Here is a 576,716-nt window from a genome sequence, read left to right on the forward strand (position 1 = left end):
GTACAAGGGTTCCTTTTTGCCACATCCTCACCAGCATTAATCTCTTGTTCTTTTGATAACAGATATCCTAACAGGTATTAGTTGATATCCAACTGTTGTTTTGATTTGCATTTCCCTGATGATTAGTGATGTTGAGCACTTTTCATGTACTCGGTGGTTATTTGTATGTATTATTGAAAAAATGTATATTCAGGTCATTTGCTCATTTTTTAATTGGGTTGTTTGGTTTTTTGCTATGTAGTTGTATGAATTCCTTGGATATTTCGGGTGTTAACCTCTTATCAGATATGTGCTTTGAAAATATTTTCTCCCATTCAATAGGTCACCTTTTCATTTTGCTGATGGTTTCCTTTGCTGTACAGGAGTGTTTAAGTTTGATGTAGTCCAACTTGTTTATTTTTGCTTTTAGTGTCAACTCCAAAAAATTATTGCCGAGACCAATGTCAAGAAGCTTATTCCATATGTTTTCTTCTAAGAGTTTTATGGTTTCTGGTGTTACATTCAAGTCTTTAATCCATTTTGAGTTGATTTTTGTGTGTGGTGTAAGATAGGGGTCTAATTTAATTCTTTTGCATGTGGCTATCCAGTTTTCCCAACACCATTTGTTGAAAAGATTATCCTTTCCCCATGGTTGTATACTTGGTGCCTTTGTGGTAAATTAATTGATTATATACATGTGGCTTTATTTCTGGGCTCTCTATTCTGTTCCATTGATCTATGTGCCTGTTTTTAATGCCAATACCATACTGTTTTGATTACTATAGCTTTGTAATATAGTTTGAAAACAGGAACTGTTTGTCTTGCTCAAGATTGCTTTAAATATTCAGGATCTTTTGTGGTTCCATACCAATTTTAGGAATTTTTTTTCTATTTCCATGAAAAATGTCATTGGAATTTTGATAGAGATTGCATTGAATCTGTATGTAGATCATTTTAGGTCATATGGCAATTTCAACAATATTAATTCTTCCCATCCATGAACATGCCTCTACAGAGAATGCTTGTTCTTCCACTTAACAACTGCTTCTTTGTTTGCTATGGTTCTGTGGGACTCACAAATGCAAACCCTATTGGCTCTCAGGGCTAGGTGATTTGGGGGCATATCTCTTGGGTGGCAACCTTAAAAGTTGAGGCACTAGATGTGTGACCTAGACCCTCAGCTCCTCAGGGAGAGGCTGAGAATTAGGGGTCCGCTCCTGATTGTTGTGCCAGGTGGGGTTTATGGTGAAAATGTGTCTTAGCCTTTCCTACTCCTGTGTAGGAGTAACTATTTGTAACTATTTTTCTTGAAACCTTGCGACAAAAGCCCTTCTAGACATAAATCAAGGAGGAAGCTAAAAAAGACAGCAACTGGGTTTCCCTGGTGGCGCAGGGGTTGAGAATCTGCCTGCTAATGCAGGGGACACGGGTTCGAGCCCTGGTCTGGGAGGATCCCACATGGCGCAGAGCAACTAGGCCCGTGAGCCACAACTACTGAGCCTGCGCGTCTGGAACCTGTGCTCCGCAACAAGAGAGGCCGCCATAGTGAGAGGCCTGCACACCGCAATGAAGAGTGGTCCCCGCTTGCCACAACTAGAGAAAGCCCTCGCACAGAAACAAAGATGCAACACAGCAAAAATAAAATAAATTAATTAATAAACTCCTACGCCCAACATAAAAAAATTAAAAAAAAAGACTGCAACTGACATTCATGAGCTCCACTACCCAGGCTTATGTTTGATCAAAACAGCCTTATTGCTCTCATCAATTGACTTTATATTATTAAATATTTTAATGTGAATCTGCAAAACAAATTTATACTAGGAGAAAACTGCTTTTGTCTGTGTGTAAATTGGGGTTTCAATATACAAAGTACATTATATTCACATATTGTTGTCAAAAAATTTGAAAAACACTGGCCTAGGTCAATAACCATGACAAAAAACAGGTTCAAAATAAATTTAAAATTCCCTTCTTATCTAAGTAAGACCAGTTTAGCCTCAACAAAATTCACAGTCATGTAGTATGGTTAAAAAACAAAATTTGAGAATTTATAGGTTGAAGAGTAGTCTTGCAAATGTTGTTACTTCTACCTTTAAGTAAGAAGATAATATAAGAATTACAAGAGTCCTTGTGAAATAATTTGATTTCAAGAACTTGATTTTAATAACCATGGATGTACAGAAAGAACTTATCTTGTTCATGTACGGGTTACCTGTGATAATCAAGTCATAAATAATAGTCTTAGTTATATTCAGTAGCCCTTAATGTTCCTGCAAATTTGGTAGAACATATTTTACCAGTTTTAAATATATGGCACTTACCTATAAATGAGAAAATGTTGACATATGGTATTAATAAACTGGGCTCTATAAATTCTAATAAAGGAAATAACTTTCTCAGGTTATTTCACAACTGTCATTCATTCATTCAATGAATATTATTGCAGCATATTAATTTAAAAAACACTCCTACTGTCATGAAATTTACAGTCTAGCACAGGTAGACAGACAATATTAATGTAATAAATAAGTAAATTACATAATATTTTAGAGGGTGCATAGTACTATGGAAAAATTAAAATTAGAGCAGGTAAAGGGAGATTGGGAGTGCAGGCAACATAAGATTGCTTGCAATTTTAAACAAGACAGTCAGAGTAGACTTCACTGAGAATGTGTTATCTGAGCAAACACTTGAAAGAGATAAGGTAGGTGTCACATACGTATGTGGGGAATGAGTGTTCAAGACGAAGGGAACAACTAGTGCAAAGGCTCTTGAGACAGGAGCACCCCTGATGTGTGGGAGGAATATTAAGACAGTCAGTGTGTCTGAAACAGGGTGACCAAAGAGACAGAGACTAGAAGGAGAGGAAGTCAGACAGGTAATGACAGCAGATAATATAGCATCCCACTGGCCATTGAAAGGATTTCAAGTTTCACCCTGAGTGAAATGGAAAGGCAATGTAGGGTTTTGAGCAGAAAATATAGCAAACTTAATATTATTCCTTCACAATAAATATTATATAATAGTATATGTAATAGCAAATTATGAGGTTCTATATGAATAAAATGCCTTATAAAATTCTTCCTCTAAAATCTTAAATTCTGGGGAGCTTTTATTCTAGACACTATTATAAAACCTATTGAGTAGTCACTGTGTTCTAGGTGATGTTCATTAATTAATTCAACAAATATTTATTACGTGCCTACTGTGTGTCAGGTGCTACTCAGGCCCAAAGATAGGCATCATAGACATAAACACAAAAGCGTATAAGCGCATAGGGGTGGGGAGGGGGAAGGATGCTCCAGAAAAGCATCATGGTTTAAATTCTAGTTTCACCATTTACTAGCTGTGTGACCTTCGCTAAGTTCCTTAACCATTTTCAGATCCAGTTTTCTCATATGTAAAAGAGAGTAATAAAAATATTTCTTACACTATAGGGTTTTGTCAACATTATTCTGGTTGTTATACGGAAAGCAGCTATTAGGGAGAGTTGTTAGGAGATATTGCAGTTGTTTAAGGGAGAGTCCAGGGTAGTGGTAGAAATGGTGAGAAATCATCAAATTCAGGACATATTTTGGAATTAAAACCAACATGACTTGATTGATGGATTTGATGTGGCATGTAAGGGAAAGCAATGAATCAAGGATAATTGCTATGTTTTGACCAAAGCTACTGAGTAAATGATGGGTCCATTTCATTGGGTTGTTGAGACTGGAGATTTGGGAGAAGGAACTGAGTTCTATTTTGGATATGTTATATCTCAGTTACCTGTTAGGCATCCAAGAAGATTTCAAGTAGGCATTTGGATATACAAATTTAAACTCAAAGGAGAAGCCAAGGCTGAAGATTTAAATATGGGATATGCCAGATGGTAATTATACCATGAGATAAAATTAATTGCTTAGATAGAGAAAAAGAAGAAGACCAAGGACTGAGCTCTGCGTTACACCAATAATCCAAGCTCAGATTTAAGGGGGGAGTCAGCAGAGGAAAGAGAAGTGGTCGGTGAAGTAGGAGGAAAACTAGAAGAGTGTGATGTCCCATAAAAAACATTAAGGATAAAGAAATGAACAGTTATCTCAAATCCCCCTGAAATTTTGAGGAAAATGAGGCCCGAGATTTGACCATTAGTTTTGAAAAGATGGGGTCATTGTTGATTAGTAGTACTTCCAGTGGAGTCATGTGGCTATCAGCCTGACTGAAGAGAGAACTGGAGCGGGAGTTAAGAAGTAAATGTGGAATAATAAGTAAAGACAACTCTTTTTTCCTGAATTTTGCTATAAAGGGGAGCCAAGAAATGACGCTGTAGCTAGAAGTCTTGGGCCAAGTGAGGCTTTTTAAAGATAGTGGTGATATTTATATTCTGATGTGAATGATCCAAAAGAAAGGCAAAAACGAATGGTGCAGGAGAAAGGATCTAAATGAAGGAGAAAATCCTTGAATAGGCCAGATGTTATGGGATCCAGCACACAAGTTGAAGAATAGTCTTTAGACAGGAGCTAGGATAGTTCAGCCACTGAATAAGAGAATGCAAAGTTTAAGAATAGGTGAAGACAAGATGGTAATTTTGGGGTTGGAAAGATGAGGTAGTTGTCTTCTGATTGCTTCTATATCCTGAGTGAAGTAAGAATCACGGCCACAGCTTAGAATGATGGGGAAGAGGGAAGTATTTGTTCTGATTTCCTGATATTTTTTTCTTCTTGGAATCTTTGGCCACTTCATATGCATGTGGCCTGAGCAATCATACAGGACCCTGCATCCAGAAGGAATCCACACTTGGTTTAATGCTCTGCTGCTGCAGTCTTGAAATTCTTAATACTTTTTTAACAAGGAGCCCCATATGTATTTTGATTTTTCACTGAGCTGCAGAAATTAAATAGCTATCCTTGCTGGGAGCTTTTGAATCTTTGTCACCAGGGTTCTAGAAGTTCATGAAGTATCATGGTATGAGTTTTTTTCAGCCACTGAACTGGATCATAATTTGGCCTTTTCAAAACAGTAATTACAGTTGACTCTTCAAGAACACAGGGGTCAGTGATGCTGACCTTTGGCAAAAATCTGTGTATAACTTTACAGTCGTTTCTTTTTATGCGTGGTTCCTCATCTGCACATGGACATCAACCAACCATGGATCGTGTAGTATTGTACCATCACTACTGAAAAAAAACATATGTAAGTGGACCTGCACAGTTCTAACCTGTATTCTTCGAGGGTCAGTTATAATGTCCTTCAGGTCTAAGGAACTTCCTTGCATTGCTTCAGTGACAATTTCCTCTTTTCCTTTTTCCCTTTATGCAAATCTTATGGTTTGAATATTGAACCCCTTGTACAAATGCTCTAGTTTTCTCATCATTTCCCTCCCATGTTGTATGTCCTTGTAGTTTTGTTCTACTTTATGGGCTACTTCCTCAACTTTGTTTTCCAATCCAAATTCTGGTTTTCTTTTTCCTTCTATCATATTATAAATTTATTTCTAGTTTTTCAGTTCATGTTTTGATAGTCTCTTGTTTCACAGTCTCTGTGTTATCTTTTCTAACCATAGACTTTTGCTTTGTTTTGTTTTCTTCTGCTACTAGTATTTTCTGTATCCTCTGATTGTGTTTGTTTGTTTTCTCATCTCCCATGTAAGAGACTCCTCTCAAATGTCTAGTGAATTTTGGTTTTCCATATATATTTTAATATTAGACAATAAATATTATTTGGAGATTTTGTAGTCTTTGTGGAAAGTATTGACTCTGCGCTTTGCTTCAGGGTGATCGTATAATCCAGACATTTTGTTGTCCTTTACTCTTGGGTCTGTTTGCTTCTTCAGAGAGAAATTTTCCTAATTTCCTGCTTAGATATAGAAGTTTGGCAGCCAGTCTTCTGGCCATCAGTGGAGAAAAGGGAGTTGGGATCTCACTACTTAAAATGCTGACTTTCATTTATGTTCCCTATTTTCAATATGGCATCTCATCCTTGCTTCTATCTGAGTTCAGAGATTTTCTGGTTCAGCAACTTTATTGACTAAATTTTCAGTAATTTAGTATAAGGGAAGGTTTGTCACCTGGATGCATGTTTTGATAGAGATAAATGTGTGTGCTCAATATTCTACATGTAACCAGAATCTCCAAAATAATCTTTTTGAAACTTAAATCATATTATATTGTTAGCCAGCTTACACCACCCAAAGGCTTCTTGTGACACTGTGACTTATCATACTCCACAAGGATCAGCCCCAGACTAATCCTCCCAAGGCATCTCCTACCACTCTCCCCTCACATGCTCCACTCCAGCCATACAGTCTCCTTGCTAGTCTTCAAAATGGCCAAGCATGTTCCCACCTCCAGCTCATTCCCACCTCCCACCTCCTTTAGATTTGCTCATTTCTCTTCTTTCAGATATTCACAAGGCTTGCTCCATCACAGGACATTTCTATTATTCAAGTCTCCTTCTGAGAAATAGACCCTCCTGGACCACTGTCTCAGTTTGGTTTCTCCCAAAACAGATTCTGAGACCAAGACCGGATGCACAGAGTTTATTTGGAAGGTGATCCCTGAAGGCAGAGTGAGGAAATCAGAAAGTAGACAGGGAAGAGAGAAAAACCAGTGAAGGACGTGTTGATGGGTAGGTTACTACTGTGGGCACTTAGGGCTCAGTCCCACTGGAGCCCCCTTGAGGGCCTGAGTGGAGCACACTTCAGAATTGTCACCAGCTCTAACCCTCATTAAATGATGATTGTCTCAGGGGACGTTAACCTCTAGTCTGTCCCCATGTACTCCCACAGCATGTACTTGAGGGTGCAGCACATATTAGGTTCCCAATAAACACTGACTGAATGAATAAATGGGATGTGTATAATTTTATGGAGAACCTGGATAGAATAAGAATAGAAAAGAGATCTAAAAAGATTTTTAAAGCATATTAATAATTTTTAAAACAAGATACAAACTAGTGTTAGAGTGTGCTTCTGTTTGTTTTTCTTTAGAAAAGATAATACGTATACTATTATTTAGGGCACTAAACTTCTATAACAGAAAGACCTCAAAATACAGCGGCTCAACTAAACTACAAACTTAATTCCTCTAAAGTAACATCCAGATATAAGCAGTCTGGGACTGATAAGGTAGCCATACTTGACATGATACCACCCACCTCTGGACTCAAAGCAATTGCTCTACTCTCCATCCTCCAACTAGTGGAAAACGGGGAAAGAGCTGGGGGGAAATAGGCTCATCCCTTTGAAAGATGTACCTAGAAAAGGCACACTTTATCTTTTACTAACATCCCGCTGACATATAGTCACATGGACAAACCTAGTCCCAAGGAAGGATGGAAATGCAGTCATTAGCTAGGTGTTCCCAGCTAAACTTGAGAGTCTATTATTACAGGAAGAAAGGAGAATGGGTACTGATGTACAATTGGCAGTTTCTCACAAAGAAAAATATATTTACATGTGAACAGAATGTTTCTGGAAGAATAATAATTTCTGGGATGGTGAAATGGAATCCCAGAAGCTAGGTTAGAGACAAGCTTACTTGTTTGGTAAACAATTTTACGTGATTTGGAATAATTACCATATATGTATATTTCTGTAGCAGCATGAAAACTTTATTCTCACTATACTCAGATGTGTGATAAAAATATAGCTTTTTTGTTTTCTGTAGGTATCATGAGTTCTTTGCCCAATGAGTGGTAGGAAAAGGGATACATTTTTAATTTTTGAATTACAGTATCTGTATTAGTTAGACCAGGCTGCCATAACAAAATACCATAGACGAGGAGGCTTAAAGAACATAAATCTGTTTCCTCACAGTTCTGGAGGCTGCAAGTCCTAGATCAGAGTTCCAACATGATCAGGGGCTTGTGAGAGCTCTTTGTGGCTTGCCGGTGGTCATCTCCCTGTGTTCTCACATGGCAGAGAGAGGGAGGCACTAAGTGTACTAATGTCATTATGAGGATCCCTCCTTCATAAGCTCATCTAAACCAAATTACCTCCCGGATGTCCCATCTGCAAATATAAGCACATTGACGGTTAGGGCTTCAACAAATGAATTTTAGTGGGGGTGACAATTCAGTCCATAGCAGTGTTTTTATTTCTCCTACTTTAAATAATCCGCTTCAGAACTCAGTCTGTTTTGTTTTGTTTAAATGGCTAGTCTTTCAAGTTGCCCTCACCCCAGCATTTTCCCTAAATGGCATCAAGCTGTATGAATGAAGAGGTTCATGTGCCCTTGTGGCATTGAGGAAAGTGGGAGGTCTGCACATGTACTGTAGACGTGCACTGCCCCTGAGGTGTGGTTGGTAAGAACACATCTCTGGACCCCTTGCTGTCTGTTCCTGAGTCTACAGCTATGGAGAGGGAGGATGAGGATTGTGCAGCATACCACATTTTGGCCCATCCACACTGTTCCACCCATTTACTCTGTTAGGGCTGCCCCATGTGGAGCAGGGCCTCCCTGCAGACCAGTGGACACCCAGCTGACCAGAGGAATGGAGCAAAAACCCCTCTGCTCTCAACACCCACTCACCAAAACAAATGTCCCTATGCCCTCAAATGATCTAACACATCTCCCCTCCAGGATTTCAGCCTGGAGAGGGGAGGTCAGGACGAATGTATCTCGTGGCTCTCTTGATATCTACTTCTCACAATCTCCTGGGGACTGAAAGGCAGATTCAGGCTTTCCTCTTTCTTCAAATCCCTCTTCCACTCTAGAATAGTAAGCCTCATGGTATAGCCATCATCATTAGAGGCAGTATCATTTCAAAGCTGGGAAGAACCTCTATGATCAGAGTCCGTCAGATCTGGTTCTTGATATTCATGGGGACTAAGAACTCTTTTTTCTTTCTCAGCCAAACCTAGATTTCAAACCATTCTAAGAATTCTTCCTGGCAGAAAAAAGTTGTACCACTCTATTTTGTTTTTACATGTTATTTAAAATGTGCAAAATTACATAACAGTAAAGAAAATAATAAAATGTATGCATCACCCAGGTTCAGAAATTATCAATATTTTTGGTGTTGTTTAATCTGTAACTCACCTTTTTCTAATGAATTATTTTAAAACAAATTTTACATATCATATCATATCATTATTTTCTTTCCCTGTACATTCTTTCCATAAGTCCAAATTCCACCAACCCCCTAAAAACAGTAGTTAGGTGTTTTAGGCTAACTAGGAAAAAATGTTTGCACATGGAAATACACAAGAAAAAACTTTCCTGGCAAATTCGAGAATTGCCAAATTAAAAGACACACAGTTTATATTGTTAAGTGCTTTACATTAAAAATATGTTTCATTTCATTTTTAATAGTAAGCCCTATTTTATAATTATCTTCTCACTTTGGTTTAATAACTTTCACTTAAAAGGCTTTCATGTTTAAAACTTAATTCTTTCAGTGACCAATTTATAACTGACTCACAGTTAAAGCATTTGAAAATTTAACTTTTCCTTTTGGATTTTCTCACTTGAAAGTATAACGCATGTTATGACATTAAGTAAAGTCAGAATGGAAATTATATGTGTACTGTGAGTATAATTATTTTCTTTTAAGTAGATATATGGGGGGAGAGAGTGTAAACTAGAAAGCAAAGGAGTGATGTGATTACATTTCTAGAACTGAACCAGAATTTTTCTCCCATTGAAGTATCCTGATATTCTATAATGTAGTTATAGCCCTTCTATAGAAAAATTATATATTCTAAGGATTTTCTTTATATAAATTCCTAATCTCTTGTTTTTCATTTTATCTGTTGTCTCATCAATTTACAAATTATTTCCAATGTTTACCCAGTTACACTGTGTATACCAAGAGCTCCAGATGGCTTCTTACAACAAAGTTAAAGCAATCTTGTTTCTATTAAACACACTCCATGAAAATTTTCAAAAGATAAATGATGCAAATGCATTTTGACAGGGCGACCAAACACTAGAATACTTAATTAAATCTCTCATTTGCTCTTTGGGGTATGTGGGAAGGCTCTGCAAGATTATTTAAACGGTGACAAAATTCTGTTGAATATACAAAGGGGATTGAACAGGGAGTTAGGGAGCCTGAGTTCTAATCTCTGGTCTGCTTTAAACTGCTCTGCAATTTGATGGTTTTCTAACCTATCTGATCCTCAGTCATCATCTGTAAAACCTGAAGATTACCAGCCTCTCTCACATCACAGTGCTGGTAGGCAGACAAAGTTAGAGTACATTAATGTTACTTTAACTTAATTGGTTGTGAATCACAATCCAAAGGCAGCTGAAATTATAATTGTGGCAAGTGCCTGACTAGCAGCAGTATTAAACAGGCCTAATTTAATTCTACAAGCTTAATGCAAATCAGAGTTTGAGAGGAAAAAAAAGTTTAGCAAGAAAGCAATAAAAAGAAGAAAATAAGTTGGAAAATACCACAGAGTACTCAAAAGAAAGGCGTGGAATTTTCAGAAACATTATCTTTAATTAACCAAAAAGTTCTACATTAATTACTATTAGTAAATTATGTTTCCCCAGATGTCTGGTCCTTTACTAAATGGTTGCCCCTAATGGTGGTTTCAATTGGTGTGCTCTGCTATCTTCTTCCAGCAATACATGCACACGTAGCCTTTTGGTTCATGGATAACAGTCCTGTTTGCAAACCCCTTTGGCCTATTTCAGGTGCTCAGATCAAGTTTGTGGAACAGAATTGAATTAATTACACAGGTCTTTGACTGCTACTTAGCACATAGGCTTGTGCAAAGAAAGCTACCCAGTTTCAATAGGGGCCAGGAGTCCAACAGAATTACTGCTGCTTCTTGCAGAGTTATTTAAGTGCCTAATGCATTTTAAATGATCCATAAGTTATAAGGCAAGAAATTTACAAGTAATGTATTCATATAAAAGAAAAAATAACACTGTAAAAATTTTTTTCTTTGACTTCTAGGAATCAAAAATCTCTCGAGGTGAGTATAACTCATGCACTTATGATATAAAAATATCTTATTTCCCTAATTCTTAGATACCTTAGAAAGAACTTAAAGGTAAAGATATTACACATCTAAAAAGAGTATTTTTGCATTGCCTTTGTACACCATTAAGCAACTTGAATTATTTTGTCAGCCAGCTAATATTTTAACCACCCGTGGCTTTCCTGGTGTTTATCCAAATATTTGTTTTTTCACGTAATGTTCACTCCATGGCCATGGTAGCTTTTAAACATTAAGTTCTTCTACCTTTGGACTTCAGGGCATTAATAGATGATAGGCATTTCTGCTGTGTTTTCTATGAGGGGAAAATTATTCCACAGTGGTTGGTATGTAAAATTATAATAAAAAACTAGCATTTACTGAGCCCTTATCATGTGCCAAGAACTGACTTTTACAAGTATTATTTCACTTAACCCTCACAGCAAAGAAAGGAAATTGAGGCTCAGAGGAGTTAGGTAAATTACCCAAGGCCATAGACCCAGTTAGTAAGTTAGCCAGAATTCAAATGCAGATCTGACTTAAGCACCTTGCTGTTAGTTCAAGAGCAGTTCACTAAATCTTGCAGCAAATGCAGTTTTAAGAATATAATATATACTAAGAAAGACTTGAATAGTATAGCCTTTCTAATTCTTCTATATATAATCATTATTTTACCTGTCCCTAGAGCTATAACAAAAGAAGGAAGAGGAAGAGGCGGAGGAGAGAAAAGCGGGGAGGGCTGGAGGGGGGGAATAATTTTTTATTTTTCTCCACTGGAAAATAAAAGTTAAATTCCAAAAATGGATGATTTGGATCATATTAGTTGGTTCTTAAACGATTAGCTCTCAACTCCAAATCCATTCTTCTTTTCTGTATTTTGTAAAGCTGGGACTGAGACTCTGAAAATTGCATTTCTCTCTTGTCAGCTAATTCCTGCCAAAGGGAGCATTAGAAGGAAATTAGAAAGCAGAAGGAGGTCTAATATATGTAATGTGGATAAGAGCAGAAGTTGCTGGAATATGAAAGATGCAACAGATAAATTCATTAAACACAAAACATGGTTCTTTAACAATATTAACAAAATGTCCAAATCTCTGACATAATTGATCAAGAAAAAAGAGAGAGAAAGTGAATGTCAAATCTTTATGTAGCATACCTTAAACTAACATAATATTGTACGTCAACTATATTTCAATTAAAGAGAGAGACAGAGAAAGCAAAAAAAATATGAATTTAAAAAAGAACACATAACCAAAGTTAAAACAGAGATTAAAATAATAATAATGGAGATTTCTGACTCTGGGCATGACAGGCCAGGTGATTTAGCTCTTAATCAACAAAAACTCTAATGTCAGTGGAAAATGGACAAAGAGAAAATATGAGATCATCAGAACATATGATAGAAAACTTCAAACATACACAGAATAGAAGAATAGTATGGGACCTAGACTTCTGAGCAGTGGGTAGCGCTACAGCTTCTCATATTTCTGAAGCAGCACAATAATGTTACTTCTGGGAATATATAAAGAAAGTGGGAACTGGAACGAATTGCTGTTGTCAGGATAAAAGGCCACTGCCATAGCAAAGCTGCCATGAACAGCCAGCTAACAAGAAGGAGCAAGCAAAATTATAAAATATCAAAAATATATCATTCACAGTGATAGTGAAAGCATGTGACATTTGTGTACAATAGTGTACAAACTTTCTGAATACAATATGGCAATATGAATCAAGAAACATAAAAATATTCACACCGGGGGCTTCCCTGGTGGCGCAGTGGTTGAGAGTCCGCCTGCCGATGCAGGGGACACGGGTTCATGCCCCGGTCCGGGAAGATCCCACATGCCGCGGAGCGGCTGGGCCCGTGAGCCATGGCCGCTGAGCCTGCGCATCCGGAGCCTGTGCTCCGCAACGGGAGAGGCCGCAACAGTGAGAGGCCCGCGTACCGCAAAAAAAAAAAAAAAAAAAAAAAAAATTCACACCATTTGACGTGGTAATCCATACTTTGCAGTTTATCTAAAGACAGGATTCAGAGATGTGCCCCAAATTTTATGTTCATGGTGGTTCAAAACAGTATTAAAACTTAACTACATGAACATACATGTCCTATGCAGATAGGGTCCTCCTTTTCACCAGAGTTACAAGAATACTTGCATAAGTAAATTACACTTACATAGAATGTCTTTAGCCCAGCTTTTAATTAAGAAATCCAAAAACACTAAAATTCCCTGCTCCCTCCCAAAATCAGTCAAATAAAATGGTATCACAATGGTCATTCCAAATGCAAGATGATAAAAATAGTTCCAGAGATTGGTCCAGCAATTTGTATTTCACAAAATATCCATTTTAAGCAGCCTAATAAAGTATAATTAAGAATTAGAAGGTGATAACTGGTCAGAATAGCCATCGTAAAAAAGTCCACAAACAATAAATGCTAGAGAGGATGTGGAGAAAAGGGAACCCTCCTACACTGTTGGTGGGAATGTAAATTGGTACAGCCACTATGGAGAACAGTATGGAGGTTCCTTAAGAAAATAAAAATAGAATTACCATATGATCCAGCAGTCCCACTCCTGGGTATATATCTGGAAAAGGCGAAAACTCTAAATCAAAAATATACATGCACCCCAATGTTCACTGCAGCACTGCTTACAAAAGCCAAGACATGGAAGCAACCTAAATACCCATCAACAAATGAATGGATCAGGAAGATGTGGTATATGTACACAATGGAACATTACTCACCCATAAAAAAGAATGAAATAATGCCATTTGCAACAACATGGATGGACCTAGAGATTATCATTCTAAGTGAAGTAAGTCAGACAGAGAAAGACAAATATCATATGATATCACTTATATGTGGTATCTAAAATATGATACAAATGGACTTATTTACAAAACAGAAACAGACTCACAGTCACAGAGAACAAACTTAGAGTTACCAAAGAGGAAAGGGGGGGTATAAATTAGGAGTTTGGGATACATACATACCACTCTACATACAACAGATGAACAACAAGGTTCTATTGTATGGCACAGGGTACTATATTCAATATCTTGTAATAACCTATAATGAAAAAGAATATATATATATATATATATATACACACACATATATATGTGTGTGTGTAACTGAATCACTTTGCTGTATACCAGAAACTAACACAACATTGTAAATTAACTATACTTCAATTAAAAAACTAAAAATTTAAATGAATAAATAAAAACAATGGGAAATATTCAAGTAGTTGCTCCTAGTAAACAGGATCATGACTTAATATTGTTCTGCTTTATATTTTTCTGTACTTAATAATAATCTATCACATTTTCTTTTTTATTGTACTAAAATGCACATAACATAAAATTTACCATCTTAACCATTAAAAAAAGTAATTAGGAAGGTGAAATTGGAAAAGCAGCAAGAAAACTCAGTTACATAATCAACCATAGATCTTAGACTAAAGATCTAAGAATTAAATAAATACAGGGAAAAAAGAGAAACTAAATAATTAAACTTGACCAAGGAGTCTGCCTAAATCACCTCCTCCAGGAAGCCTTCCCAGACAACTTGTAATTTGAGGTAGTGACCTTGTGAGTTCCCATTGCCCTTGTGCTTTCCCCTAATTCATCATGCTTACAGTGCTCATAAGGTGATGGTTTATTTATTTCTCTTAACCCCCATCCAATGGTGTGACCCTGAGATTGAACACTGTCTTTATTTCTGTGCTACCAATACCTGCCCAAAGAAGAATCTGATAAATGTTGACTGAATGAACTGGGGATAGAAAAAGTAGGGAGAGAGGATATTTTTTCATGAAAAGAGGACTGATTTACAGAAATGATAACAAAGTTTAGGGATAAATTCATATTTCTTTTAATAAAAAATATGAATTGCTAGGTTTCTCGCTTTATGAACAAGTTAAGGCCTGTGCTGAGATTCTTCCACTTGCTTCTCCAGATCCACACTATGCCCTTCTCCACCCTCATCTGTGTCACACGAGACTGATGTGCGTGAACTGCAGCAGCTGAATTGCTTGTCCTCTACATTCCAGGGGATTCTGTCAATAGAAAGCCCTGGTGGCAGATTGGGGTTGGTAAGAGAATGAGGTGAGGATATTAATTTCCCAGGCTCCTTGCCTGCTGGTCACCATGAATGGGCTGTATCTCTCTGTAGAAGGCTTTAGCCCTGGTCAGGCAGTCCTCTCCCTATTGCTGCCCTCTCTCATTCCTGGTATCTGCTCCCTTTTCTTGCTTCTTGAAGCCTAGGAGAAGTACCATCCCCCCATTTTGCTAAACCAGGGATAGTTTGCTTTTCTAAACTCTCCCCACACCTTTGTAAGCAGTCCTATTCTCAATTGCCTACTTTGAGGTGTCTGCTGATTCTTGCCAGGACCATGACTATTCAAAGGCCTTAGTTCACAATTCTCCACAAGATCTCAAAAAAGGGACAAACTTTATGGTGGACATTAAGATCGTCTAATGGAAAGGTGGAGCAGGAATCATCCATGAAGATGAAAGGACAAAGAATGTTCTAGGTAGAATGCCATCATACACAAAATCACAGAGACAGAGTAGGATGCATTTCAGGAACTTCATATATTTCAGTAATGAAGAAAGGGTGAAGACTGGAGACAAAGTGGGATTTTATCATGAGGACCACAGGGATTCATTATTTCTACATAGCAGTGTCATTATCTAATGTTTGTTTTAGGCTTGTGTATGGAGCAGCAGTGAAAAGATGATTGTTATAAAGATTAAATAATAGTAAAGGTAACTAATCAGTGTACTATAAAGCACTGTCCAGACACTAGTTATTTTTCTCAGGTGGTTGCTATACTACGTTCTGCCTTCTGCCAAACTGTACCAGCGTATTGTCTCAATCTCATCTATGGCTCTGTGCCCCATTAGCTGTTCAGTCTGTCAGGCAGTCACCCAATGGCATTCAGACCTACCACAATCTCCTGAAGCTGTGTATCCTTTATCTGACGTGTTGCTCTACAACACTCACTGGGATGAGAGTGCCACCTCGTGTTGCATCGCTGACTGTTCAAAATCCCCAACAGGCTTTCTTTTCACTTGAACTACTTGTGGATGAGGCTACTGAAGCTTCCTCCCAGGAGTAATTTGGAAAAGAAAATTGCTAACAAATAGTTTCCCAAAAATAACAGAAAAAGAGCCCAAGACCTTTTCAATACAGTAATAGTGTTAATGCCTGAGTTTAGTAGATTGGTCCCTACATGCTGGAAAATGCTTAACCTATGTCCTTTGAACTCTTGCTATATTTGTTTTTTAAAGATTTATGGGTTTTTTAAAAAATTATGTTTTAAAATACAGCTGAAATTATAATCTGAGAGCTGACATAGGTTAAGTAGAAACCTACCCTGCTCTCTCTCACAGAGGCCCATACTCAATAATAAGTTCTGAGAAGGGATTCCAAGAGGTTGTTTGAAAGTACATTCCTTGATGTCTGCAAAAGAGGCTACAAGCCTTTGCAGGCAGACCAACTATTTAAACTATTTTAAAAGAATTATTAGAGAAAAAAATTTTCTTAAATTCCTGGAGAATGACCATGCCTAGATTCTTTTTGCCTCCTCCTCCCCACAGTTCTCCACAGGCACTTTTGCTTTACTTTTCTCCTCTTCTGGAGAAATGAGCCCCCATTTTTTTCTCATGTTTGTTGAAAAATGAGCTCCCAACATCTGGGAGCTTATTGCTATTTTCTTAATCAAAGTATAAGTCAATATACTGTCATTGTACACACATGATAAACATGTAATGCAAATTGACATTCTGTCCAAGAAAATAAAGCCTATCTTTACTGAGCATTTTCTATATATTAACTCATTTAGTCCTCACAAAAATCTACTAATGTAAGTATTATTGTTCCCATCTTAAGATTGAAAACTGAAGCTCAGAGAGGATTATACAAGTTTCCACATCGGGAAGTGGTACAATCATTTCAAATCCAGGTCTCTCTGATTCTAAACTCCTATGCCCATAATCATTATGCTTTATTGCCTCTAACCATAAAACTCCATAATTATAAGGATATACTAGTGCTGACTACCTCTTAAGTACAACCCAAGATAAACAAATTGTGTGTAATGTCAAAACTAATATAAATTTGGAAGTAAGATGATCATTCCAAACTTACCACAGGACTTCCCTGGTGACGCAGTGATTAAGAATCCGCCTGCCAATGCAGAGGACACAGGTTTGAGCCCTGGTCCGGGAAGATCCCACATGCCACGGAGTAACTAAGCCCGTGAGCCACAACTCTGAAGCCCGTGCACCTAGAGCCCGTGCTCTGCAACAAGAGAAGCCACTGCAATGAGAAGCCCACGCAGTACAACGAAGAGCGGCCCCCGCTAGCCAAAACTAGAGAAAGCCCGTGCACAGCAAAGAAGACTCAACACAGCCAAAATTAAATTAATTAATTAATTAAAAAAAAAAACTTACCACAAAGTTTCAGGACTATGTGGTACTGGCATAAAGGTAAACACATAAATTAATGTAATAGAACTGAGAGTCCAGAAATGAAGCCACACAGCCATGATCAACAGATTTTAGGCAAGGGTGCCAAGACCACTAATAGGGAAAGAACAATATTATAAACAAATAGTGCTGGGACAAATGAATAGCTGTATACAAAACAATGAGGTTGGACCCTTACCTCACACTGAACACAAAAACTAACTCAAAATATATCAAACACCTAAATGTGAGAGCAAAAACTTTTAAACTTTTAGAAGAAAATAGGCATAATTGTTTTTGTGCTTTTTTAAAAAAAAACATCTTTATTAGAGTATAATTGCTTTACAATGGTGTGTTAGTTTCTGCTTTATAACAAAGTGAATCAGTTATACATATACATATGTCCCCATATCTCTTCCCTCTTGCGTCTCCATCCCTCCCACCCTCCCTATCCCACCGCTCTAGATGGTCACAAAGCACGGAGCTGATCTCTCTGTGCTATGCGGCTGCTTCCCACTAGCTATCTATTTTACGTTTGGTAGTGTATATATGTCCAAAAAAATAGGCAAAATCTTCATGACCTTGGATTAGGCCATGGTTTCTTCAATACGACACTAAAAGCATAAGCGACAAAAGAAAAAATAGATAAATTGGACTTTATCAAATTAAAAACATTTGTGCTCCAATGGACACCCTTAAGAAAGTAAAAAGTCAACCCACAGAATGAGATAAAATTTTGTAAATCGTATATCTGAGTTGTACTAAAATATAAAAGGAACTATTACAACTTAATAGTAAGAAGATAAATAACCCAATTCTAAAAGAAGCAAAGGATCCAAATAGATGGTTCTCCAAAAAAGATATACAAATGGTCAATAAGCATATGAAAAGCTACTCAATATCATTAGCCAATTGAATTCAGTTATTAGTTCTAATAGTTTTTTGGTGGAGACTTTAAGGTTTTCTACGTATAGTATCATGTCATCTTAATTTTTCAAATTCTTGATTGCAGCACTGGCAGTATCTACTTTGATGACCCAGTTCTGCAATATGGATTTGGGTGTAGTTCCTGGAAATTCAGATAAAATCTCTTTTTCAGCACTAGCAATGTATCTCTAAGTAAGCCATTAATATCCTATAGGATAATTCCCTTTTTACATAGTGTGTATTCTGTTGCCTCAAACTGAACCCTGACTAATATACTACCTAATTTACCTTCAAAATCAAACCGGACAAGGACAATACAAGAATGGAAAATTGTATTAGGATGCCATTTATAAGTATAGATGCAAAATCCTAAATAGAAAATTAACAAATCAAATTCAGCACTGAAGAGCTAGAGCTAGAGGTTACCAAGTAGGGTTTATTCCAGGAATTCCAGAATGGTTCAAGCTCAGAAAACCAATTGGTGTGATTTACCACATTAATAGATTAAAAGAATAACATGACTATTTCCATTGAGGAAAAACTGCATTGAAAAAGTCAATATGCATTCATGATTTTTTTTAAAATAGCAAACAAACAATAGAAGAAAATGGGCTTAACTGAAGGTCATTTAATAAAAACCTTCCATAAGCATCATACTTCATGAGCAAAAAACTAGAAATATTCTTTTTAGGGTCACAATACACAGATGCCCACTAAAGCCCCTGCTTTTCAATAATGTACCAGAGCTCTCAGATAATGAAATCAGGAAAGAAAAATAAATAAGAATTATAAAAATTGTGAAGACAGGATTTCATCAATATTCTTCTTTACTCTCATTGTGCAGCAACAAGCCTATTACCCTTCAAAAATAGAATAAATCATCTCTGCAACATCCAACCACCTTTTTTCCTTCTTTGTCAAGGGGAATGAATTGTGGCCAGTTAACTCTTTCCACCTTCAGTTCAATTAAACTTTACTTTTCCCCCTGGTATAACCATTTATTTTAGATATTAAGACCTCTAAACCATTAAAAATTAGTGTTCTGAAGACAGGATGCAAAAAATGTATAAGTAGGGCATTAGGTATCTTTTTGTGAACCATCACTTATAGTCATTGATTCTCAGAGCCATGCATTCTGGCTCTGAGAAAAACTGTACCACGTATTTTTTGCTGGTGTCAAGCATACAATACATTATGCAAAACAACATTCTAACCTCTCAAGATATTGCATTCCCACCTAGCACCATAAGTTAGGCTTCAGTAGCAATTTCTAACAACCTATAAGGCAGGTGGTAAGGAATAAACTGTAAACTATAAATCAATTCCTTGGAGGCAATGCTGTGTGGGATAAAATGACAGTAAATAAGATAGTCAGAAACTCCACGCAATCAGGGTGCTACCAAAATCATGGCAGAGAGAAATACAATCTATATCCTTTCTAGCTAACTGCTCTCCACCTACTCTACTCATTTATGGTACTATTGCAGGAAGACCGTAAGTGGAGGGCTCTCGGGATTCCTACCTCCTGGTATTCATGCTGTTATATAATCCTCTCCTCTTGAGTGTGGGCAGAGTCTGTGACTTGGCTCTAGCCAGTAGATTATGGCAAAGGTAATGGAATGGCACTCCTGTGACTACATTATATTATATGGCAAAAGATATCATTTTCATGATTACATCATGTTATAAAAATCTCTATCTTAACACACTGGAGCAATGGACTCTCCTTGCAGGTAGGACTGGCTACATAATTTGTGGGGTCCAGTGCAAAAGCAAAATGTGAGACCCCTTGTTTAAAACTTATGAAGGATTTCAAAACAGCTACAGAAGAGCATTAAACCAAGTGTGGGCCTTCTAAGCACAGGACCTTACGTGACAGCATAGAACACATGCCCCAAAAAGCCAGTTTTGTTTGTGGATTTGATGAAGTAAGTGGCCATGTTCATGAAGACTACATGCCAAGGAAATGTGGATAGCCTCCAGACAATAACCAGCAAAAAGCCACGGCCTTCAGTCATACAGCCAACAACCTGAATAAGCTTAGAATTGGATTCTTCCCCAGTCAAGCCTCCAAATAAAAATGTAGTCTGGCCAACACCTTGATTGCTGCCTTGTGAGACGCTGAGTAAAGGACTCAGCTAAGCCATGTGTAAAATTCTGACCTATGGAAACTGTGAAATAATAACTATGTTGTTAGAAGCCGCTAATTTTGTGATAATTTTTATGTGGCAATAAAAAACTAATGGATTTATCACATAAAACGTTGAGAATAAGTGCTGCTGTTGGCAAGTTAGGCATTCAGCAATGGTAACCAAATCAGCCTTCAGAAGTAAACATTGATGTTGCTACACCCATGCATAGCCTCTTTTCCTGAAGGATTGGGTCCATTAGAAGAGGTCTATCCATGTATTTTTCTTCTCAAACCTCCTTGTCTCTAAGATTCCTATCTTCCTCCTTCCAGGTCCATTAGCCAATGATGTTGAATGAGTATAGATTCATTACCCAAGCCACACCTTCCATGAAGTCTGGAGATTTACCTGAAATACTCAACATTCCACCCATTAGGAGGAATTCCTTCTTACGTTCCTTTAGTGTCAACTTTGAGTGGAGTTGTAAGGCAGTAGCAGTTTACTTCCACTTGGTGCCAGAAAATCATGTAGACTAATCTGTTAACCAGGGTCAAATATTTAGGTATTAAGAAACTCCCCACAAGAACTTAAATGAGATTGAGGGGAAAATGACAGTGTGGCAGATAGCTGGCTCAGAATGTGGGTTATCCGCTTGTGCAACTTACTTGTGTCTTGGATATTCTCAGGCTTGGTTCCTTTTATATCACTTCCATTTGATGATAGAACACTTCTGGACATGACCAACTGTTGGGTTACTTTGATTTGATAACACATGGTTCATAATGGGAAGCTCTGATCAAGTAGTCACTTTGTCTTATGATCAAGGATTTACTATTTACCTTTATGGTAATCATGCCCATTTGCCTCTATTGATTAAGTGCTTCCAATTAACTTTTGGTAACCTAGAAACTTTTCATCCTCACTGAAATGGAGGGTGTATATAAGATGCTGGCATTCTCCTGTCTAATGTATTTTTCTCAAGGATTTGGTAAAGAAATTGCCTTCTGGACCCACTTTAGGAATACAGTTAAGAGTGAGGAGAGTAAGATTCATGTAACAAATTAATCCAACACGTCTACCTCCCAAATCTTTAATTCTTTTTTCTTTTGTTCTTTATGGTATGTCAATTTATTTTAATATGAACTATAGTCTAGATTTAAGTCAACTAAAACAGAAAACATTTAAAACCACTTCCAGACGTTTAAGCTAGTGAATTAGAAATCAAATTTCTGAATAGGGTACCCTTATAGGTAAATTGTTAAATCTTAAATTATATTCTTCCTTTTTATTGGTCTAGCATGCTCAGATTCCATTATCATATGTATTGGTCAGATTTCTTTTAGCTAATTTTCAGTCTATGCCCTAAGTTAAAAATTTGAGAATGTCATTTCTTTTTTTTTAAACTCTTTAGCATATTTAGAAACAACACTCCCTGCCCACTCCTGGTGCTCATCTATAACAGTCAGCATTTTTAGTTGGAAACTAAAAATAACCAAGTTCAACTGATTTAAGCAAAATAGGAAACTATTAAAAGGATTTGCGGTAGCTCATAGAATCATTAGGAAGCCTAGACAATTAGAGACAGGGCTTTGCACCAAAAACAGTGCCAAAAATCACACCATACAACTGGTTTAATGAGAACCCCACTGTGATTTCACCGAACAACAGTTGTTGAAGCCTACATAGTAAACAGAGCTATCTTTGTATACTAAATGCCACCCAATAGCATGGGTGCCACTATTGCTATAAAATTTAATCTTGTGCAATGACCTACACAGTGATCCAGAGTTCCTCTCACCTGATTCATTAACTCCCAATTCCAAGTACCCGGGCAAGATCATGTGCAAGGGAAGCTGAGATAGAAAGTATTTGACATTTTTAGTGTTTATAGTGGAAAGTAGGTTCTGCCTCCCACCATATTAACAAAATAGGAAGTTCCCAAAGCATAGGAGGGTATGAGTACCAAATGTCAACTATGATTGAAATTACACATATTATATGTACTCTGTGATCCACAAATTCTGCCTCTAGAACTCCTAAAGAAATTCTCACGCACATACAAGACAGGAACAAGGATGTTTTCTGAAGCATTGTATGTAATAACAAAAGAGTGTGTGGGGGGACACAAATGCCATTGGTAGAGGATTAGATAAATAGGTTGTGATATGTTAAAATACTACGTCATTTTTTAAAAAATTCAGGTATTGTAAAACTACCGTGTCAGATACAATACTAAGCACTATGGACGGAGACTGGGGTGGGATGGGGAGAGGTTTACAAATATGAATTTCAAAAGACTGCTTATGAGATGTTGCCAATGAAGTGGAAGTATAGACACATCAGTATATCACTGGTACATATGTAATGTATCAAAAGGATCAAATGGATCATGCTGTGATGATGCAGTTAGAAGAATCTGTCTGCATTAGTAGGAGAGGCATCACAGAGGAAGAAGATACATATATAAGTTAGGCCTTAAAATATGTACAAGAGTATATGATGTAAAGGAGGAGAGTTCCATTCCAGGCAGTACAAATTTTACTTGCAAAGTCACTAAAGTTTGTTTTTCTGAAAAGTGCTTTTAAAGTACTTGACATTGTTCAGGAGATCTAAATAGACATTTCTCCAAAGAAGACATACAGGTGGCCAACAAGCACATGAAAAGATGCTAAATATTGCTAATTATTAGAGAAATGCAAATCAAAGCTACAATGAGGTATCACTTCACACCATTCAGAATGGCCATCATCAAAAAGTCTATTATTTAAATAAATGCTGGAGAGGATGTGGAGAAAAGAGAACCCTCCTACACTGTTGGTAGGAATGTAAATTGGTATGAGCCATTATGGAAAACAGTATGGAGCTTCCTTTAAAAACTAAAAATAGAGCTAACATATGATCTAACAATCCCACTCCTAGGCATGTATCCAGACAAAACTCAATCCTAAAAGATACATGCACCCCAATGTTCATAGCAGCACTATTTACAGTAGCCAAGACATGGAAGCAACCTAAATGCCCATCAACAGATGAATGGATAAAGGTGATGTGGTATTTATATATATATAATGGAATATTACTCACCCATAAAAAAGAATGAAGTAATGCCATTTGCAGCAACATGGATGGACCTAGAGATAATCATATTAAGGGAAGTAAGTCAGACAAAGAGAAATATCATACGATATCACTTATATGTGGAATCTAAAAAAATGATACAAATGAACTTATTTACAGAATAGGAACAGACTCACAGACATAGAAAGCAATCTTCTGGTTACCAAAGTGGAAGGGGGGGGGGTGTATATCTTAGGAGTATGGGATTAGCAGATGCAAACTAATATATATAAAATAAATAGACAACAAGGTCCTACTGTCAAGCACAGGAAATTATATTCAATATCTTGTAATAAACTATAAGGGAAAGGATCTGAAAAAGAATAAAGATATATATAACCCCTCCCAGCTACTCACCAGCTTCACCCAGCTACTCTCCCACCTTGCCCAGCTACCCGCCTACATCACCAAGCAGCTACTCACCAGCTTCCCGAAGCTACTTGCCCACCAGCCCTAACTATTCTCCAACCAGTCCTAATTACACCCAGATGTCACCCAGCTATAGCCCAACATCCCCCAGTTACTCACCTACTAGTCCCAACTACACACTGAGGAGCCCCAACTACAGCCCAACCGCTCCAAGCTACTCTCCGACTTCACCCAGCTTCTCCCCAACCTCGCCAAGCTACTCCCCTTTGAGCCCACGATACACATTACAGTCTCCCATTTATACCCCAAGTTCGCCCAGCTACAGCCCCAGCCCTCCCAGCTACAGCCCGACCTCTGGCAAAGTACACCCCAACCAGTCCTTCCTACAGCCACAGCTCACCAGAGTACACCTGACCTCTCCCAAGTACTCTCCTACAAGCCCGAAATATTCGTCCACCTCCCCCAAGTACTCTCCTACCAGTCCCAGCTACTCGCCCACCACCCCAAAATACTCACCAACATCTCCTGCTTACCAGCCTCTCTGGTCTATACCCCAACCTCCCCCAAGTATTCGCCCACCTACTCACCCACCTCCCCCAAGTACTCACCCACCAGCCCCACCTACTCTCCTGCTTCCCCCAAACGCTCGACCTACTTGCCCACCTCCCCTAGCTACTCGCCCACCAGCCCCCCTATAGCCTCACTAGCCCAGCCATCAGCCCAGATGACAATGATGAGGAGAACTGAGGGTGAGCAGTGGGCAGTGGCACCTGGCAAGGTGAAGGGCGGCTTCAGGGTGCTCTGCATTCCTCCCCTTCCCCACGGGGTGCAGGCCCCAGTCCGGCTCCTTTGTACATAGCTACTTGTGACAGAGTTTCCTGTTGAAGTTCTGGTCCCATTTCTGCCAGGGCTTTTTTCTTGTTCTCCACTTGTGCTGTCTCAGAACCCAGTCACCCGCTGTGGTGTTCTCCTACCTGCCCCACCTACACCAGACCTGTCCCCAAATCCAGGATCCTTCTTGCATGTGGCTTGATTCGGGGTAAAGGGTATTTTAACTTCTTAGGGGTAGTTCCTACTGTGGGTTGTTACATCTGATCCTCCTGAAGAGCAAAGCAAAAGCTACTCTTTTTATGATTTTATTTTTTGAAGTTTAAGTAAAGTTTACTAATTTTGACCAAAAAACCCCACACAAACACTACACATAACACTCCAATTTTTGTCCACTTAAATCTCTGCTATTTTATATTACACCATTGAAAATGTTTCCTACAAGTAAAGCAATTATAATTTGGCCAATCAAAGATAAATAATTCATTCATAGAAAACCAATCAATAATAAAATTGATACCAAAAAATTAAACAACCTATAAAAAATGGATAAAGTCCTAGAAATATACAGTGTACCAAAACTGAGACATGAAGAAATGGAAAATCTGAACAGACCAATTACTAGTAAGGAAATTGAATCAGTAATCAAAAGCCTCCCAACAAAGAAAAGTTCAGGACAAAATGGCTTCACTGGTGAATTCTACCAAACATTTAAAGGAGAACTAATAGACTTCCCTGGTGGCACAGTGGTTAAGAATCTGCCTGCCAATGCAGGGGACATGGGTTCGATCCCTGGCCCGGGAAGATCCCACATGCCGCGGAACAACTAATTCCGTGTGCCACAACTACTGAGCCTGCGCTCTAGAGCCCATGAGCCACAACTACTGAAGCCTGCACGCCTAGAGCCTGAGCTCTGCAACAAGAGAAGCCACCGCAATGAGAAGCCCACACACCACAACAAAGAGTAGCCCCCCCCTTGCCGAAATTAAAGAAAGCCCACACGCAGCAATGAAGACCCAATGCAGCAAAAAATTAATAAATAAATTTATTTTTTTAAAAAAAGAAGAACTGGGCTTCCCTGGTGGGGCAGTGTTTGAGAGTCCGCCTGCCGATGCAGGGGACACGGGTTCGTGCCCCAGTCTGGGAAGATCCCACATGCCATGGAACGGCTGGGCCCATGAGCCATGGCTGCTGAGCCTGTGTGTCCGGAGCCTGTGCTCCGCAACGGGAGAGGCCACAACAGTGAGAGGCCCGCATACTGCAAAAAAAAAAAGAAGAAGAACTAATACCAATTCTTCTCAAACTCTTTCAAAAATAGAAAGTGAGGGGACACTTCCAAACTCATTTTATAAGGCCAGCATCACCCTGATATCAAAACCAGACAAGGATATTACAAGAAAAGAAAATTGACCAATATCACTGATGAATATAGATGCAAAAATCCTCAACAAAATATTAGCAAATTTAATTCAATAGAACAGTTAAAGGATCATACACCATGATCAAATGGCATTTTTTCCTGGGATTCAAGGATGGTTCAACATACACAAATCAATCAGTGTAATACATCACATTAATAAAATGAAGAATGAAAATCATAATGATCATCTCAATAGACGCTGAAAAAGTATTTGACAAAATTCAACATCCCTTTATGATAAAAACTCTCAACAAAGTAGCTATAGAGGGAAGGTACCTCAAAATAATAAAGGCCATATATGACAAGCCACAGTTAACATCATATTCAACAGTTTAAAGCTGAAAGCTTTTCCTCTAAGATCAGGAAAAAGACAAGGATTCTCACTCTCACTACTCTTATTCAGCCTGGTACTGGGAGTCCTAGCCATAGCAGTTAGGCACAAAAAAGAAATAAAAGGGAACCAGGGAAAAAATAAAATTGTCTCTATTTGCAAATGACATGATAGTATATATAGAAAAGAATATATATATATATATATACATATATAAAGAACAAAGCTGAAGACATCATGCATCCTGCTTTCAAACTATATTACAAAACTAGAGTAATCCAAACAGTATGGTATTGGCATAAAAACAGACACATGGATCAGTGGAACAGAATAGAGAGCTCAGAAGTAAACCCATGCATATATGGTCATTTAATTTATGACAAAGAGAGCCAAGAATATACAAGGGGGAAAGGCTAATCTCATCAATAAATGTTGGGAAAACTGGACAGACTAATGCCAAAAAAAAAAAAGAACCTATATTTCTATCTTACACCATTCACAAAAATTAACTCAAAATGAATTAAAGATTTGAATTTAAAACCTGAAACCATAAAATTCCTAGACAAAAACATTTGGGGTAATTTCCTTGACAATGGCCTTGGTAATAATTTTTTAGATTTGACATCAAAAGGAAAGACAATGATAGCAAAAATAAACAAGTGGGATACATCAAACTAAAAAACTTCTGCACAGCAAAAGAAAACATCAACAATATAAAAAGACATCCTATGGAATGGGAGAAAATATTTGCAAATCACACATCTGATAAAGCGTTAATGTCCAAAATATATATAAAGTCACACAACTTAATAGCTTAAAACCAAACAATCCAATTTAAAAACAAGCAGAGGAACTGAGTAGATATTTTTCCAAAGAAGACATATAAATGGCCAACAGGAACATGAAAAGGTACTCAACATCACTAATTATCATAAAAGTACAAATCAAAGCCACAATGAAGTACCACCTCACACCTGTTAGAATGGTTATCATCAAAGAAATCAAGAGATGGACAGTATTGGTGATGATATGGAGAAAAGAGAACATTTGTACACTGTTTGGGGGAATGTAAATTGGTGTAGCCACTATGGAAAACAGTAGAGAAGCTCCATAAAAGATGAAAAATAGAACTACCATATGATCCAACAATCCCACTTTTGGGTGTATATGGGAAAGAAATGAAAACAGAATATTGAAGTGATGGCTGTACTCCCATGTTCATTGTAGCATTACTCACAATAGCCAAAATATGGAAACAACCTAAGTGTCCATCAACAAATAAATGGATAAAGAAAATGTAATATATATAGAATATATGCATTGTTTATATATATAGATATATATAGATATACACACACAATGGAATACTATTCAGCCATGAGAAAGGAAATCTCTCCACTTGTGATAAAATAGATAGAACTTAAAAGCCTTATACTAAGTGAAATAAGCTAGACAAAGACAGACAAATAACTGCATGGCATCACTCATGTGGATCATGTGGAATCTTTTTTTTTAAAAAAGTCAAATTCATAGAAACAGAAAGTAGAAAAGTGGTTGCCAGGAGCTGGGGAGTGGGGTAAGTGAGGAGAGGTTGGTAAAAAGGTACAGAATTTCAGCTATAAGATGAGTAAAGCCTGAGGATCTAATGTAAAACATGGTGACTATATAGTTGATAACACTGGATTGTATAAATGAAATTTGCTAAGGGAGTATAACTGAAATATTCCAAAAAAAAAAATTAAAAATAAATCTGTGTGGTGAGGGCTAGATTAATTAACTAAAAGGGGGGAAATCCTTTCACAATGTATATGTATATCAATTCATCACAATATACAATTTAGATATCTTACAATTTTGTCAATTATACTTCAATAAAGCGAATTTTTAAAATGGTAATAAAGTTGAGTTACTTTTCCACCTTAAGCAATAAAAACTTTTGAAAATGTTGCCATCTAGTGGTGTCAAACAAAAAAATAATTAATAACTAGTAAATCGTTCAACCACGTTTCCTAGGAAAACTTTCCTTAGCAGTTTTCAAATAAGCAAATGCTACTCTTGTGCCTCTGCTTTAAGAAGTACTCTGGACTTAGGCTATTGGACTTTAAAATTTGGCTTCATCATTTACCAGCTGAATGGTAAATGCCACAGGCAAGATGCTTAATTTCTCTGTAAAATGCACATAATAGTAGAACCTACCTCCCAGAATTAAGAAAAATTAATAAGAAAATCCATATAAACTTGTTTAGCACCGTGTTTGGCTCATAGTATGCACCCAGTAAGTAGTCATTATTATATTACTTGATGGGGAAAGAGTCACAAACTATTTGGGTTGTCAGTGAGAATGAAGTTTGAGTGATACAGCACTTAAAACTATGGCACTTTATATTGTCAAATCTGTTTAGAGTATTATACTTCTTTCTTGAAGCAGTAGAAACATTGGTATATGGTTGCTATCTAGATGGCAGGTGTTAATGACTGGTATTCTCTAATTTTAAAAGGTCCCTGGGGCTTCCCTGGTGGCTCAGTGGTTAAGAATCTGCCTGCCAGTGCAGGGGACAAGGGTTCGAGCCCTGGTCTGGAAAGATCCCACATGCCACGGAGCAGCTAAGCCTGTGAACCACAACTACTGAGCCCACGTGCCACAACTACTGAAGACCGCGCGCATAGAGCCCATGCTCCACAACAAGAGAAGCCACTGCAGTGAGAAGCCTGTGCACTGCAATGAACAGTAGCCCCTGCTCGTCACAACTAGAGAAAGCCCGCGCAGCAACGAAGACCCAACGCAGCCAAAAATAAATAAATTAAATAAATAAATTAAAAAAAAAAGATAAAAAGGTCCCTGAATCTGACCATAATTGTGACTTACTGTCAAAATATTTATAAAGTATAATTTATCCCTGATTTGGTCTGTTGGCTATTTTTTTTAAAAATGTAAATCTTTCTAGGAGAGCACAAATGGAAGTGGAAGAAAGGCAGCTTCACTAGTTGGTTAAAAAAATCGAGGCTCGGGCTTCCCTGGTGGCGCAGTGGTTGAGAGTCTGCCTGCCGATGCAGGGGACACGGGTTCGTGCACCGGTCCGGGAAGATCCCACATGCCGCGTAGTGGCTGGGCCCGTGAGCCATGGCCGCTGAGCCGGCGCGTCCGGAGCCTGTGCTCCACAATGGAAGAGGCCACAACAGTGAGAGGCCCGCGTACCGCAAAAAAAAAAAAAAAAAATCGAGGCTCATATAAGATGCAATCATCTCTAAAACTGCCTGTCATGAAGGTAAGGCTGATGGAACTGGTCCTCTCTTTATTATATCCTTTGAGCTATAGTATTGCAATGACTTATTTTATTCTTCAAGACAGTCTTTACAGCTTATTTTAACTTTATTTCACCTCTCCAGTAATGCATAGTGTGATTTTTAAAATATATTGGACTAAAATGTCCCCTGAGATCTCCAAGGATATGATGACAAAATAGTTAGATCACACCACAATTGAGAATTTTACAGGTATGCAACCAACAATATTCATAGTATTAGTTAGTGGACTGGAGTCAATCTGAGAAGTAAAAATCATGCCACAAGACTCTGTCATGAACACTTCTTTCTCAATATTTTTATCAAAAACCTGATGAATAAAGCATGCTTTGTTTAAGTTGCAGAAAACTCTGGGTGGATAGATGTGGCAGGCAGCCTCTAAGGTGACCCCAATTATTCCTGCCTCCTGGTAGTCACACCTTTGTGGGATCCCCTGCCCTTGTGTGCAAACTGGTCCTAATAACTCACTTCTAATGAATATAATACAGCAAAAGTGATGGGAGTTGCTTCTGAAATTAGGTTACGAAGAGATTATGGCCTCCATTTTGCACGCTTTTTTCTTGCTCTCTCTTGCTAACTCGCTGTGATAGAATCCAGCTGCCCTATGGAGAGGCCTCCCTGACAAGGAACTGAGAGAGACCTCTGGCCAACAGCCCTGGAGGAACTGAATTCTGCCAAAAACCACACGAGTGAGCTCAGAAACAGATCTTCTCTTAGTTGAGGTTTCACATGTGACTGCACCCCAGACACCTTCATTACAGCCTGTTAAGGGACTTCTAGTCAGAGGTAACCAGATAAGCCATGCCCTGGATTCTAGACCCACAGAAACTCTGAGATAATATTGCTTTGTATTTTAAGACATTAAATTGTGGGAATAATTTGTTATACAGCAATAGATAACCAATTCACTTGATCAGGGGTCAGCAAACTACAGCCTGTAGGCCAAATCTGGTCTGACGCCTGCCATTGTATGGCCCTTGGGCTAAGAATGGTCTTTACATTTAGAAGAGTTTGGTTTTTTGTTTGTTTGTTAATGAAATAAAAAAATGATATGTAACAAAGACCCATGGCCCACAAAGCCTAAAATATTCACTAGGTTTTTCAGAAAAAGCTTGCCAACAGTAAATAATATGATCCATAGCAGAATCAAGATTCAAACTGATTACCTTAACTCACTAAAATAAAGAAGTGAAGGTAATGAGATAAAATTTAGCAGTCATTAATAAAAAGTTCTGCCCTTAAATTCAAAAACTCAATCTCAGAAATATAGGATTGTGATCATGTGAATAGAATTAGAATATTTTAGTGGATCCCAGTCTCACAAAAAGCAAAAATATGGTGTGGATACTTTAATATAATCCAAGATTGCATTAACATAAATATAAATCTAGTTCACAGAGAAATATAACCTCAAGACTACTCAACACATGTGGTGTATTTTAACATGGATCATTTTAAAACTGATTAGAGACAGTGGAGAAGGCATTTGTATTTATTTTGGTGGAAAAGCCTTTTAAATTTACTTTCTTAAATAATTGCAAGATTTTTTTTTAATCAACATGATAGGTGGAACTACTAGTATCCAAATTTATGTATTTTATCTGTATTAATCTCTCTCCATATTTTTTTTTTACTTGAATCTTCCTTTGATGCCTATTTGTAGTCTATGTTGAATAACATGTTTATAATTTTCATGGGTGTCTTTCCCTTCCTCTTACATACCTGTGTTTGACTATGGAGGTGGAAGATGTTTGGTGTATTTAAGAGTATTATGTCCTATATATCTTTTATAACCTCTTAAAATTGGTCTATCACTGTCTATCTATGTTTTCATATCCTGTATACATCTGTGCCCACAAATGTATCCCAGAGCTTTGAGATAAGAGTCACTGCAGAATAAAATGCATCTAGAAACAAACAAAAAGCAGATCACTCATTTAAAACTAACTCTAAATTCACATTTATACTCATCATGAATGAGAAACATAGAGACAAACCAAATATGTTTCAACTTACTTGAATTCAGTTTTGAAGACTGACTGGAGATATGACGTACCCAGAGACACAATTAACTCCACTCATTCCGTTTTTACAGTAAAATCTACTCTCTCCTGGTTTTTCTGTCAGTGTAGTTTATTTAAACATCATTCCTTTGTTGTTTCCTGTTATTCCTGAGAAATTTCTCTGAACTGATAGGGAGTCACTGACTCAGATCCAATGGCTCCTTCAGCTTCCATACCAGCCAGTGGTAGGACAATCAAGGAGGACTGGGGATAAGAGCCTTTGACGCTGAACCCTGGAAAGCAGAATGTGGAGGCACTAAGAGAGTTCCTCTTTATTTTTTATTTTATTTTATTTTATTTTTAGCTGCTTTGGGTCTTTGTTGCTGCAAGCAGTCTTTTCTCTAGTTGCGGTGAGCGGGGGCTACTCTCTGTTGTGGTGTGCGGGCTTCTCATTGCGGTGGCTTCTCTTGTTGCGGAGCAGGGCTCTAGCCTCGTGGGCTTCAGTAGTTGTGGCTTGTGGGCTCTAGAGCACAGACTCAGTAGTTGTGGTGCACGGGCTTAGTTGCTCTGCGGCATGTGGGATCTTCCCGGACCAGGGCTCGAACCAGTGTCCCCTGCATTGGCGGGTGGATTCTTAACCACTGAGCTACCAGGGAAGCCTGAGGGTTCCTCTTGAGAAGAGTATTTCTCCCTCAGAATGAGTGAAAAGTGACTGCCATTTTCATATTCTAGAGGGAGGTGCAGACTTTCACTAAGCTGACTCAATGATGAAAAGACAGAGATTAAAAGAAAGAAAACACAGAAGAGAGAATTGTAGTGATAACACTTCTGCTTGTACTGAATCACTATTTGAATAAAATTTTACTTAAGTACTTAAGGTTAAAATTTAAATCTCAAACATATATTTGGGTAATGCTCATATTTGACTCTATTTTGTTCTACAAGTCCATAACTGGTAGCCTTCCACAATAAACTTCACTTAATATTTAAGTCATAGATCATGATAATCTATAAAAACTTTTCACTGTTAAGGAGGTAGATGGAAATCATTGTGTTAAGCCTCTTAATAATGAGTGTCTCCATAAAAAATTTATTTCTTATAAATTTTAACTTGACTATGAGAAACTAGGAGATGCAAAAAAATTTATTTTAAGTTGTTTCAATAACTTGGGAAAAAGAAAGGGAAAATCAAGAATGAAGTAAACCAGCAAAATAACTTGCTTGTTAAAAAGGAAATTACAAGCATATATAACCAGACTTTCTATTTGTATATTAGTTACCAAGTAATTTACCAGAGATTATTCAAAGTCTTTAGTATGGTTTAGAAGGTGACTTTCAATGCGCAATATGCTTTCACTTGTCTGAGGATTAGAAAGTCACACGTCCAGAAAAGACTCTTTTTGGTATGCGATATATAGTTATGTGGCTATTGCATCTTTATTTTGTTTTTTGTTTCTTTTAATACTTATTTATTTGGCTGCTCCAGGCCTTAGTTGCAGCACGTGGGATCTTCATGGCCCCATGCGGGATCTTTAGTTGCAGCATATGAGCTCTTAGTTGTGGCATGTGGGATCTAGTGGGAGTGTGGAGTCTTAATCCCTGGACCACCAGGGAAGTCCCTGCACCTTTATTTTGAATTACAATTTTCTCTGTTACCGTGTATTGGCCTTAACAGATTCATAGGTCAATTAGAAATGAAAATGACTCTAAAATTAGTATTGTTTAATATACATTTTATCATTTAATTATTATTAAATATGCTATTATTTGTATTACTAATATCATTATTATTATATTTTATATTTATATAATGCAGAAAATTTTCTCCTGATTTTTATTAAGTAAACAAAATGGCAGTAGAAAAAAATGTATATTATTGGCATGTCCCTCTAACACAGTCACTGTTTCTTTTTCCTTGTTCCCTTATTATTGTGCCCATATTCATCTATATTTTAAATTGTTGCTTTTGTGATAGACAAAATGTTACGCTTTAACTTTTTATTTAAAATTATAGCAAAACAGCTTTTCTCCCTGCTGCATGGATTCATAATGATCTTCTTAATGTGGTGATGCTCAAAGATTTCATAAAATGAAATACGGTGTCACTTGTGGAACTCCAGGTGATTAGTCATGTCCACAAGGTGCCACTTACCTTGGTAAATTCTTCACTATCCCCTCATTTTACAGACTGGGACACCCAATTTGTTCCCTGTCCCAGAATTGATTGAGTACGGGGCCTCATTCATTCTAACAAACATTAAAGAGACTGACATATGCTGAAGCTAGAATAGCCATTTATTAATTTACAATGAGAAGTAAAGAAGTAAAGATGCAAGCCTACCTTCCTGTGTTTGCTTTGACCTGCCTGTCACATTCTATCCGTCTAGGCAAACTCCATGAGATGTCTAATGATAGGGAGGTAGCCTGATTAGAATGGACTACAGACAGAAAAAGAATCCCTGAGTAATTTGAATGCCTGTCCCCATAACTGCTTTAAGTACTTCTAAGCAAGATAATAATGTCCTAATCAGTGCTGAATGGGCATGCTCCTGTTTTGCCTTCAAGACCTCTCCTTTTTTGTTGTTGTTTCCATTGCTGAACAACCTTATCCTCAGTTGGCACATTCTTTCATTAAATGTGCCAGTAAGTTCATTCAGGTTACAATTATATACTTTGGACTTGAAAGCCATTCTCCTTCTTCTGCCCTGATCTATTATGCTTTGATTTTACTGCCTACCTCTTGCAAACAAATTATTTTTCTTAAATATTAGTTATTGAGAAACACCTATTGTTCCCATATACCCCCAAATATCCCTTATAAATGGCAACATAGTATTCCATTGAGTTCCTGCACCATAATTCATTTAAGCAATTCTCTATCAATGGCCATTTTGTATTTTTCCCTTCCCCACCCTATGAAATCATAATGCACATCCCTTTTTCTTCTTTGGTATTGTTCACAAGAATAAATTCCTATGAGAATTAGAGAATCAAAGGGAGAATACATTGCATACCTTTTTACATTTATTGCCTAATAACTTCACAAAATGGTTTGAGCAATTTATACTGATACCAGCAAAATATAACAATTTCAAAATAATCTCACCATTTTTATTTCTCTGAAATTAAACATAGGAATAAAATTATAATATGTTGCTATTTCAAATCGCATTTTAATTACTACTGAAACTGGTCATTTTTCATGTCTCATTATTAATCTTTTCTTGTTAACTGAGTCAAATTATACTTTTTGTTCTTTTTTTGAGAAGTTGGTATTTAGCTTATCACTTTGTATAAACAGTTTATATGACATATTGTTTCTGTCAATATAGAGCCTAATATTTTCCCAATTATTATTTTAATTTAAGATGTCCAGATATGCTTTTCTGTGTTTTATAAATCTCTTCAAATTGTGTTCAGCCCATTTAATGTATTTTGATATTTATTTTTTTGATAAAATCTTCCTCATTCACTTCCCTATTGTTTCAAAATACCTCATTTGTCATATGTTAAAATAAATGATTACATATAGCTAGTTTTGCTTTTCAACATTGCTTACAAGATTTATCAACTATCTTTAATAATGAATAAATCCCAGGAGCCTCACATTTCACCCTGCACTACATAGAGTTGCCCATGAAAGAAACAGCTCAATCGCAAATCAATGCCAAAAATCAAAACTTCTTCCTTTGTGAATTTTGATTGAGGCTCATATTAAAAACTCCTGTCTGTTTTCTTTATTCATTATGTTTTAATATTTATGACTTGTCTCTCACAATTGAAGTAGCATGGGCCTCAATTTCAGTTGTTCCAAAGAATTACTGCCTATCTTTTCGAAGTGCTCTCCACAAGACCTCTAAAGTGATTTACTTAGATTGGGTCTTCCTGGGTTTCTTTTTCTGACTACATATCATATCATAATATATTATTATATCACATTATAGTATATATTACATTACGTTTCCAGTCACTTAAATTCTTTTGCATTTTGATTTGCAACTCAGTAGTCTAAGTGTGTCCTAATAGTTACACATATTGAAATAAGTTAAAGATAATATTCTTCAAAGTCTGGTAAATTCTCTCTGTTACTTACATCAGCTATCAAACTCTACAGATAGAAAAATGAAGGGAAGGAGGGAAGAAGAGAGGGAGCAAGAGAGAATGAGAATAGAATTTACAGTTGTAGTCATATAATTTTTTACAGCATATAAATGGAAACATTCCTTTATTCTTTGTAAATGACTGCAGTTTTCACTTCCAAGATGCAAGGCTCTCTACCATTCTTGATAATAAATACTATGCTATGTTCTGATCACACTTAGACATTCTGTGATGTAAGGTATGACTATATATTTTCTAAGCTTTGTATTCCCAAATTCTAAAAACAGGAATGTACAGATTTAGATATATACTGCCAAAGGCAACAAAGAGAGCCTTTCAACTATGCAAAGACAAGTCCTCTCCTGTTAGTCTAGTCATGTCTGTTTCACTAAAACTCTAATGTGTATCTCTAGATTGTCACAATGTACATCAGTAACATAGTACATGTATGGGGAAACAAAATAAAAATTTAGAACAGAAGACCCTGGATTAACAACTTTGAAATAATCAAGGCATTTTGGAGGGAGAATAACTAAAATTATAAGAAGGAAATATTGTTACAATTTCTCACTCTGTAATATGAGTAAAAATGAGGGGTGGGGTAATGGGGATGGGGTGGAGAAAAAGTGGAATGTTATGATACTTACACTATTCCTGGGTAAGCCCCATGACTATGTTTAAATGATCACTGGTATTCATCCAATGTAGTCAGATCACTTTGGAGGACAATGATATTTAAGTCTTTACCACCCTCAACAAACATACTTGAGGGTGGAATTTCACACTTAGAGATTAACAGCAAAGTTTTCTAGTTAAGACACTTGGTCCAATAGTTGGCTTTGTTTGCAACAAAAAGTATTATTTACCATGTGAACATGGAACGAACAGAAAGTATTAAAAGTTATAGATTGTCACAGTTGATTTTAATATTTGGGGTTTAACATGAACCCTAAAATCCTAATTGGAAAAAAAACTTTTTTTTAAAAAAAGGAATCTGTCAAAAAATATACATATATATGTATATAATATGAGCTTTGGTAAAGACATATAACTTAATTCTCAAAAAAATATGGTTTTCCCCTAAACATCCTATAGAAAGTAACTGATTTTTCAAAAATCTATTCATGTTTTTAAAATATAAAATCCTAATAGTCATGCCATAAAATTATCTGAAAAAGATACTTTCTGCTTCTTTAAATATATATGACCTTCGGTTAAAGAAAACAGAAAATTCAGCCTTTAGATCTTATGCACTATTGAATTTTTTCATTAATGCTTCATCATACCCCTTTCTACTTGTTCTAATTTCAAGTTGAAGGTTGAGGTAGAAGGCAGAGAGTAGAAGTTGCATAAACTGTTGCCAACTGAATCTCCTTTTTAAAGTGATTTCAACAGTAAGTCCTTATTCCCAACCACCTAAGATCTAAACTATATCTCAGGGTCCTAGAGCTTCCATAATCTGGACCTAACTTTCCTGCTTTATTCCCAATAATCCTGAGTATTCTTCTTCTTTTCTGGTTGGGCCTATTAAACTCATTCATTCAATAAATATTTGTTTAGTGTTTACCATGTAGTAGACACCAAACCACAATGTAGTGGTGGCACAGGCTCCAGAACCAGACAGATCAAGTTAAAACACAGGTTAAAATACCACTTACTGTGAGGTTTCTTACGGTGTGAGGTTCCTTAACCTCCATTTGCCTCTATTTCCTTATCTGTCAAAAAGGGGTAATATAGTATCATAATTTTATTGTAAAGATTAAAGGAAATAATACATATCAGGTGCACAGAACAGTTCCTGACACATAGTAAGCCCTCAAAAAACATTATTTGTTATTAGGTAGTGTATAGTGTTTAAGGAAAACAAAAATTAAAACAAAATTTTCTAAGTGTTATTCCCGGGGAAGTACAGGGTGTTGAGGGGGGGGCAAAAAAGGCAGCTGCATTGACAGGAAAGGTTTCCCAGGGAAGTGACATTGAAGTTGAGTCCTGCAATATAAGGTGGAGTCAGCTTGGTAATAGAAGAAAGCAGTAGTCTAAGCAAGAAGAACTATATGTGAAAAGGCCCAGGAATGCATTAACATGGTACTTTGGTGAAACTAAATGAAATTCAGTAGAGCTGAGGAATGAGAGATGAGGTCAGAGAAATGAGGGAGGATCCAGGTCACAGATTCTTTGAGTTTCAATTCCATACCAAGAGTAATAAAAGGAATTTGGGGATTTTAAGAAGAAAGGCAATATGACCCTATTTGTGCATCAAAATAGGTAGCAGCAGAGTGGAGAATAAATTGGAGAGGAAAAGGAGAACAGGATAGTCTCTTGTGTCTTACTGTCATGACATGCTCTATCGTCTTTCATAGACCATATGAACACCATAGTCTTTGGAAAGCCTTTCTTCACTTCTTGAACTCTCACTGATCATTTTCTTCCTTCTAAACTCCAGTAGCACTTTTTTTTTACTGTGACAATGCACCTTTAATCCATAACCTAACTACAAGGCTATTATCTGAGGGGAGGAAGGCAAAGGGGAGGATTAGTCATCTGTCTTTTCAAGCACAGCTCCAAGAAAGACTCACAAGCTCTTCAGGTCTTGCAGCTTGGATTCCTAGAAAGCAGATTCTGAGATTGAGTTTAGTGTACAGTGAGTACTCGTGGGACTAAGGAGTACTTCCACACCTGTGGAAGGGAGAAGAGGAAGCAGGAGAGGGGAGAGGGAAAAGCGAGTAAAGCTCCACCCAACCCCGTTGGAAGCTTTGGAGCTAGAATGGTCTTTCAGATGGCAAGGCCTTTATACTCAATCCACTATTGGATATAGGACTTCCCATGTGGGTCTCTGGAACTAAGGCAATCTCTGAAGGTGCTGAAACATGATGGTTATCTGTAGATAGCCCCTTCAGTAGCTGAGGCATCAGGCCTTCATTGAAGGGATACAGGTGGTGTATCACAATGTCACCACACTGGGATAAGATAGCCTGGACTGCTTATCCAAGAAACTTGACCAAAAATCTTCACCAGACTTCCATACATAGTTACCTAATTATACCTCCTTGTAGCTATGCCCTCCTTCCCAGAAGAAGGATGAGTTTTCACTGTAGACAGACAAGTGGAGAGGAAGACTGTGGAAGAGAAGAAAAAGACAAAGAAGAAGCTAGAACATTAGGGGGAACATGCCCAGGCATATATGTTAGCTAGGTATATGCTGTTAGAGGGCTATTATCATCAACTAACTAGAGACACACAATGCTGTGAATTCCTGGAGCACTTAGACACTGAACTTCACTTGAGTGTAGCATTCCCACAGGTCATAGAACAGTTTTACCTGATGCTCTCATTCTTGAGGATATATATAAATATAAAATATTTGGCCTATTAAATGGTGCGCTTGAAACAGGGAGCAGATAATAACTGTGAATTTACAGTTGACTGCATGATCTATTTTGCATCTGTGGCTCAAATCCAAAAGAGTAAAGGGAATGTACTTCGCTCTTAGAAGATTTCTGCCCTTTAGAATTCCATAGATGAAATCTCTATGGCAATCTCTCAACCCTCTTTATTCTTTTCCTGGGGCCCTGGTACTCTTTAAAGAGAATAATGAGAAACCCCAATTCTGCCAGGATCTATTGCAACTCCAAAGCTGCGCCGGTATGAGGCTGTCCACCCCCAAGGCTTTAGACCAACTCAGAAGGAGCATGAAATCTAATCCAAATTCAAGGGAGCATTATTAGGGAAATGGTCTTTTGTATACACTTGGAGGAATTTAAGTATTTGGTGATACTCTTTAGCCATTAGAATACTCTGGTGTTTTATTTTGTTTTGATTCTCCATGATCTAGATATGTCAAAAAATATGACCTTATATGATTGCCTGGGTTTTGTGGCCCTAGGACCACTATACCATCTTCACCTCTGAGGAAACGCCAGTAAATGTATCTCTGAGACCTTTGGGTTTGAATGTCTATGTTGGATTGTGTGAATTTAGCTAATGCTGAAAACTACATTACTCAAAATTCTTTTCTCTCTGTGTTACTAGGTTAGAGTTGACCAAAAGAGGAACTGCATGCGATTTAAAAGGCAAAAGTGAAGCAGAGGCCATCGCTGTCAGAAAGTCATTGTTGTCAGACATGGTAACAACAGACAGAATATTAGCAAGTCCCACTTTATCCTCCCCTGTATTTGGTTCATCCTCACAGCTGCTGGCCCTGCTGGCCAACAGTGACCCCAGGCTCTCCACCAGGTATTTGACTGTGGACCCACAGAGGCAGTAGGTACATGAAAGCAATAACTTCCCAAAGGCAGCAATTTCCATAGATCCCACCTCAAGTTTCCCCTTTGCTGCTGCACTTTGGCAGCCTGAAGTACTTGGCTTCTTGCTTTTCCCTGCAAACTTCAACTTGTCTACCAGACAGATATTTAGAAGGTTCTGACTGGTGATGATTTCTCTGGGTCTCTGACTCCCCTCTTCCGAAATTTCATTTCCACAGCTCCTTTCACTTTTAATAAATCCCTTATTCCCCCAAATTTATAGCGATTCTATTATCCTGAAAGAACCCGAATGATACCCTTTCTAGCCATGTAAGTTGGAGGAAAGAGAGATGTCAGTGATGTACAAATGGTAATTACCTTTCAAGAGTGGAAGATCCTCTTCAGCTCAGTCTCAATCACACCCTACCATCCGTCTCCTCCTCTCATCATAAAGAGAGGCCTCCGTCATCTCCATGGAGGAATCCCTGCCTTAAGGGTACCTCAGGCTGAGATGAACTCTGCCTGTTCTTAACTTTCTAGAGAAAGTTATTTGTGACAATAATTAATTACTCAACATATGAAACTGATTCCCTCACTGTAAACACTGTCTTTAAGGTGTGAATACACTTATTGAGAGGGCATAAAATTGCTCCATAACCTGATGTTCTTAACAAAGAACAGCACAAATGAAAAGAGAGCTAAGCATATGTCAGGTGCTGTGTGTGATATTCTTCTGGGAAGTCAAACTTTATATCATGTATATATCAGGTACATATAATGCCAAAGAAATCTATGAATTTATTGATGGACAAGGTTAATCATGTCTGAGACTCTTTGCTCAAAGGTCGACATGGCCCTAGAACCACAGCTAGAAGAGAAAGACTTTATCAGAGGGCAGCAAGAGGCAGACATTTGGGCCAAACAGCATCCGAGGGATCTCCGGAATGACTGGAAGCAGCCTTGAAGAATCAAGGTGTTGTTTTTACAAAAGTGAATCAAAGACAAATGTTGACCTGGCTAGATGCTGGGGTCCATTCAAGACCACAAACATGACCCATAAGTATATATGGTAATCCTCTTTTCTGACAAAATGTTCTGATGAGTACCACTGCTTATAAGATTTGCATCTAGAATCAAAGCAGGCTCAAAATACCCTAGGAAAAATTACACCTGATCCTTAGAGCTCATTAAAAAACTGTTACCATGGTTCATCATAACCCTTCCCCTTCATATAGATTTTGTATAATTCTTAGTGCTTCCACCAAGATGGGGCACAAAGTATCCTTTACATTAATCACATTCTTCTTCAGAGCCTGTGGCCTTGCTAATTAAGGAGGTGTTCCAAATCCATAAACTATCTGACAATTTAGAGTGATACCATGTATTGCAATTATCGTGTTTCTAGAGTGCAACGTCTGAATTCATCCCTCTCCTACTCATTATCCACAAATGAAGATGAAAAAGAATGATCCACCAGATACAGAAAGAAAGAAAATTTCCATGGCTACATATCAAATAAGCAATATGACTAGGTCACTCATCTCATAACAGAGAAGTTGGCCTTTGACAGTTTTTATATCCTTTCTTCAACAAATATGGGTTTCATGCCCACTGCTTCCCTTTAGGCCTAGCATCACCATAACCTTTGCTGCAAGTCAATTCCTGGAAGAAATCCAAAATACCCAAATGAGTTATGGACATCTCCTGACACAAGAGAGATGGTTTTAATACCCACCATTACCCAGTCACTACAGCATGTGAATCTTCAGTTTCTACAGCCAGCATTGTCCAGACCTAACATGTGGGTTGGCAATTGCTATGTTTATGACAACCCTGGTCAAATCCTCTGGTCCACTTCCCACTGCCCACCTGCCTCAAAGAAATTCACCATGCCTTGCATTACAAGACAAATTGTATGGTCATCCATCCTCTATTTCACCATCATAACCATAACACTTTTCACCTCCTTTCTTCAGATCAGTCCTCACCTTTTACTCCAATTCCAAACTTTAGTAAAGAGCCCAATACAATAACAGGACTTATCCAGAAAACTCCTCTGTATCCTTAGAAGCTTCTCTTGAGCTCTCACTTTATTCTCTTTCTTTAATTGAAATTTGTCCCCTGAAGATACCCCTTCCTCTAAGACCCTCTCTAGTACATGTTTGTTGGCAGGTATAAGAGAGAGTTCTTGTTTAATGGCTTCTATTTTCTTCGTAAAATAGGAGATGAGATCATCAAATAGATGATCTTCTAAAAGATCAAGGAACAATTGGAGGGGTCAGAGATTGGACCAATTCATCAGCAAGTCCTATTGGCTCTGACTTCAAAATCTATCTTAAATCCAACTCCTTCCAGTTACCTCCACCAGTAACATGGCAGCCTAAGCCAGTATTGTATCTTGCTGAACCTACCAAATCAGCATTCTGACCAGTCTTCCTATATCTTTTTGGTCTCCTCCACATAAGCAAGTAGGATGATCTTTTCAAAACACAAATCATCGCATTCTCTGGCTTAATACACTTCAATGGCAACCCATCTTTCTTTGGTTAAAGACAAATTCTTACCATAGCCCTCCTTTACTTCCTTGGATGTTACCTGCTTCTTAGACTCATCTGGCAAAATGTTTTTCATAGCTTTCTGACACAATGGTAACAATAGCCTTCTTTCAACTACTTTCAACTACTTGAAGCCACACTACTTTTACCACAGGGACTAAGATTGGATGTACTTCATCCTTCCTTTACCTGGTTAATTCCTCTTTTCCCTTAAGATCTCAGATCAGCCATAATTTCTCAGGGAAGCACTTTTATACTCTCTTATAGTGTTATGTACTTCATCCTCATAGCACTAAACATAGTTATAGCTTTCCATTAATTATAGTCATATTATTATATTTATATTTGTTTAAATGGGATAGTTGTATTATTATGTTATATCTAGCATTAATTTCCATTATTTAATTTTTGGGTTAGTGTATGATGTCTTTCTCCCACTTAGCTTGTAAGCTTAATAACAATAGGGACCATGTCTGTTTTTGTTCACTATTGTATCCTCAAGCTCTAGCCTGCTGCCTAATACATATATGGTAGGTGCTCAATGAGTATCTTTTAAATAAATGAAAGCTTAAATTGACAGTCTTGAACACTAAGGGAGGCAATACAAAGAGAAGACTCTGTGGCTCTTCTCATAACAGATGTGTGCCACCTATTACTCCTGTTACTACTTTCTAACCTACACAAGAACAAGCTTCCTGACCCATAAAATGGGGGTCTTCCACTTCCAGGTTTTCCACCCCTGCATCCCAAATTCATTTTCACTAATCCCTGTGCACATGTCCCTAGAACTTCACTCAGAACCCAATTCCTTTGCAACTTATCCCAACTGCCAGAGATAAGGAGCCAAAATACACAGTAGGGAATGATCTGGACTTTGCCATTATTATAGCTAGTCCTGGTACTTTGTTTGGTATATAGTAGAGGAAAACACAAATGAACAACCACTGATGTGAATCCCTCATGTAAGGTCCAGTGATTTGGGTTGAGGCATTACTCCATGATCAAAAATGGGGGGTATGGTCCCTACAGAAATGGGGACTGAATCCTTACAGAAAAATTAAAGTGAAGCAGTTTGAAGTGGGAATGATTATTAGAACACTCTTTTGAGAGCAGGCCAAGAATCAAAAAGAAGAAACCAAACACCAAAGTCTAGTTCAAAGGACAGGAGCAGAACTATAAATTGGGAATGGAGCCACAGTTAAAGGCCAGATGGACTATGGAATGAATGATTGCACATCAGGAACCTGGGAGGTGTCTACACAATAATTATAGTGAAAAGATCAGAGCAGGCAAATGCCCGGGGCCATAAGGCACAGAGATGGAATAGAACCTCCTACTAAAGAAAACTGACTCCTTCAAAGGCAATCCTTGGAAAGTCTTCCCTTCCTTGAAAGGCTAAGCCTGGGTGTTTGTGTAGTAGTCAGAAGGAAAGTCACCTCGTAATCAGTTTCCTTTAATTCAGGCCCCCTCACATATTCAGCATGTGACCCACACCCAATAACAATTAAGCTTCAGAAATAGGTATACTTCTCTGGTAACTAACAGGGAGCTTCAAGTAATCCAGCCGTTCTCACACTGAGAGTGACAAATCCATTAACCTCATTGCCATGTTACTCCTTTCTCCCACTGTTTTCTTGTGTTGACAAAATCATGACCTCTGATTTGTCTTCTGGCTTTTAGCTAAACATTCATTCCTTGCATCTGACAACAGATTCAGTTTCAGTAACTTTTCTCCAGGTTTTTGACTTAGACAATGCTTTATACTTATTTTTTATCTCTTATTTCTTCTAGCTACTCCAGATAATTAATTAACCTACTTGATACTGTCTCTGGAGTCCTTTATCTGGCTTAAAATTTAATGGCTGATGTCTCTATCCAACCTGTCCTAAACCTTCCCACTCTCAGAGTAGCAAGAACAAGATTTATAGAATATACAACTTAATGTGCATTTAGTTATTATCTTATAAATAATTGTGCAATTCCTTGCTGTTTCCTATATATAGGCCATATCTCACTAAATAAATTTCTTGAGGAATAGGATTAATTTTATACTACCTCTCTAGTGCTTAATATGCTGAGCAACTAATCAATATACTGAGGTTGCAAATAAAAACTAAGTGTCCATCATCGGATGAATGGATAAAGAAGATGTGGCACATATATACAATGGAATATTACTCAGCCATAAAAAGAAATGAAATTGAGCTATTTGTAATGAGGTGGATGGACCTGGAGTCTGTTATACAGGGTGAAGTAAGTCAGAAAGAGAAAGACAAATACCGTATGCTAACACATATATACGGAATTGAAGAAAAAAAAATGTCATGAAGAACCTAGGGGTAAGACAGGAATAAAGACACAGACGTACTAGAGAATGGACTTGAGGATATGGGGAGGGGGAAGGGTAAGCTGTGACAAAGTGAGAGAGTGGCATGGACATATATACACTATCAAACGTAAAATAGATAGCTAGTGGGAAGCAGCCACATAGCACAGGGAGATCAGCTTGGTGCTTTGTGACCACCTAGAGGGGTGGGATAGGGAGGGTGGGAGGGAGGGAGACGCAAGAGGGAAGAGATATGGGAACATATGTATATGTATAACTGATTCACTTTGTTATAGAGCAGAAACTGACACACCATTGTAAACCAATTATACTCCAATAAAGATATAAAAAAAGAAATTAAGATTTCAAAAAAAAACCAAAAACAAATTGTAGATGAGGTACAATGGGTATGGCAATGTTTAGCCTCATTCAAAGAAGCCATCCTGAGAAGTTAAATGTTACCAGATCCCATTTAACATTTCTACAAACAAACTTGATAAAGTACTAATAGTCTTAATAAGTAAGATAGTTTTAAAATAATGTGCTCATTTGTTTTTAAAGAATGTGTGTTATGTTTGGGAGTGGTCAAGATGGTGGAGTAGGAAGACCCTGAGCTCACCTCCTCCTATGGGCACACCAAAATTACAACTAATTACAGAGAAACTATCAATAAGAATGACCTAAAGTTTAGCACACACACACAAAAATGATTTTTCGCAATAAAAATGTAAAGAAGGAACCACAATGAGACAGGTAGGAGGGGTAGAGATACTATATAGTCAAGACCCACATTCCTGGGTAGGTGAGCCACAAATGGGAGGATAATAACAGTTGCAGAGTTTCTCCCCAAGGAGTGAGGGGACTGAGCCCCACATTGGGATCCTCAGAAGGGGGTCCTAGACCAAGAACATGAGTCACCATAACATCTGGTTTTGAAGGCCAGCAGGGCTTTCATACAGGAGAGCCAGAGGGCTGTAGGAAACAGACTCTGCTTTTAAAGGGCTCATACAAATTCTCACATGCTCTGAGACCTAGCGTAGAGACAGTAATTTGAAAGTATCCTGAGTTAGATCCACTTGCTGATCTTGGAGAGCCTCCCAGAGAGGCAACAGGAAACTGGGACTACACCTGGGGACACAGACACGGGTGACATCCATTTGGGGATGCTCATTCTACCATGAGGACTGGTGCTAGCAAGTGACATTTTTGAGTCTTCCCTCTAGGCTATTAGTGACAGGTGCTTACCCACTTACCAGTGGGCTGGCAAGAGTCATGGGACAGCCAGGTATGCCATGGGTTTGCCCACCAGTAGCTGGCAGCCTCCACATGAGGCAGGCCTGGCAACCAACAGAGCCAAGGACCAGCCTTGCCTACCAGCCTGCCCACAATAGGCAGCCTCACCACAACAGAAGGACCCACTCAACTCACATAGGAGGCACCCCTACAGCATATAGCTCTGGTGACAAGAAGGGAGTATGTTGTTGGGCCCCATAAGATGTCTCCTATATAAGGCCACTTCCACAAGATTGGGAAATGTAACTGACTTACATAATATACACAAATAAACACAGAGAATTAGGCTAAATGAGGTGACAAAGGAATATGTAACAAATGAAAGAAAAAGATAAAACCACAGAGGAAGAACTAAGTGAAGTGGAGATAATCTACCCAATAAACAATTCAAGGTAATGATAATAAAGACACTCATCAAACTTGGGAGAAGAATGGATGAACACAGTGAGAAGTTTAACAAAGAGTTAGAAAATGTAAAGAAGAACCAAACAGAACTGAAGAGTACAATAACTGAAATTAAAAATATGCTAGAAGGAATCACAGTAGATTAGATGATACAAAGGAACAAATCAGTGAACTGGATGATGGAACAGTGAAAATCACCCAAGCTGAAGAGAAAAAAGAAAATAATAATTTAAAAAAATGAAGGCAGTTTAAGAGACCTCTTGAGAACATCAAGTGTACTAACATTCACATTATAGAGTTCCCAGACAGAGAAGAGAGAGAGAAAGGGGCAGAGAACATATTTGAAGAGATAATACCTGAAAAATTCCCTTACCTGCAAAACGAAACAGACATTCAGGTACAGGAAGCAAATAAGATCAGAGAGCCCCAAATAAGATCAACTCAAAGAGGTCCACACCAAGACACATTGTAATTAAAATAGCAAAAATTAAAGAGAGAATCCCAAAAGCATCAAAGGCAAAGCAACTAGTAATGTACAAGGGAATTCCCATAAGATTGTCACCTGACTTTTCAGCAGAAATTTTGCAGTCCAAAAGGGAGTTGCACGATATATTTAAAGTAATAAAAGGAAAAACTACAACCAAGAATACTCTACCCAGCAAGGCTATCATTCAGATTTGAAGGAGAGATAAAGAGTTTTACAGACAGAAAAAGCTAAAAGAGTCCAGCACTACCAAACTAGCTTTACAAGAAAAGTTAAAAGTACTTCTCTAAGTGGAAAAGATCATAACTAGAAATATAAAAATTATGAAATAAAAAATATCATTAGTAAAGGCAAATATGCAGTAAAGGTAGTGGATCAACCATGTACAAATCTAGTAGGAAGGTTAAAGACAAAAGTAGTAAAATCATCTGTATCCACAGTAAGTAGTTAAGGTATTAAAAAAATAAAAATATGTAAAATATGACGTCAAAAACATTAAACATGTGGGGGGCAAAAAAATTCAGGGTTGTTAGAATGTGTTTGAACTTAAGTGATCATCAACTTAAGTTTGATCATCATCATCATCAAAATAATCACGTATATATATAGACCAACCTCATAGTAACTACAAACCAAAACTCTGTAACAGATTCACACACACAAAAGAGAAAGAAATTCAAACACAGCACTAAAGATAGTCATCAAATAACGAGGCAAGACACCAAAAGAAGACAGGAGCAGAAAAGAACTACAAACACAACCCCAAAACAATTAACAAGATGATAACAAGTTCATACCTATCTATAATTATTATAAATGTAAATGGACTAAATGCTCCAGTCAAAAGACATAGAGTGGCTGAATGGATTAAAAAACCAAACAAACAAAAAACAAGACCCACATATATGCTGCTTTCAAGTCTAAACACACACACAGGCTAAAACTGAGGGGAAACAAAAGGAAAGGAAAGCTTGAGTAGCAATACTTACATCAGATGAAACTGACTTTAAAACAAAGAGTGTAAGTGTAACACGAGACAAAGAAAAACATTACATAATGATAAAGAGATCTATCCAACAAGAAGATATAACAATTATGAATGTAAATGAACCCCACATAGGAGCACCTAAATACATACAGCAAATATTAACAAATATAAAGGGAAAAATTGAGAGTAATCTAATAATAGTAGGGGACTTTACTACTCCACTTACCTCAATGGACAGACCATCCAGACAGAAAATCAATAAGGAAACACTGGCCTTAAATGACCCATTAGATCAGATGGACTTCACAGATATATACAGAACATTCTATCCAAAATCAGTGAGACAGACATTCTTTCCAAGTGCACAGGGCATATTCACCAGGATAGATCACATCCTAGACCACAAAACAAGTCTCAGTAAATTTAAGGAGACTGAAATAATATGAAACAACTCTTCTGACCACAAAGATATGAGACTAGAAATCACTACAAGAAAATGCAAAAACAAAAAAACAAAAAAAAATGTGGAGGCTAAACAATACATTGCTAAACAACAAATAGGTCACTAAATAAATCAAAGAAGAGATTAAGTAATACCTGGAGACAAATGAAAATGAAAATACAACAATCCAAAATCTATGGAATGCAACAAAAGCAGTTCTAAGAGAGAAGTTTATAGTGACACAAGCCTACTTTGGGAAATAAGAAAAATCTCAAACACACAACCTAAGCTTACACTTAAAGAAACCAGTAAAAAAACAAACAAAAAAAATAGAAAAGGCGAAAAAACTAAGAGTTGGTTCTTTAAAAAAATACAAACATTGATAAACCTTTACCGAGACTGATCAAGAAAAAGAGAGGACCCAAATGAATAAAATCAGAATTTAAAAGAAGTTACCACAGCCTGCCATGTCCTGCCCACTGCCTGCTGCAAACAGTGGAGTGTTGCTCTATGGCAGGAGAGGGAGATGCCATGTCCTGAGACCTGCAAGAGTCCTTAGGATGGACTGATTGCCAAGTGAGGGTTCTTGGCTTCGTGATGCAGGAAAGAATCCAAGAGCTGGCCAAAGAAAAGTGAAGGTACCATTTTAAGCACTAAGATGTCATTTGATCTTCCTAAAATCAACTTTGAGATCTCCTTTTGTGAAATGTCAGTTCAAGTCATTTGACCCATTTTTTCCATCTCACCACATGTGGAAAAGCAGAGCTCTGGAGACTCCCTCTTGTGAGAGCACCAGAATCACAACTAACTGCTGAACAATCAATGACAGGAAGACACTGGAATTCACCAAAAAACATACCACACATCCAAAGACAAAGGAGAAGCCACAATGAGATGGTAGGAGGAGTCAATCACAATAAAATCAAATCCCATAACCGCTGGGTGGCTAACTCACAAACTGGAGAACAATTATACCAAAGAAGTCCACCCACTGGAGTGAAGGTTCTGAGTCCCACTTCAGGCTTCCCAACCTGGGGGTCTGGCAACAGGAGGAGGAATTCCGAGAGAATAAGACTTTGAAGGCTAGTGGGATTTGATTGCAGGACTTCAACAGGACTGGGGGAAACAGAGACTCCACTCTTGGAGGGCACACACAAAGTAGTGTGTTTATCAGGACTCAGGGGGAAGGAGCAGTGACCCCATAGGAGACTGAACCAGACCTACCAACTAGTGTTGGAGGGTCTCCTGCAGAGGTGGGGGGTGGCTGTGGCTCACTGCAGGGACAAGGACACTGGCAGCAGAAGCTCTGGGAAGTATCCTTGCCATGAGCCCTCCCAGAGTTTGCCATTAGCTCCACCAAAGAGCCTGTAGCCTCCAGTGCTGAGTCACATCAGGCCAAACAACCAACAGGGAGGGAACTCAGCCCCACCTATCAGCAGACAAGCAGATTAAAGTTTAACTGAGCTCTACCCACCAGAGCAACTTCCAGCTCTACCCACCACCAGTCCCTCCAATCAGGAAGCTTGCACAAGCCTCTTAGATAGCCTCATCCAGCAGAGGGCAGACAGCAGAATCAAGAAGAACTACAGTACTGCAGCCTGTGGAATGAAAACCACATTCACAGAAAGACAGACAAAATAAAAAGGCAGAGGACTATGTACCAGATGAAGGAACAAGATAAAACCCCAGAAAAACAACTAAATCAAGTGGAGATACGCAACTTTCCAGAAAAAGAATTCAGAATAATGACAGTGAAGATGATCCAGGACCTCGGAAAAACAATGGAGGCAAAGATCAAGAAGATGCAAGAAATGTTTAAGAAAAACCAAGAAGAATTAAAGAACAAACACCTCAAAGAATTAAAGAACAAACAGAGATGAACAATACAATAAGTGAAATGAAAAATACACTAGAAGGAATCAATAGGATAACTGAGGCACTCCATAAGTGACCTGGAGCACAGAATGGTGGAATTCACTGCTGTGGCACAGAATAAAGAAAAAAGAATGAAAAGAAATGACGACAGCCTAAGAGACCTCTGGGATAACATTAAATGCACCAACATTTGCATTATAGGTGTCCCAGAAGGAGAAGACAGAGAGAGAAATGACCCGAGAAAATATTTGAAGAGATTATAGTTGAAAACTTCCCTAACATGGGAAAGGAAATAGCCACCCAACTCCAGGAATCACAGAGAGTCCCAGGCAGAATAAACCCAAGGAGAAACACGCCAAGACACATAGTAATCAAACTGACAAAAATTAAAGACAAAGAAAAATTATTAAAAGCAGCAAAGGAAAAATGACAAATAACATACAAGGGAACTCCCATATGGTTAACAGCTGATTTCTCAGCAGAAACTTTACAAGCCAGATGGAAGTGGCACAGTATATTTAAAGTGATGAAAGGGAAAAAATTACAGCCAAGATTACTCTACCCAGCAAGGGTCTCATTCAGATTTGACGGAGAAATCAAAACTTTAAAGATAAGCAAAAGCTAAGAGAATTCATTCAGCACAACCAAACCAGCTGTGCAACAAATGCTAAAGTAACTTCTCTAAGCAGGAAACACAAGAGAAGAAAAGGATCTACAAAAACAAACCCAAAACAATAGAGAAAATGGTAATAGGAACATACATATTGATAATTACCTTAAATGTGAATAGATTAAATACTCCAACCAAAAGATACAGGATTGCTGAATGCATACAGAAACAAGACCCATATATATGCTATCTACAAGAAACCCTCTTCAGACCTAGGGACACATACAGACTGAAAGTGAGGGGATAGAAAAAGATATTCCATGCAAATGGAAATCAAAAGAAAGCTCGAGTAGCAATACTCATATCAGATAAAATAGATTTTAAAATAAAGAATGTTACAAGAGACAAGGAAGGACACTACATAATGATCAAAGGATCAATCCAAGAAGAGGATATAACAATTATAAATATATATGCATCCAACATATGAGCACCTCAATACATAAGGCACATGCTAACAGGTATAAAAGAGGAAATCAACAGTAACACAGTAATAATGGGGGACTTTAACACCTCACTTACACCAATGGACAGATCATCCAGACAGTAATTTAATAAGGAAACACAAGCTTTAAATGACACAAGAGACCAGATAGATTTAATTGATATTCATAGGACATTCCATCTGAAAACACCAGATTACACTTAATTCTCAAGTGCACACGGAACATTCTCCAGGATAGATCACATCTTGGGTCACAGATCAAGCCTCAGTAAATTTAAGAAAACTGAAATCATACCAAGCATCTTTTATGACCACAATGCTATGAGATTAGAAATAATTCACAGGGAAAAAATGTAAAAAACACAAACACATGGAGGCTAAACAATACATTACTAAATTACCAAAAGATCACTGAAGGAAATAAAAAAATACCTAGAGACAAATGACAATGGAAACATGACGATCCAAAACTACGGGATGCAGCAAAAGGAGTTCTAAAAGGGAAGTTTATAGCAATACAATCCTACCTTAAGAAGCAAGAAAAATCTCAAATAAACAATCTAACCGTACACCTAAAGGAACTAGAGAAAGAAAAATAAACAAAACACAAAGTTAGTAGAATGAAAGAAATCATAAAGATCAGAGCACAAGTAAATGAAATAGAAACAAACAATAGCAAAGATCAATAAAACTAAAAGCTGGTTCTTTGAGAAAATAAACAAAACTGATAAACCTTTAGCCAGACTCATGAAGAAAAAGAGGGAGCGGACTCAAATCAATAAAATTAGAAATGAAAATGGAGAAGTCACAATGGACACCGCAGAAATACAAAGCACCATAAGAGACTACTACAACTCTATGCCAATAAAATGAACAACCTGGAAGAAATGGACAAATTCTTAGAAAGGTATAACCTTCCAAGACTGAACCAGGAAGAAATAGAAAATATGAAGAGACAAATCACAAGCAATGAACTTGAAACTGTGATTAAAAATCTTCTAACAAACAAGAGTCCAGGACTAGATGGCTTCACAGGTGAATTCTAACAAACATTTAGAGAAGAGCTAACACCCATCATCCTCAAACTCTTCCAAAAAATTTAAGAGGAAGGAACACTCCCAAACTCATTTTATAAGAACATCATCACCCTTATACCAAAACCAGACAAAGATACTACAAAAAGAGAAGATTACAGACCAATATCCCTGATGAATATAGATGCAAAAATCCTCAACAAAATACTAGCAAACAGAATCCAACAACACATTAAAAGGATCATACACCATGATCAAGTGAGATTTATCCCAGGGATGCAAGTATTCTTCAGTATAAACAAATCAATCAATGTGATACACCATATTAATAAATTGAAGAATAAAAACCATAAGATCATCTCAATAGATGCAGGAAAAGCTTTTGACAAAATTCAACACCCATTTATGATAAAAACTCTACAGAAAGTGGGCATAGAGGGAACCTACCTTAACATAATAAATACCCACAGCAAACATCATTCTCAATGGCGAAAAACTGAAAGCATTTCCTCTAAGATCAGGAACAAGACAAGGATGTCTACTCTCACCACTATTATTCAACATAGTTTTGGAAGTCCTAGCCATGGCAATCAGAGAAGAAAAAGAAATAAAAGGAATACAAATTGGAAAAGAAGAAGTAAAACTGTCACTATTAGGAGATGACATGGTACTATACATAGATAATCCTAAAGATGCCACCAGAAAACTACTAGAGCTAATCAATGAATTTGGTAAAGTTGCAGGATACAGAATTAATGCACAGAAATCTCTTGCATTCCTATACACTAACAATGAAAGACCAGAAACAGAAATTAAGAAAACAATCCCATTCAGCATTGCAACAAAAAGAATAATATACCTAGGAATAAACCTGCCTAAGGAAGTAAAAGAACTGTACTCTGAAAACTATAAGACACCAATGAAAGAAATCAAAGATGACACAAACAGATGGAGAGATATACCATGTTCTTGGATTGGAAGAATAAATATTGTGAGAATGACTATGCTCCCCAAAGCAATCTACAGATTCAATGCAATCCCTATCAAATTACCAGTGGCATTTTTTACAGAACTAGAACAAAAAAATCTTAAAATTTCTATGGTGACACAAAAGACCCCAAACAGCCAAAGCAATGTTCAGGGGAAAAAATGGAGCTGGAAGAATAAGCCTCCCCAACATCAGACTATACTACAAAGCTACAGTAATCAAGACAATATGCTACAGGCACAAAAACAGAAATATAGATCAATGGAATAGGATAGAAAGCCCAGAGATAAACCCACACACCTATGGTCAACTAAACTATGACAAAGGAAGCAAGGATATACAATGGAGAAAAGACAGTCTCTTCAATAAGTGGTACTGGGAAAACTGGACAACTACATGTAAAAGAATGAAATTAGAACACTCTCTAACAGCATACTCAAAAATAAACTCAAAATGGATTAAAGACCTAAATGTAAGACCGGACACTATAAAACTCTTAGATGAAAACATAGGAAGAGCACTCTTTGACATAAATCACAGCAAGATCTTTTTTGACCCACCTCCTAGAGTAATGGAAATAAAAACAAAAATAAACAAATGGGACCTAATGAAACTTAAAAGCTTTTGCACAGCAAAGGAAACTATACAAAGATGAAAAGACAGCCCTCAGAATGGGATAAAATATGTGCAAACAAATCAACAAAGGATTAATCTGCAAAATATATAAACAGCTCATGCAGCTCAATATTAATAAAAAAAACCCAATCAAAAAAATGGGCAGAAGACCTAAACAGACATTTCTCCAAAGACATACAGATGGCCAAAAGGCACATGAATAGCTGCTCAACATCACTAATTATTAGAGAAATGCAAATCAAAACTATAATGAGGTATCACCTCACACCGGGTAGAATGGGCATCATCAGAAAATCTACAAACAAGTGCTGGAGAGGGTGTGGAGAAAAGGGAAACCTCTTGCACTGTTGGCAGGAATGTAAATTGATACAGCCACTATGGAGAACAGTATGGATGTTCCTTAAAAAACTAAAAATAGAATTATCATATGACCCAGCAATCCCACTACTGGGCCCACACCCAGAGAAAACCGTAATTCAAAAAGACACATGCACCCCAATGTTCATTGCATCACTCTTTACAATTGCCAGGTCATGGAAGCAACCTAAATGCCCACTGACAGATGAATGGATAAAGAAGATATGGTACATATATACAAAGGAATATTACTCAGCCATAAAAAGGAACGAAAGTGGGTCATTTGTAGAGACGTAGATGGACCTAGAGACTGTCATACAGAGTGAAGTAAGTGGAAAGAGAAAAACAAATATTGTATATTAACACATATATGTGGAATGTAGAAAAATGGTACAAATGAACCGGTTTGCAAGGCAGAAATAGAGACACAAATGTAGAGAACAAACATATGGACACCAAAGGGGGAGAGAGGGGGGCAGGGGGCAGTGGTGGTGGTGGTGGGATGAATTGGGAGATTGGGATTGACATATATACACTAATATGTATAAAATAGATAACTTATAAGAACATGCTGTGTAAAAAAGATAAAATAAATTAAAAAAAAATAAAAGAAGTTACAGCACAGAAATACAAAGGCTCATAATAGATTACTATGAACAACTACAAGCCATTAAAATGGATAACCTAGAGAAAAATGGATGAATTCCTAGCAAAATAAAATCTCCCAAGACTGAATCAGAAAGAAATACAAGATACAAACAAATTACCAGTAATGATATTGAATCAGTAATCAAAAAACTGCCAACAAACATAAGTCCAGAATGAGATGGCTCTACAGGTGAGTTTTACCAATTTTTTAAAAAATAAATTTATCTATTTTATTTATTTATTTATGGCTGCATTGGGTCTTTGTTGCTGTGCGCAGCCGTTCTCTAGTTGTGTCGAGCAGGGGTTACTCTTCATTGCAGTGCATGGGCTTCTTTTTGTGGTGGCTTTTTTTTGGTGGAGCACAGGCTTTAAGGTGCGTGGGCTTCAGTAGTTGTGGCGTGTGGGCTCAGTAGTTGTGGCTCATGGGCTTTAGAGCACAGGCTCAGTAGTTGTGGCGCACGGGCTTAGTTGCTCCACAGCATGTGGGATCTTCCTGGACCAGGGTTCGAACCCATGTCCCCTGCATTGGGAGGCGAATTCTTAACCACTGTTACACCAGGGCAGTCCGAGTTCTACCCAATATTTACAAAAGATTTCACACATATTTTTCCAAACTATTCCAAAAAAATTGAAGAGAAAGGAACACTTCCAAACTTATTCTATAAAGCCAGCATCACCCTGATACCAAAACCAAAGTCACCACAAAAAATAAAATTACAGCCCAATGACACTGATGAACATAGATTCAAAAATCCTAAACAAAATATTAGCAAATTGAATTCAACCATACATTGAAAGTATTACACACAATGATCAATATCCAAAAATCAGTCAATGTGATAAAGCACATTAACAAATTGAGGAATAAAAATCATATGATCACCTCAATAAATGTAGGAAAAGCTTTTGACAAAATTCAATGTCCGTTTATGATAAAAACTCTCATAAAAGTTGGTATAGAGGGAATATAATATAATAAAGGCCATATTTGACAAATCTACGGCCAACATCATACTCAGTGGTGAAAAAGAAAGAGTTTCCTCTAAGATCAGGCACAAGACAAGGATGCCTACTCTTGCCATTTTCATTCAACATAGTATTGGAAGTCCTAGCCACAGCAATTGGACAAGAAAAAACAAACAAACAAACAAAAGGAATCCAAATTGGAAAGGAAGAATTTAGACTGTCACTGTTTGCAGGTGACATGATACTGTATATAGAAAATCCTAAACCAACTCCAAAAAACTATTAGAACTAATAAATGAATTCAGTAAAGTTACAGGATACAAAATTTACATATTCAAAAATCTGTTGCCTTTCTGTACACTAACAATGAACAGTCAGAAAGAGAAACTAAGAAAAGAATCACATTTACTATTGCATCAAAAAGAATAAAATATCTTGGGATAAACTTAACAAAGGAGTCAGAAGACCTATATTCTGAAAATTGTAAGATACTAATGAAAGAAATTATAGACAACACAAACAAATGGAAAGATATACCATGAACATGGATTGGAAGAATTAATATTGTCAAAATGACCATAATACTCAAGGCAATCTACAGATTCAGTGCAATCTCTACCAAAATGCTAATGACGTTTTTCACAGAACTAGAACAAGTAATTCTAAAATTTGTACAGAACCACAAAAGACCTCCAGATAGACAAAACAATCTTGAGAAAGAACAAAGCTGGAAGTAATCATGCACCCTGATTTCAAACCATACAACAGAGCCACAGTAATCAAAACAGTATGATACTGGCACAAAAACAGACACATAGATGAATAGAGAGGCCAGAAATAAACCCACAGTTATATGGGTGATTAATCTATGACAAAGGAAGCAAGAATATGCAATGGGGAACAGACAGCCTCTTCAGTAAGTGGTGTTGGGAAAACTGCAGAGCTACATGCAAAAGAATCAAACTGGACTACTTTCTTACATCATATAGAAAAATAAATTCAAAACAAATTAAAGTCTTAAATTTAAGACCGGAAACCATAAAACTCCTAAAGAAAAACATAGGCATTACATACTCTGACATGAATTTTAGGGATACATTTTTTTTTGGATTTGTTTCCTCAGGCAAGGGACACAAAACAAATGGTACTACATCAAACTAAAACACTTTTGCACAGCAAAGGAAAATATCAACAAAATGAAAAGGTCACCTACTGAATGAGACAAGATATTTGCAAACAGTGCTATCTAGTAAGGAGTTAATATCCAAGATATAAAAGAACTCATTCAACTCAACATCAAAAAAACAAACAATTTGATTAAAAAATAAGCAGAGGACCTGACAGTCATTTTTCCAAAGAAGACAAACAGTTGGCCAACAGACATGTGAAAAAATGCTCAACACCGCTAATCATTAGGGAAATGCATATCAAACCACAATATCACCTCACACCTGCCAGAATGGGTATTATCAAAAAGACAACAAATTACAAGTGTTGGCATGGATGTTGAAAAAAGGGAACCCTTGTACGCTGTTGGTGGGAATGTAAATTGGTACATTCACTATGGAAAACAGTATATAGTTCCCTCAAAAAATTAAAAATAGAACTAACATACAATACAGCAATTCCCCTTCTGGGTATTTTTTTGAAGAAAACAAAAATACTAATTCAAAAAGATATATGCATCCCTATGCTCATTGCATTATTTTCAATAGCCAAGATATGGAAGCAATCTAAGTGCCCACTGATAGATGAATGGATAAAGAAGATGTGGTATCTATATACAATGGAATATTACTCAGACATTAAAAAATGAATTATGCCATTTGCAACAAGATGGATGGACCTGGAGGGTATTTTGCTTAGTGGAATAAGTCAGTCAAATAAAGGCAAATATGGTATGTTATCGCTTATATGTGGAATCTAAAAAACAAAATAAATGGACCAATAACCAAAAAGAAACAGAGTCATAGATACAGAGGACAAACAGAGGGGCTGAGGGGATGAGTGAAATAAGTGAGGGAGATTGAATGGTACAAACTTCCACTTATAAAATAAATGAGTGATGGGGCTGAAATGGGCAGTGTGGGGAATATAGTCAATTATAATACAATATTTTTGTATGGTGACAGATGGTAACTAGGCTTATCATGGTGATCATGTTGTAATGTATAGAAATACTGAATCACTATGTGTGCATCAGGAGCTAACACAGTGTTGTGGGTCAATTATACCTCACAAAGAAAACAAACAAACAAGCTCAGAAGAAGTGATTAGATTTATAGTTACTAGTGGCAGAGGGGGAGGGGTAATTGAATGAAGATGGTCAAAGTTACAAGCTCCCAGTTATAAGACAGACAAGTACCAGGGATGCAATGTCAACATGATTAATAAAATTAACACTGCTGTATGTGATATATGAAAAGTTGTCAAGAGAGTAAATCCTAAGAATTCTTATCACAAGGAAAATTTTTTTCTTTATCTTTTATTTTGTATCTATGTGAGATAATGGATGTTCACTAGACTTAACTGTGGTAATCATTTCATGATGTATGCAAGTCAAATCATTGTGCTGAACACCTTAAATGTATATAGTGTTGTATGTTAATTATATTTCAATAAAACTGGAAGAAATAAAGAACATGTGTTATATCCAATCATAGAAACTTACAATTAGAAACACTCTCAGAAGTAATTTAACATACACCTTGATGAATGACAGAGTATCTCCTTGATATTAATCTTGATCTCTAAGCCTATGGGGACAACAATAAAAACATAACTAACTGATAGAAGCCAAGAACAGTTTCCCTGAAAAAAATGACATTCAAAGCAAATTTTGAACTACACATATGAATTAGCTAGGTGAAAAAGGGGTGCACAAAATATAAGGTAAAGCCTGGGGGAGGAGAGACAGAAGTAGCTGCTGAGTTTCCACAACAGAAAGAAGGCTTGTGTGGTTGAAACAGAAAGAGTAAGGAGATGGCACAAGATGAGCTAGAAGCAGCCAGATTTTGAAGACCTTGCCAAGGATTATGGACTTTATCCTATTAACAGAGAGAAGTTATTGACAGATTTTGTGAGGAACATAATATGAAAGCTTTCTGCTTTTTAAAAAAGTCACTTTGGACTTTTGCTCCTTGGCAAGACAAGTAACCAGTATTAGATTTACCCTTCTGCCTGAAGTAAGCATAGAAATTGCATTGTAATAACATGGATGAACCTGGAGGGCATTATGCTAAGTGAAATAAGCCAGACACAGAAAGACAAATATTGCATGATCTCACTTATAGAAGGAATCTAAAAAAATGTTGAACTCATAGTAATAAAGAGTAGAATGGTAGTTAGCAGGTGTTGGGGGAAAAGGGAAGATGTTGGTCAAAGGATACAAACTTTTAGTTATAAGACAAATAAGTTCTGGAGACCTAATGTTCAGCATGGTGACTAGAGTTAATGTATTACATACTTGAAATTTGCTAATAGAGCAGTTCTTTTTTTTTAACATCTTTATTGGAGTATAATTGCTTTACAACAGTGTGTTAGTTTCTGCTTTATAACAAAGTGAATCAGTTATACATATACATATGTTCTCATATCTCTTCCCTCTTGCATCTCCCTCCCTCCCACCCTCCCTATCCCACCCATCTAGGTGGTCACAGATTAGCAAAGCTAATCTCCCTGTGCTATGCGGCTGCTTCCCACTAGCTATCTATTTTACATTTGGTAGTGTATATATGTCCATGCCACTCTCTCACTTTGTCACAGCTTACCCTACCCCCTCCACAAATCCTCAAGTCCATTCTCTAGTAGCTCTGTGTCTTCATTCCCTAGGGTCTTCATGACCTTTTTTTTTTCTTAGATTCCATAATATGTGTTAGCATACGGTATTTGTTTTTCTCCTTCTGACTTACTTCACTCTGTATGACAGACTCTAGGTCCATCCACCTCACTACAAATAACTCAATTTCGTTTCTTCTCACGGCTAATATTCCACTGTATATATGTGCTACAACTTCTTTACCCATTCATCTGTTGATGGACACTTAGGTTGCTTCCATGTCCTGGCTATTGTAAATAGAGCTGCAATTAACATATTGGTACATGACTCTTTTTGAATTATGGTTTGCTCAGGGTATATGCCCAGTAGTGGGATTGCTGGGTCATATGGTAGTTCTACTTGTAGTTTTTTAAGGAAGCTCCATACTGTTCTCCATAGTGGCTGTAACAATTTACATTCCCACCAACAGTGCAAGAGTGTTCCCTTTTCTACACACTCTCTCCAGCATTTATTGTTTCTAGATTTTTTGATGATGGCCATTATGACCGGTGTGAGATGATATCTCATTGCAGTTTTGATTTGCATTTCTCTAATGATTAATGATGTTGAGAATTCTTTCATGCATTTGTTGGCAATCTGTATATCTTCTTTGGCAAAATGTCTATTTAGGTCTTCTGCCCATTTTTGGATTTGGTTGTTTGTTTTTTTGTTATTGAGCTGTATGAGCTGCTTGTAAATTTTGGAGATTAATCCTTTGTCAGTTGCTTCATTTGCAAGTATTTTCTTCCATTCTGAGGGTTGTCTTTTGGTTTTGTTTATGGTTTCCTTTGCTGTGCAAAAGCTTTGAAGTTTCATTAGGTCCCATTTGTTTATTTTTGTTTTTATTTCCATTACTCTAGGAGGTGGATCAAAAAGGATCTTGCTGTGATTTATGTCATAGAGTGTTCTGCCTATGTTTTCCTCTAAGAGTTTGATAGTTTCTGGCTTTACATTTGGGTCTTTAATCCATTTTGAGCTTATTTTTGTGTATGGTGTTAGGGAGTGTTCTAATCTCATACTTTTACATGTACCTGTCCAGTTTTCCCAGCACCATTTATTGAAGAGGCTGTCTTTTCTCCACTGTATATTCTTGCCTCCTTTATCAAACATAAGGTGACCATATGTGCATGGGTTTATCTCTGGGCTTTCTATCCTGTTCCATTGATCTATATTTCTGTTTTTGTGCCAGTACCATACTGTCTTAATTACTGTAGCTTTGTAGTATAGTCTGAAGTCAGGGAGCCTGATTCCTCCAGCTCCATATTTTGTTCTCAAGATTACTTTGGCTATTTGGGGTCTTTTTGTGTTTCCATACAAATTGTGAGATTATTTGTTCTAGTTCTGTGAAAAATATCAGTGGTAATTTGATAGGGATTGCATTGAACCTGTAGATTGCTTTGGGTAGTAGAGTCATTTTCACAATGTTGATTCTTCCAATCCAAGAACATGGTATATCTCTCCATCTATTTGTATCATCTTTAATATCTTTCATCAGTGTCTTATCATTTTCTGCATACAGGTCTTTTGTCTCCTTAGGTAGGTTTATTCCTAGATATTTTATTCTTATTGTTGCAATGGTAAATGGGAGTGTTTTCTTTTTTTTGTTTGTTTTTGCGGTACGTGGGCCTCTCACTGTTGTGGCCTCTCCCATTGCGGAGCACAGGCTCCGGACGCGCAGGCTCAGCGGCCATGGCTCACGGGCCCAGCCGCTACGCAGCATGTGGGATCCTCCCTGACCAGGGCACAAACCCATGTCCTCTGCATCGGCAGGCGGACTCTCAACCACTGCACCACCAGGGAAGCCTGGGAGTGTTTTCTTAATTTCACTTTCAGATTTTTCATCATTAGTGTATAGGAATGCCAGAGATTTCTGTGCATTAATTTTGTATCCTGCTACTTTACCACATTCATTGATTAGCTCTAGTAGTTTTCTGGTAGCATCTTTAGGATTCTCTATATAGAGTATCATGTCATCTGGAAACAGTGGCAGCTTTACTTCTTCTATTCCAATTTGGATTCCTTTTATCTTTTCCGACCCAATGCTATGAGACTAGATATCAATTACAGGAAAAGATCTGTAAAAAAGTACAAACACAGGGAAGCTAAACAGTACACTACTTAATAACCAAGTGATCACTGAAGAAATCAAAGAGGAAATCAAAAAATACCTGGAAACAACTGACAATGGAGACACGGTGACCCAAAACCTATGGGATGCAGCAAAAGCAGTTCTAAGAGGGAAGTTTATAGCAATACAATCCTACCTTAAGAAACAGGAAACATCTCAAATAAACAACCTAACTTTGCATCTAAAGCAATTAGAGAAAGAAGAGCAAAAAAACCCCCCAAAGTTAGCAGAAGGAAAGAAATCATAAAGATCAGATCAGAAATAAATGAAAAAGAAATGAAGGAAACAATAGCAAAGATCAATAAAACTAAAAGCTGGTTCTTTGAGAAGATAAACAAAATTGATAAACCATTAGCCAGACTCATCAAGACAAAAAGGGAGAAGATTCAAATCAATAGAATTAGAAATGAAAAAGGAGAAGTAACAACTGACACTGCAGAAATACAATGGATCATGAGAGATTACTACAAGCAACTCTATGCCAATAAAATGGACAACCTGGGAAGAAATGGACAAATTCTTAGAAAGGCACAACCTGCTGATACTGAACCAGGAAGAAATAGAAAATATGAACAGACCAATCATAAGCACTGAAATTGAAACGGTGATTAAAAATCTTCCAACAAACAAAAGTCCAGGACCAGATGGCTTCACAGGCAAATTCAATCACACATTTAGAGAAGAGCTAACACCTATCCTTCTCAAACTCTTCCAAAACATAGCAGAGGGAGGAACACTCCCAAACTCATTCTACGAGGCCACCATCACCCTGATACCAAAACCAGACAAAGATGTCACAAAGAAGAAAACTACAGGCCAATATCACTGATAAACATAGATTAAAAAATCCTCAACAAAATACTAGCAAACAGAATCCAACAGCACATTAAAAGGATCATACACCATGATCAAGTGGGGTTTATTCCAGGAATGCAAGGATTCTTCAATATACACAAATCAATCAACGTGATATACCATATTAACAAACTGAAGGAGAAAAACCATAGGATCATCTCAATAGATGCAGAGAAAGCTTTCAACAAAATTCAACACCCATTTATGATAAAAACCCTGCAGAAAGTAGGCATAGGGGGAACTTTTCTCAACATAATAAAGGCCATATATGACAAACCCACAGCCAACATCGTCCTCAATGGTGAAAAACTGAAACCATTTCCACTAAGATCAGGAACAAGACAAGGTTGCCCACTCTCACCACTATTATTCAACATAGTTTTGGAAGGCTTAGCCACAGCAATCAGAGAAGAAAAAGAAATAGAGTAGTTCTTAAGTGTTCTCAGCACACACAAAAAAAGATAACTGTGTGAGTTAATTGATATGTTAATTAGCTTGATTGTGGTAATCATCTTTCAATGTAAATGTTTATAAAAACATTGTACATCTTAAGGATATTAAATTTTTGTTAATCATACTTCAGTAAAGCTGAAGAAAAGAAAAAAAAAGAATTTTCTTATTTAAATGCCTTTAATAGATAATTGACTCCTTAAAAAAACATATTGTGAGGTTTATTTGTTTATTTATTTATTTACTTAGTTTTGGCCACACCGTATGATATGCGGGATCTTTGTTCCCCGACCAAGGATTGAACCCATGTCCTGTACAGTGGAAGTGTGGAGTCTTAACCAGTGGACTGCTAGGGAAGTCCCTGTGAGGTTTATAAAATATGTAGAAGTAAAATGTAAGGCAAAAATTGTAAAAAGTCCAGAAAGGGAAAATACATTTATACTTCTATTACACCTATTATCTATTACTTTTATTAAAGATTTTTACACTATACATTAAAGAATATAATAACATTTGAAGGTACAATGTGTTAAGTTAAAGACGTATAATATAAACCCTATATCAACAACTAAAACTCTGTATCTCTTTATTGTGAATAATAAAGAGTCACAGCTAATAAGCTGACAAAGGATATAAAATGAAATAAAAATTGTATAATTGCTCTAAAAAAGTAGAAAAATAGGAAAATGGGAAGAAAGAGCAGATGGGACTAACAGAAAACAAATGCCCAGACCATATATTTAAATTCAAACATTCCAATGATCACATTAAATGTAAATGGTCTAAATAGTCTCATTTAAAAACTGGAGATTGTAAGGTTGGGCAAAAAGCAAGATTCAGTTATGTTAACATATAGGTTTAAAAAAAAAAGGATGAAAAAACCACACCATGCTAAGACTAATCAAAAGAAAGCTGGGATGGTTATATAAATATCAAACAAAATAGATTTCAGAGCAAATATTACCAGAGTTGAAGAAGGACATAAAATGAACAAATTCCTTGAAATACATGAAGTACCAAAGCTCATTCAAGAGGAAACAGATAGGGGGCTTCCCTGGTGGCGCAGTGGTTAGGGATCTGCCTGCCAATGCAGGGGACACAGGTTCGAGCTCTGGTCTGGGAAGATCCCACACGCCGCGGAGCAACTAAGCAACTACTGAGCCTGTGCTCTAGAGCCTGAGAGCCACAACTACTGAGCCTGCATGCCACAACTGCTGAAGCCTGTGCGCCTAGAGCCTGTACTCCACAACAAGAGAAGCCACTACAATGAGAAGCCTGTGCACCACAACGAAGAGTAGCCTGCTTGCCTCAACTAGAGAAAGCCCACATGCAGCAATGAAGACCCAATGCAGCCAAAAATAAATAAACAAAAATAAATTTTAAAAAAAGAAACATATAATCTAAATAACTCTATAGCTATTAAAGACATTGAATTTTTAGTTAAAAACCTCCCCACAAAGAAAACTCTAGGGTCATATGGCTTCACTGGCAAATTCTACCAAATATTTAAACAAGAAATAATACCAATTCTACGAAACTCTTCCAGAAAATTGATGAGGGAATACTTCCCAAATCATTCTGTGAGGACCACATTACTCAATACCAAAACCATAAAATTACATTATAAGAAAAGAAAACTACAGACCAATATATCTCATGCTTATACGTGCAAAGCTTCTTAACAAAATGTTATCAAATAAAATACAATAATATACAAACGGATAATACATCATAAATGGGGTTTATCCCAGGAATGTAAAATTGTTTTAATATTCAAAAACCAACCTATGTAATTCTGGGTAATAACTGACTAAGAAAGAAAAACTACATAATCATTTCAATAAATACAGAAAAAAACATTTGAGAAATACAAAATACATGCCTGGTAAAAACTCTCGTAAAACCAGACACAGAAGGGAACTTCCTTAAACTCATGGACAAAATATATGAGAAACCTACAGTTAACATTATACTTATAGTGAAAGACTGAATACTTTCTTTTTAAAATCAGGAACAGGGAAAGGATGTTTATCTTACCACTTTTAATCAACATTGTACTGCTGGTTCTAGCCAGTGAATTAGGAAAGAAAAAGAATTTTAAAACATCTAGACTGGAAAAGAAGTATAACTCCCTTTATTCACAGACAACATGATTTCTGTGAAGTAAATCCTATGATGTGTACAAATAAGTTACTAGAATTAATAAGGAAGTTTAGCAATGTTTCAGGATATCAGATTCATATACAAAAATCAATTATATTTCTATATAGAGCAGAGCATCATTTCATGCACTTATTTGCCACTCATGTATCTTACTTAGTGAATTGTTTATTCAATTATTTCACCCATTATTAGAAGGTAAACATATACCTACAATATGACCCAGCCATTTCCGCGTCCTATGAAAATATTCCTGGTCATGCCCTAATCTCAGGAAACTGTACATGGCAATACGTAACCTTACATGGCAAATGGGACTTGACAGGTGTGATTAAGTTAAGGCTCTTGAGATGGAGAGACAATCCTGCCTTATCCAGGTGAGCCCAATGTAATCTAAGGGTTATTTCTTATTTTATTTATTTATTTTTTGCAGTACAGGCCTCTCACTGTTGTGGCCTCTTCTGTTGCGGAGCACAGGCTCCGGACGCGCAGGCTCAGTGGCCATGGCTCACGGGCCCAGCCGCTCCGCGGCATGTGGGATCTTCCCGGACCGGGGCACAAACCCGTGTCCCCTACATCGGCAGGCGGACTCTCAACCACTGCGCCACCAGGGAAGCCCAATCTAAGGGTTCTTAAATGATGAAAGAGGAAGGCAGAACAGTCCCAGAAGATGTGATGATGGAAACAGAAGTTGGAGGAATGCACTGTAAGGTGGAGGAAGAGGCCACATGCCAAAGAATGTAGGCAAACTCTAGAAGCTAGAAAAGGCAAATAAACAGAATTTCTCCTAGAGCATGCAAAAAGAATGCAATCCTGACAACACCTTCACATTTTAGCCCAGAGAAATCCATTTCAGATTTCTGACCCCCAGAACTATAAGATGATAAATTTGTGTTGTTTTAAGCCACTATGTTTGTGGTAATTTAATACAACAGCAGTAAGAAACAAATACCCTTGACTTATGAGGAGATTCTTTCGTGGAGCTTCTATTTTTACTTGAATAAATTTATATTCTGTAGAAGAACAGAATGAAATTGAGAATTTACCTATTATTGTGCAACATCTATATTTGATATTACATTCAAAGAATCATGAATAGAGATCATTTATTTGATGGGATTTGTCTTAAAAAGGATACAATGAGTGGAAGCAGGAAAGACAGTATCTGAAAACATTTGGGCTGAAATATTTACACATATAATAAAACAAAATCCAACTCGAGAATATAGTCCATTTGGCATAATTTGCTCTGAGTTTATCAGATACTTACATTAACCTATATAAAGAGCATATAAAATACTGAGAGCATCCCAAATAAAAATAGTGAGGTGAACAGAAGAGTCAAATAAAAATACTGAGGTCAACAGAAGAGTCAACTGAGAGCACCAATAATTTAAAATTCATTAACTGTAAAATACAATGTTGAAGAAGTTTAGAGATATTTTTATTAAAAATTACAAACATAATGCCATGTTAAAATACATTCTTCACTAGGGCTGGGTGCCAGGGGAAATCGGCAGATGTTGGTTTAAGGATACAAACTTCCAGTTATAAGATGAATAATTTATTTGAATCTAAGGTACAGTATGGTGACTATAATTAACAATAGTGTGTTCTATACTTGAAAGTTGCTAAAGAGAGTAGATTTTAAATGCTATCACCACAAAAGGGAAGGTAATTATGTGAGATGACAGAAGTGTTAACTAACTTTATTGTGGCAATCATTTCACAGTATAAATGTGCATCAAATCATTCCATTGTACACCTTAAATTCACAAAATATTATATGTCAATTATATCTCAGTGAATCTGGAAAAAAATACATTTTTCAGAAGTGAAAAAATACATGGTATGAGACAGATATAGTTGAGAAACTGATTAAAATACATAAATATTATAGAATAATTATTGGTTGTTATTATTATTATTTTTTTTTGCAGTACGCGGGCCTCTCACTGTTGTGGCCTCTCCCGTTGTGGAGCACAGGCTCTGGACGCGCAGGCTCAGTGGCCATGGCTCACGGGCCCAGCCGCTCTGCGGCATGTGGGATCTTCCCAGACCGGGGCACGAACCCGTGTCCCCTGCATCGGCAAGCGGATGGTTTTTATTTTTAATGCACTAATAATCAGTATTAAGCAGTTCTTAATTTTCTCTAGTGTATCCAGATTTATTTTTGAAAATAGTTTTCAAACAGACTATTTTATAGGCCCACCAATATAACAAAATCAATTTGTTGTTTAATACATATTTTTAAATATTATGTAAGTTTGTTTAATGCTCTATTTCAATTTTTTTAAAAGATTTTTTTGATGTGGACAATTTAAAAATCTTTATTGAATTTGTTACAATATTGCTTCTGTTTTATGTTTTGGTTTTTTGGTCGTGAGGCATGCGGGATCTCATCTCCCCAACCACGGATTGAATCGGCACCCCCTGCATTGGAAGGTGAAGTCTTAACCACTGGACCACCAGGGAAGTCCCTCCATTTCAATTATTAAAAGGGTCTCAGTCTGGACAACATAAATTTGTTGTCGTTAGGTCTAAGAGTGACTTGTGCCATTCCACTGCCACCACTCTGTTCTCAGACCAATGTGTTCTGTTATTAGAACGAGTATCTGAATCCTTTAAGACAGTACTTCCCAACTTGCTTCTTACATCATAACTGAGTTCTTCAATAGACCATCCCACCACTCTACAAAGTCATTGCTTTATAGTTCAGTAATCATATGGATTTATAAACCATTTAAAACCAGTGACCACATGGTTGTTAATGGTTGTTATTCTTTAGTTCATCTACATTAAAATTAGTTCTTTGGACAGATGTAATGTTGTATGAGATTCTCTAATGCTGAATAAGCCATTCCATCATTTTATAAACAGCATTGCTACAGGAAGTATGGCAGGCAAGAAAAACAAATATAGCTGCACAATAGTGATACATTCTATGAAGACAAATTGATTCCACCTATGTATAGACAAAGTCTAATATAATCAACCTGCCACCAGGTGGCTGACTGGTCTCCCTGGTGTATGGTGTTGTTTCAAGTGCTCAGCATTGGCTTTCTGCTGCTGGAAGATTAGGCTCTCAACTATAGCAGTAGATAGATCAGCCCTCTGGAATGTTTTTCTGAGATCATAAATGACTTCTATCCCTGTCATCATACTTCGTTCAGGGAACCATTGACCAAGCAATGACTAGCTGGAGAAAGAGGCTAACTAGTAGCCACATAAGAGGTCACATTGGCTACCTGATTAATGATAAGCCTCCCCTGCAGAGGTGACCTCTTTTGCTGCTGCTGCTGCTACTGTTGTTAGCATTTACATGAGATATAAATATGCTCACACTCTGCTAACATTACAGGAGGTCCATCTACGTATCACTTCCCCAAATGTACTTATCCCTTAATCCTTCGGTCTCATTTTTCCCATGTCCCTGTATGTCCAGCCAGACCACTAACCACTACCCATAAATAGACAAAGTACACTGCTTTTCCAGATTGAAAACGACACACACTGATTAAAGTTCTTCCCCCTTGGAGTTACCTTTGAGTGAGATTGTAATGCTATAGCAATCTGCTTCTGGCAGGGGCCAGCTCATTTTCCAGAACCATCTGCAAGCCAGGATTGAATTTTTTCTTCCTGAGTCAACTAGTCATAGAGAATTCCCTATGTGGTCACAAGTGTGGGTTGATAGAATGCTGGCAATGTAGACAGAGTAGGCATCTGGTAATGAGAGGCACCTACTTGGTCATGTCATTTACCAGTGGCTTCAGTGACTCCAATCTTCTATATGTCACTTCCAGTTGATGTTAAAGTGATTCTGGTTATATACAGCTTTATGGTTTGGGTTTGTTAGGTTAGATAAAACCCAGTTGGTGATGGTCATCCCAGACTTCACGGCCTTAAATTCTCATGGTAAGGTGTTCAGTCTCTACTAAGGCTCACAAGACAAGCCCAGGAATATTCCAAAAGGAGAACAGTTGATTATATGGCACTGATTCAAAGCCCTAGTAGGCTACACCATGATTCTTCTCCTGGTTCCAAACAGCATCTTGATCTGTTATAGACTCTAAATCTGTTATAGAACCTTAATCTACAGCCTAGACCAGCTAGAAAGTTCTCTTGCTTTGAGGATATTTCAAAGTTGGTAACTCATTAAATAGATTGGAGTAGCACATCCAAATGTAGTATACTCTACTTATAAAACTCAAAGAGGCTCATCAAGTGCTTTCTTAGTTATATGGGGAAAAGGTGCACCACTCTTCCTATTGTGCTGGAGGGAATATACTGAGATGCTGAGACCACCTGACCCTCAGAAATTTCAGTGAGGTCACAGTTACCTGTATTTTCACTGGAGTTTACCTCCCACTCCCTGAAATCTAGTCACCCATTACTATGAGTATATCATCAAAGTAGTTGGCCAGTGTGTTGTTATGTAGGATTATGAGATGGTGAGATAGTAAAGGTCTGTGCAGGCTAGAATGTAACCCAGAGCTAGAGAGCTGAAACAGATCAATGAAAGTATATTTGTGCTCCTTCAAGGTAAAAACAAACACTCTTTTGGAGTCCTCTTCTTACTGAGATAGAAGGAAAAAAACAATTGCCAGATTAATAGTTATATTATAACTGATAGAGGCTATGTTGATTTGCTTTATTAAAGAGAGCATGTCTGGGGCTTCCCTGGTGGCGCAGTGGTCGAGAGTCCGCCTGCCGATTCAGGGGACGCAGGTATGTGCCCCGGTCCGGGAAGATCCCACATGCCGTGGAGTGCCTGGGCCCGTGAGCCATGGCCGCTGAGCCTGCGTGTCCAGAGCCTGTGCTCTGCAACGGGAGAGGCCACAACACTGAGAGGCCTGCGTACCGCAAAAAAAAACAAAAAACAAAAAACAAAACAAAACAAAGAGAGCATGTCTGGAACAGCAGCTGTAACTAGAGTCACTACCCGATTATATTTACAGTAATCCACTGCTATTCTCCAAGACTCATCTGTTCTACATAGGCAAAAGAGGACACATAAACGTGAATAGAAAGAAATCATTGCCACTACATCTTTCAAGTCTTTTATGGTAGCACTAATCATGCAATTTTCCCAGGAATGCAGCTTTACCTTACTTCCATAAGCAACAATTCTAATTGGTGGATCACAGTGGCACTCCAAGTCCTGGGGATTCGAGTATGCTAAGAGTCAGTGTCCAGTAATTCCTGAGTATTCCCTTTTCTCAATGAATAGCTTCCAAGTATTGATCAGCTATTGCTACATAACAAAATTTCCCCAAAGTCAGTGGTTAACAACAGTTATTTGTTCTTGTTCACATTGGTGGGTCAGCTTCCCTAGACTGGATTAGATAGGTTGAAGAAGCATACACAAATGCCATTATGTTATCCTTAAAAACCCAAAGAGGCCCCCTGGGTGTTGCTCTTCATTTTTACTGGTAGCTCTGTTCATCTCAGCTGGGCTTATTCACATATTTTAAGTTTAGCTGAGGTGCAAGTTTGCTGGTGTGGGTCTGTTCCACTATCTCTTTTTCCTTGAATATGTGAACTAGCTAGGATGTGTTCTCATGACAGCGATAGAGAGGCAAGAAGTCAAGCAGACATGTACAAATGACACAACGTTACTTCCATCTATATGACCTGGCTAAAACAAATCATATTGCTGGGCCCAAAGTGAGGAAGCAGGAAAATACACTCTGGCTATGGTAAGGACATAGCAAGGATGTGGCTAGAGATAGGGTTAAAGAAATGGGGCCAAGCATCAGTAAATATCCATGGGTCCCTTATAGAAAGTAAGGAGAAACATTTGCAGCATGTACCTGTGATGCATTTATCTTCTTCATGTGACCATTTCTTGGGGTCCTTAGGGACTGTAAAATGACTCAGGTTTGGAGATTAGGTAAGAAGCTTCAATTTTCAGTATGTTTTAAGTTATATCCAGGCCACCATTTTGCACAATTCAAGGGTGCACAATTCTCACTGTAGTAGGTCTTGTACTCCAGGAGATACCATCTATATAAACTACAATGTAAATGTTGCTAAGAGCTACATGCAATGTGGTAACCCTGACTATTCTTGTAAGCTGCCTACCTAAGTCCTAAGGAGCTTCATGGTCAATTTGCCATTACCAAAGGCCTTTCATTCTGAATTCCACTGTAGTCTTACAGTTACGGCAATCACACCTACCTTGCCTCTGTCGCTTAAATGCAATAAATTGGTCTGTACTACTATAGGATTACACCATTTCTATTAAAATCAGAGCCTTTTTCAATAGTATTTGTATCCCCCCCCCACTTTATCCCCAGACTTTAGATGATGGAAACTAGAGTGTTGAGCTTTTCAAGACTACTGACACTTCTGTCACTACCTTCTCAATATCTTGATGAAGGGAGTATCCTCTGGGCTCTTCTGGGAGACAATGGAAAGTAGGAGAAAGAGTGAACATGATAAATCACTCAAGTTTTCCTTTCTCCTTAAATCTTTCTATTCCTTACTCTACATTTTGCTAAGGAACTCCTGATATCTCAAATCCACTTAACATTGTCCACCAGCAAAAATACATTTCAGTCACTCAAGCAAACAAATGATTATAATCACTCCAAAGTGACTACATCTAAAATAGTTATAACCACATGGAATTGAGAATCCTATATCAATAAGTTTGACTCTATCTAAACTTGTATTCTTTTTTCATCTTTATATGTATTTCCAGTTTTCTGGAGCATATCAAAAGCTTGCCACTGTTACATATAGACCTCTTAATGGATTATGACTCTAGTTATAGATCTGGTCTGGATCCAAGAAGTGGTAGAGATATGGCATGTGGTAGCTCCCTCAAGTGGGGTTGCTACAGAGATTTCAGGCATGGAGAGGACAGTCTTAACATAAAGGGAAAAGGGCCTGCTGGTAAGGAATACATGGTGAGGTTTGATGTTTTATGAACCTCAGGGTTATCTGAGTTCACCCAAATGTTCTTAGGGTCTCACTGTATCCCAAATAGTCCCTGATTTTTATATATAAGCCCCAGAAATACTGTAAATTCAACCTTCATTTTAATCCTGCAATTTGGAAGATGAGACTCTACATCTTATTTTCAGATACGATTGCTCTGGACCTAAAGATGCAAGTTTCTTTTAGGGCAATTATAGAAGCTCCCTAAAACTCTAATCATGCCTGGAGCCTGGAATTTAAAATCCTGGATTTGTCACGGTCTTCATTTAAGCTTTGTTTGGTATAGTTAAAAGCAGACAATCCACTCCACAAACCTGTATTCCTCATTCTCATTATATTCACATGGTTTGCCAAAGTCTTGACATCAGTAGGCACTACATTCCAGGCAATCACAAGTGAGCATCTAAGCAACAGATTTCCTGAGTCCCACCTACTGACGCCAAAAGGATTCTTGCTTGTTTAAAACCCACTCAGGTCAGATAACCGATCACATGTTCACATTTTCTTGAGGATGTTGTCTATAGCCACTCTGGTACTACTCTATTGGTCAGAGTTAAGTTGAAGAGAGTAGAATATACTGTGCTTTAAGCAGAAAGGGATATATTATAGGACATTAAATAGCTTATAGAATTATTTTGATGGACAGATGAAATGGATTTTAGGTGAGCTTCCAGAATTACAACCTAAAGCCACACCTCAGAATAAGGCCATCAGAGGAGCTACTGGTCCTCCCAAAACCAGAAAGGTGCCTGTCAATTTGAAGTCACCTATATTATTAACTTATATTATTTTCCTTCTCTCTGAAGAACTTTTTAAAACAATTCTTACAAGGCAGGTCTACTGGCCACAAATTCCCTCAATTTTTGTCTAAGAAAGTGTTTCTCCTTCACTTGAATGATAATTTTGTGGGGTACAGAATTCTAGGTTGGTGTTTTTTTCCTCTCAATGCTTTAAATATTTAACTTCACTCTCCTTTTGCTTGCATGGTTTCTGAGGAGAAGTTAAATGCAATTCTTATCTTTGCTCCTCTATGGGTAAGCTATTTTTTCACTCTGGCTTCTTTCAAGATTTTTTCTTTAACTCTGATTTTCTTAAGTTTGAATATGATATGCCTAAGTGTAATTTTTTTGTTTTGTTTCTGGTTTTGTGTATGTGTATGTGTATGTGTATGTGTGTGTGTACGTTTTGTTTTGGCATTTATCTGCTTAGTGTTCTCTGAATGTTTTGGATCTGTAGTTTGGTGTCTGACATTAATTTGGGGGAAGTCCTCAGTCATTATTGCTTCAAATATTGTTTGTGTTGCCTGTTTTCTTTTCCTTCTGGTATTCCCATTATATTCATATTACACTTTTGTAGTTCTCCCACAGTTCTTGGATAGTCTGGGGTGGTTTTTTTTTTTCAGTTTTTTTTTTCTTTGCTTTTCAGTTTTGGAAGTTTCTATTGTTATATCCTCAGGTTCAGAGATTCTCTCCTCAGCTGTGTCCAGTCTCCTACTGAGTCCAACAAAGACATTCTTTATTTCTGTTAGAGTTTCTGATCTCTTCTATTTCTTTTTGATTCTTTCTTAGAATTTTCATCTCTCTGCTTACATTATCCATCTGTTCTCATGTGTTGTCTACTTTGCCCAAGAAAGCCTTTAGCACATTCATCATAGATTTTTATTTTTATTTATTTATTTTTAATTAATTTTTATTGGAATATAGTTGCTTTACAAAGTTGTGTTAGTTTCTACTGTACAGCAAAATGAATCAGCTACACAAATACATATATCCCCTCTTTTTTGGATTTTCTTTCCATTTAGGTCACCACAGTACATTAAGTTCCCTGTGCTACACAGTATGTTCTTATTAGTTGTGTATTTTATATGTAGTATCAATAGTGTATATGTGTCAATCCCAATCTCCCAATTCCTCCCACCCCACCGTTTCCACCTTGGTATCCATACATTTGTTCTCTATGTCTGTGTCTGTATTTCTGCTTTGCAAATAAGATCATCTATACCATTTTTCTAGATTCCACATATATGTGTTAATATACAATATTTGTTTTTCTCTGACTGACTTCACTCTGTATGACACTCTGTAGGTCCATCCACATCTCTACAAATGACCCAATTTCGTTCCTTTTTATGGCTGAGTAATATTCCATTGTATATATGTGCCACATCTTCTTTATCCATTCATCTGCTGATGGACATCTACGCTGCTTCTGTGTCCTGGCTATTGTAAATAGTGCTGCAATGAACATTGGGGTGCATGTGTCTTTTTGAATTATGGTTTTCTCAGGGTATATGCCCAGTAGTGGGATTGCTGGGTGATATGGTAGTTCTATTTTTAGTTTTTGAAGGAAACTCCATACTGTTTTCCATAGTGGCTGTATCAATTTCTTCATAGATTTTTAAAATTCCTGGTCTGATAATTTCAACATTCCTGCAAGGACTCTAGTTCTGATAACTCTTCAGTCTCTTCAAACTATGTTTTTTGCCTTTTAGTATGCCTTGTAATTTTTCATTGAAAGGTGGACATGATGTACCAGGTAAAAGGAATTTTACTTCCTCAGGAAAGCTCTGCCCTCCCAAACAAAACACAAGTCCCTAGGTCAGGTTTCCCTTGTAGCAGTTATTTTATTTGTATATCTCTCACACCACACTAGACTATATTTTTCAAGGTATAAGGGCCCATGTTTGTGTTGCTCACCATTTTCTTGCCTAACATAGTGCATGGTGCATAGTGGGCAGGCAACAAATACTTGGTGAATGAATGAAAATCCATTCTAATTTTGCATAAATTGTCCATTTTCAACTCAAATTCAAAAAAAAACATACACAGAAACAATAGCAACAACAAAATAAAAACAGGTTAGGGACAAAAATGAGGGAATAATACTGGGCATAAGAGAAAAAAATTTGTGGAAACTATGAGGAATTGGAAGACAGCATTATCTTGTGTAAAGGCATTCAAAATTCAAATAACTTTGTAATGCTGTGAGGACAAAATAAAGTATGTCCATATACCAGTTTTGATTATAGGCTGTCAGTTTGCAGTGCTTGCCTTAAATAAATTGATATATCCATTATATATTCGCTATTGGTTATAGGCTGCCAGTTTGCAATGCTTAAGTTGATATATCCATTATATATTCAATACAAATGACATTTAATGCCCTGAAAATATGCTCACATATATTAAGTAAAACAAAAACAAAAGCATGCTAAACAAGCAGCAGCAGCATTCTCGTTTTATTTAAAAATACACCTAGGGCTTCCCTGGTGGTGCAGTGGTTGAGAATCTGCCTGCTAATGCAGGGGACACGGGTTCAAGCCCTGGTCTGGGAGGATCCCACATGCCGCGGAGCATCTGGGCCCGTGAGCCACAACTACCGAGCCTGCGTGTCTGGAGCCTGTGCTCCTCAACAGGAGAGGCCGCGATAGTGAGAGGCCCGCGCACTGTGATGAAGAGTGGCCCCCGCTTGCCACAGCTAGAGAAAGCCCTCATGCAGAAACGAAGACCCAACACAGCAAAAATAAATAAATTAATAAACTCCTACCCCCAACATCTAAAAAAAAAAAAAATACACCTAAAAAACACTGAAAATAGTTGGACTAAAATGTCATCAGTGGCTATCTCTAGCTGACGGAATTATATGTTCCTGTGTGTGTGCTTTTCTATATTTTGTTAATGCTCTACAATGAATATGTATTGTTTTTGTATCCAGAATTAAATTGTTTTTACAAGGTAGAGAATTAACTTGGGTGGCAATGTAGAGGATAAAATGGAGTAGAGTAGGATCAGAGGCAGAGAGATTAATAGACTTTTGCAATAGAATGGATGAAAGATGGTAGAAGCCAAATTAAGGCAGTGGTTGTGAGGCAAAGAAAGTAATTAGGTAGTGAGAACATAGAACATAGAACGAATGAATAGGATTTGATAATCTTGGATCCATTTAGGTTGGAGATAAAGGCTAAGGAAACATTAGTTTAAACACTGTAATTCCATTAGTAACCCTGGATCTATATGGGTTGGGGTGGAGATAAGGGATATGAATTCATTAGTCTTATATACGGTAAATGAAATTGTGAACTTAAATGAGATTCCTTAGGGACAGTATATAAAATAGAAATAGGGCAATGGCCAGAATCATGGGGAACTCTTAATATTTAAGAACCAGATAGAGGAAGAAAGGCCTATAAAGAATAAGCAGGATTGATTAAAAAGGTAAAGCAACTAGGTTATCATGGAAACTAAAGGAAGGAAGGAAGGAAGGTTCAAGTAGGAATTGGTCAATGATGCTAGCAGAGAAAGCACCGTGCTTGCTTCTGAAGTTTGCATCCTGTGAAAGGACCTCAATTAGTTCTGGGTCTTCCTCTACACTTGGGGAGATTGAGTGACTTATAAAATTAGTAAATTTGTGAAGAATGTCTGATTTAGCTTTGTCTTCCAACCTCAAAGAACAAGGTTGTCCAGAGACCAAATTCCCATTTGATCCTCCATGCTGTCCCTGTCAAGTGTTGTTGCTAGGAATTGGAGGTATAAATCTGCCTAATTCTGGGGAGCAGTTGGCAGGCCGATTTGGTTTTCCCACTACACAACATCAATCAACTTAACTTTATCTGTAATAAAGTGATATTTTGGCCCCCATTTCTATCCTTTGCTTTATTTCCCAAATTGTTCAGAACCTAGGCAAGAAGAGGGGGATTAGTTTACTGGGACCCACTTGGAAACTGCAAAAATTGATGCCAAATTCCACACCAGGTAATTTGTGGAATTACCTGGGAGAGGCTAATGACTTTGGCAATTAGGAAGTAATCATAAATCACTATCTTCTTAATAAAGTCAAACAATTTTTCCAAGGAAGGCAATTGAGGAAACGTCTCCATGGAGATTTTGGTGGGACAATGTTAACTACTGCCCCAATCCTTGTTTTGTAAGATTCTCTAAGAATGGGACTATGCCACCCAGGGGACTATATTAGTCAGGGATATTTTAGTTGCACATGTATAAAACGTACCTTGAAATAGCTTAAATGAGAGCAGCAGGTGTGGGAGGGAAAAAAGACAGAACTTAGTGGCCACTTAATTAATGGACAATGGGTTAGTCTATGATCCTGGATTTCAAATGCTATCTGGACTCTAGTCTCTATTGCTTATAATACCTTGGTGTGTTTTTTCTACAGGCATACCTTGCTTTGTTACATTTCACTTTACTGCATTTTGCAGATACTGCATTTTTTAAATAAAAGGTTTGTAGCAACTCTGCACTGAGCATACCTATTGGCACCACTTTTCCAATAGCATTTGCTCCCTTTGTATCTCTGTGTCACATTTTGTAATTCTCACATTTCAAACTTTTTCATTATTACTATATATGATTTGGTTATCTGTGAAACTACTTTGACGTTACTACTATGACTTGCTGAAGACTCAGATGATGGTAGCATTTTTTAGCAGTATTTTTATTTAAGGTATAATGCTTAAACATGCTTAAGACATAATGCTTTAATATGTTTAACACATGATGCTATTGCATACTTAATAGACTAGAGTATGGTGTAAAAATAACTTTTGTAAACACGGGGAAATCAACAAATTTGTGACTCACTTTATCGATATTTGCTTTCTTGTGGTAGTCTGGAACCGAACCTGCAATACCTCCAAGGAACACCTGTATATGGTAAGGTAGGTTTGCTCCCTGTTGTGCCAAAGATGGTAAGTGGCAGCTCTAGCCTCAGTAAAATTGTCATACATTACTCTGGAGATTGGCTTGGATATCTTGTCATAAAGATATCTTTATGACAGGGGAAGTCATATAACTGACAGCTTTATTACATAAAGTATAGGAATCTCCTGAAAAGATGGACATACAAAAGTGTTGTTCACTACATTCTACCCTTGGCTACCCGGCACCTATACTTGTGCTTTCTTCAGTACACAGAATTTTAAAAATGCCCTAGTCTAAGACAATATAATTATAACATGGACAACTCAAATACTCTCTTCTCCAACAGGAGACATGCCAAACTCTCATCCAATTTTTCCATCTTGCTCTTGGAAACCAAGAGTTCTAGGTGATATGCATTTCTTAAACCAGGTTTGAATGTAGCACATCATGGTACAGCATGATAAAGATAATTTTATTAGATATTGGTATACACTTAAGGAAAGTAAGGGCACTCTAATTAGCTAGTAGATGAGGTTCTTGGTTAGTTAATACGTCCTTTTTTTTTTTTTCTTGGCTGTGTTGGGTCTTTGTTGCTGCGTGCAGGCTTTCTCTAGTTGAGGTGAGTGGGGGCTACTCTTTATTGCGGTGCACAGGCTTCTCATTGTGGTGGCTTCTCTTGTTGCAGAGCAGGGGCTCTAGGTGCACAGGCTTCAGTAGTTGCAGCGTGTGGGCTCAGTAGTTGTGGCTTGTGGGCTCTAGAGCACAAGCTCAGTAGTTGTGGCGCACGGGCTTAGTTGCTCCGCGGCATGTGGGATCTTCCCGGACCAGGGCTTGAACCCGTGCCCCATGCGTTGGCAGGCGGATTCTTAACTACTGCGTCACCAGGGAAGTCCAATTAATATGTCTTGAGTTTGTGCTGTGGAAGGTGCTCCCTGATCCCTTGCCCATAATAAGAGGGTACTGGAATTAAGCAATCATAGGCCTTTGTTTGCAAGACTTGGTATTTTTTGTCTATTTTTTGTCTATTACAATCTTTTTGTCTATTTTTTGTCTCTTACAATCTTAGTTGGTTGCTGGTCACCTTGCTTTTTGGTAACTCTGGTTTAGAAACCAAAAACAGAGATGGTGTGTTAATGTTTTCTGTCCCTTAGCAATGTGTTACAGTTTGGAATGCAATGTCTATCCTCCAGTCAACTAAATTAACTATGTATTTCTAATTTGGCCTTTGCATCCAAAATCATAAGCTGAGCAATGAGTTTAGGGATAATGCAGCTAGGATTTATCTCTGTCCACTTGCCTCCAAGTTGCATCTCAGGGAATGGTTCCTCACAATGGGACTAATTTGTCAAACTTTGTCACATAGGATATACACAGCAAGAGCTGCATGAGGTGATCAAGAATCAGGCTTTTTTCAGGGTTCCAATTATATCTTTTACTGAGTTTTCAACTCCTTAGCTGTGTTTGCACTAACTTTAGCTCAGGACAGAGAATATGGGTTTTCCAGACCTGTACATTGCAGGTTTAGTTGATTCTCAGTCACATGAATTACTGAGTACATGCAGAAAGGGAGTGCCTTAGAAATATACAGTTGTTCCTCGGTACTCAAAGGTGACTGGTTCCAGGACCTGCCACAGATAGCAAAATCTATGGATGCTTGGGTCCAGTAGTCAACCCTCCAGATCTGTGAATTCTGCATTTGCAGATTTAATCATGTATGTGGAGTCCCCCAATACTGAGGGCCACTGTATTTATTTTTAAAAATTCGCACAGTTTAAGGGTTAACTGTATTCTTTCTTCTGCATTCATATAGGCAGCTTGAACTGAAATGTATCCCTTTCTTGTAGGACCTTGCTAATGGACACACTGCAAAATCCTGACATTTTTCTACCAATTCCCCTAAAACGTTAACCTTGATATAGATATTGTCTAAGATCTAAAATTTAACAATTTGCTTGCTTGCTACAACATAGTAAATATTAACGAACCTCCTAAGCCAAGGAATCGTTATCACTGTGCATGCCACCAAGACTTACCAGTTTTACATTTCAGGGTGTGTCATTTGTTGACACTGGTATTATTTTATATACTAGTCAGGAATAAAAACCCAAACCTTGCCATTTTGAGATTTCTTACTCTTTTCCAGTTTAACAGTCCGTTTGAATTTCACATCAATTTTGGATGCAAGTTCAGGGAATTAAAAGTTTAACATATTATTAGGCTTTTCTCTCTCTCTAAGGTTTTATCTGGTTGCTGGAGGTAAGTCCTTCACTACCATGGCATTGCTGGAGGGGCATCTGGCCTGCTTGCTGTCTAAATTTGTTGCTGTAAGGTCTATTGTTGATACAATTTGCAATCTATTCTCTCAAAATGTGATTGTTTTTCCTCTGCCCTTACTTTAGAATTTATGGGAGTTAGTGTCTTTTCAATAGGATCCTCTATCCAACCCATGGATTCATACCACAGCCTGTGCCATGAGTTTCAATCACCCTGTACTGCAGCAAGCCTGTGTAAAGCAATTGCGCTCTTACTGTGAATCAAATTTACATACCTCTTAAGGAATTCTGTATCTCCTTTTCAGTTCAGTGTAGTCAAGGAACATGCAGGAGTGGGAGTGGTTATCAATGCTGCCTGGCCATCTGCTTAAACATATTATGTTGCCATTTCTACTTGATTGTAGTTGCCTGTGTTGGGCAAAGTTCCAGGTGGGAAACAGGGCCCAAGCCACAAGCTCCCTGTTTTTGAATTCCGAAGTCTTCCTGGCAGTGTCTATCCCTTACCCCTTAGGGTTTCAACTCTGAGGAGAGAGCCAAGAATTATGTCTCAATTCATAAGCACTTTTTTCCTCTTGCAATACCATCAAGACTGCCTCTATTGTCTTGTAATGATTTCTTTCTCAGACATGTTTGTGCCACATGGTGACCAAAGGCCACAGATAATTTAAGCTTTTGCTTAACTTCAGCCAGAGTGAGGTGCCTCTTTCTCAATAATGCTAGCCAAAATGGTGAGGTTGTCTCTGATTAGCTCCTTTTGTTAACCTGCCCATTCCTAAACCAATCCCTATGACTGAGGAATTATGGTACTTTGGTTGGCTTGATTCATGGGCCCACTCCTGTGGTATGGGAGTTAAGACCAGGAAATGGATGGTTGCACCTGGAGAAACAAGGGTAGATCTATATTAGTTAGGACAAACTCTCAAATATCAGTGGGTCACACAAAAGAATGCATAAGAGGGGCTTCCCCGGTGGCGCAGTGGTTGAGAATCTGCCTGCCAATGCAGGGGACACGGGTTCGAGCCCTGGTCTGGGAAGATCCCACATGCTGTGGAGCAACTAGGCCCATGAGCCACAATTACTGAGCTTGCGTGTCTGGAGCCTGTGCTCCGCAACAAGAGAGGCCACGATAGTGAGAGGCCTATGCACTGCGATGAAGAGTGGCCCCCACTTGCCGCAACTAGAGAAAGCCCTTGCACAGAAACGAAGACCAAACACAGCCATAAAAAAATTAATTAATTAAAAAAAAAGAATGCAAAAGAACTCTAACACAAGTTAATAGGCAGGCAGCTATCCTCCAAGTGAAGATTCAGGAAACCAGAGTCCTTCCACCTTGTGGCTTCATCATCTTCAACACATGGCTTCCAATACAAATGTCATAAGTTGCTGGGGAATGGGAGATGGAGAACTTTGCATGTGATATCTTTTATGGACCAGAGATGCAATAGGACCTCATCACTTATACTCACATTCCACTGGTTAGAATCTAATTGGCACATCTAACTGGGAAGCCTAATTGCAAAGGAGGCTGGGAAATGTAATCTAACTCTGTGCCCAGAAGAATCTAGTGTCTGCAAGTGTCCACTATTCTGATCACTAAATATCCATTTTACCTCTCTTCCCAAACAAAGAACACATCCTACTCCAATAAAGACAACCTAGAAGTTCTATCCAGTTACTAGGTTGGGCTTAAAGTCTAGTTTTTAGGTAATGTGCAGTCCTCTTCATTAGGTCCAGATACAACCTATGAATTAAAAAACACAAGTTATCTCTAATATCACCCCAAATTCCAGGAAACATATTGTACAGTGGTAGATCAGAAACAGGTAACTACAATATGCTCTCATTAGGAAAAGAGAAAACTGTGAGACACTAGGCAATATAGATACATAACAATGATGAAATACTGAGCAGGCATTTTGTGGTCCATCTGCTGTGAGAGTGGAGGAAATTTTGATGATATCGCAATTTAGTTTTGGAGAGGAATTTGTCCTCTGTCTTCTGTATGGCCCAATAATGGCCTCTGAAATGTTTTCTGCCCATTATTACTCACGGCCACGTCCTATGTGAGTATTGGGGAGTTGTAAAGCATTTATGCTCTATTTTCTACTTATTCAAGTTTGGGATGGAACAGCTGCCTCAAGGTTTTAACACTTGAACAATATTTGAATCAAGTTCATATTTTGATCAGTAATAAAATTCCTTCAAAAATTTAGTCCTATGATCTATTTGCCTCCAGTAACTACACCCAAAGTTCTTACATAATTCTCTAACCCAATTTATTCCTTTGCTTCCTTGCCCCCGTGTCAGTTTCTCAAGAACTTCATCCCAGCCTCCTTGAGGCCATCGAAAATAACAGCCTTGGATGGAAAGGCCAAAGCCTTGATCTGATTTTTGTTCCGGCACTAAATCTTGGGAGGACTGTACTCAAGGCGTCTTCTAGTTTCATTTTTTTACTGTTCCAGGTCAAGAATTCCAAATATTCCTATGCACTTTCATTTCTGCAACTGTTTCCTGAGCTTATCTCTTTAGCAAAGTCTTGCTAAAAGTAAAATGCTAAAATGCAAAATACAGTATTACTTATACTCTTTTGAACTATTTCCTCTTATTATTGAGATTGTACTGAGCTACAGTCTCAATAGGTAGGTAATAGTTTTACCCCCCATTTTGCCACTGTGAAACATGGGTCTCCTTCCAGCCTCTGATACCAGTTTCTCCAACATCCGCTGCATCATCAGTAAGCCAATACAGCATATTTTATAGCATAAAAATATGGGGTACTGTCTAAGCAGTACCCCACTTCCAGCACCAATTTCTAGGTTAGTCATGGTCATTCTGGCTCCTGTAACATATGAATTCTCAAATCTCAATTTTCTCTCCTACAAGAAGTCCAAAAAGCAGTGTTTCTAATTTGGAGGTGTCTGTCTTCCAAGTAGTAATTTAGCCATTCATGCTCCTTCTCTCTTCTGGCTCTGGCATCTTCAAAATACAGTTTTTAAGATCACCATACTCACTAGCTTCAAGTTGATGGACAAAGAGTGAAGATGGAAGGACTTCATTAAGCCTGGAAATGAGCATGTCACTTCCTTTTACATTTCACTGGCTAAAAGTCATTCACATGACCACAAATAACTAAAGGGAAGTTGGGATATTTAGTCTAGCTGTTTGCCCAGGAAGAAGAAATAAGTTCCATGAATGACTAATCAAGTCTCTGTTACAAGGTTCTAAAAGGAAAAAAAATGCTACGTAAAAAGAACAGAAAGTCACTCCAGGGGCTTTGTCCATTTTAATAGGTGTGACCTTATTCTAATCGTTCCAACAAAATAATCATTTCCCTATTATATAAAAGAGTAAGAATTCATTTTGTTGTAAATAATGGGATTACTTCAGAGTATTTGTGATAGTGTGATAGGTACATAAGTCAGACTGCAGAGGGTTAATAAGTGAAATTCAGATAACAAAAAGAGACATTGAATGTAGAATACTCTTTAAAGCTTGGTTGTGAAGGAAAGGAAACACAGTGGAACCACAAATGTAGAGGATTGAAGACAGAAAAGATAATAGAAGAGAACTCAGGGATTGGAACTAGAGTACAGACGGATAATTCATCTTATATAAGAGCTGGGAGTGTCTCATTCCTCTGATATTGGAGGAAAGGAAAGATCCAGAAGTACCTAAGTTTCTAGCATTTGGAAAATTGAAGGAGTTTGTGACTAATAGCATCGATCTTCTTGTGAAGTTTGAAGTAAAGTCACATAATGAAATGTGGTTGGGATTTAAAGACGGCAGAAGTATTCTGGTGGGAAGGGAGAAAAAGGTGCTGAAGAATATATAAGTAGGAGGTTAAGACCTAAATCTGTAGTGTTAAGATACATAATGTAATGTACTGTTCTGCACAGAACTTAGCAACCGCTGTAGGAGAGGAACAGGCAGATGATTAGCACTTCGTGTGTATATTTACTATAACACGTATTACACTGTAAAGCCCCAGGAAGCAGAGACTTAGATTTTATAAACTATGCACACAGTAGGCACATGATGAATTTTTGCTTGAATGAATTGATTCAATCATTGCCAATTCTGCCATAGTACTCTGTAGAGTACTGGCAACTGCCCACATTTCATATGGTATGCCAATGCTAAAAAGAAAAAAAAAAAAGGCTAAAAAAATTCAGGCATACTCAGCTAAACTTAGCAGTCTTAAAACGGCAACTACGTCAGCTGAGACATACTTTTTATCTTGTGCCAGTACATCTTTCTTTGATGTTTCCTTCATTTTCCGTATGCTACTGTGTTACTGAACCTGAAAGGGAGAATTCTAAGTTCAATAAGCTACGTTATTATTCCAAAAGTCCTGAAAGTTCTCACAACCCCCTTCACAATATTCCTTTCAAGAGATTCACAGACAAGGATGACTACTTATGATGCTTACTTCACAGATAAAAAGCTGAGTAGGTGAGTGGTGGAAGGACAAAATCGGGGTCATTCACTGAATCGTCAGCAGAGTCTGGCACAGATTCTGCTTCCTTCTCCTGTCTTCTCCCCTTGGAAACTTCAGAGTTGTAGTGATCTCAGACTTCACTTAGTCGAACTCCTTTAGGTTACACAGGTGTAAACTCAGGTTCAGGAAGTCTGACCCAAGACTTAGTCAAAGTGGGCTCTTTCCTTTACACGACGCCATCTCTCAAGATCCAGAGCCCTAACTCACCATTTGGCGGTAGAAAAAAATGGCCAGAAACGAAACTACGTACAAGAGTCCAGAACCAGGCTCCACCTCCCGGATCAGGCAGTCCGGGCCTCCAGCTAACAAAGCGTCTGGTCCGTGCTTCGGTATGGGTTCCCCACCCGGCCCAGGCTGCTCCTCTCCAGCCTGCCCGCCCGCCCCCAGCACCGCAGCACTGCCCGCCCGCGGGGGCCCAAGACCCGACCCTCGAAATCTCACTTTCGTGTTTCGGCCACCCGCGCGCCACCGCTCAGGCGACGGCTGATGGCGTCATCCGTACTTCCGCCTGCGGCTGCGTTCTAGTCATCAGCGAGGAAGGAAGAAGGGAGGTCTGAAGGGCTGTGTGCGGGGGAAATAGCGAGGAAAGAGAAGAAATCCGGGTGTAGCGGGCGCTACGGCAGTAACCGCGGCCCTCCTCTGTCCCCGGCGTCCCCCCATCGGAAGTCGCCCTAGGCACACTTCCCCCGACTCTGGGTAGTCTCACCTCCGCTTGATCTCCCGACACCGCGGTCTCCCTCTTCTCCTCTAACCACCCCCTCCTAGCTCCCTCACGCTCCCTCCCTCTCCCTCCCTCCCATCGTCAGGCTCCCCGCCCTTAGTATCGCGAGACGAGGTGAGAGCTGGCGGAGCGGCGGCGGCGGCGGCAGCAGTAGAGGTGACCGAGGCGGTGGCGGCGGAGGCGGCACCGAGCGCTGTGTTGGTCCCGGTGCGGCCGAAATCGCGGTAGAGCGTAGCCCCCACGCCCCTCCCCCGTCCGCGCCCTCCCTCTTTCCCCGGAGATGGAGAAGGCTACGGTTCCGGTGGCGGCGGCGGCGGCGGCAGCTGAGGGAGAAGGGAGCCCCCCGGCGGTGGCGGCTGTGGCGGGCCCCCCCGCGGCTGCACCGGCGGCGGAGGTAGGCAGCGGCGTTGGCGGCGGCGGCGGCAGCGGGGCTTGCTCGGCCTCGTCTCCTCGTGGGATGGTGCGAGTCTGCGACCTGCTCCTGAAGAAGAAGCCGCTGCCGCAGCAACACCACAAGGCCAAGCGTAACCGGACTTGCCGACCCCCCAGCAGCAGCGAAAGCAGCAGCGACAGCGACAACAGCGGCGGCGGTGGAGGCGGTGGCGGAGGCGGCGGAGGCGGCGGCGGCACCAGCAGCAACAACAGCGAGGAAGAAGAGGACGACGACGACGAGGAAGAGGAGGTTTCTGAGGCAAGGGCCTGGTTTCAAGGGAAGGAGGGAGGAAGGGAGCGTAAAGGGTAGGGGCCAAAGGTGGGAGGGGACTTGCGGTGGGACAGATTTCTGTGGGCTTGATCTGTCTTAGGGGCCAGGCTTTCCACTGCCCCCTTTCTTTCCCCGGCCGAATTTGTGAGGTGTGGACATGTGGGGGAGGGTAGCTGACACGTGGGGGTGGGAGGACCACGGAGTGCACAGAGTTGGTGAACAGCACGTTACCCTGGCATGGTTCACTCGGTTTAGGATGGAGGGAATCGCTTAGATTCCCTCTTTGCCCAGCCAGCGGGGTCGGCCTTGGGCCAGTAGGGCCGTGTTACTCCTGGGGCGGGGGCGGGACCAAAGCTGGAGGGGTAAGATAATAGGTAGATGAGTCTCCTGAGGAACGACTAGGAGGTTGGTAAATTTCTCCCACTTGTGAGGTGGAGGGGAGCAGTTTTGGGGGGAGGCAAGGTTGTAATGGACTCAGAGCTAGGTATTTGTGTACGTGAGAGACACGTGAGAAGCTGTACTTTTCCATACTGTTCTGCTGCAGGTTTTTTTTTTTTTTTCATAACTATTGTGGCTGCTGAAGTAACCTTCACTTCCTCAATCTCTCAAGGATTTTGGATGAACTGATCTTATGTCCATATACATTTATATGTAACTCAGTGGATGAAAAATATGTTTGATCCTTACATGTACATACTCTTACATTTTCAAATGCTTCCTTGGTGAGGAAGAATTAAGCTAGGCCCTGTTGCTTTCCACATAACGTCAGGCAGCTGAAGAGTCTGCTTTGGAGCCAGGCTTGGTTGTGGTGAGTTGGAATAGGAAGGCCTCTTGGTTTGTCCTAGTGATCTGGTTTCATAATAACTGTTTATAATTTTTCCTGGGTCCACAGACAGGCGGCGTTGCAGGACCTCATTCTTCAAAGAAGACCATTTAACCAAAACTCAGTAAAACATACCAACCATACTGAGAACAAGCGAAGAAGAGTTAGCCTTACTAGTTAGCAGCTCTTTTGTAACTCTTTTGTCCACTCCCTGAAATGGAAGCTTGAAAATCTTGATCTGAAGAAAGAAGTTGTAACTTAAGGCAGCAGAAGGAAAGCAGCTTTAAAGGCTGATTATAAATTAACTTATAAGAGAGAACAACTGAATTATCTAGAAGTACCACTTGCCATTTATTCTTTTCCACAAGCACAGCTAATTTTGGTAAAAGGCTGGTTTTTCGAAAATTGCATTATTGGAACTTGGGTTCCCTAATTTCAAATAGGGAAATACCTTTTAAAGAATTTGAGACTTGTCTGTTAGTAGAAGACCAGATTCTCTTTGACCTCAGGCTGGATGAAGTTATATCGGTAGAGATGTAATAAATAGTTCGTGCGTGTATACCAAAAAGATGGACACTCCCTGCTATTTCATTTAGCCTACTGAATTCTAAGGGTATGTTTGTAGTGATAGATTTTGTATTGACCTAGTTGGGTGTTTCAGGATAGTGTGTTGCTCAGCCTGCATATGAAACAGTGAAGAGAAGGATGTGACAGGATCCTTATTTCCAGTAAAATCTATTATATGGTAGTTAGAATCATTCAATTGTATTATTTTTACAGAGATGATAAACATTTTAGAGATAATCTCATCTAACCCGTTTATTTTAAAAATGAGACTTTTTTTTTTTTTTTAAGGAAACTGGTTGTGGTGGTAACAGCAAAAGTGGAAATCAAAGTTTTCTAATGATTCAGACCAGTATACTTTTCATGACAATTTATTCCCTGTATCTCCCTCCTGACCTTTTTCAAAAACTAGGCGGTCAACTGCAAGGTAACACAATCATGCAGCTATGGGCAAAATACCAATATTTTATTAAGATTTTAAATTATCAGATAAAGTATCAAGCTCTGGTTTGGAACTTAATATGAAGTTGAGTGCAGTACTTACTGAAATATGATTCTCTAAACTTCACATACCTAGATAGTTCTGTCCATTTGAATTGAGCCAAATAAGCAAAACTTTTAGTAATTCATAAATCATGTAGAATAGGCTTAAGTTTGTAGGTGTGTTAGTTTTGTGAGTTGGGTTTGTTTTCCTTGGAAGATAGGAATGGTATATGTTGACTGATCAACTAGGGGAGTGTTTTCTTTGTTTTTAATATGCTTTATTCTGTCTTCTGTACAGTGGTGTAAACAGTGGGTTTGTCATTTGTTATGGAGCTGAGTCAGGAGAAATAAGTGGAAGAAAGCACAACCATTTGTATAAATCTATACAGGTACATGATGAGGGATAAGCAGACAGGAGGACAGTATGTCTCTGCACCTGCCTCCATCCTTGACCAGAATAGAGAAATAAATAAACGTAATTGTCACTGTACACTATAAGCTAAATGGATGAGTTGTGCAGTGTTTTTCATTTCATTACCATTTTATTGACATGTTAGCAGAAGTTTAACTTTCTAGAGCTAGGAAATCTTGTGGCTAATACTTAATTGTACTTACTTCCTTTCTGTTATTGGCTACACAATGAAAAATATGGATAACGTCTTTGAGATTATTCTTCCAATAAAAAAATCATTGAAAGGTTAAGAAGGAGTAAGAAAGGTTATAGTTTTGGGATATTTAACCTACAAAAGTGGAGGATAATTTAACAAGAATATATATGTTTACTTCGATGAAACGCTAGCTGGATATTTTGTATATCTGCTGAAAGAGGGAACACTGGAAGGAAAGGAGATTCAATTTAAATAAAAGCTTTATTTGAATGTTCAAGAACAAGAATCTAATTTTTACTAAACGTTAGCATAGGTTATTGAGAATTGGATTTTCTCTTCAGTATTTCAGAATAAGGATAATCATGTTTTAGATAATTTGTGTAACTTCAGATATTCCTTTACCCACCTCCCCAATCTGATGCAAAACCTTAGATCAAAAACTGAAAATTGCAGTAATTTTCTCAGCTTTCAATGGGTGACTAACCAATATGGAAAATAGAAATGTATTTCCTAACATAAAAGTTGTGATGCACATCTTTTCCGATTAGTGGATTTCCGATTAGATGGAGCTTGGATTCATATCTTTGGTCCATCACACACTACGTTTGTGATCTTGGGCAAGTTACATAACCTCTCTCCAGTTTCCTTATATGTTAATGGTGATAATAGTAGATTCTATCTTATAGCATTGTTTTGAGAATTAAATGAGTTAATACAGTTTTCATGTATTCCCATTTTCACCCTTACACTGTGGTGTTGTCGTATTTGTTTCATTATTCATAAATGTTTGGAGTTTCTACTATATGGTAGGAGTTTTACTGTACTGAGTAAGCAACGGTGAGCAAAACTATTTTAAGACATTGATTTAAAAATATACCAATGATTAAATATAAGTTTGAGGAAGTATGAGAGTGAAAGCAAATGGTTAAATGTATATCCTGAATAAAGCATATGAGAAGTATACAGATGTTCGGAGGGGATATTCATACTCATTTTAAAGGCAAAGATACTGGGTTAGAAGGGTTTTAGGTAACTTCATTAGGGTCACGTAGCTGATAAGTGGCAGAGCGAACTTAACCTGTGTTTGTTTGATTCAAAGCAAAGCCTGCCTATTCATTCACTCATTCACATACTCTGGTATGCCATATGATGTTGAGTACGACATCAGTGATGTTGGCATTTCAGATGAATTAAAACAAATTCAGATGGCATAGGGGAAGATACTTTTTGGCAGTAGGACAACCACTGAAGACAAATTAGCTACCCTGAGCTTTGCTTTTCTTGTTCTGAAAAGCTCATTTAAAAAAAAGAAATACAGAGAAGTACAGATAAATATATTCATATTTCCACCATTTAGAATTAACAGTTGCTAACAAAATGAAACTTTATAGTGAAAACCACCTTGTCTAGAGGCAATCTTTTTGCTTCTCCCTGCCTTTCAAGACTTAGGCTTTTTAAGGTTATCTTAGAAAAAAAAAAAAATTTCCTTTTAAATAGAAGATGTTAACTTAGGGTCTGGATAGGCTGTGAATACCCTGGAGTTAAACTCAAGATTTTGTTGAAGGTGCTTATAAGTTGTTGTTGTTGTTGTTTTTCTTCTTTTCTTCCCTTAACCTGTAGTATGTGTGTAAAACTTTCATTAGATACCATACTCAGAAGTATATGACCACCTCCTCCCTCCTTCCTACCTTGTTATTTTGAAACATTCTCACTGTGTGGTTGTGGGAAATCAGGCGAGCATTTATATGGATTGTTTAGAATTGGGAAACTTGCTTCTAAGGTAATGTGGTAATGAAGAAGGCATATTTATGTTGTGAAGTAGGGGGTCGCAGATTTATCTGTTCTTTCTGGTAAATTAGCCCTATGCCTACTCTCTCTTCTCTTAAATTCTCATATTTTGCCTTTTAATCGATGAAGCATTTTCATCTAGTCTGCTATGTTCTGTCAGATCCAAAGACAGAAAACTTGTCTTACATATCTCTCTGTCTCCTACTGCACCGTACCATGTGTGTTATTAATAAGTCATAGCGTCTTACCTTTGCTAGGATTTGGTGAAGTCAGATCTCTGAAGTAAAAATAGTTTATAAATGTATCTTATTTAGTTACTTTGGACATATTTGGTACCTCAAGTCTTTTTTATTTTTTTAAATATTTCTCCTTTTTTCAAAATATTTATGTATTTATTTATTTGGTTGCATTGGGTCTTAGTTGTGGCAGGCGGGCCCCTTAGTTGTGGCTTGCGGGCTCCTTAATTGCGGCTCGCTGGCTCCTTAGTTGCAGCACGCAGGCTCCTTAGTTGTAGCATGCGAACTCTTAGTTGCAGTGTGCATGTGGGATCTAGTTCCCTGACCAGGGATCGAACCCCGGGCCCCCTGCACTGGGAGCGCAGAGTCTTATCCACTTGCGCCACCAGGGAAGTCCCTGGACCTCAAGTCTTAAGGTAACAGAACTTGGTTGCAGCTATTTATGGTGGACCCCTGTCAGATGCTTTTATGGGATTCTAATTACTCAGTTTAGTCTAGTCATTAACCTCACCAACCTAATTGGAGTTAGTATTGTGAAAGTTGAATAATCATCAAAGCAGTACATTTTGACTCCCAGAAATTCACTAGACTATTTGCTAGACTGCTTCTACTAGCATCCAAATTAGACCATCAGTTGACTAGGAGGTTGATTTTTAGGCCCTTGAGAGTATTTGCACTTATGACAGTATATTCTGCATTTTTTAAGGATAATTTAGTGGCTTAGGAAATGTGGATATAATGAGCTTCCTTATAATTTTTCCGTACTTGACCATAGACAAAAAGGAATTTTTACTTCCTAATGGTATGTGAATTAGTGCCTGCTGATACCACTTATATTTTTGTTAGGACCGATAGGGGGCACCAACATCCATGGTAACCTATTCCAAATCTGACTAACTTCCTTCAGCTTTCACCTTTTGAAAAAAAAAAGTCATTAGGGAATAGAAGGTGATGGGTAAATATGAATACTCCTTCGAGTGCTTGGAACCTTACCTTTCTGGTAGAGTTATGCCTATCCATTTGCCACCCAGAAGCAAAATACCATTCCTGACTTAACGGTGTTTTTACTTCTTAACTTTTTTTTTCTTTTGTCTTTAGAAACTATTCTTATTCAATCATGAGGGGAAGTGGAATTGTAGAGCATTATAGGTATCATTTTATCATGATTTGTAATTTAGCATTTTAATTATTGAAAAGGGACATGCTGGAAATTTTATCTTCCCCAAGAATGCTATGAAAAAATCAATATAGACTTAATTATTGAAAGCATAACTTAGGTTGACTTCTGTCATCCTACGAAACTCATAAACATTACCTGATCTTTTTAGAGTTGATTTTTTACGTTTACTTCAGGGTGAAACTAGAGATAAAAGAGGGTCAGGTGGAAAAACATGTAAATATCACAGTACTTTAGGAATTCCTTTTGGAGCCAATATTATTAGTGTTCTTATAGATAATTTTGATATATAATAAAATCTCTCAAAGTATGCAGATAGATCATATTGAATTGTACTGATGGGAATGGACAACAAGATTATTGAGAATAGATTGAAAATTTTAAATAGGTTTATATGAGTCATGGGTAAAAAAATGTGCTTTTTTGATTAAATGGTCTGAAACAAAGCATGCTTTTTCAGTAAAAGTTCAACATAACGTTAAACAAGATTAAATAAGGTATAAGAGATAACCAGAGTCATAATTCTAATTTTAAATAATGCTAAGATACATCTGCAAAAAATAGATTATATATATTTCTGCCTGCTGTACCGTGAAAATGATTACTAAAACTAAGGAAGTTCTAGAGAGAGAGTTTAAAGATGATTGGAGGGTGAGGGATGGAATCCATGATCAAGGAGGACTGCTGATTATCCTTAATTATATTCTCATTGCTCTTATTATTTAATGTTCAAATTAACCAGTTACTCAAACTGAGTCACAACATGTATTAGTGTTATTTCAATTTTGAAAATAAGTAAACTCATTTCTCATTTCTTGAGATTATTTGAAAGTATAGGCTAGACATGGCAAATTTATGAAACTAGTTTATAGCTGTGCATCTCCAGTAGGGTGTATTCCCCTCCCGAGCTATCATTTGGTCTCATTTAATCTTTAATTTTTTAATCCTCCCTGCCCCCCAGTAAAAAGAAAGGAACAGAAAAGAAAAAAAGAAAAGTGGAGAAATAAAAGACCTATCCTAAAATTAATTCTTGGCTTGGTCTTTCCTCGTGGAGTATTTTTTAATTAAAGAACATTTGAATGAAAAATATTTCAGAGAGATCTGTGAAAAAATTGGTTTCATCAGTTTTGAATTTGGAATAAAAAAACATTAACATGAAGTTCTGTTTTCCTTTTCTTCTTTCCTATTGCCCTAAATCTGAAACCTGAGAAGAAAAGGAAGTCTTCCTGTTTGTGTTACACCAAATCTGTTTTCAGTTTAGTCTTTAACCCCATTATTGTCTTTTCCCTTCTCTGTGCCACATTTCCCTCTTGTTTTTTATATGAAGTTAATAACAAAAATAGTCCTGTTGCAAAGCCTCTAGTGTAGTTCTTACTAGTGTGAGATTTGGTATAGGAGTTGATTCTTTTACTTGCCAAACATTTATTGTGTATCTACTATGTGTGGCTGTTTTTACTATATAATAATCTCAAACATTTCCTTCTCAGGGAATATGAAAAAGTTAGCTATATTTAAAATCATAGCTCTATATAGTTAGTAAAACTTTTAAACTTGCACACGTGAAAACTTAACACAGTGATGGAATTCTGTTTTTTACGATTTTTAGAAGATAAGTATCACTATTAGTATATTTTTCTAACTAAGTTTATTTAAGAGGCATTATTGAGACGTAGCATAATCACTTCGGAATTTTGAGGATTTTGAAGAAATTGAGACATTATTCCCAGCTTCATAAAATTTAAATCTTGTTGAGACAAAATTAATAATAATTTAAAACTGTGAGGATGATTTTAATCCTGTATGATTACTTTACTTGGGAGTCTAACAGTTTTCAGTGTATCTGTGTGCCTTTAGAATTGGTCTCATTATAGGGATTGTTCTGTTTTTGCATACCGATAGTGTAGACTTTACATCTTTTATGAGTGTCTCTTGGAATACTCACTAATTTGGGGTATTTTTTTTTATTTAAAAATTTTTTTTAAGATGAGGCCTGTTATGTGATACTTTTTTAGAGTGTCCTTGATTACTAAGTTACACCAAATAAACATTCATTCTAATTTTACCCTGAAGATTTTGTAGTAAGAAAAGAGGTAGCTATACTAGTATACTTATGGTTGCTGCAGGTAGAGATGGGTTAAAATATGAAAAATTGAGTTACAGGGCAATATCAAGTGCAATGTTAAATATCTTTTAAATTAGATCTTAAATACAGTGTTTCTATAATTAAACATTATTAATTAATTAAGCATACGTATTTGTAGAAACTTACACATATTTGTAGAAAATTTGACAAAATCAAAAAATATCTAAGGAATACAAAAATCACCTAATCTTTTTTCCAGAATTAATCATTATTATTTGAAATCAACTTTGCATTCTTTTTTTCCTCAGATAATGATTACATATTTATTTAACTATAAAAACTAGTGATGCTTGTTTTGTAAAAAAAAAAAAAAAGTCTTCTAATACATGAAGGTTTTATCCAACTCTTAGAGTAAATGCTGCTAACAGCTTGGTGTATATCAAATGGTCTAGTTTCTTTGTTGGTGAGAGTGAGTTGAATGAGAGAGATGGTGTGGGTGTGGGTATGTGTGTGTGTGGGGGGGTGTCTGAGAGAGTATGTTAGGATTTGGCTCATTCTCATTTACTTATGAATGTTTCACAGTATGATGTTCATAATTTATTTGATCTTTTATGTTGGTAGACAGATTGTTTTCAGGACATTGCTATCACATACACATTGCTGAAGTGAACATCCTTTTACAGTTATTTTTGAGTACAAAAGTATTTCTTTGGAATGGATTCCTGGAAATGGAATTTAAGGGCCAGAGGTTATTCACGTGTTAATTTGATAAATGCTCCCAAGTTTTACTTCCATCAGCAGTGTGTAAGAATGCCACTGGATTTGATCATCTTAGTTTTTAAAATCTGTTAAACAAAAAATAGTGTTTTGTTTTTGTTTTCCTTATTACTGTTGACATTGAGCAAATTTTCCTGTTTATTTTTTATTTGGATTTCTTTTGAAAATTTCCTGTTTTATCTATTATTACAGTTGTTACTTATTCTATTAGAGTTTTTTTTTTCTTAGTGATTTTTGATGCTGTTTATATTTATGGGTATTAATCTTTCACGGTGTTGTTGCAACATATTCTCTGTTTACATTATTTTCACAATGTAGAAAATTTTTTATTTTTTTGTAGTAAGATGAATTATTCTTTTATGACTCCTTCTTTACCCCAGTATTTAAACAAAATTTCTTAGATATTTTCTTTTGATACTTTTATACTTTTTTTCCCAAAGATACATGGATATCTTTTTGGATATAGTATTTAATTGTTTATCCATTTCTTATTTACTCTTTTCATCAGCATTTGACCTTGCTGACCAATCCTTGCCTCTTAAAAAGTGCTATTCTCTTTGCTAATGTAATACCACCCTCTCCTGTTTTTACATTACTAGCTGCTTTTTTTGGTCTTCTTGCTTCCTCCCACCCCCTTCACTGTACATCCTTTGGTTATTTAGTACATCATTGCTCATTCCTGGGCCCTTTTTGGTCTTTTATCTGCTTACTTCTTAGGTGATTTTATCTAGTTTTGTGTCTTTATATATGCATCTGGTAATAACTCTCAAGTTTATATCTCCAATATAAACCTTTCTTCTTGAGTACCGGGCTAAAACTTCTGGCCACCCAACAGTTGTACAAACCTTTCTTCCAACACATAGTCTTCTTTCTTCCTCAAGAGAATCAATCCAAAGTCCCATCTGGATACTACATATAGCTCACAATGTAGGATATCTACATAATGCTTGTCCTCTTAATTCAGTCCAGTAATCTGTAAAATAATAAAAAACGTATCTATCCTTCCTTTGCCCAACCCATTGTACAGTGGTGAATAGGAATAAGATAATCATAATGACAGCTTCTTTGGAGAAGGAAGGAGTAAGTAGACAGCAGTCATTGGTCCATAGTAACAATGAAATCCTTCTGGACAGGAGAAGACTGCCCTGGCAACTATGTAAAATCCTTGGTTAAACTCTGATTTTGCTCTCTGGGAGGAATGCCCTTTTGAATATTGTGTGTGTCCTTGGCTTTGTTCTTTGGTGATTATTCCTTGTTATCTTCCTTTGCCACATCTGAAGTAGTAGGCATTTGAGATTGCAAAACTTTTATAGCACTGTACTAGTTGGCATACATTTAGGGGCTGCAGGGTTACTTAAAGTTCAGTTATAGAGTTTTATAGGCCAGTAATGTGGTTTGATGGTAAATCTGTCTCAAACATTTAATAGATTTCTGTTCTGTTTTCTTTAAGTCAGTACCATGTGATATTAACTACAGCAGGTCTCTTTTTGTCATATTTTTTTTGAAATCAACTCATTCTCTTACTTCTCTCTCTACTAGGCCTTTTCCTTTCTCCCTGTGTTACCTGGCTACCTTGAGGGCATCTGAAATAATAGGCTTGGGTGACATATCAGTCAGGATTTAACCAGAGAGGCAGAACAAGTAGGAGGTTTATATATGCTAGATAGATAGATAGTTATATATTAAGAAATTTATTACAAGGAATTGGCTTATACAATTCTGGGGGCTGGCTAACAAATCTAAAATTTGTAAGGTAAGCAGTTGAAAAGGTAAGAGCTCAGGCAGGCTGGAACACATGTGCATATGCTGAAGCTGTTCTCCATCGGCAATTAGAAAAGGAAGATCCGGTGAAGGGATAGCAGCTATAGACTCAGCTGGTATTTGGAGTCACATTTGTCAGGAAGAATCCAGTCTCTTTTAAGAGCTCAGCTGACTAGGTCCAGCTCACTAAGGATGATCACCCTAGCTTATTAGGGACTTTAATTATATCTGCAAATCCCGCCCCCCACCTCTAACAGCAGCACCTAGATTAGTGTCTGAATAACTGAGAGAAAGTATTTACCAAATGGCTGTTGCCCTTCTTTCCTCTTAGTTTACCCTAACCAACTTGACGCATCAAAAATCATCATAGGTGGGAAAGAAACACCCTGTACCTGATCTTTGCTACTGTCTGACAAAGAATCTTTGAGGTCAGAAAGTTAACTCCTTGTGTTTGGAATGCAGAAACAACTGCCTTTCCCAAACCTGAGAGACCCCAAATTAGACTGTTATAGAGTAGGGTTTGCTACTGAGAGATCTTCTCTCAGTGGCACTATTTTTGTGTCTATCTCTGCTTACAAACTGCCTTATTCACAGTTGAGTTGATCTTTCTAGTTATTCTTTAAACAGCTAACACATCAATATTTTGAGTTTTTCTAATTGCTTTTCTTGGAGCTCCATACCTGGTAGTCTTGTGGTGTGCCCTACTCGTTATTGCAGGCAAGAGTTTTACAAGATGCTTTGCTACTGCATAAGACTTGCTGGCTTCGCAGCCTGATATGCTTCCTTGCTACCTGTCTTCTAAGCCTTATCAGAATTTTTAGGAATTTATTATTGCAGCATTCCACTACTAACTTACTGTATTAGTTACGGTATAGGATGGGTTATTTGAACAAACAGACTCCAAAATACATGAAGTTCAAACAGGGTAGATTATGTGATAATCTGGGAGTAGTCCTTCACGTCATTCGTAGATCTAAGTTTCTACTGTTTTGTTACACCATCCCTTAACCTGTGCTGTCTAATATGGTAGTAACTAGCCATATATGGCTACTGAGCACTTGAAATGTGGGTCTGGATTTTTAATTTTATTTAATTTTAAATTAATGTAATTTAAATAATCATATGTGGCTAGTGGCTACCATATTGGAGAATGAAGATATAGAATGTTTCCATCATCACAGAAAGTTTTATTGAATAGCTGTGCCTTAGAGTGTTGACTTCATCTACAAGTTCTAATCTGGTTTACCAGCATTATGTCCATGTTTCACCCTACTGTGGGCTGAATTGTGTTTCCTCACAATTCATGCTGAAGCCCTAACCCCCAGTATCTCAGGATGTGACAGGTTAAATCAGGTCATGTAGGGTGTGCTCTAATCCAGTCTGACAGGCATCCTTATAAGAAGAAGAAATTTGGACATAAAAAGAGACACCAGGGATGTGTACACAGAGAAAAAAGGCCATGTGAGGACACAGCGAGAAGACGGCTATCTGTAAACCAAGGAGAGAGGCCTTAGAAGAAACCACACCTGCTGACACCTTGATCTTGGATTTCTAGCCTCAGTAACTGTGTGAAAATAAATTGCTGTTGTTTAAGCCACCCGGTCTATGTATTTTGCAAGGCAGCCCTTGCAAACTAATACACAGCCCATGAGAAATAAGAAATAGAAAAGTGAGCACAGATAGCTTCCTTTTAAGGAGTTGACCAAGAAATTGCAAACATTACTTCCTGTTATATCCTGTTGGCCAGAACTTAGTTATATGTCCATACCTAGGACCTAGCTCTTGCTCTATGGCCATTATACCCAGATACAACTTGTGGGAGAAGTGTTTTACTAAAAGAAAAAGGGGAGTGTGGATATTGGGGGATAATTAAAGACTTACACCAATATAATTCTAGGATTACATTGTCCTTATGGCTAGCAATATAAGAAAAAAAGTCACTTCTGGCTCCTGAAATATTCTTTTTGACCTAGTTTGGGTCATGTGTCCATTCCTGAACCAGCAACTTCTACTACGGAAGAAGATTTCTTTGTTCAGGCCTACATCATGTCTTTCCACTCCATCTTGGAGGTGGACTAGGAGAGGTCATTCCCACCTGAGCCATCTCTCTCCATCTTTGCTGCCATCACCCTAGTGCTGGCTATTATCTTACTTAGACTTTATAGCAGCCTCCTAATTTGATCTCCTAGCTTTCTCTTCTGGTCTCACCATACTCCATTTATTATTCATGCAACAACTAAGCTAATCTTTCTGAAATGTAAATCGTTATTTGACTTCTCATCTCTCTTAGAATAAAGCCCAAACTTCTAACTTGGCCTTAGGATGTTATATTGACTCCAATAAATGATTGTCTTTTGTCTCTTTTTCAGTATTTATATCTGTCATTTGTTTTTCTTCTCTTATTGCATCAGATTTGAACAGGCCCAAAATGTTGAATAAAAGTGGTAATATAGGCTATCCTTGTCTTTCCCTTGTTTTAATGGGAGTGCTGTTGGGTCACTATTAAGTATAATCCTTTATCAATTTAGTATATCTCTTTCTTTTACCCTACTAAATATTAGCAGAAATGTATACTGAATTTTATCAAATGCTTTTTTGGCATCTATTGAAAAGATCGTTTCTTCCTCTCCCTCCAATCTCTTCATATAATGAATTGCGATAATAAATTTCCTAATTACCTGTGTTTGAGATACTTATTATGATGTAGTTTTCTTTTAACATACTGTTGGGTTTGATTTCATTAAGCTTTTGATTTATATTTTCTATGGAGATTATTCATTTCATATTAGATTTTCAAATTTATTGGGAGAAACTATAGATAATTTCCTTCTTACATCAGTCTTATAAAATTTGTGCTTTATAGATTTAATTTATATGCATCCTTTTTCCTTTCAATCTTATATGTTGTATTTTTAACTGTTTTTGCCATTGAGTTGTTAGAAGTTCGATCAGGTGCTTTATTTGATCTCTTTATAGTCAAGTAATTTTTTAAGTGGCTTAAGTAATTTAGTGTGTACTTCTTAATTGTATATAATTTAAACAATTTAATAACAATACAACAAAAATTTTATTGTTTTAAGCACTTAAGTGTACAGTTCAGTAATGTTAAGTGTATTCACATTGTTGTGTAACAGATCTTCAGAACTTTTTCATCTGGTAAAACTGAAATTCTCTACTCATTAGACAGCAACTTTCCATTCTCCTTTCCGCCAACTCCTGGCAGCCAACATTCTACTTTCTGTTTCTATGAATTTGACTACTTTAGATACTTCATATAAGTAGAATCATATAGTACTTGTCTTTTTGTGACTGGCTTATTTCACTTAACATGACGTCCTGAGATTCATACATGTTGTATCATGTAACAGGATTTCCTTCCCTTCTAAGACTGAATATCCCATTGTATGTATATATACCACATTTTGTTTTATCCATATATCCATCGACGGACATTTGGGTTGCTTCCACCTCTTGGCTTATTGTGCCTGTTAATTTTTACACTCAATTCTTGTAATTCGAATTTATACTGGCTTTGGAGGAAGACATGAACTTAGTCTTATGTTTCCAAATAGTTAATCAGTTGATTTAGCTACTTCATCATCTATCCTTTCCCACTGTTTGAAGTACTACCTTTATTTCATATATTTAGACAATAGAACAATAGACTGGGTTATATCTGCTCAGTGTGTATATCTTTATATGTATTGTATTTGTATAACGTTAAGGCCCACGTACTAAAATTAGTTGTTTGTACTAAGCAATTTCCTGTGCTTTTTGATAAGTAGCTAACATCTGTAGGGTTTTATGGTTAACAAAGTAATGTTCCATATTTTTCATCTTACTTAGTGGTCTTTTGAAAAAAATATATATATATATATATTTTTTACTGCCTGTTAAGCCTGTAAGCAGGGTTGGCTTCCTTCTTTCCTTTCTTCCCTCCCTCTCTTCCAGATTTCTACTAAAGAAGTAAAGGTGCCTTCAGCACCAGCGTCTGTACCATGTTCTTATTGATTTGTGATGTCATTAGCCTTAACTAGGCTGCCTTTGGACTTGAACACCTCCATAACACTATTAGGGCAGGATCTACAAACTATGAATGTGTTTTAGTTCTCTTGCATTATCATTCCAGTGTTCTTTAGTTTTGTTTCAATATTTTAAAAATATATTTCAAATAAACCAGGAATAATTTAATACTTATGCAGTTGCTATTCAGGAAATGCCAAAATAGCAGAGCTGCTATATGACCTGAGATAGATGTTTTAATCCTATTGAAGAGATGATACATCTTTTAAACTGAACCTATGCTAAAGTATGTAGCAAAGTTACTAAACTATGACTGAGGTTTATTTAATGTTGGTGGAGTCTTAAAGGGAGATTGCATTATCTTTTTTTTGTTATTAAATCATGTAGTAAATGTAAATGTAAATTGTGTACTTGCGTAAACAAATTTTTGTTTTGCATAAATGGGGTCATTATAAAAATATTACGAAAATTTCTTTTTAAAATTAATGGTCTTATCATAGACTCTTCCCATATAAATACACTTATCGTTTATCTTATTCTTCTTAATGGCTGTGGAGTGTTCCCTTGTCAGGTATCATGACTTCCCTGGTTTTATTGAGTGTTTTGGCTGTGTCCAGTGTTCTACTACAAACAATACTGCAGTGGACTCTTTTTGATATGTATCTCTGTGTATGTGTGTCTGTATTTTGGTAGGATGTATTCCAGTGGTGAAAGTGCTAGACCAAGGGTACATGGGTCTCTTCCTGTAACTCCCATTTTGTTATGTGTATGAGCACTGTATTTTTAAAACTACAGTGATTTTGTAGTGGTTTAGTATGTTTTAGGATGTGCTATGTCAGATGTCAGCTTTCAAGCCCCATTAATATCTATTCTCTGTGGATGTCACTCTGTTAGCTGCTTTACCCATTAAGAGCCAGATAAAATATCACCTCTTCCCTGAAAGTATTCATAACACTTAGAACATTGGGTAATTATAACATCAATAACTAATATTTTAATAACTAGTATTTTAATGAGTGCTTACTATATACCAGGCACAGTTCTAATTGCTTTATGTATAGTATCTCATTTAACCCTCACAACTCTTAAGAGGTAGATAATAATATTATCCACACTTTGTAGTTGAAAAAAAATCAGGGAAAAGAATAACTTGCTCAAGGTCACAATAAATGATGGAAATAAGATATAAACATGGGCAGTCTCACATCAAAGTCTGCTTTTTTTAACTTCTATAGTTCACTGCCTCCCTACTACTCTTTCATGGTCTCCCTAGTAATTGCTCAAGAGATGTTTTGTATAAATTGTAGAACTCATTAGCTTATTTCATGTTGCATTTTGGTCATCTTTACAGATCTGTGTGAATGACATCTTTTTCTAGTTTATGACTTACCCCTGGGTCATTATACGTAAGCAGTAATAGTCCTGGTATGTTTAAGAGTCGGTTAGAACACCAGGTTATAAAACTGCACCCTACACCCTTCAAAAAAAAGACTTTATAGGAGTGTAGTTAATGTTGCTCTGTTCTGTTACATCTTGTTGTTTCCCTAACTCCATCTTGGGAAAAATTCATGTGATTGATCTTGAGATGGATTTCATAGATTGTGAGTGAATCGTATACTATTCTTCCCCTTTTCTGGAACATCAAGTGAAAATAGATACCTTGTAGGTGACCTCTTTTATAGTAAGTTCTTAAAATGTGAAATGAGAAGAATGCTTAGACCCTACTACATCTCTCAATTCATGCTGTCAAGTAAGTGTGATGTGCAAGCTAAATCTCTCAGAGCCTCACCTAAGAGGGACATCATAATACCTTCTTTTGCTGGGGGTCAGATGAGCTAAGTGTGTGAAAACATTTGTGAACTATAACAGTCTCCGTAAATATTAGTTTTTAAAACTGAAGTTTGAGGAAGAATAGAGAGTGTTGTAAAAATGGGGTTACTGACTAGTAATATGTTTGGTTGTTTTTAAAAAATACAATTTAAAATCTGTAAGTTAGAAAAATCTGACTCTTTTATTTTCTTTCCTGACTCCATTTAATTTATTTTATTGAATTCATAGACTGCCAATAAAACTCTTCAGCTGTAATTGTGCATGTGGGTTAATTTATATTAGGTGGAGCCAGTGTTAGCATAGGAAGTGGGATTCTGTAATGAAGCTTTCACAAATAATAGTTGTGTGGGTTAAATGATGTTTTAGGATTATATCCTGGATTCATTAGACCTTTAGTATTTAAATAGAATATATTCTTAAATTCCCCCCAGAATTTAAAGTTTCTTACTACTTAATTATACTGTTAATAAAGAGGGACAGATAAGAGTAATGGGAAAGTCAACATCCTTTTCTTACTCTTTTATCTCCTTTTCTGGGAATGATGAGGCAAGCTGTATTCGGTGACTTCTCTGCTGTAGGCTTAGCAGGTGATTCAGTGGTTCTAGATAAAATGGCCAGGTATCAAAGCAAAGATCTGACCATGCGGTTTTCTTAAGTCTCAGAACTTTTTTTTTTTTAAATAAATTTATTTATTTTAGGCTGCATTGGGTCTTCGTTGCTGCGCACGGGTTTTCTCTAGTTGTGGCGAGTGGGGGCTACTCTTCGTTGTGGTGCGCGGGCTTCTCATTGCGGTGGCTTCTCGTTGTGGAGCATGGGCTCTAGGCGCATGGGCTTCAGTATTTGTGGCACGTGGGCTCAGTAGTTGTGGTTCGCAGGCCCTAGAGCGCAGGCTCAGTAATTGTGGTGCGCTGGCTTAGTTGCTCCATGGCATGTGGGATCTTCCCGGACCAGGGCTTGAACCCGTGTCCCCTGCATTGGCAGGCGGATTCTTAATCACTGTGCCACCAGGGAAGCCTCTTAAGTCTCAGAACTTTGAAAACATATCCCTAACTTACTTTGTGGATTGTTCTTTCATTTGTACCTTTCCTTCCTTTTTTTTTCTTACTCTACCCAGTATTACCACCTCTCAGTCCAAGATCCACTCCACTATTCGACCCAGTTTGCTGGCTCCAACCCAAACTCTGGTACTGGGTTATCTTAGCCAGAGCCGTGTTCTGGAATATATTTTAAGTTGTTAATGTGTTTTAGGTATGTGGGAGGTGTTTTGATAATGTAGAAGTTCTTGCCTACTTTAGCCTTATCACCAGATCCTCTTATCTTGTATGCCAAGACATAAAAAACATGGGCTTGGTATTGCAGCTTTTTGTCTCCATGTGTGAGCAACTTCGTTTTGTTTCCCATGGAGCCCAGAAGAATAGCAAGGGGAGCCATTCATTGGCTTAGACAACCTTGAATGTTAAGATTCATAAATCTTAATCAAATACTAAGGGCTTCTGACCTTACTACTAGAAGCAGAAGTTTCCCTGAAAATCTTAATTGAAGGGTCAGATTCCAGTTTCATTAAACCCCAGGCATGTGAATACTTGGCAATTTCTGTGCCTGACATAAAATTACATTCCATTATGAAATAACCCATTGCCTTTGTATTTGTTTTCCAATATTTCTCCTGGAAAAAAAACATTATATGGAAAAAGTTTAAAATCAAGTTGGGAAACTTTTGCATCCTGCTTTAATACTTTGTGACTTTGGGAAAATTACTGTTTAACCTCATTTTCTTCATCCATGTTGGGACTAATAATTTTTTCTAACAGAGTTTTTCTAAAGAATGGAGATAATCTCTATATCTAGTACACTGTCTTATATGTTGGAGGTATTCATTACTTAGTTTTTTTTGTATTTAATTGTTAAATGTAATTCTTGAATGAAGTTGTCATTGTTCTTTTCCAGTCAGGAGCAGTTTTCTTTACCTTTTTTAGGTCATGGATTTTAGTTAGATTCTGATGAAAACTGTGGACCCCTTCTCCCTCATATGTACTTAAATATATACATACAGCATTTTGCAAATTTCAGGAGGCTAGAACTTTTGAGGCATAGGTCTATGAACCGTGAATTATTTACCTTAGGTGACGAGTACTGGATTTCATCTTTCATCCACTGAGGAGTTCAATGACCTTCTGTGCTTTTTATCACCTCTAAAATTAAAAAGTAAACAACCCCTTCCATACCTCTCCTCAAATAATCATATCAAAGCTAAAGAATTTTTCTTCCAGAAGTTGACACTATATAACCTTTCAGAGAGTTTTCTTTGGATATATAATAGATTAGAACATATTAAATCACTACCAGTCTTTCCTCCTTTGTTCTTTTTGAAACCATTGGAATCTTGACTCAGAAAAAACTAGTTAAGAGATAATTGGTTTCTATATATGCTTTTCTTTCCCTAGAGGTATGAAGGATGTCTTAGGAAATGATAGGATGCACTTAATAAAGTTTATAGCTATTTCCTCATTCTGTGTTTAACACCAAACTATAAAGCTTTAATTTTATTTCTTCTGGCTTATTTTACAATTTTTGTCTTAACTTTTCTTTTAAATATGGTGCATTGAGTACATTCCTTTAACTTTCTTTCTTCCCAACATCCCACTTATATGGTTTAAAGATTGAACTAAACCGCAGTTTTGAAAAGCAAGGGACAGATGTTATTACACTGGTCAAACTACCTTAAAGAGGAGTAAAAGGACTTCATTAGCTCTGTAGCTTTATATGTGCTCGGATGTGTGTGGGGAAGGAGGGAAGATCCATCTTTAGGCACGGATAAGTCCATATTTGAATAATATCATCAGTACTGGTTTTCTTTCAACATTTTAGTCTCTCTTTTCTTCTGTATTAGTTTTATTTTCAGCCAGGCAAAGATGGCTGCCAGAGGAGAGGGGGGATGGGATATTATTCAAGCCAGACCTGGGTCACGTGGCCACCCCAGTGGTAGCTGGGAAGACTCACCTCCACCCAAATCACATGTAATATTTTCCCCACGGACAAGAGGGATAATATTACTAGAAAAAGGGACCGGGGAGAATGTGTGTTGAACAGTAAAATTACAGTTGACAGTCCACTACAGGTACCATCAGAGGACAAGAAATTATGAAGAAGATAGGAAGTTCATGGGATTGGATTGACAGCAAAATCTCAAAGGAAACTGGAACTCAAGATACCAGAGGTAAGCTCAGGATTTCCTAGGGGAGCCTCAGAAAGACTCCAAGCTTGGAGTCAACAAGTACAGAGAACAGTAGTGGGCAATTGCGTAATAATCAAGAATCTTTTAAAGAATTATTTTCCAAAGTGCTGCATTAGTTGGACCTCCTTCCTGCCCTTTCTCCAGTCTTAACAGCCCTGGTGGCAGTCATGCCTGCCCTCAGGCCAGAAGTCTAAGAACTGTTCTCTTTTAAGAAAGTAGATTAGCAATTCAGTAGGACATCAGAGGTGTTGGAACCTGAGAGAGAAGCAGAGGCACTGAAGCATGCCTCTTCAGAGAAGAGCAGTTTTGGCGGATCCCAGCAAGTTTAACTTACTGTCTAGGTACCTTTCTGGGATACCTGCTTAAATAGTACTACCCTCCCATTTAAGGGAGACACCATTTGGGAAAACAAATTCGAACAACCTCAGAGAGAGCCAAAAATAATCTTTTTCATGCCAATATAAACAGACAGACAGTTGAGGAGAATAAAGATGGAAGAGGATTAAGATGAAAGAAAGAACAGCTGACCTCAGATAAAATTCAGAAGAAAACTTCAAAGAAAACAAAGTGTAATATGTATTTTACTAAGATTCAGGAACATGTTGCAATGATTAATCAGTTTCATTGAAAAAGTAGCAGAGAACCAGGACAGATTTTGAAAATTATGAAGATAAATTTTAATGGATGGGTTAAATAACAATTTAGCATGAATCAAGACTGAGTTGTTGATTTGGAGCCAAAGAGGAGGAACTCTGTGTATGTGAAGCCAAAAAAAAAAAAACAAAGAAAAAAAATCTGGAAAAATTGAGAGAAAAAGAGTACGGAAAATACATCACAAAGTTTTCATATCTGTAAATATGAGTTCTAGAAGTAAAGAACAGGAAGGTGGAAAGGAGAAAAATATTGAAAGAAATAATTGAAGAAATATCATGAGCCAGAGAAAGATAATGAATTTCAGATTAAAGGAACCCATCTAGTACCACACAGGATGAATGGAAAAAGACCTATATCTAGACACATGTGGTAAAATTTCAGAACTCTAAGGATAAAAAGAAAATCCTCAGTTACTGCCAGAGACAGGGAATAAAAAATGGAAAATCAGGGCTTCCCTGGTGGCGCAGTGGTTGAGAGTCCACCTGCCAGTGCAGGGGACACGGGTTCATGCCCCGGTCCAGGAGGATCCCACATGCCGCGGAGCAGCTGGGCCCGTGAGCCATGGCCGCTGAGCCTGCGCGTCCGGAGCCCGTGCTCTGCAATGGGAGAAGCCACAGCAGTGAGAGGCCCGCGTACCGCAAAAAAAAAAAAAAAAGGAAAGTCAAGTAACTGAGTTCTTAGCAGCCGTGCTGAATGCTTGAAGATAGTGAAGCAGTATTTTCATCATTTGGGGGAAAATATTGAACTTAAATTTTTTATAGTTAACCGCATTATTTATCATATGAGGACAAGTATATTTTTATATTTAGAAAAACTATGTACTTTATATGAAAATATTTGAGACACTATAATACAGTGGAAAATATAATCCAAGATAGAGGATATGGTGGTAGGGCAGTGTCGGGGGGAGGAAACTGGTAGCTACAGTGGCAGTCTTGGGCCTTCAAAAAGAGCCAAAGAGAGGGCTTCCCTGGTGGCGCAGTGGTTGAGAGTCCACCTGCCGATGCAGGGGACACGGGTTCGTGCCCCGGTCCGGGAAGATCCCACATGCCGTGGAGCGGCTGGGCCTGTGAGTCACGGCTGCTGAGCCTGCGCGTCCAGAGCCTATGCTCCGCAACGGGAGAGGCCACAACAGTGAGAGGCTCACATATCGCAAAAAAAAAAAAAAAAAAAAGAACCAAAGAGAGCTAGAAGAAAATTCAAGTGCTGCCACTCTTAGAAAACATGGACAATTCTATTTCAACCAGTAATGTCTAAATGATATAAAATTACATTCTCTTCAGTGATTAGTATTTACTTAGTCACATTATAAATGCAGTTAATTAATTTTTAGTTTTTAGAATCAACCTAGAAAATATATAAGATAGACTTGATTATAGTTATGGAATAGTTAAGGAGTATAGTTATAAACCTTTATAATATAAAAATAATATAACCTATAAAATTGCGAGATAGAGGGCAACAAAGGAAGGGTTAGTGCTCATTTCTTCAATGGACAGTCAATACATAGCACATAAAAATTGGTAAATCAATAAACAGAAGTAAAATGGTGTTAAAGTTAAGCTTGTAACCGCACTAGAAGTCAGTTAACAGCGTTAACAGTGTATTGCCATTTTGTTTCAGGCCAGTAACAAAAAGACTTACTGTTCATCTTGTGCTTTTGTGGCCTTTGAATTTTTTAAAAATCGCACTTTCATGCATCATATTTATAATATTAAAAAGATTGTAGATGTGTTTCATTTATCTACTTAAATAATAATACTTTTATTTATAAAGTGCCATTCCAGGACCACATGGTTTTTAGAAATTCTGTGAGGTAGGTAGAAATGGAGGACATATGGATATTAATTCCAGGAAATTGGAAAGTTGCATAGAATACAAATATGAATACTTTTATGTAAGATGCATAATTATTTCTTGACTGGCTTACACTCTTTATTTTGTATGTCAATTCCGGAGTCCTTTCCATGGTTCTTTTTTTTTTTTTTTTTAAATTTTATTTATTTATGGCTGTGTTGGGTCTTCGTTTCTGTGCGAGGGCTTTCTCTAGCTGCGGTAGGTGGGGGCCACTCTTCATCACGGTGCGCGGGCCTCTCACTATCACGGTCTCTCTTGTTGTGGAGCACGGGCTCCAGACGCGCAGGCTCAGTAATTGTGGCTCACGGGCCCAGTTGCTCCGTGGCATGTGGGATCTTCCCAGATCAGGGCTCGAACCCGTGTCCCCTGCGTTGGCAGGCAGATTCTCAACCACTGCGTCACCAGGGAAGCCCTTCCATGATTCTTTAAAAAAATAAGTTTGTTAAAAATTTGGATGTATGGGAAAATTCTGAGTCCTTCTTCCCACCAGGTGCCTTTAAATAAGATGACATTTTCTCTGACATACTGAAGACTGGGATTAGAAGCCTGGTTTTTCCATAAGAAGAAAGTCATGTGATCAAGGAGAGCTACAGCTACTGGCGGCAGGGTATATCTTCTGGAAAAACTGGAAGAAAAGATGGGAATAGAGATGGCCTTTTTTATCTTTCTAAAGATAGAGCTTATCTTATGTCCCTAGCTGGACAATATTTGTTGAATGAAAGAATTTATTTTGATGCCACTTCAACTTAAAGATAGGTTGGCATCCTGTTTCTACTGTACATAGGTAAAATGTTTTTTGAAAGCCTAATTTTAGGAGTGTTGCATCAGAAACATCTTTTGGGAAGCACATTTCTAATTGTATGTTTTTCATATTTGATTTTAAAAATCATGAACTATTATGATGTTATATACATTTAAGTACTGAAAGTGTAAACTGCCAAGACCCTAAGACCTAAGTACACTATAATGATTCTACTTAAATTATACAGTTTTCTAGGCAAACTGGAGTGCTTAAAAAGAAATCAAATTATGCAAATATATACCCTTAAAATAACTTATGAGAAATACTTTAAAAACTAAGCATTTTACTGGAAATTGTGGAATTTGTGTTAGAGAGAGATGGTTTACCTGAGCGTACAAAAATGAATATTAAAGTATAAAATTATATTTGGCAATTCAGTTATGCTTTTAAACATTTTGTAAGCTATTGGTTTTTCAGTGGCTACCCTTTAAAGAATATTAACTGCCTTCACTGAGAGACATTGGCATATGTGTTCTTGAAGAGGATGGGAATTGTCAAGTAATTGTAAATATAGTTGATTCTGTTAAGAAATTGATGAAAGAGCTATTGAAAGATATGAATGTGGGTTAAATTTGGTTTCATAAAACATAGTAGTGATTTCATAAAACATGCTAGTGTTTATCTGTTACACACATAAAAGTTGTTATATATTAACTTCTGTTTTCTTAGCTGGTGTTAGTTTTTATTAGATTTGGTAGTAAAACTGAGTATCTGAAATTTGTGGGGGAAGTTGAAAGTAATGGTAGTAACATTGCTTCTAACATAGCTGTGTTGTGAGATATCTTCATGATGACCAAAGAGTCACAGTTACATTGACTGAAATCAGTATTTCTTTATATATATATATATATATATATATATATATAATATATGGGGTTTGTGTTGGGCTCTCTGGTCAGGATCAGATTAGTGGAAAAGGGACCCCATTTTGCAATTTTTGGCCTAGTTTTTTGAGGATATAGACAATTTAATGTAATACATTTCCTAGGAGATGGAATTATGAGTCTGAAAGAGTACTTGCAATAATTGCTTGCAGGCAAACCATTCCAGATTTGTTATGAATAGACTAGGCTAGAAACAGCAGAGTGGTAATTGGCATCATGAGAAACCAGACTGATTGGCGCTTGCTGCCAGCAACTCTAGGCCATCAAGCAACCAGAGAAGAAGTTGAGATTGCAAGGTTCCTTGGGTAGGTTTTGCATCCTGATTATTTTCCATGCCTTTGATACTGTCTTAAGTGACCTGGAGCTGTTTCTTGTGTCCCCTAGAGCAGGGGTCCCCAATTCCCGGGCTGTTAAGAATGCAGGCCGCACAGCAGGAGGTCAGTGGCGATGAAGCAGAGCTTCATCTGCCACTTCCCTTCACTCCCCATGGCTGGCATTACTGCCTGAACCATCCCCCCGCTCACCGCCAGGTCCTCGGAAAAATAGTCTTCCACGAAACCAGTCCCTGGTTCCAAAAAGATTGGGGACCGCTGCCCTAGAGTAGGACAGTCGTCCTTCCAGAAGGGTGGTAGAAATTGGTTAACTCAAAAAAATTGGCTTTGGACTTGTCTCTTGTTGTAATTTGCATTTTTACCCCCAGGCTCTCTACTCTCCCCACCACTGTGCTTGTGGGGTTGGGGTAGGGTGGTAGGCTGTGTGTGTGTGTGTGTGTGTGTGTGTGTGTGTGTGTGTGTGTTTGTGTGTGTGTGTGTGTGTGTGTGGTATATTTATTTTTGTTGGTAGATACTTGTTGCTTTGGAACAGAAGAAATTGAGAGCACTGTACTATCACTAGATTTAGCCTATTTGAAACAAAACCAAAAAATGTTGAAGTAAGTTATTCCTATTATATATGTACTTGTTTATTTTTATTTGAAATGTTGTACAGACAAATTTGGGAGGTGAATGTTCTCCAAAAACAATAAAAATCTTGTCAATTTTGTATACATAGAACCTATTGTGAAATACTAGGAAAAGAATGAATTCATGGTGTGACCTAGCATCGGTAGAGACAACAAGTGCAAGTGTCCAGCAGGCACAACTGTAATTGCAGATGTGAAAGGAGGGAAAGCTGTTTTGTTTCTTACTTTGCTTAGTCTGTTACTTATATTTGGACAAGACTGTGGTTGTATTTAATTCTATACATGGGACACATCTGGATGAAATATTTGTTATAATAATACTTTCTGTACTGTTCTGAATGGAGTTTTGAGTTTTATTTATTAGTTAGATTAAAGAAAAATGGAAAGGGACTATATATCAGAGAAGATGAAAAAATCATTGAAGATTTTGATTTTAGACTGTTGAAAATCAGGATCAAGTTTTTCTAGATTATAGACTCTTGAAGGTGCAGTAACTATTTGTCATTCTATATCCATTGTGTAGTATAAAGCCTGTCACCTAGTAAGCACTCAGTAAATATTTGTATAAATGAATGATCAAATAGTAATGATCTTTCAAAAGAAAGTTTACTAGGGCCTTTTTATAGCATTAGGCTTGAGAAAAATTTTATTTAAGCAATAAATATCCTTCCTCACATTTAGAATATACTAATGGATGGCCTTTTCATGATTTATATATTAGATTATAATTTTATATATCCTTACTTAATCCTTTGTTACCTAAGCCTTTTAGGTGTTCCTCACACATCTAGAAGCCTGTCCAACTATTAACATTTATTTTGGAGGTTCTGGTGAAGTTTTAATCATTCTTATTTTTAAACATTATCATCAAAATTTGACCTGGGGGCTTCCCTGGTGGCGCAGTGGTTGAGAGTCCGCCTGCCAATGCAGGGGACGCAGGTTCGTGCCCTGGTCCGGGAAGATCCCACATGCCGTGGAGCGGCTGGGCCCGTGAGCCATGGCCTCTGGGCCTGCGCGTCCAGAGCCTGTGCTCCGCGATGGGAGAGGCCACAACAGTGAGAGGCCCGCTACCGCAAAAAGAAAAAAAAAAAATTTGACCTGGGATACATGTCAAGAAACTGTGATAGAAGCTGTTTAGTGCTCTTTCTGTTAATAAAAACCTATCTTCTTCATCTTAGTTTGCGTTCGATTTTTTTTCCAAGAATGATGGAAGGATTACTTTAGAAATTTATGCTTTAGAAATGAATAGTTTGAAATAAATGTGGAAGGCAAACAAATGAATACCCAACAGTATTTTATTAATTTAGTAAGAACATACCCAAAGAATTCTGGATCTTTATGATACTGAATTCTGGCAGAAACTTCACAACTTAGTTAAAGAGTCCATTAAACCTGGGTGGAATTTGTATTTAACCGAAGTAGATTTTTTAAAAGTGTCATTTGATTCACCATTCTTCTCTGTTCTCCAAGTACGTACATATAGACAGAATCTGCATTGTGGCTCCTTATTTTGTTTTTTGGGTTTTTTTTGTGGTAAATAAATTCTTAATCTGTCAGGGAATTCATGTATTTTTTTTGTTAAGGGAACAGAAGTTAGATGAGAGGAGATGTAATTTTCATTTGCATTTCCTTGAAAAGTGGAAATGATGAGGGAGTAAGGATAAATCTAGAATCATGTTTTAAAACATGCTTATTTCTGATCTGGGTTTCTCTTAATAGACTTTGTATCATTAATACTTACTATTTGTAGGGAAGCAGGCAGTCTCATTCACTGTCAGAGTGTAAATTCAACCTTAGAGGGCAATTTGGTAACATAAAGTTTTAAATACATGTACCCATCAAGGAATTTACAGTACAGTTATATTCAGATATGTGCAGAGTATGTGTGCCCCTTTTTTGGGCATGTTCATTGCAGTATTGTGAAATGTTGAAGCAACACAAATGCCCATCAAAAGGGAACTGATTAAATAAATTATAGTACAGTTTTTTAGTGAAAATTTGAGCAACTATCACAATCAAGAGAGAGATACATATACTAATCTGAAACAGTTATGGAGTATTACATTTTTAAAATGGAGATGAAGAAAAGTATGTACAATATGCTTCCATTTGTATAAAAAATAATCTACACTAAGATAAGCTTTATATATGTAGGTTATTTCTGGAAGAATACACTAGTTGTGCTTTTAGGAGTTGGTGAGAGATAGGTTTACTTTTCCCTATGTTCTCTTTTATATAGCAATGTTTTCCATGTACATGTATTACTTTGCAGATAAAAACCATAGTTTTTTTAAAAAAAGAAAGTAATCTGTGGTGGTAATGAAAAGAATATTACTGTGCTACATCAGACATATATCGAGGGCTTCCCTAGTGGCGCAGTGGTTAAGAATCCGCCTGCCAATGCAGGGGACACGGGTTCGAGCCCTGGTCCGGGAAGGTCCCACATGCCACGGAGCAACTAAGCCCGTGCACCGCAACTACTGAGTCTGCACTCTAGAGCCCGTGAGCCACAACTACTGAAGCCCACGTGCCTAGAGCCCGTGCCCATGCACCTCAACGAAGACCCAACGCAGCCAAAACTAAAAAAAATAAATAAGTTAAAAAAAAAAGACATATATCGAGAACCCCCAGTCATATTGTGGCATGATTTGGTTTAGGAGAAATATAAGGTAAATTTATGGTGATAGAGTTATTTTAATAATGTATATAGGGTATCAGAAATTTGACCATATTTTGTTATCCTTTTAAGTTAAATTCTGTTTAACTCTTTAATGTATGTATGTCACTTATGCTTGGTCCAGGCTATTGTACACTTCTGCTGAAATATAACTTACGGAGTAGAAAAGAGAAAAATAGAGATGTTATAAAGTAATGACTACATTTCACACATTTTGAGAGGTGAAGTTGGTTCAGATTTTGTTTTTCTAGTAGTTTGTTTTTATGTAGGCGGGTGAAATAATTATATTTATGCTGCAACCAATTATTTGTCCTTGTTTTGTTTGAAAATGTGGATTTTGATAAGTCTCGCCCTTCCCTAAATAGAAAAAAATATTTGATGGGAGCAGAACTTCTTTACAAGGAATATTTGATTGAAAAATAAACGTTTTATGTGGAGGAACAAACATCAACAAAATGTTAAACCGTACAAAATAGGGTTGCTTGCTTGTCAACATATTTCTGTGTGTGTGTGTGTGTGTGTGTGTGTGTGTGTGTTTGGTTTCTTTGCTCCTCGTTCAAAGAAATCAGTGCTGGTCCTAAATAAAATTGTAACTTTCAGAAGATTCCTTTATGCAGTCTTGGTATTTATTAAGCTTCTTCTGTCCTTTTCCCCCACTTTTTATGGGAGGCTTTTCTCTTCACTTTGGACGTTTGAATCTTCTTATTGTAGTAAGTATTTTCCTTTATGATTTAAGTCACTTACATCTGTTAGTTTGTATTTGTTTGCATAACTGTAAGTAGGTTAACAATCATTTATGCTTTAATGCTTTTGCCATAGGTGAAAATTAAAGATTTTCAAATCCATTTTAGGCAAATGGGAAAACAGGTTTTTTTGCTTACAAATTGAGGTTGAACTAGAAGGAAAGTGGCTTACTGTTAGGATGTAGGGTCTTATAGCAGATGTATATGAATCTCCTTTCACACACCCTTTTGCCCAAAGTATCCTATGCTGTGGCATAGGTCCTCATATTAAGAAAAGAACCAGAAAATAAAATTAAGAATAAATAATTACTTTGCTGTATAACAGAGAATTACAGGGACTTCCCTAGTGGCACAGTGGTTAAGAATCCGCCTGCCAGTGCAGGATACGGGTTCAATCCCTGGTCTGTGAAGATCCCACATGTTGTGGAGCAGCGAAGCCCGTGCACCACAACTACTGAGCCTGTGCTCTAGAGCCCGCGAGCCACAACTACTGAGTCTGCGTGCCACAACTACTGAAGCCCGTGAGCCTAGAGCCCGTGCTCCTCCACAAGAGAAGCCACGGCAATGAGAAGCCCACCCACCACAATGAAGAGTAGCCCCCATCACTGCAACTAGAGAAAGCCCGCGCTCAACAATGAAAACCCAACGCAGCCAAAAATAAATAAATTTATTAAAAAAAAAAGAATTACAGAAATTCTCAAATATAGATTCTGTTTATATTCAACATTTCTAATATCTTATTTCAGTGACCTAAAGATAATAGTCACAGAACACATGTTCTTGTCATCAGAAATAATTCCTAGTGGTAGCAATAATTTAAAAGGGATTAGGATACAAATCTGGATATCAGATGATTCCTTTATTCATGCATTTGTTATTTAATCAACAAATACTTAAGTCCTTGCTCTATGCCAGAGACTGTGCTGGCCCTGGGTATACCTTGGCAAACAGAGCATTGCCTGCTTTCATCAAGTTTGTGACCCGTAAGGGAGAGACATGATAAATGATATATAAATATCTGTAATTCTGTAAGAAAGCCATAATCACGTCTTTATTACTAAAAACTTAACAGTATATGTCAGAAAACATAAGGGAAGCACCGTATAATCCTAGAACAGGAGGGAAGGAGACAGTGAATGGTTTGATTGACTTGAATCTTAGGGGGCCTGATTTCTTGTCAAAGTTGGAAAGCCTGTTCTTGGCTTATGGGAAATAAGAATGTATGAACATATGAGTTCCTTGAATTCAAATCTACCATTACTTGCTTCTGTTGGAAGAAGGTTTGAGAAACAGAAACTTCGTTGATGACTTCTCCTAATCTAAGGATGAAGCAGTTTATTTGAAGTATGGAACGGATTGAGCTGGAAGGAGGAAAATAGTAAGATCAGTTTTCTGGTTCTTCATAAGCTGTGTCTTAACAATGGACATTATTTTGTTTGAGAACCTCCAAATACCAGACACACTTATACATAAATGAAAGCGCTGTATATGGTCTGAGGGAAAACATTTTTAATATCATTTGTTTTCCATTAATTTCACACATCCTTTGAAGTCAGACCCTTCTGGGTTTGAATCTCAACTCTGCTATATAACTATGTACTGTCTGCGACTTGATTTTCTCATCCGTAAAATGAGGGTCATATCATCTGGAGGAAGTATAGTAGATGGTTCAGAGGACAGACTCTGGAGTCAAGTACCTGGGTCCATATCTTAGCTTCTTAACTTAATTAGCTTAGTTGCGAGTAAGTTGGGGAAGTTGCTTAACTTCTGTGTACCTCAGTTTCCAGAATGGAGATAATAGTAGCTACCTTTCTTTTAGGATTATTGTGAGATTTAATGAGTTAATATATACAAGGCACTTAAAGTGGTGTATCACATATAGTAAGCACAAGGTAATTATTAATGTTATTATTTTGAATTATTATCACCTAGGGTATTGTGAGGGTTAAATAACATGTTTATTTGAAAAACAATGACTTGTATATTGCCTGACACAGTGAGGATGTCTCCTAAATATCAGAAACTGAGTAGTAGATACTTTATCTCATTTAATCTTCTTATAAACCTGTTTAGAAGAAATTTTATCTGTTTTGTTGACTGTACCCAGGACAGTTTCTGATATACAATAGAAAATCCATTGTTGAGTGAATGTTATCCCTTTTTACAGATAAATAAACTAAGGCCCAAGAGAATTACAAAATCTTTCTACTAAAACATGGCATCACTTTGAGGAGACATTACTGGAAAGGCCATTCATATCATCATTGAGATTTGACCATATGTGAATGGTCTTTCCTGTCGTTTTCCTTTCCTTTAAAAAATTCACTTTCTCTAGTTAGGTTAGGAAAATTTAGACTAGAAGAACTGTTCACCTTAGAGTTATAATTAGATTGGTTAACCTAATTGAGGGATCACTTCAAGTTCAGTTTGTATGGCACTCTCACAAGTACAGGGTTATTTTGTTAATACTGCAGAGCACAAAACATTGTTCCTCTCCCATTGCATTTTGTATATTATATATTATATAAGGAAGAAATTTGACAAAGTAAAAAGTTTTACTAAAGTGAGGGTCAATTACAGTGATAAATATAAAATTAGCTCTACTGTTACTCAGCTGCTTTATTTGCTATTAAATGATCCAGAAACAGTGTTTCTGAATTTCATTCATCTGAAATATTTTAGTCTCTTGTAGTATTTATGATAAGGTGGGGGGGAGGCCATTTCTTTGGTTAGTAAATAAGGTTAAAGACATTCCTAGAAAATGCATATAACCGTGATGTGTTATGGCTTGCTTCAGTGATTGTAAATCTGTTGAATGTTAATCTCATTTCTCTTAGATATTTCCAAACAGATTAGTTTATAGAAAACCAGTTTACCATTAAAAAACTACATTAAATTATTACTTTTGGCACCCTCAAGTCAGCACCTGTAATATATGTGTTACATAATACATATGGCTGATGTAACAAATTCCTGATTTGGTATTACCTTGCCTCCTTCTTTGCGTATTTAATACAGCCATTAATCTTACTACAAGGCTTTACTAAGGATAAATTGCTACATAACCCACTTCAACCTCTTTTGTTCAACCAGGAAGCCAGACGTGTTTAAATAGGTTTTAAAAAAATGTTATTATTTCTTTTTTGAAATTTTAGAGTTTTAAAATTTGAAATGGTAAAATAAGAGACTTTATTTTGCCTGTTGAAATTACTTGACAGAAGTTTGCTTTGGAATAGAGCTTCTGTATCTTTAAAAAATACACAGTGAGTCACCCCCTGCTCTTTTGGTAGATGCCTGGCTAGTGAACAGCTAAGCTGCTTTAGGCATGTAATAGAACATTCCATTTCCTGTTCCCTTGCTGACACAGAGGAGTGTTCCTGCTGGCAATGATCTAATCATAGTGCAGTAAGAAACATGGCAGTTTGATAAAACATGGTGGAGACAGCGGCTGAAATGGAAGCATATGTTCTAGAAGACATTCTTGAGGTAGGGCTAGGTTTGTAAATGAAATGAAAGTTGAAATCTGAACAAAGAAATCTTATCTGCCGGAATTATTTTACAGATGAATAGATTAGAGGAGAGAGCAAAGAGAGGCAGAGCATAAAAGCAAGATACGGTCAGACCTTATTCTGTGTGAGAATGTGCCAATCTAATTCACATGATTACTAAAACCTTATTTTGTTTAAACCTAGTGTTTTGTAAATTGTAGATATATGTTTGATAGGGGAAAAAAGAAAAAGAAAGGAAGGGCCTCGGACTTAATAAAAAGCCTTGTGCTGGTGGTGACCTTTAGATTAACTCATTAGAAGGTGGGGTCTGCAAAGCAGCTTTGAGTAGGTTTAGTATCATATGTCTTAGAATTCATTTACATATCTAAGCCCAAAACTCTGCTTGCAGTTAACTATTAAAAACAGCTGGTTATTTTAGCTTCTAGGGTAAAATTAAGCATATATATTAATTTAATTGCTTAATTTAGCTGGTACATTCTGCTTCTAGGTTTTTCATGTGACTTTATTATAAAATAAATTATTAAATTAAAAATTAAAAGACTGTAAAATTTAACTAATGCTTGAGAGCTCACAAAAATCTACATTTTGAGTCATGAGAATTTTAAATTATATTTTCTTTTTTTTCCTGTTTGTGTCAGTGTTATAGAACCTATTTGCATATAAATCAGTTCAAGAAAATACATGTCAAAGTGAAACTATAATTGGTTTTGGCCTTGGATGTAATATACCATCAAATATTTGTATTTATAGATATTTAAATCCCATTTTCTTATTTGGGGGTTGTAGGGTTCTCCCTCATTTAAAAAAAACTGGCTAATTTTCATGATGGTGAGTGGTATTCCTAATACTTAGACTGTTAAGATAATTCGTTAAATATTTTACTATCTTCAGGAAGAGAATTTGTTAGGGGGAGAGGGCTTGGGAGAATAAGCTGCAAAGGGAAGCTAGGCGGGGTTAACAAGAGAAAAAAGCCTATGCGCATTATAAAGTGCTGCATGATCAATGAGCATTTTCTGGAGTCCCTCAGTGTATGCTTGGAGCTGACATTGCAGCAAGTCTCATGGTTGTTCTGCAGAATGAAAACTGATTCCATTGTATTATCTAGCTCCTTGCAGACACCTGCCAACATGCTCTTTACCCCTCTCCTAAGAGCTATTGTCTGAGTTGAATTCTCTGGTTAATTTCCATTCTTTTCATTTCTTTTTCTTTTTTATATTTTGATAGAATTAGTGAGTCTCCTTAGAAGTGGTATGGTGTATCTTATAAATAGTGATATATACTTTCATCAAGGCACTTCAATAATTAGCAGTGGTCACATGACTATTCGTGGTTCAGATTAAACAAGTCTAATTATAAAGTTCTAGTGGGACATATTTATTTGCTTTTTAAAAATTTTGCTTTGGATTTTAAAAGAAGCATACCGTATAGATTTCAGTAAATTTATATGACATTTTCTTTGGTCATTTAAAATTTCAGCATATGACAGATTTTAGAAGTCTTATTTATTTTCTGGGGAAAACCCACTTGGGCATAGTTTTATGCCTTAAGTATAGGTTTTTTCTAATACTATCTTAAAAATTGGCTTTTCATTATTCCCACTAAACACAGAAGTGTTTAATGTCATGTTAAGATTTTATGTTGCCTAATTTGTTCATAGTCACTAGTTAGTTACAGAGGTTATTTTACCTCTGTAATTTTTATTGTTTGTCCTAGTTTTCACTGTCTCTTAATTTGGTTCCTATACACCTGTTGCATTAAACCATACTAAGTGAGTTTTCTCTTTATTTAATATTATTTTATTTAACTATTTGTCAGTTACTGGCAGACTAGAAGTGAAAATTTTCCAACTAGTAATAAAATATTATTTTCCAAAATTAAAAGTGCTCATAATGACCTAATGCTAAAAATAAAAGTTTAAAAAGAATAGACTTGCTAACCCTGAAGCTAAATATACCATATTCTAAAGTACCTCATATTGCAAGTGGATAGATATATTTTATACAGTGAACTTTCTAGAAAAAATTTTTTAATGGGTTAGTTCCTTATGTAAATATCTAATAATGAAGTTCATCTATATGTCACATTGACAATTTTATTATTGTATCTAATATTGAGCCAAACAAACTTCTAATATGTGAAGTTTGTCACCATAATTTTCATCTTTATGACTGTTTATTGAGCATCTGGAATTTTATATAGATTTTTGATTATTTACATTAAACATTGAATTCCTGCTATTTTTTTCTTCTTTGAATGTAACTTGGTCTTTTGAATCATACATTTTTAAAAGGTGCTTTTATTTAAGTCTTAATAAAGGAAAACAAAATCAATATCAGTGAATTACTGCAGATTAATTCTCATAATGCTATGGTTTACCTTTTAAATTGTGATTGTTTATTATATATACCCCTGTGTATTTAACCTCAATTTTTAGATGATCATCAAAATCTTGAGTAAAATACTGTAAGTTTCTAAAACTTATAGTAAAACTGGAAAAGCTTGATTTCAACTTATATCATTGCTTCTCAGCTCTCCAAGGTAATGGATCTAATAGAATAACTTGGTTGTTTTAATTATGCAAATAATCCAGTCAGTAATTTTCTTCTCCAAACCAAAGTAGTCAAAGTGTTTCTGTTCCTTTTGCCCACCTTAACTAATACTCAGGAAAATAGCCAAATACAGATGATGGAAAAGGGCTGGGAGCCTACGTAAATATCTCTTTTTTTGTATTGCTTATGTTATTTTTGCTGATTATAATTTTAGAATTTTGATGTTCTTCCTCTAAGTCATATATAACAATGAATCTTAATACTCAGAAAGATCAGTAAGAAGAAAAAGTCCTCCAAACTTTTTTTGGAAGGGTATATTCCAAATTTGTGTGACCAAGTGCTGTGTATATAAACCTTAAGTTTATACATAAGCTTTTTAAATATGAAAACATAAAACATATGAAAGTTCATTTCAGAAACTTGATTACTATATATTCTGGTTTCATTGTTTCTATTTGAACCATGTTTAGTAGTTTTTCTATAAGAATTGCTTTAGAAATGAGAAATTTTCACAAATCTTTTAATTTTAATCAAATTCAAAATACTTTCTTCAGGTTATAGCATTTGATGTATTTTTCCTTTAAAAAAGTAGCAAGTTTTTGAAAATAAAAATATTTACAGGGCTTCCCTGGTGGCGCAGTGGTTGAGAGTCCGCCTGCCTATGCAGGGGATATGGGTTCGTGCCCCGGTCCGGGAGGATCCCACATGCCGTGGAGCAGCTGGGCCCATGAGCCATGGCCGCTGAGCCTGCGCGTCCGGAGCACAGCACAGGCTCCGCAACGGGAGAGGCCACAGCAGTGAGAGGCCCGTGTACCGCAAAAAAAAAAAAATATTTACAGTGTTAAGTATAATAACTCTCATGCCCAATCTTGTTCCTTTGTCAGCTAGAGCCAGTTTCTAGCTTCATCTGTACTTGATTTGACAGGTTGTAATGTGTAATCTAAAAGCCTTAAATCTCTGTCGTTGTTCCTTAGAGATTCAGTGGTTGAGGATTTGGCTGAACTGTTTAGGGTGTAACTAAATTAAGGGGCAGATTTAAACATATTAAGTAGGTTTATTATGGAACCATTTCTTTCTCTGTATTTATCTTGACATCAGAGGGTTTTTAATAAAATAAGCTTGAAAGAGTCACAGGGACACTATTGTTTCCTTTTGATTTGTCACCATTATGGACTAGAGGTAAATAGTGTATTTTCGTCTAAACAGGGGAAGTCCATTTGCTATTTATCATAAAAATTATTTTTAGTAATATAAAATCTCTGTGAAGTAGACTCTTTTGACAGTTACTTCCTATATTTCTTTTTAGTTTATAAAATAGATTGGCTTATGTAATGCACATCATTTATATATTTTATCAGTAAGTCTTCCATGGATTTCTAAAGTTCTGTATCTATATAGTTAGTATAATACTGGTGACATTTTTCACTAGGAAAAGTTGGAGTTACTCTTAGGACATAAATATAATTTGATCTGGAGACAGAAAAGTTTAGCTAAATATGTAAATTATTTGAATTAATGTAAGTAACATTTTCCATTCATTAAGAGGCTTTGGAAAGATTAGACATTTGGGGCAGATTGAATCTTATAATTTCGCTCCAGTATTGAGCATCTTTAACATGCTAGGCACTTGAAATTCAATGAGCTGATTTGTCCAGCTAACTTTGCTTCATAAAAGTAAAAATTCGGAAGATAGAATGTCTGTCATTGGTATTTAAACATTCTTGGATTCAGGATGTGTATAGATTTGTATTCGAATACTAGTATTTTACTTCATTTGTTCATCTGAATAGTTTGAAACCCATGTTTTTAGCATTCTGAATTTTTTAGTATGCAAATATCTTTCTTTAAGCACCTTTACGTTATCTTTTTTTGTGCTTATCTAATTGTTATGCATATTTATGAATGTCAGGCTATCTAGAAAGTCCCCTAGATCCCATTTTCATCTTTTTATCTGTAAAGATTTTTCTATTACCAATTCAGTCAGTATGTTGCTATACATAATGTGTATGTATATATGTGTATGTTCATGCAACACACTCACATATATGCTTACATATACTCTGTATACACACATCCATGTTCATGCTACATTATGCTTTATGAATACTCTTATGTATATATGTGTATTTTCATGCAACACACTCAGATATATGCTTACATATACTCTGCATACACACATTCATGTCCCTGCTATATTATGCTTTATGAATACTCTTATTTGAAAGTCGAGTCTATCTTGAACAGAGGGGCAGAAGTTGCAACATTGCTTTCACACACCAACTTTGGGAGAATGCATATAGGAGTAGTAGAAGATGACTAAGAGATACACTTATGTTAGTTAATAATCCCTCTAAAGAAGACTGATATTTTAGTGGAGTATAAAGGCTTCAAACAGTTTGCGAAAAGGTAGTATAACTAGAGGTATGTGAATTAATCTGTTATTACTCTCACATGAGAGTAAAGGCAGGGTCATCCAAATGCCACTGGTCCCACATTAATCCAACATAGTCCAGTGGTTAATGTGGAGGATGCTGTGCAGCATGCATTAGGAAAAGTCTACATCATGTATTACCTGCATATACATGTAGCAGCATTGGCACTTTTCCTGGTTCTGAATTGTTAGGGGCCCTGTTCTGACCCTTGACTGAAGAACTCAGTCTGATGTGAAATGACTTGATCACTACAAACTTGCTGAGTATCAAAGTCCTGCTTAATCATTGGTTCGGTTTTAATATATAGCTTCCAGATTTGCCAAGATAAACGTCTTTCAGGAGGTGTTTGTAAATGTATGTGAGATAACTTTTGGTTTAATGAGTGGTTAGATTAATATTGGCCATTAATATTGGTCCTGGATGGAATCACGCTTCTAACTAACTGGCTATATGTCAATAGATAGGTATATGTTGTACATAGGATGCCCACATAATTTTATGGTGGCAATAGAAATTGACCACATTAGTTACAATTTGTTGAAAATTTAAGTTATTATACAGAGGGATTGTGTCATTACATGTTAACATAATTTTATATTAAAAAAACTGTTATCCAAAAGAAAAACAACTGAGAAGAATGGCCTTATTTTACATTTTTACAAATATCTTTTAAGTCTGGCTTAATAGAAGATAAGTGGACTCATATATCTGCTTTTATATTCAGTCTGTCGCAATACATTATTTTGGAGGAAGTCTAAGAAGAAAATGTCACGTTTATATGAGGGTTAAAAAGGGGGAAGAATATTTTAATAACCCTTTTGATGATTGTGGATATTCTTCTTTGATACCACTCCTAAAACTACTCAAATGGGGGTTTCCTGGAGGTCAGTTGCAGTGTGTAATCTGAAACATTATCAATGAATTTTCTGAACTCTGTTCAATTAAAACCCACTGTTTTTTTGTGTGTTTTGAATAGATCTCTTGGTGCATGATTTTGTAGCACCATACATTGGCAATTGGAAAATACTGATTTACTGACTTCCAAATATTGCTGCATTTTATTCTACAGTAATAACATTTGCTAATATCACCACTGTTGTCCTTAGAAAAGTAAAAAAGTGGGAAGCTGTCACATTCGATGACAGATACGTTTTCCAAAATTGTAATGTATACTTGAAAGCTTGATTTTATCACTGATGACAAAGAAAGTGAGTTGTTTTCCTGAAATGATATTGGTGTTCGTGAAAAAAACTATTGGTTTAGCTCACATTTATATGTGTTTTCTTGAGACAACTACAGTACCTTGGTATGCAGCAGAAATGTTTCCCATTTTGTTACACAGAATATTAAAAAGTAATATACTCAAGGTTGAAAATTTAAAAATTAGTACTTTTTACTGCTTCATAATGGAAACTCACCTTTTTTTTTTTTCTTTCATTTAATTATTGACAGAAGAATATGATGATTCATGATATGGCCATGATTTGTGTAAAGGAAACAGCAGTTTTACCCACCATTACTTTTGTTTCATCAGTACAAGTGTCAACACAGTGAAACAGGCAAATAACATTTTAGTACTGTATTATAAAAATAGTTTTAACTTCAGAGACCCTCTGAAAGAGTCTTGAGGATCCCCATGGATCCTGTGGACCATACCTGAATAACCGCTGGTTTAGAATATTGCCCAACTTTACAGTCAGTAATGGCATAAAACTAAGATTTAGATTTAAGTCTATTTGATTAAGATGTTTTCTTTTACCATTTTATCAAATTTCTTAATTTATCACATAGTCCCAACTTCTCTAATCACTTTGTCACTCTTTCTAGGTTTCTTTTTCCTTCAACTACAATGTAGCAGATTTAAGACATGGGAAACATTTTGTGGAAAAAAATTTAAATACTGCTTTACAATTATAAGCCCTAGATTAGTCATTCAGAATTTATGAGAAAGGATTTTGAGGATTCCCAAGTGAAATAGTGAGTGAAAGAAGCTAGACATAAGTAGAAAGTGGTTTTGCTTGAGGAATAACTTTCTGTAAGTAACACTTTTGATTTTGGTAAGGATAATTAAAAACTTGAATGGGTTATAAATTTCATCAAATGTATGTTACAGTTCTAAATGATTAGGAAAGGACTTTATAAATTATAACTATTTGAATATTCCTATCTTAGCTAGTAGAAACAAGTATATGAAGTATTTGTCAAATTTGAATATTTTTCTTTTTGAAGGTTTTAGGCTTCTTTCTATATTCTGTCACAGGGGCCAGCTGGTTTTCATGCAGTCACAGAAGTTCTTTCTTTGAGACTAGTTCTATTTTATATTGTCTATGAAAATGAAAAATGAGATTAAGATAATATATATCTTGGTTATCCAAAGACTAAGCTGTTTCAAATTCCTTTGCATAGTAGCAAATTAAGTCATTTAAAATCTACTTCATACTTTCCTCTTGTATTTATATGTACTGTGTTTTTGCCGCAATTTAATTTTGAAATTGACACTGAAATCATGTGGTCCCATAGGAAAAGATGGTCAGTTACATCTGCACATCTCTGTCTTTACACTTCTTAAGTGCTGCAACTCTTCTCCCAAACTCCAAATTCCAAGGGACTGTTGAGAGGAGGAGCAATGTTGAGCCAGTGTTAAACTGCTTGTTGGTGTTTTCTGCTCTCTGAATTCCTTCTTTAGTCTCAGACCTTTTATCATTTAGCCGCTTTCTCTGAGTTTTGATACCTGCTGCCCACTTTATTTTGATTTCTTATTCCTGCTACAGATGGTCTAGATTCTGCTCTTCTACTTGATGTTTGAATATTGTGACCAGCCTAACTCCTTGATTACAGACCTTCTCATTTGTTGACCTTCTCCTTTGTCTAACTAGTGTTTATCCTTAACTGGTTTTAACCTTGAATTTGTCCTGTTGCCATTTCCCTAGTCTTTGTCACATATTCTACATTTGTAATTTATGCACTGTCATCATAAAAAGATCAACATGTATTTGTATGAACCGTTTAAGCAAGTTTGAGAAATACAGTTTCTGAATTCTTATGTTCCATAGGAAATACTGGTTAAGATTTTCCAAAAACTTGTGCTGTGTTTAAGTGTTCACAGACATTGGAAAGTTTTCCTTTTTATTATTTTGTCACATTTGTACAATATTTGTTATCTTCCCAAAATATCTTTCTCAGTTTCTTTTTCCTGATTTTCTTGCTTTTATCTATGAAATAAAGTAAATGGTGATAATAGTAGATGGAAAATTGCTTTCTTCTATGAAACTTTATTTATTTAAAAAACCAAAATATTAAGATTAAGCCCTATAAATGTCATTTGAAAAAAATCTTGTCAGGTGGATCATCATTCTGTAAATATTTTACGAATTACAAAGAATATATCTTTTATAAAGTGTGATAGGTAAGTGAGAATGCTGAATTATATTGACATTGATTTTTAAGTATTTCTAGAGTATATTTAATAGGCTTCCTTTTTCATTGTCTTGAGCTTATAGTGTTATTATATGATTTTCTGTGAATAGTTTTATTCTTGGTGTCTTCCGTGACTTAGCATTGTATCTTGAACACAGTAAATGCTTGTTTCTTTCTTTCTTTTTTTTTTTAAGAAGATGTTGGGGGTAGGAGTTTATTAATTAATTAATTTGTTTTTGCTGTGTTGGGTCTTCGTTTCTGTGCCAGGGCTTTCTCTAGTTGTGGCAAGCGGGGGCCACTCTTCATCTGGGTGCGCGGGCCTCTCACTGTCGTGGCCTCTCTTGTTGCGGAGCACAGGTGCCAGACGCGCAGGCTCAGTAGTTGTGGCTCACGGGCCCAGTTGCTCCGCGGCATGTGGGATCCTCCCAGACCAGGGCTCGAACCCGTGTCCCCTGCATTAGCAGGCAGATTCTCAACCACTGTACCACCAGGGAAGCCCTGTCATTTTAATTTGAGTTATACAATGGAGGAATTACCCTCCTATCTTTTTCTCTTGGGAAGTTCTTTGAACTCTTAGCTTTGGTTAGGTATATACATGGAATGAGGAAGAAGAACTAAAAGTTAATCACATTACTCAAATCAACCCAGGTGATCAGTAGGTTGGAGTTCTAAGACTTAGAGTCTTCGTATATTACTTGAAATGATTTTTTTTTATTCTCGCGCTTCTTAATTTCTAAAGTTAAATTGTACCATATAGTTTCTCTAACATCCCTTCTAGATATAAAAGTCTTAACTAGAACTTTTAAGACAGTGGCTTCAGTAACGTCTAAACAAAAAGTTTGAGATGATGGTGTGTATCTCTCATGTATCTCTCATGTAACTATCTTTTATTTGACATTCTTATACCCACCCAACTTTATCTTTACCATACTTATATGAATTATTTGCCTTTACATTGTATTCTAATATTCTGTTAGTACTTACATTGTTTACCTGCTACCCTCTTCAACATCTATTAATTATTCAAAGTCCTACTCCTTCCCTAGGGTTTTCTCTCTCTAGCTTTCCTTTCAAGTTGATTGTCTACTACCCTTTTCTGCTCTTAAAAAGTAATGCGAAACTTTGTACATTTAAAATATTTTAATGTCTCTGTAATGTCCTTGGTAAATGTTAAATTCTTTAATATGGATACCTTGGCTCTTTTTAAATTGAAAAAATTACTTCTGTATTTATGTAAAAGATATTTCATCCCACAAAAGAATTTGAAGTAGCTTATAAAAGTATATATTATAAAAAATAAAAATACAAAAGGCAGAAATAGTAAATGAAGACCAGAGGTAAAAGTAGTAAACAGAAAAGCATATACAATATATAATTACTAGACTTAGATTGAATTTACTAGCAACCAGAGCCAAATTAGAAACTTGATGAGTTTTGAGGTTTATGTTATTCATAAACTGCACAACCATACTACATGATCTGGATAACTGATAGATTTCGTGCAATTTAGGTCTCAAAAAATTTTTTCTTTGGGCCCCTGTATTGGAGGAACTGCTTGTTGTAATAAATAACTTCATCATTCCAAAAGTAAACAAGCTTTATATTGTTTCTACAGAATGTAAGCGAAGGGTTTTCTGTTAGAATTCAGTTAGGTTAAAAAAAAAATAGTACTGTAGCCTGGGTACTCAGTTTTCTGGTGGTCTGGTTTGTTTCAAGGATAAAATTTAGAACATCCGGAGCAGAGGTTGCAAACTCATGGTTTCTTGGCTATATCAGATTTAGAAATGTATTTTGTATAGCTCACATAATGTTGGCCCACATGATGGCCATTTATTTACATTTTCTTTAATTATCTCATAACTTTTGTGTAGTTTTCACTGTTCAGGCCTTGCAGATGTTCTGTTAAATTTGTCCCTGTAGGGGAGGAAAAACTTCTCTACCCTCTTAGATTCAGTGACTGAGACCTGCAAATTAAACTGATAGCAGATTAGCAGGAGAGAAGATTTATTACACATGCACATGGGGGGGCCTCATAGAAAAGAAGTGAAAACCCAAAGAAGCAGTTAGGCTTGGGAGCTTATATGCCATTTTAACAAAGGGTGATAAATTGTGTCCTGACTAGCCAAAGGAAAAAGAATTTGAGCTTCTAGGGTGGTAAATTGTAGGAAGGTAACTATATGGGAAAACTAATTGGTAGATAAGGATTATTTATTGAAGTTTCTTATGCAGACTTAAGTTGGAGCCATCACCAGTGAAGAGTCATCTCCAGTGATTGAGTCTTTCTCCTCTTCCTGGTTTGGGAGAGGGCAGGAGGGTATGCTTCGCAAAGGGGACATTTGTGTTCTTTTAGGCAGAAAAGGGTAGGGCATAGAGTTCCTTCTGCATCTGTCTCTCAGTTGCCTTCAGTCAAAATAATCCTTATGCCAAAGTGGTATATTTTGGGGTGGCATATTCTAATGTCCTTTATTCCCTAAGTGTTTTATGTTTTGTTAAATTATTGTGAATGATAATTCTTTATATTTTATTTGGCAGTTGCTTATATATAGAAATGCAATGGACATTTGTATATTGACCTTGTATCCTACTGGCTTGCTAAATTCACTAGTTCTACCAGGATTGTTTGATGGTAGGATTTTCTACATACATGGTCACCACTGCAGATTAAGTCAGTTTTTTCTCCCCTATTTTTATGCCTTTAATTTTTTATTTCTTCCTTTATTGCCCTAGGTAGGACCTCCAATAAAATGCTGAATAGAATTGGTGATCTGTGGACAACACTGCCTTGTTCCTGATGTTAGGGAGAAAAGTTTAGTTTTTCCTAATTAAGTATGATGTTATCTATACTCATTTTTTGATTCTCTTATCTGGTTGAGACGTTCCCTTCTATCCCTAGTTTGCTGGGAATTTTTATCAAAAATAATATATATATATTTTTTTAGTTGAAGCATTTCAGTTTATTTCACTGAATAAGGTATTTTACATTTATTGATAACTCTCTACTTTGTTCCAAGTTACTTATGTGGCTTACAAAAATACATATGAAATAAAAGAATCAGTGGAGACAAAAAAAGAGCATGTTAAAATGTAACTATAATACAGTTGACCCTTGAACAACACAGGCTTGAACTGGGCAGGTCCACTTATACATAGATTTTTTTTTCAATAAATCCATACTAAAGTATTGATACTACATGATCTGCAGGCAGTTGAACAGTTGGTTCTCAGATGCAGAACTATGGATACAGAGGGCCTACTGTAAGGCTTCTCACTTTCAGCTGCATGGGAGTCAGCGCCGCTAACCGCCACCCCCCCCCCGCCCCACCGTGTTGTTGTTCAAGGGTCAACTGTACTCAAAACATGTACTGTGAGCACCTCTAAGGTGGGTTAGTGAGAGCTGAACTTGGCGCCTAGGTTCAAAAGATATTGAATTGTCGGGTGTTCTGTCTGTTTCTATTAAGATGATCCTATGATTTTCCTCTTTTATTATTCTGTTATTGTGTGAATTATATTAATTGACTCTTGGATTTTAAGCCAACTTTGTATTCTTGGGATAAACTTCATTTGGTCATGATGTATGACCCCTTTTGGATATGGCTGGCTTTGGTTTACTAGTATGTTATTAAAGATTATTGTTCTTCACAAGGCATAGTGGTCTTTCATTTTCTTAAAAAACCTTTGACCATTTTTGTATTAGAGAAATGTTAGCCTCATAAAGTGATTGGAAGTATATCTTTCTCTTCTATTTTCTGAAAGCTTGTTTGAATTGACCAGTGAAGCCATCTATACCTAGTGTTTTATTTGTGGGAAAATTTTTAATGAAAAGTTCAGTTTCTTTGATAGAAATATAGCTGTTTAGCTTTTCATTGTCAGTTTTGATAGTTCTAAGTATTGTAAGGAGTTTGTCTATTTCAATCTAAGTTGTTGAATTAATTGACATAGAGTTGTTCATAACAGTCTTGTACTCTTTAAATGATGGTAAGATCTGTAATAATCTTCCCTCTTTCAATCCTAATATTGATAATTTGCATTTTTAATGTTTCTTCTTTTCTACTGTGAGTATCAAAAGCTATAAATTTCCTTTTCATACACTGGTTATACCACACATTTTTATGTGTTGTGTTTTCATTATTACTTAGTTCTAAATGTTTTATAATTTTCCTTGTGATTTCCTCTTTGACTCATTCTTTTCTCAGCTGGGGTTTCATGGGAGAATTACACTTTAATGCTTAAGACATCTCTTTTCTCCTGTGCCTGTATAATGATACTGTTTATATAACATACTTGGGAGAATTGAGAAAATAGTCATTCAAGTCATTTTTGGTCATCTGTGGTTCAGATGAGGAACTATTTTTGAGAACGGTTCTGTGGATTATGTAAAAGTGTTTTATTTCTAAAATGTTGGGGTGTTGTAGGTTTCCAGTTATGTGTGGTCAGAGAATATACTGTACTCTGATTTCAGTTCTTTTAAATGTATTGAAACTTGTTTTATGGTCCAAAATATGGTTCATTTTGGTAAATATTCCATGCATACCTAAAAAGAATATATTCTCTGCAGTTGTTGGGGTGAGTGTACCATAAATGTCAATTAGATTATGTTAATTAATAATGTTCAAGTCTTTTATATCCTGACTGATTTTCTGTCTACTTGTCTACCAACTACTAAGACATGAGTTTTGAAATTTTCAACTATAATTATGGAGAGTCTCGTGTTTTCTTTCTGATCTGTCAGTTTTTGCTCCATTATATTTTGGAGGTCGGTTATGAGGTACATAAACATTTAGGATTATTATGTCTTCTTGCTAAATTGATCCTTTTATGTGATTAAATGTTCCTCTTTATCTTTGTTAGTGTCCCTTGTTTTGTCTAGATTCTACTTTGTTAGTATATCTTTCTCCATTCTTTTAACCTCTCTCTGTCTTTATATTTAAAGTGTGTTTCTTATAGACAGCATATAGTTATCTCTTGCCTTTTTATCCAGACTGTCAATTTCGCCTTTTAGTCAGTGTATTTGGTCCATTTTCACTAAATGTAATTATCAATATTTTATGTTTGAGTCTACCATCTTGCTAATTGTTTTCTACTTGTCCCATTTGTTATTGCCCCTTTTTCCATTGTTAATGTATTTTATTAGATTGAGTATTTTTAGTATTCCACTTTATTACCTCTGTTGCCTTAATACCTCTTTTTGTTATTTTTAGGTGGTTGTTTTAGGGTTTGCAGTGTACGTATTTTAACCCATAGCTGCCTTCACATAATAATATACCACTTAACACATAATGTTAGGAACATTATACCAGTTTATTTTATTTCTCTCCTGTGTCTCTTGTGGAATTATTGCCATATATTTTATTTCTACATATGTTGTGAATCTCCAGAATAGATTATTATTATTTAAAGATTTTTTTTTAATGAGGAAAAGATACCCATTTTTGTATCACTCTGGTGTTCTTCATTACTTTGCACGAATTCAGTTTTATTGGGTATCTACTTGAATAATTTACATCCACTTGAATAATTTTCCTTAATGTTTCTTATGGTGCAGTTCTGCTGGCAACAAACTTTCTAAGGTTTTGTCTGTAAATATCTATTTCCCCTTAGGTTTGAAGGATATTTTCACTGCATGTAGCGTTGTAGGTGTTGTAAGATTTTTTCCTTTATTATTGATTTTCAGTGGGTTTATTGTTACATGCCTTGGTGCAGTTTGCTTTGTGTTTATCCTGCTTGAAATTTGTTGAGTTTATCCTGCTTGAAATTTGTTGAGCTTATTGAATTTGTGAGTTTATATTTTTCTCATTTCAAGAATTTCTCAGCAATATTTCTTTAAGTATTTTTTTTTTCTGTCCTCTTCCTCCCTCTTCCTCGGAATTACACACTGTTACATCCTGCTAAAGGTAGCATTGCCTCTGTACATTTTTTCAGTCTTTTTCTCTTTGAGCTTTAGTTTGGATAGTTTCTATTGCTCTGTGTCAGGTTCATTGGTCCTTTATTCTGCAGTGTGATTCAGTTAATTTTCAGTAACAAATACTGTGTTTTTCAGCTATGGAAATTCTGTGTGATCTTTCAATTTTATATTTTTTATTTCTGTCCTCAATATGTTCACATTTTTCTTTGTGTCTTTGAGAATATTTTAAAGAGCTTAAGAGTCTTGTTCGCTAATTCTATGCCTGTCATTTTAAGGTCTGTTTCTGTTTATCCGTTTTTTTTCCCCCAGTTATAGGACATACTTTCTTGCTTCTTTGCAAGTCTAGTAATTTTTATTTGGTGTTGGACAGTGCGATATAACATTGTCAAATGTCTAAATATTATTGTCCTTTAAAAAGTATTGAATTTAATTTTGGCTAGCAGGTTACTTGCAAATAAGCTTCATTCTTTTGAGGCTTGTTTTGAAGCATTCTTATCTAGTATTCTATACTCTAAAGTTAGAGAAGCCCTACTCATTCGTATGTGTGACCTTTCTGGATTCTCTACCGAGTACCCCAAGTGTTCAGTGAAATCCCTCTCCTCTGTCTGGTTGAATCTTTTGTATCCCAGCTCTGTGGGAGCCCCTGTGGTTGTTAGATTATAGTTCCGTAGTGGTTCTGTTCCCGGTTCTTCTCTCCAGTTTTCTGCCTTACAAATTTTAGCTTTCTCAGCTTCTCCAACCTCTGGTCTTTGTCTCCTAAACTAAATAGGACTTAAGTTCTCTGCTTTGTTTTCCTCAAATACTGCTGGATATAGCGGAAAGATGGAGAAGTAGTGTTCACTTCTTTCTTTTCAGTTATCATACCCCTCTTTGCCTGTTGTCCATTGTCTTAAAAGAGATGGGAAGCTTAGTCAAGTGCCAGTTATTTTGTTGTAACTGTAAACCATATAGTCACTATATTTAAACTTCTGGGTTGTGGAGAGAATTATACTAAAATAGACTAAGTTATGGCAAATTTGCAATGAAATATCTTTCATGGCTAATAGAGTGCCACATCTTATAGTCTTTCTAGCCCTCATCTGTTTAGTTGTAAAGTCATTTCATATTTTATACATGCAATATTTACTCAGTGTCGAGCAGTTCCATTGCAGATACTTGTGAAACAATTGACTGCCAATGTTAACAGTTGATAGAGTACTGTGTTTATATACCAGCATCTAATATGCTTATGTTTCATAGTACATTTTAAGGAGGCCTAAACATACTTAGTGAAAAATTCTAAAAATTGCTCTCAGCTGCATTTTGAAGCAATTAAAATAAACTGTTTCAGGTTATTACTAATGGCAAACACTCTATTGTCAGGTCTTTAGGAATGAGGTGGAAAACTTTATTAATTATAAAATCGTATAGAAAACTTGGAAATTGTAAAATGGTTCAAAGAAAGTTAAAATGAACAATGTTATATTTTGGTATGTTTCCTTTCAGTCCATTCTTTATGCAAATACAGATATATGCACCTTTTTAACAAATTGGGACCATGTTATTTAAAAATATTATATGTCTTGATTATTTTTTTCCCCTCACACCTTATTTATATTTTGCTGTGTCCTTAAATATTTGCTGAAAGTATCAAATAAATATGTCAAATTGACTTTTATTTCTTCTTTTGCTATTATAAATAATACTGCAATGAGTATTTTCCTGTGTTTTCCTTTAGATTTAGGAAAACTTATTGTACATTTCTAGATCAAGGGGTATGGATTCTGAAACTTTTTTGTTAGTTACATTAATACGTATTTAGTGTAAAGATTTTGAAGCATAAAGGAAAAACATAAATATTTGAATATTTGTATCTGTCTTTTTGCTCACATCTGGTTTATTTTTACTAGACTTTAGAATTTTATGTCCTTTTAATATATATACCTTGAGCTTTATTCTATTTTATTACTTTTTCTTGAAAATAATTCTTTTGGTGATTGCATAATATTCTAGCCTGAGAATATAACTTACTGTGCATTTATATTGTTGGATATCTGGGTTAGTTTTAGTTTTTCTACGGGAAATACATTTTTTAAATGTCCTTTGGCCATTTTGCTAAGGAAATGTGGCTTTATTTTTTGAGAGAATCTTTATGTATTGATGTGAATCTTTGTCAAATGTGATGAATTTTTTCTGAGTTATTTACATTATTTTGGTATGGTTTTTCTTTTTTTGGCGATACGTGGGCCTCTCACTGTTGTGGCCTCTCCCATTGTGGAGCACAGGCTCTGGACGTGCAGGCTCAGCGGCTATGGCTCACAGGCCTAGCTGCTCCACAGCACGTGGGATCTTCCCAGACCGGGGCACGAACCCGTGTCCCCTGCATCGGCAGGGGGACTCTCAACCACTGCACCACCAGGGAAGCCTTCTTTTTATTTTTTTGCAAAACTTTTATATAAGTGTATCTTTTTCTTTGAATAATTTCTCTTATTTTATATTTAAAAACATCTTTCCTCTTCTGGAGATCAGATAATATTCGTCTATATGGTTTTTAATCCAGTCTTAGTAGAATTTATTTTATATTGTGATACATGATGTGATGAGATAAGAATCTTAACTTTTTACCCTAGCACCATTTAAACAGATGAGTAGTGAGGTCATTTTATATTCCAAGATACCTGTTCTTTACAGAATCAATTTCTTTTTTACTAGGATTGACTAAATCCTATGAGTAATCCTTGAGTAAAAACAGCTTGACATTCAACAAACCTGTAGTTAAACTTGAACACTAGTTCCCCAAAGGTATACATTTGGCATTACAGTTGTATTCCTGATACAGTCCAACCTCTGATGGAAAGGAGAGTGATCATGGTGTTGGTTGAGGTGGGGGCATCTGAAAGGTAGAGGTGAATGCCTGATTACAAGACTACTGTGATCCAGTTCTATTCATCAGTGCCTAGCATAGTGCTGAGTACATTAGAGGTATTTTGATGTGTTTGTTTAATAACTGAGCTTCACCCTTAACACACCTCCCAGGGCACCAACCCTGCTTTCCTGAGAGTGCAACAGGGAAGAGCAAAATCTGACTCTGTGTTAGATCTGTTTCTTTTACTTTAACCCTTGCTTTTCATTGCTTTCGTTATTATAATCATACATAATGGCCTGCCTCAGAGAACCCTGTCCCTCTGCCTGAATGTTAAACTAAAGTGCCTTTGTTCAGCTCACAGGGAGACAGTCTGACCCTGCCCACCTGTGAATGGAGAGAAAGCATGAGAAAGAAAGGTTCTGATGTCTTTTATGTGATTTATAAAATGTTTGGCTGTTTTTGAATGTAAACAAAAGCTAATGGCAGTTAGAACAACTAAATGCCTTTCAATTAAGGGAAGTTATTTTTGTCTTCATATAGTAAACTACTTTCATGATGGAGTTACTAATCTTTATCTTTTAAGCAGTGGTTTAACCCTGGTCTTGCATTTGTATTACCTAGAGAGCTTTTCAAAATTTTTATGCCCAAGCCAATACCCCCGAATGATTAAATCAGAATATCTGAGGATGTGGCCCAGACATTAGTACTTTATCTGTTAATTCTAGTGTACAGCTAAAGTTGAGAACCACTGCTCTAAGAGTGTGGATAAAGAAAATATGAAGTGATATGCCCCCAAACTCTCCAAATGTCTTAGTCAATTCAGGCTGCTATAAGAAAGTACCATAGACTGAGTGGTTTGTAAACAGCAGAAATTTACATCTCATAGTTCTGGAGGCTGGAAGTCTGAGATCTCAGGGTACCAGTGTGGTGTCAGGTTCTAGTGAGGACCCTCTTCCAGGTTGCAGACAGCCGATTTCTTGTACTCATGTGGTGGAGAGCAAAAAGAGGAAGCAAGTTCTCTTATGACTCTTATAAGGGCACTAATCTCATTCATGAGGGCTCCATTCTCATGACATATAATCCTGATTACTTCCCAAAGGCCTCACCTCTTAATACCATTACATTGTGAGGTAGATTTCAACATATGATTTTGTAGGGACACAAGCATTTTAGTCCATAGCATCGAGGAAGTAAAGTTGCTTCTTTATTAAATGCTGAATGGAAGCAGACCTTTGAATTGGCTGGCACTTTCTAAAAAAATTCAGGTGGGGAGATTCTGTAGTCTATTATGATAGACTTTTTCAATATTTAAATAATCTGGACAAATATGTTCCTCCTGTCTTTATTTTATTTTATAATATAAGCCTATCTTGTTCTGTAATCAATGCAGACAAGAGACAAAAGCTCTTCTGTGTTCTTTTTTAGGATTCTGAAATTCATGATGGGTTAAAAATATAAGTAAATCTTTGTTAGCACAAGAACATTTTTAGTGTTTAATGTTTTTCTAGCTTCAAAAAAGGATATATACTAACTGTATGAGTTTTCATTACAATAATACTCCTCTAGGTGAAAAAGATATACTTCATGGATATACTCTGTTGTCAGAAATTTTTTTAAGGCAATGAAAAAATATGAAAAGCATAGAGACATATTTCAGGGTCTCAAAATAAAGGACTTGTCAAAGTTAAATATATTTAATGATATAATAGTCATTCAACAAATATTTATTGACTGCCTCCTAGGTGTACTGCTCTTGGCTATAGCAGTGAAAAAGACAGATGAAGGTCCTACTTTCTTGGGACTTATATATATAAAGACTGGCAGTATATAATTTAACTAGAAAATAAATAATACAATTTAATATTATCATTAATACTATTAAAAAATGAAGTCAAGGTGATGGGCGTAGACCATGACAGAGAGGAGGAGGGTTCATAGGCTCCAAAAGTACTGCTCTAAGGAATGACAAATTTAAATAGAAACCTGAATGTTCAGAAGAAACTAGGCATTTGAAAATCTCAGTGAATTCCAGGCAGAGGGAACTGTAATTGTAAATTTCTGGGGGTATGCCTCTACAGTTAATGGGGTTTTTTTTGTTGTTTTGTTTGTTTGTTTGTTTGTTTTGCTGTACGCGGGCCTCTCACTGTTGTGGCCTCTCCCGTTGCGGAGCACAGGCTCCGGACGCGAAGGCTCAGCGGCCATGGCTCACGGGCCTAGCCGCTCCGCGGCATCTTCCCGGACCGGTGCACAAACCCGTGTCCCCTGCATCGGCAGGCGGACTCTCAACCACTGCGCCACCAGGGAAGCCCTACAGTTAATGTTTTGAAGGGGATTAGAAGAGGTAAAATTAATGAGGATATTTATATAAGGTAATGGAAAATTGAGAAAGTGTTTTCTTCAGGTAAATAGATGACTTCTTGCTGAAAAGTGCCTGGGAGCCTATTTCTTTGTCCTGCTGGAGTTTCCCCCCGCCCCTTTTCTTTTCCTCCCACTTTTCTTGTCTCCCTCTCCTTCTGCCCCCCCACCCCTTCCTGCCCTATGAACATGCATGGGCACCTGCAGAGGGAGGCTACATTTTTTAGCGGCCTACGGGGAAGGGCCCGGGGCAAGTGTGGAAATAATTTCTATAGCTGTGGTATAATTGCTGATGTCCTGTTGCCATAATTTGAGGCAAATGGAGCCATGAATAGAAGGAGATGTGTTGAGAAGAGAATGGGGAATTTTAGCTACTTTCTCTTGGATTTGCTCACAGAAGAGTTTGTTAAGATTTTTGATAGCATACTCTTCAAATTCTTACATATCTTTTTATGTAAGTTTTAGGTCACCTTCCTTAGCTAGTATATTTTACCTTCACAGTTTTAAAACTTTGTAATTTGTTTTGTTCCTGACTCATCTCATTTATTATGTAATTCATTGGAGAATGTATTGGGGTATCATTTTGGGAAAGGATGGCTTTGATTTTGTTGGGAGATATGTGGTGGGGGCCGGATGTCCAGTGAAAGGAATTTTATAATTTTGGTTTAATCTCCTTTGTGATTTGGGGTGAAGCTGTAGTATGCTAAAGTAAATTATCTTAATTTTTTTTCTTTCTCTGATATTAGACTATTTATACTAAGGAATTACGTCTGAAGTTATTAATTATAAATCATGTGCCTTTCAACATTCAAATTGTCTTTTTTCTTTTACAAAAATATGGATTTGGGATGAGATTTTGCATATGCATATATTTCAAAGCCATTTTGCCAGCATATCTTATAGACAACTTAGACACATTTCTTAGGAAGTCTTGAGCTTTTGAGTGTCAAGTAGACATATTCTTAAATAATCTAACTTTTTATCAAATGGAACACAGTGCCCATAACTATTCAGTTAATTTGTTGGGTGTGCATTTGCAGTGCAACAAATGGGATTTTCATTTGCAAAGAGAAACTAAAGTAAATGATGTGTTTGGGTAATTTAAGAAGTTCGGTGTATAGACTTAAATATTTTATTGCTAATTAAATAATAACATATTACTTTATTATCATGACTATGTAATGGATCAAAGTCAGTGATATTTTAGTAAAACTGTTCTGCTCCATTGAATGTTTATTTAAAGCAAATGAATGCTCACGTACAATTATTAAATAGATGCAGTGACCATGTTTCAGTTTGCTTGGGACAATTGTAGTCTATATTTGTTTTCCTGGGGTAATTTCAAAAATGTGTTGATTTAGATCATACATATGGATATCTAAGGTGAATGATGGCAGTAATATAAGGCTGAGGGTACTTTGGTTCATACATGGTTTTTCCAATATTTTTAGGTTTTGTACCACTGGATAATAGAAGCTGAATGTAAAGTATACTAACACCCTTGAATACCCCAAGTCAAAGAGTAAATAATATATTTAATGTGATTCTCATTCACCTGAATTTCTTTGTTTTGGCTTAGTTTGGCTAAATGTTCTTTCTTGAAAGTGCTGTAACAGGGTTCTCTTTTCTTTTAAAAGTTAAGACATATTTCTTTATTTGTGGTGTTCTGATTAGAGTTGCTTAAGTTTTGAGTGGAATGTCCCTAGTCCTATTTTTTCCTAAGTCATATTATTTTTAATGTGCTATTTTGCAGAATGTGAGGTTCGTCAGGATGCATTTATTGTGTTATAGCACAATTGTCTATGCCATAAACATTGCATAAACCTTGATTTCCATAATGTAAACGGTATTTACTATATGACTATAAGAATATAAGACCAGTGGTATTTGCATAATAACTGCTTTTCCATCTTCTACCACAAGAACCCTTCTTACTGTGGGTAGGATATATTAGCAACAGAAGAGCTAACAACTATTTCAGAGCTGCTCAGTTTAGAGTGTTTGTTGGGGAGTTGGAGGCTAAAAGGGTGCTATTCAGAATGCATCCTGAGTTCTTGATAACCAGCAGAGAAATAGAACATTTTAGTTAGAGAACGCTTACAAAGCTTTTTCTGAAAATTGAATGTATTAGTTTCTTTCAGACATTTTAAATGTAGTAAATAAAATATGCTATGTCTGTGACATTTGATGTGTGAAGTGCTATGGTAGAAATAGATTAGTAAAGACAGATCCTATCAACCAGGAGTTACGGATTTCATTATTAAGACTCACATCCAAATTAATTAGCTAAGAAAATCTAGTGAGTTGAATTGGCCGTGAAGATTCTTTTAATAATGTAAACGATAATTAATTTTTAATCTTTGTAATTTAAGATATTTAAATTTCGTATTTGTGTTAACTCACTGCAAAATAGTCCTATTCTAAGGATGGAAACAAAACTTTTGTGGAAACACTACGTGACGCAAACTGCATGCCTGCTACTTCTTGTCTGCCAGCAGACAACAAAATCAGTGAACTTAAAAAATAAGATTTCACTGAGGAAACCAAGATAGGACAAAGTTTGAGTTTTTTTTCCTAGGCATGTATTTTCATGATTGTGATTTTATGTATGTCTAGTAAAATTATTCCAGAGTAAGAGTTACTTAATTACAGCTTGAAAAGAGCAGTATAATTTCCAGAGGCCATTTGAGTAATTTTGTGAACCTTTTATCAGGTCATGCCAAAAAATCCTCACAAACTTAGTTAGGGAGAGCTCTTAGTACATTTCAGTCCTTTGAAATGGTTCTTGAGGTCAGTGCTAAGCAAGGAATTTAGTTACTTGAAACAGCTACATAAGTATAAACTTTAGGATATAGAGGATCTACTTAAATGTCTACTTACTTTATGAAGTAATTTTGAAAAATATTGATTCTTGTCCACACTAACATTTTATGAAATAATTTTATTCATTATTCTTCACATATACCTTGACATACATGTCTTTAACACAATGTTTTGGGTCATTAGCACAGCTTGCCAAAATACATCTTTCTTTCAGTTTAAGATTAGTGAGATAAAGTACTTTCACAGTTGTCTATAATGACTGAATCTAAAGCCACAAACACCTATTCTTATAGCTTAAGACAGTTGGGGTTTTCATTTTTCCTCTATGTAGCTATCTATTCTTGATTGCTACAGTGAAATCATTTACTGAGTAGTTTAAAATGTGCTCTTTGAAAGGTTTCTTTATAATAACATCCATCCAGCATTTAGGATTGAAGACTGGGAATAAAGTTTTAACCTTGTTATATTTCTTTGCCTTAAAAAATTATCATGTGAATTTTGTATATATTTATATCTTAGTCTTGCACTGTTTTGGACTAATGTGTCTTTCCCAAACAAGGAAGCATGACAAGGTGATTGACCGTTTTTTGAAGCATTTTTTGGTGTGGGTGGAGGAGGGTAAGCATTGCTTTACCCTTTATTTGGTTGTATAGTCTATTTGGCTTCTATATATAAATTCAGATTTTTAGGACTCATTTCTATGCAAAATACAATTAATTTTAAAATTAAAAGGTATCTTTTTGTAAGTTCATTGAGATTGATAATACAGATGTTCTAAAGCCTCACCTATGAAAGGGTTACCATTTTTTCTAGTTTCAGGATTTTAAAATTTAGTGAAAATCACAAGCGAGCAGAAGTAGTGGCTTTATTCTTATTACATGGCATAAAAAATGTACCTCCTTTTAAATACTACCTCGACTCAAATAAAGTAAAATTAATGGATAAAGGAAAGTATTATAATAGGTAGCAGTGATCTGTTCCAGTTTTTACTGAAATTTATCAAATATGGTACAGAAATACTTATGAATTTAAGTGAGCAAGTATCTAGTGTCCTAATGTTGCTGCTGCTCACCATTGTTTGTTATGCCAAGAATATTCTTTTTTTTAGATCTTACCCAAATATTGGAAATTATTCATTTAGCAATTATTTTATTGAGTACCTATTTGTGTTCTTAGAGCTTTGGTTACATAAGTCACTGAAATATAATAATTTTTCCTACCTTGGGACATTGTAAAGACTTCGGCATTGCTTTAAGTGAACTGGGAGCCATTGGCCAGTTTTTAACAAAAAAGTCATAAATCTGATTTACATTTTAAAAGGAATTGGAATACTTAGAAATCTGACTTTTAATTATTTGTGCTTGATTAAGTTTTAGGTTTTATATATATATTATTTAAATTATATATATAAAACCTAAAACATATATAATTTAGATAGGGTTCAGTCATTTATTTGGATGATAGTCTGTCCCCTCCTCTGTTGCTGTCCATTGTAGAGTATTATCTCTGAGCAGTGGAGGCAGTGAGACAGTGAAGATAGTAAAGGCAAGGCTCTGTACGTTCCTCTGAGAAAAAATACAGGAGGAAGAAGAGCTTTCTTTTCTTGGAGATGGGGAATACAGAAAGATGTCAATTTAAGATATGTTTAATTGAGGTGCCTGTAGCACATCCAGATCAGTGGAAACTGATATTTGAAATTATCAGTTAAAACGTGTTTGTAGGGCTTCCCTGGTGGCACAGTGGTTGAGAGTCCGCCTGCCAATGCAGGGGATGCGGGTTCGTGCCCCGGTCCAGGAACCCGGTCCGGGAAGATCCCACATGCTGTGGAGCGGCTGGGCCCGTGAGCCATGGCCGCTGAGTCTGCGCGTCTGGAGCCTGTGCTCCGCGGCGGGAGAGGCCACGGCAGTGAGAGGCCCGCGTACCGCAAAAAAAAAAAAAAAAAAAAAAACAACGTGTTTATAGATGACGTTACCTTGTTAACTTACCTAACTTAAACATAACTTAAACAAACAAAAAGACTCAAGATGAAACAAAGGGGACATATTAGTATTTAAATGAGTTAGTCAAGGAAGAGAAGCTCAGAAGGGCGTGATTAGAAAATACTTGAGATGGTGGGCATATTTATTTGTGAATTGGTCGGGAAAGAAATGATCCAGAAGGGAACAGATAGACTGAACGAAAGAGGAAAGGTTTAGGATCCTAGAATGCAGTTAAATACAGATTTAATAGATAATAGCAAAATGATAGAATTATAGAGGCTAGATATTAAAATGTAAAACTTCAGAGTTAGAAAAAGGTGTAAGTGTTCAATGTATAGCCATGAGAATAGGTTATCATTGATTAGGTGATGTTTAAGATCCTTTCCACCTTCAAAAATTTAGGATTCTTAGAATGGAGCATTCTTTTTTTGTTGTTGTTAAATATAAAAGAAATATTGATACTAGAAATCTTTCTTTTTAATTGACTTTTAACCTTCTCATATTTGATGCTTATTGAATAGTAAAATTTTATCATTTTTATCATTTTTAAGCATACAGCTTTGGTACAGTATGACTTTCTGTCAATTATCATTCCATTAACTTTATTTAAAATTCCTATAAAACTTCAAACTTATTTTGACTTTGATTAAAAGTTTCTGTGTTCTCTGACTAATGGAATTAAACTAAAAATAAAAAATGGAAAGATCTCTGGAAAACCCCCAAATATCTAGAAATTAAATAACATACCTTAAAAATAATACATAGGTCAAAGAGGAAGCCACATGGAAAATTAGAAAATATTTTGAATTGAATGAAATAAATCAGAATTTGTGGTATGCAGCTAAAGCAATGCTTAGAGGGAAATTTATAACATTAAATGCTTATATTAAAAAAGAGTAAAGTCAGTGACCTCAAGCTCTTCATTAAGAAATTGAAGGACTTCCCTGGTGGTGCAGTGGTTAAGAATCCACCTGCCAATGCAGGGGACATGGGTTCGAGCCCTGGTCTGGGAAGATCCCACATGCCATGGAGCAACTAAGCCCATGAGCCACAACTACTGAGCCCGTATGCCATAACTACTGAAACCCACGCGCTTAGAGCCCATGCTCTGAAACAAGAGAAGCCATCACAATGGGAAGCCCGCACACCACAGCAAAGAACAGCCCCCACTCGACGCAACTAGAGAAAGTACACATGCAGCAATGAAGACCCAATGCAACCAGAAGTAAATAAATAATTAATTTAAAATAAATTTAAAGAAAAGAAACTGGAAAAAGAAGAGCAAATTAAACCAAAGTAGGCAGAATGCAAGCAATAATAAACATAACAGTAGAATATAAATTAACAAAAATAAATAAATAAACATAATAGTAGAAATTAATGAAATTGAAAATAAAACTGAAAGTTGGAAGTAGGTTCTCTGAAAGAATCATTAAAAATGATTGAGAGAAAGAGAGAGAGAAAAGACAAGCTATCCCATCCGTATACATTAAAAGGTTAATAAGGGAGTATTATGAATTACTTTGCCAGCTAATTTAACTTAGATGAAATGAACAATTCTGTGAAAAACACAAAATATCAAATTTCACTCAAGATAAATAAATAACCAGAATAATACTATATCTAACAGAGAAATAGTATTTCTAATTAAAAACCCTCCAGCAAAGAAAACTCCACATCTGAATGGCTTCAACTGTGAATTATATGAAACATTAAAGGAAGACATAGTTCAAATTCTGCAGAAACTTTTCCAGAAAATAGATGATGAGGAGTCACTTCCCAACTCATAAGACCTGCATTATTACCCTAATACCAAAACTCAAGCAAAGATATTATAAGAAAAGAAAATTATAGACCAATATGCAATGAACCTTAGATGTAAAATCCTAACAAAATATTAGCAAACAGAATCTAGCAATATATAAACAAGATTATATATCATGAACAAATGGTGTATATTCTAGGAATGCAAAGTTGATTTAACATTTGCTAATCAGTCAGTGTAATTCACTACATTTATATACTCAAGAAAAATTATTTTAAAATCTCACTATATATACAGAAAGAATTTGGCAAAATTCAACATGCATTGTTGAAAAAATTTTCAGCAAAAATTTCCAGCAAAATTTTCAGAGAATTCTTGTGTTTGCTGAGAATTTTTTTAACTTCATAAAGGGTATTTATGAAAAACCTGGAACTAATGTCATACTTAACGGTGAGAATGAATGCTTTTCCCCTAAGGTTGAGAACAAGGCAGAGTTGCCCATTCTCATCATTCCTACTCAACATAATGCTAGAGATCCTAGTCAGGTAAGTTTAAAAAAACTTTTATTCAGCAATAAAAAGGAATGAACTGCTAACGCATGCTGTAGGGTAGATGAATCTTAAAGCCATTGTGCATTTGTGAAAGAAGCTGCACTCAAAACTCTGGATGATTCCATTTCATTCTGTAAAAGAGAAAATGAAAGTAACAGAAAACATGATCGCTAGGGGCAGAGGGTAATGGTAAGAGATTGCCTATAAAGGAGCAAGAGAAATTTTTGAATATAAGAAATATTGTCTATCTTGTTTATGGTGGCAATTATGTAACTAGTTGTCAAAATTCACAGATTTATACAACTAAACATGGGTGAATATATTCGAAATTATACTTCAATAAACCTGACTTTCAAAAAAATTTAATTGGGTGCAGAAGGGAAAAAAATCAAGGGAAAGAATATAATATTCTCCTGATTTTTCTTCTCTTGGGAAACCAAGCAGTTGCTTTAACTGAATCTTACAATGACTGACTTTGATGCCAAGACTTTTTTCATTCATTTAAAAATAATTGGGTTGCATGTGCGTTTCAGACTGAATTACATATACCAGCAAGTTAATCCTATATACCTCAAAATAATACAAATTATTATGGTAGTTCTTTTGGAATTTTTGTTAGAAATATGGAAATAAGTTATTCTTGATATTTTTCTTTGAAGATCTAAAGGTTGTTTATAAATTATTTGCGAAGATTACATAATAGGAAACTACGTGGTCTTTTTTATTGTTGTTGTTTTTAAAGGTAAGCAATATAGAAGGGTACAGACAAGTAAAACTGTAAAATTCTCTCATTGATTTCACCCTTTGATTACACTGTTAATCGCTTGGGTTTATATATCTTGAAATGTTTTGTTTGTGTTCTTGTACACATACATTTTGTTTTTAAAATCAACTTAAGCAGACGCATATCACGCCTGCTTTACTGAGGCATTTTTCACCTGATGTAATGTTGATATCTTTCTACATCAGTATTCATGTATTTATTCCGGAAATATTTTTATGTTTACGACTCTGTTCTAGTTGCAAAGGACAGAGCAAGGAACAAAATATGGTCCTTGCCTAAGTGAATTTATATTCAAGTAAGAAGAAGATGATAAACAAGTTGGGGTGAAAATGTCACTATATTGTTAAGTTTCATAAAGATAAATAATGAAGTGTAAAGAGATGAAAAGTGAAGGGACAGAATGAGCAGGATACGTACCTTAGTCGTGGTGTAGGCTTTTATATGTAGACCTACTTTATTCTTTAGATGGTTATTTATTATTTCATAGTATAATTTATTTAACTTATTCTGTTGATGGGCATATGGATTACTTAGATTTTTTTCTGTTATAATCAATACTTTAATGAACATCCTTGTACATATTTTTTTGCTTACATGTACAAGTATTTCTGTACACTAAATTCTTAGAAGGAAAACTGCATTTTAAAATGTCTATTATAGATTCTGCCAAATTATTCTCCAAAATAGGCATTATCTGTCAATGGATAAAGAATAATACCACATTTTAATTTGTATTTACCTGATTCCCAGTGAAGTTGAGCATATTTATTGGTCATTTGTTATGTCTTGTGTAAATTGCCTACTCATATCATTTTGCCCATTGCGGGATTTGCCTTTTTCTTACTGACATTTTAGGATTTCTTTATAATTCTGTTTATAATATACTCATCATATTTTATAACATTTTCTCCTAACCTGTCAATTGTCTTACTTTATGGAATCTTTGGATTTTTCATTTTTATACTGTCAAAGTCTATCAGTCTTTTCCTTCCTAGCTTCTAGGTTTTGTGTCTTTCCAGAAAAGCCTTCTTATAGTAATTTAGTCTCTTATATTTTCTTCCACTACTTCTTTAGTTTTATTTATGTTTCTAGTAGATTTTAATTCATCTGGAATTCTTAGAATATATATTCTGTGGTTGGGACCTAACTAATTTTTTCAGTTTTGTAACCATTCTCCCAAAATAATTTATTGAACGATATGTCTTTTTTTCCACTGACTTGATATACAATCTCTATCATATTTTAAAAGTCCAAAATATATTTGTTCTGGATTTAATACTCCATTGTTTTGATGATTGTCATTTTATATTTGACATCTGGTAGGGCACCCCTCCCCATTGTCTTTTTCAAAAAAATTTTGGCAATTTCTGTGTATTTTCTCTTCCAGATGAACTTTAGAATCAACATGTCAAGTTCCATTAAAAATCCCTTTGGGATTTTGATTGGAAGTGCATTGAATTTACAGATTAATTTGGGGAGAATTGACATCTTTACACTATTGAATCTTCCCATCCAGGAACATGGTATGCCTCTCCATTTCTTCAGGTGTTCTTTTATGTCCTTTAGTAAAGTTTTATCGTTTTTTTTCATGTAGGTCTTACATTTTTCTTGTTAGGTTTACTCCTGGGTATTTTGTAGTTTTTGTTGTTATTGTGAATTACATCTTTTCTTCCATTTTGCACTTTATTTTTCAATTGGTTATTGCTACTATATAGGAAATCTGTTGATTTTTGTACGTTGATCTTACCATTTACTTAATTTTCAATTGATTCTCTTGAAATTTCTAGAAGGATTATTATGTTTTCTGCAAATGATGGCATTTTGTTGTTTCCTTTTTTCAGTATTTACTTCACTATTTTGTTTTTTTGTTCGTTTTGTTTTGTTTTCTGGTCTTATTGCATTGGTTAGGTTTCCAGATCTTTTCCCTACTAGTTCTGATTTGGGCATCTTTTCTGATTTAAATGGAATGCTTCTAATATTTAAACTTCTACATTTATATATGCCTTAGATTTCTGATAGAATACATTGTCAAGAACAAAAGTGTCCTTCTTGGCTTACCAGGTATTTCCATGGTAATAGGTATTGTGTTTTATCATGTGTTTTTGTTGAGATGATACATTATTCTTTTCACCTCTAACATTTTAATGTAGTGAATTACATTAATACATTGACCTAATATTGGTAATGGTGTTTCTCATTTTTAGTATTTATTCAGCAAGTATTTGGATACTTGCAATATCGGATATTGCATTGTGCCAGGAACTTTGCCACAAACTTGGTGATAGCACTAAGTCTGAATGGTTCGTCTCCTTTTTATATGGAGAAGAGAGATAATAAGCAAGTACCCAAGGACAAGATAATTTTAGACTGTGGTAGTACTGTGGAGGAAATAAAGAGAATGGTATGGTAGAGAGATGAGGAGAGTACCTCCTTTGATATTATCATCTGAGAAGGTAAAATATAAACTGAGACCTGAAGAATGATGAAAGCATTGGGAAAAGCATTCCAGGTAGGGGAAGATCACACATTAATTGTATTTCTTAATGTCTTCTTGATCCCCTTTCATATATGTGTGTGCTATACTTTTTACACAACTGCTGAATTTTCTAATGGTGTTTTATTTAAGTTTTTGTTTTGTTTAGTTTTTTTTTTTTTCTGTTTAGGTTTGCTAATGGGGTTATTTATGCTTATGAGCTAGGGAGTTTCACCATCTGATTTCTGGACTTCGTAAATAAGATAATAATGTTCTGTTCCTTCTGAAAGGACTACCCTTAAGATTTCTTCTATGGATATATTCTATTACATTTCTACCTTTCCTTGAGGTAATTTTGATGATTTCTTTTCTTAGAAAACCATCCATTTTGTTTAGACTTTCACATTTATTGATGTATAGTTGTGCTCAGCTTTCTCCTTATATTTTTTTCTTTCTCTGATTTTCTGTAATCAGACTTGTCAAAGGCTTGTTTCTTTCTTGTTAGACTTACCCAAGAAGCAATTTTTGGGTTTATTAATTACTTTTGTATCTCTCTGAATTACTTCATTTCTATATTTATCACTATAAATTATATTGATATATTTTGATTTGTATTTTATTTTTGAAGCTTTTTATGTATTTTAAACCTTTCTTGTGCTCTTCTGAATACATTTATGCTCTAAATTTTTCTTTAAGGATTGCTATGACCAAATTCCATTGGAAATAATATGCTCACAATTTTAATTTTCTTTTCCTCCGTATTCTGAGAGTTCATGAGTAGGCTTTTTTTCTTTTCTTTTTAAATTTTCAAGTACAGTGTTATTTTTTTATTGATAATATTTAGTTTCTTTTAGCTTAATGGACCAAGAATGTAATTAATTAAAAAAATGTATTAAAAATCTGTTGAGATTTTTCCTTTGCTTAAGATATGATCAGGTCTATTTTACTATGAAATATAAGTGTAGTTCATTAATTCTGTTTCTGAATTGTCCATATCTTTGCATAATCTACTTGATTTCCTCATTTTCTGAGAAAGATGTGTGGAAAGTTTCCCACTAAGTTGTGTGAATTTTCAAGTTGCTTACATTTCCAGTATTTTTACTTTATATGTTTCTGTTATATTGTTAGGATACATAGAAGTTGAGCTGTCACACACTCCTGGTGTATTGTATCTATTATCATTATGAAATGTTTTTTTCTATATAATGCTTTTTGCCTTAAATTCTTCTTTGACTGATATTAATAATGGCACCTTTGACTGGGATTGCTTTTTCACACCTCTGTTTTCAACTTTTATGACAAAAAAATTTAGATCTCTCTCGTAATAGCGTATAGTTGAGTTTTTTCCTTTTTTTTTTTTTAAATCCTAATCTACGTGTCAGTTTTAAAATAAGAGGAATTTTCCCATTCACTTTTATATTAACTTGGTCTTTTGGTCTTTGTTCTTTTTCCTAACATTGAAGATTATGGCGAAGATGTATTTTCTTATTATCCCACACCCCACCCCCTTGTCTTTAACTGAATTGGAGTTTTTAAAATTCTATTTGCCTCCCAGTTTGAAAAATATGTTTTCTTCCTGTTCTTCAGCAGGCATTGGATTGCATTAAACGCTGTTTGTAACTAGTTGCTCCCTTTCCCTTAACATAGGCTTTTGACATTATTTCATTCAAACTTGACTTTACTGTTTTTTAAATAATTTGAAATTTTAGTAATATATTTGTTTTAATATGCTTTTACTTTTTTAACTTTAAGGAATTATTTATTAACAACTACCTGAAATGTTAATGAAAGATTATATTCTACTAATTTCTTTTCTAACTCCTTAGTCTTATGATTCCAAGGCTGTCCTTTTCTTGGATTCATTTTTGTTGTTAAGGCATACATTCTCTAAATTCAGAAATGTTTGTGGCTTTTAAATTTTCAGAGTGCTTACATCTCTAAAAAATTACCTTGTTCTACAGTTTAGACTTTTTAGAAATAATTGTGCTTCATTTCTTTTCGTTGCAAATTGTCTTCTAGCATCTAGTTTTGTATTTGGAAAGTCTAATATCAATCTGAGTTTTAATTCTCTTATTAACAACACCCCCCTGGAATCTTTCTAGACTTTATATCCTTGGAATTCTCAAATTTTACCAGGTCATGACTCTGTGTGTAGGTGTGTAATCTGTATGTGTGTGTATATCTGCATGTGCATTTTAATGCCATCCTACAGGAAATTGTTTTATTTTGAGGCTCTTTTTATGATAATTGATGAATAATGATAAATAGCAGAAGTAGGCTAAATTTATAATTACATTACATTGTATTATTGATATCGAACTTAAGGAAACCCTTGAAATAATCTATAACTAATTCTGTTAGCAAAAAATCTACTTAAAAACTCTAGATTTGAGAATTCCATACAATTTTTACTTATTTTAAACATTAATAATTTGTTCACTTTATAAAGTTTATAATTAATGTCAAAAATTTCATATTGATGATTTAATACTGAGTTGTTGCAGGCAGGTAAGTACTTTGAAGCGTAAGAAAAGACGTCATGTCTTGTATTAGCTCTGTGAGAACACTGCTGTGTTTTGCAGTATATCACTGATGCTTAGCACATTCCTAGATCTTAACTAAAATGTATTAGATGGATAGATGAGTATGAATGAAAGAATATAGGTATAAATCAGTGTTTTCTTAATGAATAGACTTCTGAAAGCTAAATTTATTTTAGTCAGGTTCACTTTAGTTTTATTTGCTTTAATCGCAGGATACCAATACCATAATGTCAGACTATTAATTGATACTCTTTTTACAAGGACTTTAAGTGGGCTTTTATTTTATTTTCTTATTTTATTTTAATGTATACATAAATCAGTGTTCAGGGACTCTAGTAGTACAGAAAAATTATACCCCAAATGTATTAATTTTGGAATAATTTACTCTTTATTAAGAGTTATAGTATTTTAGCTGAATTTTACCCTATTTAAGACTATAGAGTGGGGTGAATTGGGAGACTGGGATTCACATATATACACTAATATGTATAAAATAGATAACTAATGAGAACCTGCTGTATAACACAGGGAACTCTACTTCGCTTTGCTGTGCAGTAGAAACTAATACAACATTGTAAAACAACTATACCCACCCCCACAAAAAAAGACTATAAAAAATACAGAGCAAAGAAATTTTTATTAGATTTTAGGACCATGTACAGAAGAAAATAATTATGATGTACAGAAGAAAATAATTATGATGACTATGATGATGACTGTTTCTTATAATAAATATGTGTTTGTATTCAAAGAACTTGGAAGAACACATACCATATTTTTCTGGGCTTGTTTGAGAGACATAGTGTAAACTATTAAGAATTTATTCAATCAGTGTTATAAAATTATCATAGATTCAAATTAATCTCTTTTTTAATATTTACCTTTCTATATACAGCCTTTTAATATTATTATCATCTTGAAGTTCAGATTACCAGCTTGACATTCAATGATAAATGGAGGGTGGTTTCCAGAACAACAAAAGCAGTAATAAATTGGTGGATAGTGATGAGATGGGAGGATGGGGAGTGTTAAAGGTCAAGAAATCCAAATTCTGTAGTTGCTAGCATTCTCGTTTTTTAAAGTATGTTTACTCTGGAAGACTGACCCTTTTTCCTATCCCCACCTTGCATAATCTTTCATTTGATATATTGATCAAATGATGGATAATTCCTAATTGGTTTCTTTGTCTCTGTTGTCCTGTCTATCCAAAACCATCTTTCACGTGGCCTCTATCTTTCTAGAACGCTGAGTATTTATTTTAATGCTTAAACCCTTCAGTAAGCTACCATATAAATTCTGAACTTCTCAGCATGATACTGAAAGACCCCGTCTTACTCAAGCATTATTCTTTTTACTATTTTCATTCAGAATTGTCTTTTCCTTCTTCTGTACAATCACTGTATTAGTATCTATTTTGTACTGTTTTCCAATCTTGTTTGATATAGTTAGCTATTTGTACATAGAGTTGCCTTTCTATATTTATATTTGTGGAAGGCATTGATTATTAAAAAAATCATTTTGGATTACCATTCTCCTGTGGCTGTCCTGCTTTGCACATAGTATGTAATTGGCAGTGAACATTTGTTAAATTGAATAGAGTTTGTATATATGATGTCTAGTTAATCAGAATATACTGTATCCTTATTCTTTGGAGTGAATACCAGTTTATTATACTACCAAATGGACTGCTCTTCTCTTATATAGCAGTGATAATACATTTGTTCTGAAGAGGAGTTAATTTGAAATGTTATGCTAATTTTCACAGTTGGTCCAAATGACGCTACATTTCCACATTTTCATGTGACTTTGTGTTTTGAGTATACACGGATTGGGAATGCCATTAATAGCATAAACAAATTCATTCAGCTCTGACCATTGTTAAAAGACCTTGCTTTTTATTGTTAAGCATTTGTGTTAAGTTTATTTTGGGGAGAAAGTAAAAAATACTTTTTTGGGGGGGCTTCCCTGGTGGCTCAGTGGTTGAGAGTCCGCCTGCCGATGCAGGGAACACGGGTTTGTGCCCCAGTCCGGGAAGATCCCACATGCCGCAGAGCGGCTAGGACCCTGAGCCATGGCCGCTGAGCCTGCGTGTCCGGAGCCTGTGCTCCGCAACGGGAGAGGCCACGACAGTGAGAGGCCCGCGTACCACAAAAAAAAAAACTTTTTTTGAATTTTATTTTTTTTTTATATACAGCAGGTTCTTATTAGTTATCTGTTTTTTTGGTTTTTTTTGTTTGTTTGTTTGTTTGTTTTTTTGGTGGTACGCGGGCCTCTCACAGTTGTGGCCTCTCCCGTTGCGGAGCACAGGCTCCGGACGCGAAGGCTCAGCGGCCATGGCTCACGGGCCCAGCCGCTCCGCGGCATGTGGGATCCTCCCAGACTGGGGCACGAACCCGTGTCCCCTGCATCGGCAGGCGGACTCTCAACCACTGCGCCACCAGGGAAGCCCCTAGTTATCTGTTTTATACATATTAGTGTATACATGTCAATCCCAATCTCTCAATTCATCCCACCACCACCCCATCCCTACTTTCCCCCCTTGGTGTCCATACGCTTGTTCTCTACATCTGTGTCTCTATTTCTGCCCTGCAAACTGGTTAAAAAATACTTTGTTAATTGAATAGTATTACCATTAAATAATTTTTTTAAACAAAAGCAACCTCTGCAGTAAAACATCACCTTTAATCTTTAAAAACTAAAAGGATTTAATATACACAAAAGTATAGAGACTAGTAAAATAAAGCCTCTATAAATCTCTTTTTCAGATCACCAGTATCAAGAATTCACCACACCACTTTGTTATAAATTCCTGACAATATTTCTGTATACTACAATATGCATCTCTAAAAGATAAGGGCATTTTCTTACCTAACCAGAGTAATTCCTTTATACTATTTAATGCACAGTTCATATTCAGATTTCTTCATTTTCCTTGAAAATTTCAAATAAGGTCTATATTATTTTGATGGTTATGTCTCTGGAATTTCTTTAATTTAGAACAGTTCTTCCCTTTTACTGTCTCTGTCTTTCTCTCTCTTTTAAAACATGTTCTAGATTTTAGTTTAGTCTGTGTGCTTCTGTTTAACTCAGTGGTTCCCAGTTTCCCACCCCCAGGGTTTTGTTTTTTTTTTTCCTCCAGGCGGACATTTGGCAATGTCTGGAGGTGTTTTTAGTATCACAACCTGTGATAAGGTTGCTACTGGCATCTAGTGGGTAGAGGCCAGGGATGCTGCTGAACATCCTGAAGTGTATATATAGGACAGCTCCCAACAACGAAGAATTATCTGGCTCAAAATGTCAATGGTGCCAAGATTGAGGAGCCCTGATTTAAATTTTTCCTGATATTTGCCTTAATAATTTTTATAAACTGGAAGTTATTTCAGGGAGGCAAGAGTACTTCGTAGGAGGTACTGTGTATTTTATGTTGCATAAATCAGGGGCATATAATGTTTAGTTGTCTCACTTTTAGTAATTAAACATTGGGTTCAGGTATTAACAGCTTTATCCTTTAAATATAGAATTTAAAGTCAGCTTTTCTAATGCAGAGTCAAACAACAGCCTCTTTTTCTGGTGGAAAGAATATTGAACTTGTTAATTGGATAACTGATCTCTTGGTGTTAGATATTTAGAAACTTGCTATTTATATACGGATCCTGTGCTTTGTTTTTTCATCTGTAGCAATGAATTGAACGTGGTGATTTCTAAGACCCTTGCATTTTGATGGTTCTTTGTATTAGACCAGAATTTGATGCACAAACATCATTTCATAAAATATCCAGCTAATCAAAACAGCACGTCCAAAATAGTTTAGATATAACTTAAATTGTCATGCTTTGAATATTGATAACTTTGACATTATTTCCCTTAAGGATGAATAAACTTAATAAGGACATCCCTTTCCTTCTGTCTCTCCCCTCTTCAGGAAAGTTATTTATACATTTCATTTAAGGAAAATGTTTCAGAATATTTATGTGAATTTCTTATTCAGACCATTTTTAATGTTCCGGAACTTGGCCATTATTCAAAATGAATTTTTTTCTATAGAAATAATATGATAAAAATGAGTTAGGTTTCAATGGGAAAATGCATTTTAGTTTTCAATCTGAATTTCCTCAACTAAGGACATGTTAAAGAGGTATATGCCCATAACTTAGTTGACATTTGAATAAAGAATTACTTATTTTTGTATTCTTATAAGACTGCATCTCCTTATATCAGTCTCTCTACTTGTTCTGTAATGTAGCACAAGAACTTTTCCAGGTGGGAAAAGAGGAATTGGTGTTAAAGGAGGAAGTCCTCTTCTGCTACCTCTTCAGAACTCCTATGGCTCTTTCTTTTCTCCTTTCTTCATCTTACGCACTTTCTACCTTGTATTATTGTTATTGTATAATTTTACTCTCACATTAAAGAAACAAGCTCCTAGGTAGTAGGCTTAATTTTACACATCTCATAGTAGTAAACATCAGTATCTCTTGTACAAAGACTGTTTGTAATAAAAGTTTAATAAATCAGTGAAGATAGCATTTTTCCCTACCTGCTACCTAATATTTGATTTTTCTATATCTATAAAATATACCTTTAAATTTATTTTTTGTAACTACCTCTCCCTTCTCCAAATACACTGCAACATTTTAGAATCTGAAAGGGAAGGGTCCCCAAATCATCTTTTATTTATTCAAGAGTTATTTGAGTCCTGACAATGTGATAAGCATAGTTCTAGTTGCTGTATATATATCAGTGCCTATTTCCATGGAGTTTAGAAAGACAGTAAATATATATAATAAGTCATGTGAAAAATTCATGAAAAAATTACGCAGAATAAGCATCTAGAGATGGCTGAGAGACTTGCTTAGGTCTCACAGGTAGCAGATGAAGCAGAAATGGTACCTAGGTCTTTAGATCCTAACAGTATCCTTGAAATTAGTTTATTCTTCATTAATCTTAAACTGGGGGGGGGGAGAGAATATAATAGACATCCATTCCTATTCTTTTCTTTCATCCTAATGTCTTTTTAAAAATCTATATATAGTATTTCATAGTCACTTGAATCTACTGATTTTTAACTTATCAAGTTTTTCACATATCAAGAATAGTGGGCTTTAAAAATCAATATGAAAACTTTTATGGATGGGAATTCCCTGGCGGTCCAGTGGTTAGGACTGCGGGCTTTCACTGCTGAGGGAACGGGTTGGATCTCTGATCAGGGATCTAAGATACCACAAGTTGTGCTGTGCGGCCAAAAGAAAAGAACTTTTATGGAGACGTTTCAAATCAATAAGAAAACATATTTCTTCTGCACTTAGTATCCCTCATGAAAAGATTGAGATGCATTTTTCTTAGTAAATTTTCACCAAACTTAGTTAAGATACAATGTGGCATAAGGGGACCTTGTGTCAGCAGATCACTTTTGATTGAAATTTAATGCCTTCTGTGATCTAACTTGTAGCTTTCTGACTTTTCCTATAGTAAACCCTGTATTCTAGCATATAGAAATTTTATGCTTGTCTACCAGTGCTACATTCCTTCTTCTCCTTTTTTCTTATACCAATTAGTTATTTTGGTCAAAATCCTTTCATATTCTTTCTGCATGCATTGTCTCCTTCAAACAGTCTTAGTACCCTTGATCTGTACTTTTGGTTTGGCACTTTGCACTGCTCTTTGAATCTTTTGTTTTCTAAAACCTTAATCTGAAACATTATTTAATTTTTCACCTGTTCATTTTAACCTGTGTTCATTTTTCCATGATTATTTCCTCTCTCTTTTTTTTTTTTTTGTCTTCTCCCATTGGATTGAAAAATTGTAGATATTTTAACAGAGAAAATTTCATTGGGATGCAACTTTTTCTCTAGAAAGACTCATCGTCTGGACCATGGTTAAAGATAGGAGGACATAGTTTTTACCATGTTATAATATTGAATCACATGTGTCTTGACCAAACCATGCTGAAAAGTCCCCTTCCTAATGTATAACACTTAGGCTTTCACTACTGCCTTTAAAAATAAAGTTTAAAAAACATTATTGTTTTTTTCTTAACTCCCTCCTATCATATAGATTTTTAAGGTTAATATATAGCAAAATTCTTGAAAATTTTCAAATATTTACGGAGATTATTTTCAGAGTATTCGGTGTCTATTTATATTTGAAATATTAGAAATCTGAAATGTTATTTCATATTAAACTGCATTAGCTTAATGGAAATTTAGAAAGAAGCATATTATTTCCCCCTAAATTTAACATTCAGTATTAAATATGTATTGATATAGGATTTATGCCTGGTTGCTAGACAGGTGACTTTTAAAGATGGAACAATAGAGTTCTGATGTTATGTTGGTTAAGAATTTATTTCTGAAGTTTTTAAATCTTATTTCTGACAGCTAGATACTAGGCATGAGGGTAATTGTATTCTAGGTTATTAATAACTTTTATATCTATTTTAGTTATTACAGTGTTAGAAGTACTTTAGACTTGTGAAATAAATTTCACCTGATCATGTTAGTGATATTTTATATAATAATTATCAACTTTTTATCAGCAAACTGTAAAGAATTATATCTTTATACCTATTTGTAAGTAGCACTATGACAAGGGATGTCAAAACAAAACTTTTCCCCATGTCTTAAGAGTTGCTATTTCCTAATTCTTTACATTTCTTTTAATTGAATCTGGTATGTGTTACTGTATCAGTGGTTCTCAGTGTATGGTCTGCAGCCCTCTCAAGTTCCCAGAAATCATTTCAGGATGTTCAAGAGGTCAAAAATGTTTTCATCACAATACTAATATGTTACTTGCCTTTTTACTGGGTTGATATTTGCACTGATGATACAAAAGCAATGGTAGGTAAAACTGCTGGCCTCTTAAGGCCATGGCACAAAATTGTGCTAGTATCATTGTAGTTATCACTGCCATATATATTCACAGTTAAAAAAATAAAATGAAAAGCCAGTTTTACCTGAAGAATAATCTTGATAGAGCAATAAATATTAAGTTTTTGAAATTTCCACTTTTGAATACATGTTCTTTTAATGTTATTGTGTGACAAAATGGGAGGAACACATAAAGCACTTATGCATATGAAAGTATGGTGGTGTTTGAGGGAAAAGCACTTGGGCTTTTTTGAGATGTGAGGTGAATAGTCCACTTTTTTTTTTTTCATGAAATGTCTTTTTTTGCTGGAAAAATATAAAAGACAGACACACTATGCCTGTCAAACTTGGGCATTTGGCAAATGTTCTCAGAAATGATCTAAGTGAGCCTTTAAGGGAAACAATCAACAGTATTTGTCACCAATGATAAAATTAAGCTTTCAAGCACAAACTAGAATTTTGGAAATTTTATCTGCCTGGGCTTGACAGCGTTCCAGTACTTAAAAAGTTTTGCAATGAAACCAGTAGTGATATTAATGTTTTGATTTTTTGGTATTGTAGTTTGATTTCAAATACAGTAAATATTAATAAATATAACCCTTATATGAAGTCCTTGGGAGCAGCACTACTTTATAGGTGTATAAAGGTGTCCTGAGAACAAAAGATTTAAGAACAGCTAATTTAGGTCCTCTACCAAAGTCAAAGGTTTCATGTCTAAGTATTAACCTCATAACCTCTCCCATACACTACCCTTCCCCCATGAAATTAGAATAGAAAAGAATACATATGATTTCAGTAAGAAAAGAAAATAGACTACATATGATATGAATAATATATTCTTAAATTATTCTATAAATGTAATTTTCTCCTTTAAACTGTGGGCTTATCTATCCCATTGAAATTATTCAGGATTGCATTGTATTTATCATTGATTTTGATGTTAAAATATTTTTCTCTTCTCTTCCTTTTTCTTCTGTTTATTTCTCTTCCCACTTTCCTTTTCTCCTTTCATTCCTCCCTTTCTTCTTTTTTTGGTATTTGTTTTCTAGGTGGAGTCTTTCATTTTGGATCAGGATGATTTGGAAAATCCAATGCTGGAAACGGCTTCCAAGTTACTCTTGTCAGGTACTGCTGATGGTGCAGACCTCAGGACAGTAGACCCAGAAACACAAGCTAGACTGGAAGCTTTACTAGAAGCTGCAGGTAAGTTTGCAAACTCTACATATATAATAAGCCTAATTTTCCAAAGTTCTACATAACTCTTAAAAAAACTCCGGTTATTATAAATGTCTGATGTTGGATATTTAGTATAAGACTATTAATAAAGGTTAATGGATTACTTTCTAGAGCATAACATGCAACATTTCATACAAGCATAGTTTCATTACCAGAATAAAATTGACAGGTTGTTGTAAACCTTATAAACAGAGACTTCTTTTTTTATTTTTTTTGGCTTCATTGGGTCTTCGTTGCTGCGCGTGGGCTCTCTCTAGTTGCGGCGAGCAGGGCTACTGTGTTGCGGTGTGCGGGCTTCTCATTGCGGTGGCTTATCTTGTTGCGGAACACGGGCTCTAGGCGCGCGGGCTTCAGTAGTTGTGGCACATGGGCTCAGTAGTTGTGGCTGATGGACTCTAGAGCACAGGCTCAGTAGTTGTGGTGCACAGGCTTAGTTGCTCCGTGGCATGTGGGATCTTCCTGGACCAGGGCTCAAACCCGTGTCCCCTGCATTGGCAGGCGGATTCTTAACCACTGCGCCACCAGGGAAGTCCAAACAGAGACTTCTTATACAGTTAGTTTTCATTAGTCCTGAATTCCATCTTTGAAAATTCACCTACTTTATAAAACGTATTTATACCCCCAAATTATAGTGCTTTCTCAGTCTTTCATAGAAATGCACAGAATGGTGAAAATTTTGAGTTGTTCTGAGTGCATGTTTTCCGCCGAGGTGATGCTCTCTGCCTTCTTGTTTCAGCTCTCATACTGTAAACAAGTGTCCTTTCCATGGTCTACTTAGTGTCACATTTTCCACATTTTTGTGCCTTTTGTTGGTGATTTCAAATGGCCCCCAACTATAATGCTTAAGTGCTATCTAGTGTTCCTAAATGAGAGAAGGCTGTGATGTGCCTTTTGTAGAATATACGTGTATTATTAGATAAGCCTTTTCAGCATGAGTTATAGTGCTGTTGGCTGTGAGTTCAATGTTAATAAATCAAGTATAATATATTAAATAAGATTGTATTTAAATAAAAACACACATAAAACAAGCTTATGTATTGACTGGTTAATGCAAATGCGGTGGCCAGAGACTTCAGGCACCTAGCCCTGTATTTCCCCTTGGAGCAGTGGTTCAGTATTCATTAGTTCGGTGTTCCCAGTGACTTTACAGAACATAACTACCATGAATAATAAGAATTGACTGTGTATAATTCCCTCCACTTTTTTGTCACAGATTGTCTTTTAAAACCTTGTAAAGTGAATCATCATTATATTTTTGTAAAGTGGATCATCATTATATTGTCTTCATAAGAAGTGTTTTAATTAGAGTTTATATACATAACCAAGAGTAAACATCATAATATATAATATGCCTTAAATATAAGGGAATAGTAACTCTAAATCTCTATGATCATTTAAAATAACCATATTTTCTTAACTTTCCTAAAGTGGACATAAATATATGGTGAACATTAATTGTTCATGGCTTGAACACCCTGAACCAATGCTAGATTTTGTACATTCAATGCATATAAACTGATTTCATTATAGCATAAAACTGACCTATTGCTGTTTGATAATGCTTTCAATAAATATCTCATAACACAGCATCTAAATATTTGAAGGACTCATGGTTAAGTTTGATTTCTATCCTGGGTAAAATTCTAGAATGGATTATTAAGGGAATCTTGACCAAATACAGATGAAAACATAGTAGGGGCACATGCAAGGTTCTTTCCTTGAGTATGGAAAACTGTACAGGGTAGCAGTGATATAATTTAGCATTTGCCTGAAATTTGATGTTGCTTTAGGAGTTTACCTGAGAGAAATGAGGATTGTGAAATTATTTGAAAACATGTCATAAGAGGAACAGGGAATGTTTCTCCTGAAGATGAGAAGACTCAAGTTGAATATAAGGGATATTTGTTTTCTATGGTTCGAAGGGGCAGAACCAGGCTTAAAGATGCTACATGAAGGTAGATTTCAGCTGAAAGGAGCTACTTTTGGAGGTAGAGTTCCTTTTTATAGGATGCTAATAGTTGCTTCATTTTTCTCATTTCTGTGTTTATTCCCTTTTTTTTTTTCCATTTTCTTTATAATAGCTAACAATCAATCAAGATGTCAGCTAAGCTGAGTTCTCATCTGTAGGCTGTAGAAGAAAATCCATTTCCAAGTTTATTATTGTTGGCAGCAGAATTTAATTCCTTGGAATTGTGGGACTGAGATCCTGATATTCATACAGACTGTCAGCTGAAACTGCTCTCACCTCTTTGAGGTCGCCCACATTCCCCCCGCCTTCACATCAGCATGGCATTGTGGAATCTTTGTGCTTTGAATCTCTGATTTCCTTTTCTCCAACCAGCCAAAGAAATCTCTTTGGTCTTCCTGGGGTCATGTGATAAGGTCAGGCCCACCCAGATAACCTTCTTATCTTCAGGTCAACTATGCTATATAGCATAACCTAATCATGGGGATAAAATCTATCAAATTCACAGTCCCAAAGATTATATAGAGTGTGTACACCAGAGCTGGGTAATCTTGGGAACCTTTTAGAATTCCTAGTATACCAGTGATTGGACAGAAGCCTCTCCATTTCTTTGAGAACCCCCAAATGTCAATATCTTTAAGTCTTTTCTCTGTGGCTGTTTAATTTCTTGAGAGACACATCTGCCTGTTTCTGTCTAGTGAATTATAAATGCTGGCTGCCAGCATTTTGGGAGCTGAGAGTAGAAAAGGGGCTAAGGATCTCACTGTTTATCATGCATATGTTCACTTAATCCTCATTTTCAATTTAGTGTTATCTCTTCCTCGTCTATACCCAATATCTTCTAGCCCAGGGTCTTTCTGGTTTAGTCTCTAGAGAATAATTATCTGGCTGTGCAGTTTGGGATGGAGTCTTAAATGTCTGACTGCTCCTCACAGGTGTTCAGCCAGTCTCTCTGTTTTCCAACCCAAGCCTCACCCCTGAACCTGGAACCTATATATAACTCCTGAGTCCTATTGGGTTGATCACTTTGTTTCTCACTGATTTCTATGTTTCTGCTTACTCTGTTCTGCTAAGTCAGTTAATCTCCTCTTTACTATGTCTTCATGAATATTAGCTTTGATTTACAAATTTCTTCTAGTTTTATCAAAGATGGAGTTCCTGTTGTATTTTAGTTCTCCTTTGAGTAAGTTCTGAGAAGAAAAAAGGGGGAAATAATTGTCTTAAAATCATCTTGAAATCAAAAATCTAGATAATCATTTAATACACCTTTTCTCTGAAATTATGTGGTTCTGTTCAATTGATTAAATGTCATAACTTGGAAAGAATAATTTGGTCATCGTGTATCTTTTCTGTTATTTGATCTTCACTGATTAATATCTGATAATTGAATAAGACCAGTAAAAAAAATCACCATAATCCAGAGTAGCTAGATAAATTAATTTCCAATCACTGTTTATTTATTTGAAAGGTTACTATGTATTTCTTAGGTTACTTCCTAGTTATTTTTACTAAAATAGTTATTTTTACTTATGAAGATATGAGAAGTTCATAAAAATTTAATATGGAATATTTTATTTTAAATGTTATTTTTTTAAAAAACAGGGATTACTTTCTTCTGATCTGGACATATCCTCTAGTTTAGTTCTTTTTTGTCACTGACAAATAGTTGTTACATAGCCAATCTGAGTTGGCTAAAATATTGGAGCTAATTCTCTCATGTGAGAATGCATCTGTGATATTGGTCTCAATAATGTTAGGATACTTAACTAACCACCGATATCTTATTGAATAAATACTACTATAGCATGTTCAGACTACAGTTGGCTTTTAATATTAGTGACACAAATTATGCAGCAGGTATCAGTCTTGCCAGATTAAGACTGTTTTTATCCTTTGTATGTCTTGATTGTAGCAGACACTATATTTGACTGCTCTGAACATTTGTTATATCTAAATATCTAAAATCAGAAATGCTTTTTGCAATATTTATTCCATAAGATGTAATATTTCATATCTTGGATTTTTCAGAAGGAAAAGCAAATGCGTATAAAGTTTTTTTAAAATAAACTTCAAACACAAACTTATATTATTGAGCCCTTCCACTATTAAAAGAAATCTGTACAGATATGTTTATTATCATTTGGGAGATCTTTTTGGTCTTTGTCTTAGTTTGTTTTAAAACCTTTTTAAAATAGTGTTTCTTAAACATTAATTGCGTTTGAATCGCTTGGGGATCTTTTTTTAAAATGCAGGTTATTGATCAGTAAATTTTAGGGTCTCAGATTCTGCATTTCTAACAAGCTCCCAAGTGACAGTAATGCTTGTATCAGTAGTTCATGAACCACATGTTGAGTAGCGAGGTTCTGTAATATCCATTATAACATTAGTTGTTTTATCTTCAAGTTAGAGCAAAGGTTCTTAATCCTGGCTGTGCATCAGAATCTCCTTAGAGCCTTTAAAGTATGTAGATCCCTAGGCCTTCCTTTTACTTACTGAATTATATCTTTAGATATAGGAGAGTTCAGCATCTGTACTTTTGAAAGGCTCTACTGATGGGCAGCCTGGATTAAGCAGCACTGAGTTTAGAATGTTAGAGATCAGCTTGCTTTATAGTGATATGTAGAGTAGCAACAAGTTGTGTTTCATGTACATGTAACACATGGTAATGGTAACTAACCATTTCTGCTTTTGAAATTTAAAAAAAATTTGTCTATTCTGAATATTTTTTAGATATGGTGTTTTTAGACATGATTTTGGGTATATGTAATAAATTGTAGTCGTAATTTGAAGCAAATAGGTACTCATAGGTTATCTTTTATATAGCCTATAATGTCTTATATGGCCATTTTTTGGTCACAAGTGGTAGTAGCCCAACTAAACATTCTTAAATGAAAATGGGCATTTACCAAAGGTATAGGTATGGTGCTGGCTTCCGGCACTACTAGTGTCAATGAGTCAAATATAACTTTATCAGAACTGTCTCCTTCCTATTTCTCTGCTCTCCTCTCCTCTATGTTGACTTACTTTGGGCAGTCTTTTTCTCTTTGTGGTGATAAAAGTGACCAAATAGCTCACGACTCACGATTTAGCAACCTTTGAGCATAGGTTCTTCGTGCAAACGTATGGCAGAAGTCTGAGTGAGGACACCCGATTGTCCCAGCGTAGACCAACGACCCATTTCTAGAACCAGAGAGTCACAGAGTTGAGCATTTATGGACCACATGGAAGGAATAAGACTAATAGAAAATTGGAGAACAGTGATTTCCCAGAAGATTCTGGCCAGGCAATATATCTGTCCAGTGTATCATTTGGAGTTTAACATAAATAGAGTTAAGTAACTTGAATTTTGCTTTGTTTCTCCTTTTGGGTATATCTGAATTGGTGTGAAAATAATATAATAGGAATAGGCAAATTATCTACGGCTGATGGTAAAGCCTTTGCAGATCCTGAAGTGCTTCGGAGGTTGACATCATCTGTTAGTTGTGCGTTGGATGAAGCTGCTGCTGCACTTACCCGTATGAGAGCTGAAAGCACAGCAAATGCAGGGCAGTCGGACAAGTAAGTGTATTTCCACTGTGATCAGTATAAAAACATTTTCTTAAAAATAATTAAAATAGCTAACATTTACTGAGCATGTATTTTGTGCCTGGCAGTATGCTAACCACTTTACCTGTGATATCTTATTTATACTCACAAAAAGCCTTAGGCATGGATTTTGTTTTTATTCCCATTTTACTCATGAAAAGCAGAAAAGAAGTAACTTAAGATTGAATAGGTAACAAGTAGCAGAGGTAGGACGTCAGTGTCTGTCTGACTACAAGGCTGACTTCTTAGCCAATATGTTATAAAAGACCTTTTGCTTATTTAGATTTTGTTTTCTTTTAATGTTTTGGTGACAAAGAAGTAAATGATTTCTAATTAGTCATGCCATTTTCTACTTCATGTGCATAGTTCTGACCATTTTAAAGGGCAGGGTTTTTATTTGTTTATTTGTTTTATGAATGTTCAAAAATGTCAGAGATCTAGTTTCCATAACTTGAATGTAAGTGAGTTCCAGGGATGTTATTTTTATTTGTCCTATAATTCCTTTTATATAACATTTCACGTTTAGTAAGAACTCAGTAAGTATTTTCTGACTTGGCCTTTAAAGTTTTTCTGATGATGTTATGCAATAAAAAACAATCACACCATCTTGTATATAAAACAGTTATGGGTAGTATAATGAAAAATACAATGCCAAAGAAGCAGCTGGAAAAGAACCATTAATACATGTTACTACTGTCTTCACCCTTCAGAGGCTTCTTTTTTTCCTTTAACTGAAAAGAAGCCATTAAGCCATTTTATTTACAGTTGACTCAAACAACACAGGTCTGAACTGCACAGGTCCACTTACACACAGGGTTTTTTTCTTCCTCTTCTTCTTTCTTTCTTTTTTTTTTTTCTTTTGGCCACGCCACGTGGCTTGTGGATCTCAGTTTCCCGACCAGGGATTAAACCCAGGCCACAGCAGTGAAAGCCAAATCCTAACCACTAGACTACCAGGGAGCTCCCAGCACAGGTTTCTTTCAGTAGTGAATACTACATTGCTGCACAGTCTGTGGTTGGTTGAATCCATGGATGCAGAAACATGGATATAGAGATATGGAGGAACTGCATTTATGGAGGGCAGACTGATTAATTATTTGCAGATTTTCAGCTGAGTGGAGTGTGGTTACCCCTAACCCCTGTGACGTTCAAGGGTAAACTGTATTTTAGCAGTTACCTTTAAATAGTTGAAAAAAATGAGAATACTCTTTTATATATGAGTTTAGAGAATAAAAAATAGCATTCAAGAATTGTCTTATATAATAGTGTTTTTATGCAACATCTTTTAGTATTAACAAGAATGTGAATTTGCTGTTTCTCTTAACTCTGTTTGTCTTCATTCATCTAAGTTTTCTGTTTTTATTAATTTATTTTACCATCCTTCTCATAGATTGACTCTCCTTCTTTAGTTAACTTCCAGTTCTATTCCTTAGTTAACGTTCAGTTTTACTAGCCTATGATATTATTGATATTCTCCAGATATTTTTTAATGTGCCTTCTGGGACTGGCAAGACACCTTGAAGAGTATATTAAAGCTAGTTCAGCAGGAAATAGGATAGAAAAATAAAGAGTCATAGATTCTTTGGCACTGACACTACTAAAAGTGATCAGCAAAACACTAGGCCATGTTTGTGACAGTCATGTTTGTTCAGCAAAGCTTGAGAAACAGTGGAGCGTGGTGGGTGTTTTGTGACAGTACAGTTAACAAGTAGACAAAATATATAGTATGGCATACAATGATACGATTATGGGCAGAAGAAATTGAATGTGGAAGTGCTAAGGCAGTGTTTGGGGTTAGGGATCATGTTGCATTTTTAATACGGTAGTCAGGGAAACCCTCATTTAAAAGGTGGCTTTTTAGCAAAGACCTGAAATAGATAAGGCAGTGAGCTGCACCTGGGAGAAGCTTTTTTGTCAGAGGGATAGCAGATACATAAATCTTGGAGTTACAGCTTAATTAGCATTTTTGATGAAAAACGGGAAAGCCAATTTGGCTAAAGCGGAAAGAGTAAGTGAGAATAGTAGGTGTTGAAACCAGAGAAGTAAAAGGAGGAGTTTGAGATCCTACCACTGGACAGGTCTTATAAGGATTCTGACTTTTACTGTGGGTAAGATTAAAGGCCAGTGGAGGATTCTGAGCAGAGGAGTGACAGGTCTACTTCCTTTTAAGCAAGATCTCTCTGGCTCCTTCACTGAAAAGAGCCTGAAGGAGAGCAAGGGTAGAAGCAGGGAGACTGCTTAGGAGACTTCACCATAATCTTGGCTAAGGATGATGTTCTTAAAACTGGGTGGTAGTGATAATATAGGTATGGAAAACAGGTTATCCATGGATGATGGCTTTAGTACCTGAAGTGACAGGGCCATGTTTTAAGAGGAGGTTGTAAGAATTGAGGTATATTTGAAATAAAGAGAATATTAATGAAGAGACTCGGAATTAGTGTTTTTCTAAGAATGGATTTTAGCCGCAAGTGAAGGAATCTTTAGAAATGTCCATAGTTGAAATTCTTTTGGAAGATTTACAGGGCAAATGCTTTACTCTAAGTATAATTTTCTGTTGTTCCACCACTTTTTCCACTCTCCTTTTGCTTGAATTAAGCCTTTGCCTTACCTGGATATTTTTCATACTTCCCTAAAACATGATGGCATAAGTAAATACTTCAAAAACAGAATCTCCTTCTCAGTTATTCATAGATTAGTCAAAATTACATGCTCACAACTTTCCTATCTGATTTCCCTTTACTTGATTGAAGAACTTAGGCATTTATAATTAGTAAAAGTTTTACCCATTTCATTAAACCTTATAAAATTTTTCTAGTGACTAAACAAACAGAAGTGTAATTATAACTTGTATTTCCTTCATGTGATTTTTCTATACAATTTTATGTTTTAAAATTTTGGATTTTTTCCCTACTTATAGTAAATTAGACTTTTTCAGTTACATGACTGAAAACATTTTGTAATGGGGATAATTTTAATTCAGTGACTTTTATATGTAGGTTTTAAAAACTCAGTGAACTGAATCATTTAATTTTCTTTTTGTTATGAGTCATATTGAAATAATCACTCTTTTTAGCACTACTGTCCAGATTAATTTGAAAAAATCAACACTTATGCTGGGCAATTTTTTATATTCTTATATCCTGATATTACAATATTCTTCCCCCAATAGCCGCAGTTTGGCAGAAGCCTGTTCAGAAGGAGATGTAAATGCTGTGCGAAAGTTACTCATTGAAGGGCGAAGTGTAAATGAACACACTGAGGAAGGGGAGAGCCTCCTTTGTTTAGCTTGTTCTGCTGGATATTATGAGCTTGCACAGGTTTGTATTATCAAAATAAAGCTCACAGTTTTTTGATTGTTTTGTTTTAATTTGGCCTGTGTATTAAGGGAATAATAAAATAAAATCAACCATCAGGCTCATTTCAAGAAATAGTTTTGTTAGATACATTTTTTTTGTTTATTGGCTCTTTTGTTTATTGGCTCTCTAACATGACTAGGTAGGTGTTAACATAAATATATGTTCAAAAACTTTTGATGAAAATATCATTTTCTAATATCCTTTAAACTTTTTCTTTCATAAGGTTTTGTTGGCAATGCATGCCAATGTGGAAGATAGGGGGATCAAAGGTGACATTACACCTTTAATGGCTGCTGCTAATGGAGGACATGTCAAAATTGTGAAGTTGCTGCTAGCTCATAAAGCTGATGTCAATGCACAGTCTTCAACAGGTTATGCATACTTCTTTTTCAGTTTTTAAATATTAACACCCTCTGATAGTAATTAATTCACATGAAAGTGATCATTAGTGATGCTTTCACAATTATCAGTGCTGCACATTTGTATATATCTGTGCATTAGGCTTAAAGTACATAGACTGTATCTTGAATGAAATTTCTCCTGTTTTGTGTATGAGTGCTATTAACTGGCCTTGGTTCTTTTATATTAAACACTGGCCCAGTTAAAAGGACCATCCTCTTGGAAGTGGAGAGGATGGTCTCCACCTCTCAAACCCAAGTTTCCTATTTATCAGGGGAAAATGGAAGGGAAGATAGGGAGAATAAGAAGGATACGCAACAGAAGGCAGGTCTGTCATTGCCTAGTGTTAATAAATTGCGGCCTATAGAAAAAGAAAGTATTATGAAAACATTATGTTACACAAGAGACAATGTTAATCTAAATCAGTTTTTTTTTTCTTTCAAATTTGGGCATAGATGGATTTGTGTAAAAGCTCTAAAATATATGAAAATATATTTTGTGCATTTCCTTCATGCAAGATTTTTAAATTTATTAAATATTTTAAATAATTTTAAAGATCTGCATGTTCTGGTTTGTGGGGGTTTTAGGAATTCTTATTTTACCCAGAAGTTAACTTTTTTTCCCATGTAACATGGGAGATTTTTATCATTAAGAGGGAATGTTTTTGAAATTATTTTAACTTTGGCCACCAGTTAACTGATGTGTAAAGTTGTGGTGAAAACAGTACGTGATTAAAAGGAACGGTATGAGGTATATCTATATATGATGAATAATTATAATCCAAAGAAAAAATAAAGCTTGGGAACCATTTCTCTGATTAAAGTTAGAATCAGTGTAACTTTTTCCTCATGTGGGAAGTTAGTTTCAGAATTGCTCAGTTCTTTTATAACTCTACAGTTGTGATAAGTGTATCTGATTTTCCACATGTGTTTGACCCTGATTTTTAAATGGAAAGAATAGGGATTTGATTTCAGTAAGATAAAATGTAATGAAGAAACGAATTATATATATAAGTGTAATAGCTAAATTTATTAAGATTATAGTCTCTCATTTCAGTTTTGTCTTTGATACTAAATAAACCTCTGTTTTATTTTGGTATTTTATGTTAATGTCTTTGTTTTTCTTCATTCAAATAGGCAATACAGCACTTACATATGCTTGTGCTGGAGGTTATGTAGATGTTGTAAAGGTGCTCTTGGAATCCGGTGCTAGTATTGAGGACCATAATGAAAATGGTCATACTCCTCTTATGGAAGCTGGAAGTGCTGGACATGTGGAAGTAGCCAGATTGCTGCTAGAAAATGGGGCTGGCATTAATACGCATTCCAATGAATTTAAAGAGAGTGCCCTTACGTTAGCTTGTTACAAAGGTACAGTAAAGAACTTTTTTTTTTAAACAAAGTTTTTAAATTCATGAAATGACAGTTACTTCATATAGAATGGTTAGTCACTTAAAATAAAAAATAAAATATGGTAATAGTATATAGTACGTTATAAATAAGTGTTTAAAGTGTTTTAGAGTTTAAAAGTTTAATATCTAAAGTTTATATATTAAACTTTTAAAATATACACTCAATATTATAAATATTGTCAGTGAAAAATGACTGTTGATCCAGTTGTTTTATTAGAAACAGTTATTTAATATGCACTGCACTTTTTAATGATTTTGCTTGTCAGAGTATTTTGCCTGGTTTACACAAAAGAATCCTATTGAATCCAGAAGGGTTTAGCCTGTAAATTTAAAGTAAATGCAATAAAAGCTAGAATGAGGGGCTTCCCTGGCAGTCCAGTGGTTAAGACTCCACGCTTCCACTGCAGGCGGCGTGGGTTAGATCCCTGGTAGGGGAACTAAGATCCCACGTGCCGTGCGATATGGCCAGTAAATAAATAAATAAATAGAAGCTAGAATGATTTATTAACAAGAAGGTGCTTAAGCTATTCCTCATGATACCAAGAAGAAAGGAAAAGAATTGAAGAGAAAGGAGGATATATGAAAAGGAAAATAAAAAGTGGTGTGGAGGGAGTTTGTATTCAAAAGAACAATTTTAGAGTATCATTAACAAGTTTAATAAAGTTAGAAGGAAGAGCTGGTTGAAATTGAGAATACCTACCAATATATAGCTGTACAAAGGGGGTACATAGTGTTCTAAATGATGTCAATCAACCTGAAAATATTGATAATAGAGTAAAATATCTTCTTTGGGGGGGGGGCAAGATAATTGTCTGGAAAGATACTTGGTCCTCAGCTAGTTAATCTAGATTCTAAAAAGACAGCCACAGAGCCAGACATTTTTCAGAATCAACCTTTTTGACAGATAAATTGCTATAAACTAAGAAACATTGTTTTTTTTTTAAAGAAGATGTTGCGGGTAGGAGTTTATTAATTTATTTTATTTATTTTTGCTGTGTTGGGTCTTCGTTTCTGTGCCAGGGCTTTCTCTAGTTATGGTAAGTGGGGGCCACTCTTCATCGCGGTGCGCGGGCCTCTCACTATCGCAGCCTCTCTTGTTGCAGAGCACAGGCTCCAGATGCTCAGGCTCAGTAGTTGTGGCTCACGGGCCCAGTTGCTCCGCCGCATGTGGGATCCTCCCAGTCCAGGGCTCAAAACCGTGTCCCCTGCATTAGCAGGCAGATTCTCAACCACTGCGCCACCAGGGAAGCCCTAAACTAAGAAACTTTTTAAAAAGAAAATTTCATGAAATTTTATACCTGCGTAGCCCATTCACTTCAATGTTTTCTACCATCTGCAGCTGTGTCATGATTGTATCATAAAATAAGTGATACATTTTTGACCCAGAGGCATCAAGAAAAAGCTCTTGCAAGGCAAGGTATAAAAGTTAAGGAGGAAAAAAAAAGAGTTAAGGAGGCACTCACTCTCGATGGCTGAATCTTCACATACACTAGCTTGTGAGTGAATGTCTCCTTAAATTTTGCACCCAGGGCTTTGATTCCTTCACCCTTGTGTTGGACCTCCTGTTGTTTTGTTTCATTCTATCAGTACTTCAGAGTGGCCAGGGTTTTGTGAGGTCTTTTGGAATAACTTCACTTAAAAAACATGGCTAAAATACTCCTTAGACACATAAGTGACTAAAATTTAAGTTAAATGTAAAAATGTGCTCTAAAGGACTTTTGATTTTTTCGTGTTACAGATAATTCAGATTAAGGGTACTTAGGAAGCACAGCTGAGGTCTCTTACTTCTCCAATTCTGTTCAGTAGTTACGCAGAGGTTGATCTTCATTGGGAGGGGAGAAATTAAGCCTTGGGGCAGCCTCTCCAGGGCAGGCTGATTGGGTGGCTCTGTCTTACCTGTCCATCAAATACTTTTGAAACCGGAACTAGCTCCATTTTACTACTGAGACCCAGCTGGCCAATGAGCTTTGAGATGGGGCTATATATAACTACTCTTCCCTCTCTCCTATGCTTGTAGCCCCACCCTGCTGAGGTTGGGGCTTGCAGGCTTTCCTTAGAGAAACTGGATATAGAACTGAGCTGGTGGAGAACATTTCTACTACTTCCAAGGATCCATGGACACTCTTACTTTCCCCTATTTCTGGTGAGGTCTCTTAGGATACAGATTGACAAGGAGGAGATGGGGAAGGGATAGAATTCAGGCTGAGACTAAACATTGATGTGGATCTTTGGGAAGGGAGAATGACAGAGAGGAAGGAGAGATAGTTTGTTAGCAAAAACAAGGTATGGCAGGTGCTACACTTATTCACCAGAGTTAATTTTAACTGTTCATGATTCTGCCATCCACTCCTTCCTCCATTTCCAGTTGACTGAAAATTGACTGCAGCTCATTTCCAGATGAAGTTGGAAAAAAATTAGTCACTTTTCTACTGTTTCTTACATAGTATCTGAAGTCCTTTTTAAAATATAATTTGTTCATTGTAACTACTCACAAGGTAATCTTTATCTGAACTGCAGCATATGGTTTATTTGAAACTACATAAATATATGTGTGTGTATATATATGTGTGTGTATATATATGTATGTGTATGTATATGTTTATATCTAAATAAATGAATAAATATAAATGGTGTTGTTTCAAGAATATTTTTATATATATGGTTTCCAACTTACAAGCAGTTTGTTCCTAAAATGTCTGTGAGTTAGTTATGGAAGCTTAAAGCTCATTTCCTCATAGAAATAACTTCAATGATGAATATCATCCCAGGCTACTAGTTCACAAAAGCTAATTTAGTCTATAGTATAAATAAAGTAACATGGCATGCCTGGGCCCTAAAAAGGTTGTAGAGGGGATATTCTGGGTGTTGCATTTTAGGGCCACCTTTGCTCACCTACAGCAAGGATTTTAGTAATAGCAGTTTCTAGGGTAACAGGGTAAGGAGTAGAACAGCACAGATCACTTATATAATTTGTGTTGGGCAGTTGAGGGTGGCTTGTAGCTGACTTTAGTATTATGGTAATAAATGTATTGCTGTAAGTTAAATACAACTTTTCAAAATATTGTTAATTTTATTTTTGGGGAATAATAAAATATTTTTAAGTAATCTTATAAACTTTTGGTTTAGGACATCTAGAGATGGTGCGATTTCTTTTGGAAGCAGGCGCAGATCAAGAGCATAAAACAGATGAAATGCACACTGCTTTAATGGAGGCTTGCATGGTAAGATTGGTGAAATACATACATGAAATATATTTATATATTAGGTAGAGACAGAGTCAGTGTATAGTGAGTGCCGTTTCCTTGGGTTCAAAGATTCTGTTTATCATGACTTGTGGATCAGAACCTCAGCTATCTGAGTTATAAGAGCCAGTCGTGCAGTATTAACTTCTATCAGAGGTGCTTTCTGAAGCTTTGTAGCACTACCTTCATTTTCTTAGTCTCCCATAGTTATACTCGTTTTATGTAATTGGCACAAAAAGTGACTTTTTAAAAGTTGATCAAGGATATTAAAGATGAGAACATAATCCACAGAGTATGCACATAATACTAAGTAAAACATGTTCATCAAACCCGTAATTTAAAATTTATGAAAAATTTGAAATTAGAATATTATCTGCATTACATAATTCTCCCTCTGTCATTCTCCTTTCCCAAAGATCCCTTTCCAGAGATTTTCCCTTCCCAAAGATCCTCTATCATGGTCTTTTCTCAGCCCTGAATTCCTTTTTTTAAGAACTTTTTTTTTAATTTGTACTTGAGAATGCGTAATAATAATACTCTTAAACTTTTGTATCTCAGTCTATGACTTGTGGCACAGAAATGAATCAGAATAACATTATAGGCAGATTTATGAGAAAAACACACCAAAGATAAAACAGACCCCAAATTTTAAGTTTCGTGTCAACTTCCCTTCAGAGAATGATTATTGAAAGGATGTTAACTTTTAATTACTAATTTAAAAAAAATTAGGTAGCCATTTAAGACTTGAGTTATTTTTTGTTTTTCTTATTGCCATACCAGTGTTTGCTTTAGTAAATTATTCTTTTGATTAAACAAATTTTCTGGGAGGGTTTTGAGTTCCCCATCTGTTAAAATAATATCCTTCTCTAGGGTTGTTGTGAGGATTAAATGACATAATGTGTGTAAGGAACTTAAAACATCCTTGCCACCCCCATTAGAGAAACAAACTATATGTAGATTAAAAAATTAAAGTGGAATATTCTGTAGACCTACTCTACATGCAATATAAGTAAGTGTTATAAGTAGATGAAAGATACTAGTAGGGGCCATACGTTTTGGAGACTTGCTAAGAGACTGAGGTTTTAAACTGGACTTTAAAGGAAATGTAGGAGTTGACTACTTATGGAAGGAGAAAATTCTGAGCTAAAGGAACAGCAAAGTAACCACAGTGATAAGATATTAAAGTTGTGTAATATGGCAAGTACCAAGGCAAAAATGGGCATGACATGTTCAAAAAAAGATGTAATGTCTGTGAGGTAATACAGAAGGAAAAATGTATCAAAGGAAGAAAGAATGGAAAAGTGAGCCTTGGGGTTGCCAATATTAGGAAAACTGAGAAAGGGAGACTGGTAAAGAAGACAGAAGATATTAAGAGAGAACTTCTTTTTCTTAATTTTCACTGGCATTTGATTGTTGAACAACAAAGGAATTACCATGTACATATTGTGTTCACTTTTCCCATCATGCTCAATTCCCCCACTCCTCTAAAAAGTATTGGATTTTTCTTTCTCTACCTAGCCAAAACTTTGCTTATCCTTAAAGTTTCTATGAAAATCCTACTTTCCCTTTCTAAACTTTATACTTTTAGCATTTAAGCTTATACTATGCAGTGTTGATGTTATCTCACAGTAATCTCTTATGTGCTTACTGTTTTTTTTTTCTGATGGTTAATAAGCTTTTTGATTGAAGATATTTTTCTAAATATTTTATATCCTCAATTGCTATTTACTACTAGAGTAAACTGAAGATATGTCTTAATTAATGCTTGCTTACTCACCTGTTAAATGTAGATTTATTCTTATTTGAATTGAGATCAGTAAACTTCATTGTATAGCAATTGAGAAGTATTTTTAAAGATTTTTTAATGGTGCTGATTCAGTTTTTTTAATTGCATTGTAATCAGGATGGCCACGTTGAAGTAGCTAGGTTACTTCTTGACAGTGGTGCCCAAGTGAACATGCCTGCTGATTCATTTGAATCACCATTGACTTTGGCTGCATGTGGTGGGCACGTGGAACTTGCGGCTTTACTTATTGAAAGAGGAGCTAGCCTGGAAGAGGTCAATGATGAAGGTTATACACCATTGATGGAAGCTGCTCGTGAAGGACATGAAGAAATGGTGGCGTTACTTTTAGGCCAAGGTAACCAATACCAATCAAGACACTAACGCATAAATGTGTAAAATGTAAGATGATGATTTTATAAAATTGAATTTATTTCATTTTTCTAGTAGATTTGTAATGAGGTGCTATCACAAAAACTAAAGATGAAGTATTTTCTTTGAAAACAGCTCTCATACTGTACTAAATAAAATCAAATGGACTTCTTTACTATTTAAGAGCTTTCAGAGCCATTTTGTGCTGTGTGAATAAAAAGAGAGAAGTGGGGGTGGGATAGGGTTGTAGGTTATGTAGGGGCATGTATGAGATTCAGCATTTCTGCAGCTAATATATTGAGAGAATGCCTCTTAGGGCAGAATACCTATTAATAAATATTTGATGTTTCTAGTGTTTCATAAAGTACACTATGGGAAATCTTGCCATAAGGACTAACTTGATGAGAATGCAACAATGCATGTATAAGAAGCTGTCAAGGAGCTCAGTACACTGTGGGCTTCTCTTTTGGGGAAGGTGAAACAGTTACTTGACTGTATTAAGATACCTTAACTTTAGAAGTAATCTCTCATCTCTATCCATATTGGTAGCCTGGTTTTATATCTCTTTTAGTAGTAAAGGTTTTGTTTGTACAAATTTAGCAGGAATGGCACATTTTTAAAAAACCTTTTACTGAAAGGTAATATTGACTAGAATTTTAAAAGCATAGTTTTTGGAGTAGACTTTTTAGTTTGAATCGTAAATCCACTGCTTGCCGATTTTGTAACTTTAGGCAAGTTTCTAACCTTCTGTGCCTCAATTTTGTTGTCTGTAGCGTTGTTGTGAGAATTTATAGATGTGTTTAAAGCTTTTAGAACACTGTTTGTCATACAGTGTCTGTTAAGTGTTAACTGTGGTGATGGTGGTTGTAGTGATGATGATAATGTTGCTGTGACCTTAGGCAAGTTAGTTAATCTCAATTTCCTTAGCTGTAAAAATGGAGCTAACAATAATATGTAAAATGCTTTAAATATTACCTGACAAATAACAGCATATGAAATATTATCTATTATTATTTTCATCAACATCTTTATCATCATTATTTTGAACCTTTATAACTAGGGGATGTGGTTTATTTTCTAAGGCCTTAAATCACATGACTTGTACCTTCTAGCTAAATAAATCTTATTCCAGCAGTGTACGTCAAATATGGACTAGTGGATGTGGTTTTGATAGTTTTCTTTATTTTTAACTGCCTCCTAGAATAGGGGAGAGGTACTTCATCATTTAGTAAATTAATATAAATGTTCATTTTTGAAGTATAGTTTACTAGGAAATAATCATGTTTTGCTTATCTCTGGAATAAGTTAATGACTTTCTTTAAATAATTAGAATCTTTATTTTAGGAGCAAATATCAATGCACAGACAGAAGAAACTCAAGAAACTGCCTTGACTTTGGCTTGCTGTGGAGGCTTTCTGGAAGTGGCAGACTTTCTAATTAAGGCAGGAGCTGATATAGAACTAGGGTGTTCTACCCCTTTAATGGAAGCTGCTCAAGAGGGTCATTTGGAGTTAGTTAAATACTTATTAGCTGCAGGTAGGCATTTTTGCATTTGGGAGTTTTTTTACGTGATTTATTTAAGTAAAAATATTGCAATGCAAATAGCTTTTTTTTGATGTATGATGCACTGAATGTGTATAGAAAAATAATGTGATAAATTTTTTAGTGTATTTTGAATAAATAATTTACCTTATTGCTGTTTGAAATATCTGCAGTTTTAATTTTAAGCAGTAATCTATTTCTAATTTTTTTTCTTTTTTGCTTTTAAAGATGCTGACAGTATTCTCTATTTCTAGAAATGGATAAGGCTGTTTTGTCTAATTTGAGGAGATATGGCTTATCTAGAAGAAATTTCAGTATCCACATTTGTGTCTTATGATTCTTTTATTAAGGCTGTGTATCTAACACTACTGCAGGAGCTAATGTTCATGCAACAACAGCAACAGGGGATACAGCACTAACATACGCCTGTGAAAATGGTCATACCGATGTAGCCGATGTCTTACTTCAGGCAGGAGCAGATCTGGTAAGCTATGTCACTTTCTAAATCTTAATATTTAAAGCTAAGACGAGAAATTAATTGAAAGGAGATTATAGACAAAAAGTATTTCTTTACTTCTGATTTTATGTTGGCCTTTTTGCCATTCTTTATCTCATTTAGTCATATTTTTTTCCTATGCTGTTTGGTGTCCATTCTTATTTTCCTTGTTAGCAGGACTATCCAGTCTACTACTCCTTTTCCCCTACAAAAAAGGGAAACTTTTGTGTTTGATATGTTAATAATCATAATAATTAATACAGATCTTCTCTTAAGTACTTAGCTATTTTTAGAAGCTTTTCTGATCTGTCATAAAAAGGCAAATATGGCTTAGAGGCATTTCACTGTAGTTTAGGAAATAAATTGTACCTATACCATTCAAAGCATTATTAAGTAATGGAGTTAAAAAGATAAGTATTCAGTAAATAATATTTTCCCTCAAATAACTTTTTATTTAGTGAGAAGGATGAAATACTGAGGTCATTTTTTAAAATATTTATTTATTTATTTTGGGCCGCATTGGGTCTTCGTTGCTGCACACAGGCTTTCTCTAGTTGCAGCGAGCGGGGGTTACTCTTCGTTGTGGTGCGCGGTCTTCTCATTGCAATGGCTTCTCTTTTTGCTGAGCACAGGCTCTAGGTGCGTGGGCTTCAGTAGTTGTGGCACTCAGGCTCAGTAGTTGTGGCGCACGGGCTTAGTTGCTCCATGGCATGTGGGGTCTTCCTGGACCAGGGCTCGAACCCGTGTCCCCTGCATTGGCAAGCAGATTCTTAACCACTGCGCCACCAGGGAAGTCCCTACTGAGGTCATTTTAAGGTAGATTACAAAGAGATGTCATAGGGAAAGGACAGACAGTAAAAAAGCTCAGAAGAGGTGAAGACGTCATCTGAGATGTTATGTTTGGGGCTGGGTAAGGTTTAGAAAGGTAGATACTGCGCTGTTGTTACAAAAGGAGATACTCCAGTTGGAAGAAATAGTATGAGTACAGCCTGAGAGGTAGGGAAGAAAAAAGCAATTGTGTGTGGGGAAAATAGTCATTCTTCCAGTTTAGCCTGTGAGGGAGTAAGAAAGGTAGGTTTTAGTTAAAACATAAGCACCCGTGTGTTCATGGGGCTGAGATTAATAAGCAAATGTGTTTTCCTGTAGAAGTTCATAGTTTATGACAGAAACTCACATGCAGGCAGAAACAGGCTCCTCAATTAACTGATTTCTTAACTTAAACTTTACTTAACTTCTCTTTCCTCGTTTATGAAAGGAGAGGGTTAAATTAGATTACTATTGTGGCCTCCTTCAGCTCTGTCTGTGTTGGTGCAACTCTTGGAGAACTTATGACGCACATTATATTCTAGCTAGTCATGCGTATATTCTTCTTATTAGGTTTTGAGCTTCTTCAGCTTAGGAACTAAATTTCCAGTGTTTACTTCAGTGACTGTGAAACATACAGCAATGTAATCTTGCTTAGTTAATTGCAATGAAAACAACTTAGTGTATGACTTAAGAGAAGAATCATCAGATGTAAGTGTAAAAAATATTGGCATGTAAAATGCTTTATAAAAGGTGTTTTTTTCTCAAACCTTTATACTGTTAAGATCTGAAAAATTTTCCTATGCTGATATTCTGAATTGCAAAAATGCAGCTGGTTCTCCATCCTTTTGAAGCCCAGAAATCTCTAGTAATATCTTATAATTGATGGTATTAAATATCACTAGCCTTGTTATTTTTATGTAAGGTAAAATAGAGATAACGGGAAGTCTGTAAAGACAGAGAGTGATATACTTAGAGAAATTCATACACGTAGGATACAAACTCATGAAAAGAAAATCACTTGTAGTGGATTAGGATAATGTTGATAATGTTGATTGTTTGGAGAGGGCTGTGCTAGAGTGGCATTCATTGTTCAAGTTCCACAGTCCTTTTTGTAGAGAGAAGGAAAAATTACCCAGATGGATTTAGATGAGGGTGTAACAATCACATGAATATAACCCCAGTTCTTAATTTATCTATATTTCCATAGAACATGTTTCTAATTTGAGATTGTTTAAATTAAAGAATGTATTCCTAGATTTACTTCAAAGCATGTTATTTAATATATTTAGATTCTGAAATTACTTCAGTTCTCTTCCTTTTGATTTTCATGAAAGGGAATAATTGTTCATTAGAAATTAAATATCAAGTAAGTCTGTGGTTTTTAAACAGGAGCATGAATCTGAAGGTGGAAGAACTCCTTTAATGAAAGCTGCAAGAGCTGGTCATGTTTGTACCGTTCAGTTCCTAATTAGTAAAGGTAGGTTTGTGTAAGGCAGTAATTTTTTTCCACAGGTATCTATCCCCTGCCCTTGGGTATTAAGAGATTTACAGGTAAAGAACATTTTGGAGGTGTCACGTGGTGGAGGGATGCTACTGAGATTTTTGTGAGTGGGTAGTTGATAAACATCCTGCAACACATAGAACCATTCCAAACTGTGAAGAGTTCTGATACCGAATACCACCCTTGTTAAAAAACATTTCAATACAGAAAAATTTCTCTATGTAAAAAACTTTGAGGGTTTAGATACCTTGAAGTCTTTTCTGTTTATGTAATAATATATCTCGAAACCTGGATTTTTATGTTGTTTCTGCCACTGATTAATTTGAAGGCAGGTCACTTTTCTTCTTTATATTTCCTTGGGCCTAAGTTTCCTTCTTTGTAAAATATAGAGAAGTGGTCATAAATATAGCACCCCCCCAAAAAATCAAAATTGAAATGGAACAAATATGCCAAAAATGCATTTTCATTCATGGTCATTTATTCTACTTTGAATACCAAAATCCTTAATAACAAAGGTAACCTAAATTTTGAAATCGTTTGTAGGTAAAGAAAATAAATCAGAAATAACTTACTGGTCAAAGTATTTTAGGCAATTTGAACACTTCCTTGTGTTATATGTTTATAAATAAGACATAGTATTCTCAAGAATGAAATTATTTTCAGTTATTATCTCCTCTCTTCTTTAATTTTAATGAATCTGATTCCAGTTTCTTCCTGGTATTTTATTTCCATTTCCCACATGCATAGCACAGTGCTCCAAATCAGGGATGAATTCATATTAAGGGGAAAATATCCCTGTTTTCATTCTCAGATATTTCCCAATGAAAAAAGATTATACTACTGTTACTTACTATTTTTTGTTAATTCCTTCCATATTTGGCCCATAGAGGGCAGTGTGGTTTATTTTTTATTGGTTTTTAGTCATCTTTCCCACTGAAGATATTAAAATATAGATAAAATTTTATATTTTACTTTCTTAAAACAGTGATTATATTAGGAATAATATATACTTTTATCATCTTTTAATGGTTCATACTGAAACATTTATGGATGAAATTATATCATGTTTGTCTGGGATTTGTTTTAGAATAATTCAAGATGGGAGAGGAGAGTGGATGTGGGTATATGTGAAATGAGATGGCCATGTTTATAATCATTGAAGCTGGGTAATGGGTATGTGGGGCTTCATTATACTGTTCTCTCTACTCTTCGATTTTGAAGTTTACCATAATTTAAGAAACAACACTCTATTAACATGATTTATCATGCCTTTTCTGTTTTAGGAGCAAATGTGAATAGAACCACAGCTAACAATGACCATACTGTACTGTCCCTGGCTTGTGCAGGGGGTCATCTGGCAGTGGTGGAACTACTTTTGGCTCATGGGGCAGATCCTACTCACCGTTTAAAAGTATGTAACTCAAATGTTTCAGGAAGCATTGTGAATTAATTTTCACTCTTGAGTATAACAAATTATTATCTATAAGTTCCACTTGTATTGGCATTCTAAATGTGTTCATTTTCTTCTGTTTTTGGAGAAAAGTGTTCTTTACTAAACCTAAAACTTTAATGTGTCTGGGGCCTGTTGGCTATATCTTCCTTAATGTTTCTGTAAATTAACTTTAAAAAAAATTTTTTTCCCCTTCCATATTCACTCTTTTAGGATGGCTCGACTATGTTGATAGAAGCAGCAAAAGGTGGTCATACAAGCGTTGTTTGCTACCTTTTGGACTATCCTAATAACTTGCTTTCAGCCCCTCCACCAGATGTCACTCAGTTAACGCCCCCATCCCACGATTTAAATAGGGTAAGCTTCTAAACTAAAGCATTTTATGTTATATCATCTTTTTCCCTTTTTCGGTCATAGTTCAAGATTAAACTAGATTGTTTTTTGTTATAATATGTAGTTCTTTTTATAGATAACATACTTGATATGGTTAATGAACCTCTAATGTAATATTCAGATTCTAGATTGATATGATTTTGCTTTGCTTTCTTACTGTGGCCAGAATAATCTTTTGATTTCAAAGTTCATTAAAAAAATGTCATGGAGGGAATTCCCTGGTGTCCAGTGGTTGGGACTCAGCGCTTTCACTGCTGGGTCCCGGGTTCAATCCTTGGTCGGGGAACTAAGATCCAATCCCGCAAGCTGTGCAGCATGGCCGGAAAAAAAAAAGTCATGGAAAATAATTTGATCCCAACACATTTTAAGTAAATATGTCGCCTGAGATTGTCATATTAAAAAATATTTCGAATGGATCTTTGTAACTTATTCTTCATTTAAAGCAAATTATGTAATGGAAAGTGTAGGAAAAGCGGATATATAATCAGTTTCATTTGTCTTAGGCTCCTCGTGTACCAGTTCAAGCACTGCCCATGGTTGTCCCACCTCAGGAGCCTGACAAACCACCTGCCAATGTTGCCACTACTCTTCCCATCAGGAATAAAGGTCAGTTATACTTCTAAAGACTTAACAAGTTGTCCAAGTAAAAATGATAAGATTGCAAAAAAAAACCAAAAACTGGCCATTTAAAATTATTATTCCACAAAAAATGAATTTTACTAGGTCGGCATAATTGAAGATTTTTTTTTTAACAATGAAAAAAGCATGTTATTGGGAGAGAACATAGTTAAGAACACTAATTTGTGCTGGAATCAGAAGTATTAGCAGTAGAAATTCAGATGCTCATCTTTGATGCAATTCTGATTATCCATGATTTCCTCTAATAACTAGTCATTTCTATTCATGTTAAAATGTTAGGCTGCATATAATTGGGTGACATTTTTGTAAATTACTAAAATTTCTGTAGTGATATGAGGCATAAGATTAATAAGCTAGATCAAAATTAAATTTTATTTTAGAATAACTGGTTTTAATATAGATTTTATATCTGTAATACCTTTTCTCAACCAAGAATTCAAAGTTACTTCAGATATGGTTATTTGTTGCTCTAGAACTCTGAGGTCCATATTTGGTTTGTGGAAGTTACATCATGCATGTTCATAAGTTATGTCCCAAAAGATTACAGCTACCAGTTTTAATCAGTTTTTCCTTTTAGAAAGTTTTACCTGAGGAACCAATGTGGTTTTAATTTTTTGGTTTTTGGCTACCTATATTATTTTACCAACAAGAATACTAAGTATTTCCACCAGTTCTTTTCAATCACCACTACCAATCTAGAGCCTTGGCACCTTTTTCAGTTGGTATAGCAAGCAAATGATTGCTATACCGATAGCCAGATATGTTTTATTCACCTGGCTGTCAGAAGATACAGTGGATGTCATAGTTCAGCATCTTTTCTTCCAGGGAAACTGAATCCCATTTCTCTACTGGCCAGGTAGCTTTGTGAATATGTGAATTTCTATCTTACCTTTATCAGTCTTGAAGATGGTAGGCCCCAACAAAGACATATATTTTAGTTGGATTTTAATTTCCTGGTACTTCTCAGTGGTTTCAGTACTCTTTGTGTGTATGTGTGTGTGTTTAAAAGGCACAGACTATTAAATGTAGAAAAACCTTGACTTAGAGGTTTAAGTTTTCCCTACATCTTAATAATTTAGCATTATTTTTCTGTTCTTATGATAAGTTTTTACATCTTTATGACCAGATGAGGTATCTATCTACACATAGCCTTAGATTTTACTTTAATTGTACCACTTAGATATCACAAACCTGCATCCCTCTATTGTCTAATTTTAACCATGTGATATTTTTAAAATTCTGAAATTAATTTCCCAAAGATTACTCTATGCACATAAAATACATACATTTTATATTTATGATAAAGAAGGTGGATTTGTTTTTAACTCCTTAACAGTGCATTTTCACCTTCTATGGATATATTAACTTGGTGCATAACTGTTGGCACTAAACCTCCCAACAGTAACTCTGTAATGAGGATGCCATTCATGTGCACTTCTGAGGGGGTTTCTTTTTCACACAGCTGCTTCTAAACAAAAGTCCAGCAGCCATTTGCCAGCAAACAGCCAGGATGTACAGGGTTACATCACCAATCAGTCTCCAGAGAGCATTGTAGAAGAGGCTCAGGGAAAGTTAACAGAACTGGAACAGAGGATAAAAGAAGCCATAGAAAAGAATGCACAGCTGCAGTCCTTGGAACTGGCTCATGCTGACCAACTTACCAAGGAGAAGATCGAGGAGCTGAACAAAACAAGGGAGGAACAAATTCAGAAGAAACAAAAGATTTTGGAGGAACTACAGAAAGTAGAACGAGAATTACAACTGAAAACTCAGCAGCAGCTAAAAAAGCAGTATCTAGAGGTTAAAGCTCAAAGAATTCAACTTCAGCAGCAGCAGCAACAGTCTTGCCAACATCTGGGACTGCTAACTCCTGTTGGGGTTGGAGAACAGCTTTCCGAGGGAGACTATGCACGGTTACAGCAAGTGGATCCCGTTTTGCTTAAAGATGAACCCCAGCAAACTGCTGCTCAGATGGGTTTTGCACCAGTCCAGCCTCTGGCCATGCCTCAAGCTTTGCCTCTGGCGGCAGGTCCCTTGCCTCCAGGGTCCATCGCAAATCTTACAGAACTGCAAGGAGTGATAGTTGGACAGCCAGTACTGGGCCAAGCACAGTTGGCAGGGCTGGGGCAAGGAATTCTGACAGAAACACAACAAGGGTTAATGGTAGCCAGCCCTGCTCAGACCCTCAATGACACGCTGGATGACATCATGGCAGGTGGGTTATATTGTTATGAGCAGGTATCAAATATGATTTGCTTAAGGCGAGTAAGAGTGTGCCAGAATTTTTTGCCGTTACCCAACTTGAGAACTATTTCTGGACTCTTGAACCATGTATATCTTTAGAAATATTAGTTCAATCTCAGACGTTCTCAGATGGATACAGGTCAAATTAAAGATTAGCTTATTCAATGCAAGTGGCTGAAACTTTCTGACTTAGGTGGGTAGGCTGGGAATCTAGGTTTTTCGGTAGTCAGGTTGATGTTTGATTTTTTTGTTTGTTTTTGGTTTTGTTTTTTCTCTTTAAGTTCAGAATACTGATAAAATTTTGGCTTTTTTGCTTCTGTATTCACACCAATAAACTGGGAAATTGATAGAAGTTGAAGTGCAAAACTAGTAGGATATATCAGAAAGCTTATTAGTGAACAGAAATACTTTATATCCTAACGGATCAGACTTCAAACCTGATGGATATTAAAAAAAAAAAAAAGTAAATACTTTTACAACAATAATAAAGTACCAAACCAAATAAGGTTTGATTATACTGTATGTCAGTGATTTATCCCCTGTGAATGTTCATGTGTAGTTTCTTTCTAATGGTATTATGAGCAGGTGTGTCCCTTGATAGTATCATAAATGATATATCTTTAAATGGGTAGGCAGAGAAATTTTTTTCCATTTTAATTAGATTCATTGGCAAAAAGAAATATTTTAGGGGTTGTTTTAATGGTTCTAGTTTGGGGTACTTAGTTTTTGTGAGTTCTGTAACAAAGTAGTAGAATGAGATTTTACAGGATTATAAGCCATAAGAATACTGTACTGAAAAGAATAATTTTCTTCACTTAAAAAAAAAGTAAAGAAAAAAAACAGAAAAAGAAGGAACAGGGGAAAACAAAGGGAGTAAATAGGTGAATTTTGATAATTTTCATCTGCTCTCTTCCCCCCTTTTAATTCTTTGGTCTATACTTAAAGGATGATTGAATTTTTTCTAATTTTGAAACTATGTTTAAGTAGCATTATATATTATGATGAGATTATACATAATTTAACTTTAATCTTTTAAAAGAATAAAAGAAAATGAAATTGTATAGTGTTGAGATATTTAGCTAACATTCAGAAACTAAGAAACCAGCTAATGAGACAGATTTTGTATTTAGAAATTGCTCTAAAGTTTCCTAGTCTTCTTTTAGTATCACGTCAACAATAGTATGTGGAATGAAAGTCTCTGCTAATCTTAGAGGGTACAGTAACTACATCGGAAAAAATGCTATTAATTGTTAGTAAGAACTACAAAGCTTCTTATATTAAGAAGTATACATTTTTCCTATAGATTTGAAAGTTACTACTAATCACCATTAGTGGGTTATAATAATTGGGAATGTAATTTTAAAAACAGTATATATCTTAAAAAAAAAACAAAAAAAAAAAAACAGTATATATCTTATGAAAATTGAAGCACAGTAGCTCCAAATGCCAAATTTGATATTACTTTCATGGCCATTAATCTAGATCATAATGGTGTTCTTTATAATATGTCAATTCAACTACCAAAGAATGTGTAGAATTAAGTGTTATTTATTCAATTAAATGAAGAATGGACATTCCATACCAATGAATATTAAAAATTTTTTGATATGCTATCAGAATTTACCTGATGTTCTTGGGCATAGTTCAGTAATGATTTGCCAGTTGTATAATTTTTATGCTGATCAGAATTATCGGAGGTTTGTAAAGTAGTTTTTCTGTTGATTTGTTTACCAAACGAAAACAATTAAATTCTCCCTATGTGTTCCAGGTGTTTTCATATAAAATTATTTTTTAAAGCTTATAACTTCTTAAGAAATATGACAGATACTTGTCATATTATAAAAATACTTTACCTGTTTATTCTCATTTATATGGGGAGAGGAGAGATGGCCAGAAGAAAGAACAGGATTAAAAACATCCAGCTATCTCCCTGCAACCCATTCCTGCATCATGCATGTGCACGTGCACAAACATACACATATACACTCACTTCCACAGCCTTTAAACTTCTTCTATGGTAGTAATTGTTATTTCAGTTGACTAATGACCATTTCCATTTCTTTCTTTGGGTTTTTTAATATCTTACAACTTCATTAGGCTCAGTCTTCCTTCTCTCCTTCAGCATAATGTCTGTTCTTTATTCCTTAGTCCCCATTTATTAGACTGCTTTTATAAGATTCAGTCTCTTTTTCTCTAGTACTTGGCTGGTCAGAATCTTCTATCTTCCTTGGTTTCTGTACTAGCCAAAGCAAAATCAGTTCCCTATTTAACCAGTCTTAACAACTTGCCTTTGCTGTGCTGTCAAGTTCCCTCTTTCCTTACCTGACGTTAAAACTTCTTTGAGCATCTGGTTTTCCCTCTCTGACCCTAAAATGAAGTTCCACATGTAAAGATCTGGTCTGTACCGTGGTTCCTTCAGGTACCTACATATTTACAATTGTTACTTTTAATTGTAGAGAATGGATGAGTGACAGGCAGCTGTTTAGTTTTAGTAAACCAATACCATAGGTACCCCAAGGGAATTAAATGAGGGAATTGATTTTTCCTATCTCCTTTTAGAAGAGGTGATAAGAACAACCAGTTTGACCAAAAATAAGAAAACTAATATGTTCTTTAAAAGAACTTATTCAAATTGAAATGTAAATTATAATTTAGTCATTTAACAATAAACTTAGATTTTTTTGTTCAGTATCATGAAATAAAATTCAGTTTTTTGGACAGATTGGTGTTCATTCTGTTTAAGCTAATTTTGTGTTTAGCATTTTCATTTGTGAAAATCAGTCTAATCAGAGGAGAATATGGAACCCATTTTAAGAGCCATAGATTTTATATGGTCTTGAAATTTATATCTAGAATGTGTACATTTGAATTGTCTTGATCTTTTTCTTAACATACAAAACTGTCAACGTGGAGTAACAATATGAAGGTCATTAGATGATTAACATGTTAGTGTTGAATACATGCCCTTTTCTATTGATCTGGATCCCTAAGGATTCAAATAGTGTGTTTTGTTTTGTTTTGTTTCCTCCTTTGTTCTTCCTTTGGCTTTTAAGTGGACTTAAAAATGTATAATTTTAGAATGTGTGTTGCTATAATGTATAGTGTATGTTTGTGCCTGAACTAAGGATTTCATGTAAAATAGATTTCTTAATTGACAATTGTGTTTATAATTGTTATGATAAGGTCTATTTCAGTTTTGTTCTTGGTAGGAGCATAACCTCTTTTGCCTGGTTTCAGATACAGTTGTGAATCATGATTGTTTTCTGTCTGATGTAGTTGATAACTACATTGGTAATATACATCCACACTACTGTTGATCATTCAAAGATTAATGCCCAGACTCTCGTGCTATAGCATTTTTAATAAGGGGGAAAAAGGATTGATGTTCACATGGCAACTCCAGAAGTGAGTTGATGAGGGAATAAAGTACCCTCAACTGCTACCACCTTTGGAATTCTCCCATCTCAAGTACTGACCTAATTAGCCCCTTCTTAATTTGCTTATTTTGATGAAAATAATATCATGGCAAAATTATACTTAGAAGAACTAACAGTAATCTATATTTGAAGGCTGATTGCATGCATACATTTTTTCTACCCTAATATTTTAATTTTGTCCTCCTAAGTCAGTGTGATTGCTAGATTGATTGGTGAGCATTTTACGCCCTTCAGAATAATTCTGTATGTGAGAAACTATTTCTGTGTGAGGATCAAATTTTTATATATATATATGCTGTCATACTGAGGGCCACCCCCTGTCTGCAGTTAATAAAAGAATAGGAAGTATTTTAAATATTCAATAGCGAATGTCCCCAAACAGTGATATTACTTTCATTAGTTCTAGAAAATAAGGTGTGAAATTGGCAGGTAAAAGACACATTTTCTCCTTCTTAACTTGACTATTTTAACTTTTATTCCTTTTCTGATTAAGAAGATATAATGGATAACCATTTGCATATATATTTAATTTTAATTCATAAAAATAGTTTTGTTTTCAGGGTTATTTTGAATTAAGGTTTTGTGATTACATACCATAAGAGGGGAATTTGTTTTTCATATGGTTTATTGTTTAGCAAATGGGTTACTCAATATATATTTAAATTTTGGTCTGTTGTCCAGTGTCAGAAATAACCAGGAAAATGAATGATTAGTGCTATGGCAGTCTACCTGTAGATATTTTGTTTTTAAAGATATTTAAATATTTTCTGACAACTATTTCTTGCTGTTACCTAACAATGTTTCATCCTCATTAAGTACAGTTATTTTGTTCAACAGCAGTCAGTGGAAGAGCATCTGCAATGTCAAACACTCCTACCCACAGTATCGCTGCTTCCATTTCCCAACCTCAGACTCCAACTCCAAGTCCTATCATCTCTCCTTCAGCCATGCTTCCTATCTACCCTGCCATTGATATTGATGCACAGGTAAGCTCCAAACTCAGGAGTGATAGTTTTTAGCTGGAATTATATCATCATTAGAAACATTAATCAGTTATTTAAATCATCTTAGACTGCTTTGTCTCTGGGCAAAGACCTGAGCCACAGTTATAAATTAGAATCCACATTTAAAGAAATAAAATACCGAATACAGATTATTACTGATAATTATTGTGAAGATCTGGTTTCTGATGTCATCAAGTAATCTTTAAAAACGGATGTAAAAAGAAAGAACTTATTTAAGATTATGTATTTTCTTCTAAACTTAAATTAGAAGATGTGTTTTAAAATTCATATTGGATTCCATTTATATAGCATATATACTCAGTTACATTTATATTGTCTTTGAAAATTCTGATCTTGCTGACTGAAATATGTAGTAAGTGTATGTGTCTGTTTCTATAACACTGTTAAGTTTAAAAAACAAGTTTTTTAAAAGAATTAGTTTACCATGAAATGTCAAGAGCAAAGTGAGGTTGGAAAAGAGAAGGTAGCTTGTGTCCTGAAGAAATGCCAAGCAGCCTAGCTTAGAAGACTGCTGAATGAGGTAAGGGTATGTGGCTTTCTTCAGGACTGAGAAATGTTTGAAGTTTATTTAGTTTTGTGTTTTGATTAATGCCTGATGGAGAGACTAGTGTGAGGGTGGTGGTGTACATTATAAAACTTGCAGTTTTATAAATGATCACTTCTTTATAAGCATCAATTTTAGGGAGGGGGAATGGGGGAGAGGGAGAGAGAGAGAGAGAGAGAGAGAGAGAATGTGTGTGTGTGTGTGTGTGTGTGTGTGTGTGTGTGTGTTTGTATTATTGCATCCTTAAGGGCCTGTACTATTAAGCTATTGAAATAAAGCCTCCTTTTCATTAGGATGTTTCTTGGTAATACTATGAAAAAGGAATTTCATTTCTGTTCTTACTTGCTTCCCTTATTTTATATGAGCTAACTTTTTTTTGAGCACCTAAAATAGTTAGGGGCTTTTTTTAAGGAATAACTTCATTCAATCTTCAGATTACACATATAAGGTAGCTACTCTTAAACACCCATTTTCCTGATGAAGAAACCTAGACTAAGAGAGAGATTAAGCATTTGGCTTACAATCACTTCATTTAACTAAGAAATGGTGGGGCTGGAGTCAAACTTAGGTTGGTTTGACTTCAAAGGCACCCTTCCAAATACCATACTATAGGGCTTCATTTTTAGTCTCATAAAAAAAAGTAGACATTCATTTGGTGAACCACAATGGTTTACATTTCATATTGATAGCATTATAGAATTGGATTGAACTTATTATTGAATTTGCATTATTTTCCTCTAATCTGTTTTGCTCTGAGTCTGTTAATGTTTTAACCAGAAGTATATTTTCTAATTTTGTGAGATCAAAAATTGATCCATAAGCAAAAGTAAAAATTCACCAAAATATAAAGGGTTTCTTCTTTTTTTTTTTTAATGCTTTAAAATAAAACAGCCACAGGGACTTCCCTTGTGGTCCAGTGGTTAAGACTGCACTTCCACTGCAGCGGGGCAGGTTCGATCTCTGGTTGGGGAACTAAGATCCCGCATGCTGCACGGTGCAGCCAAAATTAAATCAATTAATCAATCAGCTACAGAAAAGGTTCCATCAAGGATGATCATGATTTTATTGAATTTGAGATTATAGTGATAATGAAATTTTACCTGACTATACCACTCAACCAACCATAAATTAATTTCTGAGAAGTTACATATAAATACTTTTAAAAAGTTAATTTGAACAAACGATGTACATTTTAAATGTAGTAGACATACTTATGTAAAAAGATTTGACTATGGCTCCTTAAAAATCTGCTTCTTTATGTGGTCTTTACATTGAGGCTTTTCAGTTGGGTTAGCCTAATATGAGTTACAATACTTTTCATGGAGTTTACCATAACTGCTTAGTTAGAAATTTCCTGTTTTGGAACACATAATACAAAATAATTATTTGGAAATAATTGTTCACCATTTTTTCTTTAACCTTCAGTGTTAGTTTTTTTAACTTACTAGTTTTTATGATACCAAGAAGGTACTTAAAGTGATAAATACAAAGATTCTTTTATGATTAATCCACCTGAAGTTTTTTGTAGATTCTCAATACAAATTCCATGAGATTTTACGTAATGGATATTTTGGTTTATGTGTGGCAATGCTGTGCCATTACAGACAGGTGATATGATGAAAAAGTTAATACTAAGATTCTTCCTCTATTTTGAAAGATTAAAATTCCTCTAATAATTGGATCTTCCATTTGTTTATTTAACAAAACTTAACATGTACATTTTTTTTTTTTTTTGCGGTACGCGGGCCTCTCGCTGTTGTGGCCTCTCCCGTTGCGGAGCGCAGGCTCCGGACATGCAGGCTCAGTGGCCATGGCTCACGGGCCCAGCTGCTCCGCGGCATGTGGGATCTTCCGAGACCGCGGCACAAACCCGTGTCCCCTGCATCAGCAGGCGGACCCTCAACTACTGTGCCACCAGGGAAGCCCAACATGTACATTCTTACTCTTTACAGATACTTACTTCTTTAACTTAATCTCTGTAACAATTCCATGAAGTAGGTACTGTTGCTATTACCATTTTACAGGTAAGGAAAGAGGCCTTGCCTAACAGCCAGTTTTTTAGTGGAGCCAGCTTTCAAACAAACAAAAATAAGACTCTGGGTCTAAAATCTAGAAAATGGGTCTGCCTAGATAGCAAAGGGTCATGTGTGTTTAATCTTTACATCTGTTTAGCATATTTCCTTGGCCATACGGCAAATTTACCACAAATCTTAAGGAAGAACAAAAGAGGTGTGGTTTTTTTAATGCCTCAGTATATAAGTCTCTTTTTTTAAATGCTAATGATTTTTGAAAAATGGTCCTTTAGTTGATCATTATAGTAAGGAACTAATATTTTAAACAAGGATTAACTGGAATCATGTGTGTAATTTCTGGCCCTTAAAGAATGCTGACGATAAGAGTTTGCATTCTTTATAACATTCCTCAAATCTTACGTTCTATAACTAGAAATCACCCTTGGTTTGTGTGCCACAGGCTCTCCACCTCTCATGTAATTGTTTTATTGAATTAATTTTGGATACTATCAAAACTTTTAAGATTAATACTACACACTGTGCTGTTACCAGAATTTATTTTAGGAAACGTCAATAAATGATAGTTTGAAGTAATTATTTGGGACTGTTTTACTATACATTCTGATAACATAGCTCTAATCTCTTTTTATTTTGCTTGAGTGGTATAATAAAACTTATACCTGGGTACTCTAGATATGGAAATTAGGAATCACATATAGATTTTTAAGAACTGTGGTTTTATATGAAACAATAAATCTGGTTGAAGGTTAGAGCTGAATCCCCTGAATTAATTAAATATTTTCTGTATTTTATAGTGTGAACTTTTTATTAACTCTGCTAGCCGAAAGTGAGAAAGAATTAGTTGTTCTCTTCATAGGTTCTAAAACCTGTGTTCTGGCATGAACTGAACTTGTGTTCCAGTTCTGAACTGCTTGACATTTTATTCTCAGATTTCTAAAGGCTTTCCTTAAACTTGGAATAACTTATTTTGGCACATCTCAAAAATGAGAAAAGTAAATACCTCCTCATGTAATTTTGCCTTTTTTTCCTGTTTTTAATAATTAACATGTATCCATTATCTTTTAAAGAGGTAGATGTTAAATTTAACCTACATATCAAGACTGAAATTTTAGAGTATGTAAAATTGTGTTTTACCTTTAATGGTATAAATGTCATTGGTATTTCTCTTTTCTTCTGTTTTTGCAACATGGAAAACAGTTTCACCACGATTTAATGAGAAATTAAGGAGCCCAGGAAAAAACTCATTTAACTCATAATAGTAATATGAAATACTCTGCCATTAAAGCATTCTACTTTAAAATGCATGCATTCGACTTGTTTATATGAAGTGTTTTAAATAGGTTATTTACTGTCTTACTGATTTTTCTCATTTATTGAATGCCCTAAAGTGTCATCCTTTTTAATCTTATACATGACCCCTAACGTGGTTAGAGAATGAGATATTTGGGACTATGGAGGTCTAAAAAATATTCAGCCCTTTAAATCCTAATAGTTTTCAAAGTAATTTATTTAATTACTTTAAATGAAATGAATAGATATACTTTTTTATAGTTCAGATATTTTTTTTCACTTATATTCTAGCTCATTAAAAGCTGCCTTTTCCTTTAATATTTCATTTGTCTTATGATTCTTGCTTTTTTTTTATCTTGTAAAATTGAATAGTCATGCTGGTAATTTACAGAATATTTTTTACATTGAATATAATTTTATCATTTTTTATAAGCCTGAATCATCATAACATGTTATGATACAGAATGGTATATTTTATGATATTGTGAGCTAAATGGAAATTTTCTTTAGACTATAAACCTGGAAAGCTCTTAACAAAGCTCTGGGCATCTTTTTCCTTTCCAGGTTTCTCTTAGATATATGACCAAGAATGTGACTTGGTAACCAGTATAATAACATAACTTTAGTGTTACTTTGCCTTCTAGAAAGTCTTCACCTACATTTCATTTCCTTGATTAGAAATATTCAAAACACCTGTTTTCTTTAATTCAAAACTACCTGTATCTTATCAGTAGTTAATTTTAACCCAAACTCCTACTTCAGTTAAATTTTTTCTTGATATATTGCAAGTCAGGATATTTCTTACCATTTTGGGAATGTGTAGTATATATTTGGGGGAGCGGTGAAAGTCCCACTTCAGAATCTTTAAATTCTTTCATTATTGTCTTAAAAAGATTGTTGTAAAATACTAATTGCTTTAATTTCACCTTAATGCAGAAATATAGTGAAGTTACCTACTTTTAAGTTGCCCAGGGAATTTGACTAACCTCTCCCTCTTCTTCAGCTTTAAATATCTTTTCCTTCAACTCTCACATTGTTCATATTTCTCTCTTAGTTTAAACCTAAATTTGCCCTGTACAGTAACCTGTAAACTCCTAATGAGCAGAGACTGTATTTACTTATCTTTGTCAGCGCTAGAGTATCTAGCAGAGTACTTTGAATATAAAAGGTGCTTAATAAATGTCAATTGAATTGATGTTTTATAATGTGGAAAAAAACCCAAATTTTACTGATCCTCTAAAATTTTCCATGCTTACCTTTTCCAAATTTTGTTTGTCTCTTCATTCTCTATTACGATTGGCACCAGTTTCCTAAATTACTCTTTAACCCCTAGAAGACTTCTAGAAACCTCATAAACTTTATCATAAAGTTGACTCTTTGTAATAAAGATTACTCTTCTACTGATTGTCTATACTAACATAGAGAACACATAATACAGATAGACTTAGCATTCTGTTCACCTCAGTCAGCTGTGCCTTAGGGCTGCTCTCTGATGTAAGAGGGTAAGCAGCATTTTGTTATCGATGATCTTCTTGGGTTTTTTTACAACAGTCTTTACCCATTGTTAGCATGTGTGACCATCGGAAGGTTATTTCTCTGACCTTTGTCTCCTTTTCTCTGAAATCAGATTCCTTCCTTATAAACCTGAAATAAATATAATATTATATAACACAGTAAATATATATTTCATTTATGTAATCCTTTGTTTTATTAGTGATAGCTTTTATTCTATGACCCTTACAGCTACTGTCATTCATTCAACTTAACTATCTTTTATTGTTTCCTAGGCAAGACATCACTAATAGGTAGAGAATGCAAACATAAATAAGACATGTTTATTACCTTCCAGGAATTTATAGTCCCCTGAGGGTGATAGACACATAAGTAACATTAACATAAGGAAGATTGGGGATAAATGCTGTAATAGAGGTGAACATGTAAAAGCAGGAAGATGGCTTAGACAGAGCTATACAATAAAAAAATAATGCAAGACTCATAATTTTATGTTTTCTGGTAGCCACATACTATGATAGAGTGTGACCACTGGTTAAATCTATTATTGGTCACTATCACTGGCATAAGTCAGAAGTAAACTGTATATAAACAGTGTCATGTCTCAATTATAATTGTGTTTGTCTTTCAAAATGCATTGTATATTATATTTTTTTGTTCCTTTAAATTTTTAGGGGCTTTGTTCCTCGAATGCAGTTAAGTTACTTGGAAATAATTTTTTCATTTCAAGACTTGTTTTTCAGCTTTGTTAGATGGGTCCAGAGTAGCTAATTTGGCCTAATGGCTGAGGATTTTTCTTGATATTCTGTGTGTTTTGAGGGTCTTTCTGCTCTGGCTGTGGGAACCAAACTCTTCCCAGTTCTGTGTAAGCTCTAGGTGTTGTTCAGTCCCTTCTGGTAGTCTTTCCCTGGCCTCCAGTAATTTTTCTTATGCACGTGTGTTGATCAGAGCTCAGATGAAGACTCAAGGGGAGCCCTCTGCAGATCTCTGGAGTACTCTCTGTATGTAGTGCCTTCCTCTCCAGTAGTCTACCCCATGAATTCTAGCCACCTTCACTTCTCCAAACTCTCTTTTCAACGCAGGGAGAATGCCAGGCTCTGTTTGGGTACCCTCTTCCTGCACTTTAGCCTGGAAACTCTCCAGGCTATACAATAAGTTAATCATTTCTGTCCTCAGTGATCACTGTCATGTGTTGCCTGTCTAACTAACATCATTTCAAATAGTTTGTCTTTTTTTGTCGTTTGGGATGGGAAGATAAATCTTATCTATGCTACTCCATTTATGGGTAGAAGGGAAAGTGAGTCCACAGTAGTATTTCTTAAAACATGTAGTTGAAAATAGCATATGGTTGAAAATCATATGTTTTTTTTCTTCTTGCTTGCTTTAAGAATTGCCCATAAAGTTCAAGTATTATTTGTAGTGTAAAAAAATCACAAGTTGACCATTTGTGGGGAAAGAAAAGAGGTTACTATCCAAATGTTTGATATAGTAGAATGGTATATATGTGTGCGTATGTGTGTGTGTGTGTGTGTGTGTGTGTGTGTGTGTATTTGGTATATGTACATATTATGTAATTGATGTTAACATTTTTAATTGTCTAATGAGCTAATCAACAATTTTTTACAGACTGAGAGTAATCATGACACGGCACTAACGCTTGCCTGTGCTGGTGGTCATGAGGAACTGGTACAGACATTGCTAGAGAGAGGAGCTAGTATTGAGCACAGAGACAAGAAAGGTAAGGCCTACTTTTGTTAACTTTTCTTCTGAATTATTTGTGTTCTGTGACGAAATACTACTTGTAGCCCTATTTTGATGGACAACAGCACTGTTTCTTTGCTTAGCTAAGAAGATCTTTATTTTACTTCAGGTTTTACTCCGCTCATCTTGGCTGCTACAGCTGGTCATGTTGGTGTTGTGGAAATATTGCTGGACAATGGTGCAGACATTGAAGCCCAGTCAGAAAGAACCAAGGACACACCGCTATCTTTGGCTTGTTCTGGGGGAAGACAGGAGGTATTGTCCCCAAGTGTAATTTTTTTTTTCTCTCTGTTTAACAGATGTGCACTTTAATTTATATGACTTTGTGGTAGCAGTGGACAGACATTAAGATTTATCACAGTAACTGAGACTATAATCTTTTAGCAAAAGGATAAGAATTAGTGTTATAAACTGTCTTGCCAGAAAAATCATACATTGTTTATTATCCTACTCATCTAAAAGTACGAACTGCCATAGGAATCCCTCTGTATTGCATTCAGGCTAAGAGAATGATTAAGACATCCCAAATCAAATCAGCAAGCTCCTGATAAGTGGGGCCTATATTCACTCATCTTTTCCTGTCCCAGAGTACTTAGTGTGAAAGGTACTTAAGCTCAGCCTCTGTTTGCTCCATTGTGTGTCTTCTTCAGACATTTAATAATCAGTTGGATAACCTCATTCTTCTGGCATTTAATAATTAGTTGGATAACCTCATTTTAAATCACTTTTTTAAATCCAATTCTATTCACCAGTCGTGCTGTCTCTATGGATTGGTAACTTCTCAATTAGGGAGTTGTTGAATCTTATATTTAGGAAGCACTCTAGGTCGTTCCAGGTGAGTTTCCTACCCTCAGCTTAAAAATATTTTTCTTTTTTATTTCACCATTCTAATTATTTTCTGTATTCCACAGTGGAGGTGATTCTATCAGTCAGAAATGTAAATGTTCTGTTTTTGATATATAATGAAAGTAAAATTTTGACTTAACTGAAATTTTCAATCACTGTGTGGTTTGAAATCATACTTGTCTCATAACATTTTTCAATATTGAATCAAAAAGAAATCAGTTGATTTTCTTCCTTTCAAAGCAATGTTAAAGCCTATATAGCCTACTGTAATCTTTATGTATTCTTACTAAAATGTAACAGATGAAGTAATAATAATTATAGAAGTCTTTTAGGGTAATAATTTTGCCTATAACACTCTTGCTTTTATTTGGTGTCATTAGAACAGTAAAGTATTTTGAAGTAATTAATAAAATATTAGAAAGTCATTTTACTATAAAATCACAAAATAATTCTTTTATATTGAATGTTTATTACTTTTGGGGAATAGACCATTCCCTCTGAGAGATAACTAGGGTCAGTTATCTTTGCATAAAGGAATTAAGAAAACTTTAGAAATTTGATTAGGGTTTTCTACTTAATTGCTTAAGGGACTCTTTGTAAAATAAAATAGCCTAATGCCAGTTTGGGGGCTTGTTTTTATGATGTTGTTACATAAGCCAGTTAGTCTTACTGCCTCTAAAAGCAAAAATGTGATAGAAAGTCATCTAAAATTAGTCATAGCTTCAGAGAAAGATAAGAATCATATCGCTTATACATGGAATCTTAAAAAAAAATACAAATGAACTTATATACAAAACAGAAATAGACCCACAGACACAGAAAACAAATTTATGGTTACCAAAGGAGAAAGGAGTGGGGGAGGGATAAATTAGGAGTTTGGGATTAACATATACACACTGCTGCGTATGGAATAGATGACCAACAAGGACCTACTGTATAGCACAGGGAACTATACTCAATATTTTATAGTAACCTCTAAGGAAAAAGAATCTGGAAAAAAAAGTATGTATATGTATGTATAATTGAATCACTTTGCTGTACACCTGAAACTAACACAACTTTGTAAATCAATTACACTTCAATAAAAACAATTTTTTTAATGAAATTTAAAAAAGAAAATGCTTATGAATGTGAACTTAAAAAAACCCAAAAGACAAAAAAAAAATAAAATTGGTCATAGCTTTATTCAAACGAGTAAAGTTTTAGCTGGTACTAAGGCAAAGCACTGTTCATTAACATTAATTTATTTCCCAGTTAGATATATTATTGACAGTAAGAGCAAGGATAAGTGCTATGAGCTTGAGCAATCCTTAACTTCCTTATGCCTCATTTGTAAAATGAAGATGAGGTGCTAGTACCTGTGTCAAAGAGTTGTTTTGTGCATTAAATGGCATAATAGACAAAAGATCTATGAATGGCACTTAAATAAATGCTAAATATTCTCAGCAATCAGGGAATGCAAATTAAGACCCCAGTGAGATACCACCAGCCACATCCACTAGAATGGCTAAAATTATAAAGATTGACAATACCAAATTTTGCTGAGGATGTGCAGTAACCAGAACTCCTTGTTGATGAGAGTGTAAATAGTACAACCACTTTAGGAACAGGTTTGGCAATTTCTTAACTAAACATGCACCCAGAAATTCTGCTGCTAGGTGGAGCCCATGAGCAATGAAAATATATTTCCACAAGAAATGTTCATAGCAACTTTATTCAGAATTGCCCAAAACTAGAAACAGTAGAGATGTTTATCAGTAGAAGGGATAAAGCAGCACATTCACATAATGGAATGCTACGCAATACACACAGTTGCCTTTCAAACACTCTGTGATTCATTTATATGAAGATCTATGGTAAATGAAACTAATCTTTGGGTAGGATTGACTGAGAAAGAACATGAGTAAATAACAGATTTAAATTAGGTTTATGCGTTTCTCGATACTCAGTGAATATACACTTAAGTTTTGTGCATTTATTGAAAGTTACAAATTTCACCTAAAAAAAACATAAAAAGCCTAAAAGCAAATAAGAGTTTAGTTCATGGTACACATGCTGATGTGTTTAAGGGAAATTGCAGGTGTCTACAATTTACTTAGAAATGAAATGCATCAAAAAATGATGGACAGACGAATAAATGTGATAAAGTAGGTAGAGGAGAATGTTAATGGTAGAATCTAGGTGATGATTGTATGTAAATTTTTTTCAACTTTTCTGTGTGCTTAAAAATTTTTATGGTAAAATGTTGGGGGAAGATAAGTGTTAGCTTTATTCCAAAAATGTTTTTAACATTTAGTTTTTGATTTTAAGTTTAAAAAATATTTTAAGAACATTTACATGTATAAATGAAAAAATCTTACTCTATTTTACCACTGTGTGGTGGAATAATACAGAAATACTAATTTCCAAAACAGCATTGCACAAGAACACATGAGGTCAAGATCTTTCAATGAAAACACTGTGCCATTTCAACAGATTCCAAAATGGATTTTACTTGAGAAACGATTCCTTTATTGGCCTCTAAGACCTTTTGCTTTCATTTGAGACTGATTTTGTGCAAAGGATGAATGACTTTCCCCTTCTTTTGTTATACAGTAAAGCAGAAAAAAAGAGAAATCAGAAATATACACCTTGCAAGTTGTCTCACCATAAGAAGAAAACACATGTTTTCCTTTTCTTTTTCCAGGTGGTGGAGCTATTGTTAGCTCGAGGGGCAAATAAAGAGCACAGGAATGTTTCTGATTACACACCTCTAAGCCTGGCTGCTTCTGGTGGCTATGTGAACATTATCAAAATATTACTAAATGCAGGAGCTGAGATTAATTCTAGGCAAGTTTTATTCTGTCTCTCCAAGTCCCTTAAGAGTGTTATGTTAAAGATATTTGTAGCACACTTTTTAATGCCATATTTAGGAAATGCCTTCATTACAAATTTAGAATTTAAGTATTTAAAATTGTTGACATAGAACTTGAAAAAATTATCACTTTATTTCTTATGATAAACGTAAACACATCTGTCTTATGTTTTTATTAGCAAGCAAGTATATACTTTAGAATGGAAAGTTCATTTTAATAATGACTTAATAATTTATCACTTTCAGCCCAAGTCATTATGTTGAATGAGATACAGAAAGTATTCTAGTTCTGGGTAGTAAAAGATTTGTAGTGTAGTCTTGGTAATATCTCAAAGATTTAGTAGGGCTGAGAAGAATGATTATTTTAAATAATTCTGCAGAATAAAGAATCTTAAATCCTAAGATAGAATTCCGTATTATCATCTAGTTTTTCTGGGACATTTAAAAAATATATTGGGCTTCCCTGGTGGCGCAGTGGTTGAGAGTCCGTCTACCGATGCAGGGGACACGGGTTTGTGCCCCGGTACGGGAGGATCCCACATGCCGTGGAGCGGCTGGGCCCGTGAGCCATGGCCGCTGAGCCTGTGCATCCGGAGCCTGTGCTCCGCAACGGGAGAGGCCGCAAGAGTGAGAGGCCCGTGTACCGCAAAAAAAAAAAAAAAAAATTTTTTTTAATAAATAAAAATAAAAAATATATTTTTCCCTTTGTTCTCCCCATACTTCCACCCCCAGAACTGGTAGCAAATTGGGCATTTCTCCTCTGATGTTAGCAGCTATGAATGGGCACACAGCTGCCGTTAAGCTCCTGTTAGACATGGGCTCTGACATAAATGCTCAAATAGAAACCAATCGGAACACTGCCCTTACCTTAGCCTGCTTCCAAGGAAGAACTGAAGTGGTTAGTCTTCTGCTTGATAGAAAAGCAAATGTGGAACACAGAGCTAAGGTAAGAAAAAGTCTGAGATTTACCCATGGGTTTATTGCTTTGACATTTAAGGTGTACATTAGCAATATGCTAATTATACTTCTAGTACTTTGTAGTAACATTTATCTCTTACATATATATTTAAACAGAAATCATTCTGTATGACTCAGTTAAGCATTAACTCTTGAAATACCTCAGCAATAGATTTTTATAGGTAATAATGACATTGGGGTTATCAGCTGAAAACTATGTAGTATTATGAAAGAGAAGAGACGGAGCATTTATTAAGTGCCAGTTATATGCCAAGTACATGTGTCTTAAAATTTTTACCAACAAATGGACATTAGGTAGAATCATCTGCTTTCAGTAGACCTCACTGTAACTGAGAGAGGTTAGCAGTGTCAGTGCTGAAATTTAGTCGTGAATTTTGTAACAGCTGTACCGTATTGCTCCCCCAGATCGTTGTTCTTTAACATTTTAGTACTTTCTGGTCTCTTACTTGTTGTTTTTTATTTTTCACCAAACCTAGACTGGCCTCACACCGCTAATGGAAGCTGCCTCTGGTGGATATGCAGAGGTGGGCCGAGTTCTTTTGGATAAAGGTGCTGATGTTAATGCTCCTCCAGTGCCCTCCTCGAGAGATACAGCTTTAACCATAGCAGCAGATAAAGGGCATTATAAATTCTGTGAGCTTCTCATTGGCAGGTATGATGCTACCATACCCTTCATATATGAACATGGTATTACTAGTGATTACTATTCTCTGTGCAAATTGAACTATTAAAAAATCAAATGTGATTACTTCTATAAACTGCAGTGTATTTTTTAATGTTTTAAACCTATCTCTATTATTTTCCACCCATCCAGAGCTATGCTGCATTGTTTAATATATTTCAGTGCAATCTAGAAATACTTCTTTTCTTCCTTTTTTGTCTGTGTATACACTTTTAAAGTACTATAATAAGCTATTTGAACATCCAGCTATTGTCATCCATATTCACATCTCCCACACAGTTTTGCAAAGATATAACCTTAAGTCTTGTAAGTCTGGCAATAATCTAAGGCTTCATTGTTGATTTTCTTGTTCTGTAATTAGGGCTTTTAAGAGACAGTTATGGAACTGTTCAAGATATGAGATAGAGTCCAGGATATTTTTTGTTTTCAGTCACTTAGGAGTTACTTGCCAGTCTTTCAAAGTTGCTTGTCTGCTAAATTAGATTTCCTACTTTAACAGTCTGAAAGACTTTTGCATGGTGTCCTAACAGTAGTAATTAGTAGTAGCTACTATCAACTAGTTATTTACCATGAGTCTTATCTACCATGATGCCCACTGAGTGCTAAACCTTCATGTTATTTTAAGATTCATTCTTTTATGAAGCCACATAATATAAATACATGAATACAAATAATCTGAAAGATATAATCACCTCATAGGATACTGTTTGTGCTCTAGGATACTGTTTAATATATTATGATATTAACAGGATGTATCGTTATTCTTCACTAAAGAAAATTTTACATTTTCTCAGGATTTTAAGCTCAGAATTATGCACAGAGTCATTATTTTTAAAATAAGAAAAGCAATTATTGATATATCATTAGTTTTGATTCAATGGCTTTTAATTTGATGACTGGAAATTCTTTGTAATGTAATTCTGATAGAGAAATATATTTTAGTCCTATATATTTTAAACAGTTTTTTCCTTTACAAAATATTTTCACAAAATTCATAGTTGATTTTTATTATTATCTGTGTCATTTCATTTAAAAGTGATATTTGTGTCATTCATTTAGGGGTGCTCATATTGATGTACGTAACAAGAAGGGGAACACTCCATTGTGGCTGGCAGCAAATGGTGGACACCTTGATGTGGTTCAGTTACTGGTGCAAGCAGGTGCAGATGTGGATGCAGCTGATAACCGCAAGATAACTCCTCTTATGGCAGCATTTAGAAAGGTAGAAGTCTTTCATCCTCAGTCACTTGGATATTTTTCACTTAGGCTAGGAAGTGCATAATTTAATTATCACTAAAGACTCTCATTTTACGATCTAACAGTAGTGATGAAAGCAGTAAAATAATAAGCAAATAATCACTCTGATGGCAACACTGAAAGGTAGATACAGGTATGCCAGAAAAGTCATTAATAGTATCCATATTGGATGTCAAAGCTAAGTAAACTTTTAAAAAGTTGTTCGAATAGTATTTTCAAAATCTAGTTGCAATCTTAATCTTTCACAAAATATAAATCCAACTAAGAGTAATTAATTACTTGTTTATGAATGAGTGTTTTCTTGTATTAGCACAGCAGAGAAAAGTTTAGCTTAAATTGATTTCATTTTTAATTATTCACTTTAATTTCTAGGAAAAAAGGAAAAATGAAAATTCAGCTGCCAGTATTTGAAACCTTCAGAAGTAGAAATAAATTCTGTGAAATTGAAACTTTCTGTAATGCATAGCACAGAACTGTGTATAAGTAATTTGATTTAATGTTTTGGTTGATCTCTTAAATGCAGGTCTGATTTGTTATTGGGGAAGCCAGACTACTATTCCAGGGATTATAATTTTGAGTTTTGTCATTCTGTAGGTATAATTTTGAGTTTTGTCATTCACGTAGGTAAAATCTCTTATAGACTCCAAATTATTTTGTTGTATTGAAAATTTTTAATATATAAATTGTAAAAAAATCATCTTTTCCTTTTTTTCTTATTATTCTCTCTGACTCTTGTTCTTTATACCACCTCCTCCCTGGGTGTTCTAGACTACCTTCCCACTGACTCTCTGAATTTTTTTTTCCTTGCTAATCAAACTTATTCTCAGTGGCTACCTACCTCTTCTCCAAGCAAGCTAGCATATCAAGTTTATCATCCAAACCATTTCACTATGTTAAGTATCCTCTTCAAGTACCTCTTCATGTCTCCCCAGTCTCTGTAATCCTTTGAAATCCAATCTTAGTTTGTTATTCAAAGCCCAATCTAGTGCTTTTAGAGCTCATCTCTCATTGAGTCCCTAATGTGGAGTCTTCTCCTTGCTTGGTCTTTTGTCATTGTCTCTCATAGCACCTTTGTTCTCATCTTGGGAATGCCCATGTCCTTCCTCATTCTTCCAAAATTACTCATTCTTTGGGTACAGTGTAAATCTCCCCTTCTATAGAAACTCTTCCCATTCCATTTGAGTTCACATTGAGATATCTGATCTCTTAAAGGTTGTAGAAATTCTACAATTCATTATTATCTTTATCATTTATTTTGACAAATATATATTGTTATTACCTTAACATCTAACATGCATATATCTCATCTTTCCAAATAGACTTAGCTCCTTAAGAAAGGCACTTATCTTTTATACTCTTTGTATTCATTCCATTATTTTTCTTAGTACCTACCATGTACAACTGTAATTGTAGGGATATTACATTGTACAGATTCCAACTGTTGCTTTTTGTACAAAATATAATAATCAGGGATCCACACACAAAGTCAGGTAACTGTATGAATTGTCCCATATAAATAGTTTAAATACTGTAGAAGTGTTGGTGAGATATCAAGGAAAGGTGCAAATGGCATTTAAGCTATTCATTAAAAGATAGGGATAGTTCAAAAGGATGCAGATGAGAAGGAAGAAATAAATGCAATAGAGGAAATGTACTAAATATAAACAGATGTTTATTCATCCGTTTATATGTGTTGTGTCAGTAATAGTGTGGATTAGAGAAAGTAGAGAGCCTCTTGAAGGCTGGTCTAAAGATTTTGAACTTAGTGAACTGTGTTACAGTGAATAATATAATCATCGCTCAAGCTTTAGGAAAGTGTATGTTATTTCTTTTGCACTACCTAGTATAGTGCTATGCGTTCAGTTTTTATCTCAAAGAAAGAACAAAATTGTTATTTCTACTCTTTTAATGCTTAAAATTGAAACACGATACTCAGGTCTAATGAATTAGCTAGAAAAAAAAAGATGAGGTTTTTCTTTTCTTTCACACATATCCTGCATTTCTTCATACTGACTTTATTGTTTTTTTAAATTCAGAATGGTTTAGAATTTTAGGTCAGGTTATTCTGTATTTTTTTTTTTGGAGGGTAGGATGAAAATGAACAATGTAGATTTATCTAACTTATTAGAACCGAAGCCTGTCTCTTTTTCATTTAAAGTGCGAATAATACCCAATTTAAGTCTTTATTTTGTGACACTAATGTTAATGGAATCTTAGTTAAGATAGACTAGATTTACTGAATCCTGATAGAGTCTGTTTTCAGTCTGACACTGATATCTGTTTTTTAGGGTCATGTGAAGGTGGTGCGCTACTTAGTCAAAGAAGTCAATCAGTTTCCATCAGATTCTGAATGTATGAGATACATAGCAACGATCACTGATAAGGTAATATACTGATTAAATTCATCCCCATTATATGAGCTTGGGATCCCATTTGGCTTTTCATATATATGTATATCCCACACTAAGATAAAAAAAGTCTTAGTTTGAACAATAATGTGTGGTACATAGCACTTTTCGTTTATCTAGGATTTGGGAATGAAGTATGATATTTAAGAATCTCTTCAGATGATTTACTTACCTCATGAAGTAATAAAACATTTTCTGTTTTAGAATTACTTTATCTTTTTAAATAGTACTTAAGCTAATTTAATTTTAATGTAAATACTAAACAATCTAAAGCAAATTATTGTTACTATTCATTAGTGCTGTAATCTATTCAGACAGATATCTCTTCTGAGAGGAACAAGTCAGTGGATTTTTTTATGCCTAAACAAAAATTAACACAGTACTTTTAATTATGGTCAAGAAAACTCTTAACATGTTCAACATAATATAAAAGTTGGAGTAATTGTCAGTTTAAGAATGAATTTGCTAGGATTTTTGCAGGGAAAGTAAGGAAAATAAAATAAATCCCTTTAGAATTCTAATTGAAATCAAAATATTTGAATAAAATCCTAAGAAATGCCTCTGAAAATCTAAAAATGCCTTTCATTTTCTCAGCAGTTATCACATGATAGTGAACAGCTTTTTCCCGTAAGTTTTACTTAACATAGCTAATCCACTGTCTTGCCTGCCTCTAGATTCATTTATGACAATTAATGTTCCTAGATACCCCTTATGGAAGGGGGGCAGAGATTAAAAATAAAGCTTTTGTCTTAACAGGGAAATATCCCTTTCCTGTCAAAAAGTGTGTGTTCTAAGAATGAAATCACTGAGATGTCTATAAATACGTGCTTTTTATGAATGATTCCAGCACAAGAAGTTATAGCAACAAAGCTTAAATATTTGAGAACAGTTCTTGCCAAATAAGTATTTTAAATTGTTTTAAACCCATTTTTTTTTGTTGACGTTGACCTTTTCCTTTAGCCCATTAACCAACTGACAGATTATTGCAGCTCTATTTACAGTATGATTTCTTATATTTAAATAACAGGAGTAAATAATTTTAGTACTAGTCAAATGGATATTATTTTGAAGAACAATAGAGGCTCTTTGCTACTGTATTTTTAAAAATATACCATTTAAATTATGTTTTTATTTGCATTCTTTTTTTGCCTTACTACTGATCTTTATTGCTTATGTTCATTCAAGTACCTTAATTAATATTTTCGTGTTTTCAGGAATCTCTCTAAATGTTAATTTTTTGAGTCTGGAAACATCTTAATTTTTCATTTTAGGAGATGCTGAAGAAGTGCCACCTTTGTATGGAGTCAATAGTACAAGCCAAAGATAGACAGGCTGCTGAAGCAAACAAAAATGCCAGCATTTTATTAGAGGAGTTAGACTTGGAAAAGGTAATGGTAACCTTTACATATGAAAAATACCTACTTTTTTCCTTTCAGCTTCTCTTCCTCCTAATTTGTAATCTGTGTTTTTTTGTTTTGGTTTGGTTTTGCTTTAAATTGTGTACATGATTTTTCTCTCCAAGTTTGGCTCAAATAGTGGAGAGGATTATGAGTATTTTAAACATCATTATATCGTTAAAATAGTTTTCTTTATAATCGAATTAACAAAATGTTATTGTAGGAATTGCATTGATCTGCAAGTCAGGGAACCTAGCCTCTAATGCTCAATTATTTCAACTAATGTTCTGTTAATCCCCATCCAACTCTGTACTTCATTGATCCTAGACCTTGTAATTTGTTGCCAGTGGATTTATCAGAAGTACCAAATACACTAGGAAGGCATACACTACCAAGCCATGACCAACTAGTGAAATATGACCAGTTGATGGAATGTTTAATGCGTACCTTTTTCTTTTATTTTATTTTTATAAAATTGTACGATTTAAATGCATGAAATTTATTGTATATCTATTATTTTTTTAACACCTTTATTAGAGTAGAATTGTTTTACAATAGTGTGTTAGTTTCTGCTTTATAACAAAGTGAATCAGCTATACATATACATATATCCCCATATCTCCTCCCTCTTGTATCTCCCTCCCACCCTCCCTATCCCACCCCTCTAGGTGGTCACAAAGCAACGGAGCTGATCTCCCTGTGCTATGCGGCTGCTTCCCACTAGCTATCTATTTTACATTTGTTAGTATATATAAGTCCATGCCACTCTCTCACTTCGTCCCAGCTTACCTTTCCCCCTCCCTGTGTCCTCAAGTCCATTCTCTACGTCTGTGTCTTTATTCCTCTTTATTCCTTTCCTGCCCTTTAATGCGTACCTTTTTAAATGGATGATTTCTCTTGTATTTTTCTCTTTCAGGCACACTACAGTATCATTCCCATTTATTCCCATGGGGAGTAAAACACTCCAAACAATGTACAGTTTGGGCAGTCCCATAGCTGCTTCTTTACTCTCTGTTCCTATCAATAACTGTACTCTATAATGTAATAGTAGGAAAAGAATTGGTTGGTATTGAATATTATGGAATATATATTCTGCCATATTTCATCTTTTTAAAAAAGGTTAAAAATGCTATGAAATTTAACATATACTTTTTAGATTTATAAAGGATATGCAGTGATAGTGGGGGCTGGGGCAACCCCCCCCATGCAGTTGAAAAGCAATGTAACTTTACACTTGGGCCCTCCATATCTGCAGTTTCAAGTCCATGGATTTCAACCAACCACAGATTATGTAGTACTGTAGTACTTATTCATTTTAAAGAATCCACATAAAGTGGGCCTGCACAGTGTTGTTCACAGGTCAATTGTATATATAACATTTTTCATTTGAGTCAGGTCCATTCTTTTTAATTAGACTTACTGACTTTGTTAAGCTATATATTTCATCTCACATAAAGAAAGTATGAATTATTTTAAACATTTTGTTCTAAAGTCAATGTGAAAATATAGTATTCTGAAAAATATATTTAAAATCAGAGGTTCTTCTTCTTTTTTTTTCTTTTTTTTTTTTTTGCGGTACGCAGGCCTTTCACTGTTGTGGCCTCTCCCGTTGCGGAGCACAGGCTCCGGACACGCAGGCTCAGCGACCATGGCTCACGGGCCCAGCCGCTCCGCGGCATGTGGGATCTTCCCAGACCGGGGCACGAACCAGTGTCCCCTGCATCGGCAGGCGGACTCTCAACCACTGCGCCACCAGGGAAGCCCCAGAGGTTCTTCATTTTAAAAACTTTCTAGTTTAGATTCTGATCAAATGAAAATTAGCTTTTTTGGCCACTTTGAAGTTTTAATTGAACACATTGAGAACAGATATGGTTATAATTATTGTAACTATACTTTACCTATTTTTAATATTCAGTTTCATCAAATATTTATTTAATGTTCACTAAATACCAGGCAATATAATAGGGCCAAGTTGTATGACAGAATATGTATTATTTGAGTCTTCTCTGTAAGAAATATTATTACCCTCATATTACAGATGGAGAAACTGAATCTATGGGAAGTTAAGTAACTTGCCGAAGCTAGGCTAAGATTTAAATCCACTTTTTTTTATTCTAAATTCCCTGCTTTCCTCTCCTCCCTTAATTGAAGTCAACCTACATTTTAGTGCTTTCTTCTTATAATATTATCCTGTTTTTGCATTACTCTCTCATTTTTAGATGTTAGAATCGCTAATTTATTTCATAATATTGTTTCTTTTTGCATTTTTATAAATCTTAGAAGACATCCTTTCTATAGCTGAGACATAGATATCTGTTTTTAAACAAAATCTTTAATTGTTTCATACCTTTGTTGTTTATACGTTACATGAAATACATTTAGAGATTTACTGCATACCTGTGGATCAAAGTCAAGAAGCAGCTTTTAGGAATGTCCTATTGTGCATGTCTATTCTCAGTCAACTTCAATGATTTATTTTCTTTTTTCTTTATTACAATAATGTGTTCAGTTTAAACTGTGAACTATGCAAAGATAACTAACAGAAAAGCATACGCCATCATTGTAAGGTAACTGAAGTTCAAAACCTGGTATGGTAATTAACTAAAAGTCCTCACTTCTGACCTTTAAAACCTTTTAAGACCTTACATGTTCTGCCCACTCACACCACTTCTTACTCCTGTCTGATCTTATTTCACTACTTTCTCTTGGTCACTTTGCTCTATCCATAATGACCATCCTTTTTGCTCTTGCTATGCCTTCTGCCTTGAATGTCACTTCACTTGCCTCATATTTTAGTCTCCCTTTCACATTCTTCCTACTCTTCTTCCCTTCTTTATTTTCATGTTCTAATATTCTAAATACTGTATTTTACTTAGTTATCTTGTTTGTCTCTCTCTACTAGTAGATTGTATGAACTACAAAATGGTGCCTGGCATGTTAGTAAACATTTGTTGAACAAATAAATATCCATGTATATGAAAACTGTACTTTTTAAAAATTAGAATCATGTGAACATATTACTCTAATACTTGCTTTTCAACTCTCTCAATAAGTGAAGAATATTGTCAGCTGATAGTGATTTATAACTGCATAATATACTCCATAGTAGGTTTGTTTCCAGTTTTGTCACTACAAATAATGTTGCAATAAACATCATTATACATGTTTCTTTATATTTTGGTGCTTTTATTTTTATGGAGTAAGTTTCTTCACTTAGGTCAGTGTATTTTAAATTTGATACTTTCAGAATATTTTCCTACCACCATCAGCAATACATAAGTGTTTTTTCCTTGAATTCTTGCCAGTCTTTCTTAACCTAGATGTTCATGCTTTCACAGCCTCAGATTTAAAGCAATTCAAAAGGAATTTCTTTCAATGTCATTGCATATTTTCCAGTTTTATTTATTTTTTTTTTTCCGGTACGTGGGCCTCTCACTGTTGTGGCCTCTCCCATTGCGGAGCACAGGCTCAGCAGCCATGGCTCACAGGCCCAGCTGCTCTGCGGCATGTGGGATCCTCCTGGACCGGGGCACGAACCCGTGTCCCCTGCATCAGCAGGCGGACTCTCAACCACTGCGCCACCAGGGAAGCCCTATTTTCCAGTATTAATTCTTAATCAAAAATTAATTAGTTGCAAATTCTTCTGCATGGACTGATACTTTATAAACAGTTTTGAATGGGGATGGTACATAGATAGAATTCTAGACTGTGGACGAGACTGTTCTTTCCTGAACTCCAGCCCCTTTCTATTTCTATTTGAAAAATTATCAGATTGAGATGTGTTAGGGTTTGGTTCACTATTTTTTATGTATGATTTACATCTGGAAAAATACACCATTTTGCCTTTTGAGGCTCAGTACATTCTGGCTCCACCATTTCTGATTTAGAAATATCATTGGAGTCGTCTTGTCTGGTTTAACTTGGATGTTCTGCATGGGTAACTTGTGTAAAAATGCTCCTTTGATCAACCTTTCTAATTTGAAAATGTTGGTTAATAGGTTTGTAAAAATTGCTGCTGAGAATACTGCTCATTATATTTACCAGATTCCCTTATCCTTATGCAGCAAACACTATATGGAAGAGTCCATGCTCTAGAGCAGTTCATCTGGTCTAACTGTGGAATACTCTGGCAGTTAATTTCTTGTTCTCTTAGGACATTAACAACTAGGTTATGTTTTGGGCTGTTAGAATCCATAGTGGGTATTATTGGTCTGCATTTTTAATGTTTTACCCCTCTACTTTATCACTTATTGTTTTTTCTCTTTGTAAACTTTCATAATCTTTTAGGGAGCTATGTACGGTATATTTTTAAAATATTCCTAATAGATGTGTTCAGTTGGGTTTTTTGCCACCACTGAAGCTATTAATATGCCCACCTCACAATCTCAGTTTCATACCTTTCATTCTCTGATTATCACCTCTTGTCTTTTCAGCTTTACTCCCTCTAGAATTCTACCTCCAGCAAGCCTAAAAACATTCTGTCTACCAATAAATTGTAGGATCCATTTATCATACCACCCTTCACTGGCCTTACTCTTTTCTTTCTCCCTTTTCTTTACTGAAGCCTAGTAACTAAAGGTGTCTAAGGAAAAAAAGCATTCAACCTTGATGACTAATTTTACTTTAAATGTGTGAAAGTGAACCCTTTAATGCTGCCCAGTAGTCATACTATATATTTCCCTAGTTTAATTTACTCTCCCACTCTTCTAGACCATTAGTTCTTTCTCCTTTATCCTGTGACTTCTGCTACATTCTCTTCTTCAACCTCTGATGACCTTGCATGCTACTTCAGTAAGAAAACTGAAGCACCAGAAGAAAACTGCCAGAGACTTCCCCTACCCCATCTCCCCAACCCACCAAGCCCTGTACCCATATATTTCCTACCAATTACTAGATAAACTTGTAAGCAATCCCTCCGTTTGTGAACTACATCATATTTTCTGTCTGCCATCCCTTACTCAAAAACATTGTTGTGGGGCTTCCCTGGTGGCACAGTGGTTGAGAGTCCGCCTGCCGATGCGGGGGACACAGGTTCGTGCCCCGGTCCGGGAAGATCCCACATGCTGCGGAGCGGCTGCGCCTGTGAGCCATGGCCGCTGAGCCTGCGCGTCCGGAGCCTGTGCTCCGCAACGGGAGAGGCCGCAGCGATGAGAGGCCTGCGTACCGGCAGTTTTCTTTTCTTCTATATCATTTCCCCCCCTCTCATGGATCATCCTCATCATCATATAAGCTTCTTTGTCCAATCTTAAAAAAAACTTTTGATTTTTCCAACACGCACCTCCCCGCCCCCCCATTTTCAGCTACAAGCCCATTTCTGCTCCCATTTGCAGCAAAACTTGTCTATTTTGGGTATTCCAATTCTTTTTTGTCTTGAATCTACTCCTACCAGGCTCTCACTCCTACAGCTCCACCAAAACTACGCCTTTACGGTCTTTGGGGACTCTCACTAGCTAATTCCAGTGATTACTTCTCTATCCTTATCTTACTAAGCCTAATAACACCTGACATACTCTATTTATTTGGCCTTCATTACACTACACACTCTTGGTTTTTCTCTTATCTTTCTGAATGTTCCTTCTGTATCTCTAGTTCCTCCTCTTCTCTCCTCTTAGTTGGCAAGTCATTTAGCTTATTACATGATCTTCTTTATCCACTGGTCATCTCATCCTGCTTCTTACCTTTAAATATATACTAGCTGATCCCAAATTTATATCTTTAGCCCAAACCTCTTCCCTACATTCCAGTCTCATATCTAGCTAGCTACTCAACATGTCATTTTGGATACTTAATTAGACATCTCATACTTACGTTCAAATGTGAACTCCTGATCTTTGCCCACTCCAAACCCACAACTCTGTCTTGTAATTGCTCAGGCTAAAGATATCAATATCATGCTTGATTTCTCTCTGTCCTCCATTGTGTTGGAAAATCTAGTTACCTTTGCCTTAGGACTATATCAAGGATCCTAGTCACTGTTTATCACTTCTCACCCTGATTCAAGTCATTAATATCATCTTTTACCTGTATTTCCACAGTAGTCATTTAACTGATCTCCCTGATTCCATCATTGCTCTCCAGTCTGTTCTCTATTTAACACTTACAGTGATCCTCTATATCAGTTAAATCAAATCACTCTTTTGCTCAAAACCCTACAGTGCCATTTCCCTCAGAGTAAAAGATAAAAAGTCTTTAAAATGCCCCGTGGGACCTTAGATGATGAAGTCTCCTGATATGTTCTCTGAAAGTCATTTTCTATTATTCTCAACCAGACTGACCTACTTAAACATTCCAGGCCTACTTGAACATACAGCTTACATACTGACTGTTCTTTTTGCCTGCTGTACTTCAAATCTTTTAAATGTTTACTTAAACTTCACCTTCATGTTCCCCTATATGTCCCCATATACACACTTCTCTTCCTCTGCTCCAGTATTCCTGTTTTACATTGTACTTAACACCTTTTTAAAAAACTGTATAATGTATTATGTTTGCTATCTGTGTGCCTCCCCCAGCAACTAAATGTAAGCTTCATGAGGGCAGGGATATTTTGTCTTCTGCTTAGTCCTAAGAGACTAGAACCATGCTTAGTACAGTTATCAAAAAAATTTTGCTGGATCCTGCCCTTCCCTTCCCCTGTACTCCTTGATCTCTTTTTCTGTTATTGATACCACTACTGAATTCAGAAATAATTGAAATCTTGATGTAGTTTTCAGATTCTCAATTATCTTTGCTCCGCATTCTCTATATCCATCAAATAAGTTAGTGTAGTAAATTAACTTAATCCAGTATCTGGCACATATTAACCCCCTAAATATTAATGGTATCAGTATCATCATCATGACCTTTAATTGAGCTTTGGCAGTCTCTTTATGTCTTCTGTTCCATCCTCTCCTAAATTATCACTTCTCACCTGAAGTATTGCAGTAGGCTTCTTAACAGTCTGTCTATAAATAAATACCTTTGCCTCTGTCATCTTTTGCCTTCAGTTTAATCCTTCTTTATTCCAGTGTAACTTTTCCAGTTCCCATAGTTTCTGATACACAGATATGATTGCCTTTACTCCCTACTCGAAATCCTTCAGTCTTCGTTGTCTGCATGGGAAATTTAAAACATTTGGCTCTTCCTGTCTTCTCTAGGCTCATCACTCACTATGGTTTTCTACTCCTCACATATCTCATTCACATAACTGTATCCAAATATGCACATGGGGGACTTCCCTGGCGGTCCAGTGGTTAAGACTCCGCACTTCCAATGCAGGGGGTGTGGGTTCTATCTCTGGTCAGGGAGCTAAGATCCCACGTGGCTCGAGGTGCGGCCAAAAAAAGAAAAAAACAGATTTGCACATGGTATTTCTTTAGTCTGGACTGCCTTTCCCTGAATCCTTAAATTCTCATCTTAAAAAGCTTAACTCTCAAACATCAATTTGTTTCCTGAATCTATAATTAGAAATCACCAGTTAGGGAATTCCCTGGCAGTCCAGTGATTAGGACTCAGTGTTTTCGCTACTGCTGGGGCCTGGGTTGGGGAACTAAGATCCTGCAGACAAAAGAAAAAATCAGTTGGACCTAGTGCCCTTTCTTTCCTTTTCCACAATGAGGTTATTTATTCTGCAATTTGACTCTTTTCTTCAAAACCTCTACCCTCCCCCACAAATGCTCACAAACATGTAGCAGCTCCCCGGTAAGTGAAATGAGGTCTAGGGCATGTACCTTGTGAGAAAATATAGAATGTAGGCTGAATTTCTAACCCTGTTTACCTGCACCTCCAGACTTACTCGAGTCTCATGGTTTAAATACTCTGTTTTCATCTTTTCTCCTTCGGATCTTGTATCATTTATTACCACCTCTCCCATACTTTAGTGCCTGCTGTTTCATTAACTCCTACCCTCTTTCTACAACTTCATGAAGTTAACTATCCTAATGAAACCATACCACAAATTTAGTATTTTGTTTCCTTATCTAAATATTTTAAGGGAATAATCTGTGTCTTGTTGACTCTACTTTTCTTTTTTCCTTTTTTTTTTTTTTTTTTACTTGTAATTCTCCATCCAGGACCATTTGCTGCTTACTTCTCCACTAATTCAGTGAACTAACTATGGCAGAGGTCACCAATGGCATCTTATTGCCAAATCCAGAATAAGATTAGACATCTCATACTTGTGTCCTTACTGATACTTTGTGATACTTACCAGTGTTGATTTGCTTTCCTTTATGAAACTCTTCTCCCATTGAAGCTGCTTTCTCCTGATTGTCTTCTTCTGCCTGATATATGCCTTTCTAAAAGTCTCATTTGATCTTCCTTTTTTTTTTTTTTTTTTTTTTTTTTTTTTTGCGGTACGCGGGCCTCTCACTGTTGTGGCCTCTCCTGTTGCGGAGCACAGGCTCTGGACACGCAGGCTCAGCGGCCATGGCTCACGGGCCCAGCCGCTCCGCGGCATGTGGGATCCTCCCAGACCAGGACACGAACCCGTGTCCCCTGCATCAGCAGGTGGACTCTAAACCACTGCGCCACCAGGGAAGCCCTAGTTTTTCTATTTTTAAAAGTTCTTCCCCCCTCTTGAATACCAATCACAATTATTTCTTACCACTGGACACATTTTAAAAATCAAGCAAAATTAATAATTCATCTGGCCGAGCCAAAAGTCTTAAACCTCACTTGTTATTTTTATCCCCCCAAATCTATTTCCTGGCTTTTTTTCCATACAGATGTGATATAGATGAAATATCAGTTTTATTATTCCTGATTCTAAATTGGAGAGGCTTAGTATCTATCTGTAGCCACAGGTGCTTTGAAAATGTTTCTTTGGCACACCCTTCACCCCCCTTTCTACTCCTTCTCTTCCCTTTACACTTAGCTATTTATTTCTTGAAAGTCAGCAAAACAGATCAACCCCAGGCCTCCCTCACTGGAGCTCAGGCAGAGATGTAGAAAGTATACGGATCCTGAGGACAGGAGCTTAGCTACATTAAAGCAAGGCTGAATGAGCTGAGTCATACACGCTCAGTTCCTTCTTTCAAACTCACCAATCAGGTAGTACTCCTTCCTTGTAGTGAACTAGGGTGTGAAGGTCACCAATTACTGTTTTCTTCTCAGTCCTTTGGAAAGGTCAAAAGCTGCTCCCTTACTGGTCTTCAGAGGAAACTTGGGTACTTCTGGAAGACCAGCAAAAATTTCTAGGGGGTAGGTACTATGCAGACAGTTTTTATATCTCCAGTTTCCATTTGTGTTCTTTCCTAAAATCCATCTGCTTGAGAAAGTATCTGGTGTTCTATAGATTCTCCTTAATTATTTACCTTTTCGGAAACAAAAGTCATATCTCTTACCCAAGAGAATGTAATTATGGTGCATTGCCCCAGGGTGTGAAAACTTTCAAGGTGGGCAAAACCTTTTAGGCACCCAACAAGGATTATTTCAAAAGGGAGGAGGAGTGTCTAGCAAAAGCTAGAGACTTAAAAAGTCAGACTTTTTCTCAAGAAAAGTAAGTCTGATTTGGCTTATAAGTTTGTCTTTAAGCGCTGCTTTCAGTAGTTAGGATATTGTGACATTTTCCATAAACTAAGTATCATTGTTTTGACACATATTTAAAATATACATAAAATATATAGAAAGCTAGATTATATCAAGGAATATGTACTTTGAAAATGTCATTTAGAGAACATGCAAACAAAAGAGTTTGTAGATGATTTTACCATTTTATGAGCCAAAGAGGAAAATTTAATAGTTAAAATAGCTTATTAAGAGATGTTATTTGACTTTAAAACTTATTCCTAGTTTTTTTGACTGTGAAAGTAATATGTATCCAGTTTAACAAATAGAAACAATGTACAGTTATATAAAGTAAAATTGAAAGTCACCATCTTTCTGCTACTTCTTGTCCAAGCCCATGCTCTAGAGGTAATCACTAGTAAACCTTTGATTTGTATCCTGGATAGATTCACATAAAGCACCGCCCCCCCACCCCCACCACCAAATGAGATCATTGGTTTGCAATTTGCCTTTTTTTTCCTAGCAAATGTAAATTGTGAGCATTTTCCCAGGTATACATTTATAACTTTTAATGGCTGCCTAGTATTCTGTGAATGTATACTCTTGTTAACTTCTCCCCACCCCATGGATTTACCTAGCTTCCATTTACTAGTATTGTAATCAACTTTGCAATGGAAAGTATTGAGCCTATATTTTTCCACTAGAGTAGTCATTTTATAGAATATATTCTTAGGATAAGCACTTTGTAATTTTCATAGGAGGCTTTCAAATTACCTTTCTAAAAATGTTAATGTTTATACTGACAGCAGTGTAGGGAAGAATTCATTTTCCCAAACTTTTGCTAGCTGATATCTTTTTTAATTTTCCCAAATTAATGAACAAAACATGGTAGCTTGTTATTTTAATTTATATTTCCATAGTGATTATGAAGTTATGTATATCTTTATCATTCATCCATTTTGAAATTAGGTTGTCTTTATCATTAATTTGATCTTGACATTTAAAAATATTATTTTCTCTTTACAGTGATTTGAGTATGATCTTGATCAAACAATGAATTGAACTAAGATGACTTTGAATTGTATGGTATCCCAGTACCCCTAATGATAAAATGACATTATGTGACAACTTTTTTCCAAGGTAAATTCCAGTGTTATAATTCTGTTTTATTGATTCTTTAACAGTTAAGGGAAGAAAGCCGGAGGCTGGCTTTGGCTGCAAAAAGAGAAAAGAGAAAGGAGAAGAGAAGAAAGAAAAAAGAAGAACAAAGAAGAAAACTAGAAGAGATTGAAGCCAAAAATAAAGAAAACTTTGAACTCCAAGCTGCTCAAGAAAAAGAAAAGCATAAAGTTGAAGGTATTTTCTCTAAACCATCTAATTTGTTTCATGTAATACATTCTACTCAAAATTATATTTCCTTAAATATCAGTAACTTAAGGTGAAAAAAGATCTCTACGTTATTAAGGCCTAAAGTGTTCATATGCTATTTTCATTTTTTGACTTCTTCCCAGCTTTTTATTATAAAGAATTTCAAACCTACACACAAGTTGAAAGAATAATGAAACAAACACCTGAAATACCCTTCACCTAATTTAAAAATAAACATTTTACTATATTTGCTTTATCTTTTTCTCTAAATATACATACATAGTTTTTTCCTAAGCAGTCTGAAAGTAAATTGCAGACATCTGACATTGCACCTATAAAACATCAGCACACATCCAAGGAATGACATTTGCTTACATAATTGCAATACCATTTATAATACCTTAAAAATTTAACAGTAATTCCATAATTTCATCTACAGCCAAGACCATATTCAGATTTTTCTTAAATGAGGGAATTATTTTTAACTACATTCTAAATAAAAAATTATTTGAGATGAGGATATTGTTAGAAAGAACCATTGTCATTAAACCACCAAATATTTATGCTGTGTGTGTGTGTTAATTTCCCCCTCCTCCAGCCTTTTATTTTGAAAAATTTCAAACTACAGAAAAGTTTAAGGATTAGTATAATGAACGCCTGTAAGTCACCTAGATTCATATAACATTTTGGCACATTTGTTTATCTTTTTTCCTCTCTCTTTTTTTGAATAGTCTTATATATGTTGTACACATCATACGAAATTACCCCTAAATACTTGAGCAGTGTTTCCCAGAAAAAGAACATTATTTTACATAACCACAATAACATTATTACACTTAAGAAATTTAATAATTATGTAATAATATGTAATATATGGTACATATTCATATTTCCCAAAGTGTCCCTGAAATATTTTTTATAACTGCCTACTGTGCGTTGTTTAGAACTTAGGGACAGAGAGAATAGATCAATCATATTTATCTCATTACCAGTGAATGCTGGAATGACTGATAACTTTATATCTAATAGTAGTAGTAAAGTAAATTCAGCATTTATTTTTGTCCAGTGCTTAAACCTAAATATATGCCAAGAACGCTAGAACTTGCTAATTCAGTATTGCTACTTCTACAGATGAGCCTGAAGTCTTGACAGAGCCTCCAAGTGCCACAACCACTACTACCATAGGTATATCTGCAACCTGGACCACTTTGGCAGGTTCCCATGGTAAAAGAAACAATACCATAACTACAACCAGTTCAAAGAGGAAAAACAGGAAAAATAAAATTACTCCAGAAAATGTTCAAATTATATTTGATGATCCACTACCAATCTCATACAGTCAGCCAGAGAAGGTGAATGGAGAGTCCAAGAGCAGCAGTACCAGCGAGAGTGGAGACAGTGATAACATGAGAATTTCCAGTTGCAGTGATGAAAGCAGTAACAGCAACAGCAGCCGAAAGAGTGACAATCATTCACCTGCTATGGTCACCACCACTGTGACCAGCAAGAAGCAGCCATCAGTTCTGGTTACATTTCCAAAGGAGGAGAGAAAATCTGTTTCTGGCAAGGCTTCAATAAAGTTAGTTTCAATTTTCATTTTCATGATTTATAGTATCATTATGAAATACTTTGTTGCTGAATTGTTTAGTAAAGCAGGCAGATGAACAACTGACAAAATAAGGGTTTGTCTTTGTTCTAAAGAAGGCAAGATCTCATTTGAATTAAAGAATTACTGTGGGGCTTCCCTGGTGGCGCAGTGGTTGAGAGTCTGCCTGCCGATGCAGGGGACATGGGTTCATGCCCTGGTCCAGGAAGATCCCACATGCCGCAGAGCGGCTGGGCCTGTGAGCCATGGCCACTGAGCCTGCGCGTCCGGAGCCTGTGCTCCGCAGTGGGAGAGGCCACAACAGTGAGAGGCCCGTGTACCGCAAAAAAAAAAAAAGAATTACTGTGTAATTTCTTCATTTTGGTTGTTAAACTTAACCCATGAAAAGTATTAATTATGGTTTCTCAGGGATTATTATTGTATTTCAGTTCTGCTAAATTTGACCTCTAGATAATATCTTCTTAAAATTGGCCCTTCATATTATGCTAAGTATTGAAAAGTGAAAAATAAGTTTCTCATTTATTCATCATAGTATTCTTAAAATAAAGAATAAAATCATGTAGTAGATTGCCTTTATCATTAAAAATTCTACATCTCTTCTATATTTAATGTGTTTTTCCTCCCTGTTAAAGATTGTCAGAGACTATCAGTGAAGTGACCAGTAATTCTCTTTCCACTTGCACAAAATCTGGTCCATCTCCCCTTTCCTCTCCAAATGGGAAATTAACAGTAGCAAGCCCTAAGCGTGGACAAAAGAGGGAAGAAGGATGGAAAGAAGTTGTAAGAAGGTGACTGATTATTTCTTTGATTGTTTTTCTCATTTTTATATGTGCTCTATTTCACAATGAAGCATAGTTTACCTTACAGTTAAATTCCCCTAACTCTTCCAGAGGTTGCAAACAAACTGGTGGCCCAAGGCTGCATCTGGCCAACAGAGACGACCTGTACTATATTTTAGATGGAAAAAAAAAGTGTATGTTAACACTTTTAAAATTGAGAAATTTTACATAAAAAGTTAGATCATTGTGGTGTCTGCTTGACCCCCATAGGTATTGGTATTTGGTAGTGAGCTAATTTATTCAAGGTGATAGATTGTCTTGTTCAGCTTTGTAACCTCAGCCCAATATGTAGTGTCTACTACATACTTGTAAATATTTGGAGAATGAATTAAGTATTGGTTTTAAACTATTCTTCAAATCATAGGATACCTTTATTTCAGGGGTTTTAGGACTAAAATGTTTTGCTTGGAATTTTAAAAAAGTATGTATTAAAAAGTAAAACAACATCCCAGAAACTAAAAGGTGGTAAATACCACAGACCTAGAAAGGATGTGATCCATTATAAATCTTTGATAACCTATTTTAAGGAACTCTCCAGAAATTCCATCAAAAAAATTAAACTCTTGATTGTTTTAAAACAAAATCTGTAGTGAACCAAGCTTATTACTGTTAATCTCAAGATGTACTGTACATTTTTTATCTTATTTTGGGCCAACACTTCCTCTCAACCCCCATCTCTATCTTTATCTCTTTCTCTGTCTCACACACATTCTTTTGAACTAACTGAAATCACAACATCAGAATACTTTCTGTACAAAAATAAGAGAATTCAGTTTTCCTGCATGTATTTTATATTGTAGTATGCAAGCAAATTCTTAACTAACTTAAAATAATGATCACTGACTGATTATTATGTTCTTTAGGGAAAAAGGAATTATTAAGTAACTTAGTTATGTATACAAAAGGGCAGGGATCATACCTTACCATTTAAAAAAATAACGTATAATTTCATATTTAATCTATTCTAAATAAATAATTTACTTATTCATTGAAGCACAGTTGGCTCCTTCTTTTTATTGAGAGTTATACTGTTTTTCTTTTAGAAGTATTCTTTAATTTAGACTTGTCAGAAATTTATATCTACCTTTCCTGAATCTGAATGTTTAAAATTGTAATGTAATTTTGTAGGTGTTAGGTGGGTTTTGCTTTTTTGGAATTCCAGCAGGCTTTTCTCTTTCCTCACACAACTAAACGTCCCTTAGCAAGTTTCCATATTTGTGGATAATCATGTTAATGACTCTAGAAGAATGCAGGGCAACAATGAATTTTTAGTATCATCCTTTCAGTTATATATTAGGGAATAAAAACAAGAATATGAGTCAAACACCCAAAGGTACCCACAAGAAGCCTTTCTTGACTCCTTGGGGTAGATTAGATGCCCCAACCAATGTGTCTTTATGATACCCTATTAGAGCACTTACAACATCGTGTTGTAGTTTTCTTACTTGGTTTCTACATAGTATATGTAGGCAGGAACCCCTGTCTTTTATTTGCCATTAGTATTTGCATTAACACAGCGTATATCTACATGTATGTGCGTCACAGATATTAATGAAGGACGAAAGTCAGAAAAGCAAACAGTTTTTGGTAATGAGATGAGAAGCTGTGGTAAAGCTCACTCTCTCTCTCTTTCTCTTTTCTTTACAGGAACATATTTTAGCAATAATTCTTATTTGAATTGTAACCACTGATAATTATGATTTATCTTAATTTATTTTTGCAACTGTTAAACAGGTCAAAGAAAGTATCTGTTCCATCAACTGTGATATCCAGAGTGATTGGAAGAGGAGGCTGTAACATTAATGCTATTCGGGAGTTCACTGGTGCACACATAGATATTGATAAGCAGAAAGACAAGACAGGAGACCGGATAATAACTATAAGGCAAAATTTTGTCTCTTACGGTTTTTTTCTTTTGTATTTTATTGCACTAGAGCTTAATTATCAATATATATAAGCATTTGAGTTTTCAATGGAACTTTGTATTTAACAGCATACTTTTTTAAATGGGAATTTGATTCGTGTTTAAGATAACCTTTACAGTTTTTTTTTTCTTATTTATATGCTCTTATGAAGTATTTCAAAGGGCTTTAAAGGAATTTTTCTTTTGTGTGTGTATGACAAAGGTTTGAATAATCTTTTCCTTATATAAACTTTTAATATGACATTCTTAAAAGCTTTTTAAGAAGGAATGGGTTTCTAACACATTCTAATCTGTAGTTTTCCATCTTTCTCTTAAATTAGCATTTGAGATTTGTTATTCTGAGATTGTATCCTTAGAATATGAGCTCAGTAATAGGTTTAAATCTGAAGTGGATATTTGTTTTAAATTGAATACTTGAACATGTCTGTGCCTGAATACACTTAGAGTAAAGATGATATTCTAAGAAATCATAAATTTGGTTGTGAGAGACAGGTGCCCTTCCCAGTAATAGAAGGACAGATAGTTTTTTAGCCTGCCTCAAGAGGAAGGAAGCAATTACCCAGCTCTGTTTTGCACTTATCCCCTTCTCCTATCTTGTTTATCCCTCCCCTGGGATAGGTGTAGTCACAACTTGCCTTATCCAGAGAAGAGGGGAAGTAGATACCCTTTATAAGTATTTTTCCCCTTAGGGTCTCCATAAGGCTTTCCTTTCAATCAAATATTTTCCTGAACATCCAAGACTGGGGTTTGACCTTATGGCCATCGTTGTAATTATCAGGATTCTTCTCTCATTTTGAGACATCTGTCCAAAAGAGTTATAATAATCACTCTACTAATAGAGAAACCACTAATAAATATAAATGGGGTCATCTTAGCTACCAGGATTTAAAATAAAATACTATTTTCTTACTCAGTGGTATTATTTTTCTTGCTTATTTGTACTGCTTTTAATATTGATCAGCTGTTTAACTTCATGGTAACAATATGGATTACGTAGGATTTTAAGTGCAGTGCTTTTCCTGTCTAGAATGTATTTCACAGTAGGAAGATGATTGTTTAGTCTGAGGAAACAATAGTGAAATTAAATTTTTGGGAAAAGAAGTCATTTACTTTTCCTTTGAAAAATATCGTGGTGTGTCAGGACAGTTTATTGCTTTGTTTGCATAATACCTCAAAAATAGAAAATTGCTTCTTAACTTTTATCTGTTCTCTGTATGTGTGTACATACACATACACACATGAATTAATTTAGGCTTTACATATTAAAAAGGGGAAATTGGACCTAATTTTTTTTTTTTTGTCAACTTATAGGGGTGGCACTGAATCAACAAGACAAGCAACTCAGTTGATCAATGCTCTGATCAAGGATCCAGACAAAGAAATTGATGAACTTATTCCAAAGAATCGTTTGAAAAGCTCCTCAGCAAATTCCAAAATTGGGTCGTCAGCACCTACCACCACTGCTGCTAACAGTTCCTTAATGGGAATTAAAATGACGACTGTAGCTCTGTCATCAACATCTCAAACTGCCACAGCACTCACTGTGCCTGCAATTTCTTCTGCATCTACTCACAAAACCATTAAGAACGCAGTGAATAATGTGAGGCCTGGTTTTCCAGTTTCTCTTCCATTAGCATATCCTCCTCCACAGTTTGCACATGCTTTGCTTGCTGCTCAGACTTTCCAGCAGATCCGTCCACCAAGGTTGCCCATGACGCACTTTGGAGGTACTTTTCCACCAGCTCAATCCACTTGGGGTCCTTTTCCTGTCAGGCCTTTGAGCCCTGCCAGAGCTACTAACTCGCCTAAGCCTCACATGGTGCCTCGCCATAGCAATCAGAATAGCAGTGGTTCTCAGGTGAATTCAGCAGGTTCTTTAACTTCAAGTCCAACAACTACAACCAGTTCATCAGCTTCAACGGTGCCTGGTACATCTACAAATGGCAGTCCAAGTTCACCTTCTGTTAGAAGGCAGCTTTTCGTCACAGTTGTGAAGACATCCAATGCCACCACAACAACAGTCACAACCACAGCAAGTAACAACAGCACTGCACCCACAAATGCCACATATCCTATGCCTACTGCCAAAGAACACTACCCAGTATCATCCCCATCTTCCCCATCACCACCAGCCCAGCCAGGAGGGGTTTCTAGAAACAGCCCTTTGGATTGTGGAACAGCATCTCCAAATAAAGGGGCATCTTCCTCTGAACAGGAAGCAGGTAGTCCACCAGTAGTAGAAACAACAAACAGTAGACCTCCAAACAGCAGCAGTTCTTCTGGGAGTTCATCAGTTCATTCTACTCAGCAGCAACCTCCGGGATCTGTTTCTCAGGAGCCAAGACCACCTCTTCAGCAGTCTCAGGTTCCTCCCCCGGAAGTTAGAATGACTGTTCCTCCTTTAGTAACAACAAGTTCTGCTCCAGTGGCGGTGCCTTCTACTGCCCCAGTGACTTACCCTATGCCTCAGACACAAATGGGATGCTCCCAGCCTCCGCCTAAAATGGAACCCCCTGCTATTAGACCACCCTCTCATGGCACAGCTGCCCCTCACAAGAATCCAGCTCCTGTGCAAAATTCATCTGTTGCAGTCCTCAGTGTCAATCACATTAAAAGACCTCACAGTGTTCCCTCTTCTGTCCAGCTACCTTCGACCTTAAGTACACAAAGTGCTTGTCAAAATTCAATACATCCAGCAAATAAGCCTATTGCTCCCAATTTCAGTGCCCCCTTACCATTTGGGCCCTTTAGCACATTGTTTGAAAATAGCCCTACTTCTGCTCATGCCTTCTGGGGAGGATCTGTTGTTTCATCTCAGTCAACACCAGAATCTATGCTATCAGGAAAATCCTCATATTTGCCAAATTCAGATCCTTTACATCAGTCTGATACTTCCAAAGCTCCAGGTTTTAGACCACCATTACAGAGACCTGCTCCAAGTCCCTCAGGTAAGTTTGTATTTTCTGACATTCTGCAGCTGCTCATTTATACAAATGATGTTGAAACTCTTGGTTATTTTCTAATACTTTTACTCTGTGGCTGGGTCAGATAGACAGACAGTAGTACTAATTCAAATGCTATTGTATTGACTGTGTCTAGAATGGCATTATTATTTTTTAAATCTTTTTAGAAGCTGTAATGGATTTTTATCTTAAATTTACTATAAATAAATTTATTCATCAGGTATATTTTTCTCTCTCAAAGTAAAGAAAAGGGGACTTCCCTGGTAGTCCAGTGGTTAAGACTCTACACTCCCAATGCAGGGGGCCCGGGTTCCATCCCTGGTCAGGGAAATAAATCCCACATGCCACAGCTAAGACCAGGAACAGCCAAATAAATAAATAAAAATATTTTAAAAATAAATAAATTTTAAAAGTCTCTTTTTTTGTTTTTTTTTTTGCGGTACGCGGGTCTCTCACTGTTGTGGCCTCTCCCGTTGCGGAGCACAGGCTCCGGACGCACAGGCTTAGCGGCCGTGGCTCACGGGCCCAGCCGCTCCATGGCATGTGGGATCTTCCCAGACCGGGGCACGAACCCGTATCCCCTGCATCAGCAGGCGGACTCTCAACCACTGCGCCACCAGGGAAGCCCCTCATTTTAATTTAATAAGATAATGCCATCAAAAGTTTGCTTTTAGTTCAAATAAAAAATTATTACCAAAGATTTTTAAATTTTGATTTCACTTCCGACTGTCTTTTTTGTTTTAAAAATAATGAGAAAAATACAGAGATACATAGTTCAAAAGGGTAGGCACTAACTATATGTGCTATTTAAATTTAATAAAATTAAAAATTCATCTCAGTCAAACTGCCCATTTTTAAAATTTTTTCCCAGTTTTGTTGAGATGTAATTGATGTACATCACTGTATATGAGTTTAAGGTGTAGAGCATAATGGTTTGACTTACATACATTGTGAGATAATTGCGGCAGTAAATTTAGTTAGCATTCATCATCTCCTATAGATACAATTTTTTAAAAAAAAGAAAAAAGAAAAAATATTTTTCCTTGTGATGAGAGCTCTTAGGATTTAGTCTCTCTTAACAGCTTTCCTATGTATCATACAACAGTGTTAACTACCGTTACTATGTTGCACATTACATCTCTAATACTTACTTATCTTGTAACTGGAAGTTTGTACCTTTTGACCACCTTCCTCCAATTCCCCCCCACCCCACCTCCACCTCTAGTAACCACAAATCTGATCTCTTTTTCTATGAGTTTGTTTGTTTGAGATTCCACATATAAGTGAGATCATACAGTTTTTGTCTTTCTCCGTCTGACTTATTTTACTTAGCATTATGCCCTCATGGCCCATCCATTTTGTCAGAAATGGCAGGATTTCCTCGTGTTTTTTTCTGTTTTTTTTATGACTAAATAATATCCCATTGTGTGTGTGTATGTGTGTGGTATGTATACATATATACATATATGTATACATACCACAGCTTCTTTATCCATTCATCCATGGATGGTTTTTTCCATGTCTTAGCTATCGTATATAATGCTGTTACGAACATGGAAGTGTAGGTATCTTTTTGAGTTAGTGTTTGTGTTTCTTTTGGATATAGTTCCAGAAGTGGAATTGCTGGATCATGTGGTAGTTCTATTTTTAGTTTTCTGAGGATCCCCCTTATTGTTTTCCATTGTGGCTGTAGGCTGGTCATATTTCAAGTGCTTCCTTGTTAAGCACATAATGGCTGGTAGCTGCAATATTGGAGAGCCCAGATACTGAACACATCTGTTAACATAAAAAGTTCTGTTAGACAGTGCTGATACCTAAAGAGGATCTAAAAATCTGGTTTTGAGTGACTGCTTTTTCTTTTTTAACTTTTTACTTTGAAATATTTTTAGAGTTATAGAAGACGTCTATAATTAACCCCAATTTCCCCTAAGTAAGCATTCTTACACCATATATTTATTAAAACTAAGAAATTAATATTGGTACAGTACAATTAACTGGACTACAGACTTTATTCAGATTCCACAGTTTTTCCAATAATGTTCTTTTTCTGTTGCAGTGTCCAGGATACCAAGTTGCGTTTTGAGCTTTGTGGTTTTGTTGTTTTTTTTGTTTTTTTTTTTTTGCGGTACGCGGGCCTCTCACTGTTGTGGCCTCTCCCGTTGCGGAGCACAGGCTCCGGACATGCAGGCTCAGCGGCCATGGCTCACGGGCCCAGCCGCTCCGCAGCATGTGGGATCTTCCCGGACTGGGGCACGAACCCGTGTCCCCTGCATCGGCAGACGGACTCTCACACTGCGCCACCAGGGAAGCCCAAGCTTTGTGTTTTAATATGAATATTTCAAATAATTAAAAATAATTTCATTGAGTTATTTGTAGTGAGGTGGATGGACCTAGAGTCTGTCCTACAGAGTGAAGAAATTAGAAAGAGAAAAACAAATACTGTATGCTAAAAACAAATACTGTATGCACGTATATATAGAATTGGGAAAAAAATGTGGTTCTGTAGAACCTAGGGGCAGGACAGGAATAAAGACGTAGATGTAGAGAATGGACTTGAGGACATGGGGAGGGGGGAAGGGTAAGCTAGGACTAAGTGAGAGAGTGGCATGGACATATATACACTACCAAATGTAAAATAGATAGCTAGTGGGAAGCAGCTGCATAGCACAGGGAGATCAGCTCGGTGCTTTGTGACCACCTAGAGGGGTGGAATAGGGAGGGTGGGAGGGAGATGCCAGAGGAAAGAGATATGGGGAAATATGTATATGTATAGCTGATTCACTTGTTATAAAGCAGAAACTAACACACCATTGTAAAGCAGTTATACTCCGATAAAGATGTTAAAAAAATGTCTACCATTAAAGCAATAATAAAATAAAAATAAAGATAATTTCATGCTAGAGATAGACAAACTATGGTCCATGTGCCAAGTATGGCACCTGATTTTACATTTGTGGGGTTTTTTAATTGAGTTATAACAATTATGTAAGATTTAAAAATTTTTCTTTTAATTTTTAAAAAGAATAATATGTGACACAAAAAATAGTACATTCGGAACTTCCCTGGTTGTCTCGTGGTTAAGAATCCACCTTCCAGTGCAGGGAATGTGGGTTCAGTCCCTGGTCGGGGAACTAAGATCCCACATGCCACGGGGCAACTAAGTCCTGGTGCTGCAGTTAGAGAGCCCACGCACTCTGGAGCCCGTGCGCCACAACTACAGAGAAGCCCACGTGCCGCAACTAAGACTCGATGCAGCCAAAAATAAATAAATAAATAAATTTTAAAAAATAAAATAGTGCATTCGAATTTCAGTGTTCATAAATAAAAGTTTTATTGAAATACATCTATGCCCATTCATTTACATATTGTGTTATGGCTGCTTCCATGCTCTGCTGACAGCCTAAAAATATTTATTATTTAGCCCTTTACAGAAAGGTTGCCAACTTGTTATGTGTTATTGAAGAGATGACATTCTGGGACTAAAAATTTCTAAATAGAATGGGAACTGATTGTTATTTTTACCTATTTCTATAACACATAAATATAATGTAAAGAACATGGTCAGTAAATATTTCCTTGCTGGGGGTTGATTGAAATATTTTCATGTACTTTCAAAAACACTTCTCTTAATACTAAATAGAATCAATATAATTTGGTTGTAAAAGCTTCATATGCTAATTAGTACATTGGAAATGCTTTTACTTTTTTCATTTTTTTATTTTTAAAAAAGTTTTATTGGAGTGTGGTTGATTTACAGTGTTATGTTAGTTTCAGGTTACAGCAAAGTGAATCCGTTATACGTATATCCACTCTTTTTTGGATTCTTTTCCCATATAGGCCATAACAGAGCATTGAATAGAGTTCCCTGTGCTATACAGTAGGTTCTTATTAGTTATCTATTTTTTGTCTAATAGTGTGTATATGTCAATCCCAATCTCCCAATTTGTCCCTCCCTGCCCCTTACCCCCTGGTAACTGTAAGTTTGTTCTCTACATCTGTAACTCTATTTCTGTTTCATAGATAAGTTCATTTGTACTCTTTTTTTAGATTCCACATATAAGCAGTATATGATATTTGTCTTTCTCTGTCTGACTTCACTCAGTATGACAATTTCTAGGTTCATTGATGTTGTTGCAAATGGCATTATTTCGTTCTTTTTTATGGCTGAGTAATATTCCATTGTATATATGTACCACATCTTCTTTGCCCATTCCTCCATTGATGGACATTTAGGTTGCTTCCATATCCTGGCTATTGTAAACAGTGCTGCAGTGAACATTGGGCTGCACGTATCTTTTCAAATTACGGTTTTCTCTGGATATATGCCCAGGAGTGGGATTGCTGAATCATATGGTAGCTCTGCTTTTAGTTTTTTAAGGAACCTCCATACTGTTCTCCGTAGTGGCTGTACCAATTTACATTCCCACCAACAACGTAGGCCGGTTCCATTTTCTCCACACCCTCTCCAGCATTTATTGTTCGTAGATTTTTTGATGATGACCATTCTGAATGGTATGAGGTGATACCACATTGTAGTTTTGACTTACATTTCTCTAATAATTAGTGATGTTGAGCATTTTTTCATGTGATTTTAGCCATCTGTATGTCTTCTTTGAAGAAATGTCTATTTAGATCTTCTGCCCATTTTTCAATTGGGTTGTTTGTTTTTTTTGATATTGAGCTGCATGAGCTGTTTGTATATTTTGGGGATTAATTGGAAATGCTTTTATATTTCAGTTTTGTAGAGTTGGAATTTAGTGAAAATACTTCACTTTTCAAAAAATGTGAAATCTAGGTAATGTGTTAAGAAAGACTAAAATTAAGATTTAGAGGAAAAAAAATAAATTCTTGTTTTGTGGAAAAGTATAGAAAAAAGCCATGCTCCATCGGGAGGTAAGGTTTTGGGGTGTACAGTTGATTAGAGCCAAAATTAGCAATGAAGTTTAACTTAAGAGTCTATCAGAGGGAAGTATTAGATTCAGGTCAACATAGGCATGTTTGCCTTTACAGCTATACCACTATTTCTACACCCTAGAAATTAACATTAATTCAGTAATAGCACCCAATATGTAGTACCATCATCCCAAATATACCCTTTATGCCTGTATGTTTCTTTTTTTTCTCCTTTTGATCCAACCAATCAAGATTCACACATTGCTTTTGGCTATTATGTCTCTTTGATCTCCCACAGTCTAAAACATCTCACCACCTTCTTTTGTTCTTCTTGACATTGAATCCTTTGAAGAGTCCAGTTGTACTGAAGAATGTCCTGCATTTCAGATTCACCTGTTTTCTCAATCTGTGGTTACATTCTGGTTAAACATTTCTAGCAGAAACATCAGATAGGTAATGTTTGAATCTCACACTGCATTGTATCAGGAGGCACTCAGTGACAGATTGTCCTTCTCTTATCTATGGAAAGCATGGCCACTTAGTTAAGATGCTGATTGTCAGATCTCTCTATTATAAAAGTATAGCTACAGGGGCTTCCCTGGTGGCACAGTGGTTGAGAGTCCACCTGCTGATGCAGGGGACACGGGTTTGTGCCCCGGCCCGGGAAGATCCCACATGCCGTGGAGCGGCTGGGCCCGTGAGCCATGGCCACTGAGCCTGCACGTCCGGAGCCTGTGCTCCGCAACGGGAGAGGCCACAACAGTGAGAGGCCTGTGTACCACAAAAAAAAAAAAAAAAAAAAGTATAGCTACAATCTCTTTTTTTCTCCTATAGTTTTTTTTTTGGTTTGTTTTTAGTTTTGTGGGTTTTTTTCGGTTTTGTTTTTGTTTTTTTATTTTAGTAGCACTCTTAAGTTCACAGCAAAATTGAGAGAAAAGTACAGGGGTTTTCCATATACCCCCTGCCTTCACACAGGCATAGCCTCCTTTATTACTACATCCCACTTCAGAATGGTATTTTTGTTACAGTTGATGAACCTACAGTCACACAACCTTATCAAAGTCTGTAGTTTACATGAGGGTTCATTCTTGGTGCTGTATATTCTGTGGGTTTGAACAAAAGTCTAGTATAGTCACCATTATACTATCATCCAGAGTATTTTCAGTGCCTTAAAAATCCTTTGTGGTTTGCCTACTCATCCCTCCCTTCCCCATACGTTTTTAAAGGTAAAATTTTATACAACTCCTTGGCCACTAAACCTATTTAAATTCTAGTGTTAATATTAAATCTATATGTATTCTATAATAAGTAATAAAATGTCAGAATTAAAATTAAATGTAAAATGTTTTCCTTGGTAATTTCTTTTTCATAGCTATCTTTAGGAAATAAAGGGGGAAATAATGAGTGGAATAATGAGTGGAATGAGTGGAAGAAGTAAGCAAGGAGAAATTTTTTTAATAATCTAAAATATTTTTGGATATATTAGGGACCTCTTGGAATTTTAGGTTTTTCTAATTATATCTCCTAGGGGTAACTATTATAAATTATGATTATCTTCTACATTATAGGTATTGTCAATATGGACTCACCATATGGTTCTGTAACACCTTCTTCTACACATTTGGGAAACTTTGCCTCAAACCTTTCAGGAGGTCAAATGTATGGACCTGGGGCACCCCTTGGAGGAGCACCCACAGCTGCTAACTTTAACAGACAACATTTTTCCCCACTTAGTTTGTTGACTCCATGTTCATCAGCATCAAATGGTGAGTAATATACACTGTAGTTCCAGAGGAAGAGTTTGTCTGTATGTTCCCTTAAAAAACAAAAGGTTTTGGGCTTCCCTGATGGCACAGTGGTTGAGAGTCCGCCTGCTAATGCAGGGGACATGGGTTCGTGCCCCGGTCCGGGAAGATCCCACATGCCGTGGAGCGGCTGGTGCCGTGAGCCGTGGCTGCTGAGCCTGCGCGTCCGGAGCCTGTGCTCCGCAACGGGAGAGGCCACAACAGTGAGAGGCCCGCATACCACAAAAAAATCCCCAAAAAAACAAAAGGTTTTAAGTTTTTCAAAGTTTGGAGTCTTTAAGTTTTAAATCTCTTAATAATTTAATTTCTATAAAAATGTAATTTGTGTTCATGGCAATCTGAAATCAGGAGGAATTTAAATAGAATTTCCAGGTTTTTAAAGTATTAGAATCAACTTCGGCTCTATCAAACCTAGCATATTGAAGTTAATTTCTAAGAATTAGAAATTTTGAGAATAAAAAATCTTGCTGTATCATCTATTGATATACATTTACTTTCAGGTTTGAGAATATAGCTCCCAAGAAGAAAGATTTGTAGCCTTAAAAGTAGTATAAATATAATGTTCTTTTGGTCTACCTTTAAATCTCATCTATTACATAAATAATACAACTGATTTCACATTACCAGATATGTGATTTTAACTGTAGTCAGCCTTTGAAGCAGTGATCAGATTTTTCAGACCAAGGAAGATCATTCATCATTAGGGAATTCAACTCACATTAAGAGAATTCCATAGTGAGGCTATTATTTGTGGTTATTTATTTATTTAGCAAGGATAAAGACATCAAATTGCTTTCACCTTGAGGAAATTTTAATAAGAATCCATTTTTTTTTAAACTACCAAATTTCTTCTAACAGTGTTAGAGCCCAGTTAATAGAGACTGGTTAACTGAATGAAAGAGTAAAAAAATATTAGTATTTGAGAGATGCATATCAAAGTACATTACCAGTGAAAGCATGAAGTAAGGTGTAGCATATAGTGAATTTACATATTTATAGTTTTTCTTGTGTTTGTCAAATAACAAGGACTGTCACTTGGAATATTAATTATCCTTGTACAGGTGTCCCTAAGTGAAAAGAAGTGGTTTAAGAAAGAATTCAAAGTGACTGTGATAAAAACATGCCAGAAACAAAGTGAGAAGTATGAAAATAAAGTACGAATGTAAGAAGAAAAAAAGTTTACAGCAGTTGTCATTGAGGATACTTTACCCATCTTTGAAGATAAAGTGAATATACTATAACATAGCTACTTAGCCTGGCTTATCTAAACTAAGCTATTAACAGAACACTGAAACTAAATATAACTCTAAGGAATAACTGATTATGACATTTAAGTCTTAACTCTGGCTTATAAGGAAAGGTTATAGCCTCAGTTATTTAAAGCTGTATTCAATGCAACATAAATTTCTGTGTACTAGAGGAATATGGATAACTGTTTTATTTATTTAATTATAAGGAAGATTGATAGGTATATATTGAATGGAAGGTAATTCACTCTGTATTAAAAATTGGCCTGGGCCTTCCTGGTGGCACAGTGATTAAGAATCCGCCTGCCAATGCAGGGGACACGGGTTCGAGCTCTGGTCCGGGAAGATCCCACATGCTGCGGAGCAACTAAGCCCGTGCACCACAACTACTGAGCCTGTGCTCTAGAGCCCGTGAGCCACAACTACTGAAGTCCACGTGCGTAGAGCCCATGCTCTGCAACAAGAGAAGCCAACGCAATGAGAAGCCTGCACACTGCAACCAAGAGTAGCCTTGCTTGCCGCAGCTAGAGAAATAGAGAAAGCCTGCACACAGCAATGAAGACCCAACACAGCCAAAAATAAATAAATAAATAAATTTATTTATTTATTTAAAAAGTTGGCCAGAAAAAGGGGGGGAATTCCCTGGCAGTCCAGTGGCTAGGACTCCGAGCTTCCATTGCCAGGGGCACGGGTTCGATTCCTGGTCAGGGAACTGAGATCCCGCAAGCCGCGCCATGTGGTGCAGCAAAAAACAGAAAAAAATGGTACTTTATTCTAATTCAGGGTTCTCTCCCTTTAGGGAGGTGAATTTGAAGAGATTTTAGGGCAAGTTACAACAATTAAGGAAAAAAAGAAAAAGAAAAGTAAAATATTGAGGATTACCAATGAACTGTTTGTAGTATAGCTAATAACCATATGTTAAATGATAATAACAATAACAACAGTTAATTTACTGAGGTTTAGATACTTTTCAAGGTAATTTTCCCCCCAGATTGCCTTTGTCAGCAAAATCCTAATATAGACAGTTAGGTGAGCTTAGGCAAGTCATTTCAGTGAACCTCAATTTTCTGATCTGTTAATATCCACCACACTGGATTAGTTTAAGGAGTAAATGGGATAATCTACTATTACTATTGGTCTACTATTATCTACTATTACTGCTATTATCTACTGTTATCTACTATTACTGTTGGTCTTTTTTCTTTTTGATGATAATGAACAGTAAGTGTTAGTCCTGTTTTCTAATAGTTTTAGAAATGTACTAATGGAATGGTAACAGAAGAGCAAACATATTTATAAGTAGCCAGTGATTAAAAAGTCTGAAACATAATTTTTGAATGATTTTACCTGCTTAGTTTTTTCTTTGACTCCTCTTAAAATTACTTTTTATTCCTAAGTATAGAACAGATCTGAATCAGTGTCTTCTGAGTATGTTGAGCTGAAACTAAACCGTTATAGGAATAAAAACATCTTCCTTAAAATATCTACATATGGGTGATTCATATTCACCTATTTTTATATAAAAATAAGGATACTCTTTGATTTTCATGTTCATAAAGAAATAGGAATTGGGAGAAAAGGTGTTAAAATTGTAACATCATTGCTATTGAAATGTGTTACCTGAAATTTTTTGGTACTTAATCTTTAAAATAGAGTGGATTCTCAGAAGCAGAGAATGTTTTAATATAAAATAAAACATACTTACTGATACTAATGTTTATTACTTTAGGAAATACATTAGAGATTTTTTTTCCCCTTTTGAACCATGAACCACTCAAGGTAAACATGTTGCATTTGATTATATCTCTAGGGTCTTTAAAGAGTAGCACAAAGAACCCGTGTATATCCCCCCACCCCCACTCACTAACTGTTAACATGTTGCCACATTCCTCCCTTTCCCCACCATGTATCCCTGTGTGTATGAGTGAGTGAGTGTGTGTCTGTGTACATGTGTGTGTGTAGAGTATGTGTAGGGATTGTAGGGTTTTTTTCCTGAATCATTTTAGAGTTAGTTGCACATATCAAGCTGATTCCCCTAAATACTCCAAATTATAATATTTTGGAAGAACAAGAACATTCTCTTCCACAACTACAATGCAGTTGTCAATTTCAGCAAATTTTACATTGATACATTATTATTATCTAATGTATAGTCCATAGTCACATTTCATCACTTGTCCCAATAATGCCTTTATTACTTCCTCTCATTCAAGATTCAGATCAGTATCACAGATTGCATTTAATTTCCATGTCTTTTTAGTCTCAGAAAATCTGGAACTGTTTCCTTAGCCTTTCTGTATCTTTCAAAGAAAGCTTTTTTTTTTTTTTCAGATTATAGGTCAGTTGTTTGGTAAAATGCCTCAGTTTGTTTTTCTGATATTTCTTCATGATTAAGTTTAAGTTATATATTTTTGACACGAATATTAGTATTAGTCAACATTGCACCCTTCTCACTGACATTAGAAGGTATAAAATGTCAGTTTGTGCTATTATTGGTGCTATTAACTTTGATCTCTTGGTTTCACAGATTTCTACACTGTCAAATTGTCATTTTTCCCTTTGTAATTTATAATTAATATGTGGGGAGTTGCTTTGAGACAATTCTTATTCCTCATCAGACTTTCAAGCAGAATATAAGGGAAGGGGGGTGGAGAAGTAGCACTTATCTCAGTAGAAATAATAGTTTTATTTTTGTAACCATGATAATATTTATAAATTTAAAACAAAACCAACCTTGATAAAGGGAAAAACACTAAAATTGAATGTAAATAGAAACAAGTAAACCTATCTGTATTTTAGATTATTAACATAAACCTACTAAAAGAAAAAGAAACAATCCAAAAAACTCTTAAAGACAGTAGTATTTTGTATACCCTTCAGTCTAAAGACAAATAAACTTCAGACAAATCTGCAGTTCTACTTAGGACATTTGTTTTTTTATAATATTATGGATAAACAATTTTAAAACTATATGGGGTATATTGTAAGGTTGAGCAAATGAATAAGTAAAAATATTGATGACGATGTGATCCAGGATTCTCACTGTAAGAAGAGAGAAATATAGAGTAGAGTAAGGCAAGGAAAAACGCCATGGAATTGGATTGGAATTAGAGGATCAATATGAACTCATGATTTTATTTTTTCTTTTATTATTATTTTTAAAAATAAATTTATTTATTTTTGGCTGCGATGGGTCTTGCTGTGAGCGGGCTTTCTCTAGTTGCAGCAAGTACGGGCTACTTTTCGTTGAGGTGCACGGGCTTCTCATTGTAGTGGCTTCTCATATTGCGGAGCATGGGCTCTAGAGCGCAGGCTCAGTAGTTGTGGCACACGGGCTTAGTAGCTCTGCGGCATGTGGGATCTCCCCGGACCAGGGCTTGAACCCGTGTCCCCTGCTTTGGCAGGCGGATTCTTAACCACTGTGCCACCAGGGAAGTCCATGAACTCATAATTTTAAAATGATGTTATGTGTTGCATTGAATCATATAAAATTGCCATTTCGCCACCCCCACCCCCCCCCTGCTGAAAGGGCCTAGAAGCAATGAATTTTCAGTAGCACTAAGCGTATTCAGTGTCCAGATCTGTCTGTTAAATATTTTAGTTTACTAAAAGAAACTAGGTCTTCTTGGGGAAATAGCTGATTGGAGAGCTGGGGCAGGGAAAGTATAAGGGGAGCCTGCAAAAATCTTAAGAGTGTCAGAAAGTAATTCAGTGCTCAGACGATTGGGACATGTCAAAAGGACACAGGAGGCGGCTTGAAAGGGGCTCCCACTAGCCAAATTCAGGACAATTTGACCATCAAAATGAATAATGTCAGCTCATTGAATAAAACAAAAACCCATGTTTACATAATGATTGTAAATAAAATTTTAAAATGCAGAAGAGGGAATGTTGCTCCTTACAGTATAATGACAACTTATAAATGTAGAGGAATTATAATTTGAGTCATCATTTTGCAACTGTTAGAATGATTGATTCAGACAAAACTCTCAGACTTTTTTACCTTTAATACTGAGCTTTTAACTAGTTTGCATTTTCCTTACCTAATGTAAATCTTAATACTTTTTAATGACCATTTAGTTTGTTTCATCTGACTTCTAACTCTTCTTTAGGTAATCTGTTCACATGAGTGTAATTTCATGTTTTTGTTTATTTCTGGTAGTCTTTTAAAATTTTGTTTTTAGTATTTATATTTTTCTTAAAAATTGCCATTCTGGGTGCTGTTGTAGAACTAACCACAGAAGCATGACTTATTTTTCACAATATATGTATCTGCTTTATGTACTTGAACAGGTTTTATCACCACTTCTCCATACATTCCACTTTTCTTTTCCCTCCCCCTCTTTAGGACATCAGGACATGGTATTAGGACTCTGGCAAATTAAGTTGGGATGTGGGGGACATGGGTCCCTTCCTTCAAAAAAAAAAAAAAGAAAGAAAGCAAAGAACCTTCCTTGAGGCCCCCAAACAGCAGATTGGTGATGCCGGAGACCCTTCTGCATACAGTCTGGGCAGAGATCACTTCAGCCCTTATTCCACTCAAACTGCTAAGGTCTATCCTACCAACATTCAACCAGTCCATGCATTGAGTACTGATCACTGGCTCTGGTCTGTGAGTTTCAGGCCTTGGCAAATTTAGTCAGTGGGCCATTTTGACATTCAGTCTTACAAAGCTGTTGTCGGATCAAAAAGCAGCAAAAAAGCATTAACAGTTTTTTAAGGAAAAAACTAATTTTACATCGTGACCTAGTACACATGTACCTGTGTGTGATTGAAATATATTTACAAAACAATACTTATCCTTACAATATATGTTGCATGCTGGTATTTTCTATTCTGTTTTCTTTAACCTTTAAAACAATTTTTTACGTTAGTCATGACCAACCACATTCATCTCATGATCTACTATAGTTTAATCAACACTGAACTGAAGCATGAAAGTACAGTGTAATTTTCCTGCAGGAGCACTTTTTCCATTTGTAAGTCACATTGCTCTTTCAATTTGAATTCAGGACCCTGTTGTCATTTCAGAACTGAGGTGGATTTACTGAAGCTTCAGTTTCAGGATAATCTTATTTGCAGGGGGCCCTGCCAAGGTCCTGTACCTGATTTTGTATTTGTAGTTTCGCATTCTTTTTCTAAAACAGATTCCCAAGATTATATAGGATCCCACAAAACCTCTAAAACCTTTTTTTTCTCTAATATATGTTAGCATATTTAATAACATGACTCTGATTTAGATTTTGCTTCTTTTTTTCTAATTAAAGAAATTATAATAATTAGAGATGAGAAGAGAAATTATAATTATGCTCTTTTCTAGCAAGGAATATAGACCGACCCAAGCAATCTCAAGGAAAATGGTATTTACTTTAAGGCTGTGCAGGGCGATCTTCAGAACTGTCCAGGATTTAGTACAGCAACTCTCTATCTCTTTCTGTAGTGGATTTATGATCTCTCACTCATGGTCTGTTTCTTATCTTGCTTACTCTCTTTACACCTAGGCTTCTTCGTAATCTCATCTTATATACGGTCCTCAAAGATTCAATTCATAGTTAATTAAGCCAGTTTTTCTCCGTTTACCAATTGCACCTTTCTGATTGAGAAATATGGTTGGCTCAGCTCATATGTTCAAGTAAGGTCGTAAGTCATAGATTACCAGCTAGCCTGAAGTAGATCATTGTTCAGTCAGATGCCTGCTGTTAGTCCAGTTAAGCCATCAGGAAAGAAGCAAAAAACAGTCATCTGACAAACTTAAAAAAAATAAAATAAAAAAACAACGAACTATGGCTAGTGAGGTGGCAGAATCTGTGAAAAGGGCAAATTTTTATTTTTTCAGGCTTTCTCTAGTTGTGGTGAGCAGGGGCTACTCTTTGTTGCGGTGCGTGGGCTTCTCATTGCGGTGGCTTCTCTTGTTGTGGACTACGGGTTCTAGGCGTGCAGGCTTCAGTAGTTGTGGCATGCGGGCTCAGTAGTTGTGACTTGCAGGCTCTAGAGCGCAGGCTCAATAGTTGTGGCACATGGGCTTAGGTGCTCCGCGGCATGTGGGACCTTCCCGGACCAGGGAACGAACCAGTGTCCCCTGTATTGTCAGGTGGATTCTTATGTACTGTGCCACCAGGGAAGTCCCAGGGCAAATTTCTTAAATGAGGTGGGTTAGCAGGCAAGCCTCGTTATTCTGCTCATTTAAGCAGAATATGGAGGGTTTCTTGGGACCTCCCTAGTGGCACAGTGATTAAGAATCCACCTGTCAATGCAGGGCACACAGGTTCGATCCCTGGTCTGGGAAGATCCCACATGCCACAGAGCAACTAATCCTGTGCACCACAAATACTGAGCCTCTGCTCTAGAGCCCACGAGCCACAACTAGTGAGCCCGCATGCCACAACCACTGAAGCCTGCGTGCCTGGAGCCTGTGCTCCACAGCAAGAGAAGCCACCGCAATGAGAAGCCCGGGCACCGCAACAAAGAGTAGCCCTTGCCGCAACTAGAAAAAGCCCGCTTGCAGCAATGAAGATGCAAGCAGCCAAAAATAAAAAAATAAATAAACAGAATATGGAGGGTTTCTGTTATTTTGCTTTGCTTTTGTTTTTTGAAGGATACAGTAAAAGAGTGAAAAACTAGCTCTAACGTAGAAGTTAGGGCAGGCTCCCAGAGATGAGTCTGAGGAAAGGTAGGATTCATTCGTTCTCCTTCCATCAGTCCTTCCTGCTTGCCTTCCATCTCTGCTTCCTTCCTCCCTGTCACCTTTGCCTGTGTCTTCGTGTTAGTTTTCTGGGTTGATTTTTCTCAGGTATATAATTGTGCCCTTTCAATATGTAGTTTAGAAAACAAAAAATAGAACTTTGTGTATCATATTTACAACTGCTTGTGTTCCTTGCAGTTCGATTTAGTCTTTTCTGGAATATTCTTTCATTTCTAATCCTTTCCTGAGTTTTGTCATCTTGTTTCTAGTTTTACTAATTCTGAATTATGCTGTTCTTTCAAATCTTTTATTTCTTTAAGCTCACTTTGGAATTTTAGATTATAGTCTCTTTCTGATGTGCCTTTACAATATTAGACTAGACTATAGCACTGGTTTTGTTTGTTTGTTTGTTTGTTTTGTTTTGTTTTGTTTTGCGGTACGCGGGCCTATCACCGTTGCGGCCCCTCTCGCTGCGGAGCACAGGCTCCGGATGCGCAGGCTCAGCGGCCATGGCTCACGGACCCAGCCGCTCCGCGGCATGTGGGATCTTCCCGGACCGGGGCACGAACCCCCGTCCCCTGCATCGGCAGGCGGACTCTCAACCACTGCACCACCAGGGAAGCCCAGGGACTGTTTTTTTTGGCAGCAGGAACTGGTTTCGTGGAAGACAGTTTTTCTATGGACGGGGGTAATGGGAGCGCTGGGGAGTGGCAGATGAAGCTTTGCTTGCTTGCCCACCGCTCACCTCGTGCTGTGCAGCCCGGTTCCTAACAGGCTGAGGACCAGTACCGGTCTGCGGCCCAGGGGTTGGGGACCTCTGGTTTACAAGTTATTATGGGTCCATATCTCCTTTAGTTAATAGAATAGCTTTGCATGGACTTCGACTGCAGTTCTATTTTGTTTTGAATTTTTTAATGAAGTGAGTTTTCCTGAACATTTAGAAGGATTAAGTGGATCCGGATATTTTCTCTAGCTTCAAGACTCTAGAATTTCCTCTTATAAGGAAGTGTGCAAAAATATGGTCTTATACTTTGTTAAATCTCTTGGCTTTGTTGTCCCTACCCACCCATCCAACCTACCCACACCTCTTCTACCTCTGCCCTACTCTTGACTGGATATTTCTTCACTTTGCTTTTGTTGTCGCTTTCCTGTTCAGTTTAGAATCTGTTCCCAAAAGTTTCTTGTCAGTGTAGGACTTTATCAGCAGGTACCTTTAAGAAGTCATAGCGAGGACTTCCTTGATCGTCCAGTGGTTAAGAATCTGCCTTCCAGTGCAGGGGACATGGGTTCGATCCCTGATCGGGGAACTGAGATCCCACATGCTGTGGGGCAACTAAGCCTGCACGCTCTAGAGCAGGGGTTCCCAGCCGCCCCCCCCCCCACCCCCCGTCTGCAGCCTGTTAGGAACCGGGCCTCACAGCAGGAGGTGAATGGCAGGCGAGCGAGCAAAGCTTCATCTGCCGCTCCCCATCGCTCCACATAGCTCACATTACCATCTGAATCATCACCCCCATTACCACCTGAACCATTCCCCACCCCCACACACACATCCCCCACCCTGTGGAAAAATTGTCTTCCACAAAACTGGTCCCTGGTGCCAAAAAGGTTGGGGACCACTGCCCTGGAGCCCACGTGCCACAACTAGAGAGAAGCCCATGCACCGCAATGAAAGATCCCACATGCTGCAACGAAGATCCTGTGTGCTGCAACTGAGACCCAATGCAGCCGAATAAATAAATATGTATTTTTTTAAAGTCATAGGGCCCAAGTTGCTCCAGCTTTTTCAGACCTTACTGTGAATCCCTTACAATCACCCATGCATAGGCAGAACTCTCCCACTTTCACCTGCTGTTCTCAGATTGGCCTGCCCTGCTTTCCTTTGAATACTTTTGACTGTTTTGTGGCTCTTCTGTTCTCAGGTCTAGAGAATTGCTTCCTTCCACACAGATGCTACTACTACATGAGTCTTATAGCTTTTGGTGATTTGTCCCCATTCATTTGTATCTTTGGATTCATTTGGATATCTTGTCTGTTTTGTTATAGATGTTATCCATGGGCATGGGTTTTGGGCTTAGCTAACTTAGTGGCTTTTTTTAATGGGAAGAATCAAAACCTGTGCTACTGTTACTTCCATCATCCTAGAATTCCTTCTTATACCACTGTAAGATGAATTTTTAAATATTTATAATTTTTTTGAAGACACATGTGGCTTTTCCATTTTCTTATCATTTGTTAAAAGTAAATGCTGTCAAGTAATGCTAATGGATCCATGACCGCAGGAAATGTATTTTAATTTTTCATTAGAAGGTAATAGTTTTCTTGGTTTACTTTTACAGTTAAGTCCACGTTTCATGTTTTTGTTCCCCAGTGAAATCAGTATCCATACAATAAATTATAATTTATAAGGTACTTTAGCATTCATTCCTTTTAGTTAATAGTCACTACATCTCATTGAGTGGCGGTACTATCAATTTAACCAAAATAGACTTCTGCAAGTACTAGTAAGATGGAATTGATCCCCACAGTACTTTCCAATTTTGTATGATTCTAAAATATATGTGAGAAGTCTTCTAAAAAACATGTTCAGGCCAATAATATTATTGAATTTTCTTTGTCTTCCAAGTTCCCTGAAAAGTACCTCAGGATATAGAAGCACTATGTTTGTGTGTACAGATAGATTGATTGATTTTGTAAATTTATTAGCTACCTGAGTCCTTTTGGATAGATACATACACACAAACACACATTCCCACGCACATACATATAGAAAACTTAAATGCAAACATAAATGAAAAAATATTAAATGACTATCACTAGGGCATAGAGTCAGTTATGAATAAGTTGTATCTATGCAGGTAACTCTTTTGACTTTTTTAAAATTTATTTATTTATTTATTTTTGGCTACGTTGGGTCTTCGTTGCTGCACACAGGCTTTCTCTAGTTGTGGCTAGCGGGGGCTAGCTACTCTGGTTGCGGTGCACAGGCTTCTCATTGCAGTGGATTCTCTTGTTGCAGAGCACAGGCTCTAGGCTCATGGGCTTCAGTGGTTGTGGCACGCGGGCTCAGTACTTGTGGCTCGTGGGCTCTAGAGCACAGGCTTCAGTAGTTGTGGCGCATGGGCTAGTTGCTCCGTGGCATGTGGGATCTTCCAAGACCAAGGCTCTAACCCGTGTCTCCTGCACTGGCAGGCGCATTCTTAACCACTGTGCCACCAGGGAAGCCCAACTGTTTTGACTTTTAAGCTTCAAGCTCCTCCACAATTCAGACTCTATTTAAATTTGAATGTGCTTGAGATTTGAACTTTTCATAAGAAATACAGTTTTGGTTATTTTTGTTTATCCTTCTTCTCTGTAGTGTGTAAAGAGATTAAATCACTAATGAATGCTCCCAAATTGCCTATATTAAGAACTAGCTTTGTTTTGATAAGTAGAGCTTAAACCGCCATTTCTTAAAGTGTTCTGTGGAATACCCACAAGACAGAATGAAACAGTTGGGTTATGAAGCATAGCCTTCTGTTGGTATTTTATCAGCATATGAAAGTTCTGTGAAGTCCTGATTTAAAGAAACTTATTTTTTTCTTAAGCTTGATCTTCCAAATTTGTTAGATACCTGAATATCTTTGTTTTTTCATCATAACATACCAAGGGACAAATGTTCCCAAGGAAAATAGTTTGAGAATTGCCAATATAGGCAGTGGTTTTCCCCACCTCCATTTTGTTGTTGTCATTGTTTATTTTTTTAATTTAAACATTGTCTTCTCATTGCTCTGGTGTTCTATTTTACCCACTGTCAAGGGTAAATTTATTTAAATATTAATTAGTGTGTAGTTGCAGCATTCACACCTTCACATTCTACTATCATGAAACTAAATGGGAAAATTGTGAGCCGAATTAAAAACTGACTGCAGAGTCATAGAACTTTAACCAAATTTTAATATACATAATTTATTATCTAAGCATTATACTCAAATTTCATTTTTTCCTCAAAGAATGCATATTTAAGATATCTTCAGAATTTAAGATTCTGTTTTACAAAAGTACAGGCTGTATAGTTGACATGTATATTATTTGAAAATATCTTTTCTCTAGATTCTCCTGCACAGTCGGTATCCTCCGGAGTTCGTGCACCTTCTCCTGCCCCATCATCAGTACCTTTAGGGTCAGAAAAGCCCAGCAACGTCTCTCAGGATAGAAAAGTTCCAGTCCCTATTGGGACGGAACGTTCTGCACGTATCAGGCAAACTGGAACTTCAGCTCCATCTGTTATTGGGAGTAATTTGTCCACATCAGTAGGGCATAGTGGCATCTGGTCCTTTGAAGGGATTGGTGGCAATCAAGGTATGATATGCTATTCTGCTTACTGGAAAGTAAGTTTATGCATTTAACTAAAATATTGTAAGCAGTATTTAATTATCATAGGCATTCTTTAAAAATCTGTATTCATGTCTTTTTGTTTTGACTAATCAATTTATTTAAGAGTTTGAAACATTTTTTTGTTCCCATGTGAGCTCTTACTGAATTTATCATTGCTTTCTGAAGATAGTTTAATGCAAGCATATTATTTTCTTCATATTAAGGAAATATTAATATTTCTTTTGGGTCTCTTAAGCTTTTATCTTAGCTTTTTTTGTTTTGTAACACAAAGTGTTTATGTTACTTTGTTAGGCTATTATGTCACTACCTGCAAACATGGAAATACTGTGATAAACATATAAAAGTAGGTCATTATTCTGAAGGAATTCACAATTCAATATGGAAAATATTCAAAATATATAAATTTTTTTTGCTGCTTTCTGATTTTAAATATCACCAATTATTTTTTTCTGCCTCTTCATTTTCCCTCAGACAAAGTAGACTGGTGTAACCCTGGGATGGGAAATCCTATGATGCACAGGCCAATGTCTGATCCAGGAGTGTTTTCACAGCATCAAGCAATGGAGCGAGAGAGTACAGGAATTGTAACTCCTTCTGGTACATTCCATCAGCATGTTCCTGCAGGATACATGGACTTTCCTAAAGTTGGGGTAATGGTGACTTAAAAGCATTTTCATTATTTCGAAATGATTTTCTGATTATTAGCCTTATTTCACTTACCAGAGTATAAGCGTTTCTGAAATGATGCTGGAGCTTTGGCTTGGAATTATAGGTCAAAAGCTGGCTAAAATATAAACATTTATAAATACTGATTTTGTCCCAATTTAGAGAAATGTTTTTTGACAAAATATTTTATATACTAGGCTTATAGTATCTTCTGTTTAGTGCTAGAAGAAATCATATTATGGAAAATAATTTTTACATCACCTAGATAACTTATACTTTTCCAAAATGAGGTGAAGTTTCAAATATCAGTTTTAAGGCTATTGATTAAACTGGGAAAAGTAACCAGTGACTTGAATGTCCATAATCTTTGCTTTCTCCTCTTTTAAGGGTATGCCTTTTTCTGTGTATGGGAATGCAATGATTCCTCCAGTAGCACCTATTCCTGATGGTGCTGGAGGACCCATATTTAATGGCCCTCATGCTGCGGACCCCTCTTGGAATTCCCTGATAAAGATGGTTTCAAGCTCCACAGAAAATAATGGCCCTCAAACGGTAAGGCTGATCATTCAGTGAACTTTTATTTAGTGTTTATGAGCTGCCAAGACAAATGGGATAAAGATAAATCATTGTTGTGAGAGCGTATAGTGAATTTGAGCAGTTGAGGAAATTGAGGGAAGTTTGATGTAGCTGAAATACAGCAGAATGATATGGAAAATGGTACCAAAGGTAGTGGTTTGGGGCTAAAATTATGAAAGGCATAATTAATATATTCTGTTGGGTGGTAAGTAAAACATTTTAAGTTGCAAAGTGTTGTAATGTAATCTTATGTATCAGAATTTACTAGTGGTGTGAAAAAGGCCATCTAGAGGTTATTTATTAAAAGTATTATAAATGTCAAAACAGTATATAACTGTGAAAATGCACAGAAATGGTTGTATATTTTAGCTTATTATGGTATATGTTTAATACCTGATTCATTTTCCTTCCACAGTCATCAGCCTGTATGTACTCACATAATGGTTTTTAAAAAACGATGATAATTCAGATCCTGTTTGAGGGATAAGAGGAGAGGCAGGAAAACAACAGATAAAAGTGGTTTATCACTGCTTTTCTTCATTGTTTCCCAGCATGTTGCAAACTGATTGAGACTTAGCTATTTTAGTTCATAAATATTAGGAGCACTTCCTTAGTGTTGAAGAGTTTTGTTTTAATCAAATATACGTTCAATACATATTTAATAAAATGTGTGCTCTGTATTCATAGGTGTGGACTGGACCCTGGGCACCTCACATGAACAGTGTGCATATGAACCAGCTTGGCTGATGAGGATCAGCTTGTTAGCCTGCAGATTCCTTTTCATTCAGAGGAAATCACAAGTGGCCGAAAAAAAATTTATGCTCCCAAATCATTCTACTGATGTGCTTGACTGAAGTGTGTAGGCTTTTTGCAGAAGAACTTACTAACTGACCTACTTTCTGTGAACATTTGTGACTGCCCATTCCCCATCATCATCTGTTTTACCTTAGTTAGCATTTTTCTTATCATTTTTCTTTTTTTCTTTCCCTCTTCCCCTTTGGACATAACTTTCTGTTGAAGCTGTTCTTTGGCTGGTTGGTTTTAGTACTGTAAACTGCTTCTGAGCAAACACGGAAATTTAGCAAAATTATGTAAACTTGATCCTGAAGTTTTAGAATGGCAAATAAATGTACAATTGTTTACATAACAGAAAAGGCTAAGCAGAAAGTAAATTTCAATATGTCAGTATAGAGGCTCTACTTTATGTAGACTTAAATTAATGTGAGATATGTACCTTCATATTCAGAAATCTGGATGTTTCCTTCATACATTAAACTATTAATAAGTACAACTTTTTTGCTTGTGTAATTTAAGTATAAAGTAAAACAATGGGCATTATCAGTGAATGCTTCCCGACGTTGGCTTTTAAAATACCCATGCTTCTCTCTTTTGAGTTTGTTTGCAGCAAGGCACATATAGAATAAGAAATTTATCACTTTTTCATGTCTCTTTATTACCTTGTCACACTTTTAAAACTAATACACACTTCTCTCTTCATTCTTTTTTTCTCTCTTCACCCTTACCACTAATACCGGTAAAATTTTCTTGCTGATAGTGAAATAATTCTGTAAAGATTTTTACTCTAATGGCTGCTACGAAGAGGTGGAGAATCTTCATCATCACTTGTCGTTTCTTCTAACCATAAAACATACAGTCTTTTTGAGAATTTAAAAAGCCACCACTGGTTCCCAGTCAGCATATATAAGCCCTTAATATACTGTTTATTATTAAACAATTCAATGTACTATTTTATATTGGATAATATTGATTCTTAACATTGGCTTTCTGGTCACCAGGAGTCAACATAAAAATTCCAATTTTCAGTAATTTAGTGGAAGGTGTTTGGTTTTTTGGGTTTTTTTTTTTCAATTTTAAAGGCTTCTTAATCTCTACACTTGTATATTAAAAGTGAAAGGGATCAACAGCTAACTTGGGGCAAGTAATAAAATACATTTTGCATTTTTCATTAAGACAATTTATGGTAGACATGAATACACAGGTTACAAAATGAAGTCTCCATTTAACCTGTTTATATAAGACACAGGGCCACACTAAACTACTCAGTGGAATTTATCTATTCAGTTCACTTTGAACAATAAACAGTAACATATCCAAGAAGAATATGTGTCCTACCGTCTCATGTGGAAAAATAAATTATATGGTTGAAATGTAAAAGAAAGTAAGCATAAAAGTAAAGTGATGTATATATCAATCTGTCTTTTTTTAAAAAAAATTAGACCTAAATTCCTCACTGTTGAAACATAAACATTAACGAAGATTCAGATAGATAACCCACAGTTAACAATATTAATATGGCTCCTTGGCTGTTCAAGTAAATGAAATGATTTCTTTATTCTGGTAGCCTGAGTAAAGAGTTAAAAAGAGGATTTCTCAAACATATCCAGAAGTTTGTAAACAACACATTTATATCTTTTATTTTAGGAGGTGGTCTTAAAATATATAAATTTGTTTTCCTACCTGTCCTTGATTGATATGACCAAATTTAAAGGAAAAGCTAAATGAAAACCTACAAATAAATATACTTATGACATAAAATTATTGCACTTTACTAAGAAAGGGGTATAATGCTATTTAACAGAGTATTTTATGTATGACTTTTGCCACCATCCTATAATTTTTTGCTTGATTTCTTTGCTGTGTTTACTAGAGTTTATTTTCTAATTAAAATAATCTTGCTAGATAACAGATACTAGCCAGTATTTATCAAAACACATGACTTGTGTTGACTCACAAAAGTGAATTTCTTAAGATAGGGTGTCTTACTAAAAAAGAAAAGGAAAAAAAACCCTATATATATATTTTTTACTTTAAAGCTACAGGACAAGGGAGTATTGATTGGAATGTTCCTTATTTAGTTTTGGGGATCAGGCTTGTTAAATACAATACCATGGTTTTAGAAGTCTGTAGTAGGAACATTTTTCAAATACATTTTTTATATTTCAGATGTAATGCAGTGCACTTTTATTTGAACAATAAAAAACATAATCTTTTGAGACCATGCAGGTCTTTTTTTTCCCCCTTTTTGAAAGTAATGTGGTATGTGTAATTGCAGACTATGTAAGGTATTTCTTTTATTCTTTTAAGAAGCAGCTTAACTCTTGGACATAACGGTTAGGTTAGTTCACACCTTAAATCCCAAAATAGTTAATATCCCAATTATTGTGTAATCTGTTTATACCAACCATTCCATTTTAGAGATAATTTTGTTTACTTGTGCCAAGAGAATCCCCATTTCATGCCTTTTCAACATATATTTCAACATATACCAATATATTCAAAAAAAGTAATTTTAGTATTCATGTGAAAGATATTTTCCCCTTCTGTTCCCTGTTACTGTAAAGTTAAATCATTTTATTTTATTAATAATTGAAAATTACTTTTTTTTGGTAATTACTATACTTACCTTACAGTCATTTTTCTTCTCAGGAAAAAGGAGGAGGTAAATAGTTCACTAACTGTTCCTGTCTTGTTTTTCATGAAAATATTATTCCATTTTTCTTTTGATTCAAATGACCTAATACACATTTCATAAAAATTATTTTGCACAATAGTTTGCACAATAGTGAATACGTTATTCACTTTAGTTTTAAAACAATACAAAGTGTTAGATTAAACTGGAAATCTCGCATTAGAGAACAGAACATTTAAAGAATGACGAAACTTTCAAATAACAAATTTTTAAATCAGGATTATTTCAAAATGATTAAAATATCAAAGGAAAACCATTACACTGTTTTTCATTACTAATACGGAGATTCAGTATTCCAGTACTCAATGTATTTTTACTTTAGATAAATGTATTCAGATGTCTTTTAATATTAATGTTTGGGACACTTACATTATACTTCGTAAATTCTGGATGCTCCTGAATCTCTTTGGAAATTTATATATCCTATTGATAAATGCTTAAACAAGTCACAACACTCAATTAACTGGTGTTATTGTGAATTAACTGGTGTTATTGTGAATCAACTGGGGTTAATTCCAGGTGACTGGAATTTAGGGTGAGAGCATCATTAGTGCTTTAATACTTAATCTACTGTGTTACACACCTTGATTGCAAAAATACCATCACTTACCATTTTGGGTAAGTGAATATAGAGAAAAATGTGCCACTGTAGCTTAGAAATTCTTAGAAATAAGAATTTCTTTATGTGACACTTGGAATGTAGGACTAATAGATGTGATACAAGGGGTCTCATATTAGACTTCTACCTTTAAATGAATTCACACTTTTGAAAAGTAAAAGCCAATTTTGCATGCTCAATACTTAAAAATCAATGATAAGATAATACGAGAGGATATTTTTTAATGAGAGAAAAAAGCTAATTCTACATTAGGTATCTTTGGTTTTAAAAAGTAATGTATTAAATAGGAAAAAGAGAAGAAATTAAATCTGATTCCCAGGGAACACTAACAATTCCTTGTGAAAATATCCTTTAAAGTCAAACATTTCAGAAGGCATATATGGGAAATGAGAAATGTAAATGTACATATATACAGTTTATGTATAATAGCCTACATTCATATTTTGACCTCCATTCCTATGTTCAGCACAGCAATGGATAAGAATTTCAGAAACTTTAGAAAGTAAATATATAGTCTTTGTTTTTAAGGAGTTTAAATAAAATTAAGAAAAAAGTGTGTTGTAGTAAGAATAAAAGACAGGAATAGGCTAATAATGTTGAACTTTAAAAAAATGTTTAGTATGTCCATTTGCAAAGTACATGATTTCAGTTGGTTGGTTTGCCCGATATTTGCATGGTCATTTTGTACTGTACTCTGCAACTCAAAAGATACAAGGTATCACTATGTTACCAGTACATACATATACATGAGTGCTGACACTTCTTTTGCATTGGGCTTTATAATTGACAAATACTTTTCCCAACATTCTCTACCAAGTAGACAGCCAGTTCTGATCATCCAAATTTTAAAATGTATGTTTATGTATATGAAGTTATCAAGTTAAATATTCATAAATTTTATTTACATCACAATATTCACGCTTAAAACAATGGAACATTTGTAAATGAGAATGTAATTTGTGACCCCAAAATGTAGCAGAAAGGGTGGACCTACACTGGTTGAAGAGGTCCCAGTCCCGACTCCTGATACAGCTTAACAAAAGGAAGTCTTAGGAGTTTGAGGAATAGCTTGACAAACTTTTGATTTAAATTATATGAACAGTGAATGCATAAATATGAATTTTTCACTTTAGGATCTTTATCCTTTAATCTCCTTTTCTCCTGGATATCAAAAGATCAGATTCCCTAAGCTTATGTGCCACTGTGGAAGGACCAACTCCTAATGTCATCAGTTCTCTGGGAGGAGAGGAATGCAGCAGCATAGAAGTTGCTTCTTTACTCACAATCTTTGGGCCAAGATATTTCCCTCTAAAATTCCTTTCCACTTTAAATCAGTAGTCAGTAGCAACAGGTTGCTTGTTTTAACTTGACAAACGGATAGGGAGATAGATTGATAGGTTTTTACCTTTAAAAAGGAAATTCTATGTATAACATATATTGGGATGTGTGTGTTAACATTCAAAAATTCATGCATGGATTTATCAGCCAATTTGAAGGAAGATGACTTCCAGAATCCAGAGGAAAGGGTATATCTGGTACCCTTGGGTAGGTGCATAATGAAGCAAGAACAGTAGCTTCAGTTTGACATTACCCCAACATTGGTTGGAGCCTTCGTTTTAATCAACGTTTTATTCCTCACAACACAATTTGGCCTCTAGGTGTAGGGGTGACCCTTCTTTTAGGAAACTCCTTCATGTTATTCCCGTGTTTGCTTTTGCCAGGAGCAAAAAACCCAAAATTAGTCCATATACATTTAGCCTATTCCTTTTAACCAGAAGACACCTAATGTTGCTGTTCAGGCTCTTGAAAGCTTATATAGGATATATGTTAAGCCCCAGTAAAGAATTCACCGCGCTGCCAGTGATAATTCCCCTTAACTCAGGAGATGGTACTTTACCCTTAAGGTGTTTTGCTGCTCTTTATGATGAAAGAAAACACTTAAGTTGGGTCTGAAAATGTCTATTATGACAGATGAGCCAATTAAACATACCACAGACTAAACTATGCCTAGTGCATAAAGGTTGTTGATTAAAACAATCCAGAAACACACGCCTGTCTCCAAACTGGCATTTCAGCAACATGTTGACTCCTGGGTAGTATAATCTATCTCAATCTCTAGCGGAAGCAATTGGGGCGCACAAAAAGACGTGGGGGACTACCTCCTGATCACATAAGGTAAAACTTAAACCGTGACCCGATTAGTTTAAGTGAAAAAGAACGGAAAGGCACAACCCGAACACCAACTTTACAAGGTGAGCTCTTCCCAGAAAACACCTCTCCCGGCCCAGGGCAGCAAGCCCCGCCCCGGGCAGCAAGCCCCGCCTCCGACTCTGCAATTCCGGTCGAGCCTCTGAGGAGCTCCACCGCAGCACCGCGGAAGTTTCGTGTGTGCGCAGTAGGCTTGATTAGTGCCGCGTGGGAAAGGCGGGACTTCCTTACGTCTTGCGTCATCTCTAGTGCGACGCAATACGTCACTGGTGTGGCTGGGAAAGTCAATTATGGCTGCCGGCGGACTCCCGCCATCTTTACGCCCGGGGTCGCCGGCGCATGCGCGTAGCGGCCTCGGTGAGCGGTACGCGCAGCTCTCCCGTGTCGTCAGCGTGTTGGATACAGTCGTGTGCAGAGATGCTGGGCCGGCTGAGCGTTAGGTGGTTGCAGCCGCGGCCTGCCCTGCAGCTCCGGGGCTTGGGCCCACCGGTCGTACCGGCCCCCACCGGCGGCGCCAAGCCCTCCGCTCTGCCATTGTGGGCGGTGGCATCAGTCTCTGCAGTTGGCCCGAGCGGCGCGGGTGGCTGGTATGAAGCCCTGGCTACGTCGGCGCCGGTGCAGGGCGCCGAGGACGTACTGCTGTTTGCGCACACCGCCTCGGGCCTGCCCTGGTGGGGCAGCATTCTTCTCACCACCGTGGCCCTGCGCGGCGCTGTCACGCTGCCCCTGGCCGCCTACCAGCACTACATCCTGGCCAAGGTGAGGGGCGCCGAGCCGCGCATGGACGCGCTTCCGTGGTGAGGACTGGTCGACGTCTACCCGGGGCTTAAGGTCCCCAGGTACCCGCGGAGTGCTTAGTGTTAGTCATCAGTACCAGTAAGGCAGTGAGCTACTTTACAAAAAGGAATTAACACAGGGCAGAAGTAAATGCAAGTTTTGGTGGCTCTGTGACTGCCACAGAGTATATTAAAGATTCTTAATAGACTTCTGTTTCCTCAGTTGACATTACTGGGAAATCCAGGAATTGAAACATTAAAGTGCAGAGTGTAGTTCTTATATAATCCTTATAATAACCCTGTGAAGTAGGTGTTGATATACATTTTATATATGAGAGAACAGGACTTTAGAGGTTAAATAATTTGTCCAAGATCATACTGATGTACAAGCTGGAGTTTGAATTTGGTTGCAACTGAGGAAATCTTAAGTTAACATTCCTATACGCAGACTTAGGGTTTCTTGACATGACCAGTAAACCACATTTTTAAATGAGCTGAGGGAATAGAGAGTGAAATTATGAATGGTTATGAATAAAGATCTTTTATGTTCTCATAACAAAGCCTACTTTTTCTTTAGCTAGGTGGAAAATTTGCAGCCAGAAATAAAAAGCATTGCAAGGCACCTTAACCAAGACGTTGCAGTTCGTGCAAATCAGTTGGGGTGGTCCAAAAGAGCTGCCAGGTAAGCTAATTCTGTGCATATAACACCATGAAAATATATATACATATATATAATGTATAAGTGATTTTTATTATGGATTTTGGTATTCTGTAGCTTCAGCAGCAAAGTAGTTCTTTTTTCTCTTTAATATTTTAATAAGTTTATGTGGCATGGTAGTTTTATATACTGGACCAGAAGCAAAAAAAATAGGGAAACAAGAAGAGAGAGTTCCTTGTCCTTAAGGGACTTCAGGCTACTGAAAAAGACAGACATGTAATCAAATAATGACTGAACTAAGTACTGTACAAAAGATTATGTACAAGGAGTTGGGTCATCACGGAAAGTCAGGAAAGGCTTCACAGGATGAAGATACTGTGACAGTTGTTGGGATTTTTGTCAACAAATGATACAGGTTATTTACAAACTTGACCTTTTGACAACATACAGCAGGTAGCAGCCCAAAGGAATGGGGAGGTAGAAAGTATGAATGACATGGTAAAAGCAACTGGATAGGCAAGGTGTTGTCATTCTGCTCTGGTTACCCTATGTAGTTGTCTGCCTGGGCTCTTAGAAAGCCTTTGCCCAAGGGTGCTCGACCATGGCACAGTCTATGCCTACAGTCATGCACTATGAACTAAGTCCACCTCCTTCTATCAGCCTACGCTAGTTCTGCTTAGTCAGTTTCCCAAATTCTGATCCTTACTTGACTGTGACGAAGTGTTCACCAGTTCACAGCAATGAGAAAAATAAGGGTTTTTTTAGTATGAATATGTAATATATATATATATATATATATATATATAGCTTTCCATATATTTTTATCTATATAGGTGTAAATTTGCCAACTATCTTCGGTATGAAATTGTGTCCCTCTTTATATAGAGTTAAAAAGACCTGACATTTTAAAAAAATCATTTTTACAGCTTAACGTCTTTACTTGCTAAAATAGGAAGTTGGTAAACGTATAGTTTTGAAGTTTTACTCATCAGGGAAATCTGAGGACTACAGCTCTAGGCCAGAAGAACAAATTAGTAGCTGCTCACCTGGGTTATAAATGCAGCCTAGACAAGACTGTGGCACCTTGCTTATGCAGCACTGGCAGGATGATTGTCCAGATACATCCTTAGACAGATGAGTGGCTTTCTAGGAAGACATATCTGAGGTTTCCTGCATTTTCAATGGAGCTGGGTTTTGAAGCGTGACAGGGAAGTTGTCAGGTGAACAGCCAGGAAACTGGGCAGTCCACACAGATGATATAATAACTTCCAAAGGCATGCTGATGTGGAAGTCTGATTTGTTGGATGACCCCAGTCATTCAAGGGGCCAGAATATACAGGTGTCTAAAGAAGAGTAACAGGAAATAAAGTTGGAAAAGCAGGCAGAGGCTGAATTACAAAGAGCCTGCAATGTCTCCGTATACTGTCTTAATTCAGTACATTATAATTAGATTAAATTCAGCAAACCTATTGAAAACCAACCTTGTACAAAACATGCTGTGAGAGATTTAAAGATGAAGACCCAATACCATAGTATAGAAAGTGGGACTTAACAGAAATAACTAATATGGTTAATAGAGAAACAGAGTAAGAAAGCCTTTATGAAAGAGTTGATTGAAGAGTGAAAACCATTTTGACGGGCCAAGAGCATACACAGTACAGAACCACATTGCAAGGTATATTCGGGGATCAAGTGATTGAGCTTGGCTGGAGTGGAGAGATATGAGTAAAATGGGCTTTCACCTCTAGTATTTGTGATTTAAATTGTGGTCATACCATGTTAGTAGTGAAATTTCCCTCCTCAAAGCCTGGTTTGCCAGAGATCACCAGAATCAAAGACTGTAGTCTGACAGTGTCAGATTTATCAAATTGTTAATGTAATTTGCGTACATTGTTAAAGAACTTTGAGTAAAAGGCTTTATTTGCCTTTTGTTTAGGCAGCCCTGTGGTATAGCTTACAACAACCAAAAATCCTGCATAAATCCTTTAGCCAGTAACCACAGCACGGGTGTGTTTGTGCTGTGGGGATGAAACACTGCTAGTAGTCAAATGACATTTTCTCCTTTCCCTTTTTCCCTCTTCCCTGAAACTAGGCTCACTTATCTAAAGACTATGCGGAGGCTTGTTTCAGAGCTGTATGTTCGGGATAACTGCCACCCTTTCAAAGCCACTGTGTTGGTCTGGATTCAGCTTCCAATGTGGATATTCGTGTCTGTTGCTCTCCGGAATTTTAGCACAGGGGCAACACATTCAGAAGGTAGTTATTATTGAAGTCTGTTTCCCCCAAATAAGTTTTCTAACATTGTCTTTGTACTCTTTTTTTTTTTTTTTTGCGGTACACGGGCCTCTCACTGTTGGGGCCTCTCCCCTTGCGGAGCACAGGCTCCAGACGCGCAGGCTCAGTGGCCATGGCTCACGGGCCCAGCTGCTCTGTGGCATGTGAGATCTTCCTGGACCAGGGCACGAACCCGCGTCCCCTGCATCGGCAGGCAGACTCTCAACCACTGCGCCACCAGGGAAGCCCTGTCTTTGTACTCTTAAAAAAAAAGAAAAAACCAAGCAAAAAATAAAAAACATCCATACTTCTTATAACTAGAATACACTTTTATCATCTCCCTTACAAGGGTATAGAATTTAAAATATTAAGTGTAAAGCAAACTAGCTGTGCTGAGAAAACAAATCAATCTAGGAAGGACGTCAGCTGCTTCTTGGAGGTCATGGTTATAATTCCATAATACGGTTTCCTGGCCAAGAATTTTTTCTATTAATAAATTTAAGAAGCCAGAAAAGCTTTCACAGTTATAAGTGTAAACATTAATTAAGAAAGGTTATAAACTAAAGGGCTTGTTTTTTACTTTCATTTAAAGGCATTTCTAACCAGAAAGTAATCTAAATGGACTTGAAAGAAAGTCTAATTTTTTTAATTTTTTTAATTTAAGTCTGAAAAGATTACTGCTACATATCTTTATTGTCTCTACATCTGTTTACTACAGAAAGCTTCTTGCCTCTTTCTCAGTACAGGAAGAACTAACTTATGTTGTGGAGTGAAAATAACCTGAATAAAAAGTGCAAATCTTTAGTGTGAGGAACACCTTATTGCAATTACTTCCCTCTGCTATTTTAGAAATTCTTTTGTTTTACTTATAAAAATGTTTCAGCAGGTTTTTCTGTTCAGGAGCAGTTAGCTACTGGTGGGGTCCTGTGGTTTCCTGACCTCACTGCCCTGGATTCCACTTGGATTCTGCCTGTCTCCATTGGTGTCATCAACTTATTAATAGTGGAGGTCAGTGGTTTTAAATGAGATTTGCTTGCCATTTAAATCATTGGGGTTTTTGTTGCTGTTCTGACCTCAAATGTAAACGTATTTGAGTTGGTGGTGATAGCTCTGAGCTAAAATTGAGACTCCTTAGTTTTGGTCGCTGATCAGCTGTTGATAAATTGTCTTAGGCCAGTTCCTTAACATCTCTGGAGGTCAGAATGCTCATAATTAAAATAAGAGAGCTGAATTTGAACATTTCCAAAATGTCTTTTAGCTTTAAAATTATATGATTCTAATACATACAATTTTGTGATTTGCTTTTTGGTAAAGACAACAATTAAAATGCCTAATGAATCTGGTTTTCTTCCCACAATATATTGATGTTTTGTGTATATGTTTAATATGTCAGTTTGTAGGTGGTCAGTACCTGACTGCCATTTTTAAGTTACACAACCTTAGAAAAGCCATAGAACTTCTTTATAAGATGGAGTGGAGAAACATACATATAAAATATGACCCCTATTCCATAAAGAACTGTTCTCAGACTCTGAGTAGAACATAGACTCTTTGAGCTAGAAGAAACCTTAGAAAAGACCTAACTCAGTTGAGATTTTACAGACCTCATATCCACCGCTCTCTGTTTGGGAAATCTAATACACCCCTTATTTTTTCAGACGAGAAAAGTGAGGATGATACTCTGAGGTCTTGTGTGAAGTTTTCCTGAGGAAAGACTCTATGTGTAGTCTAAGTGTGTTAGCCTAAGAGCATCTACCACAGTGCTGTTAACATGGTTGGTAATTAGTGAATATTTCTTAGAAAGAAAGAATCGATAACACAGGGTCACAGTGAATAATGTCAGTCCTCTAGTCTTTCTTTTATTCCATCTAAAGACCCAGCATGCATAAGTTTAATAAAAGCCTGTTCTTACTTAACATTCACCATGTGCCAGGCACTATTGTAAGCAATGTACATGAATTAACTCATTTAATTCTTAAAATAATCCTGTGATGTCAGTGCTACTATTATCCCCATTTTAAGGTGCAGAAGGTAAGGCACAGAAAGGTTGAGTAACTTGTGCAAGGTCACATAACCACTGAATGCAGGGCTGCCTTGTGAATCTAGGTAGTTTGAGTGTAGAATCTGTGCTCATAATCATTAAGTTATGCTGCCTCTTAAATAAGTAATTCATAAACCATAACTGCCTTTCCTAGCCTTGGTTCTTTTCTGTACTCCACGTAGCCAGATCACAAACCTTTGAGATACCTGTTAAGTTCCTTCTTTATGCCAGGTCCTGTGTTTAGGTGCTAAAAAACAAGGACAGTGATTCATACATAATACCTATCTTGAAGGGACTTCAGTTTTACAGACAATCTTTAAAAAACATTGACTTGTAAAAATTATGCTGTGATACTGTTTAGTATAGATGAATCTCTTTATTGCTGTTATTTAAAGTTCCATTTAAGAATTTTACATAAATTTATCAGTTTTATTTTAAATTTTTATTGCTTTTCATAAAATATAGGTAGAGGCCAGTCAAAAATCAGTTTGTATTTTAAAGCTTGTCTCATTTAATGTGCAGTTCAATAATCAGCATATGTTATATATTCTACCCCTTCAGATTTTTGCTCTGCAGAAAGTTGGAATGTCTCGTTTCCAGACATATATTACGTACTTTGTTCGTGCAGTATCAGTGTTGATGATTCCAATTGCAGCGACAGTACCTTCAGTGAGTAAGCACCAGTATTTCGTGAAGCATGTGCTAAATATAAATCTTCTGTTTCTAGCTTAGACTGGCTGGGATTCTGCCTCTTCTATTGAGCTTCCTCTGACTACTCAATCCCTTACTGGTTTCTGGGTTTCTGTAGTAACGAATCTACTGTCTCTATCACCAAGTGACATCTGAATATTTCTTGGGGGATTGGTTAATCTTCCTTTACGTGAATGTGTCTTAACCCTCCTATTAAACCAAACTCCTTTTCCTCTTTTTTTTTTTAATCTTGCAAAGTACCCGATGCAGTACTATGAACATAGTATTTGCTCTGTTTGATTAACTGATATATTGAATTCCTTCTGTCTTCATAGACTGGTCCAAGGAATTTTAGCACTGAAAAAAGAAACAAAACTTTGTGCTAGGTTTGTATGGGTTCATATGTAATATTGTTTAATCTCATAACAGTTTTATGAGATACATATACTTGTCCCTATTTATATGTAATTAAACTTTTATAGAAATAGAAAAAGAAATGTTATATTTGCAGTTATTTCATATTTTTAGCCTTTTGCTTCCATGGATACTTTAGTGCTAAGATGGGTAAAGCTATGTCAGGTATAGAGCTGTCTTAGCTCTGAGCCAACACATAGACCATAAAGTAGTAGCCATTTGTTGCTGGTAGTTAGAGTTATATCATTTATATAAAAGTACTTTATAGGACTTGTCTTAGGAATCTGAAATAGTATGTTTTCATCGTAAAAAATGTGAATTAAATGTTTTTTTAAGACATATTTATTCTGCATCATGATCAGACTATTACATTTAGCAATCCATAGCATGGGTGCAAACAAAAAAAGTCACAGTGAAAACCTTTGTTGGAATGCTTTACACTTTCCACAGAACAGAAACTGAAATAACCTGTTATACACTTAGTCACAAATACAGTCCTCGAGTTTTTTTGCCCATACACGTGAGTATTGTCTAAAACATGTCTTCTTTGTAGCATCTAGGCCCTGCTACCACTGTGCTTGGCTGAGTTCACAAACCTGTTGTACCCTGTAGGCTCCCTGTCACTTCTCTGGCTCTCCTCCCCTGCTAAGCTTTGTTTCCTGGCAGTAATGAAAACCTTCTGCCACTGCCATAGCTCCTGCTGCTGCTGGAACCACCACAGCCACCTCAGTTTTATCGTTTGACGAAGTATTGGCCTCCACCACCACAGAGGCGAGAACTTTTGCTTCCAAAGTTTCCTCCTTTCATCAGTCCAGAATTTGAAGATTGACTGTTGTAAATGCCAAAATCATTGTAGCTTCCGCCACCTCTGAAATTGCTTCCGTCATTACCAAATCTATTATAGCCATCCCCACTGCCACCATAGCCACCACCACCATGGCTGCCACCAAAGACATCTCAACCACTGAAGTTTCCTCCACCACCAAAGTTGTCATTCCCACCAAAACCACTGCCACGACCACCACCAAAGTTTCCAGAACCACTTCGACCTCTTTGGCTGGATGAAGCACTAGCCATCTCTTGCTGAGATAGGGCTTTCCTTACTTCACAGTTGTGGCCATTCACAGTGTGGTGTTTCTGAATGACAGTCTTGTCTATGGGGTCATGGTCACCAAAGGTTACGAAAAGCAGAGTCTCTCTTGTTGCCGCTGCCTTGGTTAGTCATGGTTTCAATCACTTCAGTTTTCCCATACTGTTCAGAATAATCTCTTAGGTGATGTTCTTCAGTGTCTTCTTTAATGCCACCAACAAAAATCTTTTTCACAGTTAAGTGGGCACCAGGTCTTTGAGAATCTTCTCTTGAGACGGCCTTCTTTGGTTCCCCAACTCTCCCATCCACCTTGTGTGGCCTTGCCTTCATGGCCGCATCCACCTCCTCCACAGTGGCATACGTGACAAACCCGAAGCCTCTGGAGCGCTTGGTGTTTGGATCCCTCGTTACCACACAATCTGTGAGCGTTCCCCTTTGCTGAAAATGGCTCCCCAGACTCTAATCGGTTGTTTCAAAGCTCAAACCTCCGATGAAGAGCTTCTGCAGATGTTCGGGCTATTTGGGAGACTCCGACTTAAACACATGATGGCAGTAGATGGGGGAGACTTCAACGACGCTTACTTGGCGGTGTCCATGGGCTCAATTAAATGTTACATGTTTTTAAGCTGTCACTTAGACATAATACCATCATTAATCCTGTGTAAAATAAGTTTCCTTGTTTCTAAAATAGACACCGTAATGTCTGTGAGAATTAATGAAATGACAAGTGTCTATTATAGTACTTTTCATGTAATAATAATAATATTATAAAATACTCTGTAAAAACAGAACAATACAAACTCACTACATTTCTAAGGAGAAATAATACCTGTTATAACTGAGGAAACCCCCAGATCAAGTGAAATAGGAGCAGTAAAGTTGTAGTGAGAGGTTGGATTCAAAGTGAGTAACAGAGATCTGAAAAACTGTCTTTTTTTTTTTTACTTATTTATTTTATCTTATTTATTTTTGTCTGTGTTGGGTCTTTGTTGCTGTGGGCGGGCTTTCTCTAGTTGCAGCGAGCGGGGGCTACTCTTCGTTGCAATGCGCAGACTTCTCATTGTGACTGCGGTGGCTTCTCTTGTTGTGGAGCATGGGCACGCCCTACAGGCGTGCGGGCTCAGTAGTTGTGGCTCGCGGGCTTAGTTGCTTCCCGGCATGTGGAATCTTCCGGGACCAGGGCTCGAACCCAGGTGCCCTGCACTGGCAGGTAGATTCTTAACCACTGCGCCACCAGGGAAGCCCTGAAAAACAGTGTCTTAAGTACCCAAAAATCCATTCTCTCAAATACAGGAAATTCTGAACTAGGTAATTCAGTGTAGAGCTGATGGAGTGTCCCTGTGAAGACTTGAGAAAGGCAGCCTGTTTCTCTCTCAGTGCTGCATCATCCACAGCCTGTAATGGTCTTGAAGGCCGCAGGACAGTCACGATGCCACTGGAGCTTGTTACCTTGCGAGAATAGTAAAAAGGTTCCTCAAGCACGGTCAGCCCCTTTCAGGACCCTGGCCAGGTGCCCCACCAAACACTGAGCTTCCATCTTAAATATGTGGCTGTACCTAACTGCAGAAGAGGTTGGGAAGGATAGTCTTCTTTTTCTTTTTTTTAGGTGGCAGTATACCCTGCTGAAAATTAGTATTTTTCTTACTAAGAAAGAAGAATGATACTTAGTAGGCAGTTTTTAGTCTGACGTAGTTGAGGCTCAGGATACTGTTCGCTTCATGGATAAGTTTGATGATGGTGGTAGTTAATATTTATTCAACATTAACATTGTACCAGGCCCTTTTTAAAATCATTTACATATATTAGTATACATATTTCTCCCAACAGTGCACTGAAGTAGGAGCTATTATAATCTCTACTGCTGAGGAAACTGAGGCACAGAGAGGTTAAGTAACTCATCGAGGTTACTCATCTTTTAAGTGACAGTCTAACACACATCCAGGCAGTTTGGCTCTTACTCTTAACTACTGTGCTAACCTGCCTTTAAGGACGTATTGCTTACTGCCCTTAAAAACTTGCTCTGGGGCTTCCCTGATGGCGCAGTGGTTGAGAGTTCGCCTGCCGATGCAGGGGACACGGGTTCGTGCCCCGGTCCGGGAAGATCCCACATGCCGCGGAGCGGCTGGGTCCGCAAGCCATGGCCGCTGAGCCTGCGCATCCGGAGCCTGTGCTCCACAACGGGAGAGGCCACAACAGTGAGAGGCCCGCGTACCGCAAAAAAAAAAAAAAAAAAAAACTTGCTCTGGAACAAATGCAAGTGCTTAATATGGGCGACATACTGTGCTTACCACTTTACCTAAATTTTCTCATTTATTCCTCACAGCATCTCTTTGAGGTTGGTACAGTTCTGTCCCCATTTTATAGAAGAGAAAACTGAAACAAGAAAAATAATGTACCCAAAGTTAGATAAATAGATTTCAAACTCAGGCAGTTTGACTCCAGGACCTGGATTCAACCACCACATGGTCTTGCCTCTGGGGACTGATTACCTTCTGATGCCAAAGAAAGGTTTGGGAAAGATGTACGTAGGTATGTATGGGAATGTTTTGAGAGGCCGCAGAACTTAGTCTTTGACCTAAATAGTCAATCTGAATGGTAGTAAAAAAGAAAGTTGAAGATAATGCTGAGACTTTTTGTCTCAGGAAAAGGCAAAGGTAATGCAGTCCTGACTACACTTAGAAACTGGTTGGTGGGAAACATTTGGAAGATAGGTGACTGTATATAGGTCTAGGGGGGCTAAGTTTGCCATGATAAATGGCTGTGCCCCCAGTAGCGTACCTTCAATGTAGCAGCCTGTCAAGACTCTTGGTGGGGAAAAAGTATGCTTAACTGCCAGAGATGGAGGTGAGATCTCTCTTGGACCTCTGCTTGGGAGCTGTTCTCTGTCATCCACTTTCTGTCATGAATACCTCTACTTTTTGTTTCTTTTTGCTTTTGAGTCTTCCTTTCAACTTTCTTACCTACCTATCTGATCTGTCACACATATCTAATAGCTACTGAAAGTCTTGGTCAGTCCTGGCGTACTTACATTTACAGAGATTGTAATTTTTTTTTTTATTGCCTACCTATTTCTAGACCTTGGTGTCCTTGGAGAATGGAGAGATGCTAACTTTCATGTCCTTTCTTCTCTTTACAGTCGATTGTTCTCTACTGGTTATGCTCCAGCCTCATGGGCCTTTCACAGAACTTGCTGCTGCGTTCTCCTAGATTTCGCCAACTTTGTCGAATACCGTTGACCAAGTCAGATTCAGACACTCCTTATAAAGACCTCTTTGCTGCCTTTTACGCCAAGTTCATTTCAAGAAAATGACATACTTTCTAGTAATTTTGAAACAATTACAAGTTTCACTGTTAATGTATTTAGAAGATTTAGAAATTCAGATATGGTTTAATTTGCTTTTTAAAATCATGAGCTCTGTGAAGTACTGTGGATTAAGATATAATCCAGATATATTTGACAGTACTTAAAATCTTTTAAGTGCTAAAACTGTAGTATGTTCAGTTATGTAAAAGTGGGATCAAAGTGTCGGGCCCTGTTTATAAAATTACAACTTGCGAGAGGTGCTAGAACTTTGGAGAACAGGACTAGAGAAGTTTTATAAAATAAAAGAATCCAGTGAAGTGATTTTTAAAATTTTGGGGGTGTGGAGGATCATAGACCCGGTTGATCATTTAATAAAGCCATGGTTTTCTCTTCAGAAAAGTCCTGGAACTCACAACATGGAGGCCTTTATTGACCCCCCTTCTGGTAATTCCTGGCTAATAAGTGTTACTCTAATGGAACATACATTGATGATGAGTTAATGTGTGCTTTTGAAATGAAAAGGACTTGAGATACATGCAGTGGAGTAGTCCACATATGTAAGAAAGTACCTAATAGGGTAGGTAGTGTTGCTTCTCAACCTTGCTCTGAAGGAATACAAAAATTGTACATATCCTTTCTCTGTAATTTAAGGAGTCTGGAATACAGAGCATAGAACTAAGTACTGCTAGAGCCCAAAGTAGAAAATCTTAAGCTAATCATATAGAATATGAAGGAACCCAATATCTCTGATAATCCTTTAAGAAAGTGAAAAACTGGTACTAGGGTCAAGGCTGTGCTAATTGGGAGACTCCTTTAGACCTGTACACCTTGGTATGATAATGCATAACATTAAATTGGTCTGAGGATCTTATATATTACAAAATTCATAATTTCATAGCTTGGAAAAAAGGATCAAAGTAAATTTTAAAAGCTCAAAAGATCAGGATAGTATTTAGCAAGTTTTAAAAATAATGACTGAATACATGAAGATACATTAGTTACACTATTACTAGAAATTAAATAGTAGGTGAAGAATCATCTCATTCAGCCAGAGAGCATCCATATGAACATTGTGTATTCAGTCATTAGAGAATGTAGGTAGATCACATAATTGTGAAATAAGCTTGTGCAGAATTCTGGAGACAGAGCTGTTTGAGTCTTTCCTGTCATCTCAAAGTACAGTAGACCCTTCTGTCTTCCTAGCCCCACAGCCACAACCATTAAGAGCTTCAAACTGTCAGCAGCTAGAATCCCATCAAACAGCTGAACCAGACTTCATTAGATAAGGACTAACATAGCCACAGAGAGGAAATGATTCTGTGACTCTTGAACATATTAACTTGACTGTAGTCATTTGTGGAATACAGTTTCAAAGTAAAAAGGACTATTAGAAAACTTTGAACTTTATTTGGTAATTGTATTGCTCTTGTTAATATTGCATTGCTGTTTTGGAACTCTTATTGTCAGGTAAAATATATAATGATGTTTACTGGTATATTTGTTTTCTGTGGATGCTGTTAACAAAATCTTTATGCTGCTTATGCACCAGGAGGTAGATGCTATTGAATGTATTTGATATTATAAGATATATCTCTTTCAAATTTTTCTTTTAAGAGAGAGATTTAGGGATTGCCCCTGAGGTCCTAGAAAAGAGGGTCCTCCCCACAGTTCTCCACAGGTATACTCAGAAAGCCTAGCCTTCATATCTGTTTCACCTAAGACCTTCCACAATCTCAGTTAAGAACTGATGAAATAAAATTCATGTTTTACGGCAAGATGAGAAAAGTTTAAACATAAATTTTTTCTTTGTCCCTTTGGGCCTCCTCCCTCCCCTTTAGCAGGTATTGTGCATCTGCATTAACCAGAGCTCTTTAGGAGATGACATTCCTTAATCTCATTAAGGGACACTGACTCTTAGGAGTTAACCTTCCTTCTAGTAAGGGACCATGATGACTCATGACCTACTGTTTGCTTTGTACCTGTAGGTCTGGATTGTGTAAACTGTTAATAATACATCGTATGACATAAACCCTTTGTCTCAAAAACGTACATAATTGTGCTTTGACCCCTAATTGGCAGAACAGTCCCCAGAGCTTTCTGAAAGTCTACCTCTCAGATTATAATCCTCAAATTGGCTTGAAACTTTTGCATTTTTTTCTTAAACTGTTGATGAATTTTTCTATTGACAGGGTTGTACATAAAAGCACTTTGATCCTGGTTGATTCCTGTCCATAGGAACCACAAGGCCTGGCAGTTACCGCAAAAAAAAGAAAAAAAATACCAGCTGAGGAATGGCAGCAGAAGAGATTAAACCAAGAAAGCACTTTTACACAGAAGCCTTGCCTAGTTCTTAGAGCAGTAACTTTTGCTTTGCTGTAACTTGAACATGAGAGAGATCCGACACAACTGTCCCAAAGGAATATGTAACAAGAGAACCCTGTTCCCTTGTATTCTCACTGACTACCTTCTTGACTGCCCAATTTTTACGTAAGTTTTGCAAGATAGTCTTACCTTTAATTGCCTAGGCCTACACTGCTGATTTTCTTCTGTAAAATGAGGACTTCTGGGTGTTTGAGAACAAAAACCTTGATGGAAAGACCTTAAAATCAAAATAAATGCTTTAAAAAAGCAGCCTGGCTTCCCTGGTGGCGCAGTGGTTAAGAATCCGCCTGCCAGTGCAGGGGACACGGGTTCGAGCCCTGGTCCGGGAAGATCCCACATGCTACGGAGCAACTAAGCCTGTGCGCCACAACTTAGGGCCCGCGAGCCACAACTACTGAAGCCAGCATGCCTAGAGCCCGTGCTCCACAACAAGAGAAGCCACCGCAATGAGAAGCCTGCGCACCGCAACGAACAGTAGCCCCCGCTCAATGCAGCTAGCGAAAGCCCGTGCGCAGCAACGAAGATCCAGTGCAGCCAAAAATAAATATAAATAAATAATTAATTTTTTAAAAAAAAGCAGCCACTGTTAATGAGTTTTTCTGTCTAAGGCAACAAAAAAGAAATTTCTATCCTTGAAAGTCCCTGCTAGACTCCAGAGGGCCAAGAATTTCTTGAAAAAGAAGCCTCTGGGGAAAATGCCCCATTTCTATCTTTTCTATTTTGAGAAAATTTTACGGTCATGCTCCTCTTCCTTTGTGTCCCTGATATGGCAGTTATATTTGTTTTTCCTTAGTTGAGAAGGCAGCATTGTATTTAATTTAGTTTTGGTTTTTGTCTTCTGGCTAAACTGTAGCTCTCCGGGAAAACTTAAAACTGGAATATGAAATATACCTAACTATATCCCTTTCATTGCAGCTGCATTTCTGCATGTTCCAACGGTAGTACAATTGATAATTTGAGGAATTTCTTCTAATTATAACCTCAAACTTCCTGGCTTTTCTCTGAGTGATGGATGCTTCTGAGGGTAAGGAGTATTAAAAATATGAATTCTATATCTGAGAATTAACAGCTTCTTATTCCATGTTATTCATAATGTGTCCCATGTGTTGCTATAGGTAGGAAACTCTCCTTTTGTGGTTTCCTTATAGAAGCTTCAGTTGTGCTTATATGAGTTTTCAAATACAGATGTTCCATTTTGGGATGCAAGTGAAAACCAGAAATTCCCATTTAAAATTACAGTCACAACCAAGTAGAGATTTTAAAATGAAATATTTTCTTCCTTTAACTCTCACCTATCTACATCACAATGTGTTACTTTACTTTAAAATACAGTCAATCCTCATTCACAGTTTCATATTTGTGAATTCACTACTCACTAAAAATTTATTTGTAAAATGCTCGTGATATTTTTTTTTTTTTTTTGCGGTACGCGGGCCTCTCACCACTGTGGCCTCTCCCGTTGCGGGGCACAGGCTCCGGACGCGCAGGCTCAGCGGCCATGGCTCACGGGCCCAGCCGCTCCGCGGCGTGTGGGATCCTCCTGGACCGGGGCACGAACCCGTGCCCCCTGCATCGGCAGGCGGACTCCCAACCACTGCGCCACCAGGGAAGCCCGCTTGTGATATTTTTGCTGTTACTAGCAGACGTGTGGCTGCACGCTCAGAGCAGCAAAAAATTTGAGACCAATGCACACATTCCCAGCAGCAGTCAAATCAAGTGACACTGCGTTTTGTTTCAGCTCTCATACTGTAAACGTGTCCTTCTTGTGGTCTGTTTAGTGCCATGTTTTTCTCACTTTTACACTTTTTGGTGATGATTTCTCTGTTTAAGATGGCCCCCGAGCACTAAGTACAAGAAGACTGTGATGTCCTCACAGAGAAAATATGTGTTAGGTAAGCCTTTTTCCAGTGTGAGTTGCAGTGCTACTGGCCATGAGTTCAGTGTTAATGAATCAACAATATATATTAAATAAGATGTCTTTAAACAGAAACACACATAGGACGTGATTATGTCTTGATTGGTTGATGAAATTGGTTGTTGTGACCAAAGGCTTTAAGGAGCCTAACTCTGAATTTCCTCTAGGAGTGATGGGTGGCTTTATAGAACAAAACTACCGTGAATAATGAGAATTGAATGTATTTCAGCCTATGCCGCACAGTTTTATGGCCATATGGTGGTTTAAATCAGGCATCCTTAAATTGAGGACGCATGGGCCACAGATCTAGCTCACTGCCCTTTTTTGTACAGCCTGAAAGCCAAGAATAGTTTTTACATTCTTATATGATTGAAAAAGAATGAAAAGATAATATTTTGTGACACATAAAAATTATGTGAAGTTCACATTTCAGTGTTTTACTGGTGCACAGCCATGTTTGTTTATTATCTGTGGCTTTCATGCTTCAACTGCAGAGCTGAGTGGTTGTGACAGAGATTTTATGTCACAGTGCTTCATACTCTGCTCAGCACACAGATCTTAGTGATGCAGTTATAACTCCACAGCATTTCATGTGTACTGCCCTACTGCGACATTTTATTTTTTATTACCAGTTCATATCCAGTCAAAATAAGAAAAGTGGATTTTATATGTCATACTTTTAAAGCACAGTAGAGTATGGATTATTTTGTTATTGAATTAGATGGCAAAACATTGTGTTTATTATGCAGTGACACTATCGCTGTGCTGAAAGAACACAATGTATGTTGACATTACCAGACATCATGATATTTCCAACTTGCAGGAAAGCGATGGTCAGAAAAAGTAGAAAATTTAAAGTGGAATATCTCATCACAGCAGAATGGATTTGAAAGAAAAACTCACAACTAATGGAAAATTCTGTTTCCTCTATACACTACCCACAGAACCCTTCTGGCCACCAAATGTGTGTGTGTGTGTTCTCCATACCAAGCAGTTCTCCAGTTCTTTGCAGGCACGAACTGAGTGTCGTACAATTTAGTTCAGTTCTGATACTACCTGGAGTTTTCACCTGAAAACTGGGTTTGCCTCTTGGTGGGTGTCCAGACAAGAGACACAAACAAGCCAAAGATCAGGAGAAGAAAGGATTTATAACTTGCAGCAAGTAAGGAGGACACGGGGGATTTTCCAAAAGGAATGTCTCCCCGAACTGCAAAATTGGGGAAGTTTTAAGCTAAGGATATGTGCACATTCAGGAAGGGGCTAGAGCAGAGGAGAATTCAGCACAGAATTGGGGCAAAGGTCGACAGAGTCCAAGCTCCCAAGGGTCAGAAAAGGTTAACATCATCATTCCTTACGTTCTGACCTATCTGAGGTCTCAGTGTGTAGTTAGCATCCTCCACCTGGATGGGGGCCTTAGTGCTTTGAGAACTCAAAGATAATGTATCAGATTGTTATGTATATCCCTTGAGGAGGAACTAGGACTCTCATCTCTGAACTGTTGTTTCTTGACTGCATTTCCTTTGTTCCTGCATTCCCTTATGATCATTGATTATAGAGACGTATTCAAGGGCAAGCATTCTAGGCAGGCTTAGATCACAAAATGGCTTAGGGCCAAAATGGCTTCTCTCAAATCAAGGAAGCCATGCCTGGTTCACCCCCTACCTTATCTGCTTACAGAGTCAGTACAGATTGCACAGTCCCACAAGACTGCCCTCCGTCCCCGCCCCCCACTTCAGACACCAATCTGAAGTATTACCTACAACCTCTGCCCGACTTGGTTGAAAATCTGGGGTTTCCATAACCCTTTCCTTGGGTTTGATAATTTGCTAGAACAGTTCACAAAACTTAGGAAGGCACTTAACTATTACCCATTTATTATAAAGGATGCAACTCAGGAACAGCTAAATGGAAGGATTGCCTGGGTCAATGTGTAGGGCTGGGTACAAAGAGCTCCTATACTCTGCAGGCTTCATTACGTAGGCACGAGTGATTACATCATTGGTCATTGGTGATTGGATTCGGTCTCCAGCCCCTTTCCCCACCTGAGAGGTCAAGGGATGGGGCTGAAAGTTTCCATTTCAACCCTCTGATCTTGTGGTTGGTTCCTCTGGCATTCAGCCTCTGTCCTTTGGTTATCCAGGAGGGGCTTTCCAAAAATTACCTCATTACTATAAACTCAGCTGTGTTTGAAAGGGCCTTGTTATGAATAACAAAACTCACAGCTCCTTTAGGAGCTGTTTGAGGTGCACAAAAGACCAAATAGCATAACAAAAGATCCTTCTATTGCTCTTTTCACCTAGGAAATTACAAGTGTGCTAGGAGCTGTGTGCCAGGAGGAATCATGAATGAAGACCAAATACATATTTCTTATTATATTACAGTATCACAGGGTTTTATTTGATGAAATTAGTGGCTTTTTAATCGCCACAATGGCTATCTGAAATGGATTCTCATTGGTCACATTAGTTGTATGAAGGCATTTGGATTGGTTGAGATCGTTTAGAGACATGCCTACATTTGAATGCATAGGGGATAAGAATCTGATGAGGTCTGTACCTGCAACCTCAGTGATGGTCCTAAGGCTTAATCTGTGTGAGCAGTTCTGATTCCTTCGAAGGATAACAGAACCCTGCCTGTAGTAAGTCTTCATGCCAGATGTGATGAGATCACCTAAAGGACAGGGTCTGGGATTTCTTTGAGCTCAGAGCACAGAGCTGAACTTTTTGTGTCTACTTGCTAATCAAATATTTTTGTTTAATAAATGTATATGTGATAGAGTTTAGTCTGAGGCTTGCTTTCCTTTTAACTTGCTAGTGAGATTGGAGAGTGGGATGGGGGAATTACTAATATTCACCCCTATCAAACTCTTGAAAGAGTATCATTATCTGCCAAAAAGAACCTAACAATTTGGTATATAGCCAGATTGACTTATTTGTTACTTTTATAACCCACTATTCCCAAACTAGCTGCTATGGTGAAAGAGGAAAAAATATATATATGTATATACATGCACACACATATATTTATACACACACACACACACATATGCCTTCAAAAAGGCTTTGGAAAGACATGATGTCATCAAGATATTCTGTGAAGAAGTGATATTTTTAAAAACATTTTAAGAATCTTTCTAACGGTAGTAAAAGAAAAGTGGCCGCCCCAAAGGGATTGGTCCCTGGAACCAGATTTCAGTGCTGTCCTGCTCTTACGAGCTAGAACACATTCAGAAATAACCCCACCAGGCTTTAGTATGTTTCTCTTGAGTGGATACCAACCCCTGCAGAAGGGCACAGCTAGAGCTAATTATTTGAGAAAACACGTGGTTGCCTAAGTCCATTATGCCTGATCACTGGTTCTTTCTGTCATCTGTTGACTCTGGAGCTCTCCTTCTCATTCTGATCTAGGTTTCCCTTCTCTTAACTAAGCTTCCCACTGTATCCCTAGTCTCCCAAACCTCTCCACTCTGCTCCTCTTATCTTCATGATAAACAGAACTCCCCAGAACTTCCACAGCCTTTTCATCTTTCTTTCCTCACTCCCCTTGTAACTCAGGATGGTAGAAAGTAAGGGACCTCCAATTTTTACTCAGATTACTATTCCCTTACTCTTACGTAAAAATAACTTTCTCTTGATATAAATGCCAACTGGATCTACCACTGCCTACCCTCTTTTTTTTCCAACATCTGCTTGCCTGGTCACCCCTCTTATTTACTGGCTTCCTCTCTATCTTCAGTCCTGCCATCACACTGGGTGACTTCGATAGCTAAACAGATGTCCCATCAGACAGCTTTGCCACTCAGTTGTTTCACCTGTTATGTTTGCTATGTTTGTAATTTCCTTTCCACCCTTCAGGAGTAAGTTTTTTTACCAGGTGACAAGTCATTCGCATTGCAGGCCATAGATGATTGGGTCAGCGTTGTTCAGGTAGCTCAAGCTGGACCGATTAAATCTCTCAGTTGGGGAACAGATTCATGCACAACGAATGCTAGACCAGCCATCCACCAGCCCAAACTCCCATGCGTGATAAGACTAGGACGTTGCAAAGAAGACAAGGGTAGCAGAGAAAGCTTATGATAAGAGGGGAGGCAAAATTACACCATCTTGCAAAAAGAAGCTGGGATTGAGAGATCTCATAGACTCCACCACCTTAAGAGATGGAGCAGTTAGCCACAATTCCAAATTTTGAAGTTCAAGCCACGTGTTATTTTCCTGTTGCTGCTGTAGTGAATTACCACAAACTTAGTGACTTAAAACAACCCCCCCCACACACACAAAAACAAAGAAACAAAAAAAAACCCCACATTTATTATCTTACAACTCTGGAGGTCAGATGTCTGAAATGGATCCACAGGGCTGCGTTCCTTCTGGAGGCTTTAGGAGAGACTCTAGTCTCACACACACCCAGTCTCTCTCTCTTGTCTTACCTCTTTCTTTCACTATGACTCTCCTGCCTCCCTCTTGTAAGGACTCTTGTAATTATATTGGGCTGCTCTGATAATCCAGGATAATCTTCCCATCTCAAGATCCTTAATTTAGGCACATTTTTTGACCTTGTTTCTCATGTCTAAGCACTACCACTTCTAAATCAAGATCTGTGGAGATGAATGTACTCCTGTCTTCCATGTTGTCACTGCACTATCTAGATCTAAGGAGTCACTCCATCTCCCATCATCTCCTCCCTTTTTGTTCCTATCTGTAGCCCCGTTTCTTTTAGATGGTGGTGGGGAGAGCAGGGTCACTTTCTGACACTATTTAGAGTAATCCCTCCAATTTGTGTCTTGGACGTTAATGTTGGTGCCTTGGGCAGGGTGTCTTTTCTCCCTACCATCTTCCTGTGGGCAGGAGCTTACTAAAATGCCTTACCAAGATAATCCTGACCATGGTCTCTGACATCATCCACCTCCGGGAACCTAACCCGTCTACCACTACATATGATAAGCTTCCAGTAGTCAGTTGTTTATATGTCTGGAATGCACAAGTGACATTTCTGGAACCAATATCTGGCTTGCCATTCCTGTTGCTGCACATGAGTAACTTGTCTGTTCTGTATGTCAGTGATGTGCCGAACTGCCCAAGGGGTAAGATGTTCATTCCCCCAACTCACCGCCAGCTTAACAGCTCTGACACCTTGTCACTTACCCTAAAATTGTTTAATGGAAGCAGGGCACATATTCAGAAATCAAAAAAGGTGAGTCCGTCATGCAGCTGGTAATTCCTGGTGGCCTTGTAGGCGTGGCAACCCACACATTGGCTCCATTGTTATTTTCTATATGCAGAGTTGCTCACATTCCTTGTCGATGAAGTTCTATTAAAATTCTCAGGATTGGGGGTTTTCTGAGGATAAAAGGGAATAGACGTTTTTTTAAAAAAGCCCTGCCAAATGAGACATTTCTTTAGTAACCACCTCTCAGTCTTTCCCCCTTGACCACATAGAGTAAAGCAGAGATATTTTTCCCCATAATGTCTAGGCTAGAATTTGGCCTTCTTGAGGGTAGGAAGTAAAGTGATTGATCCACCAACAAAAGTGTGTATACAGATATTACTCTCTGATTTTATGAAAAAGCTTCATGGGTATGCATTCTATGAGTTTGTTCATTAAAATTATCCTGGATAGCCCACTGTGGTGGGTAATATGCTCAAATGAATGCACTGGCCACCAGAGTCACATTTTAGTCAAGACACTCAGCTCTCTTTGTCCTGGAGAAGAAGCATTTCTACATGAGCTCTCGGGGTGCCTCTGTTCCCCAGGTGTCCAAAGTTGAGATGCATAGACCTCAGCCTCCCATGGGCAGCATTTCTGAGGAGGTGCCAGCTGCACCCACAGCCATTTTTTTCAAGAATGCTTTTATTCCCATTTCATCCTCACAAGTAGGACTCAGTTCTCCCTTCACCCCATCTGAAGCTTCAGATGTTCCAGACAGACTTTCACCAGTCCTCAACCTCCATCTGAGATACAGTAGGGTTAGGTTTATATAGTTTAGGGCTTTATACATGCCCAGGTACAGAGGCGTGGGTTGTCAGGTACCTGTCTACTCGCCACTTTCTCTCTCCTCCAGTATTCCGTACTGTTTTGATGCCCTTGCTGGTGGGACACATGAATCTCCATGGTTACCCCAGACTGAAAATAGATGCTGAAATTATAGTTTGAGAATACCACCTTACAGTAGTCCTGGGAAGCATCCAGTTTACACAGAATAGGAAGATAAGGGAGTAATTATGAGCTCACACTTGAAATGGTACCTCTTCATTCTGTAAATTTATATCTAATAGCCCACTCCAGTGCTAAAGATTCTAGTTTGTACTTTTTTTTTTTTGGCTGTACCACGTGTCTTACAAAATCTTGATTCCCCAACTAGGGATTGAACTTGGGCCCATGGCAGTGGAAGCAAGGAGTCCTAACTACCGGACCACCAGGGCATTCCCTAAAAATTCTGGTTTGTAAGTGGAGTACAAAGCTCTGTAATTCCATAGTCCCTCAACTAGCAAAGGCAACCAGCTGTTCCTGTTCTTTTCTTCTCTGGAATCATCTTATATTGCACTGCCCCTAAGCCTTCCAAACAGATGTGAGTGTGTCATATGTAGGTCAGATGTTGGTACAGTGACACTGAGAAGTCAATCCACTTATGCATAGAATGCTTGCCTGCTGGCTTCTTCTCCCAGTGGGACCAGGATAGAATGACTCCACTCCTCTATCAGTGCCCAAGGCTGCTGGGGGTCATCAGAGGAGAGAGAAGACAAGGTGGTAACCTAGTGAACGTGTAGCCTCAAGTCAAAATGGAGGAATTGGAAATCCAAATCCTTAAAAAACAACAACAGCCCACTGATAACTCCCAGATATAAGATCTTTAGTTCTCTAAAGTGCATGGGACAGGGCCAGTGTTTGAGCAAGTCTTCCAAGGGATTTTGTGTTTGCCTTTGGCTGAGATAACAGGTGCCCCACATATTTGACAGGGATACAGTAGATACAGTACAATTGACGACTACCATGAAGTTTCAGATTCGCCTTTTTGAGATGGTCTACTGCTTTATTTATTTATTATTAATAAATTATTTTTGGCTGCATTGGGTCTTCGTTGCCGCATGTGGGCTTTCTCTAGATGCAGCGAGCGGGGGCTACTCTTCGTTGTGGGGCGTGGGCTTCTCATTGTGGTGGCTTCTCTTGTTGCGGAGCATGGACTCTAGAGCGCAGGCTCAGTAGTTGTGGCGCACGGGCTTAGTTGCTCCGCAGCATGTGGGATCTTCCTAGACCAGAGAAACCCCTGTCCCCTGTCCTGGCAGGTGGATTCTTAACCATTGTGCCAACAGGGAAGCCCTGGTCTACTGCTTTAAAGTCTCTTCTCTTGTTCTTCCAAAGAGTTACCAAATATAATGAGATTGTCTAGATGCACCATTATGTCCAGGGAATTTGCGTTCCCAAGCACTTTCTCTAGATCAGCTGCTGACAGGTAGTTGGAATCCCAGAGGTTTGGTGTTTTTGTTCCCTAAAATGTAGGATTAACTTTTTTTTTTTTCTGAGCTAGACCTTTCCTTTGTTTCATCTGACTTTTCCTTTCTTGCCATAAGACTGCTTTTGACTCGTCTACAAGGTTTTTCTTCTCTTTTATTCCCAGGTATATTCAGATATTATGTGCACACTCGCCTCTCTCTGAGGCCAAATGGGTTTAAAGTCTTCAAATGGGTTTAAAATGGTATCAGTTCAATTGGTCTGAGGGGTCAGATTGCAGGTCTGCTGCCATCAGACAAGACTTAGCCTGCTCTGGAAGGAAGTATTCTTTCTTGCTTTCTTTGGGAAAGAAATTGTGGACCTGGGGTGATATTAAATCAAAACTTTCTTATCTCATGCAGTATATTGAAGGGAAAGGGATTGTTTCCCCCTATCTTTTGTTGTAGACAGTAATCACCCAGACCACCATTAGCATAAATCTTTATTCTAAAATACTGGCGCTGAGAAGGTCCAATGGAACATTCTGACGTGGGGGAGGAGGGCAAAATTGTATAGAGTTTAGCACGAAGGGTCACTTAACATTTAGATAATTTGGAAAATTAGTCAAGGGTGTTCTCCTTAGAGTGAGGAATAGTTTGTGCTGATTCATAGCCGTGGTTTGGGCCTGGATTTTATCCAGAGCAGTGGAGAACAACAAGGGGCTAAGGTCATATGTAGAAGGGAGTAGAGAGGAACAGTTGCAGGGACCCAGTGGAAGGTTCTCGGGTCTCTTACACTATTTTTTTCTCTTACACTATTTTTAATGTATATATAAAGACCAAGCATGTTTTGCAGACAGAAAGAAGGCTATTTCATAATAATTTCACAAGCATTATACATTCACTTTCTTTGTAGCATTATGTACCCTCAGAAGGGACAGACAGATAATTGCAGTATGTAGTTGGAAGAAGAAGAGAGAGTTTTCACGATCTACCAATTCATCTGATTTCCATGAGAACTAAGATCATTATGTGGTAATAGCAGAGGGTCCCAGGGTTTCCCACAACAACAGGGTGAGTCCTCTGGGAAAATACCCATTTCTTAAATTTAGGAAACCCGTTACGACGGACCACCACCACCGAGCACTGGCTCAGCAGTTTCAGCATTTTGAAGTCCCAACGTGGGATATTGATGTGTTTTAGCCCATTTGTCCCATACCATACTCCACATATGTCTTAATTTTGTTGCAGTCCAATATCCAGGCACTCTGACATTAATACTTCATTAATATGATGCTTAAGTTAGTTATTTTCTCTAATAAACCATTTTTTTCTAGGATACTCCCTAAAAAATAGAGGGCTTCATATTGCCAGTGTTTTTTCTCTCTAGCATACTTTACATCCCATTCAATGATAGAGAACACCTAAATCCTGATTTATAGTTCACTTTTCCATTACTTAGTTTGATTATAAGACCTCTTTTGATCACAGTAAGTGGCACCCTAATTCAATCTAACTTCAGAAAAAAGAGGTTATATTTATTCATATAACTACAAAGTTTATAGGTAATGTTGGGTTTAGGTATGGGTGGTCCTAGAAGTTTAAACAGTGTCCTCAGGACCATTTTCTTTTATTTTTCAACTTTGCTTTCCTTTGGGTTGGCCTGATTTTTGAAGCTCAAGTGGCAGATATGGCCACTAGTAGCTCTAGGCTCACAATATCTCTTCAGTTAGTGCTTCCTGTACTTCTAGAAAATGTTCTAGGGAAGACCTTGATTGGCTTGTGTGGGTGTAGTATATTGTTTGGCCAGATATGGGTTACGTTTACCACTCCCAGATCCAGTGTTGGGGTAACTCCAACCTAAACCATGTGAATGGAGTGTTGGGAAGGAATGGATTTTCAAAGGATACGGGACTTCTCCATCCAGCTTCTTAGCTGCTCAGCAGCGTATGTATATATAATATAATTTATTATAATGTAATTAATTTTAATATATAATTATGTAGAATTAATATTTTAATATAATTTGAACATTACATTTGTTATATATAAATATGTAATTTATATAAATATATAACTTAAAACATAATGTAACTACTTCTCCTTAACAGAAGACAGCCCCGATTTTCGTATAATTCCTGCATTTGCTTTTATTTTATTTTTTAATAAATTTATTTAGTTAGTTAGTTTTGGCTGCGTTGGGTCTTTGTTGCTGTGCACGGGCTTTCTCTAGTTGTGGCAAGCAGGGGTTACTCTTCATTGTGGTGTGCGGGCTTCTCATTGTGGTGGCTTCTCTTGTTGCAGAGCACAGGCTCTAGGCGAACGGGCTCAGTAGCTGTGGCTCACGGGCTGTAGAGCGCAGGTTCGGTAGTTGTGGCATGCGGGCTTAGTTCCTCCGCGGCATGTGGGATCTTCCCAGACCAGGGCTCGAACCCGTGTCCCCTTCATTGGCAGGCGTATTCTCAACCACTGCGCCACCAGGGAAGCCCTGCATTTACTTTTAGATCCAAGGTCTTTGAATAATTTATATGCCTCTCAGTTAGGTTCATGAGATTCTACATGGTAAGAAATATACTTACGTGTCCAATAATAAGTAGTGGAAGGGAAAGAAAACAGGAAAAGTTCCCATTTGAGGTAGGGAAGAAGGGAAATCACCGCGTGGCTGCAGGTTCCTAGCGCATGCACACACACAGCCCCTGGGGCTCCCTGACGGGGAAATAAAGCCGTTTTAGTTTGTCTTGCCCACAGCCGCATGTGAGATGAGCACTGGGAGGGCTTCCCTTCTGGAGCTGCACCAGTTCCCTTTTGGTACTGCTTTTCCTGCCTGGGAGGCACCTTGGGAGTTAACAGGCTTGTGGTTCTGCTGGCAAAATATTTACTTTGAAACCGTTCCAGCCTTCCCCTTGACTTGCTTTCTCACAGTTCCATGGTCTAGCAAGCAACGCCAGAGAGCTTGTTGATGTGTGGTCTGTGAGTCCTGACCCTGTTTAGGGGCAGGCCTTACTGCACTGCCCATCTTCTGGTTCTCTGCTTACTGCTTCTTATGGACCTGTTCTTCAGAAACTATAGGCTGGGTGTTGTTCTGCAGAGCAAACCTCCTCCTCACTGCTAGGCTGCATCCCAGTGCATTGCTGTTTAGAATGGCAGTACTTATTATCATTGCTCGGCAGAAAGAGGACTGAAGGAGGTAATGCTGGGGAGAGGCAGTGCAGTGGGGAAAGATTTTCCTGTTGGGACCTGTAGGTGACACTGGGCCACACCTCTCCTATAGTGACAGGAACACAATAGAGAGTGTCCAAATCCACCTGGCAAGCTCCTGCTTTGATTTTTACTTTCCTTTAGTTCTTCTAAGTCCTAGGGAAAAGGGCCTGGGCCAGCCAGACTGCATTGTCACAAACAGTATGGAGGACGGGCCTCTGGGGTATAACACTAAATGCTATGGCCAGTCAGTCCCAGCATTCCTGGATCTTTTCCAATACTCAGAAGGGATTCCCCAGGAGTTTGCCATCACAGGGCCAGCTCAGCAGAAGCAGAAAAATGTGGCACCTTGAAGAAAGAGGCCCTGAACTCGTGAATAAGAGCCTGTTTTTAAAACACAGCTGAGCTTCTGGTAGTGCCTAATCAAATAACTAATTCGTTCTTCTTCGTGGTCCTGAACCCAGGCCATGGCAGTGAAAGTGCCAGGTCCTAACCACTGGAGCACGAGGGAACTCCCTAGCCATTTTATTTTTAAGTTGTCTGTACTGGCTATCTTCAGTCTCTCATTCTTCATTCCCTCCCACTCGCCATTACTTTGAACTTTTGCATTGTGCTCTAGTTCACTAATTTGTTCTTCATCTGTGTCTATTCTGCAGTTATGTCTACTCAGTGTTCTTAGTTTAATTTTGTTGCAGGAAGGGGGACCCCTTCCAGGGCCCAAGAGTGGGCCCTTGTCTAACACTTGGAAATGAATTGTCCAAGGAGACACACGTGCTGACAAAGCAAGAGACTTTATTGGGAAGGGGTGCCCGGGCGGAGAGCAGGAGAATAAGGGAACCCCGGATAACTGCTCTGCCACATGACTCACAGTCTCAGGTTTTATGGTGATGGGATTAGTTTCCGGGTTATCTCTGGCCAATCACTCTGACTCAGGGTCCTTCCCGGTGGCACGCACATCGCTCAGCCAAGATCAGTTCCAGTGAGAAGGATTCTGGGAGGACATGTGGACTGGCTTCTCCTGCCTCCTTTTGACCTTTCCTGAATTCTTCCGGCTGGTGGTGCCTTGTTAATTTTGTGTTCCTTACCAGGACCTCCTGTTTAAGATAACTCATGCTAGTAGCTACTATTGGGCCTGGCCAGGGTGGGCAGTTTCAGTCAGTGGTTCCTCTGACAATTTCAGTTACAATATTTAAAAGTTTATTTATTCTAATCAGTTCTTTTTTCACAAAAGCTGACGTTTGCTACATGGGTAAGCCTACTTTTGCTACTTGGATCTTTCTGTTTAATGATTCTGAAGGTATTAATTATACTTCTTTTAAAAGAACTTTCAGTTTTATTTCCTCGGGAGTTCTTTTGCGTATTTATGTCGATGCTTATATTTCAGGGCACAATTTTACTTAACTATTTGGTCATTCTTCGTTGTATTCTTGTCTTTGATTTGACTTTCTTCTGCTAGCATCTGTTATTGTAGCAGCCTCCAGTAATTGTGAGGAAAGGCTGCAAGGCAGAAGGTGTCAATAATGTCTTCTTCTATGAGGAGTGCTCCTTGTTCCTCTCAAGTGTAGCTGGCCACTCAGGGCATTACATTGCCCCCTAATTCAAGGACTTACAGTCATTTTTCTTATAGCTGTTAGATGACTCTGCTGGCTGTTATTTGACATAAGCAAGATCAAGTGGTTGAAGGGCGCTCAAAACAAGCGGACAGTTGCCCTTTCCCTTGTCTATCTTCAAATTTGCCAAATTTTCAAGCTTAGAGTACCCTCAGAACTGCGTCCACCTTTCATGTAACTCCTTCCCTGCGTACGTTTTCTTCATCATTTCTATTCCATTAATGATTGCCTCGTTTTTCATTGCTGCTATAGATTTTTTTAATACCTTTTTTATTCCTTTGGTAATTTCTAGAGGTTTGAGCAGTCAGACAGGTATCCCCAGTCTGCTATGTGGATTCCCCCTTTCTCTTCAAATACTGTGCCACCACAATAAACATCCACATTCCTCCTCAAACTTTTTTCAATCCTTATTTTGCTTCACTTCTTGATTTCTACCTTTTGGCAGCATTTGGTATGCTTAACCACTTTTTTCTTCTTTAAGCACCCTTTTTAATTTCCATGGCAAAGCATGCTTTGAGTCTTCCTCTCCTATTTCCAATACCTCCCTTGTGGTCTCCTTTTCCTCTTAAGTCTTGACCATTAGAGTTTTTTCTAGGTCTTATCTTCTCATGCTACATCCTCCTCTAGGAGGTTCCTTTGGCCACAGTACCATCTATGCACTTATGTATTCAAAATCTGCACCTCCAATTCTTTGGCTCTCTAGAGCTTGAGACTAATAACGTTACCTGACTATTGGACATTTCCACGTGGCTGTCTGTAGGGAGTAAATTCAATATACCTGAAGTTCAACTCATTATCACCCTCTGACCAAACGCCTTCCTTTTTCTATATTCTCTACCGAGTTGCCCGGGTTAGAGAAATAAATATCCTGAATTCACCCTCTCCTGTAACCTTCCTTTCTTGCCTCATACTCTAAGTTATAAAATTCTTTTGCATGTGTCTGCTTCTGTAAGTCCCCATTGCTGGAACCTGTGAGCCACCATTATTTCACTTGGATTTCTACAACATCTTTCTAACTGCTCTCTACCTGCAGTCTTGTCTTTTCAGCCTATTCTTCATTCTGTAGCTATAGACCTTTCTCAAAAGGAAATAGAATCTTGCCGTTTCCTGCCTAAAATGCTTTACTAATCACTGTTTTTTAAAAATAGAATACAAAGTCTTCAACATGGTGACTCATACACTCAGCTTTAATTTATGCAGTCACTCTATTCCTGATTTTTCCCCCCAGGACTTTTCACATTCCTAGCAACACTGCTTCGCACTTCAACCATCCTGCAGTTGAAGTGTCGTTTCTTCTGGGAACTTTCCCTTGCCTCACGCATTAGTGTTGAGTGGTCCTCTTCTTTGCATCCATAGCTCTTGCCTGATTCTACATGGCCCTTATTACACTGTATTGTAACTGACTTGAATGTGTATCCTCATTAGCACATACGCAATATGAGGGCAGAAAGAGTGTCAGGTACAGGGTTTTACCCCTTAGACCTAGCACACGAACAGGCACTTGATAAATTCTGAATGAACACAATAATAACAATATTTACCACATATTTCATAGTACTTGTGTCAGACCCTGTCCTGAGTGCTTTTCATGCTTTAGCTTATTTACTCCTTGCAAGAACCTGGTAAGTTATAGGCTGTTATCATTCCCAGTTGACAAATGAAGACATTAAGGTTTAAAGAGGTTAAATCTCAGGCTCAGTGGTGCATAGTACATAGTAATAAGTAATTCAATCTGGATTTAAATCCAAGTCTCTACTGAATCCTAAAATGTGAATGCAAGGAAGGAGGGTATTGGCTGGAGAGGAGTATTAACCAGATTTGTATGGGAATAGTGGATAGGGGTACATGGATCCAAGACATTTACTTTTTAATTCTTTTACAGTAACTTAAACCAAAGCATCTGCTATAGGCTGAATGTTTGTGTCCCCCCACTTCCAAATTAACCCCCAAGATGATGTTATTTAGAGGTGGGGCCCTTGGGAGGCGATTAGGCATGAGTGTGAAGCTCCTGTAAATGAGACTAGTACCCTTAAAAAAAAAGAACCTAGAGGGCTCCTGCCCCCTTCTGCCATGTGAGGATACAGCAAGAAAATGGCCATCTATGAACCAGGGAGTGGACCTCACCAGACCTTGAATCTTCTGGCACCCTGCTTTTGGACTTCCCAGCCTTCAGAACTATGAGAAATAAATGTTCGTTGTTTAAGCCACCCAGTCTATGTATTCTATTATAGCATCCCAAATAGACTAAGACAGTATCCGAGTTGGTAAAAATGAAGATTAGAAAACAGTTACCCCAAGGCTTCTTCAGATACCCAGGAATCTACTTAAAACAAGCTGTCTGAAATGTCTTCAAATGAAGACATCTGGACATTGAAACATCTGTAATTGTGGCCTGATTTTTTAAACCGTACGTTATGCTTAGATATCAAAAATGTGTATAGAAATTTATCAATAAGAATATTCATTTCAGTGTTGTGAAATCAGAAAGAACCTTAAGTTTCTAAAAAGGCAGTTGACTCAGTTTTTTCCTATGACTGTGATGTAATACTATGTAGACATTAACGAAGATGATGGGGAAGGTAATTAATGACGTAGATATTCATGACATAATTAATGGGGGATGAGCAAATTATAGAACAATATGTATAGAGGTTCTTTCAGATGAAATTGAATCAGTAATTAAACAACAACAACAACAAAACCTCCCAACAAACAAAAGCCTAGGACCGGATGGCTTCACATGTGAATTCTACCAAACATTTAGAGAAGAGTTAACACCTCTCCTTCTCAAGCTATTCCAAAAAGTTGCAGAGGAAGGAATGGTTCTAAACTCATTCTTTGAGGCCAACATCACTCTGATACCAAAACCAGACAAAGCTATCATTAAAAGAATTACAGAATAGTGTCACTTATGAACGTAGATGCAAAACTCCTCAACAAAATGTTAGCAAGCCAAATCCAACAATACATTAAAGGGATAGTATCCCATGATCAAGTGGGACTTGTCCCAGGGATGCAAGGATGGTTTGGTATCCACAAATCAATTAATGTGATACACATTAACAAGTTAAAGAATAAAAACCATATGATCATCTCAGTAGATGCAGAAAAAGCTTTTGACGAAATTCAACATCCATTTATAAAAACTTTCCAAAAAGTGGGTATAGAGGGAACACACTTCAACATAATAAAGGCCATGTATGATAAGCCCACAGCTAACATCATACTCAATGGTGAAAAACTGAAAGCATTCCCTGTAAGATCAGGAGCAAAACAAGGATGCCCACTCTTGCCACTTTTATTCAACATAGTATTGGAAGTCTTAGCCACAGTAATCAGGGAAGAAAGAGAAATAAAAGGAATCCAAATTGGAAAGGAAGAAGTAAAACTGTCACACAGTTTGCAGATGGCATCATACTATACATAGAAAATCCTAAAGACACTACCAAAACCTTACTAGAGCTCATTAATGAATTCGGTAAAGTTGTAGGATACAGAATTAATATACAGAAATTTGATGCATTTCTATGCAGTAACAACAGACTATCAGAGAAATTAAGGAAACCATCCCATTTACAGTCACATAAAAAAGAATAAAATACCTAGGAATAAACCTACCTAAGGAGACAAAAGACCTGTACTCAGAAAACTATAAGACACTGATGAAAGGAATTGAATATGACACAAACAGATGGGAAGATATATTATGTTCTAGGATTGGAAGAATTAATATTGTTAAAATGACCATACTATCCAAGGCAATCTCCAGATTCAGTGCAATCCCTATCAAAATACCAATGACATTTTTCTCAGAACTAGAACAAATAATTTAAAAATATATATGAAAACATAAAAGACCCTGAATATCCAAAACAATCTTGAAAAAGAAGAACAGAGCTGGAGGACTCATGCCCCCTGACTTCAAACTATACCACAAGGCTACAGTAATCAAAACAGTATGGCACTGGCACAAAAACAGAAACATAGACCAATGGAACCGAATAGAGAGCCCAGAAATAAACCCATGCACTTATGGTCAATTAATCTAGGACAAAGGAGGCAAGAATATACAATGGAGAAAGACTCTTCTGTAAGTGGTATTGTGAAAACTGGACAGCTACATGTAAAAGAATGAAATTAGAGCATTTTTTCACACCATACACAAAAATAAACTCAAAATGTATTAAAGACCTAAATGTAAGATCATAAACTATAAAACTCCTAGAAGAAAACATTGGCAGGACACTCTTTGACATAACTTGTAGCAGTATTTTTTTGGATCTGTCCCCTAAGGCAAAGGAAACAAAAGCAGACATTAAAAAATGGGACCTAATTAAACTTAAAAGCTTTTGCACAGCAAAGGAAACCATTGGCAAAATGAAAAGCAACCTATGGAATGGAATGGGAGAAAATATTTGCAAATGATACGACCAACAAAGAGTTAATATCCAAACTATATAAATAACTCTTAGAACTCAATATCAGAAAAACACACAGCCCAATTTAAAAAATAGGCAGAAGACCTGAATAAACATTTTTCCAAAGAAGACATGCAGATGACCAAAAGGCACATGAAAAAATGCTCAGCATGGCTAAACATCAGAGAAATGCAAATCAAAGCCATGAGGAGACAGCACTTCACACCTGTCAGAATGGCTATCATCAGAAAGACCACAAATAACAAATGTTGGCAAGGTTGTGGAAATAAGGGAACCCTTGTACACTGTTGGTGGGAATGTAAATTGATGCAGCCACTATGGAAAACAGTAATGGAGGTTCCTCAAAAAACTAAAAATAGAACTACCATATAATCCAGCAATTCCACTCCTAGGTATATATCCTAAGAAAACAAAAATAGTCATCTGAAAAGATACATGCACCCCAATGTTTATAGCAGCATTGTTTACAATAGCCAAGATATGGAAGCAAGCTAAGTGTCCATCAACAGATGAATTGATAAAGATGTGTGTCTGTGTGTATATACACACACACACACACACATATATACATACATATACACACAATAGAATACTAAGCCATAAAAAATGAAATTTAGCCATTTGCAACAACATGGATGAACTTGGAGAGTGTTACGCTTAGTGAAATAAGTCAGAGAAAGATAAATACTGTATGTTATCACTTACATGTAAAATTTAAAAAAATAAACTAGTGAATATAACAAAACAGAAACAGACTCACAGATACAGAGAACAAACTAGTGGTTACCAGTAGGGAGAGAGAAGAGGAAAGGGGCAATGTAAGTATAGGGGATTAAGAAGTACAAACTATTATGTATGAAACAAACTACAAGGATGTATCGTACAGCACAAGGAATATAACCAACATTTTATAATAAGTATAAATGAAGTATAATCTTTAAAAATTGTGAATCACTGTGTTGTACACCTGAAACATTTAGTATTATAAATCAACTATACCTCAATAAAAAGTAAATTTAAAAAAGAAGTTAAATGCTTACACAAAGGATAAGCCACAAAATATAAACAGTGATATTTTCAAAACATTAATATTTGAGGGGCTTCTTGCTTTTTTGTGATTTTTCTGAATAATTTCTGAAGTTAAAAGGTGAAACATTTCTTTTGTCATCATAAAAAATGTAGTTACATCTTTTCAGAAACATTTATTTGGATAAAGCAAAAATTTATATAATTCTTATTAAATGAGATCTTAAGTCTTTTGAAAAATTATGATTTTAATGAATTAATATGGTAATTGAAGTGATTAATTAAAGATTAAACTTAAAATATCAGAGTGGGGCCTAATGATTAACTTACAGTGAAAATAAAAAATCTAATGTTGAGCATTTTATTCTTCAAACTTTTCTTGATCTACTTGATTGGTGTGTCTTATAGCACAGGTGAGGTAATGATGGTAGCAATGGGCAGGTGGCCTGCTGACAGTTCTGAGAAAAGTTGCAGAGGCAGTTCTGTGCTAAAGGAATCTCTTCGCCCACCCTGCAGGTTGTGTCTTAACCAGATAGCCCAACACTGCCCACTAGTGGTTTGTAGAAAAAGTATCGATGCTAATAAAGGGCAGGGGTTTTTTATAGGCTTTATTACACCTAAGAATTTCAAATTATAATGAAATATTTTTCTGCCTGTAGAGCTTTATAATTCATAAGAAGCAGCCTCTTCATTTTACAGATGAGAAAACTGAGAGGTTAAATGAATAGCTATAGATCCCAAAGCTAGATGGTGATATAGATGCTAGAAGATGGGACTCCAGTGTCTATAGCCAACATAATCTCTGCCAAGCAGAGCTGCCATCTAAGTTAGATTGCTGATATCCTAAAAGTTTGGGGTATTTGTAAAACAGTGTCCTGAGTTGTGGACTCAGTTATGCATAGGAAGCTCATAGCTCCTCATTATTTTAAACTATCAACTAACTTTGCATGGTGATTTGTGGTACCTTGGGTTTAGATTAGCCTTTGCATCTTGGGGACTCTGTGTATTCCAGTTAGACAAGATGTGCAGATGATTAAAACAGCACTCAGATGTCTTGTTATTGCTGATGAGGTAAAGCTGGCACATGAAAGATGGACTTTCTGGAAATGGACTCTTTTGGCCCTAATAGCAACGGCAACTGGAGGATCTAATATCATTTCTTGCAGACACATTTTCACTCTTAAAAGGGCATGTTATTTCTTGAGTTAAGGCTTGTGTGGAATTATTGTGGTTCCAGTTTCATAATCTCCTGATCCCCCAAAGGTAGAATTGTGGCCTTTGTGTTGTACATCTTTCTTTTGGAATAGGCAGCAAGTGAAACCACAAAATGTTAACGAATGAGATGGTGAGACAGATAAGTCAACAGTTTGACAGGATGTGTCTATTTGCACATCTCTTCATTTAGTCTTACTCATTTCCCCTGACAGCATTTAGAAATGGGAGCACTTTACTTGATTAACTAATTTGTGAGTCTGTGACTAGAGGGAGAACTCATCTGGATTTTGAACTGACTTGTATCAGTTCACAGAAATGAGAGTCAGATTTGGGATTAATGCCTCTAGGTGGTGCCTGTGACCTACATTTGGATTTGGCAACTTTGTCAGAGGCAGAGGAAAAACACTGCAGGGGAGAAGGGGCTTTTGTGGGTGAGTGTGTGTGTGTGTGTGTGTGTGTGTCCTACTTTGCAAGCTCTGTGGGGAGGCAGTGTTAAAGACCAAAAGGAGCTTGGGGACCCTATATAGTTATTCAGTTCTCATTTTGCCAGTTCCCTTTGTTTTCTCTGGTTTTAGAGAGAGAGTTCACAAAACTGATACAAATAAGAGTATGAAATTCAGGAAGAAAATCTGGAATTTTAAAATCTCATGACAAACAGCTTATGTTTTCAGGAGGAGTGATGAAATGACTCTTTCATGTGTATATTGGCGTATAATAGTTGTGTAACAAGCATATACAGAAGGCATTCTGTTAGAATTCTAATCTTTCTCTCTGATGTTTATGCACAGCCTGTTTTTTCCTCTTCTTTTGTATTTCAGCCCTGGAGTGTATAGAATATCCACTGTTTTTGGCTTGTCAAAGTTAATTTGATCACTCAAGTGTATTTTTCCAGTTGACATCCATGTATTAGTTTAGAAAGCAGAGCTGCAAGGACCTTTAGAGATCAGCAAGGAACTGAGTTTCCAGATTTTTGGTTTTCAAGATCAATAACCTTTTCAAGCAGAGACAGTCTATTCACATCCTGGGTCACATAATCTGTAATTAACAGAGCCTGGATTGAAGCCTGGGTCAACCAGTCTCCAAACTGAACTATCTTTTTGTTATTATACACTCAGAAAAAAAATTTTTTTTCAGTGGATTTTCAATGATTTCATAGACCCCAAATTTGGAGGTCAGTTTTGGGATGGCAATGTATTACTTAGTGAGGACGTTCAAGCCACCCCTAAAATCATGTCACCACTGCTTCATAGAGGGAGGAATATTTTAACACCAGATGGGTAAGAAGATTTGATCTCAGAATCAATGGCCATCTTTTATTTTAGTAACTTAATTTCATGTAAGAAATTAAATTTCTTGGGACTTCCCTGGTGGCACACTGGTTAAGAATCCACCTGCCAATGCAGGGGACACGGGTTTGAGCCCTGGTCCAGGAAGATCCCACATGCCGCAGAGCAACTAAGCCCGCGAGCCACAACTACTGAGCCCACGTGCCACAGCTACTGAAGCCTGTGTGCCTAGAGCCCATGCTCTGCAACAAGAGAAGCCACCACAATGAGAAGCCCGCGCACTGCAACAAAGAGTGACCCCTGCTCGCAGCAACTAGAGAAAGCCCGCTCTCAGGAACGAAGACCCAATGCAGCCAAAAATAAATAAAATTAAATAAATAAATTTATTTAAAAAAAGAAACTAAATTTCTTACATGATTTCTACATTGTTCATTTCGCCTAGGACAGATGAGCCCCTCTTAGTTTGTTGGTGGTCCAAGAGCTGCATTAGAGAATCACTGATCTATGACAATCTCTTCCATTTTTCAAAAGGAGAAACTGAGGCCCAAATAAATTGATATGTTTCAGGTCATATGTCCAGTGAGTAGCAGAGAACTGAGTCTTCCTTGTTACTTTCAATAGTTAGGAACATGGATAGTTTTCTCACACTCTTCTCTTTTCAGCTGTTGCTGAGTGAAGGACACACACAAAAGCAAAGAAGAAACAGTATATGGCAGGCAGAAAGTAGGTCCCATAATGAAATTTTCAATTCTGTGTCATTATGGCACTTTGATTTTCTGTCAGATCCATTTCATTTCTTTCTTTGCTTCGTTGTGTTTTGTTTTTATTTATTTCCCCCCAGCTTTTTTTTTGTTTTTTGTTGTTTTTGGCTGTGTTGAGTCTTCGTTGCCACGCACGGGCTTTCTTTAGTTGCGGTGAGTGGGGGCTACTCCTCGTTGCAGGGCGTGGGCTTCTCATTGCAATGGCTTCTCTTGTTGCGGAGCATGGGCTCTAGGTGCGTGGGCTTCAGTAGTTGAAGCGCATGGGCTCAGTAGTTGTGGCGCATGGGCTTATTTGCTCCGCAGCATGTGGGAGCTTCCCAGAACGGGGATCGAACCTGTGTTCCCTACGTTGGCAGGCAGATTCTTAACCACTGCGCCACCAGGGAAGTCCCTCGTGTATATCTTAATTATCAGATATATTCATTATTAATCAGATATATTAATTATCTGACCACAACCTGTCTGCAAGGGAGATTAGAAAGTGGTCTTCTAGTTGAGTATATGGTCTTCAAGAAAGCAAGAGAAACAAATCAGATTGGCAACTGGCAGTTTCTCTTACATATAAGAACTACGGGATGCAACTTTTATATCTGAAGTAGGCATGCAGTAAATGAGTCAAGCTCAAATTGTGTCATGATAAATAATAGCAGAAAATGAGATGGACATAGGGACGTATTCACTTGACAGTTATGTTGTAACCTGCTATTAAATCTTGCCATTGGGACTACGTAATAATGATTAAAAAACAAACTTCTTATTGCATTTGTTTTTGAAACAAATACTTGAATGTCTCCTATATGCCAGGCAATGTTTAGATGCTTGAGATATACCAGTAAACCAAGATTCTTGCCTTTGTGGAGCTTATATTCTAACAGGGGTATATAGACAATGAACAATAAATAAAATACCTTCCAGAAATCTTAGAAAAATAAGTATTTAGTGCTTGGCACCCCTGTATACTCCTTCCTCTAATGAAAAGCCATCTTTTAAACTTGTTTCCAGTTTACAAAATTTGCTCTTATTTTATTTTGACCTTTCAAATCCACATAGGTGAGATTTACAGCTTTTGTATTTCATTTTTTTAAATATTTATTTATTTTTGGCTGCACCATGTCTTAGTGTGGCACGTGGGACCTTCGTTGTGGGATGAGGGATCTTTTTTGGTATTTTTAGCTGCAGCATGTGGACTTATTAGTTGTGGCATGCGGACTCTTAATTGCAGCATGCATGCAGGATCTATTTCCCCGACCAGGGGTAGAACCTGGGCCCTCTGCATTGGGAGCATGGAGTCTTACCCACTGGACGACCAGGGAAGTCCCCAGCTTTTGTATTTTAGACCCTCTTTGGTCACCTCTGCTATTTTGGTTATGCTAGCTTAATAAAATGAACTGAATTACCTGCCAGCAAAATTGTCTGGTTCTAAAATCTTTTGTTAGAGGTAATTAGTTGATAACGTTCAATTTCTTCCAAGCTTATTGATCTTTTCATGTTTGGTATTTTTCTTGAGTTTTTGTTATATATATTTTTCCTATCAACCTTTTATTTCATTGAGATTTTGGAATTTATCAGCACAGACTTGTAGATAGTAATTATTTAATTTCAGAAAAGTCCCTATCTCTTTTTTCATTGTAAGGCCCTTCCTGTCCCTGGGACTTAAGTATGAGACCATAGGGGCAGGATTGGAAGACAGTCTCAGAGACTGACGTTGGGCTCTACTCATATGCTCTTCTTTCATCATCTGTGAACAAATGCATGATAAAAGTAGGTTACTTTATTAGTCAGAAATTAAGTTATTATAGAAAAGAAGTGGTTTGCTTGTTCTCCTGTATTTGTAGACTATGGCTCCTATCTGCTACTGTTCCACAGCTAGTTTTTGATTAGATGAATGACTTCTTTTCCAGGAAGCTCTCCAGTTCCTCCTACAAATAATACCCTAGACCAGATCCAGGTTCCCTCTTTTCAGACAATCCCAGGTATGTCTGAGTCCTAGAATGTGATCTTTCAAGCTGAGCTCTCTATGACATATATTGGAGCTCCTCAGTATGGCTCCAGATTGAAAAATTATCAGTATGCAGAAGCTGGATTGGAATCCATGTAAAGAAGAATTTTTAATAAATCTTGTCCCAAGTTAGAATGGGCTTCTTTGGATGGTTACACTCTCGTCACTGGAGGTATCGGAAAATTGATCAAATGTTCATTCAGTGAATGTTTTAGAAGGGACTCAAGCCTTTGAGGGAAGCAGTTCAACAGGATAGTAGTCTCATCCTGTCCTGAGAGTCTGTGATTGTATTCCTGGGAATCTCCCACAGTGCACAGTTAGGTGCCTTGTCACTGAGTGAACAGGGAGTCAAAATTAATAAACTAAAAGTAATGTACTACAATACTTCAGTGTTACAGGAAGCAGAGAAACAAACCTGCATGATGAAATCTGGCCCAGGCTGTTTCTTGGGTATAGAGAGCCCATAGAAACTGTAAGTAAATGCTACTGCTGATGTTAATAGTGTTAAAAAATAAAATTCACCTGAGTAATTTAAAGATCAAATTGGCTTGATTCAACAATTCATGAATTGGGCAGCATTCCACCTAGCAAAGAGAAAGGAACTCCCAGGAGCTGTACAAAATGGAAGGTTTTTAAAGACAGAAAGGGGGTGGGACAAGGAAGTCATAAACAAAAGAAAGGATTTTTTCAGGTAAGATCACCTTCCTTTGGGGGAAGAGTGGGGTCTGTCATGCAGATTACCTTACTAGTGTTGATCAGGTGATTCCAGATTGACTGCTAAAGGTCACATTCCTGGGAGAGGTTGAAACTGCAATTAAGTCTTGGTTTGCTGAAGTGGGGCTCAGCACAAGTGATCTATTTGGGACCTGTTATTTCTTTTTAAACAATACTAATCATAGTAACCATGATGATAACTGCCATCAACTGAGCACCTACATATTGATAGTCTATAGCAAGCATTTTGTCTATGATGTTTATTTATAGTTCACAAGGGCTCTGTGAAATAGACATCATTTGCCCCATTTAATGAACCGGTGCCCCATTTTTTTTTTTTTTTTTTTTTTTTTTTTTTGGTGCGCGGGCCTCTCACTGTTGTGGCCTCTCCCGTTGCGGAGCACAGGCTCCGGACGCGCAGGCTCAGCGGCCATGGCTCACGGGCCCAGCCGCTCCGCGGCATGTGGGATCTTCCCGGACCAGGGCACGAACCCGTGTCCCCTGCATCAGCAGGTGGACTCTCAACCACTGCGCCACCAGGGAAGCCCCCCATTTTTAAAGGTAAGGAAACTGGGTAAATTAGAGCATTTCAAGAGTTATGTATGCAAATCAATTGTAGGAGTGCCCCCCTATGATCATCTTAGCCCTAGAGATGGGTAGGAAGAGCATGAGGCACCTGGATTTCCAGGCCAGTCACCTTTGACCAAGTGCACCTAGCCCCAGTGTGCTGTAGAAATATTATAATTCTCTATGCCTACCATGATGTGAAAATTGGGAAGCACATCAAGTTACCTATCCAAGGTGACAAGCCTCAGATAGGGCCCAATTAGAGATCCAAACCGAGGTCTGTATGACACTAGAGCTCATTTTCTTTGCACTATACCTCACTGTCTTTGAAGATCTGAGAAGCGATGGTTCAGAAATGTCAAGTCCTTCAGATGGAAGCAGAGGGAGGCAGTAGAAGATGGCTAATTCTGTAACATGGGTTTCAGACAGAAGATGTAGATTTGAACACTTCAGCACCTCTAGGGCTGGTACATGATGTACACCAGCATGAGGTTAAGATTGAGAGCTCTGTTGTCAGCCTGCCAGGATTTAAAACCAGACTCCATCACTTACTGGCTGTTTGACTTTGGGAAAATTACTCTGCTTCTCTGTGCTTCAGGCTTTTCATTTGCAAAATAAAGAATAATTTATTGAATGATTCAACAAATATTTGCTGAGAGACTTCTATGTGTTAGGCACTGTTTTAGGGTCTGAAAATGCAGCAGTGAATAAAGTACTTGATCTTTGAGTTTATCTTACTTGGAGTTCTTCAGCTTCTTGGGTGAATAGATTAATTTTTTTCCTCAACTTTATTGAGATATAATTGAATATAACATTGTGTAATTTTAAGATGTACAATACAATGTGTTGATTTGATAAACTTATATATGACAATGTGGTCACCATGGTAGCATTAGCTAACACCTCCATTACATCACATAATTACCATTTCTTTTTTGTGGTGACAACATTTAAGATCTATTCTCTTAGCAACTTTAAAGTGTATAGTACAGTATTATATTACACTTATGGTACAATATGTATAAGTGATATCCATATATGTGACATCATGCAATATTTGTCTTTCTCTCTCTGACTTATTTCACTTAGCTAATGTCCTCAAGGACTATCTATGTGTTCACAAATGCCAGGATTTTCTTTCTCATGACTGAATAATATTTTATTGCATATATGTAAATACCATATCTTCTTTAACCATTCATCCATTGATAGACACTTAGGTTGCTTCCATAGCTTGGCTATTGTAAACAATGTTGCAGTGAACATGAGGGTTCATATATCTCTTTGGAATCTTGTTTTTATTTCCTTTGGATATACTCAGAAGAGGGATTGCTAGATCATATGGTAGTTCTTTTTTTAATTTTTTGAGGAAGCTCCATACTGTTTTCCATAGTGTCTGTGCCAATTTACATTCCTGTCAACAGTGTGTGTTTTGTTTTCTCCACATCCTCAACAATACTTGTTATCTCTTGTCCTTTTGATGATATCCATTCTAACACATGTGAGGTAATATTTTACTGTGGTTTTGATTTGCATTTCCCTGATGATTATTGATGGTGAGCATCTTTACAGGTATCTGTTAGTCATTTGTATGTGTTCTTTGGAAAAATGTCTGTTTAGTTTCTCTACTCATTTTTATTTGTTATTTATTTATTTATTTTTGGCTGTGTTGGGTCTTTGCTGTGCACGGGCTTTCTCTAGTTGCAGTGAGTGGGGGCTACTCCTCGTTGCGGCGCACGGGCTTCTCATTGTGGTGGCTTCTCTTGTTGCAGAGCACACGCTCTAGGCGCGCGGGCTTCAGTAGTTGTGTCATGTGGGCTCAGTAGTCATGGCTTGTGAGCTCTAGAGCTCAGGCTCAGTAGTTGTGGTGCACGGGCTTAGTTGCTCCGTGGCATGTGGGATCTTCCTGGGCCAGGGCTCGCAGAGTTGCATTGGCAGGCAGATTCTTAACCACTGTGCCACCAGGGAGGCCCCATCTACTCATTTTTAAATTGGATTTTTTTAATGTTATTGATTTGTATAAATTCTTTACATATTTTGGTTATTAACCCCTTATCTGATATATGGATTGCAAATATTTTCTCCTGTTTCATAGATTGCCTTTTCCTTTTGTTGATTGTTTCTTTTGCTGTGCAGAAGCTTTTTAGTGTGAAGTAGTCCCACGTGTTTATTTTTGCTCTTGTTACTTGTGTTTTTTGTGTCGTATTAAAAAAAATCATTGCAAAGAGCTATGTCAGGGAGCTTTTCCCCTATGTTTTCTTCTAGGAGTTTTACAGTTTCAGGTCTTACATTTATGTTTTTAACCCATTTTGAGTTAATTTTGGGGTTATAAGGTAGAGGTCCAATTTCTTTTTTTTTTGTTTTTATTTTGTATGTGGTTATCCAGTTTTCCCAACAACATTTATTGGAGAAACTTTTTTTTTCCATATGAGTGTTCTTTGGCTCCCTTGTCAAATATTAGTCGACTGTTAGATTAATTTTTTATATCATATTTGCTAAGTTGTTGGCCACTATTTATTCACACTTTTTTTCTGCCACTTTCTCTTTATTCTCTCCTTCTGTGACTTCCACTGTGCATACATTTGATAGCTTGGTGGTTTTCCACAGGTATCTGAGGCTCTGTTCATTTTCTTCATTCCTTTTTCTTTCTGTTTCTTGCCTAGTTAATCTCAATTGACCTGTTTTCTGATTCTTTCTTCTGCCAGTTCTGTTATGAAAAAGCAGCAGAGAGTAATGTTGGAGTGGGCACTACTTTAGCTAGAGTACATATGGAAGGCCTCTGAGGAGATGACATTTGAGTTGAGACTTGGTCATGGTTAAAGAACTGTTTCCTAAAGATGGTGGGCTGTTCTCAGACTGAATTGTAGACTCTGCTTCCATAAGTTGGAGCAGGGGATTGATCCTTCCCTGAGGATCTCCATAGATGAATGCATTTGATGGAAATTCTGTGTTCCTACTTGAGCTCTCCAGATATGCAATACAAATAAATGTTCTAGTTCTGAGGGCTTTATTTTTTTTAAATAACTCATTGCCAGTTGTTCTAAAACACCTTGCATTTGCAAAGGAACCTTTATTATTTAGACAGGCTTGAATTTTCTTCGTGGAGAACTGGGAGGACTTAATTACAGTTTCAACACACATTGGCAAGCTTGGAGCAATTCAGAAGGAAGTCAAAGAATTTTGAGAATTTAAGCCAAGGTACTTATTCCATATTAATAATGTTGTGACTTGATGTTTATTTACCCCTAAATATTCTCATAAGTATCAGGTAATTGGGCTGTATTCTATGTCCTGAAGGCCAATATTCCTGAACTTGGTGAAACCAACTGAAAAAATGAATTCCAAAAATGGAATCTCTCCATGGAAAATGTGTTGCTTCCAGCCCTTGGTATTTTCACCTAAGGCCTGTTGGCACCTGTTGTTTGGCCAGCTGAAACAAGCATGCTGTGCTACATAAAGGCAGTTTCTATGGAAACCTGAACCCAAAAGATATTGGGGCTTTGAAGATCGAGGCAACACCCTGAATTGTTTGGAGAGCCCAGTGAAAGTTTCAGAACTTTATTGTTCTCCACAGAAAACATTACAGCTAAGACTTTAAAATGTTTTCTTCTCCAGGTTCATTAGAGCTATGTGTACAAGATAGAAGTTTCTAGTTTGCTTGTGAATTTATCTGTTCTAATTATTTTACCAGCTATTTTACAACATGTATCTCTGCCATAAAGAACATTATCATCTTCCATTCTCCCTTCTTATCCTTATTTTAATAAATATGTGAAGCCGTAAGACACAAAGAATACGCTGAGCTTGTAAATTTGGAAGCAGATAATGATTCCTCCTTTTCATAACTCGTGGATAACCTATTCAGTATATCATTTTTTTCACACACCTTAAAAAATATGTACAAATGACCACATTGCCAGATGCACACACAGCTGAATTGCAGTTGTGCCTGTAAAGCTTTTTTTTTTTTCTTTGGCTGTGTTGGGTCTTCGTTGCTGCGTGCCAGCGGCGAGCGGGGGCCACTCTTTGCTGCAGTGCGTGGTCCTCTCACTGCGGTGACCTCTCCCGCTGCAGAGCACAGGCTCTAGGCACGTGGGCTTCAGTAGTTGTGGCACACGGGCTCAGTAGTTGTGGCTCTCGGGCTCTAGAGCTCAGGCCCAGCAGTTGTGGCGCACAGGCCTAGCTGCTCCGAGGCATGTGGGATCCTCCCAGGCCAGGGCTCCAACCCGCGTCCCCTGCATTGGCAGGCGGACTCTCAACCACTGCACCACCAGGGAAGCCCTGAAGCTTTTGACTTACAGTAGTGTTCCCTTACATAAGTGTAATCTTTAAACTGATTCCTTGTTTAGTACTTATAACACAAACCCTGTTATCACAACCTTAGCAGAAATTAAAGTACAAGAAAATATTTTCCCATGAATGTGTCTTCCCAAGACTACATTTTGTGTTTATTTTAGACATGTTTAGACATGTTTCTTCAGGTTCCTGTTTTATAAAAGCTCTGATGAATAACAGTGCTGCATATTCTTCCTGGCTGTTGGATATTGTCAAGAAAAAATATCTGAATTTACCACATTTATCTGTGGGAATTTGTATTCTTGATTTCAAGGGCCATTGTAGAGTTGGCTAGATATATTATGATTAGTTATTCAAATGCATCATATTCACCATGAAGTAATGAAATGAAGACTAGGTATGTTACACCAGATTAACAATTAATCTGTACACATGAAATATGGAGAAAGGGAATGGTACAATTTAACCTTTCATGACCTTAATTCTCAGAGATGTCCAGAACCAAAGTAGTAAAGCTACCTTGACTGTATTTACTGGAGTCTAGTTTTTTCAACATTCCTGTAGGGAGAAGTTGCTTTTTTCCACCTTGCAGAAGCATTCCTTCTCTGTTCCTTCTCTTTGGGACAGTTCCACTTTGTCCCAGCTCCATTTCCAGGCAAGTTCTACATGTTTCCTTTACTTCTCACTCTTGCTTTTATCCTTCATCTGTAGAGAATCAGTTGCCCATTTGCCAGAATCTTCTCTCATTTTAACTCTACTTTTTCCTTCCCCTACCACGAAGTAAGGACATTTGACTCAGCATTGTGGTATACCTTTATCTGGAATTTTAACTTCTCTCTATGCAAAGCATTATATTTCAATAGTGAGCTATAACTAGGGTTTAAATCAAACTGGCAAACAGTCTGTCATTTAATACACAGAATCATAGGATGAAAAGGTATAGAAGGGACTTTTGGAGAGTGTTTATCAGTATTTTGCCTTAATTTTCCAATAAGGGATTTCTAACACAGAGAAAAAGGAGCCTATTCACCAGATGTCTGGAGGTATAGAGATAGTTCGCCTCAGAATGAGCATAGTATGTCTTTGATCCTGCAACTTTGAAACTGACTCCAAGTTATATCTTTACTTATTTTCTAATAAATGTTCTAAATTACTTACCAATGAGTACAGTGGTCCCTATTTATCCTTCCCCTTTATGTAGCACTTAGTACATGTCCAATATAAAATATGTAGACTGGACAATTATATCCTATAGTAAATGAGTGAAGTGACACCATGAAATGTAAGGAGATTTGCTTAAGATCACCGTGGTAGAATCAGCAGAGAATTCAGGGCCAGTGACTTCCAGCCCAGTGGGTTTCCCATCAATCTCTGACAGATGTTTCAGCCTGATGTCTTTTCCACATGGGTTCCTGGAAACTAGGGCTTCTGGAAGTTAGGAAAATCTGGAACATGACTGACCCCATTTAACCTGGTTTCTGTGCTATTTAAGTAAACCTAGAAAACTGCTCTAAGAGTAATGTACCTCTACATATGCCTCTGACAGCAGCCTAGCTCAAAGGGGGAGTTGTGAGGATATGTGTGTGTGTGTGTGTTTGTGTGTGTGTGTGTGTGTGTGTGTATGAGACAGTGGATAAATGAGGGGTGAGTGGTAGTAGTGGGAGCAGTGGTGGGTAGCTTTCAACAGTAGATCGTCATATTTTCCCATTTCCTGAAACCACAGCTGTTTTCTGAAGCCCATTAGTCCGGTTTAGGCTTCAGGCGGCTGGAGGAAAGCATTATTTAGTGAGTGCTGTAGAAGTTGATTCTTGTGGAACCCATGAGAGTTAGATCTTGCTGTTGTGAAAATTTTCATAGGATTTTGAATTTTCAGAGACATTTTGTACTCTGCTTGTGAGCTTGATATAACTAGTCTAGTTCTCTGTCTCCCAGATAAAATCCATGGATAAAAAGAACTTCATCTCTTCCCTATGGAAGATACAAAATATATTTGAGTGACTGAATGGATAAATCTTTGTAAATGATCATTACTCAAATTTACATTGCCATTTTCATGAAAAAGGGGGAAATTTTGCTATTTTAAACTAAATTGAAGAGTAGAGGAAGGTAATACTATGTCCATTGAAAGACTATAACAGAAATAAAATGTACATACTCTAATCAGTCAAGCAGAAATAAGAGAAAACCTTTGTTGCTTCCTCTCATTGGTGAGATTAGAAAATTCTGACTCCTCTCTTTGGTCAGGTGAACTATTCCTGGTTATTAAGTGAATGCATTCACCAAACAATCACTTCACAGGACATCTTCTTGGTGCCAGCCACTCAGGTGAAAGTCGGGAATACAAAAATGACGCAGGTCATTTGAGTCCCAAGTTTCTTACAGTCCAGTGGAAAGACAACTGCATGAATAATTAACCAGAGTATAATTAACAAATTTTATGCTAGTGATATAAACCAGAAGAGGGATTGTGTTGATATTATCTTGGGATGTTAAGGAGGCTTTCACTGAGAAGATAAGTTGAAATGCAAGGACGTATAAACATTTTTTTCCAGTCATAGAAGGGGAAAAGGCATTGTAGAAGGAGGAAAGCAAAGGCCAGGCAATGGATGGATGTGGGAAAGTGCCATGTGTGATCTCTTGGGAAAATGAAAGGAGGCAAGGTAAGTGCAGGTCAGATTGAGAAGGACGTTCATGGCATGGCATGCCCATGTGGACATGGGAGCCAACCCAACTTTCAACCAAGAAATCACTGACTGGATAAGGGCTCTTTGAAATGACATCTCTGATAGGAGCTCATAGAATTGATTGGGTGGTGGGTGGTATGAGAAGATGGGAGAGAGGGGGTGCCATCTAACTCTGTAAGTCCTTTCTTCATACAGATTCAAAAAAATGTTGGTAAAAATACAGCCAGGTTTCAGAAAAGCTAATTATATCTCTGATTGGTGGCCAAGGCAACAGTAAATACAGATAAAAAGAAGTTGCACGCAATGAGAAAGAGAAGGGTAGTTCCAGGAATTGTGTGAGGAAAGAATAAAAAGCTCTTTAAAAGGAGACATTCAGAAAGCAATTTGTCTGACGTTGTAGGGATGTTGGAAGCAGTTAAAATATTATCTTTAGCCCAGTAGAGAGGAATGAGAGAGCACAGAGAAGGAATATCCATATTATGTATTTATTTATTCCACATGATTTAATTTAAATGAAAAAATATCTAGATAAGAAACTTAAAAAAAATAGACATACCCCCTGCCCCCACATACTCACACTCCTCAACTACCAGCATCCTGCACCAGAATGGTACATTTGTTAAACTGATGAACCTACATTGAAGTATTATTAGCACCCAAAGCCCATATTACAGTTTAGTCTTGGTGTTGTATCTTCTATGGGTTTGGACAAATGTGTGATGTCATGTATCCACCATTATAGTGTCTTATGGAATAGTTTCACTGCCCTAAAAATCCTCTGCACTTTTTAAAACTTTTTAATAATCAATTACATTTTTAAAGAAACATGTGATATACATGTTACATGTATATAAAAGATTAGAATTAAATTCAACAGCATGTTTTAAGAGTGCTGACTGTGCCTTATAGATTCAGATTTCCTGCTTGCTCACAGGGTGTACTACCATCCTTTCCTGTCATCTGGCCTTTTACTAGATTACTCCAGGCCCACTGGGCATGTTTCATTTCATCATTAGACCTAAATAATGGTGAAATAAGATTACTTGTGCCAGGAGACAGTTCCTTTTTTCATGAAAATTTACAATAAAATATGTGGGTGAAGAGGCTTCACTTAACTCCACCCAGGAGCAGTGAAATAAACATGTGAGGGACGTCTAAATAATTTCAACATGTCCATATTCCTGTTGGAAGAGGACAGTCATTTAGAGCGCCAGGTGCTCATATCACCCATACTTTCAGACCCTGCAGCAGTAGTGTGAATAAGTTAAGAAATTCCAGCACAACCAACTGCAGCAAAGCAGCTGCAGTAGGGTGGTGTGTGTGTTTAGTTATGAATGGGAGAAAAAGTAATTTTCATAGCATTCTTTAAATAGGAGTTCTAGTTCTGTCTGAAGATAGATGGACAACTGTAGGATTATAGATAAGATAGACCAAGTTCATGGATAGTTTTGGAAAATGAAAAGCTGATGTTTTAATAAAATCCAAAATTGGAGTATTAAAAAAGAGGAAAATGATTTGTGGGATGAAAGAATAATTCTAAGGATGCTTTTTCTTTTGTCCATTACCCCCACTTTCCTGTGAATTAAATGTGAGCACAGTTTTCTTCTTAAGAACATTGGAATGCCACGTTTTGAAATAATTTCCATTTTCTTATGGCATTTAAATAACATGTTTTGGATATACTTGAGAATGCAGGAAAGATTTGATTATATGGAAATTTATATCCAGGTATAAATCCAGTATGTTTACGTCTTTTGATTTTTGAAGCTGGTGGTGAGAGGGAGCACAGCATGTGGTGAATATGTGGATAGAGATGTGAAAAGATTTTTTTTTCTTTTAATATATTTATTTATTTTTGACTGCATTGGGTCTTCGTTGCTGCGCATGGGCTTCCTCTAGTTACAGCGAGCAGGGGATACTCTTCGTTGTGGTGCACGGGTTTCTCATTGTGGTGGCTTCTCTTGTGGTGGAGCACGGGCTCTAGGCACACGGGCTTCAGTAGTTGTGGCCCACGGGCTCAGTAGTTGTGGCTTGTGGGTTCTAGAGCACAGGCTCAGTAGTTGTGGCGCACGGGCTTAGTTGCTCCGCAGCATGTGGGATCTTCCCAAACCAGGGCTCGAACCCATGTCCCCTGCATTGGCAGGCGGATTCTTAACCACTGCACCACCAGGGAAGTCTCGAAAGGATTTCTTGGTCTGATGTGAGGCCAGTTTCTCCACTCCTCACCTTCCCCCACCATTTCTAGAGTTGTCTAGAATCCATCATAAATATGACTCCAGTGAAGCATGCAAAGCTCTCTTCTTCAGAGTATTGTTCACGGTGTCAATATGTATTCCATCCCTGAGATGCTTTTGTGTAAATAAGAAGTACTACTTTATCAAAATCAATATATGCAAGGGTGTAAACTAGATACCAAACCTTCAGATTTTCTTCATGACATATTACCAGTGCTAACTCTAGTTTATTATTTATGTAGCAAAACCATGTAGGAGTATGTGTGAGCGGCAGTAGACAAGGGTGGAGGAATATTCCTACTCACATCAAAGATGTTAGGATATCAGGGACTGTTATCAAAATTCCTTTTTGCAGAGGGTTCTCTAAGGCTTCTGGGAAAAGCCAACTAACTAAGTGGCCTACTGACTAACAGCAGAGAAGAGATTCATTGAATTGGACACTTGTGCTACGTGTATCTTTCTGAATATACGATATACTTAACAAAATTTACATTAAGAAAGAGTGGGAAGAGTATTTAGGGATTAACAGGTACCCAGGCCACTGGCATTAGGGCATTTAAACAGTAAAGAGAGACAGATACTGACTGCTGGTTTCTGGTGAAAATATCACCTCTAGGTAGGAAATTCACCTGGAGATAGCTGACAACTGGGCCTAAAACTTGGAATACGGTTTGATTGTTATGGGGGAGAAATGTTTTTGAGAATGTCAGTTAAAAAACATTCTTCAGTGTAGCTATGGGGGAATGTGTCCCACGTTCCATCAGGGAGGGGACCATAAAAATTGAACTAGCAATCTGTACTTTAGTTGTCAAACAAATACTTGTATACTTGCAGGTGGATGCTTGTGTGATGGAAAGAGAAATTCATCAAAGGTGAGATATGAGAATTTGTTAAAAAGTGGGCCAGCAGTGGTACAAGCAAGGCTGCTGGAAGAAAGAGTGGAAGTAACAGTAGCAGTAACAGAATTGGTTGGAGACTATAATCCAAGGAGAAAATGACCCCTGACCCCTCCAGGACTCAGTGAGACAGGGAAGTGTTAGGGATTTGAAATCTCAGAGCTTACTATTCAAACACAACTAGGATTCTTACCTATTCACTTGATCGTCCCTATAACTTCCTCCTTCCTACGCTAGCCCTCCTCTTATAAGTGACCTGGAGAAACAGGGGTGTATTCTAATTGCCATTTTAATTGTCATCATATCTTGATTGTTTCCTAAACTGGAATGATTTCGGGAAATAAGCTTTATATTTTAAATTAAAATAACTACAGTGTGCAGGGTGGACTTGATTTAAAATATGTATGTGTGTAAGTTTAAATATATAAGTATATTTAATCCTATCTTGTGGCAGTACTTAATTCACAGATAATAAGCAACTGATTTATTTAGGGCATTGTGCTAAGTGTCGAGTAGGGTACCAAGAAGTTAAGACCCAGTCTCACCTCTCAAATTTAGTGAGAGAACTGATAAACTATTAATCTGTTTGCAGGTTTTCAGTTCTAGGACTGAGTGGTGGTTTGTGTGATGAATTATTCAAGATAGGCTAACTGCTGTAAAAACAAAACAACTCCTACACTGAGCAGTTTACATGTCATACATTTTTGCAGTTCATTAGGGGTGAAGGGTCTAGTCCACGCAGTAATTTAGAGCCCTAGGTTCCTTCTTTTCCATGCCTCTGTATCATGTAAGGTATTGGAGTCCTCCCTTAGATTCTCTGCATCTGGGCTTCAGTTAGGGGCCAGGCCTGGAAGATTTTTTTAGGCACTACATCTGGAGGTGGGTGAATGTCACTTCTGCTACATTTTAATGGCCACATAACCCACTGACTAAAAGGTGGTCTGAGAATTGAAGTCTTTCTGTGTTCACAGAGGGAAACAAAGTGGAGTCTCAATGATATATATATATCTGTGCCATTGGAAGGAATCTCTCAGGCTGACCTTTTCTAATTTCTGGGAGCTTAAATGGGATTTGCTCATCAGTCATTAAATTTCCCACCTTTTAGTAGGAAATGGAAGCATGGAAGACAATGGACACTTATCAGTTGCCTACTGTATACATATATGATCTCAATTGGCCCTCAAACAATCTACTTCAATGGGCATGATTCTAGATAACATACGTAGTTGCTGAGGCTGGGAGAGGTTAGGCAGCTTGCTCGAAGACACTTAAGAGATTGATGGAATAAGTATAGGTCCATGTGTCTGTTTCCAAGGCATTTACTCTTTCATTATCTCTGAAGTAGGAAGTTGGGCTCAGGATGAACAAATATTTGTTGGATGAATGAAAAGATAAAAGAATTAAGTTATGCGAAAAGATAAAAGTAAGCAGTTCAGAAAATAATTCAAGAAACACTTGTGGGGTTTAATAATGAAAAAAAGACAGAAAAAAGTAAAATATGTGTGCTTAGAATGATAAGAAATAGGTGCTCAGCACTTAGCTGTAGTCCCACTCTGAACGTAGGGAACAGTTAGTAGTTCTTTTGTTTTTGAACCATTCATTCATTCAACAACCATTTACTGAAAGCCAACCACGTATACATAAGATACAGGGATACAGAAGACATAGTTCTTTCCCTCATGAAGCAAGCTTACACACACGGGATATGAATAACCATTCGTTTTTTTTTTTTAATTAATTCATTTACTTTTGGCTGCGTTGGGTCTTCGTTGCTGCGTGCGGTCTTTCTCTAGTTGCAGTGAGTGGGGGCTACTCTTTGTTGCAGTGCACGGACTTCTCATTGTGGTGGCTTCTCTTGTTGCAGAGCACAGGATCTAGGCGCGCGGGCTTCAGTAGTTGTGGCACGTGGGCTCAATAGTTGTGGCTCGCGGGCTCCAGAGCACAGGCTCAGTAGTTGTGGCTCACGGGCTTTGTTGCTCCGCAGTGTGTGGGATCTTCCCAGACCGGGGATCGAACCCGTGTATCCAGCATTGGCAGGTGGATCCTTAACCACCGCACCTCCAGGGAAGTCCCTGAATAACCACTCTTTTTTTTTTTGCAGTACGGGGACCTCTCACTGTTGTGGCCTCTCCCGTTGCGGAGCACAGGCTCCAGACGCGCAGGCTCAGCGGCCATGGCTCACGGCCCTAGCCGCTCCGCGGCATGTGGGATCTTCCCAGACTGGGGCACGAACCCATGTCCACTGCATCGGCAGGCGGACTCTCAACCACTGCGCCACCAGGGAAGCCCATGAATAACCACTCTTGTATAGCTTTCTTTGGATTTGGGCAGCCCTTTCTCTGCATGCTGTAGTTGAACCTGCCGAATGATAGTTTTGTTCTCTCCAGGTAGAGGAAGAACTCCTTCTAAAGCAGGGAAGAGGAAGTACAGTAATAAGAAAATTGTTTCTTATTACTGAAGCCTTCCAACCACCGGTCTGCTTTTCTAGAAATTGTTGGATGGCTTTTCCCAGACACAGAGGGGAGCTCAACATTTAACTGTAGTATCCGAAAGCTTCTTTGGAGCAGTGTGATTAAATAGGTTCTTAAAGGTTGAGGACCTTTTCAGCTCTGCAAAATCAGCCTCCATCATGCTTATGTGTATCCTTCTTAACTAAATGTGGTGATTTTGCACTTCCTAAATTGATCTATCATAGAAAGATCCCAACATCTGGCGATATGAAGAGGAAATGTCAGGTGACGGGCAAGACTTTTTCACTAATCCTGCAGCTACTGAGTCCCTGAGTGAAAACCCTGCCAGTAAAATACAGCATTGTAAAAGAATCATGATTATTTCTTTAAAAAGAAGATTCTAATTATAATTTTAACACATATTGAGGTGCTAAAGTAATCTATAATGCAATTATTTTTAAGTCAGATTAAGTTAAATATATTCAAAAGCTGATGTAGATAACCTCTCTCGATACATACCATCTCTTTCTGAAGTTCTCTGATGTCAGTTTAGAAAAGCACCTTTCTCCTGTTGAAGTGTTAATCAGATGTACTTAATTTTTCTGTCACTTGAAAAAAGTATTAAATCACATCAATATTTCTTGAATTTTTCCTTCCAGATTACTCACTTTGATCTTTTTATATGGTTAAATTAAATTTGCTTTTTCAGTTATTCAACAATATATCATCCAGTATTTTCTATATATCAGGCCCTGTACTAGGTGATTAGGAATAATCTGTGAACCAGCTGGAAAAAGTCCCCGTCTTTGACCTTGGCTCTAGCAGAGGGAGATGGACAATAAACACTAACAAATTATGTGGTAAACGCTAACTGTAACAAGTTATGTGGTTTATGTTTTTAGGGTGGGTCTCCTTGAGAAGGTGACTTTAGAGCGAAAACTTGAAGATGAGGGAGCAACCCTGTGTACACCTTGAGAAAGAGGCTTCCAGACAGCAGGAGCGCTCTTTGCAAAGGCCCTGAGGCAGGGGCATGCTTGGCATATTTGAGGAACAGTGAGGAGGTGAGTGCCTGGAGCAGAGAGGAGGGGAGGGGAGCTCAGAGTGGTAAAGTGGGCCAGATGGCAGGGGCGGTGAAGGCCACTGTAAAGATCTATGCTTTTGTTCTGAAGGAAATACGAAGGTTTTTGACCATAATGGGAACATGATCTTTCCCTCTGTCTTCCTCTGTTCTAATGCTCCTTTGCTGTTGGACATTTTTGTAATATTTATAATGGTGTTATTAGTAGTCTAATCACGAATAAATTCAAATTTTTATCTTGTATCTGTTGCCTACAGAATGCAAAATCAGATACTGCTACAGCTTAGTTATGTAAACAGACAATTTTCTTTGTAGATTCCAAGTGGTCAGGAGATTTCTCCATTCTGTTGGCTGACTGCTTGTGACCCAGTCGGTCCAAATATCAACCTGGTTGTACATTTACAGAGTGCAGATTTTAGTAACCAATCTTGCAGTGAAGCAATATTTACATATTTTATATTTTATAACTTACCTGATTCTACTTCTTCTAGATGGATCTCTGAACATTTACATTTTAATAAACTTCCCCAGATGAAAGCTTTCTCCATGTACGCAGTGACTCCCTTACGTGTTTGAAAATACGAGGAAGCTTCTATTTTATAGTTTACACGCACTGCCCTGCTGTGGTTGAAGGGTGGTACCCTTCACATGCTATGACAGAGTGTTCTGTATTTTCCAGTTAGGTTCGGAGGGTGTTTTTAGGTCTTGCCCCAGGCCCATAGCCTGGAGAGGTTGTTGTCCAGGTTGCCCAGGTCACCTCAGGGTAATGGCCAGGTAGTAATGTGTGTGAACTCATGGAGTGATGTGCTTCTGATTTCAAGCACTGGGTCCACCTGAGGAGAAAAGTTGTGGTTATTGAAGAGTCTTCACACAGATTTGACAGCTTCATACTGTTTCACATAGAAACCTTGAGAATGGAATAAGATGTATCTGAGTTTGATCATCATTGCATATAAAAAGTGTAAGCAATCTTTAAAATTCCTAGAAGATAGCATAGGATAATAAGTTTAAGATCCCCTTTTTTTTTTGGTCCCAAATATGTTTTTATTTTTAACACTCAGGCCTTTCTCCTTTGTGTCAGCTCTCTTAGAAAACAACCAACCATTACTTTTCAGAGTCAGTAATTTAAATTGCATACTCTTCTCAAACCAATTTCTGTCAACATTAAATTGCTTCCTTCAGCCCAAGAAAAAGAATGCTTTAGTACACAAATATTTTAGGACTCAAAATAATCTTTTTGAAATGTGAAATATCATTAGCAAATGAAAGGCAGGATAACCATAATCATTAGCACTACTTTAATTAGCTATTATTTGTATTTGCTGTTTTGTACTATATTGAAGAATTACAGCTATTTCATGGTCATTCTTCATTTTCATTCAAAGCTTGAATATTGAAAGAATCATTAAAATGCCTTCTTAAGGGCATCCCTGGTGGCGCAGTGGTTGAGAGTCCGCCTGCCAATGCAGGGGACACGGGTTCGTGCCCCGGTCCGGGAAGATCCCACATGCCGCGGAGCGGCTGTGCCCCTGAGTCGTGGCCGCTGAGCCTGCGCGCCCGGAGCCTGTGCTCCGCAACGGGAGAGGCCACAACAGTGAGAAGCCCGCGTACCGCAAAAAAAAAACAAAAAAAAAATGCCTTCTTAATTTCTTTGCCAATTTAGAGACATCATGACTCATATTTAAAAGTTCACTGCTTTGTTTATGAAATTTAGATTTGTTTACATATCTGAGACTTCCAAACCAGTGAAGTACCACGCTCAGCTGGAACTTAGCACTCCTCATTTTCTGTTCAATAAGTTTACGATCTTGATGTAGGGAAAGGTTTCTTAAACAACACACACACATGTTCTGGAGAATTTAATGAACACCCTGGACGTTCTTCACGAGCTTCCTAAATTTTGTTTACAATATGAGGGAGCTTATGGATGTTAAAAACTATTGAAGTAGGTGTCTCAGAATGAAGGCACTAAACAGGATCCTCTAATGATAAGATCTTAAAAGTAAAATATATCAGTCAGGATAGCTTAAAGTATGTCTCAGTAACAAGCAAAGCCAAAAATTTCAATGGTCTAAGACTACAAAGGTTATTTTTTACTCACACTACATTTTCATTGTGAGTCAGCTGGAGGTCTCTAATGCAAGTCACCCTCCCTCTGGGATCAAAGTTGAAATAGCAGCTAGAATGTGGAAGGTTGCTAGTTGCTCTTTGGGGTCTCAGCAGTAATTCAGCATTCTTCCTGGAAGTGACATACATCATGTCTGCCCACAACTCTTTGGTTAGAACTAGTTATTTGGCCCTACCCAAGCAGAATGGGTCTGAGAAGTGCAATTGTATCACATACCTGGAAGGGGGAACTGGAGCATTTCAGGAACAACACTGCTGACTGCTATATGGGACCACTCCTACCTCAATTAGGAAGTGATTATGTACTTTCTGAAATCCTACTTCTCCTTCCTACACACAGTGCCTTTAAAATCCTTCTCTACCTTCTAACACAATATCTTTCTTCCTATGAAGGGAATATATAAACTAATTTTTTAAAATTATCATAACTATGAATTGACATAAAAGTCACGGATGAATTTCACATCAAATTCTTATTCAGTTGTATGTGGTGGTGGACAATTAGGACATTAAGTATACAGTAACTGGTCAGAGGAGAAGTCTATTTGATAGCAGGAAGGAAAGGTATCAAGTTTAGTTATAGACTGGACCAGTTGGTGGCTAGTATGCTCTGGTTCAGTTCCTGTTTACAGCTAGTATACATTCTGATTTGGTGAATACATCCATTCTGATGTATTTTTCATGCCATGTCTGCTTTAAATACTTTGAATATCATCTCTGGTTAGTAGAAATAAATGAGTTAAATTAATGAATTCAGGAGAAGAGACAGGTCAGCAGGATCTTATGAAGATATAGATGAAACATATGTCAGAGGAATTATGAAATATTTTACCTTCTTATGTCTATAAAATTGAGATGAGTCAAGAGCATAGTTGGAATTTGATCAGTTAGAATAGAGGATCCAACTGAGACTGAACTTATGCACTACTGGTTGCCCTGGCAACAGGGCCCCCTTCCCATGCTAGAAATAGGGTGAGTGAAGTAAGAATTGGAGATAGAGAAATATGTGTTCAAGTCACCTCCTACTTCTGGGAAAGTTAGGGGAGGAGTTTGCTAAAGGCAAAGATGAGGTCATGAAAGGGAAAGGATTTCAATTAAAAAAAAAAAATTAAGTATCCCTGAGCTTGAAAGCTTCTGGGTATAGCACTGCACATAGCAATGTTTCTTTCCTGACTCTGGTTGAAGGCGGGCTAGGTAGTAAATCACGTGGTTGCATATCTACATTATCTCTTCCATCATAGCCCAGAAAAAGCACTGGACTGGGAAATTGTGACCTGTGTAAATTGGCTTAGACTGGAGCCATTTGCTATGTGGATTGCTCTGCCTGCTCTTACTGTTATCCAGGAAGTTCTCATTTGCCTAGAAGGGTCAAGAGGGAGTCAAGACAGGCTTGCCCATCATATACCCAGAGAAAACCATAATTCAAAAAGACACATGCACCCCAATGTTCATTGCAGCACTATTTACAATAGCCAGGTCATGGAAGCAACCTAAATGCCCATTGACAGACGAATGGATAAAGAAGATGTGGTACATATATACAATGGAATATTACTCAGCCATAAAAAGGAACGAAATTGGGTCATTTGTAGAGACGTGGATGAATCTAGAGACTGCCATACAGAGTGAAGTAAGTCAGAAAGAGAAAAACACATATCGTATATTAATGCATATATGTGGAACCTAGAAAAATGGTACAGATGAACCAGTTTGTAGGGCAGAAATAGAGACACAGATGTAGGGAACAAACGTATGGACACCAAGGGGAGAAAGTGACAGGGGTGTTGGTGTTGGTGTGATGAATTGGGAGATTGGGATTGACATATATACACTAATATGTATAAAATGGATAACTAATAAGAACCTGCTGTATAAAAAAATAAATTCAAAAACGATTTATTAAAAAAAAAAAAAAAGGCTTGCCCACATTTTCTTTGAATTTAGTTTACTTTGTTTGTAATGTTGCCCTTAGGTGCATTTTATTCTTGCTAAATACTTTTCACATTTTGAAAAAAGAATTTTTGTGTTAAAGAGGCATATTTGGGGGCAACATATTCTAGTTTCCTTTGTGGATTGCCTATAGTCCCTGTAAAAACCTAAGAAAAAGGGTGAGAGAAACCTCAGTTGGCTCATCATACAGGTCAGAGGCACAGGAGCAATCCTTGAATCTTCCATAGGATTCAGCCTTCTCACCAAGACTAAGGGCTCCATCAAGGCTCCAAGATAGTGAGATGATTTTGATTCCTTAGCCTTGTCTTCTGTGCACATATAATTTTCTAGGCACTTAGCAGGACTAAAGTTATGATTTTCATGGGTATTTGGCACTGTTGATTTAATTTACCCCCTTCCTCCATAAAAAGTATTGAAAATTATGTTTTATGTTGGTATAAAGATAAATATTATATTTTAAGATACTTTTTTGACCTATAAGTTTATTTTCCTTCTGCTTCTAAAATAAATTAAAATATTTTCATGAGCTTCTAAACCTATTGTGGACCCTAGGCATGGGGTTACTGCTGGGTCTAATGGGTAAGTTGGTCCTGAACCTCTAGGGATGGCTGTGGTTATGGAAGGAGTTTGAGGATTCAGGAATTCTGGTCCAACGAACTGTGATCTTTTATCACTAACAATTTCAGCTTGAGAAGAGTCTAAAGCAAGGATCAAGCCTCCATAACTTGTTAAAAAATTATCTGAGTAGGGAAGTAAGTGTTTTTGTTGGTGGTGTTCATCTTTTATCCCACAGTTGCTTTTTATGCAGTGAAAGGCAGAAAAGGCAATGAATTTGCCTTCTGCCAAAGTATAACCACAAGGATTAAATAGGAAGACTTGGGAAGCAATGCATGAGCCAAAGACTTTTCTTACCTCCACCACTGCAACATGGAATATTTTAATTGACTGACTGATTGAATCACGTATAATGTGCTCTCTGTGTGGTGCTAGGGTCATGGTGAGCAAAACAGACATGCTCCTTGATCTTGGGGGTATGTAGTCCTGGGTTGGGGGGCAGGTGGGGAGGATAGGAGAGAGATGAGTGACCAAGCAATTATAATATAGAATGTTATACTCTATCGAAGGAGAAAGTGACAGTTCTGAGAAAGCTTATGGGAAGAGCACTTAACACAGATTTGCAAGGCACAGGGACAAATAAATTTTTACAGATGAAGTGAAATCACAATTGAAGACTATAGGGTAAGTAGGAGTTAGCAAATGATGAAAATAAGAAGGAAGAGGAGGAGAAAGAAGAGGAGAAGGAGGAAGAGGAGGAGGAGTGGGGAAGGAGAAGAAGGAGGGGAGGATGGGAAGATCTCAAGAGGCCAGAAGAGAACTTAAAGGGTGGGTGGGAGGCAAGGAGGGGCACAGGGGAGAAACAGGGTGCATTAGAGGAACCTCAAGGAGTTTGGTATGGATGGAGCATAGAGCAAGTGGAGGAAAAAGAGGAGAAGCTAGAGAGTAGGGCAGAAGCCGTGGAGGCAGGGTCTTGAAAGTCATGATGAAAGTTCCAACTTTAGTATAAAAGCAGGGAGCCATGAAGAGTTTTAAGCAGTGTGGAGTGACATGTTTGTGTTTGCATTTAAGAAACATCATCCTGATTACAGGATAGATTGGAAAGAGAAGGGTATGTGTGGGGGGAGAGGGAGAGATAAGAATCCATTGCCATATTAATCCAGGCAGAGAAGATGGTGATGACTTGAGCTATACTAGTGGCAGTGGCTATGCAGAAAAACAGATGTGTCTGAAAGATACCTACCTAGGAGCTCTCATTGACAAGACTTGTGATAGACTGTGGAAGCTGAGAGAGAGGCTAATTATACCCTGGTTTGGGGTGAATACAATTTATTCATGGTACCATTCAACCAAAGGGAGGGAGTAGGAAGAGAATTGAAATAAAAATCACAGGGAAGATCTTCTTTGCAGATTAATAATGAATTCAGCCTGTTCTCACCTGGGTATGATAATCCTGTAAATCTGATGCCCAGTTTGACCTCTGTTATGACCACATTCATGGGAGCACCACGTTGTACAAACAGTTACTTTCTTCTTGTCTTCCTCCTCTTCCCTTTACCCTATAACCATACCATTTTTTGCCCCAACTCCCATCCCTTCCTAGAAGAAACCACCCCAGAATGCCAATCTCATGGTAGGACTGTTTCAGCAGGAGACTCAGGCAAGACCAGCAGCCTCTGGTCACACCTTGCTTTGGCTACTGGGTAAAAAGCCTAGACAAGAATGTGCTGTAGTTTATTTGGGCATCACTTGATTTTTGAATTGGCTAAGGAACACCGTCGCCTTAGCAATTGGCAGAGAAAAGCAGATTGTTACTAAATTTTCACCATTCAACCCTTGAAGCTGCCAAACTTGCCTCAGCCTGGACTAGAGGTGATTCCATCTCAGGTTAAATTTGGGGAAAAGAATCCTAGAGTGGTGAGTAGGTGGGTGGAAGTTTAAGGTGCAAGTCCTATCAGACGTTTTCTCTGAAGATGGTGTTCTTCTTTGAAAAAGATTTTTGTTTCTTTTTGGTTTTTTGTTTCTCATTCTCCCCCTCCTTCCCCCTTTCTCAACTCCCTCTCCTCTTCCTCTTCCTCCTTGTTCTTCAACCCCCATCTCCTCTAACTGCTAAGTCTTGCAGTCCACAGAGGTTAGCATGGCAAGTGTGATGAAGGCAGTCAGAAAGATGAAACAACAGAGTGTTTGGTGTGCCAGGCACTGGGCATGAGCTTTAAAGGAAGAATACCTTCCCCGTCCACTGGTGAATAGTGAGGATGTTTTACTGTCTATTCACCTTTTTTTTTGGGGGGGGGAGGTGGTATTAGAAAAGGTTGGGTGGGAAAGTTGGGTTGGACTGGGAAAAGGAAAGAAGAACTGCAAAAGTGTTTTTCTGTAGAACAGCCGAGGTCTTTGTACTCTATCTTTTGTTTGGTTTAGTTTTCATGGGCCCATCCTTTAAATACATACAAGCTAGGTGTCAGAAGGATGGAAACGTCATTTGGAATAACGATAGGAGCTGTACATGACTTCATGGGAAGAATATTGCTCAGGGGAGACAAGTGGGAAACTTACATAGATGTGGGAGGTTGACACGTTGTTCACTTTCCAGAGGAGGCTTGGTGGGGGACAGCAGGCCAAATGCTGGTAAAATGTTCTGAAAGGCAAACCTTACATGGCCTGAGCATTTGGAATTTTTTTGTTGGCTTCTTTCTGTTGCCTCATTTTCCAACTCCTTCTTGGGCTTAGGAAAGCTCTCTTCATTTTCTTGTAGGTTGTTAATTCCTTAATATGTAAGCCTTTGTCTCATTGACTAAATCCAAGCCAAAGAGGAGCAAATGAGAAATTTATGGTCTCACAGTTCTATGAAAATTGGAGTTATGCTACTAAAAGCCAAAGAACTTAGCAGAAGTTAGGAGAGAGGCCTGGAACAGATCCTTCTCTAGCACCTTTGGAGGACGTGTGGTCCTGCTGACACCTTGATCTCAAACTTCTAGCCTCCAGAACTGCGGGACAATAAATTTTTGTTTTTTTAGCCATTCATTTTGTGGTACTTTGTTATGGCAGCCCTAGGAAACTAATACACACCATCTAAAACCTTTAACAAAGTAAGTGCCAGAATCTATGCTTCAAGTGTATTCTCTCTCTGTCTCTTTTGCAAACTTTTTTTTTTTCTATAGCACGAAGATAGCTAGCTCACAGATGGAGTCTGTTTGCAGTATTGTTACAAGTGGTTATGTTTCTATGTCCTTTCTGTATATGTGGTTGAGGTGAGCTTTGCTGATTTATGTGAATCTAAGTGTTTCAAAATAGACCTCAACATGAGCTCTGGATGAATATGTCCTTTATTTTTGATAGTTCTTAAAAATATTTGAAAAAAACACATTTACATTTTTAGATGGATTTCAAGGACAATTAAATATTTCCTACATGTAAATAACTGTTAGAATGAGTGAAATTGGACAACCTCAGGTAAGTCATTTATCTCTCTGAGTCATGCTTATATTTTAAACAATGATGGTAACGTTTCCTGCTTATATCAAAGGGTTGCTTTAAAAAAGCAAACTAAAGAGTGTGAAAGGCCTTTATGAACTGTAAAATACCATACAGTCTTGTTGACATTCACCAACTATATGATTTTTGCTTTATTTATAATTTTCACTATGCATTTTTTTAAATGAATTTGAGCTATCTTATAATGAAATACACAAACTCTAAGATGATTAAAATAGAAAATAAAACCATCTAGGGGAAAGGGAACACAAATGTACCCCAAATTCTAAGCTAGAATAGTGTGGTAAAGACTGCCTTAGCAAACAGCTAGACTACAATTCCCAGCCTTCTTTGCAGTTAGAGTGGCTATGTGATTTGGTTCTAGCCAGTGAGTCCTACTGAATGGAAGTGATCTGTGCCAGTTCCAGACCTGACTCATAAAGCCTCCATGCTTCTCATGCCATAACCCATTCACAAAGGATGAAATGGTGATGTGAAGACCAGCGTGAGCTTGGAAGCCATGCATTGAATATGGCAGAGTTTTGTTAGCCTAGAATGACTGTTAGGAGCAGATCCTATCTTTCCTCCGCAAGGTACTCAAAGCACCTGCCCTCGGCTGCCATCTGAGCATGTAATGAACCTCTGCTGTCCGTACATTTTGAGTCTGCTTGTTAAAGAAGTTTAGTCTATCCTAATACATACAGTTACTGTATTTGAGTATTAAATTTAGCATTCAAAATTTATGAATCGGGCTTCCCTGGTGGCGCAGCGGTTGAGAGTCTGCCTGCTGATGCAGGGGACACAGGTTTCTGTCCCGGTCCGGGAAGATCCCACATGCCGCGGAGCGGCTAGGCCCGTGAGCCATGGCCGCTGAGCCTGCGCGTCCGGAGCCTGTGCTCCGCAATGGGAGAGGCCACAACAGTGAGAGGCCCGCGTACCGCAAAAAAAAAAAAAAAAAAAATTTCTGAATCACAGATTTCTACGACCAGAAGACACTTTAGAGACCTAGCCCAGTCCACTCATTTTTCAAGTTACCATCTCTCTCTGTTTCAAATCCTCCAGTGTCTCCAGATTGCCTTCATAATTAAATTCAAAATCCTTAACATGGTTCACAACACATGTTCTCATTTCTCCCTACTTCTCCTTCTTGTTTCTTGCCACTCTTTTCTTGCAGATCCTTCTCCAATTAAACAGAAAAACTTGCCTTTCCTCTTTCTCATTTCTATGCTTCTTGCTTTCCTTGGACTGCTCTTTGTCTTCTTCTTGAATATTATGAGATTATCTTAACTGTCACATCCTCTTGAAACCTTTTCCTAACTCCCCATCTCCTGACTGGTTAGATGCCCCTCTTATATTTTCCCACAGCACTCCATGTGAACAATTCTCATAACACGTACTTTGCTCCATTATAAGCATCGGTTTGATTTAGGGACTTGTTGACTAGGTTAGAGTTCATTGATGGCAGAAGACTTTCTCTGAGACATTTTGTCTCCCAAATTTCTAGCGTAGTACTTGGAATGTTTTCAAATTAGTGAACAACTTATTTCAGCAAATATTTATCAAGTGCTTCCCATGTGTCAGGCACTTTGTTAAGTGCTGGGGATCCAAGGACAACCAAAAATTGACAAGGCTCAGTTGTAATTGGAGAATACAGTCTAGTGAGGGAGACAGATATGAATCAAATAATCACACGAACAAAAATACAACCTTGATAAGTGCTGTGCATATACATATTTTAGCTACTAGTTCCTTTCCAGTCTGACTTCCCAGCACTTGAGCAGAAGAACTTTATGATTTGGCACTCAAAATTATTGCAGTTTCAGAACATGCAAAATTATTGAATCCCATAATTAATAATCATAACTATTACGTTTGAGCCCCTATTGTGGGTGAGGCGCTGTGCTAAACACTTTGAAAGGATTAGCACATTAAGATCTCATTGAATCCTCATGAAAATCCTATCAGTTATAGACTACTATTGTAGAGAAATGAATTTATATTTAGGGTCTGCAGACCAAATTCAGAATTAGAACCATCCATGTAAAAGTGTAGTCAGGCACAGATTGAGGAATTGGTTTTCAGGTATGTCTCAGACCCAAGTTCTGATCGAACACCCAGGGTTATCTGGGAATTGACCTACAACTCACCTTTCTTCACAGAGGGAATTAAAAAGTGGGATGCTTCTTAGATCTGGTGAAACTTCACTCTAAATCAGTAGTATCATTGGCGTCTGTGTATTCCTGTGATCACCTGGGGAGGCCTGGAAAAGTATCAATACCTCCACCTGAGGATTTACTGCATGCTTCCTTCTTCCCTCACTCCCTACCTCTCTCTCTCCTTTCCTTCCTTCTTTCCTTCGTCCCTCCCTCCTCTCTCTCCCTCTCTCTCTCTCTCTCTTTCTTTCCCTTTTCCACCATTTCCTGCTTCCACACAATTATCCCCATTTTTCAGATGGGAAAGTTGGGACTTAGAGGGATTGTGTTACAGGGATAATAAGTGATAAATCTAGAGATGTGATGTTATTTGCCTAAATTCAGTTAGGAAAAATAAAGCTCTGTTTTCATACATATGAAAATAGATGACTTATAGAGATAAGAAAAAATTATAGGTTTATAATTTCAGCTATCTGAAAAAAGGAAGCACTCAAGTTTTTCAGGTCATACACTTTTGGCCTTTAATTATAGAAGGAATTGTTTGAAATTTTATTATTCACTCATTCATTCACTCACTCATTCACATATGAGAGTGAAAATGTTCCATAGAACATTGTCCTTACTCTGGAGGAAAAAGAAACAGATATACAAACAAATATAGGAAGGAGGTGGCATTTGATCTGGTCCCTTTAGTTTAGGTAAAAATCCATGGAACTGAGAGAGAGAGTGAGAAAGAGTATAAACTACGTAGAAGTACAGAGTGTAAACAAGCTTGGAAGTATTACTGGGCATGTAGGGAAAGAGCAAAGAGCTGAGTATGCTTGTTATAGAGGGTGCTGGGAGAGTGGTGTGGATGAGAGTGGCTGGGGGACCAGATCATGGAAGTCTTTATAGGCTACAACTAGAAGTTCAGATATTATCTTATATAAAATATAAAATGTGAGGTTGAGCATCCCTGGTGGCACAGTGGTTGAGAGTTCGCCTGCCGATGCAGGGGACACGGGTTCGTGCCCCGGTCCGGGAAGATCCCACGTGCCGCGGAGCGGCTGGGCCCGTGAGCCATGGCCGCTGAGCCTGCGCGTCCGGAGCCTGTGCTCCGCAATGGGAGAGGCCACAACAGTGAGAGGCCCGCGTACCGCAAAAAAAAAAAAAAAAAAAAGTGAGCTTAGTGAAGACATTGGGACAGGGAAAAGACATAATCAGGTTGGTGTTTTCAAATGGTAGTGGTGGAGATAGAAAAGAGGGATTGCTTTGAGAAGGATCTTTTCAAGGTAAATTTAAGGGATAGAATCTATATGTCCTGATGGCAAACGTAATTTAGGTGAGATGAAGGGATAGAGCTGTGCTTTCCAATAGGACAGCCACACATGGCTATTTAAATTAATCAACATTAAATGCAGTAAAAATTTATTTCCTCAGTCATACTAGCCACATTTCAAGTGCGCTGTAGCTACAAGTGGTTAGTATTACCATATTGGACAGCATAGACACAGAGTATTTCCATCATCACACAATGTTCTGGATAGCACCAGACTAGAGAATTACTCTGTGAACAGTGAATGACAGTGGTACTTATCAAAATAGGGAATATAAGAGAAAGAGAAAGTTTGAAAGAAAAAGAAAAGGACTTGGACACAGTGAGTTTGAGGTGCTATCGGGCAGTCAGCTGAAGATGTCAAACATGCTACTAGAAATTAGGTCTGTGCTCAAGATGGAGGCAAGGGTTAGAGAGAGACATTTGAGTCTTCACTTTATAAGTACTAGCTGAAGACATGGAAATGAGTATGAGAAGAGGACCAGGAATACCCCATAGTTCTCCTCCATTTAAAGAGGAGTAGAGGAATAGTGGTACAGTATGAAAAGTAATCCAAGGAGGAGGAATCTGAAAAGCCAGAGAAGAATTCTGAGAGAGTGATAATCCTAAAGTCAATAATGACAAATCAGGCAAAGATGTCCAAAGCCTTAGAGCATCCAAATAGGATTGGTTACAAAAAAACTCCTTTGGCTTTAGAGGTCAGGAAGTTAGTAGTAGTTTTGCCTGGAGAGGTTTCAGTGAGTGGTGCTAGAAGAAGCTTAATTGCGGCAGAGCCAGGACATTGGTGTGTATGGGTAAGTGGGGGTGGGGTGGGGGGTGGGGGGGTATAAGAGAGCTCTCCCTCCTTTTTGAAGTTTGGCTGTGAGGGTGACAAATAGAGGTTATTAGCTGGAGGGACAAGAAAGAATAAGGGAAAGTTTTTATTTTTTAGAAAATGTGAAACTTGAAATTTCTTTACCTGCAAAAAGATGAGTGGGTGGAATGGAAAAGACTTAAATGAGCTTGGAGTGAAGGTATACTTACTGAGCCAAGTGTCAGAGATAGTGGAAGAAAAGGTGGGTGAACCTTGGAAAGGGAAAGATTCTTCTGTTTCTCAGAGCCAGGATGGAAGGAGAGAATGATTAATATCTGAGGGTTGAGGTAGAGAAGTTTGGAACTGTTAACCTCTTAGTTTTATATATATTGTTTTCAACTCTGATTTATAGACAGTACAAAAACATTATATATATGAATAATGTTGAACCTTGATAACATCCAAAAGCATGTAACCAGCATGTAACTTAATTCACATAATTTTGCAGTGTGGAAAACTAATGAGGTCTAAATAGACAATATTCCAGACAGGAATGACTTGATAGTACATTCGTTAGACTACCTCTTCATATGTCAGTGTTTTAATTGGACTTCTGTAGAGCAGGTTAATAATCAGCTGAACCTTGAATTTTGTGGTTAACTTAGATCCAAGGAAGACTAAGTAAATAACTAAATCTACACTTGGACACGTCATAATTAAACTGCATAACACTAAAGACAGAACATAAAAGAAAACCTGAAACACTAACAGGGAGGAAAAAGCATTATCTACAAAGGTAGATAATTAGGTTAGATTTGCAACAGACTTCACAGTGGCAACAATGGAGGATAGAAGAAAAAAGGAAAATATTTTTCAAGAAAACAGTTGACAATCTAGTATACCCAACTAAACTATAATTTAAGGGCAAAGGTAAAATGAAGACATTTAACAATAATCTTGAAAGAATTTACTAGTTATTCATTCTCACTGAAAAAAATTACTCAAGGACACACTTTATTTTTTTTCCTGTATTTACGTTTATTGATTCAATCCTTTAATCATTTATTCAACACATAGTTACTACATGCCAGGTTCTGTTCCAAGCACTAGAAATACAGCAATGAACAAAACAAAATCCCTGCCTGAATGGAGTGTAGTTCACCTACTGCAACTACTAGTGTAGTTAACAGTACTGAGCATTTGGCCAGGTAGCAGTTTCAAAAATAAAGAAAATGGGTAACATGGGGTGTGGTCATCTACAAACAGTGGCATTATTAACATCCTGCCTGGGAGAAGCAAAAGAAATGAGAGATAGGGAAGAGCAGACAATAGAGGGTCTTGGTGCTAAGCCACAGAGTTTGAATTTCATTCTGTAATAGGTAAGAGAAGGACACACTTTAAAGGAATTAAAACATTGAGAGTAGAAGGAAGGAATGAGAAGCAAGAAGCGATGTGACAAAAAGAAATTGGTAAATATAAGAATATCTAAATAATCACTGACTCTGTAAAATAATAAAAGTAATGCTGACTACTTTGAAGGTAAAACACAATTGGAGATAAAATACCAGACAATAATAATGTGTAAAATAGAATATGATTGGAATGAAAAATGCTGAAAACCTTTTATTATTCAGGAGGAAGAGATAAATTGTTTTAGATTTTAAGTCAAATTATGCATGTGGAAATTATAAGGGTAACCACTAAAGTTATAGCAATGGAATAAATAAATTCAAATAGTTCAAAATCTGAAAACAAAAAAATAAAACTTAAGCCAAGCAACAGAAAAAGAATTGCAGACAATTTTTCACATTGTGGCAACTAGCTCTTTTTTATTTTAATTAAAAAATTTCTCACTATCAATTATGAATGATTTTGAGTGTATGGGCTGAGGGAAAAGGGAGAATATTCCTCTATGCCTACTATGTGCCAATCAACATAGTGCTAAATGTTAGTGTTATGTAGTGTTAGTTTGGTGGTGAAATGATCATATGCATAGAAATTCCAACAGAGTTAACAGAAGACTATTAGCACTATAAAGAGAACTTAGGAAAGTTTTGGGGACAAGACCAACTTGTAAAAGTCAATAATATTTTCCTATACCAGCAACTATCAACCAGAAAATATAATTGAAATAAGATGCTATGTATAATATCAATCAAAATGAATATATTTCTAGGAAAAAACCTAAAAAAGAAAGCCAATATCTTTGTGGAGGAATATTTAAAACTCTGTTAAAGACATAAGAAAAGTTTTGAATAAATAGGCCAATTTAATGTAGTAAAGATGTCAGTTTTCCTCAAATGAATCTATAAATGCAATACAATTCCAGTCAAAATTCCATCTATATTTTCTGAAAAACTTGAAAAACTCTTCTAAAATTTGTTTGGGAAAATGAAAATCCATTTATAGGTAAGCCACAATTGAAAAAGAAGAGAAAAGACAAAGTTTATTATATGAGATATTAAGACATTTGGCAATTATATGGTTTAAAAAACACATAATTGGTTATGGAACAGACAAATAGATCAGTGGAATAGAATAAAGACTCAGAAATTAGACTGTATATATGGGAGACTTACACAGCTGACAGATAAAGTGACATATTAGAAAATGAAAGCACAGATCATTTTTGTGGCATTGGGAAAATTTTCACTCGAAGAGAAATTTGGATCCCTACTTTACACTGTATACAGAGGCAATTCTGCATGAGTTAAAGACATCATTGTGAAAGTTAAATCTTATAAATCTAATAGAAAAATATTCATACAAAAAGGTCAACAACATCAACAAAAAAAAAGACAAGAAACCCAGGGGAAAAAATGGGTTGGCAATATGTAAAGGCAATGTAGAGAGGGAAGTCTGAATGGCTAACAAGTTCATAAAGAGAGTCCTCAAATGCTGTAATCAGAGAAATTAAATTAAACATTGAGGCACCATGTTAAAGCTATCAGAATACAAACATTAGAAATGCACATGCAAAGTGTTGGTCAGGATATGTAGTGATAAATACTATGTTCTCTTATGGGTCTGTGAAGTGGCATGTTCATTGTTGTTACACCCTGTGGCCTAGCGTATTCTTGGGTATTTGTCCCAGAGAATTACTTGCATATATCTGTGAAGATACATATAATGTTAAAATATGAAATAATATGTGTTAGAGCTCATGAAAGTATGAAATATTTGAAGAGAGGAGAAAGTAGGGCAAGTTGGTCAAATGCTAGTAAACTTGTTATCCTCTCCTTTGGGTTTGAGTCTTGAGGGATGCCCATAAAGCCATCTGGATAGGTATGAGGGAATCACGAAGTGTCTGGTTTATTTGTACAGGTCTTTATGCAAAGCTTTGCTTTTGGCTTGAGCCACATCTAACATGGTGAGAGAAGGAAAGAAACACGAGTAGAGAATGGTGTCTAGAGAAATGAACCAGAGGTACTGTGCCTGGTTCCACAGTGCAGAAGATACGAAGGCAATGAAAGGACTGGAGACTGGACTCAGGACAAAGAGGCAGCAACATGTGGGGACTTGCTAAGAACAAACCAACGGCTGTGTCCACTGACTTCACTAGCAGTGACCAGCCACATTTCAGTAGACGTCATCATAAAATACCCAGGGGCCAAACCATATCCAGCTACATCACAAACCCAGGTACCAAGAAAAGGCATAAAGACCTACAGGTGAGGAATGTAAGCCCGCTTTCCTCTAGGGGTTAAAATCACATGATTTCCCTTATACTTTCAGACATTGGAGAGGAGAGAGGGGAAGATGAAATATTCTAAAAAGGCAGAAAACTTACCCAAAAGAGAGTTAACCTGATAGAAATAGTTAAACAGGAAGAGATGCAGATGCCCTTAAATGGCATGGGAGATTAGATCAGTTTCAAAATAAGACGAAGCTGCATTTCTCCCCTGTATACCTGAATGTAAAGTCTGTGGCATGTCTTTGCTACACTGCCATATGCGTTTTCATTGAGCCAAATTATGTGATTCAGGCAGTTCTTTTTCACACTTGATCTAAACAGATGAAAACCCTGTGGAGCAAATTACAGGATGATTCAGTGCAGGAAACACACTTTCACAAGGAAACAAGAATCATGAGGCCATGGTATTCATGTGTAATGGGTTCACCCACAACCTATTAAACAGAAGTCCTTGTGGAATAAAAGCAGCTTCCATAAATCTTAATAGTTTTGACAAGCTGAGAAGCTTGAGTCAGCCTCACTCAGATGACTTCAGGGCTCCAGAAGAGTTCCCCTTGTCCCCACTTTTAAGAAAAAAAATCTCCTGACAGATGCTGTACTTTGCTTTTCAATCCTAAGTTAAAGCCTTTATTTTCCATTAAAATGCATGCAAATTGACTTAATATTAACTTAAAGCAATTTTCTCCAACTGTATTTTGAGTAATAATGTCTGCCAACAGAGAGAATTTACTGTAAGATACTTGTTTCTTAATCTTAATTATTCAAAGATATGGAACCGTTCAAATTAGAACTTCGGTTAGCATCTCGAGCTAGCTCTGACCACTTCACTGCCTTGGTATTTTCCAGGCTAAAGTTATCCCCACCACAGGCATTTATCACTTCCAAAGCCTCCAAAATGGAGACAGAGTGAACTAAAAAGCTAGTACCATGCAGTTCGGGGGAAAGGACATGATTAGTTATTGAATCAGGTCACATCCTAGTGTTGTTTTTCACTTAGCCAAAACCTTAAACTGAGTCTCATTCATGTAAAGGAGATAATAGGACTTCCTGCACTGTTGTAGGGAAATTTAGTTGGTTCAATATGTGTAAAAGTTCCCTGTATTTCATACAGTTTGTCATAGTTATTCTAATTTCAGGAATTGTTTATAAGAAAGTTATCTAATATATGGAAACACTTATGTACACAGACCTATTTGGTGCAGCATTATTTATGTATAAGTACAAATAAAATAAGAAAAAGAGAGGGGACTTCCCTGGTGACGCAGTGGTTAAGAATACACCTGCCAATGCAGGGGACACGGGTTCGAGCCCTGGTCAGGGAAGATCCCACATGCCGAGGAGCAACTAAGCCCGTGCACCACAACTACTAAGCCTGCGTGCTGCAAGTACTGAAGCCTGCGTGCCTAGAGCCCATGCTCTGCAACAAGAGAAGCCACCACGATGAGAAGCCCATGCACCTCAATGAAGAGTAGCCCTCGCTCACCGCAACTGGAGAAAGGTGGCTTGCAGCAACGAAGACCCAACGCAGCCAAAAATAAATAAATACATAAATAAATTTTAAAAATACATTTATTAAAAAAAAGAGAAAGAGGAAAAGACACAGCTCTTTGTCTGGTAACTTTTTTTTTTTTTTTTTGTGGTACGCGGGCCTCTCACTGTTGTGGCCTCTCCCGCTGTGGAGCACAGGCTCCGGATGCGTAGGCTCAGCGGCCATGGCTCACGGGCCCAGCCGCTCCGCCACATGTGGGATCTACCCGGACTGGGGTATGAACCTGTGTCCCCTGCATCAGCAGGCGGACTCTCAACCACTGCGCCACCAGGGAAGCCCTGTCAGGTAACTCTTGACCTTGCTTTCTAAGTATCCAGGTTTGACAATTATCAGTCCACGAAACAGAGTTCACCCACAAATTTGAAAAAGTGTTTTTGGAGTAGCTATATTTTCCCTTGAGATCTTATACTTCTTCCCTGTCTATCCCCATGTGTCTTTATATATCTGTGTGTGTCTGTATTTTCTGTGCTAAATTCTATGTGCCAGGTACTCACATGGGAAGCAACATAGAAATGCTGTTTGTTGACTGTTAAGCCTGAGAATAGAAAGATACTGAGTAATTAATTGCCCTCCTCTTTCCTCCCTCCCCTCCATTTCTGTCTCTGTCTTCATCACTTCCCTCTCAAATGCACACAATCAAGAAAGCCTCACCCAGCCCTTTACTCTTGTCCTTATGTTCCCTATCCTCTGTCCCTACCATCCCATACTTACAGTTTTCTCCTGCTTCATGTACAAGCTAAAGGGTCTTTGAACTTCATTTCCAGTGCTCCTTATTTCTGGCACCCATATACTTGGTGTCCAAGCTTCCAAAGGGCAGAAATTAGGTCATAAATTTGTGGATTTCTTACTCAGAACAGGAATCATTGCGTTTGAACAACACATTGCCTTTTTACAACACTTAGTTCTAGAAAACTGATGGTGATTCCTGTTCAAATGCAAAGAAATTTTGGCCAGTGAAGATATGATTGATTCCACTGTATGCATCTATTAGCAAATCCATTTTAGTGTCTATTTGAATTCTCTTTTGAAGCAGTATTTTTTTTTACATATTATTGGTGCCCTCATTAATCAGTTTAATAAAATTTTTGACGTGTGTTAACTTTATATTTGTGTGAGTCGTGATATTAGTCTTTAAAAAATTATACCTTAACATAGCCAGTGGGGAGGGGAAACTAAACCATTTAATTTCTAATATTTAGGGTTGGTTTTGCTCTAGTTTTTTGGGGGATGGGGGGTGGGGGAGACAGGCTGTGTTCATCACTAGTTGTTTAACAGTAGATAAGGGCCTTGCTTCATCTGAGCCTTAGTTTCCTCATCACCTTCCCATTCTTAAAATGCGGGACTCTCCCTCAAAATGACCAGGAAAACCGTTCTGTGTCTACTCAGCTTTCTCCAGGTAAAATGTTCTTTTCAGTATTTCAGTTTTTCCCTGGTTTTATCTAACTTTAGTGCTGTAAACAAGGAGGCTCTAAGAAAGAGTGAAAGGTAAAGTTAATGGTTATTTGAGAAGTTTTGGTGAGTCTTTGTTGGAATTCCTCCCAGAAATTGAGACAGTGGATGACTCTAAAGTGGGTAACAAATGTTTTCCAAAGTGAGCTACTTTCCAATTCTTTGTTTAACTAATCAGTTGATAGATCGTTAAACAAATTTTGGTTACAGAACCCTGTATTAGTTTCCTGGGTCTGCTATAACAAAGTACTACAAACTGGGTAGCTTAAAACAACGGAAATTGATTGTCTTACAGTTCTAGAGGCTAGAAATCTGGTACCAAGGTGTCAGCAGGGCTGTATTCTCTCTTAAATCTATAACGGAGAATCCTTAGCCTCTTCTAGCTTCTGTTGTTTGCCAGCAAGCCTTGGTATTCCTTGACTTGCAGATGCATCACTCCAATCTGTTATCAGATGGCTATTCCTTGTGTGTGTTTACCTCATCTTCCCTCTATCAGTCTCTCAATTTCCCCTTTTTATAAGGGCACCAGTCATATTGGAATAGAGGCCTGCCCTGTTCAGCATGACCTCATCTTAACCTAACTAACTGCACCTGCAACAACCCTATTTCCAAATAAGGTCACATACTAACATATTGGGAGTTAGAACTTCAACATGAGTTTGCGGGGGTGGGGGGGCAGGAGAGGGGTGACAATTCAACCCATAACAAGGAGAAAGTTAGAATTCTAGAGGAAAGAAATTGCCAACTCCAAGCCAGATAATTGACCAAGAACCTTGATAATTCTGTATGTTCTCTGGGGTTTTTTGTTTTGTTTTTTTCAGGCTCTAAGTCAATAAAATTTGGGAGTTCAGCTGAGTCCCTGGGTATTCATCTTTGGCTGGAGAACTGTTTGGAGGCTGGGTAGGTCCATCAGAAGCATAATTCTCTTCCAAGGTGGCTTGGCATATGGAGCTCACCATGGGTAAAGGTAGTGGTAATGTGTGGGTGAGCCAGCGGGAGAGGTAGGTGAGTCCAGACACAAGTTGAAAAGGACATTTCTAATCTGGATTCACTTCCCAGCACTTCATAGAAAGCAATTCTTACTGGACCCGGGGAAAGTACCTGTCTTCTCAGTAGAGTGGTGACCCTCTCCTTCCAGAGTCACAGATTTATGAGTTTTCCTGTTGATTTCTTTATTTTCATCCCCCTAGTTGCTTAGAGGAAAATCAGGATAATTTTGAATGTAGAGCTTTCAGCCTAAGGTCTTTTATTGCTCCTGAGTTTGTGATTTTGGGTATTACTCATATCTTTACATGCACAAAGTAAGCTTGAGTTGTTATGTGGTCATTAATTAATCAATTAATCTAAGTAAAACCTTCCCTGTTAGGCATTTCTTGTATCATCTTTCCAGTGAGTTTGAAACCAGGTTTCCAAATAACTTCTGACCATGAAAGATCCTTTGGCTTAGGATTCATGGTAGAGAAGTTCACGGAAAGCCTAGGGGTGTTAACTTCTTTCCCGGCTGTATTCCAGCTGGTTTTAAATCCCTCTGCTTCCTTTGGCTTTCCCACATCACCTCTTTATGTGGGTGTTATAGGAACCTTCCTCTCAGTGTCCAATAAAACTCACCCCTTCCCTCCTAATCTTGCTACAAAAAGTTGGAAAAAACCCGATGGTAATCTTACCTTAAAATTAAGGCCAGAGGATAGATAGAGGAAACTAAGAGGATGAAGTTAGGAGTGGTTATAATTTTTCACATTGAACTGTTTGTGAGCAACAGCCAGGAAAGAGCCCTACAGAGGGGATGGCCCTTTATGAGTTCCTTGGAGGAAATCTGTGTCTCATGAGAATTAGAAGTTTGCCTAGAGATTTGAGAAAGGATTAGCAGTTCATATGTGCTACCAGCCAAAGGCAAAAAGGAAATTGTTCTTGTGGGTGGTCAGAGGTCCATGGAGCCATGGGATTGCCTGACAGAGGTAAATATCAATGAGGAAAAATAAAGAAGGGATTTCTTCTAAGCAGACAGCTGGACTGTTAAGTCATCCAAGCACTGAGCACTGATGGGGATGTTCAAGTGTGGAGAGCACCACAGTCTCCCAGCAACCCCAGAGATTAGGGTTCTTGTCTCTGTTCTGCCATTAACTAGTTGGAGGATCGAGTACAATCCCTTCATGTCTTTGAATCTCTCCTTCCAAACTTAACACTCTTTACCATTGGTTCTGGTTCAAATAACTTTTTCATGGGTCTGTCCTTTTGCCTGAAAGCCCTTTTGACCAAAACTTTCTTTAAATGCATATATATGCATTTGGGAGGAATACTATTAGTGCTGTTACGAATACTGCTATTGGTGTTGTGCAATGGGGGCAGCTCTGTGACAGGCACCACAATTTGAGTGATTTATATCTGTCACCTTCTTTAATCCTAACAGTGATCCTAAGAAGAGATAGGATCATCCTTTACAGCTGGGGAACTGAATCTCACGTAGGTTATTAAAGTGTTCAAGTGGAAATGGACAGTTTAAAAGCACCCAACCAGTAAATAGGGCCAGTGGAAATGGGACTCAGACAGGCTGATGAGATTTTGAAGGTGGGAAAGGCCTGTGATGAGGGGTGAGCCGGTGGGGGCTCCCTTGTTCAGGGAAGTGACCGAGGGAGGCATTTGGGAGACAGAGGAGGTTGCTGAGCATCTCAACGAAGAACCAAAAGACAGGGAAAAGTACAGAAAAGGAAGGTGCTAGGAGACAAGATTCTCACTAAAAATTATCTTTACTCCCCTTTATATAATTGTGAAAATAACACATGCACATTGAAGAATAATCAGACAGTACAGAAAAAATTAAGCAACCGAAGAAAAATATACTATAGACCCTTTTCCACAATTATTTTCATTACTGCATATTACCTTCTAATTTTTCTCTAATGTTCCCATTTTCCTCAGGCTGCAGTCTGCTTAATATTAAATCATAAACATTTCCCCATGTTGTAACATAGTCTTTTTTATTTTTAATTTTACTTTTTTAAAATAAATTTATTTATTTATTTTTGGCTGCATTGGGTCTTCATTGCTGTGTGTGAGCTTTCTCTAGTTGCGGTGAGCGGGGGCTACTCTTCGTTGCAGTGCGTGGGATCCTCATTGCAGAGGCTTCTCTTCTTGCAGAGCACGGACTCTAGGCATGCGGGCTCAGTAGCTGTGGCTCACGGGCTCTAGAGTGCAGGCTCAGTAGTTGTGGCACACGGGCTTAGTTGCTCCGTGGCATGTGGTATCCTCTCGGACCAGGGCTCGAACTCGTCTCCTCTGCATTGGCAGGCAGATTCTTAACCACTGCGCCACCAGGGAAGTCCCACATAGTCTTTATTATTATCATTTTACATGGTAACATACTATTTCATCATATTATGTATAAAAAACCATTTCTCCATGGTTGGATATTGGGAGCTATGCGGTTTTATGGGCAACTTAAAATAGATTTTTCATAGGTGGTATTTCAGTTCATTACATCTGGAGGAATCTGGTTTCTAGGAACCCTCTTGGGTTCAACGGACCTATAGATTTATTAAAAATGAGAGTTACCCAGTATCTATTCCACCAGCCATTTGTAGAAGATAAATATTAGAAAGTTGGTAACATGGAAATAGTATTCTAAAAAATAGAAAAAGATAAAAAAGGAATAAAGGAATGGAAAGTGCTCTTTGGGTGTCAAGGAGAGTCAACGAGGAATTTAAGACATCAACAGAGAGATTAGTGACTATAATAATGTATTTCTGTGTTCTGTATTAGAAGACATTAGGCATAGTCTGTGCGAAATGAAGCCAGAATTCCAAGTAGAAATGGAATAACTTTAAGAAAACTTTTCTTGGCACTGTAAGCTCACACATGTACTTTTATATGCTACAAAGTTGAAAAAAAAAAAGAAAATTCTGAAGTCCTGAGGCCATAGCTATAAAAAAAATTAAGGTTTTAAAGTAGATTTGTGAGAGTAAGAAAACATGTGTTACGGTACGCTGCTGTTCTATACAGTGCTTTTGCATGCTGGCAAACGTTCTGCTTCTACTAATGTGAACAATTATTTTTGCTGGCAGAAATAGTTCAAATAAAAGTAGAAGCAAGCCACCATTTCTTAACATAGTAAAGCTGAAAATTTCAAACATTTAATGAAAATTTTTTACACATTTATTTCATTGCTATTCAAGGGAAGTAGTAGGCATTCCATGAAAGTTTGTGTTTATGACAAAAGTAAATTGCTAGTGTAAAGGTATTTGGAGGCTAAAAGTATGATAAATAGGAGATGATGTAGAAAGAAACAAGTGTATCTATTTTAAAACATTATTATTATTAGCTTCAGCCTTCTCTGACTCTGACAAAACTAGGTGAGTCTGGAAAAGACAGGGCGAGTAGACTACCAAATATTCATTCATTTCTTCTTTGTGTTTAATGGAAACTGAATTTTGCTCAGTGTGTCCATGGGTCCAGATAAAATACTTTCCCAGACTTGCTTGCAGTTAGGGGTGACTACATGACATTTTCAGCTGATGAAATAATTAACAAAACCTTCTAGGTTCTTTCCCTTTGCTCTTTCTTCCTTCTCATTTTTGCCTGGAAAGCAGGTAGTGAGGGTGAAGGTAATGGCCAACCTGAGAACATCTCACAGCAAGGATGAGGAATTAAGCTACATAATGAGAATGGGGGAGTGAAAAAGAAGTAGGATCCTGGGGCACCGATGACACCATGGAACCACTGGACCACTCTTCTCTGTACTTCGTTTTATGTGAGGCAAATTATGTGAGGCTGTTTGGTTAAGCCACTGTCATCAGATTTCTGTTACATCCAGTGCACACAAATCCTAAATGATGCAAAGCCCTTGATATAGTCTCTTTTTGTAACCTATATTTTTATTTATAAAATATGATAATGATAATGATGATAACCATTATGATAATGATGTGTTTAAGGATTTTTGTTCTCAAACCCTCTGAGCTATTAATTACATTAATGAGTTAACAGTTGTAAAGTATTTCCTCTTGCTCATCACTGTATTTAATGCCAAAGTGTCTGACACATTGTGTGCACTTAATAAATATATATTTACAGGCAATTTGGAAAGTTGTTTTGGCAAATTGTATGTATATATACACATACACATTCGCACACATATCTTTACATAAATGTATATATGAGCAAACATTGTATATAGTTATAATTATAAATTACGTGTTTAAAAATACTTGTAGGGCTTTAAAATACTCAGATATGAAAGAATTACTCTATGAGAATAATTGCCACTATTTATTTACTTTCCAATTAGGATTTGTATATGGCTGTGATAATGGACATTTTTGTGTTGCAGTGAACTCTAAGGTTTTAGACAAACATAAGAGAACTGATTGGCTGAAAGGGAGTTAAGGAAACAGTGACTTTGGATTCCCTCCAGCAACATTTGTCAGACCACCTGAATAAGCATTCTGCACAAATCATACAAAACAAAACACACAGGATTTTAAACTCAGGTACTTTTGGAAATACAGAGTGTTATACCATTCTTTTCCTGGTGGTTCAAGGTCCATTAAAGTTGCCTGTAGTAGAGAAATCTGTTCGACTTTGTTTAATCCAGCATTTCCCAATCTTTTGTGTGATTATGAAACCCTTCTTCCAAGTTACGTCAATTAATACCCATTGGAAACATGTGACGCATACTCTGGGAAACCCTATAATACAGGGACCAGAAACATGTAAAATTACTACTAGTATTTAGTATTGACCTAGAAAGTCTAATGCAGTTAAATAATAATCAGAAATAAGACATATGATTTTTGGAAAAGGGGAAAAAATTAAGACTTTTTACAGAAGACAGAAATTCCTATTTTACTGTGAGAGTGGGATATTTACTTTGTTCTCTACTTTATCTCTGATGGCCAGAGTACCTGTGTAACACATAGGTGCTCAATAAATACTTGTTGGTGGAAGGAAGGCTTAATGAAGAGAGGAAATCTCATGAGAAACCAGTATGCCAGAGAAACACCCTGGGAGATCTGTCCAAGAGCCATGGCTCTATGAGCTTTCTGGAGATTTGAACATGCCTCACATACTGCTTTTTCTCCAAATTTTCATTGTTTGGAATTTTGAGATTTATAAAAATCCAGTGATAGAAAATATGTGGACTTGATAGCTATCAATCAGATTCCGTCTCAACATAGTACTCCAGGAAAAACAAAACAAAACAAAACATAGTACTCCAGGTAACTACTACCAATTGATTGGAGTAGACAAGAGACCTTATTGCCATCTATAATGTAAGACTTAATATTCTTTTTTTTTTTTTTTTGCGGTACACGGGCCTCTCACTGCCGCGACCTCTCCCGTTGCAGAGCACAGGCTCCGGGACGCACAGGCTCAGCGGCCATGGCTCACGGGCCCAGCCGCTCCGCGGCATGTGGGATCTTCCCAGACCGGGGCACGAACCCGTGTCCCCTGCATCAGCAGGTGGACTCCCAACCACTGCGCCACCAGGGAAACCCAAGACTTCATATTCCTTTTTTCCTGGTCAAATAACTGCAATTATTTTATAATCAGACTCACCTCCCTAGCATTGGCTGAAGACAGGTGATTTTTCCCCCCTCAAATACTGTTGTGGTAGTTTTAAAATAATCACAATTTCTTTGACATTTCTCTCTTTGATGGAGGGAAACTAGTTCCCCTTCCACTGAGTATAGACTGGAGTGGACTTAGTGAATCTCTTCTAATAAAAAGAATATAATGGGAGTGACAGTGTGAAATTTTGAAGACTAGCTATAAAAGGCACTGTGACTTACTGCTAATTCTCTTTCTCTCTCTCTCTGTTTCTGTCTCTCAGATGATTCACTGTGGGAAAGTTAGCTGCCACATGGCAAGAAACCAAGGTCTCCTGCAGATAGACGTGTGTGAGCCATCCAGCAGGGCTCCTCCAGCCCCAGTCAGGCCTTCAGGTGAGACTGCAGCATCTGCCAACGTCGTAACTACAACCTAATGAGGGGCTCTGAGCCAGAGCCACCCAGATAAGCCGCTTCTGAATTCCTGACCCTGAATAGAAACTGAATAATACATGTTTACTGTTTAAACCACTACGTTTCAGAGTTATGTTTAATGTATAAAAGGATAACAATACAATTACATTAAAGTTTTTTAAAGAAATAAAACTCATTTACAGCCTCTTTTAAAACGCCCTCTCCTGTATTCCCAATTTCACCACGTTGGTGTTGCCGACTTTGCTACTTATCCAGCAATACCTGCTTTTTTCTTTCTTCCAAAGCAGGGTCAGAAAACCCTTTTTATAGAGGGCCAGATAGTAAATAGTTTAGGCCTTGTAAGCCATGAGGTCTCTGGCGCAATTACTCAACTCTGCCCTTGTAGCATGAAAGCAGCTGTAGACAATATTTAAATGAAGGAGTGTGGCTACGTTCTAATAAAAGTTTATTTATGGGCGTTGAAGTTTGAATTTCACATAATTTTCACATCACGAAATGTCATTTTTCTTTTGGCTTTTTTCACCCACTCAAAAATGTAAAAGCCATTCTTCACTTGTAGGTCACTTAAAACCAGGCAGTGGGCCAGATTTGGCCCATGGTGTAGTTTGCCAATTCCTGTACTAAAGTAATAGAATTCTTGATATTTAGCTGGCACATGGATGCCCAACATAAAGACAACATTTTTTTCAGACAGTAGCCATGTAAACACGCTATGGTTAATGGGAATTAGGTATAAATGATATGTAAAAAATTTGAGTCATGCTCTTAAAGGGAAGTGGTGGATTCTCCCCTTTTATTCCCCCCCTTTTCACTTCCCACTGGCTAGAATGAAGGTCACCTTGGACCATGTGGATGGCAGAAATGTCCTTGATATAACAAATAGAAAGAGCCAGAATTCCTGCCTCTGGGCCATGTGCAGTCACACTGTTATGAGAATGACAAGTCAGACTACAATTGTTTTGTACAGGGACCTCTGTTTTTAATTCCTTTTCACACTTTGCCAAATCTATATTCTAACTAATTCAGCTGGTTAGACTTTGGCTAACATCTCTAAATGTAATGACAGGTTAATGTGTAGTACTTTCAAGAAGCACTGCAGACAGTGATTAACAGCTATGTGTGGAGTTAAAAAATTCATTCTTGGTTCCTTATCAAGCCAGGATAGTCTGGATATAGGACAGCTTTGACGTTTTTAAAACCAGAATTTCTAAATAATTGCAGGTGTTTGCCTTTTCTTCTGATTGTTGATTTCCTGTAGTTTGGAAGTGAATATGTCTTTGTATTCCTTTTCTCCTCCGTCTATCACACTTATGGCCAAGGCAGGAACATTATTAATTGGGAGAAACATAAACAATTTACTCCTTATAATCTCTGAGGAATAATTAATGCACATTGTCTTTTGTGGAGCTTATTTATATAAATGAATGGGTCTAAAAGTTCACCCTCCCGCCACCCCCGTGGTCCTATGGATTTTCTCAGTTATATGATAGCTGAAAGAAATTGTAGGTATAAGAGACATACTTATCTTGTGAGCATATTTTATTTTCCCCAGCAGAACTTGGGGGGTCCCAGGCTGTGAACAACAGTGGAAAAATGATCCCACAGTCTCAAAGTCTGGAAACCACTCAGAGACTCATCAGCCACCACTTGGCAGCACCAAAGGATCAGGCATTGTCCAAACACAATTGTTGTGAGCTCTCGTGCTGACGTACAGTATTTCCCATTCATCTCTTTCCCCCTTTTCTCTCCTTTTTCTCCTCTCCCCGCCAGAAACCAAACTAGCTTGGACTAGTCTTCCAAGTGCTGGCTGCTGGTGTCCCCGAGAGATTTCAGGGAGAAGCAGTCTTGGCTGAGGGTTAGAGCCAGAGGCCGACCGGGGAAGGGAACAATGTCTGGGTTTTGAGAACAGCTGGAGCTTCAGAGGGAGAAAAGCAGCTTGGCAAATGAGGAAAGAATGTGCTTGTCACTTCAAGAGGCAAGAAACTTCGATTTCCCTCCTGCCTCTGCCAACAAGTGTTTATTGGAAAGGACAGAGTGGTGGTGATGGCAGGTGACTTTGGTTTGGATTTTATGGAATTTTTCGTGTTTATTTTACCTTTTCAAAGAAAAGATAAATGTACAAATCCCACAGTTAACTATTCTGAATTCTGCTTGTGTTTTTATTGGAGAAGTGAGTGTTGTTCCTCAGAGTTATTTTTAAGAATGCCACCCCTGGCCCATTTTGAAACTGCTTGCTTTCCTTGCATGTAAGCTAATATATGTGATAGGGATTTTGGAGAAAAGTAGCAGAGTGTATTTAAATGGAAAGTGAAGGCCCAAGGGAGAAAAGATCCTGTTCTGAGAACACGAGAGAATTTACAGTTGGAGGAATCAGATGGACCCATTTAGACAAAATAGGAAAGTTTTAGCTGAAACCAAAGGTGAGCTTATGAGAAGTTTGACATAGTTGGGGGGAAACATTTTTAAGATGTCATACTCTTTGGTCATGTTTTGATTTCTCTCTGATTTTCTTGGATTCTTATGGAAATGGGTAGAACAACAGAGACTGTTTTCCCATTCTGAATTCCATTCGTTAGACTTGGAAAGTGTGACCTGATTTTAAGTATCCCTTTTTAAATGAACAAAAAGACAATCCAATATTAATATTTGAAAAATAATGTTACCATTTTAAAATCTCTTTCCTCCCTTTCTGAACTCTCAACATTTTTGCCTACTTTCAGAATTCTGCCTTTAATTGTACTTAACTGCTGTTTTTTTTTAAATTTGGCAGTGGGAATGTTGGTTAGTTGGATCTTGGGACATAAATACATCTAAAAGTTAAAATGGGGAATAAGTGGGAGTATTGGGAAGGGAAAAAATATTTCTTGAGTTCTACCTGTGTGACAGACCCCTTTACTAGGTCCTTTCCTTGTTAGAATCTGTAAAGTAAGAATTATTATGACCATTTTAAAGAAGGGAGACTGAGGCTCAGTGAGGGTCTTTATAACTTGTCTAATATTACCTGATATTCTATTCATGGTAAAGTCAAGTTATCTGGATTTAAACTTAGTTTTGATTCCAAAGTCCATATTCTTTCCAGTGCCCCGATTTTGTCCACATAATAATATCTGGGTTGATTATGTTCAAACTGATTAATCATTAAAAATTTATTAATCAGAAGTAACCTGTACATATTATTTAGGATTCCCCTTTTGCTGGTGTGTTGTGATTCTAGGTAATGAGACTTTATTACAAGGATTCAAGGGACTACAGAGTCTTCAACTATATAGTTACTTTGCATCTCCAAATTTCCAAGACTGGAATTAGTACTCTCAAGAAAAAAAATAATCTGATGTGGTCTCTTGTCATTACCCACAATGCAGTTCCTGGCCTGGCAAGGTTCACCAAACCACTTTAGACGTGGTGGCTTCCTCCACATCCAAACTGTGCAATAACTTACCTTTAACTTGGGCACTCTTTTCTGAGGCCAGAGTAGAAGTTTCACAAGGCGTATCTGGTGTAAATCATTGCAAATTTTTTGGAGGAAGTGTCTCTTAGGGCTGCTGTTCTTAGAAGGAGATTATGAGCAAAGCAGGAACTTGGAATTTTGTACCTCTTTCCCAGCACGTGAAGAAACAAACTGGATGTAAAGAAGTCATGAAAAGAAGCCAGTGAGGGCCTCCCTGGTGGCGCAGTGGTTAAGAATCCACCTGCCAATGCAGGGAACACGGGTTCAAACCCTGGTCCGGGAAGATCCCACATGCCACGGAGCAACTAAGCCCGTGCGCCACAACTACTGAGCCTGCCCTCTAAGGCCTGTGAGCCACAACTACTGAGCCCTCGTGCCACAACTACTGAAGCCCATGGGCCTAAAGCCCGTGCTTTGCAACAAGAGAAGCCACCACAGTGAGAAGCCCGTGCACACAACAAAGAGTAGCCCCTGCTCACAGCAACTAGAGAAAGCCCGTGCACAGCAACGAAGACCCAACGCAGCCAAAAAATAAATAAATAAAAAACAAAGAGCCTCTCCTGTGGGTTGACACAATTTTTTTGTTTTTTGAATATCTGCTTTGCGTGAATCATGGTGAGAATATTAAGAATCATTTTAGAAACTGGAAAAATTCTTAACCCAGAGAGATCATTACTTTGCATTGCTGTGTTTCCACATACAGTAAATTCAACACAAACATGGCTTAGGGAGTATCTTAACCACTCTGGAAATGTAGAAGTATTTCTTATAATCCAGAATATTTAATTAAGCAGAACTTCAATTCCCCAAGCATTCTGAGTAATCAGTATTTTCCTTTGTGAGTTTCAGATGAAGAATCATTTGCATGATGACATATCTGGGTTGTTCAATACACTTTCTTCTGAATCTTTCTTTAGCATGATGTGAGGTATACTTGGGAAATGTGCATTTAAACAGTAACAGCAGTGATTGTAGTGAATTCCAAGTGGGGATTTCATGCTCTAATTTCCGTGAATTGAGGGGTAATATTTTTACGTTATTGTTTTCTATAATAAAACCTAAACCCAGCTGCACATGTCTGGCAATTTAAAAGTTTCAATAAACTAATGCTTGATAATAATACTGACCTATTTCTCCTAAGGATTAAATAAGTAGAGGTTTTATTTTACAACTACTTTTTAAAATAGTGTGTTATCATGTAGAACCAATGCTACGGGTATAATAGAACTTTGCTGTTAAGTCAATTGAGTAAAACATGTACAGAGTTTTTTCTCTTGGCCAACACTCTCCTTTATAGGGCAAAGCAGATCGGAACAGTTGACCAGGGTGTTATATCTGCATAGGCCCCACATTGCTCTTGTCTTTTTTGTAAAACTGAATATATCTTTTTTTTTTATCATCTTTATTGGAGTATAATTGCTTTACAATGGTGTGTTAGTTTCTGCTTTACAACAAAATGAATCAGTTATATATACACATATGTTCCCATATCTCTTCCCTCTTAAGTCTCCCTCCCTCCCACCCTCCCTATCCCACCCCTCCAGGCGATCACAAAGCACCGAGCTGATCTCCCTGTGCTACGCGGCTGCTTCCCACTAGCTATCTACCTTACGTTTGGTAGTGTATATATGTCCATGCCTCTCTCTCGCTTTGTCACAGCTTGCCCTTCCCCCTCCCCATATCCTCAAGTCCATTCTCTAGTAGGTCTGTGTCTTTATTCCTGTCTTACCCCTAGGTTCTTCATGACATTTTTTTGTCTTAAGTTCCATATATATGTGTTAGCATACAGTATTTGTCTTTCTCTTTCTGACTTACTTCACTCTGTATGACAGACTCTAGGTCTATCCACCTCATTACAAATAGCTCAATTTCATTTCTTTTTATGGCTGAGTAATATTCCATTGTATATATGTGTCACATCTTCTTTATCCGTTCATCTGATGATGGACACTTAGGTTGTTTCCATCTCCGAGCTATTGTAAATAGAGCTGCAATGAACATTTTGGTACATGACTCTTTTTGAATTATGGTTTTCTTAGGGTATATGCCCAGTAGTGGGATTGCTGGGTCATATGGTAGTTCTATTTGTAGTTTTTTAAGGAACCTCCATACTGTTCTCCACAGTGGCTGTACCAATTTACATTCCCACCAACAGTGCAAGAGGGTTCCCTTTTCTCCACACCCGCTCCAGCATTTATTGTTTCTAGATTTTTTGATGATGGCCATTCTGACTGGTGTGAGATGATATCTCATTGCTGTTTTGATTTGCATTTCTCTAATGATTAGTGATGTTGAGCATTCTTTCATGTGTTTGTTGGCAGTCTATATATCTTCTTTGGAGAAATGTCTGTTTAGGTCTTCTGCCCATTTTTGGATTGGGTTGTTTGTTTTTTTGATATTGAGCTGCATGAACTGCTTGTAAATTTTGGAGATTGAACCTTTGTCAGTTGCTTCATTTGCAAATATTTTTTCCCATTCTGAGGGTTGTCTTTTGGTCTTGTTTATGGTTTCCTTTGCTGTGCAAAAGCTTTGAAGTTTCATTAGGTCCCATTTGTTTATTTTTGTTTTTATTTCCATTTCTCTAGGAGATGGGTCAAAAAGGATCTTGCTGTGATTTATGTCATAGAGTGTCCTGCCTGTGTTTTCCTCTAAGAGTTTGGTAGTTTCTGGCCTTACATTTAGGTCTTTAATCCATTTTGAGCTTATTTTTGTGTATGGTGTTAGGGAGTGATCTAATTTCATACTTTTACATGTACCTGTCCAGTTTTCCCAGCACCAGTTATTGAAGAGGCTGTCCTTTCTTCACTGTACATTCCTGCCTCCTTTATCAAAGATAAGGTGACCATATGTGCGTGGGTTTATCTCTGCGCTTTCTATCCTGTTCCATTGATCTATATTTCTGTTTTTGTGCCAGTACCATACTGTCTTGATTACTGTAGCTTTGTAGTATAGTCTGAAGTCAGAGAGCCTGATTTCTCCAGCTCCGTTTTTCATTCTCAAGATTGCTTTGGCTATTCAGGGTCTTTTGTGTTTCCATACAAATTGTGAAATTTTTTGTTCTAGTTCTGTGAAAAATGCCCGTGGTAGTTTGATAGGGATTGCATTGAATCTGTAGATTGCTTTGGGTAGTAGAGTCATTTTCACAATGTTGATTCTTCCAATCCAAGAGCATGGTATATCTCTCCATCTATTTGTATCATCTTGAATTTCTTTCATCAGTGTCTTATAATTTTCTGCATGCAGGTCTTTTGTCTCCTTAGGTAGGTTTATTCCTAGATATTTTATTCTTTTTTTTGCAATGGTAAATGGGAGTGTTTTCTTGATTTCACTTTCAGATTTTTCATCATTAGTGTATAGGAATGCCAGAGATTTCTGTGCATTAATTTTGTATCCTGCTTCTTCACCAAATTCATTCATTAGCTCTAGCGGTTTTCTGGTAGCATCTTTAGGATTCTCTATGTATAGTATCATGTCATCTGCAAACAGTGACAGCTTTACTTCTTCTTTTCCGATTTGGATTCCTTTAATTTCCTTTTCTTCTCTGATTGCTGTGGCTAAAACTTCCAAAACTATGTTGAATAAGAGTGGTGAGAGTGGGCAACCTTGTCTTGTTCCTGATCTTAGTGGAAAAGATTTCAGTTTTTCACCATTGAGGACGATGTTGGCTGTGGGTTTGTCATATATGGCCTTTATTATGTTGAGGAAAGTTCCCTCTATGCCTACTTTCTGCAGGGTTTTTATCATAAATGGGTGTTGAATTTTGTTGAAAGCTTTCTCTGCATCTATTGAGATGATCATATGGTTTTTCTCCTTCAGTTTGTTAATATGGTGTATCACGTTGATTGATTTGCATATATTGAAGAATCCTTGCGTTCCTGGAATAAACCCCACTTGACCATGGTGTATGATCCGTTTAATGTCCAGTTGGATTCTGTTTGCTAGTATTTTGTTGAGGAGTTTTGAATCTATGTTCATCAGTGATATTGGCTTGTAGTTTTCTTTCTTTGTGACATCCTTGTCTGGTTTTGGTATCAGGGTGATGGTGGCCTCGTAGAATGAGTTTGGGAGTGTTCCTCCCTCTGCTATATTTTGGAAGAGTTTGAGAAGTATAGGTGTTAGCTCTTCTCTAAATGTTTGATATAATTCGCCTGTGAAGCCATCTGATCCTGGGCTTTTGTTTGTTGGAAGATTTTTAATCACAGTTTCAATTTCAGTGCTTGTGATTGGTCTGTTCATATTTTCTATTTCTTCCTGATTCAGTCTTGGCAGGTTATGCATTTCTAAGAATTTGTCCATTTCTTCCAGGTTGTCCATTTTATTGGCATAGAGTTGCTTGTAGTAATCTCTCATGATCTTTTGTATTTCTGCAGTGTCAGTTGTTATTTCTCCTTTTTCATTTCTAATTCTATTGAGTTGAGTCTTCTCCCTTTTTTTTTTGTTGAGTCTGGCTAATGGTTTATCAATTTTGTTTATCTTCTCAAAGAACCAGCTTTTAGTTTTATTGATCTTTGCTATCGTTTCCTTCATTTCTTTTTCATTTATTTCTGATCTGATTTTTATGATTTCTTTCCTTCTGCTAACTTTGGGGGTTTTTTTGTTCTTCTTTCTCTAATTGCTTTAGGTGCAAGGTTAGGTTGTTTATTCGAGATATTTCCTGTTTCTTAAGGTAGGATTGTATTGCTATAAACTTCCCTCTTAGAACTGCTTTTGCTGCATCCCATAGATTTTGGGTCGTCGTGTCTCCATTGTCATTTGTTTCTAGGTATTTTTTATGGCTGAGTAATATGCATTGTATGTATATGCCATATTCTGTTTATCCACTCATCTGCTGATGTCTTTGATTAATTTTTAAAATGGAAAATTACTTAATAAATACAGCCCAATAAAAAATACTTTCAACATGGGATTCAAAAGGGAAAATATTAAGATTATGAGATATAAACTCTGTATAGCAACCACTGGATCTCCAATAACTAGTATATTTTATGGCACATAGTAGATACTCAACTGATACTTATTGCATGAGTGAATGAATAAACCACTGTAATATGTTAAAAACTGACTTAAATATAGAATAAATGCTCTCTATTGCACAAACCCAAGTAAAAGACAGAGCGCAAGGGAGCTCAATAGCATCTACCCAGGTCAATCATAAGGGCACAAAGCAGAACGGAGAAGGGTGGATCTGGAGGGGCGAACTGAGAAAGCCAACATATGCGTCAAGAGTCACTCGAGTCGTAAGTGGGCAAGTGGCTGCATCTCTTATTCAGGGCTGTGTAAGCATGAGTGTGCTTCCCCTCATTAAACCTCTTATATTCTGGCTATTAATGTAAGGAGTTAAAAATAGCATATAAAAACTAATTATTTTGATTAATATACAGTTACATTTTTGGAAACTGGGGATATTTAAGACCCACAGAGTGACAGTAATGTGAAACTTTAGAAAAATTGAAACTTACCACACAATGTACATCATATGCCCTGGATCTGATTGCAAAGAAGCAAAATGAAATTAGTAGAAATTTTGCCAGTTTAAGGACTCTGGGAAAAGATCTTGTGCTGAAAGAACTCACTACACTTTTGCAAACATAAATCAACTTTAAGACATAATTTTCCTCAAATGGTTAAAGAATGAATGTACTTGTTAACCTATTTTATGGACATAATCAGAACACTTTCACCACCCAAAGCACTGTTCGGTTATTCTACAGATTGTAATGAATTTGCTCTGCTTTAGAATTGCCTTATGTCCCATATGCTATAATTTTTTAAGCTGGGAGTAATTTCATGATGCTTTTATTTAGCTAGCTTAAGATTTAAACATAAATGCTTATAAATAATTTTTTAACAATACTTTTGTGATTTATGGACTTGCCAGGAAATAGATGTAGTCTATATACAGAGCAGTTTGACATATTTTATTGAGAGAGAGAAAATTAAGAGGTTGGGAGAAAGAAACATACGTGAGTAAAAAACATGTAAATCATATATGGGAAATGGCTAAAGAAATGGATGTAATTTAAGTTAAATAAGGGGTGTTTGAAGACCAATTAATATGGAATTAGTATGCTGACTAGATCTTTCTCTTTACTAAGGGCACAGGATAATGAACTTAAAGAATATAAGTTAAGGATATGATTACTGGATTCAAATAGACTTGGGTAAGAGTCCCATCTCCAAACACTTGCTAGCAGATTATAACTTTGGCAGATTCCTTAATTATCTGACCTTCAGTTTTCCCATATGAAAATACAGATAATAACAATAATTACCTTATCATGTTGTGGGGAGGATTGAATGGGCTCAAATCTGCCCCCTGATGCACAGCAAACATCCAATAAACGTAAGCTACTTTTATTTTTCAAAGTCAAGGACAAGTTAAATATTGGAGAGGATCATCAAAGGAGTAAGTCTTTCCCTTGAGAGCAGTTGAGGATATGAGAGGGTCATCTCTGTCTGCAAGCAACATTCTTCTCCAGGTGATCCATTTATGTATTTTTCTAGTCCACAATCCTAGAAGTAAACTATAAATAAGGAGCAACTGTTGTAAAAATACTTCTTATACTCTTTCAGTGTTGGCTTGCTATCTCTGGGAAGGAAAATTTTGCTACTGAAATTTCATGTTTGTCACTCTGAAAGTGGGTTGGAATCAGCCTGGCTGCTGATGGGACTATACCGACGTTTCCAGTTGGGAGTCAGTGTCTGAGGCATATGCTGCTCTTCATGCCCTGCTCTTATCTCTCGGGCAAGCCTCACTATTTCAGTGAGACCAGCCATATCTGCCAGTATTTTCTCCAAAGACAAGGATGTCTACTTTGCCTGGGCATATGGCAGGTGGAAGGGCCAGGGGATTGACACTCCAGGAGTAGCCCTCACCAATGACTGTTGGAGTTGGTGGATGAGTTCTTGAACTGCTTTACTCCTTGGGTGAGAAAATATTCATTTACACTCTTTTCCCATGGGAACCATCCCAGTCACTCACATGGGACTGGCTTGATAATTTACCTTCATTGGCTGCCTTATCTTCCTTGGCTCCTTTCCCCTACTCCCCCTCCAGTGTTTGGGGTCACCTCTCAAGTAAATGGCTTGCATTAAAAATCCTTGTTTCAGAGTCTGCTTTGGGGGGAGCCAAACTGAGGCAGGGCGTCAGTGACTTTCTTTTGTAATTTATTTATTTTCCAGCTTAATTGACATATAATTGACACACAATTGTGTAAGTTTAAGGTGAAAAATGTATTGATTTGATAACATATATATTGCATCTTTCATGTTTTCATCACAATACAGATCATAAGAGATTTGATGCAAATGGGAAAGGAGAATGTCCATTCATTTTAATTACAAACATGTTATTTAATACAGGCATACCTTGGAGATATGGCAGGTTTGGTTCCAGACCACCGCAATAAAGTGAATACAGCAGTAAAGCAAGTCACACGAATTTTTTGTATTCCCAGTACATATATAAAAGTTATGTTACATTGTACTGTAGTGTATTAAGTGTGCAACAGCATTATGTCTAAAAAAATAATATACATACCTTAATTAGAAAATACTTTATTGCTAAAAAATGCCAACCATATTCTGAGCCCTCAGTGAGTCCTAATCTTTTTGCTGGTGGAGGCTCTTGCCTCGATGCTGACGGCTGCTCACTGATGAGGGTGGTGGTTGCTGAAGCTTGGGGTGGCCGTGACAGCTTCATAAAATAAGACACCAGTGAAGTTTGCTGCACTGATTGACACTTCCTTCCACAGACAATTTCTCTGCAGCATGTAATGCTGTTTGACAGCATTTTACCCATAGTAGAACTTCTTTAAAAATTAGAGTCAATCCTTTCAAACCCTGCTGCTGCTTTATCAACTAAGTTTATGTAATACTGTAAATCCTTTGTTGGCATGTCAATAATTTTCACAGCATCTTCACCAGGAGTAGATTTTAGCTCAAGAAACTACTTTCTTTGCTCATCCTCATTCATTAAAATTTTATCGTGAGATTGCAGCAATTCAGCCACATCTTCAGGCTCCACTTCTAATTCTAGTTCTCTTGCTATTTCTGCCATGTCTGCAGTTACTTCCTCCACTGAAGTCTTGAACCCCTTAAAGTCATCAATGAGGGTTGGAATCAACTTCTAAACTCTTGTTAATGTTGGTATATTGACCTCTTCCCAGGAATCACAAATGTTGTTAATGGCATCCAGAATGATGAATCCTTATCAGAAGGTTTTCAGTTGACTTTGTCCAAATCCATCAGAGGAATCACTATGGCAGCTATAGCCTTATGAAATTTACTACTTAAATAATAAGACTTGAAGTTGAAATTACTTGTTGATCCATGGGATGCAGAGTGGATTTTTATTTGTTAATAGACATGGAAACAGCATTAATCTGTTGTAACACCTCCATCAGAGCTGTTGGGTGATCAGGTGCATTGTCATTGAGCAGTAGTATTTCAAAAGGAATTTTTTCTGAGCAGTAGATCTCAACAGTGGGCTTAAAATATTCAGTAAATCATGTTGTCAACAGATGTGCTGTCATCCAGGCTTTGTTATTCCATTTATAGAGTACAGGCAGAGTAGATTTAGCATAAATCTTTTTTTTTCTTTAGCATAATTCTTAAGGGCAGTAAAGTTTTCAGAATGGTAAATGAACATGGGCTTCTACTTAAAGACACCAGCTGCATTAGCCCCTAATAAGAGAGTCAGCCTGTCCTTTGAAGCCAGGCATTGACTTCTCCTCTTTAGCTATGAAAGTCCTAGATGGCATCTTATTCCGATAGAAGGCTGTTTTATCTACATCGAAAATCTGTTGTTTAGTGTAGCCACCCTCATTTATGATCTTAGCTAGATCTCCTTGATAACTTGCTGCAGCTTCTACATCAGCACCTGCTGTTTCACTTCGCACTTCTATCTTACGGAGACAGCTTCTTCCCTTAAACCTCATGAACCAACCTCTGCTAGCTTCAAACCTTTCCTCTGCAGCTTCCTCACCTCTCTCAGCCTTCACAGAATTGAAGAGAGTTAGGGCTTTGCTCTGGATCGGGCTTTGGCTTAAAGAAATGTTCATGGCACCCCAAAACAATTACAGTAGTAACATCAAAGTCACTGATCACAGATCATCATAACAAATATAATAATAATGAAAAAGTTTGAAATATTTAGAGAATTACCAAAATGTGATACAGAGACACAAAGTGAGCAAATGCTGTTTAAAAAACAATGGCACTGATAGACTTGCTTGATGCATAGTTGCCACAAACATTCAATTTGTTAAAACACGGCATCTGTGAAACAATAAAGCAAAGGGCAATAAAATGAGGCATACCTTTACTAGGTGCCAGACACTGGGCTAAACACTGGTGGCATAAGACATGGGTCCTGCCCTGGAGAGACTCACATTCTATTAGGAAACACAGACATAGCAATCCTTCATTAAAATCCAAGGTGACCCATGACTAAGCAAACTGAGTGCAAAGTGCTTATGGGAGTACAGATGGGAAAGAAGCCCAGAAGGCTGGTGGAGGTGTACTTCAAATTCTGTGATATTTCTACTAAAGGATGGGTAGGACTTTGGTAGAATAAGGTTGAGAAGAGCCTTCTAAGCAGGGAAAACATCTTGCATAGAGCTTGAAGATGCGTGAAGTGTTTGGCTGGACAGTTGGAGAAAAGTTTATTGTGGGGTAGAAAAGTGGCAGGAGATAAGGCTGAGAGAGTGGAAGAGCCTGAACATGCAAGTTGTAGAACAGATGATAGCATGGGGAAGGACTTGATGCATCAGAAAAAGCAAGTGCCATCATGCCTTGTTCCAACACTTTCTTTCCTTTATGTCTCCAGGGCAAGGAGAAAAGGGAGAGAAGAAGAAAATTCACAACAGAGGCTGTGTATTTTCAGCTACCATTCATGAATGATGATCATTTGCCAGGCCCTTCCCAAACCTTATCCCATTTTATCCTCTTGATAAGCCTTTGAGATAAGACTATTAAGACCTTTCACTGGTGAGGACATTGAGGATCAGAAGAGGTCTAGCGAATTTTAAAGTTCAGAGTTCATGATTGCCTGATTCCAAAGCCATTAACCACTGCATTATACTACTTCTCTTTTCGAAGAAGCAAATGTGGGGTGGACAGAAGTTGCTGTGATTGTTATTGTCTGGATTGGTGCAACAGCTAGGTGGAGGCCACTGAAAAGAGAGCCCCAGTTGCTGACTTCTGCTTATCTGGGGCAACAAAGAAACCAGAAGGAGTAGCCATCATGTTGAAAGTCATTTGTTTTTATTATTTACTTTGGTGAAGTCTCCAAGAAGTATTTTGGATTTGGAGTATTTGTTTGTTCAATAAATTCATTCTTAGCAATTGCTAAAATCATCCAACGGAGGAAGAAAGAATAAAAAATTAACTTAAGTCACAACAATGGCAATGCCAGTGCTATAGAGCAAGTGAGTTTTGGCCTGTGGTTAATCATTTCCTCTAAGAGCCTTCATACAGTACCACCGTTAATTCTACAGCACTTCAAAGTTTATCTTTTCTTTTGTAAAAGCCTTAAATAAACAAAATCATAGCTTTTCTGCTATGTTCCCAGCACTTTTGAACTATTTGATTTCTTTTGAAGTTTAATGGTTGTCTTCAGAATCTAGTTACTTGAATGAAAATGTTTGCCATTAAATTGTCAGTTAACAACAGCTCAGGAGAAAGTTGACCTAATTGGCATGACTTTTAAGGTTTTTTTCTATTAACACCATTCTTAAATCGAGATAGACAAAAAGATAAAATGGACCATATCTTTTCATAAATAATGAAAAAACAGACATTTAAGTGCTTTTGAAAATGCTAAGCACCATGCATTCTCATGCTACACTATAGTAGAACAGGGAAGGAGTACAGAGACAATCTAGGAAGTGGGATGCTCCCTTTTAAGCATGTGATCAAAGCATTAATGAAAAACCTCTGCAAATTCCACAATAATTGATTCTCAGTCTTCTTCTAGACTAGTAAATAGTCTTATAACAACAATCTACTATAGTCAGTGCAACTTAAAAAATTTTTTTTAACATTAAAAACATTTTTTTTAAACATTCCATTTCTATAATGTATTTTAAAATACCCACATCATCAGGGGCCCTAAAATCTACACTCCAGAGTTATAAGAACATCATGGAATGTGGGGGCTGGACGTTTTGAGCAGTAATTGTTTCAGGTAGCAATCTTATAGTCAGCTTTAAGTCATTTTCCCATCAGCCACTTGAAACCCTTTAGAACTAGGACAGTGTTCACTCTATATCACAGACTCCCAGTGGTCTTTGAGAAACAACCTGGAAGTTAACTTGCTGCTTGTGATGATGGGTGATTCCTCTTTAGGCCGAAGAGGAAAAAATCTGATACATTCATCTAAAAACTTTATTTGCTATGGGAATTGCTTTGGCTAATGCAACTTTTAAGATCTGTTGGTTCACTCAAAGGTCAAGGAACATTTATATAAGGAATCTTCAATAGCATTCTTTCAGCTTGGCAAGCCGTGAATGCCCTGATGCCAGTTTTTCCCTCTTTTGAGTATTAAATTTGCGTACGCCTTCATTTGAATTCCCACCAAATAGTGAAATTGTTTTCAAAATATGCAGATAACTTCGTGTAAAGCTAGAGACTTTTCTTCTACTTTTATGTCCTTATGTCCTGACCCTCCTGAATAAGTCCGCAATAAGGGTCCCTCTGCCCAGTGTCGTTTGAGGCAATAGAATGAGACTGAGTTCGGTCAGAAGCAAAGGAAAGCTTTATTCTTTGGTAAGAGACTGGAGAGGTGTGAGCTTGCGCCGCACATCGCCCTCCCGCTGCTCTAGCCGACAAGCCCTGGGCAGGGCTGCTTTATGTGGATCTCATCAGCGGGGAGGGGAAAGAGTGGAGTTCTCGCGCGAGCGAGGCAGGCACAGCTGTGCTGCTCAGGTTCCATATTGCAGTGCCGGGTGCAGCGTCTGTGCGCACGGCCCGCCGCAGCCATCTTGGATTGTGGTGTGACGCAGCGCTTTTGCGTATGGCCCGCAGAGCTGTAGTGTTGGGCACAATGGTTTTGCGCTGGGAACTCTGGTTTGAGGGGTCGGGGCAAGGCCTCTGCCCATGGCCCCCTACGAGCAAGTGAAACTAGACGAAATACAAAAGAAAAGGAAAAAAGGTAAGATTTTATTACTCAGATTCTGTTGTTATTTCCCGGGAATTGTTAATGGGCTTTGCCGGTGACAAATCCCCCCTCTGTCTTTTGTCCTGCTCCTCATTCTTGAGTGGTGCAGGTCCCTCTGTAACTATTTCCTGCAGGTTTGGGACATCGTCATAACCGCGGGGAGAGGAACAGAGCTTCTCCCCAGCCGCCTTTAGACGTTTGTCCCCAGGCCTCAGCCCAGACTGCCTGCATCCCTGAGCGACCACCATTTGTTTAACCTTTTGGAGACAAAGAACACCGGGACTATTTAAAATTCATGGCCCAGGTCTTCCCTGGTGGCGCAGTGGTTAAGAATTCTCCTGCCAATGCAGGAGAAACGGGTTCTGTAAGGTCGGATCTTAATAAACGGCACCGCGAAACAGAGGAGAGCTTCAAGTGAGCTTTATTAGGGAGCGCTCCCGGGCGAGGTTCACTGGTCCGAGAGAAAGGGGCCAGAGAAGTCGCACCCGGGCGAGGGTTGGGCAAGATTTTATAGGGGAAGAAGGGAAAGGGGTGTGGTGAATATGGGAGGGCGCAAGGTATTCCTTATTTGGTGGTCTCTTCGGGTATCGTGGCAATATCTGGTGCCGGTTGCATCAGTCTTGGGACCGTTAGTCCCGCCCCTCGAAAGGAGGGAAGGCTGGGCCGGGTGGAAAGTCCCCAGGTCAGTTCCTGGAACTGGGTGGTCCGGAGAGTTTCGGTCTGATGCAACCTGTGAATCTGATTGCGTTCCCCTGCCTCGGGCCAGTTGGCCTTACAGGTTCAAGCCCTGGTCCGGGAAGATCTCACATGCCGCGGAGCAACTAAGCCCCTGAGCCATAACTACTGAGCCTGTGCTCTAGAGCCCGCGTGCCACAACTACTGAAACCCACACACCTATAATCTGTGCTCTGCAGCAAGAGATGCCACTGCAATGAGAAACCCGTGCACTGCCACAAATAGTAGCCCCATGCTCGCCACAACTACAGAAAGCCTGTGTGCAAAAACAAAGACCCAACGCAGCCAAAAATAAATAAAATTAAATTTAAAAATACATGGCCCAAATATTAGCAAGCCAATAATGGTCAAGTGACAAATTATTCTAAAAATAAAGGTATGTAGGTCTTTTGCCTGCAGGCACAAGACCTGTGTGGCCTGATGTGAAGGCTCACTGTCATGGCCTGAATATCCCTAGTCACACTTTTGTTGTTTTTCGGAAGCAGAGAAAGGTTCATAGGGAGTAGTCCGGGGGGTCTGTTGCTGTTTTTTTGGGTTTTTTTTGCGGTACATGGGTCTCTCACTGCTGTGGCCTCTCCCGTTGTGGAGAACAGGCTCCGGACACGCAGGCTCAGCGGCCATGGCTCACGGGCCTAGCCGCTCCGCGGCATATGGGATCTTCCCGGACCGGGGCACGAACCCGTGTCCCCTGCGGCCGGTGGACTCTCAACCACTGCACCACCAGGGAAGCCATCTGTTGCTGTTTTTTAACCTCTTCTGAAAGTTTGGTGGTCCGAATGGTCAGGTCCACACTACATCAATGTATATTAAAGATACTACATTATTGATCTAAGAAGGAACTAGCTTTGTGGAGTTATAGACGCTTGTAATTATACACACAAAAACATACTTGGGGGACGTCTTGGGGCGTGGTTTCAGTAATTTTTCCCCTTGTGTAAGTAAGTTACTCTGGTTTGCAGTACAACATCATTCTATAGAATGTTAAGTGGAAGTAGATGCTCCCTACTTTTCATGTGGAAGTGGACCAATGTCCATAAAGAGTGGCAAATAAAATTAATAATGATTCCACACACACACAAAAAAGGAGTAGTCCAGGGGGTCTTTTGCTCCAGGTTGTCTCTCTGCTGTTTGGGACTTAGGGTCTCTCTTTACTGGAGTGTGATGTACCCACAAAGGGATCCCCTGCAGCTTCAGGGCAGAATGGGTGGTTGGGATCACCAAGTGGGGTCAGTTCCCCTTAGGAGTGAGCTGATATTGCAGGCTGCCGGTTTTCCAGGTTTTTAGGTTCACCCAGTCTGCTGACCAGAAAGAGTGGAAAGCCAGGTCAGTGGGTGTGGGCAGCACGTGGTTACCATATTCCATGAGGGCTTTCATGGTTTCTCCTACCTGGAGGGCACACTTGAGTTGTTCCATTTTGAGGGGGTTAAGGTGTCCCTTGTCTTGGGCTTGGGGAATGGGTCTGCCATACCTGAATTCAAACACACTTTAATTTTTCCCTTAGGGCAATCAAAAGCAACTTAATCCAGTTTTCTTGAGTCTCCTGATATAGTTTGTCTAAGGCCAGTTTCAAGGTCTGATTGAATCTCCCTACTTTCCCCGATGATTGGGGTCACCAGGCTGAGTGCAAGGTTCATTTTATGCCTAGGGCACTTGTTATCCTCTTCATCACTTGAGACACAAATGCTGGACCATTATCGCTTTGTAGGGATCCTAAGAGCCCAGACCTGGGGATTATTTCTTTTAGCAACTTCAGCTGCCATTTCAGTTCTAGCAGGGAATGCTTCTGTCCACCCAGAAAATGTGTCTACTAGCACCAGGAGATATCTGAAATTGCCTGATACTCTCAGCATCACAGTGAAATCAGTCTGCAAACCTTCCCCAGGATATGTCCCCCTGGTCTGAATGGACCTTATCTGGGGGCTTCTAGGGGGTTTGGTGTTGGAGTGGTTTATTTTGCATATGGGGACTGTCTCAACTATGTGACCAATTATACTTTTCATGCCAGGAGTTACCATGACCACAACTAACCACTCTCTCACTTCATCCTAGCTTACCCTTCCCCCTGTTGGTGTCCTCAAGTCTATTCTCTATGTGTCTTTTCCTGTCCTGCCCGTAGGTTCATCAGAACCATTTTTTTTTTTTTTTAGATTTTGAGATTGTTCTAGAAAAAACATTCACTTATTGACAGAGGCTAAAAGAGAAAGGGCAGATTTTAAAAACTTGAATATATAGTGTTCTATAGTTGAGTTAGTATTTGTCTCTCCACAGGAACATTTTCTTCACCCCTGCTTCCCCAGATTTATTAAGACAAGCACTGTGTTTTATTTATTGTTGTATATCTGGAACCTCACATCTGTCTTGTAATAAGATTGGATGCTAAAGAAATATTTGTTAAATTGAGCAAACTAAACTGATTTCTTACTTTTTATATGCTGTTTATTCTAGATTTGCTTATTCAGCTGTATTGAGGGATCATAGAGTTACTATGATTGTTATTCTTTTAAGACTCAGAAAGAAGCAACTAAGCAGCAGTGGCATAAATAGTAACATCATCTGTTTTTATGAATCAACATGCAGAAGAAGACTTAGAGGCAAATTTCAGGCTTAAATATAGAATGTCCATTTCTGTATTAAGTCTACAGAAAACTTGTCATTTTTCCAGTGTCTACCCAAAGAAGATAAAATGTTAATTTCCAGTGAGTTCAGTCCAATTATTCCTCAGAATTTCTTTCCTAAACTTTCTCTTAAAGCCAAACAATGAATAGCTATGACCCTCTGTACCTACTCATACATTAGTGTCTTCCTTTATCACCTGCATTTGGTTATTTCTAACACTGGCCTTGTGAGGGGTTAGAACTAGAATCAGAAGTTGCAAACTGATGGTGTGCACCCAAATATGGCTCACATAGTTGGTTTTGTTTGGTATTTTTAAAATTAGTATTTGTATTTGCGGGTCCCTAAAGCCACCCTCAGGTTCAATGTGTGATTTACTAGAAGGACTTATAGAACAAAGAAAAACTGTTTTACTCATGGTTACAGTTTATTACATCAAAAGGATAAAGACTAAAATCAGCAATGAAAAAAGGTGCATAGGGCAAAGTTCAGGAGACATCAGGCAGAAGCTTCCAGTTGTCCTATCCCAGTAGTCCTGGGGACAGTGCTCATTCTTCCAGCAACAATGTATGACAGCCTGCTTGGAATATTGCCAACCAGCAAAGTTACCTGAACCTTGGTGTCTAGTGTTTTTCTTGGTTGGTCACATAGGTGTGACTGACTGCCTATGTGGCTGGCCTTATTGTCCATTCTCTCCAGACGTCAAGCTGATATCACATGACACTAGGTCCATATCATAAATCACATTGTTAGCATAGACTATCTGATGTGGTCCAAGGCCCTTAGGTAAACAAAGCAGTCTTATCAGGCGGGATATTCCAAGGGCTTAGAGGTTACCTTCTTGGAACCAAGCAAAGGCCAATCTTCCTTTGGAATGTAAAGAGCCAATCTAGACCTGTTGAGTGAATACTCTACTGCACAGTATTAATTGTAAAACCTATGAGGTTTAAGAGATTTCACATTAAATATGGATTTTTTGGATTCTCTTGAAAATCTGTCCCACATGTTACCCTGGCTGCCACTGATGGGAGCTGAGCAACTTTTTTACTTTGAATAAGGCATGTGCTTTCTAGCTCACCAAAGTCCTTCAATATTACACCTAGTTTGTTTCACACAATTACATGACTTACTTGATTCTTATAAGTGTTAGATTATAGATGGTTTGGAAACTAAGAGATATGTTGAAGATTGAGAATAAAATAAAAAAAATCAGCCTTTTACCTACTGGATTTGTCATGTGACTCCTCACGTTGTTTTTCTATGTTACTCTGTTCACCATTTCTTTGCTTAACTCATGGGATAAATTGTTATTCTGAGAATATCATCATTATCCAAATAAAAGAATCAGAAGGTTACTCTAGAGTAATAGTTTAATTTTTTTAAAAATCTGGGGTCTAAAAAGAATTTCTTTGCAGTAAAGTAACTATATATTGTCTACTTTTTCTAAACTCATTCATCCCTTTTTCTTCCTAAACTACTTTCACCAGAAATAAAGGAATCAATATTGTTCCTTATTTTAGTCAGTATCACATAGAAGGTTTAGTTTGGGAACCAGGACATAAACTTTTCAATCGCATATGACCACTTGTAACACTTTTTACTGGGACCTGTTCTAAGTTACTCCCCTGCAACCTGGCTACTAGGTTATAATGAAAGCAATTCACAGAAAAATTGCCACACATTCAAGTATTTGTTAAATAGACATTCTTTAGAAAATAGGCACAAAACAATTGATAATCTTTGTTTGGTAAGCTTGTCTTCTCAGATGCTTTGGACACCTTATCACAAGAATGTTTTGCTCAAAGCACACATCCATTCGTACAGAGACAGGAATAAGGCAAATGAATTCCTTCTGATCCAAGGGATCAAAGCATGTCCTTTAGGAACCAAGCCTGAGTATTACCCATAAAGGCACAGGCCAGAAGCTTCCAAGATTCTCAGTCTCTGTTCAAGTATGTTTGAAGGGTCATGAAAATATTTTAGCTAATCCACGTCTTGAATACCTTGAACATATTTCTAACATTTGTCTCACTAATTAACAAACCAGTAATTTCTCCAATAAAACCCATTTCTGATGCTTACTTCACTAGTTAACGAAGTCTCAGCTGTTGACTGAGATGTGGCTAACCAAATTGCCTGCAGTGGCCACCTTGGAGTGTGGCCTTTCTGAAATAATACCAGCTAACTCTCTTGTAGTCTGAATTTTATAGAGTGATTGCTTACCTTAGAGTTGAAGCTTAAACTAGCTGGCACATTCATAATACCAAACTGTCTCTGCTGAATTATTTAAAAATAAATTACAAATATCTTAACACCTTTCCAGATTTCTAGTGGTAATGATTTCCAGGTTACTCCTTGAGAGAGTAGATATCATATGACTTGTTCCCTACTCCAAAGCAGGAGATGCACTTAAAAATATCCACATATATAGATATCTGTCACATTCTTAAATTCTGTGGTCATTGTGGAGAAAGGAGAGGCTTTGTTTGTGAGTTGATGGTTTTTATACTTTAACTCTTTTGCTGATACTTATTTTGAGAAAAAAATGCCAGTTTTTTTAAACTTAAAAGGTAATGATGAATAAAGGAATAAGACTTATATAGAGCATAAGTTTATAAAGCAATAAATCATAATAAAAACTAGCACCCAGAATGTATGGGTAAAAAAACCTCTCGGTGTGCAGCAGCTTATCTGACTGGCTTTGAGATTTGTTCTTTGTAACAGTGGGCAATCAATTAAAAAAGTCTAAAAAATATTGTGTTCATCTTAGTACAATAATGTTAAAGCAAGTTGGTAATTACCAAGAATCGCAAGTTCCGTTTGTAGCTATGTGTCCTTAGAGCCATTAAAAAGTCAGCTTTATTACTGAAAGTCCTGCAGGAAAGCTAAATTTGTTATTAAGGCTCTGGAATTTTCTAGCTCCCAATCTCTTTTTCCCTCCACTAAAACAGTTGTTTTCACAGCATGGATTTGGATAACTAAAGTTTCTTAGGAACATAAGGATCATATTATAACAGAATAGATGGTATTTAATGCAACACTAATAGTATGTATGGGACTAGAAAGAGACAGGTAAGAGGATTTGTGAATATTTGAGTCATTTCCTTTAAACCTTGTGATTTTGTCTTACAAGCAGACTTTTAGCTTATTAATGGTTCATTCTTTTGATGTTTAAGAGCAGAATAATGATTTTTCTTTCTTTAAAATTTATGTCAAACAATGGGTACCTGAGCTTACTCTTTGCTATCAACACAAAATTAAATATTACATTTTGTATATTTGTATACTCAATTGTGTATAATACACATGTAGTTATACCCTTGCATATACCAGTTATGAATCTAATTTTCTTCTCCAAAGAGTTTTTCCTTCACATGTTCAAACTATATCCATCTTAGAGTTTCTTCTCTTTGCCTGCTCACTCAGCAGCGCTCACACTGAAAGACAAAAGTGATTGGGAACATGTATAAAATATAGTTGGTAAAGGAGCAGGGAGAAAAAGATGGAAAGAAATTCTGTGTCAGGAAAAGGGATGTTTTATGTGCAGGAACTATAGAAGGCAATAAGATGTTGGGTAGTATTTCTCCAACATTTGAAGGAATATCGTAAAATGTGTTAATCATTAAGGGAACCAAACCTTTTCAGATACCTCATTCATGTGTTATCTTGAAGTAAATCTGAAGCTGGTGCTTGTTCTGCTAGTGATTTCCTGTCCACAATGGGGGAAAGAGTTACTATTTTTAATTATAGTGAAACCCTTGTTGGTTGGGCACATTACCTTCTTTTGAGAACCACTTTATTGTTTTTATTTCAGGGATGTTAATAGCATATTTTATCAGTTTTGAAAGGTTTCCGGTTAAATGTTTAATGAGCGTGAGCTGAGGGGTGAAAGGGACAAAATAGAATAGGTCCCAAAATTCTCTTTCTAGCACGAGCTAGAAAGTTCTTTGAGTTCTCCCTTTAGGCACAAAAATCAGAGGAACTGTGATATGTATTTTTAAAAAATATTCGTTAGCTGAATAGGAAAAAAAATCACAGAATGCCAGTTATTTTTTTTTTAATGTAAAGCAGCAAAGTCCCAGCATTTAAATTTTTTTTTAATTTATTTTTTTATTTTTTTACTTTTGGCTGCACTGGATCTTCTTTGCGGTGCGCAGGCTTCTCATTGCGATGGCTTATCTTGTTGCAGAGCACGGGCTGTAGGCATGCGGGCTTCAGTAGTTGTGGCTCGCGGGCTCCAGAGCACAGGCTCGGCAGTTGTGGTGCGCGGGCCTAGGTGCTCCGCAGTATGTGGGATCTTCCCGGGCCAGGAATCGAACCCGTGTCCTCTGCATTGGAAGGTGGATTCTTAACCACTGCGCCACCAGGGAAGCCCAGTCCCAGCATTTAGAAAAAGACTCTTAAGTTCATATTTAGATTAAGCCCAATCAGTGTGTATCCACTGTTTTGTTTTTTTTTCCCCCCCCCGGTACGCGGGCCTCTCACTACCACGGCCTCTCCCGCTGCGGAGCACATGCTCCAGACACGCAGGCTCAGCAGCCATGGCCCACGGGCCCAGCCGCTCCGCGGCTGAAAACTTCTGGCACATACATATAACTGGCAGTCATTTGTAGGAGGATGATGATTACTATCTGAAATTTATTTTTATAGGTGATCCACTATAGAGTCTGGTGGTTATTAAGCTACCTGTCAGTATCATAGAGGTTGTGGAGAAGAGAGCAATGCTGTGAGCTCAGAGATCTGCATCTTCATCTCTGTATGATGAAGGTACCCTGGTATGGTGCCTGGGATTTATATAATAGGAATTCAATAAATGTTTTACCTTGAGTAACTGGAAAAGAGGAGTGTATAAACTGTGATTGACACAGTGCATTTTCTCCATTAATTCTCAAACCCCTCAAGTATAATAGATACCATTTTTTATCTCTGTTTTATTAATGAGGAAATGTTGACTGGTGAGTTTTTGTATCTTGCCCAGGGTCATATAACATAATAAATGGAGCTGAAATTTGAAGGCAAGTTCTTTAACCGCTCGTTACACTAACTTGCTTTTGCCACAGCGTTCTGAATATTTAAACTTTTTTAGAAGTAAAGGAGAAGTTCAAAGTTTTCAGTGAGAGTGCTTTTGAGACCTAGTGGTTTTGCACAGTGACTGGTGCATAAAGATTTTATTTTATTTTATTATTTTTTTTTTTGCGTTACGTGGGCCTCTCACTGTTGTGGCCTCTCCCATTGCGGAGCACAGGCTCCGGACGCACAGGCTCAGCAGCCATGGCTCACGGGCCTAGCCGCTCCGCGGCATGTGGGATCTTCCCGGACTGGGGCACGAACCTGTGTCCCCTGCATTGGCAGGCGGACTCTCAACCACTGTGCCACCAGGGAAGCCCGGTGCATAAAGATTTTAAATGGATGTTATGAGTGCTCTGAGTTTCTGCTTTGGGCAGGAGATTTTTTTTTTTTTTTTAATGCAAACATTTCCAAATGGGAAAGGCAGAAAAAATCTTAGAAATCTTTACTCTTTCACATACATGGGGAAAAAATCCCAGCAATATGAGGTGGTGGCTTGTATGCAGATGCCAGTGACTGTTGCTAGATCCAGTTACAGCATTTATTCTGATAAGGACATCAACTTACTGTCTTTTAATTTTCTACTCAATTTTCAGGCTAAGTTTAGATTTTTGTAACATTAAACTGTTTCTAAAGCAGCTTTTAAGGAAACCTCCCATGTGAGGCACTTTAGTTAATTATTTACCTAATTTTTTAGTTAATAATTAGAAAGTCATGATGTATAAATTAAGTGAAACAGGCTGTGTGCCTAGAGCAACAGGTGGGAAGGGGCAGTTTCAGAGATATCAGCTAGAATGGCCCCCATGTTTTATTCCTTTTCCAACAGCACCCCACCCCTGCACCCCAGGAAACAAGTTTTCCAAGGTCCCCATGGATGTTTATTGTCAAAACTTAAGAACAATTTTTCAGTTATCAAAATTTGAGTACCATGCCTGACTCCCAGTGATCTTGGAGGCTCGCACCATCCCTGATCCCTCTCTCTTTCTGCACCCTACTGTACAAGTGTGATTTCACCAATGAGAGTGGGGAAGCAGTGAGAGTGTCCATGCTTGAATATTCTCCAAGTACTCCAGCTCTCCGGGATTATTTTACCTGTTAGATTTCACTGAAATTGACACAACCCCCTTCCTCTAACCTCACATTATATTTGATGAGAACGCAAAACAATTCCTAATATTTTGGGCAAAGAAATTTTTTTTGGTGCTGGGCAGGGGGGTAGAGATTATGATTTCCCTGAACGTCTCTGGCTCTGAATTCCTGCCTCTGCCTCTCTGAACTCTCTCTCTGCTCTGCATTTTACTTCTCTCCTTTCTATTCTTTGCTGACTCTCCCCAGATCAAAAAATTCATCCTATTGTGTCATTCACAGCAATTCAGTTTTCTGCAGCCATGACTGCAAACTTATCTGCAGATCTACTTTTACATATTGAAAACAAATCAACAAAAAGCTTGCTAAACATGGGCTTCCCTGGTGGCACAGTGGTTGAGAGTCCGCCTGCCGATGCAGGGGACATGGGTTCGTGCCCCGGTCTGGGAAGATCCTACATGCCGCGGAGCGGCTGGGTCCGTGAGCCATGGCCGCTGAGCCTGCGCGTCCAGAGCCTGTGCTGCACAACGGGAGAGGCCACAACAGTGAGAGGCCCGCGTACCGCAAAAAAAAAAAAAAAAAAAAAAAAAGCTTGCTAAACATAACTTCTGTACTGTTAGCAGCATGAAGCACCATCAGAAGCTTTCAAATGACAGTTTTTCTTTTATCTTGGGCCAGCTCAATTTCTTGGGTAGGACTTTCTCCTCCTTACGAAAGCAAAAGGCTACAGTCAGTATTGTTTGTTTTGTTAATAGAGAATACTTATTTCCCAGGTTTCTTGTTTCCAGGAAGAGAAACATTCATTACTGCAGGGGAGGAATATCTTTTCCTCTACCCTTCTTTGCCTGATCTAATAATCATATTATCATAGGACAAAAACAAACTTAATTACATACGTACAGGGGCCTCATAAGAATGTGAGACCCACAGGCAGTCAGACAGCTGAGGCTTATATGCCATCCTGAGCTAAGGAGAAGCGGGTAGGGGTCTGGGACTTCAAAGGGGAAGAAGGCAGTTCACAGGAAGATGGGAAGAGCAAGTGTTTGGTAAACAAATATTGGCCATGCCATGCAGAGACAGTGGAAAACAGAGGAATTTGGTTTCCAGACCCAGCCGAGCTCCCCTCCAGCTAACCACACCTGGCCCATATTCTTTGTAGTTATCTCTGGTGATAGTGCTTTTCCTGGACCAGGCCTTCTATCTGAATTCTTCTCGGCAGTTAAGGGAGAGATTAAAGTTTTTCTTGAGTCTGCTGGGTCTTGATTGCCTTCAGCTCAAAATAGTCTACATGCTGAAGTGGCACATTTTGGGGAGACTTGTTCTGATCCCCTTCATTGCAGTAACACATGTGACCTCTGCTTGTCCCTTTGTTCTCTTCTTTGGTGAATCTGGGACAAGAGACTGGGCATGTATGGTTCACATCTTCCCTCTGCCTGAGTCTTGGTGTCTGCCTGCCTAGAAGGAGTGTACAGTCTGCATTGCTCTTCTGTGATGTCAGTCTTAAGGGGCAGGTCCTTCTCTCCAGGCTGCCTGTGACTGGATGGGTAGACCTAATTCTGAGATTCTAGGTATTATGAAGCTTTTTTTTTCCATTCTACTGATCTAAGGCATATTCTTTCATAGCTCCCAAAGTAATAAAGCAGACATTTTGATCTCCATTTATTTGACTTTTACGTGTCAATTTCTCAGTTTTTTTCAAACTTATATGGAGATAGGAGGGGCTCTTTGCGGGTTTCCTCAAACCCCAACTACTTTATTTTTATTTTATTTTATTTTGTGGTGAAGGACAGTACATCTTTATTGTAAAGGCACTAATACAAGGAGTACAGGTGGCTCATGCTCTAAATCCGCGAGCTCCAAACCCCATCTAATTCAAGTAGCACACCTCCCCCACCACCGATGTCATGTTCCATTATTACCGATATCCTAAATCCCTAATGCCTGCTCCTCTCACCCTTCAGTCTCAGAAGACAATCTAATCTCCTATTTCAAAGGGAAAATCAAGCCAGCTGTCTCTTCCTTTGCCTTAAATCATGGAGGTCCTTCCCCTCTTTCCTCTAGCCTTCAAAAAAGGAGGTGTTCCACTCTTGGGGTAACCACTTTACATTGCTTTTAATCTCATGCCGTCAAGCCACAAATAGGACATTACTCCATCTGTTAGCACCTTCTCTGTTGAACCTCTAGTTTCTCTCCTGCTGTCTCCTTTTTCTGCCTGTAAATATACTTAGGTGTCCTTCATCTTAGAATTCCTTCCCATTACCCTGTCTCCTCATGACGTTATCCCACTTTCTTCCCTTCACAAACAAGATAAAGAGTAGTCTATCCTCACTGATTTCTTCATTATGTCCATTTTTTTTCTTAACTCATTAAAGTCAGGCTTCAACACCACCAGTCTAATGAATTTATTCTGATAAAGGTCTCCATTGAATTCTTTTTTTTAAAAAATTTAGTATTTATTTTGTGGCTGTGTTGGGTCATTGTTGCTGCACACCCGCTTTCTCTAGTTGTGGCGAGTGGGGGCTGTTCTTTCTCTAGTTGTGGTGTGTGGACTTTTCATTGCAGTGGCTTCTCTTGTTGCAGAGCACGGGCTTTAGGCACGCGGACTTCAGTAGTTGCGGCACGTGGGCTCAGTAGTTGTGGTGTGCAGGCTTAAGTAGTTGTGGCACATAGGCTCAGTAGTTGTGGCTCGCGGGCTCTAGAGTGCACGCTCAGTAGTTGTGGCACACGGGATTAGTTGGTCCACGGCATGTGGGATCTTCCCGGACCAGGGCTCGAACCCATGTCCCCTGCATTGGCATGTGGGTTCTTAACCACTGTGCCACCAGGGAAGTCCTCTATTGAATTCTTAATTACTAAGTCCAGTGACTCTTTTTCATTTATCATTCAACTTTCCTTGCTGCATCACTTAACTCATTTACCGACTCTTTCTTGAAATCCCTTTTTGGGTTTCATGGCATTACTCCATCGTGCAGTCTCTGGAATCTACTAGACTGGGGTTTGCATTCTACTTCTACCACTTACTGTGAGGCTTAACCTTTCAAAACCTCAGTTTTGCCATTTGTGAAATAGTGGTAATAATAGTATCCTCCTAATAGGGTAGATGTGAGAATAAAATAGAAAACAGTACCTGCTAAGCTCTCACTCTAGTCCATGGCATTAAAAATCTTCAGTCCTACTGCCCCACTGAAGTGGCTCTCCTAGTACAATGTGAAGCTCTGTGTCATTAAATCCCACACATTTTTCATTCTCATCTTTTTGAACTCACAGCATTCAATACTCTTGCCTATCTTTAAAACATTCTCTTCTCTTCATTTCCTGGATACCATACCCTCTTGGTTTTTCTCCTCTCTCTCTGCCACCCCCCCCTTTCAATCACCTTTTCTAACTCATCCTTATTTATTAAATATTGAAGGGGTTAGAGTATCTTGAAACCGTCTTGCCTTCTCATCCTCTATTCTTTACCATAGTCATGAATTTAGTCCTCATCTATCTACTGATGATTTTAAAATTTATTTTTGTAGCTGGAACTGTCCTCTGGGCTGCACAGTTATATATCCATCCATCTACTCCTGTATATCACAGGGAATCCACAAACTCTGTGCCTTAAAAACTGAAGTTGTTCTCTTCCTTCACCAAACCCTGATTTATCCAGAGTTTTCTAATATCACTTCTTTCCGGAAATGTTTCCCATACTTATTAGATTAGGTCAAGCTCCCTATTTCAGTGTTCATATCATCCTCTATTTCTCTATCATAATGTTATCACAGTTATAATTGTATAAATAGTTACTTGATACCTTCTTTCCCAGATAGTACAAGTCTACGACAGCTAATGTGTCTGCTTTTTAACTAAGTAAACAGCATGTATCACTTTACCTTACATAAGTAAACATTTAATAAAGAGATAAAATAATATGTGAAAAGAAATTTATTGTTTCCTGGCATATAGCTATTACTCAAAAATGTTAGCTATTACAGTTTTGGCCCCCAGTCTTTAACTTCTGTTTTCCTCTCTACCCCTTTAAATATTGGTGTTTTCCAAGGTTTTTATCTCTCTCTTATGTCATACTTTACATATCCTTTCTAAGCAATATAATCTACTCTGTGGTTTTATCTGTCCCCACTGTGCTGACATTACGACGAGGTGCTCAATTTATATTGAAAGACCAGAGAAAAGATCTCTGAGGAGTGACATTAAGTGCTGAGACCTACAGGATGAGTATGGGCCTGACCTCTATAGGCCAGAGGGCTGTACAACCACTATAGGGAATGAGTAGCCCTGGAAAAGGGCCTGAAGGTATCTGAAGCAGGGCATTCCAGATAAATCCCCCACTTACTGCTGCTGTTTCTTCTTGCATTAAATTCTCATCCTCTCCGCTTTGCTAAAGCAGTGTCACTGGGCTTGACTCTGGCTACATCTTCTATTGCCATTCATGCAGGTCATTCACTAAATTGCAGTAATTCTTCAAGATGTTGAGAGGAAAATTGCATCTCACCCATGCTTAGTGCTATAAACTGTTATGGTGGGACACATCCATATGGTTCTGGGCTTCCACTCTTAAATCTCTTTAATTGACAGTCATTCACACAACCACTTTTTTTTTTTTTTTGCGGTACGCGGGCCTCTCGCTGTTGTGGCCTCTCCCATTGCAGAGCACAGGCTCCGGACGTGTAGGCTCAGTGGCCATGGCTCACGGGCCCAACCGCTCCGCAGCATGTGGGATATTCCCGGACCGGGGCACGAACCCGTGTCCCCTGCATCGGCAGGCAGACTCTCAACCACTGCGCCACCAGGGAAGCCCCACACAACCACTTTTAACAAAGCAAAAATTGTTAATACTATTCCCTTTCACTCTAAAAATGTCTAGATTTGAATGATAAATTATATGACCACCCTCCTTAACCCAGAGTTAACCTTAACCTAGAGTGGTTAACCTAACTTAACCTAGAGTGGTTAACTCCTTAACCTAGAGTGGTTGGGTGATTGGAGAGAGAGAAGGGTTTCTAATTTCAGCCACTTAATATGCCCAAATCTAGCCTCTCTCATGACAGCTGAGGTCCCATCATTGAGCCAAGTTCATCAATCTTTGACTGTCTCTTTTGTCAACTTGAATGACTTCTTCAGAACCCTTAGTTTACATTACAGATAGATGGCCTCAGCTGGGACCTTAACGGTGCTGCTGAGATACTCTATTTGCACTGAATCCTAAAAGATGGGGAATACATTTCAATTTCTTTCATATATGGAAGCTCTCAATCTCCTAATGTGAATTCAAGCACCTTTTCTCTGATATCCTTGAATTTTGCATACCTGGAGTATTATTTAGTCAAGCCTAGAAACTCTAGTTTTACCTTCTACTTATAAAACATGATTAAAGCAATTATACTCCAATAAAGATGTTAAAAAATGATTAAAATAGTCCACTGATAAGATTCAGCTAAGAATGAAGATCTGTCTAAAGTTATAGATCATCATCACTGAGAGACTTAGAAGCAGCTCACAACTTTTAAATGGCAGCCTCTTGAGCTTTTATTTATGCACATATATGCACATATCATATGTCCTCACATTCATGTATATAAACATAGAAGTCTAAAGGTTATTCATGAACTGATAAACTGTAAAAGCTGTTTTCAGATCAAACTAAAGAGTATAGGAACACATAGAAATCAACCTGGTTACATTTTCATCCGCAAACATTTTTTGAACACCAGCTATATGCTAGGCATTGTGTAAAGAGCTGTATTTTTAAATAGCATAAGCAATAAAATGATGTGATTTGGGGAAAAGTTGATCTTTTTTGTAGTTTGTAGTTCTCTGACCAAATTAATTACACATTTATCCTTCTCCCATAGAACATCATACTCATGTCCTGTATAGCATACATCACACTACATTACAGCTATTTGCTTCCATTTTTATTGCCTTATATTGTCTATGATCTCCTTGAGCAGAAACTCATATCTCTTCATCTTTATAATGCCAACTACTGGCCCAGTTCCTGGACTATAATAGGTGCTATTTTTTTCTCTTGATGCTAGATTCTTCACTTTTCTTTATATAACTCAATTTAGAGCTAAAACAACTGAGTGGAGATGAAGTCTGTGTGGAATAACTTTAGCAGCAGACTGAGAAAAAAGACAGTTATAGAAATAATTTACTAAGTTAACTGAATTGAAAATAAACTTCCAGACCTTGATGTAAAATTAGTTTAGAGGACAGTGTGTAAGTTTCAGAATGATGATAGGTTCCAGCAAATTTAGTAGAGTTGGCATATGATGAACTTTAAGTTTATTTTGAGTAAGAACCATGTTTTATCATATCTGTGTAGTCCACCTAGATAATACCTTAAGGCCAGTGCTAAAAAAATGCTCATGAAATAAATGAGTCTACATTTGTCATAGATTTGCATTACATGTTCTAGTAGAAGTAGCATTTGTTTTAATGTTTAATACTTATCTAATAATAAGGAAAGCTAATGCTGATTATAAATGAAGCATATGCTTAGGAGTTAATATTTCCTTATGAGCAGAGCAGTTATTAAGTACTAAACAAATATTTGGCAAAATAACAAAATCAAGTGGCCACACTGCTCTTCTCTGTGACTGGTCTAGCAAAATTGGGCATTTTCCCTACTGTCATTCCTTAGTCTGTATCTGTTGTAGTTCTTATTTTTATGGCTGATATTGCTTATACAGTAGTCCCCCACCCCACCCTTATCCATGGGAGATATATTCCAAGACCTCCGCTGGATGCCTGAAACCTTGGGTAATACCAAACCCTATATATATACTTATGTTTTTTCCTATACATCCATACTTAAAGTTTAATTTATAAATTAGGCACAGTAACAGATTAACAGCTAATAATAAAATAGAAATTAGAACAATATACTATAATAAAAGTTTTGTGAATGTGGTCTTCCTCAAAATATCTTATTATACTGTACTCACCCTTCTCCTTGTGATAATGAGGTGATAAAATACCTATGTGCTAAGATGAAGTGAGGTGAATGGTATAGGCATGGTGACTAGTGTTAGGCTACTACTGACCTGAAAATGTGTCAGAAAGAGGATCATCTGCTTTGAGTAATCCTGGATCATTGAACCATGACAGTGTAGTTGGCTGGATGTCAGGAGCAGACAATGTTGATGGTGGGGGACCCTGGGGAAAAAAAAGTGGGAGAGCGAGAGACTTCATCACTTGCACTTTGCTGGTGGTGCAGTGGTTAAGAATCCACCTGCCAATGCAGGGGACATGGGTTCGAGCTCTGGTCGGGGAAGATCCCACATGCTTCAGAACAGCTAAGCCCTTGAGCCACAACTACTGAGCCTGCACTCTAGAGCCTGCGAGCCACAACTACTGAGCCCACGTGCCACAACTACTAAAGCCTGTGTGCCTAGAGCCCGTGCTCCAAAGCAAAGAGAAACCACCGCAATGAGAAGCCCGCGAACCACAACAAAGAGTAGCCCCTGCTAGCTGCAACTAGAGAAAGCCCGCATGCAGCAACAAAGACCCTACACAGCCAAAAATAAATAAATAAATACATTTATAAAAAAAAAAGAGAGAGACTTAATCACTCTACTCAGAATGGCATGCAGTTTAAAATTTATAAATTGATTATTTCTGGAATTTTCCATTTAATATTTTTGGACTGCAGTAGTTGACTACAAGTAACTGAAACCTCGGAAAGTGAAACCAGTGGATAAGGGGGGACTGCTATAGTTATTTATTTACCTGTTGATTTCAGTCACTGTGGACCCTTCAGGGGGCCAGTGTGTGGCAGCCTGAGATTGTGGCACAGCTGCATCCTGGCTCTATGTCCTTTGATTCATTACTCAGCCTCTGAGAATGTCAGTTTCCTTGTCTATAAAGTAGAGAAAATAATAACTTGCCTCACAGGACGATTGTGAAGATTTAATGAGATTGTGCGAATAAGCTACTTTATGTCACCTAGTATTCCAGATATGTGAAGTCATGCCTTCTATCAAAAAAAGTCCTTAGACTCCTGTCAGATAAAGTAGGAAACCCAATGCCTTCCTAACATTTTTGTGGATTCTCAAGGAAGGTTTGGGGGGCGCTTCCATTCTCCTCCTGACACTTGAACTCTCTGCTCCGAGCTTTTTCTCCATCTTAACTTCAGTTACTGTTCCCTGTCTATCCTTTTCCTCAATGTTGCTGCCCTCTCTCCACCCATGGGAACATCTCCCTTTTTCTCCAAAGCACCATTCATGTGTCAGTATTGTGAATAACAGATTTTCAATGGTTTTGTTGGTGATTCTGGGGTAAGGCGGCTGGGGTGTTAATTTCCATGCAGAACAGGAAACAGCAAATTCAATATCAGTCCTCACTTCCTAGACTTTCATCACTTTAGTCCACCCTAGGGAATATCTGATAGACTCTTCATGCCTCTCCTTAGGCCCTGATCTTTCACCAAGTTGCAGAATCCACAGTTAGGTTGTGTGTGTGTCTGTGTATGTGTGTGTTGGTGTTGTGGGGTGAAGGAAGGAAAGGATGACTTGTAATCTTTTAATGACCTCAGACTTGGAATTTACCTCTGCCTTTGCATGACCTTTCAAATGGAAATTATTGTTCTTCAATGTGTAGTCTCACATACTGTTTCTTCAGTCTTCCTACGTATTCTGTGAGCTCCAGATGTCTGTTTACAAAAATACTTTATTGAGGTGTAATTTACATTCAGTACAATTTACACGTCTTAAGCTCATAGTTGATGAGTTTTGACGGCTATGTACCTGTGTGTAATCACCATCACAATTAAGCTATAGAATAGTTCTGCACTCCTAAAGATTCCCTTGTGCCCCTTTGCAGACAGCCCTCCTCCACCAGCCCCCAACTCCAGACAACCACTAATCTGCTTTTTGTCATTATAGATTAGATTTCCCTTTGCTAGACATTTATGTGAATGGATTTTTCTGGCTTCTTTCTCTCATCATATTATTTTTGAAATTAATCCACAGTGTTGTATGTATCAGGAGAGCATTCCTTTTTATTACTGCATGGCATTACACCATATGGATTTACTAAATTTGGTCTATTCATTCACTCGCTGATGGACTTTTGAGTTGCCAGTTTTGGACTATTATGAACAAAGCTGCTATGAACATAAACAAGTACAAGTCTTTACATAGTGGTATATTTCTCTTTGTTAAATATCTAGGAGTAGAATGACCAAGCTATATGGTAAGTCTATGAGAAACTGGCAGACTGTTTTCCACAATGGTGATACCATTTTAAATCCTCACTAGCAATTTATGAGAGTACTGGTTGCTCTACCTCTACCTCTACCACCGATCGTTGATATTGTTAGGTTTTAAAATTATAAATATTCCAGTGGGTGTGTAGTGGTATCTCATTTAGTGGTTTTAATTTGCATTATCCTGAGAACCAAAGATGCTGAGCAGTTTTTTATATAGTTACTGGTGATTCATGCGTATTCTGTTGTGAAGTGGCTACAGAATCTCTGTAAATACCAATTGGGTCCTTTTTATCTTCTGTTTCTCTCCTCCTAATGTTTATGTTTTTCCTCTATATTCCTGATATGGAACAAATTTAAAATAACTGTTATGTAACTGTTATAATGTATCTGTCTGCTAATTCCATTAACTCTCTTATTTTTGGATTTGTTTCTACTGATTTGTATTTTTCCTTCTTATGGGCTGTATTTTTCTGCTTCTTTTCATGCCTGGTAATTTTTGTTCTGATGTCAGACATTGTGCATTTTTTGTTGTTGGCTGCTGGATTTTGTTGTATTCTTTTAAATATTTTGGGGCTTTGTTCTGGAAGGCAGGTAAGTACTTGGAATCTGTTTGACCCAGTTAAGTCTTGCTTTTAAGCTTTGTTTGGACATGTCTAAGAGTAGTCTTTAAACAAATAGAGTAGTCTATAGACTAAAGCTATAAAGATATACTTCTGAGGACTCTACCAATGGCCCCCTTTATTATGAAATCTTTCCAGTTTGTCTTGTGAGCCAAAAATCATTCCTAGTGCCGGGTGAGATCTGGGAATTGTTTGATTGTTTGGCGCACTGCTTTTTGGTGGTTCTTCTCTTTTTTTTTAATCTTTTTAAAAAATTAATTAATTAATTAATTTTTGGCTGCGTTGGGTCTTCATTGCTGTGCATGGGCTTCTCTAGTTGTGGCGAGCAGGGTCTACTCTTCTTTGTGGTGTGCGAGCTTCTCATTGTGGTGGCTTCTCTTGTTGCAGAGCACAGGCTCTAGGCATGTGGGCTTCAGTAGTTGTGGCATGGGGGCTCAGTAGTTGTGGCTTGCAGGCTTTAGAGTGCAGGCTCAGTAGTTGTGGTGCATGGGCTTAGTTGCTCCGCGGCATGTAGGATCCTTCCAGACCAGGGCTCAAACACATGTCCCTTGCACTGGCAGGCAGACTCAACCACTGCACCACCAGAGAAGTCCCCTTTTTGGTGGTCCTTTACCCCACATTGTGGAGTGTGACTCCTTGTGGGCACAGACCGATACTCAACAAAAGATTCAAAAGGAACTCCCTCCTCTTATGTGCTGTGCCCCACACATTCTAAATACTTTTACCTTCTCATATTCTGATCTCTATTTCCTCAACTTAGTGAGATGGTGGGACTCTGTTTGTGCTTTCCTCTCCCTATGCTGAGGCAGGAAACTAGGACTTATTTCATTCATTTCTATTCTGTCGGAGGCCACAGTCCTGCACTGTCTGTTGTCCAGTGTCTGAAGGCATTTGTTGATATATTTTGTCTAGTTTTCTAGTTGTTTAATGTGGGAGGGTAAATTCAGTCACTGCTATTTCTTCAGCTAGAAGCAGAGGTTCATGTATGAATATCATTTATAAAATTGAGGACTGTAATAGGATTAAGAACTTTTAATTTTCTAATTAAGAAAACAAAAGGAAAATTTATACTTACTATAGCCATCATTTCATAAAAGAAGTTTCATGGTAAAAAATTAAGTAATATATATTATCACTATGTAGGATAATCCTTTCTATAAAATAAGTTTTGTTCATGAAAAATTACATTATTAATTTTCCCCTCATTTTGTCACATGAGTAGAGTTTACTTATCAGCCACTTGTAATCTGTTGATTAGTGTTCAGAAAAGACTGATCCAGGCCATGTCATCCCTTTCTTATGCCCATACTATAGAAAAAAGTACTGAGATTCAGGTAAATTAATGCTAAAGTGATAAATGTTTAGCAGTATAGCTAAGTCTAAGACTCAGATTTCCTGACTCCTAGTTTCCTTCTTTTCCTCCATCACAATGAAGTTTTCTGTGTGTGTGAAGATAGTAAAATTGAGCTACTGAACACTTTAGACATTATCTTCCCACTGAGGTATAACATTTCATAAAGTTATCTTGGCCCTTTTTTACTATTCTTTATTCTGAGTTAAGTACAATTTTTTATTATTATAAAAATCCTATTTACTATTTGTGTAGCACTTTATACTGTTTATACTGAGAGCATGTTAGTTTTTAGCTTCTAGAAAGTAGAAAGTATGCTCAATGAAGCAATTAAAATAAGAGCCCCGGGGCTTCCCTGGTGGCGCAGTGGTTGAGAGTCCGCCCGCCGATGCTGGGGACACGGGTTCGTGCCCCGGTCCGGGAAGATCCCACATGCTGCGGAGCGGCTGGGCCCGTGAGCCATGGCCGCTGAGCCTGCGCGTCCAGAGCGTGTGCTCCACAACGGGAGAGGCCACAACAGTGAGAGGCCTGCGTACAGCAAAAAAAAAGAGCCCCAAGATTTCATAGAATACTTAAACATATTCAGATAATATTTATTGAATTGATTGCATTTGAAAAATACCAAATTTAACACCATTAATCTTAAAGAAAATAATTTATTAAACATATATTCTATTTAATAAATTAATGAGAAGTTACCTAAAGAGATGACTTTATCTTATAAAGAACTTGACACTTTTACTTGGATGTCTCCAGGCAATTAAGATTTACATTTTCTGAAACTAATTCATTTTGCCCCTCAAAAATCTCTTTTCTACCACTTATTCAGTTGCTCATTTCAGGAACTTACAAGTTATACTTGGTTCTTCCCTGTCCCTCAACTTCTACAATCCAAGTGTCCAAGTTTATCAACTTTACATCCAAAATGTATATCAGATCTTTGTATTTTTCTTCACCTTCATTACAAACCACTATCATTTCTCACTCCTTTTGGACCTCAAAGATTGTCTGGTTTCCTCACATCTATGTTGGTTCCTACTCTTTACTCAGCAGACAAGGGATCTTTAAAAAATTCAAATCTGTTCATCTGACTTGTGGGAGAGACAAGGATGCTCACCAAACCCTCCAACTGCTCCCTAACATTTATCAGCCTCCTGGAGTTAGGAAGGCTATGGGACTAGTTCTGGCCAATTGACTGTGGGCAAAAGTGACATGTCAGTTTTAGACAAAAGAAGAGAGAAACTAGAGTCTAACTCACCAAATGCCTTTACTCTGCTGTGAGGTCTGTGCTGTGAGCACATTCCCCATGGTGAAGTTACAAGTCAGTCAAGTTTCCTTCAGCCTGGATTTTTGAGTGGCTTTGGGGAGAAGAGTCCCTATCAACCCGCAATAGACATATAGCATGAATGAAAAATAAATGAATGAAAAATAAAGTTTTTTTCCTTAAGCCACTGGGATTTGGGGGTTACTACAGTATAATTCAGCCTATACTGCATTCTCTCTGGTTGTAGGATACAGTCCTGAATTACTAATGAAGCTTTGAATAATTCTTAACACACCTGCCACTCTCCATCTTCATCACAGTTTGGTCATATTGGTTTTTCTCTTTTTGTTAAATGTTCTTTCTTCCTTAAACCACTGCGTATCCTGGCAACTTTGAGGGTAACTGAGTGTCATCTTTTGTATACTGCCAGTCACTGATCGTGCTAATGGATTGGGTTAATTATAGCATGTCAGCACGTATTGGGTGGAATTTCTGCTAAAGTGCATTTTTTGTAGCTGATACGGAAGTGGCCTTGTTAGGCCATGAATTGACATAAATAGTCTTTAGGGGTAAATTGGAAACACAGTATTACATTCATTTTTAATGAAAAAAGAAACTAATTTGAGGTAATTTAAAAAGTCAACAACATCAAGAAAAAGTATTTGTTGGAAAGATATTTAGGTATCTCATGGAACCCCAAAATATCTGAATTTATAGCCTGCTGGGATAGGAATTAAAAAATAAATCTCTGTCCCAGGCAACAGTTTTTTCTCTTCAGTCTCTAGTCTCTGATTTGCTCACCATACTGCTTTATTCTTTTCTATCACCTGGAATTATCTGCTTCTTTGTGTGCATGGGGGTAGATGGCTACCCCCAGTTCTCAAGCTGGAATTATCTTGGTTCTTGTCATATGGTAGAAGCTAATTAGCTGTCTCTGAACCTTTATTCCAAATTGCTAAGAAAAATATATTTAGCCTAGTCAAGGTCACTTGTGTGTGCATGGGAGGGGTGGGGTGTGTGTATGGTGTGGTGAGCAGTTCTTAAAGAAATGGGATCATTGTGAAGTGAGCAGAGACCCTGAAGTTATTTCCATTTATTTTAAATCTGGGAAGCAGTGTCAAGAGCAAATCAAGGAGTTGGTAGGTGAAATTCACCAAATTTTATCTCAAAAAAATTTTAAAAATCTTAAAACCAGGAAGTTTATGTAAGAATCAAGAGAATTATTGATTAAAGATACGAACAGAGGATGAGAAAAATGACAGATTTTGCTTAATTTATAAAGGCTTGTTTTGATTGGCCAAATGCTTATGAAATTAATGAGTTATAATACACAAAATGGACAGCATTCAGGAAGCATTGGTTAGTTCCACCTCCCCTCTCACACTTCTCCAAGTTGGGTTTTTTTAAAGGAAATGCATAAATGCTGGAAGAGTTTTGGTTATATGAATAGTAAAAATCAAGGAGAGAATTAAAAGACTAAAATGTTTCAGAGTTTCCAAAACAGGAATTCAAGGAATTTCACAGGTAGCAAGAGTGTTGTGGAGATGAAGATGGGCCAGATATCTTAGCCAGAGGACTCCAGAAGGGGTGCATGCTCCCAAGGATAAAATGATGGAGTACAGAAAGAAAATATTTAATTTCTGCTTATACTTACTCTTTATCTAAAAATTAAGAAGGAAATGAAACTTTGCTGATATTTCATATACAGATCAAAGCTGGTAGCCTAACTTGGATTATATGTTAGACTAGAGCTACCATGTGTGGTACATGATAGAAAGGGAATATTCAGTATGGCTAATATCATATACTTTGCAACCATACTCCCTGGGTTGAGTCTCATCTCTTATACAAACTCTCTGTGTGACTTACATGAATTACTTAACCTCTCTGTGCCTCTTTTGCCTCACATGTGAAATAGGAATGAAAATAATTTATCTCATAGAATTGTTCTGAAGATAAATGAGATGATAGATGTAAAGTGTTTGGAAGAGTTGTTGATATACAGAAGCATGATGTGAGTGTTAGGAACAACTATGAATCTGAGAAAAGAATGGGGTTCTAAACCATGGAGGAGCTGACAGTGGTGCCTTCCCTCTTTTGTTCAATTTCAGCCTTATGTAATGTATTACCATTCAGATGAATTTTATCCAATGGAATCATACAGATTGCATCATTTACATTTAGTGAGAGCAGAAAGGCTTCTTGGTATCATTAATATATAGAAATAAGCAACAAACTTTTTTTTCATGTAAATGTAGAATAAGAACTCTTGATTTTGGTTCTTAGTGACTCTAAGTTCTTTTCTTTCTCAAAATGATAATTTCTAGGCTATTGTTTGTTATTCATATCCTATTTATTTGAGACATTTAAAGGCATTTCACTTAATGCAAGAAAATTGATCAGAAAAGCACTATTAGATTAATTGTATCAGGCATCAGCACTATGGTGGAATCTTTAATTTGGGGGCAAATTAAAGAATAGATATATCTTTGACTATAAAAATAAAAACAGACCCCAAAGGTAGAATGCGTGCACATAATTGTTATAATTATTAGGAGGCCCTGAATGGGTTGGATTGTTCAGATTGTTCTGCTTGGTTGGGAACAAGAGGAGATAATTGAGAGAGTCTTCATAGAGGCTGGTAAGATCAGCTCAAGGAACCAATCATGTAATGAAACTTATGCAGGTCAAACCCTCTGGGTGCCTATACCATTGGTGGCGTAAATGGGTAGGTGAGGAAGCATTTTACGTTCTGTAGAAAAGGCAAAAACTCAGCAGAACTGATACTGAGAATGTTTAAAAATGGTGGAAACTGTTTTCACATGGTTTCCTAAGATTAAGGACCAGGAAGACCATCCTGAGTTGTGGTTCCTGTGTGGCCCCCTTCCATTTTCCTTCCCTATGCCCGGAGAGTCAGAATTTGGAGAAGAAAAATAGCCAAACTAAAGGATATGCTCAAATTATGTTATGGTTAATTTTGTGTGTCAACTTGACTGGGCCACAAGGGTACCCAGATATTTGGTCAAACATATTCTGTTTGTATCTGTGAGGGTGTTTTTTTTGATGAGATTAACAATTGAAGTCAGTAGACTGAATAAAGCAGGTTGCCCTCCCTAATGTGGGTGGCCCTCATTCAGTCTAAAGGCCTGAATAGAATAAAAAGACTGACCTTCCCAAGAATAACAGGGAACTTTTCCTGGCTGAGTGCTGAGCTGGGACGTTGGTCTTTTTTCCTTTCTTAGTCTTTGTACTTGAATTGAAAGATCGGCTCCTCTTGGTCTCAAGTCTACCAGATTTCAGACTGGAACTAACACCATCAGCTCTTTTGAGTTTCCGGCTGACTGCAGATCTTGGGACTTCTTAACCTTTGTAATCATGTGAATCAATTCCTTATAATAAATCTCTTTATGCAATAAAAATACAAATATAAATTTTAAAAATGTCTCCTATTGGTTTTGTTTCTCTGGAAAACACTGACTAGTACAAGTTTCAATAGTATTAGGAATGATTTTTCTCATTCTAATACATTCTAATAGTATTAGAATGAAGAAAAATGACCCACATGGTGGCTCAGGCAGTACAGACTTAAGAAATTGGATTCAGTGTGGAGATCTGAAAAAAAAAAAAAAAAAAAAAAAACTAAACAAAAATAGTTCTGAATTAAAGCACTCAAAAATACTACATTTTATGCTAATAGTACATCTTCTTTGGGATTAAAAGCAGTATATGGCTGCTTAAATCATTATGTAGTACAGTATATTGACAAGTAAAGGAAAGAAATGTAAGTCAAACTTAAAAGGAATTCACATGTTTATAAACACTGAACAACTGAATCTTAATTAAGACAGTCTACTCTTCAGAATCATCCCTTATATTTCTGATGTATTTTATGGAGTTGAACATTAACAATAATATTATTGAGGATTTTTAGTTTGTCTTTGCCTTTTAACCATTAATTAATATGGATTTCACCATTCACTTAACAATATGACATTGTGATTCATCAGTGTAGGAAATAAACATTTGTAGCATGGCTTTTTTTTTATTCCCTAGGCAGCCATGAAACCAAATAAAGAAGAGACCCAGTGTTTTGAATTACACTTCTTTTTCTGTGTGCAAAATGGTCTGAGTTTAGTGAGAAAATGTTCCCCTAAAACCTTAGAGCATGTTTACTTGGACTGAACTTTAAGAAAAATTAGAGTTGGAAAGAGGAGAAAGGTGCATTTTAACAATCTGAGTGAAAAAATGTATATGTATGATAAGTTCTCTAATGCATGTTTTTGATGAATTCTGTTATCTTGGCCTTTGAAATAAAATGGGTAGGTGCCTTGATAAACAGGAAGACAATGGTATTAGTGAAATTGATCAAGTGACACTAAACCTAACTCTGGCTTTACCAGTCTGTACTTGCCTAGGCTTTTCCACCCATTTCAGGTATGCTTATAATAGTTGGAGATTCTGGGATTGATTTCCCTAGGCTTCAATTAGCCAAAAATCAAATACTATCCATATTTCATTCCCAGTTTCACCACAAGTCCAAGCTTTTGCCAAATATCCCAGTACCTGAATCCAGAATATATTCCTTACAGACTTTCTTTCTCATCAGGTGTTATTTATGTGACTGTCTTGGGATTGGATAACATGATTTTTGATTTAACCAAAAGGCAAAAGCAGTGCGCTAGGTGCTACTTGTGAGACAGTGTCTGTATGAGAACAGTAGTCTTTTGAGGTAGAATTAGACCTGCAAGTGTGGGATAGCCTGCCAGTTTCTAACAATAAAATCAGACGTCTTGGCAAATGAGTTCTGGGTAGTATGTAGCTTTTACTTACAGATTGGAGGGGTCCAGCTCTTGAATACTAAGGAAAATAAATCCAGGAAGGTGGAGTGCGGGGGAGATGTTGCTGTTTCCCCAGATAAGCAATTTTTGGTGCTAATGGGAACGCACAGGTCTGAGAACTGCTTTGGTTTCTTGGTAGGGGCTAAGAGAAGAAGGTTAGATAATATATTGTATGTCAAAGACGGAAATTTAACAGAGAGTGAACCTTATGGGGAAGGGCTTTCAATTTCATATGTTACAGAATTTCAGCCCTGTCTTGAAACACATGATAATTATATGAAACCAGAAACAATAGAGTCATGGGTAAAATAATTTTCCTAAGCTTGTTTCTCTTTTGCCAAGCTCATCTCTCCTTTCCTGTTACCCAGAGTCTTTATTATCGTTCATCATCATAACTCCTCCTGTGTCATTTCACCTGAGGCTCTTTCAGACTCTGATGGTAAAACTAAAAATTCTATTTTAGCAATAATTTCAGTGGCCAATTATTGTTCAACGTGTTATCCCTCTTAGGTAATATTTGTAATTTAAATCATAGTTTTCTGCACTTCTATCCAAAGGAGCAACCCATGATAAGGCAGTTTAGGCTCCTCCTTGCTGTTATTCTAAATATCACCCTTTGACCCCAAAAGGCATATAGATTAAAATATTATTCTGTGTCTTAAAACTAATTCAACACATATTTAATAAAACCTACTATTTGCCAGGGGCTGTTCTGGACATATGAAAACAAAGATCATAAAATACTGTATTCTTAGTGAGCCACTGAAGATGTTAGTGAAGGGAGAATGTTGGAGGGGGAGGAGGTCATTCACTGTGAGAGTGTGAAGCACCTAAGTTAGAGGGAAGAGTTGTGAGATTCCAAGTTATATGCTAATCACTCCTCTGTTTCCCGTTGTACCCCCCATGTCTTGTCTTCCCCATTCTACTGTGAGGTCCTCGCTCAGGAAACAAGTCTATCGGTACTTGCAGTCAGGGAGCCAATCTGACAGTTCAGATTTTGGCTCTACAACCTACCAACTGTGACCTCGAGCACATTTATTTACCCCCTCGAGCCCCAGTTTCCTCATCTGTGAAAATGAGGGAAAAATAATCCCTAAATTGCTTATTTGGGGGAGGATTTTTTTTTTAAGATTTAATTTTATTTATTTTTGGCTGCGTTGGGTCTTTGTTGCTGTGCGCGGGCTTTTCTCTAGTTGTGGCAAGTGGCGGCTACTCTTCGTTGCGGTGCGCAGGCTGCTCCTTGCGGTGGCTTCTCTCGTTGCGGAGCACAGGCTCTAGGCACACGGGCTTCAGTAATTGTGGCACGTGGGCTCAGTAGTTGTGGCTCGTGGGCTGTAGAGTGCAGGCTCACTGTAGAGTGTGGTGCACAGGCTTAGTTGCTCCATGGCATGTGGGATCTTCCCAGACCAGGACTCAAACCCGTGTCCCCTGCATTGGCAGGCGGATTCTTAACCACTGCACCACCAGGGAGGTCCCTTGGTGGGGAGGATTTAATTGGATAATTCATGCAAAGCACATAGTACAGTTCCCAGCACATAGTAAGCCTTCAAAAAATGTTGGCAAATATAAATAAAAATGGATGTACCACGTGGCCCAATCTTTACATGGAATTAAATCAAAGGGAACAGAAATCCAATTCCAGAACCCTTGATGAATAATGTAGAGCTTTGGTGTCATTTTCTTAAAGAAGATGGCCCAGAGATTTTATAGAGTCTAACACATAAGAAGCTTCCGAGAAACACTCTAGAGTAATTTCTAGTTATTTGTTCCACTGTCTCCACAAATTCCATGGCATTCATGACACCTGCTAAAACCTCAGTTACTTTCTTGGGTAAATTTGTCTTCCCATTAATTCCCCCCTCCCCTCTTCCCTGAATAGCCAACTCCCTGTTGAAGTTCATGCTCACACTTCCCATGCACTTCCCCACCCCTGAAGTATGACCGGCCCCACTATGTACAGCCCCTGAGAAGCCTAGGTTTTCTCTCATTTGGATTTATTTTCTCATAAGCATTAGTTATCCTGAAATTGTGATGAATCAAAAGCTATATCTTGTTGCATAGTACTAATAACATTATCAGTAAATGAATAACCAACTCATGACTGCTGTTGTAGCATGAAAAGAGCCACAGACAATATGGAAATGGATGGGATGTGGCTGTGTACCAAGTAGAAAACAACACTTTTTTAAAAAAAACAAAACCAGGTGGATTATAATTTGCTGATACCAGATGTAGAGGTTTGTCAATCATTGTAAGGACTTTGGCTTTTGCTCTGAGGACAAACGATGCTGTTAGAGGGTTCAGGGCAGAAGGTTGGCATAGTCTTACCTTTGAAAAGGATCACTCTGGATCGTTCTAGTATAGATTTTTTTTATAAAAAAGCAAATGCCATGCATTTAATTTGTATATTTACTTGTGTTATTTACAGGGATGACGAATTGGGTTACAACTAAGTTTAATAAAGTATGACCTTTACTTTTTTCCCATCATGAGTATATTTATAAGTCCCACTAATGTATATAATTCTGTCAGCTTTATCCAAGGCTGCCTTACATTATGAAAATTGAATGTTCCTTCAACTTTATCCTCATACCCTTTGATTTGTGATCACCAGTGAGGATTTTCATTCTCTAGAACTCCTCGTCAGCACAATCTTTCTTCAAACTGTGGTTCGGTGTGACTTCTATATTTTCTTCCTTCTTGAGTTTTCTTCCTTGCTTCGATGTGTTGTCAGCGCTCTGGATGAACACTGCCTGGCAGTGTATTCTGCCAGCTCAGGGTGTGAGGCTTAAGTGGGGGAGGAGCATATAGGGAGGAAGTTGGTGTAATAACTGTAAATGGAAAGTAACCTTTAAAAACTGTATAAGAATTTAAAATTAAAAGATATCCTTCTAATGTTAAAAACAAGAAAAGGATCACCCTGGTCTGTGTTGAGAATTAACTACAGGGAAACAAATATAGAAGGAGGAGAAAAGGTAGGGGGATTATTGCAACAGAGAATGATGTAATGAAAATGAGAAGTTATGGCATTCTGGAGATATTTTGAAGATAAATATTACAGGGTTTGCTGATGGATTGCATGTGGGTTAGGAGTAGTAAAAGTTAGGCAGTGGGATGGCTGGTTAGAAAGCAGTTCAGTAGTCCAGACAAGGGGTGATGCTGGTGGGAACTAAGGCAGTGGCTTATTGATTTTATGTAAAAAGCTGGCTTTGTGTAGTAGTGAAGGGGTGTGGCTGGGGCAGGGAGTTATTCCCTAATACTCTTTTCATGTGGGAAAACTGTTGCTCTGCCTCATTTCATGTCAGTGTGTTTCTTCTGGGCTGCAACTTAAGAAACTTAAGAGAAAATGTGAGGAGTTGCTGATAACATCTCTCCCAGCTCTGTGCCTGAGTGGCGAGAATCCTCTTAGCCTCTAGGGGGAGATGCTTGCATGCATAATGCAATGGCAGTAGGCTAATGTTGACTTGGCTTCTTGTCTTTATTTCACAATTTAGTATGTGAGAATCTGAACCTTAGTTATAGTCGTAAGAAGTTATATTATCAAGTTTATAATCATCTGATTATATAATGTACCTTCATTTTTATGTTTATTATTTTATATAACACCTTTATTTTTATAGTTTTATTTTGTCATACACTGCAATAGAAAAAAAATCACTGCCAATTGAAACACCATGCTTCTTCTCACCTCAGTTATGAGACACATCCTGATTTTAGAGCTGTCAGCATGTTAAAAATGTGTCTTAAAAATCAGTGAAATACAGCAAAATAGCAATGTAAGCTGAAAACCAAATGAGTTATTCTTTTGCACTTTTGAGCTTTTTTCCTGGGTGCCCATAGTGCATCAGAATGCTCTTTGGAAACTCCGGTATTACCATACCTGAATTTTAAAAATAACTAGTGTAACTTATAAAGCCTATTTAAATTATATTTTAGTGAATATCTTTAAAAAAATATTACGCATTTTAGCTAACTTAACTGCCATATCTTAAAAAGAACATACTGAATAATATTCCACCTTTTATAAATGATGTGAAGTCATGATTATAAATGCCATTTGTGTCCAATATACCACTCTCTTTGTTTTACTCCTACTCTAGTGGCTCCTCTTGTCTCCTTTGTTGGTTCCCTCTTGTTTTCCCTAAGCCCTAACTTTTCAGGTGCCCTGGGCTCAATCCTTGCATATCCAGTCTTCTCTTTCCATACGTGGTCCTCAGGTGAGCTCCCTATCTTCCTGGTTTTAAATACTTTAATTATCACCATCATAACCTCCCTCTGGACTCCTTGCTTATATCCAATTATACACTTGTCTCTTTCACTTGGATGCCTATAGAGCATCTCAAACCTGACATCTCCAAATGAACCCCTCATTTTCCTTCTAAAAGTTCTTCCTCCTGCAGTCATTTTATTTCAGCAAGTGACAGTTCCATTTTTCCATTTGCTTAGGCCAAAAAATTTGGTGTCATCTTTTACTTCTCTCTTTCTATCATCCCACATATCCAAGCCCTCAGTAAGCTCTTTTCACTCTACCTTCAGGATATATTCAGAAACCCACCATGTCTCTCCACCTCTACCGTGACTACCATTGCCTCTCACTCCAAGTTCAACAGCCTCTCCCTGCTTCCACCCTTGCCTCCCTAGCACCCATTCGCTACCTAGTGGTTATTGGTGATTGAGCCTTTAAAAATGTGATCAGACTATGTCACTTCTCTGGTCAAAACCCTCCAATGGCTTTGCAACTCCTTCAGAGTAAGATCCAAAGTCCTTACCTTGATCTATAAGGTCCCACACGGCCTTGGCCTCTACCTCCTCTCTGACTTCATCTTCTCTTTCTCTTCTACTGACTCACTGTTTTATCACTGGTTTCCTCTGTGTGCTCCTAATACAGGGTTTCTCAGTCTCGAGGCTACTGGTGTATGTTTTGTTGTGGGGGGGTTGTCCTGTACATTGTAAAATGTTTGGTAGCATCCCTGGCCTCTACTCAGTAGATGACAGTATCATTCCTGCGTTGTGACAATAAAGAATATCCCCAGACCTTGCCAGATGTCCTCTGGGCATGGGGGAGCAAAACAGACCCTGGTCAAAAACCACTGCTGTAATGTATCAAGCATGCTTCTTCCTCAGGAACTTTTCTTCTTTTGTTCTCTCTGCCTTTTCCCAGATACCACATAGCTTGCTCCCTCACTTGGTCAGGTCTGTTTCAAATACCATCTTAAGATAAACTAGCTGTCCCAGTCTTATACCCTCTCAACCTTACACGGTTTTATTTTTCTCTGTTCCATTTACTGTTGGCTGGTTTTAGTCACTTACTATATCCAGGTGTTTCCTTCAATGTGGAGGGAGCACAGTTAGGGTAAAACTCTTGGTCTCTTTTTTCACTCCACCCCCGGAAAGTGGATTGACTTATCTGATTGGCATATTTGGTAAGAAAAAAACTGGGTGTTTTTGGCTCAGTCAGTGCTCATTGTTTTTTTTTTTTTTTTTTTTCCTCCTGGAGGTATGTTTCCCTCCAAGGGCAAGTGAGGGGATCTGTTCCATTTCATGCTATCTGTGACTGCATGGGTAAGTTTTCCTCAATCTGAGGTACAATGACGTTTTGGCCTTTTTAGCCAGACTTTCCTATTTAGTCTTTATCAGTGACAAAGGTGCTATTTTGTGCTCTTTATGTTATGTCATCTTATATCTCAGTTTGTTCAGAACTTAGGGAAAAGGAGTGATATTTACCAGACACCTTGAGACCCTAATGATTGATGCACTGAGAAATGAAGAAAGGACTGGATGCTGGGGAAGTATAATAATTTGTGAACAATTGAGGATTCTGTTATGGTGAGAGCATGCAGCTTTTTGGTTTGGGATTTTATTGTGAGGGTAGGGGGTACTGACTTTAGCTATTTGTAGAGGGTTATACTTGGGCAGTTTTTAATTACTGTGGCCTGGACAAGAGGCTTTAGGCCTTAGAACATGCAGTAGTTTACCCTTGGTGATGACTACATTGTGGACAGATGGCTCCATAGTCCACTTTATTTCTACAGGGTCAAGACTGTGGATTCTGGGCCTCAGAGAACCAGGGCTGCTTGGGCCTTAGCAAGGGCACGGGGGTCTCTTGGGCCTTGGCAAATGCTGACTTGTGTGGGCAGCCCTCACAAAAGCAGGAACACACAGGTGCAGGATGAGCAGGCCTTGGCAAGTGTAAGGACCTTCAGATTGGTGGATGCAGCTTTGCCTGGGATATTGCTGAGGCAAAGATTTGACAGTAGGCTGAAGGGACTTTCCGTATACAGCCCTTTATGACACTAGGGGAAGGCAAGATATTCATTACCATTCAACATCAAGGCAACTAAGTCTTATGTATACTACAGAGCATTACTGGGATCTTGTTTTAATTGTTAGTGCCAGGCCTGGTAGGCAGAACCAAATTCATGGCCCCATACTCCATTCAGAATTCCTGAGGAAGGGACTGTGGAGAGTTCAATTTGGTTTTATGTGCTCTTTCCATAGGCTCAAGAGTTCCTTCTCACCACATGGTCTCAAGTTGGTTCTTGACCTGGTTAGTTTTGTAAGAGGGAGAAATTGACAGGAGGCAGGGTTTTTAGGTCTAAATACTCTCTTGATGAGTAGAAGAAACAGCCATTGTAGCCTAGAACCAAGAGATATCTGATTTCAAAGGAGTGTGAACATGATGATCCTGGATAGAGCCCACACTCCTTTTCGAATGGGGTGCTGTAATTTGTAGCTCAAAAGGGATACAGAATGAAGTAAGAAAGAGAAAGACAAATACCGTATGCTAACACATATATATGGAATTTAAGAAAAAAAAATGTCATGAAGAACCTAGGGGTAAGACAGGAATAAAGACACAGACCTACTAGAGAACGGACTTGAGGATATGGGGAGGGGGAAGGGTAAGCTGTGACAAAGCGAGAGAGAGGCATGGACATATGTACACTACCAAACGTAAGGTAGATAGCTAGTGGGAAGCAGCTGCATAGCACAGGGAGATCAGCTCAGTGCTTTGTGACCGCCTGGAGGGGTGGGATAGGGAGGCTGGGAGGGAGGGAGACGCAAGAGGGAAGAGATATGGGAACATATGTATATGTATAACTGATTCACTTTGTTATAAAGCAGAAACTAACACACCATTGTAAAGCAATTATACCCCAATAAAGATGTTAAAAAAATAAAATATATATCAATCATAAAAAAAAAAAGGGAAACAGAAATCGGATAAGCACATTGGAAATATAAGGATCCTTGACAAAGAACTGGTGATTGGTGCTCTCACCAGTGTAAAATTTCAGTTTTGTGAGAAGACAGCAACTTAACAATGCCACATACTGAAAAGAGAGACAGAATACAGGAGGGAAGTGGATTCTTCCCTCCTCCGCATGTTAAATGTTTAATGCCAAAATTAACTTCTTACTGGAGTAATTCTCTCAATCTAAGGTAAGTCCCCAGGTCTTGGGCTTCAGGCATCAGGTTAAGCTGACTGACATTCTGGCAAAACTATCTATCCTCATTTTTTAAAAAAGACAACATTGAGTCTCTGCAACACTTAAATATTTGGTTTAAGAAACATAGTTTTTCCTGAGGTAATAGTATTGGAGGGATATGTTTATTTTCTAACTTAGTGGGTACTGGCTGGTGCTGTGACATACTTATGTGTCCAATTAACTTTTTGGACTCTATAATAAGGGAAGTGCATGAAAGTCTTGGCATTGCACTTATGTAGCCCCTAGGCAACCACTCCCTTCTTGTAAGAGACAGCGCAGACTGCCGCTGATTAAAAGACCCCCAACTTCACCCTGGCAACATGAACCCTTTTGGAGCAGAGTAAGAGACTTTGGTGGAAAAATTTTGGATCTGAATTTTATTGAACTTTAACATACATAGGCAAGCATATTTGGTTCCATTGAATTTTAATCCTTTTGGACATAAAATTGCAGAGATTTAATCTTTGAACTTTTAATTTTTCTCTGAAATTACCTAATAGAAGAGAGTTTATATCTAATTGTGGATCATCTTTTTTTTTTAATGTCTTTATTGGAGTATAATTGCTTTACAATGTTGTGTTAATTTCTGCTGTATAACAAAGTGAATCAGCTATATGTATACATATATCCCCATTTCCCCTCCCTCTTGAGCCTCCCTCCCACCCTCCCTATCCCACCCCTTTAAGTGGTCACAAAGCACTGAGCTGATTAATTGTGGATCATCTTTATGTAGGCCTGTTATTATAGAGTGTCTTAAATTGTTTACTTTTTTTTTTTGGCCTCGCCGAGTGGCATGTGGGATGTGGGATCTTACTTCCCTGACCAGGGATTGAACCCACGCCCCTTGCAGTAGAAGTGCAGAGTCTTAACCACTGTATGGCCAGGGAAGTCCTTTAAATTGTTTACTTTTACTGAAGAATCTCTGATGTGCTCTTTTGGACAACGTGGCTTATCACAATTGGGCAGGAGAAATAGGTTGCCAACCTTGGCACAGTGACGTTGGAGCTGCTTTAAATATTTTAGGGTTTTCTGGCAGCAAAGTCTAAACCTCCCAAGAATATAGTCCCCAAAGAAGTGACTGGTATTGGAGGAGTTGCCTCAAGAAGACAACAGCAGGATTATTCTAATAAATTGCTTTCTTCTACTTTGTGAGGGATAGCAAAACCCATAGTTAATCATAGACTTAATGGTTAAGCCCAGTGGATTAAAAGATCAAAAAGCTGGTAAATGTTTGAAGAAGTGGGTAGAAGTGCTTCTTAAATGCTGATGTCTCCTTCCAGGTCGAAGGAGTTAAGTAAGTGTAATACTAATGGTATCTCTTCAATCCTTTGCTCAGAGCACATCTAAGGAGGAGAAACTGACTTAAACATTTGGGAAGAATAAATTGTGCACACTTGGTGTTCAGCTCCTTCATTTCTCTCCTGAGCAGTCAGTGACATCCTGGTTCTACATGCCATAAGTCTTAGCCCAGGCTGTTCCCATAAGAGAATGTCCTCTCTTTTCTACGCTTGCCTATGACTGGGTGGGAAAACCTGTCCAATTTGGGGGTTCAGAATTACTGGCTAACTTACTTGTTAGGCACATCCCCCAACTTAGCCTTTGTCAGTAGTAAAGTTGATATTTGATCTATTGTCAGTCTTTCACTTTTGTCTTATTTTTCAGTTTGCTTGGAACCAGAGCAGAGAGATGTTATTGTTGAACTCCCTTGTAAATACCTACTTACCACCCTCTGATATATTCTTCCTTTCTTTCTTTAATGTCCCTCTACCCTGGAATACAAGTTCCGGGGTAGGAATGTGTTTAAGTATCTGCCATATCCACAGTGCCCAGGATTAACACGAGGTACGTGCTCAATAAATATTTATTGATGAGGACATTGATTATTATGCCATAATGAACTAGGGTGATGACCTCAGGGATGATCGAGGTTTTTCTGAATTAAATTTCTCCATGTATTTTGTGGATTATTGATTTCCTGTCTCTGCTCTTTCTTAGGAGTACTATAAAGATACATTCTTTTACTTGCTCTCTACCATCTTCTTACTTTCTAAACTTCTGTGTAGTTAGGGCAAATAATTTTAAAATAATAGCCTAAGAGTCTTCCTTTAGTAAAGTACATGGACCTTGTATATGAATTGAGGCTGTTCTGTAGTATTTCTCTTTCTGGTGTTTAGCTGTTTCAATAAGTTCAATTTGCTGGATACATGACATCTGGATAAGTGAGTAGTTACATTTCATTATTATGAAATTGAGAATAGTGCATATACGTTTTGAAGTTGACAAGAAGGAGATTCTGTTTTGCTTCCATCAAGGCCAACAAGCAGTCATATTATCACATTTACATATTTGGCTTCAGTTCGTGTTGAGTTTTGTCTTTCAAATATCCTCTTAAAATCCTCTTTATTCATAGGACTCATTTCTTCCTTTGTTTTCTGGATTTAGGCATGTATAAATTTGGGCACTCTCATGTTTATTCTCAGGCACTTTCATCTCTTTAGTTTCCTTTATTCCTATGTGGCCAGCCCTTAGTAATGTTAGGGTTTTGAATTAGGAATGATTATGAGGCAAACCACAGGCTTAAACTTAATTTTGTGTATGTGTGTGTATGGGTTTCAGTTCAAGTTCGGTTAAGTAAAAAGGTTTGCATTGCCTTTTTATTGTTGTTATTGTCCCTCATGTATTAAAATTCCATTTGGAACCTCAGGAAAGGGGTGGCTTTGTTAGAATTCTGGTACTCCTGCATTTCAATGGTCATAATACCAACTTAATATCATTAAAACTTCACAGCAAACTCAATTACAACTGTTTCTGTTAAAAGCAACAGAAACCAATTTGAGGTAGGCAGCCATTGAGGTAGATGGTCCCGCTGACCCCCACCTCCTGGCACTTACACCCTTCTCTGGTCCCTTCCTCTTAAGAGCAGGCTAGACCAAGTGACTTGCTCGTAATGAGTAGAATGACAAAAGTAATGGGAATCACTTCTGAGATTAGGTTATAAAAGACTGTGACTTCCATCTGACACTTTCCTACTCTCTCGCCTGCTCACTCTGATGAAGCCAGTTGCCATGCTAAGAGCTGTTCTGTGGAGAGGCTCACATAACAAGGAACTGAAGCAGCCTCTGGCTGACAGCCAATGAGGAACAGAGGCCTTCAGTCCAAGAGCCTGCAAGAAACTAAATCTTGCCAATAACCACTAATTGCGCATGGAAGTGGATTCTACCCCAGTTGAATTTTGAAATGACATTAGCACTGCTGATACCTTCATTGCAGCTTCTTGACATACCCCTACCTGGAGGACCTAAATAAGCCATGCTTGGACTCCTGAACCATAGAAACTATGAGCTAAGAAATGTGTGCTATCTTAAACTACTAAGTTTTGAGGAAATCTATCACTCAGCAATAGATAACATACACATTCTAAATCTATCATGAAAGATTATATTTAATAATTTAGTAACTTACATCTTCAATTGTAGTTAAAAGCAAAGAAAAGGAAATCATTTGACTTGTAAAAGCATTTGTTACTCAATCATTAGAATAATTTACTTTCTCAGTTTCTGGGAATCATATCCAAAATGGCTTTACCAAGACTTAACAGATAATTACAGGTAATATGTGCTTCTTTTTAATTTAGATGCTCCTTGTTTAATTCAATATACTAAAGAAGTGGGAAATTTGGAATGGTGATTTTTTAATCTTTGCCAACCTAACATTTTTGATATATTTTTATCTTTTAATATTGCCTTAAATATATTTTTCTCAAAAATTTTGAAGTTACAAATTTAGCTCATTCAACTTACAGAACATATTGGCCAAAAACCTGATTTCCAAAGTTATCTTTGTGTTCAAATTAATTAAGCAAATTGGAGTTACGTTCTGTTGGAAAAAGCCTGACTTTATTTTAAAATTTTAAACATGATAACACACATTTTAAGAATATTATATAAACCACTGAGAAATAAATTGTGGTACACATCTTGTAATATTCAATTGAAGAACCAACTAGAGAGTGTTGGGTTTATTTTTGCCTTCAACAGCAGACAGCCTCTGATGGAAGAAGGAGAAGAAAGTGTGTGTTTGCCAGGTGTTTACCTGGGAAAATGAGTCCTGGGAAGAATTTCTCAGTCGGGTAATAGAGAATATTAAGCTTCCTTCCTTATCACCAGTGTCACAATATATGACTTTCATAGTGAAGCTCAAGTCTTATTTCTGTCTTTGGGGAAAATAAAGTTGTTGTGTGAAAAATAATGTTATTAATCTTATTAATAAAATAATTTATTAGAGCTATTCTATGGAGAAAAATATCCTCCACAGAATAGAAAGACATTCTCCAAAGAACACATATAATAACATTTTTTTCACCTTAGGTTGTAGGAATTAGGTGGGATGCTCAAGGTGAAGATGCGTCATGTAAGTCTTAACACTTTGTAGGTACCAGTTTTGTTTTGTTTTTAATGTGTTGATTTAAGGCCATTAGTCTGTTCTGCAGGTGAAGGTGATGACAGCAAGTGGTTAGGATATCTAGAGATCAGGGGTTTTGAGCACAGCTTTGAAGTTGCTGAGGATATTTCAACTTTCATAATATATATATATATATGTTTATGTTTATATATAAACATAAAAATATATGTATAAATATATATAAACATTATCTATCCATCTATCTGTCTGTCTATATGATGTCAGGAGCCTAGAATTTCCTTTTCTAGAAAGAACAAAATATCAGCCCTTAAGACAACGTGGGGGACTTCCCTGGTGGTCCAGTGGTGAAGAATCTGCCTCATAATGCAGGGGACGCAGGTTCCACCTCTGGTCAGTGAACTAAGATCCCGCATGCCACGAGGCAAATAAGCCTGCATGTCACAACTACTGAACTCGTGCACCTCAACTAGAGAGCCTGCGTGCCAAAACTACAAAGCCCACGTGCCCTGGAGCCTGCGTGCCACAACTAGAGAGAGAAAACCCACATGCCACAACTAGAGAGAAGCCTGCGCGCTGCAACAAAAAGATCCTGCATGCTTCAACGAAGATCCTGCGTGCCGCAACTGAGACCCGATGCAGCCAAAAATAAGTAAAATAAATAAATAAAAATAAATCTTAAAAAAAAAAAGACAAGATGGAAGGGAAAGCTGGCTGACTGCTATAAGGGACTGCTTAACTTTGGAATGGGGTACTAAGCGAGACTGTGAAATCCCATCCTCTGGCTGCCTACAGAAGTAGTGTTTTCTCATCTGTCTGGTGTGTTAAGACAAAAATGGGATATGGTTGCAGGAGAATGGAGATGACCTCTCAAGGTCCATCCAGTCCTAAAAGTGACTAATTTTTGCAAAGGAATGCATAGTGTTGGGTAATAGGGAAATAAAACCATCTATCTAGAAGGCATGTTACGAATTAGAATTTGTAATTCTTGGGAATTTTCTCAAGAACTGATCAGTAACATATTTTTTTGTAATCTTAATTTTAAAATGATGGTGCCTAATGAGAGCCTACTGTATAACAGGGAACTCTACTCAATGCTCTGTGGTGACCTAAATTAGAAGGAAATCCAAAAAAAGAGGGGATATATGTATATGCATAGATGATTCACTTTGCTGTACAGTATAAACTAGCACAATATTGTAAAGCAACTATACTCCAATAAAAATAAAATAAAATAAAATGATGGTGCCTACTTTTACATGTTGCACATTCTGTATTTGTATATGATTTGTGTAATGCATGCTTTTGTAAGTAGTATATACACAGATCCCTTTTCTCTACTAGCTTGTGTGCTCTTCTAGGCAGGTACCACCATATCTTCTTGATCTTCATATGCCTAGAACCTGGCACAGTGCTGAAACTTAGCAGGGGCTAAGTGAACTTTTGATGGACCAAACTACCCTGATTCTGCCCCTGTAACACACTGTACCTTTCCTTGTAGCATTTATTTCACTCATGTTGGGGCATTGTCATGTCTATTTACTTTACCTTCAACATTGTTTTGCTCTTTTGCTTTTGTTTGTTTTAGAGAAACAGTGTATTTTAGTGGCAAAGTCGCATACTCTGCCAGACTAAAAATCTGTTTAGGTAATCTGCTGTGTAACCACATGCAAATTCCTTAATCTCTCTATGCCTCAGTGTCTTCGTCTGTAAAATGAGTGTATTGACAATATCCATTTCATAGGGTTTCTTTTTCTTCTTCCAGTTTTATTGTGATATAATTTACATAGAGCACTGTATAAGATTATGGTGTACATTATAATAATTTGACTTAAATGTCATGAAATGATTCCTACAATAAGTTCAGTAAGCATCAATCATATCATATAGATATAACATTAAAGAAATCGAAAAAATTTGTTTTCCTAGTAATGAGAACTCTTAGAATTTACTCTCTTAACAATTTTCGTATATAACATAGAGCAGTGTTAATTATAGTTATCATGTTGTACATTACATCCATAGTACTTATTTACCTTGTAACTGGAAGTTTGTATCTTTTGACTGCCTTCATCCAGTGCCCCCTCCCCTTAATCCTCACCTCTTTTAACCACCAACCTGATCTCTTTTTTCTGTGAGTTTTTGCTTGTTTGTTTGTTTTTGTAATATAACTGACCTATAACACTGTTAGTTCCTGGTATACAATGTAGTGATTCAATATTTCTGTACGTTTCAAAATGATCCTCATGATAAGTCTAGTTGTCATCTGTCACACTACAAGGATATTACATTATTATTGACTATATTCCCACATGGTACACTTCACACCTGTGACTCATTTATTCTGTAACTGAATCATAGGATTTTGTGGAGGACTAAATGCGATGCAGTATGTAATGTGTTTAGCACAATACCTGCAGATGGTATCAACAAATCATACCTAATTTTACCTTACTGTGTAGACTCATAAGCATCTAATTCTCTGTGGGTGAGAGACATGCAATCCAGGTTGAGTTGAAGTAAGTCAGGATTTGGGGGAGAAATGGTCAAAGGCTGTAGTGGGTGGAGATTTGTAAGAGATGATTAGTAAGTTAACGTTTGACTTAGTCAATATATTTTAATTAAATATATTTTAATTATTATCATCATAGTTATTATTTTTTTAAAAGATGCTCTTACCTAAATCCTCATCAATCCTCTCTACATTCTACAAGTTATGTGCAACCTTACTTTAATGCCATGTGTTTCCATGTGAGTTTTATGAAGTTAGTACCGTATGCTTTCATAGGGAACCCATTCTCAAAGGCTGTCATGGGATGCAAGGATTTCATTTCAGAGAAGCATAATTGCTGTAACATGTGGGATACATTTATGATGCTATATAAATAAAAAGTGCTAGTGTATATGTTCTCATGGCTGCACTCTGGGAACAGCTTTAAAACAGTTTTTGTTTCTAAGTTAGGAATAGTTCACGTAGAAGAACTGCTACTATTCATTCATTAATCTTCAAAAGTTAAACAATGACAGCTCTATATGTCTCATTGCATTTTATTGTCCCAATAAGCATTAAAAACAAAAACTAGGATGGTAGGTGAGATGATTTATACCATGGGAATGTTATCAATAATGAGCTACTCGGAGTGGCCTATTTGCTCTCAGGTCTGTTTCCTAACTCACCTCCACCCACTCTATTTTTTTAAAAAATAAATTTATTTATTTATTTTTGGCGGCATTGGGTCTTTGTTGCGGTGTGCAGGCTTCTCAGTGCAGTGGCTTCTCTTGTTGTGGAGCACATGCTCTAGGCGTGCAGGCTTCAGTAGTTGTGGCACACTGGCTCAGTAGTTGTGGCTCACGGGCTGTAGAGCACAGGCTCAGTAGTTGTGGCACACGGGCTTAGTTGCTCCGTGGCATGTGGGATCCTCCCAGACCAGTGATCGAACCCGTGTCCCCTGCATTGGCAGGTGGATTCTCAACCACTGTACCACCAGGGAACCCCTTTTGTATCCTCTTAAAAATGCTTCCTGGCTAGGTTTGGCTAATGAAAGATCTTGGTGGGAGATCAGGGGACAAGACGCCCTTCATTTGCTTGGGTTGGGAAGAGTTCTCTTTGGCACTGGCTGTGTGTCTCATCAGGGTTATAGCTTTTGCGGGACTGGCCCTCTATCATTGTTCCTACTAACCCTGATAGTCCAGCTCTTGCTGCACAGCTTGGTTTTCGGGATTGGCCCCCTCATCTCCTCCTCTTGTTCTGAATCTTTTTTTTTTTTGCGGTGCGCGGGCCTCTCACCGTTGTGGCCTCTTCCGTTGCAGAGCACAGGCTCCGGACGCGCAGGCTCAGCGGCCATGGCTCACGGGCCCAGCCGCTCTGCGGCATGTGGGATCTTCCCGGACCGGGGCACGAACCCGTGTCCCCTGCATCAGCAGGCTGATTCTCAACCACTGGGCCAGCAGGAAAGCCCTCCTCCTCATTTAGTCAGTTCAGACCTAAATGTGGTTAAAGATTTTGTTACTCATTTCTGGGTTGCCTCAAGGACCCACCTTTAGTTTCTCAGTTCTTCCAAACACCTTTCAAGTCTTTCTGTTGCATTATCTGACATGGACCTTGGTGCTTACAGTAGGCTATTTAGGGATTTTAGCAATTTGGATAGATAAACAGAGACCTTTGAGTTTTTATCTATATGTAGCAGATCTATTAACATACATAGTAGATGTCTTAGTCCATTTGAACTACTCTAACAAAATACCACAGCTTGGGTGGTTTATAAACAGCAGAAATTTATTTCTCACAGTTTTGGAATCTGGGAAGTCTGAGATCAGGATGCCTGCATAGTCATGTTCTGGTCAGGGCAGTTTTCTTGTTTCTAGGTAACAGCTTCTCACTGTGTCCTCATGTGGTGGAAGGGGCTAGGGAGCTCTGTGGCGTCTCTTTTATATGAATACTAATCCCATTCATGAGGGTTCCACCTTCATGACCCCAGCACTTCCCAAAGGTCCCACATCCTAATACCATCGGGCATTAGGATTTCAACATATGAATTTTGGGGGTACACAAACATTTATACCATAGCGGTAGGCAATGCAGAGGTTTCTGGAATCTTGTTCGTTTGATTGCAGGGAGTAAAACTTTGTTTCTTAATCCCTTCTAAGGACTTGAATGCTTTAGACAAAGGTTTATTAGTCTGTAGCTCTTCTCTTATCAAAATTCCTGTATTATTTCTCTGTAGCTGAAGTTTGCATGACCATTTTTTTTTTTTTAGTTGATAAGCAGAAAGACAGGAAGGAGAACGTGGAGGCTCTGTACATCCCTCTTGCCAGTTCAGAAAGTTTACCTCAACCTCAGGTGCTTCTGTGTTGATCTTTAACTTTCATGGAACAAAGAGTAGCTCTTTTCATAAAGGGATAGGAAGTGTTGATGGATTGGTTGGTGCTGGTGGGTATAATACATTCTAGAGAGGAGGCTCATCATAGGTATGAAAGACCTTTCTCCTCCTGCTCTGATCTTCTCTTTCACAGGGCAGAATATTAAAACTGTTGATTTATACCAGGGGAATGTTATCAGTAATGAACTGCTCATAGTATTCTGGATATATGTACTAGTCTTAAGCAAAGAAAGTGCCGGAAGCAGTGTTCAAGAATGCTAGGTTACTACTTGGTCAAATAATTTCCTTATTTACTATTACTTGGTTAATGTAATACCAGGGATTGAATTGAGAGCATTTGCTGCTTTCAGGCTCGCAAGAGGGAGGAGATATGGGGATATATGTATATGTATAGATGATTCACTTTGTTATAAAGCAGAAACTAACACACCATTGTAAAGCAATTATAGTCCAATAAAGATGTTAAAAAAATTAAAAAAAAAGTTTTTTATTAAAAATTTTTTGCTGTTGAAATTTGTTCTTTTTTTCCTTCCAGTTTTATTGAGATATAATTGATCTTCAGCACTGTTTAAGGTGTACAGAATAATAATTTGACTTACATATATCATGAAATGATTACCACAATAAGTTTAGTGAACATCCATTATCTCATATAAATACAAAATAAAAGAAAAAGAAAAAATATTTTTTCCTTGTGATGAGAACTCAGGATTACTCTCTTAACAGCTTTCATATGTCATGTACAGCAGTGTTAATTATGTTAATCATCTTGTGCCTTACATCCGTAGTACTTATTTGCCTTATAACAGGAAGTTTGTACCTTTTGACCACCTTCATACAATCCACTCCCTGCCTGCCCTCCATGCCCTGCACCCACCTCTGGTAATCACAAATCTATGTCTTTTTCTAGGGGTTTGTTTGTTTCTTTTTGAAGTATAAGACTATGTTAGTTCCTGGTGCACAATGTTAGTGATTCGATATTTCTGTGCATTTCAAAATGATCACCATAAGTCTAGTTACCATCTGTCCCCATATAAAGATAGTACATTCTTATTGACTATGTTCCCCATGCTGTACATTTCATCTCTGTGACTCATTTGTTTCATAACTGGAAGTTTGTACCTCTTAATCTCCCTCACCTATTTCACTTATCCCCCACCCCCTTTGGCAACTACCTGTTGTTCTCTGTGTCTATGGCTCTGTTTCTGTTTTGTTATGTTGGTTCATTCCAGGCTCTACTTTTGATTGCTTCTGATTCCTTTAGGCTCCTTTGGAAAAACACAATGTCAGATAACTAGGCAATGGTGATATCAACCAGAAGAGAATTAATTTCTTTCATTTAATAGTATCATTCTTGTTAGAATAGGATGCTATTTGGAGGTAAATGGCGAGAGACACAGCATTTCTTAATTCCCTAGATGCCTAAGATTCATAGCTCAGCACATAATTTCTTGTGGTAAAGAGAAACTCACAACAACTACTATAACAACCAAATTCTATGTTTCAATGAGAGACTATTCCTGCCAACAACTTCATGACCCTGACATAACTTAAATTTATGGTTAGAGACAATTTTTTTAAAGGAAAAAATAAATTGGCACTAAATTCTGTCATTGGTCCCATGTTTTTTGGACATATTCTGTAAACATTCTTATAAAGATTATTTGGAAAAGTTCATCACAACTTTATATATGTATATATTTTTTACTAGTTTCATTGCCAAAATAAATTAGTTCAGGGTCAATAATTATCTTTCAAATCTCTTTTTTTTTTCCTAAACATTTGAGAATCTTATCTGGGGAAGTCATCCAGAAGACTAGTGATGTTTGTACTAAATTAAAGGCTCAGAAGCTAAAGTTCAGCTCAATAAACATTTGCTTATTATCTACTTTGTGCTATGAGTAAGGATATGAATAAGGCAAGTCCTTAGGACAGTAGGTTCTCACATTTTATCGGAATCATCTGAAGAGCTTGCTTAACCTCCCCCACCCACAAATTTTCTGATTCAGCAGCTCCGAGGTGGGAACCCAAAATTTAAACAGTTCTCAAGTGATGCTGATACTGTTGGTCTGTGGATCACAAAAAGAACATAAAAATGTATGATTAAAGTGTGATTTATGTGCTAAAGAATTCGCAAGGATACACAAAGTGGGATTAATTAGAGAATAATTAAACCCACTGTAGGATGGAGGTAGTGATCAGGAAAAGCTTCAGCAAAGGATGACACTTGAGCAGGATTTGGTAGCATGAATGAGAATTCAAAGAGAAACAATAGGCACTAGAGTGAGAATTTCTGTTAAGTATCAACATAATAGAAATGTACAGAGGTAGGTCAGAACATAAGTTATTCATTCATTTAACGCATTCTAGTAATATCCATTACATCCTGAGAATAAAATGGTAAAAAATAGTGTGCTTACAGAAACACTCATTGGTATATCATTTGGCTAGAGCATGAGTACCAGAGTGCCATGACAGGAAATGGGCCTGGAAAAATAGTTGAAGACCATTAGGGATTCATGGATAACATGTGCCATGCTAAGGAGTTTGGATTTCACCCTCTCTGTAGTAGGGAATATTAGGGGGAAGATCACTCTGGCAACAGAGTAGGGAATGGATTGGAGGGAGACAGAAGAAGATTGGAGTAAAAGAGACCAGTAAGAAGGCTATTGGAATAATCTGGTTAAGAGATGATGAAAAATCCAGCAAAGTTTTATTTCAGTTATGAATCATGTGACATTGAAACATAAATTTGTGCATTTTCCCCTCCATAAGCCCACCACCAGTCACCCTCTCCCATTAGCATGTTAATTGTTTAGAGCCTACGTGATTAGTTTTTTATCAAATGTGGTATACATATGGGCTCAGTCAAGTATGCATGAAAGTATATTCTTGTGTAACCACCTCAGCAAGTAACGGAGTAATTTAGACAATTGGGAAAATGAAATTGGGTATTTTTTGAATATCTGAAAAACCATCTTTAAATTGTTATTTCTTGTTACGTTCTTGGCTCTAAGTTTAGCCAGTGGCTCTTACTGTTCCAAATTTAAAACTGTCTTCAGATATTATGGACTAGCTTAGAGCATTGGTAAAATTCTATGTAGAGTACAGAACACAGAGCTTGTTTTTCCGTCTGCTAACTTCAAGGAATATCCAATGAAGGTGATGAGAATCACACAGGAGAACTTCCTCATACCCACATTCTTTTAGGCCACTTCATGTCTTTCATTATATATTTAATTCTTGCCATGCCAAAATGACCCATTTGTTGAAAATGTAACTTCAATATTTGTGGTAAGCAGAATTTCTAATATGGCCTTCCAAAGATGTCCTGCGCTAATCCCTGGAACCTGTGAGTTTGAGTTGTCTCTGCCACAATTATATTATTCGGCACAGTTGACCTTAAGATAGGGAGGTTTTCTTTCTGGACCTAATCTAATCACATGAGCCCTTAAAAGCAGAGAGTTTTCTCCAGCTGATAGCAGAAGGAAACGTCTGGGAGATTTGAGGTATAAATATTCAAGGACTGGAGGCTGGTTTGAGAACTAAGGGAATCAGGTGAAAAGGAACATGGGTGGCCTCGAGAGCCATGAGTTGTCCCCTGTTGACAGCCATTTAAAAAAAAGGGGGCCTCAGACCTACAACTGCAAAGAACTGAATTCTATCAGCAAGCTGATTTAGCTTTGTTATAGACTAAATAGTGTCCCATAAAATTATATGCTGAAGCCCTAACAGCCAGTACCTCAGAATGTGACTGTATTTAGAGATAGGGTGATTAAAGAAGTAATTTAATTAGAATGAGAGGTCATTAGGGTGGGCCCTAATCTGATACAGTAAGAAAAGGAAATTAGGACACAAACATGCACAGAAGGAAGACAAATTGAAGACAAAGAAAAGATGGCTATCTGCAAGCCAAAGAGAGAAGCCTCAGAAGAAATCACGGCTCCTGGCAGCAAATCTTGACTTCTGGCTTCCAGAACTGTGAGAAAATAAATTTCCATTGTTTAAAGACACTTAGTCTTTATTATTGCAGCCCTAATAAACTTGGAAATGGATTTTTTTCCCTAGCCAGGCTGACACCATGATTTTGGTTTTGGGATACTATAAGCAGAGATCCTAGGGGAGCCCATCTGAACTTCTGACTTATGGAACTGTGAGATAATACATGGATATTTTAAACCACTGAATTTGTGGTAAACTGTTACACAGCAATAGAAAACGAATGTAATATCCTAAATTATTCATGAATACATCATTTAAATATTTTTATATTTTTAAGTCTTGAAAATGTCAAAGTATTTACTTCAAGTGGAAACTTAGCTGGTTTTAGATTAATGGACTTTATTAAATTCAAAATTATGTTGACATTTTTCTCTTTGGTGAGAACAAAGGGGATATATCATGCATCCTTTGTTGCTATAAACCAAGCTTGTTCAGGCTTCTTATGGAAGGTGGTGATGAACCTGAATCCAGGTTGAATTGAAATAAGTCAGGATTTGAGGGAGAAAGAGTCAATGGCTATGGTTGGTAGAGATTTGTACTACATGATTGCTAAACTAATATTTAACACTCCATAATTCAACATATTTTAATTACTCTTATCTAATTATTACTTTTTAAAAATGGAACTCAGAAAATCACAAACTGCTGGATAAGTTTAAAACATGTAATTGATACCCTGGAGTGAACATCTTTCCCAGGGCCCATGAACCCTAGGAATAGTTCAGTAAAGTCATACAATGAAATGTATCACCAATGACCTATAGCTTTCTGAGAATTTCCTTCCCTAATGTATCACAGCCGTGAGGGCTAAATTGGTCCCTCCTAAGTGATTGACCGACCACACCAAGTTAAAGATAAATTTGTAGTTTTAGAAATGAAAATCAACAATCAAGGCATACTTTTATTTCCAGCATAAATCACCACTGCAGAGAAGATAAATGAGGTCAAGTACAAAGTTTGTAGGACTGTGGGGAATATTTGAGTGTTTGTCACATACTGCAATTTCCTTTGAATAATTTTGGAGTCTGAGTAAGCAAGTCATAGACATAAATTAAAATAGCATGTCTGCCTCATTTTTTTCCTAGAAAATGACTTACTTTTTGACTTATATTTGGGAGTAACTAATTTTTTCACCTCCTGACCATTGTTCGCTTACTCATTAGGTTGATAAATTTCATGTAACTATTCCCATATGTTTATCCACTTTGTAGATTATTATGTATAATTGCTCATTTCTCATTCTCTGCCTTTTGAGTACTTTCCTGATCATTAAATTTTCTCACCAGATTTTAGGCAAGAAAAAAAGTAAGTGAAAAATGCAACTGGCTATTGTGACGATTAATGACAACCCTAGAGGAGGTTTGAGATGATAGCAGAACAGTATCACTGACTTATCTTTGGTCACTGATGTGTTATTGTCACTTAAAATAGCACACAGAAGGCACATGGTATTTGTTGCACAAATGAATGGGAATTCTGGGTTACTTGTGGGTTTTTATCATTATTGAGTGAGCTTGAATAGTTTCTCGTATGTATATTGGCTCATATTTTTTCTTTTGTTAGTTTTCTATTCATATCCTTTGTCATTTTACTGATTGATGTTTATATTCTTAACTTGTAAAACATTATATATATATATTATATAATAGTACAACTGTACCATAAAGGTTGCAAATATTTCTTTTAGCTTATTGTTTATATAATTATTCTTTAAATTATAAAACTCTTTTATTCATGCAAAAATTTTTTACTTGAAATGCCACAAAGAACTTTCCTATTCAGATATATTCACCTACATTTTCTTCATTTTAGATATATTATTTTTTAAACAGTTAATCCGTTCATTCATTTGGCATTTATTTTGGTGTATACTTTGACATTACGATCTAAATTGATTCTCTTTTGGTAAATCAGCTAATGTTTTTAGTTAGCAAGAAATTCACTGTGGCTGTATGAGCAGAGAAGACACTTATTAAATGGGTATTTTGTAAGTCACAGAATCACCAAGAGGTTTAGGGAAACAGTGTGGAGGCTATGCAGACAGCATAGTCTAATATCATGCTTCATATTTGCTCTTGAGGACCCACTGCTACTCTGACTGAGCACTGAAGCCTGCAGTTTACACATTTGAAACCAATGGCTTTGGACATTGGACAAGGCACATGCAGCCCAGGACACTCAACCTTGCTGCAAAAACCACTGCCACCAGGGAGAATTCTTCACGTTCCTTGCTTCTTTGGTCTACTGGTCCTCAATTCCATATCTGGGGCAAATGTGTTATATGCTAGAGTGTAGGGCATAGCTCATGCCCTAGCTCAAGGGAAATTGAGGAAGTAAACACCTGCATTTTTAATCACGATAGTGGAAAGCAGTTTTTTTCTCCCTCCAAAACTCATAAAGTAGAGAGATTCAGATGCTGAGATTGTATACTTTTCTTTCTTGAAACTATAGAGGAGTACATCATTATGTATTTACATTAACCATGCTTGCAATAAACTCTTTGTGGTTTTGTGGGAAATATTGGGTTGTGGGGAATGGGGTCATGGATATGAGTACAGACTGCCCCTGGTGTAGAATTAAAAATATGATCTTTGTGGTGTAAGTGCTGGGTTTGAATTCTGTATTCTAGCTCTGTGATCTTAATCAAAATAATTAACATCTTTCTTAGCCTTAGTTGATCTTTAAACTGAAGATATCAATATTCACTATGTTGTGATGATCATAATTGAAATGAGGTAAAGTACATAGCACAGTGCCCAGCACAGAATATGCACTTAATAAATGTTATCATTATTGGTAACAGTCATTATGGGTTCAATTTATTTCTGCTGTAGCTGGGCTATTGTCTCTGGTCATTTACTTTGGCCCCTTAAATTTCAGTGAAAAATGCAATTCTTATTGTTGGCTGGTGCCAACTCCAATAAATATCAGATTGAAAAATCATCCCTCTCATAATGTTTTATGGTCTGGTTAGCCTCTGTATACCACTAAGGGGCAATATTTTGGGGGTTTAAGATATATAAGAATGTAACATCCTGATTCTGTTAAATGGTTATTTTCAATTATAAAGTTTTAAAATATACACAAAATTAGGAAAAATAGATCATTGACTCCCTCTGTACTTTACACCCAGATTCAGTAATTATCATGATTTTGCTACATTTGCTTCATCCAAGTTAAGTTAACGTATTACATTTGATTGGAAGTTAGCTCTGGGAGTTTTAATAGATGACTGTTTAACTTTATTGGTAAAAGTATTTCAAAGGTAGAATTGGATGCTTCGTATTATATCACAGCAGGAAGCATACAACATCTGGTTGTCCCACTTTTATGATGCTAAGATTGATCATTGAGTTCCGGTGGCGAGAAGCTGATGCCTCCATTATAAAATTCCTCATAAACCCTTTCATCTAATGCTTTCATCCACTAATGATCTTTTCCTGGCTCAAATATTACATTAGGAGTTACAAAATGATGATTTTTCTAATGCTATGCTTTCTTGCACATTTTTTTTTTTTTTTTCCGGTACACGGGCCTGTCACTGTTGTGGCCTCTCCCATTGTGGAGCACAGGCTCTGGACGCGCAGGCTCAGCGGCCATGGCTCACGGGCCTAGCCGCTCCGCGGCATGTGAGATCTTCCCGGACCGGGACATGAACCCGTGCCCTCTGCATCGGCAGGTGGACTCTCAACCACTGCGCCACCAGGGAAGCCCTTCTTGCACATTTATAGTCAGAATTTTCTTATCATTTACGGCTGTTTGTCTGCTCTGATGTAAAGGAAAGCCAGGAATAAGGCAAAATAAATGCTCAATATTTTATTTTAATAGCTAATATTCAGAATAAGGAGTTGGGTTGGCATCCTTGTTACTTTTTTTTCTTTGAGTTGGGATCTTTATTATTTATTTATTTATTTATTTTTGACTGTGTTTGGTCTTCATTGTGGTGCACGGGCTTCTCATTGCAGTGGCTTCTTCTGTGGCGGAGCACCGGCTCTAGTTGCGCAGGCTTCAGTAGTTGCAGCACGCTGGCTCAGTAGTTGTGGCTTGCGGACTCTAGAGGGCAGGCTCAGCAGTTGTGGCACATGGGCTTAGTTGCTCCGTGGCATGTGGGATCTTCCTGGATCAGGGCTTGAACCCGTGTCCCCTGTACTGGCAGGTGGATTCTTAACTGCTGCGCCACCAGGGAAGTTCCCTGGTTACTTTCAGTGGTGTCTGGTATGTTTTTTTTTTTTTTAATTTTAGTAGAATACAAAAAGGAATCTATTTGCAAACCAAATAAAAACACTGATACACTACCAAATGTAAAACGGATGGCTAGTGGCAAGCTGCTGCATAGCACAGGGAGATCAGCTCAATGCTTTGTGACCACCTAGAGGGGTGGGATAGAGGGGGTAGGAGGGAAGCCCAAGAGGGAGGGGATATGGGGATATATGTATACGTATAGCTGATTCACTTTGCTGTACAACAGAAACTAACACAACATTGTAAAGCAATTATACTCCAATAAATATATAAAAAATAATAAAAACACTGAACAAATTATTTTATTTTTCCTTTTCCTGGTTTTTGTGTTACTTCCAATCTTATGTTTATTCATATACTTATATACATACATATTCATATACATACTATAAATCTTTTTTTATTGAGATATAATTAACATTAGTTTCAGGTGTACAACTTAATGATTCAATATATGTGTATATTGTGAAATGATCACCATAGTAAATCTAGTTAACATCCATCATCACACGTATTTGCAAATTCTTTTCCCTTGTGATGAGAACTTTAAAAAATCTACTCTTTTAGCAACTTTCAAACATAAAATGCAGTATCATTAACTATAGTTACCATGGTGTACATTACATCCTCAGGACTTATTTTATAAATCGAAGTTCGTACATTTTGACTACCTGCACCCATTTTGCCAACCCTCCACACACGCACTTTCACCCCACTCCCACCCCCAGCAACCACCAATCTGTTCTCTGTATCTGTGAGTTTGGTTTTTTTTTTTTTTTAATTCCACATATAAGTGAGATCATATGGTATTTGTCTTTGTCTGACTTATTTCACTAAGCATAATATCCTCAAGGTCCTTCCATGTTGTTGAAACTGGCAGGATTTTCTTCTTTTTATGGCTGAATAATATTCCATTGTGTATATATATATATATATATATATATATATATACACACACACACACACACACCACATTTTCTCTATCCATTCATCCATCTGTAGTCACTTAGGTTGTTTCCATGTCTTGGCTGTTGTACATAATGCCACAATGAACAAGGGGGAGCAGATATTTTTTCAAATTAGTGTTTTGATTTCCTTTGGATAAATACCCAGAAGTAAAATTGTTGGATCATATGGTAGTTCTATTTTCAATTTTTTGAGGAATCTTCATACTGTTTTCCATAGTGGCTACATCAATTTACATTTCCACCAACAGTGCATGAGGGTTCCTTTATTTCCACATCCTTGCCAACACTTGTTATTTGTGTTCTTTTTGGTAATAGCCATTCTAACAGTAATTTGCATTTCCTTGATGATTAGTGATGTTGAGCACCTTTTTATGTACCTGTTGGCCATCTGTATGTCCTCTTTGAAAAAATGACTGTTCAGATCCTCTGCACATTTTAAAATCAGATTGTGTTTTTTTTTGTTTTTTTCCTGTTGAGCTATATGAGTTCTTTATATATTTTGGATAATAACCCCTTATCAGATACATGATTTGCAAATATTTTCTCCCATTCTATAGGTTGCCTTTTTATTTAGTTGATGGTTTCCTTTGCTATGCAGAAGCTTTTTAGTTTGATATAGTCCCGCTTGTTTATTTTTGCTTTTATTGCCTTTGCTTTTGTTGTCAAATCCAAAAAATCATCATCAAGACCAATATCAAGGAGCTTACCTCATATATTTCCTTCTAGGTAGTAGTTTTATGGTTTCAGTTCTTCTTATGTTCAAGTCTTTAATCCATTTTGAGTTGATTTTTATGTATGGTCTAAGATAGTGTTCCAGTTTCATTCTTTTGCATCTGGCTGTCCACTTTTCCCAGCACCATTTATTGAAGAGATTGTCCTTTCCCCATTGTATATTTTTGGCTCTTTCATTGTAAATTAATTGACCATATATGTTTAGACCATGTATGTGTGGGCTTATTTCTGACCTCTCTGTTCTGTTCCATTGATCTATGTGTCTGTTTTTAATGCCAATGTCCTACTGTTCTGATTACTATAGCTTTGTAATATAGTTTGAACTTAGGAAGTGTGATGCCTCCAGCTGTGTCCTTTTCCTCAAGAACTGCTTTGGCTAATTGGGGTCTTTTGTGGTTCCATACAAATCTGGGGACTGTTCTGTTTTTTGAGGGGAGAAGGAGAGAGGGAGTAGCTTTCTCTCCTTTACATGAGTTTTATATAGTTGATATGTTTAGTCATTAGCATTCAAAAAATTTTTTGTGCTCAGATTGTTTCATCTTTAGTTGATGGGAGCCTCTTCATACTGGCTCTGTGTTCTTTTGGTGTTCTTTTGGTCATAAGCCACATTGTGCAGTATACCAGAACTCAGTAGGAAGTTGTAAATTCTGAGTATACAGTAATTTTCAATAAATTATACAAAACTATGAAATCATATAGCTGAGAAGAAATATATTCATAGTGACACATAACAGCCAATAAAATATAATAAATCTACTGGTAAATTGAATTCCATACCACATATAGAACACATACTAGCGCTGTATCTCAACGAATATTGGGGACTAAAAAGCAATCCACAAGATAAAATAAATGTGGAAAAATTTACACAGAACATGCAGGGGAGAAAATATCTCAGTAAACATTGGTACAAATTAAAATAGTAAAGTAAAATTAATTTACATGAATTCCTACACAGGTAACAAAACTGTGAAAATAAATCATTTGATGAAATAACTGGTACAAAATATAAAGCAAAAACTAATATTGAAGGAATTACAATGCCATTCTTATGCATACACTAAAGACAGATTTTCCAAGATATATCAGAATATTTCATTGAGTATTCGTATGCAGCCAAAAGAGAAAAAACATAAGAATTCTAATGGAAATTTATGTTCAGTGAAGACCATACTGTGTAACAAGCACAAACAATAAAGATTTTAATTATCTTCAAAACTTAGAACACAATAATCTTCAAAACTGTATATAATATCAATCATAAAGCTTGATAATCCATCATCTTTATAGAAATTCAGCATTTATTTTATTAGACACTAAGTCATCACTATCTTCAAACTACTGTTTTGTAAGTACTCCTACTGTGTTCATTTGAAAACTCTATTACCAATAAACTTGAACCTAATTTTATACTAATATCTCATTGCTTTTGAGAGATGGATTATAGGGTTAATAAATAATAACCCTAAATACAGGGGAATAAACCAAAATCTAATTTTGGTGAGTTGTTTGGTTTGTGGCATGCCACTTTTGATGAAAACAGTAATACAAACCTCTGTTAAAGAGTGTGAATTTCTTTCTTTGCTGTGATGTTTTCCATTGCTCTGCTCCACTTCTAGTGGTAACATTATTACTACTGTTATTTTGGAATTAGTGGATTAATAGTCTTGAATAACCATCCTAGACCTGTCAGCAATGTATGGCCTTCCGACCATAATATAGACTTCATATGCAGGTAAATTTGCAATTTTTGTTGTTGAAAAAGCTGTGTCTGTAAGCTAGAATTTTCTTCATAGTATCCAGATATACATTATGTCAGGTGTAGTCATATATATACCCTAGGAGCATACAGATTAGCTCCATATGTTGCAGTGAGTTCAAAAGTCAGTGTGCCCCCAGAAGAGTTTTTAAAACACCTTCTTTTTTTTTTTTTTTTTTTGTGGTATGCGGGCCTCTCACTGTTGTGGCCTCTCCCATTGCGGAGCACAGGCTCTGGACACGCAGGCTCAGTGGCCATGGCTCACGGGCCTACCCGCTCCACGGCATGTGGGATCCTCCCGGACTGGGGCACGAACCCGTGTCCACTGCATTGGCAGGCGGACTCTCAACCACTGCGCCACCAGGGAAGCCCTAAAACACCTTCTTTAAACTTATGAAGAAGGCTTAAAAAATATTATTACACAATTAGGGCACTGATGAGACTCAGCTTTAAACCATTTTTGATACTTCAGTGAATGCCTATTCACTTTGGTTTAGGATAGTTAATGTATTAGTAAGGATTCTCCAGAGAAATAGACCAATGGGGTACATTTATTAAAAGATTTATTATGGGGAATTGGCTCACAGGATTATGGAGGCTAAGAAGTTCCATGCTCTGCCATCAGCAAGCTAGAAACCCAGAAAAGTCAGTAGTGTAGTTCCAGACCAAGTCTGAAGGCTTGAGAACCAGGAGGTGCTGATGATGTAAGTTCCAGTTCAAGGTCAGGCGACTTACCCATCGTAAGTCCCAGCTTATGCAGTGAGGCTCAGAGTGAATTCCTTCTTCCTCTGCTTTTTTGTTTTATTCAGGCCCTCAATGGATTGGATGATGCCTACCCACATTGGGGATAGCAATCTGCTTTACTTAGTCTACCATTTCAAATGCTGATCTTACTTAGAAATACCTTCAAACCCAAAATATTGTTTAACCAAGTATTTGAGTACTCTGTGACCCAGTCAGGTTGACACATAAAATTAATCATCAGAATTAGGTTTGCTAAGTTAAAGATAGTAATATATATGTGTTCTTCACATGATATTTTCCATGTCCAGGCTATCCTGAGGATTTTTAAGCTCTGGGATATTTGCTAATAGATTCTGAAACTGCAGCATGTCCTAAGCATTCAGGACTTCTTTGTTCTCTGTGTATCTTTGAAAACGTGGTATTCTAGGGAAATATGGTGATTCATCAACTTTGATGCAAGTTGACTGTTCTCAAATTACCAGTCTATATAGTGGTAATTTTTATATATGTATCAGAAATAGTGGATTAAGGCATTTCATCAATTTAATCTTCATGAAGCTTACATCACTTTGGTTCTCAATTTTATTTTGCATTCCAGACACACAGAATCTAAAAAGACATAACTTTTTTCCTAGAGATTATTTTCGTATATGTATAAAGTCAAGTTACAAAGCAATTCAATAGCTTTGTGGGAGTATATGTTCATATGCATTCTTCTGGGGATGGGGGGACATCATGTAAAAATTGACGACTTCTGAGGGGAAAAAATGGAAAGAAGTTCAAATTTTGCAAATAAAACCAAAATAAATTTTCATTCTTAGTAGTACATTTCCAAAATTAGGCTGATGATGTTTTGGTTTAGTGGAATGGACTTTGACGTACAACATATAAGTCATCTTTGGCCTTGAATTGATTATGAATATTTGTGTTAAAGCCAGCATATCTGAAAATCCTAACTCACAGATATGTATAAAAGCAAAATGAATCAAAGCTCCTCAGACTTGCTTTGCTTGATTAGAGTGAGCTAGCGTAGGAGCATGCAAACTGAATAAGGTACTTCACGTTGAATTTGGGTCACTTCATTTCCTTAGTTCTCAAGGCAATGGGATCATCTTTGATAAAATTTTCACTACTAATGCCCCCTGTCAGCAAGGAATGGATTTCAAATGCCTATTTTATTATTAAGGTCCAAGAAGCTGAGGAAACCCTCAGAAAATGTCTGTAGGATTTCCAACTCTGCCAGCTGAGAAATCGACAGTGATTTGTCAGTCTCAACCTTATCCTGTGAAGCACTTCCTTTGGCATCTTAGTAAAAACTTGCTCATGGTTTTTTAGCAGCAGGGCCTTGGATCAGAAGATTTACCTTTTGCACATGGCCAAAAATACTTGCCAAGTAAGCCAAGCAATGAATGAATATCTCCCTTTCAAATTGTTCTGAGTGGGTTTTCTTTTTCTCTTTTTCTCTGAAGTTTAATCATGTGCATTGACTTGTCCCCTGGAATGCCAGTGAGTGTCCGTACAGTAGAAAAAAGATTATAATCTTATTCCACTTTTTGACCAAATTTCTTAAAGTGGTGACTCAAGGATCTGGCTCTGACAACTTTCACAGCAGCAAAGACTTCTTTCATTGTTATTGGCCGAGTCTTTGATAACAACACACACCAGTCTGTACAGCAATGCATTCCAATGTCATGGGTTGCTTCTCTCTTCACCAGAGCAACAAAACTAGATATATTTCCAAGCATCAAAGGTGCTCTATTTTGCACAAAATACCAGAATTTTCTTTCAGTTGAAGTGTTTCTTGGCAAAGAAATGATGTTGACAGTCCCTAGAGTTTCTAAAAGGGGCTCACAAAATAGGAATTCTTATAAGAGCTCATTTGCCCTTACATTTGTGAGTAGTTTTATCCAGTTGAGTGCTGAAGGAAAGTGATTTTTTCCACCATGACTGGATTCAAAACATTAGAAGAAATGTCAGTGATTTTGTACTAGATAATAAAGTTTTATAACAACACACTTTTTTTTTTTTTGCGGTACGTGGGCTTCTCACTGTTGTGGCCTCTCCTGTTGCAGAGCACAGGCTCCGGACGCGCAGGCTCAGTGGCCAGGGCTCACGGGCCTAGCCGCTCCGCGGCATGTGGGATCTTCCCGGACTGGGGCACGAACCCGTGTCCCCTGCATCGGCAGGCGGACTCTCAACCACTGCACCACCAGGGAAGCCCGAACCTGATCATTTTTTAATCTGACATTATCACTTATATTATTACAATCCTTTGTGGTCTTAAAATGGTCTTATTTTTTTCTATGCAGCCTATAAAACAGTAAGAGTGATAGGTTCAAATACCTAATTAAAATTAGTTTTGTTTTATCAATTTATTTTGTACATCATTCTTTTGCTTTCTACCTGACTTCTTCTTTTTCACATGGTAATGATACCTATATTTCAGCCAGTGAGTATCATTTAGTTTGTGCGTGTTTCTTTTAAACACATATATTTGAATTTTGTTCCTTCTTTTCTCTCGAGTCTATGTCATTTACCTAGGAGTTTAAGTTCTTTATGTTATTAGATTTATATTTATTATCAACATTTACACTTAAAATTTTTTTTCTTTGTATTTAATGCTTTTTCTCTTCTGTATTACCTTTCTGATTGCCAAGTTTCCTGGCTTTTTATGTAGGAACAATAGTTTGCTTCTTTATTTTTGAGTGATTTGAAAGATGTCTACTTGTAATTCTCTCTATGGTCACCATTAAGTTTTGTAAAAATATAATTAAATTTATATTTTTCTAAATCTACAAGTGAAGACATCCCTATAAGACAAGGTATTTATTCACTCCATCTATCCCTCTTTCTACTTTCTTTTTCCCTCTGTTTCCTGGTCATTGTTAAGATAATCTGTAAAAATAAATCTAGATTATTATTAATAAACTAATATTTTATTTTATGCATATTGTCTTTAAAAATATATTATTTTACATTTTCATTTATTGTGTAACCATTTTAACTGTAGTAACCCAACTATTTCAAACTAACTTCATGGCTAAGACATTATTGTTCAGCACCAGCCCTTTGTAACATGAATTACTCATTTTCAAATCCTTCATTTTAATTCATCCTTTGATTGGCTAGAAGTACATCTTTGAGTAATTTATTTAAAAAGTATACATATCTGGTCTGTTTATAAAGGTAAAAGGAATTTTTTTCTATTCACTCCACACAACTGATATCTCACTGAATAGATCTTTTTTACAGCTCTGTAGATAACAGCTTTATTATCTTCTAAAGTTATTAAAGGAGACAGTGTTACGAAGTCTAGGGTGAAATTAATTTTGTTGCCTTTTCTGTCTGGCTGTCTTGTGTGTGTGTGCGCGTCTGCGTGTGTGTGTGTGTGTGTGTGTAAAGAGAGAGAGGGGGAGACTTTTTTTTATTTTTGTAAACTTTTATAAAAATTATTTTGCTAAAATTTGTCTAGTAATAGGTCACTTTCCATCACCCGTTTTTGCTGGTAAGTGGATAAAATTTCTAATCTGGCCTCTCTTTTTCTTCTAAGGAGTTTTATTGTTGTTGTTTACCTATAATAACTTTAATCATTCTATTTCATTAATTTCTGGGGTCTTCTTTAAGATTCAATAATACCTCACAGGTTGGTACTTTGCTCTCCTTTTTTCATCTTCTCTCTCAAGTAATTTTCTCCCTTCACGCTTGTCTTCTCTGTCCTCGTATAAGCTTTATATCCACATTGTATTTGACTTCTAACATATATAGTTTGTAGTCTTTGGTCCCTCTCATGAAGATTTTAATTATTGAGTGTACTTTTTTTCCTTGTGGAAATTCTTTATGTCATCTATCTTCTTTTTCATCTCTATTTCCATTTTTGTATCTGAGCCAGTGATCTCATCTTCATTTTTCTGTGTAAACACTTCCTATTGTTTTAGAAGGTATGCTTTTCTTTTCCTTAATTAGATATGAAGCAGTTTCTAAAAACTATTTTTTCTGGGTTTTATAACAAATAATTTTTAAAAGTAATTTTTTTGGTCTGAACCCTTACTTTATTTTCAGTCCATGCTGGATTGTTTTCTGTACACTCATTCTTCTTTTTAAATAGATTCTCCGCAATTTAAAGTTATTATAAAACAATGGCTATATTTCCCTGTGCTGTACAATATATTCTTTTTTTTTTTTTGCGGTACGCGGGCCTCTCACTGTTGTGACCTCTCCCCTTGCAGAGCACAGGCTCCGGACTGCGCAGGCTCAGCAGCCATGGCTCACGGGCCCAGCCGCTCCGCGGCATGTGGGATCTTCCCGGACCAGGGCACGAACTCATGTCCCCTGCATCAGCAGGTGGACTCTTAACCACTGCGCCACCAGGGAAGCCCTACAATATATTCTTGTTGCTTATCTTTTTTATACATAGTAATTTGTACCTCTTAATCCCATACTCATATCTTGCCACTCCCTGCTTCCTTCTTTCCACTGGTAACCACTAGTTTGTTCTCTATATCTGTAAGTCTGTTTCTGTTTCGTTATATACATTCATTTGTTTTATTTCTTTAGATTCCACATATAAGTGATCACATGCAGTATTTGTTTTTCTCTGTGTACACTTCTTAATTTTCTATGAATGAGGAAAGATTTACACAGACTCAGTGTTTGTCAAAACACAGGGTTTGTAGCTATTTTTTTTTAATATATATTATTTGTGTGCTTTTATAAGGATTTATTTATTTTGCCCGTGCCATGCGGCATGCGGGATCTTACTTCCCTGACCATGGATCGAACCTGTGCCCCCAGCAGAGGAAGCGTGGAGTCCTAACCACTGGACCGCCAGGGAATTCTTATAGCTATTTCAAGATGGCCTGCTGCCTAGGTTAATGTGCATAACTTCTAGGCCAATTTCTTTTGCCCATCAAATTTTCAACCTTTGCAGATCTGCAGGACTGAGATAGGTAACCTCTCTAATTCCCACTGTATAATTCTCTTAATCTGTGAGAAGATGAAGTATGTTAAATACCTTAGCCTGCAGCATGCATTGCTCTAAATACTCTCCCAGTCTATTCCCCAGGCTCCTGTGCTTTCCATGTGGGGATTACAAGTTGCAGATTGGCACCACCCATCATTTTTCTTCACCTTTGGCCAATAATGCCAGGAATGCAATCTCTGAATGTGTGTAAAAGAGATGCTGAAGGAACATGGAAAGGAAGAGGAATATGGCATGGAATGTCCCACTAGTATAATTTTGATGCAGTAAAGTAATGGCTTTTCATTTTCCTGTTTGGAACAGACCTAGCAGCTGAGTTGTGATTAGGTGGTAGTGGGAGGGTGATGATGGTGTTTGGGTAGAGGATGTGAACTGGTTATAGCTTCCTTCAGCCTTACTCTAGGAGAGCCAGGCTCCACTTTTTGACCTTGTAAAGCATGCATAGGCCGTTTATTGTGTTTCTCAACCTTGATACACCAGCCTTCTAGTTAGAAATTTATCCCAACTTCTGGATTAGTGTCTTCTTTCCTTACATTTCATTGAGGTAGTAAGTATTCTTCACTGTATTTTCTTAAGTATGTTATTGGAAATTTGGAATAGGGGCAGTTAATGAAATGCAATTTTTGTTGAGATGTCTTCAGAAGTTTAAAACATTTTCTCTGTTTCTGAACTGAGACTTCTTTCTAAGAGCTTCTAGGTTCATTTCATCTTCATGACAAAGATTTATATCATTTTCTCTTAAAAAATTTCATCCTTGAATTACAGTGTAATTGAATTTAAATCTACTAGTTCTGGGCTTACACAAAGTCTGCATATCCATCTGACACTTCTTTTTTTTTAATTAAAAAAATTTTTAATTTAATTTTATTTTTTTATACAGCGGTTTCTTATTAGTTACCTATTTTATACATATTAATGTATATGTGTCAATCCCAATCTCCCAATTCACTGGCACTTAACTTCTGCCCTTTCTCAAGGGCCATGGGGCTGACTCCACAGTGACTTTGCCAGACTTGACCTTAGAGTTGGCTCCCATTGGAAGCTTGGCAGTAGCTAATTCAACCATGCCTTAGGTCCCTGCTTCCCTTGCTCATTGCCCAAAATGTAATCTCATCTGTTAACTCTTTTCTCTTATTGGCTTCTCTTCATATTACCTGATGCTCTGATGCTTTTTCTTTCTATGGGGCTATTCCCCTAATTCCTATACAACTTTATTTCTGAAAGCATTGTTTCTTAATAGGAAATTTTCGTCTGTGTGCAACCACTTCCCTGAATGGTAGAAAGAGGATAGTTTTTTATTTTCTTGCTTTAGTTCTTTAGTAGTGAACAAGGCTATTAAATTAAATTTTTAAATTTAGTTTTATCTATTTTTCCATGTGGGGATTACAAGTTGCAGATTGGCACCACCCATCATTTTCCTCCACCTTTGGCCAATAATGCCAGGAATACAGTCTCTGAATGTGTGTAAAAGAGATGCTGAAGGAACATGGAAAGGAAGAGGAATACGGCATGGAATATCCCACTAGTATAATTTTGATACAGTCAACACATATCCTACACACACACATAACACACACACACACACACACACACACACACACACACACATGTTCTTCATGTTAGCCATTTATGAAGTTATGGGATGGTCCGTTCACCCTAGCAATTTCCATAATGAGGAATGAGCTTTTATAATCAGAGAAATGGGCCTGTTTCTCAGCATAAAGAGATGTTAAAGAGATACACAGCAGAAGTTAAACAGGCCATATGATTCATTCATACTCTTCTGTTTCGAATGTTCTGTTCTTATCTACTTTAGTCCCGTCTTGGTACACTAGTCAGTGTGCAGTGTGGCACTGGCAACAGCAGAGAAAGTTAGGCCCAAGTCCTCCATTATTTATGTGTTACTTAGCAATTACAAGAACAGTTAATTGGACTGACTAAGTGAAAAGTGGCCAGGGACCAGACTGACACCCCTCACCCCCAACTATGATTATAATTGGGACCTATTTTTTCTTTTTTTTAAAAATTGAAGTATAGTTGATTTACAGTATTATATTAGTTTCAGCTGTATGACTAGTGATTCAATATTTTTATAGATTATACACCATTTAAGTTTGTTACAAAATAATGGCTGTATTTCTCTGCACTGTACAATATATCCTTGTTGCTTATTTACTTCAAACGCTGTAGTTTGTATTAATCTCATACCCCTGTCTTGCCGCTCCCCACTTCCCTCTCCCCACTGGTAACTACTAGTTTGTTCTCTATACCTGTGAGTCTGTTTCTGTTTTGTTATATAAGTTTATTTGCTTTTAATCCTTATACCATCTTACTTTAGAGCATCTGCATGATACTGTGATTTATAAGAAATTTATATTAGGGTTTTCGTCATTTCTGGCATTGGAAATGCCGAAAACCCTTGCAGTTTTTTAAATGAAGAGAGAGCAATACATGTATCTTTTGTTAGGTTAATGAGGTGACTTTGGGGGAAAACACCTAAGGATGGAAGCTGGTTGATAGTGGAGCCAACCAGATGATTAGAGGGTTGGAACTTTCAGTCCCACCGCACAACCTCTGAGAAGGAGGGGAGAGGGGCTGGAGGTTGAATCAATCACCAATGGACGGTTATTGAATCAGACCTTATCTATGTATTGAAGCCTCCATGAAAACCAAAAAGGACGAGTTCAGTGAGCTTCCCAGTTGATAAACACAAGGAGTTATGGGCAGAGTAGTGCACTTGGAGGGGGTGTGGAAGCTCAGTGCCTCTTCTTTGTATGTTGCCCTATGCATCCCTTCAACCTGGCTGTTCCTGAGTTATATCCTTTTGTAATAAACTGGTGATCTAGTAAGTAAAATGTTTCTCTGAGTTCTGTGAGCCATTCTAGCAAACTAATTGAATCCAAGGAGGGGACCGTGGGAACATTTGATTTATAGCCAGTTTGTCAGAAGTACAGGTGACAACCTGGATGTGTGCCTGTTGTGTGAAATTCAAGGGAGAGGGTCACTGGAACCTACAATCTATAGCTTGTCAGTCAGATGCAGTTATAACCTGGGCTTTCGATTGGTGTCTGAAGAGGGGAGGGACTAAACCCTTAACCTGTGAGGTCTGATGCTATCTCTAGGCAGATAGCATCAAAATTGAGTTAAACTGTAGGACACCCAGCTGGTGTCAGCATTGCTTGCTTGCTGGTCTGGTGGGAAAACCCCCACCTCCACACACTTGAATTGGTGACCAGAACCTTTTTAACCTGCCTTTGCATTCTCTTTCTTCGCTGGAATCTGGTGGCTGAATGCTGATTAGCTGGCAATTTTAGTAAGGATGAAGTCTGATCGGACTCCCTACACCTCACTTGGACATCCTCATCCTGGCTGAAATGGAAGTCTCTGTTAACTTGATGATTAACCACCCCCTCCTTCTTGAAACTCGACTCTTCTGGTTTCCATGACACTGCACTCTCATGGTACACCACTCACCAGTAAGACTGTTTTTTCCATGTCTCCTTCCTTAAACATTGGTGGTTATTGGGGCTTGGGGAGTGATAATCATGTTTCTTTCCAATGTGGCTTCTGAACCAAAGGAGAAGTAGACACAGGATGCAGATGGAGATCAACATACCAGTTTTATTACAGTAACACTGAATTGAAGAATGCAGCCTGAGACCACAATTGGATGACTCAGTCTTTTGAGAGAAATGGATGGACTTTTTTACCCAGTTGTAGACAGTGAAGCAGGAAACCCTTAGGCCTCCCCGCTCAGGGCAAAGCCTGTCTCTGTAGCTTCCTGTAGTAGAAGTAAGGATGTGTATCCATGCAGTAGGCCAACTAGTCTGAAGGTGAACGAAGATTGGACCCTGGATCACACTTGTGCAGACACATTTTTTTGTTTGTTTTACCAATCTAATAAATCGCTCTTCTTTCCTTAGAGACCTCTCTGAGTGTTTGAGAAATATATTTTTTTACTTTGTAGACTGTCCAGCCTGATATGCAGATATCCTCCCAATATCTGATTAATTCCCCTCCTTGTTCCACAAAGAATGTCATCAGTTCCTCATATGCTATTAATGATGGTGACTGCCCCAACCCTAACTCCTCATGTTTACACCTAAGCCTTCATGACTATTTAGATTGCTTTTTTAAAATAGATCTTTATTGGAGTATAATTGCTTCACAATACTGTGTTAGTTTCTGTTGCACAACAAAGTGAATCAGCCATATGCATACACGTGTCCCCATATCCCCTCTCTCTTGAGCATCCCTCCTATCCTCGCTATCCCACCCCTCTAGGACATTAGAAAGCACCAAGCTGATCTCCCTGTGCCATGCTGCTGCTTCCCACCAGCCAACTATTTTACATTCAGTAGTGTATATACGTCAATACTACTCTCACTTCGCCCCAGCTTCACCCTCCCACCCCATGTAATCAAGTCCATTTTCTATGTCTACCTCTTTATTCCTGCCCTGCAACTACGTTCATCAGGTACCTTTTTTTTAAGATTCCATATTATATATGCGTTAGCATATGGTATTTGTTTTTCTCTTTCTGACTGACTCTGTATGACAGACTCTAGGTCCATCCGCCTCACTACAAATAACTAATTTTGTTTCTTTTCATGGCTGAGTAATATTCCATTGTATATATGTGCCACATCTTCTTTATCCATTCATCTGTCGATGGACATTTAGGTTGCTTCCATGTCCTGGCTATTGTAAATGGTGCTGCAGTGAACATTGTGGTACTGTCTCTTTTTGAATTACGGTTTTCTCAGGATATATGCCCAGTAGTGGGATTGCTGGGTCATATGGTAGTTCTATTTTTAGTTTTTTTGGAGCCTCCATACTGTTTTCCTTAGTGGTTGTATCAATTTACATTCCCACCAACAGTGTAGGAGGGTTCCCTTTTCACCACCCACTTTCCAGCATTTATTGTTTCTAGATTTTTTGTATAATGGCCATTCTGAATGGGGTGAGGTGATACCTCATTGTAGTTTTGATTTGCATTTTTCTAATAATTAGTGATTTTGAGCATCTTTTCATGTGCCTCTTGGCCATCAGTATGTCTTCCTTGGTGAAATGTCTATTTAGGTCTTCCGCCCATTTTTTAAGTGGATTGTTTGTTTGTTTTGAGCTCCATAAGCTGTTAGTATATTTTGGAGATTAATCCCTTGTCTGTTGTTTCATTGGCAAATATTTTCTCCCATTCTAAGGGTTGTCTTTTTGTCTTGTTTATGGTTGTCTTTGCTGTGGAAAAGCTTTTAAGTTTAATTAAGTCCAATTTGTTTATTTTTGTTTCCGTTACTCTAGGAGGTGGATCAAAAAAGATCTTGCCGTGGTTTATGTCAAAGAGTGTTTTTCCTATGTTTTCCTGTAGGAGTTTTATAGTGTCTGGTCTTACATTTAAGTCTTTAATCTATTTGGAGTTTATTTTTGTGTATGGAATTAGGTAGTGTTCTAATTTCATTCTTTTACGTGTAGCTGTCCAGTTTTCACAGCACCACTTATTGAAGAGACTGTCTTTTCTCCATTGTATATTCTTGCCTCCTTTGTCATAAATTAGGTGCCCATATGTGCGTGGGTTTGTCTCTGGGCATTCTATACTGTACCATTGATCTATATTTCCGTTTTTGTGCCAGTACCATACTGTCTTGATTACTGTAGCTTTGTGATATAGTTTGACATCAGGGAGCCTGATTCCTCCAGCTCTGTTTTTCTTTTTCAAGATTGCTTTGAGTATTCAGGGTCTTTTGTGTTTCCATACAAATTGTGAAATTTTTTGTTCTAGTTCTGTGAAAAATGCCATTGGTAGTTTGATAGAGATTGCATTGAATCTGTAGATTGCTTTGGGTAGTATTGTCATTTTCACAGTATTGATTCTTCCAATTCAAGAACATGGTATATCCCTCCATCTGTTTGTATTGTCTTTAATTTCTTTCATCAGTTTCTTATAGTGTTCTGCAAACAGGTCTTTTGTCTCCTTAGGAAGGTTTATTCCTAGCTATCTTATTCTTTTTGTTGCAGTGGTGAATGGGTGTGGTTCCTTAATTTCTCTTTCTGATTTTTTGTTGTTGGTGTATAGGAATGCAAGAGATTTCTGTGCATTAATTTTGTATCTTGCAACCTTACCAAATTCATTGATTAGTTCTACTAGTTTTCTGGTGGCATCTTTAAGATTTTCTATGTATAGTATCATGTCATTGGCAAACAGTGACAGTTTCACTTCTTCTTTTCCAATTTGTATTCCTTTTATTTCTTTTTCTTCCTTGATTGCTGTGGCTAGGACTGCCAGAACTATGTTTAATAAGAGTGGTGAGAGTGGGCATCCTTGTCTTATTCCTGCTCTTAGTGGAAATGCTTTCAGTTTTTAAAACCTTTGAGTATGATGCTTGCTGTGAGTTTGTCATATATGGCCTTTATTATGTTGAGGTAGTTTCCCTCTATGCCCATTATCTACAGAGTTTTTATCATAAGTGGGTGCTGAATTTTGTCAAAAGCTTTTTCTGCATTTTTGAGATGATCATATGGTTTTTATCCTTAGTTTGTTAATATGGTGTATCACATTGATTGATTTGCATATACTGAAGAATCCTTGCATCCCTGGGATAAATCCCACTTGATTATGGTGCATGATCCTTTTAATGTGCCATTGGATTCTGTTTGCTTGTATTTTGTTGAGGATTTTTGCATCTATGTTCATCAGTGATATTGGCCTGTAATTTTCTTTTTTTGTGATATCGTTTCTGGTTTTGGTATCAGGGTGATGGTGGCTTCGTAGAATGAATTTGGGAGTGTTTCTCCCTCTGCAGTATTTTGGAAGAGTTTGAGAAGGATGGGTGTCAGCTCTTCTATAAATGTTTGATAGAATTCACCTGTGAAGCCATCTAGTCCTGGACTTTTGTTTGTTGGAAGATTTTTCATTACAGTTTCAATTTCATTACTTGTGATAGGTCTGTTTATATTTTCTAATTATTCCTGGTTCAGTCTTGGAAAATTGTACCTTTCCAAGAATTTGTCCATTTTTTCGTGGTTGTCCATTTTATTGACATATAGTTGTTTGTAGTAGTCTCTTATAATCCTTTGTATTTCTGCAGTGTCAGTTGTGATTTCTCCTTTTTCATTTCTAATTTTATTGATTTGCGTCCTCTCCCTTTTTTTCTTGATGAGTCTGGCTGAGGGTTATCAGTTTTGTTTATCTTCTCAAAGAACCAGCTTTTAGTTTTATTGATCTTTGCTATTGTTTTCTTCGTTGTTATTTCATTTATTTCTGCTCTGTTCCTTATGATTTCTTTCCTTCTACTGACTTTGGGTTTTCTTTGTTCTTTTTTCTCTAGTTGTTTCAAGTGTAGTGTTACATTGTTTATTTGAGATTTTTCTTGTTTCTTGAGGTGAGGTTGTATTGCTATAAATTTCCCTCTTACAACTGCTTTTGCTGCATCCCATAAGTATTGGGTCAGTGTGTTTTCATTGTCATTTGTTTCTATATATTTTTTTATTTCCTCTTTGGTTTCTTCAGTGATCTCTTGGTTATTTATCTGTGCACTGTTTAGCCTCCATGTATTGTTTTTTTTACAGTTTTTTTCCTGTAATTGATTTCCAATCTCATAGCATTGTGGTCAAGAAAAGATGCTTGATGCAATTTCAATTTTCTTAAATTTTCCGAGGCTTGATTTGTGACTCAAGATGTGATCTCTCCTGTAGAATGTTCCATGTGCACTTGAGAAGAAAGTGTATTCTGCCACTTTTGGGTGGAATGTTCTATAAATATCAATTACATCTATCTGGTCTATTTGTCATTTAAAGCTTTTGTTCCCTTATTTGTTTTCTGCTTGGATGATCTGTCCATTGGTTTAAGTGGGGTGTTAAAATCCCCTACTATTGTGTTACTGTCAATTTCTCCTTTCATGGTTAATAGCATTTGCCTTATGAATTGAGATGCTCCTATATTGGGTGCATAAGCATTTATAATTGTTATATCTTCTTCTTGGATTGATCCTTTGATCATTATGTAGTGTCCCTCCTTATCTCTTGTAACAGAGTTTATTTTAAGGTCTATTTTATCTGATACAAGTATTGCTACTCCAGCTTTCTTTTGATTTCCCTTTGCATGGAATATCTTTTTCCATCCCTTCAGTTGCAGTCTGTATGTGTCCCTAGATCTGAAGTGGGTCTCTTGTAGACAGCATATATATGGGTCTCGTGTTTGTATCCATTCAGCCAGTCTGTGTCTTCTGGTTGGAGCATTCAAGGTTATTATCTATATGTATGTTCTTATTACCATTTTCTTAATTGTTTTGCATTTGTTTTTGTAGGTCTTTTCCTTCTCTTGTGTTTCCTGCCTAGAGAAGTTCCTTTAGCATTTATTGTATATCTGGTATGGTGGTACTGAATTCTCTTACCTTTGTTTGTCTGAAAAGCTTTTGACTTCTCCATGAAATCTGAATGAGATCCTTGCTGGGTAGAGTAATCTTGGTTGTACGTTCTTCTGTTTCATCACTTTAAGTATATCCTGCCACTCCCTCCTAGCCTGCAGAGTGTCCGCTGAAAAATCAGCTGATAACCTTATGGGGATTCCTTTGTATGTTATTTTTTGTTTTTACCTTGCTGCTTTTAATATTTTTTCTTTTAATTTAATTTTTGGTAGTTTGATTAATATGTGTCTTGGTGTGTTTTTCCTAGGGATTATCTTGTATGGGATGCTGTGCTTCCTGGACTTGGGTGACTATTTCCTTTCCCATGTTAGGCTAGTTTTCAACTATAATCTCTTGAAATATTTTCTCAGACCCTTTCTTTTTCTCTTCTTCTTCTGGGACCTCTGTTATTCAAATGTTGATGCGTTTAGTGTTGTCCCAGAGGTCTCTGAGATTGTCTTCAGTTCTTTTCATTCTTTTTTCTTTGTTCTGCTCCTTGGCAGTTATTTCCACCATTTTGTCTTCCAGGTCACTTATTCGTTCTTTTGCCTCAGTTATTCTGTTATTGATTCTTTCTAGTGTATTTTTCATTTCAGTGATTGTGTTGTTTATCTCTGTTTGTTTGTTCTTTAGTTCTTCTAGGTCTTTTTTAAACATTTCTTATATTTTCTCAATCTGTGCCTCCAATCTATTTCTGAGATTCTAGATCATCTTTACTAACATTATTCTGAATTCTTTTTCAGGTAGACTGCTTATTTCCTCTTCATTTTTTTGGTCTTGTAGGTTTTTACCTTGCTCCTTCATCTGTGACATATTATTTTGCCATCTCTTTTTTTTTTTTAAATGAGTGGGATCGTGTTCCTGTCTTATTGGTTGTTTGGCCTGAGGCTTCCAACACTGGAGTTTGTAGGCTATTGTGTAGAGCTGGGTCTTGGTGCTGAGATGAGGAACTCCGTGAGACCTCACTCTGATGAATATTCCCTGGAGTTCTCTGTTAGTACAGTTGTTTGGACTCAGAACTCCCACCACAGGAGCTTCCATGCGACCCCGGGCTCATGAACCAAGATCCCATAAGCTGCCAGTTCACTTGTTGTTCCTTCCCATCTCCTTGGGCATCAGAGTCTCCCACCAGCAGCTGACAGGTGCCCTAGTTGTGGGCTCTTTAGTTCTTTCATGCTTATGTAGTTCCCATTCCAGACTTTAGAAAAAATAATTACAAATACTCATTCTATAGGAATTTTTAGGCTTAGAAAATTTTTTAGGCTTAGAAAACAGATACCTTGTGAAAATATTTCTTAAACTTAGGAAGCATGCATTCTTTACAGTTGCACATATACTTAGAGGTGTCATCATGATAATGTTTTCTTGTAAAATAATGCCATATTTTCCTAGTGACCCTTGTTCTAGTATTTCTAATGGAAATAGAATCTCATCAGGCCTCAGAATATTGGCATTGATAGGGCCTTGTATTTTACATGAGTCTGAAGCTTGGTTTGGGAAAAATATTCTGAAATCTGGAAAGATTTGTGACTCTGAGGAAGAGAGTGATAAAATATCTAAGATATTTTTTAGTACACTATTCCCAAATGAGTGTCAGCTGAGTTGGGGAAGGAATTCCAAATGGCCCGTTTCTCCAAGACTGAGAAACTGCATTAAATTTTAACCTGTTTGCCTATAAGACATTTTGTTTGTTTGTTTTTTTAACCTCCAAACCTGAGCTCATCCATGTGTGTATTGGACTTGAGCTATTTCCTCCATGTTGGAAATGCCCTTCCCAGTGTGAGATGCTTCTCTTGACATGCATGAAGGTAAAGACGTGCTTTGACTTGGGCAAAAAGCAAGGGACAATGAACACTTTACAGGCAGTTCAGGCCTGGAAGGCAGGAAATTACTTAGTGCATGAATCAATATTTAAGTAGCTCCTTCTGTGTTCAGAGAATGATTCAAGCACTAAGGAGAATAAACGTTCTTTTAGTTCACGTTATCTTCTTGTTGTATGCCTATTTTCTGATTGAAAGCTTAACATATAAAAAGAAATTCCTGTGGGTCACTCTATTAGTCTGTTTGATAATGTTCTCAGATTTGGGTTAATATTTCTAACTCCCAGAACATATAAGTCATCTACCCAATCTACAACACCACTGAACTTGTAGTACTCAGGATTTCCCCTTCTAGATTTATGGATGCTTTCTAGATGAGCCATAAGAACAGATAACCCATATGAGTGTCTCTTTTTCAGACAGAAAGATATCTACAATCATTAGGACTGAGTTTGACTTTCCAGTGCCTGCCTAAATCCAAAGTGTGCATTTCACTCAGTTGCTAGATACTATACTGGTTGTACAACTCCTCTTTCAGTTACAGAATGCAAGGTCTTGTGCCCAATGCACAGTGAGGCCAAATAAACTGAAACATCAGTGTTTGGTGCAGAGAAAGGTTTACTGCTGGGCCAAGAAAGAAGAACAGGTGGCTTATGCTCAAAAACTCAAACTCGCTGATGGTTTTTGGGGAGAAATTTTTATATGCAAAATTTGGGGTGAACGCTGCAGGGTGTTTGACTTTCTTCTGATTGTTTGATGATGAGGTAACAGGGCAGTGTTCCAGGAATCTTGTGCTCAGCCTGCTGTTACCATTCTCCTCCTGGGTGGGGGCCTTAGTTACTGTAGAAGAACCCAAAGATATTGTTATGTGTATTCCTTCCAGAGGAACCAGTACCTTGCTCCTTCCCTGCTCTATTAATTCACTGCTCCCCCTTTGTTTCTGTATTCCCTCACTTCACTGTTTAAACAAGCGGTCGTTTGAATCTGCCCTTTGGCAGGGAAGGTCTAGGAGGCTGGATGAAGACTTTCCTACAGACAAGAAACCAGAAACAGGGGAGATGGAAAGAATTTGTATGGAGGTGGGTGGGAGGGGGTCCCCACAAAGTCCTGCTTGGTTTCATTTCCCATTCTTTTCCCAACAAATCCATTAGAATATTGACATACATGCCAAACCATTTACTGATTTCTTCATTCATTTATTCAACAGTACTTATTGAGTACCTTTTGTGTCTGAGCATCAGGGTTACAAAGATGAGTAATATAGGTTTCCTGACTTTGAGACACCAAATATCTAGTGAGGAAAACAGACATAGAAACCAGCATGATAGGACTATATGATATGTGAGTTAACAGTGTTACCGAGCTCAGTTTTGGCTGCTCGCTGCTTAAAGCCAATAATTGAGAGGCAAATGTCAGTAGGAAGGAAGGATGCTTTAATCAGAAAAGTCAGCAATCTGGGGAGCAGGTGGACTTTTGTCCCAAGACCAGCTCCAAAGATTCTGCTCAGCCATGACAGTTTTTAAAGGGAAAAAGGGAGAAATAATCTCAGTGAATCATTGAGGCAGGAGGTTGTGTTCTGTATCACTTTCCATTGCCAGCAGACTGGCTGATATTATCTTGCACGAGTGATCTGCCTGCAGGATTGCTAAGGGGGGGTGTTGAGGGTAGAGAGCTAGTCATTCTTTAACTACTTAATTCTTTATTCTTACTTTTTTTATCTAGGAAAAGAGTCAACAGGTTAGGCAAGGCATGGCGTGTGTTCAGGAGAGCGTAAGTCAGGAGTTAGTTTAAATTGCCTAGTGATCTCATTCTTTTTTTTTTTTTTTTGCGGTACGCGGGCCTCGATGTACAGGCTCAGCAGCCATGGCTCACGGACCCAACCGCTCCACGGAATGTGGGATCTTCCCAGACCGGGGCACGAAACCGTGTCCCCTGCATCAGCAGGCGGACTCTCAACCACTGTGCCACCAGGGAAGCCCTGATCTCATTCTTATAATTAGGTTCTTTCAAGGTTAGAGGGGGACAGAAGTGTGCAAACAGGAAAGGGGCAAAAGAGCTGCTTTCAACAGAAGTATGTACAAAGCTGGAGGAGTCAGTTGCTTTGGGATGAGAAGGGGAAAGTGGAACGTTTTGGCTTCATCTTTGATCACCCATGGGGAGTTTCCCAGGTAGAAGGGAAACCTAGAGAGAAAAATATGTGCTCAGAAATTGTAATTATTTAGCCTGTAAGAGCACTGTTTCTTTGGGGATAGATAAACAACGAAGTTTAATGTAGAAATTGGTAAACATTGAATGGCCGGTTTTCTTCCCAGTGGAGTGAGATTCCTGTAGCAAAAGAGAGGAGGATGGTTCTTATCCAGAGAAACATTGCAAAATCAAGTGGGCTAAAGACAGTTTGATATTTATACATTTGGATACTTGCTTTTTGCATTAAGTTTGTTTATCAAGCTCTAATTTAAAATTACTTCAAACCCAAATATTCCTTTGGTTGTGCATATATTATTGAACTGGGACAGCATGACTAGAATAATCTTGGTTTGACCATATCTTTATTTGATTTTTCTCCTTTTCTTCCAGGATTATACACTGATTGTGAGCAGCCAGACCAAAACCTCTGTGGCCAAGAACAAGGACTGGGTGAGCCAAGAGTGAAGGGGCAAAGGATGTTAGATGACTCCATGGTCAAGCAAACAGCATGTTTGGCCTCATTGCCATGAATAATTGCTGAATTCTTTAGAATAGGGGAACTCAGGTAAATGAGTGCTCTTGTCCTCAACTGACCACACTGGAGGTCTGTGTGGCCACTAGCCCCCGCCCTCTTTTGGATAGGCTGTGCAACCCAGGGAATAGAGGAAGCTAGAACTAAGTCTTGTTTTGGCTTTCTTTGTAGGTTGAATTCGTTATTGTTGTTTAAATTTGTGTTTAATTTTTTTTTTCATTCCGGAGATTTCCCTTCATTTTCCTATTCAAAAGGAAATCCTCCACATAAGTGCGTAGGTCTTTGGATGCCGCTGAGGGGAAAAGAATGGAGAGCTTACTTTTTAATGCTTGGTATCATAAAATATATTATAGTTAATATTTTGGGTGGTGAATGAAGTAGATCGACTAACACATGTGTGAACATCTTCTTTGTTCTTAATGTGTTAGTTGAGATAGGAACATAGTATGTCAGAGTATTTATGAGTTGCTTTTACCCTGGAAAATGTGCTGGTGCACTGCATTGGTAATATCAAAAACAAACATTTCTGTGTAAGGTGTTTTCTAGTCCTTCCATCCTCTGTATCTCTAAACAGATTTTTGTTTACCCTGCATGATTGCAGTGGTACTCCATAATCCCCCTTTGTTTCCATAAGCCATAGGTAAAAATTGCTCTCAATAATCCATGGTAGCTTTCATTTAATAAATCATATCTTCTAGACATTTTTTTCTCTTCTCTTTATTAGGGCAGCCATCATTTCTACCTCCCTAAGAAAAACTGACATAGAGAATGAGAAATAGGAATCAAGGCACTAAAGTACTTTGAAAGACCTACAGTGTGAATATGTACTTCTTAGGAAGCAGGATCAGATGATACTGTTAGAAGAACTCTACATTTATTAATTCAATACCCATAACAACCCTAATCTCCAATTTATAACTCCCAGTTTTCAGTTTCAGCCTAGAGGTTATAAATAACTTGCCCAAGTCACAGTTGAGTTGCTGGAGCCTGAATTCAGGTACTGTGGGCTCTCAAACATTATGCTACAAATAACTTGTGATTTTTTTTTTTTATTTTAGCTTTTTTTTTTTAACATCTTTATTGGAGTATAATTGCTTTACAATGGTGTGTTAGTTTCTGCTTTATAACAAAGTGAATCAGTTATACATATAAATGTGTTCCCATATCTCTTCCCTCTTGCATCTCCCTCCCTCCCACCCTCCCTATCCCCCCCTTCTAGGTGGTCTTTAGTGCAAAAGAAAATCAGTTTTCTTGATTGAGTTTAATTGGTAAAGTTGACTGAGTTTAATTACCTTATAAAATCTATTTTAATTTTTCTGATTTTATGAAGAGGACTGATTTAAGTATACTTACAGCTACTGTACTTAGTTTCAAAGATATGAAATCAGGTGGCTGTACTCTGGCACACTAAGCAGCTGTATTGAGACTCACATGACTAACACTTGGCTGGACCCAACATCTGGTACTGGGCCACAGTAAGCACGCCCCGCTGGCTGAACTCAGAGATTCAAAACATTCAGTCTTTGCACATTAGCAGGCTTCTGCTTCGTTCATACAAGTGTGGATTTTGCATAAAGTACAAGGCAAATATGCATGAAACTTTTCAGAGGAAGATTGTATTTGGAGAGGTATTTCATCTTCAAATTATTTAAATTGGACATTGTTAAGTAGTTAGAACAAACGAAAACTTTCATATGTTATGTAAATTAGAAATCACGCAAAACAATATGATAAGAGTGCCTATTGCAACTCCCATAAAAAGAGAATAATGAACAGTACATAATAAAAGATGCTATGATTGGATGCTTAGGTTCAAAGATCATCTGACATTTACTAGCTATGTGATATTAAAGTCATTTAACCTCTCTGTGACTTAGTTTCCTCATGTGTAAAATGAGGATGATAATGGCACCAATATCATATAGTTATTTTGAGTATTAAATCAGACAATATATAAAAAGCATGTACAGAGTGCCTGGTACAGAGTAAGCCCTCAACATTAGGAATTACTTCATTCTTGAGAATGTGTATTATGGATTGCTGTTTGTCTTAATTGGACCTCAACCAATGAGTGACTTTAACCAATAAGAACTTATTAATGAGCCATTTGTTTATACCAGCTATCAATACCCAAACTATTAAACTGAGGTGATAGTTGATGTTGTATAGGTTTGTTTACAGAGTGACTTACCATGGTGGGTGGCTTATGATACAATTAAAAGAATATAAACTTTTGTGAATGGGTGAGTCTATGACAAGGCCAGAAAAAAGTTGAATCAATATATGCATAATGGCAAAGTAAAATGACTTTGGGAAAATACAGTTTGTCTCGTGTCAGACTCTAGCCCGGGGCCAGGCTAGTTCTAGAGTCACCTCCAGCTTTGATGATTTTAGTTTATGTTCTACTGCATAGGCAGGCATTTTGAACTCAAAGATATTTTGGTTTAGATGATGATAATTATAGGACTTAAATCGTCTCTAAACTGTCCCCCTAAAATATACTTCCAGTAGTTCTGATGCTGGTAATATATCAGCAGTCTATGAGAAATATAATGGTTTATTTGTCTGTTAAATCCCTTAATTAAAAGTGGATCAGAGAGGAGATTGGTTCAGGATGGCAGAGCAGAAGGACGTGCTTTCATTCCCTCTTGCACGAGCACCAGAATCACAACTAACTGCTGAACAGTCATCGACAGGAAGACACTGGAACTCCCCAAAAAAGATACCCCACATCTAAAGACAAAGGAGAAGCCAAAATGAGACGGTAGGAGGGGGTCAATCACAATAAAATGAAATCCCATAACCACTGGGTGAGTGACTCACAAACTGGAGAACAGTTATACCACAGAAGTCCACCAACTGGAGTGACAGTTCTGAGCCCCACATCAGGCTTCCCAACCTAGGGGTCCACGAATGGGAAGAGGAATTCCCAGAGATTCAGACTTTGAAGGCTAGCAGGATTTGATTGCAGGATTTCAAAAGGACTGGGGGAAACAGAGACTCCACTCTTAGAGAGGACACACAAAGTAGTGTGAGCATCAGGACCCAGGGGAAGGAGCAGTGACCCCATAGGAGACTGAACTAGACCTACCTGCTAGTGTTGGAGGGTCTCCTGCAGAGGCGGGGGGTGGTGGTGGCTGTGTGTCACCGTGAGGACAAGGAGACTGGCAGCAGAAGCTCTGGGAAGTACTCCTTGGCGTGAGCCCTCCTGAAGTCTGCCATTAGTCCCACCAAAGAGCCTGTAGGTGCTAGTGCTGGGTCACCTCAGGTGAAAAAACCAACAGGGAGGGAACTCATCTGTTGGATACAACTCATCTGTTGGATGCCCCACCCATCAGCAGACAAGCAGATTAAAATTTTACTGAGCTCTGCCCAGCAGAGCAGCAGCCAGCTCTACCCATCAGTGGTCCCTCCCATCAGGAAACTTGCACAAGCCTCTTAGATAGCATAATCCACAAGAGGGAAGACAGCAGAAACAAGAAGAACTACAATCCTACAGCCTGTGGAACTAAAACCACATCCACAGATAGACAAGATGAAAAGGGCCATGTACCAAATTAAGGAACAAGAAAAAACCCTAGAAAAACAACTAAATGAAGTGGAGATAGGCAACATTCCAGAAAAAGAATTCAGAATAATGATAGTGAAGGTGATCCAGGACCTCGGAAAAAGAATGGAGGCAAAGATCGAGAAGGTGCAAGAAATGATTACTGAAGACCTAGAAGAATGACAGAACAAACAAACAGAGATGGACAATACAATAACTGAAGTGAAAAATACACTAGAAGGAATCAATAGCAGAATAAGTGAGGCAGAAGAACGGATAAATGACCTGGAAGACAGAATGGTGGAATCCACTGCTGCGGAACAGAATGAAGAAAAAAGAATGAAAAGAAATGAAGACAGCGTAAGAGACCTCTGGGACAATATTAAATGCAACAACATTCACATTATAGGGGTCCCAGAAGGAGAAGAGAGAGAGAAAGGACCTGAGAAAATATTTGAAGAGATTATAGTCAAAAACTTCCCTAACATGGGAAAGGAAATAGCCCCCAAGGCCAGGAAGTACAGAGAGTCCCATACAGGGTAAACCCAAGGAGAAACACGCCAAGACACATAGAAATCAAACTGGCAAAATTTAAAGACAAAGAAAAATTATTGAAAGCAGCAAGGGAAAAATGACAAATAACATACAAGAGTTATGTTAACATAAAGTTAACAGCTTTAAAGTCCCATAAAGTTAACAGCTGATATCTCAACAGGAACTCTACAAGCCAGAAGGGAGTGGCATGACATACTTAACGTGTTGAAAGGGAAGAACCTACAACCAAGTTTACTCTACCCAGCAAGGATCATATTCAGATTCGATGGAGAAATCAAAAGATTTACAGACAAGCAAAAGCTGAGAGAATTCAGCACCACCAAACCAGCTCTACAACAAATGCTAAAGGAACTTCTCTAAGTGGGAAACACAAAAGAAGAAAAGGGCCTACAAAAACAAACCCAAAACAATGAAGAAAAAGATATAGCATGCAAATGGAAATCAGAAGAAGGCTGGAGTAGCAAAACTCACATCAGATAAAATAGACTTTAAAATAAAGAATGTTACAAGAGACAAGGAAGGACACTACATAATGATCAAGGGATCAATCCAAGAAGAAGATACAACAATTATGAATATATATGCACCCAACATAGGAGCACCTCAACACATAAGGCAACTGCTAACAGCTCTAAAAGAGGAAATCAACAGTAACACAATAATAGTGGGGGACTTCAACACCTCACTTACACAAGTGGACAGATAATCCGAACAGAATATTAATCAGGAAACACAAACTTTAAATGACACAATAGACCAGATAGATTTAATTGATATTTATAGGACATTCCATCAAAAAACAGCATATTACACTTTTTTCTCAAGTGCACACAGAACATTTTCCAGGATAGATCACATCTTGGGTCACAAATCAAGCCTCAGTAAATTTAAGAAAATTGAAATCATATCAAGCATCTTTTCTGACCCAACGCTATGAAATTAGAAATGAATTACAGCAAAAAAAAAGTAAAAAACACAAACACATGGAGGCTAAACTACGTTACTAAATACCAAGAGATCACGAGGAAATCAAAAAATACCTAGAGACAAATGACAACAAAAACATGATGATCCAAAACCTATAGGATGCAGGAAAAGCAGTTCTAACAGGGAAGTTTATAGCAATACAAGCCTACCTCAAGAAACAACAAACATCTCAAATAAACAATCTAACTTTACACCTAAAGGAACTAGAGGAAGAAGAACAAGCAAAACCTGAAGTTAGTAGAAGGAAAAAAATCATAAAGATCATAGCAGAAATAAATGAAATAGAAACAAAACAATAGCAAAGATCAATAACACTGAAAGCTAGTTCTTTGAGAACATAAACAAAATTGATAAACCATTAGCCAGCCTCATCAAGAAAAAGAGGGAGAGGACTCAAATCAATAAAATTAGAAATGAAAAAGGAGAGGTTACAACAGACACCACAGAAATACAAAGCATCCTAAGAGTACTACAGGCAACTCTATGCCAATAAAATGGACAACCTGGAAGAAATGGACAAATTCTTAGAAAGGTATAACCTTCCAAGACTGAACCTGGAAGAAAAAGAAAATATGAACAGACCAATCACAAGTAATGAAATTGAAACTCTAATGAAAAATCTTCCAACAAACAAAAGTCCAGGACCAGATGGCTTCACAGGTGAATTCTATCAAACATTTAGAGAAGAGGTAACACCCATCCTTCTCAAACTCTTCCAAAAAATTGCAGAGGAAGGAACACCTCCAAATTCATTCTATGAGGCCACCGTCACCCTGATACTAAAACCAGACAAAGATACTACAAAAAAAGAAAATTACAGACCAGTATCACTGATGAATATAGATGCAGAAGTCCTCAACAAAATACTAGCACACAGAATCCAACAACACATTAAAAGGATCATACGCCATGATCAAGTGGGATTTATCCCAGGGGTGCAAAGATCTTCAACATACGTAAATCAATCAATGTGATACACCATATTAACAAATTGAAGAATAAAATCCATATCTCAATATATGCAGAAAAGCTTTTGACAAAATTCAACACCCATTTATGATAAAAGCTCTCCAGAAAGTGGGCATAGAGGGAACCTACTTCAACATAATAAATAGCCACAGCAAACATCATTCTCAATGGTGAAAAACTGAAAGCATTTCCTCTAAGATCAGGAAAAAGACAAGGATGTCCACTCTCACCACTCTTATTCAACATAGTTTTGGAAGTCCTAGCCATGGCAATCAGAGAAGAAAAAGAAATAAAAGGAATACAAATTGGAAAAGAAGAAGTAAAACTATCACTGTTTGCAGATGACATGATACTATACATAGGGAACCCTGAAGATGCCACCAGAAAACTACTAGAGCTAATCAATGAATTTGGTAAAGTTGCAGGATACAAAATTAATGCAGAGAAATCTCTTGCACTCCTATGCACTAATGACGAAAAATCTGAATGAGAAATTAAGGAAGCACTCCCAATTACCATTGCAACAAAAAGAATAAAATACCTACAAATAAACCTACCAAGGGAGACAAAAGACCTGTTTGTAGAAAACTATAAGACACTGATGAAGGAAAGTAAAGATGATACAAACAGATGGAAAGATACACCATGTTCTTGGATTGGAAGAATCAACATTGTGAAAATGACTCTACTACCCAAAGCAATCTACAGATTCAGTGCAATCCCTATCAAATTACCAATGGCATTTTTTACAGAACTAGAACAAAAAATCTTAAAATTTGTATTGAGACACAAAAGACCCCGAATAGCCAAAGCAGTCTTGAGGGAAAAATGTGGAGCTGCAGGAATCAGACTCCCTGACCTCAGACTATACTACAAAGCTACAGTAATCAAGACAATATGGTACTGGCACAAAAACAGAAATATAGATCAATGGAACAGGATAGAAACCCCAGAGATAAACCTACGCACCTATGGTCAACTAATCTATGACAAAGGAGGCAAGGATACACAATGGAAAAAAAGACAGTGGTGTCAGGAAAACTGGACAGCTACGTGTAAAAGAATGAAATTAGAACACTCCCTAACACCATACACAAAAATAAACTCAAAATGGATTCGAGACCTAAATGTAAGACTGGACACTTTAAAACTCTTAGAGGAAAACATAGGCAGAACACTCTTTGACATAAATCACACCAAGATCTTTCTTGATCCACCTCCTTCAATAATGGAAATAATAACAAAACTAAACAAATGGGACTCAATGAAACTTCAGAGCTTTTGCACAGTAAAGGAAACTACAAACAAGACCAAAAGACAGCCCTCAGGATGGGAGAAAATATTTGCAAATGAATCAACGGACAAAGGATTAATCTTCAGTATATATAAGCAGCTCATGTAGCTCAATAATAAAAAAGGAAATAACCCAATCAAAAAATGGGCCGAAGACCTAAACAGACATTTCTCCAAAGAAGACACACAAGCAGAAGCACATGAAAACCTGCTCAACTTCACTAATTATTAGAGAAATGCAAATCAAAACTACAATGACGTATCACCTCACATCAGTTAGAATGGGCATCATCAGAAAATCTACAAACAACAAATGCTGGAGAGGGTGTGGAGAAAAGGGAACACTCTTGCACTGTTGGTGAGAATGTAAATTGATATAGCCACTATGGAGAACAGTATGGAGGTTCCTTAAAAAACTAAAAATAGAATTACCATATGAACCAGCAATCCCACTACTGGGCATATACCCAGAGAAAACCATAATTCAAAAAGACACAGGCACCCCAATGTTCATTGCAGCACTATTTACAATAGCCAGGTCATGGAAGCAACCTAAATGCCCATTAACAGACGAATGGATAAAGAAGATGTGGTGCATATATACAATGGAATATTACTCAGGCATAAAAAGAACGAAATTGAGTCATTTGTAGAGAAGTGGATGGATCTAGAGACTGTCATACAGAGTGAAGTAAGGCAGAAGGAGAAAAACAATTATTGTATATTAATGCATATATGTGGAAACTAGAAAAATAGTATAGATGGACTGGTTTGCACTGCAGAAATAGAGATACAGATGTAGAGAACAAATGTGGACAACAAGGGGGGAAAGTGGCTGGGGTGGTGTGGTGGTGTGAAGATTTGGGAGATTGGGATTGACATAGATACCCTAATACGTATAAAATGGTTAACTAATGAGAACCTGCTGTATAAAAAAATAAATAAAATGAAATTTAAAAAAAAAATTCAAAGGTACACCCCCCAAAACTTCTCAGAAAATGTTATTTTTGTTTCAGTGGGAAGTCAGAGGTATGCAGCTGGAATTAGCAAATGATATCTCATTACAGCTTATCCACTGCTTGATACCCAGATCCAGTGCCATTTTTCCATTGTGTGTCTACTTTGCAGACAAAGTTTGCCAGTCTTTACTTTCATCAATAAAAATCTGCTAGAAACTGGCACTTCTGATATTCAGTACACATCTTTAATCTTATTCTGTTGAACAATGCTTAAGTTTAATCAGTGTTAAAATAACCTACAAAATAATTTCTCGAAGTGGTGTCATGTGTACTCTGGAATTTAGAGAGTATATTCTCTAAAATTTCACATATTATCATATTTTGATAATTCTGAAATTTTCATAATTTACTTTTAGGATTTACTCTCTAAATCTGGAAAACTTTTTTTTCCTCTTTTTTTTTTTGGTAACAAACTGCAAATGGTTTATTTCTAAAACTAAGCAGATAAGGAAGTCTTAAGAGTCCATGCTTTTATGTTATGAACTTTTTATTTTTTGTCTTAGAAAATGAGCGTTGGAATATGAATTGACTTTTGTCCATGCAGTCTTCCAGCTATAGCTTTCCTTGCCCTTTCCTTCAAGTCCCTGTTTATATACCCCATCATTCTTAGAAAGGATTCTTATCTTTAAAAATTTGGGTTTTGCCATTAAAATTTATGTAATCTTGCTCAAAAAAAAAAAAAGTGGGTTAGAGGTGAGTGTACTAAAAAAGACTACAATGTTCCATATTTTGTGAATTGATAATCAGCCCGCTTTAAAACATTAGACTTTTTTTATTGAATTTTATTTTATTTTATACAGCAAATTCTTATTAGTTACATATTTTATACAAATTAGTGTATATATGTCAATCCCAATCTCCCGGTTCATTCCACCACCACCACCCCCCGCCCCGCTTTCCCCCCTTGGTGTCCATACTAAAACGTTAGACTCATTTTTAAATGCTGCCTGTACTATCTGCTATTCATTCCCATTTACAAATGGTTACTAAATAAATTTTTAAATGCATGAAAAGAACAAAAAGAGACTTCATATGCCACAAGTGTATTCTGAAAAAGCTGGCCAATTTTCCCGAAAACTCAGACTACTAATAGAAAGTATTAAAAATAATAAATTTTATAGAATTCTTGCTTTATTATACTTCTATGACTTTTTACTGGAATGCTTGCCACACCTAACTTACTAGCATCTTTGGGTTTTAGTCAGTATCCTGATTTTTCTCTGTATTAGTAATCTACCCCAACACCCAGGTTGGTGCAACTTCTGTTTACTTGAATGCCCCAGAATTAATTTTATATAAGCTGTGAATTTATAGCTCCTGGCCAGATAGTAGGAAAACATCTGGAATGAAAAAGTAAAGTGATTTCTGTGGTAAAATTGAACCATCTATTAGGAGTGCAAGTGGGCTGGTCCTTTGTAGGACTGTCCAGAGTTGGAATGTGTACCATATGCTCTTCCAGGGTGGGCTCAAACGCATATTTTCCAGGTCTCAATATTGTTGTGTCTGTTCACGTTTTAACTGTTGTCATCTTATGGGTGGGTTGGGAATATGCTAATCTGGAGATGAGAGAAACTAAGAAACCATTCACACCATCTAAGCTAATGCTCCATAAACATTATTCTTGAAAGGAGAGACGAGGACTAAGTTGTACCAGATGAAATTTGTAATGGAGAAAGCACCCTGGGATCCAATTGTTTGTGTGTTCCTTAGTAGACAGCACAGAAAAACGAAGACTTTTTCTTCAGTGCCAAACTATTTAATTGCATACATAAAACTGCTGTGAAACATTGACAGCATTAGTTCGAATAGACTCATCTACAAAAGGGATGGAAGCCTAAAGTATGTGATTGAATGAATGGAGAAACTCGTTAAGACTGTTTCTCACTCCCAGGAAGCTAGCAGGAGTATTATCTAGGTTTCTTTGGTAAATCTGTATGCCCTTGGTTCTTTTCAAAGAACCAAGTTTTGGTTTTGTTGATTTTCTCTACTGTTTTCTTCTGTATTTTATTAATTTCTTATTTCTGTTTGCTTTAGGTTCAGTTTGCCCTTTTTTCCAGTGTCTTTAAAAGGAAGTTTAGACTGTTGATTTGAGATCGATCTTGTTGTTTTTTTTTTTCTTTTTGCGGTACACGGGCCTCTCACTGTTGTGGCCTCTCCTGTTGCGGAGCACAGGCTCCGGACGCGCAGGCTCAGTGGCCATGGCTCACGGGCCCAGCCGCTCCGAGGCACGTGGGATATTCCCAGACTGGGGCACGAACCCATGTCCCCTGCGTCAGCAGGCGGACTCTCAACCACTGCGCCACCAGGGAAACCCGCTCTTTTGTTTTTGACAATGCCCTAGGCATAAATTTTAACATCCTCTGATTCAATTAAGTATGAGAGGGAAGTTTTTGAGGTCGGTCTTTAAGGTTTGTTTTGATGCCAGGAAGGCTCTTCCTAGCTGTATCTTTCCCTGGTTCTTTCTGATAAACTTCTGGCTGATCTATGGTTTAGTTGTTGCTCTATGAAGCTACCGGCTACTCATAATCACTTACATCAGAACCCCCACTGTGTTTTGAGAGTATCTTTAGGCCTGAACTTCCCATTGTGTATTCCTAGTGAAGTTACTTCCTTTAGGAAGCACTTTTGAACCCTTTGTTCTTATATCCCACCTCTCTCTTTGGCAAAGCCTCTGCACCACTGCCCCAGATCTTGGGAGGAGGAGTTAGTGGCCTGCTCCTCTAGAAGTGACACCCCTGATTTATGAACAGCATGCTGGGCATGGACTGTGCCTCTGAGTCTTCTCAGACTGCCTCACCTGGCATGAAACCTTGTGCTGTGAGTAAGCTGGAAAAATATTATTGGTCTACTGCACCTGGGGAAGAATTTCTGCCCTATGAATGAGTGTCAGGTGGAGAAAGAGAGCCTCTACCCCTCAGCTGTTCTTGTCTGGAATAAGGGGCTTCTGCAACATGGAGTTGAGGGTGTGGGAATGAGAAGTGTCAGAGACCTGCCTCTTCTGAGAGATACTGTAGCACTTGGCTGGGAGCTTGACTGGGAAGAGAGCCCTGGGTTCCCACTCAAAGTGGATTTTCCATCACACCGAGCTTAGAGGTGGGAATGGAGCACATTGTGTGTTCAGATGTGATAGATAGACTCTCATGGTGTTACTGAGATTTAGTAGATTTGCTTCAATAAATGTTTCTTCATTTGCTGTATGTCCTTAAGACAATTTCTAGAGTTTAAATGGTATTTTCTTTTTCCTTTTTTTTTTTTTTGCCACTTACCGTTGTTTTGCTGTTTGGTTGATTATTCTGTGCAAGTCCTCATCCTACCCTTCTAGATATTCTCCACCTCTAGTCCTTGATTTTTACATTTTGGCAGTCCCATTTTCATTGATTGATCAGTCCTTTTAGGTGCGTTACCATTATAAGTCCATTGTAAAGTATGTTCACTTGGCTTCTCCCAAGGTAGTCCATCCACCTATAAATTGATATGTAGAAGATTTTGGAAAGATTGAGAATGTAGCTTCATGAAATAAGAATTTATAAGCATATAATAATTAAAATACCTTGCATTATGTCGTCATTTCCTTTTGAGTAATCTGATGTTATTGAGCTTTAATTAAATTAATTAATTTGACTAAAGATAGAGCTGAGTAAGTAGAAATCAGATTATTCTGTGTTATGTGATTTTCAAAGACTTCTTTAGAGAGTAGAAAAAATTTTAAAACCTAAAATGATACTGAAACTCCTACTCTAAGGAAATACTATTTACATTGTTAATATACTCCTGTGGCTCATGAGCCTGCAAAATGATCAGGAGGAACATTCAAAGAGAAAGAAGAAACGACTGAAAAAAGTTTTGGAGGAAATATCAGCTGTTGCTGAGTAACAAGCTATGCCAAAACCCAGTGGCTTAAAACAATAATTATTTATTATTTTTCATGACACTGTAAGTCAATTTACCTAGGCTAAGCTCAGGTGGACAGTTTTGCCTGAGTTCACTTTCGTGTCTGCAGTTGGCTGGAAGTGGCTCTGCTCAATGTATCTCTCGTTGTCCTCTTCCTATGACCAGCAGATAGCCAGCCCCAAGATGTTCTTACGATGGTGGAAGAGATTCAGGATAGTAATTCGGAGCATGCAAGGCCTCTTGAGGCCTAGGTTTGGAACTGGGCACCATAACTTGTCCTTCATTCTTCTGGCCAAAGCAAGTCACGTTGGGTGTTGGAAATATACTTTATTTTAATGGGAGGAACTCCAAACTCACATAATATAGTAAAGAATTAGGGTCAATAGTGCAATCAATCTACCACAAGGAATTAGGGAGGAAGTAAAGAGAGTTTTCCCAGTTTAGTTATTCCTGTCAAATGTAAGTTGAATTCCATTTTTGTTACACTTAGAGAAGAAAAGAACAACCTTTTGTAAAATACACTAGCCTGTCTTGTTGAGGGAGTGTATGGTATAAAAAACTAGAAAAACCTAGGATGGAGCTCACCAGCCGTTGTATAAGTAAGCAGACTGGCTCTTACAATACCTGCCCTTTCATGATAACAGTGCTTTCTTATGTGGCTGTCTTTTGTATGGGCATACAGCAAATTATTCTGGAAAACAGATAACAGCATTTCTAATTCTTGGGAGGTTTAATCTTTACTTTTCTCAGGAATGTGCAGCATCAGCAGGTTTTGTTTGTCTTTAAAATGAGGAGGACTCTATTGAAGCTGGCTTGTTACTCTACAAATATCTTAAAACTGTGGAACTTTCCCTCTGGAATTATTATATGTGAATGGATTCCTACATTTTACAATGGAAAAGCATGAAATCATAGCCGGCTTGGCTACTGCTATTATTCATTTAGCAGGTTTTATTCTTTTAACAGTTAAACTTCCATTATGTTTTACTATTTGTTACATACCATTTTTATGTGTTTCAGTTTTATGCATTTTGCAGTTAACTATTTGAAAGAACGTTCAGTCCTTGAAAATAAGAGTGATTTACCATTCTTGTGCTTTTGTCTTTACTAATGCTGTGTGTATTTTTTAAAGATAATAATAAGTTCTGCTATGAAAAAAGTCTAATAACACACTTTATTTTTCTTGCTACCTACAGCAAGTCCTAATGTTTCAAATGTGAGGGTGTATGCTTGGGGATGTATCGATGTACAACATGCATACCTACAAATGTTAGATTCTGTATCAAACACACAGACAAGCACAGCAGAAAAAGGAATAGAAAGCTCTAGTAATAATTACACAGAGTTTTGGAAAACACATACATATACAGACAAACAAAAGGCTAAGTTGAAAATAGTATTCTATAATGCTAAGTGTTGAAGAAAATATATGTAATTTTGAAGGAATTCTTACCTATTTATCAGGAGTTTTATTCATATTCATAGTTAATGACAATTTTAAAACCAGATTAATTCTGGTATTAGAAAGAGCTTGTTTACTTGGAGAATATATGTTTCTATGCATTTGTAACAATAATTTGCAAAATTATAAGAAAGTGAAATGCTGTTTTCTTCCATTAGATTTATTTCTATATGTTAATATATATATATATAAAGTATGACTCTAAGGTAATGAGAATATTGTACATTAACAAAAAAAACAAACAGCTTAAAATGTATGGAATGTATTCTTCAAAATATGTGCTGTCCATCAGGTCATCAAAGGAAGAAGTGAAATCTGTTCTGAAAAAATAATTTTTTAATTGTTCCATGAAGAATTAGTCTGAGTTTCATAAGAAAAAACACTCTCATTTCCTTATTTTCAGTCTCATCCACAAATATTATTCAGCTTGTTTTTTTACTTTATTCTTCAGACTTCACCTGACTTGTAAAAAAATCTGTTTTGTTAATAGTAAATATATTCACATGATTCTCTGACTCAGAAGCTACCAAAGTTTCCCTTTTGTGGGTATCTTTTCAGACATATTTTAAGAAAACACGGGCTTCCCTGGTGGTGCAGTGGTTGAGAGTCTGCCTGCTGATGCAGGGGACACGGGTTTGTGCCCCGGTCTGGGAAGATCCCACATGCCGCAGAGCGGCTGGGCCAATGAGCCGTGGCCACTGAGCCTGCACGTCCGGAGCCTGTGCTCTGCAACGGGAGAGGCCACAACAGTGAGAGGCCCACGTACCGCAAAAAAACAAAACAAAACAAAAAAAACAACAAAAAGAAAATACAGTTGCATAAGTGTGTTTATTTCTCTCATATTTTTCAACATAGTAATATGCTCACAAACAATTGTCAACTTTATTAAGGAAAGCCTTGGAGATCATCTCATATCCATACATAGTTTCCACATTTATTTTTTTCACAGCTGTAGAGCACTTCAGTGTATAAACCAATCCCCAGTTAATAAACAGTTAGCAATGAATAACTTTGTATTCAAATGACTTATGACTCTTTTAAAACCAAATTCACCTTCAAAGGATAAGAATTCTTAGCACTGTGGATATTAACAAGAATGTATCACAGACTCTGAAATAAGTGAGCCAAACTATTAAGGAAAATGGTAATATTACAAAGGTACTTTGAAGACTATAGCATTAATTAGGATGTATACATCCGACATGTGTTTGAAAAAGAAGTCTCATTATTTTTCAGTATATCTCTTATTTTGGTGACAACACAATGACTTGTTTTTCATGTGTCCTATCCCCAAATAATATTGGAGAAAAACTTAACACTTGTTTTCTTTTTGCTTTTCTTGGGAAATGCAAATAGTTCCTACCTTATTACAATAGTTTCTTTGCAGTTTATAAAGTGCCAGTGAAACCCTGTGAAGTGGGTTTAGTTATGTTATCTCTTTTCCATTTTGTTGAAGAGCAAACTGAGATTTAGAGAGATCTAAAAACTTCTTCATGTCATGGAGCTAGAAATTGACAGAGCCAGGGTTTGAATTCTATCATAAACTAAAATGAATTAGTACTATAGTTTCTTTAAGAAGAATGGCTAGAGAATGTGCCTAATGGAATAATGATAATATCTAAATGAATGTAGAATCTAGTGAGATATCATCAGAATTTCACAAAGCATGACAAGAATCCAGAATCCAATTAGGGAGCAATGAGATCTGTTGAATCCAATCAATTGGATTTCAGCTACAGGTGAAAAGGAAGGCATAAAAGTTGTAGTCATTTAATCTAGTGAGGAAAAGGCCAAGAAGGGATAAAACAACAGTCTTTATACAAGTGAAACAATTATGTTTTAGGAATGAAAAGTAATATTCCCCCTCCCCCCCCTTACATTGTGGATTGGATAAGAGGGAAATTCCTAGCCTTTAATCTTCAAATTTTGTCTTGAAATAAGGGATGCGTAGTCCTCTCAGGGCAAGAAGTGTTTAATGAGTTATTGACTGAGTAGGGATGGATGGAGACATATGGAGCCATCAGTTACAAAGGACACTGAGCAGGAAGTTGGGAGGCTCAGACCAAATTCCTTGTCTGGCATAAACTAATTGCATGATCTTTAAGGTGAACCACTTGATCTCCCAATGTCTAAGATTTTTCCTCTGCAAAGCAAGAAAACAGTCCTGTACCCCAATTTGTACAGCATCATTATGGCAGAAAAAAGAGATGACCACAAGGGAATCCCACTTCTGCCACCTACTAGAAATATAGAAATCCTTCCCTTCCTTGGGACAGACTTTGGATAGGTATCCCAACTCAGAGACTTTTCCAAACTAGGAAGAATGGCAGGGTAGTTAAGTGTATAGGCTCTGAGAGCATACTGCTATAGGCTTACCCAACTTAGCTTCTTATTGGATGAGTATCTTCAGACAAGTTATTTTAGTCTTCCAGAACTTATTTCCCCATCTTTAAAATCATCATCATAATAATGGAGACATGGTAGAATTAAATGAACTAAAAAAAATAATGTACTTAAAACAGGAGCTAGAACATACTAAGTGCTAATAAGCATTATTATTACATTCTGACCTGTGGGACTTCTGCATCTGAACATCCAGAAACCTCTATTGGAATACTTATATTTGTATCAAAGTGGTATTTTGATTCATATTAGAGCTATTTGTTTCCTTGCTTTTTTTTCCACTAGATTTTTTTTTTATTGGAGTATAATTGCTTTACAATGTTGTGTTAGTTTCTGCTGTACAGTGAAGTGAATCAGCTGTATGTATACATATATCCCCTCCCTCTTAAACCTCCCTCCCTGCCCCCCCCATCTAGGTCATCACAGAGCACTGAGCTGAGCTCCCTGTGCTATGCAGCAGGTTTCCCATTAGCTATCTATTTTACACATGGTAGTGTATTTATGTCAAACATACTCTCCCAATTCATCCCACCCTCCCCTTCCCCCACCGTGTCCACATGTCCCTTCTCTACCTCTCCATCTCTATTCCTGCCCTGGAACTAGGTTCATCTGTACCATTTTTCTAGATTCCTCATACATGCGTTTATATACCCCTTTGGCAGCAGCAGGCTCTACTTCCAAGGGGTTCTGTCTAAAATGGTCTAAATGACAGTCTTTCCTTTGAAGGAGGGATTGAAGATGGCTGGTATTCCTTTCCCGGACCAGGGGCCTAAGAAAACAGAAGAGATGTGTGAAGCAGGTGTGGGTTGATTGCATTGATGGCAGTCTTCTATAGTTGTGCTCCTTATCTGAGGGATAGCCTCCTGATTTGAAAGCAGATGGAGTAGACAGATAACAGCAGCAGAGGTGGGAGTCCTGAATTCCCAATGCTAACAGGGCTAAAAGGGAGACCCAGAACTCCAGGGGTTGAGGTTGTAGAGTGGCTATAGGTCTAGCTATTCCAAACCACTTCACTTGCAGTTCTGTGAGCAGATTGTGTAATTTCAAACCTCCATGCTGTGTACATGGTTCTCCCACTGCCTAAAACTCATTCCCTTCCTTGACCCCCTGGTCAATATCTCCATCATTTTTCAAGGTTCAGTTGATAGGGCACATTCTCTACTGTACCTCAGTAGAATGGGCTAATCTTACATTTGGGTTCCCTTTAAAATAAGTACATGTTTTTATTTTAATACCTATAGTACTTATATGCATTTTCTTTAAAAGTTTGTTTACTTTTATTAAATTGTAAATTCCTCAAGGGTAAAGCAGGGTATTATCTTTTTATCCCTAGTGCTTAGTGCTGGGTCTAGCACATAGTATGTATTCAATAAAGATTTGTTAACTGACTGTATGATTGATCCAGAAGTTGGCAATTCACACCCGTAGGTGCCTATGGTGATTTCCTCTATAAACCAGACAGTAACTTAGCCTTGATGACTCACTTTTCTTATTCTAAAAGTTGAGGCGATGTGCTTTTCTTTTCCTCAAAAGTATTTTAAAAGCCTGTGAAAGTGCTGCTGAAAGGGATTTTAGTTGCTGGATGAAAGCATCCCCTAAGTGCTGAGTATGACCATCATAAGATGGTCATGGATATGTGTCACATGCCAGTTTTACCATATATTTTAGTATTTGCTGTTTATGTAAGAGCTATTTTATTTTATGATGAGAACAAAAAGGTTAGCAGGAAAAAGAAAACATGTTTCAGTGGTGAGCTTATTCATATATTAGGAATTTGAGATGAACCAGTGTAAATAATTGTGGACCTTAAAAAAATTTTTTTTGAGTTTTTGTTTCCTTAAGTTACTTTCTTTCTCTGTTGTTTTAAATTGTATAATTTGTGGAACCACCATTTGCCTTAATTTAGGATATTTTTTTAAAAACTTTCAAAATACATGAGTTAAACTTTGGTATTTATGAGGAAAGTAATTAATTCAATAAATACTTCATATTTATTTATTTTGTAAAAATTGACATTCTGGTTGTGAAAGGAATGCAATGTCCTCATTAAACTCCAACAGGAAGGATAAGACACGTTCATAAATTAATGTAATTTAAGACAGAATACCAGAAGCAACATAAGCCATGTGCAAGCAGACTGTGTGGGGATCCAGAAAAGGCAGAGCTCACAAGTCACGGATTTACATTTGAGAGGAAGACACTCAAGTTGTATCAGGTTTGGGACCAGCAAGTCAAAATTAATGCAAATCAGAATTAGGGGAATTAGGCCATCTCTTTAATTGTATGTACTTTTTGGCTCTTGAGACATAAGGTAAATTTGTCCTCTGACTTGAAAGTGGAGCACGAAATAAGAGGTGTGGAGTCATAATTTTTCCCTCTCTAGCTATTCCTAGGGCAGCTGGTTCATTGATCTCATGGAAACCACACAGCAAGAAGTCTTGAGACATCAGCTCACCTTCAGAAATAGCATGTCTAAAAAAATATAGGAAAAATGTTGGCAGTTGTGGAAGCCAAGTGATGGTTCATGAGGGTTCTCTATACTATCCTTCTCTACTTTTGGATATGTTTGAAATTTTCCATTAAAATAAAGGGCAGCCACAGGGAGCCTGGGTGTTTGTTGTGAGGGAACTCATTTTCTTCTACTAACTACTATACCAGGCTTGAAGATGCTGTGCCCCTGACAGGGAGAGAACAGCATTTGCTTCTTTTCTCCACACAAGGTACCAGAAGATGGAAGAGTGGTCCTTTCAGAGCTAACTGCAGCCCTCTCTTGCCGTGAAATTAGGAGACTGGCTTGTTAATGCTTCATTATCAGAGTTCATGTTTTATCTGTAGGGTCAGTGTGGTACAGCATAGAAAATATTAGATTGGGAACTGGAAGATTTGACTTTCAGGCACAATTCTGCCACTTGCCAGCAAATTTTGGAGGGCAAGAAACACTGTTTATTGAATCCTCCCTCTGTGCTCTAGAAAATGGTCATATATTACCTCATATGTAATATCTGTAGAGTAGAAATCACCTCTACCTACATCAGTGGGTTGTTTTGTGGCACAAGCAAGATAATACATGTAAATAATTTGAAAATTTATAAATCTCATAGCTTATAAATATGAGACATTGTAAAGATTAACATTAGCATATATTACTTATTAAAAATTGAATATTAATGAATAGCTTATTAATAGAAATTTGTCAATAAATAGTTCTTCAAAATAGCTGGTATCACATACTTAAGTTTCCATGTGCGCTATTGAAAGGACTTTCAAGTCGTGAGCCAGTGAGTATGAATAATAACTGATTAAACCATTATATATTCTAATAAAAGTATCATTACATATATGGTTAGTAAAAAGGCTTAACTAAGAGTTTTCTAAAAATTAATTTCAAAAAATTGTAATGCATTCTTGATTTGCATGTAATACTTAATTCTCATCCCAGAGACCTTGGCAGAAGCTTTATCCCATTGGTATTACTCAGTGATTTTTTTTTAGTTGAAGGGAAGAGGAGGAAGCCAGCTGCAGCTCTGACACTTATAATTGCACCCCATGTAATAGCAATAGTTATGTATGGGCTGTTTAAGTTGAAAGTAACATCAGCCATGCAAATTTCACATCAATTAAAAATGAAGGGAGAAAATTGTCTGTCATATGGAAAAGGACTAAATTACTAGGATTAAGTGAAGGAAATTATTTCTAATATTCTGTGAAAGTATAGCTAGCAAGTAATGCAAAAAAAATTAAAAAGTGTAACAGTAAAATGATACTTAAGTAGTAAATTGGGCTCATTTTCATTTAGCAATTCAGAAAAAATCTGGTAACACTCTGGGTGGTGTGTGCAGAAACTCTCAGTGAAAATTTTAATCCCTGTTTGGAAAAATACCAGTTGTAATGATATGTCTCCTCAACTAAATTGTCTGTGGACCATAAGTTTCTGAAGTTGGCTCAGCCTACAATGATGTGGAAGTGATTATTTGGGGGCATTCCACTGTGCTCTGGGGGTTGGAGAGTGGTGGGAGCATGAATCTGTGAATCAAGTTTATATGTCCTGGTATGCAGTATTTTGTTTCCTTGCTTAGAAAGATAACTGTGTTCTTCCGATCTTATAAGTGCATCTAGTTGGGCTAAAATTATTATACATGTCTGTAATATCAAAGGAATATCCTTAATCTTAAAAGAAGTCAGATAATAATAATAAAAATAATAAAAATCTGAGACCTAAATTCAGAGAAACCAAACCTAGTGCGGGTTCATGGCTCACTTAAGGCCACCCAGCTCTTCAGCACCAAAGCTGGGTCTTAAAATGAGAGGATTGGGTTGCAGCCTCCCCAGGGATTTTCTTCTTTGTTACATGAATACTGAAGTCCTTTCTAGCTTTCAAGTACCACAGCTCCCACTCTAAAGGTCTCTTTCTTCTTATTTCTTCAAAATTTTATTTTGAAAGGAAACTTTTGAAAGAAATTTTACTTAGACTGTGTTTACTATAAAATAATACTTTATTTTTTATAACTTAGGAAATAGATGGAAAGGCTGGTTATTAATTTTGGAGGACAGAAATTGCAACAAACCAGTGTCTTCTGTATTTAGAATATCATAGCTAATCAGATAATTCAGCATAAATAAGGACATTACTTTACTCGTGCTACCCAATATCTAGGTGATGCTAAACTAAAGAAAACTCTAAATAATTTAGCTTAGAAGCACAATGGCTAGAAATATCCATTCTGGTTCTGCAAACAAAGACTTTGTTTCTTTTGAAAACCATTTAAACTCTTAGGAACTCAGTTTCTTCATTTGTAAAATGAGAATCTCAAATTACTTGGCTTTAACGTTCCTTCCAGATCTGTGATTTTGGACTTTTGGGATTTGTATCAAATTAGAACACTATAATCTAATGATAATTATTAATGATATTTTATTTCCGCATTATTCTAGGACAACAGACTTTTTTATTTTAAAATTTATTTTAGAACTTAATTATTGACACCTTTATATTTAAAGATGACAACAGAATATTTTAAAAAGTGACTCTAGGATACATCTGAATGTACTCCTTTCACATATGTGTTGTCAAGAGCTTCCTCTCTTCTGTTTCCATATGAATCTGTGGGGCAGAGAAGTTCCTCTTGAGCTGTAAGGGATTCCCTTTTTAAATTGGGAACAATGCTAACTCTTCAGTACAAGCTTCCATGTTATATAAGATTTAAAAATAAAGTGAAACAGTGATTCGCATGTATTATTTTGGGCAGAAGGAAGCTAATCTTTCATAAACTAAGAATTTGAGTTCAGGCAGAAGTCTTTACTTACATCTAGTGGTTTAGAAATAGGAGGCTAATAGAAACAAATGATGAAATAACTCTAGATGACTACAAGAACAGGAGAGGACGACTCAGAAAGATCCAAGGACACAAGTGCATGCACACACATACACAGCTTAAAAAATAACAAAAGGGAAAACTTACTCTAGCATTTGCCCAAGGCATACATATAAGTGTAGGTTTCTGAAGAGAGGGAAGTCCATGCAACATATGACCTCTCAGAAGGAAAGAGACAAGGCTGATATCAGTGAGTAAGCGCCAGCCAGTATGCCGTAACTGGCTCCTGGCTGGCATCTGCTCTGAGTGTTAGTGCCCATGCTTCACTGGTCTTTATTTTTCATATCACCAAATGATCTATGGAAAGGATTCCCTAGACTCAAATGGCAAACTATATTCATTCCATAAAATTGTCTTTATTGTTCCTCTCCTACAATCACCAGGGACAGGCTAGAATAAACAGGACTCTTGTCCAGATGAGTAAGATTCTCAAATACAGTGAAGAGCAACAATTGAGAATTGTCATGTATTAGAACAAGAAGAGCTGCCAAAATCAACAAATGGAAAAACAAACACTGAGGAAATGGAGATAAAAGAAGAATAAAGAAAGCTTTATAATAGAACCAATTAATATTCTCAGATTTGAATAGATTTTGCATCAATAAAAGGCAAATTTCCCCGCTAAAGGGGAAAAAATCCAGTTAAGCGTTCTTGCAAGTAAAAACAGCCATAACCAATAGAAAACATTTCAGTTGAGAGGCTAAATAGCTGAAAGGACAGAGCTGAAAACCAACTCAGTACACTGTAAGATGAAGCCAATAGTTCACAGAGAAAGCAATGCAAAATAACAAAGGGTTAATAAGGAAGTGTATTAGTTTCCTATTGCTGCTGTAACAAATGACCACAAATATAGTGGCTTAAAACAACCCAAATTTATTATCTTATAGTTCTGGATGTCAGAGCCCTAAAATCAAGGTGTCGACAGTCTGTGTTTCTTCTGGGAGCTCTAGAAGAGAATCTTTTCTAGCTTCTAGAGGACATCTGCATTCCTTTGCTTGTGGTCCCTTCCTCTGTCTTGAAAGCCAACAACATATCATCTTCAAATCTTTCTCTCCCTTCATGTCTTACTGCTTCTGTTGTCACATATTCTCGGACTCTGATACTCCTGCCTACCTCTTTTAAGAACTCTTGTGATTACATTAGGTTCACCCAAATAATCCAGGATAATCTTCCCATTTAAAGATCCTTAATTTAATCACACTGCAAAGTCTCTTTTTCCATTGTAAAGAAGGGGTCATGTATTTATAGATTCTGTATGGTAATATGTGGACCTGTTTGGTGAGGCTATGGGGGTGGGACCTTATTATGTCTGCTACAGAGAAAATATGAGAAAAACATTAAAAGGAGTAGAATATAGACCTTCAATACCCATATCCATGCAAAAACAATGCCCCAAGAAGGTAAGGAAAGGACAGATGGAGCAAATGATCAGTTAAGGGGAGAAAATTCTCCACACTGAAGAAAGCAGTAAGTCTTTATGTTGAAAGGACCATGCAATACTAAGCGCTTGCATAAAAAGAGACCTACAACTAGACACTAGTGAAGTGTCAGATCTCCAAGGATAAAGAAAAATGCCTAAAAGGTTTCACGGATAGCAGCTTAAACACAAATGAGTGATATCAGATTGTCATCAGGCTTTTATTAAACAATACTGAGACAAAATTATTTTAAACTTAGAATTCTATTCCCAAAATACCATTCGTGAGAATTACTCAAGGCCTTATTCTAGTGAAAACAAAGGGAAGTAAAAGAAGGAGGAAGGCAAGGGATGCAGGTAACACTGGAGAACAAAGGTACCAGTAAAACTAATAAAGTCTGAAAAATTGGTGCATATGTTAAAAAATAATCACAATCTGAACTATAAACCCCAGATGATTCTAATGTGAATGCTGGCAGAGCTGGTATGGGTAAGGTAGGAGGGAAGTGAAATGAAGCCAAGACTTTATTTGTCTTGATGGCGGTGAAAAATATCTTAATGTAGCTTATTTTTACGTTTTTTGATTAAAATTTAAAAACTAAATTAAAAATAATTGGATTGACAATATTCTATGTTACTGTATTTTGAAAGAGATGTTCTCATATGCTGTTGGAAGGTATGTATTTTGTTAGTTTTTTTTTCAGAGGACAATTTTGTAGTTTCTTTGATATTTTAAAATGAATATATACTTCACCCTAGCAATTTCATCTCTAATAATTGACCCTATAGAAGCATTTTTATATCTACAAGAAGGTTTTCAAGAAAGTATATATGGCATTATTCTTAATTGTAAAAAATGGAAAATAAGCTAAACCCATATGGACTAATTTGATTAATTATGGACAAGTATGTCCTTGTTAAAAAAGATCAAGTTTATGAATGTTTACAGACTGAGAAATATCTTCAAGTCATTTTTGTGAAAAGAGTAATAGAATTACAGTTATAATTATATTTATTTTAAATGATCCTGAAAAAAAATATATTTTCACATATGTATGCAATTATAGAGTTGTCTGGAAGAATACAAGCCAAAATGTTAACAATTATTATCTTTAGGGAGGAGAGTTGATTTGGGAGAGGATTTGCTTTCAATTTCAACTTCTGTTATTTTACAGTAAGAATATTTATGTATTATGCATATTACTCATGTGCCATTTTAAAATTTCAAAAAGAAAATAGCAAAAATCCTTGAAATGCCACACCAAAGGATAATTACTGTGCATGCATCCAGACCACTTATTATAATATGAATATGCAAATATATTTAATTTTCCATAAATGAAAGCATACATACATAATGCATTTAACTCAATTTTTAATTAAACTTTTTTATTTTGACATAACTGTGGATTCACTTGCAGTTGTGAGAAATACTACAGAGAGATTTAATGTACACTAAGTTGATTATCCTAATAGTAACATATTGTAAATCTGTACAGTATCACAACCATGATACTGACATTGAAGTCAAGATAGAGAACATTTACATCTCCACAAGGATACTTCATACTGTCCTTTCATAGTCACACTCACTTACCTTCCACCTTCCACTTTCTACTTAACCTCTAGCAACCCGTAGGTTGGGTTTTTCACTCAGAATAATTCTCTAGAGATTTATTCAGATTGTTGCATGTATCGATAGTTCATTCCTTTTTATTGCTAAGTAGTATTCCACAATATGGATGTAACGAATTGCTTCATCAATCACTTTTTGAAGGATGCTAATATTGTACATTATGTTGACTGATTTTCAACTATTGAACCAGTCTTGCATGACTGAAACAAACTCTGTTTGAACTTGGTGTATAATCCTTTAACATACTGCTTAATTCTTTTCACTAATATTTTCTTAGTGATCATCTACATTGATGAGAGATATTGGTCTATAGTTTTTCTTTCTTTTTTTTTCTACTATCTTTATCTAGTTTTGGTTTTAGGGCAATACTAGCTTCATGAAATGAATTAGGGAGTATTTCCTCCTATTCTGGAAGAGTTTTTGTTTTGTTTTTGTTTTCAATTGGTGTTATTTCTTTAAATGACTGGTAGAATTTTATAGTGAAAACATATGAGCCTGGAGGTGGCTTTTTGGGGGAAGTTTTTAAATTATGAATTCACTTTTTAACAGTGTGTATATTCAAAGTATCTTATTTCATATTGGGTAAGTTGTGGTACTCTGTGTTTTTTAGGAAGTGGTCCATTTTGTTTATAAGTCCAGCTTTATTTCCTTGATTATTTTCTTTTTCTATTCATTAATTCTGCTCTTATTTTTATTATTATTTTCTTCCATTTGCTTACTTTGTGTTCATTTTGCTCTTTTTCTACTTTCTTGCGATGGGAGCATAGATTGATTTTTAAGACATTTCTTCTTTTCTAATCTATGAATTTAGTGCTATAAATTTACTTCTCAGTACTGCTTTAGCTATGTCTCACATATTTTGACATGCTATATTTTCATTTTCATTCAGTTTTATGTCTGTTTTCAATTTACCTTGAGACTTCCTCTTAATTATGGTTTATTTAGAGATATGTTGTTTAGTTTTCAAGTGTTTGGTGATTCTCTTCTTACCTTTTTGTTATTAGTTTCTAGTTTGATTCCATTGTGATCAGAGAGTACACCATGCATGATTTCAATTTTTCTGAATTTGTTTGGGTTTGTTTTATCACCCAGGATATAAATTTGTCTGGATATATGGACCATGGACTCTTGAAAAGAATATATATTTTGTGGTTATTTATAAGTGCTAATTATATCCTGTTGCTTGATGGTGGAATTGAGTTCTTCTCTATCCTTGCTGATTTTCAGTTTAACTATTCTATCAATTGTTGAGAGGGGGATGTTGAGGTTTCGAACTATAATTGTGGATTTTTCTATTCTTCCTTTCATTTCTGCCAGCTTTTAACTTCATAAATTTTGCAACTTTGTATCTGGTGCATTCACATTTAGGAGTGCTGAGTCTTCTTGGTGGACTGACCCTTTTATCATTATATAATGTCCCTTTCTGGCTCTGGTAATTTGTTTTTCTAAAGTCTACTTTATCTAATATTAATATAGCCATTCCTGATTTCCCTTGGTTGATGTTTGCATAATACATCTTTTTCCATCTTTTTCCTTTAAACTTGTCTATATCATTATATTTGAAGTGAGTTTCTTGTAGATAGCATTTCATACACTTTTCCAATCTCTGTCATTGGTAACTGTAGACCATTTACATTTAATGAAATTATTGACCTGTTAGTGCTTAGGTCTGCCATTTTTTTCCTGTTTGTTCTGTTTTTCATTTTTTGTTTTTTTATTAACTGCTTACATTAATTACAACATTTTGTTCGATTCTGTTTTGATTCACCTATAATTTTTTTAACATCTTTATTGGAGTATAATTGCTTTACAATGTTGTGTTAGTTTCTGCTGTATAACAAAGTGAATCAGTTATATGTATACATGTATCCCCATATCCCCTCCCTCTTGCGCCTCCCTCCCAACCTCCCTACCCCACCCCTCTAGGTGGTCACAAAGCACTGAGCTGATCTTCCTGTGCTATTCAGCTGCTTCCCACTAGTTATCTATTTTAAATTTGGTAGTGTATATATGTCCATGCTACTCTTTCACTTTGTCCCAGCTTACCCTTCCCCCTCCTTGTGTCCTCAGGTCCATTCTCTACTTCTGCATCTTTATTCCTGTCCTGCCCCTAGGTTCATCAGAACCACTTTTCTTTTGTTTTTAGATTCTATATATATGTGTTAGCATACAGTATTTGCTTTTCTCTTTCTGACTTACTTTACTTTGTATGACAGACTCTAAGTCCATCCACCTCACTACAAATAAATCAATTTCATTTCTTTTTATGGCCGAGTAATATTCCATTGTATATATGTGCCACATCTTCTTTATCCACTCATCTGTCGATAGACACTTTGGTTGCTTCCATGTCCTGGCTATTGTAAATAGTGCTGTAATGAACATTGTGGTACATGACTCTTTTTGAATTATGCTTTTTTCAGGGTATATGCCCAGTAGTGGGATTGCTGGGTCGTATGGTAGTTCTATTTGTAGTTTTTTAAGGAACCTCCATACTGTTCTCCATAGTGGCTGTACCAATTCACATTCCCACCAGTAGTGCAAGAGTGTTCCCTTTTCTCCACACCCTCTCCAGCATTTATTGTTTCTAGATTTTTTGATGATGGCCACTCTGACCATTGTGAGTTGATAACCTCATTGTAGTTTTGATTTGCATTTCTCTAATGATTAGTGATGTTGAGCATCCTTTCATGTGTTTGTTGGCACTCTGTATATCTTCTTTGGAGAAATGTCTATTTAGGTCTTCTGCCCATTTTTGGATTGGGTTGTTTGTTTTTTGGTATTGAGCTGCATGAGCTGCTTGTAAATTTAGGAGATTAATCCTTCGTCAGTTGCTTCATTAGCAAATATTTTCTCCCGTTATGAGGGTTGTCTTTTCGTCTTGCTTATGTTCTCCTTTGATGTGCAAAAGCTTTGAAGTTTCATTAGGTCCCATTTGTTTATTTTTGTTTTTATTTCCATTTCTCTAGGAGGTGGGTCAGAAAGGATCTTGCTGTGATTTATGTCATAGAGTGTTCTGCCTAAGTTTTCCTCTAAGAATTTTATAGTGTCTGGGCTTACATTTAGGTCTTTAATCCATTTTGAGTTTATTTTTGTGTATGGTGTTAGACAGTGTTCTAATTTCATTCTTTTACATGTAGCTGTCCAGTTTTCCCAGCACCACTTATTGAAGAGACTGTCTTTTCTCCATTGTATATTCTTGCCTCCTTTGTTAAAGATAAGGTGACCATATGTATGTGGGTTTATCTCTGGGCTTTCTATCCTCTTCCACTGATCTATATTTCTGTTTTTGTGCCAGTACCATATTGTTTTACTATAGCTTTGTAGTATAGTCTGAAGCCAGGGAGCCTCATTCCTCCAGCTCCATTTTTCTTTCTCAAGATTGCTTTGGCTATTCAGGGTCTTTTGTGTTTCCATACAAATTGTGAAATTTTTTGTTCAAGCTCTGTGGAAAATGCCATTGGTAGTTAGTTAGGGATGGCATTGAATCTGTAGATTGCTTTGGGTAGTATAGTCATTTTCACAATATTGATTCTTTCAATCCAAGAACATGGTATATCTCTCCATCTTTTTGTATTGTCTTTAATTTCTTTCATCACTGTTGTATAGTGTTTTGCAAACAGGTCTTTTGTCTCCTTAGGAAGATTTATTTCCAGGTATTTTATTCTTTTTGTTGCAATGGTGAATGGGATTGTTTCCTTAATTTCTCTTCCTGACCTTTTGTTGTTTTTGTATAGGAATGCCAGAGATTTCTGTGCATTAATTTTGTATCCTGCAACTGTACCAAATTCATTAATTAGCTCTAGTAGTTTTCTGGTGGCATCTTTAGGGTTCTCTATGTAAAGCATCATGCCATCTGCAAACAGTGACAGCTTCAGTTTTCTTTTCCAACTTGTATTCCTTTTATTTCTTTTTCTTCTCTGATTGCCATGGCTAGGACTTCCAAAACTATGTTGAATTATAGTGGCAAGGGTGGACATCCTTGTCTTGTTCCTGATCTTAGAGGAAATGCTTTCAGTTTTTCACCATTGAGAATGATGTCTGCTGTAGGTTTGTCATATATGGCCTCTATTATGTTGCGGTAGGTTCCCTCTGTGCCCATGTTCTAGAGAGTTTTTATCATAAATGGGTGTAGAATATTGTCAAAAGCTTTTTCTACATTTTTGCGATGATCATATTGTTTTTATCCTTCAGTTTGTTAATATGGTGACATTGATTTATTTGCGTATATTGAAGAATCCTTGCATTCCTGGGATAAACTCCACTTGATCATGGTGTATGGTCCTTTTAATGTGCTGTTGGATTCTGTTTGCTAGTGTTTTGTTGAGGATTTTTGCATCTATGTTCATCAGTGATACTGGCCTATAGTTTTTTTGTGACATCTTTGTCTGGTTTTGGTATCAGGGTGATGGTAGCCTCGTAGAATGAGTTTGGGAGTGTTCCTCCCTCTACTATATTTTGGAAGAGTTTGAGAAGGATAGGTGTTAGCTCTTCTATAAATGTTTGATAGAATTTACCTATGAAGCCATCTGGTCCTGGGCTTTTGTTTGTTGGAAGATTTTTAATCACAGTTTCAATTTCAGTGCTTGTGATTGGTCTGTTCATATTTTCTATTTCTTCCTGGTTCAGTCTTGGAAGATTGTTCTTTTCTAAGAATTTGTCCATTTCTTCCAGGTTGTCCATTTTATTGGCATAGAGTTGCTTGTAGTAATCTCTCACGATCCTTTGTATTTTGCAGTGTCAGTTGTTACTTCTCCTTTTTCATTTCTAATTCTGTTGATTTGAGTCTTCTCACTTTTTTTCTTGATGAGTCTGGCTAATGGTTTATCAATTTTGTTTATCTTCTCAAAGAACCCGCTTTTAGTTTTATTGATCTTTGTTACTGTTTCCTTCTTTTGTTTTTCATTTATATCTGATCTGATCTTTTTGATTTCTTTTTTTCTGCTAACTTTGGGGGTTTTTTGTTCTTCTTTCTCTAATTGCTTTAGGTGTAAGGTTAGGTTGTTTATTTGAAATGTTTCTTGTTTTATGAGGTAGGATTGTATTGCTGTAAACTTGCCTCTTAGAACTGCGTCATATAGGTCATAGTGTTTTCATTGTCATTTGTTTCTACGTATTCTGTAATGTGTTTTTAATGTGTTTGTGCGATTTTGAATGTGTTTTTTTAGTGATTGCTCTAAGTATTACACCATATATATATATATTTACCCCACAGACTACTGGTATTGTTGTTTTACCAGTTTGAATGAAGTGTAGCATAGCCTTACCTCCATTTAAGTCCCTTTACTCTCCCCATTTATAACATAATTGTCTTAAATATTGCCTCTGCAGTATTAGAAATACTTCAGACAGTGTTATAATTTTTGTTTCTGCCATCGAATTTAAAAAATTCAAGAGGAGAAGAGTTTATTATATTTACCCACATTTTTTGCTTACTGTATTCTTCCTTCTTTTCAGTTTCTTTTTTTTTTTTTTTTTTGCGGTACGCGGGCCTCTCACTGTTGTGGCCTCTCCCGTTGCGGAGCACAGGCTCCGGACGCACAGGCTCAGCGGCCATGGCTCACGGGCCCAGCCGCTCCGCGGCATGTGGGATCTTCCCGGGCCGGGGCACGAACCCGTGTCCCCTGCATTGGCAGGCGGACTCTCAACCACTGCGCCACCAGGGAAGCCCAGTTTCTTTTTTTAAAAAAAATAATTTCTTTTCTTTTTAGAGAACTTCCTTCAAGCCATTCTTTTAGGGTAGGTCTGATGGTAACAAATTCTCTTTTCCTTCATCTGGAAAATATGCTGATTTCTCCTTCATTTCTGAAAGATGTTTTCACTGGGTATGAGATTCTGGGTTGCCAGTTATTTTATACAACAAGTAAAAAATATTACATCATTTCCTTCTGGTCTTCATGGTTTCTGTTGAGAAATCTGATGTCATTTTAAATGTTTTTCTCCCTATAGGTAAGGGGTCATTTTTCTTTCATTGTTTTCAAGATTTTTTTTTTTGTATTTAGTTTTCAGATGTTTAACTATGATATGTCTTGGTGTGGATTTTCTTTGGTTTTTAATGTTTGGGATTCAATCACCTTCTTAAATCTATAGGTTTATGTTTTTGGCTCAGTTTGGGAAATTTCAGTTATTATTTCTTCAGGTACTTTTCAGCCTTACTTTCTTTCCGCTCTTCTTCTAGAACTTTGTCATATAATTATAACATCTTTGTCATCTCAGGGTTGTCATCTATTGATTTTCTTTTTTATTCAGTTTAAGAAATTTTTGGTTCTTCGTATGATGAGTAATTTTTAGTTGAAACCTGGTCCTTTTCATGTTATGTTGTGTTATATACAGTATGCTGTATCTTACTTAAACCTGTTTTAAATGACCTTTTTTGTTATTGCTCTAGCATGGAAGGGTGGTTCCACATCATTACAGGCTAGGTGGATATAGAAGGTCAAGTTCCCCACTTGGCCTCTGTTGATAGCCAACATTGGTGGTGCTCTTTCTTACTGCCAGGCAGGGGTGGGAGTTATGGTTCCCTGTGGTCTCCACTGACTCCTAGGTGGGGGTGGCCTTGTTAGTGCTGAAGGAGTGACAAAGTTCTGAGTCTCTACTAGGCCTCCTCTGACACCCAGGGAGCGGGTGAGGGATGCCTCATTACTTCTGGATGGAGATGGAGGTAGGTTCACCACATGGTACCCACTGTCGTCACATTGGGTGGACCCATTATCAGCTAGCAAGGATGAAAGGCCCAGTTCCTTACTTGGCTTTTTCTGATTCTTGGTCAGGTGTCAGAGTGCTTCATTATAGCCTCATTAGGCTAGAAGTCTAGACTTCCCATTCAACCTTTGCTGACATGAGTAGGGGTGGAACCATAGGTTTTCTTTGGTGTTTGGCTAGAAGAGAGCAGTATTGCCTAAAAGCTTTGCTCTGGATTTGCTGCTCCTTTCCTGGTTCTTTGACTAGAGAAAATAGGTGTTCGTTGGAGCTATTTTTGTCTTTAGCCATTGACATTGTTGGATTGCTGCCTTCTTCTGCTCCAAATCTGAGATGAGGCAAAAAGAAAATTTCAGGAGCTCACTAATGTGCCATTTCTTGGGTCTTGATGTCCCAGGTTGTCTGACTTCTTCTTTCCACCTCTCAGAATCTTCTTAGATTTGTTTTATTTATAATGCGCAGGGGTTTTAGTTGTACTTAGGAGATGGAATAGGGAAAGTATGTCTACTGCATCATCCCAGAAACAAAAATCCTGATGATAAATCCTGATAAAGCAACATCCATTTTGCAACCTACTTGATTTACTCAGTAATGTTTCGTGAAGACCTTTCTGTTCTGATGAATACTGATTGATATTATCCTTTCAGTAGACAGACAGACATTATTCCATTGTCTGATTATTACCATAGTTTCCTTTTAACTAATCAATTACTAGTATACATTTAGTGACATAATAAACGATGTTGTGGTAGACATAATATAGAGACCACATTCTTTTATCTATACTTTTGAAATCCGAAAAACTATAAAAACAATATATTTTATAATGTTTGGTGTTAATTCACTTTGTGGCAAAAATTTGACTGGAATTCACATGAGGCTGTTTATAGTCTTAATTTATCCAATGTGGTTCAACACTTCATGCTTTCTATAGAAGTATTAAGATGTTAGATTATGGTTTGCTGCCCAGACTTTGCTGGGGTTGTTATGAAACATGTGGTCTATGTAAATATCTTATTACTTTCTAAGATCCAAATGTTCTAAATGCTAACAAACCTTTAAAAATATTCTTAGGAGATTTGAAACATCCCAGGAAAGTTATTGCTAACTTTTGGGTCATACCATCAAATTGCACTCCTAAAATATTACACTGTATGTTCTTCTACAAGTTCTTGACAACACTGGATATTTTCATAAAATAGTTTACATTTATTCTTTGTGGGATTATAAATAGAATCTATAAATGTACATTTCAGAAAAACCTAGAAAATACAGAGAAACACTAAAGAAGAAAACTAAAAATATTTACAATGTCTCTTTTCAGAGGTAATGACTTTTAATTTTTTTTCAGCTATTTTCATCATATCTACTTTTAAATACAAAATTGGAATCATACCATATGCAGTTTTTTTTTTTTTTTTTTTTTTTTGCCGTACGCGGGCCTCTTACTGTTGGGGCCTCTCCTGTTGTGGAGCACAGGCTCCGGACGTGCAGGCCCAGCGGCCATGGCTCACGGGCCCAGCCGCTCCACGGCACGTGGGATCCTCCCAGACCGGGGCATGAACCCGTGTCCCCTGCATCGGCAGGCGGATTCTCAACCACTGCGCCACCAGGGAAGCCCGCAGTGTATTTTTATTTCATTTTTTCATTAGTGTTGAACTGTAAACAATTGCCTCTTTCTCTAAATATACTTATATAGTATAATTTAAGTGATTGTATAGATTTTATTGAATAGATATACCATAATTGATATAACTAATTTCTTACTTTCGGGCAAGTGGATTTTTCCCATTGTAATTACACTGTAATAAATATGGTTATACACATTCCAAAATGTAAGAGTTAAAAAGAAAGAGGCTTTGCCAAAGCCTGATTTATATCTCTTAAAACTGAAATTCCATATTTTCCAAAGGTGTTCCAGTTAACTCTGATTATGGTACTTTTATTTTCATAAGAATGTGACTCTGAATACAAATTGAGAGAAATTAGTTTTAGCTCTGTTCTCCCTCATTTCTTTCTTTCTTTCCCATTTATCTTCCTTTGTCCTTCCTTCTGGAAATGTTTAAATACAAATAGTTAATTTCTGTCAAACAAAGAAAAGAAGAAGAGATAGACTTTTGATTGTCACAATAACTCATCTTGAAACCCGGAAAAGGCACGTGAATTTCTTGTCTTCACTTTCTTCAACTATAAAGTGAGAAAGTTGAGTTAGTAGTTATCTAAGGTTATTCCCAGCTGCTAAATTCTTATGTTTTCCTTTCTTCAGGCCATCATAATGTTACTGAAGTGATGTATTCATCGTTTTTCCAGTTTTTTCTGTTCTTTTGCATGATTTTTTGGGCAGCCGTTGTTTATTTTTTATTATTATTTTCAAATTTTCTGGCAGGATTGTTTTGTGTGTGAAGAATATGGGGGTGCATTTTTCAGTCACCATATGAAGATTTTTCTATATTTTACCTTATCTCTGCTGGGTGGGTGGGAGAGTCAGTCACCACCCTGAATGTCTCAATACACTGTGTATAGACTACCTTTCAGGATACAGAATATGTACCAGCTATCTGGGTCTTAGTTTCCTTATCTGTAAAACAGAAAATTATCTACCTCACAGCTTTCCCTTGAGAAGTAAGTGAGGTAATAAATGGGAATGTCCTCTGTGAAATGAACAGAAATCAGCCCTGGAGCACCATCTAAGAGACTAGAAGGATCTGTCACCACTAGATGGCAGAGTGGAGCATCGCGTTTGTCCATCCTAAATTGAAGCCAGTTGACTTTAGTTATTCTAACCTCTTAGGCCAAACATCTATTTCTTTCGCATTTTCATTAATCTACCCTTCTTATTCTACCTGCTTAGCTCCCAAGACCTTCAAACTGATATTTTGAAGTTCTTCTCCTTTCAAGCTGTCAAGAGAAGTATTTTTTGCCTCACGTTTGCAATTGTCTATCCCCACTCCCTAGCTACTTGTTGGCTCACTAGCCTTGATTACTCAGAAGACAAGCCAAACATCTTGAGCTGGAGAGTGCGGTTATTATCCTGTCAAGTTAAGAGCCAATAACATAAAACTTTCTTACATATGTCCATATGGCTCTTGTCATTTTTTGGAGGTCTGACATCAAGGACACCCCTGAGGGATTGAGTGTCAAGGTAAAGAACACTGTACCTGGCACCTGGGAAGTCAGTTCACATTCAACTTGATCTCACTGGCGTGTGGGTGATTTAGTACGTTATAATGGGAAACAAAACCCTTTGTAGTTCATGTCTGATTAGGACAGTTACAGACACAGTTTTTCACTGTTTGCTTTTTAGATAAATTTAACATTGGAAATCAACACATAAATAAAGAAATACAGTTGTTTTCTTATTTGCTATGGTTAGAAGATATGCAGTGGTAACTCCAAGCCTTGGAACAGGGCTGAACATTGACAAGAGTACTCCAAATCAAGGGTTTTCCTTCCAAATAGGCAGAGTAGATGGTACTTCAAAGATGTTATCTATAAAACAAGTGTTAATAATTTCCTTTCTAAAAATATCTTCCTCATAGTCCATCTGGGATGCTCAAATTTTCCCTGTTTGGGTTTAAGGCATTGTTACTCTTGTGTGCCCCGTAAAAGTGCATGTTCCATTGGATTATAATTTCATATGAATTTATTTTTAGATTTACTATGTTAGCATGAGGAGCTGGATCCCATGGATCCAGAAAGCTAAATAAACTAAGCTAAGTAATATCTAAGGTCAAGTTAAGGTTCCTTAAACAGAGTTAAAGACTGTATTTTGATGGAGTCAGAGTACAGGATATCTTAGAGGAAGAATAGAGATCAGAGCAGCAGGTGGTATCCAAAAGTATTGAATGTCTACATGGAGGAAGAGTAGTGTAGGCTTAAGGGTTATCAGTAGGTTAAATGAATAATGTATGTGAATTCTTTAGCCCAGAGCTTGACACAAGGTAATCCTCAACAGTAAATAAAAGAGGTACTCTTATTTTTTGAAAAGAACAATAAAATCAAGAGAAACTGAAAAAAAAAGTTACTATTACTACAATGTGTCTTGCAGATTGATGCTGGGGTGACAACAGAGAACAATACAGGCTTGGTTCTTGCCTTCAGGGAGCTACAGTTGGGTAGATGGGCAACTAACTAAAAATTGTAACTGAGGGTAAGGTAAATACTATGTTGGAGGAAAATCAGAGCAGGGTGTTTGAGGAGCATTCAGGGTTTTCTAGAGAAGGTGATTTTCTACTCTGTGACCTGAATGAGGAATGGGTGGTGTGGGGAAGCGAGAAGAGAGGAGGTTCAAACACAGGAAACACATACATGAAAACCCAGAACTGAGAATGGGCAAGACATGTGTTAAGAGCTGAAAAGAATTTAGTTATTGGAGGGTAGAGTACCAGTGGGTCACTGTTTTGAAATAAGGCTGAAGAGGTTGGCAGCAGAAGGGAGAGTGGAAAGTGGTGGGCATAAAAGACATAGCTATAGTTGTTTGAAGCTGGAACTAGCTCCTCCAAAGTGAGAAAAATCTTAGTCACCAGCACAAATCGGCTAATTCCTTTTGGAACATCAATGCTGCAACCAACTTTTGTTGAATTTAGGAGAAAACTGAACACTCTTATGACCACTCTCATGCTCTGAATCAAATGCTGCAATTGGAATATTGTTACTTCTCTCCTTACACTCTTCCTATTCTCTTTCCCTGAGAAGCGTCAGAGTGGTGCAAAGGTCACTTCCCTTGCATTTCTCAATGTCTACCGCTGTGTGGCACTATAGAGAACAAGCAAAGGTCACAGGGGGTAGAAGAGGACATAGCTGAATGAACAGGGAGTTCAGAATTGTTACAAATTAAAAAAATAAGTATACAGGACAAGTAAATAATACAATTCATGTCACGTCCACTCCTACCCTCTGCTGAGATAACCAGTGTTAACAGATTGGTGTGTATCCTTTCCTACCTTTTGCCAAGACCAAATACAAGTAAAGCTATACATACATATAGATAGGAGGTGGGTCAAAAAAGATCTTGCTTTGATTTATGTATGAGTGTTCTGCCTATGTTTTCCTCTAAGAGTTTTATAGTGTCTGGTCTTACATTTAGGTCTTTAATGCATTTTGAGTTTATTTTTGTGTATGGTGTTAGGAAGTGTTCTAATTTCATTCTTTTACATGCAGCTGTCCGGTTTTCCCAGCACCACTTATTGAAGAGACTGTCTTTTCTCCATTGTATATCCTTGCCTCCTTTGTCATAGATTAGTTGACCATGAGTGTGTGGGTTTACCTCTGGGCTTTCTATCCTGTGCCACTGATCTATATTTCTGTTTTTGTGCCAGTACTATATTGTCTTGATTACTGTAGCTTTGTAATATAGTCTGAAGTCAGGGAGTCTGATTCCTCCAACTCTGTTTTTTTCCATCAAGATTGCTTTGGCTATTTGGGGTCTTTTGTGTCTCCATAGAAAGTTTAACATTTTTTGTTCTAGTTCTCTAAAAAATGCCCTTGGTAATTTGATAGGGATTGCATTGAATCTGTAGATTGCTTTGGGTAGTATAGTCATTTTTACAGTATTGATTCTTCCAGTCCAAGAACATGGCATTTCTCTCCATCTGTTGGTATCATCTTTAATTTCCTTCATCAGTGTCTTATAGTTTTCTGCAAATAGGTCTTTCGTCTCCCTAGGTAGGTTTATTCCTAGGTATTTTATTCTTTTTGCTGCAATAGTGAATGGGATTGTTCCCTTAATTTCTCTTTCTGATTTCTTGTTGTTAGTATATAGGAATGCCAGAGATTTCTGTGCATTAATGTTGTATCTTGCTACTTTACCAAACTCATTGATTAACTCTAGTAGTTTTCTGGCAGCATCTTTAGTATTCTCTATATATAGTATCATGTCATCTGCAAACAGTGACAGTTTTACTTCTTCTTTTCCAAATTGTATTCTTTTATTTGTTTTTCTACTCTGATTGCTGTGGCTAGGACTTCCAAAACTATGTTGAATTACAGTGGTGAGAGTGGACACCCTTTTCTTGTTCCTGATCTTAGAGGAAATAATTTCAGTTTTTCACCATTGAGAATGATGTTTGCTGTGAGTTTGTCATATATGGCCTTTATTAGGTTGAGGTAGGTTCCCTCTGTGCCCATTTTCTGGAGAGATTTTATCATAAATGGGTGTAGAATTTTGTCAAAAGCTTTTTCTGCATTTTTGAGATGATCATATTGTTTTTATTTTTCAGTTTGTTAATATGGTGTATCACATTGATGGATTTGTGTATATTGAAGAATCCTTGCATTCCTGGGATAAACCCCACTTGATCATGGTGTATGATCCGTTTAATGTGCTGTTGCATTTTGTATGATAGTATTTTGTGGAGGAGTTTTGCATCTATTTTCATCAGTGATCTTGGCCTGTAGTTTTCTTTCTTTCTGACATCTTGGTCTGGTTTTGGTATCAGAGTGATGGTGGACTCACAGAATGAGTTTGGGAGTGTTCCTCCCTCTGCTATATTTTGGAAGAGTTTGAGAAGGATAGGTGTTAGCTCTCCTGTAAATGTTTGATAGAATTCACTTACGAAGCCATCTGTTCCTGGGCTTTTGTTTGTTGGAAGATTTTTTTATCACAATTGCAATTTCAGTGCTTGTGATTGGTCTGTATATATTTTCTGTTTCTTCCTGGTTCAGTCTCGGAAGATTGTCCTTTTCTAAGAATTTGTCCATTTCTTCCAGGTTGTCCATTTTATTGGCATAGAGTTGCTTGTAGTAATCTCTCACGATCCTTTGTATTTCTGCAGTGTCAGTTGTTACTTCGTTTTCATTTCTAATTCTGTTGATTTGAGTCCTCTCCCTATTTTTCTTGATGAGTCTGGCTAATGGTTTATCAATTTTGTTTATCTTCTCAAAGAACCAGCTTTTAGTTTTATTGATCTTTGCTATTGTTTTCCTTCATTTCTTTTTCATTTATTTCTGATCTGATCTTTATGATTTCTTTCCTTCTGCTGACTTTGGGATTTTTTTGTTCTCCTTTCTCTAATTGCTTTAGGTGTAAGGTTAGGTTGTTTATTTGTGATGTTTCTTGTTTCTTGATGTAGGAATGTATTGCTATAAACTTCCCTCTTAGAACTGCTTTTGCTGCATCCCATAGGTTTTGAGTTGTCGTGTTTTCATTGTCATTTGTTTCTAGGTATATTTTGATTTCCTCTTTGATTTCTTCAGTGATCTCTTGGTTATTTAGTAGTGTATTGTTCAGCCTTCATGTGTTTGTATTTTTTACAGTTTTTTTCCTGTAATTGATATCTAGTCTCATAGTGTTGTGGTCAGAAAAGATACTTGATATGATTTCAGTTTTGTAAAATTTAACACGGCTTGATTTGTGACCCAAGATATGATCTATTCTAGAGAATGTTCCCAGAGCACTTGAGAAGAAAGTGTATTTATTGTTTTTGGATGGAATGTCCTATAAATATCAATTAAGTACATCTTGTTTATTGTATCATTTAAAGCTTGTGTTTCCTTATGTATTTTCATTTTGGATGATCTGTTGGTGAAAGTTGGGTGTTAAAGTTCCCTACTATTATTGTGTTACTGTGGATTTCCCCTTCTATGGCTGTTAGTATTTGCCTTATGTATTGAAGTGCTCCTATTTTGGGTGCATAAATATTTACAATTGTTATATCTTCTTGGATTTATCCCTTGATCATTATGTAATGTTCCTCTTTGTCTCTTGTATTAGTCTTTATTTTAAAGTCTATTTTGTCTGATATGAGAATTGCTAGTCCAGCTTTCTTTTGATTTCCATTTGCATGGAAAATCTTTTTTCATCCCCTCACTTTCTGTCTGTATGTGTCCCTAGGTCTGAACTGGGTCTCTTGTACACAGCATGTATACGGATCTTGTTTTTGTATCCATTCAGCCAGTCTGTGTCTTTTGGTTGGAGCATTTAATCCATTTACATTTAAGGTAGTTATGAATATGTATGTTCCTATTACCAGTTCTTAATTGTTTTGGGTTTGTTTTTGTAAGTGTTTTCCTTCTCTTTTGTTTCCTGCCTAGAGAAGTTCCTTTAGCATTTGTTGTAAAGCTGGTTTTGGGGTGCTGAATTATCTTAACTTTTGCTTGTCTGTAAAGGCTTTAATTTCTCCATTGAATCTGAATGAGATCCTTTCTGCATAGAGTAATCTTGGTTGTAGGTTTTTCCTTTCATCACTTTAAATATGTCCTGACACTCCCTTCTGGCTTGCAGCGTTTCTGCTTTAAGATCAGCTGTTAACCTTTTGGGGATTCCCTTGTATGTTATTTGTTGCTTTTCCCTTGCTGCTTTTAATATTTTTTCTTTGTGTTTAATTTTTGATAGTTTGATTAATGTGTCTTGGCGTGTTTCTGCTTGAATTTATGGGATTCTCTGTGCTTCCTGGACTTGTGTATTTCCTTTCCCATGTTAGGGACGTTTTCAACTATAATCTCTTGAAATATTCTTTCAGTCCCTTTCTTTTTCTCTTTTTCTTCTTGGACCCCTATAATGCAAATGTTGCTGTGTTTAATGTTGTCCCAGAGCTCTCTGATACTGTCCTCAGTTCTTTTCATTCTTTTTTCTTTTCTGCTCTACTGTAGTTATTTCCACTATTTTTATCTTCCGAGTTGCTTATCCATTCTTCTGCCTTAGTAATTCTGCTATTGATTCCTTCTAGAGAATTTTTAATTTCATTTATTGTGTTGCTCATCATTGTTTGTTTGCTCTTTAGTTCTTCTAGGTCCTTTTTAAACACTTCTTGGATTTTCTCCATTGTATTTCTGAGATTTTGGATCATCTTTACTATTATTACTCTGAATTCTCTTTCAGGTAGACTGCCTATTTCCTCTTCAATTGTTAGCTCTGGTGGGTTTTTACCTTGCTCCTTCATCTGCTGCATATTTCTCTGTCTTCTCATTTTGTTTAATTTACTGTGTTTGGGATCTCCTTTTTGCAACCTGCATGTTTGTAGTTCCTGTTGTTTTTGGCGTCTGCCCTCAGTGGGTGGTGTTGGTTCACTGGCTTGTGTAGGCTTCCTGGTGGAAGGGATTGGTGCCTGTGTTTTGGTGGGTGGGGCTGTATCTTGTCTTTCTGGTAGGCAAGGCCACCTCTGGTGGTATGTTTTGGGGTGTCTGTGAACTTACTATGATTTTAGGCAGCCTCTCTTCTATTAGGTGGGGTTGTGTTCCTGTCTTACTAGTGGTTTAGCATGGGGCATCCAGCACTGGAGCTTGCTGGCCATTGGGTGGAGTTGGGTCTTAGTGTTGAGACGGAGACCTCTGGGAGAGCTTTTGCCAACTGATATTATGTGGGCCGGGAGGTCTCTGGTTGTCCAGTGTCCTGAACTCGGCTCTCCCACCTCAGAGGCTCAGGCCTGACACCAGGCCAGAGCACCAAGACCCTGTCTTCCCCACAGCTCTTTCCTTATACTTCTAACAGCCTCATGAGGAAAAGAGCGTCACCGCATCTAAAATGCCATATTGAAATTCCTGGTGATGCTTTATTCTCCTCTCTCAGACTATACACCTCCTTGGTCTGTAGTCCAGCTGCCCTCTGGAAGGACAAGCTCAGCATGGTCACCTTCTTGCCCTCCTCCTCTGTGCTGCCAGGAGTGGCCCCCGCAGCATGGCCCGCCCTGGGATCCCCACACCACCCACAGTAGCTACATGCTCTCCCAGCACCTCATCCTGCTGCTCTTACATTATGATTTATTTCCTTCTACTAACTTTGTGTTTTGTTTGTTCTTCTTTTTCTAGTTCCTTTAGGTGTAAGCCTAGATTGTATATTGGAGATTTTTCTTGTTTCTTGAGGTAGGATTGTATTGATACAAACTTCCTTCTTAGACCTGCTTTTGCTGCATCCCATAGGTTTTGGATTGTTGTGTTTTTGTTGTCATTTGTTTCTAGGTATTTTTAAATTTCCTCTTTGATTTTCTCAGTGATCTCTTGGTTATTTAGTATCATATTGTTTAGCCTCCATGTGTTTGTGTTTTTTACGTTCTTTTTCCCTGTAATTTATTTCTAATCTCATAGTGTTGTGGTCAGAAAAGATGCTTGATATGATTTCAGTTTTCTTAAATTTACTGAGGTTTGACTTGTGACCCAATATTTGATCTATCCTGGAGAATGTTCCATGCACACTTGAGAAGAAAGTGTAATCTGCTGTTTTTGGATGGAACGTCCTATAAATATGAACTAAATCTATCTGGTTTATTGTGTCATTTAAAGCTTTTGTTTCCTTATTCATTTTCTGTTTGGATGAGCTGTTCATTGGTGTAAGTGAGGTGTTAAAGTCCCCCACTATTATTGTGTTACTGTGAATTTCCTCTTTTATAGCTATTAGCATTTGCCTTATATATTGAGGTGCTTCTATGTTGGGTGCATATATATTTATAATTGTTATATCTTTTTCTTGGAGTGATCCCTTGATCATTATGTAGTGTTCTTCCTTGTCTCTTGTAACATTCTTTATTTTAAAGTGTATTTTATCTGAGTATTGTTACTCCAGCTTTCTTCTGATTTCCATTTGCTTGGAATATCTTTTTCCATCCCCTCACTTTCAGTCTGTATGTGTCCCTAGGTCTGAAGTGGGTCTCTTGTAGATAGGATATAGTTGGGTCTTGTTTTTGTATCCATTTAGCAAACCTGTATCCTTTGGTTGGATTATTTAATCCATTCACATTTAAAGTAATTATCGATATATATATGTTCCTATTACCATTTTCTTAATTGTTTTGGGTTTGTTTTTGTAGGTCCTTTTCTCCTCTTGTGTTTCCCACTTAGAGAAGTTCCTTTAGCCTTTGTTGTAGAGCTGGTTTGGTGGTGCTGAATTCTCTTAGCTTTTGCTTGTCTGTAAAGGTTTTAATTTCTCCATCAAATCTGAGTGAGATCTTTGCCAGGTAGAGTAATCTTGGTTGTAGGTTCTTCCCTTTTGTCACTTTAAATGTATCCTGCCACTCCCTTTTGGCTTGCAGAGTTTCTGCTGAGAAATCAGCTGTTAACCTTATGGGAGTTCCGTTGTATGTTATTTGTTGTTTTTCCCTTGTTGTTTTTAATAATTTTACTTTGTCTTTAATTTTCGTCAATTTGATTACTATGTGTCTTGACGTGTTTCTCCTTGTGTTTATCCTGCCTGGGACTCTCCGCACTTCCTGGACTTGGGTAGCTATTTCCTTTCTCATGTTAGGGAAATTTTCGACTATAATCTCTTCAAATATTTTCTTGAGTCCTTTCTCTCTCTCTTCTCCTTCTGGGACCCTTATAATGTGAATGTTGATGCATTTAATGTTGTCCTAGAGGTCTCTTAAGCTGTCTTCATTTCTTTTCATTCTTTTTTCTTTATTCTCTTCCTTGGCCATGAAATCCACCATTCTGTCTTCCAGGTCACTTATATGTTCTTCTGCCTCAGTTATTCTGGTATTGATTCCTTATAGTGTATTTTTTCATTTCAGTTATTGTATTGTTCATCTCTGTTTGTTTGTTCTTTAATCCTTGGTGTTTTTCTTTAATTCTTCTAGGTCTTTGTTAAACCTTTCTTGCATCTTCCCGATCTTGGCCTCCATTCTTTTTCTGAGGTCCTGGATCATCTTCATTCATTATTCTGAATTCTTTTTCTGGAAGGTTGCCTATCTCCACTTCATTTAATTGTTTTTCTGGGGTTTTATCCTGTTCCTTCATCTGGTACGTAGTCCTCTGCCTTTTCATTTTGTCTGTCTTTCTGTGAATGTGGTTTTCATTCCACAGGCTGCAGGATTGTAGTTCTTTTTGCTTCTTCTGTCTGCCCTCTGGTTGATGAGGCTATCTAAGAGGCTTGTGCAATTTTCCTGATGAGAGGGACTGGTGGTGAGTATAGCTGTGTGTTGCTCTGCTGGGCAGAACTCAATAAAAGTTTAATCCTCTTGTCTGCTGATGGGTGGGGCTGAGTTCCCTGTTTTTTTCACCTGAGGCGACCCAGCACTAGTCCCTACAGGCTCTTTGGTGGGGCTAATGGCAGACTCCAGGAGGGCTTATGCCAAGGAGTGCTTCCCAGAACCTCTGCTGCCAGTGTCCCTGTCCCTGCAGTAAGCCACAGCTGCCCCCCGCCTCCGCAGGAGACCCTCCAACACTAGCAGGTACGTCTGGCTCAGTCTCCTATGGGTCACTTCTCCTCCCACCGGGTCCTGATGCATACACTACTTTGTGTGTGCCCTCCAAGAGTGGAGTCTCTGTTTCCCCCAGTCCTGTTGAAATCCTGCAATCAAATCCCGCTAGCCTTCAAAGTCTGATTCTCTGGGAATTCCTTCTCCCATTGGTGGACCCCCAGGTTGGGAAGTCTGACGTGGGGCTCAGAACCTTCACTCCAGTGGGTGGACTTCTGTGATATAATCGTTCTCCAGTTTGTGAGTCACCCACCCAGCAGTTATGGGATTTGATTTTATTGTGATTGCACCCCTCCGACTGTCTCACCGTGGCTTCTCCTTTGTCTTTGGATGTGGGGTATCTTTTTTGGTGAGTTCCAGTGTCTTTCTGTCAATGATTGTTCAGCAGATAGTTTTGATTCTGGTGCTCTCGCAAGAGGGAGTGAGTGCATGTCTTTCTACTCCGCCATCTTGAACCAATCTCAAAGCTCTTGGTTTTCTCTGTCCAAAGTGAACAGCTGGACCCATTGTCAATGTCACCATGTCTCCGTTTCCCTGTTTTTAAAAGGGGCTACACTTTACACATTACTTTGAAACTTGCATTCTCATTTAATAATATATCATAGACAACTTTCCAGTTTTAGAAACATAAATAATTAATACAATCTTTTTAATGTTGCATACTATTCTGTAATATAATGCACTATAATTTGACCAACCACTCTACTCTTGAGGGACCTTCAGATTGTTCTCAGGTCACACTATAAACATGCTATAATAAATGTGCATATTTATAAATTCTTACAGCGGTTTTCTATGGATTGTCATAGTGGGTGCCAAGAAGGTGGCTTAAATGAGTCAACACATTTATATAGGAACTCTGCATTTTTTTCTTTTGAAGATGCCAAGTGCTTTCCATTTTTCTGAATGCTTGAAAGCAACCAATTCTCAAGTTTTGGGTGAAGGGAGTGGTGAGTCTTAGCTTTAATCCTCTTCAGTCTTATCAAGGCATCATATAAACCATCAGCACCCAAACTTGTTGGTCTCAGGAAACTTACACTATCAAAAATGATTGAGAACCCCAGAGAGCTTTTTTGTAATGGAAATAATATCTATCAGTATTAACTGTACAAGAAATGAAAACTGAGAACTTTTTTAAAAATTATGATTTCCTTTAAGGATAACAATAATAAGTGCCTTACCTATTAATATAAATAATATATTTTATGAAAAGTATTTATTATTTCCAAAATAAAAAAATTACTGGAAAGAATGGCATTGGCTTTTTTTTTTTTTGCGCATTTCTTTAATATCCAGCTTTATAGAAGATAGCTGGATTCTGGTATCTGCTTCTGCATTCTGGCAAGTTGTTTTGGTTGAACAATTTAAAGAAAATTGGGCCTCACACAAATACATTTGCAAAAGAGGAGTATGTTAATAGAATTTTCAGACAATTGTGGATATTCTTTGATACTATATCAAAACTTGACAAGAGGTAGTTTCGTAACTACGTAACATTTTATGTGCAGTTTGGAATCTAAAACCATATCAATAAATGTGTATTCTTGTTACATTGAAGTTCATTTTTCTATCTTGCTTCTTGAATGGATCTTTTACTCATATATTGATCATTTAAAAATATGGGTTCTGTGAGTTATGTAGGGCTTCCTTTTTTTTTTTTTTTTTTTTGCGGTACGCATGCCTTTCACTGTTGTGGCTTCTCCCGTTGCGGAGCACAGGCTCCGGACGCGCAGGCTCAGCGGCCATGGCTCACGGGCCTAGCCGCTCTGCAGCATGTGGGATCTTCCCGGACCGGGGCACGAACCTGTGTCCCCTGCATCAGCAGGCGGACTCTCAACAACTGCGCCACCAGGGAAGCCCTATGTAGGGCTTTCAAATGCTGGTGGTATTAATTTCACCAGCAATCTAAGCAGAAAAGTCTTTTAGTAGTAGGAAGATGTGAGGATCTTAGTGGTAAATTCTAGTTTTCTAAAATCCTAATTTCCACTTTAAACATCAAAGGTTGTCATTGGAAACATATATTGTTAATTATTTTCCTTGAAGTGACAGACTTACTTCATTCATTTTGAATAAAGTATTTGCCAAATACCCAATTATGAATAAGCATAGTTTATCTATCATTAGTTCCTTCAAGTAAATGGTGCCTCATGTAAAAGAGGCTAGTTTAAAAAAATAAAAAGCAAGGGCGCTGGTTAACTTATAACTCAGTCTCACAGGTGGTTTTCTTGAGTCAATCTTTACACTTCCTTTTGCAGCAGCAATTCTTTACACATACTTCTTGTTTATTTCTTTCCAAAGTATATTAGAAAGTGTATTTAATGGTCAGGAATTAAGAAAATTAGTATGTTTTCCTGCATCATCAAAAACATTCTTAAGTGTAACTGGACTTTTCTTTTTCTTGCAAGTGTGTGACAGTGAAGAAATTAACAATTACTTTTGCAGTTTGGTTCCAGTGCCTTGATTCATACTAAGGCCCCTAAAGTTTTATCCTCCATTGCTTTGGAACCATCAGTGAACATGCATATAGTAAAAACGGTAAAAGATTTTGGTCTTATTTTGAAAATATTTTGACCTTGTTAGCCCCCCAAAAGGTTTCAGGTAACTTTAAGGGTACAGCCAATGTTGAGGACTACTCTTTTGGATCAGTACTTCTTAAATATTAATGCACATGTAAATTACCTGGGGATCTTATTAAGGTACAGAGTCAAATTCAGTAGTCTTGAGGTGGGACCTGAAAATTGCATTTGTGAAAAGTTCCCAGGTAAAGATGATGCTTCCTGTAGTTGGCTACACGTTGAGTAACAAGTCTCTAGACCTGCATCATCCAATGCAGTAGCCATTAGTTCCATGTGACTACTTTAATTTAAATTTAAAGTAATTAAAATGAAATAAAATTAAATGTTCAGTTAATCAGTCATGTTAGCCACATTTTGATCACTCAAAGCCACCTGAGGCTAGTGTCTATCATACTAGACAGAGCAAATAGAGAACATTTCCATAATCACAGAAAGCCATTGAACAATGATGTTCTAGATTGTTTGCATGGAGTTAATAATGACAGGCTCATGTAACTAAGTTTATTTAAACATTAATCAGAAACTACCCTTCAAAACATGTGGGAATAACTTATTATGAATAACTTCACCATTTTTCTGATAAATGCAAAAAAGGCAAATAATTTAGGATTTAAAATAATGTTTTAAACTCAATAGCTTCAAGTTGCCTGACCAATTTCTTATAAACTCGTTACTGCCATGTCTTTATGAGTTATGTAAACTGATACTGCCAAGGCTGGAGTATGATATTCTATTTTTTGTGGAAGAAAGGTTTCTGTTTAAAAGTTTAAAAGATTAAGAGTGACTGATATGGAGATAGAAAAATTTGTACTCACTGTAAATGATTTTCATAATCAAAACATAGTCTTCCATACAACTCACGAGGAACAATTTCGGTAAAATAACTCCACTGGGGAGAATAAAAGGTTATGCCTCAAAGGTTAGCAGGAGGGATAGTGTTTTTCCTGGGCACACGCCAGTGCAGACAGCGTGCTGAGAGGCATTCCTTGGAGTTCTTAGGCAGTTCTTACTCCGATGAGAGCTGGCCAAACTCTGCATACCCCACCTGACTCAAGGAAACGTTCCAAGGTAGGCTTTCCAACAGCATTCCTAGTCTGCAAAGTTCGCAAGCTGAGACGAGCCTATTTGGAGTGAAGAGCAAGTAAAAGCTAACAAAAATAAGAGGAAAGTGGGGAGGCTGTTCTAGATTGTACTGTGGGCTCTTCTTTAGGTTGTTTTCAGTCACCTCTCTATCCATAAGCACAGTTTACTATATACTTGTAAAGAATAGGTTGTAAATGTAGCACCCCTGAAACAAGGCTTGTTCTTTGGGGCTACAAGAATATCTCAATAGCCATGCACAAAACCTTTTGTCAAGCATTCCAGCTTTAAAAGTGGATGTAGTGCTGGATGTTTCGGGAGAAGTGAAAATTTCCTACCCTGATAATGGTTTCTGTTTATGTACCTAACGTGCTTCCATAAAATTCTTAAGTCAGAAGACAGAGAGAGTGTTCCATCAGTCTTGGCCACTGGTTTGCCACTGCCCAGAAGCACAGATTAGCAGCTTTTATAATTTCATCCTCCAGGGTAGGTGGAGATGCTGTTCTTGTCAGTTGAATTCTCATTTGAGTTGATGTATCTTGGCTTTGAAACTTTCCAGATATTAGTAAAATACCCCCACAAGGAGCAGACTGATGAACTCCATTGGAATCTCCACCTAAGAAACGTGTTTTCCTGTTGCCAATTAGCTGTCTATCTGTGGCTGTGTAACTGGACCACCATTCTGTCAGTCTCCCAGCTCCCATGTTCATGTTAGAGCCACATCTTAACTCTGTGCTCCGTCTCGGACCCTGGAGTCAGGTCCCTGTGGTCACCATTATGGTGAGAGGTCAGGCAAGGGGCGTTGTTTATATTATTTGGTTGAAACAAAAATAGGGACAGTTTAGGTAAAAAGTAGGATTTCCTTTTGCTTTTAGATATGGAGGTGGAGCATGAGGGGAGGCAGATTGTTGAATCCAGGGATGCAGAACTGTGGATGTGGAACTGAGGATAGTGTGTGAGGGCCAACTGTAAGTTACAAGCAGGTTTTGGACTGCTGGGAGGGTTGATACCCCCAATCCCCTGCCTTGTTCCAGGGTCAACTGTATGAGGCACCTCAAAAAATAGAAGTGCCCTGAACCCCTCTAGGTCTCTGAGAATGCCTGCTTGCAATCTAAATCACATGGAGTTATTTTTAATTGACAAGTTAGAATATTAGTTTATGTGGTACAATTAGATAATTCAGCCACAGTTAATTACAGTATAATTCTTGCCAGAATTTCTTTTAGAGGCAGCCTAATTAATTAACACATTAACTTTGTTCTCTAGCTTTGGCCCTATTTACCTGAGCAACTGTGCTAGTTTGCTAGGTTGTTAGCCAGGTTGTTATTCAGGCTCCTACTGTTACTGTGTTAAAATTTCCTCTTGTTTCTCAGCTTTTGTAGAAGGCTAGAGACTCACAGATTCACTTCAGATATCATTTATTCAAGTTCCTTCATTTTAAAAATAAAGAAATCGAGGCCCAGAGAAGTTAAAACACTTGCTCAAAAAACACAGAGTCGTGGAACTTCCCTGGTTGTCCAGTGGTTAAGACTTCGCCTTCCAATTCAGGGGTTGTGGGCCTGATCCTTGGTCGGGGAGCTAGGATCCCACATGCCTCACGGCCAAAAAACCAAAACATAAAACAGAAGCAATATTGTGAAAAATTCAATAAAGACTTTAAAAAAGTTCCACATCAAAAAAATCTTTAAAAAAAAAACAACAACCAAAAAACCCAAAGGTAGTAAGTAGCAGAATCAGTACTAGAAAACCATCTCTCTTTTCCTTTATGTGGCAGTCCATTGGAAATAGCAGTTTCTCTGGCTCTCCTCCAATGTGTGTCCTTTCTCCTACAGGCACTTTATCTTTAGCTTCTGGTTTTGACCACCTTGGGTGAGCAGTGATGAGTAGAAAACATTCATTCTGCTGAATATTTAGGAAATTTTTTGAGATGATCCACACATCCATGTTTGTTCATTGCCAGCAGTAATACTTCCAAAAAGAATCCACATTTTGTACATTGAGACTTTGGACTGTAGAGTCCTTGTTGGCCAGGTACTACGCAGTATGTTTCTTTGTATAGATTCTGAAATTAGTTAAAATTAAACAGAGCATCAAATTTAATATCTCCATTGCTTGTATAATGAAATCATTCTAATATAAGCACTAGGACCAGATTATGTGACTTCAGATACATTCTACCATATCAGTTTTGGGACCTTGGATAAGTAACTTTACCTCTCTGTGTCTCAGTTTCCTCATTCATAAAATGGGGCTAATAATAGTTTTTATCTTACAGAGTTGCTGTAAAGGATAAATGAAATATTACATGCATAGCTTTTGGAGTAGTGCCTAGAACTTAGCCATTATTGGTATTTTTATAGTTTAATACAAGTTTTCTTACTAAAAGGCATACATGATGGGAATTTTTGAGTATGCATCTCAAAGATACATTTCTTTATATTATATTTGTATCACTGTCCTATTACATATATTTGTATCACTGTCCTATTACATATATATAAACTACAAGAATAGAAATTAAAATTGATGAGATAAAGCATGAAAACTTTTTGGATGCCAAGAGACTGTGTTGCATATATATCCCCACTGGAAACTCTGGACACTACTGGTCTACTCTCATGCCCTGTATTTTGTGCTATTGCTGCCTTCAATTTTATTTCACAGTCTACCATCAACCACAAAATGAGCAAAGGACAAGCTTCTTTCCTCTCCCAAAGCAATTATTCCTGTGATAACACTGCTAACTTTAATCAAATTTAGTGGTTTAAAGTGCTGGTAAACTTAACAACATATATCTTCAGTAATTAAGGACTTTTCCCCATCTGGCACCAGTGGAATTATTCTGTGGTCATTAGTCATAGGCTGTAACAAATTACATTGTATGCTCAGTAGTTAGAATTTTTTTATTGCTTAAATCTGAAGGCTATCATAGTTTTTCAGTGTCTTTGTTTTTTAAAATGTTTTGTTCATAGATGGAAATGCATAAAAATGTTCTCTTTTCATATTTTTTAGTTTGTCAGTGGAGGATTTTGCATATGGTCCTAGTTACAATAGGGAACCAGAGACATTCCACAGAGGTCTTGGATGTTCCGTATGTCAGAGTCACATATGGGCTGCAGATGATGTTTAAAATGAAGGTTGTCTTTGGATAGCTTTACACTAAGACATATCAAACACAATTTGTAAGATGATTAATGCTACAGGAATTATTTCTCTCAATTTTTATGTGGTTACAGAAGTTGTTGAGGCATCTCCAAGATGATAAGTAATTATGAAAATTCAAATCAATTTTTTATTTAAGGATTTAAGTTGGTTACCCATTTTCATTTTAGAGGAGGTAAAAGTGCTCATTCAGTTAATAATGACACAATAAGCATGAGTATACTACTGGAATTGTTAGCAAGTTCATTTTATAACTTCTCTCAGATATAATTTTAAGAAGCAGTTATTTTGGAGACTAACCTCTTGTCAATTGTTTTGTCTATGGTTTCTCTTGCTGTGCAAAGCTTTTGAGTTTAATTAGGTCCCATTTGTTTATTTTTGTTTTTATTTCCATTACTCTAGGAGATGGCTTGAAAAATATACTGCTGTGGTTTATGTCAAAGAGTGCTCTGCCTATGTTTTCCTCTAAGAATTTTATAGTATCTGGTCTTACAATTAGGTCTTTAATCCATTTTGAGTTTATTTTTGTGTATGGTGTTAGAGAGTGTTCTAATTTCATTCTTTTACATGTAGCTGTCCAGTTTTCCCAGCACCATTTATTGAAGAGACTGTCTTTCCTCCATCGTATAGTCTTGGCTCCTTTGTCATAGAAACACTTTGCTGTACACCTGAAACTAATACAACATTGTTAATCAACTATCCTCCAATATAAAATAAAAATTTTAAAAAGCAATTATTACATATTATTACATACTGCACTAGAATTAACCTAGAGTTTACCTATATTATTTAATAAATAGTATTCTATCGCATGTTACTTTAACTATAAAGAAAATTTTATCTTTAGTTAGAAAAGATTCATTCTATTTTTGTAATTTTAAATATTTTGGGGTAATGCTGTGGGAATTTATAAAAAGTGTAGAAAACATAGTACACAACTTCAAATAAGTAAAAATTATACAGAGAGAAAGTTATTAGAAATACAACTAAACAATCTCAAGACATAAAACTAATTACACGTAATAATAATAAAGTGCAAAAATCGGAAAGGTGCTTGGTTCAAAGAGAATGAGTTGAGACTAGTCACTTAAGTATCTGAATTCAGCTGTGGTTAAACTAGAATGACTTTATGATTGAGGAGGATTTTTAATAAGTATTTTTAAGGTTTAAAGGAAAGGAGGGAACAAATTTTCCCACCCTTTAGAGAGTTAACATAACTTAAAAGGGACAGAAATTAGGGTGTGTCAAAAGGCTTCTTGGTCCAGGTCTTAAATTTGAGGGTGCTTCATGTGTTGGCTATTATTGGGTGCCAACTTATACAAGAAAGCAGAAGTAAGTTACATCACAAACGTTGATATTAGTCTGGGATATTCTCCATTTAGTCGTCTAGGCACCATATTGCAAACAATTATGGGGGTTTGCTAAGCATTCATAATTAACCATAAATGGTGAGCCAATTTTATTGGAGAAGATCAATGTAAGCCTAGGTCCCATTTCAAGAATAGTTTGTGTGGTGATTAGTTTTATGTGTTAACTTGGTTCTCGGTTTTTTGGTCTAACACCAGTATAGATGTTGCTGTGAAGATATTTTTTAGATGTGATTAATATTCAAATCAGTAGACTTTGAATAAAGCAGATTATTCTCCATGATGTGGATGGGTCTTATCCAATAAGTTGAAGACTTTATGAGGAAAGACTGAGGTCTCACGAGGAGGAAGGAATTCTGGTTCCATACTTGCCTTTGGACTCAAGACTGCAATGTCAACACTTGCCTGGCTCTCCAGCCTGTCAGCCAGCCTGCCAAACTAAATCAACCTCTCTCCTCCTCCTTCTCCTCCTCCTCCTCCTTCTCCTCCTCCTCCTCCTCCTCCTCCTTCTTCTCCTCCTTCTTCTCCTCCTTCTTCTCCTCCTCCTCCTCCTCCTCCTTCTCCTCCTCCCCCATCCCCTCCCCCTCCCCCTCCTCCTCCTCCTCTCTCTGTTAATGCATCGTAATCTGTTCTGAATCTCTGAAGAACTTTGACTAACACAGGGTTTGAACATTTGCTGTTACTCATAGTGATTGATATTTCCTCAAAGGCACAGTAGGATTTTATCTTTCAGTAACCATACGTGTTACCTCTATTTATTCAAGAAACAGTGTCAAAAATGCAATCACATAGTCACCTTTAAAATATATACATATATTTTAATCATATTTTTATATTTATTTGTAGCATAGTCCATAAAAATTAATTCCTGGGAATTTAAAAAATATTTTATATTGTCTGTTTATGTTTTTGATACTTTAAAACTTGTGTCACATAGAGTAGAAGCACATCGTACTCATTTTATTTAACTGTACATAAAACTACATTTTTTTCCTCCTCCCTCCCTCCCTCCCTTCCTTGTTTCTTTTCACCAGCTTTGTAATAATATTTTAAGGTCTATTCATAATTTTTCAATATAAGAACAATTTCTCTTGCCATTAATAGAAAACAACATATTTTAATCACACAATGAATTCCCTGATTTTAGGTCGTATTTAAGAAATAGTTTAGTAGAAAAGTGTGGCAATACAGGTGATCAAGCTTCAAAAGTTTTATTCTACTAATAATATGCAAGTCTCTGATTTGTTGCTTTATCCTTTAACTTCAAATTTATTATGTTGAACCACATAAAATTGCTGATATTCAACCATTTATGACCTACAAAATCTTTTTTTTTTTTTTTTTTTTGCGGTACGCAGGCCTCTCACTGTTGTGGCCTCTCCCGTTGCGGAGCGCAGGCTCAGTGGCCATGGCTCACGGGCCCAGCCGCCCCACGGCATGTGGGATCTTCCCAGACCGGGGAACGAACCCGTGTCCCCTGCATCGGCAGGCGGACTCTCAACCACCGCTCCACCAGGGAAGCCCCAAACTCTTTTTTTTTTTATTACAGAAAACCACTTAATGATCCACAAACATGGCAATTTTATCATAGAGCCCATCCAAACGTAAGGAAACTTCACTGACACCTAGGATTACCTACAACAGAGCATGGGAAGAGTTAACAGCAAGTGGCCTCAAAATCTAAATGCTGCCCAGGTCTCACTGAACCAATTAGGGAAATCTCCTGCCCTTGGTGGCTCAAATATAAGAGAGGTCAATCCTGTGAGGTGATCAGGAGGATGCTTTGAGCATACTATAAAAAAGACAGCTCAGTAAAACGGGAGATTTATTGATGAATGTTAATGTTATAATGATGGGTTCTAGTTTTTAAGGACAATCTTTTGAGTGATAAGGTTAACAAAAATATCACAACTCCACTGCTAGGAAAAATGATTTCTATATGGAAAGTTAGGAAGACAAAACGATGATGAAATAAAGGAGGAGAGGCTCTTTTGTAAAATACAATAGAAGTCCAAGACTGGGTCATGGCTCTGAGATGGATGGGAAAAATTATAATCAGGGTCATGAACAAAAACAGCAGTCTATATGATAAAAGTAGCAATAGAGACAAATCAATGTAATATAATCACAAAGTAATTTGGTACCATTAATGTATTATAAAAATTTTAAGAAAAGATAAAAAATAATGCTTTAGAAAAGTTATAAATGTATGGTTTATTTTGAAAAGCATTTTCAAAATTTTTATAATTCCAAACATTCTGCTCATGGTTAGTTATCTTCTACTAATTATTATCTTCCTCAACTTAAACCAACATTATTAGTTTACACACAAAAAGAATGGTCTAAAAAACAGAAATGGGTTAGAACTGAAATAAGAAAAAGATGAGTGAAGTATAATGTTTTATTACTTACAATGTAGTATAGTGTAAGTTTTTTGGGGGGGTTCAGATAGGGCTGCTTCTCTGAGTATATGTGGGTAAGCTACAATATTTGTGTTAAAAAAGCACTCTGAATTTTGCTGCACTAAAACTTGTCATATAACATGTGGTTCACTGAAGGTCATTCCCTCAAGCACATGATGTGCTGTGTGAAGTTTGAAACTAGTAATCTTGACGGTATGTGAAATGGTAGGATTGAAATGTGGTCTGCACAAGATGCCACAAGACAAAATACCAGAAGAAAAACATTACCACAGTGCTGTTTGCCTTGTAATCACTCCTATATTTATTTACTTTAGTTTTTTTTGTTTGTTTGTTTGTTTTCAACTCAACTCTAACCCAAATATTTGAGTTAACTCAGTGGACTCTTAAGGTCATCTGCTTACTTGATTTTTGCAATATAAATAATTATAGCATAATTTTAAAATGTTTTAATTAACCAAACAGATACAGATTAAGAATATTAGAGGAAGTTTCCTAAATATCTTTAAATTCGAGACCTTCTTGTAGAAGATAGAGAAGGCATCTTCTGTGATGATTTAGACTAGAAATTTATCAACCAACAGTCTTCAAGTGTAGCCATATAGGATTTTTTAAACAGAAACATTTCACATAAAAATCTGTTTTTCAAGCTTCTCTTGAAAACTGAGAACACTTTGGCAACATCAGGCCTGCTTCCTCCATGGCGCCAATCAGCTGTGGAATAGCAGCGACTGCTTTTGGACTAGGCAAGTGCTCTTTCACTTGCTACAGCCCCACCCCCCACCCCCGTCCTGGCCAACCTCATGTAACTCTTAGCTACCTGATTTCTGTAGGCATCTGCGTCTGTGACTTAGTAAAGAGACACATTTCAGTTTTGCATGACAATTTTTTTTTGAGGTAGAATTGACAAATAAAACACTAGTTTCAGGGTTATGGCATAGTGATTCAATATTTGCAAATATTGCAAAGTGTTCACCACAGTAAGTCTAGTTAGCATCTGTCACCACACATAGCTATAGTTTTCTTCCTTGTGATGAGAACTTTTCAGATCTACTCTCTTAGCAACTTTCCAATATGCAGTACAGCATTATAGTCCCCACAGCATGACAACTTTAGCCTTCTAATAGTGAGACAGGCTGCCTCATGGGGTAGTGGGTGGCCCTGCTCTGAAGTGTTAAAGACGGTCTAAGTGTAGAGAGAATCAAGAAAAATAGGTGTGAGACTTGGCTAGATGGCCTCTCAAAATTGTTTTCACCTCTAAACTCCTTTGATTTTCTTCATTGATGTAGCGTCATTTTCTGAGAAATGTTAGTCTTTACAAATTTCACTTCTTTAAAATCTTTTTTTTTACAAGAAAGGTAATAAGAAATCAAGACATACAACTGGCATATGTATTAGGAAATGAATGGAAGGTGTCTATCCCTGAACCCAGGGCCTTTCTGTCCAACATACCTGTTTGTTCATTTGGCATTTATTTATTTAGCTCCTTCTTTGTGTTCAGGATCCTGGGAATGTAGGGCTACAGTGAATAGACAAAGTATATGCTTTTATGGGAGTTTTTATCTGGACTTTGGAAATAGAAAATAAATAGGTATATAATTTTAGAGAGTAACAAGTACTATGAAGAAAATGAGGCAGAGTGAGCCAATCTGTGTGCATTCTTTTAGAAAAGGTAGTTGAAAAATACTCCCAAGAAAGTAATATTTAAGCAGCGAATGAATGAGTAGAAAGGGTTAGCTATGCAAGGATATAGGGTTAAGGGCGAGGAGTGAATTTGACTTCTTCAAGGCACAACAAGAAAGCTACTGTAGATGTTGCTTAGTGAGCAAGAGAGAGAGAGGGCAAGAAATGAAGCCAAGATCGTAGGGAATGTTCGGAGTACATTGGGAAGACATGAGACAATTTTAATCTGGGGAATGATGTGATCTGATTTAGGGTTTGAAGGGTTGGTTTGGCAGATCTGTAAAAGACGAACTGCAGGGGGCAAAAGAGGATGCAGGGAGAACAACTGGGAAGCTGCTCCTGTAATCCAGGGTAGGTAGTAAAGGTGAAGTGGTGGGAAGTGATGATGTAAGATTTATAGTGAAAAGAGAACTGACAGGATTTGATGTGCTGGGCTGAATCAAGAAGAGGGAGAGAGAGAGGAATCAGGAATGACTCCTCCGTTTTTGGATTGAGCAATTGGATGAATGATTGCTGGTAACAGAAATAGTGAAGACTGGGAGAAGCAAGTTCTCCCAGCAAAACCCAAGTAGCACATTAAATCTTTCCTGGAAAAGGTAGGACATAAATACACAAGAGAAATATATTGAGTACGAAGCATGAATATACTTATATTCACATGAAATAAATATGACACTCTCCCTCGTCCTGGAGGACTCATAGTCTAGTAGGGGAAACACATGTCAAAAACGTCATAAAAGTTTATATCCAATGTGATAGAGATGTGAACAAAGTGGAAGAGGAGGGCCTTTCCTTATGATCATTTCCTTATGATCAAGAGGTAAATAGACAGTTTTAACAACGGGCTCACTAGTATGTTTCAGGAATGGCTAGCAGCATGACTTGTGAACCTAAAAAAAAAAAAAATTTTTTTTTAATCACTATTCACCTATTCTTTTATGGGGAAAGGATTGGATTTTATTTAACCTTTTCTCAGAGGTCTTATTTTCTCACATTTCAATCATCCCCACAGTTCTCTGGTAAATTATCCCTTTATATCACATGATGGAGAGAACATGGAACATGAAAGAAATTTCAGTCTGTGCTGCTTTTTTCTACAAATTCTAATCTTGTTTTCACTCCCTTATCTCTTTTCTGTCTCAACAGCAACCAAAGCCTACCAAGTGTTTCTTAAGAGTCTATTATGAGCCAAGTACTTGTTTCTTTCCACATTCTGTTTACTTTCTGGCACTTGAAACTTTGAGTATGCTAAAATTTCCAGCTGTTATTTTAAAAGCATTCTTAGACTTCCTCTCTTCCTGACTCAAAGTTTTATTTTCTTCACCACCTCCTATCTGTCTCTTTCAGCTTGTTCTCCATTTCCCCCTTTTTGCTTAAGTAACCAATAACCTGACAGTCTGCCATGTTTTTGCTTCCTATAATTTAGCTCACTCCCCCCTTCCCCCACCCACGGTTCTTTCCCATTTCTTATTCTTTAATTGGAGCTTCCATATCCTCCTTGGTTACCATTTCTCTTTATTTTTCTGGGTTGTTCCCTGTCCATATCACTTAATTCTGTTCTCTCTAACATGGTCTACTGCCTACCATTTCTTTAGTAAATCCGTATTAAAACAAATTTAATATATGAACTTTTCTAGGCAGTTTAAAATAGTTTGATAATGTTGATTAGATTAAAGATGTTCCAAACATCATTATGAATGGTTACTCCCGCCAAACAGCAATGCATGTATTTTTTCCTTTCTTGCTGACTGGGGTTTCCATTGATACGTTTTCTTAAAAGAAAAAAAATTTTACGAACAACTGATCTATTTGTCTACTTGCCTGGTTTTAATTGGGCAGGGACCGAGTAAAGACTGTAATTAAGTATAATCCAATCGTACCAAATAAAAATCCAAATAAAAGGTTAACCAAGTTAGATTTAGAGAAGATAATAAGACATAAATGAAGATACACATGAAGAGAAAAGCAAGGAGTGAAACACATTTCCAAGGTCCGTCCTTGTCAATAGATATTTAAGAGCCCTTTATTGGAAATTTCTGTCATTACAGATTCAGGAGGAATTATACTTCTCCTTTGAAACTGAACAAGATTCCTTTTTTCCTATGCACTGCTAGAAAGACTGAAGTCAAATTCATGGCCTAAAGCAACTTCTCTTTCTTCCTTCTTTGACCCTCTATCAAGAAAGACGTTTTCAGCCCCAAAGCATTTTGTTTTCTTATCTACTGCCTATTTTTAATTTGTTATCTGTGGCATAATATTTATGTAAGCCACCCCAATTGTTCTGATGAGAGATGGCATATAAACACTCTTCCTTAATAAACACCCTTTCTAACCATTTGGTGTCACTGTTCACCCTGTTTCAACCCTAGTCTTAACTGACTAGAATATGAGCCATTTGGTTAGAAAAACTGTCACATTTGGAAAGGAGCAGCCAGTCAGAGAGAAATTAAATTGTTTTTCTTTGTCTGCCTACTGTTCCAAGTTTTTGCTGGCGTTGCCAGTCATTTGGAGGGAGACGTGTGGGGCTCGTTCAGCTGTCAGTGAGTGTGAAGGAGGTTGGGTGGATGCATGCCAGCCTCTGCTTTTTGCCGTGGAGTCAATAACTGAAGGCTGGGTAGGCACTGGGGGAGGCTCCACCAAGTCACTTTCAGAGGAAACAGCCAAGGCTTCTGAGGAAAGAAAGCTTTGTCACTGTTGTGAAACTGATGGCATTGGTCTGCGAGGCAAAGCTCATATTTCCCACTTTGATAATCTCTGGCATTAAGAGTCTTTGTGGGCAAAACAACTTTATACTATTCACCAAAAGCTGAATTTGTCTTAAGGTTAGTTCAGTCATTCAACAGGGGTGAGATGCTGAAATAGTAAGAATCTCTCTGTGTGAATCAGTCTCTTGAGATGGCTCTGGAGTGTTGGGTCAGATCCCATTGTATTTGTCTGAGGAGAGTGATTGGGGAGATATTTAGAGGTGTAGCTCTCAAGTGTGATGAGAATGAGAAAAACATAGATGAAGTGAATTGATGTTTGATTGAGAAAAGTTATCAAGGAAAAAACTAATCCTAAGGAGAATGGTGGAAGATATATAAACCATGGAGCTCACTATAAAATACAGTAAGCTAATATGGCATGTTTAAATTCAGAGGCCAGTTTGTCAGACATTCAGTGTTAATAAAGTATATATTGGGTTGGCCAAAAAGGTCGTTCAGGTTTCTCCATAACATCCTTATGGAAAAATGAGGATGAACTTTTTGGCCAATCCAGTATTTCCAGAACTATAACAGAAATTAGTGACTCAACTGATGATAAATTAGTCTAGTGACTTTAGGATGGTGATCCGTCCTATAGGAAAAGCATGTGTTAGAAACAATGACAGGAAGAAATTTCCCTTTCCCCACGTTTTGATGTTTACTTAGTGATTGTGTTACTATGCTAAGGGCTACTTTTTTAAAACATCTTTATTGGAGTATAATTACTTTACAATGGTGTGTTAGTTTCTGCTTTATATCAAAGTGAATCAGCTGTACAGATACATATATCTCCATATCTCTTCCCTCTTGTGTCTCCCTTCCATCCTCCCTATCCCACCCCTCTAGATGGTCACAAAGCACCAAGCTGATCTCCCTGTGCTATGCGGCTGCTTCCCACTAGCTATCTATTTTACATTTGGTAGTGTATATATGTCCATGCCACTCTCTCACTTTGTCCCAGCTTACCCTTCCCACTCCCCATGTCGTCAAGTCCATTCTCTGCGTCTGCATCTTTATTCCTGTCCTGCCCCTAAGTTCTTCAGAACCAATTTTTTGTTTTGTTTTAGATTCCATATATATGTGTTAGTATATGGTATTCGTTTTTCTCTTTCTGACTTACTTCACTCTGTATGACAGAGTTCTAGGTCCATCCACCTCACTACAAATAACAAATAACTCAATTTTGTTTCTTTTTTTTTTTTGCGGTACGCGGGCCTCTCACTGTTGTGGCCTCTCCCGTTGTTGAGCACAGGCTCCGGACGCGCAGGATCAGTGGCCATGGCTTACGGGCCCAGCCGCTCCGCGGTATGTGGGATCTTACTGGACCGGGGCACAAACCCGTGTCCCCTGCATCGGCAGGCAGACTCTCAACCACTGCACCACCAGGGAAGCGTTTCGTTTCTTTTTATGGCTGAGTAATATTCTATTGTATATATGTGCCAGATCTTCTTTTTTTTTTTTTACATCTTTATTGGAGTACAATTGCCCCACAATGGTGTGTTAGTTTCTGCTCCATAACAAAGTGAATCAGTCATACACACACACACACGTTCCCACATCTTCTCCCTTTTGCGTCTCCCTCCCTCCCACCCTTCCCATCCCACCCCTCCAGGCTGTCACAAAGCACCGAGCTGATCTCTCTGTGGTGCCAGATCTTCTTTATCCATTCATCTGTTGATGGACATTTAGGTTGCTTCCATGTCCTGGCTATTGTAAATAGAGCTGCAATGAACATTTTGGCTTGACTCCTTTTGAATTATGGTTTTCTCAGGATATATGTATGCCCAGTAGTGGGATTGCTGGGTCGTATGGTAGTTCTGTTTTTAGTTTTTTAAGGAACCTCCATACTGTTCTCCATAATGGCTGTATCAATTTACATTCCCACCAACAGTACAAGAGGGTTCCCTTTTTTCTCCACACCCTCTCCAGCATTTATTGTTTGTAGATTTGATGATGGCCATTCTGACTGGTGTGAAGTGATACCACATTGTAGTTTTGATTTGCATTTCTCTAATGATTAGTGACATTGAGCATCCTTTCATGTGTTTGATGGCAATCTGTATATCTTCTTTGGAGAAATGTCTATTTAGGTCTTCTGCCCATTTTTGGATTGGGTTGTTTGATTTTTTGGTACTGAGCTGCTTGTAAATTTTGGAGATTAATCCTTTGTCCGTTGCTTCATTTGCAAATATTATCTCCCATTATAAGGGTTGTCTTTTCGTCTTGTTTATGGTTTCCTTTGCTGTGCAAAAGCTTTTAAGTTTCATTAGGTCCCATTTGGGATTTTTGTTTTTGTGATACATTTTTTTTTAATTTTTGAATTTAATTTATTTTTTTATACAGCAGGTTTTTATTAGTCATCTGTTTTATACACATCAGTGTATACACGTCAATCTCAATTGCCCAATGCATCACACCACCACCCCCACTCCCCCGCAGCTTTCCACCCTTGGAATTTTTGTTTTTATTTCCATTTCTCTAGGAGGTGGATCAAAAAGGATCTTGCTGTGATTTATATCATAAAGTGTTCTGCCTGTGCTTTGCTGTAAGAGTTTTATAGTCTCTGGCCTTACATTTCATTCTTTAATGCATTTTGAGTTTATTTTTGTGTATGGGGTTAGGGAGTGATCTAATCTCATTCTTTTACATGTAGCTGTCCAGTTTTCCCAGCACCACTTATTGAAGAGGCTGTCTTTTCTTCATTGTATATTCTTGCCTTCTTTATCAAAGATCAGGTGACCATATGTGTGTGGGTTTATCTCTGGGCTCTCTATCCTGTTCCATTTGTCTATATTTCTGTTTCTGTGCCAGTACCATGCTGTCTTGATTACTGTAGCTCTGTAGTATAGTTGAAGTCCGGGAGCCGGATTTCTCCAGCTCCGTTTTTCTTTCTCACGATTGCTTTGGCTATTCGTGGTCTTTTGAGTTTCCATACAAATTGTGAAATTTTTTGTTCTAGTTCTGTGAAAAATGCCATTGGTAGTTTCATAAGGATTGCATTGAATCTGTAGATTGCTTTGGGGAGTAGAGTCATTTTCACAATATTGTTTCTTCCAATCCAAGAACATGGTATATCTCTCCATCTATTTGTATCATCTTTAATTTTTTCATCAGTGTCTTATAGTTTTCTGCATGCAGGTCTTTTGTCTCCTTAGATAGGTTTATTCCTAGGTACTTTATTCTTTTTGTTACAATGGTAAATGGGAGTGTTTCCTTAATTTCTTGTTCAGATTTTTCATCATTAGTGTATAGGAATGCAAGGGATTTCTGTGCATTAATTTTGTATCCTGCTACTTTATCAAATTCATTGATTAGCTCTACTAGTTTTCTGGTAGAGTCTTTACAATTCTCTATGTATTGTATCATGTCATGTGCAAACAGTGACAGCTTTACTTCTTCTTTTCTGATTTGGATTACTTTTATTTCTTTTTCTTCTCTGATTGCTGTGGCTAAAACTTCCGAAACTATGTTCAGTAATAGTGGTGAGAGTGGACAACCTTGTCTTTTTCCTGGTCTTAGTGGAAACAGTTTCATTGTTTCACCATTGAGAACAATGTTGGCTGTGTGTTTGTCATATATGGCCTTTATTATGTTGAGGTAAGTTCCCTCTATGCCTGCTTTCTGGAGGGTTTTTATCATAAATGGGAGTTGAAATTTGTCAAAAGCTTTTTCTGCCTCTAGTGAGATTACTATATGGTTTTTAATCCTTCAATTTTCTAATTTGGTGTATCACATGGATTGCTTTGCGTATATTGAAGAATCCTTGCATTCCTGGGATAAACCCCACTTGATCATTGTGTATGATCATTTTAATGTGCTGTTGTATTCCGTTTGCTAGTATTTTGTTGAGGATTTTTGCATCTATGTTCATCAGTGATATTGACCTATAGCTTTCTTTCTTTGTGTCATCTTTGTCTGCTTTTGGTATCAGTGTGATTGTGGCTTTGCAGAATGAGTTTGAGAGTGGTCCTCCCTCTGCTATATTTTGGAAGAGTTTGAGAAGGATAGGTGTTAGCTCTTCTCTAAATGTTTGATAGAATTCGCCTGTAAAGACATCTGGTCCTGGACTTTTGTTTGTTGGAAGATTTCTAATCACAGTCTCAATTTCAGTGCTTGTGATTGGTCTGTTTGTATTTTCTGTTTCCTACTGGTTTAGTCTCGGAAGGTTGTGCTTTTCTTTAGAATTTGTCCATTTCTTCCCGGTTGTCCATTTATTGGCATAGAGTTGCTTGTAGTAATCTCTCATGATCCTTTGTATTGCTGCAGTGTCAGTTGTTACTTCTCCTTTTTCATTTCTAATTCTATTGAGTCTTCTTCCTTTTTTTCTTAATGAGTCTGGATAATGGTTTTTCAGTTTTATTTATGTTCTCAAAGAACAATCTTTTAGGTGTATTGATCTTTGCTATTCTTTCCTTCATTTCTTCTTCATTTATTTCTGATCTGACCTTTGTGATTTCTTTCCTGCTGCTAACGTTGGGGTTTTTTTTGTTCTTCTTTAATTGCTTTAGGTGTAAGTTTAGGTTTATTTGAGATGTTTCTTCTTTCTTGAAGTAGGATTGTATTGCTATAAACTTCCCTCTTAGAACTGCTTTTGCTGCATCTCATTGGTTTTGGGTCATTGTGTTTTTATTGTCATTTGTTTCTAGGTATTTTTTGATTTCCTCTTTGATTTCTTCAGTGCCTTTTTGCTTATTTAGTAGTGTAGTGTTTAGCCTCCATGTGTTTGTAATTTTTACAGATTTTTTTCTGGAATTGATATCTAGTCTCACAGCATTGTGGTCGGAAAAGATACTTGATACGATTTCAATTTTCTTAAATTAACCAAGGCTCCATTTGTGACCCAAGATATGATCTATCCTGGAGAATGTTCCATGAGCACTTGGGAAGAAAGTGTATTTTACTGTTTTTGGATAGAATATCCTATAAATATCAATTAAGTCCATCTTGTTTAATGTATCATTTAAAACTTGTGTTTCTGGGCTTCCCTGGTGGCGCAGTGGTTGAGAGTCTGCCTGCTAATGCAGGGGGCACAGGTTCGTGTCCGTGGAGCGGTTGGGCCCATGAGCCATGGCCACTGAGCCTGCACGTCCAGAGCCTGCGCTCCGCAGTGGGAGTGGCCAGAACAGTGAGAGGCCCGCGTACCGCAAAAATAAATAAATAAATAAATAGGTATAAAACTTGTGTTTCCTTATATATTTTCATTTTGGATGATCTATCCATATGTGAAAGTGGGGTGTTAAAGTCCCCTATTATTAGTGGTTACTGTCCTTTTCCCCTTTTATGTCTATAAGCATTTGCCTTATGAATTGAGGTGCTCCTTTGTTAGGTGCATAAATATTTACAATTGTTATATCTTCTTGGATTGATCCCTCGATCACTATGTAGTGTCCTTCTTTGTCTCTTGTAATAGTCTTTATTTTGAAGTCTATTTTGTCTGTTATGAGAATTTCTATGCCAGCTTTCTTTTGATTTCCATTTGCATGGAATATCTTTTTTTTTTTTTTTTTTTTTTGCGGTACGCAGGCCTTTCACTGCTGTGGCCTCTCGCATTGCGGAGCACAGGCTCCGGACACGCAGGATCAGCAGCCATGGCTCACGGGCCTAGCCGCTCTGCGGCATGTGGGATCCTCCCGGACCAGGGCACAAACCCGCGTCCCCTGCATCGGCAGACGGACTCTCAACCACTGCGCCACCAGGGAAGCCCCTGGAATATCTTTTTCCATCCCCTCACGTTCAGTGTGTATGTGTCCCTAGGTCTGAAGTGGATCTCTTGTAGACAGCATATATATGGGTCTTGTTTTTGCATCCATTCAGCCAGTCTTTGTCTTTTGTTTGGAGCATTTAATCCACTTACATTTAAGGTAGTTATTGATATGTATGTTCCTATTACCATTTTCTTAATTGTTTTGGGTTTGTTATTGTAGGTCTTTTCCTTCTGTTGTGTTTCCTGCCTAGAGAAATTCCTTTAGGATTTGTTGTAAAGCTGGTTTGGTGGTCCTGAATTCTCTTAGCTTTTGCTTGTCTGTAAAGGTTTTAATTTTTCTCTCAAATCTGAATGAGATCCTTGTTGGGTAATTTTGGTTGTAGGTTTTTCCCTTTCATTACTTTAAATATGTCCTGTCATTCCCTTCTGGCTTGCAGAGTTTCTGCTGAAGGATCAGCTGTTAACCTTATAGGGATTCCCTTGTATGTTATTTGGTGTTTTTCTCTTGCTGCTTTTAATGTTTTTCTTTGTATTTAATTTTTGATAGTTTGATTAATATATGTCTTGGCACGTTTCTCCTTGTGTTTATCCTGTATGGGACTCTCTGCGCTTCCTGGACGTGACTATTTACTTTCCCATATTAGGGAAGTTTTCAACTATAATCTCTCAGATATTTTCTCAGTCCCTTTCTTTTTCTCTTCTTCTTCTGGGACCCCTATAATTCAAATTTTGGTTTGTTTCTTGTTGTCCAAGAGGTCTCTGAGACTGTCCTCAATTCTTTTCATTCTTTTTTCTGTTCTGCGGTAGTTATTTCCACTATTTTGTCTTCCAGGTCATTTATCCATTCTTCTGCCTCAGTTATTCTGTTATTGATTCCTTCTAGAGAATTTTTAATTACATTTATTGTGTTGTTCATCATTGTTTGTTTGCTATTAATTCTTCTAGGTCGTTGTTAAACGTTTCTTGTATTTTCTCCATTCTAGGTCCAAGATTTTGGATCATCTTTACTATCATTTCTCTGAATTCTTTTTCAGGTAGACTGACTGCTTTCTCTTCATTTGTTTGGTCTGGTGGGTTTTTACCTTCCTCCTTCATGTGCAGTGTGTTTCTCTGTCTTCTCATTTTGCTTAACTTACTGTGTTTGGAGTCTCCTTTTCGCAGGCTGCAGGTTCGTAGTTCCTTTGTTTTTGGTGTCTGCCCCCAGTGGCTAAGGTTGATTCAGTGAGTTGTGTAGGCTTCCTGGTGGAAGGGACTGGTGCCTGTGTTCTGGTGGATGAGGCTGGTTCTTGTTTTTCTTGTGGGCAGGACTGCATCTGATGGTGTGTTTTGGGGTGTTTGTGACCTTATTATGATTTTAGGCAACCTCTCTGCTAATGGGTGGGGTTGTGTTCCTGTCTTGCTAGTTGTTTGGTATTGGGTGTCCAGCACTGGAGCTTGCTGGTCATTGAGTGGAGCTGGGTCTTAGCGTTGAGATGGAGATCTCTGGGAGAGCTTTTGCAATTTGATATTATGTGGCGCCGGGAGGTCTCTGGTTGTCCAGTTGTTGTGAACTTGGCTCTCCCACTTCAGAGGCACAGACCTGACACCCAGCTGGAGCACCAAGACCCTGTCAGCCACACAGCTCAGAAGAAAAGGGAGAAAAGAAAAAGAAGAAAGAAAAAATAATAAAATAAAATAATGTTATTAAAATAAAAAATTATTAAAAATAAAAATATTAAACAGTTATAAGAAAAGAAAGCAAGAAGAGAGCAACCAAACCAATAAATCCATCAGTGGTAACAAGCACTAAAAACTATACTAAAAAGCCCCCCAAAAACAGAAAACCAAAAAACAGACAGAACCCTAGGGCAAATGGTAAAAGCAAAGCTATACAGACAGAATCACAGAAAGAAGCATACACATACACACTCACAAAAAGAGAAAAAGGAAAAAAATATATATCTATATATTTAAAAAAAAAGGAAGAGAGCAACCACATCAATAAAGAATCTACTAATGGTAATAAACTCTAAATACTAAACTAAGATAAACATAAAACCATAAACAAATTAAATGCAGAAAGCAAACCCCAAGTCTGCATTTGCTCCCGAAGTCCACTACCTCAGTTTTGGGATGATTCGTTGTCTATTTAGGTATTCCAGAGACGCAGGGTACATCCAGTTGATTGTGGAGATTTAATCCGCTGCTCCTGAGGCTGCTGGGAGAAACTTCCCTTTCCCTTCTTTGTTTGCTCAGCTCCTGGCATTCAGCTTTGGATTTGGTCCTGCCTCTTCGTGTAGGTTGCCTGAGGTCGTCTGTTCTTTGTTCAGACAGGTCGGGGGTCAAACTAGCAGGTGATTAGGGGACTCTGGCTCACTTATGCTGGGGGGAAGGAGTGGTATGGAATGTGGGGTGAGCCTGCAGTGGCAGAGGCCAGTGTGATGTTGCAACAGCCTGAGGCGCGCCATGTGTTCTCCCGGGGAGGTTTTCCCTGGATCACTGGACCCTGGCAGTGGCGGGCTGCACAGGCTCCCTGGAGGGGAGGTGTGGAGAGTGACCTGTGCTTGCACACAGGTTTCTTGGTGGCTGCACCAGCAGCCTTAGCATTTCATGCCTGTCTCTGGTGTCTGTGCTGATAGCCGTGGCTCATGCCCGTCTCTGGAGCTCGTTTAGGCAGTGCTCTGAATGCGCTCTCCTCGCACACCCCGAAACAATTGCCTCTTGCCTCTTAGGCAGTTCCAGGCTTTTTCCTGGACTCCCTCCCCACTAGCTGTGGTGCACTAGCCCCCTTCAGCCTGTGTTCACACAGACAACCCCAGTCCTTTCTCTGGGGTCTGACCTCTGATGCCCGAACCTCAGCTCCCAGCCCCCGCCCGCCCTGGCGGGTGAGCAGACAAGCCTCTTGGGCTGGTGAGTGCAGGTCGGCACCGACCCTCTGTGCGGGAATCTCTCCGCTTTGCCCTCTGCACCCCTGTTGCTGCGCTCTTCTCCGTGGCTCCGAAGCTTCCCCCCTGCCACCCGCAGTCTCCACCAGTGAAGGGGCTTCTAGTGTGTGGAAACGTCTCCTCCATCACAGCTCCCTCCCCGAGGTGCAGGTCCTGTTCCTCTTCTTTTGTCTATGTTTTTTCTTTTTTCTTTTTCCCTACCCATGTACTTGGGGGCTTTCTTGCCTTTTGGGAAGTCTGAGGTCTTCTGCCAGTGTTCAGTAGATGTTCTGTAGGAGTTGTTCCACATGTAGATGTATTTCTGATGTATTTGTGGGGAGGAAGGTGATCTTCACGTCTTACTCCTCCACCATCTTGAAGGTCTCTCTATACTAAGGGCTTTGAATGCAGTGTATTATTTACTACTTATAACAAGTTTATGAAGGTGGCTCTGTTATCACCTTTGTTTTCTGAATGATTTCTTCATTGAGGCTGAGAAAGTTACTGCAGCAGCTTGCCCCAGGTTACAAAGCTGGAAAATGGCACAGCCAGATTCAAACCTAGACACTGCTCAAATTATTTACTGTTAAGCTCTATATATTTCATTCAGGACATAGGTGCAAAAAAAAAAAGTGGAAATTTATCTTAACCCTTAAATCTGTTAGTCATATACAGACTAATATTTGAAGGAATTGTTGAGCCATTGATACATTTCTAAGGAACAGATAAGACACAGAAATAAATGCCTCCAGCGCAGAACTTTGCAAGAGAAGGTTAAACAAGACTGCAATATAAAAACAGTTTTCATGCAGGTATTGGAGCTTAGCAAGGTACAATAAGACACTTACTGAGACCTACTCATGTAGTGGGCTCATCTTCACCATGTCTCATTGTTCTAAAAATAAATTTTATTACTTATTAATTTACTTCGTCTCTCTGGATTTTGTTTTTCTCTTTTTAAAAATAAGAACAATAACTGTACGTACCTTGTAAGTTGTTGTGATGATTGAATGATTCATATACTAAAAGATGGTCCGGTACTTAGTGAGTTCTCAGATGCTAGCTACCACCATTGTTAGCATCATCATCATCTCACTTAATTCGTTTTATTTCTCACACCAGTACTTACTGTATGACCGGCAGTGTTCTAAGTACTTTATATTTATGAACTCAGTTCATGCTTATAACATATGTGGTGGGCATTGTTATCATGCCCATTTTAGAGTGAGGACTCTGAGGCAGTGCTACTCAGGATTCTGGGCTCTGAAAATGGCCTTCTTCATCATCACCCGAAGGCTTACACATACTATAAGAAGTCGATCCAACCTCAGAGAGCTACCAAGGGCCAGAACTGGAATTTGGACTAGTACTTTCCAACTGTAAGTCTAGACTCTGCATTTTTTCGGGGTGTAACTTGGAGACTGATTGGAGCAGAAGAATTAAAGCAAGATTCTCCTTAACAATCAGAGATGTATTGACATTGCATTTCAACACATGAATACACTTTAACTTGCCAAAATCAGATGTTCTGGAAAAGAGGAATTAAATATGTGGAAAAAAGATTAGTAGATAAGATGCTCAAAATGAGCAGGAAGAGAAATTATATTAATGAAACAACATAAAATAACAAAATGGATCAAAAGAACCTAAACAGACACAAATTCCCAAATCTAAAACCCTGAAAGCTCATATTAACATGGTAAAACAAACCAGGAATAAAATAATTGAATTATGTTTGTTTGCTATTATGTTTTGTTTTTCCAGTGATATTGAATAAGAAAACTTATTAAATTGTAACAATTTTCCAGAGACATTGTAATGCTAATTACAAAATTATTTAGCATTTTTAATTCTTTGACTTTTGTACCAGACCAGTTTTTGTATCAGTTCAAATTTTTTGAAAACACCTTCCATACACCTTTGTGATGATTCAAATTGGAAATGTTTTAATATTCTCCTCAGCTCAATTATCATTTATTGAGTTTTCAAAAGACTCAAAATTTCATACCTCAAATAAAGTACCTATTAAAACCAATAATATCTGAATAAGATGAAATGATCTTTTTACTCCAGATTTCTGCCTCTCTTTCTTTTTGCGTCCCACTCTGCAAAACCAGGAAAGACTTCATTAGGCCTTTTCCTTTGCATTGTTGTAGATGCTGGGGATCCAGTGATAAAAAGATAAAGACAAACCAAGTACCTGTTCTCCTAAAATGAAGGAGAAAAATAAAGCAATGACAAAATGCCTAAATGCAAGACAACAACAACAAAAATGGTTGTAGTCATCTTTTAATGCTGCAACTACTACTGAAAATAAGAATAATAGTAATAATAACGAAAATAATAATAACATGATAGGTAATAGTTATTGAGGGCTTATTCCTGCAAGGTACTGTTAAGCATTTTGTACACATTATATCTTTGAATACTCACAATTCATTCATTCTGCAAGATTTTATTAGGAGCCTACTTTGTGCCAGGCACTCTCCTAGAGCTGGACATTGATCAGTGAACAAAACAAAGTCTGTGCTCTGCTGACATTTATATTCTGGAACCAATAAGTAGTGAAAATGTTAAAAAATGAACTTATGATAAGTGTTCTTGTCACAAAGATAATAAAGAGGGGGAGGACTCTTTGGGAAGTAATGGATATATCTATGACCTTGGTGATCCTGATGGTTTCACAGGTATATACTTATTCCCAAACTCATCAAGTGGTATATTTTAAATATATGTAGCTTTTTACATGTCAATCATACCACATAAAGTGGTTAAAAACATACCAAGTGTTGTGATTTGGCAAGCTGAATTAATGGTGAAATCAAGGATAGACGTGGAGTGGTGGGGAAGGAGAGTTCATCTGAAGAAAAGAAGAGAATGTCAGTTTCTAATAGGTTGAATGTTGCATTTGAGGTTATAACAGGTAATACAAATGGAAATGCCCATGGCCATCTATAAATAGAGAAGGGGCTGTTGGGAAATAAGAACTGGAGATGGAGATTTGGGGATTACCATCTCAGGAGATAGTTGAAGCAATGGCATTTATAAACTCACTGACTGAAAGAGTAAAAGAGAAAAGTATGATGGGCAAAGGACCCTTGAGACACAAGAAGGGGCAGGAATGATGAGTAAGAGTTATCTAAGAAGAGAGAAACAGAGTAGTCAGAGAAAGAGAAGAGACCAGGAGAGTTCTAAATGCAGCAAGGAGCTCAAGGTAAAGACAGGAGACTGTTATATTTTGGTGAGAAAATGGCTGCTGATAATATCAAAAGAGTGCTTTACATAGAGTGGAAGCAAAGGGAGTGCAGAAACCAAACGCGCGGGATGGAATAGGGTGGGCAGGCAGGAAATTGACGCAGTCAGTCAAGGAAACAGAGATAGGATAATAGCTAGAATGGCTAGTAGGGCCATTCCAAGAACAAAGTGGCATCACTCAGCTCACATCTAGTCTCTGGGTTCAAAAGACTATTGAGGAAGAAATTGTTATCAGCTCGATGAAAAATTCCATATGAAATATTGAAGAAGAATCCATTTTTCCACAAAGTAGTTGGCCTGTAGCATACAACCTAACATACAGAAGAGACCTTGGTATAAGTTCTTGAATATGAAGTGGAAAATCTGTGCCCTCCAATGGAAATGTTTTATTTTCCCATCTTCCTTCACATAGAGATTTATTTTTGCTGTCAGGAGGGAACATTGTCTGGTGGTAGGTAGTAGGGTTTGAAGCAAGGGAGAAGATGAGACATACTCTGTCACAAGGTTGCATTTGTATTAGGAAAATATCATTTTGGCAGGAGAGACACTGTAATTTGTCAAGCAGATTAATCTTTGGAATGGAAAGTCCTAATCAAGTGGAGAAGATTTTAATATATCTCTTGGATAGATAGGTTGGCTGCAGCCCTGTAACTGCTATGGGCGTGAAAAGAGACTCAAATGATCTGCAAGAATCTATCGCATGGAAATCATGATAAATTTGGAGAATCTGTATAATTAGATTTGCTCAGTGTTGGCATGTTCCCACTTTTAGCAATGCAGCAGAACAAGTAGAAAATGCTCATTTAGAGCATAGTAGCCTATGTGTAATACATTAAGGTTCTTTTAATCTATCTATAGGTTGTGAATGGCTAGAAAAGTAGAGAAATAATCAGAGTAATTTTTCCTTCCTCTTTCACTCTAATTATATTTGTTATATTTTCAAAATAAGCAAAAAGGAATTGACAGGCAGAAAATTCAAAACAACACCCAAGAGCTAGACTGTTTCTTCAAACTTTTAAATGCCATTCCAGCTGAAACTATATTTAATGGCAAACTCATTCCAATTATACTCTGAAATTCTTGTCCCATTAGGGGGTCCTTCAGGAAACATTTGTTTACTGATAGATGCACAAAGACTATGCTTTACATGCTGATACTTCACATATTTCATTACAGGAATGATGGTAGAAGTTAGTGCTTCTAGAACACAGATGTTTGGCTTTGGTACAGCTTCATTTCTTCAAAGTTAGTACCAACTTCTGTGTATCCTCATGGTAGTTAGCAGAGTGCTCTAAGGGTAGTCAATAGTCATAAAACTTAGTTCAGCATATGAACACAAAGAATACTGTTGTATTTTCAACTGTAGTAAAAGCAGTTAAAAAATTCCATAAAGGGGCCAAATGGACAGAATTTAAGTTCTCAATACATACTGCTAATTACAAAATAATCATTATCCAATTTCTAGTTGTTGATGATTTGGGTACCTTAAATTACAATTTGTAATGAAGAAGATTATATCCAGTGTTTCCAGCTCAGTACAGTCAGAAAGATAACCCTATTTGAGAGAGTAGTGGAGCTTCTCTTGGGTAGGGGGCAGCCTACAGAAATATAATACATATAGCTGGGTGCTGCCTAAAATGTACATAAGCTGCCACTATTTTATCAAATTATAAATCTCTCCTTTAAAAATCTTGGACAGCTTGTGCACACCATCTGCTCTTTGTCTGTATTCCTTCCGTGCATTTCTTAATCTAGAAGAATGGTTCTTGAAATTCGTACAGGACTCTTTAAAACGTTTGCCACATATTTTGAGAAGCATCTGGTTGGAAGAAGTCCCATTTTCTGTATTTGTTCCCAGCTGTCTAGTGTGTGCCATGTTTCTTGTGAATCTAGTTTTGTTAACTTTTGGGGTAAATGCTTTTGCATTTGCTTCAGTACATATTTATAGTGAGACTAATAGCCCAAGTTGCTAAGGGTTGTATAAATGAAAGTGTCAGGAAAACTTGATTAATTTACCTGACATCTAATTTGCACAAGGTTACCTGAAAATTGGTGTTTGTTTCTTTTGCTTGATGATTTCAAGATGGACCTTGTCCCTTTAAGGAATCCTGGATACCTCAAATACTTTCTTAAACATCTGCTCCAGTTTCATCAGGGAGATTTTGGGATAGCTATAATTCACATAGCTTTCCTTCAGCAAAAAAGGCACCTACCTGTCAGTAAGACAAATTTTCCAAGGAGCTCAAAAATGGAGAGTGTTATAATGGAGCTCTGAATCTAAATAGGGACAGAACTTTCAGGTAAGCAAGCTGTGGAAAGTTGTCTGTTGCTGGCTACCTTTTATTATTTTAATAGTTTTTGGTATTAAATTAACACACTCAATTAAAAATTTGGAAATTTAAAAGCATATAAAGAAGAAAATTAAAATCATACATAATGCTTAGAAATAATCTCAATAGCAAACACTTTCATGGTGTCACTAGGTAATAAGTACTGTTCTAAGTGCTTTACTTGTGTTAATTCTTTTAACTCTCATGATGATTTTTGTTTTTTTGTTTTTTGCGGTACGCAGTCCTTTCACTGTTGTGGCCTTTCGCGTTGCAGATAACAGGCTCCGGACGCGCAGGCTCAGCGGCCATGGCTCACGGGCCCAGCTGCTCCGCGGCATGTGGGATCCTCCCGGACCGGGGCACGAACCCGTGTCCCCTGCATCGGCAGGCGGACTCTCAACCACTGTGCCACCAGGGAAGCCCTCTCATGATGATTTTAATGATAGATATAATACTATCATAGTCCTCATTATAGAGATGAGGAAACTCAGGCATAGATTAATTTACTTGCCCAAGGTCACTTGGCTGATAGGTGGCACAGCAAAGATTCAGATACAGGCGGTCTAATTCCAGGGTCTAACTCTTAATTGCTATGCTGTGCCATCAACTCTTATTTATTCCTATTCACACATATATGAAAATCCTTCCGGCTCACTTTCATCAAGTTTTAAAAACAAAGTTGAAATAAGACCATATTTAATTATTTTCTTTCATTTTATTTACTTAATCTTGTAACAAGTTTTCTCCTGTACTATCTACAGATGTAAGTATCTTTGTACTGAAGATATTTTAATTCAGTACAGTTGCTGAGACCCCGTATTTCATGTATCCCTTATTTCATGTATCACCTACTATCAAAAATTTGCTTTGCCTACGGAGCCATAATATAGTACAGAAGACAAAGTGCTGGGTGCCAAACTGGTGCAGGGTAGGTCTGAGTGAATGACTTTGGTCAGTCCCTTAGCCTCTTTAAGTCTCAATTTCCTTATCTATAAAATGGGGGTAAGTATATTGATGACCAGGCTGTAGGGTTGCCATGATGACTAAACGATATGCCTGTGAAGTATGCTTACTAAAGTGTACAGCCATTTATAAATGTCACAGTTGTTGCTTTTAACAGTAACAATAATAATGAGCATGTTTAGCCACGACTGTCAATACTTAGAGGAAATTCTTAGGCAAAGGAGGAGATAAGAGAGGTTTATCAAAGAAATGAACATAAAACTCTGTCACTGCCAGGAACTAATGAAGAATCCTTCAATAATGGTGATGGAAGCACTGAAAAATAATCCCCAGCATAAATAAGATTTCCATGTTATTTCCTTGTAGACTTTTTCTATCAAGTTTTCTTTCTTTTTCTTTTTTTAATCTTGTCATTTGACTCCTTTCTAGTCTAAGATCAATGAATTGCTAAATCAACTGCTTTCATTTTCCTCCCGTTTTAATTTGCGATTTGCCCTTTCATTTCTCCCTCTTCTACTTTGTTACTTAATGTCCCCCTTTTCTCTTCTCTTCCCTTCCCAATGTCATTGATGTATGAAGTGCTTCTGTTTGTAGACAAATCAGGTCTTGGGTGAGGGGCTGGAGTCTTGCCATGGACCTTTGAGAGGTGCCTGTCCATCCTGTTTTCTGCCTTTGCACAGAATCACTCACATCCACGTGGTTTCAGGCACAGAAGCCTGGACACTTGTAATCGAGGCCTGCAGGGAAGGAGATTCTGAATCTCCGTTTCCACAATACTGCAGCAACCTGCAACCTAAAACCTCAGGAATCAACTTGATAAATGAACTGCTTTGTAACTGACATGGCTTAACCACTTAAGAAGGAGATAATATTCAAAATGCTAATAAAATGATGAGGGTGGATCGTTTTTAAACTCTCAGTTCCTTCTAAAATTGGTTGAATATATCTACAAAAATTGCACTGATGACATTTTATATGAAATACCCTAATTCTCCAGCTTTTGCCATCTTTGGAAATTGTGGGCAGTAGCTCAGCACATACTGACATGTTTTTGTATTTTCTTTTAATTTGGGGCTTGGCACTTACATTAGAAATCCAAGCAAGTCTGAAGAGCAGATCCAACTGAGGTGGAATACCTGCCTTATAAACTTGTTATGGAGATATTCTTGAGAATATGTGAAGAGAGAGCCTACATTCTGAGAAGATATCATCAGCCCCTGTCCACTGCCTTAGATTCATGTTGCCCTGTCCAGAGAAGGTGCCACAGAAAATTCTGCTGTGGATAAGTCTAGACAAAATATTTTTGGATGCTTTGAGCGTATCCCTCCAGATTAAACACTGTTGCCAAGGGGTTAATTGGACTCAAAAATCCCTCCCCATGAGGTTTGAGAGTCAGATATAAATTCCATCTGTTTCTTGAAGCAGTTTATGGGCTTGGCAATATGATGTGTTGGCCTGACAATTGTTTAAAAAATCCCTTTTAGCCTGATACAGGTATAATTTTTTTATAGTATCCAGATTTATTTTCTTCAACATCTAATTTTAAGTTAGAAACCACTCCAGTTCTGTGTCTGGGATACCAAATTTGTTCTGAATGTGAATGCTACATAGCCGTCTCTTGACTAAAGAGGTGTAACTTTCATACTGTAGTGGGAATAGAACATTCTTCCCCCAATTTTAATGCTATGAGAATTGGAATTTTATAAATAGTGAAAGTCAGCCCTGAAATATTTCTTGACTATACTTTTTTTGCTTCAAGGGATTGTCTACAAACTGTCTTCAGTTTGTAGGATCTGAGATGATCTCTAGACTTATGTAGACTCTGTGTTCAGTTTCCAGAAATAACTTTCATATAGGTAATACCAGGTTTGAAAAAGTTAAGAAGTAAATAATATCTTAAAGTATTAAAATTGGGAAAAGTCAGCTTTTCACCTCAAGAGGTGAAAGTTGTCTTAGTCATGGAAAGGAAGGATCTGATTCTGGCCCGTTCATCACCCACGGCCCTGGTTTTGAATTTTATATAAAGGGCTACCTTAGCTATAATCATTCGTGGGAAGGGAATGCCTTCGGGTCTGTCTGCTTCAACCCCCTCATATCTATGAAATATCTGACTTTTTATCATGCTTCCTCTCTTCTTCTATAGACCTATTTGTCCACATGATCAGATTATAAACCTGTTTTCTGACCTGGCTTCCCCTTAAATTATGCTTCTAATCTAATAATTCTCCCTGGCTCCATACTCCACCACTGCTGGCAAGGGGCTCTGTTCCTGCAATCTGCACCAACCGCTCACAGAACTTTCTATCTGTGTGGATATTAATGCTTCAGCTTCACTTGTATGAAGAAAGAGATTGGACAACATTCACTACTTGTTGTTCAGCTCTCAGAAAAGACAGAGTTCTTAGTCTGTGAGGACACTGCACCTTCTGTACTTTCCCAGTCTACCAACAGGAGGTATGAAGCCTTAGGCCATGCTCTGCACCAAAGGAGATATCATTTCCCTTTATTTAGAGCTAAGAGTAGCAGGCTTCTGTCACCAGAACAAGAGGATGATGACCTCAGCAGCCTCAGCTAGTTTTGTGGACCAAGTAAATAAACCCAAAATGTCAATTTCTGGGAAAAATATTTGACCCTAACCCTTAGAGATACATGGGGAAACCCTATTAAGGACTGGTACCCATGGCACTCTTGTCCCCTTCTGGTCTTTTTGACTGACCTGTTCTTCTTTAGATCATAATTTGACACTAGAAATATTTCCTCACCATCTGTTCCAGGATTCCAGATTAATAGGTTTGGACTCTTCAGAAATAAGAAACCAGAGTGTCCTTAACTCTGTGAAGACTATGAGTTAGTATCTGGAACTGCTCTCTACTTTTGTGGATGCCTGATCTCTTGAGCTAATGTTTATTCCACCAGCTGCCCTTTTTAACATGCCCAGCCTCCCAAGAGCCAGATGAAAAGCTCTGTGCACCTGCTTTTCCACTCAGAACTGTCTCCTGGCTCCATTCCTCATCATCTCCTCCAAACTGCTTTCTTATTAGCTATCAGTCTACATGTTCTTTAAATGTCACTAGGCTCCCATCATTACTAGTTCCTCTTTGAAATGGCATTTTGATTTCATGCTGGATATCATTAAATATGCCTTTGAGGTAGTGTTTTGGTAAATGCCTCCATCAAAAGGCTTCAGATCCATGACATTATAACTATGTCTTTGGCTTCCCTGTGACTTTAGACACTGACTGAGTACTGTGTTCTTTACTGGTTAACTAAGAAATCTAGTGTTGAAAGTCATATGGCAGTTCCTGTCTCTAGATATAAGTGACTATCTAATCCAGAGCACTGATTCTGTGTCATGAGCTGCATCAAGTGTGAGCAGACATTAAGCTTCTGTGAGGCAGGAACTTTCTTCCTCCCTCCCTCCCTCCCTTCTTTCCTTCCTTTCTTCCTTCCTTCCTTCCATACAAAATTACAAAATCATCATAAGTCTAGTTACCATCTGTCCCCATACAAAATTGTTACAATATTACTTGACTATATTCCTTATGCTGTATATTACACCCCCTGGCTTTCTACAAACTAGAAATTTGTACCTCTTAATCCCTTTCACCTATTTTGCTCAACTTCCACCCTCCTCCACTCTGGCAATCACCCATTTGTTCTCTATATCTATGCGTCTGGTTTTGTTTGTTTTGTTTTTAAGATTATACATCTAAGTGGATTATATGGTATGTGTTTTTTCTGTCTGATTTATTTCATTTAGCATAATGCTGTCTAGAGCCATCCATGTTGTTGCAAATGGCAATATTTCATGTTTTTATGGCTGTTTTTATATATACTATATATTATTATATTATATATTTTTATAATTTGTTATATATTATTACATATAATACCATGTATATATATATATATATATATATATATATACACATACATACATACACACACACACACACACACAGCACATCTTCTTTATCCATTCATCTAACAATGAGCATTTGGGTTGCACTTAGGTTGCTTCCATATCTTGACTATTGTAAATTATACTGCAATGAACATTGGGGTGCATATATCTTTTCAAATTAGTGTTTTTGTTTTCTTCAGGTAAATAACCAGAAGTGAAATTGGTGAATCATATGGTAGTCCTATTTTTAATCTTCTGTGGAAGCTCCATACTGTTTTGCACAGTGTCTGCACCAATTTCCTGTCCCACCAATAGTGCATGAGGGTCACTTTACTTCACATTCTCACCAGTGCTTGTTATTTGTTGTCTTTTTGATGATTTCCATTCTAACATGTGTAAGGTGGTATCTTATTGGGTGTTGACTTGCATTTCTCAGATGATTAGTGATGTTGAGCATATTTTCATGTATCTGTTGACCATCTGTATGTCTTCTTGAAAAAATTTATTCAGGTCCTGTGCTCATTTTTTTCAACCTGGTTATTTGGGGGTTTTGATATTGAGTTATATGGGTTCTTTGGATATTAACCCCTCTCAGATATATTTTTCGCAAATATCTTGTTTCATTCAGTAGGCTGCCTTTTAATTTTGTTGATGGTTTCCTTCACTGTGCAAAGTTTTTTAGTTTGATGTAGTCCCATTTGGTTTTTTTTGCTTTTCCCTTGCTTGAGGAGACATATCCAAAAAATATTGCTAAGACCAATGTCAAGTAGCATACTACCAATATTTTCCTCTATAAGTTTCATGGTTTCAGGTTTTACATTTATGTCTTTAATCCATGTTGAGTTTATTTTTGCATGTGTTGTGAGAAAGTACTCCAGTTTGATTCCTTTGCATGCAGCTTTCCAGTTTGAAATGGTGTCCCAACACCACTTATTGAAGAGGGTCCCTTTTCCCCATTGTATGTTATTGCCTCCTTTGTCATAGGTTAATTGACCACATAACTGTGGGCTTATTTCTGGGCTCTCTATTTTGTTTCATTGATCTATGAGTCTTTTTTTTTTCTTCTTTTTTTTTGGTGCCAGTACTATACTGTTTTGATTACAGTAGCTTTGTAATATAGTTTGAAGTAAGGGAGTGTGATACCTCCAGCTTTGTTCTTTTTTCTCAGAATTGATTTGGCTATTTCGGGTCTTTTATGGTTCTATATAAATTTTAGAATTATTTGTTCTAGCTCTGTGAAAAATGTCATTGGTATTTTGATAGGGATTTCATATGAATTGGAGTATTGTCTTGGGTAGTATGGTCATTTTGACAATATTAATTCTTCCAATCCATGAGTATGCTATATCTTTCTATTTGTTTGTGTTGTCTTCAGTTTCTTTCATCAGTGTCTTATAGTTTTCAGAGTACAAGTCTTTTGTCTCCTTTGTTAGACTTATTTGTAAGTATTTAATTCTTTTTGATGCAATTGTAAATTAGATCGTTTTCTTAATTACTGTTTCTGATATGTCATTATTAACATATAGAAGTGCAACAGATTTCTGTTTATTAATTTTGTATCCTGCAACATTACTGAGTTCATTTACTAGTCCTGTTAGATTTTTAGTGGTGTCTTTAGGATTTTCTATATGTATTATCATGTCATCTGCAAACAGTGACAGTTTTACTTCTGCATTTCCAGTTTGGCTTCCTATTTCTTATCTGACTGCTTTGGCTAGGACTTACAAGACTATATTGAATAAAAGTGGCAAGAGTGGGCATCCTTGTCTTCTACCTGATCTTAGAGGAAATGGTTTCAGCTTTACACCATTGAATATGATGTTGGCTATGGGTTTGTCATATTATGGCCTCTATACCCACTTGGTTGAGAGTTTTTATCATAAATAGATGTTAAATTTTGTCAAATTCTTTTTCTGCATCTATTGATATGATCTTACGGTTTTTATTTTTTAATTTGTTAATGTGGTACATCACAGTTATTGATTTGCAGATATTGAGACATTCTTGCATTCCTGGGACAAATCCCACCTGATCATGGTATATAATCCTTCTATTGTATTGTAGAATTCCATTTGCTAACATTTTATTAAGAATTTTTACATTGATGTTTATCATATTGGCTGTATCTCTCTCTCTCTCTCTCTGTGTGTGTGTGTGTGTGTGTGTGTGTGTGTGTGTGTGTGTGTGGTGTCTTTGTCTGGCTTTGTTATTAGAGTGATGCTGGCCTCATAGAATGAGTTTGGAAGAGTTCCGTCCTCTTCAGTTTTTTGGAATAGTTTGAGAAAGATTGGTTTTAACTCTTCTTTAAATACTTGTAGCATTCACCTGTGAATCCATCTGGCCCTGAACTTTTGTTTGTTGGGAGTTTTTAAAATTATTGATTCAGTTTTATTGCTCATAGTCAGTATGTTTATATTTTTTATTTCTTCCTTATTCAATCTTGGAAGATTGGATGTTTCTAGGAATTTGTTCATTTCTTCTAGGTTTTTCCAGTTTATTGGTGCATGATTGTTCACAGTCATCTCTTAGGATCCTTTGTATTTCTGTGTGTTGGTTGTAACTTCTCTTTCATTTCTGAATTTATTTTTTGGACTCTCTTTTTTTCTTAATGAGTCTGGCTAAAGGTTTATCAACTTGGTTTATTCTTTCAAAGAACCAGCTCTTTATTTCATTGATTTTTTTCTATTGATTTTTTAGTTTCTATTTTATTTATTTCTGCTCTGAGATTTTTGATGTCCTTCCTTCTACTAACTTTGGGTTTTCTTTGTTCTTTTCATAGTTCCTTTAGGTGTAAGGTTAGATTGTTTATTTGAGATTTTTCTTATTTCCTGAGGTAGGCTTGTATTACTATAAACTTCCCACTTATAACTGCTTTTGTTGCATCCCATAGATTTTGGATCATTGTGTTTCCATTTTGATTTATCTCCAAGTATTTATTTATTTCTTCTTTGATTTCTTTAGTGAGCCACTAGTTGTTTAGCAGCATATTGTTTATCCTCCACATGTTTGTGATTTTTGCAGTTTTTTTCTTGTAGTTAAATTTTAGTCTCATGCCATTGTGGTCAGAAAAATGCTTGATATAATTTCAATGCTCTTAAACTTACTGATATTTGTTTTGTGGCCTAGCATGTGGTCTATCCTAGAGAATATTTCACATGCACTTGAAAAGATAGTGTATTATGCTACTTTTGGATGGAATGTTATATATATATATATATATATACACACACACACACACACACACACACACACATTAAGTCCATACTGTCTAATGTGTCATTTAAGGTTAATGTTTCCTTATTGATTTTCTGTCTGGATAATCTGTCCATTGATGTAAGTGAGGTATTAAAAGTCCCCATTATTATTCTGTCACTTTCTCTGTTTATGTCTGTTAATATTTGATTTATGTATTTAGGTGCTCCTATGTTGGGTGCATATATATTTATAGTTGTTATACTTTCTTTTTGAATTGATCCCTTGATCATTATGTAAAGTTCCTTTTTGTTTATTATTACAGTCTTTGTTTTAAAGTTATTTGTCTGATATTAGCATTGCTGTCACAGCTTTCTTTTTATTTCTGTTTGTGTGGAATATCTTTTTCCATCCTGTAACTTTTCAGTCTGTGTGTGTTTTTAAACCTGAGGTGGTCTCTTACAGGCAGCACACATATTGGTCTTATTTGTTTATTGATTCAGCCACTCTGTGTTTTTGATGGTAGCATTTAGTCCATTTACATTCAAAGTAATTATTGATAGGTATGTACTTGTTACCATTTTGTTAATTGCTTTGGGGTTTTGTAGTTCTTTTAGTTCCTTCTTACTTTGCTCTCTTCCCTTGTAAATTGATGACTATCTTTAGTATTGTGCTTAGATTCCTTTATTTTTGCATCCTTGTATCTATTACAGGCTTTGGTTGTGGTTACCATCAGGTTCATAAATAACAACAACATAATTATTTTGAGTTTATGATCTCTTAAGTTTGAACTCATTCTAACAAGCCTGTATTTTTACATCACTCCATGTTTTATGTTTTTTTAGCATCTTTATTTGATTATAATTGCTTTGGAATGTTGTGTTAGTTTCTGCTGTATAACTGACTCATTTGTACGTATACATATATCCCCGTATCCCCTCCCTCTTGCACCTCCCTCACACATTCCTTATTCCACCCGGCTAGGTGGTCACAAAGCACCGAGCTGATCTCCCTGTGCTATGCAGCTGCTTCCCACTAGCTATCTATTTTACATCTGGTAGTATATATATGTCCATGCCACTCTCTCACTTCATCCCAGCTTACACTTCCCCCTCCCTGTGCCCTCAAGTCCATTCTCTACGTCTGTGTCTTTATTCCTGTCCTGCCCCTAGGCTCAGCAGAACAATTTTTTGTTTTAAGATTCCATATAATATGTTAGCATACGGTATTTGTTTTTCTATTTCTGACTTACTTCACTCTGTATGACAGACTCTAGGTCCATCAACCTCACTACAAATAGTTCAATTCTGTTTCTTTTTATGGCTGAGTAATATTCCATTGCATATATGTGCCACATCTTCTTTATCCATTCATCTGTCAGTGGAAACTTAGGTTTCTCCCATGTCCTGGCTATTGTAAATAGTGCTGCAATGAACATTGTGGTACATGAGTTATTTTGAATTATGGTTTTCTCAGGGTATATGCCCAGTAGTGGGATTGCTGCGTCATATGGTAGTTCTATTTTTAGTTTTTTAAGGAACCTCCATACTGTTCTCCATAGTATCTGTATCAATTTACATTCCCACCAACAGTGCAAGAGGGTTCCCTTTTTCTCCACACACTCTCCATCTTTTATTTTTTGTAGATATTTTGATGATGGCTCTTCTGACCGTTGTGAGGTAATACCTCATTGTAGTTTTGATTTGCATTTCTCTAATGGTTAGTGATGTTGAGCATCCTTTCATGTATTTGTTGGCAATATCTTCTTTGGAGAAACGTCTATTTAGATCTTCTGCCCATTTCTGGATTGGGTTGTTTGCTTTTTTGATATTGAGCTAAATAAGCTGCTTGTATATTTTGGAGATTAATCCTTTGTAAGTTGCTTCATTTGCAAATATTTTCTCCCTAGCTGAGAGTTGTCTTTTTGTCTTGTATATGGTTTCCTTTGCTGTGCCAAATCTTTTAAGTTTCATTAGGTCCCATTTGTTTTTATTTCGATTACTTTAGGAGGTGGGTCAAAAAGGATCTTGCTCTAATTTATGTCATAGAGTGTTCTGCCTATGTTTTCCTCTAAGAGTTTTATAGTGTCTGGCCTTACATTTAGGTCTTTAATCCATTTTGAGTTTATTTTTGTGTATGGTGTGAGGGAGTGTTCTAATTTTATTCTTTTACATGTAGCTGTCCGGTTTTCCCAGCACGAATTATTGAAGATGCTGTCTTTTCTTCATTGTATATTCTTGCCTCCTTTATCAAAGATCAGGTGACCATATGTGTGTGGGTTTATATCTGGACTTTCTATCCTGTTCCATTGATCTATATTTCTATTTTCTGCCAGCACCATACTGCCTTGATTACTTTAGCTTTGTAGTATTGTCTGAAGTCTGGGAGCTTGGTTCCTCGAGCTCTGTTTTTCTTTCTCAAGATTGCTTTGGCCACTCGAGGCCTTTTGTGTTTCCATACAAATTGTGAAATTTTTTGTTCTAGTTCTGTGAAAAATGCCATTGGTAGTTTGTTAGGGATTGCATTGAATCTGTAGATTGCTTTGGGTAGTATTGTCATTTTCACAATGTTGATTCTTCCAGTCCAAGAACATGGTATATCTCTCCATCTGTTTGTATCATCTTTAATTTCTTACATCAGTATCTTACAGTGTTCTGCATACAGGTCTTTTGTCTCCTTAAGTAGAGTTATTCCTAGGTATTTTATTCTTTTTATTGCAATAGTAAATGGGAGTGTTTCCTTGATTTCTCTTTCAGATTTTTCATCATTAGTGTGTAAGAATGCAAGATATTTCTGTGCATTAATTTTCTATCCTACTACTTTACCAGATTCATTGATTAGCTCTAGTAGGTTTCTGGTAGCATCTTTAGTATTCTCTCTATGTAGTATTATGTCATATGCAAACAGTGACAGATTTACTTCTTCTTTTCCAGTTTGGATTCCTTTTATTGCTTTTTCTTTGATTGCTGTGGCTAAAACTTCTAAGACTAGGTTCAATAATAGCGGTGAGAGTGGACAACCTTGTCTTTTTCGTGGTCTTAGTGGAAACGGTTTTACTGTTTCACCATTGAGAACAGTGTTGGCTGTGGGTTTGTCATATATGGCCTTTATTATGTTGAGGCAAGTTCCCTCTATGCTTACTTTCTGGAGGGTTTTTATCATAAATGGGTGTTGAAATTTGTCAAAAGATTTTTCTGCCTCTAGTGAGATTATCATATCGTTTTTATCCTTAGTTTTCTAATTTGGTGTATCACATTGATTGCTTTGTGTATATTGAAGAATCCTTGCATTCCTGGGATAAACCCCACTTGATCATGGTGTATGATCCTTTTAATGTGCTGTTGGATTCCCTTTGCTAGTATTTTGTTGAGGATTTTTGCATCTATGTTCATCAGTGATACTGGCCTGTAGTTTTTTTTCTTTCTGACATCTTTGTCTTGTTTTGGTATAAGGGTGACGGTGGTCTTGTAGAATGAGTTTGGGAGTGTTCCTCCCTCTGCTATATTTTGGAAAAGTTTGAGAAGGATAGGTGTTAGCTCTCCCATAAATGTTTGTTAGAATTCGCCTGTGAAGCCATCTGATCCTGGGCTTTTGTTTGTTGGAAGATTTTAAATCACAGTTTCAAATTCAGTGCTTGTGATTGGTCTGTTTATGTTTTCTGTTTCTTCTTGTTCAGTCTCAGAAGATTGTTCTTTTCTAAGAATTTGTCCATTTCTTCCAGGTTGTCCATTTTATTGGCATAGAATTGCTTGTAGTAATCTCTCATGATCCTTTGTATTTCTGCAGTGTCAGTGGTTACTTCTCCTTTTTCATTTCTAATTCTGTTGATTTGAGTCTTTTCCTTTTTTTTGTTGATGAGTCTGGCTAATGGTTTACTAATTTTGTTTATCTTCTCAAAGAACCAGTTTTTAGTTTTACTGATCTTTTCTATTGTTTCTGTCATTTCTTTTTCTTTTATTTTTGATCTGATCTTTGTGATATCTTTCCTTTTGCTAACTTTGGGGTTTTTTTGTTCTTCTTTCTCTAATTGCTTTAGGTTTAAATTTAGGTTGTTTATTTGAGATTTTTCTTGTTTCTTGAGGTAGGATTGTATTGTTATAAACTTCCCTCTTAGTGCTTTTGCTGCATCCCATAGGTTTTGGGTCGTCGTGTTTTCGCTGTCATTTGTTTCTAGGTAGTGTTTGAATTCCTCTTTGATTAGTTCAGTGATCTCTTGTTTATTTAGTTGCGTACTGTTTAGCCTCCATATGTTTATATTTTTCACGGGTTTTTTTCTTGTAATTGATATCTAGTCTCATAGCATTGAGGTCAGAAAAGACACTTGATACGATTTCAGTTTTCTTAAATTTACCAAGGCTTGATTTGTGACCCAAGATATGATCTATCCTGGAGAATGTTCCATGAGCACTTGGGAAGAAAGTGTATTCTGTTGCTTTTGGATGGAATGTCCTATAAATATCAATTAAGTACATCTTGTTTAATGTGTCATTTAAAGCTTGTGTTTCCTTATATGTTTTCATTTTGGATGACGTGCCCATTGGTGAAAGTGGGGTGTTAAAGTCCCCTACTATTATTGTGTTACTGTTAATTTCCCCTTTTATGGCTGTTAGCATTTTCCCTATGTACTGAGGTGCTTCTATGTTGGGTGCGTAAATATTTACAACTGTTATATCTTCTACTTGGATTGATCCCTTGATCATTATGTAGTGTCCTCCTTTGTCTCTTGTAATAGTCTTTATTTTAAAGTCTATTTTGTCTCATATGAGAATTGCTACTCCAGCTCTCTTTTGATTTCCATTTCCATGGAATATCCTTTTTCATCCCCTCACTTTCAATCTGTATGTGTTCCTAGGTCTGAAGGTGGTCTGTCATAGACAGCATATATACAGGTCTTGTTTTTGTATCTATTCAACCTGTCTTGTCTTTTAGGTGGAGCCTTTAACCCATTTACATTTAAGGTAATTATCAATATGTATGTTCCTATTACCATTTTTTTTATTGTTCTGGGTTTGCTTTTGTAGGTCCTTTTCTTCTCTTGTAGTTCCTGCCTAGAGAAGTTCCTTTAGATTTTGTTGTAAAGGTCGTTTGGTGTCACTGAATTCTCTTAGCTTTTGCTTGTTTAATTTCTCTGTCGAATCTGAATGAGATCCTTGCTGAGTAGAGTAATCTTGATTGTAGGTTTTTCCCTTTCATCACTTTAAATATGTCCTGCTACTCCGTTCTGGCTTGCAGAGTTTCTGCTGAAAGGTCAACTGTTAACCTTATGGGGATTCCCTTGTAGTTTATTTGTTGCTTTCCCTTGCTGCTTTTAATGTTTTTTCTTTGTATTTAATTTTTGATAGTTTGATTAATGTATGTCTTGGCATGTTTCTCCTTGTGTTTATCCTGTATGGGACTCTCTGTGCTTCCTGGACTTGATTGACTATTTCCTTTTCCATATTAGGGACGTTTTCAACTCTAATCTCTTCAAATACTTTCTCAGTCCCGTTCTTTTTCTCTTCCTCTGGGACCCGTATAACTCGAATGTTGGTGCTTTTAATGTTGTCCAACACGACTCTGCGAGTGTCCTCAATTCTTTTCATTCTTGTTTCTTTATTCTACTCTGCAGTAGTTATTTCTACTATTTTGTCTTCCAGGTCACTTATCTGTTCTTCTACCTCAGTTATTCTGCTATTGATTCCTTCTAGAGAATTTTTAATTTCATTTATTGTGTTTTTCATCATTGTTTGTTTGCTCTTTAGTTCTTCTAGATCCTTGTTAAACCTTTCTTGTATTTTCTCCATTCTGTTTCCAAGATTTTGGATCATCTTTATTATCATTATTCTGAATTCTTTTTCAGGTAGACTGCCTATTTCCTCTTCATTTGTTTGGTCTGGTGGGTTTTTACTTTGCTCCTTCATCTGCTGCGTATTTCTCTCTCTTCTCATTTTTATTAACTTACTGTATTTGGGGTCTCCTTTTCACAGGCTGCAGCTTCGTCGTTCCTGTTGTTTTCGGTGTCTGCCCGCAGTGACTAAGGTTGGTTCGGTGGGTTGTGTAGGCTTCCTGGTGGAGGGGAGTGTTGGCTGTATTCTGATGGATGAAGCTGGATCTTGTCTTTCTGGTGGGCAGGACCACATCCAGTGGTGTGTTTTAGGGTGTCTGTGAATTTAGTTTGATTTTTAGGCAGCCTCTGCTAATGGGTCGAGTTGTGTTCCTGTTTTGCTAGTTGTTTTGGTATAGGGTGTCTGGCACTGGAGCTTGCTGGTCATTGAGTGGAGCTGGGTCTTAGCGTTGAGACGGAGGTCTCTTGGAGAGTCCTCACTGACATTACGAGAGGCTGGGTGGTCTCTGGTGGCCCAGTGTCCTGAACTCGGCTCTCCCATCTCAGCCGGCTGGAGCACCAAGACCCTGTCAGCCGTACGGCTGCTAGTTTTGGATGGTCTACTGCAGTGACGGGGGATGGTTGTGGCTCACCATGGGGACAAGGACACTGGCAACAGAAGTTCTCCTTTGCGTGAGCCCACCCAGCGTCCGCCATTAGCCCCACCAATGAGCCGGGTCTGATTTAGTGTCTTTCCTGTATGTTTGCCTTTACCAGTGAGACTTTTTTCTTTCATAAATCTCTCATTTCTAGTTGTGACCTTTTTTTTTTGCTTAGGGAAGTCCTTTTAACCTTTCTTTTTTCTTTTCCTTTTGGCCACGCCATGTGGCTTGCTGGATCTTAGTTCCTTGACCAGGCATGTAACCTAGGCCCCTGGCAGTGAAAGTGCTGAGTACTAACCAATGGACTCTCAGGGAATTCCCTAACATTTCTTATAAGGCTGTTTTAGTGGTGCTAAACTCTTTTAGCTTTTGCTTTCCTGTAAAACTCTTTATCTCTCCTTCAAATCTGAATGATAGCTTTGCTGGGTAAAGTATTATTGGTTGTAGTTTTTTCTTTTATCACTTTGAATGTATTTTGCCACTCCCTCTTGGTCTGCACAGTTTCCACTCATAAGTCAGCTGCTAGTCTTCTGGGAATTTCCTTGTATATAACTTGTTTCTTTTCTCTTGCTCTCTTTATCTTTAATTTTTTGCCATTTTGATTATAATATGTCTTTGTGTGGACCTCTTTGGGTTTGTCTTTTTTGGGACTCTCTGTGCTTCCTGGATTTGGATGTTTGTTTCCTTTCCCAGGTTAGGAAATTTTTCAGCTATAATTTCTTCACATAAATTCTCTGCCACTTTGCCTCCTTATTCTCCTTCTGCACCCTGATAATGTGAATGTTAATACCCTTGTTTTTATCTCAAAGGTTTCTTAAACTATCCTCATTTTTTAGAATTCTTTTTTCTTCTTTCTGTTCAGCTTGCGTGATTTTCAGTACTCTGTTTTCCAGATCTCTGATTTGTTCCTCTGTATCATCTAATCTACTGTTGATTTCTTCTAGTGTTTTTTTTTTTTGCAGTACGTGGGCCTCCCACTGCCGTGGCCTCTCCCACCGCAGAGCACAGGCTCCGGATGCGCAGACTCCGGACGCGCAGGCTCAGTGGCCACAGCTCGTGGGCCCATCTGCTCCGCGGCATGCGGGATCTTCCCGGACTGGGACATGAATCCGCATCCCCTGCATTGCCAGGTGGACTCCCAGCCACTGCGGCACCAGGGAAGCCCTCTAGTGTATATTTTATTTCAGTTATTGTAGTCTTTAGCTCTGTTTGTTTCCTTTTGTATTTTCTATCTCTGTTGAAATTCTCACTGTGTTTGTCCATAATTCTCCAGAGTTCATTGAGCATCTTTATGATCATTACCTTGAACTCTTTATCAGGTACATTGCTAATCTCTGCTTTGTTTAGTTCTTTTTCTGAGGCTTTGTCTTGTTCCTTTGTTTGGATCATATTCCTCTGTCTTCTCATTTGCATAATACTATATATAATCAGAAACTAGGTAAGTTGGTTATGTCTCCCAATCTTTGAGAAGTGACCTTATGTAGAAGATGTCATAGGGGGCCCAGCATCACACTCTCCTTGATCATCAGAGCTATATGCTCTAGAAGTAGTTCCTATGTGGGCTGCATGTGTCCCCTGTTGTCATGGGGCCAACTAGTGTGGGCACACTGTTGGGTGCTGCCTTGTGTGGTGGCTTCAGGCCCTCTGGAGGGTGGGGTAGGCTTCCCGCATGCTTGGCCATGTGGCCTGATGGTGCATGGCTGAACTTGCTGGTCAGTGGGGTTCCTCATAAGATTGGCTGTGCAGCTAACAGGGCTGTGTGGCTACTGCAGGCCCACTTGTGGGCAGGGCAAGTTTCTAGCAATTATAGAAAGAAGGAAGATTTAAAAACTTGTCAGCTCTTATGTCATTGTTGTAGAACAAAATGGCACTTGTCAGCTCTTGTGTCATTGTCATAGAATGAGTTCCCCAAAATGGCCTCTGCCAGCATCTTCATTCCTAGGGAGAGCCAGTTGCCTCCTGCCTCTCTAGGAGGCTCTCCAACATCAGTGAGTGGGTCTGACCTAGGCTCCTTTCAAACCACTGTCTGCATGCTGGGGCTTGAAACATGTGAAGTTTTGTGTGTGTCTTTTAGGAATGGAGTCTTTGTTTCCTACAGTACTCTAGCTCACCTGAAATAAGCCCTGTGATTTTCAAAGCCAGACATTCTGGGGGCTCATCTTTCCAGTGCAGGACCCTGAAGCTGGGGGGCCCAGTGTAGAATTTAGACCCCTCGCTCCTTGGGGAGAACCTCTCTGGCTGTGATATTCCTCTTGCTTGTGGTTTGCTGACCCAGGTGTGTGGGTCCTGGATATACCATATCTTTACCCTTCCTACCTATTTTCTTTATGTCTTTGGTTGTGGAAAATCTTTTCTTCTAGTCTTCAGGTTGTTCTCATGGATAGTTGTTCTGTAAGTAGTTATAATTTTGGTGTGCCCATGGGAAGAGCTGAATTCAGGGTCTTCCTGCTCTACCATCTTGGAGAAGCCTCCTCACAGGGATTTTCATATTCTTATCACTTGGTGTACTGTCTGTTAGACATAGTATCAACTCAGCAGCTTTCCAATGAACAAACACACTCCAGGGAGTTTGAGGGCATATGTGGAATTTGAGACAGCTCTGCATTCTCAAAAACTTAATTATGAATTTATAAAAAGGTGAAAATATTGAAGTTTCAATTTAGGTAAAATTGATATACATCAGACATCAAAGTGAGTATGAAACATCTCCATATGCAGCATTACAATTTTATTAAAATTATACTTGGGATTTAAGTTATAGAGGTATGACTGAGGAATGACAAAGAATGGCTAATTCCATTGAAGGAAAATGTATTTCTTACATTTCCCCAGAGAAGGCAGAACATACCATACTAGGCCACAGGAGAACCATCAGATTTTGGCCAGGAAGCAGAAGCAGGAGCAAGGAGAAAGTCTAGGCCGGAACCTTTATTGAGGTTTCTGTGGGAAAGTCAAAATGGGACAGGGTAATCAGCTCAGAATGTCAGTGGGCTCTGAGCTATATTGTAGTCTCTAGTTGTCTGATATCTGACCCTGGGTTATTTAGGACACAGGAAATGTTGGCTTGATGTGTGAGAGTTTGATAAGGCCCTGAATTGGTTAGTTTTCATAAAAAAGATGTTCTTTCAAGTAAGTTGTTTATCATCTTTAGGAATTTGTTAGCCCTGGAAGGGGCAGTTTCTCCCCATGTTTGTAAGGCCCCCTAAGAAGTCAAAACATTATACCATAAAGAAAATTTTGAAAAGCTTGATTAATACAACAAAGGAAATTGTTGCTCACCAGTTCAATGACCCTTGGACCCCTCAGCCAAATCAGAGATCTGAAAAGAGGTCAGAAAATGACTTTTGAAGATGTTTGCTTGGAGGAGAAACTGTTTCTATATGATAGCTCCCTTACCCCAATATACAAACACACATAAGAGGTGAAAGGATTAAGGAGCTCTGCTTTATTCCCCTCAGGCATGGTAAGGGGAGCTGCTACAAGCCCTTCCTGGGGACCGGTGATGGGTATTCACAGTTTGGTGCCTGACCCAAGTCTGAGAAAATTAAAGTATCCTATGGCCAGTTGTTTAGTTCAAAGAAACATGTAGTCCCTGGTATAGAGCAGATATGGGCCAGGCAGGAGACAGAGCCAGTGGTAGTAATGATCTTAGGTCTTGTCCAGTGGGGCTACCTGGAGGAGAGAAGGAGTCCAGCAGAGAGAAGTTCCAGGTGAGCCCTGAATTCCTAAGGACTGCAGAATGAGTTGCAAGTGACCACCCAAAATAGAGACACATCTGACCAGGTCACGAGAGCTGCAGGAGAGGGTCCCTAAGTGATAGAAATTGCCAAAGGCCCCTCAGACACACTTACCCAAAACAGAGCTTCAAGTATATGCTGGTCCCAGGGAGCCTGAGGGCAGCTTGTGAGAATGTCTGTTCAAATAAGACTTTTATCCCTAAACACTTCATTATTTCCATATTTTACCCCAAAGTGTCCAAAAATGGTTAGTAAGCCAGGCAGGATAGAGATTGGTACAGAGAAGTAGAGAGGAAGCCATCCATTTCACTCCATTTCTACTGCAAGTTTCCAGCCTGAAGCATACTAGAAACCCAGTTCTGGTTGACTTCCTGGCAGGACACCTCTAATTTCTGAATTGAGACTATGTTTTTTATTTGAAGTGAGGGTAGCACGGTCCATTACCAAAAAGCAAGCAGAAGAGTCATGGGACCTATGAAAAATTTCATCAAGGGACAGAAAGAAAGCAACAGAGGACACAAGCAGGTATTCTGCCATATAAAAGAGAGCTACAGTGTCTGAACAAAGCTGAGAAAAAGCACACTTTGGGTAAATATCTAGCACAATAGAGAAGCCTGTAGAAGTTTCTGCATTATACCTCCAGCGCAATAACAAGAAGACATCATCTCTTTGAAAGCAAAAGATTAATTGAAAAAAACAATAAGTTGGGACGTAGATCTAGGGAGGTAAGAAACGAGTGAAGGAATCGAGTGAAGGAGTCAACTGAAGAGTCATAGAATTAAAATAGGAAACAGCATATACAGAACCAAATTCACGTTCAGAAAACAGAATCAGTGAGGCAGAGGACTAACAAGAAGCACTCATTTTTTTTCTTTTTAAAATTTATTTTATTGAAGTATAGTTGATTTACAAAGTAGTGTTAATTTCGGCTGTATAACCCACATGTATATGTATGTATATATATATGTATGTGTATATATATATATACACACACATATATATATACACACACATTCTTTTTCATATTCTTTTTCATTATGGTTTATCACAGGATATTGCATATAGTTCCTTGTGCTATATAGTAGGACCTTGTTGTTTATCCATGCTTTATATAATAGTTTGCATCTGCTAATCCCAGACTCCCAACCCATCCTTCCCTCCCCTCCTCCTTGGCAACCACAATTCTGTTCTGTATGTCTGTGAGTCTGTTTGTTTCGTAGATAAGTTCATTTGTGTCATATTTTAGATTCCACATATAAAGTGATATCATAAAGTATTAGTCTTTCACTTTCTGACTTACTTCACTTAGTGTGATAATCTCTAGGCCCATCCATGTTGCTGTAAATGGCATATTTCATTCCTTTTATGGCTAAGTAATAGTCCTATGTATAAATATACCATATCTTCTTTATCCATTCATCTGTCAATGGAAATTTAGGTTGCTTCCATGTCTTGGCTGTTGTAAATAGTGCTGCAGTGAGCATAGGGGTGCATGTATATTTTTGAATTAATAGTTTTGTCCAGATATATTCCCAGGAGTGGGATTGCTAGATCGTATGGCAACTTTAATTTTAGTTTTTTGAGGAACCTCCATACTGATTTCCAAAGTGTCTGCAACAATTTACATTCCCACCAACAGTGTAAGAGGGTTCCCTTTTCTCCATAACCTCTTCAGCATTTGTTATTTGTAGATTTTTAAAAAATGATGGCCATTCTGACTGGTGTGAGGTGGTACCTCACTGTAGTTTTGATTTGCATTTCTCTAATAATTATCAATGTTGAGCATCTTTTCATGTGCCTGTTGGCCATCTGTATGTCTTCTTTGGTGAAATGTCTATTTAGTTAAGAAGCAATCTTAAAGAATCCTGAGAAAAGAGAGCAAAGATGGTTCTTGTCCTTGAGTACATACTGGACACCAAACACATGTTATGGAGGAAGAAACTGAGACCTGTCAAGGTCACCTAATATGCTCAGGAAAACAGCCAGGAAGTGACAAAGCAGAATTGAAACTCAAATCTGTCAGACTCCAACACATGTTTGTTAACAATGACACTGTGCTAAACACGAGGGTGAGACATTTAGATCCGAGGGAGAATGAAGAAAGAGCTAACTTACAGGTCGTAGGTATTTATTTAAAGAGAAAGAAGCAGAACAAATTGAGAATATACAAAAATAAAAAAATAGAATAAAACTTTCTTGAACTGAAAAAAATTATACAAATGAAAGATCTTATCTAGTTAGAAAATTGGACAATTGATCTAAAAAAATAAGAACTGATTCCTTATGTAGAAGTGAGGGTGGGGGGGTATGGAAATAAAATAGTTAAACCATGGGCAAAACAGATGCATTTGCTGCTGTTAAGAATGTGGAGACAGGTATTCATATTTATGGAAGTATCAAGTATTATATAAAAATATTAATCATAAGAAAATAATCTGAAATGCAGAAAAGTAATTATCTAAAGGAGGCAGACATTAATTTTATAATCATAAAAAATTAAAAGTTTTAAAAATGAAATAGAACTAAAATAATATTTTAATGTTTAATATGATTATTAAAATATATTTTAAAACTTGCTTCTTATTAACAGAGCTTAATATCTGAGGTTTTCATTGGTGGAAAAAGTTGTGCTGTTCCCACAAAAATTCTAAGAGGAAACTATGGACACATATGACGTAATAAACTAACAGTGTAGAACTGTGTTGAGTTTGGCAATAATCTTTGAATTCCTTGATGTAACCCTAGAGAAAGCAGGACAGGTCAGCAGATGGTGGCTGGTCTCTAAGACAGAAGATGTGAGTTCTATTCTAGTCTGCCATTTATGATATTACCTTGTGCAAATCAGTTTCTCACTCTAAACTCTAATATCCAGCCTAGAATATCCTCATTAAATATTTCTTGCCCAAGTTACTTGTCCAAGGCCACACAGGTACCAAATGTTGAAACACATGAGGTTTGGTAGATCTAGGCTGCCTGGAATATAATCAGATTTAGAAAGGGGGGAAATTCCAGTTAGAACAGTGTGAAGAAAAGTCTGGTGTTCAGACCACATGAGAAGCTGGCTTTTCCCAGCCAGTACAGACAGATATAATAATATTTCAGCATATTAATAATATTTCATAATATTATATTTATTACTATATATAACTCAGCTTTCTATTATTATTATAGTTTGTTTTTTGTTTTTTTTTTTTTGTGGTATGTGGGCCTCTCACTGTTGTGGCCTCTCCCGTTGCAGAGCACAGGCTCCGGACACGCAGGCCCAGCGGCCATGGCTCACGGGCCCAGCCGCTCCACGGCATGTGGGATCTTCCCGGACCGGGGCACGAACCCGTGTCCCCTGCATCGGCAGACGGACTCTCAACCACTGTGCCACTAGGGAAGCCCTATTATTATAGTTTTATAATCTAATTACTGACACATTTTCTTATTTTGTCCTCAGGAAGATCTTTGGAGTTTGGAAGAACTGCTTTTATCATCCTCCAACCCACGCTTGACTTACAATAAAAAAATTTAAGATACTCTGTCCTAAGTAAGTAGTAGGTCAGGCAATTCAGGTAGGCAAATCATAGTAATCTGATGGAGGATATTGAAACCAATGGAAACCAACTTAAAACTCGGCATTTGACGGTAATGGAGACTCAGTGGCATGTCCCAGAGATGTGATTGACAGATGATGAAACAGTCATTGCAGGTTTATGGGTTTTTTGTTTATTTTTGGTTGTTTTTTCGGTTGTGCTGCAGGGCCCACAGGATCTTAGTTCCCCAATTCCCCAACCAGGGATTGAACCCTCGTCCCACCACAGTGAAAGCACCAAGACCTAACCACTGGACTGCTAGGGAATTTCCTCAGTGCAGGTTTATATAAAAGGTATTTGTATACAGGGGGCTTAAGGTTAGAATCTAAGACTATGGATAGTAGTAAAGGAAAAAGACAATCTCCAAACAGAATGTAGAAACTGGGTAGTAAATTTATCTCCCACAGTTCAGAAAGTACCCACAAAACAAGCAGAGTCATTGAAAGAGGAGATTGACTTGGCGATGTTCTAAACCTCAAAACTTGATGATTTTTCAAGATTTCCTTTCTACCTTAAGGCAAGACCATACCTCAGCCATCTCTTACAGATAAAAATCTTCCCTTAAAAGACATCAAGAGGGGCTTCCCTGGTGGCACAGTGGTTGAGAGTCCGCCTGCCGATGCAGGGGACACGGGTTCGTGCCCCAGTCCGGGAAGATTCCATATGCCGCGGAGCGGCTAGGCCCGTGAGCCATGGCTGCTGGGCCTGCGTGTCCAGAGCCTGTGCTCCGCAGCGGGAGAGGCCACAGCAGTGAGAGGCCCATGTACCACAAAAAAAAAAAAAAAAGACATCAGGAGGAGTTTTCTCAACCACATACACTTGAAACAAGTCTTTGTTGGGCCAAGATGGGTCAGAATGGTCTGAGGTCTGTCTGCCCGTTGTGCCTGTTCAGCCAAGTAGGATCTTGAAAACTGGCTCATGCATGGTTGATGCTGGACACCAGAGCCTTGTAAAACCAAGAGAGCTCTGATGGGAGCTCCAGGCTAGAGCAGGGTGGGCCTCATCTCTGGTTCCTGGAGGCACAGCTGACTCTTCTGTATATTTGTAAAGGCAGTCTCAAGTATCTGAGGTCCTCCAAGTCCCCAGTCTAAGGCTTATCCACCCCCTTGGAAGGTACTTTAGATACCTGAAGCAAAAGTACAGTCACTTAATTCCACAACTGGCCAGAGCATGCCAGCTAGTATAAACATATTTTGAAAATATGTATTTTGCTTATTTAAACACACATGTATTTTCACAGATTGAGAAGAAGTCAATAGAGAAGTAATAAGTTTTTAAAGTGAGTTTTAATAATTTATGCCTACTTATATATACAATGTGCACACACACAGAGATTTATTGAAAGAGGGCCCACTTGTGTGCTAACTGGTCATGTTCAATGATCTATGAAGTCATCTCCCTTTTTTGCATTAACTTGGGGGCCAGAGAGGGTGAGATTCAGTGGGGTTATGCCACCCATGACATCCTTACCTAATGGTATGGGAATTTCTCCAGTCTCTTTTCCTGACTAGTAGAAACTCACGAAGCAGGTGATATGACAATCAAATTTCTCTTTTCCCTTTGGATCACTCATGTCCTTTACTCAACAATTGCTGGAAACATTCCTATTCACTTGAAACAACACTCTTCATTTGTTGGCTGCTGGGTGAAGAAATGCTTTTCTTAGAGCAGAAGCAGATTAATCATGTTTTTGTTCAATGCCAGAGCAAAAGTTATAATCTTGCTTGATGTTTAGAATTAAATAGCCAAGCAATAGTTCTTCCTTACTGATGATCTAATGGATTCTTTTGAGGTTTCTCAAGTAATTACATGTTGCTTCATATTTCCTCAGAAACACCGTATATCCCACTCTTGATCATAGGCCAAAAATTGAGAATTCCTTGGAAATTCTTTAACTACATATAAGTTTTAATATTCCTCATGATGATATATCAGTGCTCCAAAAAGTTTTCAGGTGAAGGTTCTGTTATTTCTGATGATTAAACATTTTACCATGCAAGAGACAACAAACAGATGAAAGTAAATGTAGGTGTTTTTGTTAGCTTATTTCTGGATAATTTTACTACAGCTCGAAGCAACAGAGTACATACAAACTTAGAATTCTTTAAATGTTTGCACAGAGTTTTTATAGTTTCTGTGAGTTTTCCCAAACTCTATTTTCCCCAAACACAAATGGGGACCGAATTACTAACCAGTTAGGCCTCTTCTGTATGAAAAGAGTAAGCTGTTGATCTTTTCCATCATGTAAGAGGCCCTTTCATTCTCCATTTAGATCTTTCCAAAGGACTTATAAATATCTGTGCTGTGGCTAGCTACCATTATAATTCTCTGAGTGGCAGCATAAGTAGCGAGGTGGAGAGAGAAGGTAGATACAAGTTGCTCTGATGTGGTAAGAATGGCTGAGGCAGCAGCAGTAAGTGAAGTTCCCGTTCAACAGGTGATGAAATAGAATTGGCCCTTTCACTTTCTCATAAGTAGGTTAGTTATGGATCAGTTCAGGTCAAAGTCTTATTGGATCTAACCTGACTCCCTTCTTAACTAAGCTCATCCATTGTGGTGGCTCTATAAAAGTCCTTAAATATTAACTTACTTAGTGGAAGTTGGTGCCTAATTTCTGAGAATATGGTTTTCTTTTTGCAGTCATGACTGCTCGGAGTTGTTTGGCCATTATTTTTATTGTGGCCATTTGTCTCCTTTTCCCTTTTGCTTTTTTGAGGTCCTGTGGTGACTTTGTCTTTGATTTCTTGGCAGTAACATAGCATAGTAAAGAGAACATTGGATCAGAAACTAGGAAACTTGAGTTTGGCTTCACGTTTTGCCATAACCAACTAGGTGAACTTCAGGGGAATCACCTAATTCTCCTGTGTTCTTTCATCTGTAAAATGAGGATGTTGAACTAGATGGCGTTCCCAGAAATCAAATTCTATGAGTGAGCACCATCTCACACCCACGTTTCGTGCTCTGGCAAATTTTCTATTATTATTTTTAAAAATGAGATGATGGAGTTGAGGAAGATGGTGGAAGAGTAGGACATGGAGATCACCTTCCTCCCCACAGATACATCAGAAATACATCTACATGTGAAACTGCTCCTATAGAACACCCACTGAATGCTGGCAGAAGACCTCAGACCTCCCAAAAGGCAAGAAACTCCCCACCTACCTGGGTAGGGCAAAAGGAAAAAGACAAAACAGAGACAAAAGAATAGGGATGGGACCTGCACCAGTGGGAGGGAGCTGTGAAGGAGGAAAGGTTTCCACACACTAGAAGCCCCTTCATGGGTGGAGACTGTGGGTGGCAGAGGGGGGGAGCTTCGGAGTCACTGAAGAGAGCGCAGCAACACGGGTGTGGAGGGCAAAATGGAGAGATTCCCGCACAGAGGATCGGTGCAGACCGGGACTTATCAGCCTGAGAGGCTTGTCTGCTCACCTGCCAGGGCGGGCAGGGGCTGGGAGCTGAGGCTCGGGCTTCGGAGGTTGGATCACAGGGAGAGGACTGGAGTTGGCTGTGTGAACACAGCCTGAAGGAGCTAGTGCGCCACAGCTAGCCAGGAGGGAGTGCGGGAAGAGTCAGGAGCTGCCAAAGAGGCAAGACTTTTTCTTGGCTCTTTGCTTCCTGGTGCGTGAGGAGAGGGGATTAAGAGCGCCGCTTAAAGGAGCTCCAGAGATGGGTGCGAGCCGCAACTATCAGTGCGGACCCCAGAGACGGGCACGAGGCGCTAAGGCTGCTGTTGCTGCCACCAAGAAGCCTGTGTGCAAGCACAGGTCACTATCCACATCTCCCCTCCCGGGAGCCTGTGCAGCCACCACTGCTAGGGTCCCGTGACCCAGGGACAACTTCCCCGGGAGAATACATGGCGCGCCTCAGGCTGGTACGATGTCACGCCGGCCTCTGCCTCCGCAGGCTCGCCCCGCATCCGTACCCCTCCCTCCCCCCGGCCTGAGTGAGCCAGAGCCCCCGAATCAGCTGCTCCATTAACCCGGCCCTGTCTGAGCGAAGAACAGACGCCCTCAGGTGACCAACACGCAGAGCCGGGGCCAAATCCAAAGCTGAACCCCAGGAGCTATGCGAACAAAGAAGAGAAACGGAAGTGTCTGCCAGCAGCCTCAGGAGCAGTGGATTAAAGCTCCACAATCAACTTGATGTACCCTGTATCTGTGGAATACCTGAATAGACAACGAATCATCCCAAATTGAGGAGGTGGACTTTGAGAGCAAGATATATTATTTTTTCCCCTTTTCCTCTTTTTGTGACTGTGTATGTGTATGCTTCTGTGTGTGATTTTGTCTGTATAGCTTTGCTTTCCCCATTTGTCCTAGGGTTCTGTCTGTCTGTTTTTGTTCTTTTTAATTTTTTTCTTAATTATTTTTTATTTTAATAACTTTATTTTATTTTATCTAACTTTATTTTATCCTCTTTCTTTCATTCTACTTTTTCTCCCTTTTCTTCTGAGCTGTGTGGATGAAAGGCTCTTGGTGCTCCAGCCAGGAGTCAGTTCTGTGCCTCTGAGGTGGGAGAACCAACTTCAGGACACTGGTCTACAAGAGACCTCCCAGTTCCACGGAATATCAAATGGCGAAAATCTCCCAGAGATCTCCATCTCAACAAGAAGACCCAGCTCCACTCAATGACCAGCAAACTACAGTGCTGAGCACCCTATGCCAAACAACTAGCGAGACAGGAAGACAACCCCACCCATTATAAGAGAGGCTGCCTAAAATCATAATAAGGCCACAGACACCCCATAACAAACCAGCAGGCATGGACCTGCCCACCAGAAAGACAAGATCCAGCCTCTTCCACCAGAACACAGGCACTAGTCCCCTCCACCAGGAAGCCTACAAAACCCACTGAACCAACTTTAACCACTGGGACAGACACCAAAAGCAACGGGAACTACGAACCTGCAGCCTGCAAAAAGGAGACCCCAAACACAGTAAGATAGGCAAAATGAGAAGACAGAAAAACACACAGCAGATGAAGGAGCAAGGTAAAAACTGACCAGGCCTAACAAATGAAGAGGAAATAGGCAGTCTACCTGAAAAAGAATCCAGAATAATGATAGTAAAGATGATCCAAAATCTTGGAAATAGAATAGAGAAAATGCAAGAAACATTTAACAAGGACCTAGAAGAACTAAATAGGAAATGAGCAACGATGAACAACACAATAAATGAAATTAAAAATACTCTAGAAGGGATCAATAGCAGAATAACTGGGGCAGAAGAATGGATAAGTGACCTGGAAGATAAAATAGTGGAAATAACTACTGTAGAGGAGAATAAAGAAAAAAGAATGAAAAAAACTGAGGACAGTCTCAGAGACCTCTAGGACAACATTAAACACACCAACATTCGAATTATATTGGTCCCAGAAGAAGAAGAGGAAAAGAAAGGGACTGAGAAAATATTTGAAGAGATTATACTTGAAAACATCCGTAATATGGGAGAGGAAATAGTTAATCAAGTCCAGGAAGCACAGAGAGTCCCATACAGGATAAATCCAAGGAGAAACAGGCCAAGACACATATTAATCAAACTATCAAAAATTAAATACAAAGAAAACATATTAAAAGCAGCAAGGGAAAAACAACAAATAACGCACAGGCAATCCCCATAAGGTTAACAGCTGATCGTTCAGCAGAAACTCTGTAAGCCAGAAGGAGTGTTAGGACATATTTAAAGTGATGAAGGAGAAAAACCTACAGCCAAGATTACTCGACCCAGCAAGGACCTCATTCAGATTTGATGGTGAAATTAAAACCTTTAGAGACAAGAAAAAGCTGAGAGTTCAGCACCACCAAACCAGCTTTACAACAAATGCTAAAGGAACTTTTCTAGGCAAGAAACATAAGAGAAGGAAAAGGCCTACAATACCAAACCCAAAACAGTTAAGAAAATGGGCATAGGAACATACATATCGATAATTACCTTCAGTGTAAATGGATTAAATGCTCCCACCGAAAGACACAGACTGACTGAATGGATACAAAAACAAGACCCATCTATATCCTGTCTACAAGAGACCCACTTCAGACCTAGGGACACATACAGACTGAATGTGAGGGGATGGAAAAAGATATTCCATGCAAATGGAAATCAAAAGAAAGCTGGAGTAGCAGTTCTCATATCAGACAAAATAGACCTTAAAATAAAGACTATTACAAGAGACAAAGAAGGACACTACATAATGATTAAGGGATCGATGCATTAAGAAGATATAACAATTGTAAATATTCATGCACCCAACATAGGAGTACCTCAATACATAAGGCAAATACTAACAGCCGTAAAAGGGGAAATCAACAGTAGCACAATCATAGTAGGGGGCTTTAACACCCCAGTTTCACCAATGGACAGATCATCCAAAATGAAAATAAGGATACACAAGCTTTAAATGATACATTAAACAAGATGGACTTAATTGATATTTATAGGACATTCCATCCAAAAACAACAGAATATACATTTTTCTCAATTGCTCATGGAACATTCTCCAGGGTAGATCATATCTTGGGTCACAAATCAAGCCTTGGTAAATTTAAGAAAATTGAAATCGTATCAAGTATCTTTTCCGACCCCAACGATATGAGACTAGATATCAATTACAGGAAAACATCTGTAAAAAACACAAACACATGGAAGCTAAACAATACACTACTTAATAACGAAGTGATCACTGAAGAAATCAAAGAGGAAGTCAAAAAATACCTAAAAACAAGTGACAATGGAGACACGACGACCGAAAACCTATGGGATGCAGCAAAAGCAGTTCTAAGGGGGAAGGTTATAGCAATACAATCCTACCTTAAGGAATAGGAAATATCTCAAATAAACAACTTAACCTTGCACCTAAAGCAATTAGAGAAAGAAGAACAAAACAACCCCAAAGTTAGCGGAAGGAAAGAAATCATAAAGATCAGATCAGAAATAAATGAAAAAGAAATGAAGGAAACGATAGCAAAGATCAGTAAAACTAAAAGCTGGTTCTTTGAGAAGATAAACTAAATTGATAAACCATTAGCCAGACTCATCAAGAAAAAAGGGAGAATACTCAAATCAATAGAATTAGAAATGAATAAGGAGAAGTAACAACTGACACAGCAGAAGTACAAAGGATCATGAGAGATTACTACAAGCAACTCTATGCCAATAAAATGGACAACCTGGAAGAAGTTGACAAATTCTTACAAATGCACAACCTGCCAAGACTGAATCAGGAAGAAATAGAAAATATGAACAGACCAATCACAAGCACTGAAATTGAAACTGTGATTAAAAATCTTCCAACAAACAAAAGCCCAAGACCAGATGGCTTCACAGGCGAATTCTAACAAACATTTAGAGAAGAGCTAACACCTATCCTTCTCAAACTCATCCAAAATATAGCAGAGGGAGGAACACTCCCAAACTCATTCTACGAAGCCACCATCACCGTAATACCAAAACCAGACAAGGATGTCACAAAGAAAGAAAACTACAGGCCAATATCACTGATGAACATAGATGCAAAAATCCTCAACAAAATACTAGCAAACAGAATCCATCAGCACATTAAAATGATCACATACCATGATCAAGTGGGGTTTATTCCAGGAATGCAAGGATTCTTCAATATACGCAAATCAGTCAACGTGATACACCATATTAACAAATTGAAGGAGAAAAATCATATGATCATCTCTATAGATGCAGAGAAAGCTTTCAACAAAATTCAACATGCAGTTATGATAAAAACCCTGCAGAAAGTAGGCATAGAGGGAACTTTCCTCAACATAATAAAGGCCATATATGACAAACCCACAGCGAACATTGTCCTCAATGGTGAAAAACTGAAACCATTTCCACTAAGATCAGGAACAAGACAAGGTTGCCCACTGTCACCACTCTTATTCAACATAGTTTTGGAAGTCTTAGCCACAGCAATCAGAGAAGAAAAAGAAGTAAATGGAAACCAAATCAGAAAAGAAGTAAAGCTGTCATTGTGTGCAGATGACATGATACTATACATAGGGAATCCTAAAGATGCTACCAGAAAACTACTAGAGCTAATTAATGAATTTGGTAAAGTAGCAGGTTACAAAATTAATGCACAGAAATCTCTGGCATTCCTATACACTAATGATGAAAAAGCTGAAAGTGAAATTAAGAAAACACCCCTATTTACCACTGCAACAAAAAGAATAAAATATCCAGGAATAAACCTACCTAAGGAGACAAAAGACATGTATGCAGAAAATTATAAGACACTGATGAAAGAAATTAAAGATGATAGAAATAGATGTAGAGATATACCATGTTCTTGGATTGGAAGAATCAATATTGTGCAAATGAGTATACTACCCAAAGTAATCTACAGATTCAGTGCAATCCCTATCAAACTACCACTGGCGTTTTTCACAGAACTAGAACAAAAAATTTCACAATTTGTATGGAAACAGAAAAGACCCCGAATAGCCAAAGCAATCTTGAGAATGAAAAATGGAGCTGGAGGAATCAGGCTCCGTTACTTCAGACTATACTACAAAGCTACTGTAATCAAGACAGTATGGTACTGGCACAAAAACAAATATAGATCAGTGGAACAGGATAGAAAGCCTAGAGATAAACCCACACACATATGGTCACCTTATGTTTGATAAATGAGGTAAGAATATACAGTGGAGAAAAGACAGCCTTTTCAATAAGTGGTGATGGAAAAACTGGACAGGTAAATGTAAAAGTATGAAATTACAACATTCTGTAACACCGTACACAAAAATAAACTCAAAATGGATTAAAGACCTAAATGTAAGGCCAGACACTATCAAAGTCTTAGAGGAAAACATAGGCAGAACGCTCTATGACATAAATCACAGCAAGATCTTTTTGACCCACCTCCTAGAGATGTGGAAATAAAATCAAAAATAAACAAATGGGACCTAATGAAACTTCAAAGCTTTTGCACAGCAAAGGAAACCATAAACAAGACAAAAAGACAACCCTCAGAATGGGAGAAAATATTTGCAAATGAAGCAACTGATAAAGGATTAATCTCCAAAACATACAAGCAACTTATGCAACTCAATATCAAAAAAACAAGCAAGCCAATCCAGAAATGGGCAGAAGACCTAAATAGACATTTCTGCAAAAAAGATGTACAGATTGCCAATGAACATATGAAAGAATGCTCAACATCATTAATCATTAGAGAAATGCAAATCAAAACTACGATGACGTATCACCTCACACCAGTCAGAATGGCCATCATCAAAAAATCTGGAAACAATAAATGCTGGAGATGGTGTGGAGAAAAGGGAACACTCTTACACATCTGGTGGGAATGTAAATTCATACAGCCACTATGGAGAACAGTATGGAGGTTCCTTAAAAAACTACAAATAGAACTACCATACGACCCAGCAATCCCATTACTGGGCATATACCCTGAGAGAACCATAATTCAAAAAGAGTCATGTACCAAAATGTTCATTGCAGCTCTGTTTACAATAGCCAGGACGTGGAAGCAACCTAAGTGCCCATGAACAGCTGGATAAAGAAGATGTGGCACGTATATATAATGGAATATTACTCAGCCATAAAAAGAAACGAAATTGAGTTATTTGTAGTGAGGTGGACAGACTCTAGTGTGTCATACAGAGTGAAATAAGTCAGAAAGAGAAAAACAAATACTGTATGCTAACACATATATATGGAATCCAAGAAGAAAAAAAAGGTCATGAAGTACCTAGGGATAAGATGGGAATAAAGACACAGACCTACTAGAGCATGGACTTGAGGATATGGGGAGGGGTAAGGGTAAATTGTGACAAAGTGAGAGAGTGGCATGGACATATACACACTACCAAACGTAAAATAGATAGCTAGTGGGAAGCAGCCGCATAGCACAGGGTGATCAGTAGGTGGTTTGTGACCACCTAGAGGGGTGGGATAGGGAGGGTGGGAGGGAGGGAGATGCAAGAGGGAAGAGATATGGGAACATATGTATAACTGATTCACTTTGTTATAAAGCAGAAACTAACACACCATTGTAAAGCAATTTTACTCCAATAAAGATGTTAAAAAAAATGAGATGATAAAAGTGCATACATTTTGTGGAAATTTTGGAGAAGTACAGAAAAATAAAAAAAGGTAATTTAAATACCAAAATCATTCCTACCCCAACCAAGGATAACTACTGCTAATAATTTTTGTATTGGGTGCCAGTGTTTTTCTTTTGTGTATGTGTGTATTTGATTTCCATTTTCTAAAAATATAGCATATATAATTATAAATATATGTTGTATGTAAATAAAAATATGTTTATAAAATATGTAATCATACTATATATATAGTTTCATATGCTGTTTATTTCATTTAGCATTATATTATGACTGTGCTGTTTAATATTCTTCAAAAATATTATTTTTAATATCTCCAGAGTATATCCTCCTAGTACAGTCTCTGAACAGAAAAAAATCTAGTAAATTTTATTTTTAATTATGATACTGCTATATAATAATTCGTTAAAAATCCTTTCTATTTAGACACAGGTTATTCCAATTTTTGCTATTATAAATAACAGGGTATTGAGCATACTTGCACATGAATGTTAGAAAACTTCTGATTATTACTTTAGGAGAGTTGTATTAGTTATCTTTTGCTGCATAACAAATTATCCCAATATTTAATGTATTAAAAGAGTTGAAAATATTTACTATCTCATAGATTTTGTGGTTAGGAACTTGGGAGCAGCTTAGCTGGGTGGTTTTGGCTCAAGGTTTCTAATAAGATTACAGTCAAGGTGTCAGCTGGAGCTGCAATAATCTGACGGCTTGAATAGGGCTGGAGGATTTGCTTCCGGATGACTCACTCTCATCACTGGCAAATTGATCTTGACTGTTGAAAGAAGGCCTTAGTTCTCCATTTAGTGGGACTTTCCATGGGCTGTTGAGTGTCCTCAAGCCAGTGTGGAAGTTGCCTTGGTCAGGACAGGTGACCTAAGAGAAAGTAAGGCAGTTTTTACGATGTAACCTCAGAAGTCATGCTCCATAATTTTTTCAATATCTCATTCATTACGCAAGTCACCCAATTTAATGTGGGAAGACATGAACATCAGAAGATGAGAATTACTGGAGGCCATCTTGGAGGCAGGTTACCACAGAAAGATTCCTTGAAGTACAATTATGGGATCGTATTTTAGTAGAAGAATATTGCTTTATATTGATCATGTTATTTAATATCTATTTTTGCCGATGTAACAAAAGTGTGTGCAGTCTTACATTCCCAAGTTTTCTAAACTTTTTGGGTCACGTTGCCCTTTAATAAAAAGAATCGTTGAATCTCCTGTCCTCATGAGGATGTTGTGAGAAACCCAGAATTCTTCCCTTCCCACCAAGCCAAGGATTTTGAAAGTTTCATATTATACAGTCACCTTTTTCTATAATTTTACAAATCCATTGAATTCTCAGTCTCTTCTCTGTATTTCTCTTCCTGATATTGCTGTCTTCTCAGACTGCTTTGTCCCATATATGATACGACCCTCAATTCTATTTCAATCAAAGTGCTTCAAATGAAAGACTGTATAGATAGCAGATTTTTATTAAATATTTGGGGTTAGTGAGGAGAATCAGTTCAGCATGGTATAAAAATAACTTAAAGTTTAGTATTAGGCATTGCTATCCAATAATTTCATCAACTATTTCCCTCTCAAGACATTTCTTGCTGGCTATTTCCTTAGGTCCCAATTAAAACTTCTTGTTTTTCCTTCCCTGTTGCTAACTTAACGTTTCTTCTCTTCTCTTTATTCTTGAGCCCCATCCCCAGTTTGTCTGAAGTAACCAAGATTTCCTTTTTCTTCATTATGCAGAATAATTCAGCTGTCTCTTTGTTATACCATTTTCTTAAAATTCTCCCATGAGAAGCTATACATTTGGCACCCAGGAGGTCTCTAGATAATTTTCCTAAGCAAAGAACTTACTTTCTTGATGTGAATTATACCATTCCTGTAGTATATAAAGTGGTTTCAGTAATTTTCCTTTCTTCTACCAATAGAAATGTTACAATATTTTTCTCCCTGTTTTCTTCTTTTAACTTTTTTATTTTGATATAATTTCAGACCTACAGAAAAGCTGCAAGAATAGTAGAGTCCCTATATATACTTCACCAAGTTTCCCCACATATTAACATTTACATTTGCTTTATACTTTTTCTGTGTGTGTGTGTGTGTGTAAATTTTCTACTAAACCATTTGAGAGTAAGACAGAGACATGATGCCCCCTTATCCGTAAATAGTTCAGGGTGTATATTCTAAAAACATTTGCTTACATAACCCAAGTGCCATTATCAAAATTAGACAAATAACAATGATATACCATAATCATCTAATATACAGCCTTTATTCAGATTTTGCCAATTGGCCCAAGAATATCCTTTTTAGCAAAACAAAATCCAAGATCAGGTGTTTCGTTTGGGTGTCATGTCCCTTTAGAATCTTTTCATCTGGAATAGTTCCTCAGTCTTTGACACTTGTGAAGTGTGCAGGTCAGTTATGTTGAAGAGTATCTTTCAGTTTGGGTTTGTCATTATTTCCCCATGATTAGATTCAGGTCGTGTACTTCTGTCAGAAGTGCAGAGATAATGTTGTTCTTCAAGGACTATATCAGGAGTGCATGGTATTGATTTGTCCCATTGCTGGTGATGGGAGATTCGTTTTTAGTTTTTTTTCTTGATACTCCATAGCATGGTTCTAAACGTTTATAATGTAATGGCATGAAGTTTTTGGAATTTCTTCACAAAGTCACTTTACTGTAGTCCTGTTCTTTAAAAAACAAAAAATTAAGCCTCTTCCCTGGAGCATTCTTTCTTTTTTCCTACCTATTGAAGCCGTTCTAGGTATAACTCAAACTCCCCTTCCTCCATGAGGTCTTCTCTGTTAGCCCATTCCACATTAATTTTTCCTGAACTTAAATCTTATAATTATTAAACGTAATGAACTTAGTACGAAGTCTGACATTTTGTAAGCACTCATTAAACATTGGTTCCCTTTTGCTTTTCTACTTTTTATCCGATATCTCTCATTTATTATATTGTAAATATTTTATTTGCATAATGAAGTTTTAGATATGAAAGCAGAATCAATCATAAGCTAATATCATTTCAGTTTACGTATGAAGGAAGGTTATATTACTCCAGACCCAGTATCTGGAGTTCCTAGAACCTTATAATTTTAAAACTCACAAAGATTTTTGTTTCCTGGAGATGCTATAGGGACAAAGTGGAAGGTTTAGCAGTTGTAGATCTAGGCTTCTTTCAGCCAGTTCAACAAAGCTTCTCTGATTTTGTCTACTTTATATGTTGCATTTCTAGGTAAGAATCCTTACAACAAAAAGATTCAGCTACTACAAAGAAAACAAAACATAAAAATATGAAAACAATTGCTCTATCCTATGTCAACCCAGTGCACAACCCCTGCCAGGGGTCATATAAGATATCCTTTGGATCCTGGAGACAAGGAACTTACTGACTCATTCCCTGAGCATTTTCCACATACCAGGCATTTTGTAGGCGTTGATCATACAAAGAGGAACAAGACATAGATACTACTCTCATGTAGCTGATAGATTTAAAACTTAGAAAGCACTTTTTTTATATCAAGTTGAAGTCTACTTGTATTTTCTCTCCTCGGGGTCCACACACACAAAAAAAGCCAATTGCCTAATCTACATAAAACTCTTAAATTTACAAAGACAGGTTAATATTATTTTTTCTTCTCCAGGGCAAAACTTCCAAAGCCCTTTGTGTGTGTCTAATTTCTTTTTTTTTTAAGACTTCATTTTTCAGAGTAGTTTTAGGTTTACAATAAAGGAGGGTACAAAGTTTTCCCATGTAGCCCCTGCCCCTACACATAGTTATCCTCCCCCATGATCAACATCACTCACCATATGGTATTTTTTTTTCTTAAACCAGGGATGAACCTATATTGACATATTACAATCACCCAAAATCCATAGTTTACATAAGGGCTCACTCTTGGTGTTGTACATTCACTGGGTTTGGAAAAATTATACTGATATATATTCATCATTATAATATCATGTACAGTATTTTCACTGCCCTAAATATCCCCTGTGCTTTGCTTATTCATCTCTCCTTCCAACTGTCTTCTCCCCACCCCTGCAAACCACTGATCTTTTTATTGTCCATAGTTTTGCTTTTTCCAGAATGTCGTGTAATTGGAATCCTACAGTATGTAACCTACTTACATTGGCTTTTTTCACTTAGTAATATGCATTTATGGTTTCTCCATGTGTTTTCATGGCTTGATAGCTCAGTTATTTTTAGCACTGGATAATATTCCATTGTCTGGATGAGCCAAAGTTTATTCATCCATTCATCTAATGAGGGATATCTTGGTTGTTTCAAGTTTTGGTAATTATGGATAAAACTACTATTAACATCCATGTGCAGGTTTTTGTGTAGGCATAAGTTCTCAGCTCCTTTCAGTTCATACCAAAGAGTGCAATTCCTGGATCATATGATAGGAGTATGTTTAGCTTTGGTAAGAAACCACCAAACTTGTCTTCCAGAATTGTTGTATCACTTTGCATTTGCACCAGCAATGTGTGAGAGTTTCTGTTGCTCTACATCTCTGACAAAATATTGTCTTATCTATAAACATGGAATACATATCCATTTATTTAGTTTTTTGATTTCATTCAGAGTTTTGGAGTTTTCTTCATATAGAGCTTGTATGTATCTTGTTAGATTTATCTGAGTATTTTGGGGAGCTAATGTATATAATATTGTGTTTTAAATATCAAATCCCACTTTTCATTGTTGGTATACAGGAAAGCAATCGATTTTTGTATCCTGCATCTTTGCTATGATTGCTTATTAGTTACATTTTTGTTGTTGTTGATTATTTGTGACTTCTACATAAACAATCATTTCATATGTGGAAAAAGACAGTTTTACTTTCACCCTTCCCAATCTGTGTACCTTTTTTTCCACAGTAAATTTATTTATAAATTTTATTTTATTGTTTTTTATACAGCAGGTTCTTATTAGTTATCCATTTTATGCATATTAGTGTATACATGTCAATCCCAATCTCCCAATTCGTCACAGCAGCACCACCACCCCCCGCCGCTTTCCCCCCTTGGTGTCCATATGTTTGTTCTCTACATCTGTGTCTCAATTTCTGCCCTGCAAACCTGTTCATCTGTACCATTTTTCTAGGTTGCACATATATGTGTTAATATAGGATATTTGTTTTTCTGACTTAACATCACTCTGTATGACAGTCTCTACATTCATCCACGTCTCTACCAATGACCCAGTTTTGTTCCTTTTTATGGCTGAGTAATATTTCATTGTATATATGTACCATATCTTCTTTATCCATTTTTCTGTTGATGGGCATTTAGGTTGCTTCCATGAGCTGGCTATTGTAAATAGTGCTGCAGTGAACATTGGGGTGCATGTGTCTTTTTGAATTATGGTCTTCTCTAGTTATATGCCCAGTAGTGGGATTGCTGGGTCATACAGTAATTCTATTTTTAGTTTTTTAAGGAACCTCCATACTGTTCTCCACAGTGACTGTATCAATTTACATTCCCACCAGCAGTGCAAGAGGGTTCCCTCTTCTCCACACCCTCTCCAGCATTTGTTGTTTGTAGATTTTCTGATGATGCCCATTCTGACTGATGTGAGGTGATACGTCATTGTAGTTTTGATTTGCATTTCTCTAATAATTAGTGAAGTTGAGCAGGTTTTCATGTGCTTCTGCTTGTGTGTCTTCTTTGGAGAAATGTCTGTTTAGGTCTTCGGCCCATTTTTTGATTGGGTTATTTCCTTTTTTATTATTGAGCTGCATGAGCTGTTTATATATTTAGGAGATTAATCCTTTGTCTGTTGATTCGTTTGCAAATATTTTCACCCATTCTGAGGGTTGTCTTTTCGTCTGGTTTGTAGTTTCGTTTGCTTTGCAAAAGCTTTTAAGTTTCATTAGGTCCCATTGGTTTATTTTTGTTTTTATTTCCTTTACTCTAGGAGGTGGATCAAAAACGATCTTGCTGTGATTTATGTCAAAGAATGTTCTGCTTATGTTTTCCTCTAAGAGTTTTATAGTGTTCAGTTTTACGTTTAGGTCTCTAATCCATTTGGAGTTTATTTTTGTGTAGGGTGTTAGGGAGTGTTCTAATTTCATTCTTTTATATGTAGCTGTCCAGTTTTCCCAGCACCACTTATTGAAGAGACGGTTTTTCTCCATTGTATATCTTTGCCTCCTTTGTTATAGATTAATTGACCAGAGGTGTGTGGGTTTATCTCTGGACTTTCTATCCTGTTCCATTGATCTGTATTTCTGTTTTTGTGCTAGTACCATACTGTCGTGATTACTGTAACTTTGTAGTATAGTCTGAAGTCAGAGAGTCTGATTCCTCCAGCTCTGTTTTTTCCCCTCAAGAGTGCTTTGGCTATTTGGGGTCTTTTGTGTCTCCATACAGATTTTAAGATTTTTTGTTCTAGTTCTGTAAAAAAAATGCCATTGGTAATTTGATAGAGATTGCATTGAACCTGTAGATTGCTCTAGGTAGTATAGTCATTTTCACAATATTGATTCTTCCAATCCAAGAACATGGTATATATCTCTATCTGTATCATCTTTAATTTCTTTCATCGGTGTCTTATAGTTTTCTGAGTACAGGTCTTTTACCTCTTTAGGTAGATTTATTCCTAGGTATTTTATTCTTCTTGTTGCAATGGTGAATGGGAGTGTTTCCTTAATTTCTCTTGCAAAATTCTCATCATTAGTGTATAGGAATGCAAGAGATTTCTGTGCATTAATTTTGTATCATGCTGCTTTACCAAATTCATTGATTAGCTCTAGTAGTTTTCTGGTGGCATCTATAGGATTCTCTACGTATAGTATCATTTCATGTGCAAACAGTGACAGTTTTACTTCTTCTTTTCCAATTTATATTCCTTTTATTTCTTTTCCTTTTCTGATTGCTGTGACTAGGACTTCCAAAAGTATGTTGAATAATAGTGGTGTGTGGACATCCCTGTCTTGTTCCTGATCTTAGAGTAAATGCTTTCAGTTTTTCACCATTGAGAATGATGTTTGCTGTGGGTTTGTCGTATATGGCCTTTATTATGTTGAGGTAGGTTCCATCTATGCCCACTTTCTGGAGAGTTTTTACCATAAATGGGTGTTGAATTTTATCGAAAGCTTTTTCTGCATCTATTGAGATGATCATATGGTTCTTATTCTTCAATTTGTTAATATGGTGGATCACATTGATTGATTTATGTATATTGAAGAATCCTTGCCTCCCTGGTATAAATCCCACTTGATCATGGTGTATGATCTTTTTAATGTGTTGTTGGATTCTGTTTGCTAGTATTTTGTTGAGGATTTTTGCATCTATATTCATCAGTGATATTGGTCTGTAATTTTCTTTTTTGGAGTATCTTTGTCTGGTTTTGGTATCAGGGTGATGGTGGCCTCATAGAATGAGTTTGGGAGTGTTCCTTCCTCTGTAATTTTTTGTAAGAGTTTGAGAAGGATGAGTGTTAGCTCGTCTCGAAATGTTTGATAGAATTCACCTGTGAAGCCGTATGGTCCTGGACTTTTTTTTGTTAAAAGATTTTTTTATCACAGTTTCAATTTCAGTGCTTGTGATTGGTCTGTTCATATTTTCTATTTCTTCCTGGTTCAGTCTTGGAAGGTTATACCTTTCTAAGAATTTGTCCATTTCTTCCAGGTTGTCCATTTTATTGGCATAGAGTTGCTTGTAGTAGTCTTTTAGGATGCTTTGTATTTCTGCGGTGTCTGTTGTAACTTCTCCTTTTTCATTTGTAATTTTATTGAGTCCTCTCTGTCTTTTTCTTGATGAGTCTGGCTAATGGTTTATCAATTTTGTTTATCTTCTCAAAGAACCAGCTTTTAGTTTTATTGATCTTTGCTATTGTTTTCTTTGTTTCTGTTTCATTTATTTCTGCTCGGATCTTTATTATTTCTTTCCGTTTGCTACCTTTGGGTTTTGTTTGCTCTTCTTTCTCTAGTTCCTTTAGCTGTAAGGTTAGATTGTTTATTTGAGATGTTTGTTGTTTCTTGAGGTAGGCTTGTATTGCTATTAACTTCCCTCTTAGAACTGCTTTTCCTGCATCCCATAGGTTTTGGATCATCGCGTTTTCATTGTCATCTGTCTCAAGGTATTTTTTAATTTCCTCTGATTTCTTCAGTGATCTCTTGGTTATTTAGTAACGTATTCTTTAACCTCCATGTGTTTGTGTTTTTTTACCATTTTTTCCCTGTAATTGATTTCTAATCTCATAGCATTGTGGTCAGAAAAGATGTTTGATATGATTTCAATTTTCTTAAATTTACTGAGGCTTGATTTGTGACCCAAGGTGTGATCTATCCTGGAGAATGTTCTGTGTGCACTTGAGAAGAAAGTGTAATCTGCTGTTTTTGGATGGAATGTCCTGTAAATATCAATTAAATCTATCTGGTCTATTGTGACATTTAAAGCTTGTGTTTTCTTATTAATTTTTTGTTTGGATGATCTGTCCATTGGTGTAAGTGAGGTGTTAAATTCCCCCAGTATTATTGTGTTACTGTCGATTTTCTGTTTTATTGCTGTTAGCAGTTGCCTTATGTATTGAGGTGCTCCTATGTTGGATACATATATATTTATAATCGTTATATCTTCTTCTTGGATTGATCCCTTGATCATTATCTAGTGTCTTTTCTTGTCTCTTGTAACATGGTTTATTTTAAAGTATTTTATCTGATATGAGTATTGCTACTCCAGCTTTCTTTTGATTTCCATTTGCATGGAATATTTTCTCCATCCCCTCCCTGTTTGTGTCCCTAGGTCTGAAGTGGGTCTCTTGTAGACAGCATATATATAGGTCTTTTTTTAATATCCATTCAGCAAGCCTGTGTCTTTTGGTCGGAGCATTTAATCCTTTCACATTTAAGGTAATTATTAATATGTATGTTCCTATGACCATTTACTTAATTGTTTTGGGTTTGTTTTTGTAGGTCCTTTTCTTCTCTTGTGTTTCCCACTTAGAGAAGTTCCTTTAGCATTTGTTGTAGAGCTGGTTTGGTGGTGCTGAATTCTCTTAGCTTTTGCTTGTCTGTAAAGCTTTTGATTTCTGCATCGAATCTGAATGAGATCCTTGCTGGGTAGAGTTATCTTGGTTGTAGGTTCTTCCCTTTCATCACTTTAAATATGTCATGCCACTTCCTTCTGGCTTTTAGAGCTGCTGCTGAGAAATCAGCTGTTAACCTTATGGGAGTTCCCTTGTATGTTATTTTTCGTTTTTCTCTTGCTGCTTTCAATAATTTTGCTTTGTCTTTTAATTTTTACCAATTTGATTACTATGTGTCTCAGCATGTTTCTCCTTGGGTTTATCCTGTATGGGACTCTCTGCGCTTCCTGGACTTAGATGGCTATTTCCTTTCCCATGTTAAGGAAGTTTTTGACTATGATCTCTTCAAATATTTTCTCCGGTCCTTTCTCTCTCTCTTCTCCTTTTGGGGCCCCTATAATGCGAATGTTGTTGCGTTTAATGTTGTCTCAGAGGTCTCTTAGGCTGTCTTCATTTCTTTTCATTATTTTTTCTTTTCAGTTCTGCAGCAGTTAATTCCAGCATTCTCTCTTCCAGGTCACCTATCCATTCTTTTGCTTCAGTTATTCTGCTATTGATTCCTTCTATTGTATTTTTAATTTCAGTTATTGTATTTTCATCTCTGTTTGTTTGTTCTGTCATTCTTCTAGGTCTTCAGTAATCATTTCTTGCATCTTCTTAATCTTCGCCTCCATTCTTTTTCCGAGGTCCTGGATCATCTTCCCTATCATTATTCTGAATTCTTTTTCTGGAAGGTTGTCTATCTCCATGTCTTTCAGTTGTTTTTCTGGGGTTTTATCTTGTTTCTTCATCTGGTACATAGCCCTCTGCCTTTTCATCTTGAGTATCTTTCTGTGAATGTGGTTTTTGTTCCACAGGCTGCAGGACTGTAGTTCTTGCTTCTGCTGTCTTCCCTCTGGTGGATGAGGCTGTCTAAGAGGCTTGTGCAAATTTCCTGGTGGGAGGGACTCGTGTTGGGTAGAGCTGGGTGTTGCTCTGGTGGGCAGAGCTTAGTAAAACTTTATTCTGCTTGTCTGCTGATGGGTGGGGCTGGGTTCCCTCCCTGTTGGTTGTTTGGTCTTAGGCAACCCAACACTGGAGCCTACCCAGGCTCTTTGGTGGGGCTAATGGCAGACTCTGGGAGGGCTCACGCCAGTGAGTACTTCCCAGAACTTCTGCTGCCAGTGTCCTTGTCCTCACAGTGAGACACAGCTACCCACCACCTCTGCAGGAGACCCTCCAACACTAGCAGGTAGGTCTGGTTCAGTCTCCTTTGGGGTCACTGCTCCTTCCCCTGGGTCCTGATGCTCACACTACTTTTTGTGTGCCCTCCAAGAGTGGAGTCTGTTTCCCCCAATCCTGTCAAAGTCCTGCAATCAAATCCCGCTAGCCTTCAAAGTCTGAGTCTCTAGGAATTCCTCCTCCCATTGCCAGACTCCCAGGTTGGGAAGCCTGACGTGGTGCTCAGAACCTTTACTCCAGCTGGTGGACTTCTGTGGTATAATTGGTCTCCAGTTTGTTAGTCACCCACCCAGCAGTTATGGGATTTGATTTTATTGTGATTGCACCCCTCCTACCATCTCAATGTGGCTTCTCCTTTGTCTCTGGATGTGGGGTATCTTTTTTGGTGAGTTCCAGTGTCTTACTGTCGATGATTGTTCAGCAGTGGTTCCAGTGCTCTTGCAAGAGGGAGTGAGAGCACATCCTTCCACTCCGCCATCTTGCACCCATCTCCCCCAATCTGTATACTTTTAATTTCCTTTTCTTGCCTTATTGCATCAGCAAGGACTTCCAGTAGGATGTTGAAAAGGAGTGGTGAGAGAGAACGTCCTTGCATTCTACCTGATATGTGTGGAAATCCTTCAAATTTTTCACAATTAAGTATGATGTTTGCTGTATGGTTTTTTGTAGCCTTTATCAAGTTGAGCAAGTTCCCCTTGTTCCTAGTTTCCTGGGAGCTTTTGTCATGAATGGGTGTTGGATTTTGTCAAATGCTTTTTCTGCATCTATTGATATAATAATGTAATGTGTCTTTTAGCCTGTTGTTGTGATGAATTGTATTAATTGATTTTCAGATGTTGAACTAGCCTTACATCCCTGGGATAAATCCCATTTGGAGTCATGGTGTATAATCCTTTTTTATACTTTTTTGAATTTTATTTGCTAATATTTTGGTGAGGATTTTCATATCTGTTGATCAGAGATATTGGTCTATAGTTTTCTTATAAAGTCTTTGGTTTGTTATTGTGGTAATTCTGGCTTCATGGAATGATTTAGAAAGTATTCCCTCTCTTCTATTTTCTGAAACAGATTAGAGAGGCTTGGTATCATTTCTTCCTTAAATACTGGGTAGAATTCACCAGTGAACACCTCTGGGCCTGTTCCTTTGTGTTTTGGAGGATTATGAATTATTGATTCAATTTCTTTAATAGATTTAGGCCTATTCATATCATTTATTTCTTCTCGGGTGAATTTTGGCAGATTGTGTCTTTCAAATAAGTTGGTCCATTTTATCTAGGTTTTCAAGTTTGTGGGCATAGACATGTTCATGATATTCCTTTATTATCCTTTTAATTTCTATGTGAAATGGAAGTGATGTTTCTCTCTCATTTTTGATGTTAATAATTTGTGTTCTCTCTTTTTTCCTTCATTAGCCAGGCTAAGGATTTATGGATTTTATTGATTCCTTCAAAAATTAGATTTGGGTTTCATTGATTTTCTCCATTTATTTCCTGTTTTCAATTTCATTGATTTTTGCTCAAATTATTATTATTTTGTTTCTTCTGATTACCTGCATTTTATTTGCTTTCTTTAATAGTTTCCTAAAATGGAAACTTGGATGATTGATTTTAGGTATTCCTTCTTTTCTAATGTATGCGTTTAATTCTATAATTGCCCTCGTAGCACTAGTTTCACTGCATCCCATGAATTTTGTTGTGTTCTCATTTTCATTTAGCTCAAAATATTTAAAAATTTCTCTTGAGATCTCTTCTTTAGTCCCTGTTTTGTTTAGAAGCACATTGTTTAATTTCCATGTATTTTGGTATTTTCTAGTTATCTTTCTGTTATTTATTTCTAATTTAATTCCATTGTGGTTTGAGAGCAGAAATGATATATTTTTTATTCTTTTAAACTAATTAAGGTGTGTTTTATGGCCCATAATATGGGTTATCTTGGTGAAATTTCCATGTGAGCTTGAGAAAACTGTATTCTACTGTTGTTGGATGAAGTAGTCTATTGATGTTGATTATATACAGTTGATTGATGGTGTTATTGAGTTCAAATGTATTTGTGCTAATTTTATGCTTGCTGGATCTGTCCATTTCTGAGGAAGGGGTATTGAAGTTTCAACTCTGAGAGTGAAGTCATCTATTTCTCCTTGCAGCTCTATCAGTCTTTGCCTCATCTAGTTTGATGCTCTGTTATTAGGTACATACATGTTAATAATTGTTACATCTTTTTGGAGAAGTGACCCATTTATCATTATGTAACGCCTTTCTTTATCCCTGATAACTTTCCTTACTTTGAAGTCTGCTGTGTCTGAAATAAACACAGCTACTCCTGCTTTCTTTTGGTTAATGTTTGCGTTGGTATATATTTCTCCATCCATGTACTTTTATTGTGTTTTTTGACTTTTTGTAAGTCTTGTTATTTTTTCTTGATAGCCATTTATGATGTACCAAATAAAAGGAACTGCTCTAAATAGGATTTTAGTAAGGTGGTGGTAAGGTGTGTGGGGAGGGGAAGTGTTCTATCATATGATGATTAGGTCTCAGTCTTTTAGTGAGCCTGTGCCTCTAGACTGTAAACTTTACATGTGTTTCTAAGCTTTTCTCCCCTCTAAGCTTTTTTGTCCCCCTCCTTAGGTGGGACAGGATGACTGGAGTAGGCTGGAGTTAAGTATTTTCTTTCTCTGTTATAGAATGATAGATCAGACTAGAGTTGGGCATTTCTCTTTCCCAGGTCAGTTAGGCTCTGATAACACCCCAACACGTCAGGCTCTGGTTAACTAGTTTCCACTGAGGTTAGGCCTTATGAAGAAGAACAGAGTGCTCTGATGCATTTCACAGTAGTTCCTTCCCCTGGCTCTCCATCCCCTCCATCCCCCACACTTGCTGGAAGCCAGAGGGGACTTTTCTCCGATATTTACTTTGGGAACCTGGGCAAAATCCTGAAGGTAAATCTCACAATATGACTGGTTCTCTCTGGAGTTGTTAACTCTTAGAGTTGTCTGCTCCATTAAGCCATGACTCCTTGTATTTTCCTGCTTGTCTCTTCAATCTTTGGGGCAGTGGTTTGCCCTGGGCCCTCCCCTCAATTATAGATCTAAGAAGAGTTGTTGATTTTTCAGTCTGTTTAGTTTTTTATTTGTTGTTTAGATGGAGTGACAGCTCTCAAGCTCCTTACATGCAGGATCAGAAACTGGAAGTTTATTCAACTATTTTTATGACATGATGTCAAATACACACACCACTAGATACACACATCTCTCTATATTTTCCACTTGCCAGCATATCTCTGAAGTATGGTAGCTTGAACTGCACCTAATACTCCAGATGTGGCTCAATCAGAACAAAGCTAAATGCCAGTGTTACTTAATTTTGCATACCCTTATTTTATTGATACAGTCTAAGATGGTATTCATTTATTTACTCATCCAATAACAGCAACAGACTTGTACATGGCTTTTACAATTTACAAGGAATTGTATATACTTTGTTGTAAAATAGCTTATTTAGCTATAAATCTTTAAGATTTTTTTGGCTGTAGTTATCTTCTATCTGGGACTTGTAAAATTGATTTCTTGAACCAAAATATACGCTTTACCATTTACTTGTATTAAATTATATTTGATTTTTATTTGTCCCATTATTTTAGCTTGACATATATTCCTTAGTTTTTATTCTACTGTCCAGTTATTAACTATCTTTCTAAACTATTTGCTGTCTTCAAGTTTGAGTTACATGTTATCTATAACACCACAGAAGCATTGATAAAGAAAAACTAACAAGAACAAGGCTTAGAAAAGAATCACATGGATTATCATCAAAGACTCCCTCCTTTTCACATCATAGCTGATTTCATTCTGATTAAGCAGCCATCTCTCTACTTACACAGTTGTTTAGCCAGTTCAACCAAATATACTATTATCCAATCCATATTTTCCCATTTTTTTCTATATTAGGACATTTGTCCAAAATTCTTCTTAAATAGAGATGTATTATATTTTTGAGTTCCCTGATGTACAAATATATTGACTAATAAAAAAAGTAAAGGTATTTTAGTATTGCTTGTTTGAGCTGAGCCTGTGTTTGTTCCTGGTGATCAATGCTTCCTTTATAAAAATGAATTTAATAAATCCTGAAAAAATTTAGAACACATTATAATTCAACAAATAATTGTTATGATGTGGCCACTGAGTGTAGCTTTCAGCGGCAGAGATATCTAATGAGAGGGACTCCACTGTGTAGACATTTTACTTAAAGACCCTGAAGGCTAGGGAAAGGCAGCTTTAGTTAAGACACTGTCTACTGCCCAGTCACATGAACCTCAGATCATTTTAGTTTTTCTCTTGTTCTTTCTTGATCCTTCAACAAGAATGCCAATTCCTGTACTATATTAATTTACTAAATAAACTACTGAGGCTGGATATCCTACCAAACATTCAAGAAGTAAGCATTTTATTCACTTGGTGAAAGGAAAACTTTGTACTCTCTTTAATTACATGGAGTCTTACACATAGTTAAGTACTCAAACATAATTTAACAATAAATATTTAAAAGAATATACATTGATATTCAGTCATAAGGTGTGGAATTTTGGTTGTTTCAGCTGGAATTATTGTAGAGGCATTTGTTAGTTGAGGAAATGCTATATGGAGATCAGGACATTTCCTTATTTGTCTCAACAGTTACATCATAAATATATAAGTTATATATATGAAAGTCAAGGTGGTGAAGGAGGTTAGAGGAGAAAAATGTGTGGTTAAACAGTTATTAGAATGTTTAATTTACCCCTTATATAGGTGAATTATTTTTGCTAAATGTTTCTTTGAATAATTGTAACACTTTTTTCCCCACTCTTATTGGACTGAACAAATGTACTTTTCTACCTGGGTTTGACAGAAGAGCATTTTACCATCTTTCTCAGAAATGGTTCTTTATATGCCTCATAAATCACCATACAAATTGGAAATGGCTATCCTTTTCAGGCTGAAATAAAGCTTTTTGTACATGAAGTGGAAATAAAGAGATGAGATATCTGCTTTGTTTTAGAATGCTTATAGGATTCAGTAAAGGGAAAATAAACTTTACTTAATGTTTCTAAAACGATTTGATTCTTGTGGATAATGTTAAAAGATTAACAAAAATTTTTTGAATAAATGCTAAAGGAAAAAATGATGGCAGGAGCCTTCTCTTTGTCATTCTGCTTTTATAAATGACATTAATAACAAAATTATTTAACTCCATTTTCACTGACTTAAATTTCACTCACTCCTTCATACAGTTACCTCACCTTCTTCCCACAGAAACATATATTCTTTTTTTCAGTTCAAGTTTCCTCATTTAAAAATATTAAGTTATTACCTTATGCTTTGGTTAGGATATAAGGCAATGGAAGCCAAAGAAGGAAATATATACTGAAATAAGACTGTGTCCCCACAAAAAATGGTATGTTGGAATCCTAACCCCCAGTGTCTCAGAATGTGAACTTATTTGGAGATAAAGTCTTTACAGAGGTAATCAAGTTAAAATGAGGGCTTTAGGGCGGCCCTAATCTGATATGATTGGTGTTCTTACAAGAGGGGGGGAATATGGAGACAGTGATAGAAGCACATAGAGGGAAGATCACATGAAGAGACAAAGGGAGAAGACAGGTATCTACAAACCATGGAGAGAGACCTGGAAAAGATCTCTCCCTCTAAACTGTCAGATGGAGCCAACACTGCTGACACCTTTGACTTCAGGCTCTTAGCCTCCAAAACTGTGAGACAATAAACTTCTGTTATTTAATTCATCCAGTTTGTGGTGCTTTGTTACAGCAGGCCTAGCAAAACTCAAACAGATTATATGAAACTGTTCACAAGTATAATGTTTATTAGAAAGTCAGACAGAGAAAGACAAATACCATATAACACTTGTATGCAGAATCTAAAAAAATACAACAAACTAGTGAATATAACAAAAGAGAAACAGACTCAGAGATGTAGAAAACAAATTAATGCTTAGCAATGGGGAGAGGGAAGGGGGAGGGGCAATATAGGAGTAGGGCATTAAGAGGTACAAACTATTATGTATAAAATAAGCTGCAAGAATATATTGTACAGCACAGGGAATATAGCCAATATTTTATAATAACCATAAATGGGGTATAGCCTTTAAAAATTGTAAATCACTGTGTTGTACACCTAAAACTTATATAATATTGTAAATCAACTATACCTCAATTAAAAACGAAATGCTTATTTAAATAAGATTTAATTAATCACTTCTGTGTGCCAGGTTATTAGAAAGATTTAAGCCAGCTAAATATATTTACTCATTTAATCTTTATAACAATCTCTGTGAAGTAGGTACTCTTTTCTTAATTTTAATTAAAAAATTGTTTTATTGAAGTATGGTTGATTTACAATTTGTGTTAGTTTCAGTTGTACAGCAAAGTGATTCAGTTATACATACAAATATATCTATTTTTTTCAGATTGTTTTCCCTTATAGGTTATTACAAAATATTGACTGTAGTTCCCTGTGCTTTACAGCAGGTCTTTTTTGGTTCTCTATTTTTATATATATTAGTGTGTATATGTTAATCCCAAACTCCTAATTTATCCTTCCCTCCCTTTCCTCTTTGGTAACCATAAGTTTGTTTTCTGTGTCTGTGGGTCTACCTCTGTTTTGTAAATAAGTTCGTTTGTGTATATTTTTTTGATTCCACATATAAGTGATATCATATTGATATTTGTCTTTGTCTGGCTTACTGAAGTTAGTATGATAATCTCTCAGTCCATCCATGTTGCTGCAAATGGCATTATTTCATTCTTTTTTATGGCCGAGTAATATTCCACTGTATTAATATACCACATCTTCTTTATTCATTTGTCAATGGACATTTAGTTTGCTTTGATGTCTTGGCTATTGTAAATAGGGCTGCTGTGAACATTGGGGTGCATGTATCTTTTCGAATTATGGTTTTCTCCAGATATATGCCCAAGGGTGGAATTGCAGGATCATATGGTAGCTCTATTTTTAGTTTTTTAAGGGACTTCCATACAGTTCTCCATAATGGCTGCACCAATTTACATTCCCAGCAACAGTGTAGGAGGGTTTCTTTTTCTCTGCACCCGCTCCAGCATTTATTATTTGTAGAACTTTTTGATGATGGCCATTCTGACTGGTGTGAAGTGATACCCATTGTAGTTTTGATTTGTATTTCTCCAATAATTAATAATGTTGAGCATCTTTTCATGTGCCTTTTGGCCATCTGTATGTCTTCTTTGGATAAATGTCTTTTTAGATCTTCTGCCCATTTTTTTATTTTTTTTTTTGATATTAAGCTGTATGTGAACTGTTTGTTTATTTTGGAGATTAATCCCTTGTCAGTCACATCATTTGAAAATATTTTCTTCCATTCTATAGGTTTTCTTTTTGTTTTGTTTATGGTTTCCTTTGCTGTGCAAAAGCTTATTTTTGTTTTTATTTCCATTACTCTAACAGACGGATCCAAAAAATATTGCTGTGATTTATGTCAAAGAGTGTTCTGCCTTTGTTTTCCTCTAGGAGTTTTATAATATTCAGCCTTACATTTAGGTCTTTAATCCATTTTGAATTTATTTTTGTGTGTGGTGTTAAGAATGTTCTAATTTCATTCTTTTACATTGGTATCCAGTTTTCCCAGCACCATTATTGAAGAGACTGTCTTTTCTCCATTGTATACTCTTGCCTCCTTTGTCATAGATTAATTGACCATAGGTGTGTAGATTTATTTCTGGGCTTTCTATCCTGGTCCATTGACCTATATTTCTGTTTTTGTGCCAATACCATACTGTTTTGATTACTGTAGCTTTGTAGTATAGTCTTAAGTCAGGGAGACTGATTCTTCCAAGTCCATTTTTCTTTCTCAAGATTGCTTTGGCTATTTGGGGTCTTATGTGTTTCCATATAAATTAAAAAAAATTTTTTTTTGTTCTAGTTCTGTGAAAAATACCATTGGTAATTTGATGGGGATTGCATTGAATCTGTAGATTGTCTTGTGTAGCATAGTCATTTTGACAATAGTGATTATTCCAATACAAGAATATGGTATATATTTCCATCTATTTGTGTTGTCTCCCTTATTACCTGCTTTTTGTAGATGAGGAAACCCAAGACTCAGAAAGGTTAATAAAGTTGTCCTAAATCACCCAGTGAAGTTGGAACTTGAATTTAGGTAGTTGGACGGCAGAGTCTATGGAGTTGTTCCTCAGTATCTGCAGGAGATTGGTTCTAGGACCCCCTGTAGATACCAAAATGCACAGATCCTCAAGTCTCCTTTATAAAATGGCATAGTATTTGCATGTAACCTATGCATATACTCTTGTATAGTTTAAATCATCTCTAGATTACTTATAATACCTAATACAATGTAAATGATATATAAGTAGTTATAAATATAATGTAACTAGCATGTAAATAGTTGCCAGCGTGCAGCAAATTCAAGTTTTGCTTTTAGGTACTTTTTGGATTTTTTTTTTTTTTTTTATCAGCAGTTGGTTGAATTCATAGATGCAGAACCCAAAGATAAAGAGGGTTAATTTTACTCTTAACACTACATTGGATACTACACATTGCCTAGAGAGAATTTGCCATACACATTACTTAGAATTTGACAAATTACAAAATAATTTATTTATTTTTCCAGAATTTAGGAAGATTCCATCTTAATTTGTGAGATTTTTCAGTTTTAGTGCTTGTATTAGTTTTCTGTGTTGGCCATAACAAGTGACCACAAACTGGGTCACTTAAAACAACAGAAGTTTATTCTCTCATGGTTTTGGAGGCCAGAATTCTGAACTCAAGGGCCACAGTCCCTCCAGGGACCCCAGTGGCAATTCCATTCTTTGCTATTTTCAGCTTCTGGTGGCTGTTGTTATTCCTTGGTGTTTCTTGGTTGCATTACTCCAATCTCTGTCTCCATGGTCACATTGCCTGCTGCCTGTCTGGCTGTGTGTATCTCCTCTGTGTGTCTATTATAACGACATTTCTCATTGGATTTAGGGCCCAGATAATCCAGGATGATCTCCTCATCTCAAAATCCTTAACTTAATTACATCTGTAAATAACTCTTTTTGCAAATGAGGTCACACTTACAAGTTCCAAAGATTAGATTTAAAATGGACACATCTTAGGGCTTACTTGGTGGTCCAGGGGTTAAGACTCAGCACTCCCAATGCAGGGGGCACAGGTTCTATCCCTGGTCGAGGAACTAAGATCCCACATGCCACATGGCACAGCTGAAAAAAAAAAAAAAAGGACACATCTTTTGGGGGGCCACCATTCAATGCACTACAATGCTGTCTTGTGTTTTAAATTCAATGTGCTTTTCTTGTGGTTATAGTGAACTAAAATCATTTAGGTAAACTAATGAAGAAATACAATGACAAAAAGGAGAGAAGGATGAGAGGAGAGAAAGAAGTTACTTCTAGGGAGAATGACCATTACAAACCATTATATGTTTCATATAATGCTACCAAAGTTTAGTCCTTGTTATTTGAGAGTAGTTTAAAACAAGTGAAAAAATTAGGGGTTTCTTTGAGGAAAATGTGGTTAAGTGCTTGAATAAAAATATGGGGAAAATGAATTTTTAAGGCAGCTGAGATGATCTATTTTAAATTTTAATCCATTCAAAAGAGCGTTGTCATAAACAGAAATTTGTCATAATCTTGATAATCAAAATCTTCAGATCTGTCTCCCTGCCTCTGTTTCTATGGCAAACAAATGAGAACATTTCAGCATAGTTTTTTACTATTACTACAAGACTAAGAAACAGTTTGTCATTGGCAAGTCTTGTGAATGTAAGACATTAGTGAGTCTTCTGCATATGAATGTTCATAAAACTTGCTCAAACCTAGATTAAAATCCAGAATTGTAAGAAACTGAAATGTTATTCATAATGAGAAAGTTGGAATTTTTTAAAAAGCTTAATAATAATATAACAATGAGCATGAACAGTCAGTTCACAAAAGAAACCCTATAAACACTAAAAATAAAGTTCAAACTCAATAATAATCAAAGAAATACAAGTTACATATTTTTACCCAACAGAGCCACAGCGATTAAAAAGAATAATGATATCCAGTATTGTAAACTATGTGAATGAAAGGGCATTTTTGTAATTCCTTGTGGGATGTAAGCTAAGACCAATTTTCTCAAGGGCAAGTCTTCAAAATGTGCAGATAATTTGACCCAACATTTCAGTTCTAGGCAACGTACCCTAAAGAAGTAAAAATACACATACTCAAAGATGTATGCACAAGGTGGCTTATTCTAATATGTTTTCATTAGTTATAAATTAGAGACAGCATATGTTTCCAACATTAAGATATTGGCTGAATAATAATGTATATCCATATAATAGAATCTACCCACCTGCTGGGAATGATGATGAAGATCTATGTTTTGGCATGAAAATGAATTATGTTAGTGATAGCTTTGCACATGAGAAAGGTTACAAAAGAAGATAACACCATTTTTGTGAAAAGCACATTTTTAATGTATTCTATTCAGATATACATATTTCAAATATTTAATACACAGAAATATCTGGCTGCAAAATAGTTAAGAATATTATCTATTTGATAATAAGATTGTGAAACTTCAAAAATATCTATCATTGTTATATAAATTTTTAATAGTGAATTTAAACCACATGTAAAATAAGAAAGTGTTTTAGAGGTATTTAAGTACACCCTTTAATGGGTTCTTTATCAGAAAAGGAATCAATATGTTAGGCAATATTTCACAGACACATTTTGGAGATTTACCTCATTAAAGTTTGCGTTGTGGACATACATAGTTAATAAAAAACACAGTTTATTTTTTAGGATAAAAATTTTGAATTTGTTGCCATAGAGAAAAATAAATCTATGAAGCTGAAAACAAAATCTAATAGTATGTTTCTGCTTCCTTCAAAAGGACAGGCATTCAAAATTTACAATAGATATTTAATTGGCAAGTTAAGAACGCTTAGGGCTCAAAGAAATAACATTACATTGAGGGGAAACTGACAGGTATTAAAATAAGGCAGAGGTTTTCTGCTATTATTGCTACTGCTTGCTTTATATTCTAGAATAAAATATTGCAAGGCTATTTCTTCACATTTAACTCAATTCAGTAAATATTTATTGAGCTCATAGAACTCACCATGTTCAAGAATGAAGAGATTAAGAAGCCACAGTTACTATACTTCAGGAGATCAAGTCTGGACCCCCTCATATTCAAATAATTTCCTGATTCACACAAAAGAGAAACTTCACTAGTAGCACTCAGAAGCACTGCCTAGGCAATGTGACTCTGAAATTCTAATTTTTTAGTTATTAGCTTTCTTTCATCCATGCTGTACTGAATGCCACTATAGGCAGAAGATTGAGGTTAAAAATGATTACTTCCTCAAAGTGAACATTATAAACTCTCTGTACTTCTTCTTTCTTCTATAGCAATTTGCTAATACTCCGTCTTAGTCCGTTTGGGTTGCTATAACAGAATAACACAGACTGGGTAGCTTACCAAAACAGATATTTATTTCTCACGGTTCTGGAGGCTGAGAAGTCCAAGATCAGGGTGCAAGATCATGGTCACGTTCTGGTGAGGGCCCTCTTCCTGGTTCATAGCTGGTGTGTTTTCACTATGTTTTCACATGGTGGAAGGGAATAGAGAGCTCTCTGGAGCCTCTTTTATAAGGAATTAATCCCATTATCATAACATAACTCTTATGACATAAGCATTCCCCAATAGCTCCACGTCCTCTTACCATTTTATCTTTGGTGATTAAGATTTCTTTTTCTTTTTTTTTTTTTTAGGATTTCAACATAGGAACTTTGGGGGGACACAACCATTCAGACCACAGCATGTTCCAATAAAAGCTATAAATATGACAGGTTTATTTAAATATATTTTAAATATTTACTCAAGATACACCTATTGACAAGTAAAGTAGAACCCAAAAAGACTTAAAATGATAGGGAAACACTGTTCGATTTTTTAATGTTCCCACCCCTAGTCCAATTTCTGTAGAGACAACTATTTTAAACTATTTTCTTGCAATTCCCTCCATATTGCTAAATAATATATCTATACATATTGTATTCTCTGCTTCCTGTTAGGATATTGAGGATTTACTCTCCTACACCACCTTCCAGCTTTACACTCATCCTTGAAAAATAATCATAAATCTTAATTTTAGGTAAATCAACTAACAATACTTTCATTAATAAGAAGAAATAAATGATTTTTGCAGTGTCAAGTATTGACCTTGGATTGCATTTTATTTCTGGTAAAATTTTGTTCGCTACAGTTGCTAATCGTTTTACATCTTACTAGAGAACTTTCTTATAAAAATGTTTATTTTTCTCAACAGTGTTTCATCAGAGCTATTTTGCTATACAGAGAAAAAATGGAGTCCAATATTCTTGTGTTGCACTCTAGGCCAGTGACGGTAGGCCATGACCACAGTCCTAGGAGTTTCTTTGTGTATGATCCTGAATAGGATCCACTGTGTCCTAGGTCATAAGACCTTTCCTTCTTAGTGTAGTCCTTGGTGTAAGAATTACCATAACCTTAAATGCTTTCTAGAAAGAGTGCACAGAAGGTAAATATATGCATCCTTGCATGTCTGAAAATGTCTTTAACCTACATTATGATTGATGACCTTTTAGGATATAGAAACAAGCAAAGGGCTCTAAAATATAAGAAAAAAGTAAGAGACAAACTGAGGTATCTAATATTTGACTAATAGGTGTTCCAGGAAAGAGATGAAGAAAACTTGGAGCAGGATGTTGTTAAAAAAAATAGTAAAGACTTTGTGACCACCTAGAGGGGTGGGGTAGGGAGGGTGGGAGGGAGGGAAATGCAAGAGAGAAGAGATATGGGAACATATGTATATGTATAACTGATTCAGTTTGTTATAAAGCTGAAACTCACACACCATTGTAAAGCAATTATACTCTAATAAAGATGTTAAAAAAAAAAAAGTAAAGAACGATAAAGCTCCAGACTGAAAGAGCAAGCTACAATTTTTCCATAGAGGCTGAAGAAATTGTCTATTGCCATCTTGCATCCAGTGTTGTAGATGAGAATTCTGAAGTTATTCAGGTTTTCATTTTTTGTAGTTCCTGCTACTCTGTGGAAGTTTTTAGGATCTTCTTTTTACTTCCAGAATTCTAAAATTTCATAATGATGTTCTTTTCTGTCAGTATCTTTAAAAATCATTTCTCTGGGTATTCAGTTTGTCCTTTCAGTGTGGGACTTTATAGTTCTTTAGCTCCAGCAAGTTTTTATTTCTTTTTCATTTGATTTGTTTTTTTCCTTTTTCTTTTCTGAAACTCTTGTCAGTCAAATATTAGATCTCTTAGATTTGTCTTTTATGTCTCTTGCATTTAAAATTTTTTTCAGCTCTTTGCTGTTTTCTTCTGTTTTTCTGAGAAATGTTCTTTACTTTCTAAACTTTCTGCTGATTTTAAATTTAAGTATTCAAGTATTTAATTTCCAAGAGCTCTTTGTTTCCTTTAATTGCTTATTTTTGTAATGGCATCATTAATGAAAATTAATCTGTTTGGTTTACAAATTAGAGGATATTATTGTTACTGTTATTCTCCTATCTCCTCAGTTCTCTCTTTTTCTTCCAGGATAGTTTTTCCTTATTTATCTTATTTGTCTTTCACATTGTGGTTTTATATTTTTTAAAAATGATGATTTTCAATTGCCCATTACAAAGTTGACTTCAATCTCTGTGTCTGATTTCATTTTCAATTGGCAGCCTTGTTTGCTAGTGATCAGACAGAAAGCCAGGGACTCACAAAATGTCAAAACATCAGACATCTGTTCTCTGAGTTTCTTCATTTTCTCCAGAGAAAAAGCCTTCATTCTTCTATCTAAGAGTAAGATTTCTGACTAATACCTTTCTGTCTATTCCATCTGAAGTGGGGTATGGTAGTGTGGACATAGATTTGGGATGACCATATGTCGACTTTTGACTAATCCTAAGGTGTCAGCCCATCATTTCATTACCACTCCCAACATTAGCTTTATGTCTGAGGTTCTGCAGGATATGTTGCTTCCTTTATTCTGTGCTCTCTACAAGCACTCTAAGCTAAGGTTTTCTCTGAGATGCTACATCAGTTGCCGTTCTTCCACCTGCTTCCCACTTTCTAAAGTTGTGTGAAGTCTATCATCCTTTGGTAGCTCCTTTCCTATCTTTTGGTCGTTCTTGGTTTAACTGCGTGTCTCTTAATTCGTCAAGTACCTGCTTTGTGCTTGTGTGCTGTGAGACGTACAAGACAACTATAAGAGGCCTCTGGCCTGAACTATAAAGACTCTGGCCTGAAATTTCTTCAGGAGAAGAAATTAAATGTACAATTTAATTGGTAGATAAAAGACTGATACAAATGACAGTAAGCAATGAATAGGGTTATACAGCACTGAATTACATGCCCCAGTCTTATGAGAGTTTGGTGCACTTGGAGGGAGCTCTGAATGACAGAAATATTTTGAACTTGTGGAAGAACAAAAATTTGCTGCAAGTATGTATCATTGATCTTTTTGGGTGTTTACTCAGGAATGTGGCAATTCTGTAGACTATTAAGGAGGCTCACTGGCTAGTACAAAGGTTAAGTGTTGAAAATTAGCAGGAACAGCTAATCAGGACCTTAAAGTTTAAACTTCATGTGATAGTAATGGTGATGATAAAAAAAATAAGAATGTATGCATTGCATGGCAATTGATCTCTTCTAATTCTATTGTATAGATTCAAAACAAAACAAAACAAAAGGCCCTGACAATTTAATTTGGCTTTAAGTAACAAAGAAAGGGATCCAGGAATCCAGTGCAAGAATATAGAACCCAGGCTTTCTAACCTATAGTCTGAGGCTTTTTCTTTTTTTTGTCACTCCTCATGGAACGTGGGATCTTAGTTGCATGTGGGATCTTAGTACCTCAACCTGTGCCCCCTGCAGTGGAAGCCCCCAGAATCTTAACCCCTGGACCACCAGGGAAGTCCTAGCCTGAGGCCTTTTTTACTGCACGTGGTCTAAACCTAATTTCTGATAATAACTTATGAGTTTTGTTTCTTTTATGTAAGAAAATCCTGCACATACCCCGAGATGTTACCCGCTGAACATATAATGTATAATTATGAAGCAGAATACATGCTTTATACAAAAGTATTTTGAATAATGTCTCTTGCAGTCTTCATTCACTGATTAATTCATTTGTTCATTAATTCATTCAATATTCTATTCATTCTTTCCATGAAGGCGCTGAATGCTGGGAATTCAAGTATGAGTGAGCCACTTCTTTCAAATAGCTCATTTTGTGGACGTAAAGGGACAAATTTATATTGCTTTGTTTTTCAGACAACCAATTTAACTCCTTGGATTATTAGGATTATTTTTTGCCCATACTAGTGTTAGTGTTTTGTTCTTTCATTGCAAACCACCCACAATCTGAAAAACAGAGTTCACTTTTTCCTCTTCCTGCTAACCCTCAGAAATAAGAACACTATGGGTATGACCAGGTATTGGATTTAGCAAACACATCCGCAAAGTTTTTTTTTCCAAAATACTTAAAAAATATTTTGGAGCTTGTAGAACCCCAAACACAACATATTCAGAACATTTCCCTCTTGGTTTCTAAATTCTGACTCATTTACATATAACTCAGCACAACATTATTTTGTGAGAGTGGTTCAAAGACCAAGAATTTTCCTGAGATTCTGGTATTTATTCTTTTTTGTCCTAACCCCCAAATTAGCCCCACGCCCAAACAAAGAAGTCCTACTATACGTACACAGCCCTAAATATTCAAGTTCTGCGTAAAACCAAAAATTCAGAAAGTCTTCAAAGGTATATATATTCATGGCCCTGTGGCATACCTGTCCCTCCCATTGGGTGAAATATGTTTCAGAACAACCAGAGGTAGGGAAGGAAGGAAAGGGCAATTTCTTTCCACCAGTGCTTTGGCATGTTCGTGTTCTGCTGGGTCTTACCCACATGCAAGTGTGATCATGAAGACAGGGCAGGACATTCTTTGTGCTTGAAGAATACACTGGCATGAGTATTTTTTTGGAACTTGGGCTTTTGTAAAAACTGTGCTGAACCAGAAGAAGAAAGAAGTGATGGAAAGTTTCAGCATCATTCTGCCTTCCCCTCCTTTCCATCCCTGAGGGAAAAAAAATCCCCCAGAGAATATGCAGCACATTCCAAGAGAGTTGATCATTATTTTGTTTTAGCAGCCTTTAAACTTTGTAAATTAATATCCAAATGCACCTGGTGGAGCCTGTAGTTTCATATATTTTTGCCTTGCAATTGCTCCTACTATTACTATGGCCATTACCATTATTATTAAAGCAGGCGTCTCACTATGTTTTCAAACAAAAGCCTGGCTACCCTTTCTGAAAATTTCATAAAAATTAAGCTCCCTGTAAAATTTTAAGGCAACATTTTAAAGCTAAAACTGCACAGGTTCATCTGAACTTCATTAATGTCCTCCTTGAAGCCAAACACAGTCTTGCGAGGCCTATTAGTGTGAACTGGAGACGTTGAAGGCCCACGTAGTTTCTTAGAGTCCAAAAATGCCTCACTCGAGCTGGCATCATTCCCTGAACTATGTTGTTTGAGACATTTGCTGGGTCCAGGTAAAATTCACATCTTGTTTCTTTCTCTTGATTCTGTCAGCTAAAAAGAAATATAAGATAGTGCTAGGCTGCCTGAAGAATTAGCAGTCAGGTGAAGGGCCATCTTTCTTGGCAGGGCTGAGAGAGTTTTTCTGCTTGCTGCATCCATTTAGCAGAATATCCTGATGTTGCTCTGTGGCATACGCATTTACAGGTCCTTAATTAAAAATGCACGTTCTCTCATTCTGTGGCCAAATATATAACAAGGGATCCATGGGAAATAGAATCCTTCTTGGGTCTGGAATATATCTGCACCTCTCTGGAAAAAAAAAATCTGTGAAGGAACTTCTGATCCCTAGTCTTGAGGATCAGATCCAGTGATGAATAGGCTTACTTTTGAACGGCCCTCTTCCAACTCTCCTAGGAATGGTTTTCATATGCCCATGCAACTAATACTTGTAGACAGTTTCTTATGTACCAGACACAATCCTAGATGCTGGAAAAATAATGGTGAACAAGATAGACAAAAGAGATCCCTCAAGGAACTTGCAATAGAATGATGGAGACGGATAAATACACACAACTTTTTGTAATGCTTAGGATAACTCCTCTAAAGAAAATTAAAGCAAGATAACAGAATGGAAAATAATGGGGGTATGTATACGTGTGGTAGGTGTGGTTGGTAGCTATTTGAGATATGGCAATCAGGGAAGGACTTCCAAAGGAGTTGGCATTTAAGAGGTATCTATGAACCCAATGAACCCATTCTCTCATGGAATGTCTGGGAGAAACCTATGCCAGGGAGAGAGAACAGTAAGGGCTGGTGCCCTGAGTTTGGGATGAACCTATACACTTGAAGAGCATCAAAAAATCCCAGTCTGGAAAGAAGGAGTTGAAACAGGATAAAGTATTAGAAGATGAAGTTAAGTATGTGGTGTATCAAATGATTGGCCCCAGTTCTTTACCTTTTATTGTCTCATCAAGGTTAAAATGTATCTCTTGCTCTTTGACCTTGGGATCATCCTACATTATGTTCTTTGGCTAATGGCAAGTGAGCAGAGATGACAGGATGCCAGTTCTGACCAGAGGATTTAAGAGGCCTGGCACATGTCTGTTTCTGCCACAGCTCATTCACTGGTCCTAGGAGAAGGATGAGAGAGGCATGTGGAACCTTCTAAACTATTGCAGCCTGAAGCAGTTCTGCCCAGGAATGGCTGTGAGGTCAACTCAGCCAGCTAACAGATCTATGAGAATAAATGATTGAAGTCCTTGAGTTTCATGGTTGTTTTTAAAGCATTATTGTAGCAACAGCTAATCAATGCAAGGACCTGATCATTTAGGATCTCAAGGGCTTTATTAAAAAGTTGGGCACTCCTCTAAAGGTAACGGAAAACCACTGGTTGTTTTTAAGTTAAGAAATGACACAAAATGAATTAAGTTTTAAAGGATCTTCACTCTCTGAAGAATGGACTGTAGAAGAAAAGTGATATAAAGCAGTTTAGGAGTAGTGATTCAAGAGAAAGATGTTGGTGGCTGAGATACTCCCTTGTTTATTAAAAAAAACAGTAAATATAGTAAATTCTGATCTCTGTTATAAACTTGGTGATTATTTTATATTTAGTGAAATCAAAGGCATTCATTTTTTCTGTGTTAATTAAAGTCCTGTGATTTAGTGTAGCTACGATGAGTCTTGCTATAACATACTCAGCCAGATCTAGTAGAACTGTCATCTTTTTTTCCACATTGGAGGCAAGGAACACAGAGCTCGAAATTAGGAAGAATCTCTTCTGATGACAGTTTTTAAGGATAAAAGGGAGAAGCCAGAGAATGGAGAGAAGAAACCAAATGTCTTTTTGGTCCTATGTTTAAAGGTCTCAAGCACTATTCAGATATAATGTGGTAAGAAGCAGAGAGATTCAAAGTGAGGGAGAGAGCAAGAGTGAGTGAGAGAGAGAGAGAGAGAGAGCACTTGGATAGTAAGTCAGGATAGCTAATGTCTTGCTGTTGTCTGTAAATAATCTTGAACAAGTAGACATCTTAGATCTTCCCCAAGTTTCCATTTACCCACAGAAAAAAATGGGATAATAACCACCTAACCTACTTATAAGTTTATCGTGAGGATACTGTATATGCTAAAGCACTTTGAAAAAAAGGATAAAATGCTATTCTTATGGAAAGTACAATTACACAACTTGAAAACTAGTCACCATCTTTGCCAGTGCAATATAATTTGTACTGTACCTACAAACATTCCTCCTAATTTGCTTCCAATATTGTAATTCCTAATATATCTAGGGAATTTTCTTTTTTTACTGAATATAGGTTAGAGTAAATCTGAGCAAATGTGACCCACTATGTCTGCTCTTACATTTAAATATTGAGCTAATATGGCTTGACACTGTAGTAAAAAAATACACCAGACTTAAATGTGCTTTACTATTGCAGAGGTATTAGGGAAGGATGTAAACATTTCTGGATTTTTTTTCTGAATTAAAAGAAGAATTCAATCAGAAAGTAATTTTAAATGTTTTTTTCTCTCTCAGGAAAAAAAAAACAAAACAATTACCAAAATTACTGATACTTCCCCAAGTCTAGGAGTCATTTCACCCACAGCACACGAGTTGTCTATTCTAATGTTTGTCCTGAGAAAGAAGACAAGAAATAATGAGCACTCCCGTGCATGCTTTTTCAATCTCTCCTGCCCACTTCTCCATAATCCCTGTCATTTGAGGGAAAATTCTCCTCCACTCACAAAGACAACTGTAAAATCTTCATGTGAACTGACATTTTTAAACCAAACTGCCCACTTACATTTTATCATTTGGTCAAAAATATTCTTGATCTTGTGTTCCAGATTAAACCAAAATGAGGCCACAAGTGGAAAAGTTGGACGAGGCGGTGAGGGCACTGTCCAGAGGAGTGTGACCTGCCCAACTGGCTTTCCTTCTCAGGTAATGGGGACTTTTGGTCTTGCCAGCACAGGTGACCTAAAGGCAGAAGATTTTCTTCCTTTCCTTCACCCTTTCATGACCTACAAGGCAGAAGGGAGTCCTGCACAGAACTCACACTCCATTTTGGGATTCAGCCCACTCCTTTGGCACTGTATTTATGACTGTTATTGGGGCCCCTCACCAGGGACCCAGTTGCTGTGTGCAAGCTGACAGTAGATCCTATGTTGGTTCTAATCATGAAATAGCAACAAGTCCTTCCTCTCAGCACTCTGTCCTTCATATCATCAGATGTTGTAGAAAATTATGCATAAATAAATCAAACCATTTTTCTAATAGCTGAGAGACACAAGTGCAAGTGTTGCCGTGACTACCATTCCTCACCAACAGCTGGGAGGGAAACTAAGGTACCACTCGGTGGCTTTTTCTTTATGATATTAATAGTTTAACTCCCATTTCATTTAAGTTGTTTCTTTGTTGGTTTCATGGGTTTTTAAAGAATTTTTTGCATTAATATTGCTTGTAGCGCTTCATGAGCTACGATCTTCAAACTTTAAGGAGAGTGTATGCACATTTTTGCGTGTAAATGCATATGTGTACTATGGTGGATTAAGTGTCAGAAGCTTTCATGATATTTTCAAAGAGGTCTGTGATGCAAAAAATGGGTTAAGTACTATTAACCTTGCTAATAAAGGTGTCACTCATAGTTCACTCAAGGATGTTAGCCTTAAGCTATTAGGACACCATCTGATCCATATAGCCATAGTTTAATGGAATATGATAAAAGCTGGGATAGCTACCCAGTTTGCTCAGGGAGTTGCTCCAGATTCTATCACCCAATTACTTTATTTCCTCCTTTTTTTCATAGCCTAGAATCCTTTGGTTTAGAACCTGGGTACTAAAAAGCATATTACCTTATTATTGTTAGGTTGTTTGAACAATCTGTCATTTTGACTTGTACCATACTTATACCAAAATCAAAACAGGGAACAGGAATTTAGAAGTGATAGTAGGGGGTTGAGGGGAAGAATGAGAAATTGGAAACCTTTCCTTTGTTCTCAGGCTTCCTTGATGTGACTTCTAGGTTCTGAATCCAGAACCACAGATTTTAGGGTTCCAGGTCCTCTTACTGCCTAGGAAAGAAATTTTGACATGTAATACAAATTTTGGTGGTTCTAAGAATAAAACGGCTTTCCAGGTCTGTCTTCCTTCATCTAATTCAAGGATTCCATTCTAACCACTCATGCCCTGTGGAATATGTTTCTTTCAATGTCTAACACATAAAAGGGTTACCTCCTTCTCTTTACTTGGATTAACTGGATTGGCTCCAGAAGTAATCTGCACCTGGTTTGGACCTTCCTGTTGTCTGGTTTCCTGAAGATGAACCTTCCTTTCCAGGGCTACTTGGACTATAGGAAGGTTGTATCTTGGCTCCTCCTAACCTTAGTTCTGTCCTCCTCTTAAGGTGCTACATCAGACAGGATCTGACAATAGCTCTCTTTCTGACCTCCTGAAATATGTCTGTTTAGCCAGTAATAACTTTTCTTGATCTTCTCTTTGAAAGTAATCCAAAGGATGAAGGAACCTCGACATGTTTAGGTATTTCTTGCCTTTAGACACTCTAGAAGTAAGCTGCTGGTCATTAATTTAGGGATTCTCAATCTTGTTCAAAAAATTGCAAACACCAAAATACACAAAGTTGGAATAATAATAAATAAAGATTGTTGTGAAGCTAGGAGGAAAATGAAAGTAACTTTTTCAAGTATCACTAGAAAATCTAGGGCAAAATTTGGCTGTATAACTTATTCTCCAAAGGAAAACAGGTCCTGTATCCCATGTAATGACTACCTGATCTCTGAAGGCCAAGCTAAAAGTAATCTCTATTCAGATTCTAGTCCTTACTCTGTCATATTGACTTTGTGGTCACTTTGGGCCTTAGTTTTTCTTTTGGTTTTCTTTTTTTGCGGTACGCAGGCCTCTCACTGTTGTGGCCTCTCCCGCTGTGGAGCATAGGCTCCGGAGGCGCAGGCTCAGCGGCCATGGCTCACAGGCCCAGCCACTCCGCGGCATGTGGGATCCTCCCGGACCGGGGCACGAACCCATGTCCCCTGCATCGGCAGGCGGACTCCCAACCACTGCGCCACCAGGGAAGCGCAAAAAAATGATTTTTTGGGGTCTCATGATTCCTTAGCTGGAACACTATAGCTACTATAACTTTTGCACCTTTTAAATGTTCCTTGATACAGAAACACACTCTTAAACACAGAGACAACTTCATGCAGCCACTAAAAATCATACAGAAGGCACATTGTACCATCTTCTATGGATCTAAGCTACTTTAAAGGAGTGAGTAATTTTTTGAAGTTACATTAATGTTTCCAAGTTCCTAGGTTGCCATTAGGACATTGAACCAAAAGTAACAATTTGGTATTTATAAGAAGCCAAAAAACCTGGAGAGAGAAGGACATAGAATAGTGTGTCAGTAGTAAACCCGAATTATCCTGATGACACGATTTAACAAAATGTTTACTTCAGAGCACTCTGTTTAGCTGAATTGAGTTGAAGGTTGCCAACCAAAATGGTTAAATAGTGTCTAATCAAGACAGTTAAAATGAGTAGTTGGTTCCCATCATTGAGCATGTATCATGTCTAAAGAGTGTTTTGAATGAGCTTGGCCCGCCTGACAGATGTCAACTGTGAGTTGGCCACTTGTAAGGCTGCATTAAGTAAAGGGACAGCAGACTGCCTAGAACCTCAGACTGAACTCATCAACTGAAACAGATGCTTCCAGAACTCAGATCTGCTCCTTTTCATGAAGACCTTATATTCTGGAACTGAGACATTCCACTTACAAAATCTGAGCTTACTTTAGGGTTTTGGAATACTCAGCAATTCTTGATAATCTTTTAAGGTAGTCTGTTCTTACAAGAGAATTTTCTTTTCTTTTCTCTTTCCTCTTTTCCTCCCTCCCTCCCTCTTTGTTTCCTTCCTTCTTTCTTTATTTCTTTCTTTGTTTCTTTCTTTCTGACACCTGTTCTTAACATTTTTATTTTCTATAGCTAGCCTTACTTTTATTATGTTCACGATAAGGCATAAGAACCTGTTTTAGAGGTACTATATCATATTTGTTCCAATAGGAAGGTCTCCAAGATACAGTAGACTGAGAAGGCAAGGAGGAAGGTTTTAGTGTATTTTCATGCTTCTAATAAATAAAATCTTTTTACTCCCCAAATTTATTTTTCCTTTAATAATCAAAAACAGTATTCCTCAAACTCCAATATCTGTTGGGGTTCTGTGTTTAATTAATTAGCTATTTTTTGCAGTGGGTATGACGCTTTGCCTTTGTGTGTTTCCTATTCCTCTTCTCAAATATCCTTGCTGGTCTATTATACTTTTCTTTAGACCACTTTCCTTCCTAATACCTCAAAATTGGAAATTTATTTCACATTTTCAGTAACCTGTATTAACTTTAAAATGTTTTTTCTCTAACTTGTTTTACTTGAAATCTACTTGATCCACAGATTCTTCACTAGCCCAGCCTCACCTCACTACACTTGTCATGGTCTTTCATATCTTTTTCATCTTTTTGGCTCATGTTATTTCTTTTACTTTATGTTCTCCAACTAGGTGTAACCAGCCTTACTCCACAGAGTTTCCTACAGCTTGTTTTCTCCAGGGGCTTCTCATAACACTCTTTACATGTCAGGACTGTAACAATTTTCATTATGTGGCACAGTTTCTTGCATAAGTATCTGTGACTCACATGATACAGTGACTTTATTTACAGCAAACAATAGAGCTGACTCTCCTCTATAATTCCAATGTTTGTAATGGGACAGATTTCCAAAATATATACTGATTGAATACATTAACATAATTTTTTTTTGTTTCTTCAAGTATTTCTTTATGTGTTAAACACAGTGGTATACTGCAGCTGGCTCATACTGGATCGTGAGAGCTGAGGATTAAATTTTTAAGAATTTTGCAAACTTGATATTAAAAATTAAATCATATAAATGTGCCATTAAATAAATCAAATTAAAAATAAAAGTAATAAATTCTTAAAACTTATCATTACCTAATTATTTCATTACCTTTTACTATTATCTGTACTCGAGGTTATTTACATCTGTTGTATCTGTATGGTAGAAATACTATATACAGTCAGCCTCTTATCTGTGGGTTCCATATCCACTGGTTCCACATATGTGGATTCAACCAAATGTGGATCAAGGATATTCCAAAAAAATTCCAGAAAGTTCCATAAAAGCAAACCTTGAATTCGCCAAATTCCAGCAACTATTTACATAGCATTTACATTGTATTAAGGTATTATAAATTATTTAGACATAATCTAAAGTATATGGGAGGAGAGGACCTTCAAGATGGCAGAGGAGTAAGATGTGGAGATCACATTTCTCCCCACAAATACATCAGAAATACATCTACATGTGGAACAACTCCTGTGGAACACCTACTGAACACTGGCAGAAGACCTCAGACTTCCCAAAAGGCAAGAAACTCCCCACGTACCTGGGCAGGGTAAAAGAAAAAACAGAGACAAAAGCATAGGGATGGGACCTACACCTCGGGGAGGGAGCTGTGAAGGAGGAAAACTTTCCAAACACTATGAAGCCCCTTCACTGGCAGAGACGGGGGTAAGGTGGGGGGGGGGGAAGCATGGGAGCCACAGAAGAAAACGCAGAAACAGGGGTGCAGAGAGAAAAGCTGAGAGATTCCCACAGAGAGGATTGGTGCGGACCAGCACTCACCAGCCTGAGAGGCTTGTCTGCCCACCCACCGGGGCGGGTGGGGGCTGGGAGCTGAGGCTCGGGCTTCGGAGGTCAGATCCCAGGGAGAGGACTGGGGTTGGCTGTGTGAACACAGCCTGAAGGGGGCTAGTGTCCCAGAGCTAGCCAGGAGGGAGTTCGGGAAGAGTCTGGACCTGCCGAAGAGGCAAGGGACCATTGTTTCAGGGTGCATAAGGAGAGGAGATTCAGAGCACTGCTTAAATGAGCTTCAGGGACGGGTGAGACCCATGGCTATCATCACAGACACTAGAGACAGGCATGAAATGCTAAGGCTGCTGCTGCAGCCACCAAGAATCCTGTGTGCAAGCACAGGTCACTGTCCACACTTCCCCTCCCAGGAGCCTGTGCAGCCTTTCACTGCCAGGATCATGTGATCCAGGGACAACTTCCCCGGGAGAACACACGGCATGCCTCAGGCTGTTGCAACGTCACACTGGCCTCTGCCTCCGCACACTCACCCTGCATTCCATACCCCTCCCTCCGCCCAGCCTGAGTGAGCCAGAGCCCCGTAATCAGCCGCTCCTTTAACCCCCTCCTGGCTGGGCAAGGAACAGACGTCAGAGGATGACCTACAAGCAGAGGCAAGTCCAGTCCAAAGCTGAACACCAGGAGCTGTGCTAACAAAGAAGAGAAAGGGAAACTTCTCCATGCAGCCTCAGGAGCAGTGGATTAAATCTCCACAATCCACTTGATGTACCCTGCATCTGTGGAATACCTGAATAGACAATGAGTCATCCCAAAACTGAGGCAGTGGACGTTGGGAGCAACTGTAGACTTGGGGTTTGCTGTATGCAACTGACCAGTTTCTGATTTTTATGTTTATATTAGTTTAGTTTTTAGCGCTTGTTAACATTGGTGGCTTTGTTTATTGGTTTGGTTGCTCTCTTCTTTTTTTTTTAATTACTTTAAAATTTTCTAAATATTAATAATATTTTAAAAAAATTTATTTCAATAACTTTATATCTTTTCTGTTCTTCTTTCTTTTCATTTTTTTTCCTTTTCTTTCTTTCTTTCCTTTTTTTTCTCCCATTTCTTCTGAGCCATGTGGCTGAGAAGGTCTTGGTTCTCTGGACTGGTGTCAGACCTGAGCCTCTGAGGCAGGAGAGCCAAGTTCAGGATATTGGACCACCAGAGACCTCCTGGCCCCACGTAATATCAATCAGCGAGACCTCTCCCAGAGATCTCTGTCTCAATGCTAAGACCCAGCTCCACCCAATGGCCAGCAAGTTCTAGTGTGGGATACCCCATGGCAAACAACTAGCAAGACAGGAACACAGCCCCACCCATTAGCAGAGAGGCTGCCTAAAATCATAGTAACTTCACAGGCACCCCAAAACACACCACCAGACACGGTCCTGCCCACCAGAAAGACAAGATCCAGCCTCATGCACCGAACACAGGCACAATTCCCCTCCAACAGGAAGCCTACACAACCCACTGAACCAACCTTACCCACTGGAGGCAGACACCAAAAACAGTGGTGCAGCCTGTGAAAAGGAGACCCCAAAATACAGTAAGTTAAGCAAAATGAGAAGACAGAGAAATACACAGCAGTTGAAGGATCAAGGTAAAAACTCACCAGACCAAACAAATGAAGAGGAAATAGGCAGTCTATCTGAAAAAGAATTCAGAGTAATGACAGTAAAGTTGATCCAATATCTTGGAAATAGAATGGAGCAAATACAAGAAACGTTTAACAAGAACCTAGAAGAACTAAAGAGCAAACGAACAATGATGAACAACACAATAAATGAAATTTAAAATATCTCTAGAAGGAATCAATAGCAGAAAAACTGGGGCAGAAGAACGGATAAGTGACCTGGAAGGTAAAATAGTGGAAATAACTACTACAGAGCAGAATAAAGAAAAAAGAATGAAAAGAATTGAGGACAGTCTCAGAGACCTCTGGGACAACATTAAATGCACCAACATTCGAATTATACGGGTTCCAGAAGAAGAAGAGAAAAAGAAAGAGTCTGAGAAAATATTTCAAGAGATTACAGTAAGAAAACTTCCCTAATATGGGGAACGAAATAGTCAAGTCCAGGAATCACAGAGTGTCCCATACAGGGTAAATCCAAGGAGAAACGCACCAAGACACATTAATCAAACTATCAAAAATTAAATACAGAGAAAAAATATTGAAGGCAGCAAGGGAAAAGCAACAAATAACATACAAGGGAACTCCCATAAGGTTAACAGCTGATCTTTCAGAAGAAACTCTGCAAGCCAGAAGGGAGTGGCAGGACATATTTAAAGTGATGAAAGGGAAAAACCTACAGCTGAAATTACTTTACCCAGCAGGGATCTCATTCAGATTCGACAGATAAAATAAAACCTTCACAGACAAGCAAAAGCTAAGAGAATTCAGCACCACCAAACCAGCTTTACGACAAATGCTAAAGGAACTTCTCTAAGCAGGAAACACAAGAGAAGGAAAAGACCTACAAAACAAACACAAAACAATTAAGAAAATGGTAATAGGAACAAACATATCGATAACTACGTTAAATGTAAATGGATTAAATGCTCCAACCAAAAGACATAGACATGCTGAATGGATACAAAAACAAGACCCATATATATGCTGTCTGCAAGAGACCCACTAGGGACACATACAGACTGAAAGTGAGGGGATGGAAAAAGATATTCCATGCAAATGGAAATCAAAAGAAAGCTGGAGTAGCAATTCTCATATCAGACAAAACAGACTTTAAAATAAAGACTATTACAAGAGACAAAGAAGGACACTACATAATGATCAAGGGATCATTACAAGAATAAGATAAAACAATTGTAAATATTTATTCACCCAACATAGGAGCACGTCAGTACATAAGGCAAATGCTAACAGCCATAAAAGGGGAAATCGACAGTAACACAATAATAGTAGGGGACATTAACACCCCACTTTCACCAATGAACGGATCATCAAAAATGAAAATATAATAAGGAAACACAAGCTTTAAATGATACATTAAAAAGGAAGGACTTAGTTGATATTTATAGGACATTCCACCCAAAAACAACATAATACACTTTATTCTGAAGTGTTCATGGAACATTCTTCAGGATAGATCATATCTTGGGTCACAAATCAAGCCTTGATAAATTTAAGAACATTGCAATCGTATCAAGTATCTATTCTGACCACAACGCTATGGAGACTGAACAATACACTACTAATCAATCAAGAGATCACTGAAGAAATCAAAGAGGAATTCAAAAACTACCTAGAAACACATGATAATGAAAACACGGCTACCCAAAACCTATGGGATGCAGCAAAAGCAGTTCTAAGAGGGAAGTTTATAACAATACAATCCTACCTCAAGAAATAAGAAACATCTCAAATAAACAAACCTAACCTTACACCTAAAGCAATTAGAGAAAGAAGAACAAAAAAACCCCAAAGTTAGCAGAAGAAAACAAATCATAAAGATCAGATCAGAAATAAATGAAAAAGAAATGAAGGCAACAATAGCAAAGATCAATAAAACTAAAAGCTGGTTCTTTGAGAAGATAAATAAAATTTATAAAACGTTAGCTACACTCATCAAGAAAAAAGGGAGAATACTCAAATCAACAGATTTAGAAATGAAAAAGGAGAAGTAAAAACTGACACTGCAGAAATACAAAGGATCATGAGAGATTAAGCAACTACATGCCAATAAAATGGACAGCCTGGAAGAAATGTACAAATTCTTAGAAAAGCACAACCTTCCGAGACTGAACCAGGAAGAAATAAAAATATGAGCAGACCAATCACAAGCACTGAAATTGAAACTGGGATCGAAAATCTTCCAACAAACAAAAGCCCAGGACCAGATGGCTTCACAGGCGAATTCTAACAAACATTTACAGGAGAGCTAACACTTATCCCTCTCAAACTCTAACAAAATATAGCAGAGGGAGGAACACTCTCAAACTCATTCTATGAGGCCACCATCACCCTGATACCAAAACCAGGCAAAGATGTCAGAAGAAAAGAAAACTACAGGCGAATATCACTGTTGAACATAGATGCAAAAATCCTCAACAAAATACTAGCAAACAGACTCCAACAGCACATTAAAAGGATCATACACCATGATCAAGTGGGGTTTACCCAGGAATGCAAGGATTCTTCAATATACCCAAATCAATCAATGTGATAAACCATATTAATAAATTGAAGGAGAAAAATCATATGATCATCTCAATAGATGCAGAGAAAGCTTTTGACAAAATTCAGCACCCATTTATGATAAAACCTCTCCAGAAAGTAGGCATAGAGGGAACTTACCGCAACAAAATAAAGGCCATATATGACAAACCCACAGCCAACATCGTTCTTAATGGTGAAAAACTGAAAACATTTCCAGTAAGACCAGGAAAAAGACAAGGTTGCCCTCTCTCACCACTATTATTCAACATAATTTTGGAAGTTTTAGCCACAGCAATCAAAGAGGAAAAAGAAATAAAAGGAATCCAAATTGAAAAGAAGAAGTAAAGCTGTCATTGTTTGCAGATGACATGATACTATACATAGAGAATCCGAAAAATGCTACCAGAAAACTACTAGAGCTAATCAATGAATTTGGTAAAGTAGCAGGATACAAAATTAATGTGCAGAAATCTCTTGCATTCCTATACACTTATGATGAAAAATCTAAAAGAGAAATTAAGGAAACACTCCCATATACCACTGCAATGAAAAGAATAAAATACCTAGGAATAAACCTACCCAAGGAGACAAAAGACCTGTATGAAGAAAATTATAAGACACTGATGAAAGAAATCAAGGATGATACAAACAGATGAAGAGATATACCATGTTCTTTGATTGGAATAATCATCATTGTGAAAATGACTGTACTACCCAAAGCAATCTATAGATTCAATGCCATCCCTATCAAATTACCAATGGCATTTTTCACAGAACTAGAACAAAAAATTTCACAGTTTGTATGGAAATACAAAAGACTCCAAATAGCCAAAGCAATCTTGAGAAAGAAAAATGGAGCTGGAGCAATCAGGCTACCTGACATCAGACCATATCACAGAGCTACAGTAATCAAGACAGTCTGGTACTGGCACAAAAACAGAAATATAGATCAATGGAACAGGATAGAAAACCCAGAGATAAACCCACGCACATATGGTCACCTTATCTTTGACAAAGGAGGCAAGAATATACAATGGAGAAAGGAGAGCCTCTTCAATAGGTGGTGCTGGGAAAACTGGACAGATAAATGTAAAAGAATGAAATTAGAACACTCCCTAACACCGTACACAAAAATAAACTCAAAATGGATTAAAGACTTAAACGCAAGGCCAGGCACTATAAAACTCTTACGGGAAAACATAGGCAGAGCACTCTATGACATAAATCACAACAAGATCCTTTTTGACCCATCTCCTAGAAAAATGGAAATAAAGCCAAAAATAAATTGGACCTAATGAAACTTAAAAGCTTTTCCACAGCAAAGGAAACCATAAACAAGACTAAAAGATGACCCTCAGAAAGGGAGAAAATATTTGCAAATGAAGCAACTGACAAAGGATTAATCTCCAAAATATATAAGCAGCTTATGCAGCTCAGTATCAAGGAAACAGACAGCCCAATCCAAAAGTGGCAGAAGACATAAATAGACATTTCTTCAAAGAACATATACAGATTGCCAACAAACACATGAAAGGATGCTCAACATCACTAAAGAGAAATGCAAATCAGAACTACAATGAGGTATCACATCACCCTGGTCAGAATGGCCATCATCAAAAAAATCTACAAACAAAAAATTCTGGAGAGGGTGTGGAGAAAAGGGGACCCTCCTACACTGTTGTTGGGAATGTAAATTGATACAGCCACTATGGAGAACAGTATGGAGGTTCCTTCAAAAACTAAAAATAGAACTACCATATGACCCAGCAATTCCACTACTGGGCATATACCCTGAGAAAACCATAACTCAAAAAGAGTCATGTACCACAATGTTCATTGCAGCCCTATTTATAATAGGACATGGAAGCAACCTAAGTGTCCATTGACAGATGAATGGATAAAGAAGATGTGGCACATATATACAATGGAATATTACTCAGCCATAAAGAGAAATGAAATTGAGTTATTTGTAGTGTGGTGGATAGACCTAGAGTCTGTCATACAGAGTGAAGTAAGTCAGAAAGAGAAAAACAAATACCATATGCTAACACATATATATGGAATCTAAAAATAAAAATGGTTCTGAAGAACCTAGGGGCAGGACAGGAATAAAGACGTAGATGTTTACAACAAATTACACACTTTACAAAGTTGACACATAGTACAAACATTATAACATCTAGAAGATAGCATGATAATTCATTCTACCTTTTCATATGAAGACAATTTTGTAAAAACATCTTCTATACAAAAGATAGAAAAATAAATTTTTCTTCCAGAATTGTTTTTCTTTTTTAAAATCATTTTATTGAAATATAGTTGGTTTATGAATGTTGTGTTAGTTTCAGGTGTACAGCAAAGTGATGCAGTTATATATATATATATAGATAGATATATAGATATATAGATAATAGATATAGATTTTTTTACATTCTCCTCCATTATAGGTTATTACGAGATATTGGGCATATTACCTTGTACTATATAGTAGATACTTGTCTGTTATCTATTTTATATATAGTATTATGTATATTTTAATCCCAAACTCCTAATTTATCCTCCTCCTGCTTTCCACTTTGGTAAGCATAAGTTTGGTGGGTCTACCTCTGTTTTGTAAATAAGTTTATTTTTATCATTTTTTTAGATTTCACATATAAGCGATATCATATGATATATAAGTGATATCGTATGATATTTGTCTTTCTCTTTCTGACTTACTTCATTTAGTATGATAATCTCTAGTTCCACCCATGTTGCTGCAAACAGCATTATTTCATTCTTTTTCATGGCTGAGTATCATTCCATTGTATATATGTACCACATCTTCTTTATTCATCTGACGATGAGCACTTAGGTTGCTTCCATGTCTTGGCTATTGTAAATAGTGCTTCTGTGAACACTGGGGTGCATGTATCTTTTCAAATTATGGTTTTCTCCAGATATATGCCCGGGAGTGGGATTGTAAGATCATATGGTAGCTCTGTTTTTAGTTTTTTAAGGAACCTTCATACTGTTCTCCATATTGGCTGTACTAATTTACATTCCTACCAACAGTGTAGGAGGGTTCCTTTTTCTCCACACCCCCTCCAGCATTTATTATTTGTAGACTTTGATGATGCCCATTCTGACTGGTGTGAGGTGATACCTCTTTGTAGTTTTGATTCTCCTAGAATGATTGATTAAAATTCGTTTTTAATTACTAACAAAGTTTTCTTTCAGCTTCAAAACTTATTAGAAATGTCATTTAATTTTGTAGGATTGTTATCAAATTTGGGCAAATCTCTTTCATATTTCTTTTATATATGAACTATAAGATTTTAAGGGTTTTTTGTGTATAATGATTAATTATAATTACACTTTGAATTGATACTCATTAACTAATGGGTCATTGATGGCCTCATTGTAGTAACATGCAACTTTTCTATTATCTTTGTCATTGTCAGTGTTTTATATCAAATCAACAAGAATCAGTAAAATATAATAATTAGCTAAGGGAAGAGACTGAGCAACCTTCTATTCCAGCAAGTGTAAGCAGTCCAGTTTGGATAAAGTATGTTGTATTGGTAAGACACGAGGTAGCAAAAAGTTAAAAAAAAAAAAAAAAAAATTCTCGGAGCCAGAAAGGAGTAGGGACATACTATCATTTCCTGACAGGAGCTTGAAGATAGACAGTCATAAGAAGGTCTGCTGATGGATCACTAAGCACATGAAGGGCAGTCTAATGGAAGTGTTAAGTGCATTATATGGTCAGACTAAGACAGGTCTAAGTCTTAGCTCTGCCATTTACTAGCATGTGATACCTTGCTACCAATAACTTAACTATCCACGGAAATGACTGTACATCATATAACTATATCCCACTAAACCAAAGTAACACTGTCCTCAAATCTCCCTAAGCTAGATCCCCGAAAGGCTTGTGGCTCTTCCAACACCACCCAAAACAAGGGAAAGTATGACAGAGGAGAAGTTGGAGTGGAAAGAATCAGTGGTCTTAGCCAATTGCAGTAAAAATATCCTATATTTTGCAATTTTTAAAAAACCACAATTCTAGGGTCCCTCATGGGGACTTAGAATGGCCTGTGCAAGTGAGAGCCCAGAAGGTTATCTATCAGTTTCATAGTAAACGAGCCTCTACTGGAGATGTCATGGTGGGAATGACATTTTGAATGTTTCCTACACAACCATGATAACCACAAATCAAGGGGAAATTGAGGCTGATTTGAAGTGGCTGCCACCCTTGCCTTGTTCTTCTTATGCATTTACAATAAGATCACCTTTATCTGTCCGGTAGTGGTCTGTCTATTGACTGCTGCAGAAATTGAGAAGTGCTTGTTAATGGACAACTGGGAAGAGCTTCCAGAAATCATTGTATTCATTTGCTGCTTCAGCAAATTTCAACTTCTTTGAAGAAGGAAGGAACAGTGAAAGACAAAAGACTACACTAACATATTGTCTGTAATATATGGTTCCCCTTAAAAATTCAACACATCTTAGGCCTGAGATAGAGATTTTTTTAAAAAACAAAATTTATTATTTTCCAAAAATTAAGCAAAGAAGAACCATGTTTTTATAAATGAGAAGCATTGTGTTTGCAGTTCATTGTTTTGTGTTATGGTATGAAATGAAATTCACAAATGCTTGTAATAAAAGGCTTTTATTTTATATTACTGCTTCTCTATAGTTTTACCTCTGAATGTGTCTCCTTTCCTCTACCATCTCAGTGGTTATTAATCTTGGCTGTAAAACAGAATCAATGGAGTACTTTAAAAAAATACATCCATTTCCTAGGCACATCCCTAAGTACCTGCAACTTTAAAAAACAACATAAATGATTTTGACGCACAATGAAGGCTGAGAACCAATGTACCAAACAAATATCAGGGCAAGAAAACTCTAGTCTAAGCGTCAACAGTTCCAGTTACTGTGCGAGGATTTAGAAAGAGGAAACAGGATGGTTTGTGCAGTCTAAAAGCATTATAGCTCCACCTACTGGGAGACTGGGCCTTTAAAAATGAGTACAGTTGACCCTTGAACAAGGTGGGTTTGAACTGCGCAGGTCTTCTTATACCTGGAATTTTTTCAGTAGTAAATACTACAGTACTATATGATACTTAGTTGGCTGAATCCATGGATAAGGAGGATCCTGGTATATGGAGGGTGGCTGTAAGGTACAGATTTTCGACTGCATAGGGGGTTGGCACCCCTAACCCCCAAGTTGTTTGAGAGTCAACTGTACTCTAGCCCCTACAAATACGGTTAATTTCATTTTGGTCATTGGCAAAATAAATTTAATCTTGATTAACAACAACAAAAATTCGTTTCCAAATACCGTATTTTAGAAATCAAATAGACTTCCTAGTTTCTTGGTCATGGTGTCAGGTAAGGCAGATGTGGATAAACATGTCAACATGTTCCTTCAAATGTTGAGGATTATTTGAAAGAAGGCACTGCGAAAGAAGGCACTACATTCTATCTTTACTTTATATCTCAACTTGATGTTTATTCTGAAGAATTCCAACCAGTACTTACTGATGCCTGGAGCAACTATCACACCCTCTCCTGCATTGAGTGTTTGGGCACCATGCAACTTGAACTATTCATTGTGGCCTATTTTTTTCTTTTTTCCACTTCTTCTTTCATGTTCCTTGAAACTGAAGTTGTGGATGGGTAGGGAGGAGTTTGCACATTCCTTCATTCATCAGATAGATACTAAATGCCTTCCATGTGCCAGACACTGTGCAGGCGTGGTAGGTTTGTTGGGAGCAGAGATGTAGGAAGTTGAGTTCCCTTCTCTCTTCACAGTTTAAGCCCAGAGAGATGATGACTAAAAACTTTAACTGGGATATTGGAAACAACTCAGACCAATCCATTTTCTATGATGATCTGATCATGTGGTGAGAGAATGAAGACGAAAGAATAGTATTAATGTAATGTCTACAGTAACAGCATATTAAAGCTCTCCTAAGGCAATATAAAGGGTGGGGGGTCCCATCCCACCTTGAGCCCAAGTGGCATCTATCACTGAGACTCATGCAAACACAGAAAATTTAATGAGCTAATATAGTGGGTGGTCTGAATTTATCTGTTTGCATGAGTTGATTAGTATGGGAGAGACTGACTGCCGAAAAAGAGGAAAGTGGGATAAAATGGGAGACACAGAAGGCAGCAAGGTATCTGATGTAATATTAGTCTCCCAACACAGTGTCATGGACTTATTTCTAAGACTTAACGGAAAGGGAAACTTCAAGCAAAATCCTGACCTTGAGACAAGGAGCCTTTGTTGGCAGCACACAGGCATTTGGATATGAAACAGTAGTAGGAAGAAGAATATTCCACTTCTCACCCCCACTCAAATATAGCACTCTGAGGTCGATAATATCAAGAGAGTCAGGAGGTAATAGTCTTGGCACAATCATTAGAATTCTTTCTGGGCTTCCCACTGTACTGCCTCGAATAACTTCACAGGCAGCGGACATCAGTGAGTGCGGAGGAGCCAGAAGAATGGGTCAGATTCCAGCAGCTGACAGAACGGTTGTGATACATGTGACATACTCTCTGAGCATTAGTAAACATAAACATGTGAAACTTCATAGCGGGATGGAGTCTTTAAAATATGAGTTATTGGTGTTAACATGATTACACATACCTGAAAAGAGCACTTGTAAAGAAGGATAGAATTTGGTTATCCTTTTTGTTTTTCATACTCTTTATGGTGCATTCAAAAGATCTGAGCATTCAAAGAGCCTCAGTTTTCTCCCCAGTCCTATTATTCCCATCCCAACACCAAAGTGCTGTCTTCACTTCTGAGAGCATTTGAAAATTAAGCCTCTCTCTTTGCCTTCAAGGAAAGGCAAACCAGTTTTTTTGGTAATCATTTGTGTCTGGTTATGATGTACAATCAGTATCTATTAAGAGAGCAAAAAGGAGAATTAATTGACTAGGAGATAGGGATAGAAGGATTAGGAAGTAGTGACAAAACAAAAACTAGACAGAGAACTGTGGGTAGGAAAAATAAGTGAAGAAGACATCAGCCCAGAAGTTTAGAAAACTATCTTGGAACATTTGTCCAAGAAACAGGAGTGGAGGTTGGGAGAGAGAGACCACTGCCCAGCACCTGCCATGTTGGTGAACCTAAGAAGACCAGTTTGAGGGGTACGTTAGTTAGAAATTATAAACAACAATAACCATTTATTTTTTTTCACCAGGTTATACGTCAGCAGGTGGGCTCTGAAGATCTCGGCTGGGCTTGACTGATGCCAGGTAGGCTTGCTCATAGTCTGAAATTAGCTATTAGGTTGGCTGGACCTGATTGATCTGAGAGAGCCTTGGCTGAGCTGACTCCTCATGTGTCTCTCACATCCCTCCACTAGGATAGCCCTGGCATGTTGTCATGGCAGAGACAGTGTTCCAAGAAAGGAAAAGGAAATGTGCAAATACTTTTTTCAAGTATCTGTTTGAGTCAAGCCTGTACTTCCCATTGGCCAAAGTATGTCACATTGTCAAGCCCAGCATCACTGTGGGAGGGCACTGTCAAAGGCATGGGTGTAGGAAGGTGGCATTATTCAAACTCCCAGGTGCCATTTGGGAAGTCGACCGCTTACTGTTTACATAACAGAGATCCTCTCACCACCTGCACTCAGGACCTGCACCAGGTGTTCTTACCAACCTAGAATAGACACAGCAAGAAGCTTAGCTTTTTGGCACCTATATCTCACTTTTGCCCCCAGTTCATGACGTTAAAAAGTTTTGGTTACAGTGTTTTAATCAAAATATTTTAACAGAAAGCTAAACTATACTGGTAATGATATAATCCTTGAGATACATTTAGAAAACCTTAATCTCATATTTTTGAATAGTTGTAAAAACTTAGTCTCATTAATTTCTAATTTTGGAGCAAAACTGCTCACTCAAAGATTCTTGCTCTTTACATTCCGAGTGAAAGTATAATATTAACTCTCATCTTGGACTGGCTTCATTTGGGTTTTTTTGGGTTTTTTTAAATTAATTTTTATTGGAGTATAGTTCTTTACAACGTTGTGTTAGTTTCTTCTGTACAGCAAAGTGAATCAGCTATATGTATACATATATCCCCTCTTTTTTAGATTCTTTTCCCATATAGACCATTACAGAGCACTGAGTAGAGTTCCCTGTGCTATACAGCAGGTTCTCATTAGTTACCTATTTTATACATAGTAGTGTATATATGTCAATCCCAATTTCCCAATTTATCCCATCCTTCTTCCCCCCTGGTATCCATAGGTTTGTTCTCTACGTCTGTGTCTCTATTTCTGCTTTGCAAATAAGATCATCTATACAATTTTTCTAGATTCCACATATATGAGTTAGTATATGATATTTATTTTTCTCTTTCTGACCTACTTCACTCTGACAGTCTCTAGGTCCATCCACATCTCTGCAAGTGACACAGTTTCATTCCTTTTTATGGCTGAATAATATTCCATTGTATATATGTACCACATCTTCTTTATCCATTCCTCTGTTGATGGACATTTAGGTTGCTTCCATGTCCTGGCTACTATAAATAGTGCTGCAATGCACATTGGGGTGCATGTATCTTTTTGAATTATGGTTTTCTCTGGGTATATTCCCAGTAGTGGGATTGATGGGTCATATGTAGTTCTATTTTTAGTTTTTTAAGGAACTCCATACTATTTTCTGTAGTGGCTGTATCAATTTACATTCCCACCAACAGTGTAAGAGGGTTCCCTGGGCTGGCTTCATTTGAATTTAATATTAACATTGTCAGTGCTATACGAATGTGTGAAACTGATATATGCGATCCATTTTTTTTATCTAGAAAACTGTCTATAGGAAGATAAAAAAAAAGTAAGAAAAGAGTTTAAAATAGTTATAAAGTGCTGAAGTGAAAAGTTACATCTGTAACCAATAATATGGGTGGATGTTTGTATAATATAAAATATAATATTTAGTAAAAAAGAAAGTTCCAGAATATTATATACAATGTAATAACACTTTTTTAAAATTAAAAAGCAATAAAATGAGTAGTACATATATATTTAGGAATATTTATAAAATGTAACTATTTTTAAAAAGGCAAGGGAATGGTATGCAAGGGATTCAAGATAATAGTTACTTTGAGTGAAAGTTGAAGAGGGACAGGATGAAGGAGAATCACAGGGTGATATAACTTTTTGTTAGAATTCTAGTTCTCATGATGGGTGTAGGGATACACAGACCTATCCTTATTAAAAATGCACTCATACATATGTACTGGGGGGTGCATACATAGACCAATGGTGAGAGTGTGTCATGAACCAAAGATTATGATTAATTCAACTCTGTACATCTGAGTTAATTTTTTTTAAAAAAGCAGCATTACTTAAAATAAGGTTTAAATAGTCAAGACAAAGGACTTAATTTTGAAGATACATCTCAATAGTATGCCATATATTATCTATTGTATATATATGGCATACTATCATATGCCTCTTTTTAAAATGTTTTCTCTTTTTTTCCTTAATGGATTTCAAGAAATGGGTTTGGTATACATAAAATATTCTATATGAAGTAACTTTAAAATTCATTGGTCTCTAACTACAGCAAATACCTAAACTATCAATACCAGTGATTATAAGTCTTACCCCCTTTTAATTTGGTTTGGCAAACTACCAGTAAAACGTGAATTTTATAACCCTGGTTTATTTCCACATTAGCCATTCTATGACAATAGTACACACAAAGTTTTCAACATCCTATCATTTGGCTGCCATGGTTAATGAAGTTACACAGATGTAGCAAGTTTATTTTCCTTCGATTTTAGAACAACAATGGGACAGACTATAACTTGGTTACTATTAACTTGAAATTTCTATTTAAAATAATGAAGAAAAAACAACATAAGCAAAATGATTACAACCAATACCAGCAAGCAAATAGAAATCTAGGAAGTGAATCAACACTGATGGTTCATTGATTAAGTAATGTAAGTTTTACCCCAGGCAGAGGAAAAGGTATCAGGAAATATCTTACCACCACAATCCCAAATAAATAAGAGGGAAATGAGTGCTGTGAGAGAACAGAGAAACAAAACCAAGCACTCACCCTGAAGGCAATGGCAGATGTTTCCCTCCAAAGTTGATTGCAGCTGGGAAGCAATTAGCAACAGTAAGGTTCTACAGAGAATTCCCTCATTGAAGAAGATGCTTTAAAAGAACTTATTTACAGAGGCGCAACTGTCTCTGTGTGATACTAAAATTAAGCTGAATTTATTCCTCAAGGAAGTGACCATAAGGAAGACTCGTGTGTAAAGGCAGCCTGGGAACTCGAACATTATGAATTAGACAACAGAGGAAGTCTTTTTAGAAGACGGTTACCCAGTGATTCATAAAGTTCACTAGAGATAGGGCAGTTACGGGAGCAGTGGGATGAGACGTCTAAGCGCTCTGCTTGTGAAGGTTGCTTTCATTTCTGAGACATTCACTCTTTGTTAGGAAAGAATACAAGTGTATTATATTCTGCTCTGCTCCAAAGGGTCTGTCTTCTGGAATTCCGTGCTGCCCTTTTTGCCACCATTTTCCCCTGCTTTCAAATATGTTCATAAATGCTAATATTCATATAGGAAGTTAGTCTACTCTCAAAAAGACAATGATGACTTGGAGTTTAATGCCTCTCTAGATTAAAAAATTATATATATATATATATATATATATATCACTTCCCTTCCTGAATCTGTGCAACCTTTCTAAGTGAAGGTGAAATTAAATGTGAGATTTTGGGGGCTTGTCTGATCACTGACTTCAAACAAGGTAAAAATTAGGGCACTTAGCATATGCACAAAATACCTGTATTCTTTTGTGTATGTGTGTGTGTGTGTGTGTGTGTGTGTATATTTGTCAAGGAGTTGGTGACCCCGGAGAGCAGAGCAATAAGCATGGTTGATAAGACACCAGGGTATGGTCTTTCCAAAGCAGTGACAGATAGACCCATCAGTGGATGGCAGTGATTTTGAAATCAGCTCTTTCTTGGCTATGGTAGCAATTGCCGATGCCCAAAGGGTTCCTGTCAGAGTCAGTGTGGAACTGTCCACATTGACAAAGTACATATATACCCTGGAACTGATGACTGTCATGGACACTAAATCAGAATAAGCTAGGACTGAGAATTTCCAAAGAAATCAGGCTTCAATAGGAGTATAGAGGAAAATTAAACATGGAACCTTCTTGGATCCTATGAGAGACCCAAAATAAATGCCTAATCAGTCATGAGAATGTGTGGAACAGAACTCCCTTAGGTAACAACCTTAGGAGGTGAGACTTGATAAAAAAGAATTTTCTGGGTGTAGACCCCTAGAAGAGCAGCTTTGACAGGAACCAGGTTGGTTCAAGGCAATGTCTACCACGTGGGCTTGCTTGTGGATCCAGCAGACCCATTATGAACTGAACCTGGGCCACTCCATTATTTAACACACAGGTAATGATGAGGGTACTTTGGATATCTGGATGTCAATATCAATTGAGACCACATATCTAATAATCCTTGAAGCAACTGGGTATTATTCTTTCCCTAAGTCGTAGTTACCCAAGTAAATGTCATAGGCCCTGGTCTCTCAGGATCTGTCCTCATAGGGATCTGGCTTCTCCTTGACACAGTGGGTTCTGAATCTGGAAACTAACTCAAACCTGGGTAATGAGCCACGGATTGTGACTTTTTTATTGAGTGGCTTCCTTCAACTTCCTAACCATTCTTCCTCAATTTCTTGTCATTATATAAATTAAGCAATGTGTGTGTTGGCTGCCTATCCATCATGCCTCTAGGAAGACCATATATTTTCAACTATCTCCAAAGTTCTCCATAATTTGGATCACTCCTGACTACTAGTTTGACCTTGCTTCTCATTGCAATTATTGCACCCACTTTGCTTCTCATGGCCTCTATTATTATGGGAGCTTAGTTCTATAGTATCATCTCCTACACTTGGTCCTGTCCTACAGAGGATACCACCACTGAACTTCTCAACAATGCTGGTGCCCCTCTCACCACTGCTTTCCCTACCCCTTTGGTAAATGAAATTTTCTCTGCTCCTGCTACAGAACATATTTGGCCAGTGAGTTTTCTAGCCCTTTGGTTGTGTATCTACTCTATCATGTCCACTTTTCTGAGCATTTTTATCCATTTCTTTACCATATAGCACAATAGTTCTGCCATTTATAGTTCACTGATAGTGAGCCATTGCTTTTTTCAAGTTTCCAAGAGCCATGCTAGTGAAGTAATAACTCTAACTCCCAGAGTCTTTGCCTATGTATTAATTTTTTTTTTTTTTTTTGGCGGTACGCGGGCCTCTCACTGTTGTGGCCTCTCCCGTTGCGGAGCACAGGCTCCGGACACGCAGGCTCAGCGGCCATGGCTCACAGGCCCAGCCGCCCCGCGGCATGTGGGATCTTCCCAGACCGGGGCATGAACCCGTGTCCCCTGCATCGGCAGGTGGATTTTCAACCACTGTGCCACCAGGGAAGCCCTAAATTTTATATTACGATGATAATATCCCATTTCAACTGACTCTCTTATCCAACTTAATGTTTCACTCCCTTGATCTAGAACCTTCAAGAGACAGTTCATTGCATAATTCCCCAAGCTTCTTACAAGATGTGTTAGCCAGATACTCTCTTATCTCAAATTGGGCTAGACTGGTATTTTATCCTTGTAATTGGCTTGGTTTCCAGGAGAGGATGTGAGGGTAGATTCTGAGGGGACAAGCATTATCTAGGAGGCTCCTGCCTTATTTGAGTCCTGTGCACAGTCTTAAGCAATGGGCCTTAAAGCAATATCTTTGTATAAGATGGAGTTGACTGTTTATGCAGGTCCAGCATGTTCATGAGTATTTGGGAGGTTAGGGTTTTCAATCTACCCAGATATCTCCATCCCAAGTCTCTATGTCCTATTCCTACCTGATTTGGACACTGACCTTGACATGGGAGGCCTGTTAGTGTTGAGAGTTCAGCCTTCCATGAAGCTCTGCTACTCTTACAATTGTCCTCAGCCTGTTCCTAATTCTGTCCCTCATCTGCGAGAGATTATGGGTTTTATTACATACCACCAGGACACCCACTGGCTTTTGCATCTTATCTTGAATTTTGATTTATCACCCTGCATCTCTCCTTATCTCTCTTCGGTGACTCAGTGGTGCTCAGTAACAGCTGACCAACTCCACAGTTTAATCTTTCCCTCATACCTCAAGCATCAGAGAGTGAGACCTTGCAACCTAGGTTGGCCATGTAGTCCAGTCATGGCTAGGTATGAATTGGGGGGCAGGGGAGAATATGTTTAGTGCTAAATTAATCCACTGAGGTATCTCTTGGTGCTCCCATGCCCAGTTTTAACAGTGAACAGTCAAGAACAGTAGCCGTGGCCTACAAATGGGCGTGGTAACCCGGAGTTCAGACACCTCAGGGATGAGGTTGTGGGTTGCCCCACCAGCAAAAGTGCTAGCTGGAGGTGAAGGAATCTAGACTGAGTGGTGAAGAGGAGAATGATAAGCATCGGTTACTGGTTGGAGATCATGTACGGTCTTGAAATGTAGTTCTTACCCTTGATAACTCTCTTGTTATGTTTCCCCTGGAAATGAGAGCAGCCAGCATCTTGTCCCCAGATGGGCATACTTGCTATAACAGCAAGTGGATCTGAGCAGGAAAGGATGCTCTTGCAGCGTATACTGTGGCACTCAGCCCAGAGCCCCTCTTCAGTGTGACACACCTGTGATCATCTGCTGAGCAGTACAGCTACTGACCGCTCACTGGGAACAGCTCTTAACTGGAAGGAATTGATGTGTCTAAGATTCTGTTACTTCAAAGGGTGTGGCCTGCTGTCAGTGACTATCTGATGTGGAGACACAAAAGCCCAAGCTCTTTGCCTCAATTTGGGACAACTTTGACAGATCATCTTAGCTCCAGAACTTGCTGTGGGACTGGCTGAGGCCTCAGTTGTATGAACATTA

General features: G+C 37.3%; 2 protein-coding genes, 1 long non-coding RNA gene and 1 pseudogene across 27 annotated transcripts; 2 read left to right on the forward strand and 2 right to left on the reverse strand.

Annotated features, from left to right (window-relative positions):
• Positions 1–78,060: 78,060 nt before the first annotated feature.
• Positions 78,061–85,815, reverse strand: LOC114902749. 2 transcript variants are annotated; one of them, XR_003795597.1, is made up of 4 exons: positions 85,742–85,815; positions 85,477–85,596; positions 84,967–85,128; positions 78,061–82,278 (listed from the first exon to the last, which is right to left on the reverse strand). It is a non-coding gene; the product is annotated as an uncharacterized LOC114902749 (long non-coding RNA). The 2 variants fall into 2 exon arrangements; XR_003795596.1 differs by lacking the exon at positions 85,742–85,815 and having other exon boundaries at positions 85,477–85,617.
• A 90-nt stretch (positions 85,816–85,905) lies between these two features.
• ANKRD17 (ankyrin repeat domain 17) lies at positions 85,906–247,640 on the forward strand. Of its 10 annotated transcripts, none has more exons than XM_029235291.1 (34): positions 85,906–86,447; positions 158,265–158,418; positions 163,819–163,975; positions 167,172–167,319; positions 167,582–167,729; positions 168,894–169,127; positions 172,295–172,389; positions 174,314–174,551; positions 175,910–176,101; positions 176,482–176,591; positions 178,800–178,887; positions 180,195–180,322; positions 180,575–180,718; positions 181,258–181,360; positions 182,856–183,608; positions 187,912–188,060; positions 195,105–195,216; positions 195,349–195,494; positions 198,772–198,914; positions 199,672–199,885; positions 200,394–200,569; positions 201,659–201,821; positions 204,145–204,240; positions 205,536–205,652; positions 216,332–216,503; positions 217,647–218,094; positions 218,754–218,909; positions 220,695–220,844; positions 222,196–223,832; positions 230,309–230,506; positions 242,564–242,812; positions 243,320–243,498; positions 243,902–244,066; positions 244,778–247,640. In XM_029235291.1, exons 1-34 carry the CDS (start codon positions 86,037–86,039, stop codon positions 244,835–244,837), a joined length of 7,833 nt encoding a protein of 2,610 aa, XP_029091124.1. In that variant the 5' UTR covers positions 85,906–86,036; the 3' UTR covers positions 244,838–247,640. The 10 variants fall into 10 exon arrangements, with proteins under 10 accessions (XP_029091124.1, XP_029091125.1, XP_029091131.1 ...); XM_029235292.1 differs by having other exon boundaries at positions 187,915–188,060; positions 244,778–247,109; XM_029235290.1 differs by having other exon boundaries at positions 86,002–86,447; positions 176,458–176,591; positions 187,915–188,060.
• Positions 247,641–250,714: 3,074 nt separating this feature from the next.
• Positions 250,715–419,331, forward strand: LOC114902613 (cytochrome c oxidase assembly protein COX18, mitochondrial). 15 transcript variants are annotated; one of them, XM_029234973.1, is made up of 12 exons: positions 250,715–251,166; positions 251,765–251,865; positions 253,934–254,097; positions 254,999–255,123; positions 256,718–256,825; positions 261,487–262,231; positions 263,844–264,141; positions 264,952–265,060; positions 303,653–303,811; positions 329,711–329,822; positions 339,677–339,788; positions 343,139–343,865. In XM_029234973.1, exons 1-6 carry the CDS (start codon positions 250,747–250,749, stop codon positions 261,658–261,660), a joined length of 1,092 nt encoding a protein of 363 aa, XP_029090806.1. In that variant the 5' UTR covers positions 250,715–250,746; the 3' UTR covers positions 261,661–262,231; positions 263,844–264,141; positions 264,952–265,060; positions 303,653–303,811; positions 329,711–329,822; positions 339,677–339,788; positions 343,139–343,865. The 15 variants fall into 15 exon arrangements, 14 of the variants coding, with proteins under 14 accessions (XP_029090806.1, XP_029090808.1, XP_029090807.1 ...); XM_029234975.1 differs by lacking the exons at positions 339,677–339,788; positions 343,139–343,865 and adding an exon at positions 419,274–419,331; XM_029234974.1 differs by lacking the exon at positions 339,677–339,788 and having other exon boundaries at positions 343,139–343,864.
• Positions 256,836–259,887, reverse strand: LOC114903011 (annotated as a pseudogene).
• Positions 419,332–576,716: the final 157,385 nt, after the last annotated feature.

The sequence above is a fragment of the Monodon monoceros genome, unplaced genomic scaffold (assembly GCF_005190385.1).
Source record: "Monodon monoceros isolate NGI ecotype Baffin Bay Population unplaced genomic scaffold, NGI_Narwhal_1 Super_Scaffold_20, whole genome shotgun sequence".
In the NCBI taxonomy this organism is placed as follows: Eukaryota; Metazoa; Chordata; class Mammalia; order Artiodactyla; family Monodontidae; genus Monodon; species Monodon monoceros.

Excerpts from the sequence above, each read along its gene's own strand:
- ANKRD17 (XM_029235289.1), top strand. The coding sequence starts at position 86,037 with ATGGAGAAGGCTACGGTTCCGGTGGCGGCGGCGGCGGCGGCAGCTGAG. Across the intron at positions 176,102-176,457 it reads TAAATACTTATTAGCTGCAG|GCTGTGTATCTAACACTACT; the intron begins GTAGGCATTTTT and ends TCTTTTATTAAG. Across the intron at positions 188,061-195,104 it reads CCATTGATATTGATGCACAG|ACTGAGAGTAATCATGACAC; the intron begins GTAAGCTCCAAA and ends AATTTTTTACAG.
- LOC114902613 (XM_029234975.1), top strand. The coding sequence starts at position 250,747 with ATGCGCGTAGCGGCCTCGGTGAGCGGTACGCGCAGCTCTCCCGTGTCG. Across the intron at positions 251,866-253,933 it reads TGGTCCAAAAGAGCTGCCAG|GCTCACTTATCTAAAGACTA; the intron begins GTAAGCTAATTC and ends CCCTGAAACTAG. Across the intron at positions 256,826-261,486 it reads TTGCAGCGACAGTACCTTCA|TCGATTGTTCTCTACTGGTT; the intron begins GTGAGTAAGCAC and ends TTCTCTTTACAG.